The 576716-nt window shown below is 41.3% G+C and overlaps 3 protein-coding genes and 1 long non-coding RNA gene across 13 annotated transcripts; 2 read left to right on the top strand and 2 right to left on the bottom strand.

Annotated features, from left to right (window-relative positions):
* Nucleotides 1-69759: 69759 nt before the first annotated feature.
* OXGR1 (oxoglutarate receptor 1) lies at nucleotides 69760-71135 on the bottom strand. The gene has a single exon (XM_022576664.2). The coding sequence runs from the start codon at nucleotides 70946-70948 to the stop codon at nucleotides 69935-69937; it is 1014 nt and encodes a 337-aa protein (XP_022432372.1). The 5' UTR covers nucleotides 70949-71135; the 3' UTR covers nucleotides 69760-69934.
* Nucleotides 71136-261152: 190017 nt separating this feature from the next.
* On the top strand, nucleotides 261153-411335 carry MBNL2 (muscleblind like splicing regulator 2). Of its 8 annotated transcripts, XR_002645032.3 has the most exons (10): nucleotides 261153-261382; nucleotides 311464-312239; nucleotides 359206-359370; nucleotides 367535-367735; nucleotides 370859-371122; nucleotides 377913-377966; nucleotides 378598-378751; nucleotides 387236-387330; nucleotides 403584-403809; nucleotides 410580-410785. XR_002645032.3 is itself a non-coding variant. In XM_022576905.3 (9 exons), exons 2-9 carry the CDS (start codon nucleotides 312066-312068, stop codon nucleotides 410705-410707), a joined length of 1176 nt encoding a protein of 391 aa, XP_022432613.1. In that variant the 5' UTR covers nucleotides 261155-261382; nucleotides 311464-312065; the 3' UTR covers nucleotides 410708-411335. The 8 variants fall into 8 exon arrangements, 6 of the variants coding, with proteins under 6 accessions (XP_089755539.1, XP_022432613.1, XP_022432617.1 ...); XR_016388646.1 differs by lacking the exon at nucleotides 377913-377966 and having other exon boundaries at nucleotides 261155-261382; XM_022576905.3 differs by lacking the exons at nucleotides 387236-387330; nucleotides 403584-403809 and adding an exon at nucleotides 385906-385941 and having other exon boundaries at nucleotides 261155-261382; nucleotides 410580-411335.
* On the bottom strand, nucleotides 385107-460548 carry LOC111176444 (uncharacterized). The gene is made up of 4 exons (XR_004023939.2): nucleotides 459797-460548; nucleotides 458185-458247; nucleotides 389303-389399; nucleotides 385107-387739 (listed from the first exon to the last, which is right to left on the bottom strand). It is a non-coding gene; the product is annotated as an uncharacterized LOC111176444 (long non-coding RNA).
* Nucleotides 460025-499032, top strand: RAP2A (RAP2A, member of RAS oncogene family). Of its 3 annotated transcripts, XM_089899416.1 has the most exons (4): nucleotides 460025-460573; nucleotides 461238-461485; nucleotides 496188-496307; nucleotides 497852-499032. In XM_089899416.1, exons 2-4 carry the CDS (start codon nucleotides 461370-461372, stop codon nucleotides 498087-498089), a joined length of 474 nt encoding a protein of 157 aa, XP_089755542.1. In that variant the 5' UTR covers nucleotides 460025-460573; nucleotides 461238-461369; the 3' UTR covers nucleotides 498090-499032. The 3 variants fall into 3 exon arrangements, with proteins under 3 accessions (XP_089755542.1, XP_089755543.1, XP_022432621.1); XM_089899417.1 differs by lacking the exons at nucleotides 460025-460573; nucleotides 496188-496307; nucleotides 497852-499032 and adding an exon at nucleotides 477640-496181 and having other exon boundaries at nucleotides 460581-461485; XM_022576913.3 differs by lacking the exons at nucleotides 460025-460573; nucleotides 496188-496307 and having other exon boundaries at nucleotides 460587-461485.
* The last annotated feature ends 77684 nt before the right edge of the window (nucleotides 499033-576716 follow it).

Below are 576716 nucleotides of genomic sequence, written 5' to 3'. Positions count from 1 at the left end.
TTATAATGTCTAAATTTGGATATCCTATTTACACAGTGCAAAGTATATGACTTTAGAGAAATCAAATACTAAAGAGTAATGTGGAGTTATAAAATTCAAGCTGTGCTTTTCTTCCCACCACCCTCCCACTTTGCCCTGATTTTAGTGCCTCTTTCTTACATTTCAGGCAGACAGAACTACTCTGGGAGCAATTTTTAATTTCAAAGGATGCGTCACTGCCTTAGTCTTCAGGACACTGGCAAGCTAAAAATGAAGCATTTTTGTCCACGTTCTCATTACAGACTTCTCCTCAGCAGTGGCTGCGATTTGACCAAGAGCACAGTTTCCACCTCAACTCTGTTTCTGTGGCTGGAAGCCAGCTCTTTAAAATCAGTTTCACTTGCCCTTGACTCCCGCGGTTGAATTTCTATTTGATTTCTTTTTCCTATTCTTTCTTTCTTTCATTTAAATCCTGGCTTCCATCCAAAATGGGAGGAGGAATGGGCCTTAACCTTGAAGACTGTTAGCACCAGCAGGCTGTACAGTTATCAGAGCCCGGCGTGCTGACCGGGGACCTTCCCAAAGCCCATCTCGAGTCACTGATGGCTGCTGGCTGGCGTGTGGGAGCTGTCGTCACCTACCTGGATCACAACACACACTTTGACCATTAAGCGAAGAGAAATGGCCTCAGAGTGGTGTGTGGTTTGGGGCTTTTGGAGGAAATGCATCCCAAGATGGAATCAACAGACAAACCCGGAGAGGCAAGTGCAGCCGGCACTTCACAAGCAATGAATTAACCTGCCTCCTAGGAAAGCAATGCCAACATTTGGGGCCACCAAGCCATAATACACAGCTCTAATTAGGTTCCAAATCCAGTGGCCCATATGACTAACTGGTTTATAAATAGAACCTCGGTTGTAGAAAACAGAAGCGCAAAAAGCATAAGTCACCACTGACTGAGTTCGGTTTAATTAAAAGTCATTTGAGGAGGTGGTGTGATGGGACTTGCCTCAGCTCAGGCACCTGGGGAGACAACTGTTAGTACTAACGTTGAGGCAGAAACGTCAAAATGCAATTGTGCTGCTGGAGAAATCTCCCTATACCAAGTGTTCGGAGGAGCCGTTGCCAGGTTCCGGGAAATATCTGTGTACTAAGGGGAAAAGCAAAACCCAGAACACATTTTTCATTAAGAATATCAAGAGTTTTAAACTTTTTTTGTTGGGTCAAAGTTGGAAGGTGTTTCAAGGCCCTGCCATTTGTGTGGTTCTACTTTCTCTAAACCCCTCAAGGAAGGAAGGTCATTTGAAAATATCATGATCCTGCTTTGACTCAGCCTTTCAGCATTCAGGTGACCTTGAGAAAGTCATTAGCTGCTCTTTCTTTGATGTACAAGCTTCTCAAGGGCAGGGGCAGGTCTTAGTAAACATGATCTCTACCTGTGGACATAATAATGAAAGAAGGTAATGAAAGAAGAATGAAAGAATACCTAAGCTGCCTTTTGGTCTTAATACTCTATGTTTCTACATTCAAAAATATTTTACAGTGAGGAGTTCAGGAACACGCTAAACGTGGTCATACACCCAAGCCAATTGTTTGGTTTGCCCTGGCAGGAAGGAGTATTATAACACTGACATGGTTGAGAATTGCAGCCACATGGTGGTAATAAATTGACTTTGTGTTGATTTTACTATAGTTTTAAAATTGTGTAGCAACCATGTACCCACTTTCTGGCAGCTCCCACCACCCTGTGTGGCCCATGCCCCAGACGCCAACTTCTTCTCATCTTTTCTTATCAAAAATCACAAACTTGAGCCAAGTTTTTTCATCGCAGCTTTCCTCAGAAGAGTCACCTAGATGAGGTAAGAGGAAGCCACAGTGGGGTGGGATAGGGAGGGTGGGAGGGAGACTCAAGAGGGAGGAGATATGGGAACATATGTTTATGTATAGCTGATTCACTTTGTTATACAGCAGAAACTAACACACCATTGTAAAGCAATTATACTCCAATAAAGATGTTAGAAAAAAAAAAAAGAAATGATTTCCAGTGGTCTGAGCTGGCAAGACCCATCACAAGAATTGAGTGAAAACAATTGCAAACGTATTAGCAAAACACACACACAAGATAGATGACTCCTCCCCTGAGGGTTTAGTGGAAGAGATAAACTACAAGGTCCTTGGAAGCTGTTAGAAGCAAGGTGTGCTGTGGACAGTAGCAGCAGCAGTAGTGTTCGGTGAAATAGGAATGTATCACATCTGGAATTTTAGGTTAAATAAATTACCCCTTGCTCTGCCCTGTGGAGCATGGCATCTGGGTGCTGGGAACGCATGCTCTAATGGCCCAGCTCACTCCCCAGACTCTTCCAGTCCCATCACCACCAAGCTACCTTCCACACAAGGTTCTGAATTCACCTTCAGAACAGACATTTTTCAGAGAGAGCTGATACGATGAAAAAATTGAAGTAACTGGGTTGACTCTGGATCTGGACAGGAAAAGATATTTCTGCTTTAGTGATTGCATTTCCTCTCTTGCATTTCCCCACTCCCTCTCTCTGTTCCCCCTCTCAGAAGGATGCTGCCAGAGACTGATGGCTCCCAAGCCTCTCCGGTAGCGGTAGGTGGTTTTCTTTGCCTCCTGGTCACCACAGTCCCCCAGAAATAAGTGACTGGATATGCGCCAAGCACCTTTCTCCAGTCCCTCCCCATCTCCATCTCAGAGAGCCAGCCTCAGGTGAAGCAGCTCCCCATTTATTTCGAAGGCAGAATTAGGTTAAATTCATTGGTTTCTCAATGATACATTTACTCTTTGAAGGACAGAAATTCTATGGCAGCAAGACTGATATGCCCACAGGCATTGACAGGAGGTCCTCTGGTGAGATGACCCATGTTCATGAAGAGGCTTCCACAAGCAAATATTGGGGTGGCCAAAAAGTTTGTTCGGGTTTTCCCAGGGTTTTCCCACAGGATGCGACAGAGAACCCGAATGAACTTTTTGGCCAACCCAATATATTCTGCCCAACACACCACAAACACACATGCACACACACATATGCACACACTCACACTGATGCTTATATTACTACGGAACAAGTGCATTTGTACTGAGTTTGAGACATGTTATTATCCGACAGGGATAGTCCCATCTAAGTGATTGCATTGATATGACTTGTATATCAGGCACTCGGCTAGACACTGAGCTTTGACAGGTGGCCTAGAGCAGTGAGACTAATGGCATGAACAAGCTGAGCTAGTTCAGAGAAGGAGGAATTCTGCCCAAGGACACTGGACAGGCTTCCCAGGAGGGTAACAGAGCCTTGAAGAATGGGTCTGAATAAACTCCTTGAAGAAGCACATGGCTATAGTGGGAATGCATTTACTGGTGTACTTCATGAGCCCTTTACTATCCGCTGTCCCTCCGTGGAATCCCAAGTTAAAAGCACGGAAGATGCGTGAGATTTCCTGAGGGGACGAAGCTGAGGGGAAGACTGTCCTCGAAACCACCCATAGCCTCTGTGGGACGGAATGGAGAGGAAAAAGTCTCGAAAGCTACTTCACATATTTCCCTGGGCCAAGCTTTATGAGAACATGTTTCTTTACATTACAAGGCTTGAATGCTTCCTGAAAGAGAAAGTCCAAGTCGTTCTGTATAGAATTCATGACTTCAATTTTATGAACCATACCTCTCTATTAAAAAATTTTTTGCGAGGTGAACTTCACACAAAATAAAATGAACAATTTAAAGTGAACAACTCAGTGGCATTTAGACATTCACAATGTGGTGCAACCACGACCTCTATCTAATTCCAAAATATTGTCATCACTCAAAAGGAAACCTCGAAAAAAAAAAAAAAAAAAAAAGGAAACCTCGTACTCAGTACAGGTACTCTCCAGTCTCCCCTCCTCCAAGCCCCGGGCAACTACTGAGCTAGTTTCTGCATCTATGGATTCACCTATTCTGAATATTTTATATAATCGGAATCATACAATATGTAACTATTTGTGCCCGACTTCTTTCACTTAGCATAATGTTTTCAAGGTTCATCCATGTTGTAGCCTGTGTTCATACTTCATTCCTTTTTATGGCTGAATAATATTCCGTTATATGTATACACCACTCATCCGTTGATGGACATTTGGGTTGTTTCCCAAATTTTGGGCTACTTTTGGCTACTGTCAATAGTTCTGCTGTGAATGTGCATGTACGTGTATTTGTGAGTATCTGTTTTTAATTCTTTGGGGTATATATCAATACCTAGGAGTAAAATTGCTGGGCCATATGATAATTCTATGCTTAACTTTTTAAATTTAATTAATTAATTAATTAATTAATTTTTGGCTGCATTGGGTCTTCGTTGCTGCACACGGGCTTCTCATTGCTGTGGGTTCTCTTGTTGCGGAACATGGGCTCTAGGCACACGGGCTTCAGTAGTTGTGGCACGCAGGCTCAGTAGTTGTGGCTCGTGGGCTCTAGAGCGCATGCTCAGTAGTTGTGGCGCACGGGCTTAGTTGCTCCGCAGCATGTGGGATCTTCCCAGACCAGGGATCGAACCCGTGTCCCCTGCATTGGCAGGCAAATTCTTAACCACTGCGCCAGCAGGGAAGCCCCTATGCTTAATTTTTGGAGGAGGCACCAAATTGCTTTCCACAGCAGCTGTACCACTTTACATTTCCAGCAGCAAATGTACAAGGGTTTCTCTGTCTCCACATCTTCAACAACAGTCGTTATTTTCTTGTTTCTGATTATAGCCATCCTAGTGAATGAAAAGTGGTCTCTTGCTGTGGTTTTGACTTGAATTTACCTAATGACTAATGTTGTTGAGCAGTTTTTCACATGCTTACTGGCCGTTTGGATTGCTTCTTCTGAGAAATATCTATTCAGGTCCTTTGGCCGTTTACAAAATTGTGTTGTTTATCTTCTTACTCTTGAGCTGTAAAGTTTCTTTATATATTCTGCATAACTAGACCCTTATCAAATATATGATTTGCAAATATTTTCTCCCATGTGTAAGTTGTCTTTTCACTTTCTTGATAATGTCCTTTGTTGTGAACATTTTCAATTTTGGTGAAGTCCAATCTACCTATTTTTTCTTTTTTTTTTCTGTGCTTTTAGTATCATATCTAAGAATCCATTGCCAAGTCCAAGGTTATGAAGATTTACCCCTATGTTTTTTTTTTAAAGTGTTTTAGCTCTTCTATTTAGGTCATCGATCCATTTGAAGTTAACTTTTATATATGATGTGAGGTGAGTGTTCAACTTCATTTTTTTCCATGTGGGTGTTCAGCTGTCCCAGCACCATTTCTTGAAGAGACCGTTTTTTCTTTATTGAATGGTCTTGGCACCCTTGTTGAGATCAGTTGGCCATGGATGTATGGTAATATTTTTCACTCTCTATTCTCATACCCTTCTATATTTATAGAACTTTCACGATGGAGATTTCAGCTACAGTCGGTTCCAGTTTGTTTATTTCTCTTGGATACTAGAATTTTGAGGGCTTTTCAAGCCACATGGTTATGACTTTATTTTTCCTTTCTCATCCACTAAAGCATTTCTTGGCCTGCTTTCTACTGGTGCTACCGAACAATCCAATAAGACCGAAAAAAATATTTTGAGTAATTTTTAAATAATAAATTGGACCCTTGTGATGATGTAGCACTTACAGTGCAAAGTCCAGGATGAATGGAGGCCCTCACACATTCTTGCATTCATCCTCCTGAGTTCCCTTGAAAACAGTCATTTATTGGGTCTTAGATTATTCTACTTCAAAGCTCCTCTTCTGACAAAGTTGTATTTATTTATTTATTTATTTATTTATTTTTTGCAGTACGTGGGCCTCTCACTGTTGTGGCCTCTCCCGTTGCAGAGCACAGGCTCCGGACGCGCAGGCTCAGCGGCCATGGCTCACGGGCCCAGCCGCTCCGCGGCATGTGGGATCTTCCCGGACCGGGGCACGAACCCGTGTCCCCTGCATCGGCAGGCAGACTCGCAACCACTGCGCCACCAGGGAAGCCCCCAAAGTTGTATTCTTAAGAAATGTCATTTCTGTAACTTGCCTGTTAAATTTACTCTACCTGTGACATCCTGTGTCTTGCTCCTCATTTGTAGTTTTTTGGCCCAAGCTCTCTGACTGATGATTTAGCTATTGAAATATTTACCTTGACTGTTTGAGGCCAGAGTTGCTCCTGGCAGAATTACCTCTGAGTCCCAATCAGCCAGTCTCTGAACTTTTCCACTTGAAAAGGTCAGGCGGTTATGGGTACTGACAATTTGTTTTTTAACGTCTTTATTGGAGTATAATTGCTTTACATTGTTGTGTTAGTTTCTGCTGTATAACAAAGCGAATCAGCTATACGTATACATATATCCCCATATCCCCTCCCTCTTGTGTCTCCCTCCCACCCTCCCTATCCCACCCCTCTAGGTGGTCACAAAGCACCGAGCTGATCTCCCTGTGCTATGCGGCTGCTTCCCACTAGCTATCTATTTTACATTTGGTAGTGTGTTTATGTCCACGCCACTCTCTCACATCGTCCCAGCTTACCCTCCCCCCTCCCCGTGTCCTTAAGTCCATTCTCTACGTCTGCATCTTTATTCCTGTCCTGCCCCTAGGTTCTTCAGAACCATTTAATTTTGTAGCCTCTGTGGAAAACTGAAGGGGGCAGATTTGAACAAATAAATTAGTGTGAGCCGGCCACAAAACTCACTGAAAACTGCCATGGGAGGAAAGAAGAGGCAATTTGAAGCCAATAAACAAAAAGGGGTGCTGGGTGTTCCTATGACAGCATCAAGCTGTGTCATCCTGTGGATGGGAGGAAGGTTGAGTTATTGATCTCTTAAATCCGGTCCAAGTAAGAACCCTCAGCTGAGGTTCACTCAGTTTATTATGATCCAAAGAAGATTATTTACTGATTTCTGATGCCTCAGAAATACTGATGCTGAAATGTCCAAGGGCCCCTGTTTTCTGTAGGATGTTCAAGAGCTCTGCAGTCAAAAAGCCTCTAGACGTCTTGACCACAAAGGAGCCTTTATTGGAATGTTGTCTTTCATCTGAAGCCACATCCTTGTAGCGCTATGAAAGAGGAAACACATCCATGCCATGTCCTAAGATGCTGGGACCGCAGTTCTCAAATCCTTTCTACGGACAGTGGGGAAGGTATTCAGGCTCAGCTCAGTGAGGAGTGAGAGCAAGACGTCTCGTGAACATTCCCTGCTGGCCTTGGGAAGAGGTTCGATTCTTCTGCATCCCCTACATTTAGTCTCTTGGGGTTCATGGGGCAAATTATAGAAAAGGAACTTTGTCAAATAAGTGTCACAGAGTCAGTCACAGAACATCTAAAAACTACTCTTTCTAATACACCTAAACTCAAGTTAAGAAATACACAGCTCGTGAATGCCCTGTAGCACTTCTTCGCCTCCCATTTATTTTGCTCCTTTCATGCAATCAGGCATCCCCAATGCCCCTTTCTCCCCTAATGAAGCTGCGTGCTCAGGGCTTCTATCCTGGCTCGACCTTCTCTTGAGCCGCCTTGAGCTCCCTCCTATACTTACGTCTACTCATCCCTTCCTGAAACACTTGCCTCCTCTGAGTTCCAAAGCATCCATCTCTCCTGCTTCTCCTGTTACTTCTTTGATGACTCTTTCTCGGTCCTTCATTAATTTCTTGTTTTTTGATGCTAAAGGTATATTTCCTCCAAAGTTCTGAGCTTCATTTTCTCTTCTTCTCACCCTACATATTCTTTCTGGATGACTCTACTAATGGTTTTCATTATCACCTGTATTCTGATGTCTCTCAGCTCTGTAGTTCTCACCTGTCTCCCAAACTCCTGGCACATTTAGGCCACAACAGCCCCACAGTATTCTAACCCATAACCCTTCAACTCTGTGAGGGCAGGAATTTTTGTCCATTTTGTTCACCATCTATTTCAGCGCTTAGCACAGTACCTGGCAGACTGTAGGCAGTTTATAAATATTTGCTGAATTACTGAAAACGCTATTTTCCTAGATTCTCTCCCCTTTAATTCATTCTACAAAACCATCAGAATTAAGCAAAACAAAGACACAGTCATATCATCAGTTGTCCAGAAACTTTTCATGGTCACCTCCCATTTGCTACAGAGTGAAAGCCACCAGGTCGACTTGAAATACTCAGGATCTCTCACGGGGTGTCCCTACTGTATTTCTGAGAACTCATTTCCTACCACCATCTGCCAGGACCCCACTCACTGCAGAGACTAGACTATTTCCATACCTTTAATGTACTGTGTACATTCCCATCTCTTCGTCTTTGCCATGTCTATTCTCTCTGCCAAAAAACCTGTCTCTCCTTTGTATCTGAGCTGGGATGGTCTTTTTATCTGTGGTCCTTTGAGCTGTCAAGTTTGGAAAAAGGTCAAGAATTAATAACAGAGAAATAAAGGTAACATAACTTGGGGTGTAACTAAAGGTTAGGGAAAGACAAAAAGGGTGCCATTCAGAATCCCTTTCTTTAAAAATGACCCTTCTAACTTCGTGCGTTCTTAGGACCCAAAGTTCCCTCACAACTACCTCCACCAAACCAACAGCAGAAACGAAGGGCAAAGGGAAGAGAGTGACTCACAGCTCACTCTAAGCTTTCTGAGACCAAGGAGAAACAGTGAGGGAGGGCCAGCCCGAGAATGCTGGAGGTCAAGACTGCAAGGGATAAGGGGATTTAAAGGAAGAAGCGAGCAAGTTTTAGGGGCGGGGCCATGAAGGGGAAAGAGGGAGAGAGAAAGGGAGAGAGGGGAGGAGAGAGAGAGTCTGTTAGTTACTCCCCGGAGCCTGTAAGTGAGAGAAAGTCCGCATACTGGTCTGTCGGTGCAAGCAGCGGGGTAGTGGGGGCCAGGGAGGTTCTGGGTTAGGACACACACAGACCTGAGTGTGCATGAGGGTCTCCCTGCTAGCCTCCTACTTTTCTCATGCTCTGTACAGTGCCGTTCCTCTACTGAGAACTGAAAGCAAAGCACTTCACCTTTTCTGGAGTGTGTGTGTATGTGTGTGTGCACGCACACCAGTGTATGCCACCCTGGACTGTGCATAAGAATGGAGACTAGACCTTCCCCTCTCCCATCCCTTGTAAATCACCTACAGGCACTTGAGATCATTCAACGTAGACAATGAGAACTAAAGAGAGCAAAGCAGGGGTTCACCCAAACAGCTAACCAGAAAAACCGATTTCACTGACTGCTCCTGGGAACCCTCACCCCAAGCCCCAAAGACACAAAGGCTGGTGACTCAGTTACATGCCTATCAATTGCCTTCTCACACTTCATCAAGCATTGCCTCCCTGGACAGAATTGATGGTCTGTCCTCCGGCTCCCGGCAGCTTTCATGGGTGTTTCTGTTCTGCTCAACTAGATCCTGAGTTCGCTGGGAGCAGAGCTGTTGACGCTGCCTCTGCATCCTTCAGACCTTCACTCGGGTTCTCGAGCCTTGTGGCCACTCAATAAATATTATCGACTTGGCTTTTACGGATGCCGTCGCTGAGGCCCAAAGTGGCTAAATGGCTTTGCCTGCGCTCCCCGACTTGTCAGTGACTAAGCCAGGACAGGACAGCAGCTTTTTCTTTCAGAGGGAAAGCTCATTGTTTTCAGTCTAAAATTTTCAGTTATTTGCATATATTTGCTTAAAATAAAACTATAGAATGGACACAGAGCTTATTTTCTTCAACCATATTATACCCTAAACTAGTTTTCAAATGAGAGGCAGTATCATGCAGTGATTATTGGCACAAGCTTCTGAATCAGAGGGAACTGGATGCAAGTCCCTTCATCTCCTGAGCTCACTTTCCTAATCACTAAAAAAGGATACTGGTACCCACGGCCCAAGGATGCTGCAGGATTAAAGAAGACAGAGGGAGGTCGAACAGTTAGCTATTCCTCAAGTATATCATATGGGCCACAACTATATCAGCTACTCGTTGGCTCTATCTAGGTTTTTTTTTTTTAACAATATTAAAATTTATTCAAATTGAGAAATCACAACAAACTACAAAATATAAAAGCTAAAATTTACCTCAAACATCACAAAAACCAGGAAAAAAACAACACAATATTGGTATTAACTCTGTGACACAACTTCGTAACACCCTTTTCTACATATTTTGTCTACAGACTTAAAAAAAAATTTTGTATTGTCTTAAAATATACATAACACAAAATTTGCCATTTTAACCATTTTGAGTGTGCCATTTAGTGACATTAATTATATTCAAAATGTACAATCATCACCACTGTCTGTTTCTACAACTCGGCATGGACTACATATGCTCAGGGATATTTTGGATAGGAACAAATATCAAGGATATTTTGGCATGGACCACAGGTCTTATGGATGTTTTGGACAGGACTAAATGTCCCGCGAGGCTTGTCTTGCGGTACTCCCACGGCTGTTTTCCAAATCATCACCAGACTGAGACCTGAAAAGCCCTAGCTCATTTTGCTTTAAATTGCTCACTAGTGACCCTTGGATCTGTTTAATGTAAATTAGAGACTAGCATTTCTTCTTTTGCAAATTACCTGTCTGCATTCTTTGTCCAGCTTCTCTGAACTACTTGTGTTATATAGTTGATTCACAAGAGTTTATGTAAATAGTGTTTGTATTATATTGTGTTCCTTATCTCTGGCGTATCGGTGATAATTCTAATACTGGGAAAGGTGGCACTTGTTTGGGGCTTGTCTTCTGTGAGTGCTGAAGAGCATTGGATTTTGAGAATACTGCTGGGCATCTGCGAGAGTATAGCTGTAAACAGGGGAGGAGCTTCAGAGAATGCGTTTGCATTGGAACCACAGAACTCTGCAGGCTGGTTGCCATGTCTCTGCCCCCCCTCCCCCCCAAAGACTGACTATCTCCTCTCAGCAGGGAAGCCCAGAGAATTCCCTCTGCTCTGCATCTCAGCTCATTTCTCCATCTTACCTCTGCCTGTGTTTGACGCCCATTAACTACAGAACATAGGAGACTTATTGACTACAGAAGGCCCAGGGCCTCAGAGGTAGAGCTGGGATAATAAGGATTCGATATATTTGACCTTCAGGACAAAGCCTATAGGCAAATGCAGTGTTTTCTTAATATCTGTTTTTAATGCGAGTTACAGATCATTCCATTCTATGTAGTTTCCAAATCAGATCTTCTCTACCATAAACCTATCTGTGATTATCAAGTATTTAATAACACAACACCTTGTTCTGTGCTGTGTCCGATCTTGCTGAAAGCCAGTGCATTAACCTCCAGAGAACTATTGAAAATTGGTGGCCGGTGCTCTTGTTTGCACTTAAGGCACATGGACACATGTAAGGCTAATATTAGACTCATGTAACCATCATGTTTCAAAAATCCTACCTGTCTCCTTTTACTTCAGGGACACCTTACCCTTTCTCCTACGAGAGGACAGTAGTCATTTAGCCAATACTTGTAGAGTAAATGGCTGCAGAATATATATCTCATCTAAGAAGTGCTTGACACTTAATTTTTCATCAAATCCTCAGCTGGGCAAGTGTCTGCCCAGCCCCAAGCCCTTCTTTCTTGGATATAAAGTGTAGAACCTATACGTAAGAACCCCTAGAAACTTTAAAAATGTCAGTGTTTCCCGTTGGGCAATAATTAGTAACCTTCACAACTTGTGTGCATTTTCTTAGATGTACCAGAGGGAAGATGTTCACATATCTAGACAGGATAATCATCTATCTGATTTCTATGAACATGATTCACACTCGTCATGTTCCTCTTATGCCGTGGCTTCAAGTTCATGATCTTATGACTTCACATCCACATTGATGGGGGGAGGGCGCATTTCTTTAAAAATATTTTAAAATTATAGAGGTATGCAAAAGGTACACAACAAAATGCACAGCTTTTAAATGTAGTTTTTTCATCAAGCCCAAGCTTGTGTGCCTGATGCATGGTGAGGCCAAGCTGAAATGTCAGAGTTTACAGCAGAGAATGGTTTATTGCAAGGGCTAAGCAAGGAGAATGGGTGGCTCACGTTCAAAAGACTTGAACACTCCAATGGGTTTCAGGGAAGAAGTTTGTATAGGCAAAATTTGGGAGGAGGGCTTCAGGGTGTGTAATCCTCCTCTGATTGGTTGAGGAAGTCGCAGGGTGGTATTCCAGTTATCTCAATCATTAGCTTTCAGCCTGAAATAAGCTACTGCCAGAAGCAGAACTGGAGAATCCAAAAGGTAACAAAAGAGAATCTAAAGAATAGGTGTGGTTGGAGGTGGTGTGTGGGAAAGAAGAAAGTAAAGAAGAATCCAAGGCCTCTGGCTTAGGCACTGGGAAAAATTGCAGGACCATGGATTGAGATATTGGGCTTAGATAGAAAAATAGATCTGAATAATCAGTGATGAATTCAATTTGGAACAACCCGAGTTTGAGCTGGCTGCAGATATCCACCTGAAGATGACCATAGATATTAGATATGTAGGTCTGGAGCTCAGGAGAGCCATCCAAGCTTGAGCTATATTTGAGAGTCACAGCATACTCATGGTCATTGGAGTTTGGAGGAGTTTGAGTCTAGAGTATTGAGGATGGGACTCTGAGAAATGCTGACATTTTAAGGGATTGACAAAGAAAGATGAGGCAGCAAGCAAGACTGTGATGTAGCAGCCCATGAGGTAGGAAGAAAACCAAGACAACGTGGTGTCAGGAGAACGGGGAGCTGTGGAGGCTGAAATAGGTGACCACTTCCAGGGTCAGTGTAGGTCACTGATATTGTCATGATGAAGAGTCAGGTGAGATGAAGCCTGTTGAGGCCATTGTATGGAGCAAAAAGGAGGTCATTCACAGTTCTTAGCAAGAACAGTTTCAGTGAAGGGGTGAGAACGATGGCCAGGTTGGAGTGAGCTGAATAAATAGGAGCTAGCAATGGAGAGAGCTGAAGTAGGCTGCAGGGAAAAGAATGCAGGGTCAAAGCTGACATGGGTTGCAAGACCATGGGGAGCTTGTGTTGTTGCACTTGTTTCTTGAACTGGGAGAGCAGTGAACTTGTTTGTATGTTGATTGGGAAGAGCTGGTATAGACGGAGCAATTGTAGTTATTGGAAATAAAAATGATACCTCCTTGAGCCATGTTTCTATAAAGACAGGAATGGTTGGACGTCATAATAGCTGTGGAAGGAATAGCCACACAGAAGAGGAACAGAACTTCTGAAACGATGAGGCAGGGTACCTGTTATGAGTTAAATTGCATCTCCCTAAAATTCATATATTGAAGTCCTAACACCCCACCCCCCAGTACCTCGGAATGTGACATAATTGAGAAATAGGTCATTGCAGATGTAATCAGTTAAGATGAGGTCATACTGGAGTATGGTGGGCCCCAATCCAATATGTCTGGTGTCCTTATAAAAAAGGGGCATTTGGACACAGACATGCACGTACAAGGAGTACACCATGTGAATATGAAGGCAGAGATCAAGGCGATGCAGCAGAAGCCATCAAAGACTCCCAGCAATCCACCAGGAGTCAGGAGAGAAGCCTGGAGCAGGTCCCTCACTAGCAACTTCAGAAGGAAGCAAGCCTTGATCTTGGACTTCTGGCCTCCAGCACTGTGAGGCAATACGTTTCTGCCACTGAAGCCACTCAGTTTGTGGCACTCTGTTACAGCAGCCCTAGCTGGCTATAGGGTACCAGTGGCAGTAAATCTGAATGTGACAGGCAAGAAGTCAAGGGAGTTCTGACATGATGGTTGTTACCTTTTACTATGAACTTGGACCCAGTGTCATCTTTGGGGCATCTGTGGAGGAGGTGGCATGGGGTGCTTGGAGATAAGTAGAGAAACCTTGAAATAACCACTCTGAACAATGGAAGACAGCAGTCTAAAAAAACATAGAAGGCTGCTGGGCAGTACTGAGACCTCAGTTGAGTCTGGATCTCTGTATTTTACAAGTTTTAAAACGTAGTCCCTTCCAGTGGCATGCCAGCACCCAGTGCAATTATTTTGGGAATATATTTTCCACCAGGGAAGTCACAGCTAACTCTCTTTCTCTGCCCTACCTGCCTTTTCTTAGGCCCCTGTCCTTAGCAAAGGTACAAAGTAATAAAACTCTTTTATTCATAGGACAGGTCATTAATGTTGCTCATCGCTCTGTTTGTCCATGTGCTTCTCACAGCCTTCCGGCACCAAGGACTAATCCCCAGGGTTTAACTTGTAAAATCCATGACTAGAAAATGTTTTTGTCTTTCATCATCAACTTTCTCATAGATTTGGTGCCTCTGAGCTGTACTCTGGTGTTGAAATGTCTCCCCAAGGTATTTTTCTTCACTCTAAAGTTCAAGGATGTCTTAAGAGGCTTGTTTTCTCTTTCCATGAATATGAATCAGGCCTCAGCAGGATCTGTAACTCGCTAGTCCTGAGGAGGTGCAGTAACATGGTTGATACAGGAAAAGCTGACATTGAAAACTTTGTGAACGCATGGTTTTTTTATTCCCCACACGAAGTATCAATTTCTTTGGGTAAAATATGGCAACTCATGTGAATCACATGAAACTCACGTGAAATACAACAGAGAAAATGGGACTTTGATTTTTATGAAATTTGTATTATTCTCACTGCTAAGTAAGCCAGTTTTATTTTAGATCCCATCCTCTGAATAAGCAGCAAAGTTCAAAGCCTGCCAGAAAAAGGTGATGAATTTCTCAGAGATATTGAATTGCAGCTTCTGGACAATGCTCATTAGAGACATGGAGGAGAAGGTTGGAGCTGGGGACACCTCCAGGAGGAGAAAGAGCTGGAGTAATGGACAGAGCAGGACAAAAACAGCAGTGGGCTAACAGTTTGTGCTGGCCACAGAACGTCCCATCAGATGCCTGTGACAACATCCCCGTGGATATCACGCCCCCCATTGAAGAAGTCAACATCTCAGGTCCTGATAGTCTGGCCAAGCGCCAGTGGATCTTTAGGGAGGAAGCCATCCAATTAGATGGTACTTAATGATAGATTTGGAGTCTAACCCCAGGGAAAGCAGATCCAAGCCTGGGTCAGGATTTACATCCTACTGCCGTATGTAAAACGCCTTCTTGTAGGGGCAGAAGGTGAGCTGATATTCTGGATTCATTCTTTATCAGTGACCCTGTGTGCTTATACATACGGCTCAAACCCTCGCATCCCATCTTATTCGCACCACTTTCTCTAAACTCTAGTTTGATCGTAATAATGAAACCTCAAAGCACACATATCATAGAATCACAGAATAATAAAGCTACAGCATAATTTAGAGCTAATCTAGTCAACTTCCTCCTATCCCACTCTCTTCCTCCAAATATACCATCAGCAACCCTATCACCATCACTACTTTATAGGAAAGAAAATAAAAACTGAAGCCCAGGGTTTAAGTAACTTGATCACATGGTTTATTGCTGGAAAAACAAGTATCAAACCTGAATATTTTGCCTTTGTATTCACAGATCTTCCTTCTGCATCACTCAAAGGGGTCCAGAGCATAGAGATCAGATGGTCAGAAAGAAAGATCCACTGGAATAGACTCAGTAAACACTGATGTCATGAAAACAGCTCTGATCTGCATGCTAAGAGGGATGAAAGCAATGAGTCATCAAGGTCTCTTCTTATCTAATCAGTTCCCATTAACAAGTATTTAATAAGATGGATTTTATTTTATCTATATTTCATAATTTATTTCAAACCCTTTTCTACACTAAATTTTGTTTAATTCTTCCAACAAATCTGTAGGAGAGCAAGAAAAGTTTAGTAGTATTTGGTATCATTACCTGCACTTTAGAGATGAGGAAAGTGAAGATCAGAGAAAAGTGATAGGTCCAAGTTCACAAGGTTAATATTTATTAGAACTGAGATTGGATCCCAGCATTTTACTGACTTCTAGCCCAATATTTTCTCCCTATTCAGCAGACAATTATTAAACTCCCATTGTATATCAGGACTATACCAGAGCCTGGGGCATTTGAGATCTAACTAGAAGATGTCTGATTTCAAGGACATGGGAGCCTGGTAGGAAATTAAATAAATAAATAATTGAATTATGTTCAGTGAAAAGAAAATTATTCACTTGTGTAGACCAAAGAAGTTATTTAACTACTCTGAGCCTCTCTTTCCTCAGCTGCCATAGTAACGCCTGGGCAGGGTCCTGTGGAATATATGCAATGCTCTTTTTTTTTGCGGTACGCGGGCCTCTTCCTGTTGTGGCCTCTCGCGTCGGGGAGCACAGGCTCCGGACGCGCAGGCTCAGCGGCCATGGCTCACGGGGGCAGCCGCTCCGCGGCATGTGGGATCTTCCCGGACCGGGGCACGAACCCGTGTCCCCTGCATCGGCAGGCGGACTCTTAACCACTGCGCCACCAGGGAAGCCCTGCAATGCTCTTTTAACTTTCATTTATATACATACAATATTATAAAGGAGCTCAGAGAGCAGGAACAAGATGCTAACATTTGGGTGTGGGGAGTGAGCGTTCCGGCACAGTTGCTCTGACAAAACAGAAATTTGTTTCACTGAACTTAGGAGAATCAAGTTCCCACTGATTCACACAATGCCTTCTAAGGCCCTGTAATCTTTAGGGGTAGGGACGAAAGCCTGCAGGATGCCCCTCATAGTATACTAGATCTTGGAGAGATCTATTCTAAATTGAAATTGGTTCACATGCTGAATGAATAAGAATAAATTGCTTAATCTCTCTGATTCTGGGCCCCTGAGGGGTAGAAAAGCATAATTATCCCAATAAATAATATGGCATTATAAGTCAATAGTGGGATGGCATCTTCCTGGCAGCTAGACTGTAATCGCCTGAATTCAGACCATGAGTTTGCTGAGGTGCTTGTTACTGCAGGGTTACTATGGGCTTACTATATTCCTTTGGTCTTGAAAATGGCTGTCTCTGCAGCTGAGTCCGTTCGGTAAACAGCTGGGGTAATTGATAGCGTGAGTACCATTTCACTTCCTGCTGCTCTAAAAGAATTTGCTCTGAGGTGGAAGAAAATGACCGGTTCTGCCACAGTGAGTTCTAGCCAGTTTTCCTAGAGGAAAATTCTGCCGGCTGAGTGTCTGCAAATTGTCTTCTTTCCTGTAAGGCGAAGACCATAGGAGAGGCCTATTAATTCTCTCTCTTTCTCACGGCAGGGCTGGAGTTCCAAGTTCAGATCTCATTTGGCTGCGAAGACTTTTCCAGGGAGCCCCCAGTCTCCACTGGAAGGCCTTGGCAATGCCAGAAGGATCATTGGGTCATCCAGGAAGAAGAAAGATGAGCCTTTGCACTACTGACAGCCCCAGGCATGAGATTTCCAAATGTCAGAGCAAGGGGTTTCCTGGTTTTGTGGGGCTTAAAATGGGGGATGATGCTCTTGGAGAAAAAAAAATGGGACATGCAATTCTGTTGGATGGGAAGAATTATTTTTCCCCAAGTTAATTCATAAATTTAAAGCAATTTCAATAAAAATCTCAGAAGAACTTGTGGGACGAAATTATCCCACAAAGTATCCCCCAAAATGATAAAATAGTCAAATTTTACATCAAAATAATAAGAGGTGACTTGCAGAAAATACAAGACACTACCAAGTAGTGGTTATTAAACATTGTGTTTCTGGGACTAGAACAGACACACATATCATTGGAAACGAATGATCCAAATGAAAAGAAACCCAAATTCATATGGGAAATGCAGTGCAAAATAACATTATTTACATCAGAAATGGTTGTCAACAACTTACCCCTTCGCGGGTAAGGAGATTGGGAGAGACAGCAGCAGAACTGGTATAATTCATACCAATCGGTAACTAAATATCTCTTTAAAAGCACAGAATACCTGGAAGAGACTTTGGAATTTCCTTTTTTTTTCCCTTCTGTTTTTTTCTGTTTATTGGAGTGAAGGAGACATTTTTAAGAATGGTATTAAAGGCAAGTTATATAAATAGAAAGATTGTTTGGTCTAAAAAAGAAAAAGAAAAACCTGAATTTCAATTAAGAATAATTAAAAAGTACGTGTTAAACTGCAAAATATATTTCTAACATATATTATAAAGAAGTGATATCCCTAGGATAGAAAGTGTCCAACAAAACAATCAGGAACATAAATACTCCAATTTTTAGAATGGGCAAGCGACCTAAAGAAGTAGTTTAGCAAAAAAGATATAAAAGCACCAATATTCACATAAAAATGTGTGTTAACTTCATGGAATGGTACCAAGGAAACAATGACCATGTTTTTGCTTATCAAATTGGCAAGCTTAAAATATATCTTTAATAATCAACATGGAGGAAGCAGAAAAATGCATATCTGATAGAAACATAAATTGATACACATTTGTGGATGGCAAAATGGTGGAAATTTGGAAAACGTTCATGTCTTTTAACCCAGCAAGTTCTTTGCATGGCATTTATCCTGTGGAAATCATTATAGATGGTCACAAAGATTTATAGTAAGTATTTTAAACACAGTGTTCATAATTTAGAAACAATAAAAAGATCTAACAATATGAGACTTGTGGAATAATATAAAAATACAATGGAAAACTATGCAACTATTGAAAAACACAGTGTAGAAGTACATTTAATGATATGGAAAATACTCTTTAGTAAGTTACTTGGAAAAAAGTTTACACACCTACCTGATTACAATGATTTTCTCTTGGTGGTGAGATTATTGTGATTTTTTTCTCCCTATTTTATGCTTTCCTGCACTTTCTAAAATTTCAACAATGAACACTTAGTGAATTAAAAATTTAGAAACCATGATATCCTATTATATTTGCTTTCTGAAAACCTAATACAAAAAAATCCAAAGTGTTTTACAGCACAGACCTGAAGTAGCTACCTATTAGTTTCCGTACAGTAGTGGTGGTTATTTGTGCCTGCCTATAGCTATTCCCTATTCTCCCTGCAAAGAACTGCCTTGTGCCATACTGGTACTCAATCCCCAAGACTGTAAGGTACTTCAGGTGGCGATATTCTAACTGCAGCTGCTAGGGTGGCCCGATGCCTATGACCTAGGCCTGGACCATCACAGCATCCCTTCTCCTGGCCAAGTGGATGAGTCATGCGTAAGCAGGGGACACAAGCCAGTCCATCTTGTCCCATCAGGCTAATCTCAGAATCTTTGCCCAGGTGACCAGAAAGAAGGCGTTCTCTTTGTTTGTTCCATTGGACTTAGAGCTATGAAGTCTCTCTAGCAGCCACTGAAAGAAATCCTGCCAGAAATGAGGCCAACACAGGATACAGAGCAGAAGGTTGGAAAGAAACTCAGTCCTCATAACATCACTAAGTCCCTGGATCAATTCACACCTGAAACTAGATTGATTCCTCCCCCTAACCAAAAAAAAAGAATCGGTCAAGTGAGAAAAAACAGTGTTTTTAACCATCTTAGGCTGGTTTTGAGTCAGTTTCTATTGTTTGCAAATGAAAGAGGAGTCAATACAGAACTCAACTCACAGCTGATCACTCAGAAATGCACCAGGAAAACTCATAAGAATCAAATAAGGAGGTGTCCGAAGTGGGAACTTCTCACTCCTACCTTCCACCTCTTCTGAGCTAAAACATTCAACCAAGCTGAAGGGACTTCAGTAGGTTCCCCAGGCTGCACTGTGCCCACTTAACTAATTGTAATAATGCAACTAAAGGGCACTTCACACACAGTTACCAGAGACTCCAAAACCTCCCTACATCACTGCTTGAAAAGCACATAATTAATTCAGATAAACCCTCTAAGGAATAGGGCCAGTGGGCTTGCTTAAAATGGATAACTTGCAGTGTTCCTTGTTAATCATACATGCAGCCCAGACCAGGGCTTCCCAAACTTTAATGTGTCATTAATGAGACTGCCACCAGGGAAGCAGGACCACCATGAATAATATGGAGCAAGGGGTCTAGGCTAGGAATTGAACCTATTATAATCATGAGATGATCTGGGAAGTAAGTCCAATAAGTGGAATTGAAGAATCAAAGGAAAGTCACTAAGGAAACTTCCCGAAGCTTTGGTCTGTGTGGACAAGTCAGAGCTTTCAGGAATATCTCAGATGCCATCGGGAAGGAGAAGGGATGCTGGTGAATCTATGGGAGGCTGTTGCCTCCATGTCGGGATGTGGGCTTGGAGTTCCTTTGGCTAGCAGGGCTGACAGTCAGAAAGGAGGGCTGGGTGTGGAATGGGGGGGAGCGAGGAAAACCTGGACCCAGCGACATGCACTTGTGTGTCTCGCGGCGGCTACGAGGATTCTCAGAGAGCGAGGGAAACTGCTCCACTTCCATCTTGTCCAGTTCCTGCAAATTTCTCTCTGGCCGCTCTAACTGAGGGCCCTCCAGGAGCAATGTCTTTCGAGCTTATCCAAATTGACACTGTCGTAAAACCACCACTGATGTGCATACAACCCACCTGTGGATGCTGTTAAAATTAACATATACACACTACTATACAAAAAATAGATAATCAACAAGGACCAACTGTATAGCACAGGGAACTCTATTCAATACTCTGTAATAACCTCTATGGGAAAAGAATCTGAAAAAGAATAGATACATGTATATGTATATCTAAATCACTTTGCTGTACACCTGAAACTAACGCAACATTGTAAATCAACTATACTCCAATATAAAATTAAAAAAAATTTTAAATGTAGACTCTGATGCAGTAGCTCTGGGTGGGGCCTGAGATTCTGCATCTTGAATATACTTTGTGTGATGCCACGGCTGTGGGTCCACAGACTGCGCTTTGAGTAGCAGGCCTTGGTTCCTCTAATGAAAGTGGAAAAAAATGCACAGTAATGAGGGTTAGAATAAGGGAGACTGCTCTTGCCACGTTCATTTTTTTTTTATTTTTAAAGTAATAAATACTACGTTGGAAGTCCTCACGAGAAACTAGAAAACTGGCTCACTTATGATGAACAAAGGGTAATTTAAAATTTTTTTCTTAATCTTTTCTTAGTACTACATTAAAGGAGCCTATGGAGACCACTGGCCTCTACTTGAGATTGGATACTTGGGCTTATCTTTCATCTAAACGGCTCTTTACCACCTGGCATCACATCAATTCTCTGTAGGGGGCTGATCGCCATCTTTCCTCCTCTGCTCAAGACAAACAAAGCCAAACGTAGAAGCCTCCTGTTAGTGGACAAAGAGGTATTTTTTGTGCATTTCATCAACTTGCTTCTTTGTGAGACGCTGCACCACATTTTGATTTGTGGAGCCCATGACCAAGTGACAAATGAGGGCACAGAGATCGGATTATATAAGAGACGAGTTATGAGTGTAATAAGCATGTGTTAATAGCATTTACATATTTAATGATCATTTTATTCTATGGCGATTTTGCATGAAATATTCAGAAATTATGTTCTCTTTACTCATGTAAAAGCTTTTTGTCAAATGCATTATTATTATTCTGGGAAAAGAAACTATTATGCCATTATGTGACACGCGATGGCGTTTAAGCTCTCATTTCAATGTCAGTCACCTGGAAGTCCTCACCTCAGCCAGCCTTATGGGGGCACCTTTTACTGTAATAGTGAAATGAGGTGGCTGGAGCTCCACCCGCACAGGAGGAAGGAACTTCAATCCTGATCCCTCCATCTCCCACCTCCCATGGGCCAAGGGATTTCAAGGGCTTTTGTTTCTTCTCCTCTCTTTTTTGCTTCCTTGTTTTATTTCAGTTTCATTCTCAATTTCCCCTGTAGCTCCCGTTCTGTGACTATTCATTTCATTTCCCTTTCACCCCACTGTATTTCAACCCAAAATACAGAACACTAACCCTTCTGGTTTGCTGTGCTTTTCCTTCACAGCACCGTTTGTGAAAGCCACTTGCGGTTAGAGAGACTTTTGCTGACAAATTTGGTGGTGGGACGAGTGAGGGTGGGGCCGTAGGTGACAGCAAAGCCCCTGCAGCAGGTAACTGTGAATGGAGCATCGGACAGCCCGATTCTAGAGTGAGTTTCTGCCTGGTAGGTTTCTCTCGCCAAGCCCCACAGCCACTCACCCTGCTTCAACCTCCCCTATCACATCTCCTTTCATCTCCATTCTCCGGTGAGGGCATCTCATCCATCACAGCGACTTCTGAAACTTACAGCATCTCCCACTTCAGAAGGCAGAGCAAAGTGGGTCCCTCTGGTTTGCCCTGACTATCGAAGCCATGAACAGCTTGTCAAGGTATCTTGATACAAGAAAAAAAATTTCCTCATCCCACTAGGAAGGAAGTTTGCCACCAGACGATGTACCACCAATAGCTGTTTGGTTTTTTCTTTTTCTGCTACATACTTCTCTCAGCAAAATCTCTGCAGCCCCTGCAAGGGCATCTAATACTGCTCAAATTTTCATCCTGATGTGATATGTGGGAATGGAGGAAAGACAGGACCATATCATTTATTTGGGGAACTTGAATGATGCTTCACATTGATCCCCAAGAGAAAACGGTCTACACACATCAAGCAATGTCTATGCATCACCCATATTTTGTAGACCATGAGCAGTGCATTTAAGCGTAACAAGCGTAACATTTAAGGAAGTGAATTTCTCACGCTCCCCAAGCAAGATCTCCTCTATCGCAGCTCTTATTCTCTTTCTTTCTCAGGAGTCCTAGTTTCAGACTGAATGGGAGTTTCCAGCATGTTCTCTGGGAGGGAAGGCTGAGTGTTCAGCCCCCACTTGGAGGTGGGGCTCGGAGCCAAGAGCACACCTCACGCAGAGAGAGGCCAACTCCCTCTCTACAGGAAGCTCTCCTTGACTCCCCTTGAGAGCAGGACAGTTCTCTTGGTACTTTGGTGCTCTGCCAGGCCAGCATTCTTCATCAGAGCTCTGCATGCTCTCTCCACACCTGGAGCCCTAACCCACCAGCTCTGGAGCCACACTGAGTCCCCAGGCTTTGGGTAGCCCTGTCCTCATGCTCCCACATATTTTTCTACTGCATGCAGACTTGGGTTCCTAAGTAGGAGAGGAGGGAGGCCCCAGTGAGTTACAACTATCCTGTTCATTGGCCTCGTAGGTCTGGCAGAGACTGGACGGTGCCCTGACTGGAGGTCGAGATTGCCATAGCACCTCTTCCCTCCATGTCTGGAACACAACCTCCTGTCGCTGGATCTTACCCACCATGACTTCTACCTCCTATGGCTGCTTTGGACCTTTAGTGCTGACTCAGCTGTTTTGGATTTTTCCTGAAAGCAGCCAATACCGCCTCCCAAACGCCCTCCTCCTAGTTTAACTTCACTGGTAGGAATACTTCAGGAATTCCTGTAGATCTCTTGTGCCACCCTAGTTCATTTTATTCCAAAATGTTTCACATAAAATAGTTTCAGCAATCTTTAGTTCCACTTCTATATCTGACAGTCCTGTTGTATTTCCCTTTGCAATGATCTCTCTGATATGAATACACAACAGTGGATTTTTTCTCCTTACTTTCGGTCATATAGTCAAAGTTTGCACGCACACAACCTATTAATCAAAATTAATGCAAAAATGATGAACTTAATACTCAAGTTTTGATTTTATTTAAATTTTATTTTGTGATGTGAATAGAGCATCGGACAGCCCGATTCTAGAGTGATGTCTAGATCTAGTGATGTCTAGATCTAGGGGGATGTCATCTGTGGCCTGAGGTGTCTTGAAAAAGCTGCATATTTATTTCCCTTCTGCGAGATTCATTCTATGTGATACCAGAGCATCCATGAGATGAGGGGAAAAGGAACACAAAAGGTCAGCTTGTGGAACACAAGGAAGAATGACAAGACCTCTGGTGCCTACCAAGATTAGTTTTCTGTTTTGCTTCAATCCCATACCTCACTGCTGCTCTCAACCTTAAGGAACGGCCACTCCTGCGAAATATTCTGCATATCAAAGGCTCTAAGGAGCCCTATGGTGACAGTTTCGAGAGCAAATAGATTTAACATGCATTTGGTCAAAAACCTTTTTTATTTTGCTTTGTGTTGTTTTCATGGAATGCCTTAACATCCCGGACCTAACTAGTGTACCATGAAACACACCTAGGGAGCACTGTTAGAGGTCAGAGATTCTCAGTTGCTTCTCTATAGAGCAGCTGCTCCAGAATTAGACTACACGGTAAGCACACAGCACAAATAAAAGACAAAGAAAGGTCAACCAAACATTCAACAACAACTGCTGATAAATAGTTTTGTTTTGGCTTTTTTTTTTTCTCATCTTCGTCCATATTAATACATTTTAAAATTTGCAGTTATAATATAGCTTTATATTATAAAGCTATAATATAAATTATATTATAATATAATATTTATATATTATATTATAATATAATATAAATACAAATTATATTTATAAATATAAATTATAATATAAATTATAATATAATATAAATATATATTATTAATATAATATAAATATAATTCATACATCTGTACGGCTACAGATGTATTATAAATATGTAATATAATATAAATTATATTATATAAATTATAAATATATATTAAATTTATATTATAAATATATATATAAAGTATTATAAATATATAATATAATATAAATTATAATATTATATTATAATATTATAATATATTTATATATTATATATGATAATATATAATATATAAATTATAATATAATATATAATATTTTGTATTCTTGTTTTCTTACTAAAGTTTAACTGTAAATCCTTTTTCTTACTGTTACATGGGTTTAATAATTATTACTATCAATGATCCATCAGGGAAGTAGCACAGTTTCCATATCATTTCTCTTGTATGATACTAAGGTTGAGCTCAATGGTCCTGCAATTATAAATAATTTTCTATAAAGAACAGGTAACATTATATTTTCTTGCCTAGAATTATTTCCTTAAATTCCAGAAGTGGGATAACACAGTTATGGGATCTGGAGATTATTATCCTGATGGAAATATTTAATCTTGATGGAATTAATAAGTTTGTATCTCTGGGGTAAAGTTAAAGAACGGATGAGAAAGTGTTGTCAAGACACCTCCTACTCGATTTATCTGCTAAAATCAGATTTCCCAGTGGACAGAGTCATGATACATGAAGAGTCCTCCCACTCGGAGAGAATGAGGCCTTTCCAACACTTCTTCTTTTACCATTGCATCTAAGAGGACAGAAAAGTGCATATTTAAAACTCCATAAATCTCAACCAAACTGCCAATCTCTGTCCTTGATCTCTCCTGGTCTCCTGGACCCAAGGAACCCTTTGCTTTCGGCAGGGAGGCACTTACATGCTGCTACCCACTCCCCAACTCTGGAACTGGAGATAAATGCGAATTAGGAGTATATCTTTTAATATATCTTTTATATTAGGAAACAGCCTGTGCTAAAAAAAGCTTTAGCATTGTCTACTCTGTTACTATGGAATTTCAGATCTTAATACCCAAAAGGAAAACAAAAACCAGAAAAAACATTTTCCTTGTGAAAATTAATCTCAACAGCGTATAGGTACAGAGATATGGGTACAATTAGACTTTGACCTTGAGTTGCCAGAAAGTTTTTGATAGCAAGGATAATTCTAAATGGCCTTTCTGGTCCTCTGGAGTTGGTGAAAGTGAGGCAGCCTGGCTTATAGTTCTGGAACTGAGCAGAAGAATCATGGTGGTTTACTTTCCCACTCTGGAATGCTGATTTTCTACAGTCTGAATCTTGATTTTGAAGGTGTTACTATAAGGCTTTGCTCATTGATTTGGCTACAAGGATTGTGTACTCCTTCTATTTAAGGATTTAGTGACAACTCAGTTCTTTCCCGAAACTTCTGGTTGAATCAGAATCTTAGAGGTAAGATAAAAACCTTAAACATGGGCCGCTAGAGCCACAAGAATACCTCAACCCACGTGGCCACAGAGGGGGGACTGAAGAAGAAGAGTGTCATCTTTATTTCAACAGTTTTAAGACACTTTTGTGTCTTGTGGGTTTTGTCTGCTTGGTTAGTTTGTTTATCCTCCTGAAGACTCTTGATTGAAATGATGCTACTGAAAAGAAAAATGCAGAGACTAAGGTAGAAAAGTGAGGAGTAAGCTCTAAAATGAGGTATTTTGAGGAGAATAAAAACATAACTTAATAAAGGTTTTTGAAAACATACTCTTGACAAAAAGCCAAACAGAACAACAAAACAAAGTTGGAAAAAATGGAAGAAAAAAGCAATTAGATAATCAAGCTAGCACATAACCACAACCAACTAAAAATGCCTTTTAGAAAGGGAGGATAGAGAAAATGGAGAAGTTACCAATGAAATATGATAAATTTCCAAGCAATGAAGAAAATGAGTATCCAGCATAATTAAAACAAGAACATCAGTGTGTATCTTTGCCAAATTTCAAAACACCACAGTATAATTCAACACCCCGAAATGCTCCAGGGACAAAAAGCAAAGGCTGAGGAGTCAGAAGGGCTTTAGACTCTCAGCGCTACCATTACAAGCCAGCAGGTAGTGGCACATCCCCTTGAAATTTCTAACAGAAAACGATTTTCAATGCAGAGTTCTATACCCACTAGGTGATCGATAAAGAGTGAGTAGGGAACATAATAGAAAACGCAGACAGGCAGAGTTTCTCCTTTCCCTCCCATACTCCCTTTTTTGGAGAAATGCTGGAAGATGTTCTCAGCAAAGGTGATAGGCAACCGGCTGGATGATCAGTAAGAAAACAAGACAGCTGCTGCCCTCCCTGGACTGTAAGATTTTCCAGTGACTTGGGTTTCCAAGGCAGTGTCAGCCCATGCTCTCTGAGTGAGATTTGTGAATTGTGTTTGGAGTGTTGCACAAGCACTGGCAGGTCAAGAAAGACACCATGTCAGCTTCTGTTGGAGGTGCCCAGGTGAGATAGCAAGGCTTCCCCCTGAACTGCAGACAAGGGAAGAGGATCTCAACAAAAAATGGCTCTGCACGCATACTGGGTGAGGCCCAACCTGGGTGGGCCTTCCCTTTGAGTCAGCTCATAAAGTAAAGTGTAGAGAGTGCAGAAGCAGCAGCTTCTGGAAGGTTGGGGAAGACTTCCCTTCTGGACAGTGCTCTCTGCTCTAAAACCTAAGAACTCAAGGTCCAAGGTTCATCGGACCTGGACCCGTGAGAGGAGACGGGACCCCTAATCAATTACATGTGCCTTTGTTATCCCTCCTTTCCTGATTTTTCCTTCTCACTTAACGAACACCTGTGAATTTTGGATGTCCAAGCTTTGACTAATCACCACTCCTGCTCACACATGCCCTACACACCTCTCAGCACACACCCCCTCCCTCATTCCCATCACGAGTTCTGTACCATAGATCAAAATGACCTCTCACTTCTTTTCCTTCTCACCTCTCCTCCCCCTCAGGGAAAAGCAACCCACGTTCTTGTTCATGAACTATCAATCATCAGAAAGAAAGCAATTCAGTTAAATTCATTCCCACTAAGCTGCGAATATTTGAAATTTCCCACTCTCCTCCAATAATACCATATTGAAGAGGAGGATTGTTTGTCTCCATGCGGGTCCAGTTAGCTGAACTTCAAGCAGAAGGGTGAGTCTGCTTGGGTTAGGATCACCTTCCTGCTGACTTGCCAGAGAAGTAGGGAAGCCTGCTTGCTTCTGCCCTGTGGGGCTCCTGGAAATGAGAGTCATAGAACTTGAGAACCCTTGAAGTTTCGCTATTCATCTTCCTTATTTTGCGGCTGAGAATAATGAAGTCCGAGAGGAGAATCCCACCACAGGCTGAACCAAAGGAAAAATCTGTTTCTCTGACTCCTTCCAGCAGTCTTTTTGCTTTGAGGGCCATCTCCACTTCAAGGACTCAAAGCTCCTTCTTATTCTGTTTTGTAATCACTTGCCTGTTCCCCATATCCTTAGAGAAATTTCCCACAGATCCCTATATAGAAAGATATTTACATATTATGTAATTAGACTTCTAGAAAATGATTTCAAACTACATCTTGAATAGTTATAAAAAAAAAAAAGGTCATATACAACTCTTTGTGTTTTTGTTTGCTTGTTAGAGCATAGTGGCTACCAAAAATGACTCAGATAGATAAGGAAGTTACTCACCTCACTACCAGATTCTAAAGAAGCGTGTCATAAATGCTAATGCACATGCAAGACACCCATTAAATCAACATTAGCAAGGAGGCAACAATGATTTGCACAAGCCTTACTTTGCAGGAACGTTTCTCTTGAGCCAAACACAACAGCGTTGCAGAGATAGTATTCCGGGCTCTGTAGTCAGACATTCAGAAACCCTCCTAACTAATGGCTAGGCCAAGGGACATTTAGGGACCTCATGTGCTTTGCCTACACAAGCAGGCTACAGACGTTGCTAGGTTTTATACCGTGGCCTTGTGAGAGGTAGGTGGGGAGGGGGGATCTCTAAAATATTTCTAATATATCTTAGAAACTTCGATTTTACCAATGAGATGCCATTCCTAACAGTCCTCACACTAGCCAAGAAATCAATACTTTTCACCGATAAACACCCATCTCTGACATTCAGTATGCAAATGAACACAGGGTAGCTTGCTTGAGGTTTGGCTGTTAGAAATACATGTAGTAGCTGCTTCCAAAATGTGTCATTTTCCACATAAAGCCAGCTGACCGCCTGCAGACTGTGTACTCTATGGTAAAGCAATCACTTGTACCTGGAGTTAAAGCTATGGTTACTAGTTGACCGTGATCCATGGTTTCTTTTCCCAAGGTCAGAGCATGGGCTTCCCTTTAGAACATAGCCCTAGAGAAACCATCTCCAACCTCCTAGATATTCTACCCACTTGGGGATGTGCTCCTAGGAACTACCACAGGTTCTTCAGAGGTGGGATGTTAGAATTTCTGACTTTTTATCAAGCTGCTAATTAAGTTATTTTCATCATGTTCCATGTTGGTAGCTCTTTGCTCATAATATAGAATCATAAGCAGGCAATGGAGCCAAAGTAGAATGCAACGGCCACAGTGGAACATATGGTCTAAAAGGAATTTTCTATATTATTAGATCCAAGTGGATCCTAACTTACTATCACATGCAGAGTAAATTGTAGCTCAATACCCTTGGACTTCAACCAGCCATGCTGAAGCAAGTACTTCCACCACAGGCTAACTGATGTAGAATTACACAACCAAGAATGTATTCCTTCAACTTAAACTCTTGTTGAGACTTGAATGCAAATACCCACGAAGGGAAGCATTTGCAATTAGGGAAGAGAGCAATGGGGGAGATAGACTTTGTGGAGGATGGGGAGTTGGACAAAGGCCATTCTCTATGCCTCTCAAATCAAACTCTATTTGCCTATTTGCTCTACCTGCTTGTAGGATTTGCACTGATAAGGAAACAGAACCAAATCCTCTTACTCTGACACATCAAAATAACCTCGTGAGAAGGGATCAAAAAGAGTCCAGGTGGGTTTGTACTCCATAGGTATAATATTTGCCTTGTCTGATTTGTCATCATGTGCAAACAGTGGCTATTACTTTTATGGTCAGTGGAAGGGCAGAAGGCAAAGCTCTGGCAGAGAGTATAAATAACATATTCCTCAGTGACGGAAGAAGACATTAAAAGCTCATAAGCAAGGAGTCCCTGTATGTGGAGCCCATCCTTGTGATTTACAGCATTAGTGCTTGCTGTGCACAGCCCTTCCCTGTAATTGGAAGCTGGTCCTCCTTAAAACAGGAAAATCGTGGTAGTTTTGCAGGCTTTATTGGGATCTATTGTGTGTGAAAGTACACATTTGAGAGAAAGAGGCACGGGAAAATGGTACTTCCAGTACACTACGTCCAAGAGTGTGTTTATGTGCATTTGGCCCAAGACCTCTGCCTTAGAGGCAGCCCCTTGCAGGGCCCGGGGGACTGGAAGGACCAATTCAGACTCTGCTCCCTGCATGGTCCACAGCTACTACATAATAGACCGACCCCAGGAGCTCTAACTCGGTTTGTCTAACTGTTGCAGGAAGGCGGACCCCTTCCAGGGCCCAGGAGTGGGCTTTTGTCTAACACTCGGAAATGAACTGCCCGAGGAGACACACGTGCTGACAAAGCAAGAGACTTTATGGGGAAGGGGCACCTGGGAGCGGAGAGCAGCAGCGTGAGGGAACCCAGGAGAACTGCTCTGCCACGTGGCTCGCAGTCTCAGGTTTTATGGTCATGGGGTTAGTTTCCGGGTTGTCTCTGGCCAAACATTCTGACTCAGGGTCCTTCCTGGTGATGTGTGCATCGCTCAGCCGAGATGGATCCCAGCTAGAAGAATTCTGGGAGGTTGGTAGGACTTATGGACTGGTGTCTCCTTTCTCCTTTTGATCTTTCCTGAATTCTTCCCGGCTGGTCAGTGATAGCTCGTTAGTTCCGCATTCCTTACCAGGATCTCCTGTTACAAGATACCTTATGCAAACGGTTACTATCGGGTCTGGCCAGGGCACGTGGTTTCAGTCAGTGGTTCTCCAAACCTAACCACTAAGTTCAGGTGTGGGATGGGTCCCTCCTCGCCATCCTGCAGGGATCCAAGGAACTATGGATGAACACCAAGTATATATGAGAAATATTTTGGTTATCTGAATGACCAAATATATATATTTCTTATAAATTGCAATATTGCAATCTGTTTCTCCTGGCAAACTTGAGTGACTACCTCTTCTTTATCAGTTAAAACTTTAACCTCACTCCATTCTTTTGCTTCTAGATAAAAGTTATTAAGATTCCCAATCATTGAATTACCCCTGTTTTCTGACAGTGATTTACCCAGAGAGTAATCTTATTTCCTTGAATCTCCCCAAACCACTTCACAGAAGCCCAAATCCTGTAATGGAGTCTTCCTAACACTCTCTTACTGAGATAGCCCATGGTTCCCTATGGTGTGTAGTCCCCCTTGCTACTCCAAGCATCCATAAACAACTTAGAATGTAGATGCATTCCAGATGAAGAGCCTTGAATTAAGAGTTTCAACAGCCACTAAAACTAAACCTCAAGTCATTCTGAATTAAAAAAAAATACATATGTGTATCCATATGTGAGAACAAAACACCTAGTTCCCACTTCCTTTGAGGGTTGAGATGGCTCAGTGTTTAGCAATAGAATTACAGAGACTCCACTTGCCAGAAGGGATGGAAGAAGTGTTTCAGATTTATCTTTTGCCCTTAGGAATGTCACCACCACCACCCTCCAGCCATTTTGCTAAGAAAGGCAAACGAGTCCTAAGTGATTCATTGGAAAAACCAAAGGAAAGCGATTGTATTTGTTTTCCACCCTGGTATAGTGACTGATTTCCCTATGGATTTTTCAAGTATCTATATCTAGATTTATCATTTGTACCTAATATTTTTAAAAGCATTTGACCAAGTCATTTGCAGGTATAAACCCAAAATGCAGTGCAATGCAATAAGTATCATGAGAGCAGTGAACTCAGACAACTAAGGAGCACAAAGGGAGGGAATCTTTGTTCCCTCCCTTTGTTCCCTTTGTTGAGGTTAAGGAAGACTTCCCAGATAAGGTGATGCTTTTGCAGAGCTGAGTAGTTATTAGACAGCCATGTGACCTGCAAGGTATTCCCTGTAGAGGAAGCCACATTGGTAAAGGAAAAACGGTCAAGCTCCTTGGGAGAAATTTACATAGATCAATTTGACTCCCTTGAGAAAACTTCCCAAAGCCCTCAGGCTGAGTTGGTCTGTTCTCACTTTTAGGAAACACATGATATATTTACATACCAGTGTATTTCTATACAATGTACTGGGATTATTTTCCATGTATTTCTTTCTTGCAGTGGAGAGAATGTTCTGGAGCATTCCTGATAGCAGTACAGTATATGAGACCGAAAATAAGGCTTTACAGATAGAACTAGAACTGCCATTTATTCACCATGCACCTTAGGCAAGCATCCAGCAGGACAAAGCAGGTGCTCAGAAATATTTTTGAATGAACATATAAAGTCATTTCAGCCCTTTGAGCTTTAGTTTCCTCATGCATAAAATAAAGATAATACCTACATGGAAGCAGGGAGCTAAGGGGCTAGTGGAATAATCCAGAGAAGTAGTGATGGTGGATTGCATTCAGAGAAGCAGATTGATTCAGGACGTCTTCTGGAGGAAGAGTCCTCAGAACCTTCTAATGGATTGGATATGAGACATAAGGGAAAGAGAGAAAACAAAAAGGACTCCATCCCCTTTTTGACCTTCAGTTCCAAGTGTCACTTACTGATATGGGAAAGACTAGAAGGTATGTTGCAAGACTTTTCATCGTGACATTTAAACGGGATACAAGGAACTACCGAAGGAGAGTATAGTTTGGGAGGAGAAAGGGTTCCGTGACATATCCCTGGGAACATTCCAACATTTAGAGCCAAGCAGAAAAGCAAGAGTTAACAAGAGACTAGGAGTGATGGGCATGAGTGGTGGCCCCAGTGAAGTAGAGGCAAAATCAAGAGAAAGTGATATCACAGAAGCCAAGGAGAAAAAGTGTTTGAAGAAGGAAAGAACATCCATCTGCCCCAAATACTACCTAGAAATCAAGTGAGGCAACAAGAGAAAAGGAATGTGACAAAGTGAGGGTCGCTGGGAACTTTGATGAGCAGTGTTAGCTGAGTGTCAAGGTGCAGTGAAGATAGGAACTCAGGACAACTCTTCAAGGATGTTTGCTTGGGGAGGGTAAGAAAGAGTAAGGAATTGGTAGCTATAGGGAAATTGTCAAGAGAGGTCTTTGTGGTTCTGTTTTGTATCGTATTAAAGGCTGGAGCCACTTGTTTCACGTTGGTATGATCTGGTACAAAGCAGAAATTAATGATGCAGGAGAGAGAAGGGACCACAAAAAAAAAGAAAAACAACATTCCCAATCATTGAATTACCCCTGTTTTCTGATAGTGACTTACCCAGAGAGTAAGGTTCTTCTTGAGAAAGAAAAAGAGGATGGTTGATATGTGATTGATAGAAGCAGGGAGAGATTATTCATCCAGCTGAAGGGCAGGTAAAGAATTTAGGTTGATATCCTGTAGGTTGGTGAATTTAGTGGAGGAAAGGGGAAGGAGTTCCTATCTCGTTGTACCTAATTTCTCTTAGCGCTTTAGGGCAAGGTCATCTGTTGACAGTGAAGGGGACATAGAGGAAGCAAGGTGTTTGAGCAGAGAGGGCAATGTGTTGAAAAGTCACTTTAGGGAGTGGGAAAGGGAATGCTAAGGATCTATAATGAGATTAGCAAGCAGCATTGTATGCCCATTGGAAACGTATGCATTAAAGTGAGACAAACACATGAAACTGTGTGCTTTGCTAAGCCAATGTTTGGCTACTTAGCTGCAGGAAAGAAATAAGTGGATGTTTCGTTTCTCCAGGATTGTATTGACCAGGATGGTACAGAGGAGCAAGAGAATTAAGGTGTCTGTGCAAAAATCAGGCACACGAGGGGGAAGACGGCTAGGGCTGAAGAAATGTCTGTAAATGAATGAATGACTTAGGACAGAAAAAACTTCAAAAGTGGAAACATGCATCATTATTGGGTTACTTAATCAACTCTACATGTTTGCCTTTTCTACTGTGATTGCTATTGAGTTTACACCCTGTTGCCTGAAGCTTGGAGTTCTCAAGTGCCCCTTCTCTGCACATACTTGTGAAAGAAGCACACGTCATCTGGATGGGTTGAAGTAACCAAGGAGACGGGAATGATTCTTGCAAAAACCTTGAATGACATTTTCAGGGGTGCAATCTTAGCTTCTTCTTAAACGGCTTTATAAATTACAGGTTTGCAGGGTCAGGAAGTCCATCACGAAAAGGTCTCAGAGGCACAGTGTGAGAGTGGGGAACGAGCGACCTAAGAGGACAAAATGTAGAGAAGGGTCAGAGTGGACCACCTCCCCCACTTTGTTTCTTCTTTGCTGCCTTAACCGCCAAATGGAAGTTCATCTGCTGCTCTTCCCAAGTTTTCTGTCTCCTTTCCTTGGCCCCATGGCCCAGGCACAGTGGTTTTTTTTTTTTTTTTTTTTTTTGCGTTACGCGGGCCTCTCACTGTTGTGGCCTCTCCCGTTGCAGAGCACAGGCTCCGGACGCGCAGGCTCAGCGGCCGTGGCTCACGGGCCCAGCCGCTCCGCGGCATGTGGGATCTTCCCGGACAGGGGCACGAACCCGTGTCCCCTGCATCGGCAGGCGGACTCTCAACCACTGCGCCACCAGGGAAGCCCAGGCACAGTGGTTTAATGACAGCTCTCTTCTATCTTTTTTTTAAAGTTTTTTTTTTTTTTTTTTTTTTTTTGCATGTGGACCATTTTTAAAGTCTTTATTGAATTTGTTACAATATTGCTTCTGTTTTTTGTTTTTGGTTTTTTGGCCGTGAGGCGTGTGGGATCTTAGCTCCCTGACCAGGGATCGAACCCACACCCCCTGCATTGGAAGGTGAAGTCTTAACCACTGGACCACCAGGGAAGTCCCCAACAATTTCCCTTTTTGATAACACCTTCTTACGTGAAATGAGTGAGAGGCCAGATTCCTGTCAATTCTAAAAACCATCAGGAACTTTCATTACTCTCAACTACTAGTTTTGTTTTCCTTCCCCAACAGATGTTTGTTTGTTTGTTTTTTATTTTTGCCTTCATTAGAGGGGCCCCAAGGGCTCCTGAGATAGGGATACATTTTATTTTATTTTTTATAAACTTATTTATTTTTGGCTGCATCGGGTCTTCGTTGCGGTGTGCAGGCTTCTCATTGCTGTGGCTTCTCCTGTTGCAGAGCACGGGCTCTAGGCACGTGGGCTTCAGTAGCTGTGGCTCACGGGCTCAGTAGTTGTGGCTCACCAGCACTAGAGCGCAGGCTCAGTAGTTGTGGCGCACGGGTTTAGTTGCTCCGCTGCATGTGGGATCTTCCCTGACCAGGGCTCGAACCCGTGTCCCCTGCATTGGCAGGCGGATTCTTAACCACTGCGTCACCAGGGACGTCCCTGTTTGTTTGTTTGTAAATGCCCTTCTGCAGACAGGACCCTCGCAAATAAATAATAGCAAACACATAGGCATCGGTGTCTCTCTTTAGAAGTATCGTGAGTGAAAGGAGGGTGCCGGTTGCCTGGGGTCCCTTTTCTTTCCCCTTAGCCTGACTGCTAAACTGGCAAAAGCGCAGGTAACAGCTTCCTCTCAGAGCCTTCGAGCACAGTGACTGCGTGATGACAGCTGTGGTTGGAGGGCCTGAAGCTGCTGCACAAATACGTCTGCTGTTCCTGAGGAAATGGTATGTGAATTGCGTTTTTTGAGTCCAAGAAAGAGAAGACTAAAAGGTGCTTGAATTTTACAGTCTTCTAGCATCTGAAAGTGGTTTTTTTTTTTCCCTCCTAAGCAGAAGGATGGCTTTGAATGCCTACAACAAAACATGAAGTAGTAAACTTAGAGCAGGGAATCTTTCCTGTGGGCATGAGAAAGCGTCTCCTAACTAATTTTCCTTGTGGAAACACCCAGATGTGCTCCTGAACAGACCAGCCACGTCTCTGTCCCTGGGTCTATCGTATATAGGTGCTCAGTGAACCTCGCTCTTCACCGTTCTGTGTGCAGGGAGCACGGTCACGTCAGCACCTCAGCCTCAGCACCTCCTTCCCAGGGCACTTGATATGTGGGGCAGCATCAAGTCACAATGTGTTTGTCTGTTCCTCCAGGAATTCACACCCACCTCTGTCCACCCAGCACGACCTAGGTGTCCCCTCCAAGGAGAGGGAGAGGGAGAGGGCTGGGACCTATATGCATTAACTCCTGCCACATACAAGGCCCTACAGATGAGAAAACTGAGATTCAGAGCCAGGAAGTAATTTGCTCAAGGCCTCTAGCCAGCCTGACTCCAAACCCTCTGCAGCGCATTTCTGAAGCCTTTGAAACTCGCAGCCTATCCTTTTTCAGAGGCTCTTTCTGCCTGGCCTATTTGTTCCAGCTTGACGGCAGCTATAACCCTGCTGTTCTGTGAGGGGTGAATCCAAGCCCTTGTGTGGATACTATGCTTTCAGGTTGAGTGGTTTATTGCTCTGATAATAAGAGGTAGGCTATTATTCGGAAAATTCAAAGGCTTCTTTTCATTCTTGCATTAGATAAAGACACTGCATTATCATTTTTAGCGGAAGCCTCAGAGGGAATTCCAAGCTGAGATGAGCAGGCCCATCTTCCAAGTCCTTCCTTCGCTGTTGGCTGAGTTTGTGGAAGTCACCTGCAATTGTTGGCACTGGTTGGTTTTTAGGGGTTACAGGGTGATCAACTATCCCATTTTTTTTCCCCTTGGGACTCTCCCAGTTTTAACACTGAAAAGTCCTGCATTCCAGAAAAAAACGTCAGTCCTGAGCAAACCAAAAGGTAAGTAACCCTAGTTAAAACCTCAGCTGGAAGCAGTGATAGAAAGACAAAAAGGGCTGGTAACCAGGAACTCAAGCAGAGGTTTGTTAAAAATTGGTTTACTGTCCTTAGGCATTTGAAGCCACTTTTATATTTTTCCTGGTGACAGGATGGGATCTTTTGAAGGTCCAAGAAAACAACCTAGAAGTCCATTAAATGGGGGCTAGTTAAATAAAATTTGGAAACTCTATCTCTAGAATATAGGACAGACTTAAAAACTAAGATAACAGATGTATATATACGACTATGTTGAATAATTTCCAAGACTGGAGAAAAATAAGTATAAGTCATTTGCATATGTACCCTATTTGTGGGAGGGTACTGAATTAATTTTATGTCACTGTGTAACAATGTTATCACACACTTAGTGACTAGAACAATGCACATTTATCATCTCACAGTTTTGGGGGGTCAGGAATCAGGGCTTGGCTTTGCTAGGCTCTCTCTAAAGCTACAACCCAGGTGGCAGGCAGGACCGTGCTCTCATCTGAAGGTGTGACTGGAGAAGGATCTGCTTTCAAATTCACATGACTGTTGGCAGAATTCACGTCCTTGTGGTTGTAGGAGTGAGGGCTTTATTTCTCAATGACTATTGGGGGTTGGGGGCCACTCTCAGCTCCTAGAGGCTACCTGCAGTTTTTTTTGCCACATGGGGTTCCCTAGTATGACTGTTTGCTTCCTCAAAGCCAGCAAGAGAGCAAGAAAGTCAAGCAAGATGAGTGCTCCAATCTATATAACATAATCATGCAATCAGGTGGAGACTGACTTTTCATTACTGTCCACAGTTTAATTTTTTTTTTTTACCAAGTGCACAAATTACTTTTCATCTTGCTTTTCTTCCAGCATTTTAAAAATGATTCTATTGTCTTTTTTTATTGAAGTAAAGCTGACCTGCAACACCACTTTAGTTCCAGGTACACAGCAGTGATTCGATATTTCTAAACATTGCAAAATGATCACCATGCTGAGTCTAGTTACCGTCTGCCCATACAAAGTTATCACAATATTATTGACTATATTCTCTTGCACTAAGAATGCAAGTTGTTGTCCTTTTTCTGCTTAGGTTGCAAGTAGCTAATTCTCTTAAGCCAGAGAGAGCAAAGGTTGACGGGAGATGTGAGGTTTTGGATACAAACTGGGTCACTTTTAAGGTTTACCACCCGATGTCTTATGGTATCCCCAAGTTAGTGTCACTCTTCCTGCATTTAAAAATATAATAAAAGTGGGCTTCCCTGGTGGCGCAGTCATTGAGAGTCCGCCTGCCGATGCAGGGGACACGGGTTCATGCCCCGGTCCAGGAAGATCCCACATCCCGCGAAGGGGCTGGGCCCGTGAGCCATGGCCGCTGAGTCTGCACGTCCGGAGCCTGTGCTCCGCAGCAGGAGAGGCCACAGCAGTGAGAGGCCCGTGTACCAAAAAAAAAAAAAAAAATATATATATATATATATATATATAATAAAAGCAATCAATTAACCAAACTAAATGCATAGAATTAGAAACTCTGTATATGTTTCTCCATGGTAACTTTTATTTTATCTTGCAGAGCTTCACAATTTTATTTATTTTTGCTGTCATTTTTTAGGGGAAAAAAAGAGAAACAATGGTGTCATAAATTAGCAAAATTTGAGATTTTCCCAGTTAGCTAAAATTTGTATGCCTTTTTTGTTTGTTTGTTTTGCCTTTAAGAAAATGACAATCTTTGGAAGTTACTTAATGGAAGAAATGCCTTTTTGTGTTTGATATTTACTTCTGTAGCTGTCACTGTTTATATATTTTTTAAAAGACACATTTACTTATTTAAACTTTAAGTTCCTTTAAGGAATCAGTTTCTTTAGAATGTGTGTAAACGATTAGGAAATTTCTTTTATGTGTTGGATGTTCCTGCCAAATATTTTGTAGCGGCCCAAAGAGAGCTGTAGTTCCATTTATAATGGGAAAGGTGGTATCATGTTGGTGAGTGAGGCCTATTGCTTTAAGTAATAATGAGTTTTCTCTCGGGCCCATAGTGTAAAAGGGATTTTTAAGCATTGCAAAACAGAAACCACATAGAACTGTTATACTGCTTAAATCTGAGGTCTGACCCTGTATCCAGGGACTCACTGTATAGCTCTAAGAGTTTAGATATGGCTAAAACCTTCAAGGAAACTTGGTCACTAGGCCGGTCATTCTCATCCTCTAATACTGACCAATGATGGTTTTGTTTCGTTTGTTTCCATATTGGTTTATTTCTGGTATCATTGTGAATTCATGGATTTAAACATATTTACAGCGTGTTATGGACTGAATGTGTTTCCCCAACATTCATATGTTGAAATCCTACCCCCTAATGTGATAGTATTAAGAGGTGGAGCCTTTGGAGGGTAATTAGGACTAGATAAGGTCATGAGGGTAGAACCCTAATGAGTGGGATTTGTGCCCTTTTACGACTCACAAGAGAGCTTGCTTCCTCTCTCTGTCCTCCACCATGTTAAGACACAAGGAACAGTTAGCTGTCTGCAACCCTGAAGAGGCTCTCCAGACCTGCCCATGCTGGCCCCCAAATTTTGGATTTCCAGCCTCCAGAGCGGTGAGAAATTTCTGTTGTTTATAAGCTGCCCAGCCTATGGTATTTCTGTTACAGCAGCCGAGACGTACTAAGGTACTGTGTTTTAATCCTTTGTACTTAATTAATGGACAAATTTTCTCACCTTTGGCTGGTAGGAGCCAGTTCAGACAGGCTCTTTCAGTGTGAAAAAGATCCCCTGATCCCCTTCAGTATTTACAGACAACATTCTGGGTATAATTGTATCGGGGCAAATGGGCTGGGCATTGTTTCTAACATTTTCAGTGGACACAGTAGGAAATAATATATTTTCCTTAAATAAAATATAAATAAATAAATAAATACTATGTTCAGGACAAAAAAATACAGCATAATACAGCTATAGCTCAGATCTAAGCCTATAAAGTTTTCATTTAACCTCGTCAATTTTATATTTGTATATCCTTTCAACTCTGCTGAAAATCTCACATAATTACTTATTTGATATTGCTCACAAAACATACAGAAAAATCTCAGAATAATCATATTAACATTTCCTCTAACAAAACAATTGCTGAAAACAGTGTAAGAATTTTTTTTCCACAGTGCTTTTGCCTCTGCATCTATCCCACTAGGGCCAATCATTCTATTGTTTTTTAAAGTCACTTGGAATAACTCTTCTCGGTGTGGTTTTGTCACCAAATAGATACACAGTTAAGGTGGTCCATTTTATTTTACTTTCAATTCTAAGTGATTACCTTTTAATTTATTTAAATGTTGTTGAAGCACACTATTTACATGGCTCCAAAGTAAAAACTACAACATGAGGTATGTTCAAAGCAGTCTCACTTATATGCTCCCTCTCCTCTCGTTCCCCTTAAATCAGTCTGGCCCTTGTACTCAGAATGGTATCTTCAAAATACAAATCCCGTCACCCTGCCCCCCTCCCCGCCTGCTTGAGAACACTTGCTCACTGCTCCAGCCACTTCGCAAAGGTCAGCTGGCCTCTGCATGAGCGAGCCTTTGCCCACCTCTCCAGCCTCATGCTCCAACTAAAATGGAATTCATTCAGAGTCTTGAAAGTACCAACCTCAGTAGCACTTCTGGGCCTTTGCCAATCTCATTCCCTGTGTCTGAAACACTCCCCTTGCCCAGAGTCTGTGTGTGGGTCTGTCTAAATCCTACTCACCCTCTGGTATCAGCCTATTCGCCACCATCTCCAGGAATCCTCTACCCGAACCAGGGTCCTCTTGTGTGTGCCCATGGCACTCCATACACGTAACAACCAACACACTGGTATGTATGTAATTGCCTACTAATGTGTCTGCATTCTCAGCTGAAATGTAAGCTCTGTTAGGAGAGAGACTTTGTCTTTTTGGCTCACCATGTTACCCCCAGAGTCGAAAACCTTTCCAGACTCTAGCCCACATGGTTTCTTTGTGTGTATCCAGGTACTTTTGTGCAGTCTACACACTGCACGAACAGCAGCCCTGCCTGGCATAAAGTATTTGCTCATTAAACAGCTGTTGAATTAATATTAATTATCCCTGTTTTTGACATTTACTTACTGATAGTTTTACTGCTAATCCTCTTTTTCTCTTTACATTTTCTTTTCAGTGTTTTAGAGCATCCTTTAACGATTAAATTCCCTGAAGATGGTTACACTGCCATTTTCCAAACAACAAATTCAGGCTTGCTGTATAACTTCATTTGGGAAGGCACACGGCTTACTCCACCACACCAAGATGCCCCCAATCTATCAAAAGAGGACATGTGCTTTTTATTTGAAATATGACTCCTGTTCTCAGCTCTTTGAAGAAATAAGTGGGTAGTATAGGAGAGGACACAGCTGGAACCATTACTGTTTGTTGTACAGATAGCAGGCCTTGAACTTCATCTATTCTAAAGTGTGGGGAAATTTGGAAGCATAAAGTTTACAATCACAACTGTGCAGTTTGAGCTCCACTGTTCCTTTTATTAAAGCACGTCCTTATGTCTAATCTGCCTTGTGGAGCTCAGAACTGCCTGGGAGTTGGGAGAAGACCCTCTTCACGTATAGTGAAGCTTTAGAATAATTAAGGCAATAAGTCATTTAAGTACAAAGCCTCCTTTTTTCCCCACATTGTTGAAAGAATTGTCAAAATACCACTTTTTTTTTTTTTTTTTTGTAGTACGCGGGCCTCTCACTGTTGCGGCCTCTCCCGTTGCGGAGCACAGGCTCTGGACGTGCAGGCTCAGCGGCCATGGCTCACGGGCCCAGCCACTCCCCGGCATGTGGGATCTTCCTGGACCGGGGCACGAACCCGCATACCCTGCATCGGCAGGCGGACTTTCAACCACTGCACCACCAGGGAAGCCCTCAAATACCACTTTTATCATAATTAAGGCTCTTCAAAGCCCCAGGATAATCATTTTGAATGCGTCCTCCCATGTTCCATCACAGCATAGTCTTGCACGACAATGAAAGTCATGCCACATTGTACAGAAAGGACAGCTATTGTCTTCCCTGGGTAGGGCGCATTTTACGCCCTTTCTAGAAGATACTTCAAATCTGGAGATAGTGCACTGCTGAAGTATATTTTGGAACAGTGTTTAAAGAACAGGAAGAAAGAGTTTAACTGCCTTACAGGGAGAATCTGGACTGAAACCTATCTCCTCTTCAAGAATTCTTTCCGAAGCTCCTTGTATTGCTTCCTAAAATATTAATGTGAGCAAATATCTTGACTTATCATAAAGAAAGTCTGGCATGACATAGTCAAACAAATTCATTTCTAAAAGAAGATAAACTCCCAGTGGATACTGAGGTGGCCAGCTGCCATTCAACAGTTAGATCTGTTAACAGTAGTAAGTAAATATTAGTGAAAGCAGTTTTCTCATTGACTTCAAGAACGGGCAAATACATGATCATGGAAATAATTCTCTGAAGAATAGATTTAAAGATTTGTGTTGAGAAAGACTAAAAGTGACTCTTTCACATGGTACTGAAAGCAGGAGCAAAGCTTTGAGATTCCCCAGAAAATTCATTTTTCCTTTTCTGAACTTAGAAGATTTTATAAAAAAAAAAAAGAAACAATTTTTAACTGTATAATTGGTATACAATATTAACTGTATAATTGATATACAGTAAACTACATATTTAACATGTGCAACTTGATGAGTCTGGACATCTGTATATACCCATAAAACCATCACCACGGTCAAGGTAATAGATACAACCAACTCCTCCGAAGATTCCTCATGTACCTTTGGGATTTTTTTGGTAAGAACACTCACCATAAAATCTATCAACTTAACAAATTGTTACGTGTATTGTACCGTATTGTTGACTACGGGCACTGTGCTGTACGGCACATCTTTAGAACTATTCATCTTGCATAATTGAAACTTTATACCAACTGAACAACTACTCCCCATTTCCCTTTCTTCCTGGCCCCTGGTAACCGCCATTCTATTCTCTGCTTCTTTGAATTTGACTTACGTAGCTACTTTATAGAAGTGGAATCATACGGTATGTATCCTTTTGTGACTGCCTTATCTTATTCCAGGTTCACCCATGTTGTCACAACTGGCAGGGTTTCCTTATTTTTAAGGCTGAGAAATACTCCGTTGTGTGTATATATACCACATTTTTTGTACCCATTCATATGCTGGGAATGTTGGCTATTTCCATAACTTGGCTATTGTGAACAGTACTGCAATGACACAAGAATGCAGATATGGCTTAGAGATCCTGATTTCAATTCTTTTTGGTATATACCCCAAATGGGGATGCTGGATCGTATGGTAGTTCTATTTTTAACTCTTTGAAGATAAAGATGGCCCAGAGGAAGTGAAGCTGGCAAAAAAAAAAAAAAAAAAAACCTTCACGTTAAAGGAAAACCCAGTGATATTTCATGACACTGAAGGCACAGAGAACACAGTGTTGAAAGGTGATCCAATCTTAGAAAGGAGTATGACAATTCAACAAGGCATGGAAAAGATGTTTTCTCCATGCATGTTGTAACTTCTACAATGAGAAGAAAGTAAGCTCTGTTCAAGTTGCTCTTGATACGTTTTTACAAAAAAATGAAAAACTTTCATTGTCAATGTGTCTAGTGTTTTCATTTATAGTATACTAAATTCATACTATTTTACTATTCATATTTTCACTATTTCCCTTTATGTTTACAAGTGACATGGAGAGCTTTTAATGTTTCAACAAAAAGTATTAAAGATCAAGAAGCAATCATAATTTTCCCCATTGATTATTTCTTTTAACATCTTTATTGGAGTATAATTGCTTTACAATATTGTGTTAGTTTCTACTGTATAACAAAGTGAATCAGCTATATGTACACATATATCCCCATATCCCTTCCCTCCTGAGTCTCCCTCCCGCCTTCCCTATCCCACCCCTCTAGGTGGTCACAAAGCACCGAGCTGATTTCCCTGTGCTATGTGGCTGCTTCCCACTAGTTATCTACCTTACGTTTGGTAGTGTATATATGTCCATGCCGCTCTCTCACGTCTTCCCAGATTACCCTTCCCCCTCTCTCTGTCCTAAGTCCATTCTCTATGTCTGTGTCTTTATTCCTGTCCTGTCCCTAGGTTGTTCAAAACCATTTTGGTTTTTTTTTTTTTAGATTCAATATATATGTGTTAGCATACGGTATTTGTTTTTCTCTTTCTGGCTTACTTCACTCCGTATGACAGTCTCTAGGTCCATCCACCTCACTACAAATAATTCAATTTCATTTCCTTCTATGGCTGAGTAACATTCCATTGTATATATGTGCCACATCTTCTTTATCCATTCATCGGTCGATGGACACTTAGGTTGCTTCCATGTCCTGGCTATTGTAAATAGAGCTGCAATGAACACTGTGGTACATGAGTCTTTTTGAATTATGGTTTTCTCAGGGTATACGCCCAGGAGTGGGATTGCTGGGTCATATGGTAGTTCTATTTTTAGTTTTTTAAGGAACCTCCATACTCTTCTCCATAGTGGCTGTACCAATTTACATTCCCAGCAACAGTGCAAGAGGGTTCCCTTTTCTCCACACCCTCTCCAGCATTTATTGTTTGTAGATTTTTTGATGATGGCCATTCTGACCAGTGTTAGGTGATACCTCATGGCAGGTTTGATTTGCATTTCTCTAATGATTAGTGATGTTGAGCATTCTTTCATGCGTTTGTTGGCAATCTGTATATCTTCTTTGGAGAAATGTCTATATAGGTCTTCTGCCCATTTTTGGATTGGGTTGTTTGTTTTTTAGATATTGAGCTGCATGAACTGCTTGTATATTTTGGAGATTAATCCTTTGTCAGTTGCTTCATTTGCAAATATTTTCTCCCATTCTGAGGGTTGCCTTTTCTTCTTGTTTATGGTTTCCTTTGCTGTGCAAAAACTTTTAAGTTTCATTAGGTCCCATTTGTTTATTTTTGTTTTTATTTCCATTTCTCTAGGAGGTGGGTCAAAAAGGATCTTGCTGTGATTTATGTCATAGAGTGTTCTGCCTATGTTTTCTTCTAAGAGTTTAATAGTGGCTGGCCTTACATTTATGTCTTTAATCTATTTTGAGTTTATTTTTGTGTATGGTGGAAGGAAGTGTTCTAATTTCATTCTTTTACATGTAGCTGTCCAGTTTTCCCAGCACCGCTTATTGAAGAGGCTGTCTTTTCTCCATTGTATATTCTTGCCTCCTTTATCAAAGATGAGGTGACCATATGTGCGTGGGTTTATCTCTGGGCTTCCTATCCTGTTCCATTGATCTATATTTCTGTTTTTGTACCAATATCATAGTGTCTTGATTACTGTAGCTTTGTAGTATAGTCTGCAGTCAGGGAGCCTGATTCCTCCAGCTCCATTTTTCTTTCTCAAGATTGCATTGGCTATTTGGGGTCTTTTGTGTTTCCATACAAATTGTGCAATTTTTTGTTCTAGTTCTGTGAAAAATGCCATTGGTAGTTTGATAGGGATTGCATTGAATCTGTAGATTGCTTTGGGTAGTACAGTCATTTTCACAATGCTGATTCTTCCAATCCAAGAACATGGTATATCTCTCCATATGTTTGTATCATCTTTAATTTCTTTCATAAGTGTCATATAGTTTTCTGCCTAGAGGTCTTTTGTCTCCTTAGGTAGGTTTATTCCTAGGTATTCTATTCTTTTTGTTGCAATGGTAAATGGGAGTGTTTCCTTAATTTCTCTTTCAGATTTTTCATCATTCGTGTATAGGAATGCAAGAGATTTCTGTGCATTAATTTTGTGTCCTGCTACTTTATCAAATTCATTGATTAGCTCTAGTAGTTTTCTGGTAGCCTCTTTAGCTTTCTCTATGTATAGTATCATGTCATCTGCAAACAGTGACAGTTTTACTTCTTCTGTTCTGATTTGGATTTCTTTTATTTCTTTTTCTTCTCTGATTGCTGTGACTAAAACATCCAAACTCTGCTGAATAAGAGTGGTGAGAGTGGACAACCTTGTCTTGCTCCTGATCTTAGTGGAAATGGTTTCAGTTTTTCACCATTGAGAATGATGTTGGCTATGGGCTTGTCATATATGGCATTTATTATGCTGAGGTAAGTTCCCTCTATGCCTACTTTCTGGAGGGTTTTTATCATAAATGGGTGTTAAAATTTGTTGAAACATTTTTCTGCATCTATTGAGATGATCATATCATCTTGGATTTATCCCTTGATCATTATGTAGTATCCTTCTTTGTCTCTTGTAAGAGTATTTTAAAGTCTATTTTGTCTGATATGAGAACTGTTTCTTTTGATTTCCATTTGCATGGAATATCTTTTTCCATCCCCTCACTTGCAATCTGTATGTGTCCCTAGGTCTGAAGTGGGTCTCTTGTAGACAGCATATATATGGGCCTTGTTTTTGTGTCCATTCAGCCAGTCTATGTCTTTTGGTTGGAGCATGTAATGCATTTACATTTTAGGTAATTATAAATATGTATGTTCCTATTACCATTTTCTTAATTGTTTGGGGTTTGTTTTGTAGGTCTTTTCCTTCTCTTGTGTTTCCTGCCTAGAGAAGTTCCTAGCGTTTGTTGTAAAGCTGGTTTGGTGGTGCTGAATTCTCTTAGGTTTTGCTTGTCAGTAAAGGTTTTAATTTCTCTTTCGAATCTGAATGAGATCCTTGCTGGGTAGAGTAATCTTGATTGTAGGTTTTTCCCTTTCATCACTTTAAATATGTCCTGCCACTCTTCTGACTTGCAGAGTTTCGGCTTAAAGATCAGTTGTTAACCTTATGGGGATTCCCTTGTATGTTATTTGTTGCTTTTCCCTTGCTGCTTTTAATATTTTTTCTTTGTATTTAATTTTTGATAGTTTGATTAATATGTGTCTTAGCATGTTTCTCCTTGGATTTATTCTGTATGGGATTCTCTGTGCTTCCTGGACTTGGTTGACTATTTCCTTTCCCATATTAGGGAAGTTTTCCACTATAATCTCTTCAAATATTTCTCAGTCCCTTTCTTTTTTCTTCTTCATCTGGGACCCCTATAATTCGAATCTTGGTGCACTTCGTGTTGTCTCAGAGGTCTCTGAGCCTGTCTTCCAGTCTTCACATTCTTTTTTCTTTATTCTGCTCTGTGAAAGTTATTTCTACTATTTTATCTTCCAGGTCACTTATCCGTTCTTCTGCCTCAGTTATTCTGCTATTGATTCCTTCTAGAGAATTTTTACTTTCATTTATTGTGTTGTTCATCATTGTTTGTTTGCTCTTTAGTTCTTCTAGGTCCTTGTTAAACGTTTCTTTTATTTTCTCCATTCAATTTCCAAGATTTTGGATCATCTTTACTATCATTACTCTGAATTCTTTTTCAGGTAGATTGCCTATTTCCTCTTCATTTGTTTGGTCTGGTGGGTTTTTACCTTGCTCCTTCATCTGCTCCATATTTCTCTGTCTTCTCATTTCACTTAACTTACTGTGTTTGGGGTCTCTTTTTTGCAGGCTGCAGGTTTGTAGTTTCTGTTGTTTTTGGTGTCTGCCCCAGTGGGTAAAGTTGGTTCAGTGGATTGTGTAGGCTTCCTGGTGGAGGGGACTGGTGCCTGTGTTCTGGTGGATGAGGCTGGATCTTGTCTTTCTGGTGGTCAGCACCGCCTCCGGTGCTGTGTTTTGGTGTGTCTGTGAACTTATTACGATTTTAGGCAGCCTCTTTGCTAATGGGTGGGGTTGTGTTCTTGTCTTGCTAGTTGTTTGGCATGGGGTGTCCAGCACTGGATCTTGCTGGTCGTTAGTGGAGCTGGGTCTTAGTATTGAGACAGTGATCTCTGTGAGAGCTCTTGCCAATTGATATTACATGGGGCTGGGAGGTCTCTGGTGGTCCAATGTCCTGAACTCGGCTCTCCCATCTCAGAGGCTCAGGCCTGACACCTGGCCGGAGCACCAAGACCCTGCAGCCTCACGGCTTGCTAGGTCCTCTGGTCTGTATATTCTCCTTTTCTCCAAATCCTATCACCAGTTGGACCTCTGTAAAAAACGAGTACCGAAACTGAGCAGGACCCTGTGTGTCTCCTGGGAACGGGAGCCTTTCTCTTCACCTCACTGATTATTAAAATCACTTTTCATGGTTTCAGTTTGCATCTGCAAAATGAGGACTACCTGTGTTCATAGGAATTTCAAGTGTGAATGAATGAGTAGGAAGGGTGCTTCAACCACGAAACTGAAACTTAGATGATTCAAACTATTGGGCATCTTTTTTCAATGTATGTCAAAGAAAAGTCTTTCAGGCTCCAACTACCTTACGAGTCCCATGGGAAAACCTGACGGCATGAGAACAGGAAGGTGCGAGAAGAATGCTAGCTTTTGAGAACCAAAAAGCTGAACTAAATGTTGGCTCTTTAGCCTATTAATTCTACAGTCCTGAGCACTCATTCAATAGCTGGGGTTATTGAAACTGAATATGAAAAATACTGTGCAGAGTACCTGGCAGAGACTAGGGACCAAAAAAAGTGTTGCTATATTTTAACACAACCACATGAGAATCAAAACATAACTTGCAATAGTAAAAATCCAGTGGAGGTAGTAGAGCCCTTTCCCCACCCAATCAAGGGCAGGAAGCTACCACTTATTAGGGGCTTAGTAGATGTCAGGGTCTTTGACAGATTCACTCAATCAGTACAACAGCACAGCAAGGTATGGAGAAAACCCTTCCAAAGACAGCCTGCTGATTTCAGTGACTGTGGACCTTCTTGTGTAAGACATGGTCAACTCTGGGTGATGAAGTTTAGGCCAATAGTTAGGTTAATCTATGGGGCATCTTGGATTTTCTAATAAAAATTTCAGATATCCTAGAAAGAATTTTCAAACTCTAGGTTTTTTGTTTTGTTTTGTTTTGTTTGCATTTAATTATTTTCCTGATTCTGCATTCATAGAAAATGTACCTTAACATCTCTGTTTCTCATTTTGTTTGAGTACACTACAAAGAGAATCAAATTTTAATAACTACTATTATTGTGTGTTTACATGTAATGAGGCTATTTCCATGTTTGCACAGATGGCCTGGAATAACTAAACGTCATTACAACCCGTTCTCGTAAACATGGAGCATCTCTACTAGTTTCTTTGATCGCTATCAATACAATATTGTAATTTTGATATTTGTTTTTGTAATAAACTTTATGCTACACTGGAAATTTACTAGAATCTTTATGCATTCGTGTATTTTTCAGAGGGGCATGGGAAAAAGATTTTGTGGTGGAATGCTCCCTCCTAGAGGTTGAATAGATAGATTTGGGTAGATCATTAGTTAGCTGGGATCTAAAAGAGAGTTGAGTAGATGCAAAGTTGACCTTGGAAATAGTCTTGGTGCCTGTTTATCTCTTCAGCTTATCTACTATCACTCCTCCACACATTTTTACTCTGTCCTGAGTTTACAATCCATTTTCTTAATGTATCATGTTCTCACTTGTATCTGTACCTCAAAACAGTGTAATAGTCCAAGGAAAAGATGTGGAAGCCTGGACTATGGTGGTACAAGAGTGGATGGAGAGTAAGTATGTTTAAGAAAGGGGTTAAAGAACCAGAAGAACAGATCCTGGTACCCATCTAAATACTTTACAATGATATAAAAGACCCTGTGCTATCTGCTCCTACATCATTTTCTCGCACTGTCACAGGAAATGTGAAATCCAGGCACCCTCCATGCCCTACAGTTTCCCACTTGTTCTGTACGTATTCACCTCCAGATGGCTCTATTTGCCTGGTATGTTTTCCTCCCCAGTCTTGCCTCCTTCATTTTCCAGGGTAAATGTTGCCTTACCCAGCTTTCCATAGTAGAATTAAAAGGCCTGTTAAATATATTTCAGTTATGATATTACAGGGTAAAAAAAAATTATTATTGCTTTGCTGTTGCTACCAGAGTTTCTGTTTGGGAAAGAAGTGTTTTTATTTAGGAAAATGCACTGAAAAGCTGAAGCTAACAGAAAGTAAGGCCCCGGAGGGGACGGGTTAGCAAAAGCAACACAGAGACAGTGACCCTAAAAAGACATATAGAGCTGGGAGAAAGCAGAGCGGAGAGAGGTCAAAGGTGGGCTGAAGAGATAAAGGGAGTATGGTGGGAGGTGGAGACGGACATCGCCAGAATCGGCAGAGAGACTCTTATGAAAGAGGAATCTTAGGTTCAATTTAAATCCATCTACCATGTGGTCAGGAGACGTAATCCCACCATAGCGTTCTCCACTTCTCCCCAGTGAAAATCTCCTCCCTCTGGTGGTAGCATCATATGATTGGAACTTTTGGAGCGTGAAGGAGACAGGTCTGTGACCCGTATTTCAGTTGATGCCAAGACTGAGAGAAAGGGATGGAGATCAAAGAAGGCAGAAGAAAAAAGAATTCCAGAGAAACTGAGTTACCAGAATTGGCAAGGAAATTTAGAAAAAGAAATAGAAATACCGTCTTTCCCCCATTCCAGATCCTCGCCTCCCTTCCCCACTGTGAACCACATACCAGTAATTTCCCCACCTGTAAAATTAGGGGGATAAACTAGGTGGTCCCTCCGGGCCTCTCCAGCTTTAATATTCTATGAATCTAAGCTTTTCACCAAGCTTACGGAAATTAATAAAAGTTATGCCCTATTGTGGAAGGATATTGCGTGCTATGAATGAGCTTGATTAGGCTCTGGAGACGACACAAATAATGACAGTCGTTTAATGCCTAGGTGAGAAAAATAAAGCAAATTAAGAGACATATGCTCATGGCACCAAACAATGGCTTGTTCTGCTTCATCTGGCAGTTGTGTTGCATCTGTTCTAAAAATTATGATGTGTTTTGAAATTACTACTTGGGTGTATATACAATGTGTGCAGACATTTATGTAATTATGTGATTAAAAAAGTTTCCAGTGTCTGTGGACACAAACATGCCAATGTAAGCAAAAAATATCAACATCCCATTCTCTCTATATCTGGCAGTTTAAAGGTGGTCAACACGAGCTATCGAGTAGCAATCGACAATGAAGCCTCAGTCCAATCAATTGATTAAAATGCGATCATTTGGAAGGAAAATATTAAATTGTTTCTGTTTATCTGCTAGAGGCGATTATCTGATTGTGTTTAAGGAACTCCAGTCACGAAGAGTTATCTTTTTGAAGAATTGGAGTGGGTTGGTTGTTTCGAACCTATTTAAATGATGGTAGCTCTGCCTGTTTTGAAGTGGGGAGGCTGAGGCAAGGTGAGAGAAGGCATGGTTGTAACTTCTAAAATGAGCAAATATTGATGCCTTTAAGTCAATTTGCCATTAGTCATATATTAACTGGATGCACATAGAACCAGTGGAGTCCTGGACAGAGTTCCTTAGGAGCCATCATAGAATCTTTGGCACCATGTGTAGAAGTTAAGCCCACAGACACTGGGTTCAAGCCCGGACTCCAACATTTATTGGTTGTGTGACCTCAGTTGCTATCTGCACTTCAGTTTATTAATTTGAAAAATTATATATATATAATATAATATATATAGCTATATATTATAATATTATTATAACTATATATATATAATATATAACTCCTAACTCTTGGGTTTGTTGTGGGGATTACATGAATTAATACAGATGAAGTATGTAGATCCATGCCTAACATGTAGCAAGCACTACATAAATGTAAGCTATAATTTTTTTTAGAAGATTTTGTCATGAGGAGAAATTTAGAAAGCGTATTGATTAGGAAAGAGATAAGCAACTGCTCTTTGTTACACAATTAGAGACAATATGATGCAATGGTAGGATGGACACAAGGCACCTGGGTAAACAGAGAAGCTACTACATATTTCTTGCCTACTATATTCCAGACACCAGGCTAGGCACCTTACCTGTGGCAACTCATATAAGCCTTCTAACAATCGGAGAAATAGTTATTATCTGCAACTTACAGGTGAAGTGATGGGGGGCTCAGGGATGTTAAGTTACTTAGCGGAGAGCACAGAGCTCAGAAATGGGTGAGTCATGATGGGGCCACCCTGTGGTCTTTGCACTACAGCAGGGCACCTGCCTAAGAGCAGACATGAAGGCTGTGGCCACTAAGGCCAGCTGTTCAAAGCAGAGGCCTTTAAACCCTTTGGTCTCAGGACCATTTTATTTTACACTCATAAAAAAAGTACTGAGTACTTAAAGAGCTTTGGTTATGTAGATAATATCTATCAATATGTAGAAGATTAGAAATTAAAGCTGAAAAAAATTTTATTTATTAATTTAAAATGACAACAATAAACCCATCACATGTCGACACAGATAATGTATATTTCTGAAAAATAACTATGCTTACCAAAGCAGAAAATATTTGTGAGAAGAGTGGCATTGTTTTACAGTTTTTTTTCTGACCTCCTTTATGTCTAAAGTATTACCTGAAAGAAATGATTAAAAAATTTCAGGCTGTTGCTCAGATACACTTGGTAAGCAAATGGCCTGAATTCATGATTTGACTAAATATAAAACCTACATTTTAAACTATTTCACTCGTGGCAGGATGTACATAAATAGGCAAATTATGTCAATTCAAGCAGTGCCGCGTGAGTACTCCCTCAGTATTTTCCGGTTGAGGAGTTTCTTTAGGTTTGATCAAAGTCATAGAATTCTTCATTAAAATTAATTAAATTAATAAACACTATTAAATAAAAGTGCTAATAAAAATTCTTAATGGGAGGAAACTTACCTTTAGAGAAAGAGTCAACACTGCACGGTATCAGTCCTGTTACGGTTTCTGAACTTCCTGGTGAGAGCAAATTTTATACAATCCTATGTATGAGGAAAGGCCTAGAAAAGGAAGAGGAAAAAGGAGGAATGAGAGAAAGGAGGAGGTGAACTGTTAAGCTGGAGACACCGGTGGCTGAACTTGCCTTCTTCCTATCGCTCCAAACAACTCCACCCAGGTGACCAGGAACCTGAAAAATCATGGAAGATTACCTTTTCACATGAAGAACACTGTTGAGATTTGTTTCCTTGAAGTTAACTATTTGAAGTACTACAGTATATTTTAAGATATCCAATCTGGATGAAAAAGTGTACAGATAACAAGAGCTAACATGATTGTAGCACTCACTGTGATATGAGGCAATCTTCTTAACCAGGGACCCAAGTAGCTAGCATGGGACACCTGAATGACAAGGGTGTACGGACCACTTCATTTCTACATTTCATTCATACAATGATAAGTGCTAATGGGCAATAAAGTAATATAATTGTAGAATATAATAAAATAAAATAATGGGCGATAAAAATGCTAGCAAAGCATATTTATCCATTTATCCAGTTCGACCAGTGGTTAACATTTGTAGATTCTGAGATAAATTATTTGAGTTCCACTCCATTTCCACCATTTACTACTTCTATGACCTTGGATGAGTCTCCTAAATTCTCTGTGCTTCAATTCTATCTATAAAATGGGGACATTGATAATAATTACTAATTCACAGGGTTATTGTAAGGAATAAATGAGTTAATATATGTAAGGTGCTTACCATCAAGCATCGTAAAGAATTTGCTCTCACCATCACCATCGTCATAATCATTGCCATCATGGTTATCATATGGTTTAACGGTTTCTCTTAATTCTGATTTGAAATGTCTCCACCATAGCGCGTGCCAAGCCAAGTATACAGTAAATAAGTGCGAGGACTACCTCGCAAGGAGAGAACTTAATTCTCACAATTTCTGCTCACTTGGGATCCCTATGACACCTAAGGGAATTTGGATGAGATTCCACTGAATTCTTTGGTCTAGAAACTGTACCTGTTGCTAGAGATGAGCGTGTCACCCAAAAGCTCCCATTGGCCCTTCATCCACATCTCTTTTCACAAAGACAAAAGAGAACAGCAGTGTCCATGTTGAAACGTTATCAACATAAGCTCTATTACAGTGAGTTATCTCATTTGGTTCATTCTTCACTCTTCCTTTTCCTTCGAATCTGCTGCCACAAGCTCCATTTAACCAAATAACTCACAAGATAATTTTTTACTCTTTCTTGACAATTTCTCCCTTGACTTCTTCCTGCAGGTTTAAAACTAATGACGTTCTGTTGGAATAAACAAAATTTCCTTCCGCGTCTCCTTCCGGCCCACGTACTCTTCTCCATCCTTTCCCAGGCAGGTGTGGTCCCCGGGAAGGCTCACGTCTTCCTTGTGCATCAATGTTTATTAAGAGTTAGCTGGTAGTCCCCAGTGGTTTTGGTAATATGGAGATAATTGGTACTTCAACAGACACAGGAGGAATGTGTCTGGCAAAGGAAGTTGTAGTATGACCTAATAATTCGTTTTTATCGCAAAGCAGGACTCCAAAGCTGATATGCATTTCTTACATTCTGGAGAGAGACCCACAGACAAGACAAACATCACCAACAGCCACCACCACCTATGCATCACAACGCAAACCAGGGCCAAAAACCAACCAGTGGAAGGATTAGCCAGCCACATGATCATCACCTTATAGCCCAGTGAGCCCAGGGCACAGTCAAATTCCTAAAAGAGAGGATCATACTATTTCCCAAACAAAATCTCCACACACTAGACCCCATCTCTTCTGGAGCAGGACTCCTTTGGAATCTTTTCTAAGCAGAGTAAGTCAGGCAAGTGTTGGTTTTGTAAGCCAAAGATGCTGTAATCTTTAATAGCCACTACATTACTTTTTACAAAGGACCTTTCTGGATGAAATTCTTTTGAAAAAGACACTGATGTCTGTGGGTTAATCTAAATTGTAAGGTAGGTTACAAATTGCTTCACATCAGTGGGAAAATAGGTACATGTACTGATTTTGCTTATTTAATTCATATTCCAAAAGGAGAATCAGATTTTATAGGAAGAGATTGTATCTTTTAAAAAAATATTTATTTATTTATTTTTGGCTGCACTGGGTCTTCGTTACTGCACGCGGGCTTTCTCTAGTTGTGGCGAGCTGGGGCTACCCTTCCTTGCGGTGCACAGGCTTCTCACTGCGGTGGCTTCTCTTGTTGCGGAGCACAGGCTCTAGGCACGCCGGCTTCAGTAGTTGTGGCGCGTGGGCTCAGTAGTTGTGGCACGTGGGCTTAGTTGCTCCGCGGCGTGTGGGACCTTCCCGGACCAGGGCTCGAACCCGTGTCCCTTGCATTGGCAGGCGGCTTCTTAGCCACTGCGCAACCAGGGAAGTCCGGAAGAGATTGCTTTTTAAAAATGCATCCTCACTTTGCCTTTCCCAGCTGTACCTGGCTAAGAGAACATTTCAAGCGTTTCATGTTTTCAGGTACTGATTGTTTTCTCTGAGGCACTTTTATTTCTAATAAGGTTTTCTATGCCCTCTAGTGGTTAGTGTTTTGTTTCTGGCATTGGAAGCAAGGTCATGTGCAATTAGGTAGCAAAATTTCACCTGAGGGGGATCGCTGTGCACTCACTGTAGTGCTGGAAGTGGTTTCTGGGGATGTCTTCTCTGAAAGAGGGGGATTCTAGGACGACGTAACCTCCCATTCCACAAAGACAGTTTCAGACTTCGCTTTATTTTTCCAACCTCTTTTCCTGTGCTTCCCAACATGGAGCTGTTTGAAGTTCTGTCCCATTTACAGTATGCTTGATAGTTTATTATGAGAATTGGTTATTTCTTTTGAAAGTTAACAAAGAAGAGACTATTTCTGTCCTTAAATTCTAGATCCTAGAGAAGAAGCTTCAAAATTCACTCCTGGAGAAATGGGAAGAGTCGTGTCAGTTTTTAAAGCCACTGGGTAGAGCCGTATGGCATTTGCTGGGGCCCTTCTTCTTGTCCAGTGAACCCTGTAGGAATGAGGCTATTCTCATGGTTGGGCTTTCAGAAAGTCAAGGTGATTTGGAAAATATGTTCTGAGAGGTAACAGCTGCGGTTGTGTGGTTCAAGGAAGATTTATTTTTGGTACAGCTGCCAGGCCCTCATCATGCCTTCTGTAAATTTTGATCCCTAGTAATTATTAGAAATGACACCAACTCTTCTTAATTAACCCCTCTGACATAAACAGAAGGTATGCTTCCTCTGTGAGTTTCCTCCAGAGGATAGCATGTAGGGATGGAAAAGATTTCATTGCTCTACCTTCACACCCCTTTATCTACCAATCCTCAAAAGATTAAAATAATGAGGTGGATTTGTTCAGATTGGCATTTCACGTTAATCTAAGAAGTAATGCTATCCACTGCTTGTACAGTGATGAAACAGAAGACCATTTCTAAATATGTGGGCAGGAGGAAGAAGCAAGATAATATGTTACAGAATGTGTCCAATGCGATTAAGGTGGGACCACCAAGACCATCTTTTCCGTAATTCTTACAGTGTAATTTCAAAAGATCATTGTTTAAAACGTTTAACTGTGAAATAGATCTCTCTCTCTCTCTCTCTCTCTCTCTCTCTCTCTCACACACACACACACACACACAGAGTTTACTATTGAATAATGAAAAAGCAAACACCCTTGTACACACTACCTTTAAGATGTAATGCCAAACTGTTTTACAAATTAGTGTGTAAATGTCCTTTCCTAACAGTACTGTCAGAGAATTCACTTCACTACATCTCCTTACTGATACTTCTTATTATCCAACTTTTAAACTCTTACCCATCTGATAGAAGTAAGATGGCAACTCACTGCAGTTCAATTTTGCATTCCTCTGAGTTCTAGCGAGTTAAAGAGCTTTCCATATATCTGTTGGCCATTCATGCTATGTCTTCTGGAAATAGCTATCTATGCATTTTTACTTATTGTTTCTACTGAATTATCTTTTATTCACTTGTAAGAGTTTTTAATATATTTTGGATATGTAGGGTCAGCTGTTAATATAGCCAAAGTCTTTGGCAGACAGCCTTCAAAGACAGTTTGAGACTTGTCTTTTTGCTCTCTTTATGGTGTATTTTGATGAACAGAAGGTCTTAATTTTGTATGTAGTTGAATTTATCATTTTATTTATGGTTTGTATTTTTTGTGGCTTATTTAAAAATCCTGCTCTTCCTCAAATTTTAAAGATAGGCTCCTAAATCTGCTAAGGTGTTTCGGTATTGTCTTTCATATTTGTGGCAAAGAAAGTTAACTGCCGGCCAAGACGCCATGCCCCTGCCCCTCTCCAGAGGACAGAATTGTTGTTGGGAAACAGCTGCTCAGTCAGCAATTGGTTAATCCATTTCTGCATGTAGATGGAGCCATATGGGACTTCCCTGACAGTCCAGTGGTTAAGACTCCACGTTTCCACTGCAGAGGGCCTGGGTTCGATCCCTGGCTGGGGAACTAAGATCCCACGAGCTGAGCAGTATGGCCAAAGGAAAAAAAAAAAAAAGAACCAGTGATAGATGGATCCACATGACTAGTTCTTGCCAATGGATTGTGTGTAGAAGTGGTGTGGTACTTACATAAGAAGTGTGTGCCGGGCTTCCCTGGTGGCGCAGTGGTTGAGAGTCCGCCTGCCGATGCAGGGGACATGGGTTCGTGCCCCGGTCCGGGAAGATCCCACATGCCGCGGAGCGGCTGGGCCCGTGAGCCATGGCCGCTGAGCCTGTGCGTCCGGAGCCTGTGCTCCGCAACGGGAGAGGCCACAACTGTGAGAGGACCGCGTATCGGAAAAAAAAAAAAAAAAAAGTGTGTGCCTTCTCTCTTTCCTCATCCACAGAGATGCAAGGGCTCTGGATTTGGTGAAGCCACAGGTGGAAAGAACATAGATGTTTGAATCACTGCACACAGGTAAATAGCCTGCCAACCAGGAACCCCTATGTTGGACAGTCGCTTGAGCAAGAAAAGAATTCTATTGCGTGAGCCGCTACATTGAGGGGCCATTTTGTTTCATCGGCTACTATTACCCTAACTGATACGGAAATTAGTATCTTGAAGTGGGAAGCTGCCTTAACAAATTCGAAAATGTGCAGCATTGGCACTGTGGATGGGTGGCAGGCAGCAAGGAAGAATAAAGCAAGACATAAGTACAGAGCTTTTTTTTTATAGCAGCATAAAAATTTGCCTGCTGTAATTTTTAAAGCAGATTAAGTGCCTAGTGGATGTATAGCTCTGCAAGAACTATCTGGAAAGAGCTAGAAATGTTAGTGCATGTGTTGGTTTCTACTCACTGCTTATAGCAAGGTATAAAAAGGAAAAGATGAGTCCCAGCAAGAAGTGGTTGGCTTGGGAGCAGAGATGGAAAGGAATGGAAAGAGTCCAGAACTGTAGAGTTACAAGAATTGGCAAAACTGACTGTTTCTGCACTTTTAACCAGGATTTAAAAATTAGAATGAAAAGAACTTTGAGCAACAAAAGTCCACTAGGAATTCTCAGTTACATGAAGGGATTTGATCTCGTGCCAAAGAACTGATTAAGGTTACTTTTTTCCGACTCAAGGTTGGTTCTTTTATGAGATGGCCCCAAGGCACCTCCCACTGCAGTGAAAGACACAATCAAGGGAGGTGGGGAGCAGAAAGCAAACGTATGAATCAGAGTGAGAATTGTGTCTGGGAAAGCACTAACGTGGTTATCCACACATGGGATTTACTGGAAGCAAATAGATGTGAAGCCTGCTAAGCATCTGTGAGAACTGTCTTGCTAAATAAAATGCAGTCTGGCTTTAAAAAGCCTGTGACTATAAAATAGCCCTCATGTGTCCAAACTTGTCCCAGTGGGAAGCTGGTAGTGAAAATGGTGTGCCCTCAAAGAGGACATATTCCTCAGCCCATTTCAGGTGGAGACTTAGGGCAGTGGTTTCTCCCAAAGCGTGGTCCCCAAACAAGCAGGCTCACCATCACCCAGGAACTTGTTAGAAATACAAATTATCCGGAAATTCTAGGGATGGTGCCCACCAATCTGTGTTGTAACAAGCCCTCCAGGGCACTCTGATGCTTGCTAAACCCGGAAACCACTGCCTTAGAGGAGAATCAAATAGAATCTCCAGGACAGTGGGGAACAGTGGAAAGGAAGTTGCTTCTAAAGAGCAGAATTGAGTTTTCATCAAGAAATGTCCACCACAGTGAAGGCACAGGGCCTTTACAACGTATCCACAGCAGGATTTCAGAATTCTTATGACTATTGTCTCTGTCCTTTCCTTTTTCTGAAGGAGCTTTTATATTGAAGTTATCTTTCATTTGCTCTGTCTTTATGTGTTAAGGTTGAGACAGTTGCCAGATAACTAGCCTTTTAATTCCTAGATAGTCAGATAATGAGGATCTACAACCAGACCATTTGGAAAAGAGCTGTGATCAGTTACTGCCAACGGAATGTGAGAAAGGTGGTTAGAAAAGGAGAGTTAAGAAGAAGACCCCAAAGCCCTAGGCAGTGCAGAAGTAATGAGTTGAAAGGCATTTGGGTCCCTGAATCACTGTGTGGACATTAGCTGACCAGGAACACCTACAATGAATTTTTACATGAGTAATGAACTTCTATTGTATTGGGACAATTTCTATTGCTTTCATTGTTACAAGTACGTTTCATTTTTTAATTCCTTTGTAAGTTAGTAAGTTGTTTTATATTGTAGATGTGTCTCTTTAAAAGAGCAGAGAGGGACATCCCTGGCAGTCCAGTGGTTAAGACTCTGTGATTCCAATGCAGGGGGCATGGGTTTGATCCTTGGTCAGGGAACTAAGATCCCACATGCTGCACGGCATGGCCAAATAAATTAACTTATTAACTAAAATAAAATAAATAAATAAAAGAGAATAGATTATACTAAAGTGTGGTCTGAAAATCTACACATTAGATTGGAATATGTAGTTTTTTCACATTTATTGTGATTATTGACGTATTTGTTTTTCCATTGTATTTTATGGCCTTATTTGTCCCACTTTTCTGTTTCTTCTTCCTTCCTCTTTCTTGATTTCATTTGGATTAATTGATATCTATCTATCATCTTTTATAACTCCCAGGTGAACAGAATTGAATTAATCATATCCTTGGTTTAGAAGGATATGATTTAGATTGTCATCACTGTTCTATACAAAGCCTTCCTTTCTATAATCTATTGGTTTGCTTGTCAATTAATACAATAAACGTGTGACCTCATTACCCACCCGCTTTTGTTATTTTCCCCAGCCTCTTTTTCATCACCTTCTGAAAATCTGCTCAGATACATATTGGGCCTTCTCACCTTCTCCTCGAGGCCAAACTCTTTCAAATTTTTCATTTCCTTGCTGCTTTGGGTTGCATTCCAGATAGTCTTTTTCTTATTTCATGTCCAATTTATTAATTTTCTTTTTCTGTGTCAAGTCTCCTGTTTTACCTATCCATCAAAATTTTTATTTTTATTTATTTATTTTTTGCGTTACGTGGGCCTCTCACTGCTGTGGCCTCTCCCGTTGCAGAGCACAGGCTCCGGACGCGCAGGCTCAGCGGCCACGGCTCACGGGCCCAGCCGCTCTGTGGTATGTGGGATGATCTTCCCGGACTGGGGCTTGAACCCGCATCCCCTGCATCGGCAGGCGGACTCTCAACCACTGCGCCACCAGGGAAGCCCTAAAATTTTTATTTTAATTGATTATGTTTGTTAGTTCTAGAAGTCTGGGGGGTTTTTGCGTAATAATATTATAGTCTCACTTCCATCTCTCTTCTTCCCAAGACTCAACTTTTTACAGAAAATAAACATTCCATCTTGCAATTAATGTCTGATATTTCCCACATATGAAATCTTTGACAGTCTGCTTCTTCTGTCCTCTAATTCTGATGTATTTCGCCCATTGTGCCTTTTTGTTGACACTTCCTGTGATTTATTTTTACATGTGCTTCTCATTTTCCTCGGAAATTTTACCAATAGGAATTCTTGGAGACCTAGGTTAAAGTCGTGTTCCCTCAGAGGGTTGTTGCATATGCTTCTGCCAGTTGCCTGGTAGTCCTACCCATCTGGAAATTACTTTAAATTCAATTCTCCACTTGAACTTCAGTTTTAACATGCAGGTAACAGCAAATTAACATGAGCGCTTGATGCTGACGATGATTTCTCAGGGGCAAATTCATTTTCCTTCCATCCAGTGTCAAAGTAAGTGCAGACTACTTTACATGCTGTTCCTTTCTGCTTTGTAGTCTTATTTATTTATTGATTCATTTTATTATTATTTTTTTTGCGGTACGCGGGACTCTCACTGTTGCGGCCTCTCCCGTCGCGGAGCACAGGCTCCGAACGCGCATGCTCAGCGGCCATGGCCCACGGGCGCAGCCGCTCCGCGGCATGTGGGATCCCCCCCGACCGGGGCACGAACCCGCGTCCCCTGCATCGGCAGGCGGACTCTCAACCACTGCGCCACCAGGGAAGCCCTGTAGTCTTATTTAATATTCCCCCTAACACTGATGTGCAGAATTTTGTAAAGATCTCCTATTAGAACCCCTACCTTTTTGAGCTCCATACATTATGTCCCGTCTTTTATTCTTAGGATGAGCATGCATCATTCCATACACTTTTAAGAATGAAAGTGGGTTCAGTGAATGATTACACCCGAGCAGCAGAAGTTAACTAGTACTGTCCTGGGTAAATCAGGAGGTCTGATCACCCTACTCTTCCCGACACGGATTTCTTAGGCTCAAAAACTTAGCCTCAAAAACAGATACTATTTTGCAGATACTATTTGGAAAATTGCTGCTTTTGCTGCCTGCCAACTTCTAGTTTTCCATTTTTATATTTAATTTTTCTTTAGTTTCGTACCAGCTCAGTGAGCATTTTATAGGTGTTTATGAAAATATTTTATTTTCACCAGTTCCAATTGGAAGGTTGTACAGTAGATTTAATCTACTATGTTACCAGAAACAGAAGTCTTTTCCCTTTGCCTTCAAAGGCAACCCAAAGGCTCAATTTAAGCATGAATTTCCTATATCCAGAAATTGGTTGAGTAAGAATAGGGATTAAAAAGCAGGTATTTCGCATTCTAAAAGAGGCTTGTGCTTGCTGTTGTTCTATATTCATGCCTTCTAGCATATTGCTAAGAGCTGGAAACACGATGTGACCTTGCGCTGGAGGAGTTAATAATCTCACTGGGGAGAAAAAGAACACATGGACACGGAAGAGTGATAATCCAAGTCCTATAAGACAAAGTGCCCAAAGGGCTTCATGAATAAGAAAGAGAATTTGCAGGACTGATTATCTTAGAATGAGTGGTTAGAGAAAAATTCACAAAAGCTGAACTTCAGTAGTCCTTTCATGGATGGTTAGAAGAAATATTTTTTAATTGGAGTATAGTTGCTTTACGATGCTGTGTCAGTTCCTGCTATACGACGAAGCAAATCAACTATATGTATACAGATATCCCCTCCCTCCTGGACCTCCCTCCCACCCCCCCATCCCACCCATCTAGGTCATCACAGAGCACCGAGCTGAGCTCCCTGTGCTATACAGCACGGTCCCACTAGCTATCTGTTTTACACCTGGTAGTGTATATATGTCAAAGCTAATCTCCCAATTCATCCCATCCCACCTTCCCCTCCTGTGTCCACACGTCCATTTTCTGTGTCTGCATCTCTATTCCTTCCCTGCAGATTGGTTCATCTGTACCATTTTTCTAGATCCCACAAATATTTAATATACAATATTTGTTTTTCTCTTTCTGACTTACTTCACTCTGTATGACAGACTCTAGGTCCATCCACATCTCTACAAATGACCCAATTTCATTCCTTTTTATGGCCGAGTAATATTCTATTGTATATATATACCAATGTTCATTGCAACAGTATTTACAATAGCCAGGACATGGAAGCAACCTAAATGTCCATTGACAGATGAATAGATAAAGAAGATGTGGTATATATATATAGTGAATGGTTAAAATTTGAATAGAAGCTTTAAGATTGGCCTTGTTTTAATTCATTAATATGAATAATATTCAGATTTGCCCCAGAGTTTAGAGAAAAAACCAGCACTATTATTCGAACTGTTAGATGGGTTATGTGAATCAGAAATGTTTTGCAAAATGGAGGTAGCTTATTAGATACCAAGGGCATCATTTGTGGTGCATATGTAGATTTTTTCTTGGCTTTGTGATGTGAGATTAAGATATTTAAAATGTTGCCTTCCAGCCCCCCAAAAAAATGTTGCCTCCGATAATGGGATAACATTACGTATTTAATACCAAATACTGTGGTGTTGTTCATCTCCTAGGTGGATTTAAACAGACAAATGGGACATTTAACCATGTACAATTAGCACCCTAGGAAATTTCTGTGGATTCATCACTTAGAACACACTTTAGGGTTATTGGTGAGAGGGATTTAGATAATTATATATGTTCCTGAAATGCTCCCTTTGGGTTGAGCTCTTTAGCTATAACTAGAATAATGATAAACTATAATGGTGAAAAGAACTTGATAAACTTTTCATTGAGATTTGATTGCAGCGTGACATAAATACTCAACCTAAAAGGCACATATGAATAACACAGTTAGTTTGCAAGATTGTAGTATCTTTGAAAGCAGAATTGTTTATTACTAAGGTTTATACATCCAGGGCATAGCACAATACTTTGTACATAGTAGGGCTTTAGAAGATGCTGATGTTAGTTAACCTGAATAGAAATTTAAAATAATCCTAAACAAGTAGGCTGTGCATTCCTCTGTTCTTTAAATCCCTGCATTCAACGAGCAAAGATATAAACTGAATAGAGAATATTTTATGCATCTATATTTACTTTTCAAATGTTTGTGGAAGGTACTGTGATTAATCCAAAAAGCCTCATTTAGGTGTATTAATGTAGTGTTAGCAAGCATTTCCAAAAAGAAAAACAATATGATCAGGCTATGGGCACATTCCCAAATCATGGAGAACAAATTATATGCTATTATGTTATCATATAACATATACTCCTATACGTGTCATATAATACGCAATCATAGAGACAAAATAAGAATAAGGAAACAGAGCAACTCTAAGAAACTCAGTGGTTTAAGTGCACCTTGAAAAAATCCCACTTTCCTAAACTCAAATGCACACAAAATAATAAAAATCAGAGAATGCTTCACCTACACTGAAATCAGGAAACAACTCTGGTATCATACTACCAGCCTCTAAGACTTTCTTCTAGATATCCAACAGTTAGGATAAATTGAAAGAAGATGCCAGGAATACCCCCAACTCCCCGGTGCAAAGGTGCAAAGTACGTATCAAGTTGTAGGCAGTTAGTGGAGGGCATTTGGAATAACCTTGCTAATCTCCTTCAGCTTAGTATACAAGAGCTCTTTTTTGTTCTTTGAATGATCATTCGTTTAGAACCTCCTGGCTTGTTTCAAGGATGTTTCTGAGAGTATTAATTATAGGTTTTTTGACATTGTCCTCGTGTCAAGAATCTTTCTGGTTCAACCTCAAAAGCTTAGCATTCTCTTGGTGTGGAAAAGGCAGGAAGCGTTCCATGTGGGTCCTGCTCCCTCAGCTGCTGTAGACTATAGTAGGACATAAGGGAGAGGTTCTCTTGCTGTTGACAAAATACAACTGGGCAAAGTATATGCACTCAGCGTTTTCAGGCGTGGGACAACAGACAAAGCAAGACTGTGAGCCCCACAATCACCCCAGCGTGCCGTTTAGGCTTAATTTCCTGACTGTGGTGTAGAGATCTGGAGTCTAACCAGAGCACAGTGGTCCCACTGAGCCGAGGAGGCAGAGGGCACAGTCTGACATTGCCAGCGTGTCTAAAATGTTTGAAGCAGAGCACCAGTGATAGAGAGAGAAGGGGCAGAAATATATGGAGATTCCCTGTGACTCCTGGACCAAGGGCCATGCTTGCATGGAGAACCTTCTTGAGATTAACCACAAAGAGGCTGTTATGGCATCAGAGATACTGGTGGTCAACATTGGTGTTCATGCCCAACTAGAGAGGAAAAACCTCCTAACGCCCTGTGAACTCATTTTGCAGAGACAACAGAAAACTGTACCTTAGGAATAAAGACCACACCCTAGAGTAAGGTCTACTCTAGACATGCTTTGAAAAAAACTCTAAAACCAAGTCTGGACAAAACCATAGGAAAAACAGAATTTGGCGATTGGGTCCTGCTTCTTAAAAGGGTTTGGAAGGGCTTCCCTGGTGGTGCAATGGTTGAGAGTCCGCCTGCCGATGCAGGGGACGCAGGTTCGTGCCCCGGTCCGGGAAGACCCCACATGCAGCGGAGTGGCTGGGCCCGTGAGCCATGGCCGCTGGGTCTGTGCGTCCTGAGCCTGTGCTCCACAACGGGAGAGGCCACAACTGTGAGAGGCCCGCGTACCGCAAAAAAAAAAAAAAAAAAAAAAAAAGGGCTTGGAAAACATCTTGGGCTTTTCACAAATCTGTCCTTAAATTGTAAAAATAAGTCAACACAATTTCAAGGTGCTTAGCAAGTAATTGATGCGCCTGTTAGAGGAAAAGTCAACAGTCTTCAAAGGACAATAATAGAATATAGAGTCTCTACAATGATTTATTCACAATATCCAGTATTCAGTAAAAAATTGATAGACACAGAAAACAGAAAATTGTGTCCCACAGCCAAAGGAAGAAAAAGCAATTAGAAACTGACCTCTAGGTCACTTTATATTGTTATTATTGTTGTCTTAACTTGTTGTCCTTTAAGAAACCACTGTGAGAGGCTGCACGATAACCTTTCCAAAATGTCCTCATCTTAATCCCCAGAACCTGTAAACATGTTACATGCCATAGTAAAATGGACTTTGCAGACGTGATTCAATTACAAACTTTGAGATAAGGAGATTGTCCTGAATTACCTGCATAACTGCAAAAGTTACAATGAAAAAGAAGCCAAGAGAATCAGAGTCAGAGAGAGGAGATATTCAGGTAAAAGCACAGGTCAGAGAGATTTGAAGATGATGCGCTGTTGGCTTTGAAGAGGAAAGAGGGGCCATGAACCAAGGAATGTGGGCAGCTTATAGAAGACGGAAAACATAAGGAAATGGTTTCCCCTGTGGAGTTTCCAGAAGTAAGGCAGGACTGCCAGCTCCTAGACGTTAGCCCAGTGAAACTGGTTTCAGACTTCTGACCTCTGAAAGGGAGTAGGCTTGTGTGGCCTGAAGCCACTAAATTTGTGGTAAATATTACAGCATCCAGAGGAAAGTAACACAAGGCAGATGCTGGACTTAATAGACAAAGATGCTAAAGCAGCTATTAGATATGTTCAAAGAGTTAAAGGAAAAAATGATTTATTTAGTGAATAAAAGAGTAGCCAAACTTCAGACAGCAGTGGAGATAAATAGATATTTGACAATTGAAAAGTCAAACAACTGAAAGAAAAACCTCTAGGGAAGCCTCTTTGATTCTTTCACATGCAATTTCTGTCATTTAGTCAAAATTAATAGATATGCCAGGAGACAGGATCATGTGACCAATAAATACGAGGAAGATGGCAGTCAGTGGAAGCAGACCTGAAGGTTATCCAGATATGGAAAGATGAGGACTTTAAAATAACTATGATTATTCAGTTCTAGAAAATATTGGAATAGGTGGACAACATAGATTAAAAGACAAAGCAATTCACTGACATGGGAGAATTAATAAAGGGAACCTAATGTACATCCTATAAATGAAAAAAATGCAATATCTGACACTAGGAATTCAATGGATAGGCTTAGTAGCAAACTGCATACAGTACAAGGCAGGATCAATAGAAAATGTTCAGATAGAAGCACGGAAAAGAAAATAGAATTGAAAAAAAAAAAGATCAGTGCGTATTATGATTTAATTTCTTCCTGGGAACTCAGTAACACAAGGGGCTCTCACCCTTCAGGCATTTTTATGTTGTTATTCTTCTATCACTTGATATCACTTGGGCTCATCTAATATCTAATATCAGGTAGATTATATTGAGTGATGTTGCTGGGTAAAATTTAAGAATAAAATTAGAACAGGAAATGAAGTTTGACCCCAAATGTTACATGGACTTGTAGTTATTAATGTCTTGTTCTACTCCTTCTCAGAACCTCTGGGGGAAGACCAAAACGGCCTGCACTGGCCCAAGAGGACACACAAAGGCACTCAGGTGGTATGGAGGAGAAACCTGGCAGCAGCAAGAAACCTCCCCTGATAACCTCCTTCCCCAAGGGGGCAGCTCCAACCCTGTAGATCACAGGCATGGCTGTCAACCCCAAAGAGTTAAAGGACAAAACTTTGTCTCATATTAAAAGGAAATTCTGTCGAAATTTCTGTCAACACTTACACTCTCATGGGGGAAATAATGGAGAGGCAGCTTCCATATCTCTTTCTATCCCTTCCTTGTGTCTTCCCAAAGGTGGAGGAGTGGGAACTATGTTCAGAGTGGAAGGGGTGAAGGTAGTTGACGAGTCAAAGATCTTTACAGAAAAGCCATGACTAACAAAAGCAGAAGAACGTTAGAATTTTCAAAGTCACCATTGTGAAAAGCCTAGTGGGTCATGACAAAAATAAGCAACAACTGGAAAACTATGAAAGCAAAAAAGGCTGGAGAATCTGATGATAGATGGAGGAGGGAGGGAAGGAGGGAGGGAGGGAGGGAGGAGGGAGGGAGGGAGGAAGTAATCTGTATCTAATCTAACCTCTAGCTCTGCCTTCCAAGTTACAGCAAATACAAGGTGTGGAGGATCATGATAAACAACAAAATGGAATTCGAACAGCCACACGCACAATGTGGGAAATTGCACAGGACAAACAGCTTGATTTCCTCAGTAGATAAACAGTGATACATAAAGGGAGGGGTAGTTCTAATAGATTAAAAGAAATTTAACCGACATATCAACCAAATGTAATACATAGACCTTGTTTGGATCTTGATTTCAGGAAAAAAAAAGAAAAAGCAACTGTAAAAGGCACTTCTGAGGCAACCAGTGGAAAGAAAATATGGATTAGATATTAAATAATGTGAGGGAACCATGTTTTATTTTGTTTTGGTTACGTATGTTTTGAAAGAGATCAATGTTGAAGCATTTATTGGTGAAACTACTATGTTTCCTAGGATTTGCTTTTGAATATTCTACAAAAAACTGTGGGAAGGGATAGAGGAAACAAGAATGGTAAGATGTTGATTATAGATGAAATTAAGCCATGGGTATGTGAGGTCATTTGCTAATTTCTCTAATTTTGTGATTATTTGAAAACATCTATGATATAAAGTTAAAAACGAAGTGGGGGGATTACTGTCTCGCAAGTTCAGAGCAGGTGTGTCTGGGTTCCCCGCCTGCAGGTTCAGGGAACCTGACTTGCTTCTCGTTCCTAGGCTATGAGCAGAACAGGCAGCTCCCTCTCTGGCAGACTGTCAGAGCTCTGCTCTTTTGTTCTCGTACTTTCTCTGCCTACACCTGGGAGAACTGGGCAAAGGGCGTTCAGGTCCCACTCTATTCTCAGAAGTATCATCAATCTCTTTTTTGGCCTCAGTTCCAAACTGCATCCTCCAGCACAATTAGCCCAAAAGTCTTTACTTTGGAAAAGAAAACTGACCCTTGGAATCTAATTTAGCTTGGATCTTTGTTATTATATTCTATCAGCAGAACCCAGGAGGGCAGACAGTCATCTGCACCTGACCCATGAGTGCAGGGAAGCAGTCAGATAAGAGAATGACAGAACTGCTGAGTCAAGAGAGGGTATTCTGAGGATAAAGGAAAACGATGCATGTTCCCAAACTAAGGTCAACTATCCACGGTAATAGAAACGTTAAAAATTTGAGAAAGTGGGATTGAGTGCTGGAGCAAGTCCCTAAGAGAACAGAAAAAGGACCTAAAACACGGTGGGAAGAATCACAACTCCTGAAGTCCGCGCACCTAGAGCCCGCGCTCTGCAACAAGAGAAGCCACCACAGTGAGAAGCCCGCGCACCGCAACGAAGAGTAGCCCCCGCTCGCCGCAACTAGAGAAAGCCCGCGTGCAGCAACGAAGACCCAACGCAGCCATAAATAAATAAATATATATATATATATATATTCTTAAAAAAAAGAAAGAAAGAGATGATTTGTTGGTCTGTAAACTGGAGGGAAGAAGGAAAAGGATAAAAGAATCTATAGCGACAAGTTGAGACTGGGATGAAGGAGGTTGAGGCAGCTTTTCTCTGGTGGGTGAAATCTTTGGAATAAGAAAGAGAGAGAGGGAGAGAGAGAAAGGAAAGGGCTAGGATAAAAACAGTGGTATTACTATAAAGGCTATTCTGGTCACGCTTTGGTGATGACCCAGAAGCTGAGCTGCGCGCATCAGGGGTGTGGGTGTGGGGAGGAGAGCTACCCAGCTTCTCGGTTCCAAGTGGAATTTTGAACGCAGTTCCACACTGTGCACCTGCACAGAGGGGCAAGTTGGGCCCTCTAGTGAAAGAGCTCATTCCACATGCCATAAAAAAGCCCAGGATAGGACTCCACGCTTCTACTGTCCAGGGCCTGGGTTCAATCCCTGGTCAGGGAACTAAGATCCCACAGGCTTTGCATTGCGGCCAAAAAGAAGAAAGAAAAGAAAGCCCAGGAAAAGATGGCTCAGAAGGTAGTGGGTAGAGAGAATGCCATCATCTAGAGAAGTTCATGCACAGAGCCGCTGGCTTTCCTCTTTCTCCTCCACACGCCTGGGGTCTCCTGACTCCAAGCATCCTCACTTAGGTCTAAGTCAGATGTTAAGTCCTAGAAAAGCCTGAAAATCATGAATAGTTCCTATGGTACCCTTTTCTTTGTTTAAATCATCTCTTCCGGCCTTATTCCATAACTGATTCTTAAAATTATTTTTGTTCTGTAAACATGGAGAACATAAGCTTCCAGTAAGTATAATAGCAGTAAAGCTACATTTTCAGAGAAAACTATTACCAGCCTATTCAGTGATTTTAAATTAGTTTATTAATTGTATCAACATATTTACCAGGGTTTTGAATATCCACACTAGGCATTTTCTCAAATATTTACATTTAATGATAATTAAATACACACAGTTCAAAAATAGCTTTAGCTGTTATAATAGAGAACATATTTTCAAGAGAGGCACAAAAGAGAAGGTATCTAAAGAGAATTAGTGTTTCCTGGAATATTTTCCCACAGAAATCAAAGCAATGTTAGATTTTATTTAATACCCAATAAATACATGAAAAGTACTTCTGTTCCCCTAAAAGTGCTCCTTCCTTCCCCAGGACATGTTGATAATTACTAGTACAACTTGATCATTTTTATAAATTCAATAACAATTTTTACAATAATCTACAACAATAAAGACATAATTCCCCTATTTGGGAATTATGTATGGACATCGATTATGTCCATACATAATTATGTATGGACAGCTATTTGTATGGACATCTTTGAATTGTCTCAAGGGTATTGTAACTGGGTTGCTTTCATCTACACAACTGACTAAAGCCTAGTGAAAAACACAGTTTAATAACAAAGCAAAGTTTGAAAAAAAATTAAAGATATGAAATTTTTTTAAAAGCGAATATTGAAAAATATACAAATAATGCCTTGAGTAGTGTAGGGCCTCAATACAAATAGACCTGTGTATAAAGAAGCAAGAAACTGTGAATGAAAAGATTGGCTTTCTCTTGTTGTGGCATTAAATACTGAGAGATTTAGGGCAAGGAGGTGAACATCAATTTATATATATATATATATATATATATATATATATATACACTATATATAATTTTATAAATTTATATATATAAAGTTGGTGAGACTAGATTTCCTCCCACAGTTCCAATTCTGCATCTGAATTCTTTACTGATATGCATGTATCAGTATTGAGGATCTCAATAGACAGGTTGCAAAGAACTCACAGCAGCCCTGCCCTGGCTCCGGCACGTCATTACCTGAGTGCACAGTATGTCCTAAGAGTTCCACGGAGGGAGATAGTCTGGACTTCGTAGAAGTTATAGGTAAAATACCAGCATTTCTTTTTGGCTGAGCATGTGAAACGTTTCAAGGGTTGTTTGAGTGACTGACTTTCTTCCCTTGCTCTAGGTCCCCACCTGCTTTGCATCTCACCATCGAGCAGACGGCCTGCTGGAAGTTGTTGCTGACCACCACATACAGTAACAGGTTGCCAAAGGTGTTCAGGGCAGCCAGCGGTCTAGAAACGATGTACGCCTCGTGGATCTGATTCTCAATGGAGCAGCTGATGGAAAGCAGGCGAGATTCAATCCGAATGACCCTCAAGATATGGAAAGGCAAAAAGCATATATAAAACACGAGGAGGAGCAGAATGGTTAGTCTTCGAGCTTTCTGCTTAAGGCAGCTGTGCGTCTGAGGTCCTTGTGTTAGGGTGTAGATAATCATCGTATAGCAAAGTGTCACGATCACCAAGGGGAGGCAGAAGGTGGTCGCGGTCAAAATTAGATTGTACCATTTGATGGTCGTGAGGTCATCTGAACTGGTGAGGTCGAGGCAGGCGGATCTGTTGGTCCTGGTGGTTGATGTGATCAGAAAGGTTATGGGCATGACGGCCACCAGTGAAATGGTCCACACAACCCCACAGGCCACCACGGCCCATCGAGTTTTATGGATGGAAAAGCAGCTCATCGGGTGAATAATGACAAAGTAGCGGAAGATGCTGAAACAGGTGAGAAAGAGGATGCTGCTATACAGGTTAAAATGGAAGCCGAAGCGGATAAACTTGCACATGAAATCCCCAAAGATCCAGTTTTCTCCGCTGGCGTAGTAGTGAATCAGGAAGGGCAGGCTGGTGAGGTACAGCAGGTCCGTGCAGGCCAGGTTCAGCATGATGATCGTACTGCTTCTCCAGGGCCGCATCTTGAAGATGTACGTGGAAATTGCTACTGCGTTCCCGGGAAAGCCCACCAGGAAGATGATGCTATAAATAACTGGGAGGTAGTGCGTCTTGAGTGGGATCTTTTCATCAGTGCAGTTTCCAAGAGCAGCTGCATAATTGGGGAAATCAGAAGCATTTGCAAAATCATCTAGTGGCTCATTCATGGTTGTCTCCTTTCATTTTGCAAGAAAACAAGAGAGTGCAGTTTGGCGATACGAATCGAGAGAAAGTAACTCGCTGATAAAGGAAAATAGAAAACATTAATGGTAGGGTAATGAAAACAACGATCCACTTTTCAATGAAAATTGCCCTAATAGCCTAAATTTGCCACTCTTTCTCTTTAACCTCCAAAGAGACCCTGAGGAAGAAATTGAATTTCAAAGAAAATGACTGTAAGGCAAGTTACTGAAGACGTCTAACAATAATATAAAAGTTAAATACTATGAGAAGTAAAATGAAGGACTGGGGTGGAAAACCCCACGTTGTAGCTGTAGAAGACGACTTGGCCAGGTTGCTGTTGAGGTATGCCCTAGAGTGTCACCATTAGAGACTTAACCACAGCAAGATCCACCACTAATCACGTGTGAGGCACTTCACCAATGTGTTACCTCTAAACTTGACAAAACGCTGAGAACATTTCTTATTATCTCTATTTTACAGAAGAGACTAAAACCGCGACCTGTTCCTGGTAACACAACTAGTGGCACAGCTGGGATTTGAACCTCTGTTTGTCTGACTTAGAACCCATTCTCTTTCCAAACTGCCTCACTGTGCTGCCTCTCAATCTGGATGACCCTAAATAAGGGATGCAATGGGAAGTGCAAAGGCATGACGGGACTGAATACCAGACATTTCTAAAATGTAGATTTCGTGCATTCCAACATCATATGTCTGGTAGATTTCATTTTCAAATTTCAGCTCTTCCAACGCATTTTAACAGGCAACATAATTTGCTCATGTTGTGGGGGGGGGTGTTTGCAGGGGGAAGAGGAACAACAGCTTCATGCAGTGTTAAGAGCTAGGGTGCTATTGCCAGAGGCCCTGACCTTGACTCTGTTTAGCCAAAGAGTAGTTGTGTGTCCCTAAGCAAGTTGCTAACGCTCTCCAGGGCTGAGAGGAGTGGGATTTTAACCTTCCTTCTTCTTGCTTATCAGTGTTTTCTAAAATTTTGACTGTGAATTTCTGCATGAAGATCATTTAAAAGAAGAATTACTTACAATTAGGTTATTATTCGGATGTAAATGCTGTTGGTAAAATGCATCCACTTACATATTTATGAAGCACCCACTGTGTATTAGTTAGGCACTCTGCCAGGTCCTACAGATACCAAATGAATAACATGCACAGATGTACAAGCCACTATCTCAGTCTACTCGGGGAGATGGACAGAGAAATTATTTTAACAAAATACAACGCTATCTCATGGAACTGTCAATATATCCCCCCTAAAAAAGACACGAAAAACACTTGGAACACTACTGGGCACATAATAAGTGCTCAATAAATGTTAGGTATTAATCACTAAGTCCTTTGATAGATGAATAGTACAAGGCTACTGATATTACAAAGAAGGGAGGGAACAGCTACTTAGAGAATAGGAGAGGGCACTAAAGGAACATCATTTAAGAGGGAACATTTCATCTGAAACTAGCAAGAAGAGAGGAAAGGCCTTCCAGGCAAAGGGAATAGCATGTGCAAAGGCACTGAGGTGTGACAGAGTTCAAGAGGTTTCAAGAGAAATCTCAGAATGCATTTAAACATTTATTACTTTTATTCTGAATGAATTGGGGAAAGAATAGTTCAGGAATAGGAAGACTGCCAGGCACTGAGGTGTGACAGAGTCCGAGAGGGCAGCTGTCAGGGCCCACACGTGAGAGGCCACCGCTCCCTGGGACCATGTATTACCAATCAAAAGCGAATGTTTCTCTCCTGGTTCAGTTAATCTACTCTCACTGGTATTGCTATTTGTAGAACTACCACAGACACAGAACTAGGGGTGACAGGAGTTAGGCACTGCTGACCAGCAAGGGTGCTGTGGAGCCAGGAAACCACAGTGGATAGCTTTTCCCTTGACCAAAAGCCATAATGGGCTTATGCATGGAGAGAAGGCAGTCATTTAAACCCAAAAGAAAATGGTCAGGGTCAGGGAGTCACTGAAGTAGCACTTTCTGAAGTCTGTTCTTAGCAAGTCAAGATTCAAGACTGCTTATCTGTCAGCTCCTTGAAAGCAGAAGCAGGAAGTCACCTCGTACCCCAGGGGCCGACACACATATTTATTGTGTGGGCCTCCATAAATATTGTTGAATAAAAGAATCATGAGTAACACCAGCAAACTATATCTTGTGCCGCAAAGCTAGTAAAGCAGCAATGGTTATTCAAAAAAAAAAAGTTTGATTCTTTCATGGATTTTAAAATAACGTGCAAAATTAATTTCTGTCATTGCAAATAAACCCCTGCCATGTTATGGGGCCATTTTAAACCGTAATCATATCAGGAAAAGGCAGGCTGTAGGTAGAAACAACCACCTTATTGTTTTGAAAAACAACAGCGCAGCTTGGGATTTATTGAACAATGACTGACCACTTGTAAGGGAGCCGGGGTTGACCAAGAAGTGTCACCCCTCCCCCTAAACCTCACTGAAAGAATGGTTTGAGTTTACAAAATACGTGTGAAGTTAAGAACAGGAGACAAAAACTGGTCAGGGCTGTGAACGAAGTAGAACGAGGCAGTTTCTTTCCTCGACAGTTCCAGAGTCCTGTGCAGTTCACTGCTGCCACCAGAGCACCGGCTGACCACAAAGGCACCATTTCCATTCAGAGGACATTGTGGAATGATGTGCTGTATTCCCTACTGTGGATCTCAGTCATAGGGCGGTTACGGACCCCCGAGGACTACTGTATAAACTAGAAATAATGATCTATTAAGCTCCAACATAACCAGATGGATACATTTGAACTAAACTAGATGCCACACAAATAAAAGCAAGCACCAAAGATTTGGGAATTTTTTATGATGGGAAGAAAACCTCCATAATTTTAGCCTCTACTTTTTTCTCTGAAATTGGGAAGAGATTGGGAGTGTTTGAGGCTAGCTGCAGGATGTCAGTGTTTGGGGGATGCACAGCTCAGGACCGTCATCCTAAGGCCAGCCCGCATATGAACCTCACAGACTGGGATTGCAAGCTTCTGAGGATAAAGATGGCAGGACGCGGGACGTGGTATCTATTCAGGGTGCAGCAGATGCCACCTTGTGTCCATAGAGGATTCTTGCCCACTTGGTGGGAACAAGTCAGGTGGGATTAATGAAGCAATGTGATTTTTCTAGGGTATCTGATAATTTTGTAATAAACTCCTTATCCAACAGCCCCCAACTGCTCTTCAGCTCCCCCTGCCACACCCTGGGCTCTTCTGGTGCTGAAAACCCAAGGCTAAGTTAACACCCGTTCTCTCCTCCTTTTCCCAAATTTCCAGTGGACCAGGGAGGGATAAACTTGGAACACTGCTCCTCTCATCCTCCCTCAGAGGTCTTGGAAACCCCGCAGCTAGGGTTGCATGTGGTTACCAAGAAGAACCTTGGATAGACCTTTCATTCACAAAGATTCATCCTGGTTTCCTCATCTACCTATTTGTAAACTAATTTAATTTCGTACTTGTGGAAAGCGGACCAGTTCTCAGCCCAGACACACTTGGGAAGAGGGTGAGTGTTGTCCTCCCTGGACCCTGAAGGACCCCTCTCCCCAACTCTTCCCTCAGACCCAAATTTCAAATAAGAATCTGCAACTCAGGTACCCTGACGAGTCTTAGGACCTGCCACATTGATGGGGCCCAAAGGTCTGATTTTAGCTATTTGATCTTTGATATTCTCCAATCAAATAAAATCTATGGAAATGCACACACAGACACACAAAAGTTTTACATCCAATTTGGAGGTTTAGAGACAATCCTAAACTTGTTCGCTTAATCTATAGCAAAGAAACAAAACAAGATATAATAAAGGCATTTCGGGGGGAAATGTTTTTTGGTGTGCTTGCTGAGGGGTTTGTGGGGCAGCGTCTCTGGGCTTTGCTAACACCATGAAGCCCAGAAGCATACGGTGTGATCTAAGTACGCATCCGGAGGGAGGAATCAATCGATGTCAGAGATGAACTCTCTGCCCCCAAAGTCCCCACGCTTGGTCGTGAAAAAGGTAGGAGAAATCCATAGTCTGGAACTTCTCCAGGCCTCCCTGAGACAAATCTCTGGCCATTCCAGGCTTTTATTTTGCTCAGATGCGCCCCTGCCCCCTGCCAGAATGCGGGGTTGCTACTGCTGCCCCGAGATAAGAAGCTGGGGACGGGAGGCTCTGTTCCCGCTGGCTCAGGGCGTCCCGCAACCTGGATCCCCGCTCCCGGATCAGCGCAGGTCCCCCATACCCGGCTCCCTCCCGCCCGCGGGGCCCGCTCTCCCCAGATCGCGGCTCACCTGGCACCCCAGGCGCGGCCGCCGTGCGCCCCGAGTGGCCGTCGGAGCGCGGCTGCGCCCTGGCGGCCGGACAGTCAGGAGCAGAGGCCAGCGCGCCGCCCCTGCCCCTCCCACCGCTCGGAGCCCACGCAGCAGGTGCGCCCCGGTCCCGCCCAGCAGTCAGAGGACAGCATCCTCCCTCGCCCACTTTCATGGCCAACACAGGGATAGCAGCTTCCTCTCCCGGGGATCGCTGGACATCCTCCATGTCTGTTTTGCGCGAAACTGCCCAAAGGGAGTATTCCCTTTGGGCAGTATTCCCAGGAGCAAACACAGCCTGGCAGGAGGGCTCTCGCACCAGGGCAGTTGCGGTCCTGGGTCCTGTCGTCTGGGTCCAGAGCTATCACCTGCTCGTCCACAGTTCACGGCCTTTCATTTAGTATAGGGTGGAAGCAACTTAAATTCTGGCTCTCTAAATTGAAGACCTCCGCCAGAGGGTCTTTTCACTGTATGCAGTTACAGGCTTGCCCTCCACAGCTCAGCAAAGTGGTGTAAAAATAGTTTGTAACTGTGTGGGGAGAGCACCTGTTGGAATCTCCAGACCTAGGACGCAGCCCTGTTGCCATAACCTGAGAACAGCATTCTCCCTTCTCTGAAACTCAGCTACACCATCCAAGAGAACTGGGCTCTGAATCATTGGATCCTGGGGTCCCTGACAGCATCAGAGACAAATTTTCTGTATTGCCTGATGGGGACGCGTGGAGAAAGCCCCCTCTCCTCTCCACCGTGAATGGGCACTGAATGCCCCTTTTGCACTATCATGTTGATGGGCATTAAAGCAACCAGTCCATCCTCTGGGCGGGCCAGCCTGCAGGAGCAAAAATGTTAAACTAGGCATCCCAGAGCTCAAGTGAGAAGATCCTCCCTTGCTGATGGTTGGGACAGTACTATATTAGGTATTTTTATTAGTATGCTTATCATTATTTGAGTCCCAGACTCTCCCAGGACATATTTTGCATCAGAGAAAAATTATTCTCCAATTTTACTATCTTTAATCACTTCCTCAATTCCTCATTTGGAATTATTTGATCCTATTTATTTCCAATCCATCCACACATTCATTCAACAGACATTTGCTGCTCGATTATTCTGTATCAGGTACTGGGGAGCTAAAGAAGAATAAAACTTGATCTCTGCCTTCCAGGAGCTCGTATCCCTGAGAAAAATAAACAGTTAATTTAAAAAGTGATTAGGGTTTGACACTGGAAAATAAGGGTGCTATGAGGGAATATAAGTCAGTTGTGAGAGAGAGAGAGAGAGAGAGAGAGAGATCACAAGAAGCTTTCAGAGTAAAAGATGTTTGAGCATTTTCCCTTGGTGATGAAGATGTCCATATAAAAAGGAAATGGCTTAGAGGGATTTTTAAAAACAGGTATTGGGTCCTAGAATTTTAGATGTGGAAAGGACGTTTAAAAATATCCAGTCCTGGGAATGTAAAATGGTGCAGCTACTACGGAAAACAGTACGATTGCTCCTCAAAAAATTAAAAATAAAATTACCGTATGATCCAGCAATTCCACTCTGGGTATATTCCCCAATGAATCAAAGTCAAAGATTCAAAGAGATATTTGTACACTCATGTTCATAGCAGCATCATTCATAAGAGCCAAAATGGGGAAGCAACTCAAATGTCCACAGGTGGATGAATGGATAAATAAGATGTAGTATGTACATACAAGGGACCCTTATTCAGGCTTTAGAGAAGAAGGAGATTCTGACACATGCTACAACATGGATGAACCTTGAGGACATTACCTTCAGTAAAATAGGCCAGTCTTAAAAGGACAAATACTGTATGATTCTGTTTACATGGGGTGTTGAGAGTAGTCAAATTTATAGAGACAGAAAATAGACTGGTGTTTGCCAGAGGCTGGAAGTAGAAGGAACGGGAAGTGTTTGTTTAATGGGTACAGAGTTCAGTTTTGAAAGATGAAAACAGTTCTGTGTGAAACTCTCTGAAGATGGCATAGGTCTTCACGCCCAGAGGATGACAATAATGATGGGAGCACGACACATGAACGTACTTAATGCCACTCAACTGTACGTCGAAAAATGGTTAAGACGGTAACTTTTATGTCATGTGTATTTTACCACAATTTTTAAAATTCTGTTAAAAAACCCATAGTTACGGTCTCACTTTACAAAGGAGGTCACTGAGAATTAGAGACGTCCAGGTGACAAGCCTGAGCACACAGCCAGGGAGGCCTGTGTAAGACCAAGGCATCAGCCCTCTGTTCTTACTGCACCGTGCTGTTGGTGGCTGGACCACTTGATGGAAGCCATTGCTCTGTCAGAAAACAATGTGCTTTAACCCAACTCTCTAAAATGGCTCCATCAACAAGGTGATTATGAGCAATTGTCTTTTTTATCTTTTAATATTTATCTATAAATATTGTTTCTTATAACAACTTGAAGTCTTCACCAATAAAGTAGTCATTTCCAGGAAAATAGAAAATAAAATAGAATACTAACTGATAGATCTTAAACATCTCTGATTAAAGAGAATGATATAGTTTATACGTCTTTAAAACAACTTGCCTTAGAAAAATGGCATCACTAATTTAGACTATGTTTTAAACTTCAAATTTTGGATCTGGAAGTAGTCTTTTACCAACCCTAAGTCAAAGACTCATGTAAGGGTAGAATTCAACTTCCCTTTAAAATTGGTCTCTTGCCCAGATTCAGAAATGCTTTTCCTTCTTTAAAATGAGCACCCAATAGAACAGAATTCCAGCACTTAGATTCATAGCTATTTGAGCAGTACAGGTGCCACCCGCAGTGCGCTGCAATTGCTCCTCTGAAGCAGGGGACGGGGCTTAGCTCCACGATAATCTGGCTACTCAGAATTTCTCTAATTAGGAAGCACTAATTAGGAAGCACCTCCTGCTCCAAAAGCCCTGTGAGACTCTGCAGAGAAGGCAGATTCAAGTAGCATCCTCCAAAGGCAGGAGGAAGAAGAAGGAGAAACATATTACGACCATCCTCTTCTTCAGGGTTGAGTGAGAAAGGAAAAAGTCATTGGTGATAATGTGGGCCCTGCAATTTCTCTCTCCCCTGGTTATCATTCCCCATCATTCCCGACCATTTGTATTAACCATCTCTATTCTTTTATTCTGATGCTTTGATATGTGGGGCTTTGCCGATGGGGAGAGACTGCCTCTCCCAGAGTTAGCCAATTCCTAGAGTTAGTAAGCTCATCAGAGAGTGTACTTTCAAATGCAAGCCAACCAATCCAAGCCCATAGCCCAACCACCTTCTTTATTGGGCTGTCACACTCTGGCCTGCCATCCACCTGCCCTAATCATCTCAGGACCAGGTACCAGACAACTACGGTCAGCCCCTATTCCCCAGAGCCTGCTGAAATTATCCAAACTAGCCAGTCCTAACCCTGATTCCCTGCCTTGCCTGGTCCTTCCCACGGAAACCACAGTAAAGGTTCTTGCCATATTTCCCCATCTCCTTCTGCCTCCTGACCCACACTGGTGCTTCCCTGTGTGACCTCCTGAGGTGTGGTGTACCCCCTCCTCTTGGGATCTGCGAGTATAACAAACTACCTTTTCAATGGCAATCATCCCCTGGTATGTTGGTCTCACCACACCTGAATGATAATAAAATTTATATTTTGAAACACTGTTCATGGCCTCGTCAGGCTTTTTTGTGACTTTGGCCACAATATGATACGTCTTGGTAGGATAGCAGTACTCTCATGAGATGAATTGTCTTGATTTAAAAAAGAAAAAAGGTTAACGTTTTTTCTAATGCCTTTAAAATGGATTGTTCAGTGAAGATGCGTCGTTTAGATAAAACAAGGTTGTTTTTCTTGGGGGGGGGGTGCGCGGGCCTCTCACTGTTGTGGCCTCTCCTGTTGCGGAGCACAGGCTTCGGACGCGCAGGCTCAGCGGCCATGGCTCACGGGCCCAGCCACTCCGCAGCATGTGGGATCTTCCCGGACCGGAGCACGAATCCGCGTCCCCCGCATCGGCAGGCGGACTCCCAACCACTGCGCCACCAGGGAAGCCCTAAAGCAAGGTTTTGATCTATACTAGACAACAAATTCAACAAATTCAGCTATTGCAATGCCTTCCAGATTCCTACAATATTTCTTCAGTGCGGAGGAAGACTTTATGGTACAGCAGAGAGAGTCCCCGAAGTTTGAGACCTGAATTGTAGTGTTCGGAAAGCAACTCAATTAGGTGGGAGAGGAAATTCCCTTTCTAGTTCTCCATCTAGGAAAAGCAGACGTTGGGCAGGTCAGTTCCAGATTAAAGGGATCTCAGTTTTGAAAACTTAAGAGAAACTCCAAGCTTAGTTGCTTAGAAGAGTATGTATGATATTGCTGTGCTAATGCGAGTCCCCTGCTAAGCTTCTATGTGAACATCTTTTGATGATTTTTAAATGTTTTCACAATGATATGTTCTTTGAAAAGAGGCTCTTCCTGGGAATTTAGAGAACTATTAGGAAAGAGGTTGTCCAACCTTAGATCCAATCCCAGTATAATCTGGAAGATGGCATGGGTCTTCTAGGTGGGTAAAGAGCCAGGCGGTCAGAAGAGCTAGTGGATGGGCACAGCTAAGCATGGGGCTCCCAGTCTGCCCAGGAGGAGCTTTAATGTGAAGTATGGTAACCAATGGAAGCAGGGAGAAATGGAGATTGGAGACTAAGGAAAATGTCATATAGAAAAGCCAGGGAATGGAGAAAACCATCATCAAGAAAATGAGCGCTTTGCCTTTGCTGGTGCAGGGTCCTCTGCTTGGACCATCCTTCCCATCTCATCTTTCTGGCTTGAATCGTAACAAAATATACCACTAGTCTATGACTATCTTTGCCCAGAAATATATTTTCTTCTCTGAATACTTACTGTACTTATAGTATGTACCGTACAGTCTAGCATGTGTTCATCTGAAACTGTTTAATAGTATGATAAACTACAATGGTTTTAAAACTTGAGTCTTGTCTAATCAACAAAATTGTCTCTATCTCGAGAGAGGAGTTTATATTCTTCTCTTTGGATATTGCCACACCATCAATCTGTGTATAGTAGACTATTACAACTGCCTACTGTTGTTAGGCAATTATTACTATAACCATGAATCTGATTCCTCATTTGACCTTGATTAATACTAAAATAGGTCTTAGTTACTAGTCGAGACTAAGCTGTCTCCCACTGGCCTCTGTCCAGTCAGTTGAACATATGAAAAAGGACGTGGGGAAAGAGTGGCCAAGAATTTAACAGAATGAACACCAAGCTGAAAGACTGAATGGGGCAATTAGGAAATCACTGCTGGTCCAAGAACAGTCCAGTCACGTGGTAGGGGCTGAAGCTCACTTGCGCAGTGGGTAGAGCAGTAAAGCAGGAAGTTACAAGTGAATTAGGAGGGATGGGAAGAAAGAAACAAGGATGTAGCTTGAAGGCTGACATGTTTAAAGGAAAGATTTTATTTATTTTTAGGTTAGAGAAACCCTAAGCATTATTGTAGAGTGAGGGAAATAAAAAAGCCAATGGTGAAGAAAAGATTGAGGTGGTATAATTAATGGACAAGAACATGACACGATAATACTGGCTGGGAGGTATGACTCAGCAAATAATAAACATGTGTTTGAAGTCTGGGTCCTACCTTTATAAGCTGTATAATTTCTTTCTTTAAACCTCATTTTGTTCATTTGTCAAACTTGTTAACACACCATACAAAGTTGAAAATGATTAGATACATTTTGATTCTCAAAGTTGACTACACATTGTAAATACTTTAAAAAGTTTAAAAAATACTCATGCCAAACATGGCTGAATTTCAAAAGCATTACATTGAGAAAAAAAAATAAAAAAGCCAGAAACAATGAACGCATTTTGTATGATTCCGTCAAGATCAGGCAAAAATCATCATTATCATCATCTATGAGGATAAAAATTACAGTAGTAGTTGCTTCTGGAAGGAGAGGAGGGTTGACCCAAATGGGCAAGAGAAAACTTTCCAGGTTGATGTAAATGTCCTATATCTTGATTAGGATGTTGGTTACTGAGATGAATACATTTGTTAAAACTCACTGAACTGGATACTTAAAATCTGTGTAAAAATACTGTATGAATCTATACTTTGATTAAAAAATAATTAACCCCAAAGGAAGATTTGATTTAATTGGTATGGGAAGCGGATTGGAAATTGGGATTTTTATAAGCTGCCCTGGTGATTATAATATAAAGAAAAGTTTGAGAACCACCGGGCTAAATCATCTCCTGAGATTGAGATTGAGATTGTGAAGAAGCGACCTTGAGAAAAGTTTGAAATTAGAAAGTGGGTTGAATGTGTACAACCTTTGTTCTCAGGATATGCCCGTGGATTATCTGCATCAGAGACCCCTACGGTGCTTGAAAAAATGTTCATTCCTGGGGCCCACAACAGATGTACTGATACATACTTTGGGAGTAAGTTCCAGGGTTTTGCAAATTAACAAGTTTTCTCCAGGTGATTTTTATACTCTAAAGTTACAGCAATTCCTGAATAAAGGGACCAGCATTTCACTGGAGAGGAGGATTGTATGGAGAGCAATTCCTAGCAGGGGAGGGCAGCCTTAACTCGCAGCAGAGAAAGTATTTGGAAAACCAATCACATGACAATCTGGACTGCCAGGTATCCACATAAGGTTGAGGAGGTGATGTGCAGCTGTAACGCAAAAACAAAACAAGCCTGGAGAATCGAGAGAAAGAAAAGGAGTAGTAAAGTATGGATCTGTTCTGGAGTCTGAGGCTCAGCCCTTGGACCAATGTTCCTCTTGGGATGTACCTTTTGGACAGCAGCCAGAGCTTCTTAAAGTTGATTCCTCTGAAATGAACCAAAAATACATGTCAGGATTGACAATTTTCATGGGAAGTATTAGCAAAGTGTTAACATTTCAAGAAGGAATACAGCACACATTTGAGAAGGACTTTGGGTAGGATTTAGACCAAGGTAGATGTCAGAGGAGCTTCCTGGTGGTCTACTGGTAGGATTCGATGCTTTCACTGCCGTGGCCCGGGTTCAATCCCTAGTAGGGGAACTGAGATGATACAAGCCCTGCAGTGCGGCCAAATAAGAAGGTAGATGTTTTTAAGGAGGATTTTCAGGAAGAGAGGTCAGTCTGTATAAAAATACGGAGGCTGAGGATTGAAGGAAGTGTTCAGGTAATAACATGAGGTCCAGTTCTCCTGAAATATTAAATGAAAACTACATCTAGAAGAGTAGTGGCAGGGATGGGTAAGTCCTAAAAAGTAGAATGGGAGCACATTTTGGAGTGACTAAATTCCCTTTCTCCAGCCCTGGCTCTGAAGAAGCAAGCTGCCATGAATCATGAATCCTGCAGCCTCCAAGGAAACCATTTCTGCTAACAGCCCAGGGAGAATGGAAGTAGGTCCTTCCGTGCTGAGCCTCTGATAAGAACTCAGCCCTGGACAACAGCTTCATTGCAGCCTGGTGAGACCCTGAGCAGAGAACCAGCCAAGCTGTGCTTGGACTCCTAACCCTGGACTCACAGAAACTATAAGATAATAAACACGTGTTGTTCTAAACCACTAAGATGCGGTCATTTGTTATACAGCAACGGGTTAAGGATGTAGATTTCGGTAAGCTGTCTTTATCTAATTACACAGGCAGTGGGGAGCCATTAGAAGTGTCTGAGTTGGGAAGTGTAATAAATGCGCTCAGCACCTTATCATCTACTATTTTTTCTCTTGGGCAGGTGTTCAGTTCAAATCGTTGATCAGCAAGTTTCCACCAAGAAAAAAGGAAAATCCCAGGAAACTGTGTGAAAAAAAGAACCAACTTTGTGGTTTTTGTCCTTGTTTTTACTTTAAAGAGTTAGTCATTCATTTATATTTAAATTATATAATATAATTTATATTATTTATATATCAAGTTATACTTATTATATTTTATGTTTTTAGGTTTTCATCTTCTGCTATTTACTCTTGTGGTTAAGGTTTTATTACTTCATTTTTTTCTTTGGAACCTTTGAAATTATAAAAAGAATGTTGGACCAGAATCACATGGTTCCTTAAGCTATCTTCTTGTTTTATGAAAGACAAGTAGATTCAGGGGTCAATGCCAAGTCTCTTGCCAGCATAAGGGAAACTTTACCATACCAGCATGTCACACAAACATTATCTTTGTCTTTACCTCTTAAGACCACGAAGGAATGCACCCCTCCATCGCCATCATGCACACACACTGCCATTCACCATGTAAAAATACCGCCGTACCCTCTCCTTTGCTGAGGTCCCCATAATGCTACTTGTGGCTTTTGTGAGCCCCAATGACATGACTAAGGACAGAATGGTTAAGTCTGAAGCAGATAGGAGAAAATTGTTCCAGGATTGCCCTCGACTTCTGTACCTCACCTTGTTCTATTCACCATGTGAACAGAAGGTTAATCCCTCTTACACGCTGATGGAAGTTCAGGGATTCAAATTCTTTGGTGCTGAAGTAACGATTGTTCACATTTTTTGAAATTTGTTTCTCTACCCTGCTAAAGTCTTATGTCACTTTTCCCCTTCAGCAACCACATTGCACAATACTATCTTATTATATCTGTCATGCTTCTGCATTTGAATTAAAATGCCTCAAAAAAAACCATAACAGGCTCTGTAATTTCTTTATTATAGCATTTTCAATCTCTTCCTTTTGACCTTTTGGTATTGCTTTCACGATTAATTTTTTTCCAGGGCGCTGTTGACACAACAGTACCACTGTACTAACCTATTAACCTTTGAAAAATCAAAGTTGAAATCTGATTTGAGTAAGGGAACCAAAATATTTTTCAGCTAGCCTGGGCTTTATGAACAATAAGGCAGACAAGTTCATCTCCGTGATGGACAGGCGCTGTGTGTGGAGGAGTTGGTACGAAGAAAAGGAGATTGAAATGCAGTGCAATGCAACTAAGATGGAAAGTTAGCATCGTGTCTAATCTTAGAGTGGCTGGTCTTCGTGCTCACTTTCAGGGAGAAAATGAAAACATAAGTAATTTAATTATAGCAGCTGTGTCTTCCTTCTTCCATTTTTCATAGACAGTCTTCCAGAGTCTGCCCTTCCTGCTTTGTGCCTGATGTGTGATTGTTAGTTAAAATCGTTAAGCTGTTTATTGTTCCTCCCTTCCTAATTATACCAAACTGATATTTCATTCAATTGGAAAATTTTTAAACCTCGTTAATTGTAAATCCTGCTTTAATCCCAACTGTGAGTTTAACTGTACCCAGACTTTTGTGAAATTCTTACAATTGTCCATTGATAACTGAAGAGACAGTGTCAGCTCCATTTGGGTAACATACTTGGAGAAAAAGTGACTCACTCACCTCTACCCCATCTTCAAAGGTGGTTTATTCCTGACCTTTGCAAGCTTCCCTTAACCCTCCTCCCCATGTCAAAATATACTGATCGCTGGTTCTGTGGTTTTAGATGTCCTTTGAGCCCTTATATCTGAGCTTTCTGTTTTATTTTATTTTTAACCAGGGTCAAACAGGTTGCCCAAATCTCAGTGATATTCTTTGAAGAAATACATCCGCATTTGGTTATGTTATTATGCATTTATTTGAAAAAGAAATATTGCCACTTTGTTCCCTCATAACTGCTTTCCAACCTGATTACCTTTGGTCTCTGTGGTCATAGCACAGTGATGCCCAGGTAGGGGGAAAACAGGGGGTGTGAGGGGGTGTGAGAGGGATGTGAGTGCTGGTAGACTTTCCGCCTAAAGGCAACCTTGCAGACCAGTCATGATAAAGGAACAGCTCCAGGGATGCCTAGGCTTTATCACACATGTACCCAGCGATTGTAGTCACTTGCCCTTTAAAGGCTGAGCTCTTGAACAGTGTCCTTGCCTGATATTATTCCCTGGAGTGGACACTTAATGCAGCCTCTTTTTGTACCATGGACGATGCACTTATTAGCCCTTGAGCATGGCCAGCTCTATAATTTGCAGGGCCATTGCAAAAGGAAAATGTGGGCTCCATGCTTAAAAAACGGGAGAAAAGTGTCTTTAAAGGTTTTAAAATATAAATCTTTTTCCTTTCTTCCACAGTCTCTCTTGATGTCATGGTGTTTTTTTGTTGTTGTTGCTGTTTAATGTCATTCTAAGTAAAGAAAAAATTAACATGTTAAATTATTAGCATGAAATGTACCATTCGTCTTTATATGATGCAGTGTTAGTTTTAAATGCAAATATAAGAGCATTCAGCTTACATGAAGCACCCTCAAAATTACACAAGCCGGGCTTTCCTGGTGGCGCAGTGGTTGAGAGTCCGCCAGCCGATGCAGGGGACACGGGTTCGTGCCCCGGTCCGGGAAGATCCCACATGCCGCGGAGCGGCTGGGCCCGTGAGCCATGGCCACTGAGCCTGCGCATCCGGAGCCTGTGCTCCGCAACGGGAGAGACCACAACAGTGAGAGGCCCGCGTACCGCAAAAAAAAAACCAAAAAAAATTACACAAGCCATACTCCAAAGCTCATACCTACATGGATGTGTATTTTGGTTTTACCGTAACCGTGGAAGCATGACACAAAACCAACCCAGCTGTTTTACTTTATCCTTTTCCACACACACGTTCTATGTACTCTATCTGCTGAGTAAGGGAAGACTGAAAGGAATCATGGGCTGTCCTGCCTTTTCCTTTCTTCCTATGCCATCGTTTTCAGTATAATTCACTGGTTCACTCAGAGAAATAACACAAGTTAAAAAAATACCATGTTGTGTTTCCTTGCTCATTAGTGTTTATTAGAGCACCAGTGCCTTCTTTCTGGGTGCAAAGCAAGTTCTGGCTCAAACAGAAAGCATAGCCTCTAGGGGCTGTCAATGCCCCCTCTTACTTAGTCATAGACGTTAACACTGACCTTGCACTTGCTTTGAATCACTGAACTCCTATGCCCCATAGGTCCCCCAGTGTTCCTTGATTATCGAGCATCGTGAATGCTATTTCAAGGGCTGCAAGGAGTGACAATGGACGTGTGTCGCATCTAACTCCCCTGCTCAGACAAGTACTCCATTGTCCGTCGTATTTCACTCACGAAGCATGAATTCAAAGGTAACATTGTGGAGATTTTCAAGACAGGAAGAGCGAACATGAAGCCCAAAGAGGGAGTCTTTGGAGCATGGGCCCTGGGCTACCACACGAGTCATATGCCCATGAAGTCAGCCCTGCCGTTGAACTAGGAAATCACTAGTTTGACTGACACAGGCTCAACCTTGGAAAAGTTATTCGAAGTTTTCAGAAGTGTCAGTTGGGAAGAAACATTTCAGTTATTATTCCTCGTGTTTATAAACCGTGGGAGACTTCAAAATTTGGTTTCTTTGATTGAGCTAATCAGGATGAACTGTTCCCTGTTCTATGTCACAAAATAATTTCATAAACTGTGAATGCGCTGGATTAGCTCTAGCTTCTAGTAGAGTTTTCTGTCTGAGCGATTGCACGCACCTAAGCTTCTCAACTCACTGAGTCTCAGGCTACAGAACCTCCACCTCTGATTTATGCTGGGTCATTCTAGCTCAGAGCCTTGAGTGATGCTGTCTTTTGCACATGGCATTTGTACATATGTGATGTATCAGAGGTTTTCAGTGATGGCCTTCCATCCACAATGGGGATAATACACAGATAATAATGCTGTGAGAGGCAAAAGGGGAACTGTGGAGAAAGACCTTTACAAATTTGCCTAAAAGAAGCCATGCAACATTGAGTACACACACACACACACACATACACACACACACACACATACACACACACGAGGAGGGAGAGGAAGTAGTAACATGGTTTCCCACCTCAAGGACGAAGATGGCAATTGTCTGTTTGTAAGTGACATTTTTTAAGCTGACTCTGTGCACACTTCAGGCTTTTATCTTATTAAGTTACTGGAGATGAGGACTTTGCCAATAATCTGGACTCCTCAGACTTAATAGGAAAGTTGCCAACCACTCCTTATTTCTCTAACTTATTTCAGAGAGCGAACCTGCATATCAACAGAAATAACCTTGGGGCCAAATGCACCTGTTTCTCTAGCAAACAGCATTCCAGTCACATTTTTCTCTTTGTGTACTGTGGAGGGCTGAGGAAATGAACCCTCACCGACCTGCCGCTTTTCTAGCAGCAAGGAATGAGAGCGAGTCTGCTGCCCGCAGGGGCGCAGTATGCCGGTTCTTAAGTGCGATTAGTAAGGACCCTCCTCCTCTCCTTGTCCTTGGGCGCTGACCTCGGCACCACACGTGTGCCAGGGTAAACAAAGACCAGTTTGGCTGTGCCCCTGCTCTCGCCGTCCGTCTCTCTCTGCTGTCTCTCCTCCCTTCGGCTGGAGCAGGTGCCAGAGGCATCGTGCCTGAAGCTGAGTGAGTCCAGTGGGCACGGTTGAGTCTAGAACATAGTAGAAAGGCACTACACCCTCAGTGTCTCGCAAATCCTCTTTGTGGGACCTCCCCAGGAGCCCAACTTTCACTATGACCTGTGGCCCCATCCATCAACCAAACCAGGCCACAGGGAGCCTCCTAAAAACATCCCGGTGACACGGACAGGGCAGCCACTGAGTTTGAAATAACAACAACCGTAGTTCAGCATTTGACTATGGATATTTTAACTGGATGAGCTGAGACAAGTTACTTAATTCCGGAGGCTACTGTTTTCTCAATAATAAATTAGAGACGAAAATACCTCCTTGCCTACCTCATGGTTCGTGGGGAAACTGAACAAGTTTTAAAACTGCACATATAATAATATGCCCTAAAAGAAACTATTTAGGGCTATTGAAAAGTCAGGCATTACCAGCAAGTGCCTAATACCATGGCAGGCAATGTGGAATCACAGTATCTAAGACGTCACGCCTATCAGAAATAAGCTCACAGCCTAGTGGGGAGGAAAGACTCTGCACATGGTACAAATATGCTCTTTTAGTTCCCCACATTATACATTGCTAATGACAAACAACACTTCACGCTATAAAGTTGGTTCTGTTCATCTTCCCATTTTACATATGAGGTAATGAAATGCAGGGATCTTGAATAATTCTGTAGGTCATATAGCTGTAGGAAAATGGGGAAATGGCAGGTCCAAACTATGAAACCCATCTGGACAAAACTATAATTCAAAAACATACATGTACCCCTGGGTGCATAGCAGCACTATTCACAATAGCCAAGACATGGAAATAACCTAAATGTCCATTGACGGATGAATGGATAAAGAAGATGTGGTACATGTATACAATGGAATACTACTCATCCATAAAAAAGAATGAAATAATGTCACTTGCAGCAACATGGATGGGCCTAGAGATTATCATACTAGGTGAAGTAAGTCAGAAAGAGAAAGACAAATACCATATATCACTTATATGTGAAATATAAAAGATGACACAAATGAGCCTATCTATTTAGGTCTTCCACCCATTTTTTAATTGGATTGTTTGTTTTTTCGATATTGAGCTCCATGAGCTATTTGTATATTTTGGAGATTAATCCTTTGTTTGTTGTTTCATTTGCAAATATTTTCGCCCATTCTGAGGGTTGTCTTTTCATCCTCTTTATGGTTTCCTTTGCTGTGCAAAAGCTTTTAAGTTTCATTAGGTCCCATTTGTTTATTTTTGTTTTTATTTCCATTTCTCTAGGAGGCGGGTCATAAAGGATCTTGCTGTGGTTTATGTCATAGAGTGTTCTGCCTATGTTTTCCTCTAAGAGTTTTATAGTGTCTGCTCTTACATTCAGGTCTTTAACCCATTTGGAGTTTATTTTTGTGTATGGTGTTAGGGAGTGTTCTAATTTCATTCTTTTACATGTAGCTGTCCAGTTTTCCCAGCACCACTTATTGAAGAAGACATACAGACAGCCAAGAGGCACATGAAAAGATGTTCAACATCACTAATTATTAGAAAAATGCAAATCAAAACTACAGTGAGATATCACCTCACACGTCAGAATGGCCATCATCAAAAAAACTAGAAACAATAAATGCTGGAGAGGGTGTGGAGAAAAGGGAACCCTCCTGCACTGTTGGTGGGAATGTAAATTGATACAGCAACTATGGAGAACAGTATGGAGGTTCCTTAAAATCTATAAATAGAATTACCTTATGACCCAGCAATCCCACTACTGGGCATTTACCCTGAGAAAATCATAATTCAATAAGAGTCATGTACCACAATGTTCATTGCAGCTCTATTTACAATAGCCAGGACATGGAAGCACCCTAAGTGTCCATCAACAGATGAATGGATAAGGAAGCTGTGGCACATATATACAATGGAATATTACTCAGCCATAAAAAGAAGTGAAATTGAGTTATTTGTAGTGAGTGGATGGACCTAGAGTCTGTCATACAGAGTGAAGTAAGTCAGAAAGAGAAAAACAAATACCATATGCTAACACACATATATGGAATCTAAAAAAAAAAAAAAAAAAGGTACTGATGAACCTGGTGGCAGGGCAGGAATAAAGACATAGACATAGAGAATGGACTTGAGGATACGGCGGGGGCGGGGAAGCTGGGGTGAAGTGAGAGTAGCATCGACATATGTACACTACCAAATGTAAAATAGATAGCTAGTGGGAAGCAGCCGCATAGCACAGGGAGATCAGCTCGTGCTTTGTGAGCACCTAGAGGGGTGGGATAGGGAGGGTGGGAGGGAGACGCAAGAGGGAGGGGATATGGGGATATATGTATACATGTAGCTAATTCACTTTGTTGTACAACAGAAACTAACACAGTGTTGTGAAGCAATTATACACCAATAAAGATCTATTTAAAAATTGAACCTATCTATGAAACAGAAACAGACTCACAGACATAGAGAACAGACTTGTGGTTGCCAGAGGGCGGGGGGCATGGAGTGGGAGTTTGGAGTTAGTAGATGTGAACTATTACATATAGAAGGGATAAACAACAAGGTCCTACTGTAGAGCACAGGGAACTATATTCAACACCCTGTGATAAACCAGAATGGAAAAGAATATAAAAAAGAATGTATACATAGGTATAGCTGAATCACTTTGCTGTACAGTAGAAATTAACACAACATTGTCAATCAACTATACTTCAATAAAAAAATACAAAGAAACCCCAAAATATGAATCCCTTGAAGTCTAACTTCAGAGCCCAAACTTCACTTTGACGCCATGCCATCTCCTTTTATTGGTACCAAATATTTAGTACAGACAATAATTATGTAGAATTAGTTACGGAAGAGATCAATATAGTAATCCTTTCAAAGATCCTCTGTGAGTATCTCTCCCTCAGAGCCCTATTTTTAGCTCTATGAAAAGCCATAGTAATAGTCTAAATATAAAAACTAAGCCTTCTTAATGTGCTCCCACCTCTGAAGTTCTCAAAATCTGTCAGTCTATTTAAATTGTAGAGCTCCTTAGGAAAGTCTTTATGGAACACTCAGGACAGGAGACTTGGGTGCCTAGTGGAGAAGGTGTCTTTCAGGAAATCTCAAAGCATGTCCTACAGATGCCAATAGCTCTGCCCACACATGGGACTGATTCTGCCAAGGACACCATATTTGCTAGTACGGTTTATGTCTCTTTTTCCTCATGGCCCCTTGCTCTAAAGAACCGATCTTTGCATCATTCCTTTGAAACAATGCCGGTCCCATAAATGAAATAGAATCTAATAGCATTTCTGGCTCTTGCAGGGTCAAAAGTATATGTCAGATGATAAAGAGCAATTTAAACACACCAAGGGGCAGCACAATTGAAAAATAAAAGATGAGGTCTTAGTGAGAAGGCTGCTCTGGAGAAGAAAATGACAAACTTATTCCCTCTTCGAATCTGATAGAACTCACTGGTTTGTGAATCTTCGCTTATGTCTTTTGACACTTCTATCCAAAAATAATAGAATCTTAACGTGCCTGCCCCTAATTCTGCCTCTGCTAATGACTATCTTGTATTCATTTCAGCTGATCCCCCCCGCAACATGGCCACATGCAACAAAGAGGCCATATTCTAAGAGTTTGAGATAGTAAGGCTGAAACCCTACAGATCTCCTCCACTTGATATCAGAAAATGGGGTATTTTTCTCTGAGTGGCTTTTTTCATGGGTTTGCTCATGAGTTTTCATTTGATGTTAAAGTGTTGAAGAGTGAGTGGACAGTTCAACCAGGCTCCCAGCACTCCTCACTGGACACCAGTCCTGTGCAGCTGAACTTGGTGTGTTTGGGTGGCCACGTGTTGGTGGACATTCACCATTAGACTTCTAAGAGATCCCTAAGAGATTTTTGCCTTTGGCAGAGTTCTCCCTCAGAACCCCGGGCATCACAGCCGGATGACTCAGAATCAGACGTTTGCAGAACATTTTCTTGGGTAAATTTCTAATAGATTTGGAGCAACTCAACATGTGACATCCAGCCAGGGATTTGGTCACAGAGCCCCTAGAGGCCAGCAGAAGCCAGACACTCTGCAGCATATAGCCATGCTGTGCACGCCAAGTCTTGGATGTCTGTGCTCCACAAGAATAAGTTTGGAATAAGGAAAACCCTTAAAGGCTCTAACAAGTAACCAAAGGCCAGTCCCAGGATGACCTGAACACAAGTGCTTTCTGGAAGTCCTAAAGAATCATCACATGTCTTCCCCACTAGGCTATAAGTCTGTGTTAACCATTGTTTTCCCTATGCCTGGTACAGGGTCTGGTGCACAGCAGCCAATGAACAAGTCAGAGTTATTATTTTGGGGGCCGGGAGGTGGGGTCTTTAGGGATCAAGCTATGGGACCTGACCAAGTGAGGCATCATCAGGACCCAGCAATTGCCCTGTAATATACATAGTACATTAGTAGACCCCAAATTTTCATGCTGCCCCTCTCCTTGGAGTCAACCCTTGTGAATTCTGAACATGGACATGCTTAAGAAAAACACAGATGAATCTGTATTTCTGCAGCCTCTTGAAAGTTGTTCCCTTGAGCAAACTTGCTCCAGCTGTCTCCTAGAATAAGTCCAAATTTGTTTTCAACTTTTTATTTTTCGTTTTAAAACTTAGCTTGTTAACATAAATAGAAGAGAATGAAATGGATTCAGCAATGACCCTTAGCTTTGTAAGAAATGTGCTGTGTGACCAGGGAGCAATAAAAAATTCCAACCCAGACAAGTTAGAGGCAGCAGAAGGCACTTTCTCGAAGAACTAAAGCAGCCCCGTGTTTTTGGTATTGGCATTGTTGATGTTTGTTATATAACATTTTTTTTAAATTAATTTATTTTATTTTTGGTTGTGTTGGGTCTTCGTTGCTGCACACGGGCTTTCTCTAGTTGCGAGCAGGGGCTACTCTTCGTTGCGGTGCGCGAGCTTCTCATTGTGGTGGCTTCTCTTGTTGCAGAGCACGGGTTCTAGGCACGTGGGCTCAGTAGTTGTGGCACGCGGACTCAGTAGTTGTGGCTTGCGGGCTCCAGAGCGCAGGCTCAGTAGTTGTGGTGGCCGGGCTTTGTTGCTCCACGGCATGCGGGATCTTCCCGGGCCAGGGCTCGAACCCGTGTCCCCTGCATTGGCAGGCGGATTCTTAACCACTGCACCACCAGGGAAGTCCCAATCCTCTCTTTTTTTAATTGACTGCTCTGTTTTCCTCCTCAGTTTCAGGTTGTTAGTAGGGATGCTGAAAGGGTTAAGGATTTATGGTAATTTGGATATTTGGGAAGTTATTTGAAAGGTAGCATCTTTTGGTTGGATAGATTTTTAGGCGTTACAAATGTGTTCTCCGGCATCTCCAAATGCAAGGGTTTTAAATTGTCATGAGACTTGAAATCTTATCATGCTGTTATTTCCCCAAAAGAAGGGTGGGCATAACATAAATCTCCTCAGGAAATAAAGCACATTTTCCTTCCATTTCAACTCATGTTGAAAATGTTCAGTATATTAAGAAGTATCTTATTAAGTGCTTTCTTTTTGCAGCTACTAAACTAAGTCAGCTATATGCATTTATTTTCAGGACATCTTCATGAGGTCCCAGAGTAGTATTCTCCCTAGTTTATATGTGGGGAAACAGCATCACAGAAATTTTTCAACTTATCCAAGGTCTCAGAGGCTGTACCAGTTATTATTTTCGTGTTTCTTAGCTCACACTTTTTTTATCCTGCTTTGTGAGCTGAGGTCTCCACAAGCCTCATTTCTCCTTTGCCTTCCAACAGGTAGCCCTGGAGGGGAGCAGCAAGGCTGCAAGAGGCAGCAGGGACTTGTATTAGTTACGAAGGACTGTCTTAATCAAGTCCCACACACTGGGTAGCTTAACACAACAGAAAAGTAGTCCCTCGCATAGAAGTCTGAACTCAAGGTGTCGGCAGGGCCCACTCTCAATGAAGGGTCTAGAAGACAATCTGTCCCATGCCTTTCTCTTGGCTTCTCGTATTGCCGGCAGTCCTTGGCATGTCTTGGTTTGTACATGCGTCACCCAGTCTCTGCCTCCATCACTGCATGGCCATCTTCACATGGCATTCGCTTTGTGTGCGTCTGACTCTGTATCCCTTCTCCTCTCTAGGGACACCAGTCCTATTGGAATAAGGGGCCACCCTACGCCAGTAGGACCTCATCTAATCTCACACCTTAATGAATCTGCAGAAACCCTATTTCCAAATAAGATCACATTCACAGGAACAAGGGGTTATGACTTTAATACATCTTTTGGGGGGATACAGTTCTACCCGCAACAGGACTAGGTTTTTCCCGCTGCTTTTGTTTTCCTTGTAGGATTCACTTACGAGGCAAGTGGTGGTCCTAGCAGAGCCGCAGAGTTCACTGCAGTGGCCGTGGCTCTAAAGATTCCAAAGCACATAGTCTCCAGACCCTTTTCCTGTCTCTCAGGATCGGGCAGCACGTTCCTCTACCCACCATTCCTTCAGCCCTGCCGGGCCCTCCTCAATGCTTCCAAATCCCTTCCTTGGTCACTTTTCCTCAGCCCTCGTGCTCGTAACTGCCGTCTTCAGGTGCTCGCCCTGTTAAACCTTAAAGTTCTATTTTGTTTCTTCTTGTAATCATCTTGTACTTAGTCAACAATTCTTCCTATGAAATTCTCTCTGTTCAGATATTGGTTTCCTTACTGCACCTTGACATGGGTGATGGACGGGGAACTCACACTCAAGCCAGTGTCCTGTTGCATCTGAGTTACGTCTTAGGAGAAAGCACTGGCATCTTTCCCCAATCCTCAATTTTCTACTGTCATTGTGAAATGACATGGATGAAAGTCACCTATCCTAGTTAGTTTTGAAGCCAGTGAAAGGGCAAATCACTCTCAGAACCATCTTTAAAGTCTGCTCTGATCTCTAAATGTCCACGAGTCATGGACATTCACTACCGTCCTACTCCTACTTATTACCAGCAACCCACTGCATGGGAATCATTAGGGCTGTTTATAGGTACCCCGTTTTCATCTCCTTCCGGGCACATGATGACATTGCCTTTGCTTACCTCTTTTGAAGTTAGCTGTGGCCATGTCTTCCTTTGGCCAGCGAAATGTGAAGGGGAGTGGCCTGTGTCATTTCCAAGTTGAGCTTTAAGGGTCAATGCATGAGCACCATGTTCCTATCCCCCGCCCTGTCAGTCATGGAACCATATCTCAAAACAGAACTTCTACAAGCCCATGTCCCTGGGTGACCACAATGAACAAAGCACCCAGCCAAGCTGAGCTGCGCATGCAGCATGAGAGAGAAATAAACGTTTGTTGGACCATTCGTTCCTGCAGCATGCCAGAGCCTGTCCTGTTTAGTCCATACAGATTCCTGTGTCTAGGGGCAATCTCTTAAGCTCATACATTTTTGATAGTTTATTCATTTGTCTCCTGGGACTTTGTGTTTGCCTGGTATTCCTTCACCCCCACTGGTGTCTCCTTCGTTGCAGCTTTGCTGGATCCTTCTGCCATGCTCTTCTGGAAATGCTAAGGTGCATCAGGGCTGTATCTTCAGTCCTCTTTTCTCTTCTATTTATACTCTTGCCCTAGAAAATCTCATTCCATCCCATGGAATAAATTTATATCTGCCCAGAAATTGGCCCTAATTACCAAACACATATCACCAACTACCTTGTAATCATCTCCCTCTAGACGTCTCATGGACCACTTAAAATTTCAGATACCTAACAGAAAGTTTGATTCTGCTCCACACCCACAGAAAATCTTCTCCATCTCAAATAATCATACCAGCATTCATCCAATCGCTCAAACTTCGAACCTGGAAGTCATTTCTGATTCTGTTCTCTCTAGCAGGTCCCCACGCAATCCATCACTAGGTCCTACTGGCTCCGGTCCCAAAACTTTTACCAAATCTGACTGCTTATCACCGCTTCTGCCCCATCGTCAGAGTCACCAATCTGAGAACTAGTAAACTGCAACCTCTTAACTGATCTTTCTGCTTTCACTCTTAGGCTACTCGCATCCATTTTCCACACAGCAGCTATAGTATTCTTTTTAAAATATGAATTACATCCTATTTGCTCCTCTACTTTGGTAACCTCCAAAGGTTTCCTGCTACACTTAGAATACAACCAAACTCCTGTGAAAAGGTAAATTATAAACCCCATAGCTGTTCATTTAGAAAATGTAACTGAAGTTAGAAGCCACAGGCCTCCTTTCAGAGTTTCGTAAGAAATCTTACAAGAATGGGAGACTGTTGATTTGGGTGCCTGAGAAGACAAATTGTTCAACTCTCATTACTTGTTGTCAGGTAAGTAAGAGGAAAATGTAGGTAGTATATATACATACTAGTTACCTACAAACTCATGGGTGAATTTGCATTTGTCTTTTTACTGAGGAGGTCAAAGAACTTTCCTGTAATCTTGAAAGGATTCTTAAAAGTTCCGAGACTGTTGGCGTGTGTCCTTAAAAGATTAAAAATGTCTACTATAAGATGTCACACTTATAAGATTGTTTTGTTGTAAAAAAAAAAAAATGTTTGTTCACCTAAGGTTGTTAACTAGTTTTGTCATGGGCGATTGATTTTCACCTACAACCTTGGGATAATCATTTCACTCTGACCTCCCTCATCCATCTCCAATAAAACCAACTCATATAAAAGAACTATTGCAGATTCTTTTCAACCTAGGAAGAAATTTAAGAAGCATTTCTTCCTTGTAATAATTTGTAAGTAATAATAGATTGTTTTAAAATAAATGTTCATTAAAAAGCATTACTTACTCTCTCTTTCACAGTATTCCTTACCTTGGCTTCCAAGGCCCTATGTGACTGGAGCACCATCTACCTCTCTGTCCTTTTTTCCTGTTTCCTCACCCACTATCTCCAGGTACTTTGGCCTTGTTGTTTCTAGAACACTGCAAGCTCATTCCAATCTTAGGCCCATTAGGCTTGGTGTTTTATTGTCTTTTGTTTTGTTTTTTTTTTCTGGGATATTTTAGCATCTTTTAACAACTGGCTTAAATTTGTTAACTAATCACCACAAACTTATAAGCATCCCTCATAAATATTTGGCCTCTTCAGATTTATTGAATATGTTGATAATTTCGACCTTATTCTTTGGTTAATGTTTCCTAAACTTCTTTTTAAACTTTTTATTTTATATTGTAGTAGATTTACAATGTTGTGTTAGTTTCAGGTGTACAGCAAAGTGATTCAGTTACACAAATATACATGCATCCATGCTTTTTCAGATGCTTTTCCGGTATAGGTTATTACAGAATATTGAGTAGAGTTCCCTCTCTATATAGTAGGTCTTGTTCTGCCTGAAATGTTCCCTGATCTTCCCATGACTCAAGTACTACACATTCTTTTTTTTGGGGGGGGGGGAATCTTTTTTTTTTGAATTTTATTTTATTTATTTTTTTATACAGCAGGTTCTTATTAGTTATCCATTTTATACATATTAGTGTGTAATGTCAATCCCAATCTCCCAATTCATCTACATATTCTGTTTGGTCCAAGTGCCTCATCCAAGAAGTCTTCCCATATCACTCTACTAAACTTCCCCCCAAGCCCAATAAATCTCATCACCCTGCTTCTTTTCTACATTTTTTTTGTTATATGAAACTGTGTTATTTGTTACTTGTTTGTCTTCTTCCATTAGAATACAAATTCCATAAAGGCAAGGACCTTGTCTGTCTTGTTCATCAGTTTCTCCCCGGCACCTTGAACTCCATCTAGTCTATAGCTGGTCAAATGAAGGATTGAGGAATGAGTGAGCAAATGTTTATAACTTCAAAGGCATTTTAATGGCTAGTAAGAGCACAGTACTATCTTACATATCTAGATGAATTAGGGCCAAGGGCAGTTCTGCAAAAAGAAAATTGCTTGGTTCAGGCAATATTTTAGCACACGTCTTTTGTGGGCCACAGCTGTAAGTGGTTTAGATAATGTGTTTTATATCAAAGACCACTTGAAAATTGTCTGTATTGATCCACCTATGAATTAGCAAGAACTCAGCCCACAGTTCCAAGGTTTCACAAGTGTATTGTGAAAGTTAGGCTGAGCTGGTATAGTACATAAGTGCAGTTTTCTGAAATAATTAGGATTCCATAAAATCCTCCTGCTAAGAAACTTCTCAGCATGTCTGTCTGCAGATCAATAACTGTGCCTGAATAAAACCTGATAGATGCAGAAGGTTGTGGTCTCATCTAATCGGCTTTAGTTGGGTCAGCAGCTCAGTTCAGGGAGTGGCCAAGGACTCAGTGCTTCAAGTGGACCAGGATTGAGTAAAGGAGACATAAGCCCAGGCTGGTGGTAGGCACTCAGATATGGTACATCAGTCAGACATTAAGAGACCAGTTGTCAAGAAAATTGGGATAATCCTTCAATATAAGTTATAATTTATTTTGTTTGTTATGTCTATCTGAGATTCAAAGATGGCTGCACGGTGCAGTGAAAAGAACACCGTAGAAGACGGTGACTCTCTGCCTCTTCAAAGCTTGGTGGGATGTACCTGTACAAACTTTTTGGCCTGGAGCTTTTTTTAGTTACTACAGCATCAATATATAACATGGTTTTTAGTCCATTTGTATTTTCTATTTCTTCTTATGCCAATTAAAAAAAATCATTTTTGCTAGAAATTTATCTTTTTCATCTTGATTTTCAAGGTTATAGTGATTTCATCTCTCTTATAGATATGTATATATCTAGAAAGAGATTCTGTTATATTTTAGTTTATTTCACTCTTTGATTCTGCATTTTGTGTAGCTGTATCTTCTATCAACCTCCCATCTCTCTTCTGGCATCTTCAGGGCTGGGCTGAATGTGCAGGAGAACTTATAGCCTTAGTTGAGCATCTCATCCAGAGATATTTTTAGTTGCTTTCAAAACGTTTTATGAATTTTTCTGTTTTTACTAGCTATTGAATTTACCAAAAAAATCAAGAGAGACATTTTCTGATGGAGAAAGCAGTGACAGGTAGGCCTGTCACTGATGCAAGGTAGGCCCCATCTGCAAATCTCTCTTACATTTTTCTCATTTGAAAATGAGTTTAATTACAAACAGGCAACCAACTCACATATTTGGGTATTTTACCATGAAATTCCCTGCAAATTGGATCAAAACTGTTTCATATGTAAAACAAAAATCGGAAAAGCACTTAGTACTTCATTCCCCTGCTTTCATCCAAATATTGTAAAAATTGAATTAACCTCAGTTTATCAGTCAGATGTTCAAGTATGTCCTTGCAGTGCATTAAAATTTAAGGTTTTTTATAGGACAAGTTTTTTTTTTTTTTTTTTGATAGGCTGCCTCTTTTTGACCTGAAACAGATTTGAAGGCACTTTAGTACAAAGTTTCGTCAATGCTTGCTCTCTTATATTAGTTTGTCTTTCAAAGTAATTCTGAAACTGACCTGTATTACTCCATTAGACAACGTGTAGATGTGGAATTCTGCTAATTTTACTTGTGCATATTTTTGATAAAAACTTATACACTGGGCTTCCCTGGTGGCGCAGTGGTTGAGAGTCCGCCTGCCGATGCAGGGGACACGGGTTCGTGCCCTGGTCCGGGAGGATCCCACGTGCCGCGGAGCGGCTGGGCCCGTGAGCCATGGCCGCTGAGCCTGCGCGTCCAGAGCCTGCGCTCCGCAACGGGAGAGGCCACAACAGTGAGAGGCCCGCGTACCACAAAAAAAAACAAAACAAAAGAAAACCTTATACACTGATGTGTACAAAATTGATGACTAATAAGAACCTGCTGTATATAAAAAAAAAGTGATCAAATGTATTCTATTGGAAAGAAGCAAAAATAGACCATATTTACTGTCTAAATTATATAATAATTTAATGATTAAAAAAAAAAGAATACAAAAAAAATTTTCCCCAAATTGTTAATGTTGTTTTCCTGTGAGTCTGTGTCCCTCCAACATAGTTCTGGCCCTAGAAGATGTGCAAACCTCTATTTTATTTTTTTTTAATTTTTAAAATTAATTTTTGGCTGTGTTGGGTCTTCATTGCTGCATGCGGGCTTTCTCTAGTTGCAGCGAGCGGGGGCTACTCTTCATTGTGGTGCGCCGGCTTCTCATTGCTGTGGCTTCTCTTGTTGCAGAGTGCACTTCTCTTGTTCTCTCTAGGGCGCGTGGGCTTCAGTAGTTGTGGCGCATAGGATTAGTTGTTTTGCGGCATGTGGGATCTTCCAGGACCAGGGATCGAACCCGTGTCTCCTGTATTGGCAGGCAGATTCTTAACCACTGTGCCACCAGGGAAGCCCCAAACCTCTGTTTTAAAAGAGTAAAGAGGTATAGGCTGAATCTGTACTGACCACAGGGCAACTCTTTGTATTATGTTGTCATTGTTATTATTTTTATTTTTTGCCTCTTAATATAGGGAACAAAATATTCTTAGTCAAGAAACACTCTTGTAGTGGTTGTTAGTATTAGGTAAAGTTTCAATTAATGCTACTTAAATAATGCCATGTAATATGCTAGTCTTGGGGATCTGCTTATATTTATTTATTTATTTATTTTTCTGGAGAAGTAGACAATTGTAATTCAGGATCTGCAACCATGTGAGTCACATGTGAGTCCTCGTGCAGGATCTGCTTATATTTAATTTAGGACTTAATATCCATGAATACTTAAAACATAAAGCTATTTTTAAACTCTAAAATAAAACCATTCATTTGGAATTCTAAAAGAAAGAGAACTCTATCTTAATGCAAAGGTGACTTTCTATTTTTTCTCTTGATTTTTTTTTTCGGTATATTCAATGGCTAGTGAAAATAAAACAATTGGTAAAACTTTTAAAACAGCAAAAAATTTCTTGCTTTAAACTTGCAGGAAGCTTTGTAAATTTTAGGATTACCTGACGGATTCATTTTGCTTTCATATTGATTATGATGAAATATCTGACATGTCTGAAGTTCTTTGTTTTATTTCTTTCACTCCCGAGTCTTCTCCAGGTAATCATTCAGGATTAATATGAAGCATTTCATAACACTACTTAAATAGTACAGTAATCCTTAAAACTCAGAGTGTTTACTAAATTCCAGGGACCATATTTGCTCATATTGACACATACTAGCTCAAGACTACCTCTTATGCGATAGGTTTTATTACCTTTACTCCTATTTTATAGATAAGAAAAGTGAGCCACAGAGAAATTCAGTTACTTGCCCAAGGTTATGGCTGCTAGTGGCAGAGCTGCGATTCGAACCCACGCTCCATAGCTCTAAAGGTCCCATGTCGAATCATGATTCTATATCACCGTGGTTCAGTGTGATACAGGTTTGTTGTCCATTTGTTTATTTTGTGCCTTTGTAGAACTGGAGGTGGAAACTCTCCAGAGTACGAGAACAGCTGGCAAATTAATATTTCTCCATGTTAAAAAATCTTAGAAAGGAGAGGTCTTCTAGACCATTCCCTGACCTGCTCACCCATTTAGGTTAGAATCTCCTGAGGTTACTTAAATAGTAAATATTATATACTCAGCACTGAAAATACACAGATCACGGGACTTCCCTGGCGGTCTAGTGGTTAAGACTTCGCTTTCCAGTGCAGGGGGTGTGGGTTCGATCTCTGGTTGGGGAACTAAGATCCCACAGGCCTCACGGCCAGAAAACCAAAACATAAAACAGAAGCAATATTGTAACAAATTCAGTAAAGACTTTGAGAAGTTCCACATCAAAAACAAATCTTAAAAAAAAAAAGTATACAGAACAACACTTTAAAAATAAAATATTTCTGGCCAATCAGAGATTAGACCTGTTCGTATTTGTCAGTGTTGTCTTGACCAGAGTACAAAGTTTCATAAACGCTGAAAAAGGAAAAAAAAAAAAAAAATTAGATGTGGCTGAAAATGTTTCCCTTCACCAGCAGATGTCACTGTTGCCTCTTAGCACGGAACGTTTACCATCCACTGGCGATAAACTTGATGGAGAGGATGAGAGATATTTTTACTAAAATCTCTGTAAGTCTTTGGATACAAGCCAATATTGCTTTGGCATGAAGACAAAGAATTATACAAAAGATGGAGGGAGTGTGTTTCCACACTTTTACAGAGAGCCCAGTGGATTTCAGACAACCTGGTCCCCCTCTGCTACCTCAGGCAGCAGCACCTGGAGGGAGGCTGGGCATACGTGGAAGGAATTCCTGTGCAGTCAGCACAGAGCCATTCTCATTCCACGTGGCCAGTAGGACTCAAGCGAAGCACGAGTTCTAGGAAACAGAAAGCCAGAGTCACAGGGCGGTGGTAAACAGAACTTGCTGGTGAGCACATGCTAAGGCACTCTCTAGCAATGCCTAGAAATAATTGGGAGAGAATTTGAAGAGGCTGGAGGTACTGTACTGGCGGGGGGCGGTGTGTGTGTGTGTGTGTGTGTGTGCAAACCACTGGAAATGAGGCTCACAAGAGGCTCGCATAAAGACATTCTGAGCACCTCTGCTGGGTCTGGGGATGCAGAAGTAACCAAACACTGCTCTGCATCCTGCCTTCACCCTGAAGGTAGCAGGAAAGCACGAACAATCCTGGCAAACCAGAAAGTACGGCTGTGACTTTTGAACATTCCCCCGTGCCCAAAAAATATCCTACTACTCTGAAAAACTGCCACGATCACTGCTTTCAGTAACATTAGGATAAAATCATTAACCATTTGAATGATTCCATAATCAAGTAATATGATACCTTTTAAATTATAATCGTCTACAGCTGTATCAATTATTGGGGGTGCTAAAAATATCTGCTCCTCAAAAAGGTTTACTTTTATACAGGTGACCCTTGAACAAACTTGGGGGTTAGAGATACCGACCTCCCATGCAGTCCAAAATCCAGGTACTGCATTCTCTGTGTCAAAAATCCAAGGGCAGGAAGCTAAAACAGTTTGGATACAATCAGGACTCAAACGCTAGTTCTTTTGATTCCACATATTGCAATCTCTAATCAAACACAAACTTCCCCCTACACCTAGTTAATATAAAGATCATGAAATGAAAATACAGGTATCACATTTATTGAAAAGTACCCGTGTGTAAGTAGACCTGTGCAATTCAAACCCGTATTGTTCAAGGGTCACCTGTACTCTAGTAAATTCTCTTGCCTGTGGTAGTCGGGAAATATATTCTAGCTAAATTTTAAGATTTTGTTTTGGAGGTCGTTATGGAAAACTTTTCTACGATCAATCAGCACATTCTTCTAACTTGGTCCGATGATTTTGGAAGCTCATTGACAAAAAGGATATGACGTCAGCCTTTGCTTCTGGATGTGGGCTATGCTTTGGTCAGTCTGGTTGGTAATGAGAAGACAGCTAAAGGCTGACCCTCAGTGCTATGAGGGAAGCAAAAGGACCCCTTCAACTCAAGCTGAGATTCACAATTATATCTCCTAAGCAACACTAATTCCTAGGTCACAAATAGTTTGAAACGAGATGGTGATGCCTCCTTTGTGGAATGATTTTCTAGCAAAATTTTAAAATTCACTGTGACTGCCCTGCCTTGGTCTTTAGAATACAGTAATGCCCAGTTAAAATTGGATTTCAGATAACAAAGAAAACTTTTGAGTATAAGCATATATACTTCATAAGTATTCTTATTTTATACTGTTGGATTCAATTTGCTAACATTATGTTAAGGATTTTCACTTGTATGTTCTTGAGGGATTTTGCCCTGTAATTTCTTTTTCTTGCAAGCTCTTTTTTTTGTAAGGTTTTGATATCTAGGTGATGGTGGCCTCATAAAATGTGTTAGGAAGTATTCCTTCTACTTTCTAAAAGAGCGTGTAAGATTGGCACGATTTCATCTTTAAATGTTTAATAGAATTCACCAGCGAAATGATCTGGACCTGAGGTTTTCTTTGTGAGAAAGTTTTTGATAGCAAATCCAATATCCTTAATAAAATTTTCTATTTCTTTTGTACCAGGTTTGGGAGATTTTATTTTTCATCTGAGTTTTTAAAACTTATTGGCATAAAGTTATTCATATTGTTCCCTTTCTATCCTTTTTTTTTTTTTTTTGTGGTACGCAGGCCTCTCACTGCTGTGGCCTCTCCAGCCGCAGAGCACAGGCTTCGGACGCACAGGCCCAGCGGCCATGGCTCACGGGCCTAGCCGTTCTGAGGCATGTGGGATCTTCCCAGACCGGGACACGAACCCGTGTCCCCTGCATCGGCAGGCAGACTCTCAACCACTGCGCCACCAGGGAAGCCCCCTTTCTATCCTTTTAATTATTGTAGGATCTGTAGTAACATGTTTTCATTCTCGATGTTTACAATTTTTGTTTTCTCTTTTTTTTCCTGAGTATTACTATTTCACAACTTTGTTAATCTGTTCAGAGAACTATTTTCTGGCTTTAATTTTCTCTATTGTTGCCCTTTTCTTTTTTCTGTGATTTCTGCTCTTATCTTTACTATTTCATTTCTTATGATTTAGGTTTAAGATGCTATTCTGTTTCTAGTCTTGTAAGATGCATTTACATCACTGGTTTTAAATTTACCTCATTATCTAATATAACCATTTCCCACTTAACACTACTTCAGTTGCATCCCTCAATTTTTTATATACTGTACTTCTATCATTATTCAGTTTGAAATATTCTGATTTCCCTTGAGATTTCTTCTATGACCAATAGGGTCCAAATATTTGGGGCTTTTTAACATATATTATTGTCACTGATTTTTTTTTTTTTTTTAAAGATGTTGGGGGTAGGAGTTTATTAATTAATTTATTTATTTTGCTGTGTTGGGTCTTCGTTTGTGTGCAAGGGCTTTCTCTAGTTGTGGCAAGCGGGGGCCACTCTTCATCGCGGTGCACGGGCCTCTCACTATCGTGGCCTCTCTTGTTGCGGAGCACAGGCTCCAGACGCGCAGGCTCAGTAGTTGTGGCTCACAGGCCTAGTTGCTCCAGGGCATGTGGGATCTTCCCAGACCAGGGCTCGAACCTGTGTCCCCTGCATTAGCAGGCACACTCTCAACCACTGCGCCACCAGGGAAGCCCTGTCACTGATTTTTAATTTAGTTGTGTTGTGGTCAGAGAACATACTCTGCAATCTTTTGAAATGTATTAAAATGTATTTAATAACCAGCATGTGGTCTATTTTGGGGAATATTTTATGTTGTCTTGAAAAGATTGAATATTCTGCCATTGTGAGTATAAGGCAAGGTTAGTAATGTTGTTAAAATCTTCAACATCCTTACCAATTTTTTTTGTCTGGTTTCATCAACTTCTGAGAGAGTGTGTTAAGTCCCGAAATTTGATTGTATGGTCTCTATTCTCCTTTTAATTCTGTCACTTTTTGTTTCATGTACTTTGAAGCTCTGTTATTGAGGCATATACGCGTATGATTTTTATGTTCTGATGAAATGACTCTTTCATCTTCATGACATTTTCTTGCATACCTCTGACATTACTGCTTGTCTCCAAGTCTACTTTGTCTGGCATTAGCGTAGTCACAGCAGCGTTCCTATTCTTAGCATTTTTCTTTTTTTTTGGCCACACTGCACAGCATGCAAGATCTTAGTTCGCCGACCAGGGATCAAACCCATGTCCCTTGCAGTGGAAGCACAGAGTCTTAACCACTGGACTGCCAGGGAAGTCCCTTGGCATTTTCATGGTATAACTTTCCCCATATCTTTTCTTTCAACCTACCTGTGTTACACATTTGGGACTGAGGAAACTGTCGCTGTGTGGTCCATGCGCCCACTGAGAGCTGGCCCTGTACCAGGACTCCATTTAGGTCACCCTACGTGTTCTCACTCCAGCAGGGCCTGTGATGATGCTTCCTGTCAGTATCAATATCACCCTGTCCTTTCCCAAAGGAGCCTACTGCCATTTACAAAGGTAACGACACAGCGGGAAAGGGGAGTACCTGGGCATTGCAGGGGCTGTTAGTCACATCGTATTACAAGATCTTGCCAGGCAACTACCTCTCCAACCTCATGTGGCCGCTCACCCCAACACACTGTCTTCCAACAGTGTCCTCAGTGCCCTGCTGCCTGACTCTTTCACCTCACTCATCCTATACAGTTGGCCCTTTGCATCTGCAGGTTCCACATCCTTGGATTCAACCAACCATGGATCAAAAATGTTCAGAAAAAAAAACATCCAGAAAGTTCCAAAGAGCAAAACTGGAATTTGCTGCTGCATACTGGCAAGTATTTACATGATATTTACAATGATCTACATAGCGTTTACATTGTATTAGATAGTATAAGTAATCTAGAGATGATTAAAAGTATGCAGGAGGGTGTGCATAGGTTATATGCAAATACTACCACATTTTATAGAAGGGACTTGCACTTCCTTGAATTTTGGTATGCACAGGGGTCCTAGAAACAACACCCTGGGCTGTCCTGGGATCTCCACTATTAGACACTATTTCACTAGTGTGTTTTGCTCTTCTGCATACATGTAAAAATGCATAGCTGTCAGTGTTTTTAATGAATTGAGTGAAAATATACAGCACAGCTTTCCTTTGTTTATTTATTTTTTATTTTAATAAATTACCAGAGGACCTTCAAGATGGTGGAGGAGTAAGATGTACAGATCACCTTCCTCACCACAAATACATCAAAAATACATCTACAGGTGGAACAACTCTGACAGAATACCTACTGAATGCTGGCAGAAGACTTCAGACTTCCCAAAAGGCAAAAAAATCACCACATACCTGGCTGCGTGGCTGACAGGGTCTTGGTGCTCCAGCCGGGTGTCAGGCCTGAACCTCTGAGGTGAGAGAGCAGCGTTCAGGACATTGGACCACCAGAGACCTCCTAGCCCCATGTAATATCAATCAATGAGAGCTCTCCCAGAGATCTCCATCTCAACGCTAAGACCCAGCTCCGCTCAACGACCAGCAAGCTACAGTGCTGGATGCTCCATGCCAAATGACTAGCAAGACAGTAACACAAACACATGCATTAGCAGAGAGGCTGACTAAAATCATAATAAGTTCACAGACACCTCAAAACACACCACCGAACATGGTCCTGCCCAACAGAAAGACAAAATCCAGCCTCATCCACCAGAACACAGGCACCAGTCCCCTCCACCAAGAAGCCTACACAACCCACTGAACCAACTTTACCCACTGGGGGCGGACACCAAAAACAATGGAAACTATGAACCTGCAGCCTGCGAAAAAATGACCCCAAAGACAGTAAGTTAAGTGAAATGAGAAGACAGAGAAATACGCAGCAGAAGAAGGAGCAAGGTAAAAACCCACCACCTCATTTGTAAAAACAAATGAGGAGGAAACAGGCAGTCTACCTGAAAAAGAATTCAGAGTGATGATAGTAAAGACGATCCAAAATCTTGGAAATAGAATAGACAAAATGCAAGAAACGTTTAACAAGGACCTAGAAGAACTAAAGAGCAAACAAACAATGATGAACAACACAATAAATGAAAGTAAAAATTCTCTAGAAGGAATCAATGGCAGAATAACTGAGGATAAGTGACCTGGAAGATAAAATAGTAGAAATACCTACCACAAGCAGAATAAAGAAAACGAATGAAAAGAAATGAGGACAGGCTCAGAGACCTCTGGGACAACATTAAATGCACCAACATTCAAATTATAGGGGTCCCAGAGGAAGAAGAGAGAAAGAAAGGGACTGGGAAATATTTGAAGAGATTATAGTTGAAAAATTCCCTAATATGGGAAAGGAAATAGTCAGCCAAGTCCAGGAAGCGCAGAGAATCCCATACAGGATAAATCCAAGGAGAAACATGCTAAGACACATATTAATCAAACTATCAAAAATTAAATACAAGAAAAAATATTAAAAGCAGCAAGGGAAAAGCAACAAATAACATACAAGGGAATCCCCATAAGGTTAACAGCTGATCTTTCAGCAGAAACTCTGCAAGCCAGAAGGGACTGGCAGGACACATTTAAAGTGATGAAAGGGAAAAACCTACAACCAAGATTACTCTACCCAGCAAGGATCTCATTCAGATTTGACGGAGAAATTAAAACCTTTACAGACAAGCAAAAGCTAAGTGAATTCAGCACCACCAAACCAGCTCTAAAGTAAATGCTAAAGGAACTTCTCTAGGCAGGAAACACAAGAGAAGGAAAAGGCCTACAATAACAAACCCAAAACAATTAAAAAATGGTAATAGGAACATAAATATTGATAATTACCTAAAATGTAAATGGATTACGTGTTCCAACCAAAAGACATAGACTGGCTGAATGGATACAAAAACAAGGCCCATATATACTCTGTCTACAAGAGACTCACTTCAGACCTAGGGACACATACAGACTGAAAGTGAGGGGATGGAAAAAGATATTCCATGCAAATGGAAATCAAAAGAAAGCTGGAGTAGCAATTCTCATATCAGACAAAATAGACTTTAAAATAAAGACTATTACAAGAGACAAAGAAGGACATTACATAATGATCAAGGGATCAATCCAAGAAGAAGATATAACAATTGTAAATATTTATGCACCCAACATAGGAGCACCTCAATACATAAGGCAAATGCTAACAGCCATAAAAAGGGAAATCGACAGTAACACAATCATAGTCGGGGACTTTAACACCCCACTTTCACCAATGGACAGATCATCCACAATGAAAATAAATAAGGAAACACAAGCTTTAAAGGACACATTAAACCAGATGGACTTAGTTGATATTTATACGATGTTCCATCCAAAAACAACAGAATACACTTTCTTCTCAAGTGCTTATGGAACATTCTCCAGGATAGATCCTATCTTGGGTCACAAATCAAGCCTTGGTAAATTTAAGAAAATTGAAATCGTATCAAGTATCATTTCCAAACACAACGCTATGAGGCTAGATATCAATTACAGGAAAAAAAAGCTGTAAAAAATACAAACACATGGAGGCTAAACAATACATTACTAAATAACCAAGAGATCACTGAAGAAATCAACGAGGAAATCAAAAAATACCTAGAAACAAATGGCAATGAAAGCATGATGACCCAAAACCTATGGGATGCAGCAAAAGCAGTTCTAAGAGGGAAGTTTATTGCAATCAATCCTACCTCAAGAAACAAGAAAAATCTCAACTAAACAACCTAACCTTGCACCTAAAGCAATTAGAGAAATAAGAATTTTTAAAAACCCCAAAGTTAGCAGAAGGAAAGAAATCATAAAGATCAAAACAGAAATAAAGGATAAAGAAATGAAGGAAATGATAGCAAAGATCAATAAAACTAAAAGATGGTTCTTTGAGGAGATAAACAAAATTGATAAACCATTAGCCAGACTCATCAAGAAGAAAAGGGAATAGACTCAAATCAACAGAATTAGAAATGAAAAAGGAGAAGTAACAACTGACACTGCAGAAATACAAAGGATCATGAGAGATTACTACAAGCAACCATATGCCAATAAAATGGACAACCTGGAAGAAATGGACAAATTCTTAGAAAAACACAACCTTCCGAGACTGAACCAGGAAGAAATAGAAAATATCAACAGACCAATCACAAGCACTGAAATTGAAACTGTGATTAAAAATATTCCAACAAACAAAAGCCCAGGACCAGAAGATGGCTTCACAGGCAATTCTATCAAACATTTAGAGAAGAGCTAACGCCTATCCTTCTCAAACTCTTCCAAAATATAGCAGAGGGAGGAACACTCCCAAACTCATTAAATGAGGCCACCATCACCCTGATACCAAAAGCAGACAAAGATGTCACAGAAAAAGCAAACTACAGGCCAATATCACTGATATACATAGATGCAAAAATCCTCAACAAACTACTGGCAAACAGAATCCAACAGCACATTAAACGGATCATACACCATGATCAAGTGGGGTTTATCCCAGGGATGCAAGGATTCTTCAATATACGCAAATCAATCAATGTGATACACCATATTAACAAAGTGAAGGAGAAAAACCATATGGTCATCTCAATAGATGCAGAAAAATGTTTCAACAAATTTCAGCACCCATTTATGATAAAAACTCTCCTGAAAGTAGGCACAGGGAAGACTCAATCACAAAGGTAGTCTTCTCTGCCCCCTAGTGGCAGGCCTTGTGAATATTTGTACACTGGCTTTCTGTTGGAGTTGCCACAAAACCGTCCTGTCGGAGTGTGAAACTCCTGGGTGTTTTTTTGTTTGTTTTAACATCTTTATTGGAGTATAATTGCTTTACAATGGTGTGTTAGTTTCTGCTTTATAACAAAGTGAATCAGTTATACATATACATATGTTTCCATATCTCTTCCCTCTTGCGTCTCCCTCCCTCCCACCCTCCCTATCCCACCCCTCTAGGTGGTCACAAACCACCGAGCTGATCTCCCTGTGCTATGCGGCTGATTCCCACTAGCTATCTACCTTACGTTTGGTAGTGTATATATGTCCATGCCTCTCTCTCGCTTTGTCACAGCTTACCCTTTCCCCTCCCCATATCCTCAAGTCCATTCTCTAGTAGGTCTGTGTCTTTATTCCCGTCTTACCCCTAGGTTCTTCATGACCTTTTTTTTTTCTTAGATTCCATAGATATGTGTTAGCATACTGTATTTGTTTTTCTCTTTCTGACTTGCTTCACTCTGTATGACAGACTCTAGGTCCATCTGCCTCACTACAAATAATTCAATTTCGTTTCTTTTTATGTCTGAGTAATATTCCATTGTATATATGTGCCACATCTTCTTTATCCATTCATCTTAGGTTGCTTCCATGTCCTGGCTATTGTAAATAGAGCTGCAATGAACATATTGGTACATGACTCTTTTTGAATTATGGTTTGCTCAGGGTATATGCCCAGTAGTGGGATTGCTGGGTCGTATGGTAGTTCTATTCGTAGTTTTTTAAAGAACCTCCATACTGTTCTCCATAGTGGCTGTATCAGTTTACATTCCCACCAACAGTGCAAAAGGGTTCCCTTTTCTCCACACCCTCTCCAGCATTTATTGTTTGTAGATTTTTTGATGATGGCCATTCTGACTGGTGTGAGATGATATCTCACTGTAGTTTTGATTTGCATTTCTCTAATGATTAGTGATGTTGAGCATCCTTTCATGTGTTTGCTGGCAATCTGTATATCTTCTTTGGAGAAATGTCTATTTAGGTCTTCTGCTCTTTTTTGGATTGGGTTGTTTGTTTTTTTGTTATTGAGCTGCTTGTAAATTTTGGAGATTAATCCTTTGTCAGTTGCTTCATTTGCAAATATTTTCCCCCATTCTGAGGGTTGTCTTTTTGTCTTGTTCATAGTTTCCTTTGCTGTGCAGAAGCTTTTAAGTTTCATTAGGTCCCATTTGTTTATTTTTGTTTTTATTTCCATTTCTCTAGGAGGTGGGTCAGAAAGGATCTTGCTGTGATTTATGTCGTAGAGTGTCCTGCCTATGGTTTCCTCTAAGAGTTTGATAGTTTCTGGCCTTACATTTAGGTCTTTACTCCATTTTGAGTTTATTTTTGTGTATGGTGTTAGGGAGTGTTCTAACCTCCAGGCCCTGAGCCTGACTTCATGTCTCATCTTCACCCTACATAAAGAGGACATTCACTTTCCTCTTTATCAATGTTTGAATTTATTTGTTTATGCTAAGTACTTATTACCTTCATTGTGAAAAAGTGAAATGGAAAATATTTTTTTAAATAACTTTTTATAACAGCTTTGGTCTTAAGGAGGTCTGTCCCACAAAACCTTCGCCATAGAGGCGTTTTAAGACTTAAAATAAGACATGTCATAACACAGAGGAAGCCATATAAACATTAAATTATTTCTTGTGCAGTTTGGAAATATGAATAAGAGATCATGTTTATTGTCCAATAACTCTTTTTGAACCTGGCACCAACCCACTTTCTAATATCTATCCAATCTAATGAATGTTTTGAATAGGGAACCTAAAGTAAGGAGTGGGTTTCCCATGCTTAGACAAGTGTTTCATTATAGTTTTAATCCTTGGCTCAATTTGATAAACATGAACGTCTCAAAATCTATAGTCCTTCCTAGAGATTCACAGCCGCCATCCAGAAAGAGTTTCCTTTCAAGCTCTACTTTGACAAAACAATAATTTCCTTTCTCTTTTTTAAATACAAAACTGTACTGATTATTGTCTTACCTACCCCTGACCCTCCCCACTTCCACACAACCCAAAGCATATCACTCAGATTGATTTAAAATTATGGTTTCATTAGCTACAGATCTCTCTGCGCTTGCTGGTCTCAGGAGGTGCTATGAACAATTCTAAGCCAAATAATCTGCACATTCTTGGGTATCATGCACGATAGGCACCCCCAAATCTCCGACATCTCTCTCAAAGAAACACAGTCTAAGCTATGTTTATTTTTATTCAGTATATTGATCAATGGGCTTGGTAGGTACATGACTACAGCCTTTAAGATTTGTCTGCCAGATGGTGCCTGACCCTCTGTTTTTTCCATTCCCATCCTGGTGATGGTGGGAGGCTCAGGGATGACAAAGTGAGGGTTTCCCGATTTGCACAGTAGTTGATCAACGCTGAATAGAGGAGGATTGAAATTTACGTTATCCTGTGACAGCTACCTATTAAGTCGGAGATTCAACTTTTGAGAAGGTGAAAGTTTCAAACACTCCAAAACTCAACTGGTTAAGTCCTAAGCTTTCAAAAATAGGAGATTGGGGGTGGGGAGAGGGATGGAAAAAAGCTTGTGGAAAAGAGGAGTTTCTTAAGGTAACCTTTTGAATTTTATATTCCAAATTGCAATCTGCGTGAAGTATAAATATTAGCACACTGAAAATTGGAAGGTCATTTCCAATGCGTGAGGTCATTAACAAGAATTAAGGCTGTTTGTGTGTGTGTGTGTTTGTGTGTGTGTATGAGTGTGGTGTAGTGTATGCCAGATGAGGGGTCTGGTGAAGGGGGATGATTTGGGTGACACATTTTAGACTGAGTCAATGGAAAAAATATATATCTCCAGCATGGATTTTAGCTCTTTATGCCTCATGGTACATATTATAGCCACAAGGTGGGGATACAACATAATCTTCCTTTCTCATGCTGCTTACAAGTAGAAAACTTGAAAAAGAGCCGGTTTTAACGTGATGTGATTATTTCCAGGCTCGTAAGAGGTTTCCTCCCTGTTTTCCCTTAGAATTTAACGGTAACTTTGACTACATATCCAGTCAGAAAATATGTTTGTCAAAGAAAGCATATATTTTTGAAAATCACTATTTACAATAACCAAGACACAGAAACAACCTAAATGTCCATCAACAAATAAAAGAAGATATGATACACACACACACACACACACACACACACACACACACACACACACACACACAGGAATACTATGCAGCCATAAAAAAGAATGGAATAATGACGTTTGCAGCAACATGGATGGACCTAGACAATATCATACTAAGTGAACTGAGCCACACAGAAAAACACAGACATGATATTGCTTAGATGTAGAATCTTAAAAAGTGACACAAATGAACTTATATACAAAACAGAAATAGACCCACAGACGTAGAAAACAAACATGGTTACCAAAGGGGTAAGGAGGGGTGAATTAGGAGTTTAAGATGAACATACACACACTACAACATTTAAAATAGATAAACAACACAGACCTACTGTATAGCACAGGGAACTGTACAGAATATTTTGTAATAACCTATAAAGGAAAAGGATCTGAAAATGAATAGATACATATGTATGTATAACTGAATCACTTTGCTGTGCACCTGAAATGAACACAACATTGTAAATCAACAATACTTCAAAGAAAAAAAACAAACAACATGAGGTAAATCCCTGAAAACAATGCCTATACGATTTCTAAATGAAGGGGAAAAAATGGACAGAAGAGCTGTTTTCTCTCAATGGAAATTTTAACTTTTAAAAGCATGTGTGTGTCTTATTTTGGTAACAATGAAACTAAAATACATATTTATCCATAAAAAATTGAGGAAAGCATTAAGATAGACCCTCTCTAGCTGCAATAAAGGAATTCTAAAAGCAAAAATGACTATTTAGTGAATATTTTTTTCTATTTTCTATTTGCTTGTTTCCATGGTTTTTGAGAAAATATTTCTGTACAGTTTGAAATGAGCCTGTTAAAACCCACTACAAAAACTAGGTGTTTTAAAACATGAGAGAGGTTTCTGACAGGAGAATTTAAGCACCGTAAGAGAAGAATTTGCTGGAAAAACCTTTTAAAAATCTAGCAACCTGTACAGTAAGCTTTCAGTCATCTCATGTACCTTCCTATTTTGGAATACAAAATTATAACTTCTCAGTGAAAGAAAAACTTTCAACTAAGGGATGATCTCCACTCTTGTATAGCTCTTTAATGATTGGACAATAATAATTCTACAAATCTCATGAGCCCTCATAACGAAATAGCATTTTTCTGAGGGAAAGGCTCTTCATGGAAATTTACATATGGTATTGGAATATAACGATCATTTGTTACAATACTATAATATTGAAATTATGAGGTTATGATAGATCCTATGGTCATATTTTAAAATAAAATAATATTTTAAAAAGGGATTGAGTATGTATGTATGTATGAATGTGTGTGTATGTTGGGGTGGTGGTAGATAAGGATGAATATACATGTGAACAAGCAAAATAATTTCTAAAGCTGCTCTTTCAATTTTAGTGAAATGAAAGACCCCCTAGATAAAGATACCAGGGTAAGGCTCTGACATAATGAAAAGTCAGAACTTTTCTTGTAGAAAGTTTTTGTTTTGAATCAATTTATATATACTCCCTCCCTACCTCCCCCTGCTTCTTCTCTTTTTTCCTCCCTTTTATCCCCATGCAAAGTCAAATGTTAACTCTGCAGAGAGGGTATGTCTGATAATAGGATCATACAGATAGCAAATATATTAATTATCTCAGTTAATCACCTTAATAAAGAGTGTTTGATAATCCTGGTTGTATCTCTCTTGGAGAAGCAATTCCTGGTTCAAAAAAACTCTTATTAGGATATATCCCAATCAACCAGATTCCCCCTAAGCATAGTCCTATTTACGAACTTTGTATCTTTTCATGACTTGTCTCCTTGTCTGGGACAGTTTTCTTCCTAGTCTAGCAAATCTTAATCATCTTTTAAATTTGGCTGTGGCATCAACTCAACTGACATTAGATAGTCTCTCTAAACATTCTCCAATTCCTAGCTTTTCATATTAACTAGCATGTCCCTTGCTCTGTAAAATGCCCACAGCACACCCAAGGCAGCCTTCTTTCCAGATGCTCTTTGATGCTCCAGCTGGTTTCTCCCTTCATCTCAGCATGTGCTCACCAAGAGTCACTTCAACCAGTACCACTTGTACCAGTTGTGCACATTATTGTAATCATGTAATTTAATTAAAGCTTACACAAACCAAGAAAATGTGCATGGGGAAAGATATATCTCTCTGAAAAACAATTTGAATGCCCTGTTGAGAAGACTCGTTGAGGGTAAGTCTTCAAAAATACAAAAAGTATGCAAAAACTAATAGGCAAAAGAAGTGTGAAAAGGTGTATCTTTGGAAAACAATAACAAATCTAGAGGGATAGGGAACTTGGATGCTTCATATGAGTCATTTCAGGTTCACTGGTCTGTAAATACACTGAAACTTGGAATCATCGAAGATTCATTAGAAACATGGTTTGACACAAGAAGGAGGCCTCAGTTTTCCAAACTGTGGGCTTAGACACGCAAAAAGGCTTGACCCTTTCTCAGAGGACTGACAAAGAAAAAACCACAACAACCCCCAAAGTGATGTTTTGTTTCAAATAAAATGCTTAAGTTTCGTTAGGTGTTCTTTTCTTTAAGTACTCACTTTGTCCAAACTTTTTGATTAGCCAACTGTCTTTGATAACATCTGATTTAAAAAAGAGAGCTTTTATCATAATCACTTTCTCTTCTGCAGTACTTTTTCTCATTAATAAGACATTCATTCAGTATATTCAATGCTTTAGGTGTTAAGATAAGTTCGGAGAATATAGCTGTGAAAAAGGAAAAGGTGGTCCTTATGGGGCTTAAAGGCCTTCACAGTTATCTTTTAGCATCTCATTGAACTATAACTATATGTTTACATACCTGTTTTCCTTACTATTTGACAACCAGTATAAGGTAGGGAATGTAATTTTCATTTTTGTATTTTCAGTGCCTTACACAGTATCTGAGACTCAGTAAACACTACATAAAAGTTGGTTGAACTGAATTAGTAAATAAAGTCCAAAGCTTTACTTTATCTAAAAGTTCTAAGATCTATGAGCTCATAGAGAACAATATTGTACCTTATAATTGGTAGATGTGTCTGCCTTAAACCAATGGATGGAATTGGAACATAAGTACATCGGATATTTTTAATGGAAAAAGAAGACTTCACGATTGAACAAATACTTATTAATTGGGGCATTATTTACCAAAGGAAGTACTTAGCAAGCACCATGGTCAGTACTTAGCAGGTCTCCAGGTCAAAAGTTCAGCAAGGAAATAACCTCACAGTCACACAAGTGCCTTTTAACGCATTTGTCTGCACAAAGATGAGTCAGAGAAACAATTCATTTCTAGTGGAGGGGGGCTGATGGGCTTAAGCTGTGATTCTTCAAATGGTGCTGGGTTCCTCCCCACACTTAACACTTTAATCCTGTAATAACAGACTGAAATAGACATAAGGACTCCTTGGAACAGCTTGCACTTTTAACAAGTTTAATTCCACTAAAGAAAGCTCTTCAGTCCCACCCAGCCGGAAAATTAATGAAAAGTCATAAATGAAACCTTAATCAATATCATTGATAATTTCACCTTGAAGATCTAAATGCTCCTTTCCAGCTCTGATGGAATCTGAGTTTTGTTTCCAGGATTTGTTGCCCAAATGGTTACAGTTGTCCAAATGTCCTCAACTATATCTGCTCTGTTATCTGGCTTAAACGTCAGCCTTTGACGTTTCCATGCTTTTCGTGGATGTCAAGCTTTCTTTAACAGATGGTGGAGTTTCACACTTCCAGTTTCTCAATATAACTGGAGCAGATATCTGGGTAACATGCAGCCATAATTTACTAAAAGTATAGCCACCTTATTGTGTTGCTTTTCTTGAGAAATTTTAAAATACAGAAAGGTACAAATAACACATATCAAGTATCCATGAACCTACCACCCAATATTGAAAGTTGTTAACATTTTTGACACATTTGATTCAAATTTTTTTTAAAGTAAATATAATAAAGTATTATGGATAAAATTGAAGTCACTTTGCTCTCTATTCACAGCCTGAATTCTCTCCTTTCCTCTCCAAAGGTAGCTGTTGTCATGAATTTACTATATATCTTCTCATCCATCAAAAAAATGATTTTAAGCTTCCAGGAACATAAAAGAGCATTGATTTGTGTGGGATTTTTTTATTAATATAAATGACATTATATTCTTTATATATTCAAAATTCCACACTTTGAGACCTATTCATATATAAGTATGTATTAAATTCCTTCAGTAACTATATGGTATTTAATTGAATCAATAGTCCACAATTTATTTATTCATTCACTATTGATTATTAGATGGTTTCTAGTTTTTCACTACCATAACTGCTGTAATTGTTTGTAATATTTCTTTGTGCACATGAGCAAGTTTCTCCAGACTGGTACTGCTTAAAGTGTGTCCGCACCCTGGCCATTCACCCACAAATTATTATAGTCCTTGGCAAGATAGGGAGTCTGTGATAGAAAAGGTCATCTATGTCACAAAGCACACTTTTTAGTTCATTTGACATTTGACAACAAGACTTTTGAGAGAACGGAAGTGATGCATTGATTTATATTCTGGTGCAAAGCCCTTTATCTAAACACAGATTCAGTAGTGCTCCAGATGACACACATAAAAGTGGAATTTCTGGGTCATAGAGTATGTGATTTTTCATTTTACTATGTGCTATGAAACTGCTTTCCTAGTGACTGTCCCAATTTACACACAGAGCATCTGAAACTTCTCATTTTTTTTCACACTCTTACCCACTCTTCTTTTGATATTTGTTTATTACATCTTTACTGAGATGTAATTCACATACCACACAATTCACCCATTTAAACTGTACAAGTCAGTGGTTTTTACTATATTCATAGTTATGCAACTATCACCGCAATCCATTTTAGAATATTTTCGTCACCACCCCCCCCCCCAAAAACCCATACCTTTTAGCTATCACGCCTACCCCAACCATCTCATTCCCCCAATCCCTAATCAACCACTAATTTACTTTCTGTCTTTACAGATTTGCCTGTTCTGGACATTTCATATACATAGACTCATAGGGTATGTTGTCTTTCGTGACTGCTTTCTTTCACTTACTGTAACATCTACAAGAGTCATCCATGTTGTAGTATGTGTCATCACTTCACTCCTTTTACAGTCAAATAATATTCCACTGGGAGCCGAGCTTCCCCTGCTTGCCCAGCCCTGGGGCCGCCTTCCCGCTACACCTCCTGGTATGGGTTAACCAGCACTGTGGGCTGGAGGCAGTGCTGCACAGCTGCCTGCCAGTGTGACATTTAATTAGAGAGCCCTGGGGGCCTACCTTCCTGGGCTGGCCGTGTCCTGGGGAGCCTGGAGTCCCTGTGAGTCCTCCTTCCATTACAGAGCCGGGTTGCTCTGCTTGACCCACAGCAAGCCCAGCGCTGAGACTCCTGAGGTAGAGAAAACGTTTGTTCACGAGGCAGCCAAGCAAGGACACTGGATAGCGAAAGGGTATGAGTCTTTTGGGCAGGAGGGGTTGATGAAAATGGCCCCGTTTGCTGAGGGTGGAGTTTGGGGCCCTCTGATGTCAAAAGGTCACTGGACACTCACACGTGCCCAGTTGGAGGGTGGGTGGAACTAACCAGTCTTAAGGGGCTCCAGCTCGAACTGGACACAGAAAACTCCAAGTTCCTAGAAAACAACTCAGGCAAACATTGCCTAGGCTGCACGAGGCTTGGAGAACTTGCAAGTCTTTTGTAGCCACAATTAAAGCGAGCTTGATCACGGAAGGCAGGTTAAAGTCTAACAAGTGTACTTCTGCCGGTGTCGCTGGCGCCAAAAGAATGAGACCCAGTTCGGTTCAGAAGCAAAGGAAAGCTTTAGTCTGTGATCAAAGAATGGAGGTAGGAGCTCCCGCTCTAGAGCGCAGGCTCTCCGCCTCAGGCCAGCGCAGGGCTGCGTTATAGGGATCTCATCAGCAGGGGAGGGGGCGGAGATCTTGCGGGCTGGGCGGAGCTGTGCTGCTCAAGCTTCAGATCGCAGTGTCGTGCACAGCATCTCTGCACATGGTCTGCCGCTGCCACCATCTTGAATTGAGGTGCCATGCTCAGCGCTGTTGTACACGGCCCCCTGGGCTGAGGTGATGGGTGCAGCGGTTCTGTTTTGGGAACTCTAATTTGACATGTTAGGTGCAAGGACTCTGCACCCAGCCCCCTAGAAGCAAGTGAAACTAGGCTAAGCTCAAAAGAAGAGGTTAGACCTATCTTGTTTACCACCCTCCCTCCGCATCCTTAGTGGGCTTTGGCGGTGACATGATGGGTTTAACTGAGAATTACCCTCAGTTTCACTTGGACACGTGGCAATGTGTCCGGGCGTTCCTGCAGGAGGTGGTCAGCCCTGGGGACCCTGAGATGCTGCATCTGGTGCTCCAGTAATGGGACTTAGAGGACGGCGCAGAGGCCGGCTGGAATTCTAGAATTGCTCAACAGACTCCGCCAGACCCCAGATTGCTAGGAGGAGAAGAAATGCAGGTTCACCAGCTGGGTGCCCCTCCTGTCCAGGGTGTGCCCGGTGATGTGGACCATGTATGGATGTGACCACTGGGTCATATCCATCCCCCAGTCTCCTGGGCTCTGAGCACGAGACCTGGCAGCTCAGGCTGAGAAGCTTCTCCTTCAAGGGCCAGGAGGCAGGAGCCTGGGGGTTGGATATGACCCAGGAAGTGACCCACGGAGATGCTTGGGCTCCCCCCTCCCCCGCAGGTGCTACAAGCACTGCTCGCTGTCCTGAGGCCCAGAAAGGAGCACGCGGCCAGTAGCCTCACCGTCCATTGTCTCCGCCCAACTGGACACTCGCAGTGTGGCCTTCCAGAGGTCAGTTGTGGCCCGGCCACACCGTGGGAGGTGCCTTTGAGGCTCCTGGTTCCGGCTTCTGGGAGGTTGCCCAGTGAGGGAGGGGGGCACCGCAGGCCCAGAATCTCACCCAGGCCGCCTCCTGGGGCACCTCTGAGCCGCCAGTGCCCATCCATACAGGCAGCTGTCGTCCTGGGAAGGAGTCTAGGTCAGGGTGTCCCCAGCTTCTTGACTTCTGACCTCACATGATTTCTCATAAAAACAAGGATTTAGGCTGCAGTTCAGGGTACAATGTTGGCTTCTCAGGGGCGCAGCTGTTTCTTGGCCAGAGTCCTTTGCAGGTGACGTAGGAAGCTGACACTTGCAGGTAGAGTGTTATTTCTCTGACAACACATGCCCCGGTTCCAATAACAGACTTCAGAAAACAGACCTTTTAAAAAACAGCTTTACTGAGATATAATTTCATATACCATACAGTTCACCTCTTTAAAGTGTACAATTCAGTGGTTTTTACTATTTTCACAGATATGCAACCATCAGCACAGTCAGTTTTAGAACATTTTCATCACCTCAAAAAGAAACCCCATACCCTTTAGCTATCAGCCCACTAACCCATCATCCCCGCATTCCCTCCCCCAGCCCTAAGCAACGACTAATCCACCTTCTCTAAAGATTTCCCTGCTCTGGACTTTCATCTGAACAGAATCATACAATGTGTTGTCTTTTGTGACTGGCGTCATGTTTTCAGGGTTTATCCAGGTGGTGGCATATAACTACTTAGTCCCTTTTCTTGGCCAAATCCATTGTATGAAGATACTACATTTTGTTTATTCATTCATTCATTGATGGATGTTTGCATTGTTTCCACTTTTTGACTGTTATGAATAAATGCTGCTGTGAACATGAGTGTACCCTCCAAAATTCAACTGTATAAGTTTACCATATTTGGTTGATCTTATTCATTAGTTGATGGACATTTGGGTGTTTCTACCTTCTTGAATATTATGAATAATGCTCCTATAAACATTTGTATACAAGATTTTTTGTGAACATATGCATTCATTTCTCTTGGGCATATACCTAGAAATGGAACTACTGGGTCAAATGATAAGCTGTCTTTAACCTTTTGGGGACCTGCCAGACTGTTTTTCAAAGTGTCTGCAGCATTTTACATTCCCACAGCAGGGTATGAAGTATAAGTGTAATAGTTTTTTTTGTTTTTTTTTTTTCTTTTCAGTACGCGGGCCTCTCACTGCCGCGGCCTCTCCCATTGCCGAGCTTAGGCTCCGGACGCGCAGGCTCAGCGGCCATGGCTCACGGGCCCAGCTGCTCTGCGGCATGTGGGATCTTCCCGGACCGGGGCACGAACCCGCATCCCCTGCATCGGCCGGCGGATTCCCAACCGCTGTGCCACCAGGGAAGCCCACGTGTAATAGTTTTGTTCTGATTTCTCCACGTCCTCACCAACACTTGTTATTATTTAACTTTTTAATTATATCCATCCTAGAGGGTGTGAAGTGGTATCTCAATATGGTTTTGATTTTCTTTTTCCTAGTGACTAATAATGCTGAACATTTTTCATGTGCTTATTGGTTATTTGCATTTTTTTTCTTTGGAGAAATGACTATCCAGATCCTTTGCTCATCCTTTAGCAAAGGTTGAGTTGTCTTTTTATTATTGAGTCATTAGTTATTTATATAAACTAGATACAAATCCCTTAACAGATATAGAATTTGCAATTTTTTCCATACATTTAAAGCAGTCTTTCCTCTTGGTCCAGCTAAGTCCCACCACTAAGGCTTGACTCTCCTGGTGTCTTTATTGAATGCCTGGGTGTGCAGCTTTCCACCCTAGCTGGTTGACACCGGAAGTTCTCTCACTCTGTGAGCTCTGAGACTTCTTCAGATTAAAGCTCCCTGGTAGTTCTTTGGTCAATTCATAGCATTTTCGGTGCATCCAAAACTTCATATTCATCCTCAGACACTGGGAAAAACCTCCACATGGGCTTTTATTCTATGTAGCCCTTTCCTCTCCATACTTTCCCCACAAATTCCAGATGCTACTTCTTTCCCAAACTCCCATCTCTGTCCCCTCACCTCAGAGGGGACCCCTGTGCTCTCGTTTAGAACCAGCCTCCCAACCCTCGCTCTCTGCATTGTTATTCAGAAAGTCTTTCCGAGAGGAAAGCTGAGGCTCACGTCATTTGTTTCCCTAACTGCAGGAATCACAGTTCTGCACTGCCTGCTGTCCAGTCTCTGAACATAGTTGCCTTACTCATTTTGTCTGGTTTTCTACTTGGTTATAGTGGGAAAGAAAGTTCATTTCCAGTTACTGTATTATGGCTGAAGCAGAAAACTTCACAGAAAATCCAATTAACAAGAACACCAGCCTCTACCCAACTAATCAAGAGAAATTCATTCTTTTTTCCCTGGGATCCCCTTCATATAATAATCTGGGGCTCTTATTCAGTCCAGAGGGCTCAATACTGACTTCTGTCACCTGAGATATGAAGAACAGGAAATGTGCTCCATGCCTTGGAGACTTTTCTCCTCCCCTCTCTTCCCCTGCTGTTGCTGTAATTTCTCCGTCATGTCACCATTGTAACAGGGGTTTCAGTATCAGGCAAGTGTTTCACACTGAGAGAGATTCCTTTTTATCACCCCATCTCTGTACTAGAAAATTATCTTTAGTAATAATCACGAAGAAAAATGCGTTTATTTCAGATGTGAATTAAAATGTGCACTTACCCAAGATATTACACCTTTCAATGAGTTCTCTGTTTCACACAGTTTTAAAACCAAAAAAAAAATCCAAGAGAGCACATGATTGATAGAATTGAAATAGCATTTTGTTTCTTTGTCTTCATAATCATTGTGTATCATTATTTACTTATAATTTGCTGTTTAAACATAGGGATATATATCACTACCGGGGTTGTTAATACAGCTTGTTCCTGAAACAAGCTCGAAGTTTCCAGACCATTAGAAACTTACTCTGAAAAAGTCCTAGGTAGCTAATTCTGCATGTTTATGGCTGACTTGGAGATCTCTGACTTAAATTCCATGTAAAATGCCATGTTTATTAAATGAAGGATAATTAAAATGTACATATGTATAAAATTAGTTCCGAAAGGAGCTGATTTTTTCACAAACGAGCATTTGATCGCTGACATTGTGTAGAACTGGAAACACATGGTGATAATAAAAAGCAGACTAACCTGTAGCTGAAGCTGTTTTTCTTATAGTTTTTCAAACAGTCTGCAGAACGCACTCTCTTATTTGCCTGCACTCTGGGTGGATTGCTCCCCCCACCTCCTTGCTTCACCATCTTCAGGGACGCAGGACAGTATCCCCTCTCTGAAGAAGCACTGTGATAACTAAGACTCCACAGTTTGAACCCAATCTAGGCTCTGCCCATCTCTGAGACTTCTTTGTTGCTCATGGCTCTCCGTGTCCCTCAGTCCAGCAGAGGCCCTTCAGTGGGTCAGGTGGGTGCAGAACACCTCCATCACATCACTTCCAGGCCAAAGGAGGCTTCGGTCTCAACATCCAACTTAGTGGCATAGCTCTCAGTTACACACAACCACACATGCACACACAGGTCAGAAGGGGTCCAGCCTGCTGGAAGTATTTTATTTAGCATTATTATATTCATTTATATTCCAAGCAATTTATATTTATATTCAAAGTGATTGCTGTATCGTTTTTTGTAATAGATTGCCTTGTTTTGGTGTCAGTGATATATTGTAGAACGAGTCGGAAATTTTCTAGCTCTCTGTGCTTTGAAACAGCCTAAATATAGCAGCTCTGTTTCTTGAAGTTTTAGACCTTACCAATAAAATCCTCTGGCCTGGAGATTTTTGTTGGAAGAATATTTGACTAAATTTTTAATTTATTTAATTAATTAATTTATTTATTTTTTGTGGTACGCGGGCCTCTCAGTGTTGTGGCCTCTCCCGTTGCAGAGCCCAGGCTCCGGACGCGCAGGCTCAGCGGCCATGGCTCACGGGCCTAGCGGCTCCGTGGCATGTGGGATCTTCCCAGACCGGGGCACGAACTCGTGTCCCCTGCATCGGCAGGCAGACTCTCAACCACTGTGCCACCAGGGAAGCCCTGACTAAATCTTTTAAATAAAATCAAAATAAATTTAGCTTTTGTTTACACATGCCACTTACAAAGAATTCAATTATTGCAGAAAAGGCAAAGATGAAAGTTAAATACTCAGATCCCATCATCTATGAACAATCATTAACACTTGGACTTTCATAAAACAGTCATATATTTTTCAATAAACAATATTAAATGTAATTTATCTGAATTTAATAGAAGAAAAAGAAACTGAATAAAACAAGGGAGATCCCTTAAGCTTTACCTAAACGTTTCTTCATTCCATGAGATATTTCCCAACAAAAGATCCCTCTAAAATTAAGAAAAGGTACTAAATAAAATCTTGAGAGTGTGGAGTCGTTATGTCTCATTAAATACATAATACAATTTTAGGCAGTATCAGGTGATTACCTGCAGGGCTAGATAAGTGCATTAGCAATTTTCTCCTTCCTCTAACTGTCAAATATTTATATTCTGTAACCATAATTCCCAAAGTTGTTTAGTATTTGCTTTACATAGAGATAAATTCAGTGCTCACCACCAGTGCAGTCTCTTCGTTTCTAACTTCTTTGTTTTACTTCACTCTGGAATTTGCTGAAGAGGGTTTGCACTGTACTTTGTATGTAGGCCCGAGTGTTTCCTCTATACTGGAAAGCAGGGCCTGTGAGGGTCCTGCACTGAGACGGACCCCGTGCTTGGCTTAATGCTGTGCTGTCACAGTCTCGAAGTTCTTAATATTCATTTAAATAAGGGACCCCACATTTTCATTTTGCTTTGGGACCCCTCAAATTATGTAGCTCTTGGCTTGAAGGACAAGGTATTTGGTGATGCTAGTTCTTTTTTTTATTATTATTAATTTTTGACTGGAGTATAGTTGCTTTACAGTGTTGTGTTAGGTTCAGGTGTACAGCAAAGTGAATCGGTTATACATACACATGTATCCACTCTTTTTTAGATTCTATTCCCGTATAGGTCATTACAGAGTACTGAGCACAGCTCCGTGTGCTCTACACTAGGTTCTTATTAGTTATCTATTCTATGTATAGACAGTAGCGTGTATAGTATATGTCAATCCCAATCTCCCAATTTATTCCCCCCCCACTTTCCCTCTTGGTAACCATAAGTTTGTTTTCCACATCTGTGACTCTATCTCTGTTTTGTAAATAGGTTCATTTGTACCATTTTTAAAGATTCCACGTATAAGAGATATCATACGATATTTGTCTTTCTCTGTCCGACTTACTTCACTCAGTGTGACAATCTCTAGGTCCATCCATGTTGCCATGCTTGTTCTTAGTTACTCCTTCCTTGAGAACACAGCACCGACGTCTTCTGGCATTCAGCATCATCATGGAGAGCTGGAGGCCAGCCTGACGGCTTTCTCTATTTTGGTGGTATGATACTGTTGTCTGGATGCCTGAAGAAATCCTTCATCTTTGACGTTCAGCCACTTCACCAGGATGTGCCTCTGTGTTAAGCTTTCTGCATGACAGTGTTTTTGGAACACAGTACGTTGCTGCTTCAGTCTGCAGATTTGTTTTGGAGAATGATCCTTATATAATATATTTAGGCATTTTTGTTTTTTGAGAAAGTGAAGAAGCGGACTTGGACCACCACGTGCTCTTTATTAAGTTGCTCTCTCCTTGGACCTCAGCCTCCAGCAGCTGTGAAGAGGAGCCCTAAAACCTCTTCCTCCAGGGGCAAGGGAAGAGATCCCTTAAAAAAGCAAAAGCAAACCAAACCCTGACCCCAAATCCTTCTCCAAATAATTACGGTAAAGCTGCTTGACAAAGCTGTGTATTATTACTGATCCCGGCTTTGGCGTGGTGGTGGCTTCCTGCTGTTGCTCATCTCTTGGCTCAACTACACACATCTGTCACTGCAACTCTTCCATCACATATGTTACCCATTTCTTGCACTAAATCCCCTCACCCCTGTTTTAAAGACTTAATGTGGCTTCTCTTTTCTTGATTGGCTCCTGACTGACAGATATGTGGGTGAGTATTTTAGTAATATCAAAATATCCTCCATTAGATTGCATTTCTTAGTTGTGTTGTTTAAATCCTGTGTGTCTTTTCTGATTTTTTGTTTTGCTTCGTTTTTCGGTCTGCGGTCTATCCATTATTTGAGGTGAAAAGTTGTCCATTGTTTTGGCAGGTTCGTCAATCTCTCCTCATACTTCTGTCACTTTTATTAGTATTTATTTATTTATTTTATTATTTATTATTAGTTCTATAAATTTTATTAATGTATATTATTCAATGCATACAGGATTAAAATTGTTGCATTTTTCAGGTTGGAACTCAAAGTCAAATTTTGCTCTATGAATTGCATGAGCCCTTCCAAGTTTAAGTGGCCTGAGGGCTTCAAGGAGGGAAAGTATGGTTTTAGTCTATACATTTCTTTTCCGTGTGTGATATATTTCTTTCTCTGGTTTCCATGCCCTTCCGATCCAGTCTGCTTTTTCTTCCAAATGTTCAATGTTTCCAGCTCTCTAGTTTCACACTTCTTTCCCAGCAAGGTGATAGATGCATTCTTTTTTATAATGTGTGTGTGTGTTTGACACACACACACACATATGTATTTCTATTTCAATGGGATGAATAAAGTAGTTTTATAGATTTTTCCTTCCCTCTACTGTTTTTATGGTATTGAAATCATGTGTTTAAAAGCATTGGCTGCTAAAATCATCAGAGCCTAGTCCCTTTGGAGAAGTAATTCTTTGATCATTTTTTCATTTTTTAAGTTACTATTTTTCCAGGTTTTCTATTTTTTCTCAAGTCATTTTGATCATTTATATTTTCTATAAAACTGAACTTTTACCAAGATTTGCAAATCTGTTAGCATTATTTTAGTCTAATTCTAATTTGACCATTAAAACCCCTCGTTAGTAGTCACAGATATAATGCCTCCTCAGATTAATTTATGGTTTCTCCTGCCTAACTAAAGAGAGACAGCGGTTTATTAATTTTATTAACACTCTTATTCTTTACAAATCAATAAATTGGAATTAAATTTTATAAAACACATTTTAATTTATTTTAAACACATTAGTAAAACATGTTTATTTTATGTGTCATGTAAAAAATATAAGATGCATAAAGAAAAAGTTAATACTCTTCTCCCCATTTCCCCCTTTACTGCCCTAAGATAATGCTAACAGCCTGGTGCTATTATATTTCAACTCTGTTCTGCATGCTTGTGCAAACACAAACACACACATATATACACATATTTTTGTTTTTACAAGAAAAGGATGCACTAAACACATTATTCTTTAACTTCCAGTTTTCAGTATTTAGGTATATTGGACACCCCTTCAAGTTAGTAATCTTTGTTCAGGCATGCGTGATAGTGCTATTGGCTAAGTTCAATGTTAATGAATCAGTAATATATATTAAAATAAGATGTCTTGGGCTTCCCTGGTGGCGCAGTGGTTGAGAGTCCGCCTGCCAATGCAGGGGACACGGGTTCGTGCTCCGGTCCGGGAAGATCCCACGTGCCGCAGGGTGGCTGGGCCCATGAGCCATGGCCACTGAGCCTGCACATCTGGAGCCTGTGCTCCGCAATGGGAGAGGCCACAACAGTGAGAGGCCTGCGTACCGCAAAAAAAAAAAAAAAGATGTCTTTAAACAGAAACACACATAAAACACAGTTATATATTAATCAGTTGACAAAAATGTTACCAGAGGCTTAATATAGCTTTCTTTAATAAAATCTGGTCAGTCTTCAGCAATACTTATTAAGCTACCCTGTCTATATGACTTTGGGGTATCTGCTATAGACACAAAGGAGACGTACACCTTAGCCCATAAAGCTTAACTTATATATGAAGAGAAAAAATAAATTGAAAACTATTAAAAAAAAATGTTACCAAAGGCTGAAAGGAACATAACCCTGTATTTCTCCTAGGAACAATGATTCAGTATTCACTAATTCAGTATTCACAGGGACTTTGTAAATCGTAACTACCATAAAACAAGAACTGATTATGTTTCAGACAGGTGCAGATTTTGAGAACAAGTATAATACTTGATGGTCAACCATTTTTAGCTGTATTCATATAAAATAGATAAAATAAGGTCTGGGTAGTTACTTTCTTCAAAATCACACACACACACACACACACACACACACACACCCCTCTCCCCAACTGGTAACCAAATTAGTGCTTTAATATTAGCTAAGAACCCTCTTTGCCTCTTTTCTACTGGACCAGTTCTGGAAGGAGAGTACTGGGCTATTGGAAACGTATTTCCAATTGAAACTGAGGATGTTGTCTTAGAATTTGGATGATATTAAAGATACCTTTTTAAATTCCTTTGCTTTCTGCAAATAGCCAGCCAAAGTGGAATCTATTTCATGAATTATTCTTTCTATGATATTGATGTTGAATGTAAAGCACAAATACTCAAAAAGGATATGTTGAGATCTATTCTCTATTGAGCAGACAATATATTTTTAAAAAGGCAAATAATCCAGCACATTTTAACACAGAACAAAACCCTTACTTTTGGAGTAGAAAGGGGATTGTTATCTGTGGTATCATGAACGTTGCAGTAATAGTCATAATTAAGAACCCAAGCCCAGCTATCCAAAGTCCTGTGCTTTCTTTTGAAAGTATTATATATGCCTTCCGTTACCTTAGAAGGTATTCAGTGAAACATTGGGGGGAAAAATGAGAGGGTTTCATTATTTCTTCAGATTGTAAATACAGCAATCACTGTATATTAACTCTGAAGTGTCCCCAGATCAGTTCAAGATGTGGGTGCTCTCATCTAAATAATACTAATGATAACTTAAGAGATGCAATATATAACTTTTCAAACGATAAACACAAGTTAGGTTTTGGGTTTTGATTTTAATCCTCAACTTTTTGTCTCTACTGTTACAAAAATGAAATTCTCACTTTAGATATATCAGATGTAGAGTCTACATTTACTATGAGTTACAGAAGATGATAATTTAATGAAGACCGCATTGACGGTCCTCAGCAGCCTGGGCCCAGCCTTGACTCTCTTCACCACCCTTCTAATCGCTTGCAGTTCCTTCCACCTCTCACCCCCTTTCTCGCTCTGCCTGCCACCCCTACCCCTACCCATTACCCAAGCGCTCTCTGGGCTTCACCTTGTCATCACCTTACCTGGAATGCCTTCCTCCAATATTGCCCTTCTAACTCCCGTCTACTTCCAAAAGCCTTCCAACAGCCAGCTAAAAATGTTTTCTCCCTTTCTTGACTACCAGACTGTACCTGTAATAGAGCGTATACATTTTATTTTTAAAAATAATGTTTCACTTTACGTGCGTATGTTTAATATACCTATATTTATTTCACCTTTGTAAGTTCTGTCTGCCCAGTAAGATTTTTTGAGAACAGGCTTCTTGTCATATTGTTTTCTTCTGTTTCCCTAAGCATTAAAGCACATAAGTTTTCAACTATCTCCTATGAGTCAAATTGTCTTTCTTAACGGATGTAACTACAAATCAAGCATGGGAAAATTAAACTAAGGCTGCAGGGAGATTTTCCAGGAGGATTTTGAGAATGAGACAAGGAATTAAAGACAAAGAAGAATTTTACTTAAATTATTTTAAAAAAATAATACTCTGATTCCTTTTTATAATCATCTCTCCCAACTTTCCTAATTATCCCCTGCACTACAGCCAAAATGAACATTGCCCCAAACACTGTTTCCTCCCTCTGGGCCTTTTCATGATCTCGGGCTTTTACACAGTCAGACTGAGCTGGGTTCAGTTCCTATTGCACTACCAAAGAGCTGCATGATCTCCAACACGTTACTTAATCTCTCCAAATCCCAGTTTCCTCATTAGGGATGATAAGGGTACCCAGCATAGGATTTCTGAAAATATCAATTGATATTAATCATGCAAAGTATCCCCACCCCTTCTACCCATTAAGGCAGTGTTTATCAAATTGTTGACAACAGTTGGGTTGTGAAATAAACTTCATGGGTTCCAATCATGATTTTTGGCTAAACAAAAATAAGTGGAGAACAGTAGAATAGAGAACAGGACATAACAGAGTATACTGACCCACAATAAGAGAAAATATCTCTTTGTGAAATTTTAATTTCAGATAGATATATGACTATGTGTGCTACACTGTGATATGAAATGTATTTCTCATTGAAGTTTCAGGATAAAATAGTTTGAAAACAACTTTTAACATCAGTTTAAATTGCGTGTCATTTATGAAACTTTCCCAGCTTATGTCATCCAGAAATGAACCTCCCCCTTTGATCTTCTTGGATTCCTGTCTTGTAGCCACATTCTATGTAGTATCAGAGCTGCTTTTGAAAATATCTCATTTCTACAGCATTTTCAGATTCTCTTTGAGCATCTAGAATGTGCCGTGTTCATCTCTACACACCTGGCAGGACTCTTAGCGTATTTGTTTGAATATTATAAATGCTAAGTACATACTTTGTTAATAGATGTCTAAGTTTTACCCATATTTAATTATGAAAGTGACAAATTGATAAGGGAAGCCTGGAAGAGAAACTAAAAGCAAATATTCAGGAATTTAACTTCAGAGATTAAAAACTCATATTTACCTATTTGTTTTCATGAGGAATACTCACTCCATCCCCCCCTTAATTAAATATATTTAAACTTTCTGAAAAGGGGAATTTTGTTCTTAGAGCATTTCCCTCGTACTCTATATAAGGCAGAATTTCCTAAACTGGGCTTAATGGGTAAGTTTAGGAGCACAAAAATTCTCTGAAATTGTATGTCAAATCTGATATGTGTATATGTACACACGTGCGCATCCCTTGGAGTGTGAGAGAGTCCAAAACTTTATGTTTTGCAAGGAGGTGTTCCATGATTCAAGAAACCACAGATATAAATCAGTGATGCATCCGTATCGGTACAAATGAATTTCCCGACTCTCTGCAGTTCCCCCTAGCTTCCATCCTCTTTCCTCTTAAACGTCATCTAACTAGGGAAAAAAATGTCATCCAGCTAGGGTTAATGATCCAGATTCTCTCCCCGGTCCAAAGGGCATCCCTGCTATTATGTTAGGTACGGAGGAAGGCACTGTCTCAGGTCATTAGGAAATCATTTAGTCACCGATCTCCTGGGTCCTGCTCGCTTTAGTCATCTCTTCTTGGCTTTCTGCAGGAGTAAATCACCTGCTCACTCAGCATCTGGACAGTTCTCAGAACATGTGTTCATCATGCCCACTCGCCCTCCTCCAGCACTGTAGAAACCTGATGGGTGGTGCACAGCATCACTAATGTTCAGTTTGCTTTTGGCCTCTCACCTTGACAAGGGGTGAGCGCAAGGAAAGCCACTACACTCAATGGTTCTTTGGGACCTTCCACAAAATGAGCTCCCCAGACAAGGGAGCAGGGGTAGCCGTGCCCAGAACAATCTGGAGACGAATGCATCCAGTGTTTAAGTGGAATTTAATATCTGCGCTCCTGTGTGCAGTGGTGTCTTCCGATTACCCCCGCCGGGGGGACTATTTCCAGCCCACTCCCCAGAATAAACAGGAATGCCTGGGAAACCATCAGGGCAAGGTAAACATTGTAGATATTTAAACAGCTACTTCCTGTCACCTTGAAGCACATCCTCTCTCCCTCATTCTAATTTCCACCATTAAAACTGACCTTGCTTTCTAGAGATGAGATGCCAGGACCTGGGGAACCTGACCTATGGTTTAAAAACCAAGTAGACATTTCCAGCCAGCCAAGAAGTATTATAGACAAATTACCCTCTGATTTATCTGGGGCAAAGTGTGCCTTCCGTGTAAGGCAACACTGTGAATCCATTTCAGGCCTTCTCCAAAGCTGCCCTACCAGTAATTATCTTTAAGGAAAGTGGTCCAGGTTGAATGCTAATGCAGGAAGGCTGGACTCTCTCAGCAGCAATTACTTGGAGGAAAGGAAGCATCATTCTGGCAGGTAAAAGAAACAGTTGGTTCCTAATTTTTTTCTTTTCTGCATGGCATCTAAAAGCCTGAAACATTAATCTCTTCAAATGCAACTCCCTCTCTGCCTTAATTGACCACTTATCTTACGGGCAAACAATTTAGTGGTGAAATCAAATCACTTAAAAGGTGACTCTGTTTGTAGGAGAGCATCTTAGGACAGTAGTGGTCTCCATTATCCATTATCCACTTAAAGTGCAGCTTTCTGTTCTTGGCTGAGTTTCCATTCTTCACCACTTCCCATTACACTTCAAACTGCCTTACTTTCCATAACAGCAGCCATGGGCACACCTGAATTTGGCGTCCTTTCTTCTTCGCCATCCATAAGGACTCCCTTGCTTCTGGATAATCAGGATATTTATTCTCCACATGTCTTGTGATGTGTTGAAAACACAACAGGTGGGTCCATTTGCCAATGGACGTCCCTTGACCAATGGTCAGTGTCCAAAGTCCTATTCACCAGTGCCCTGATTTTTCATACAAACAGGAAAGGTTTAAAATTCCCATCCCTATTCTCAGCCCCCAGCAGAAAGGAGTCTTGTCTCTTTTATTGCCTCATGGCCATTCTAGTCACTGACGACCTGGGCTTACTGCGTTGCGAGCTGCTTAAGCTTCCACCTGATCTAGAAATGTTAGCGACAGTGGTAGAGTTTGGGGCAGATACCTGCTCTTCTTCTTTCTCAGCTCTTAATGCTTCTTTCGAAAACTTAGTAGGCCTATTTTTACTTCTCTGTAGAGGAAGGGATAATCAATAATCAATTCCTCTAACTCCACTGCTCCGTTAGCCTGCAGCCTTGCCCCGGGCAGAGTGAAGAGGGGCCCAGAGCCTTCTAACTCGATGCCCCTCTCAAGCCCTCAGCCTCACCAAAGAGGGGCAGAGCCCAGCACCAAGCCCACCAACCCCATCACAGACCCGTGCCCTCCACTATGCCCTCTGAACAGGCGACTCAGTAGCAAAAGCCACTGTGTTCTCAAGCTGTCATTCTAAGGAGATGCGACAGTCTCCCCTGAGGATGGTGCATTGCCCACAGCCCCTCTGGTGGTTTCCTCTTCCTCTGTCCTCTCAGCCCTGGGCCTGGCCTCTTAACTGTTGCTTTCAAACCGCCCCGCCCCCCTTCATCTCGAATGCCCATGTATCAGACCCCACCACCAAGTCCTCCACCTGGATGAAGTTTCCTTATACGTTGACCTGGGCCCTCCTCTCTGATAGGAAATTGTAGTTTGTGACCCACTACTGGTCCTGCAGTAGTTCCTGATAGGTCAACATAATGACCCTCCCAGCCCCCTGTGGTCGCAGCTCTTTGGTTTCCTCTTCTCCAGTGACTGGGTCCTCTGCCCTCTCCTTGCCCTCTACTCCCAGAGTGTACTCTAGCCCTTTGCTAAGTGCTGTGTCCCTTCCTGACCTCAATTTCACCACCCTACTTTGAGATCACCCCCTTATCCTGTTCCAGCTCACTCCCTCATACACCCCAATGCAAAAACTTAACCACCCCCTGGGATTTATAATCCATTGACCCTCTGACCTTTCCACCCCCCTCCATCCCTCATAGAGTCACTGTCCTTACCCAGCTTAGCTTCCATGGTCCATCATATACGCTTTGCACATACCCTCAGCTCCCTTCTCTCTCTCTCCCTTTGCTGTAGTCATTTGGGAAAGGCCGGTCCCTGGGTAAATCCAGCTCCCTGCCTTCTCCCCACCTTCACCGAAGCATCTGGCAGTGGCTGGAGAAAAACACAAAACCACGTGGTTATGTCCCTTTCTATTCAAGACCATAACCTTGGGGGTGCCTTTAGGACCACAGCCGTCCTTAGTTCGCTCTCCTGCTCTCATAGACTATTTTATACTTTTTCTCTCTCCAAATCCTATGTATCTTTGCCCCATCCTAACTCTTAGCAGATAACCCTTCTTCCTATTTTACTGAAAGTTAGAAGCAAGCAGGAGAGAACTTTGACCTGTCCTCAATCAACCTGCTTGCAGCTGTCTTAAAACTCTGCCTGTCCTGCTATTCCTATTCCAGGACCCGCTCTCTCTTGGTTCTCCTGCTACCTCTCTGGTCCCTTCTTTGTTTCCTTTGCTTCGTTCCTCATCATCATCCAGATGCCTAAACTTTGGACCCCCAAGGTTCACTCCAAAGTCCTTGTCTCTGCCCATATACACCTGCATGATGCTCTCATCCAGTCCTTTAAAACTACCTACGTCTGTATCTTCAGGCTGGACCTCTTCCTAAGTTTGAGGCTCCTATATGTACCTGCTTGATCAGTATCACCACAGTGGATGTCTAAGAAGCATTTTCAACCTAATGAGTTCAAATGGGAGCTTCAAATTTCTCAACCTATGTCTGATCTTCCCACATTTTTCTGCCATCTTGGTAAACTGCAACACCGTTCTTCTAACTTCTTAGGAAAAAAACCCCAGGATCACTTGATCCATGTCTCTCCTCCTATCCACCTGTTTTCAATCCGTTAGAAAATCATCCTCTACCATCAAAATATATCCAAACTGCATCCACTCACTTCTCACGCGTTGGTTCCTGCCACCCAGCATTTGAACGCTGCCTGCTGCGTTGAAAGAATCCTCTGTCGGTTGGGTACTGAATGACTTGAGACCACACAGAAGGGGTAACATAATTTTATAAATTAAAAACAATTTAAGCGACAGGACATCCTCAGACATTTCACTGAAGTTATTGTGGATTCAGAGAGGAGAGGGATCTGCATGGTTTTTACACTCATCGGCCACTTGTCTCCACAAAAATCGCATAGCCCACTTAGTTCATGTTTCTTTCTCAGCAAAGCAAGAAGTTCATATTTTTCCCTACCCCCTTATCAAGTACCATTTTCTACTGGTATATCACTCATTCAGATATGCAGGCAGATGGCCCAGGAGGAATTGTAGAAAAGTTGGAATGTGAATCCATGTTTACCAAATTTCAACTCTATTTTTGACTACCTATAATAGTTCCAAATATTTAAAATATTTATTTCTTCAGTCTTCACTTCCTTTCATACAGTCCTTCAACATGATCAATCAAAAGCTTAATAGCACCGATACCCACAAAGGATAGCTCAGGGTGCTTTCAGTGTCACACTGGAGCATATTTCAGTCTGATGGAGCCGATCATCATAAAGGTTAGTTTTATCACCCTGTTGGACATTGAATGATTTGTCTGCAACTCAGAAAGTTATTTCAGTATGTCTTTCCTGGTGGATTTTATAATCCTGTTCTTTTAATTCTTATTTGAGCCAGCTTTGCCTTTTACCTGGTTCCCTCATTAATGAGTTATAGATCTAAGTAATACGTTTGTTCTGTATTTATACGACCCATGCTTTTTAAGTGGTTTGTGTTGAGACCAAGCCTATAACATACCTGGGCATATTGCTTGTGTTAGTTTGTTTGTAAATATTGCTTATTGATGTAGAATGTAGAATTGAACTTTACATAAATGGAAACGTACTGTATTTTTGTGTGTGTTTGGTTTATTTTCTCAACATCTTTGTGAGATTTATCCAGACACTGTGTATAGCTGTCATTTATTCTCTCATTGCCTTGTAGTATTACATTATATGAATATGCCACAATTCATCTATCCATTTTACTAATCCTGGACATTTGTATTATTTCCAGTTGATGGCTATCATGAATATTGTTGCTCTGGTGATTTTTGTAAGTGTCGTTTTTTGGTATACGTGTCAGCATATACAGGAGTGGAATTGCTGGGTTATGGGGTGTACCGATATTCAGCTTTACTAGGTGCTGCTAAAAGGCACTGTATCAGTTTACCCCCCTCACCGTGCACAGTGTGCCTGAATTCCTGTTGTTCCACATGCTTACCAACACTTGGTAACGTCAGGCCATCCAATTATTGTAGCCGGTCTGCTACATGCGCGATGCTACCGTGTTTTAGTTTTTAACTTGCATTTTTCTGATGATTCATGATGCTGAATAACTTTCCATGTTTATTGGCCTTTTGGATATCCTTCTTTGTGAGGTATCTGTTCAAACCTTTTGTCCATATTTTGTTCAAGTCATCTATTCATTTCTTATTAATATGTAGAAGTGACAAATACTTTGGATGTGAGCTCTCTGTCGCTGAAAATAATTGTCTTATCCTTGTTGTGGCTTTGCCTTTTCACTCCAAATGATGTCTTTAGATGAGAAATTTTCAATTTATTCATCTTTACCTTCCGATCAGTGCTTTTTCGTGTACTGTTGAGAAATCTCTGCCTGTCTCAGGGTCATGAAAATATTCCCCCATAGTATCTTTTGGAAGCTTTACTATTTTATCCCTGACAGTTAAGTCAGTCTTCAATCTATCTGAAATTGACTAATTGATTTTTGAGTGGCGTATCTATATGAGTTAAAACTGACCTGGATAATACTTTGGAGCGTAGGCCATCTGAAGGAGAAAGTCCTAAATATTCATGTAGAAAGACTATGCCAGTAGATACCAAAACATGTTCAATTTAGGGCAAACAAATCTCTTAATGTGATGGTTTGCTATCACGTTGACCAACGAAATGAATGATATTTTGACATTTTGACTGAAATGGTTCAGTTGTCAGTTTGGCATCGCAAAAACATAGCGAGGGACTGAACGTGAAACTCTACTTAGAAGAAGAGAGTAATCTTGAAATGGGCTTCTGGCCCAGACATAATTATTCCCAAGATACACCTGTTAATGAAATTGGGCTTGATTTCCTTAGTCACCTCTTGTTAATGATTATAAATTCATCATTTTCCTGGCAGGGGCCTGAATTGAGGCTATTAAGTTTCCTCTGGCTCTGATATCCAATGACTCCCTGCTTCTCTGCAATTCCCAGCAAGCCAGCTGATTAATATAAAAATTAAAATATAAATAGGTTTAAAATGACCACAGGCCACAGCAGATAATTTTAGATTTTGTGAAGGAAGCAAGATTATTTTTTAAGGTCCTTCTAGCTCTAAGACTTGATATGTATATATGTATGCATATATAAGCACATATATATCGATGTATACACTTGCAGACATACACATACTCATATACATATAACACATTTTTGTGTGTATAAGCATATATAAAAATATAATCTTAAGAATTCATTTATTAACAATCATAAAACTTTCTGTGAAAGAACCAGGTTGCTTTCTTACTTATTCAAACTTACCATTACTAAAGTAATCTAACATTTAATAAGATCTGGAGTAACCATCTGTAATTTTATCACTCAGATATTACCAATGTTATCATATTAGGGGGTATTTCTTTTTACTCTTTTCAAAATGTTTAATGGAGAAACATGTTTAATGGGAAAATTCTCTATAAATACAATTTTCTACCTGATACTGAATTTTATAAAAGTTGGGAGATAGCAGTGGGCTGATTTAACTTCAAATATAGGTCTTGAATATACTCAAAATTCACATTATTAGAGTTTGGGGGTGGGGTGGAGCATATCAGAGAGACTTGCAATTGATGTGAGGCAAAAAGCAAGTGCAATTGTTGTTCCCCAGAGCAATTGATGTGAGGCAAAAAGCAAGTGCAATTGTTGTTCCCCAGAGCAATTGATGTGAGGCAAAAAGCAAGTGCAATTGTTGTTCCCCAGAGCAATTGATGTGAGGCAAAAAGCAAGTGCAATTGTTGTTCCCCAGAGCAATTGATGTGAGGCAAAAAGCAAGTGATGCGACTACAAACTGGCCAAGTCAGGCCAGGGTAATTAGAGAGGCCATGGATCAGGCAAACAACAGCGTCTTCAGACACAGGCCCCAAATCAAGGTCACTGGTGGAGGTGACAACACCTGGAACTGAGCAGCTTCTTGTTAGCAACTCATGTAACAGCTCAGAAGCAAAGGGGATTTATTTAGTCAATGGCTAGCAAGGAGAGTCTCTAGGTTACACAGGGGACTGCTTTGTGCAGAATCAGCAGGTTTATTAAAATATTACCAACAGTCCTTTTTTTAATATTTATTTATTTTTGGCTGCGTTGGGTCTTTGTTACTGCGCATGGGCTTTCTCTAGTTGCGGTGAGCGGGGGCCACTTTTCCTTGTGGTGCGCGGGCTTCTCTTGTTGCGGAGCACGGGCTCTAGGGGTTCAGGCTTCAGTAGTTGCAGCACGCGGGTTCAGTAGCTGCGGCACATGGGCCCTAGAGCACGCAGGCTTTGGTAGTTGCGGCATGTTGGTTCAGTAGTTGTGGCTCGCGGGCTCTAGAGCACAGGCTCAGTAGTTGTGGCACACGGGCTTAGTTGCTCTGCGGTATGTGGGATCTTCCCGGACCAGGGCACGAACCCGCGTCCCCTGCATCGGCAGGCGGACTCTCAACCACGGCGCCACCAGGGAAGCCCTAGGAGGATTTTTTGAGCTATTTATCTAATTTCTTGATTTACTATTCATTCTGTTCTTTAGGGCATCTGCTATATTTGTCACTTTTAGTATAACAATTTCCCTCCAAAAGTAATCTTCCCTGCTCTCAATTTTTTTTCATTTATATAATATCTTAGGGAATCATATTGAGAATATAAATTAGATTTTAAAAACAGTTTTCTCCTGGATTTTGCTTGGTGCATAATCTGTTTCATCATAGACTGTTTCCTCTGATAACTCAGATGCATGCCTTCTTTTGAACTACAGGATTTTTTTTTCTGTATAATATTTTCTTTGTTTTCCTATCCTTTCAGATGCTTATATACATCAAGTATGTGGAGCTTAAATAAGTTGTCTTGAAAATGAATATGTATTGAATATGTATTTATATATTCAAATCTTTTTATCCTTAAAGAAGGGGGAAAATCTGCCTATCTATCTATCTATCTATCATCTATCATCTATCTTTTTGCCTAGGTAGAGTTTCATCTGCCTGTGAAGAGAGCTGTTCAGAAGAGAATTCCACTGCTTGTTGAGGAATTTCTTGTCTGTGTTTGCCACTGCCCTGCTCTCATTAGGGACCCCTGCGACTTAGTGGAGTCCTTGCTCCAGCCTAATCATCTCTGGGGCTATGAAAACCAGTCTTCTCACAGGGAGATCAGCTCGGTGCTTTGTGACCACCTAGAGGGGTAGGATAGGGAGGGTGGGAGGGAGACGCAAGAGGGAGGATATATGGGGATATATGTATATGTGTAGCTGATTCACTTTGTTATAAAGCAGAAACTAACACACCATTGTAAAGCAATTATACTTCTATAAAGATGTTAAAAAAAAAAAAAGAAAGAAAACCAGTCTTCCCCAAACTGCCAACCCAGTTTTGCCCACACTAAACATTTCTGATAATGTCTCACAAAGCCCATTGCTAAAGAATATTTCCCCTGTTCAGCTCGCCCATGTTCTCTCTTAAGTACTGCATTTCCTCCAGTTCCCTCTGGGAAGCCCAGTATAACCTCTTCTGTGTGTTTAGGTTTTCACGCAGTGCAGGAAGAGCTGAGGGCAGGGCTTTGCTATGTGCTTGAAGTTGGAGAATTAAAATATACAGAGAGCAAAATACAACTCAGCTTAATAAAGATATTTTGCTTTAAGGTATGTGATTATCAAAATATAGCTAATAGAGGTCATGTTTAAGTACATATTGCTTGAAAGGAAAAAGGAAATAAGAAAAGAATCATAAAGAAAGTCACTTATGTCTTCCTTTCAGAAAGCTCTTAGAGCAGTATTGGGCCTGGTGACTGTTTTATTTAGCCTGTTAAAAGAAATCAAAAATGAGCACATAGTTATTTTTCAACTATGGGTGCTAAGTATGGTGAAGAAAATACTTTCACCAAATGTATCAAGTTTATCGCTATGATGACATAAGCCTGATGTCACCAGCCACTCTTAAATGGCCAAGAATATGAGTTTTGCTCACTGCAGGGTTGTCTAAATTGTGATAAAATAATAAGGTCAGATGATTGCATTGGAAGTCCGGGATCACCTCTATATTTTTGGACATTTCAGTGGGAACTTGGGAAGATTCGAAGTGCAATAGTGAATCAAAATTTTAATGTGGCTGTGTCATCACCATTAAGAGCTGTAGGAGCTAAAGAGATTATTGGGGAAAGACAGTACTGGGCAATACCAACAGATGCCTATCTGCTCCTTAAGTACTGGGTTAGAACCCTCAAGTGCATATGATGGCATCATGTTTTCCCCATATTGAAGTTAATAAGAGAAATCTTCCTAAAGAATTATGTGAACATTTGTGGAGATAGTTTAGGATGCTCCTATAGAAATGCAAAAGGCAACAGATGCTTCGATCTTAATATCTAGTGTGACCCATTCATGAGACAGAACGGGAAAGGTAAAGCTGATTCGAAGCTGAATGCCTCCACTCAGCTATGGCGAGCCACCTTAGAGAGCCTTACCAAGTAGGGACAAATCATTGCGAAGGTAAAGCCACTACGTTCTTTTCAATGGTAGCATACCACTTTTGGCTTCTTATATATAGCTGAAAAGCAGAAGCAGCTCAGTGTACCACATGGGTAATTGGTAACTGCCAATTCAACCTTGTAGATCTGAAAAATTGTGAACATTCAGCCCAACTGCTGGTACCCAATGCATGATGGATGCATATGTGTCTGAAATACAGGGCCCCCCATCCAAATTTGGACCGATTAAAAGTGTGACTAATCATTGGCATTTAAGTAGCTATTGTGATCATCAACTTCATGATTAGAAAACAGAATGGGGTGGGATGAACATTTCAGTGAATAACACTAATAGCTACCATTTACTGAGTGCTTTGTAAGACATGAACACTGGGGTACTTCACATCATTTTTTTCCTCATTTAAGCCGCATAACAATCTCATGATCAACTTTACAGAATAGGAGAATGAGACTTTAAAATGGTTAGAAATTTTACTTTAGATCACATTGTGAGCACATATCAAAGCAGGGATTTGAACCTGTGTTTTTCTGATTCTAATGGTAACCTTTTCAATTTAGCCATGTTGCCTCATGCATAGACCTTCAGTGTAAGGATCTCTTTTGCTGTAGTGAATTTACATTTGAGTTTTTGATTTCCTCACCTTGAGATGGATGTATAGAAAGGGTAAAAGGCTGTGCATAAGGATTTTTCATGCAATGTCATAATCTATCGTATCTACCCTTTTAAGTACAGATAGGTTAAAGTCACACTGTGTTTAAGGAAAACATTGAGCATGTTTTGGTTTAAAATGTGCAACGAATCTGTAATAACTTTGAAGATGTGAGTAAGAACTGATGGGTGCTTTGAGTTTTAAGTGTTGACAAGGTTATCTTTTGAGCAGGTTAACTGTTTCAATAATATTTACTTGCCAACAACTCTAACAGTGCCTCAGGAGAAAATAAATCAGTGGGAGATATGCCCCTACTCTGATCCAGCAGCCATGGAGAAGAGAAACTGTTCAGGATCAACTGCTGTGTTGGAAACATTTCATACTGTCTTGTGAGATCTGATTAATAAATATTCAGGAATTTTGTAAGCAAGTTGTTAAATGCAGCCATTATTAAAAATCAAATTATATAGTCTTACAGTTTAATTGCATTAAAAACAAAGGTGATAAATACCCAGTGTCACTTCCTAGTTATTTTATTACACTTTAGTATTATTGATGGTCTTGTTGTCTCTACTGTATCTGTTTGGTGGAAACATCCCACAGTGCTCTGCTACTGCGCCTCTCTTCACAGCTCTGCATTCAGTGACGTCATAGCAGTAGTCTGAAATTGACCATGGTGGGAGTACTTACTCCAAACAAACTGGCAAACGCTACATATCAAGCACTGATTTAGGGTTTGGCAAACTACAGCCAGTGGGGCAAATTCAGCCTACGGTCTGTTTTTATAAAGTTTTATTGGAAAACAGCCACGCCCAGGCGTTTACGTGTTGTCTACAACTGCTTTTGTACAGTGACAGAGTTGACTAGTGGCGAGAGTGACCATCTGGCCCACAAATCCTAACATTTTAACTATCTGGCCCTTTACAGAAAATTTTTGCCAACCCCCTAATCTAGACTTAAGAAACTAATGGAGGGCTTCCCCGGTGGCGCAGTGGTTGAGAATCTGCCTGCCAATGCAAGGCACACGGGTTCGAGCCCTGGTCTGGGAAGATCCCACATGCCGCAGAGCAACTGGGCCCGTGAGCCACAATTACTGAGCCTGTGCGTCTGGAGCCTGTGCTCCGCAACAAGAGAGGCCGCGATAGTGAGAGGCCCGCGCACCGCGATGAAGAGTGGCCCCCGCTTGCCACAACTAGAGAAAGCCCTTGCACAGAAACGAAGACCTGACACAGCCATAACTATATAAATAAATAAATAAAAAGAACCTAATGGAGACAATAATATAGGTCAAACATACAGCCATTACATTGTGACTAGCATAAAAACTTGTAAAAATATTCTTGGAGTCAAAAACTATTAACCAATTTAGCAAAAAGAGTTGCTCAGTAATTGACAAATGAGTGAAGTTCCCATATAGGCAGTGCTGAAGTTGAAAGAAGTTTCATTTTAGTGAATGTAATTTGTTTGAGTCTGAGAAATAGTAGACTATGTATCAGATTTAATAACAATAAATGTATCAGGAAAAGAATTAGCAGATTGGTACATAACTTTGTCAAATCATGATTGAATTGCAATAATAGGTTGCCATGGATGCAAGAGTTTGGCAAAAATCGATGAAAGCATTCCATGAGAATCAATTGGCTGTATAAAACGTACACTAAAAAGTATTATACATTTTATTTTTTGTAAATTGTGTGCTACAAATTATTATCGATAAAATTAATAATAGACGAGTATATATATATACACATATATATATATGGTGTGTGTATATATATATAGTTTGTATATATATATAGTGTGTGTGTGTATATATATATATATATATATGCCTGTGATTTTTTCCAGAGAACCAATTGTTAAACATTGACAGCTCACCACCAATCAGGCTCCAACAAGTGTGTAACTGCTGTTTACCCCGGTGATGTTAGGAGACCCAGCTTGTCACTAGTGATTTCCCCTGGAGACCGGACTAAGCAAATAAAAGTTGAACAGTAGACAGCAGTAGTAAATTAACTTTAGTAAAATTGGATGGGGCAGTAGACAAGCCCTAGTCCCCGAAGAGTCATAAACATCATATCCTTCATAGCTACATCCCAGCGAAGGAGCACCTGGCACGATGAACCTATCTTGAGACCAGAGGTGAGGACAGCTGGGAGTTAGGTGTTTGGTAACTGTAGGAAACAAAAAACACTGTTACAGACAACTCCAGAAGCTCAGTGACTCACAGAGTTTTATTTCTTGCCCATCTCACAGTCCAGTGTGGTTTGAGGACTAGAGGTAGAGGCTCTGCTCAAGCAGAAATCCAGGCTCCTTCCATTGAATGGCTCCACCATCTCCAGGGGCCTCTGAGACTTCATGGGATGTCTCGTGTCTGGCCGGCCCACAAGGAGAATGCATGGAGATTTTGGTAGGTGGTTTTCTGGGCTAGATCTGGATGGGGCATGTGTCACTTCCAGTCCACATGTCCTAGCCAGAATTCAGTTGTCAGGGCAGACTGGGAAAAGGTGGCCTTCCCACATGCTCAGGAGGAAAATGAAATGAGAATCTGTGAACATAGTCTTTCTTCCCTCTGCCACTACTTTCCTCTTTTTCTTCTTTGTCTACAAGTCCCAGTGACCACAGGACATTCCCCCTTTTTAAGTACATGCCAAAGAGGATGCTTGACTTTGCTGAACTGCATGGTAAACCTGAAATGACTTGGATAAACTAATGGATAGCCATCCACTGAACACAAGCAGGCTTTCAGACGGTCCCCAGGTTTTCCAGTATAAGCATGTTACTGGAAGATTGTGGAAGGGATGAGATATGAGGTTAAAAGGATTTTTTGGTTCTGATAGAAATGCTTTCCTGCTTAAATTTTACAAGATAATTACTCAAAGAACTTGGCCAATTAATGCATATATATTTAGGTCAGTGCCTTCCTTTATGTCATTGCAATCTCTTGATTTTTTTTCAAAACTTTATATTTATATGAGGAAGGGTGGGTGCAATCTCTTGATTTTTTTTTCAAAATTTTATGTGAGGGAGGGTGGGAGATAAAAAGAAGTAATAGGAGAAGTATATAAAACATGGATGATACTAAAGAGCAGTCCAAGAATAGGTACGCTAAGAACCATAATTACATTGTTACAATTGCAAAGATAAGTGTTCAACCACGTGAACTACGGCAATGTGCTTGCATGTGTGTATTGTGTGTCTGTGTGTGTTTGTGGGTGTGTGAGTGGCTTGCAGAACTCAATTTCTGTAGCATGATTCTAAGGACAGCACAGTAGGCATGTGCTCCTGGAATGACATCAAGCAAGCAGGCAACGTTCTCCTTCCCAACCTGGGTGCCAATGGCGACATACATGTGAGGGAGGTGCTTCCACATGCCTCTTCCCATCTGCTCCCTGGGCTTTGTGAACAGAATGGACTGCTGAGAGGCATGGCAAAGCCAGGGCCACTGCTGTCAGTTGGCCCAAGGTTACCCGCTCTCATGGTGTCTGGCACAACCCAGGTCATCTACGCTTTGATGAGAGCAGCAGCCCAGGCCTGTCCACTACAGGAGCTGCACCTGCACTAAAGAGCTATTTTTCATGAGTTTCTCTCCTTAGTAAAGCAAAGAGGCCATGGAAAGATGCAGATAGCTGAGAATCCATAAACTGGAGTGTCAGGAATATCTAGCTGGCAATGGGGGTCTCCCCCGACCTGTGGAGGGCTTGCCTGTGTTCCTCTTCTGGGTCTCTCCTGGAGTAATCTGTCATGTGTCATGCAGTATTCTGGGAGAGAACTTCCTATTCCAGTAACCTGCAGAGGAATGACAGATGAAGGTGGGGGAAGGGAGCACACATGGCCCCCAGTCTGAGTAGGCTCCTGTGACTACAAGTAAAGCAGGGCTTATTGCACTTTGAGCAATGAGCTTTGGAAACAGTATGTTCCCAATGCCCAGGGTAGTGGGTTCTATCTTCTCTACTGTGTTTCTGTTTCCCCTCTATTTTTTTCTTCCATATATACATACATATAGTTGTTGTTGGTAATAGGGGGAAATCGTACTCCTAAAAAAAAAACAAAAGAAAAGAAAAAATTGGAAGTAAAGGTGGGGGAGAAATTGACTACAAAAGAACAGCACAGGGGAATTATTGGGGTAAGAAAATTGTTCGGTATATGACTGTGGGGATGGTCACATGCTTCCATGTGTTTATCAAAATTCACAGAACTTTATGCCAAAAAAGTAACACCTGCTGTTTACAAAGTAGATTTATAAAAATTTTCAGATACATCACTAGCCCTTGTAGCTTCCTCTATGAAAAGGATAATAATGTAAATTAAAGGGACAAATAAACATTTATTTAAATTGACTGAATTGACTTGATCCATCCAATGTGGTAGCCCGTAGTCACATGTGGCCATAGAGCACTTGAATAGACAATCAAATTGTGTGCTGTAAGTGTAAAGTACACACCACATCTCAAAGACTTCATACAAAAAAAATGCAAAGTAGCTCATTAATAGTTTTTACATATTGATTACATGTTGACGTAGTAATATTCTGGACATACAAAAATAAATGAAATGACTAATTATTAAAATTAATTTCATCGGTTTATTTTTACTTTTTTAAATAGAACTACTACGAAATTTAAAATTACATTTGTGGCTCACATATTTCTATTGGACAGTGCTGGCTGACACTGAGTACAAGGTATAGGTAGATGTATCATGGAATTAACAATTTGTTTGGAAACCCCCTTACGAGCCCCCAAACCTAATTTCATACTCATTACAAAGCTTTGTTCTTAGCCACCAGCCATTTCTTCTCAATGTTCCATTTCTTATTGGAACCAAGACTCAAAGCATAATCTTTAATCAAATGACCCCTAAATTGATATATGTAATCCAGCATCTATCTCAACCAGGGGTTCTCCAACCAGGGCCAATGTCACCCCCCAGGGGACAACATTTATCAATGTCTGGATACATTTTTAATTGTCAGAACCTGGGGAGTGAGGATAGGATTGGCATCTAGTGGACAGGAGCTAGAGATTGTGCTAAACGACCTACAATACACAGGTCAGCACCACAACAAAGAACTAACCAGCCCAAAATGTTAGTACAGCTGAGGTCGAGAAACCCTGATAAACATTTGTCAATCTGCTCATTCATAGAACTAATGTTTATTGATAATCTATCATGTACAATTCACTATGCTAAGTATTTTGAGGAAGATAAAGTAGTACTTTATTTACAAAGGTAAACTAGATATGGATCCTGCATTCACCATATTTACAGAGATAAAACATTTGTTTGAAACAGAATAGGTAATCAATAATGTCATAATAGGATGCTGTCATAAGAAGAGACAGTGATAAGTAAAAGTATAGATGATTTCTCACTTATATTCTTTGTTTCCAAAAGCTGACGTGATATTTCTACATATCATATTTCTACACTTATCAACACAGCTAAAACACAACTCATCAACTTTCCCTACAACAAACCATTTTCTAAGTATATCATTGTTATTTTAATCTCCTAGGTTAGAAAATTGGGAGATAACCTTTGACCATCTCCCCTAACTTATTTCTCATTAAGATTGTTAAAAATTCTTCTGATTTAGTCAACATAAATGATTTTTGATTTTCTTCTTTACCAACTGTGGGTAAACCATTTTAGGGGAATGTCAGTGCATTAAAATGTATAAATAGGGCTTCCCTGGTGGCGCAGTGGTTGAGAGTCCGCCTGCCGATGCAGGGGACACGGGTTCGTGCCCCGGTCCGGGAAGATCCCACGTGCCGCGGAGCGGCTGGGCCCGTGAGCCATGGCTGCTGAGCCTGCGCGTCCGGAGCCTGTGCTCCGCAACGGGAGAGGCCACAGAAGTGAGATGCCCTCGTATCGAAAAAAAAAAAAAGTATAAATATATAATACGGTCCCCATATGTAATCTAGCAGAAGAGGCATGTGATCTCTTGAAATGTCAAAAGAGATGACTATCACACAGGTAGTACATAAGGGGCACATAAATAGTAGGGATAAATGTTATAGAAATTCTGAGGAAAATAGGATAAATATAAAAATATGGAACCTGTGAGCAATTTGCTTATTCTAGTCGAGACTTCTCATACCTGTATTACTCAGATAGATTCCTCCACTTCTTGCCCTAAACCTCTAGATGTCATTTTTAGTTTAATTTTCTGAAAACATTTCTTTTATCCTGATACTTCTCCTGCTCCAATGTCTATAATGACTTTTTCTTCCCTAACGTATTAAATACACAACTCCTCTTCCCACCTTTAAAGGCGTTTTACAATTCGACCCAATCCTACCTTCATTTCTCACTATCCCCCAGTGTGCAAAGGCCACACCAGCAGGTGGGCCTATTCATAAGCCCTCCCACCTCCACGATCTTGTGGGGCTGTCCTTCTCCATCCCCTTGCTGATATCAACTCAAGCCATCTTTCCAGGTCCATCTCAATCTCCTTGAAGCTTTCCTTACCCCTCTTTCCCTTCTTTGAATTCCTTTGCACTCAGACACCATCCAACACCAAACATTTTTATTCTCTGGAAAGAAAGAAGCCATGCTGAAGTGGCCTTTCAATACCTGAATTCACCTAAAACAGTCCCTAGAAGATACTCAACGGCTATGTGCTTCTCAAAGAAAGAATTGCTGATGTTGTGTTTTGGAGAGATAGAACTGATTCTTCTATTAAAAAACAAAAAAAAAGTTATGTAACTGATACCTTTAAGCAAGCAGATCAAATATCCCTTCCACTAAATGTTACATTTCAAGGCAATTAACTTGAAGATTACACACATATTCTAATTTTAAAACTTTTAAAATACTCCTTTTTGAGAATTTCTTTGAGAGCCTACGGCACATTCTTTTAATATATTCAAAGCTTACAGATCTTAATTCTGTGAAGGGGAACATGGCTTTTTCAACTGGCATTTGGAGCCATGTCAGAGGATTAAGATGGCTGAAGCTGGGTAGTCTCATAAATGGTTTTAAAAAGAGGTGCAGGGCTTCCCTGGTGGCGCAGTGGTTAAGAGTCCGCCTGGCGATGCAGGGGGTGCAGGTTCGTGCCGCGGAGCGGCTGGGCCCGTGAGCCATGGCCGCTGGGCCTGCGCGTCCGGAGCCTGTGCTCCGCAGCGGGAGAGGCCACGGCGGTGGGAGGTCCGTGTACCGCAAAAAAAAAAAAAAAAAAAAAAAAAAGAGGTGCAAGTAGAATCAGGAGACTCAATTTTCCTATTGATTTTAAGCTATTTCTGAAGGTAGTTTTAAATAAATGCTACAGTTCTGATTCCTGGTGGGAAGAGCCCCCTCCTACACAGGCAGAGCTCATGGACACATATTAATTGGCAAGGTTAATCGCAAGATTTCTATGGGAATCTTCATCCAGCTCGTGTGCTGCTTTGTGCCACTCTTCACTTTACTCCCACTGTCCTTTGCCAATAAAGCACACCCTCAGGCAAGAAAAATGTGCGATTTACAACACACATGAAGCCTTGCTAATTCCAGGGCAGCTATGATAATTGACTGAATGAGTGAAGTTGACCTCTGGTATAGCCCTGTTCAGGTTTTTATTGACAAGTTTTAGGATGCCGTGACCTCTCGGTGAAGCTAAAAGATGATAAAAGATGGTAATCAAGACTTCAGAGGTAGAATGAACACTACTGCAAAAGTGGAATGACTTTGCTGGGGAGAATGAGACCAAAGCCCTCTGCCTCTCTCTCCTTCCTCCCCCTGCGTGTTTGTGTGTGTGTGTGTGTGTGTGTGTGTGTTTGTGGGTGTTGAAGGGTAGAGCAGGAGACCTCACCGAGATGGACTAGGTAGATTGAATATGACTTCAAGCATAACACTTAGACCTTTAGCACTACATATATTCAGTACCCCTCTGTCAAGCTCCCATGATGTGCAATAATAAATTGGATTTGAGGTACTACATGGCTTCCCAGTCCTTTTTGAGCCTTGTTCGATTCTATGCTCTGGTACATAGTCTCAAGCAGAGGGAAACAGGTGCTATATTGTGTAGATGTTTCCTATCACACATTATTTCTTTTAATCCTCATAGCAACTGTCTCAGGTAAAAACAATCGTCCGCATTGCCACAAAAGGGGGAAGTAATATTAGAGGATTTAAGGATCTTGTCAAGGTCAGACATGTAGTAATTTTCTGAGTGGAACTGAAGAGAGTAAGTGGCCAGGCCAGGCCCCCAAGCCTTCTAGAAGATTCTAAATCCAAATGTGTGAGTCTTCCTGGAAAAATCTGCTGTTGTACTCTTAGCAAGGTTGCGTATTTCTGCTGAGTCTTCTGCAGGATGATGACCTTCCACTTTGACAGACTGCAAGGATTCAAAACTTCTTTCAACTGGGGGCTCCTTTCATGCTGTTGAATATCCACAGTCAGTCTCTTGTGACCACTCCTTGTTTCCGAAGGTTTAAATGAGAGAGAACAATGCAGAGTCACATCCCGATATCCTGTAGCTTGCTCTGCTTAGTCATGCCTCTAAACACCTTGTCTTGTGAGAGGCAACATATAAGCTATTTGCTGAGTACATGAAAATAGGCTTATTCTCCCCTTTACCATTTATAAAGCATTTTCACACGCAGCATCTAATTTTATTTTACCTTTTGGCCAAAAAGGTGGTGCTGAGGCCAAACATTTCCACAGCAGTGGTTAATCAAGGTTACTTCTTTTAAATCATTATTACTTATCTCTGCAGTAAAGGACAGACATGAAAGAGAAATGCCTTTAATAACTTACTGACAGGCAAGAAAGGAAGCCTAAGCGTGTTGTTCTAAACCATGGCTTCTCACCCTGCTTCGGAGCACCTTGGGGGGCTTGTTATGTATTCTGGGCTCCCATCCCAGACCTACTAATCTGAGGCTCTCAAGGTGAAGCCTGGAAATCTGCACTGTGTTAAAAAGCTGTCCCGTGAATCTTTCATATACTATTTTTATCAGGATTAACATGGAGGCTGTGGTACAAAACAATGTCTTAAAGCCTTTCTGGTGCTATTTTCCATGATCTGCATTATTCAACTCACTGAGACCCAGGTGAATATTCTACCAGACCCCCTAAAAGAGTTAATCAAAATAAAAGAATTGATATTAGGCTACATAGAGTATAACTGTCTTTCTGAAGTGGCTGTGGTCTCTGATTAGTTTACTTATAGCCTGAGTACTAACACTCACATGGATTTTGGGTTATTTTTAATTGGAATATTTTCCATGCATTATCCAAAATTAACACAACTAGATTGCTTTGGGAAATGGAAATCCTTAGATTTTGAAGGAAAAAGGAGAAATCCTTAATCACTGGGACATTGATACACACTAGGTCTTTGAATTAAATTTCATCAGTGATATAAAGTGAAACACATTTAGCTCTATGACTCCTAGAGAGTTAATGCAGCTAAATTTGGTTACCCAGCTAAGACAACAGGTGAAGTAGTGTAGGACAAAAGGAAAAATTCTCCAATAGGGTGTTCTACTAGGTAAAGAGAGATCTTGATTGTTCAGAAACATAGTCTTGAACCACTTGGCTAACCACAACAGCAACAAAAGGTCTGTTATGTAGAAGGGAACCTAAAAGCATAAAACAGACTCTAATATTCAAAACAAACCAAAAGGGACTCTGGAAGGGCTCACGCCAAGGAGTAATTCCCAGAAATTCTGCTGCCAGTGTCTTTGTCACCGTGGTGAGCCACACCCATCTCTGCCTCTACAGGAGACCCTCCAATACTAGCAGCCATGTGGCTGACAGGGTCTTGGTGCTCTGTCTGGGTGTCAGGCCTGAGCTTCTGAGGTGGGAGAGCTGAGTTCAGGACACTGGACCACCGGAGACCTCCCGGCCCCATGTAATATCAATAAGTGAGAGCTCTCCCAGAGATCTCAGTCTCAATGCTAAGACCCAGCTCCACTCAACAACCAGCAAGCTCCAGTGCTGGACACCCCATGACAAACAACTAGCAAGACAGGAGCACAACCCCACCTGTTAGCAGAGATGCTGCCTAAAATCATAATAAGTTCACAGACACCCAAAAACATACCACTGGACACAGTCCTGCCTACCAGAAAGACAAGATCCAGCCTCATCCACCAGAACACAAGCACCAGTCCCCTCCACCAGAAACCCTACACAGCCCACTGAACCAAGCTTAGCCACTGGGGGCGACACCAAAAACAACAGGAACTACGAACCTGCAGCCTGTGAAAAGGAGACCCCAAACACAGTAAGTTAAGCAAAATGAGAAGACACACAAATATGAAGCAGATGGAAGCAAGGTAAAAAACCCACCAGACCAAGATAATGAAGAGGAAACAGGCAGTCTACCTGAAAAAGAATTCAGAGTGATGACAGTAGAGATGATCCAAAATCTTGAAAATAGAATGGGGAAAATACAAGAAATGTTTAACAAGGACCTAGAAGAATAAAGAGCAAACAAACAATAATGAACAACATAATAAGTGAAATTAAAAATTCTCTAGAAGGAATCAATAGCAGAATAACTGAGGCAGAAGAATGGATAAGTGACCTGGAAGATAAAATAGTGGAAATAACTACTGCAGGGCAGAATAAAGAAAAAAGAATGAAAAGAATTGAGGACAGTCTCAGAGACCTCTGGGACAACATTAAATGCACCAACATTCGAATTATAGGGGTCACAGAAGAAGAACAGAAAAAGAAAGGGACTGAGAAATATTTGAAGAGATTATAGTTGAAAATTTCCCTAACATGGAAAAGGAAATAGTCAACCAAGTCCAGGAAGTGCAGAGAGTCCCATACAGGATAAATCCAAGTAGAAACATGCTAAGACACATATTAATCAAACTATCAAAAATTAAATACAAAGAAAAATAATTAAAAGCAGCAAGGGAAAAGCAACAAATAACATACAAGGGGATCCCTTTAAGGTTAACAGCTGATCTTTCAGCAGAAACTCTGCAAGCCAAAAGAGAGTGGCAGGACATATTTAAAGTGATAAAAGGGGAAAAACTACAACTAAGATTACTCTACCCAGCAGGATCTTATTCAGATTTGATGGAGAAATTAAAACCTTTACAGACAAGCAAAACCTGAGAGAATTCAGCACCACCAAACCAGCTTTACAACAAATGCTAAAGGAACTTCTCTAGGCAGGAAACACAAGAGAAGGAAAAGACCTATAATAACAAACCCAAAACAATTTAAAAAATGGTAATAGGAACATACATATTGATAGCTACCTTAAATGTAAATGGATCAAATGCTCCCACCAAAAGACACAGGCTGGCTGAATGGATACAAAAACAAGACCCATATGTATGCTGTCTCTAAGAAACCCACTTCAGACTTAGGGACACATACAGACTGAAAGTAAGGGAATGGAAAAAGATATTCTATGCAAATGGAAATCAAATGAAAGCTGGAGCAGCAATTCTCATATAAGGCAAAAGGCAAAATAGACTTTAAGATAAAGACTATTTCAAGACAAAGTAGGACACTACATAATGATCAAGGAATCAATCCAAGAAGAAGATATAATAATTGTAACTATTTATGCACCCAACATAGGAGCACCTCAATACATAAGGCAAATGCTAACAGCCATAAAAGGGGAAATCAACAGTAACAAAATAATAGTAGGGGACATTAACACCCCACTTTCACCAATGGACAGATCATCCACAATGAAAATAAATAAGGAAAAACAAGCTTTAAATGACACATTAAACAACGCGGACTTAGTTGATATTTATAGGACATTCCATCTAAAAACAACAGAATACACTTTCTTCTCAAGTGCTTATGGAACATTCTCCAGGATAGATCATATCTTGGATCACAAATCAAGCCTTGGTAAATTTAAGAAAATTGAAATCATATCAAGTATCATTTCCGAGCACAACGCTATGACACTAGGTATCAATTACAGGAAAAAAAAAACTGTAAAAAATACAAACACATAGAGGTTAAACAATACACTACTAAATAACCAAGAGATCACTGAAGAAATCAAGGAGGAAATCAAAAAATACCTAGAAACAAATGGCAATGAAAGCATGATGACCCAAAACCTATGGGATGCAGCAAAAGCAGTTCTAAGAGGGAAATTAGTAGCAATACAATCCTACCTCAAGAAACAAGAAAAATCTCAAATAAACCATCTAACCTTACACCTAAAGCAATTAGAGAAAGAAGAACAAAATAACCCAAAGTTAGTAGAAAGAAAGAAATCATAAAAATCAGATCAGAAATAAATGAAAAAGAAATGAAGGGCGCAATGGCAAAAATCAATAAAACTAGAAGCTGGTTCTTTGAGAAGATAAACAAAATTGATAAATCATTAACAAGACTCATCAAGAAAAAAAGGGAAAAGACTCAAAATGAAAAAGGAGAAGTAACAACTGACACTGCAGAAATACAAAGGATCATGAGAGATTACTACAAGCAGCTTTATGCCAATAAAATGGACAACCTGGAAGAAATGGACAAATTCTTAGAAAAGCACAACATTCTGAGACTGAACCAGGAAGAAATAGAAAATATAAACAGACCAATGACAAGCACTGAAATTGAAACTGTGATTAAAAATCTTCCAAGAAACAAAAGCCCAGGACCAGATGGCTTCACAGGCAAATTCTATCAAACATTTAGAGAAGAGCTAACATCTACCCTTTGCAAACTCTTCCAAAATATAGCAGAGGGAGGAACACTCCCAAACTCATTAAATGAGCCCACCATCACCCTGATACCAAAACCAGGCAAAGATATCACAAAAAAAGGAAATTACAGACCAATATCATGGCTCAACATAGATGCAAAATCCCTCAATAAAATACTAGCAAACAGAATCCAACAGCACATTAAATGGATCATACACCATGATCAAGTGGGGTTTATCCCAGGAATGCAAGGATTCCTCATTATATGCAAATCAATCAATGCAATAAACCATATTAACAAACTGAAGGATAAAAACCAGATGATCATCTCAATAGATGCAGGAAAAGCTTTTGACAAAATTCAACACCCACTTATGATAAAAACTCTCCAGAACATAGGCATAGAGGGAAATTACCTCAGTATAATAAAGGCCATATATGACAAACCCACAGCAAACATCATTCTCAGTGTTGAAAAGATGAAACCATTTCCACTAAGATCAGGAACAAGACAAGGTTGCCCACTCTCACCACTATTGTCAACATAGTTTTGGAAGTTTTAGCTACAGCCATCAGAGAAGAAAAAGAAATAAAAGGAATCCAAATGGAAAAAAAGAAGTGAAAGTGTCACTGTTAGCAGATGACATGATACTATACATAAAGAAACCTAAAGATGTTACCAGAAAACTACTAGAGCTAATCAATGAATTTGGTAAAGTAGCAGGGTACAAAATTAATGCACAGAAATCTCTTGCATTCCTATACATTAATGATGAAAAATCTGAAAGTGAAATTAAGAAAACACTCCCATTTACCATTGCAACAAAAAGAATAAAATATCTAAGAATAAACCTACCTAAGGAGACAAAAGACCTGTATGCAGAAAATTATAAGGCACTGATGAAAGAAATTAAAGATGATACAAACAGATGGAGAGATATACTATGTTCTTGGAATGGAAGAATCAACATTGTGAAAATGACTATACTACCCCAAGCAATCTACAGATTCAATGAAATCCCTATCAAACTACCAATGGCAATTTTCACAGAAGTAGAACAAAAAAATTCACAATTCGTATGGAACCACAAAACACCCTGAATAGCAAAAGCAATCTTGAGAAAGAAAAATGGAGCTGGAGGAATCAGGCTCCCTGTCTTAAGACTATACTACAAAGCTACATTAATCAAGACAGTATGGTACTGGCACAAAAACAGAAGTATAGATCAATGGAAGAGGATAGAAAGCCCAGAGATAAACCCACGCACATATGGACACCTTATCTTTGATAAAGGTGGCAGGAATGTACAGTGGAGAAAGGACAGCCTCTTCAATAAATGGTGCTGGGAAAACTGGACAGGTACATGTAAAAGTATGAGATTAGAACACTTCCTAACAACGTACACAAAAATAAACTCAAAATGGATTAAAGACCTAAATGTAAGGCCAGACACTATAAAACTCTTAGAGGAAAACATAGGCAGAACATTCTATGACATAAATCACAGCAAGATCCTTTTTGACCCACCTCCTAGAGAAGTTGAAATATAAACAAAAATAAACAAATGGGACCTAATGAAACTTAAAAGCTTTTGCACAGCAAAGGAAACCATAAACAAGATGAAAAGACAATCCTCAAAATGGGAGAAAATATTTGCAAATGAAGCAACTGACAAAGGATTAATCTCCAAAATTTACAAGCAGGTCATGCAGCTCAATATCAAAAAACAAAAACCCAATCCAAAAATGGGTAGAAGACCTAAATAGACATTTCTCCAAAGAAGATATATAGGCTGCCAACAAACACATGAAAGGATGCTCAACATCATTAATCATTAGAGAAATGTAAATCAAAACTACAGTGAGGTACCATCTCACACCAGTCAGACTGGCCATCATCAAAATATCTACAAACAATAAATGCTGGGGAAGGTGTGGAGAAAAGGGAACCCTCTTGCACTGCTGCTGGGAATGTAAATGGATACAGCCACTATGGAGAACAGTATGGAGGTTCCTTAAAAAACTACAAATAGAACTACCATAGGACCCAGCAATCCCACTATTGGGCATATACCCTGAGAAAACCATAATTCAAAAAGAGTCATGTACCACAATGTTCACTGCAGCTCTATTTACAGTAGCCAGGACATGGAAGCTACCTAAGTGTCCATCAACAGATGAATGGATAAAGAAGATGTGGCACATATATACAATGGAATATTACTCAACCATAAGAAGAAACAAAATTGAGTTATTTGTAGTGAGGTGGATGGACCTAGAGTCTGTCATACACAGTGAAGTAAGTCAGAAAGAGAAAAACAAATACCGTATGCTTACACATATATATGGAATGTAAAAAAAAAAAAAGAAAAAAAAAGGGTTATGCAGAACCTAGGGGCAGGACGGGAATAAAGACACAGACCCACTAGAGAATGGACTTGAGGACCCGGGCAGGGGAAGGGTAAGCTGGGACAAAGTGAGAGAGTGGCATGGACATATATATACCACCAAATGTAAAACAGATAGCTAGTGGGAAGCAGTCGCATAGCACAGGGAGATCATCTTGGTGCTTTGTGACCATCTAAAGGGGTGGGATAGGGAGGGTGGGAGGGAGACGCTAAAGGGAGGAGATATGGGGATATATGTATATGTATAGCTGATTCACTTTGTTATACAGCAGAAACTAACACACCATTGTAAAGCAATTATACTCCAATAAAGGTGTTAAAAAAAATGGGTCTCTTACAAACAATAAAAACCAGAAGAAGAAAAAAAAACCCCAAAAAACTTATGCACACCAATCAGCTCTATCAAGACCAGAGGTTCTCAGGGAATTCCTTGGTTGGCCAGTGGTTAGGGCTCCACACTTTCACTGTCGAGGGCTCAGGTGCAATCCCTGGTCAGGGAACTAAAGATCTTGCAAGGTGTGCGGTGCGGTCAAAGAACAAAATAGACCAGCGATTCTCAACATCTGTCCTACTGATATTTGCGGCTGGAATATTCTTTGTTGCAAGGACCCGTTATGTGCATTGTTGGATATTTAGCAGCATCTCTGGTTTTTACCCACTAGATGCCAGTAGCACTCCTTCCCTGGTGAGGACCACCAAAATTGTCTCCAGACATTACCAATGTTCCCTGGGGAGCATGTTCACTCCCAATTGCGAACCCCTAATCTACACACACACATTTCCTTAATACTTTAACTTCTGCAATAATAAAAAATGATTTTTTAAAAATTAAAGGCATTCCTTAAGATGTGCTTAAAATAACTAAAAATAAATGTATTTAAATATCTGAAAAACATTCCAAAACTATATCAAGATCAAAGATACGGAAGGGTGAAGGGTTCCCATTTCTTATATAATGAAACAACTTTCATTATGAGCTGATGTGGATTTATATCAGTGCTAAGTAAAGAATCAAACTGTTAGGTTTCAAGGCAAGATTAATTTAAGCTTCCTAGAGTTCCTTCCTCTGAAGCAACAGGACAAGCTTCTGATATGCAAAACAGACCCTAATAGAACCAGAAAAAATGGAAAGTGTAGTTGGAAGAACAAGCAGCGTCCCCAGTTTCAAAGCGTTCTCTGGTGTTTCAGATGCATGAGTTTCAGAAACCACTGGGGTCCTCTTGAACTTAACCGCTGAGTGTATCCATGTTTCTGTGCCAGGAAGAGATCTCCTTGCTCATTCCTACAACATTCCCCAAATCAGAGGAACGAGTGACTTCACATGTCTTTTCTCACTTCCTCTCAGTTAAGTCCTGTGTAAACTGAGATTTTCCCAAGATCCTAAAGCCTCGCGTAGAGGCCAAAAGAAAGAATCTTCACGGAGTGTAAGAGGTCTTAGTATGGCGTCCAGGGTCAGGGGCAGAAGAGGGGCCCTGAGAAGTGGAACAGCAGAAGGACCAAGTCCTCCTACTAGTGACACCTCTGGAGGAATATCCATCAAACACCTTTTTTCTTATTGTGTAGGTAATGAAGCCCATTTTAGGACCTCCAAGTGCGGAAAAGAATAAAAAGAGGATCCATTTATCCTGCCTTTCTGTATCACCATCTATGTTGCATAAATTCTTTAGGTTTGCCTATTTTTGACCTTTATATAAATTGAATCAACTGCATATATTTCTTTATTATTTGGTGTTGGAAATCAACATTAAGTTTTAAGATCCATTTATGTCAATGCGTGTAGCTATAATTTTTCACCGCTGTCTAATATTCTACTGTAAGAATACATCACACTTATTTACTCATTCCACCGTTGGTTTTGTGTTTCTAGTGTTACCTATTACAGAAAAGGCTTCTATGACTATTTTTATGTGTCCTTGATGCAAGTATTCAAGAATTTTTCTTACCTCTCACATATGAAGGTGAAAAGGCTGGATTTTAGGGGATATATGTCTCCAGATGCCTAGATAATGTCATATTGTTTCCCAGATTGTTTGTACCATGAACTCTTGCCAGCCCACCGTCCTCACCAACACTTGGCATTGATCAGGCATTTGAATATATACCAATCTGATAGCAGGAAAATGTAGTTCATTGTGGTTTTAATTTACATTTCCATTATTACTAAAAAGCTTGTCATTTTTTTCAGATTTTAATTGGATATTTATGTTTCCCCTTTGGTCAAAATCCTGTGTACATTTTGCTTCATTATTTGTCATTTTCGTATTGATTCATGTGTGTTTTTTGTATATTCTGGATACAAAGTCTTTCTCCAGTTATAGGTAGGTTTGTGTGTGAGTGTGTGTGTATGTGTGCCAGCTAGTGGTTTGTCTCGGTCTCTGTAGAGTTTTTTGGTGAATAATAGTTCTTCATTCTAATGTAGTCAAACTTACCGCCGGCGAGACCCTTTCCACAGCAGCGGCACCACTGTGAACATCCCCACCAGCAATGTATGAGGTGGTCTCCAGCTGCCCACGTAGTATCTGGTGCATAGGATGTTCTCAAAAAATATGTATGGAAGACCAGAAGAACAGGGAAACGGGCATTCATATATAAGTTCGTGTTGGCTGTGAAAGAGTCGAATTTAGAGAAGAGTGTGACTGTGGCTCCTCCAGCATTAGGCAGGGGCCAGGCTACGGCACCCAGAGTCTACCGATGTCTGGATGGCTTTGTGCACGCAGCCCCTCCAGTTCAATCTGGATTTTCTCTATTTAGCCTTCAGGTTTCTGTTTTGGTTTCATGGAGTCAAATCTGAATATACAGGAGCAGGGATGTTCAGACTTCTTGAGACTCTGGTCCCAATACTTCCCAACACTGGAAGGCCACGTCACATAAATGTACACACACACACGCACACATGCACGCACACACGCATGCATATATCCACTTTGTGATAAAGTTTTTGAGATCATGAACACCTAGAAATACGTTTCAGAAAGCAAAAAAGGGAGCGCCATAGCCCTATCCACGTGCATTGATTCTCTGGAAGCGTGTTTCTGCTTGGATAACACACCTTCCCCTCCCCTTGGTCTAGCCTGGGTGACAACCTGGAGGCCTGGGCTTCGCCTGGATGGCTGGCTTGGGGGGAAAGTGGCCAACATTCATCCAGCTACCAGTAGACATATTTATTCACCTGAAGTCTCCTAATCCCGACAACTGGGAGTGTATCTGTAGAACAGCCCCTCGTTAAATTAAGTGACAGCAGCGAGGTGGGCCCGACCTATCCAGCCGAGAGCAGTGAGGACGGACCCTGCTGCTCTGGGCTGGGATGACACTGGTGATGCAGATCCTGGTTCCCACCCTTGCCAGAACCGCAGTCTACCTCCTTCCGCTGTCTTCCTGACCTCCCACCCTTAGCATCCCCAGTGGTTCCCAACCCCTGCCATCTTTGCCTGCAACCTTCTCACCACCAAGCTCATCTAACTTGCCTAATTCTGCCAGCTCTTGGCTTGGGCACGGCACTTCCTTCCAGAAGTCTTTCCTGATTCCCAAAGTCAGGCCTCCACTCTGTTTTCACGTGCCACATATCCCTCTTTATTTCTTCTACTTCAAATCGCTTGTGTATCCGTGTCCTTCTCTAAGTGAAAAGCTCCACGGAGGGAGGAAACATGTCCTGGTTGTTCACTCACGTGGGGGGAATTCAATAAGTGTTTGCTGAATGAATGAACAAATGACGTTCTTTTCCAGTTAAGAGCAGACCCAGCCTGAGCCCTTTGGGAAACACCAGCAAGTGGCATCTCAGGACCCAGAAGAGAAAACAACGGACTTCTGTGTGATCGCTGTCACACGCAGACTTCTCCCAATGAAAACTCCTTCACATCTGTGATTAATCAATCCAAAGAGAAGTCTTCTGTTTTCTTAACTGAAAAACTGTTAAAATTGTTTGCTGTCATGAGGAGGGTAAATTAGATCATGCTCTGGTGTGCCACAGATGGGTTACAGGTGTGACGTCGGCCCCTTCAGTTCAGCGTGAGAAGGCCTGGGGCAGCTGGACCCCTGCCCAAGGCTGCCGGCCATGCACAGCCTCATCTACTTACCCCAGTGTGTCACGCAAACATTAGCATGGGACGTCTATGGTGGGTTTGAAAAAGCTTGCAAGCACTCATGGCCACTATGTTGGCAGACTGGCCTGTATTACTAATTGTTATTTTTAGCCATTATTAGTTCTTATGTAGACGTGTCTTTAGAAGGGAAATCTAAGGAAGCATCATATTTTCAGGCTCTACAGAGCTTAGCAGCAGTCCTATCCTCTTGGAGACCTGGGATTTCTCCAAATTTTAAAATAGAAGAAAATGGGCGTGCATGTTATTATGAGCAGTAGTAGTAGTTGTAGTACTAATAGTAAGGCTAGTAAGTAGTAGAAGTAGTCCTGGTAGCAGTAGTAATAAGCATATTTCCAAGGCAAAAATCGTAGATGGAACGAAATGTCTAATCTTATATTTTTCATACGTGGTCCCCCAAGAGCTCAGGGGGTCAAGAGCTAGAAGCCATCAGCTACAAACAAGGAATTTCCTTAAAATCTTGTGCTTTGTCTTAAAAATCCATGTAAAATGTACTCGCTACTCCATAATTCATCAGTGTCATTTCTTTCTCCTTCCCCCACAAAAAATAAAAGCTGTGAGTTATAAATATGTTCCTGGAACATAGGCCAAGTTCATCCTGGGGCTTCAAGAATGCCCCTGCCCCGCCCCCTCACTTCCAAGCACCCTGCAGGGGCTGTGCATTCCTGTTTAGTTTTATTTCTCCACCTGGTATGAAATAAAAGACAAGCCACAGAAATTCAGTGTTAATAGGGAAAATAGTGCATGGGACAAAAAAACACGCAATAAACAAACAGAAAACCAGAATGGAGTGGTTACTTATGTATTTATTTTTAAAGAAATAGGAGCGGGAGTTTTCTCTAAGCTGGGATGACAGCATTTGGGGCGTTGCAGCTGGACCTCCCCGCATCTCACCGTAACTCCAGAACGGCTGGGAACATTGTCCTGACAGCATAGCGGTCTGTCAGAGGCCCATCATTGTTTATCATACTCACTTTCAATTATGCTTGGCATGTGCTCTCAGTCTGGAAACTCTGCCAGATACCATCTCTGACTGCAACTTGGCCGCCTCTGACTAAGTGGGTTTGATTAGTGTTTGATTGGTATTTTAGCACCAGTTCAAGAGTGGATATCATTTGGGCCTTCTCAGATAATGTGAGGTACAGTGTCTTCATGAAACTAGTGTAGCCCTCCAGGTGCCACGTGCAGAGGGAGAGATCTGGGAAAGATGCTAATTTATTTTTGGCAGTAGATCTGACTTTCTTAGCTGGTGAATATAATAATCAGGCTGAATCCTAACTTTCTGATGGCTGCCCTGATTCTGTATTGACTCAGCTTTCCTGGTTTCTTCCTCCCACTATATGTAAGGTGCCATCCGAAATCCTGGAAAAGATGCTTGGTCCATCTCCTTTGATTGTTTCTAGAGAACTATCCTCATTTGGACAAATAGCTCAGACTGTCATCCATAAAATAAGAGAATGGGATCATATAATCTCTAAGGTGCCTTCCAGTTTGTTTGTTTTGGAAGTTTGAAATTTTCCATTAGATCGTCTGAGACGCAGAGATGCTTCACAGCCCCATGTCGATAAAGCAATCCTTGAAATATTTTATGAGCTGAAGATCACAGTGAAATAGAAGAATGTCATAAGTCAATATCCAAACTAGTCAGGACTGAAATGTCCACCCACTTCTTACCAGTAAAGAACCAAACTAAAACTCCTTGAGGACTGATTCAGACTGAAAGAAAGTTTGCTTGAAGAAAATGGCGAATGATAAAAAAAACAAAACAAAACAAAACAAAACACAAAAACAGAGGGCGAGGACATTTTTGGAGGTGATGGATACGTTTATGGCATTGATTATAATGATTCTTTCGCATATACTTACATCCAGACACATCAAGTTGTATACATTAAATACCTACAGCTTTTTGGGTGTCAATCTTACCTCAATAAAGCAGATAAAAAAAATTTTAAAGGTACCACCAGCTTATTAAGTGGGACCTCAGGAACTCAGACCAGAGAATATAAAAATGTTCACATCCCCTGGACCCTGCCAGGCATGGGATGAACCAGCTCAGTTTGTAGTGTTCCTTCCTCAGCAACATAAACCGTGCATCTTGGGAGGGCAAGGCTGACTCTTTGGTAAATTTCACCCATGGTCAGATTTTTAAAACTTGAAGGCCTGTTTTGAGAACACAGCTCTAAAGCCTTTGACATAATTTGGAGGAGGATAGAAGCCAGGTAGCTTCTGGAGAATAGGTCCGGGGACCTGGCATGCTGAGGGCTACAGGGTAGGAGTTGGGAGCTAGTCTCTAGTAGCTTTGCTTGAGGAGAAATGCATGGTGCCCTTGGGGGGGAGATGGTCCCATAGTCTACTCCTACTTAACAAGAGCAAATAGTAACAAAAGCTTGTACTCAGAATGTGAGAGCTGAGACGGAACTCAAAGTTCACCTCAGTCACCCCGCATTTGGAAAATGTAGAGCACCAAGGCCCAGCGCGACTGAGTATGTGGTCCAACCCCACAGCTAAGGAATGAAAGAGACAGGTGTATACTGAAGTCAGAAAGGCCCTCATTGCAAACCTGGCCGGGGCTCTCCCTAGTTATGCTCCCTTCAGTAATGTCCCCAGTCTCCCCTGAGCCTCAGGTTCCTCATCTACAAAACAGGAGTGGTCCCCCTGCTTCTAAGGGTTCCTGAACAGACTACATTCAAGTACATTGCTCGGTGGTGCTGGGAAGGCACTTGCTATTTTCTTGCCCTCTCCTTCTCTTATCATTTCGATTTAATCGAAGCGCCAGGAGGTCAGTGATTTCCTTTTGTCAACGTGCTCTGGTTGCAGTCTGGTGTTGCATAACCTGCTGGCTGAGGATACAGGTCCCCTGGGAGCCGTGGTGATGCGACCAGACACGCCGGCGCGGGCGGGCTTTCCGCCCAGCAGAGGGCAGCAGAGCACGGCCCGGGCTCCTCGCAGCCTTGTTTGCGCACTGCCAGCCGTGCTGTTTCCCTTCCGGAGAGGCCTAACGAGCTATCAATCCTTGCAGCGTGTTCTTTTCAGTGGAGCATTTTTCCTGTCTCATTTCAGTGAGGACACGATGTTTTGGCAATTTTTTTTTAAAGTTTCTGCTTCCGTTGGTTCGGTTCCTTTTGAGGGGTAATCACTGCATTTATTAGGCATCTTCCCTCCCCCGTGCACCAGGCACCGTGCAAGGCACCTGATAGCCATTATCACAGTTACTCCCGATTTAGAGACGATGGCTGTGTCATTCGGAGGAGTTGAGTAACGCATAAGAGGCAAAGGCTCTTTCTAAACCAAGGATGGGGCTGGGATGACGAAGGGGGGGAGGTATTTGATTTTACCATGTCTGCCTCCCTTCTGTCTAAACATATTGGACATTTATTAAGTGCTCGATGCAAGTTAGGAGCTTTTATAAATGCAGGGGAACAGGAAACAAGAATATGGAAAGCCTTCTTAATTTTTTTTTTTTTTTTTTTTTGCGGTGCGCGGGCCTCTCACGGCTCTGGCCTCCCCCGCTGCGGAGCACAGGCTCCGGACACGCAGGCTCAGCGGCCATGGCTCACGGGCCCAGCTGCTCCGCGGCATGTGGGATCTTCCCAGACCGGGGCACGAACCCGTATCGCCTGCATCGGCAGGTGGACTCTCAACCACTGCGCCACCAGGGAAGCCCCTTCTTCTTAATCTTGTAAGATTTTTTTCTGCTTTGAGCAACTGATTTGGGAGGCGATGCTGCCTGTTAGGAATGGGGGTCTCAGACCCCAACCTAGATCTGCTGTAACAGAACCTGATGCTTCACAAGCTCCCCAGGTGAATTCTGTGCGCTTTCAAATGTGAGAAGCAAGGCCCTGGAGGGCAGCCAGCAGCTGACTTCAAATATTTGGAGGGCCAGTATTTGAAAAAGAGAATGTATTTGTTTTGCTTTGCCCTAAAAGGCAGGTTTAGGTTTAATTAACATAAGCCACAAGAGAAGGAGTTTTCCAAATCCTTAAGGAGCAGAGGATTTGGAGTTGGACCTTATCCCAAACCTTACTAGCCTTCTACTAGTCACCCGGCTGAGTTGACACTGGAGGAGTCCAGCTAAACCCCTTCTCTCTGATTCTTATTATCTATAAAATGGGGATGTTGCTATCTAAACAACTAAAGCTGTTTTTCTATAAATGAGACAATGAATTTGAAAATACCATACAAATGTCAGTTGTAACTTGTGACCATTTGCAGTGTCCAAGATGGAACGTGTGTCGCCCTGTGTGGGAGGGCTTAGCATGGATTGATGGACAGTGTGAATGGATTCAGGGAAGTATGTTCGGGGCTGTTAAGAAACTTCAGTAGGGGGACGGGGATGATGAAAAGCTGGATGGGGAAGCCAATGGCAAAATTAGACTAGAACCCAGAAGTTGACTCATTCCATATTTATTGTGTCATGAGGAAGACCAGTCCCGCCCCTCTAATCCCACACCCTTCAAACACTTGGCCCTTTAGAACTGATCCTTGGTGACATATGGTTGGTTAGGAGCCTTACGAATCACCTAGACCCTTTGGGTTACCACGAGGACAGGAGTAAGTCCGTTTACTATTTCTTGCCTCTGCATCCATTCAATTAAGGGCAAGTGGAAACAATGCCTAGAAGAGCCAGCATGTAGCTTGGTTGTGACCGCTGGAACCCAAAACAGTACTTGTCTTGTCAGCACTGTGTTATAAAGCAGGAAGGAAACGGTGGCCACTTCTGGGGGGCCTGAGGCCCTCAGAGCTGTGGGTCCTCCCCTCCCAGGGCAGCTGAGGTCACGAGAGGGAGGAGAACAGGCGGGGGGCCGCGCTGGAGCCCAGCACACGGCAGGCCTCCAGAAATGCTCGTGGAGGAACAGTGACAAGCAGGAAACTCAGCCAACAGCTTGTTTCAGCCCCTCACGCCCCCATCTACACGGCCCACAGAGCGCCCCAAACGAGGGCAAACCTTCCGCCAGCGAGGTCCTGATTCAGCCCTTCAGCCTTGAGGGGCATCTCTAACCCCTGGGATGTCAAGGAAAGGGCGTAATATACAGAAACTCGTTCTGCCAAGTTCTGCCTCCGAGAACGCTCGTGAGCCCGACCGATTGTTTTCTCACTGCTGTCCTTGTCACTGGACACTGCGACCAGGCTGAACACCATAATCACTCCACGTTGGAGGTCTGTCTGGTTTTTAAACCATCTAGTATTTCGTTTCCCGGAGTGGAGGGCTGGCGTGGCAGAGGAGCTGTGATCTGTAGTGTTGGTCAGTGAGGACGGGTAGGTGCTTGAACCCTCTCTGGTTACATGGCCCTTGTCGAAACAACGTGATCATCTATTTTCAGGCCTGTTTTGCCACTTGGACAGTCTCTTCCTAAGTCAGAGCAAGTCTTGCCCCCCTCTCCTCCCTTTCACCTCCCTCCCTCTCCACCTTCTCTGCCTTGAATCCTTGCAAGGTCCAGGAATCCCTCCAGATGCTCTAGTTTCCAGAAGCAAGAAAACTCCAGTTCATTCAAGGGACGCCGCAATTCAACACTGTCTACTGGTCACCACTTTGTGCCCCAAATAAGCAAGTAAATAAATAAATGCCACCTCGTAGTTTGAACTGAATCCTCTGAATATATTTAAGTGTATTTTGTCCTTTTTGTTGAGCTTCTACCTGAAAAACAGTTGCCTGTCTCTTTTCACATTGTTGACAGTTTCATGGGGTTTTCTTTTTTTTCCTCTTCTCAGATCATCTGAATCTTTTTCTAAAAACATGGTGTGATAAAGAGTGTGCAATTTGGAGAATCAGGCTTGTCTGCACGTTAGTACCAGCCTTGCCCCTAACTAACTAGCTGACCCCTAAGATGCCGCTCACCCCTGTGAGCCTCAGTTTCCCTATCAGTGGACAGAGACCCTGCCAGGCTCCCAGGATTTCTGTGAGGATGCATGTGAAAGAGCTCTGAGAAGGTGTCGTGCAGAGGATGTCTCTCTCTCTCTCTCTCTCTCTCTTTTTTTTTTTTTTGTTTAACTCCTCTCCTGTTTCATTACCATTTGCTTTCTCTAATGTTCTTCTCCGTTCTCGCCTCAAAACTGGCATTTTAAAAACTGTTGCTGTTAAAATGAGTACTTGCCTTTTAAAAATCTTCAAGTTGCTAAGCAGCACCTACCCCCCCTCCCTTTCATGCAGCCTGGTTGCCATAGTATCCTCTGAGCATGGTAACAAGAAGTAAAGAGCAATCATTGTTCACTAAATAGGGTTGGGCAGACAGACAAACACGCTGCAATATTTTCTTACAACCCATCTCAAAGAAAGGGGGGATTTACTTCCTAGTACACAGCTCGGTTCCTATAACCGGCTCCTGCCTGGATTTCCCTATAGCTGTTCTGCACACCTGTAGCTCCCTGGATGTCCTACCACCCCTGGCATGACACTTCCTACAAAGGTTTTTGAAGGGCTGCTACTCCCTTATTGGTAGCTATTTAGGGCTAAATGCAGACTTAGCTCTTCTGAGATAGTTGCTAAATATAGAACGTTAAGCAAGGATCAGTATTGTGACTAAAGGTACCAGGGTCGCAGCAGGTTTAGAGAAAATAATAAATAAATGTCATCCAAGTGACATTCAAAGGGGGCTCTTAAAAAACAGAAAAGTTTAAGAGAGAGATGAGAATGAAGAACCTACTTGAAATTTAACACGTATGTGAGAAATATAAATCCTAGACTCCTGCTTTCCAACTCAAAGCTCACAAGGTCAGGCACTTGCTTACCAACGATATAAACTGAAACACAACTGGAACCGACTTGTCCCGTTTGACCCTGGATGGTCAGATTTTTCATAGCCAGATATACAGGAGCAGCTCGACAGGTTGTTAAGACATTGCAGTATTTCTCTAGTGCTTGGTGTTTCCCCTTTCTCCCAGGGTGTCCTCCTGCTGCCCAGTGACCTGTGCTCTAGCTCCAGGGCCCTCCAGACCTCCTCACAATCCAGCACCTAAGGGGTTAAGGCTGGCCCGCAGGTCTCCAGGAGCCCAGCACTGAGGTTAACATCTGTGCTGATTGGGCTGTGTCCATATCATACTTGTTAACTATTTTGAATATCGGCTCTTAAAGCTGTCCTCATGTACTCTGATCCTTTTTATAATTAAGTCAGTGTTTTCATTTTTATTTAATACATTTATTTATTTTTATTTTTAATTTATTTTTGGCTGCGTTGGGTCTTCGTTGCTGCACGCGGGCTTTCTCTAGTTGTGGCGAGCAGGGTCTACTCTTCGTTGCTGTGCGCTGGCTTCTCATCATGGTGGCTTCTCTTGTTGCAGAGCACAGGCTCTAGGCACACAGGCTTCAGTAGCTGTGGCACATGGGTTCAGTAGTTGTGGCTCATGGACCCTAGAGCTCAGGCTCAGTAGTTGTGGCCCACAGGCTTAGTTGTTCCGCGGGATGTGGGATCTTTCTGGACCAGGGCTCGAACCCGTGTCCCCTGCATTGGCAGGCGGATGCTTAACCACTGCGCCACCAGGGAAGCCCCAAGTCAGTGTTTTCTTGAGGAAGCAAAGTTTACTCTTCTAGATTAAGCCATCAGGGAAGTGTGGCACCCTCTAAGAAAAACGTGCCTGCTCTCAGCCTTCTTGGGGAGACATTGCCTTTGAACTTGGGTCACAGGGTTGAGATGAACAAGCGCTGTTGCTTGCACTCTCAGGCTGCCCAGTGACAATGACACACCACTGCCAGGCAGCCGGTTTGAAAAGGAAGCTTACTCCACGGCCCTACAGTGCTGCACGTGTTGATGGTCCGAGCTGATCCCTGTATCTTCAACGCATACGGCTCAAAAGGACTCAACAGAGGGCTGTCTTTTCAGGCAAAGGCCGGCTTGTCCCAGACTCGTTCAAACAAAATGACTTCTCCCTCCAAGTGGAAGGAAGCTTCCCTGCCCTGGTCTTCCAGGACCTTTCTTCTTCTGCCTTAGACAACTTCTACTCTTCCTCCAGCCTGTCAGAAGCCACTTCAGGCTAATAACACATCCTGCCAGATGAGTCTTAGGGCCCACGAAGAGAGCAGAAGAGATGTCCCTACCTTTGTTTCAGCCAGCGGGAACGGCAGACTCACAGGCAGGTGGGATCTACCCAGCACCTCTCAGAGAGAGCTTCTGCCACATCACTCAGGACTCAGCCAAGGGCCTGCTGACCCTTCTCTAGGAACATTCTCTGTGGTGTCTGAGCCTTGTGTTGTCGGAGCCCATTTTTCTTCCTTTTGGACTCCAGCGGAAGCAGACGTTAGCTGTCAGAATGCCATGTCCACCAGTTCTCCTGAGCCCCAGCTTCCTGGGCCTTCTCAACCGGTTTCTCTATCTGGAGTCCTTGGTCAAGTGAGAAAGGTTCCCCACTCCACTCCCGAGCAGTGCCTTCCACACGGCCTTTTCCACATCGACTGTCAGATCCCTGGTCTACGGCCATGTCTATGATTGCACGACAAAGGTGTATTTTCCCAGAAGAACTCCTTCCCCTCTTCCCAGATTCTACAAACTTCCACATATTCCCTAACTTGACCATACGCCGAAGGCCATTGGTCAGAGGCTCACAGGGCTGTGGCTGTTTTGCTCGCCAGATTACCTTTGGATTAAGTTCCCGTGCTATGCTGATAAGTATTTCATGGCTGGCTGTCTGGGGAGAAAAAGAAAAGAGAAAGAGAAAGAAAAGACTGATTTGTGTCATTTGCCAATTTCAATGGTGTAAATAATTCCCCCGTGGCCAATTTCAAGCTGCCAAGGTGAAGTCACTGAATGCAGAGTTGGGAAGACATATATGGGCATGATTGTTTCTTGTGAGCTGGTACACACTAGCTGGCCCAGCACATCCTTGACGTAAGCCCTCTTCAGGGGAATATGACCACTGATCTTTGCTCACGCGCCTTTCTGTATCTTGTTTCCATCTAACATCTAATTCTGTCAGACATACCAATCCTTTAAGCCAGTGGTTTCCAAACTGTCTTTTGGCCAAAGGTCTTCCTGTCAAAGCAATGCCAGCCTGATTGAGGCACTGCGGAAAGTTCTAGGCCCCCTACCATCCTATAGCTATGGAGATCACTAGGAATCACTACTTTCCATTTCTTCCCACCTTTTAATGATTTGAAACAATCAGAATCCTATAGAACATATGACATAGCTCTTGACATGTGATTGTTTTCTTGAACTCTTTGGAATAAATTAAAATGAACAACTTTGGGGTCTACCTGAAACCATTTGTAAAACCCGTGGCTTTGGGCTGGGAGGAGCTCTTGGGAGCTCTAACAATTAACATACGAATAATGACCTCATATGAGCTGCAGGACAGGCCTTTGCAGCAGGAGCCCTTGCTCTCCCAGGACACCTAATTCAAGTGTTTGTCTGCAGCTCCGAATGTCCTCTAGCTTCAGCTCTCTACCGAGAACTGGGAGCTATGAGTCACACCACTTAACAGGCTTGCGCGTTTTCAGTTCTGCTTTTCTCAGTCAATACCTTTCTCTGTCTCTTATTTTCTTTCTCTCTGGGTTTTCTCACGATATTATTTCATGCAGTTGCGATAGCCCTGAAAGATTCTTTTATATATTTTCCTTCCAACAGAGTGCTTTCATTTTTATTCATCTGTTTTACAATGTAAATCATGGTTTAATGGAGATGCACCATTCAAGCTTTATGGACTCATGATCCTATCTGATGAGTTCCTCTCGTTTTGATGGGAGAAATAGGCATGGAATTTCCTGAGATTTCAGCATTCAAGTTATTAATAAAGAAATAAAAATTCTAAAGCAGGAAAGGAACCTATGAAGACAGAAGAGAAAGTGCAGGGATGTTCTATCTACGAAAACTCCATGTCTCTCTGACTATCACTGCATTGTGTAGGATTGGAAAGTCTCCCTATTTCTAGTTCTTTCTGGCCACACCCTTAGACCTGAAAGCAGTAGTAACTGGGACATATAAATGCTCAGGACCACTTCAGGCTAAGTCGTGATGAAGGTGGCAATCCCAGTCTCCCATGCTGCAGGGGGCACACAAGCGCAGAAGTTTAAAGGGTTTTAACTTTAAGCTAATGGTGTGGAGTGCTAATAGTCAGATTTCAGACATCAAACTGGGTTAGGGAATAGGACAAGTGAATTTCCAAAATTACACATTTAGGTTATTGCTACTCGCATCTGCACGTAAGACCTATCTTGTTGGTCTACTAGGACCACATTCCCATCTTCAGTCAGTTACTGGACCTCTCCATTAACATTCTAACATGCTTCACACGAAGCAGACCCAAAACAAAACTACTCAAATCCAATTTTTAGTCTCTGCTCTGTACCTCCGTTAGTAGTGCCATTCACAAGGTTACCCAGACCACAAACCAGGGAGTCTTCTTTGGCCTCTTTCCTCTCCCTGCTCCCCACTGAGTTGTCAGATCCTATCAACTTCCTTTTCAAGGTCTCACATTGCTGCCTTTTACTTTCCAGTTGCAACACCATTGCCCTAATTTGGGCCATTGCAACTTTTGCTTCATTTTATTCATAAAACATTTTCAGTAACTATCACTTGCATGGCTGGGTTACTCTAGAATCTTCCTCCTAACCTGGCTGCTCTCAGTCAAGTGTGCTGTCTGTTTCCCATCTCTGCTCCATCCTTCAGTGAAAGTTCTCAAGCGGAATGTGGATGGTGCCACTCCTGGAGGTCCTGACATTGGACCTGCCATGTTCCCCTGACCTGCCGTGTTCCCCTTATGGTTCCACACCCTCTTCAGGCTATCCTTCCAAGCTCTTCCGCAGCACTCGGCTACCTCTACAGAATCTGCTGGACCTTGCTGCCCAGCATCAATTCCACCCAGACTCAGCCCTACCAAGTTCATTGGTCAGTCTGACCCCATTTCAGGGACTCCTTTCAGGGTCACACCCCCATTAGCAAGCGGGATGTTGTTAGTGTCCTCACTTAGGCCTTGTGCCAGATCATCTTTCCCCCTTCTCTGTTCTTGCAAATAGCGTGGGCCATAAAATCTGGAAACTATATTTCCCAGAAGCCTTTCCAGAGGCTTCCCACATAGATTGTTCCAAAAAGAAAATCTCAAGCAAGAGAATTTGACCTCAACAGTTCCTGGAGCAGCTACAGGCAGGTTTAGAGGCTTCCCCAGAAGACCTAGGTGAGGCTTCCAGGACTGCTTCTGCAGGTCACCTGTAGTGCTGAACACCTGAGTGCAGGCACCTGAGATCATTAATCAACGTTTCCTGAAATTCCTGTACTTCCTCATTCCCTAAATTCTAAAAGCAGTTTTCATTATCTTTTGTTCCATTAGCCTCCCAAAAGTTTTGCAAGCCTTTAACACCCTGCATTGAATCATTTCTTCTGGAAATATCTGGAGTAGGTTCTATTCTCCTGATGAAACCTTGACTAACACAAATCAGGTGGCCAATGATTTGGAAATGAGTTTAAGACAAGCCTCAGCTTCGAGCTCACTGAGATACAAGCTTCTGTCCCACCTGTGGTTGCATAAATCTACAGATTCCACTTCTGCTGCAGTTCCTGAGTTTTATTCTGAATCCTCTGCAAGAGTTAAGCCCACTTGGGCTTCCCTGGTGGTGCTGTGGTTAAGAATCCGCCTGCCAATGCAGGGGACACAGGTTCGAGCCCTGGTCCGGGAAGATCCCACATGCTGCGGAGCAACTAAACCCATGCACCACAACTTCTGAGCCTGAGTGCCACAACTACTGAAGCCTGCACTCCTAGAGCCCGTGCTCTGCAACAAGAGAAGCCACTGCAGTGAGAAGCCCGTGCACCGCAATGAAGAGTAGCCCCCGCTCGCCGCAACTAGAGAAAGCCCGCGTGCAGCAACGAAGACCCAACTCAGCCCCCCAAAAATTAATTAATTAATTAATAAAAGAATTAAGCCCACTTGGCTTGTATTTTCTAAATGCTGCTGGAAATAAATTAAGTTCGTATCAGGGAACTTAACTCTGGGCCCTTATCTACTCTACCTCTTGAACTTGTGCTCCAAATTAGACAACCCGTCTGGAACTAAAGGACTGACATCACCTGACTTTGATATTCATTACTGCCTGGAAACTTCTGCTCTCATTCTTTACTCACTTTTTGGCTCCAGTCAATGTTGGTGAACGGTTGAATGTTTGCCCCATCTCTCCAGGTGACAAATCATGCAGTCAAGTTTTCTTCCATTGCCTGGGTCCTACATTATCCCTGTTTTGTCCTAGTTTCTTTCTTTCTACTGCTAGTCTATTCTTGAAGTCCCAGCTTGTCCTTCAATCAAACCTGTCGTAGGTATAGTATTATAATAACGTATCAGTTGCTTAAAAGTATAGCATTTTTCTATCCCTTTAGTTGCACTTCAAGTCCTTGTTTTACCCAACTTCAAGTTAGTATATAACTCACAAATGCAAAGGAAGTCACTAAGGTCAAAATGAAAGGGCGTGATATTATTTAACGTAGAAACATAGACCAGTTAGCCTGGTCAGAACTACTCATGACAGATCTTCACTATACTGAGGTCACCTGCCCTTTTTTCCCTAAATATGACATTATGACAACTTGTATTACTTTTTCCTCACACATACAATTTGCTGTCCTGAATAATCTCTTATTCCATTTTCAGGTACGAAAACATACACACATACCCTGCTTTTGAATCAGCCTTCTGTAGCTGCTGTGTGTTGCTGAAAGAGTTCTTTCTTTTCTCTGGCACCCTCTCTGCTTTTCCTCTCTGGAAAATTTTTGTAACCACATGTGTGCATTTAGTACTACAGACTCTTCTTTAAGAGGTAATTTATGGAAAACCAATCCATGTGCATTACGAGTGCCAATGTTATAAGTCCATGTAATCATATAATTTCAGATTTTGTTTCAGCCAGAAAACAAAGAAATCAATCTTTGGTATGCCTGTACAGCCCTCATGTCCATATTCAAAAGAGAATACTTAGTCCAGGAAACCATAGCAGCGATTGTTTTACCTGCCTCTACTCGGTATCTGAGTGGAGAAATAGTTTTTGCTAAACATTAGATATGGACACACCACCTATTCTTCTTGGAAATCATGTAAAAGAGATTCCACCCACCTATCACATTGTCCTGCAGGATGAGTCATGAGCGCTGTAATGCCACAAACGGGAGATTCTAACACGTTTCCTCATAGACCTCCTGGCTGGACAGATTGGCCTCTCAGATCCGTCATGCTCCAGGGATGTGCGCTTTCACGGGCACACTGGCAGCATGAGGACCCCATTCCTCTTCAGTGTCTGACTTCATTCTGGGGCTTCAGACTTTCCCCCTCTCTCTTGCCATCAAGTCTTGCTTTATCCAGTTTCCAAAATCCAACTGCCTGCTTTCCAACGGGGTTTCCATGACAACCTCTGTTTGTGGTGGCGTTGACTCCAGCGCTTCGTTTCATCTCTCCTTTGTGGCACTGAGCTCTTCTTTCCTAAACATCCCTGGTCCCTCTCTGTTCTTACATTGTGCTTGACTTTGACCCTAGCCTCTCCGAGCTCACTTTACATATTGATGGGTTTGATTCGGTTTATCTAAGAACAAAACTCCCATCCCAGAGAACTGAGTGAGATCAAGAGTCTCCTGCCTTGTAGAAGGCCATTAATTTTCTGCCCTGGAAAACAAGGATTAGATAAGAAAGAATCCAGGGAACAACGCCCACAAAAGATATATACTTTCAAGGTTACATTTCAAAATAATTCCACACGTTGAACCAATTGAAAACTCATTTACGATCACGTGTCTTTATTTTATTTTCTTTTCAGATGCATTCCCCAGTACAGAATGTCTATCAGTCATCCACTCCATAGTATAAAGTGACTTTATCACTCAATGACAAATTGGCAGTCCTGGATAAAGGTGGGAGATTGAGGAGAAGCGGGGTCATTTTTAAATGTGGAATACCGAGAGGCGAGAAGGAAGATGATTCTGTAGGGAGATGGGTCCCAGGGCCTGAGCAAATAAGACGGCACTTTGTATGAGCTGGTGGCTCTGTTTATGAAGGGAGGTTAGGGGGGCAAAATCATCACGTATTTTGCAGATTTCCTCAGTGCATCGGTGGCAGCCCCTGCAACAGACCACTGTGAAGCCACTTGGCGTGTGGCTATGGGTTACTGATGCCTGTGTGTGTGTTATTTCACCAGGTGCAATTCAAATCCTCTTTCTGTAGTGTTCTTAGAGGAATAGCAGACACACAAATGCAGACCCATCACACTCTACCTAGAACATGGGCTCTGCTCCTGCCTCATCCTCCTTATTCCTCTCTACTTTAATCTCTGCTTTAATAAGGGCAGCTCATTAGGAATCACTTCTATGAAGTTATGTTGGTTGCCTTCCCATCCAAATGTATACAGTCAGTGATGGATATAAAAGGAGACATGGACACACAGTCTACATAGTCACAAGAGGATGAATAAGTCTTCGGGGATCTTTGAAATACCAAGCATCTTTATATACTGGAGAGAGTAAAAGTTCTGGACTTACAGAGTCTGAGTGTGGGTCCTTTCCTGTCTCTTCTCTAACCACATGCCCTTGAGGAAGTTATTTAACCTCTTGGAGACTGAGTTTACCCAGGGAAGGTCGAATAAGAATATCTCCCTCTTAGGACTATGAAGATTATGAGATAAAATTTGTAATGTGTCTAGCAGAAGGTTAAGCCAAATTAAATTTCAATAAAGGGTATCATATATGTATGTATATATACATGTTTTATATATATATATATATATATGTCTTCAAAATGAAAGCATTTTTACTTTTCTAGGGCTTTTTGCTAGAAAATTTTCTATCAATATTCATCCAAAAATTTATCCAACAAAATAATCTTTGAATGACTAATCCATGCCAGCCAGTGTAATATTCGACATAATTTCTTTTTACGGATTGTAGCTGAGGATGTGACTTAGACTTACTTTGAAACCACATCTCTGGAACAGTGTCACCTTTATTAGACTCATGATATCTGTGTTCTTGTTGCTCTTTCTGGTTTGGAATTCTATGCTTGTTTACTGTATTTGAAAACCCGTCATGATTCATCTTATGTCCAAATTCTCCTGAGAGCCCTCAACCCCATTCATTTCAATGCAGTCAGTATTTATGTGCTACTTTCTGTGTGCAGAGGGCAGTGCTAGAAGCTGGGAGTAGTTAAGGAAGAATAAACCACTGTTATGTTTCAAGGAACAGTAAATATGGCTGAGAGCCAAAGCACTGGGCAAATGACTAATAGAAAACAATGAAGTGAATGCAATGAGCCATGATATAAGAAATGTGGGGAGAGAGGTTCCTTCTGGCTGGGGAACCAATTCGTGGATGAGGCAGCATTTGTACATGGCCTTAAAGAGTAAGCAGCATCTGACCTGGGAAGATGGGAAGAAAGAGAGACTTATGTAGACAAAGAAGGTTGAGCATCTAGGGTGCCATATTCAGGGAGACAATGAACTTGGCTAAAGTTATAGCTTTGGAAGCAGAGAATCACGAAGTTTTATAGCTGGAAGGGACCCTAGAATCCAAAGCATTCATTTTAGCAGCAGGTGTTAAAGGGAATTATGGGAGAGACGTTTAGAAAGACATGTTGGATTAATTCATGGAGAATTTGGTGTATCATTTGAAAAGTCTGTACTCCCTACCACAGATAATGGCTATTTCTGGGGGGTTGTGAGTAGTAGAGTTGAATATATTTGCAGCTCTTATTCCCGTTTTGGATCCTTCTACGGCAGTGGTTCTGGATAAATATTTGGAGAGTTTGTTAAAACACTGATTGCTGGCTCCCACCCCCAAAGTTTCTGATTCAGTAGGTCTGGGTGGGGCCCAAGAATATGCATTTCTAACAGGTTCCCAGGTGATGCTGCTGTTGCTGGTCTGGAGACCTCACTTTGAGAACCTTTGTTCTACTGTGGAACTGTTGGTTCTCAACTCTGGATGCCCATTCAAATCATCTGAGGAGCTTTTAAAAACTGCCGAGGCCTGTGCCCTACCACAGGCGAGCTGACCCAGGATCTCGGGGATGCCGAATTGCTGTTGGAGATTTTTTAAAGCTCAAGTGATATCTCAGGTCAACACTTCTCACATTCTCTTGTCCTGGGAATCAGCAGGAATGTTCAGGTGCAGATTCCTTTTTACTAGATCAGGGTTGAAACTTGAGATCATGCGTTTCTAATAAGCTCCTGGCAGGTTCATGCCGCTGGCCAGTGGACCACACTTTGAAGAGTAAGCCTCTAGAAATATTCAATATTCATTCTTTCTTCCTTTCTCTTTCCTTTTCACCTCCATTCAGTGGTTGATTCACTATCTCTTTTCCTACCCTCAGTGCAACTTAATAACATACCATTCCCAAACCCCTATTTGAATCGTGCCTAAGAAAAAAAACCATAGCGGGCCAGGGTGAAGAACTTTGGGTTTGGGTTTGGAAAGCAGCTGAGTCGACCTGGAGATTGGAGTCCAGGCAAACTGCTGCTTGGCAGCGTGGAGGCTGATGCAGTGCAGGTAAGTGCGTGTCTACAGCCCGGACCTGGACGTGTCCATCTGAAGCCTTCTGTTCCCACCAGCTGCCAGGCTTGGCCGGACACCGGCCTGCCTGTGCCGTGCCACCTCCCAGTTCCTGCTTCCCTGCTCCTGAGCTTCCCTTGCTCAGCCTCCCTCAGCAACTTGCTTTTTTTGCACATTAGCCTTTGTTATAAGCATAATTCCCAAACAGAGAATCAGAAGCTTTCTGGCGTATCTATTAATCATGAAGGAGATTGAAAGCTGGGAATAAGGAGCGAGAGAAAGAAATGTATAAACTAAATGGAAAATGCCCATTTGAAATGAAGCTTCTCTGACAGGCCCCCAAGCAGCACTGCTCTTCTGTCCATTGCCTTGAATAGCTCCTCCCCTTTCTCTGTGTGTACAGAGGGTGGGAGGAGGCGTGGCGGGGAGCCCGAGGGGCAGGAGGACTTTTTCCCTTTTATTTTCTTCCGTAAATTCTGATGACAACTTGAAGTGCTCTTGGCTAGAAAACTAGACTTGGAGGAATAAAAATGAAAACATTCCAAGATTATAAGGCAAATCTCCTACCCTTACAACCTTGGGTAGATCAACGCTAGGACGTCCAAATTATTTCCGTTGAAGGAAGGTATCTGAGCACAAGCTGCACTGTGCCATGACTGAACAAAGAAAGAAAACAGTAATTGTTTTGCTATGCTGTGTTTATATTAACAAAAGCCTCTGGCCAAGTTGAGCCCTTGAAATTCTTCTTGGGACCTTGCGACATCACCACTTAGGAGCGGGAACTAACAACTTATTCACTGACAATTTATATGGGGGTGACGGATTGCTTGCAACAGTTCCAAGAGCGACTTGCAAGCGGACATGACTGTAGATCCGAGCAAAGGGTGCTGAATTCAGGCCAAGTGTGAGGTCTGTGTTGCTCACAAATTTGGGTCACTCTCTCAATTAGTTTCCTCATCTGTGTGAGCACAGAAACAAAAGCTACTTGGAGCCCTCGTGGATTGGCAGAGCATCTTAAAATACCCTCCTAAAGAGGCAGTGCTGTAAATTCAAAACAGACGTCCAAAATAAACTCAGCGGGGCAGCACTCCGGGACTCCCTGAGCCAGGCCCCGTTCCCAGTTCTAGATGTTTGAAACCTCAGTCCCGTTGGCGGTTACAGTCCTCCTCTATGAGCTGCTTCTCCTGGGAGGAATCAGTTATCCCTAAACACAGTCAAGATTTCTGCCATTCCAGATGCAAGCTTTCAGGAACCCTGCCTACGCCCCCTCTCCCTCCCTTAGTCATTATCGATCTTTTCCTGGCGGTGCAGGGATTAAGGTGCACTTGGCTTGCTCGCGAATCCCCTGCACGCGTGAGGGCCAGCATTTGACATAGGAAGCTGAATCAGGACTCGCATCTCAGGTGCTGCCCGGGAACATGGGGTGACGTACAGTAATAAGCACAATTCTCTTAGAGCTGAAACCAAATCCCATCCTGTTTGTCTCCACCGTTTCTGCCACCAGAGCCAATTTTTCTGTTTGGAGCATAAGTACAAATCATCTGTTGTGCTTTAAAGTGGGTGTTTTTTTTTTTCAAGGAGCTAATTTGGTTGTGCAATGCCATCAAGAGGAGCCACTTGTAAAGTATATTTAGGTGTGTGTATGTTCTTCCACTTGAGGCAGTGATGAATCATATCCATCTTCATTTTATTATGTAACTCGGCACTTCCAGAAGGGCTCCAAGACCCCGCCATCCATGCTCCAGCCAGCAAAAGGGTCTCTGCTCTTCCCTCCACCTGGCCTGGCCTTTCTGCTGAGAGTAGAGTACCCAACTCATCCAGGTTTGCCTGGGAGCTTCCTGGTTTTAACCCGAAGTCCTGTGTTCCAGGAACTCCCCAGCCCCCCTTAGTCCCAGGCAAACTGGGACAGACTGTCACCCCAACAGGCCTCGGGTGATGAGCTTGTGGACATTAGCACTGGGTCCCGATGGCTCTGGGTTCTACCCCGCCTTTCATGTTCTAACAGGAAAGCAAGAAAATTCCATGCCCTGCAATCAGGAGTCAGGAGACAGGTTTGGGGGCACAACCAAGTCTGCTCTGGTCATGGAGAGGAGGACAGCGGGCCCCCTCCCCGGGGAGCCATGGATAGGTGTTAAGGAGTCCCCTGTGCCCAGCCAGGGAGGTGATGGCCCCGCAGGTGAAAGACTTCTAAGTCTAGTACCTTGCCGCAAGACTGAAGCCAGGAACCACTGTGTGTAGAGGGAGGGGTGCGGGGCTTGGAGGGGGGCATATGGGAGGTGGCTCTGGAGCGCAACGGGGTTCAAATAGTAGTCACGCCACTTTTTCATCCTGTTTTGGGGCAAGTTATCAAGCCTCTCTCAGCCTCAGTCTCCTTGTCATTGAAAGAGAGATCCTGACTCTTACCCCTCAAACATCTGGTTGGTATCGTCCCTACGAAAAGGCCATCAAATTCCAAATAACTTCTCCTAGACTTCAGAATAAGGCAGTAACCTTGGCTTTTTAACCAGATCTGTGTTATCTCTAGAAGGATAGAGGGTACATTTAATGGGTATAAAAGGGACGCAGTGTAAGTAGGACGCGGAGCAACGTAAATTTATTTTTCTGTAACTGAATTAAATTCCCCCATGAGCCTTCATTTCCACTGCTGGAGGGGAAACGCTTGCCCCTTGAGGACAGTTCAGCTTAAGACTAGACGTTTCCAGATGAAACCCTTAGTTTAAATTCAGTCTGTTGAAGTCCTCTGTGTTTTCTTCTCCTCTAGGAGATCAGGGTGGATGTGCGCCACCAGCCTTGGGAAGGGAGGTCTGGTAGGAGTCCTCTGTTCTAGCTCCTCCTGGGGGTCCTGTACAGCCAGGGCTTTGTGTGAAGGCCACTGTACCTACTGGGGTGGCTGGTCCCTGGTGCCCTACACTTGTATCTGCCGCTGAGTCCATAGTTCTGCTACAACCCCAGTCACGGGGCCCACGTATCCCTTCTTAGCCTGGCCCCAGACCTCTGTGGACCACTGACCCTCTTGGCATCTTGGCTGCCTTTCTCTACACTTAATGGAGAAGAATCAATGAGAATATCCCAGGCCCTCTTTACCTAAGCGTGCAAGGACACCGTGTTTGCTCAGAGCATAATGCAAAGTGTTCCAAATCTTCCAGGGTTCCGATAGATGGTGGGCATAGGCCCTGAGGGTTATGGAGTCCCCCTTAACCTATTGGGTATTTCTAACCTCTCATCTGCCCCTTCCCCTGAACACGGTTTTGACAAATGGGGCTGGACCGAAGCTACTCAGGGACATTGATCCAATTCCAATGCTCTTCCATGCAACACTCCTCTTGGTTCAAACCCCAGCCCTTTCTATGTATGCAGAAGGAACTGCTTATATCGTGTTTATAGAACATCCTCGGTACTTCCCTGTTCTAGACTTATTGTAAAAATTCTATGGTCTGAGTCCTACAAGCCTGACCTTTCAACCTTCCAAACAAAACTCTCTTCAACACAAAACCAACTCTTCCTTTTTCCTTTCCCTCTCCTTCCCATCCCCCTTTCTCTTTCTCTTCCTCCATCCCTCAGCTTATCTCTTGCAAGTCTAATGTGCTTTGGCATTCAAGCAATTGTTACTCTCTGTGAACTCATTAAAGTAAAAACACCTGTCATAGCAAATCAACCCCTAAACTTCCATGGCTTAATGTCATAGAAGTGTGTTTCTTCCTTTCAGAACAGTTTGATGGAGTAGGGGGACGTTCGGGAACCCAGGAACTCTGTCATCTTCAGCACGGAAGAGAGTGGAAAAGGGGCAGCTACTTGTCTTGGGAGGGACACTTATCACCAGAGTTCATATTCAGTTGGGGAAAACCAGTCATATGACTCCATTAAATTCGAGAGAGGCTGGGAAATGTCATCCTGGCCTATGCAACCAATTCCCAGCCACAGTTCTAACTAGGAATCGTCCTTCCGCAAGCTGACTTTTTCAGACTTCTAGAATGTATGGGGCACTGTGCTGGGCATTCAGCAAAAAGATGATTAAGGCATGGTCTTTACCCTCAAGGTCTTACCTTATATATCAGTAACCTCTTATCCTTCCTATACTGCTTTTTGCTGGCCTGGAGCAGTAAGATTCAGCCTTTTGGCTTGTCTATATTGACATAAGGGATAATGAATACAGAATGCAGGGTAAAGAAAATCAGCTAATAATGAAATTGAAAGCTGAGAGGCATCTTGGAAGTCATTGTACAAGACTTCTGCTCCGGGTTGAGAAAACATGAGACCCAGAGAACTGAAATAACTCACCCCAAATTCTCCTAGGTAATTAACGCCAGAACCAAGTTAAAATCCTACTCTTTCTATCTTCCAGTCCTAAATACTTTCCAATATATCAGGATCTTTCTGATGACTATGCAACATACAATAGTTTGTGAGCTCAGCCCTTTTTTTTGTTTGTTTGTCTTTTGTTTTTTTGCGGTACGCGGGCCTGTCGCTGTTGTGGCCTCTCCCGTTGCGGAGCACAGGCTCCGGACGCGCAGGCTCAGCGGCCACGGCTCACGGGCCCAGCCGCTCCGCGGCATGTGGGATCTTCCCGGACCAGTGCACGAACCCGCGTCCCCTGCATCGGCAGGCGGACTCTCAACCACTTTGCCACCAGGGAAGCCCTCAGCCCTTTTTAAATATGTGTTTAGGCAACTGGGGCCAATGGTTAGTAGAATTTCCCAACGTGGTGCTGTCTGCAGATGACCCAGTCAGTGTTTGCCACTATGCCTGTAGAACATACAGGCATCCGTGCTTCATTGGGAAATTATGGTGTCTCTTTGGAGGATTATCTTTACATCCACCTTGGTTCTCCCTGCATTCAATAACACCACAGCTCTCAGGCTCCAAAACTGTCAACTTTATCTCAGGTAATAACATCAACCAGGTTTCGTTTGTCCAACCAGCCGTCTGATGCTTGACGCAGTCAGAAGTTCGAACAGTGTTTTATTTCAGCACAGTATTCTCTACCATGTACCCGAAGTCACTGACCACATCTGTCAATTACTTTAGCTTGTATTTAATAGCATAATTATTTTGACCTCTCCCCCAAAGACCCAGCTACTTTCGCTTAAATGGCCACGTCAGTACGATCTGTCAGCTGTGGTTGTATTGGCATTGTCAGCCTTTACACAGAGATATAAAGGGGCTTGGGGATTTCTGAGAGTTAATCCTGACCTGTGAATCCCTGGGCAAGGGGCATACCCAGTGTGTAATGTAATATTTTCCTTAAAAGAGATTTCCTTTCATGGAGATGCTCCTGACCTGAAAACCCTCAACTCCAGAAATTCTCAGCCTACTGTATGCTTCTCAGATACGCACTGACCCGTGAGGCTGGAACTCAGGCTATCCTTGAAGATTCCAAATCCCCATCCTGGAGATTTGTCAGAATATGTCAGAATAAAGTGGGAAAAACAGTTTGCCAATAGTTATGGTAAGCTCCTTGAGAATAAAGGCCATGTCTTAGTTGTCTTTTAATTCCTAATGATCCAGACTGGAGCTATACTGTGAATTCTGTTTCTTTTTTCTGAGTCTGACAACTGAGACATCGGAGAAGCTTTGTCTTGTGTTCTGAAATGAAGGAGAAGCTGCAGATCCTGTCCAGTTATGAAGTTCTACCCAGACAGTAGGTCTACTTTGAACCAGAGCACATGGTAGTAGAATTTCTAGACCAGAACAGCTCTGAGGCGTTGGAATGAACATACACACACACACACACACCCCAAAGTGGCCCATAAATAACCGGGAAAGGCTAAATACTATCATCAATTTCCCAATATGTTGCTGTCTGTGCTGCTGGTTTTGTGGCTGAGTTAAAATCCCTGGAGAGTCTCAGACTCCACTGCAGTCTAAAACCATGCGCCCGGCTGTTCAGCTAGAAGAAACAGAGTGGGATGGGAACCCTCATTTCTTAATGTGTAAATAAAATGAAGTTTTTCCTACAGTCCTAGATTTGGATATTTTAGCTACTACTAAATATTTACCTCCATTTCCCCGGAAAGCTACTAAGACACCAATTTACCTTCCACAGACACATTTTAAACTATGCCCAAATGGCCAATTTTCTCCTAAGTTGACAAAAAAAAAAAAAAAAAAAATCCGTTCCATGTGGCTGGAATCAGGCCCACTGAAACTTTTCATCAAGAGCAAAATTAGCTTGTGTGCATATCAAAAACAGTTGGAAAGAGCTGGCTATATTTTTCTGCACCAATATAGTCAGACTGATGGCATTCCAGTCAATTGGCTGGCATTGTTCTTTTGGGTGGGTAGAGCCAGAAGGGCTCAACTTAAGCTGGCCCAAGAAACCTGTTCTTTCTTTTGAATTCTGAATTTGAATGTCTAGTTTAAGTTCTTGTCCTTTTACATGGTGACATTGAAAGACTTTATCCAACTGTCCAGTCATCAAGCAAAGATGTATTGAAAGCTTGCAATGTGTGGGACATTGTATTGGGCATTAGGAGTTCAAAGATGAGTAAGACATGGCCCTTACATTTTAAGAGCTTACCTTAATGTCTGGAGGAGGAGACAAATAGGGTATCAGACCTATTCCTACTGGGAGGGTGATCGAGTCCCCTTAGGGCAGCATGTGGCTGCTCTACTGCACATTTCCAGGAGGATCACGTACAAGATTTTCCCTGTGAATGGCAGCCCTTGGGTGCCCTATAGGTAATACGCGGAGTTGTGCCACATGGCTGCTCTGGGAGCAGCCACAGAAAGGCTGCACAGAGGATGAGACACTTGAGTTGAGCCTTCAAATGTTGAGTAGGTAGACAAAACATAGAAGGACATTGCAGGGATTGACCCAGACAGGGGGTAAACTATAGATATGGTAAGACTAGGGTTCAGTGCACAGAGGAGGAATGGTAGGAGATGAGGTGGAAGACGGAGGCAGAAGCCAGAAATAAGTGTCTTGGGCGCCATAGCAAGGAGTCGAAATGCATCCACTTAGTGCTGGAGAGACTTTAAAAGACTTTAAATATGGCAGTGACTTGCATTTTTGAAAGTTCACCTTGAAAGTAACGTGGAAGGTGGACTTATGCAGGGGAAGGGTAGAGGGGTGCCCAGGAGAACAGGGAGCTAAGCTAGGAGGCTATTGAAATAGCCCAGCAGAGAAGTGATGGAAATTTGAGTTAGGGCGATGAGGGGAACAACGATTCAAGACCCTTAGGAGGTGAAATCCATAGGTCTAGGTGACCACCCAGAAGTAAGGAATAGACAAAAGGAGCTGCTGGGGAAGAAAGCCATATGGGTAAATTGTAAATCATTGAATCACAGTTGTGGACCCAGAATGAAGGTGACACTGGGCACAAGGATGACTGTGGTTTTGAGGCATGTTGAGTTGGAAATTGAGACAACCAGAAGGGTTGCAGAGATAAGTCTGGAGTCAAAGAGAGATGTCGGGGCCACAAAAAGCAATTTAGAGCCATCAGTGTTTAGTGTATGTTGGAAGATATCCCCCTAAATTCCTAATTTCTCCCTTCTCTCCACTCTAAAATGATCTCTGATGAACTTTCCTGATGATTTAACTTTTTCAAGGCCATCACTTGGAATCTATTCAGTCTTAGCTGTCAGACTGAATTACCACTTACACGGCCCCTTACTTGATTGTAATACAACTCCAAGTCCCTTCCTAAGGCTTCTCTGCTCTTCTCTTTCCCTGACTGCTTCCAGTTAAACAGTTGAGTAGACTTTCTCTTGGGCTCTGTTCCAGCATAATGCAGTGAAAAGATCATAAGTCTCGTTCCCTGCTCTACCACATTCAAGCCATGTGGTCTTGTGCAAATTATTAAACTTCTCTGAGCCTCAGTTTACTTACCTTTGCAAGCAATTGTAATAATAACCCGAGCGTGATTCTTTTGTGAAATTTAAATGAGATGACTCGTAACAATATTTAGCACACCACATCGACAGATGCTCAAAAAACATGAAACACGTTCATTCATCAATCCTGTAAATCAGAATCTATTAAAGTTGGGAGAAAACGTCTCTCTCAAGACTCTCTCAGCTGATCTTATCAAATGAAAGAGGAGAGAACTGGGCCCCAGAGAATGAAAATGACTTGACAAGATTACACAGCCTGTTAACGCCACCCTGCTGTTTAACTCTGTACCATGTTCCTTCCTTCCAGCTTGTTTTAGAAGAGTCTCTGGCTCCCCATGTATCACCATGGCTCTCTCAGGAGATAGGAAAACGAAGGCTGGATTAGCTATCCTTCACTGCATAACGAATTACCACAAACGTAATGGCCTAAAACAATGCATATCTATCAGCTCACAAATTCTGTAAGTCAGAGGCCCTGGCACAGCATGGCTGAGTTCTCTGCTCAGGGTCTCAGAAGGCTACAGTTAAGGTGACAGCCAGGCTGCGTTCTCATATGGAGGCTCTAAGAGGGCAGAATTTGCTTGCAGGCTCACGCAAGTTGCTGGCAGAATTTATCTCCTCACTGTTAGAGGACCGAAGCGTCCATTTTCTCACTGGCTGTCAGCTGGGGGCCATCAAGGTTGATACCATCTGGCCCCCTCACAGGTCCTTCACAGCACAGCATCTCAGTCTGCAAAGCCAGCCAGAGAGAGTCTCTGCTTGTCTGTGAGCAAGTCGTGTATATACAGTTATGGGACATAATTACAGGAGCGACGTCCCATTACTTTGCCGTATTCCATTGATTACAAGCACGACCAGGTCCCACTCACACCTGAGGGGAGTGGATTACATAGGGTGTGATACCGGGGCTCCGAGATCATGGGGCCATCTCGGAATTCTCTCTGCGGAAACCGTGGTGGGGTTCATGGTGAGAGCGTCATAGAGCACCGCCTGGTTGGCCATCAGCCTCCTCTAGTCACAGTTCAACACATGGCACTGACGGACCTGCAAGGGCTCTGGGGTGACTGCGGCAACCAGACCCCAGCTGTCCTCAAGACACTCTATCAGGCCCCTAGTGGCACCAAAGGACAGGGTGGTGCTGTTGGGAGGAGAAAATATGTGTGTGTGCGCAGGTAGGTATGTGTATCTCTGTGTGTATGTGTGTGAGACAGAGGGGGTCCTTCCTGAGAGCACATCCAGAGACACTGCCTGCCATTTGGCATTGTCTGAAGTGGCTTTTTCCTGAATTGTCGGTACACTCTGTGACATGAGTCATGCAGCCTCTTTATTAAAAACCCATCTTCTCCAGCTGAGACAAAGCAAATATTTACCCATCTCTAACTCTGGTCCCAGCCCTGGCAAATGCCTGGGCCTTCTCCATGGAGCTGTCCACAACCACTGGGAATGGCTAAAAGAAGGAAGACATTGTATTTTCCCTCAGTCCTTCTGGGGACTGAAACACTGGAAGGTGCTTTCTTCATCTCCAGACCCCCATCTGGAGTGAAGTCTGCCCAGCACCTCTGGACAAGCCTTCTTGAAACACTGGTCTCACCGTGCTGCTTGCTTGCTTTAGCTGCCTAAGAAATGCCTCATCTTACCCTTTAAGATCTACCAAGCTTTGCAGCCCCTCCACTCGCCACCTTTTCCCTTGCCTACTGTAATTTCCTACTGCTACTCCTCACGCAGGGCACATCACACCTGAGCGAGGCCAGCTGCCATCTATCTGCTAGCGTGGTTCTACTGTCTCTCTTTTTTTTTTTTCGGTACGCGGGCCTCTCACTGCTGTGGCCTCTCCCGTTGCGGAGCACAGGCTGCGGACGCGCAGGCTCAGCTGCCATGGCTCACGGGCCCAGCCGCTCCGCGGCATGTGGGATCTTCCCGGACCGGGGCACGAACCCTCGTCCCCTGCATCGGCAGGCGGACTCTCAACCACTACGCCACCAGGGAAGCCCTACTGCCTCTTTCTCATCCCACCAAAGTCCCCTCCTTATCCCACCAACTGCTGAGAGCCTGGCCGTCTTCCAAATCCCACCTCAAATCCCACTGCTGCAACAGCCATCCCACAAGCGTCAATCTGCACCAACTCTGACCCCTCCTGGCGTTTGCTAGCTGAACCTAAGGGCCTATTTTAGGCAATTTACTGTGTTCTGTGTTGCCTTGTTATTTAATTGTTCCATGGGAATGCACCTCATCCCTCTAGTAAGATTATAAATCTCTTGAAGGCAAGAGTGACATTTTCCTAATTTTTCTTTCTTTCTTTCTCCCTCCTCCTTTCCTTTTCTTTTCATCGTGTTTAAAATTTGAGCTTTGGGGCTAGATGGGCCTGTATTTAAATCTCAGCTCCACCACTCTACCTGTATGAAACCTCTGCGATACTCATTTCTTCTCATGGTTATTGAGAGAACTCAGTGACATAACGTGTGAAGAAATTAATGTACATATATGTGCTGGCACAAAATAAGTAGTCAATGAACAAAAGCTATTATAGAATCTTTAACTGCTTATTAATGACTATTTCTGTTCAATCCAGCAAGAAATATTTGAGCACCTTCCATGAGCCCAGTACTATGCTTAGGTGATGGAGAGATGACAGAAAGCCAAATGAGCATACTCATGCCCTGTAAGACCTCTTAAGGCTTCCAGGAGGCTCTGGAACATGACCCAAACCCTAAAAGAGACAAGAACAGATAGTAATTGTTTTTAAAACTTGACAAGCATTCCCTGACAATGATTTCAGTGGGAATAGCCTTTTCAGTGCACAGTGCACGCCCTCTTGCATTCACGAGGAGAGCAGCACAGGGCTCCCAGCTGTGGGATGCTGTCCATTGCTCCACGCGACCCCTGGTGGCACTGGTGTGATGAGTTGCTAGTGAGATGACAGGCGGGTCCTTCCTCTTCTGCTGTAGGTGCAGAGGGGAAGGCGGGGATGAGTTCCTCGCTTGTAGCATCCCCCTCTCTCTCCTCTGAGCTCGTCCTTCTCCCCACTTCTTGGGGAGCCTGGGGCAATATCTCACGACGCCACTGCCTTGCAGAGCTCCTGGGGTCCCTTGTGTAGGATGGGCACAAAGGTTGCGGTGGAGTCAGCGCCCAGTAAGTGTGGGCTGAGTGAGCAACTCCTTCCTCTGGGAGCTGACGCCTAAACCCTATAGCACCTGCCCCAACCGAAGGGGATCAGGGTCCTGACAAGATGTCTCTGCACTTAAAGTTAAAAATGGAACTTGGGGGAATTGATCTCCAAGCTGAGGTGTGTTTATCTGGGTTGTTTTGCTTGCACATGAGCTTTTAGAGGAATTCAGGCTTTCTCCGCTCCCTTTTTTGGGTGGCTCAATAAAATGGGAAACTTCCACATTAATTCCTGTCAGGGTAAATCTGCAAGTGGAAGAATTCATCGCTTTTCCCTTTTACGGAAGGCAGAGTGCCTTGATTATTGTAATGAAACCCCACATAATGAAAGTCCCAAAGGAGCACGAGATTTCTTCTCTGAGAGGCGCCCACTGAGCCAGTGGTTGCAGATGAGAAGACGCACGCTTCGGAGGGTGGGAAAGCCTTCTGCCTTGTACCTGATCCACTGAGCACCCCACGCTGGGTGTACTGATGCATCTCCCTGGCATTTGGTGATGTTCTGTTTTCCTGCCCCTATCTTGTCTGATTCCTAGGTCAGTTGATGTCAGTTTGCACCATAAACTACCCATTAAACCATATCACCCTTCCACCTGCTAATCAGATCATGTCCCCTAAGGAACTTGGAGGTGCAGAATGAGCTTCTGGTCCCTTAAATCTCTTCAACTCTGTGGGCAGGTGGTGGAGAAGAGTAGGAAGAACTTCTGCATCTGAGAAGACCCCAGCCCTGTGGCACTGAGGGGAAAGACAGTTTCCATTTTAGCTGCTCTCTAGCCCCATCCCTAACCCATCCTCGGGTCAGGTTGGGCTTGAGGAATTTTCAACAAATGTTCCTTACTCTCATACAACTACAGCTTCTGATGGCTTTCCCTCAGCCTTCTCCTGTGAGAGTTTAATGGAAAAATAAAGGACAAGCAAATGGTTCTTAAACTCATTACAGGATTTAGTAATAGTAGCTACCTCTACACATTGATCACCTCTTACTGTGTGCCGGTACTGTGTGCTTGGTACACATTGATTTGCCCAGAAACCCTACCAGGGAAGTGTCCTTATTACCGGTAGTTATTGATGAGGAAACAGGGCCCAGTGATGTTAAATTAGGTACCCAAGAGCACAGAGCTAGACAGTAGGAGAGCTGGAGTGTGAATCCCAGTCTCCTGATTTAGGTCTAAATGCTCAGGTACCAGGCTATATCACTCTATGAGTTTAAAGAAGAAGTCTCCCCCCCAATTCCTATTTTTATTTTGTCTCTTCATCTCTTCACTTCCCATAAAATCTCCACTACTTTGTGTTCTCTTTCCTGCCTTCCTGTCCTCCCTCCTCCCATCCAACCAAAGATTAGCTGATATTAGCTAGTTTATTCTTTTTTTTTTTTGCGGTACGCGGGCCTCTCACTGTTGTGGTCTCTCCCGTTGCGGAGCACAGACTCCGGACGCGCAGGCTCAGCGGCCATGGCTCACAGGCCCAGCCGCTCCGCGGCATGTGGGATCTTCCCGGACCTGGGCACGAACCCACGTCCCCTGCATCGGCAGGCGGACTCTCAACCACTGCGCCACCAGGGAAGCCCAGTTAGTTTATTCTTAAATATAACTGTCTTGGCAGATGAGGTGCTTTAAATCTATGAATGCTTACATCTATCACTTATTCTTGCCCATCACACGGCAAGCACGGGAAACAGAATAAGTCTCAGGGTCTAGCCCAATGGGTCAGGTCCAAGAAAGGGAAGGGCAGTGAGGCTTGGAAAGGACTTGCTGAGGGAGACTTCGGCCTAGGCTTAGGTGTGGTGCAAGCACAGAAAAGCCTGCTGGGGGCAATTCATCCAGCAGGTTTGGCTATTAAAGAGTGGGCTTTTGCCAGAGCTCAGATCACCATACCTTAACCTAGTGAGCCATCTTCACATCACAAAAAGTGGGACAACACGTGGATCCTGCTGCAATGCGCTCTGAGGCAGGCAGCATCAGCAATGAAGTCATTTTTGCCAAAACTGTTTGAACTGGGTTTTATCTAACTTCCAGCTTACAGAAGACAGAGGGGTTAGAAACCAGGGTAAATGACTCAAGGAGCGAGTAACGAGACATATCCAGAGGGCAGAGCATTCCGTGGGACCCCTGCCAGTTACCCCTGCTGGTCAATAACATGGAAATAAAAATGTACGGGCAGGAGGTGTGGTGGAGCTCTGCAAGATTCAGAGAGAATTAACAAATGGAACAACCAGGGCTTCCCTGGTGGCGCAGTGGTTGGGAGTCCGCCTGCCGATGCAGGGGACACGGGTTTGTGCCCCGGTCCGGGAAGATCCCACATTCCGCGGAGCGGCTGGGCCCGTGAGCCATGGCCACTGAGCCTGCGCGTCCGGAGTCTGTGCTCCGCAACGGGAGAAGCCACAACAGTGAGAGGTCCGTGTACCGCAAAAAAAAAAAAAAAAAAAAAAGAAATGGAACAACCAGACACAATTTGTGGACCTTGATTGGATGCGTCTTTGAATAAATGAGTCATAAAACACATTTGGGAGACAATGAGGGAAATTTGAATAAGGACCAAGGACTGCATAACACGCAGGTATTATTGTTAATTTTGGTAGGTGTAGCAAAGGGATGGTGATTATATAGGAAAACGTCTTTAGTTTTTAGAGATGCTGCGGACGTCTTCAGGAGTAACATGTTGTCACCATGTCTGAAATGTACTTTAAATAGGACATCAAAAAATAATAAAGTACATGTGGCAGAATGTTAATAATTGTTCAGTCTTGGTGGTGGGTGTATGGCTTCACTATACTATCGTGACTATGATAAATCTAACGAAATGGAAAATTACCACCTTGGTTTGGCAGTGTAAGAGCAACGTAGTGATTTACAAGACCTATTTATGGGATAATTGCCACGTGTCCAATGGCTATTAGGCAGGCATTTTGTGAATATGTCAGATTCATTTTGGTGAGTCTTTCTGAGTCCCAAACCACTGTGCTCAAGTGCCCTCAGGCGGCTACTGGAGTAGAGCGGAAAGAGCCTTCTTGTGTGGTGTGGTCCAGCTTACGAAGCACATACAGGGAACCTTGTCTGAGTCCCTGAGGACACCCACAGCCAGAGGGCTGCATGGCCCTCCACTGGGCAGACATGGGACAATGCCCATGGTCAGCCCCTTCAGAGCAAGGAGTAGCAGCCTCTACAGCTCGGAGGGAGGATACTGTTTCCTGTTCTGCCCTCTGGCATCTCGTCCTCTTCCCCTCTTACCTCTCCTGTCTTCACAAGAGGTGTTATATTCATCAATTTTCTTACATAGAGACTGGACCCATTCTCTTGCTCTTCTTATGGTAGAAGAGAAATCTGTTGTTTAGCACTTTTCCTGCTTAATTTTTCCAAGTTGGTGCCACTTCCTGATGCCTTCCGCAATTTTGCCTGTCCTTTCTGAAGCTTTTCTTGTTGCATTTTTACAACTCATCCTGTTTTTGCTCTGCTTAAGGATTTTATCATGATTTATACTGCGGGTCTCTGTTGGACAACTTTTTTTTTTTTTTTTTTACTGGTACCATCTGCCTCTTTGTAGAGAGTTGGTGATAAACCTACAGACTCACACACAAACGCGTACACGTACGCCTCTGGTGAATGTCAGATTTGAAACTGTTCATGTACTAAGTGACACTTAGGAAGAGGATTGCAAAAGGTGAATCGCTCGTCAAAGCCACACCATCTGCCTAGCATTTGGGTCAATGGGTGAGTTTCATTTCTGTTTGCTGTCACAGTATTTTCCTCCCAGTGGTAAGAGCAGCTCACCTTCCCCTGTGGCCGAATTCTTCATCCACTTCATTTATGTCCAGCCCTGGTTTGTTTGGGGTAATTTAGGTTTTGAGGATTCTTCTTTTGTTAGTCTATAATGCCTTTCCTCAATTGAAATTCTTCCTTCAGGGGGCCAAGAGCTCTGATGCTTCTAAATTTACATCTGGGTAACAGATTTGCTACAAAGTTGGAATACAGGGAAACAAATTCATTGTTTCAGAAATTTTATAATGAGTTACATTCCTCAAGGTCTCATCCAGTGAGTTCTGTCATCAAGGACAGATGGTCTACTTTAAGGATGATCAGGAAGTTTCAGAAACATGACATAATGTTTATCTCTCTTAAAATTTTTCTTTTGGGTTTGGCTTCTGAGAAATATTCCCTGTGTCCATCTCATTCTTTTTCTCTCTTTGGCGGATTCTTATAAAAATAATGTCTGGAAAGGCTTTTGCCTTGTCTCTGATAAAGAGAATATATTTACTTCTCATATACTGGCTACACGTTACCATCTTTAGATCATAAAAGCTCAGTTTTTTTCTCTTATGAAAAATAATATGCTTTATTTAGAGCAAACCGATAAACCATAATCTCTCTGAAAAAGGACTATTATAGGAAAAGAACCCAAAGGTAATCATTTTGACCCCAAGTGATGATCAAAATTGTCCTTTATACCTGTCCTACATCTGACATTTAGATTCAATTTCCAGCTGCAACTCTCATGAGCTTGTTCCTAAGATGACATTTAATAGAATGGGTCTGATGACATGATGTATGTTCAGTGATTTTAAAAAATCTGAAATGCAAAACCATCTTCATGTGAGTAGGAAAATGCCCTCAAACCCAACTGTGTCCGTTCCTTTGAGGAAATAGTGTTTATTTAGAGGCAATCATACATATTAGAATTCTTTCAATTACCTTCTATGCTGATATCCTTCACTTAAAAGTAACACATGTATTCCTGTCGTTTTTTCTCCTGTCTTAAAATGTAAATATATTATGCTTACAATTCGTTTGAAGCTTCTGTGCCCATGCAATTTACACACACAGTGTCACTCCTCCCTTACATTCTACAGATCATTTAATGTACTTCAAAGTCCTCAAAGCTTGGATGGGGGTGGGGATGGAGCACAGGGAAAGCGATGATTACGCTAAGTACAGAATGACTCAGGTTCCCCGTGACAGGAGGCACTCCGGTGCAAAACTGGAGTCCTTAGCTACTACATCACCTGGGGTTGTTTGTTTGTCCTGGAGGCAGATGGAAAGCAGCCTTGTGCAGAGGCTGAGGATCTGTGACTGAGGAACCAGGGGGCCTCCGCTCCAACAGAGGCAGCCAGCGCTTGGTCACCTTTTTGTGGGGCTTTTATATCTCAGAATATCCGGTTCCCTAAAATAAGGCGCTGCCAGTCAGTGTTTTTCATCTAAGGAACTGAGCCAGAGAAGTTAATTTACAAAACAAAGAAAAAATTAAGTAACAATTCTAGATGGAACATTGACAAAGGGGAAAAGAGGAAGCAGAACAAGAGACGTAAAAGCCCAAGGGATGTTATCTTTCTCATTTAATGAGAACTAATGCATATTATTACTTTACTATTTATTATTAATTGTAAACAAAACAGTAGAAAGTGGTTGATTTGATAGAAAAGTTTAGTAAAGGTAAGGTATTAATAATTGTGCATTTTTTAATTCATTAATTAGTAGTCCTTGATTTCCTACCAAGAATGGAACTTGGCTTGTCTTATTGAAATAATATATTCACGTCTGATTTTTAACTGTATATAGAATCATCAAATGCTGAATGCGAGGGCTTTGTCTCCAGCCCCTTAAAAACAATTCCCACCGCGGTTACGTCTTTGAAAGTGTTTGGAACTGCTATGAAAACCCAACTGTTCTCAGGTCTCAGTTCCTCAGGACCTAGAGGTGACCAAGCCAGACACACCTCCCTACACACCCCATGGGCTTGAAATAGTCAATGGCTGGCTCAGCGAGGGTCGTGCCCGCCTGTAGCTTCCCTCTGAGCTTCTCCTCCCAGCCTAACCCCACATCAGCTTCCCGTCCTCCATCTTAAAACCAACAACTTGAAGGCACACTCCCTGGAGAACTGACTTACCCTAAAGGGAAATCTGGGATATATCTAGTGGCCCAAGAAATAGGACTAACACACAGCTTTGGAAAACTTAGCTTTGTTTCTGTATCATAGAAAATTTTCTAGTTTGCCTTGAGAAAAATCAGAGCTGTTCCTCAGGAAAACTCAGAAGGTGGACCAATCTTGTCTTTGGTCCTTCTCCCAAGAAGCACCAACCACCTCCGCTCAGGACCAAGGACTCTTCATGTCCCAATTCCCAGGTAGCTACCTGGTCCAGATTCATGCTGCCAATTAGCTTTGCAATATAGTGTTAGTCAACAATGGCTTAAAAATTAGTGTTTTTCCTCCCAGGTATGTTGTTTTTTTATTGGTTCTTCTGAAAACTAAAAAAACAAAACAAAACAAAAACCCTTTGTTCTCAAAGGAATAATCCTCTAGTTGTAAAATTGTGTCAACATAGTAAACATTGAGGGAGACACTTGAGAAGCTTTCCTAATGTGTGTCCTTTATGACCTCAGAGAAGCATCCATTTACATGTAAACACTCCCAATGTTAGACCAATTTGTGTCTCATCATACCACACAGACTTCAGCTGATTTGAGTCACAGCCTGAAGGTAACACAATAGAATTTGTTGAAGGACCTTCCTTCCACCTCACAAATTCCTCAATGGCCCTATGCTACCCAGGAAGGAAGTCTAAGATGCAAAACTACACACGACTCTTCAGCAGGTTGGCGATAGTAGGCATATTGGCTTCTGGTTTTCTGGTCCCCAGAGCTATCTGACTAAGCAGTATAAATGCATAACATTTACACCCAAATAAAGCGCACTTGCCTTTCTTCAACTCCCAGGTAATGTTTTATGGATAGCTAAGATTTGGCTTTACCCTAGAGATTTCCTTGTAATTTTACAATGTAGCTGTTTCCTAGGATTCATGCTTACTACAATTGATACTAAGTAAACCCTCCCCCCTGTATTTTTGCTTTGATTCTTTACTATATATTTGTAAAGTATAGTGGTTTTACTCTGACTTATTTGGGGGGCTGCTAAATGATGGCTATGGAGGAAGAGAGTTTGTTTAAGTGATATTAATATGGAGTCATGCAGAATGGGGAAAGGGAGAGTGTGCTCCAAGTGAGCTCTAAGCAGCATGACTTTAGCACCAACTGCTGGGAAAGACCAGTGTCCCCTAGGACTGCATCTTTCAGTGAAGGAGGAACCTGAACTAGGGCCCCGCAGCTATAGGGTCCTGACACAGCCTTCTCTTCTGCCTACAGGACTATCATTGTGTTACACCAGAGATTATGCATTTAAAACCACGACACTCCTCTCTCTTTTATTTATTTTTTTTTGCGATACGCGGGCCTCTCACTGTTGTGGCCTCTCCCGTTGTGGAGCACAGGCTCCGGACGCGCAGGCTCAGCGGCCATGGCTCACGGGCCCAGCCGCTCCGAGGCACGTGGGATCTTCCCGGACCAGGGCACGAACCCTTGTCCCCTGCATCAGCAGGCGGACTCTCAACCACTGCGCCACCGGGGAAGCCCGCAGGTGCACTTTTATCTGATGTGTATAGCTGGCTTCTACCTAAGATTTTATTTGAAGAAGGTGTTCTCATTTCAAAAGAAGAAAAAGTTTTCTAACAACAGATCCAGTCTATCATGGACAAAATGTCACACGCTTCTCATATTCCACCCAATATCCTGTATAAAATTAACACTTCATTCAGAATGAAATGAGGTTTGAAGTTTAAAAATATGACTTCTTAATGGAAGAGTGCTGTTGGCTAGAGATCTCATTTAATCGGGGTGGGGGGGACTTAAGAATGGCCAGTGGGTAATGAAAGACCTAGAGGGAGGGTCCTGTAGAGGGAGTACCCTTTATGTTTAGGGAGCGACTGGAGCAGGAAATTGCCTGAAACTCTGACTTTACGGAAAGCCTTTTCCCTGTTCAGAATCCCAAGCCATATTCTAGCATTTTCATTAGCACGCATGGCTAATCTCCCATCCTACCCAGAGCCAGGAAGAGTTGCCAGGGATGCCTAGGATATATCTTGTTCCCAGGGCACTTTGGCCGGTCCCCCAACAATCAGAGGGGTTATTAACTTCTGGGGATGAAGTGCATGAGACCAAAATGAAGCCTTCGAGGCCACTTCTGGTTTGGATAGGAAAGACACACTGACCACCTCTCAGTGGAAAGGTCACTCTTGGGTCTGCAGCAGGACTGAGGGGGATTCCTGCTGCTCTGTGCACCACAGTAGACCCCTACTTGTTTTGGATAATTTGGTAAAAAGGAGGTAGAAAGCAGCAGCATCTGGAGGAGAGTGTTGGACACTAGATTCTATTGGAAACGGAACACAATGGCAGTTGTCCAAACAGCAGCAGAGACAAGAACAACATCTGGAAATTTGAAAAGTTACATGAACTACTATGGCTGGCTCTCCTGCTTCTTTGGTTGCTTGCAAAGTAGGCAAGTTGCTTGAAGCATGAGAAATGCCTCATGTACTCCTAGTACTCATGGCACTGTCCATTCACTTTTTATTATTCCAGACTTTGATCCTTGCAGAAATTTTCTCACCTGTGGATTGGTGAGATTTCTAAATTCAGACTGTATGAAAGTAATTTGAGCTGTGCTTATATAATACATGTTCATGTTGGCAGTTGTCCCCAGCTTTGTTTCCATAACCACGCCTCCCTGCCCAGTACTGTAACTTTGGCTGAGTACAAAGCAATAGCCCACCAGCAGCTAGGAATGGTCCCACATGGACAATCTAGAATGATTTTTTTCCCCCACTAACTAAATAAAGACAGGCTCATAGGTACCTGATGTTTTAGCTTGCAAATGAAATAGGCCATTTCTCACGTTGGTTATAGTTCAGGAGCTGCTTGGTTCTGTAAAAATATAACGGAGCCAATGAAAACTAGAGCTTTGTCTGCCCTCGAGATCTAGAGAGAAAAGAAGCAGCATTAAAATCAGCGTCCATTTGGGTACCCAAGGAAGGATGGCAGAAGTTGTTTCATCTGATGTCCAGGGCACGGTTTTGATGAGAAACAAGAAGAAATCGTAGTTTGAAGACATCTTTGTAGACTCACGAGAGTGAGTGAGGAAGGAGGTGACTGGGCAGACGGCAGAATTCAGAGGCAGTGACACAAAGCTGCACCGTGCGGGGAGCAGGGGGGAGGGGAAGGGAACACTGAAGACACCCTGGCTCTGGGCAGCTACAGGAGGGAACTAGAAAAGGGAGAGAAATGACTGCAGGTCAGGCGTGGGTCAAGGCTCCAGTCAGCCTAAACTGCCGCTGTGTGAGCTTGACCTTGGACAGAATAGGAGTCGGCATGGTTGAGAAGAAATGGTTGAGAAGCAGAGATGCTGAGCCATCTTAGTTACAGGGAAAAGAATAACCATGCAGGCTCTGTCCCTGAAAACATATTCATTTATTGACAATGTTCATTTGAGAATTCTGTGAAGAAAACAACAAATTTTTTAAGTTGGAGCCTTGCTCTATCATTAGAAAATGTTCTTAGCTGAGACAATTCTGTCTGTGGAACCTGGGAAGGAAAATCTCTGTATTCATGTCCTATTCTTTGAATCTGGTAAAGCCCAAAGGACTGTTAAAATAAACCCTGGACACAAGTCATTATACATCTGTCAAAACGTATAGACTGTACGACAAACAGCAAGAGTGAAGAGCCCTAAGATGAACTATGGACTTTGGGTGGTGATGTGTCAGGGTAGGTTCACCAGTTGTAACAAATGTCCACTCTGGTGGGGATGTTGATAATGGGGGAGGCTGTACATGTGTGGGGCAGGGGGTCTATGGAAAATCTCTGCATCTTTGGTTCAGTATTGCTGTGAACTGAAAATAGCTCTAAAATAAAGTCTGCTTTCAAAAGAAAAATCTATGATCCTACAAAGAGGCAGCATCATATAAGATATAGATCAATATTACTTTATTACCTACTGTCTTCCATGGAAAATTTCAAGATTTTTATGCTAATGTATATGCCTTATACCTGATATGTTCAGAGTTAGTGAGTGTCTTCCATAGGATGGGATGAAATCCAAAGTGATTTCCTGTAGTGATAATCACTATTATTAAAGGTAAAAGTGAACTAATTAGGTCCATTCTTAGTAGAAATATACATGCACTCGTGTGCACACACACACTTGTACACACACTTGTGCACACACAGAGGACGTTTCATGATTCAAAACAAATGAAAAATGCCTAGAGAGGAGCAAAGACTCAAACCCAGCTTGCGACTTGGGAACTTTCCACAAAATGTGTTTGCTGTGTGTAGGGAGTTGACGAAACCTGTCTGTGCTCAAGCCAAGACACACTGTGGCTGAGCTGCTTTATCCTGGAGATGCAGGGCGTGGCCTCTGAACTGTGTGGGTGTAAAACAGAGGGCAGGGAAAGTAATGGGGCAAGATGCAGCCCTGGCAGGCAGGAGAGAGTGTAATATTCTGCTTCCTATGGTACCTTCTCATTAGCGCTTAAATGAGGACATATTCAGGCTTCAGATGGATGTTTAATGCCTTGTCTTAAGTGAAACGTTCTTGGAGATAAATCTGTCTGCTTTGGGGTACGCTCTGGACGCTCAGTAAATATTTAATGTCAACTCTGTGTCTTCCTCAGTTTCAACTCAGTCATTCTCTGCTTTCTCTGGGAGCAGCCTGGCCCTTGACCAGAGCCTGCACCTTGATCCATACCTTCAAAAGCAGCCGCCTCGGGCTTCCCTGGTGGCGCAGTGGTTGAGGGTCCGCCTGCCGATGCGAGGGACGTGGGTTCGTGCCCCGGTCCGGGAAGATCCCACATGCCTCGGAGCGGCTGGGCCCGTGAGCCATGACGGCTGAGCCTGCGCGTCCGGAGCCTGTGCTCCGCAACGGGAGAGGCCACAACAGTGAGAGGCCCGCGTACCGCAAAAAAAAAAAAAAAGCAGCCGCCTCGAAGGAGTCTCAGCTGCTGGGGGCAAACATGCCACCCACAGCAGCAAACACTTAGGGAGCCACGGCTTTGCACCTACCCCTCCCAGTAACTTCCCCAGGTAGTTCTAATTATCACTTCAGTTTCCAGAAGATGAAGTTTAGAAAAGGACAGTTGCCCCAATACAAATGGCTAGAGACTGGTGGAGCAGAGGTTAGAATCCACATATTTCTAACTCCACATGCGTATGCAAATCATTTATCAACTCTGTTCCCACACTTGAAAGGTAAATCTTCTTTTAAGATATTTGTTTATTTATTTGGCTGTACCAGGTCTTAGTTGCGGCATGTGGGATCTTTTGTTGTGGCATTGCAGGATCTAGATCCCTTAGCAGGGGTTGAACCCAGGCCCCCTGCATTGGGAGTGTGAAGTCTTAACCACTGGACCACCAGGGAAGTCCCTGAAAGGTAAATCTTGAGGGGATGGATCCCTTTCCCTCTCGTCTCAGCGGGGAAGCTGTTCTCTCAGATGTGAAATCAGGAAGTGCATGGAAATAACTGGCCTGAAGTGCTCCCACCATACTGCACACCAGTCACCAGACACGAGGTCTCCCAGGAGTCTGGGCCAACACTGTGGAGCATGTTTCCCATTGTACTTTGGCGCTACATGGTTGCCTGCTGTCACAGCAGTGTTTGTCTCAGAAATTGTTGCCAATCTTGTAACCAAAAGTGGAAAAGTTTTTCAACCCACGATAATCAGCCATCCAACTCTCACCACTGCTAGGTCCACCAGGAACAGAATGAAAGGAATCAGCAAGGCTTTATCCTTGTCCAGGACACGTTTTTGTTAAGTAATCTGCCCAGAAATGCCACTTGTTCTCCGGAGTTATTCGTGTTGAGATGCCTCCTTACCTCTTGGAGCTGAAAAACTGAATTTAACAAGATGAATGGTGTGAACCTGCAGGCTGCACGAAACAGGAGCGAGATTAGTTATTTCTCAATTGCCAGATAAATCCTAACCAATTTGTAGGCCGACAGGTAATGGCTCAAATCCACAGGATCTCTTCAGGTTGCCCTGGTACTTGGAAACTTTTCCAAGAGAAAATATGTATGTGTTTTACAAAGACCAGTAAGAGGGAGTTTTCAGAAAGTCAGAGTTACCAAGTTTGTAACAGTTGGCAAAGCCCCGAATAGCATCAAGCAAGTACTTAACAAATACATGGTAACTCCATCCTCACTTAATGCAGTTCTGCTCTGCCCCAAACAATTCTGACCTGCGTATTATTCACTGGAGCCCAAGAAAGGCCACCTTGGCTGTGGGGCTGCCCATGGCCCTGAGAGGTACTTCTGGGTGGGCCCAGGGTAGGAGGAGTGTTTCAGGACCACTCTGACTCTTGGCCTGCCCCTAAAACACCATAAACTCTTCAGTTTGACTTTGAAATAAAAAAAGGCAGATTGAGTTTGCGTTTACTTTGCTCCTCCCTCAAACCACTTAATGGACTATAAAAGGTTAAAAAAGAAAAATAAAAAATGGTATAAACCCTAAACAAAGAGGAGAAAACAAGAACCTAATTTTGCATGCTGGAAAACAGATGGATGAATGGCCGCTGACTGGGCCGATCCCAGAAAGCCGAAACCTCAGCCAGCAGCACGTAAAGACGAGAAGTAACCTGATTGTGCTTCAGAAACTCAGGCCTGGGGGTGCCGGGTGCTTTTCAAAGAGCGGGTGAAGAGAGGGTGGAAAACGGGAGCGTGGTTTGAAAATCTGAGAGGCAGTTAGATGCTAGATTCCCGCTCTCTCTCCTACTCTGCACAACCTCATGAACATGTTTCCTTCCCCCAACCCTGGCAGGAGACTTAAAGTGTATTTTTAGAGGGGTAAACCGGAGGAGTCCTGGCATGGGGAAAGAGCAGACACAGCTGGGGGCAGGCCTAGTGTGCTGCATAGAGCACACTGGTTATGTTAACAATCCACTCAGGGTTCGGGGGCATAGAGCGGGAGACGACTCGTAGTCCTTGCCAACTTCGGAGGCAGAAATACTCGCCCCAAAGCTAATTTCAAGCTAACAACATAACGTCTCTGATTGTGGAATTGGGAAGAGATGCATATAATCAGCTTTTTGTGAATTGGGGCAAGCCGGCTACAGGACCACTAAGAATGCTCAAAATAGAGAAAATAAGTGGAATTTTACACACATAGTTATGAAATAACCTCTACCTCCATCCCCTTCACTATTTGATGCCTATATTCAGGCAGTCAGGATAATACATTATAGACAGTATATTGCAATTTTTTTCCCTTGGAGAATCTGACTAGTTGGTAAGAGATAAGAGGAACCTGGAAATTCTTAGGGTCATCAGTGCCCTCATAAAATGACCAACAAGATTGCTCTATAATGAGTTTCACCTGACAGCAAGCCCTCCCTGCAAAGAGCTATCATTGGCACTTTACCGACCCACTCATATGTGAGCAGAGAGTGAAAGATGAACAGTTGCAATAGGAAATATGCCAACTTGAAAGTCAGAAGTGGAAAAAAAAAAAGAGAGAGTAAAAAAGGAATTTGGAATAAAAAAAGCCAATGTAGAAAGAAGAACACTTCAAAAAAATTGAGGTGGATTATTACATTCATGAAACAAGAAAAGGAAGCCTTTATAAAGAAACATTCTGGAACATTTAAGAAAAGAATTAAAAAATTTTTTTCAAGTATGATAGGAAAATCTCAACAGAGGAGTTGAAAGATAAAGTTTTCTCCTCTAGAAAGGAGAAAACACAAATAAGTGAACAATGAGAGAAAAATATTTTAAAATAGATAATCAATCCAAGAGGCTCAGAACCAAATGACAAGAGTTTCATAAAGAAAGAAAGTGAAAACAGAGAGAAGATAATCTAAGAAGGGTTACAAATAAAATTTCCAGAATGTAAGTATGTGAGTTTCCACATTAAAGGGATTACCAAGTGTGAGCAAAATGAATAGAAAAGGCCCAAGTGCATGCACATCATCACCAAATTTCAGAACATTAGATGCAAAGAAACATTTTCATAAAGCTTTCAGAAAGTAAAAACAAATGATCAAGATTCAGAATAGCATTGAACTTCTCAATACCGTATGGGAAAGTAGAGATAAACGATCAACACAAGCCTTCAAAATTTTGAGGGGCATGATTTCCAATCTAGTATTCTATACCCAGCCCACCATCCACTGAGAGGATAAAATAAAGACACTGTCAGACATTCAAGGTCCAAAAAGTTTCCTCCCTTGTACCTTTTCTCAGGAAGCTACTGGAAGAGAAAATCTTCTAAAGCAAAGGAGAATGTCAATAAAAAGGCATTGGATCCAGGAAACAAATAATCAAACACAAAGAGTAGCCAAGGAAATAGCCAAGATGATGGTGAAGAGAGATCCCAGGAAGACATCTCAACAGTAAATAAAGAGAACATTAACTGTGAATTGGAGCAGGAAGTCAGAAGGCTTTGGAGGGATGTCTCAAAACAGAAGAACCAATGACTTACCAAATGCGTGTGGCTAAGAGGAGATTTACATTTATGGTAAGGAGTCTGGGGATTAATTAGTAATAGGTACCTAGAAAATTAAGCAATCCCCCCCAATCAATCAATCAATCAGAACAGATACTAACTCTGCAGACATAAAAATGAATAAAAGAAAGGAAATGTAATAGTTTATCAGGACTTAGATGTGAATAGCGTTCTCCAGCCTTACAGTAACATAAAAGACAATATACATATCCAAATCAACATTGCAATCTAATTGTATAAGAAGAATACTGGGAGGGGAGTGTGTGTGTGTGTGTGTGTGTGTGTGTGCACACACTGAGGATGGGGGGTTGAAAAACCTCAATTCTAGTCTTCCGCAGAGAACCAAAAAAAAGTAACAGAAAGAGTATGAGCATATTATTTAGATGAATATAAGTATAATCAAAAGAAATAATCAAGTAGAAGTAGTTAAAAGTTAAAGTAGTTGGGAGGCAGGTGAAAAGAGGCTGCTGGAACAAAAGGCAGGTGAAAAGAGCCTTGTAGAAAAAAATTTTATTTTAATCCCATGAGCACAGATAATTTTGATTAAACAGTAAATATAAAGCAAGAAAGAAAAGGATTATATTCAGAGAAAATAAAACCTTTAATAAAACTAGAACTATCTATGACTACCTGAATATTCTCTGAATGATCAGGACAAAGGATAGTGTATACTCCTGGCAGAAGCAAACCATGAAGTATGACACCCAACCCCGGAGGTCTGGTGTCCTTTCACAAAGGACTGACAACAAAGTGGCCAATGACTTGACCATGTCCACCTTACCATGAAGTTTCCTAATGCCTGGAAAACTTGCCAATATGCTAGATTTCAGGTAAATTGTACCTATAAATTTCTCCCGTACGCTATGGCTACCCCTTGACATACTTCTATGCAGAAGAGACTTAACCAAACTCTAATGATTAATTTCTAGGTCTGCTTCATTCGCTGGATGTTGACTCTGTGAATTCAGTTTCACATAGTGAATATTTCTGGAGGACAAATACTCTGTACCAGACTATACGGTGTGCTCAGGAATCAAAGGCATTCCTTCCTTCTCTCATTCATTCAATATTTGTGCCTAATATGTCTCGGAGCTGGAGAAACTTGATTAACGAAACAGGCAGAATTTCCTCCTCCTGGACCCCCAGCCATAAAAGAAAAAAAAAAAATAGACTGGAGGTGGACCGACCTTCTCATTCTCATAAGAAAATTAGATAAGTTTTCACAAGAGGATTTTAACCGTATTTTTCACCCAGTTGAGTTTTTAAGCATATGGATTAGCATCAGCAGCGCAAAAGAGGGAGTGATTAAATCTGTCTGGAAGTAACAGGGAAGGCAGAATAGAAGGGTGTCTTATTCTGCTTTTATCCCTAAGGCTTAGCACAGTACTTGCCACATGATTGGTACTGCATAACTGTTTCTTGAATGAATAAATGGTGGAAGGAAGGAAGGAAGGAAGGAAGGAAGGATAAGCTGATTCATCTGAAATTCACCTTGGCTTATTACAAAGGTGATTCTAAGAGTAGAGGGACCATACATTGCAGACTGTGTAAATAGGTTGCATTGATTCCAAAAAAGAAATCCTTTGGGTAGATCTGATTCTATGGCTTCTCTTACAGTCAGGACATGAATATTCCAGCCCTTTCAGCTTCCATAAGTACAAATTTGAGATAAGCCTAGACTCCCAGGGCCACACTTTTTAAAAGGGCTCATTTTTAGAGTTCCTTGTTTCCTTGGTTTAGATTTCAGGGAATCATGGGACTAATTACACCCATGGACTTCAGGATATGTTTCAGCTATTTTTATTTGACTTGGAAACACATTTTCCATGCTCTCATTCCAAGTTGTTCTCTTTAGCAATGGCTAATATACGTATTTTTAGATCCAGGTTTTAAATACCTTTTCTCTTTTTTTTTGAATTTTATTTAATTTATTTTTTTATACAGCAGGTTATTAGTTATCTGCTTTATACATATTAGTGTAATAGCTTTTCTGTCTAAAATCAAGTTCTGTTCCTCTCATTCTCACCCTTGTCTAAATCCAAAGACATTATATTTGCTGGAAAGGAAGTTATTTTCTTATGTTTAAAAGCCAGTATAGCTGTTTGGGAACAAATTTCTATAACATTAACTCTGGGGTGAAAGAGCCTTCTGGAATTAAACTTGTCTCTCAATCGGATTGTGTGATTTAAGCTGAGTTGTAAGGAAATTCCAAATTGCATTTAGCTCACCTTGCTGAGCTAGCTGCTTCTATGTTTGCTGCCGAAGGCAAAAAGAAACCCCCTAATAAATCTCAGATTGTTTTCATTGAAAGGAATCATTGCTTCAACGTAAGAATAAATGTAGGTCCACCACAACAGGATGACTTCCACTTACTAGAAGTAAAGGGCAGTCATATCTTTGTTTCTGTCTAACTGCATTTAGTTTGCACTTAATAGGTCTTTGAAAACCGTGTGGAAAATGAGGCAGCAGTAACTTCAGTTGCTTGATTGTCAGGTACCTAAAACACACAGAGAGACAGACAAAATTAGGCAGGTGAGCCTATAAATATGCTTAAAAGGTCTATGGCCAACTATAAAGGCACCTTTTGAAAATTAAAAATATTGGTTCCATCAATTCTCTTTTGGATCTCTGCACTAAGCTCTCTCGGCTTTGTAGGGGAGTAACTCAAGGCAGCGTGTGGACCATTTTATTTATGGAATGTAATTTCTGAGGTAATAATAAAGCGTTTAAGCCGGTTCTCAGCCCCCATTTATTCTCTGAGCATGGAAGTGCTTCCCCACTTGTTCTCAGGGCATGCATCAGATGGGTACTGGTAAGCTGTGCAGCCCTGGTTGGCCAACATCCACTGCCTGCAGGGTTCACCCTCCCTCTGCAGCCTGGGTGGCTGCCCCTCTGCTTCGTTAGAGCCAAGCTAACCATAGTTATCGGCACTGACTTTTCATTCTCAAGGATAAACACCGTGGAATGAGAATCAGGAATCTCAGGTCTCCAACCTTGCTCTTATTATCATGGATGTAGCCAGAGATCGGCTTTACGGCTTGCTGAAGAGGGACTTATTTCATTTCACTCAACAATTGTTTACTTCTTTAAAACCTATTTTTTTCTGACACCACTGTTTAGGCAAAAGTGAAAAGAAGCAATTCACACTTAATTTTTCAGTGGAGTTGGAGAATGCCATGCTAAGTTTTGTCTGAGATTGAAGGTGGGATTTTCTGTGGTTTGTGGGAAGATGCTGGTTAGTCCTTAATGATCAAATTGTGGTCTATAGACAACATCACCTGGAAGATTTTAGAAATAAGGAATCTCAAGCCCTCCATCTTCTTTTCAACACAATCCCCAGGTGAATCATATACACAGTAAAGTTTGAAAAGCACTGGTTAGGCTGTCTTTCACTGAAGTCAACGCAGATTAATTCCAGTGGCATTGGGCATCGAAAGGAAAATGAATCCAGTTGGACTTCATACTCTTTGGTTGTTAAGAACCCAGCATCTTCTCTTGCCCACCCCCCTCTAGAGACGTTTTCATATTTAGCTCTCATGGCTTGTTCGTTATACCCATCATCTTGACTCCTTTTACAGCTAAGCTGGACCTCATCACAGAGGGTGAAGGTAGTCTCTGGGTGGGTTCCATGCCAGTGTTGGACTTAAGGTCAGAAATTCCCAGAGGATGTTGGAACGTTCAGTTTCTCTAGTAACATCCTGCATTCTAAAAGTTTCAGGCAAAACTTGCATAAATAATTATGAGTTTTCATTATAATTAAGATTGTAGCCGTAACATTTTTATGAATGAACAAGTAAGCTTAAGAATCACCTTGGAAATATCTAAAATATGTATTTATAACAGAATAGCATATTTGAGATGACCGTGGATTCTATCATTACACTGACGGAATATTAACATGCCTGATAGAACTGGGAACTTAATAGCAGTTAACAAACAAGTGCTTGCCATGTCTTCAGTTGCCCCAAGCTGTGAAAATTATTTGGAACTGGTAGATATATTTACATTGTTTGGGATCCATTTTTTTAAAATATACTGAGCGATATTTTAAAAGATAGAAGCTCTGTATTTTAACACAGGGACACAGGGTCTGAGGAGCACATCCAGTTGAGATCTACATGAAGCCACCTCTAAGAATGAAAAGTATGGTGGAAGAACAAGAAACAATGCTTACTGGGCTCCAACCTTGGATAAGTGGAAATGTTCTGTACATAAGCAGTGGCTCATATATGTGAATTCTTGCATAGAGAATGCTCCTGTGTGGAGAAATGAGTGTATTTTCCACTTAACACCTGTTACTTTTGATACGTGTGCATTCGTATGCATAGGTTTCTTTGTCTTACAACCGAAGTTCCGGCTGCATGTGGCTTAGGGAAATTGTGAAACTGGGAAGGGCAGGTCCTAAAACCCTCCCATAGCTGGGTATCTAGTACTACTCACTGTTCTTTCACCATCCTCAGGAGGAAGACAGGACAGTCATTAAGGAAGGAAAAGGAAATTGTGCTGCAGCCCAGCCTCTCCCCACTGGCTCAGACTGGGTGGAGTGAATTTACTCATCTTTCCATATTGCTCACAAGAGTATAAACCTGTGCAAAGTTATATTTTTATTATTTTTAAGGTCTAATATAAAACAGGTTTATTCTCCATACCTAGCCAAGATGTGGGTGACCAGAGAAGACTTTAGTCTGGACAGGGAGATTGGAAAGTCAGGGCATTTGGGGAAAGATGGCAAAGACCGCAGGTCTTGAGAAGTTCGGGCTTCCTAGGTGGGAGATTTAGATGTTCAGGGGAAGAGGAAGTGACAACACAGAAGATCATTTCCTTTGCCAGCCTGAACGGTGGCACCGCCCGCTACAGAATAATTAGGTTTGTAGACCACCACCACGAACAACCACCCAATGACAACGAACCACAGCAAAGAACGAGCTCTGTCTTTACAGGGTTTTTTTTAAAATTTATTTTATTTGGGGCTGTGTTGGGTCTTCGTTGCTGCGCGCAGGCTTTCTCTAGTTGTGGTGAGCGGGGGCTACTCTTCGTTGCGGTGCACGGGCTTCTCATTGCAGTGGCTTCTCTTGTTGTGGAGCACAGGCTCTAGGCGCAGGGGCTTCAGTAGTTGTGGCTCGCGGGCTCAGTAGTCATGACTCGCGGGCTCTAGAGCTCAGGCTCAGTAGTTGCGGTGCACGGGCTTAGCTGCTCCGCGGCATGTGTGATCTTTCTGGACCAGGGCTCGAACCTGTGTCTCCTGCACTGGCAGGCGGATTCTTAACCACCGCGCCACCAGGGAAGCCCCTGTCCTTACACGTTTGAGGAAGAACAAGGCACCAAGCAGAAAGAGCACCATACAGGGCAAGTGCCAGCCTACAGCTTTCCTGAGCCGGCTCCACCCTCCCTTTTAGCCTCCAGGCTGTAACCTCTGTGGGCTGGGATGAGAGGACAAATGGAGGTCCTGTCCAGATACCAGATATTTACATTTGTAAATTATAAAGTTCGGTCCCTGGCTGAAGGGCAGGGACTTTGAAAGGATTGCATCAATTTTTATAGTCTTCTTCTTTTAGAGAGAGCCAAATTTAGACAAATTTTTACAATTAGAAACAGGTGATTAATTTTCTCTGTTTCTAAATAATGCCAAGGGGAAGAATGCGTCTTAGTTCCAGGCAACCCCAGTTCTGATTTTTCACCTGATGCGATACCACCAATGACTGTGTCTCCTGGGCCACAAACAAAGGTCTAGCGCAGGCCTCCAGGGGGAGAATCATTCTCATTATGTTACCAGATTTAGAAAAAGAAAATAAACTCTATTTCCAAAACAAACGCTAAGGGCCTATGCAAAAATATAGCCTGAGGGAAATGAGGAGAAATGAACGTTTTTTATAATAATCCCCTAAAAGGGGAAATGTTACTTTAATTTAATTGGGGCTTTGCTATTACATTTCTTCTCTATCTGTGACACAGTTAAACTCTATTATCTAAAGCACTGACCCAAGATGAGCTACTTTTTCTCAAAAAAAAAAAAATCTTCCTGACATCATTTTTCTAATGTCTTTTGTGAGTCCTTTGGTTCTGAATTAATTATTCAGAAGAAAGGAGAGTGAATCAGAACTTCAGTTGGAAGGTTTTGGGGCATGAGTAGTTTTGAAAAGCATATTCAACATTGTAATATAGATTTATTTCTAGAAAAATTTAAAAAATGTTTTGATGATACAAACCATAGGAAGTAAAGGGTGACAAATCCTCTCTAGTAGGGACACATAAAAGACAGTCATCTGAGTACCAGCAACTCACCAGCACCAAGACACTGCCCCAGGAGGGATGATCTTATCAGAATCTTGAACTTGAACACCTAGTAATACAATTATGCTTTTAAAAATATACCACCCCGTCTAATTTTGTATTTTCTCTTCATATAATTCACACTGTCCATGACATTTGGAGTCCACCTTTGGGTATCAAGAGCCTTGAAGTCTGTTCCCAAACCTGGGAGCTGTAACTTATTATTTGGGGTAGAATTCCTCCATCCTTAAAAACGTGCTTTGCCCCCTCTATGGCTACTGTTTATCAATGTTTTAAGACAAGTAAGTAGAAACCCTTTCTAATCTTAGTGGATAGTTGCCAGGTAAACACAAAGTAACGGTTTGTTAAAGATCTAAGGGGAGTGGAGAAGACACAGCGTTAAGACATGAATATCTTTAGAGTGTGAAAATGGTACTCCATGTTGGTTAAAGACAGGGGCAGGCATGATTTTTTTTTTTTTTTAACTTAGGAGATGTATTGTTTAGGATGTTTCCTCCCAAATTAAATAAGCTATCGGCAGCACGTGAATCACACGAATTCAGAAAAGCCTTTCAGAGGGTCTTTTAATGTGTTCGTATTCTTACAGTAGTGGATGCCTTTCCTCTCCATCTTAATTTCAGGTGTGAACGATGCAGGTAGATAAGGCTTAGGACATGCATGTGCCTCAATTCTTTCCTCTTCTGGGTAATTCTGACTCTGCAGCGGCAAGGGTGGGGGGACCTCAACAACCTAAGGGTCTTCCTCTACCCAGATCTCCCCATTGCACTCCGTTCGCATTACAAAGTTTAGATAAGAGAAATGCCTTGAATGCTACACAACACAAAGCAAATGCCCAATAACATTTGTTGCACCAATGAATAAATGAGTATTAAAATATTGGGGGGGCTACCTCCCTGTATGAAGAATAATAACTAAAGGAATAAAACAGCAAAGAATCATTCAATTTGAAATCCCAGGAATTGACAAAATAACAAAACAAATCAAACAGAACACGTGTAGGGGAGCACACATGGGCATAGGAGCGTGTTGAAAGAGATAAGCCAGTTGAATTGCTCTCAGATTTGCCTCTAAATTGTAGCATTCACCTACATGCTCCACATCATGGAAGCATGCTCCAAACATGGGAAGACCAGTTACTGAGTTGCTTTTTTTTAAAAGGTGGATCTTAGAAATGGGAACCAGAAAGTAGAAATTCTTATAGGAAAACCTACAAAGTAAAGGGAATAAAGCATTAAAACGAAAACAAACAAACACCAAAAAGAGGGAAAAAAAAAGAAAAAAAAACCCAAACCAAAACAAAAACCTCTAGAGAATGAACACTTTGTATTTATTTATGAGGCTGTACTTCACTGTTTTCAAATTAGACACCCTTATTATATTTTATATTTTTATAAATCAGCTTATTTAATATATTTAGACAAGTTATAGACAAATTTTATACTTAATCATAAAGCTGGGTATTCAACTAAAGGTCTTCATTCTACATGGATCATAAACATGACCTTGGGAGCAACATTTTTCCTATACTTCCAGAGTTCCTTGTGTTCCTACGTGTAGAGATCATTTTGAAAATAGAACATGAGGTCTGAGGAATGAATGCCTTCTATCATGTCCCCAAAAGTGTATGTTTTCTTCGTCCCTTAACCTATATATTTGTCAAATTTTAAATTGACTAATTTCTTGCCACATTAGCATACATTGTGGCAGGGGGGAAAAGACGGCCCAAATTTTTTGTTGGTGTATACTTTAAATAAATAAATAAATAAAACTGTGGTCCAGAAGTTTAAAAAGAGCAGCTTCAAAACTCATCAAACACAATCCCCCAATTAACTTTTTTTTTTTTTTTTTTTTTTTGCGGTAAGCGGGCCTCTCACTGTTGTGGCCTCTCCCATTGCGGAGCACAGGCTCCGGACGCGCAGGCTCAGCGGCCATGGCTCACGGGCCCAGCCGCTCCGCGGCATGTGGGATCCTCCCGGACCGGGGCGCGAACCCGTGACCCCTGCATCGGCAGGCGGACTCTCAACCACTGCGCCACCAGGGAAGCCCCCAATTAACTTTTATTTCCCCTGTGGCTTTCCAGAATTGTCAACAAATGAAGAACAAATGAAGAACAACAAAGAAAGAACAGATATGTAAACGAAAGAGACTAGAAGCGTTATATAAATATTGCATTCCCCATCCCTACCTCCCTTTCCTACTTTCTTTTGCCCCCATTGAACTTGCGATTTTCTAATAGTCTATATGATTTTTAACTTTTCTTGTTTTCCTCTGCCTCTGCAGAAAGTAAGCTCCATGAGGTCTGGAATTTTGTATGTTTTATTTTCTGATGCATCCCCTGTGCTTAAACAGTGACTGGCGCATAGTAGGCACATCATAAGTATTTTATGAGCTGAATAAACCTAGTGCAGGACTACAAATATCATGCCAACACATGCAGCTCAGAGCCCCAATTTTCTGTCAACATTTATTTAGAACAGTATGTGATACAGTGTTTTCTCAAGGACCACCAGGTCATACTTTACAGAAACAATAAACTAAATAACATTTCTATGGCACTTAAGTAATTTTCAAAGTTCTTTCTCTTGCACTGTCTCATTTGATTTCCCAGCAGTCTCTTGGGGAGCTTTTTCCATTCTTACAATGTCACAAAGGAGGTTTCTGAAGCTTGGACAGGTGAAAGGATTTGCCCTAAATCACCAAACACAGAAAGTGCTGGAGCTTAGATGTAAGCTGCATCCTGAGAAGGCAAAGTTTATCTGCGCTCCCTTCAGCCACATGACTTCTTCTTTCTGGATTCTTCTCAAGCTGCCCTCCATGCAGCATCCCTGTAAATGGCCATTTCAACAACCAATGACTTGTTGTAAATGTATCCAGGTCAGATTGCTGAATGCTCCATAATTTCAGATAACTCTTACTTGACAACCGTGTTCTTGTAGTTATTATGAGACACTATGTTGTCAAATGAAACAGAGAGGGTAATTATCTAAGGTGGTTTCATTTCCTTTCAATCCTATCCCCTAATTCATTATAAACAAAATACAGTTGACACTTGAATAACACAGATTTTGAACTCTGCGGGTCCACTTACACACAGAGTTTTTTTCAATAAATAGCACTACAGTACTACATCATCCACAGTTAGTTGAAGCAGTGGATATGGAACCAGGTGTACAGAGAGCCAATTGTAAAGTTATATGCAGATTTTCAACTATGCTGGGAGGGGGTCAGCACCCCAACCCCTGCACTGTTCAAGGGTCAACTATTGATATAATGCAGTAAGGTGTCACACACTCTGCTGGACACTAGAGATTCAGTAGTGAGCAAAAAGGGCTTCAGAAAATGATGGTTTCCATGACAAAAACTCTCAGTAAACTAAGAACAGAGGGGAACTTCCTCAACTTGATACAGAATATCTACAAAAATCCTACAGCTATTATCATACTTGATGGTGAAAGACTGGAAGATTTCCCACTTAGATAAGGTACAAGGCAAGGATGTCCCCTTTCACCACTCCTTTTCAACATCATACTAGAAGTTCTAGCTACTGCAACAAGAGAAGAAAAGGAAATAAAACATAAGCCAATTGGGAAGAAAAATATAAAACCGGCTCTGTTCATGGATGACGTGGTTGTCTATGTGGAATATCCAAAAGCATAAATAAAAAACTCCTGGAACTAATAAACAGTTATAGCAGGGTTGCAAGATACAAAGTTAAAGCTCATCACTTTCCTATAGAGCAGCAAAAATCAAGTGAAATTTGAAATTAAAAACACAATACTATTTACATTAGCATCCCCCCAAATGAAATACTTAGATGTAAACCTAGCAAAATATGTATAAAATCTATATGAGGAAAAGTATGAAACTCTGATGAGCAAAATCAAAGAACTGAATAAATTGAGAGATATTCCATGTTCGTGGATAGGAAGACTCAATATTGTCAATTTTTCTCAATTTTGTCTATAGATTCAATGCAATCCCAATCAAAATCCCAGCAAGTTATTTTGTGGGTATTGACAACTGATTCTAAAGTTTATATGGAAAGGCAAAAGACTCAGAGTAACCAAAACAATATTGAAGGAGAAGCACAAAGTCAGAAGACTGACGCTACCCAGCTTCAAGACTCACTGTAAATCTACAGTATCAGGACAGGGTGGTACTGCTGAAAGAACAGACAAATAGATTAAGGGAGCAGAATAGAGAGCTCAGAAATAGACCCTCATAACTTACCTACAAAACAGAAATAGAGTTACAGATGTAGAAAACAAACTTATAGTTACCAAGGGGGAATGAGGGGGATAAATTGGGAGATTGGGATTGACATATACACACTATTATATATAAAACAGATAACCAATAAGGACCTACTGGATAACACAGGGAATTCTACTCAATACTCTGTAATGGCGTATGTGGGAAAGGAATCTGAATAAGAGTGGATATATGTGTATGTATAACGGATTCGCTTTGCTGTACACTTGAAACTAACACAACATTGTAAATCAACTATACTCCAATAAAATTTTTTAAAAATAATATTTACCTAATAAAAAAAAATAAAGTGGCCTTGGGAATTTTGTGATCCAAAGGGGAAATTGAGTTGGTGATACATTTAGTTTGGGTTTAGTGAGAAAACTTTATACAATTCAAACTCAGTTGATGTAGGGCTATTATTGCTAGCTGTTCTAGTGTAAAAATGGCTTCTAGGTATGTTCTTACCACTCACTGTGATAGCCTATCATTATCATCATGAGGCCAGAGGTAATATTGTGATATCAGCATGTCCAACGGCATCCAGCACTTGAAATATGTGGATAATGGAAGAGAAACAAGGTTTGAGAAGAGCTGGAAGCTTGTTTGAGGACGATTCTACCAGTAATTACATATATACAATTTCTAGTAAAAGATTCTCATTAATACCTACTTTAAACAGAAATTCTGGGCTTCACTGGTGGCACAGTGGTTAAGAATCCACCTGTCAATGCAGGGGACATGGGTTCGAGCCCTGGTCCGGGAAGATCCCACATGCCGCAGAGCAACTAAGCCCATGCGCCACAACTAGTGAGCCTGCGCTCTAGAGCCCGGGAGCCACAACTGCTGAGCCCACGTGCCACAACTACTGAAGCCCACATGCATAGAGCCCGTGCTCCACAACAAGAGAAGCCACCACAATGAGAAGCCTGCTCACCGCAATGAAGAGTAGCTCCTGCTCGCCATAACTAGAGAAAGCCCACGCACAACACAAAGACCCAACACAGAAAAAAACCCAAAACCCAGAAATTCCCTCCCTCAGAAATATACTTGATAATGTATTTTTTTTGGCAATGAGAAATACACTATACCATCCTTTTCTTTTTGCCTGGGAATTGCACAAAACAGAAATTTATGAATTTTAAGGTGTATAGGATAAAACCTGTGCAATATTACAAATAGTAAGTATATATCTTTGTAAAGTCATATGCATTATATATCCCAACCAAAATAATGGGAAATAAATTCCAACCAACTATGTTAAAAAAGAGACTAGTTGTCTTTCTTTTCTCTGCAGAAAGTATGACAAAATCATTGTCATATGAAGACATGATCAAAAACTATGCTGCCAACAACATTGGAATCAAAAAGTATTATAAAGTAAACTCCAAATGGATTAAAGACCTAAATGTAAGGCCAGACACTATAAAACTCTTAGAGGAAAACATAGGCAGAACACTCTATGACATACAACACAGCAAGATCCTTTTTGACCCACCTCCTAGAGAAGTGGAAATAAAACCAAAACTAAACAAATGGGACCTAATGAAACTTCAAAGCTTTTGCACAGCAAAGGAAACCATAAACAAGATGAAAAGGCAACCCTCAGAATGGGAGAAAATATTTGCAAATGAAGCAACTGACAAAGGATTAATCTCCAAAATTTACAAGCAGCTCATGCAGCTCAATATCAAAAAAACAAACAATCCGATCCAAAAATGGGCAGAAGACCTAAAGAGACATTTCTCCAAGGAAGATATACAGAGATATGAGATATCATCAATGAGATACAATGAGATATCATCTCACACTGGTCAGAATGGCCATCATCAAAAATCTACAAACAATAAATGCTGGAGAGGGTGTGGAGAAAAGGGAACCGTATTGCACTGTTGGTGGGAATGTAAACTGATACAGCCACTATGGAGAACAGTATGGAGGTTCCTTAAAAAACTACAAATAGAACTACCATAGGACCCAGCAATCCCACTACTGGGCATACACCCTGAGAAAACCATAATTCAAAAAGAGTCATGTACCACAATGTTCATTGCAGCTCTATTTACAATAGCCAGGACATGGAAGTAACCTAAGTGTCCATCAACAGATGAATGGATAAAGAAGATGTGGCACATATATACAATGGAATATTACTCGGCCATAAAAAGAAACGAAATTGAGTTATTTGTAGTGAGGTGGATGGACCTAGAGTCTGTCATACAGAGTGAAGTAAGTCAGAAAGAGAAAAACAAATGCCGTATGCTAACACATATATATATATGGAATCTAAAAAACAAACCAAAAAAATGGTCATGAAGAACATAGGCACAAGATGGGAATAAAGACGCAGACCTACTAGAGAATGGACTTGAGGATATGAGGAGGGGGAAGGGTAAGCTGGGACAAAGTGAGAGAGTGGCATGGAATATATACACTACCAAACGTAAAATAGATAGCTAGTGGGAAGCAGCCACATAGCACAGGGAGATCAGCTCAGTGCTTTGTGACCACCTAGAGGGGTGGGATACGGAGGGTGGGAGGGAGGGAGATGCAAGAGGGAAGAGATATGGGGATATATGTATATGTATAGCTGATTCACTTTGTTATAAAGCAGAAACTAACACACGATTGTAAAGCAATTATACTCCAATAAAGATGTTTTAAAAAAAAGTATTATAGATGACTATCAAGCAGTAAATTAATAAAAATACATTGTTTTTCTGGAAAAAAAAAGAAATAGACCCTCATAAATACAGCCATCTGATATTTGACAAAGGACCAAAAGGCAATAAAATGGGGCAAAGATAGTCTTTTCAACAAATGATGCTGGAGCAACTAGACATGCACATGCAAAAATATGAATGTAGACACAGACTTTAAACCCCTTACAAAAATTAACAGAATGTATCACACACCTAAATGTAAAATGAAAACCTATAAAACTCCTAGAAGGTAGCATAGGAGAAAACCTTGATGACCTTGAGTATGGTGATGCCATACTCATACAATCCATGAAAGAAGTAATTCATAAGTTGGACTTCAATAAAATTAAAAATTACTGTTCTGCTTAAGACTCTGTCAAGAGGATGAGAAGACAAGCCACAGAATGGGAGAAAATATGTGCAAAAGCACATCTGATAAAGGTCTGTTATCCAAAACACACAAAGAACTCTTTTTTTTTCCTATTAGAACGACCAAAATCCAAAACACTGACGTGAGCAGATGCCGGCAATGGTGTGGAGCGACAGAAGCTTTCATACATGGCTGGTGGGGAGTACAAAATGCTGCAGACACTTTGGCAGACAATTTGGTGGTTTCTTAACAAAACTAAACATACTCTTACCATAAAATCCACAATTGTACTCCTCGATATTTACCAGAAGGAGTTGAACACTTACGTCCACACAAAAACCTGCACGTGAATGTGTATAGCAGCTTTATTCATAATTGCAAAAACTTGCAAGCAGCCAAGATATCCTTCAATAGGTGAGTAGATAAATAATCTGTGGTACATCCAGGCAATGGAATATTATCCAGTGCTAAAAAGAAATAAGCCATCAAGCCATTAAAAGACTTGAAAGTTAAGTGCATATTACTAAGTGAAAGTAGTCAATCTGAAAAGGCTATATACTGTATGATTCCAACAATATGACACTCTAGAAAAGGCAAAATTATGAAGACAGTAAAAAGTTCAGTAGTTGCCAAGGGTTGGTGACAGGGGAGGGATAAATAGGTGAGCACAGAGGATTTTTAGGGCAGTAAACTACGATGTATGATACTATAATGGTGGGTACAGTCATTATACATTTGTCAAAACCTGTCAAATACACAACACCAAGAGGGAACCCTAATGTAAACTATGTACTCTGGGGGATAATGATGTGTCAATGTTAAGTTCATCAGTTACAACAAATGCACTTGATAATGGGGGAGGCTATACATGTTTAGGGGTAGGGAGTATATGGGAAGTCTCTGTACTTTCCCTTTAATTTTACTGTGAACTTAAAACTGCTCTGAAAAAAAAAATAGTAAAGGCTTAATACACACACACACACACACACACACACAGAGTCTGATGGTTTCATGTCTGCCTATCAATGTTTGTATGCTTCCTCAAATGTCCTCAAGAAGAGATAAATTAGGTTGGAGATTTTGCAAAAACAAGATTTCTCTGCTGTCATAGTTTGCTGAGAAAACTCAACATGGCCAAAGTCAAACGTTTTATTGTATTTTGAAAGCTTGTGTCCCTAAATGAAATCATGAATGCAAAATGACCCTGCAATTGTCTTTTGCATTTGAAGTTCTCCATCTTTCCTGGCTTTTATAGTTGTGTATGTGAAAAGGTCAAGTGAGAACGTCTAATAACAGGACTAACGGTCTTCCTTTCACACTGCTCCTTCCGCCTGCCCTCCCTCCCAATTACAACTGGGACCACTCTTCCCAAACCTCGTCCAGAGCAGAGGCTTAAAAGATGCTCCCTAGTGTACTCGGCACTGACTTTGCGGTGTTCTGGAAGGTTGTTTCCTACACCCACACACAATTTGTATACTTAAAACCCTTTCTTCACCATATGAATCATTTACAGTTTGAAAATTTACCATGCCAAATAGATCCTGCCTACAGAGAATACATCTAGAATTGTCCCCTTTTCTCCCCACCAGACAAATCTACACAGATTTCTTGGACACCAAGCCAACCAGGACAGGAAAAAGAATCAACCTGCAGGCATTTCATTTTCGTTGGTCCGTTCCAGGATGAAGGAGGAGAGCTTATTTTGGTGGTATCCAGCATCACAGACAGAAACCCAAGGCGCAGGGCGCTCAGGGCACTGCCTGACACTTGGTCAGCTGTGAACTCTAAATCGTCCTGCTGTTGTTTCAGTGCCCTTCTGCCTAGCCCTGAACACAGTCCTATTCTCTGTTCTGTTCTCTACATAAAGTGTTAGCAATTTATTTAGGGCAGAGCTCTGATTTGGATGTCAAATAAAACTGATTGATTTTATGATTCTGTAAAGGTTACCTCAAAAGGTGAAATGATTTCTGCTGCAGAAGAACACCCATAAATCCCAGCTATTTGTGACAAGACCTGTCCCACTGTGGGAAGATGGATTCTTGCATCTGCATCTAATCTAGAAGAGATGGCAAATTTTCCACCAGACGTGGCTTAGGAGCTCATGCTCCTGAGGCATCAGGGAAGGTGACATACACGAAGACAGCATGGTTAAAGGAGAATTTTGTAGTCAGTTTTTCCTAGGGCTGCACCATGAGAATGAGAAATGAAATCGCCATGCTATTCCATCGGCAAAATAAAACAACGATTCTCACACCTGTTAGTTACCTCACTGCCATCAGTTAGGAGCCCTGGAAGATGTTGCCTCTAAGTGGTTGAGAAGGTCAGGGTGTGACTAAAAGCCTTCCAACTCTCTCACCTCTTCCAAAACTCCCGAGAGGCAAGGAGTGTTCTTGTTGGGTATCACAGACTAGGCGCTCAAATACATTTCATGAACTCTTTGATACATCTTGAATTTCCTCATATCCTCAAGAGTCTTTGGGATTCTTGGCCCAGAAAATGGAGGATGGGAGCCAGGGGAGATGGTGACTATGGTAGAAAAGTGAGGGAGGAGAGGGATATGGTGTGTGTGTGTGTGTGTGTGTGTGTGTGTGTGTGTGTGCACATGCATGCACCTGTCTATAAAAGCAATGTCACAATGGATGGATGGGCAGGGGTGCATACTAGTTTAAAGCAAGAGGGTCCACTGAGCATGTTTACTTATCACGACAATTGGCCTCAAATAGCTACCAAAAGCAAGACAGTAGGGAAAACTGGGGGCTGCTTAAAAACACAGAGTGAGGAAAGGGGATGAAACCACGTTCTGTGCGCCAAGCAGCACGTCAGGTACTTCACGGGATCGTCCTCTCTGGAGCTCAGGATTAACCATGGGGCAGAGTGTGGTTCTGCCCTGCAGGAATGAGGCTGAATGACATCATGTACAAATGACTGGCAGAGTAACAATTCCAGCCTGGTCTTTTGGCTGCGGTTACTGCCCTTACTTCTTCTCAATTCCTGCTCTCACCCACCTGGTTCAGGCCCTCACTGCCAATGGCTAGCCTGCCCTGCTCTCTCCTTAGTCCTTATGGCCTAATCAGATTGTGTCAATATCCAAGTCAGACCATGTTGCTCTTCTTTAATTCCTTGAAGCAGCACCAAAGGACCCCACGATCTGGCCCTTGCACTTCCTAGCGTCCTCTCAGGTCACCCTCAGCCTCTCACTTGCCCCCCTGCCTTATAGTTTCCCTACATGCAGCTGGATATTCCTCACCACCCTACACTAGCTATTCCATCACCTATTTCTGGAACGCCTGCCCCTCCCATCTGTGCCTGGCTGGTCTAACATCATCCGACACTTAGCGGAGACCTCAATTCCTCCAGAGATCTTGCCCGATTTCCAAGTTGATTTAGGGGTCCTCCTGTATGTTTCCAGAGCATCCTCTATATTCCTGTACCATAAAAATTTACCACATTATGTTAAACTTGCCTTTCTATATCATCTATCTCACTAGTTTAAAGTTCTTTAAAGGCAAGGGCCAAATGCTACATGTTTTTGTACACATGGGGCTTTAGATGCAGTGCCTTTAAGAAAGTAAGTTTAAAATAATTGCTTTTCTCTATTATGTATAAAACACATAGAAAAGGGAGATTTGTCTTAGATAGAGTGGAAATGTGATTAATCTAAATTGCTCCTGGAATGATACTGGTGGGTGGGCAGCGGGCATGAGAGAAGATAGGTTTATAACAGGAAACAAACAGGAGGGCATTCAGTGGGGAACAGCCTCATATCCCAACTCTATAGTCAAAGAGCTATCACAGTCTGTACCCAGTTCTTTCCGATTTTCTTCTGGTCACATGGAAGAGTTGGCCCTTCTCTGGACTAAAGTTTAGCACTTCATCTCTAGATCCCATTCTCTCCTTCCTCCTGAAGGCTCTCAGGTCATTGATTATCTCTTAACTCTTGAATTCTCGACTGATTGAGGCCTTCTATCAGAATTTACACATGCTCTGGTCTTAGCGCTTCTGGGTAAAGAAAGTAGGTTTCATATATTCTTTACCTCCACTCTCGTCCCTAAATCTATAAGAATAAAGGAACATAAATGGTATAGACCCAACAGGACAAAGAAAAGCAGGACAGAAATCTACAGTGGGTGAGAATTGTTAACCAAATTTTGAAGCTGGAAAGAGGATGTATAAATGGTCATTGACTTAGCAAAGGAAAAATAGCTGAAAACTGTGTGTCTACATAGAGAAATGCTAACAAGAAGCAGATTGATTTGTGCTGTAAACCCCAGCACATACTGAGGGATAGGAGGTATGAGGTATGGTACCTCAGAAGGCAGGTTTATAAAGTATGGTTGAAAACATGATTGGTTATAGAAGAAGCAAACTCCTAATCTCATCACCCACTTTGCAACCAATTAATCACCCTCCCCTAGCTCAGCATTAGAAGGTTTGTGTTTTGGAACAGAGAAGGTTTGTGTTTTGAAGCAGAGACTCTCCAGTCTCAGAAACACTGCAACCAGTGGAAAGAGGTAGTGAGTCATTCACCTCGAAAGCAAGAAAATTCAGTGAAAGTCTGTAAACTGATAATGATATTCTCAGTCCCTTCTCCCCTCAACTCACAGATTACTGGTAACCAGATGTGGGTCTTCAGGAAGTAGACTGTAGAATTCTTCTGTTGAGAAAACAACCCTCTGTAGCAGCCAAAGAAGTGCAGGTGAATAACTAGAGTTAAATCCCAACATAACTTTGCTGGGAATGTACTGTGTCTGATAAAGGAGGAAAGAGATTACTCACTAAGAAGCTGAAAGAATTAGCTAGTATGTACTAGGAGGAGCTAGCAGTGTACCCCTGGGATTCGATTTTAAGAGTAATTGATCAAGGGGGCCAGAATATAAAGGTGTATAAGCAAGAATACATTGATTTGAAGGCACTTCCTTAGAACATGGTATTAAATACTCTGGCTAGGATCCCAGGGGTTGGAGCAAACTCACTGTTAGGCAAGCCTGTACATGCTTGCCTCACACTGAGGAAAATTGAAATGCCTGGATTTCTCTGGCAGATGGCAGAGGAAGGTATAAAAGGTGGAGAAAGGTAGGCCTGCTGGAATAGACATACTACATGAGGCCCAAAGTCCCTATTGAGGATTCTCCTCAAGAGGGTTCAGAGGATACAACAGTCACCTAGGCCATCAGGAATGCACTGGCAAGAGAGAGTAAACAGCATTAGTAAGAAGTTCAGCTTGTGCTGCATAAGAATTTGCAAGTGTTTTGAAGGGAAAAGTCCCAAAGAATGTAAGACCCACCTCAAACTCTTCCTCTTCTCTCACAGATCTTGGTCCCTCAAGTCCTGGATGATTTGGTAGCCTTGTGATACCGGTCATCAGATGTTTTATGTATATTGTCATATGTTTTTAGTTATATTTTATAGATGATTATTCTGCAATGAACTACTTTGCCACTACAGAAGTAGACATCCCTCCAGCTTTTTTAGGTATTTAGGTTTTTATACCTAAATATGAATATAAGCCCATAAATAATGAGTATGAACCAGTAATCAATAAATGAAAATGTACCAAAAGTCAGATCTCCAGAGACAACTGAGAAAATTGACTAACTTGAGAGGCAGATACAAAAAAACAATAAAGAAAAAACATACTTTGAGAGATGCATGTGGAGCAGGGGGCAAAAAAAAAAAAATATGTAGTATACTTATCAGAGAAATAAGAGAAGCTACTGCAGCCATGAAAAAACAACAGGATATCATCAAAATGGAACATCTGAAGAATAAGTAGAAGCTTTTGAAACTTAGAAATCATTATTTCTAAAATACTATATTCTAAAATATAAGTCAATAACTCAGAGAAGGTTTGGAGGATAAAGTTCAAGATAAAGTAGAACAAAAAGGTGAAAAAGAAAAGGAAAATTGAAAAGAAAAAATAAGAAAATAGAGGATCAATTCATTAGGTCCAATGTTTCAGAAATAGGAGACAAAGAAAGAAGAGAAAAAAATTATCAAAGAAATAACAGAAATATTTTTCCAAAATTAAAAAAAGTGTTTGTAGAAAATTCCTGAAAGAACACAATGACTGAAAATATAAACAAGACACATTATCATTAAACTTCAGAATACTAAGGATAAAAAGATAATCTCAAAAACTTCCATAGGGGCTTCTCTGGTGACGCAGTGGTTAAGAATCCGCCTGCCAATGCAGGAGACACAGGTTCAAACCCTGGTCCGGGAAGATCCCACACGTTAAGGAGCAACTAAGCCCATGCACCACAACTACTGAGCCTGCACTCTAGAGCCCATGAGCCACAACTACTGAAGCCCACGCTCCTAGAGCCCGTGCTCCCAACAAGAGAAGCCACCACAATGAGAAGCCTGCACACCACAACGAAGAGAAGCCCCCGCTCGTTGCAACCAGAGAAAAGCCTGCATGCAGCAACGAAGACCCAATGCAGCCAAAAATAAAATAAATTAATTAAAAATAAAAACTTCCATAAAGATAAAATATGTCACATATAAAGGATCAAGAATTGGAATGGCATCAGAATTCCCATTTACAATAGTGAGAGCTAGAAAAAAATGGAACAAGGTCCAAATTCTGGTGGAAAATGATTTTCCACCTAGAATTCTCCAAGACAAACTATTAATTAAGTACGAGCACAGATTACTCCCACTTCCAGACATTTGAAATCTCAAAAATTTACCTCCTATGCATCTGTTCTTAGAAAGATACTGGAGCATTTGCACTACCAAAATGACAGAGTAAACCAAGAAAGCCAAAGACATAGAATCTAGGAAACAAGGGGCTCCGACAGAGGAAGAGTCTGTGGGAATTGATCCACAGGATTCTGGCAAAGAAAATGCCAGGATGACAGCCCTTTGGCATAAAGAGAGAGCAACTGGGGTGGATTGGAGCAGAAGAACAGAGGTTGACAGTAAGAGAGGCTTCAGTAACAATGACAGCTATGAAAATGGACCTGATTTATTTATGTGTTTGACTATACTAAGAGGAATATAGAATTCTCTTGGAGAGGCTGGGGAAGAATTAATGATCGGCACAAAGATTTTTAATGAAAAACAAACTGTACAAGAAAGAAAAAGCAGTAATAGTATACTTTGTGGCTCAACATGAATAATAATTATATAGTAAACACTGAATATTTATTTAAATAAAAAATTGTTATATAAACATTTTGGGAAAATAAGGGAAAAACATATGTGTGTGGGTACATAGGTTTTCTCTAAGAGTACTTCCACCTCATCTTTCATAGTAGGGAGTCAATAGAAATGTCCAAAACGAGCATTACTTAGAAATACAATGGCAAATATCAACATGAACAGCTAAAAGCATTGAGCATGTATAGGAAGTAAGTCTTGGAGATCGAGGTTGAGACAGGGGAATTATAGTCATTTTATTAGCCTTTGAGCCATTTGACTTTTTAAAATTTTGTACGTGTACTGCTCTGAATATATATATATATAATGTAAGACCTAGTCGCTTACACAATAAGGAAGAGCAATCAGTGATTCACAAACACTTAAGCATGTACCAGTCTCTCTCATCGTAAAACACAGAACACCATAAACCTCCCTTGACATTTTGGCTTCTTCCTTTCTGCTCCATTTCCTCTTCTTCACAGACGAGCTTCTTTAGCAGTGATTGTTCTCACTGTCTCCATTTCTCACTGGCCGCTTAATCATCCCCCCGCCTTCCTGATCTCTTGCTCAACCCCGTGACTTCATTTCCCTTGTCTGACCATGCTACCCGCTTCTCTTTTGGCTTACCTACCACAATTTCTCCTACTCTCTGTGCCCCTCTGGTCACTCCTTATCTCCTCATCCCTCCAAAGCTTCTGCTTTTTCTATTTGACATGCAAATGTGCTCAGAAAACCTCTCTCAGTCCCTGTAACTCAATTTCCGGGTTATTTCCTAGGTTCCTCTCTGGACTGACCCTTAAGCAGAATGTCTTCTCCCTGCTTCCAGATTTGCTTGCTTCTTCACCTGCTCTCATCAGATATGAGGTCACCAGGTTCCCTTGAAGCATGCCCTGAATCTCAGAGCCTTTTGCTCACTATTCTGCCCAGCCCCACCTTCTAAGACTGCTGCCTGGGCCAGAGAATCTGGTTCCTGCTTGTCCAGGCAAACAGTATGCATGACAGCCCTCAGGAAGGAAGGAACAAGGTGTGTCAGAGGGACAGAAAAAGAAGTCTATTACTCAGTTTTCCTTCTTTGCGATGCTGTGCATCTATTGAATGTTTTACCTGAGTTCCTTCTCTTTCCTCTCCCTGCTGCCACTAACTGATATAGTCTTACTAGTGACATACATGCCATTTAGCTCATAGGTGGAAGACTACTGATGAGAACGATGGAACACAATGGAACAAGAGGAGGAGAGGGCATCACTCAGATAATCTAGGCTTGGAGATGGATGGAGAAACTGGCAGAACTTTGGGCTATGTCCCTTTGAGAGAAGAGAATTGCTCACTTTTGATGTGTCAGGAGAGTTAACTTATGTTAGTTTGGGGTATTTTTTTTAAATTTATTTATTTTTATTTTTGGCTGTGTTGGGTCTTCATTTCTGTGCGAGGGCTTTCTCTAGTTGCGGCGGGCAGGGACCACTCTTCATCGCGGTGCGCGGGCCTCTCACTGTCGCGGCCTCTCTTGTTGCAGAGCACAGGCTCCAGATGCACAGGCTCAGTGGCTGTGGCGCACGGGCTTAGTTGCTCCGTGGCATGTGGGATCTTCCCAGACCAGGGCTCGAACCCGTGTCCCCTGCATTGGCAGGCAGATTCTCAACCACTGTGCCACCAGGGAAGCCCAGTTTGGGGTATTTTTTGAACTGTCAAGATGAGAATAAAGATGTGGTGGATTTTAGGCAACCGAGTGGACTGTATTAGGCATATATCAGCTCTTTTTTTAAAGTGCACATCGCCATCACCTTTCCAAGAATATGTTGAATTCATTCTGGGGAATTACTCCCCTCCATTGTGTATTTCATCTTGGCAAAGGAAACTGGTCGATCTTGGGAAGGGGAATGCATGCTGGCAGCCAAAAACTAAACAACAAAAAGGACAAGTGTCCATTGCAAGCTCCACCAAGTATAGTTATGTCTATTACCATATTTGGAGAATAATTAAACTCAAGATTTTTATAATGTCCATAAAAATGTCTGAATTCTCAGCACTGTACAATGGAAGTATATGCAGTTTACTATACAATTACTATACAGTGGAGTCAAGCATAAATGCAGATCTTTCAAAATCAACTGTTACAGAGTAGGGCCTCCTTATCAGCTCTAATCTCTTTTCAACAAAGAATTGAAGAAAGTTTAATCTAGATGTGGCTACAGGATGTGTCTCAAATTTGGTTTTCTCTTCCGCTTTGATTGTTCAGCACCAGCGATCTCTGTGTGTCTCTGTTTGTCCCAAGTATTCCTTCCATTATTATATTTAATAGAAATTGCAGGAAATCCTGTCTCTCAGATTAATTACTCAACATTCAGCAACTATGTCCTTGAGCTCTAGTTACCTCTATTCTTAGTTACACAGAACTTAAGAAGATTCCTTCTGTTTCCAGTGTACCTGTAAAATTCCTTCCCTTTATTTATTGCCTGAGACTAGCATTTTTCTATTTGGGAGATGCATTTTGGCAAATGCCTTCTCATCACCTCACTGATCTCTCCTTCTACCTTTTTCTGAGCCCTCCTCAATCTGCCATCATACCCTGCCAAATACCCAGTGGGATTTCCTCTCTGCCCAGATACCCATTTGTGTTTCTCCTAAATACATAGTGGCAAACACCTGGTGTTTGACAATTTCACACCCGCAGTTGGGTACCTCTCAGAAAGCACCTTGGCCTGATCTGACTGGAAGGTAACTGTGCATTCTCTAATGCACGCCTTCCTTTCCCCCTTTAGTTTTCCTCTTAATGGTATTTTTTTAAGGATGTGAAAGGAAAAATATTGAAGTTTTAACGGTAATTTCTGATCCTTGCCCAGGTCGATTGTGTTTACCTGCCTTCTGTTGTTGGTAAGAGGCAGAATTTATCGTCTTACCCTTTCTGCCATTACCATTTTTTTCAGTTGTTGAATTGCTTGCATAAAAGTGCTTCTAGGTGACTGAACTACTTGTTTGGACTGTATAGGAATCAGATAATTTGATATGAAATCAAACCCCCAGTCTCTTTTCTTCACTATTGTGCTTTGGTCTAATCATTCTCATAAGAGGGTGAAACTAAGGCTTTTCAAATGAGCTAGAGATTTCAGAGATGGATATAAAATATTACAGCTTAAATAATCATTAGAGACCATCTGATCCAAACCATGCACGTTAAAAATGAAGAAACCGAGGCTCATCAAATGGAAATATCTCTCCCATAGTTAGAGAGAGAAAAGACTATTCTCATATTCATAACACTACCAGGCACTGCTTCTCTTTCCTGCAAGATATAGAGAGTGTCATCTAGGAAAATTTAAAGTGTACATTCAATATAGCCTAGCTCTTGTTACACGACTCTGCCTGGTGCTTTGGTCAGAACCGAGAATCTCCTCTCTTCTCTTAAAAACGATGACAACAAAAACAACCAACACAAAAACAAAACAACTCGCTTTCCTGGTCCCTGGCTTCCAAGAAGTTTTGCTGTCGTCTTTCCCTCCCTAACCAGTGATCTCCAGCTGCTGTCCTGATGGTCTCCAGTATAATCCCTCACTGTCTTGTCTGCATTCCCACCTCACCTGGGAACTGCTCTCCCCCAGCCATCATCAGTGACCATCTGACTCCCCAATTCTGTAATTCCTCCGTTGCCCGCATTTCACCTCTTTTCTGTATTTGGCATTAATGACTTATTCCTTCATCTCTTCCCTGAGTCAGACTGTTAAGAATTCTTTGGTATGTCACTTTTTAAAAGCAGTTTTAAATTAATATTTTATTATAGAATGCTTGAGAATTAGAGTAAAGGACAAAAGTACGATCTGTATTCCCATGTTTCTAATGAAACAATTACCCATTTGATATATTTCCTTTTGGTCTATTTTCGCATTTCATATGTGTTATCTCAATTATTGTCTGTGTTCCTGCCTATCCTTCATGCTTTTAATCACGGAAGCAGAGATTGGGGTAATGTACTTTGAAGATGGAACGGGCCATGAACTAAGAATGTGAGCAGCTTTTAGAGGCTGGAAAAGGCAAGGAGAGAGACTTTTCCCCTGGAACCTCCAGAAGGAATGCAGATCTGCCAACACCTTGATGTTACTGTGCAAAACCCATTTTGGACTTCCAACCTCCAGAACTGTAAGATAATAAATTTATGTTGTTTTAAGCCACTAAGTGTGTGGTGGTTTGTTACAGCAGCCATAGGAGGCTAATTCAATCCCCTTCCATACTCAAGGCCAGAACTCCAGGAGCTCCGTACAAAACACCATGGCTTTGTTCTAGTGACTCAGGGTCTCCTTCTAAACTCCATCACCCACCTACAAGTTCACTGCTTCTCCTCACTTTGCTACTTTTGCCCAGGCCTTGAGTTTTTCCTCTCTACCCTGCCCCTTTGGATTTGGATTAGTGAACTGGGTTGACCTTCTACCTGGATGCTCTCTCTTGATAAGTCAGCTTTCATCTCTTCAGTGTCTGGCCTCAGTATCTAAAATCCTAGGCTGAGAATAGCACTCTGAGGTCAACACTTGCCTAAAAGGGGAGATTAGACAAGGGTTTTCAGGTCCATAAGACATGGACAATTTATCACTATCCCAGAACTTTCCTGAGCTCTGGACTCATATGTTCAATAACTTATTGGGCATGTCTACCAGGATGTACCCATAGATACTTAAATTCAATATGTCAAAAAGTGAACTCACAATTTCCCCCAGTCCTAACCCTTCTCTTGCATTTCTAGTCCTGGTTATATTGGCAACACCCAATCATCTCATCCTCAAACCTCAAAGTTATTGCAGATCCCTCCTTCTCCCTATGAAGTGTATGCCACCCTATGCTCCAATGTGGAGAGTTCGTCAGTTGTTTACTTTGGAATACTTATAGCTTACCATTCATCAAGGACCATAATGATAGTAGACTTTATTATTTTAGTATAATTTAGCTATCATTAGCCATTAATAAAAAATGCATATAATATTATATATAAACAAATATAGTATTAAAACTGGTTTGTCAATTAATGAAACAGGCCAGAGTGAATATCTCCCCATATGCAATGCATGTTCCCCTTACTAACTAGAAAACTGCACAGGGCCTTTACCAGTATAACAGCAGGCTCTTTCTTCTCCAACTATGGGTACTTCTAAATTCCTCTGGAGGTCACAGCAAATCAGGCTTGTATTATAGAAAGAGGTTATTCCTGTTTTCAGTTTACCCCGATAATAGCATTTAAAATGATCATTGTACATCATGATATAGGCATTGATATTTTGATCATATGCGGGAAGGGGTAGCATCACACACTTGTCATTGCCGGTGCTCAGAAAGTGCTTCTGGGTTAAGATCTAGATGTATTGAAATTGGATCCCAGGGGCTCCCCAAGTGATCTCTCAGCGACTTCATCTTGTAGGGACCCATTGACCTCCACTGCCTTATTCTCACGCTCAGTTGGAAGAGTAAGAAGTCCATCTCCAAAGGATTCCCTGTCCTGTGCATTTTGTCCTACTGGGGATGACAGTCTTAAAGATCCTATCCAATTTTTACTAACGGATGACTGCTTAGAAAGTGCAAGTGACATGGAGATGTACAAGCCATGTGCTTTTTGGAGTGTAGACTAGAGGGTTTGTAATTTTTATGTTTCCAAATGGGCTCCAGCCTTATTGTTTTTCTGTTTATAAAAATATACGTTCTCATTGCCAGAAAGTGAAGGTAAGTATAAACGAAGATATACAAAATAAGTGCCACCTTAAATCCACCACCGAGATTTAGTTACTGTTTACATTTGGTTCATATTCTTTCAGGATTTTGTCTAAGTAGCAAGTAACTCAAAGGCTTGTGTCTGTGCCAGAGGCGGAGAAATGAAACAGAGAAGCTAAAAGGTTCAAAAATAGGAGAAGCAATCTCCTATTAGTGCTGTGACAGCAAACACAAGGAATCAGAGCCCGGAGCCATGCATAAGACTCCCTAATGTAATTAGAAAGCCAAACCTATCTGTTTCCTTCTTGCTTTAGGCTTCACACCATGCAGCATGCAGCTTAAAAAAAAAAAAAAAAAAAAAAAAAGGAAACAGACACAATATCTTTCCTTAAATGAACACAGGACGAAGATATTTGTCCCTAGTCCGTGGAGAAATGATGTAGCCCTTGATTTACTAGATCTTCTGGGGAACAATTTTGTTTTTCTTCGCCACCTCTGACAGATTCATGCTTAGAGCAAGGCTGCTTTAGGTTGCAGAGGGAATATTTTCCCTAAATTCACCCACAGAGTAATTGTCCTCAAAATGAAACTACAAAAGGTGAGAGGATCCTTAGGAGGCACTTGGGCTGACAAATGGCTCCCCTGCAACCATCATCAAAGAGACAGAGTAATTCCATCACCTCGCCAGATCCTGGCTCTCTTCCCTGCCTGGTGGGGCTGGAAATCCATGGTCAAGACTCCTCCCAGGATGCTTCCCCAAATAACGTCCTGACAGTGGACATAAGGGCACTCTAAGATGACTAGAGTCATGCACAGATATCGGGAATTATCATCACTCCTGGGGCCATAATCATACCCATCAACTCCGAGTGGTGAAATTTACTGGGGGACACACACACTTTTCTCTCCTCCTGTATTTCTGTTTAGATCACAGAATTCACATCTGCTACACACACATTGAAATGTACAATGTTTTCTCCCTAACTGGATCCACTGTTTCTTATAGCTTTCTGAATCAATTGATCGAGGGAACCAAGCGTCTGTATGCAGCTGGTGCACATATAATTTCCCCAGAACACGAATACATGTGAAAACCAAGCCAAAAGAAAAAGAAAAGGGAGGCAAAAATAACACACATCTTTGACGCCTTATTTTTCACTAAACCCACCCTGATTTCCTTTGGGCCGTGGACCAGGGCTTCCTTGAGCACGCATTCTAACCTCCTCATTGTGAAACCCAATGCCCTCCATGGCTCGATTCCTGTCAGTCTCTCTGGCTGTCTCTCAGTGTCCCACCCCACCCCACTTCCCCCAACCCAGGCCTCACTGACTTCTTTACTCTCAGCCAACATTACCTGAAATTGCTGAAAGAGCCGTGCTGTCTCAGGCCTCCACACCATTGCCCACACAGGCTCATCTCTCCCTCTGGGACTCTCCTATCGCCACCTGCTAATAAATTTCGTCCTTTAAACAACTGCTTCACTCCTTGACCTAGGAAGCCATATCTTAACGCTCCAAAGTAGGCAATGTGCTCCACGCCCCTTGTACTCACCCCATCAAAACCCCATCCACTGAATTCCAGGGGTCAGTTTAGTTGCCTGGGTCCCTCACTGTTGCAGGAATGGATTGTGCTTTCTATCTTGTTTTACAGGTACTTGGTACATGACAGAACTCAGTAAATACCTATTGCAGAGGAAAAGGAAGGAAGGGAGGAAGGAAGGAGGGAGGGAGGGAGGAAGTTAGTTCAAGGTGGAATCAGAGCATTTTGGCTTTGTTAAGATGACACTGAGTATTTTGGTAGGAGAAGAAACAAAATAGTTCTTTGTTTCTGTGGGGAAGGATGCACGTCTATATATGGGTGTGTATACACACATACATATACGTATACATGTATCAGCAGAAATGTGTATACATATGCATGTACATATATTTATTTGTATATACGTGTGTGTGTATATGCATCTGTATGTCTGCAACTGTGTCTGTATGCATGCGTGCATATACACATGCATGGATGCATGCAAGCATACACACACACCTATTCTAGTCTTCCTGGATCAGCCAGCAGCATATCTACGCAACCCACGTATGCAAGATGAAATTAAGATGATCAGAACTTAAGGGGACAGATAAGGACTTTGAGCCAATTTTCAGCAAATGGTTATCGATGTTTACCTCTGAAACCACGTGCACAGCATGTGCAGCTGGAGATGCTGTGTGGGCCACCTGCTACCTCGTACTTCTTCAATCATGCTTGATTACAAAGATGACGGAGAAAATTACCAGATAGCCCAGGCTGCTCTGTATTTTATCATTTAGTCTGTGTTTGGGCAAAGGAGTTCAAACCACGCATGTCAGCAGTATATACGACGGCCTGGGGCTCTGGCCACCTGCCGCAGCAGATCCCTTGCTTGGTTTCCATGTGCTCTGTAGCATGACAGAAAGCAAATCCAACTGGCCGCAGTAGGCGACAGGAGCTGAAACTCAGTCCTTCCTGAAACCGACCTGTGGCCTCGCTGATGCTGACAATGTTCTGAATAAATTTTCCAGTTCCCTTGTCCTGTGTAAATAAATTTTAAAAAAAAAGAGACAATCACCAGCAGTGAAATAAAAGCATTTTACGAAGACCAGCATAGTCATCCTCCCTCTCCTTTGGATGGCACTTCACAGTTTGTTCATTGTTTCATATCTATCATTTTGTTTGTTCTCTAGAATAACAGAGGAAAGAAGACAGAATATGATTTTTTTTAATGAAGATAATGCAAATAGAGAAGTGAAGTTAATTTCCCATAACTCCTCATGATAAGCGTTGAAAAGTCATGTTTATTTTGTATCACATATTTATTTATCCTGAAACAAAAGTTCAAAATAGTAGCAGAACAATGGGCTTAGAGGTAGAAGAGCTTTGAGTTTGCCCACACACATCTACTGGATTTGGGTGAGTCATTTGCTTTCTCTGGGACTGATATTCTCATCACTAGAAAGGAGACAGCTGCCTTTTGCATGTCCAAGGAGATGGTGTGTGCGAAAGGACGTTATGAGTTATGAGGGACGGACTCCTATGGGGGGGTGGCCACCAGTGTGGTGGGTGCTTATCATATGTACTGATTGCTGGTCTTCAGAGGCCCATCTGACAGAGTCTGAAGGCTGAATCTGAATTTATGGTATCGCTAGAATACATCTGCTCCTAACATCCCTTTGCAAACAGATTACGCATTCATAAATCACAGACTGGTTTCATCTTTCATTGTAACTTATCATCTCTTGGTTAAAATATCTTCTGTTGCTTTGATTATGGATAGTAACACAAAGTTTCAATGAGAGATGTGTACTTTCATTAAAAATAAGTCAAATGAAATCGAAAATTTTTTTGTTTTCTTGGGAATCAAAATGCCTAAAATCAAGTCATGCTCCTGTATATAGAACAATGGAATGACTGGCTCTGATAAAAGAGCTGTCACCTGAACCCTCTGTAGGAGCATTTTTCAGTTTACATGAAGATTGTGTTCTAGAAGTTCACGTAAAAGTTTATACTCATTGAAATTTATAATTCAAGTCCCACAGAAAAACATGTTATCTGTGTCAGTCAGCCCACCAACGCCGATTGAATCAGAGTGTGGGCAAAATGTAAGAGGAATAATTCTGCTGTGTTTTGGATTAAAAGGAATCTCGTGGACTAGCACGGTTTTAATCTATTCACCGTTCTTGTGGGGAAATTTACTCATGAATGAGAACTCAGGATGCTATGAGTATACACTCTCATTTTCAGAACAGTTGCAAAAGACACGCCCCCTGCCAATGAGAAGAGTCCCCTGGGGAAGGGGACTCCCTCTGCAGCTGTGCCGGGCACCTGGTACAGGATGAGAAGGGACCTTCCTCGATGCATCTGCCATGGTGTCTCAAAGGAGAAGAAGAAAACGTTCTCCCCACGCTTTGGGACTCAGCACAGGATGTTCTTATACATAGAACATTCATAATTTAGGTGTTTATAGGTCAGGGAGTGACTATGATGCATTTCCTAAGTTTTATTCCCTGCTATAGACATGTAAGACAGGCAGTCCTTAACTATAAGATCTAAAAACCAGAAATCACCTGGCCCGTGGTTAACCTCGTTACTATGACAGCTTGGTTGGCCTTTTCAAGCTTAACATTCACATCCGCAAATGAAAGAAAACAATATGAGAAATTAACATCTTCAGTAACTGAGGCAGACCTGATATTAAAGGATATTTATTCAGGAAAAAAAAAATCTTCATTGTTCATGCTTTCACAATGTACCAACTGCTTAATTTAGCTTTGATCTGACCCCATCCGTATTTTTCCAGCATAATTTTTGCTACTGGTATGGATATGACCCTGGGCTGGACCTGAACTGTCACTAGAGAAAATAAGATCAGACCTGGCCCACATGGCAGATGTCAAGTGGAAACAATCGGAGGCAGAAGTGAGACTAAATAACTTGGAATTGAAGGCTTGGTTTATACTAGAGCTTAAGGAAATAATTAATACTCCCAAGGTTAGGCCAGTTGGAAAACAGATGGAATTGAGCCCGTCAGCATAGACAAGGGTGCCCAAGAATAGCTGAATCTGATCAGGCTCGTGGGTACCTGGGCAGATGAGCTGCCCTATTTACTGTCCATGGCTTGGCAAGCAGGAAACCCAGGATCCTGAGAAGGGGCCAGGAAGTCATTATACACCAGAGGTTGGAATTACTCAGAGGTTAGAATTACTCCACCTGCAGAGATTCTGATTCAGTTGATTTATGGCAGGCCCAGGAACCTGTGGGTCACACTTTGGAAAACACTGTACTAGGGAATACTATTCGATTTCACCCCAAAACAAGTAGGTCATCTGTGACACTGGTAAGTGAGTAAATTAAGATAAAGAGGAGGTGAAGTCAAAGTGTGTACGGATGCCCAGTATCAATCGGCAGGTTCACATGAAGCTTGACAGAAGCCATGCGTGAAGCCAGCAGATGAAGAATAAACACTTGGGCTTTGGTCCCAAGACAGCTTAATCGAGGGACGTGGTGGATATTTGGATGTGATAACTCTGCCGCCCGTTTCCCATCCAAGTCTGAAGAGCCCTGACAGGTTTTCAGGTGGATGGTTACATAGAGGACAGGACCTTCTTTGAGAGAAGGCTGCAGGGAGGCACCTGGTGTGGAGGGCTGGACAGAACACAGATGGTCAGGAAGAGGTAGCAAGGGAAGGGAAAGTCAGCGGGTTAAAAAGGAACAGCAGCACCATTGTCCAGGGGATGCACAAGTTCTCCTAAGTACTGTCTTCCTTAGACAAGCCAGCCCTGGAGAAAGATCTACCCAATCAGCTGGATTTGGTTCTACCAGGTTTGGTTCACACCCTGAGGGCCCCTGGGATGGTTGAGGGCAAGATGTGGAACAGTGGGAAGGCAGGACCCTGAAAGGTATGTTTGATGGACATTGAGCTGGTAGGAACACGTGGACTTGTTGGTTTCTGCTGGTATTAAAGCCGACAGAGTGGGAAGGAAACACAGTGCAGGGTTTTAAGAGGCATCTCCTGCAGCTGAACGGAGTTTACATCTTGGTGTTAGCGCTTTATGGCTTCAGAAACCGTGGGCAAAGTATTTGAATTTCAACTATTTTATCAGTAAAATGTAGATAATTACAGTTTCTACCTCTTGGGTTCTTGTGAGGATTAAATGTGATAACAAGGTAAAGTGACTAGAAATTACAGGGTAGATGCTACCCATGAGGGATGTTGCTATATTAAGAAGGTTTTTGTCTTCTTGGTCTTTTTCTGTCAATCAACCCTCCTTCTTTTCATGTGCTCCCTGACCACTGGCTCATTCCTCTTAGCATATACAAACGCGGCAATTTGCTCCACGTTTTAACACTCCAACTCAAGCTGGCTTTAAAATGAGGCTGCTTGAAGGATTCAACTATACTCTGTCATTTCCTCACCAACCGTTCACTTCTGCCTCCACCCATCCCCCTTCAGCTGCTCTTGCCAGCGTCCCTGATGAGATGATGGCCAAATCTGCAGGTGCCTCTCAGAAGGTTGTGTCTAGGGCTCCTGGCCACCCCTGGCGCTCACCCACTCCTTCCTTCTTGGGTCTCCCTCCCTCCTTGCTGGCCATTCTCCCAGGCTCAACCGTCTCTCCATTTCGTGAGCTATCGTCATACCTTCTCAATGTCCCGAAGCTCTCCCTCCACGGGACCACACTTCCATTGCTTGCCCTGGCTGTCCTCACTTCTCAGCAGCCTTTGTCCCTATTGCAGTCATTTCCCCAGTGTTTTATTGCAGCCTTCTTAACCTCAGAATGTAAAATCTTCCAGTGACTAGAAGTCTCCCTACCTTCCCCCAAGTCCCACACACCCCGCAAAGCTTAGTACATCCACCAGACCACAAGTAAGATTTTATTTCTACAGTGTAAGTGTCATGTTTCCTGTTCCACTCCACCCAGAGTCTCCAGAAATTAAAAGACCAGTAAGGCTGGAGCACTGCGAGAAAGGACAGTGATCTGAGATGATGTCGGAGGGGTTACCAGGCGTCAGACCACGGAAGGCCCGAAGCCATGTGCATTTCAGTAAGCGGCTTCATCACTGACATGGCTGTGCAGGCCATAAAGCTAGGAGACAAATGTGATGAAATGCTGGCCACCATGTTGCGCGGCAATGTTGTCAGAAGACAGAGCAGTGCTACCTCCAAAGTATACCCAGTTCTTGTCTCCCCTGCCACCATCCCAAGTCCCAGCCACCATGACTTCCTTCCTGAACAACTGCCGCATGCTTGGTTTTCTTGCTTCCCTTCTTGTCTGCCTGCAGCCCACTCTCTACCTAGTAGCCAGGGCTCTGTCACGTCACCTCACTGCTCACGGCCTTTAAGTGCCTTCCTAGGGCATCTTCCATGAACCTGCAGCCCTTTAGCCCTGGACTTCGGGCCTTCCGTGGTCTGACGCCTGGTAACCCCTCCCACATCATCCTGGACCACTGTCCTCTCTCGCTACGCTCCAGCCTTACTGGTCTGTTAACTTCTGGAGTAGTGCCGGTTCCTCGCCTACCTCAGGGCGTAACATTACCTGAATATCCTGGCATATCCTGCCTGGAACATTCACCCGGCTCTGTGTGCGACTGCCTCAGCTTTCAGGCCTTTCCTTCCATAACAACTCCTTGGAGTGGTCTTCTCTGAACGCCCCGCCCAAAGTCCATTCCCCTGGCCCACAATTCTCAACATGCACCTTATTCCCTCGGTAGCGTTAATAACAATTTGTACCTATTTTATCCATTAAAATAGTTTTCCTTTCAATGTCCTCCCTACCATACCGCCTTTAGAATCTAAGTTCCGTGAGGATTAGGGACCCTTTCCATTTGGCTCGTGCCTATATCCTCGATGCCTAACATCATACCCCGTATACAGGTAGTTTCCTTAAATACTTGTTAAATGACCAGACGAGTTAAACTGATTACAAACTTCAGTGAAATCCAGAGATTACACAGCACAGATCAAAGGCCTCCACACGTGAGGCCCCTGCCCACCCATCCACGCCCTTCTCCTGACGTCTCTCTCCATTACTGGCAGAACAGTGAGAGCAATCTCTAGGCAGCCTCTCTCAGGATGGTACTTCTACCTGGAAGACTTTGCCTTGTGCTTGTCCTGCTAGAGAACTCAGGCATTATCTCCTCTACCATTTCAGCTACCTCCCAGCCCACCCCAAAGATGTCAGCTCACACCTTCCACTATGCATGTCTCCCTGTTTGGAATTATTTGTCTCTTACCAACCCTGCTCTCCTTTGGACTGTGTGTGCCTCAGGGACATATTATTTGTCACTGTATTGCCAGAATCTAGCACCTTACATAGCACATAATTGGCGCTCAGAAAAAAACTGTCAAATAAATAAATGAATGAATAAATAAATATCCCTCTTGGAAGGTTCTTAGAACAACTGTATTAGACTACTCATTTATTAGTCTTACTGAAGTTGATCATTTTAGACTAGAAATTCAATATGGCATATAGGGTGAATTAGCATGATGTAGGTCGTGGTACTAAAATGATACGTTATAGCATAATTATACCTGGTGTCAGATAATTAGATGTGATAAGTGACTAAAAGGTTTTAGGTACATTTTCACTAATGGTTGATTCTTGGTAATCCTGGACATTTTTGATATTGCCAATTGACACGTAGCTTGGTGACAATCCATTTTAGTTGTGAGAGCCTCATATCTGCGGCACGTTGTTTTTCTCACTAATGGTAAAGCAAATGCTATTTTATAGATTCATTACACTGGGCAGCATCAGTCAAAGGTAAGTGGAGGATAATCTCCAAGGAATTCCACAGTCCCAGCAAGACAAACGTGTACAAGTGGCTTCATTTGTTTCAGCCTAGAGAACATTAGTTTTCAAATAATTTTGACCTTAATCTTTCCCTCGCTGTGTCCTGTATCGGTCCCGTAAAACAATAACAAATATAAACCACCTTTTTGTGCTTTGCAAGGTTGAAACTCTGTGCATCCTCTGTGGACATGGCGGGAAACCTCAAAGACTGAGAAATGACTGTCTTAAGGAGGAGGTGGATCCAATTGACATAGGATACGAACAGGCCTGCGTAGAGCCTATAATTCATCAACAACTTCTGAACAGAAATATTAAGATTGCATTGCATTTGAAGTGCCATAGAAGGTGTTTTGGGAATTATAAGACTATACAGTCCCTACCCTTCAATTTTTTGTTGCCACTTAGAAATTACCTAGCACTCTTGTGTTATTCAGGGGAGCAGGATCCAATCTAAATGATTCAGAAGACTTAATAAAGAAGGAACTGTCCACAAAGGTAAAGAAAGGCAGGGTAAAAGCAACCTATAAGAGATGTCGAGGCACCCAGGGATTATCAACAGTGGGAAGCCATTATCACCTTCAGGTCTGAAGGGGAGAAGCGAGGGACAGTGTTGCTGGGGCCACGGAGGAGGGGCCCACGACAGCAGCTGGTGCCATGGCGGGTCACAGTCACTTCCAGAAATGCAACTGAAAACGAGGCAGGAAGATACCTCCTCCTGGGTGTCCATAGAGGATTAATTCCAGGGCACAGAAAGGTGAGGATGGTGGGGAGAGAAAAGCAGAATAACTAGCTAAATTCTACAATTCTAATTACCATGATCCCTCCCCACATACTTTCTTCTGAACCTTACCCATTTCCAAGATATTCTTTGCCACCATATGGTCCTGAAGCTCCATCTTTGAAAACCAGAAGCCTAGAAGCTTGCTATTTAAATTGAATGTCTCTCTAATGTGCCTTTTGTGATCTTTTTTATTCAGGTTGTTTACACAGACCAAGGGTCACCAATTACTTTGCCCCTAGAGCTAGATTGTGGAATGCCAGGAAATTGCTTCTAGTGATACTGCAAATTAAAAAGCAGAGTCACAGAACCTCAAAAGGCACTGATTATCCAGCCTGCTACTTGACTGGGGAGGTCAGATACCTCCCGTATCAACTCTCCCATCTGTAAGCTTGGCGAGAGGTTTTTCTCTAGCTTGAGTAACAAATATACTTTATTTCTCATGTAGATAAATTGTCTTGATATCATGCTTCTACTTTTATTTAAAAAATGACTGTTCTTCGCATGCACAATCATTCTGCCTTGTACCCTACACTTTTACTAAATCAGAACAAACTGAAGAATGAATTCATAACCTCTGCAATAGATTCATGTTTTTATAAGTGAAATTATCCATTACCCATCCCTGGTTAAAACATGAATTCTGGTATTCCTAGCTCTTGAGTTTCTACGTTTATTCCATTAGTGTGTCAAGCTCAGCTTTATATTTATTCATTTTCCCAAAATTGTCTTGATAATCTCTTGAAAGTTTGCTGCTACGGTGGTTTCTTTTCCTTTGCCCTAGAGATAGTTTTTCATTTGTTCAGGCAATTTTTTTCGTTTTGTTTTGTTTAGCCATTTTTTTCTCCAGCCCGTTGTGCTCATTCCCTCTGCTTTCTCATACTCAACTCTCTTGATAAAAATCACATGAACGATATGTTTGCGTTCTTTGATCTACAAATGCACTACTACTTTATTTGAAGTATTTATAATTCCCCTAATTTTGATTTCAGTAATGTAATGTTTCTCTAGAGAATAATATTAATGGGTCTTTGGATTATATTGAGATCCAATTAAACTAGTTAAGTTTTTTTTTTAACTCCTTAAACATTTGCCTGATTTTTTATCCTTAATTCTTCTTTCTCTTTTTTTTCCACTGTGGTTATCTATTGAGCCTCTACTTCTATCCTGGATACAAATGATAAACAAACACAGATCCTGCTGTCAGGAAGACTTAGTGCAAACAGGGGTCCCAGGATTGGATCTCCCGCCCAGCCCTGTCCACGGAACTTCAGACTCTCGTTCATCTGCCTCCTCTCGAATGTCTAATGGGTATCTCACATTGAGCGTGTCTCTAACCAAACCCTTCACTTCCCTTGGCTCACCTACTTCTCCCACAGTCTTCCGTTCCTCAGTAAATGGCAGCTGCATCCTTCCAGGTGCTCGGGCCCAAATCCCTGGAGCCATCCCAGGCTTCTCTTTTTCTACCACATTCCACAACAATCCTTCAGAAAGACCCATTGGTTTTACCAAAGCATATGCAGACCCTCCACCCTGATCCAAGCCATCACTGTCTCTCGCCTACTGCAATCAGCAATAGCTTCCTAGTCAACCTCACTGCTCCTACCACTGCCCCCGTCATCTGCCCCCAATGCAGGACTCAGGTCACATCACTCCTCTGCTCAAAACCTTCCAGTGGCTTCCCTTTTGACTCAGAGTAAAAGCAAAAGACCTTACAAATTGCTTGCATAAGATCCAACATGATTTGCCCTTGCTACCTCTCGGGTTTGTCGACCTCCCCTTTCCCCTTTGCTCGTGCGTACTGGTCCTACTGGTCTCCCTGCTATTCCCGGAACAACATGCCAGGCCTCCTTCTGATTCAGGCCTTTGTACGCACTGGCCTCCCTTCCTAGAATACTTGTCCTCCAGAGCTCCGACAGCTGGCTTCCTTACCTCTTCCACGTCTCTACTCAAGTGGCACCTTGTCGGAAAACCCTTCCCTTCCCTTCCTATTGAAAAGAGCAACCCTCTCTGCTTGACAATTCTAATTGATCTTATTTTTCTCTGTAGCAACTACTGCCTCCTCACATATATTATACACACTCTTTAATCTGATGTCTCCCCACTAGAATATAAGCTCCACGGGGGCAAGGTGTTTGCATATTATGCCGCATCCTAGCATGAAGATCAGGGCCTGCCCCCATAGAGATACTTAAGAAGCAGGAGTTGGCTGAATAAATAAACATGGGCGTGATGACCACTGCTGAATGCAGAATGTGTAACTGCTATCCAAGACTCACGAGACGAGAGCTGTGCATGTGGAGATGAGAGATGACTTCTGATGGGAAAGACCAAAGAAGGCTCAGGCCTGAGGAACCTCTGATCCACATTCGGATAGGATGGAAGGCTGATGGCACCTCGGTTAACAGCTCAGGCTTCCTATCAGACACACCTGGATTCAAACTCCGACCTTGCCGCTTACAGCTCTGGTGACCTTTGGCAAACCTCTTCACCTTTCTCACCCTGCATTTTCTTAACTGGAAATGAGTAATAAGGCCTGTTTCCTAGAGTAAGGGGTGAATATAGGTCATGTTTCACAGGCTCGAAAAGCACATCTCCACACGTGGTCACTCTTAGAGAAGCAAAAACTGGAGAAAGCATTCTAGGTATAGAGACCTGGAAAGGAGCCATAAGAGGTGGGGAAGTACAGGATGTGGCTGGCGAAAAGCAGGATGGTCTGATCTTTCTGAACATGAGGGCCACGCACGGGGAACGTGAGATAAAGAGGAAGAGGAGATGGTTGTAGCAGACGGTTGAGGATCTTATATGGCAGCCATACCTGTGAACTTTATCTGAAGGCACCAAGGAATCGTCGAAGACATTGCATAGGGGCGCAGCTGGAATGAGATGATCCGAACAAACCCATTCTAATCAGTGTGAAGGAAGGATTGAGGTATCCGCGTGCAAGTTGCCTCCGCAGCACGGAATTTAGAACGAGATAAACCTGGCTCCCAGACCTCGCTCTGCAACATTCTAGCAAGTTAATCTGAGACCTCAGTCTCTTTGCCTCCTTCATGCAGGCAGTAAATGGTGCATATATCGCACGGCTGATACGAAGCTTCAGTGAGTTGATGCACATAAAAAGCTTAGACTCTTCTGATATATGGGAAACACCCGGCCAGCTATTTACGGAGCCTCACTGGGTGGTGACTTTGGGAGAGAAGGATGAGGACAGATTCTAAAGGTATTTTGCGGATCGATGCAAAAGGACTCAGATCTTGCAACTGCTTAGAAATGAAGAGGATTCTGATGTTTTGCTCTTATGCGTCTGCATCAGCCAGTTGTTCTTAACTGCAAGTAAGAGAATCTCCTCTAATTGGATTAAGTGTTTAATCCTGCCTACCTAGCTTGTAAAATCTTCAGAATATACAAAGAAACAGGCTTGCAGACTCTTTAACAGGAACAGTGCACAAAGCATACCACAAAGTCCCTACCGTTGCCATGGGGAGCAGACACCACAATTCCCACCTCAGAACTGGGCAACAGAAACCAGAACCTCTACCCTTGCTGTCCTGGAAAGCCAAAAGCATCCAACCGCCACTCTTGCCAGAAAGCGAGTTCCAAATGATACCTACTCTGTCCCATTAGTCTCCTTCAGGTGGAAGTCTTGCCTGGCTACAACTGATGGGTATAGATTATGTCAGACACCTTACTGGACCTGCAAGGAAGGTGGGGAAAGAGAGTTTTCTAGGATGAGACTAACCACGTGCGAAATTCCCCAGACATAGGAGATGTTTTTAAAAGATACCTGGAGGCCACAGATCATGACAAATGTCAATTTCTGCTGTGAACAGAAATTAGGAAGTCAGGAGAAAGAGTGTATTTGCTAGGGGAAAGGAGATGTTGAAAAATTGAGTTTGGGGTTGAGATTCCACTGGATTATTTGTCAGAATACATCTAGCAGACATTGGACGTGGATTTGGAATTCAGAATGGCATTATGGGGAATATAATCCCAAAGTGGAGATTGCTAAAGCAATGCAAGTTCATGAAATTGCTAAACTCTTAATGGGTGGTTTCTGGACGCTTCTCCATGATTTTGTTTCTTTAATTCTGAGAATTTATTTATAGTTGATAAAGTGAAAATATACAGTGAAGCTCAAAAATCTACATTGTTGGATTTCATTAACTGACAAATTTATCTTCCTGTAAGTTCTGTAATGGTCAAATAATTATTTAATTCAACAATTATTTAATGAATTGTTCAAGTTTTTATTAGGATTATTTATGTTTGAATATATAATTAAGTATATAATGTAATCTAGGATTATTATTTACAATTCATTTAGTTATTAAATTAACTATTTTGCTATTGTTTTATTAAATTAGCTAATTATTATTACATAATAATTATTAGAATTATTCATTATTTAAAATTATTTAGGTTTTGATCTTTTAGTCTTAATGAACAGAATATTGATTAATAAATATCTTGGTGAATGAAGAAATATGAGTTACACTTTTATATGCAATATTCATATGGTTTTTGCCAATTTGGGGGACTTTACATGAATTCTGGAGGATATTTTTTCTTTCAAGCACTGAATGAATTTTAGTTTCTGAATTGTTTTTCTACCTCAGATGGTTAGTGAATCAGTAGAGGTTTGATCAAGAAGCAGAATTGCTACGCATGGTAAGACATAAGGGATTTGTTATAGGGGTTAGACCTGTCTGCAAGTGTGGGAGCTGGTGGTGCAGTCCCTTACTGCTGTTGGCTCTGCACCCCATGTAAAGCCAAAAACATGGAGCCTTTGGATCAGCCAGATTGGCAAGTGGGGAAGAAAGCTGGATGTGGCTGAGAGCAGGGAGCTGACACTGATGAACTGGAGCCCTATGAAGTCAACCGTAACCTTTGAGACCAGTTGGGGCCTGCACCTGTGTCTCAACCCCTGCAACCCCGATGCCGTGGCGGGAGAAGCGGGTGTCTCAGCGCAGAGGTGCACGTGCACCTGCTGCATGCCTCGGAAAAGTAGAAGGAGCAGATCTCGCGGGAGCTGGAGGTGCGGTGAGTCTGGATGCTGTGCTACACCAGCCCCGCCTCCGGCTAGCGGGTCAGCAGTGATGTGCAAGGTCTACCGCGGGGCCTGGAGCCTGGCCCTGACCTTCAGAGGGTAGGGAATATGGCTGCAGCTGCACTTCCCCTTCTCACATCAAATGTCTCCGGTGACCAGCGCTAACCCAGAACCGTACAAGCAAAGGAATCTGGGAAAACACAGTTCCGGCTGAGCCAAGCTGACCCAACACAGTTGTAAGAATTTCTACTCAAAACATTTGCGTTTTGTATGTTACCTCTATGTATAGAATGTTAATAGGCATTGGACAACAACGGTAAAGCAAGGCTGGGGGTGGTCAGAGTCATCTGCCCATTAGAAGAAAAGTGAAACTTCAAAGACCATCTTATCTTTAGAAACACATAAGCCCTCCTGTCTGAGTCTCACCTGAGTTTGCAATTATTTCTTTTTTTCCCATATTACATAACAAAGCAATCGTACTTATAATGTTATAATTAACCTGCTTGCCTATGTTTTGGGTTCTGTGAAAAATAATAGTTTCATTTTACATATTATTAAAAGACTACTTTTAGACATATGTCTTGCTAGATATATAGGTAGGCACGTTGATTGACGGATGCATAAATGGATGGGTAGATAGATAAATATACTGAGTGTCAGAGAGGAAGAGGCTATTTGAAGGTATTTACCTATTATTCCTTTTTAACACCAATGACTCCACTTTTCAAGTTTAGAAAGACAGTCCACTAAGGAAATCATATTTATGAAATAAAATCCTTTTGGAATATATATATGTAAAATAACCTTCAGAAAGTTCTAGAATTTGAGAATTCCAAATTATAAGTCACTGATAGTTGAAATTCCTCATTTCATATATAAGAAACTGAGGCCCTAAGAGTATAAGTAGTAAACTTAAACATGGAGCCCAAACTTGAGAACTAGATTTTCTAAATCCTGTTGTTTTCTGCTATGCCACTTGGAGAAATATATGGCCTCAGCAACTTGCATGTAAAGTAGCCTCATTTGCTCAAACACATTTAAGTGTCAATGCTGGAATACAAATGATGCCATTAGGGGTTTGGTAGATTTATTCCTTCATCTGTACCAAATCTTGTCATACCTATAAGATTATGGCCTTGTAGTTAAACTACAGCTTGAGACTGGGTATTTGTTGTTTTTAATGGATTATTGTTAATACTTTTAGGTGTGATAATGGCATTGTGGTTATAGTTTTTAAAAGTCCTCTTTTAGAAATACATAATGAGATGTTTATTGATGAAATGATCTGGATGCTTCAAAGCAAAATAGTGTTGGGGGAAAAATAGATGAAACAAGACTAGCCTTATTTGGTAATTATCGAAACTGGGTGATGCATACCTAGGAGCTCATTATACTATCCCTTCTACTTCTGTTCATGTTTGAATGTTTTCACAACAAAAAGTTAACTTAGGAAAAAAAAGCACTGTCACTGGAACACTGAGGTGATGAGCATAGGCTCTGGAGGGGAGTCAAATGAGGGAGATTTCAATTCCAGATTTGCCACTTACTACCTCTCCATTTATAGAATGCATGTCAAGTAGCTTCCTCATAGGGTTATGAAAATTAAATGAGATAATACATATAAAACCCTTAAAACGACCCCAGCACATTTGTAATCCCTCAAATTTTACCTAGTATATTATTGCTGTGATTGTTGTTATTTGAAAAGCTGCCTTATCTCCATGGCTTTCTGTTCTTCCACACCTACTGCAATGGTTAAAAAAGAAATGTGACATGAGTAAAAGATGTGAATACTATTATCCTAGGTTCTGAGATAGAGAGAGTTACTCACTGGAGAGAAAGAGTTACTCACTGAAGTTTTTAGATGACGAGTGGCAGAGAAGTCGAAAGGTTCAATTACTGACTGCAGAAAGGAAAAGAAAAGAAATGTTCTTGATTATAAAGATGAACCTTTACCAAAGTCAGAGAAATCTTATATCTTACACTCAGCTGAGAAGTGGGCACCACAGGTGGCTTTGGCCTGGGGCTGGATGTGTGGTCTGTTGCGGCCGGCAGATTCCATTCATTGCCAAAGGAATTGCTGGGTGCAGACTCCCTTTGGCTTCTCTTCTCCTTCTGTGCTTGTCTTTCTTCCTCACTTCGTCCACCATTGATTTTCTTGTCTTTTTATGGAGAAGTGACATGCCTAGAGTGACGGGCAGACCAGAAGGATTTGTCTGCCAGGGCTCTTCTGGAGGTGGGAAAGCTCTAGGAAAGGATGCCTTTAACCTGAATCAAGGAAGCCGCACTTTTTTCATAATATAGACCACTTTCCATAAAAAGGTCAAGACCTACTGCTTTGCAGCCGACTTTGGCGGGGGATCGGGGTTGCAGGGTCGTCATCAGGACTTAGCCAGTGCCCATTTTAAACACTGCTAAGTGCAGGGATGTGGAAACGAAAACCTGGTATGTTTTCATTGTTAAGGGTAGAGGTCCTTGTTAATTCACATATACATTGTTAAATGCAAAACAGTTTAATAATTCTGTGATAGAAGCCAAAGTCTTTAGAATATCATAGGAGACTCTACACTGGAGCACCACTGGCCGTCACCCCCCAACCCCACATTGTAACTAGCCTAATCTCCTCTCGACAGCTTCCATTGCCAGCCCAATGTGCTCCAGGTAAGCACACCCCTACTTCAAGCTGCTGGTGCTTGTTTTTCCTCCACCTTGAAAACTGACCTCTTAGGGGTCACTATGGCTTGTTTCCTTAGTGTCTAATCAAATACAGCCTGCTTGGGGTGGCCTCCCCTGACAACCCATCAATACAGTAAACCACCGCCTGAATCCGCATTCATTACCCCTTTTCTGTGCTTTACTGTTCTACGTAGGATTTATCATCTTTTAACACATTATGTAATTTACTTACTTATTTAGAAAATGATGGCTCTCCCCCCACCCTACGAAGGCGTGTATATATTTGTGTCTGCTTTCTTCTTTTATGGATCGCCAGTGCCTAGAACATTGCCTGGCACATAGCCATTGTTTAATTGAATGAATAAATAAGGGAAAGAAATGCTGAAAAAAACTGTAAAACTTGTCATCACAAGGTGTTGCTCATTCATTTTTCACTGGCAAAGACCAGTTCCCTCTTCTGCCTACCTACGTCTGTCTTCTGAGTCTCAGCTACCTGCCTGAGGATCTCATTTACCCCAGACAGTCACAGTAGTGACGGATGTCCCCTTTCTAAGAGAACTGCCATGTCACCACCTCCTACAGCCCACAACATGAAATCATCTCACTTCAGTAAGCCCTACTTTTCCACATGTGGAATAGAGGCTGCAGTGAGTTACAGGGTCGCAGAGCTTAAGCAGAGAGAGTTTTAAGATCTATGCTTGGATTTAATGCCTTGACCAGTTATTAAATATCTTAGGAAAAGGCTTATCTGAAATAATAAAACATCCATTTAAAATATTTTTCAAAATACATTCAAAAAAAGACAATTTTGGTAATTCCCTCGTGGTCCAGTGGTTAGAACTCCTCGTTTTCACTGCCGAAGGCGTGGGTTCAATCCCTGGTCGGGGAACTAAGATCCCACAAGTCACGCAGCACAGCCAAAAAAAAAAAAAAAAAAAATCAAAAGAATACAAGTTTGTTATTCTAAGTACATAGAAGCAACTCAAACTCTTAACAAAGTATTACCAACATGAGGAGTTCCTAGCTTTGTTTCTTTGAACACATAAAGTACATTTATTATGGAAGCATTTATTTGCATAAACTGTTTAAATATACTGTTTAAGGAAGAAAAAAAGCCATACTTTCTTAAGAATGTTGAAAAAACTTTTAAAATTATGTAGCAGTTGAATGATGTATCGACTTATTTAGGAAATCTCTTCTTCTGAAGGAGGAGGACGGGGACTGCAGCTCCACCAACGTCAGCCTGCTCGCACATGTGCTACATGTTGACACCCCAAGTCCACGCAGTCGCCTGTACAGCAATTCAGTGGTTTCCGTAATGTTCTGCATATAAAGTAAATGACGGAAGCACAGCGTTCCCCTTGAACTCTCCCCTTTGTCAATGTTCTTCTGTAACAGTGAGTTGGGTTCTATGAGTCTTGCATCTGATAACAGAGTATCCTCTTAAAAGACTCTGCATCTGACATTTAGGTTGGATTACAACTTATATCAATTTCCCTCTTGTAAGAAGAAAACTCTCACTCAGAATAAGATCTGCCAGAAGGTGACAGCTGTTTTTTGTTGGATGTGAATTTAAGTAAACAGTTAAGACAGTGGAGCTTTTACTAAGATGATTTAATAAAGCTCATTAATGTGGCTGATTTACATAGCTGACCCGAATAGAATATGACATTCATCTCTCTGCTGCAGTAAAGTGTCATCAAGATATATTAATGTATTAAATGCACTGCCAATGTTAAATTTTAATTCTAAATGTAATCAACCTTTATGATGGAGGACAACACAAAGGGAGAAATATTGGAAATAGTTCACATGTATTTTCCTGTGTTTTTAACCCATATAAATTGCTCAGTCTACCTCGTCAGGAAAGTATTAATAGCATTTCCATTGGTATGGGGAAAAAAAACTGAGTTATTTTCGAGATTATAGATCAAATCTATTAGATCAATCAATATAAAAGCCAGTGAGTAGCTAGAGAAGAGCTTTAGCTCTCAGTAAGCAACCGCTTGTCTGGCTCAGCTGTGTATCCACAGTCATGAGTCAGCAAGAAAGCATTTGACCCAGCAAAACTCACCCCTGTGTCTGAATCGTGATCCATAACAATTCTGAGCCTCGGAGCACAAGCCACTTGGCTATTTTCTATTTTCTAGTTGAATGCTCAATGCTCTCACTCTTCACTGCACAGTGACTGAGGGTATCACAGAGTCCACCTGACAAGTATGCGATTTTTCACATAGAAAGATCTCTTAGTCCCCCTTCAGCTTCAGGGGAGAGGAAGGAGAGAGGGGCTCTATTTTACATTTGATCCCAGCAGTTCCTGACAGTTCCTGACATAGCCTTGGCTATGAAACTTGTAAAATTTGAGAATTAAGCTGTGAATAGTAATAATAAAAACAACTGGCAACATCTATTGTTTACTCAAATAGTGACGGGAAGTATTCAAAGTATTTTCTGAACACCAATTCCTTTAATCCTCTCAACAATCCCATGTGGATTACTATTCCCTATCGCAGAGATGAGGAATTGAATCGGAGGCACAGGGAACCCCAGGCAAAGTCACATGCCAATCAGTGGGAGGGACGGGACGTGGACTTGAGGACTGGTTGGAGCCTGCTCTCACCACTGCACCATGGTGCCTTTTCCACAGTAGCGATATTAGCAAGTGTAAGATGATACCAGAGGTAATGAAATGCAAGAGCAAGGGGTTTGGAGTCAGCCATGTGGGTTCAGGTGAAAGCTGTTCACCGAATAAATAGCGTGAGCTAAGGCAAGCTATATAACTTCTCTAAGCCTCAATTTCCCCATATGCAAAATGGGTTTAATAAAACAGGGCCAGGTAACAGGCTGACCTTCCCTGGATTCCCTTGGTCACCTGTCTGTGGCTCCTTTCCCTCTACTTTGCTGTCTCCCTAGGCCCCCAGCTCCCTCCTTCTCTTTCTTGTATGCAGGCTGTTGCGAAGCTCAACTCATTATACGGTGAAATCCTGTGAGGTGCTTGGGAGAACCTGTAAACGGTCAAGGTTGTGCTGTGCACGTTATTATGGAGGCTAAAACCTAGCTAGCCAACGAGGCTGAGATCAGGGAAGAGTCTTAAATCATGTTGAGAAGCAATGTTTGTAGAACTTGTTCTTCTGTAGACTAATATTTCCCAAAGTGCATTATTGTTATTAATAGGAGTTACCAAAAATAAATAAGTAAACTTGGGGATAAACAAAATTAAACAGATTTATTTCTTGCAGGACTTCTCAAAGCCTTTGATATGCTAACACACTATGTGAATCTCCAAGTGGACAATGTAGTGTGCAGTGTTTCCCAAACAAATCTAAAAAGGAATCCATTTTTATTTCCCCAGATCATCTTGCAAGACCAGTATTGAGCAGGAAAAAACTGGGGAAGGTTTTGGGCTTCGGTGGCACCAACGAATAGATGTAGAACTCAATGCTGAGGACGGTTTCTGTGACTTAGGGAGTGGAGCAATGAGACTAACCCTATACCGCTGATTCCTTTGTAGAGCTGGAACTCAAGCCTTTTGAGGAAGCTGCAGCCTGGCCCAGATTGTACAACAGAACTAGATTGTTCCTAGGACTGTAGAAGTAAAAGCTGATTCATGGATTTATTTTATCAATCTCCTGGGATTTAGAAACCCTAGTTATTAGTCCTTAGGCTATTAGGAGCAGTGTAGAGAAGTCTCAGTTGTAGATGTATATGGGTCAGGGGCTTAAGAAAGATTTGAAAAAATAATGACTAGAGGGCTTCCCTGGTGGCACAGTGGTTGAGAGTCCGCCTGCCAATGCAGGGGACACGGGTTCGTGCCCCGATCCGGGAGGATCCCACATGCCACGGAGCGGCTGGGCCCGTGAGCCATGGCCACTGAGCCTGCGCATCCGGAGCCTGTGCTCCACAACGGGAGAGGCCACGACTGTGAGAGGCCCCCATACCACAAAATAAAATAAAATAAAATAAAATGACAGGATTTACAGAAGACTAGAAAAGAGTCACGGGAGAAGCACAAAGATTATCTAAAAGTGGTAAATCTGTGACCAGCCCCTATTAGTGTCTACCACCCCAGTCTTAATCTGAAGATGTTAACTGGTACGGTTGAGCAGGTTGTGTACCACATAACTCCAGGGGAGCACTTATTTTATGAATGGTGACTGCAGAATGTTGACTACAACCTGAATAATGCCCTGGAGATCTGCCACGCATAACCTCCTTGGTCATACACAGTGGCCTTGGACATTAACCACAGGGACTAAGTAAACTAACTGAAAATGTGTTCTTACAAAATATTTAATTGGTTTGTCAAGCTGTAGCTGGTTTGTCCATTAAGCAGAGTTCTTAAAGTTGGGGGCAGTAAAATCAAACAGCTACCCAAGCAGCTAGAAACACACAAGAAATGAATTCAAAATACCATAAGGATATGATCTGAGTAATTTAATTATGAATTTAAAAATTAAACCTCGGTATTTCCTTTAGAACATTTCAGGAAGTGCTCTATATTTTCATGTTTTCAAGACAATCCCTTTCCTTATTATTTTCCTCTTCATGAGCAAGAGAACCCACCAAAATTTCACTTGCAAACTCCCTGCTAAAACACGGCAAGTGAGTATGAATCTTTGCTCAAGTTTCAGGATTAGACCGTGTCTGAGTGTTTGTGCCACTGAAGGGCCTAAATTTTACACAGAATCTGGGTTCACCACCCACCTCAGCCATTAGGTTCTTTAGAGACCCAGGATGAAGCCTTCAACCTTCGGCATCTCAGTTTCTCCACTTGTAAAATGAAGGTAAAGAAAGTGACCTCCCAGATTGAGTACAAGTATGAAGTGAAAAATGATTGTAAAGTGCTTTTCGAAAGAGAGTGTACAATGAGTGCTTGATAATAATCTTTCCGATACTGAAGACATAAAGATAAATTAGGCAGCCCTCTTTTCTCCTCTGAGAACGTATTTGGGTGTCAGAATAATTAGGGCAATAAGTACTTATTAGCTGATTCGGTATGAAAAATATGCTCTAATTGCCCATTTGGTGAAATTTCCATTTTTCTTGAAGTTTGGGAATCTTTTGTTTCTCTATTTTCAATGTTAAAAAGTCCTTTACAAGGAAAGTGTTGATTTCTAACCAAAAGGCAGTTTCCTCATTATATTTAGATGTGAAATCTCGAGAATAGAGAGTTTTTTAAAGTATGGTCCCAATTATTAGCTCAGCAATGTTATGTAACTCAAAGTATATATAAAGCAAAGTTATAAATGCTTAATTATGTTAAAAATGTTTATGCTTTAAGATTAAAATAGATTAAAAATATCATCTGTGCTTCTTAGTCAGGGATCCAGCAAACTGAGAACTTTTGAAATTATTTCTGGAACGTGACGGTTAATACGTGATGAGAACTCATGAAGGAAGTCTTTGTTTGTAGCAGAGCTTGTGGTTTTGAAAGCTGAGCACCTGCTTTTGCCAAGGTGTTGCATGTATGTGGATAGTTTGCTACTCATTGATAGCAAATTTTTCCTGTAGATATATACAAATATTTACTACTGTAAATAAACATAGCTTAAATGATCCTACACGACTGCGAATTTTTAAATGTTATTTATTTTGAGACCACAGTGAGTATTTAAACTCTTAAGTGGAGGAGTCTCAGACCAGTTTCTGGTACAGGAAGGATTTCTGGCTGCTGTAATTCAGCCAGTTGGGTGTATGGAATTTTTGTGTATGAAGGAGACCAGGGGGAGGCGCCTGGGGCAGAGATGCAGGGAATGGGGGCCAAGTATGCACCCAGTGCATAATATGACACCCTGTAATCAACCTCACTGAAATTTTGAGGAAGTACAAACTTCCAGAGGGTTAAAATCTCTTCTGCTTTCATAAAAGCCAAGCATTGTGTTTCCTCGCCTTCAAATAAGGGGCTAGAATCTAGATGAATAGTAAGATATCTTCCAACCCTAAGGATCCATGATTGTAATCTCACCATAATCGCCTCAGGACTGGGCTCCTTTGCAAAATAAAATAATTCCATTTGTAAGTGATCAGGTTTGTTGGGGAGAATGGCAATCCAACGGGCTGGGGGGCACAGAGAGGGAGCTTGTGGGCATCCGCATGACGCGGGAGATACAAGGGTATCTTAGGCAAAGCTGTAGCAATAATTGGAGTGAGTCGAAAAGGAGTGAGTCGAAAAGGATCAATTCTTATTTTGTTTGGCTGTAGACGAGAGACCTGCTAACAGAGTTCAGGATTATGACTCAGTGAATATTTAAATGTGGTTATTTCTTCCTTTCTCATTAAGCCTTTTAGGTGCAGAGATCTACAAAGCGTTGAGATTTAAAGGTCTGAGATTTTAGAGAAAGAACACAGTGACATGAGACCGGAATGATGTAAGGTGATGACATCAGCACCAGAATGCTGTTGCTAAGGTGAACCTATTTTTCTCTCTGATCCAGATGGAAGGCTAAATAATTGCCCATTTCTGGTAAAGAATCTATCCATGGCATTTTCCCTTTTCTGTAGCAGATGAAACAAAGCCAGATGCTTTCTCTTTGCACAAATTATTTCTTAAAGACAAAATTTTTATTACAAAACATACCACCTGTTCTTCAAAGAAAATTCGGAACACTTTATATAAGTTTGAAATTTTGATGATCAAGAATATACACTGAGATCTAAATGGATTATCTGAATGAGATGATGATTTGATGAATCACCCTAAATTTAGTGAAAAGAAATAGGGAAACATCTAGAAGGGAAAAGAAAGATCTGTCACCTTCAGATTGTTGACAGAGGGAAGGCAGCGAGGGGAGTCCTGGGTTGGAAGACAGAGAGACAGAAGACACCGTTTTAAGGCTGTGGACTGAGCAAAACTGAATAATGGATTATGCCATTAGTACGGAGAGAACAGGGCAGAGCCGAGAAAACCTATGAAGAAACAAGGGGTGGGATTCAGCGACAAGTTGGAGGCCAGAGCAGTTGAACACAGAAGTCCCTCCTAGATGAAGGTCTTCCAGAGTTCTCCCTGGAGTTTGCATCTTCCGCTGGAGCAGGTTTCTCCAGGGATCCATGACAGACTCCCCCAACCCTGCAAATCTTGGCTCAAGGGACACTTCCTCAAGGAGGCCTGTCCTGCCTACTTATTGTAAGATGGTCTGGTCCCCTGCACCGTGTCCTACTTTTCCTTTTCCTTTTTCTTTTCTTTTTTTAACAACACTTGACACCTTCTAATTTACTGTATAATTTTTCTTTCTGTTACTTTTAGAGCAGCATTCTGTAGTGGCAAAGAAAATGCACTCTGAAGCCAGCCTGCTTGGGACAAGTGGGCTCCACCGCTGACTCGCTGTGTGGCCCCGGAAAGGCTCCTTAACTGTGCAGGTGACTTTTCTCCTCTGTAAGGTAAGGCTGGGATAATAGTAGCATGTATTTCATAGTGTTGTGCTCAACATAGTAATTGCTATGTAAATATTTAACAATATTAATATTGTTAATTAACAATATAAATATTATATTAATATTTACTATGTAAATAAATTGTATCTACCCCCTCCAAACCCCCAAGACTATGGGAAATCCTGAGAAGCACTTGTCATGAGTGACATTTGATGGAGGAGAGAGATGAATAACACATTTTCCAGACACTGGTATTTTCGTTGAAGCATAGAATTTAGGTGGGGTTACGATTTGGAAGGGTAGTTCTGCCCGTAGGTCACTGGACAACCACCAGGGGCCCTCTGCTGGCCAGAAAAGCCTGGGCAAATTGTCTCCAAGGTTTGGCCAAGAAGGACGGTTGTGAAGGTCTGGTCCAGCCAAGACGTCCTGGAGCCACAGGGACTTCCAGGTAACTGTGGTTCCAAGAAATGAGTAGAAAGTAGCACTGGAGACGTGGTAGATGCCTCACAAGTTGTCGGCAAAGTTGAGGACCTCAACAGAGTAGGAAGATCTGGCATCAGATAAAAGACGTTGAGGTGAATGAGGTAAGCAGATATGGGCATGGCCCAAAGAACAGGACAAGAAAAATAAAAAAAGATTTATCTGGGCCAGTGTTCCCCAAAATGCATCACCCATATAGTTAGATGTTACACCATACTAGTTAGATGTTTTTTAATTAAAAGGGTCTGTGGTAAAATAAATTTTCAAACATGGCAAACTACATATCCTTCCTTGGAGATTCACAAAGCATATTCCTAGAATTAAACCTCTGAGAAGTCCTTTGATGAAAGCACATGCTTAACTGGTTATTCCAACATTTCCTGAACTTACTTGGCTGTGACCCTTTTCTTCAGGAACATTTTGAGATCTGTAGATCTTGCTTTGGGGAACCTCTGTGTAATTCTTCAAGCTTCTCGGGGTTAGGTCCTACTCATCTTTATATCTTCCATATCTCAGTTGGAACCAACGTATAGCAAGTATTTCATAAATCCTAATCAGATGAGTGAAAAAGCAAATCTGGGTAGAGTGGCTGTCCTGGGAGAAACTGGAAGAGATGGAGATGGGAATGAGAGCCTTGAAAAGCGTTCCATCAAAGAACGTCACATTGTGCTATATCAAAACTGGTTGTATTTATTTTTAAAATCAAGCTTGCAATCAAAGCTGCACTTACACACATGCCACCCTTCATTTCCCACAACTAGTTCATACTGGCGCTCCAGGACGACAGTTGTCTTCTCTAGTCAACAAGCTCACGTTCTCCTGCTGTCACAGAGGTTCACCCAAGAACTCACCAAGATCTTTTTCTCAAACTCACCACCCACTTCTCAGCCTTTTGGAAAGGAGGTTATTCCCATTCCATTCAAGACCCTTTCTAGTGATCTGGGCTGCTCATTGAACATAAGAAACATGACATCCCAATTCTGCCAGAGCTCATGCTGTCAGGTGGCACAAAGTTGCACCCTCAATAGCCAGTCTTGACTCATCCCTGGTTTGCACACATGTGGCTCTAACGACCCTTGGAAGTCCCTTAGGAAGTGCCACTCCAGCTTTGATGGTTTCCTGTGTCTCAAGCACAATTTCCTACTCACCCTGTGCCACATTTCAGTCCTCTCATATTTTATTCATTTACTTAATGAATATTTATCATCAGTCCCATATGTCAAGTATGTGGTAGGTGCTTGGACTATACCAATGAACAAAACAGGGAAAGCCCCCTGCCCATGGGTACCTACATCCTAGTGGAGGCAATGGACAGCAAAGAATAAATATCAAGTACATTATATATTATGATGAAAGGTGACAGGTGCTATGGAATCTCCTTCCATCCAGTTGCTATTAGACCCCAGTCCAGCTTGACCCTTCAGTCAGGAGATGGTCAGGAGGCAATGGATGGGAAAGTCTTTCAGGTAATCCAACAAGAGGAGCACACCAGCCCCCTCTAGCATTTCAGGTTTGGAGGATTCTCTGTCATACACACCACTTTACTATAAGGAGGTGGAGACAGGGTCTAAGAATAGTCACCCTTTCTTATAGGTGAAGGGTCAAGTTATGGTGGCCATAACAGGAAATATGAGGGAAGCATGGTGATCCACCAGCTAGCCTAGAAGAACAATGGAGATGAGCTGCAAAAGATGTGTGTGGTCTTAATGAAGAGGAATTATAGGAAAAAGACTCATTGTCTCTTCCTCTTTGCACTTATTTTCAGAATTCACCATTTTGAAAGGCAAATGGTCACTGGCAAGTTCTCCCCGTGAACAGCTGGCAGCATCAGCATCCTCTTTGTCCCATCACGTTCTTCTCTATTTGACCCACAAGCATTTGAAATTCTGAGGACCATAAGGTTCACCCACTACTCAGAAGCTTGTTTTCAAATGACCTCGGTTTCAGGGCTGGACATGTCCTGACCTTGTCTTTGCAACTCCAAATGCCCTTGGGCCTCAGGACAGGAAGCCTGATGCAGCCATCACACCAGAAAAAAACACTGGAACAGATGATGTTGGCCAACCTGTCGCGACCCTTGCCTTAGTGCCATGGTTCCCAAATTGAACCATGAGTCACCCTGGGAGACTGCGGTGAACACACAGGGGTTCCATGGAATATTTTATATTTCCAGGGGAAACACAGAAATATTTAGCATTTGTCAGAAACTGTGCAAACTACTAATTCAAAGTAATGCAATTCCAATATTAGAAACACACTACATTCCTTTCAATGGTATATATATCTTTGCAAAGTTGGACTTTCAGCAATTGCTAAGAAGAAAAGCAAGTGCAACACAAAAATCAATGTGGAGCAGGAAACGAGAGCAGTGCTTCACTCTTATTTCAAGCTTTGAGAATTGCAGGCAGTGCCCAATAGGCACTCACAATTCATTGATAACTAATTAAGGTTATTTAAGAATGAAATAAAAATACTGTTTTTTCTTTTAAACTTTTTGTATTAACTTTTCAATCATCTACAAACTTGTGAAAACATAAACTCTTACTGAGTTGTTAGGATCTAGTTAATAAATAGAACAATTAGGTGTTTCTTTTGGCCTAGGAGCATGGTGAAAAAAATACTGCTACAAACCAAGAAAGTCTGGAAATCTCTACTTTAGTCCATTACCACATAGACTCCTCAGTGAAATATCGCTAGAATTCCAGAAACTAAAAATGATGATGCCAATGATGATAACAGCAGCAGTAATAACAGTCGTAGCTAACATATATTGAGCATTTATTATGTGCCATGTCTATGCAAAGGATTTCTCAGACAGTATTTTATTTATATGATTTATGCAATTTATTTTTTTTTAACCCTGAAATGTTAGTCTTAATTTTTCCCCAAGTCTGCTGCCCCTGGACCTACAGAGAAAATTTAGGAACCAGTTGAACTTTTTGTAATAAATTTGATTGAAAACACTATAACTTTTTTTCTAATGATTATAAAACAAATTTTCTATTTCCTACTGCATTTTCGACAATCCATGTATTAAAAAAAAAAACTACCAGTCCCTTCTAAGTATGCAAATTTTCTTCAGATTCATAAATAAAAATCCACCAACCCAAATTAATTCAGCATTGCTCCATGCTAGGCAGTGTAGAGGATGCAAAAGGACTTAAATGCATGATCTGTGCCCTCAAAGGACTCCCAATAGGATTTATACATAAAATAACTAGAGGAAAATAAAAAATAGTATCTACTAAAGAACTAGGTGGGGAAGTGTAGGGTAGAGATATTCTATTGAGAGAGGAATGCACCCTGAGATTGAATTGTCACAAACCTGGCCCATCTGCACCTTGCCTTCCTGTCTCATTTCTCTTTTGCTGTAAACAAACTTCTCCTTTCTAGCCATCTCTTCTGGAAAGTCAACACTTCCATCTGTTCTAGGACACCTATCCATTTCCACTTGAAGGAAGGCTTTGTTTCTATGGAAATCACCTCCATTTTAAACATCATCAAAGATTAATTTTCCTCTTGCCTGTAAGCTTGCTAACTTTGGTATATCCAACAAAGGAGATGATCATAACTGCATGTGCTTTTTGGCTTTTGTAGTATTTCTCCTTTCCCTTCTCCAGAGAAACGTTTTTTAATATGTAGACCAAATCCATTGTCTCTTTGACTTCATTATCAGTTTTTTTTCTTGAACCCTGAATTTGTCTTTGCCACTTTATTACTAGTGCTATTTTCAAGTTATCCATTAACCATTCAACAACTGTTTAACAAATGTCTATTATATCACTGCATGTTCTAGGTACTGGAATAAACTGATGGGCATGAAAGACATGGTCACTTCTGTTATAGAGACTAGTGAGGTACATAAACAAGTAAGACATATTTAATTGCTAATTGATATGTGATAATTGCTATAAAGAGTAAAATGTCAAATTTCCAGGGAAGCTTTGGTGGTCAAGGAAGGCTTCCTGGGAGAGGTGATGTGTACATTAAATGTTGCTGGATGGAAATATGTTAGATGGATATAAAAGGAATAAAAGATGTTTCATGCAGAAGGAATCCAGGCTCTAAATTAGAAAGGGCATAATACATTCTAGGAAATAAAATTAAAATTAGTTTAGTAATATTAGATGTGAAGTAGGAGGGAAGTGAGTTCAAGAGGAGTAGTGAGAGAATATACTCAAGTCTTAGGCAAGAGATTTATTCTGAAGGTAATAGGGAGTCACTGAGTGACTTTGTGCAGGTAATGGCACCATAAGATTTGTGTTTTTAAAAGATGAGTTTGGCTGTGGTGTTGTGAATAGAGTGAGAAGTGAGGGGCAAGATTGGAGGCAGAGAGGTGAAGAATAGACAAAAGATGATGGATGTTTGAATTAGCGACAAAGCAAAAGGGGAAGAGGAGAAAAAGAAACAAGTCCAGCTTGGATCTGCAGTACATTGTATTGATCAATTCACTAATTCAACACACATTTATTATTGAGAATCTTTTTTTATGTGCCAGGCACATCCTAGATTAGATGCTGAAGAGGCAGTGGTGACTCTGACACTGACAAGCTGGTTGAGAAAGTAGATCTTAAGTAATTAACCAAAGAAACGTATCACTATATCCTGTTAAAAAGTGCTATAAAATGAGAAACATCTATAAAATCTTGCTACTCAAAGAATAGTCCATGGACCAGCAGCATCAGCATCACCTGGGAGCTTGTTAGTAAAGCTCAGTATCTACCTAAGAACTACTGAGATAGAATGTGCTTTTTTTTTTTTTTTTTTTTTTTTTTTTTGCGGTACACGGGCCACTCACTGTTGTGGCCTCTCCCGTTGAGGAGCACAGGCTCCAGATGCGCAGGCTCAGCGGCCATGGCTCATGGGCCCAGCCGCTCCGCGGCATGTGGGATCTTCCCAGACTGGGGCACAAACCCGTGTCCCCTGCATCGGCAGGCGGACTCCTAACCACTGCGCCACCAGGGAAGCCCTAGAATGTGCATGTTAACAAGATCCCTGGCGGGGGGATTTACATGCATATTAAATTTGAGAAGCAGTGCTCTAGAGAGTACGGGGCTGTGAGAGAAAACAACAGGTGGACCGGAACTCCTCTTGTGGGTTAGGGAAGGGTTCCCTGAAGAAATGGTCTCTGGTTGGCTAGAGAGGTAGGCAGGGGCTGGGTAGCACAAGACCTTGTAGGCTATTTTGAAAACTGTCATCTCTTCCTAATAGCAACTCAAAGATGTTTAAAGGTTAGGTTCATCAGCTCAAGCGGCCATAACAAAATACCGCATAGATTGGGTGGCCTAAACAACAGAAATTTATTTTCTCATGGTTCTAGAGGCTGGAAGTCTGAAATCACCATGCCAGCATGGTTGGGTTCTGGTGAGCGCCCTCTTCCTAGCTGCCTTCTTGCTGTGTCCTCACTTGGCTGAGAGGGAGCAAAAAGATCTCTCTCCCTGGTGTCTTTTCTTATAAGGACACTAATCCCATCATGTGGGCCCCAGCCTCATGACCTAATTACCTCCCAAAGGCCTCATCAGCAACTGCCGTCACATGGGGGCTTAGGGCTTCAACATAGGAATTTGGTGGGACACAACTCAGTCCATAGCAAAAGTATGTGGAGTATTCAAAATTCTGTTTTTGAATTATTATTCTGGCTGATGTGCAGAAAAGGGATTGGAAGGATCAAGAATATATGTAGGACACCAGCCAGGAGGCTATTTCAATAGTCATGGTGAATGACACTGAGAGCTTGGACAAAGTTGCGCTGATGGAGATGGAGCAGAGTGAAACATTTCAAAATATTTAGGTGCTAAACTTGACAGGCTTTGATGATAGATTTCATATGGTGGTTGGGGAGAGGAGGGTCAAGAATGACTGCCAGATTCTTGGCTGGTGCAATTGGATGGATATGATATCAATTCTTGAGATAGGAGTCATGAAATGAGCAAGTTTGTGCGTGGCATCTTGCTAAATGCAATGAACAATATAGAAATTAAGATAAGAATAGCCATCATTTAGTGAGCATTTATCACGTGCCAGCCACTGTGTAGACACTTTACATACATTACCTTCTTTAATATACTATGCAAGCCTAGCCTTCTGAGATGGGAAGATCAACTCATTGCTAAGGGTTTAATGGTCTGCTAAAATGAACAGTGCAGAATGCTTTAAAGGAGAAGATCAGAAAAGACAATGTGAACAGGGAAGCCATCGCAGAAGAAAGAGGATGCAAGCTGAGGTTTAAAGGTTGGATAAGACTTTATTCAGTGAAGCTCTTGGGAGTCAGGTCTGAAGATGGGCTGTAGGAGCCAGGTCCTGGAGACTCAGGCATGGCTCCTTCACAAAGTTCACTTAGAAAAACAGAGTAGAAAAAGTTGAGTGGAAAGGGAGGGCCCAGATTATGAAGGGCCTTGAAAGTTTGTAGTTTGGATTTTAAGAGAGAAGAATTGAATATGAAAGGAACATGACAGTACACGACTTAGGAAAACCTGTCTGGCAACAGGGGAGCTTGAACATGGGAGGCTTGAGTCCCAGAAGCCAGCTTATTAGCATTTGCATTAGCCAGCTAATAGGTCAGATTTGTGAACTAGCTAGAAGGAAAAAAATCAACCAGATTTACTTTCATTGAATGAAGATAGAAGAATGGGCTTCCCTGGTGACACAGTGGTTAAGAATCCGCCTGCCAACACAGGGGACACAGGTTCGAGCCCTGATCCGGGAAGATCCCACATGCCGCAGAGCAACTAAGCCCATGCACCACAACTACTGAGCCTGTGCGCCGCCACTACTGAAGCTTGTGCGCCTAGAGCCCGTGCTCCGCAACAAGAGAAGCCACCGCAATGAGAAGACCGTGCACCGCAACGAAGAGTAGCCCCCGCTCGCCACAACTAGAGAAAGCCCACACAGCAATAAAGACCCAATGCAGCCAAAAATAAATAAAATAAACAAATTTTTTTTTAAAAAATCCTTTAAAACAAAAGAAAACAGAAGAATGAGTCAAGGAAGACTAAAATTTCAGGATTGAAATTAAGGGAAAGGTAGTTTTAAAGTCATAATCAGAGGGGGATCAGGGAGAGGGTATTCACAAACCTGTGATATCCCATTTACATGCAGTATAATATTAAGAATATTTAAAAATAATTGTTTACCTGTTTGACCACAGAGATCATTTAAATTTCCAGAAAAATGATAGTAGATGAAAGACTCTAAGTTAGGTATATCTTGGATTTACACTGGGATGAAAAAAAATTGTAAGTATAAGATTCAAGGGGAATAAAGTATGGTATTCTATTAAAGAAAGAACCTACAAATCACATGAAACATTGTGATTTTTAAATGCAGTTGCCAAAGTCAAAAGAAACCATTACATTCCACCCCAGCTGTTACTTCATTACAGATGCATCAAGCCATCACTTATAAACAACAGTGCGTTGGGTTCAACCTTTCAGATGAATGGGCCTTCGTTCCCACCTTGGTCTAGCCATGTAATCATAACGCAGTTTTTTTAAAATTCAAAATATTGTGTTTAGTGGAAGGAAAATGTATGCTTTTTTGTGTTTTCTAAATGCCATTTATACTTTTTCAAAACGGAGTACCGTTGACTGGGAAAGAAGTAAATAACCCTTACTAAGCTTTCCATTCCTCTTCTGCTTTATCTCAGGGAACTTCAGCACCTCCAGACCATCCTTTGTGGAGTTGCACCTGATGGCGCCCCTTGGGTCACGTGCCACGTGTGTTCAGCAGTAAACATCCTCCTGTGCTGTTTGCTTCATTAACGACAATATGGACCAATGCACAGTATTTATCAAGTGGTAACCAAGGAAGCTAAGGTTAGGTTAAGGCACACCTAATCCTCTCAGGGGATCTTGCCAAGAGCACAAAGGGTAAAGTACAGATATCAATTTTATTGTTCAGAATTCTTTAATTGAAGTCCCGGGGAGTCTGAAAACTTAAGAGGAAAGATATATGGGCTGCAGTAACTAACCACTGCAGTAACAGATGTTATACAGGAAAACTGTGCGAGGGATATAAGCGTGTTTTGACTTTGACTATGCACTTGGGCTAACACATCCTTCCTCACTAATGGAAATCATATGCAAACGTTTTGTAAGGTATATTAATTTCCATGGCAGACATCGAATTGTTTTCCTTTTAAAAAAATATATGCTTTGTCCGATGGGGTAACGACTTCAGTTTCACGTACAACCTGGATTTTCCCTAAATGTGCAGAGTTTTCTGTTTTCCAAAGTATTGACAATGCAGCCACAAGCTTTGGGCTGGCTGTCTTAAAGGGTGTTTTCCGGAGCTACCCCTCTCTCTGCTCTGCCAATTATGTGCCACTTTGTCTTGGTGCTCTGATTGCTTTCTTCTGAGAGGGAAATTCCTCTTTCATCAGTATGGATGCACTGTTTTCACACACCGCAAGTGCTGTGTTGCTGTGTCAGTCATCCTATTAGGGCCAGTTTCAGACGAGTAGGGCTGACGAACTTGCTGGGGATTGGCTGCTCACAGCTGGGAGGGATTTGTCGGAAGGAAGGGCTGCAGCTTACAGCAACAGAGTTTAGACTGTCTTTGCTTCATCATCCGAAGGCAAAATTTTCCAGATACGGCAGACGGCTCTCAGAGTACAATAAACAGGGAATGAGAACTATTTACATGGAAATTTCTTCCTCATGATGCAGCGGAGAAGCCTCGGCCGCTTGATTCTGCCAGATGTTCCTGGGGTTACTGTAAAAGGAAAGGAGAGGCAGAGCTAAACAAGGTAGGGAAATCATCCCCCCCTTCTTCTTCTTTTTTTTTTTTTTTTTCCTGAATGTTTAAAGAGTTTGCTGCAGTATGCTGCGTTCCGTGTATGTTGCTTAGGGAAGCCAGGGAAACCGGATTCCACTAGTTCAAATGTAATACTTGCAGGGGGGACCCTGGAGTTTTACGTAACATTTTGATTCGAGAAAGAGAAATGGCAAAGCGTGGATCTATGCTGCCTGTTTGGGGTGAGGCATAAAACGAGTTTTTATTCGAAGAATAGATCCATTGATTACTCAACAAAAACCGTTTGAATTCTTGGGAGCATTGTTATTTTCTTGTTCTAGAAAATTTTCATACTGTCGTAGTTAGCTCCCGAATAAATAAAGTTTACGTTGATCCTATTATTTGAAAACAGACTCGTAATTAAGAAAAAGAAAAAAAAACTTCACGGTAAATAATTATCAATTGGACGTTTAGCCCAAAAACTACGTCTACTTATTGGAAATTAGGGACCTACCTAGCTCTACAATGCCACGGCTTTAACTGAGTTTCAAAAGCACATTTTTAACAAGCCAGCAAGAGGTAGCTTTCTGACAAGTTTTTGATACTGTAGTTCAATGTTTACATTTCTTTTTCTGGCATGTCTGAGCCTTTGTTTCCAGCTTAAAAGTGGAACCATTATATTCAAAAGTAAAGCTGGGTTAATAATGCTTACTGCAATTATCTGATCTTTATGCATTTTTAATGAGAACACACAGCCAGCAGAATAATTTAATGAGGGCAGGCTAGCTTTTAAAGCTGTGTTTTCACTGTGCCGAACCATATCAACTTTCTAGCCGAGAAGCAGCAGTGAGAAATGATGGAGAAGATTTATTTTTAACACACTTGGCCCAAGAGAAGGAAAGGATATATTTGTTAAAGAATTCTTTCTGCCCTTTTCCGTTTTAAATTTCTGCCAGGCATGAGGAAACTGTGCTTTTTTGTTAGGCCTCAGAAGCATATGTTTACAATAAATGTGTAACATTTTTAGAATAGTTAGCAAGCACTGAAGCAAAGAAAAAAAAAATCTGACTTGCGTAACCGTCACCACCGTGAATGTTGTTCAAGAAACATCACTGGCCTTTGAAAAGACAAAGGTTAAGTGGAAAGATATTTGTTAATTGAGTAATATGTGCATTTTGAGGATAATAAAGTAAAAAGATAAAGAGGTTCTTATAACCTGTACATAAGATGAAGTTTCTTCAGCTAGCTTGCCTGTTTCGGAAGAAGCCGTAGAAGTACTCATTTAAATAAGGGCAATGCCACGTAGATTCTTCCAGACCCACTGTTTTTACTTTCAAGGAGAAGTGCAGGACACTAGCCCAGAACTTCTGACGTCATCTCCCAACTATTTCTGCTGTGTGTTTTTTATTCAAGCTCGTGGAGAGGAATATTTTTTTATGTCCTGGCTAGGAACGTTCTAACTGTCACTTGGCAGGTCTTGAGTTAGGTCTTCATATTCCCGTCCTTTCTAAACCCTAAACCGACCTCCAGCAGAAATAGGGCACCTTCTCCTACCTGCTTCCTCATGTCGGGCAGGTCAGGGCGGTTTTTCTGCAGGACCCTGGCTGTGCTGACTGGAAGCGGCAGGGAGTGGAGCACAGCTCTGCTTCTGGTCCCACTTCCCCTCAGTGGAGCCCAGCACTGCCCCCTGGGCAGACAGTCCCCGTGGCCCCATTCCTAGCTCCCCCAGAGCCACTTTTTAGGGCCCAGGTTATGCCACCGAGTTCGCGGCTGGTCGTGATGGTGGGAACAGCCGCTCTGATAGAAAGAGCACCGTGTCCTCGTGCAGATGGACCCAAGGAAGGGCAGTCCAGTACTGCAGGCTGTTCATCCCGTGTCACAAGTGGCAACCTTGGTCGTCTCGATCAGGGGATGGTTAGTTTTTAATAAGGAGGCTTTTCAGAAAGAATTTCCGTTAGAACAGCTTGGAGTTCTCGGGAGTTCCCAGTCCTTGTCTGCATCCTCTTTAGGACTGCTTGTGTTGTGTAGCCTCGAGCAAGCACCCATCTCAATTTTTCTCTCTCTTAATAGAATTGAATAATACTTGCTACGCTTTCCTTCATACTTCTAGCATTTTGAGAGGTCTTGACCTTGCATCCAAAAAACACAAAAAAGTTGTTTGTCTGTTGGCACAGTGAGCTAGTTAAAGTACAAAGGGATAAAACCTCCCTATTAATGAAACTGGTAAATGCCTTAGGGTGTTAAGATATATAGTCATATATACAGAACGCTTCAATCTACTTCATGTTCATGTACGTTTTCTAGGGATATTTATCCTTAGACCAACGCATACAATTTCCAAGGAAATCAGAGCATTGCTGTGTGCATTTTCTCCGTTGATCTCGTGCAATATACTAGAAACTGTGCAAACCAGACCCTTCAGACACAGGCCTTGCAGTGCCCAAAGCATTTAGTGCTTTTTTCTTTGACTTTGGTATTACATGTGTGCAAGTGGAGTGAACGAGAGAGAGAATGAGAGGAAAGGAGACAAATACGCTTGTGAAATCTACTGGTTGTGCAGCGTTACTGGTTAGCAGCCTGCCTTCTCCCTGCTAGTTGTTTTAATTTGCTGTTGCTATGGTAAACACAAATCAATATCACATGGCTACCAGCCAGTCCCGCTCGGGGAGTGCCACAGAGATTCAAGATCAGGTACTCACGCTTCCGAGCAAGAATTGGGAGAAGCGGATTCAGATGTTGAGTTTGAGGGATTTCCTTATGGGAGACTGATAAGGTTCAGGCTTGCATGCGTTTTCTCTTCCTTTCTTCCTGCACTTTCCTACCGGTAACGAGAAAAGCTGGGTATTGTATGTCAACGAGACGTCAATAAGAAAAAAAAAAAAAAAATGGGAAGGCCTACTGATTTGTTTACATTTTCCAAGATGACAAAACATATTATCAACATAGAAGGAGGCTGGCCACGTGGCAAGTGGCAATGGATTCTGATTAACGAAGAGGTGGGACACCTGCAGGACCTGTTGGTTGTGAAAACATAGTTTGGGGTCTTGAGTAGCTCCAGGTACAGCTGCACAGGAGAGCTGGTAGGTCAGAAACAGTTGTGACTGCCGTGTCAGGCAGAGAAAGCTGGCATCTCTGGGGTGCAGGTGGGCAGGGAGGCGAGGGGCGTTATAGAAAGATAGGGAGGTGTGAGGCATCAGGGTCAGCCCGGAGCAAAGTCACAAGAAAGCTGTAGGTCCAAAGGCAGGCCAGGTGAGCCCGGAAGCCTGGGGGTAGAGCAGCACAGGGGCAGGACACTTAGCTCCTCTCATAAAACCTGCCTGAGGCCCAACCTGAAGGCCCAGCAAAGAAAGAGAGGAAGTGGCTGTGAAGAGAAGTAAAGATGTCATGTGCCCAGGCATACTTTCTGGAAGGAACCAGATGGGCACAGATGTCCCCTGCCGGGTGGAGCAAGGAACTTGGTACTTCATGCTTTGCTTTATTTCAGAAGAACGATGCAGGAAGACTTAGCTGGGCTTTGTAAATTAGTTGCAATACTGTTTTTTACCTCCAGATTTTTACTCAGCTCAGTTGTTTTTTGTTGTTTTGTTTTGTTTTGTTTAATGTGCACAAACTGTTAGTTGCAGCTGTGATAATATTCATAGTAAGGGGCTCAAGGTGGCGTCATGGCTGGTCTGCATCAGGCCATGCCTCCAGTTGCTCAGCCTCGTTGAGCTGAAGCTGGTCCCCGCTCCGTTGCTAAGAGTGAACATAGGTGTGAAAGGCGAGGCCATAGGGTTTCTTCTGTGATCCGGAGCCACAGTGCTGATGGATAAGTTTTCGGCTGGCCTGCTCCCCTCAATATGGCAGAAACGCTTGGTAATAAAAGTGGACCCACTGATTTACCTTAGTGCTCTGACAAAGACTGCATTGTCTCCGAGATCCTAGGTCGGTATATTCCATCAATCAGTCAACAAGTGTTTATTAAACACCTCTTGGCTCCCCTGGCTTTTGCCATTTGGTTAGAACAAGTCAATTACCTAATAGCTAACTTTGAGTATGTGTAAAATGTAGGACAGAAAGAAACAATGCAGAATTGTGAGTTTCAAAGACTTTAATAATAACTTTATTGGCTAACATTAATTTAACATTGTTAACCATCAAACATTAATTGTAGGTTTGAGACAGTTTTGGTGTTTGGGGGAGGTATAAGAGAAGGAATTCTGAGTTTTAACTCTGTAATTTCTTCACCTCTACTATATATCTCAGCATAATACTGTTTAAATAACATATAATGATGTACGATCAGCAACAGACGTATGAGAATGCTGCCTCCACAAATCCAGACTAGGAGGCTATGGAGAGCATCCCCCCGTCTCAGCAAGCTGAGAGACAGCCCCGAAATGACTGGGGAATATGGGTGCATCGTCCAAAAGGATCTTAGCCATCAATCAGCAAAAGGAAATCCTAGACCCTCTCCCACACTTCTGAGCCTCGGGAGAGAGCCCCGAAATGACTGGGGAATATGGGTGCATCATCCAAAAGGATCTTAGCCATCAATCAGCAAAAGGAAATCCTAGACCCTCTCCCACACTTCTGAGCCTCGGGGTGGCTGAGATCTCACCGTCCCCATCCCAGCAAGGAAACCTGATTCCTGACCCTGGAGGGTTAAGCTCCACCACCCCCACACACACAACTCTTTTTTAAAAGCACAGTTACTTTAAAAAAAATCTATTTCCCTTTTTAAACACAGAGTTTTTGTTTTGCTTTGTTTTTCACCCTGACATCAAAATTAATGTGTGTTCTCTGGGCACAGACAAGCCACAAGTTTGGGAAGAGCTGGGAGAGGAGACTGAGGGTGTAAGGGAGCCTCAAGAATTCTTTTCAGCGATGGGTCCTGGCAGGCAGATGGGCAGGTTCTAAGGTCTAGGAGCATCGAGGCGAGCTGGTTGCCAGAGAAGAGCTCTGGGGGAGTGAGCCATCTCAGAAGACAGCAGAAGGAGGCAGGAGGCATGGAAGACGCTGCAGGTCCCTGGGCCTGAGCAGTTTGCAATCCACACTAGCTGGGGCACAAGACACTTACAAACAAGATAAGAGCAGCTCAGCACACAAATGCCATCAGAAGGATAATTAGCATATGTATAGTTCTGTACCCTCTACAGAGGGCTTTCACAGACTTTATCTCAATTAACAGTTCAAACAGAGGGTTAAAAACTGGGAGCCTAAGATTAGAGCATGCCTGTGAGGATGTACTAGGTAAAGCTTCTGGCGGAGATGAGTTATAAACCGGATTTTAAAAACTTTTATTCATTGATTTTTTTCAGTGTTGGATTTGAGTTTAGAAAACCAGGAGACACAAGTGCTCCTGGTTACAAGTATGCGTGTCACCTTCTCCTGTCCCCAGATGCTTTCTTGGACAACTACGCTTCAAAACTAGTACAGTAGGCAGTCTGGATGTGGCAGCAGAGCAGGAGAGGTTGGTTGGCTTCGCTTTCCCAGCTCTGACTGCTCAGAAGTCATTAGGAGACAAAACCTACACTAGTTTCATGCCCCAACCCAGGCACACAGTGGCAACGTGAGTCTGGCTATGACTGGCAAGGAGGTGCTTCTAGAACATAACATTCGTAAATGGTTGTAAAAGGCTCACAGGTCAGGGAAAAACCATAGTCAACAATGAACCCAAAATTCAAAGTAGTCCATTTGCCCATTAGAGCACCTCACTGAGTTCTCTTAAGCCTGTTAAAGGGGTTGGGGCAGAAATTAATATTTTAGTGGCATGTGTTATAAACTAGGTGCTTAACACACATATCTTGTGTATTTCGAACCTTAAAAGAACTTCATGAAGTTAATGTTTTCCCCGCAAAGTTAACGCTGGCCAATAGAAGTTCTGAAAGTTTCTGGAACACACCCGTGATCCCACAGCTGGTATTTGGCAGAGCCAGGATTTAAACTCAGGCCCGATCATACCTCCAAATCCTATAGGGAGGCAGCACCGTGTTTTCAGCTGAGCAAATAAAATAGAGGAAATAAAAATAATTTATTTTCAGAAAGAAAGCTCAAGGTGAAGGTAGGAGGCCGATTATTTTAGAAATCTCAGATGTGCTTTATATAGTTTACATTATGATATATAAATACTGAATGTAATAACACTAGCATCTTACTTCATATATCATTTCTGTTTTTATGCTTATCGTCTCTTTTAATGGCCACAAAGCCCCCTATGCGTCCCCATCTGATAAATTAAATAAAAACCAAATTTGAGTGAGGTTAAGCAATGTGTTAAAAATCTCACTAGCCAAACAGCGGAAAAGCTGGTCCTCAAAACTGTGGGAATCTGTGCATATGATATTCAATGAGATCAAACAGTCTTTAAATGAAATGACACTGCAGCCTGACTTGGAGTTTTCTTGCAATGGATGTTGCATACTGGACTAGAGCTCAACCCAAGCAATTTGGGGAAGACAGTATGTTTTTGATTAAGATATTGAATTACTTTTTAAAAATCTATCTATTTCGGGCATCCTAGATACGAGCTTCACCTAATCAACTTAAAAGGTTTGGTGAAGTATATATTATGTCAGTGATTTACTGCTTGTAGTTTTCAATGCTCTGGGAGTTCAGGAAAGTGGAACTCCTTTTGGGTTGGAGTACTAGATAAGGCTCCGAAGAGGAAGAGATACTTCCTCTAGCTCTCTATGGATGTACTGTCTCTAGATCAGTGTTTCTACAATGGGATGTTTACACCCCAAGCCTAGGGCAAGGCCATCATCTCCGTGAGGAAAGGAAATAGTTGAAATTACATCTTATATGTTATTTAACCCGTCCTTTTAAAATGTCACGTTTCACATGTGTGATAATGTATGTAGCATATTAGTATTGTTAGGCAAGTATAACATTTATAAATAAGTAACTAACCTTATAATGGTTGTTCCTGCACGAAAGTATTTTTCTGATGGGGATATATGATCTAAAAAGTTTGGAGAGGACAATAGTCAAAAATAGAGGAAGGAAGATTATCTCTAGAAGGGAGGAACAGCATGATGTAATGTAGGGGCCAGTGTGGAACTTTGAAGAATAGGGATTAAATGCTGGAAAAGAAGCATTTTTTCAGTGTGGAAATAAGTTTAGACAGAGTGGGGGAGTGCGAATATGGGAGAACTAAAGAGCCACGTGGAAGAGTTTAATTTGTTACCTACAGCATCACGTCTAATGCTTTATAAGGATTGAATTGAACTTGTGAGATCAGGTTAGAGGTTAGAAAATTTGTAACAAGTGATGCCACTGGCCGGAAAGCTTTTGCAATATTTCAGGCATCGTGTGGGAAGGAGTTGGCTTAGAATGGCTGAGTGAGGGTGGAGGAGATAAGGGCAAATCTAAAAGATGTCTTGAAGGAAAAATAATAGAGGCTAGTGAGAGCTCAGAAGAGCCAAAGCGACACTGGAGTTTCTAGCAGGAGAAATATCTGTGGGACCCTAACAGAAAATAGGGGTAGATGGAAAAAGGGGCCCATCATGGGAATGGGGTCAGGGGAGGGAGGGAGGATGAGTTTTGAGTTTTGAGTCCTGGTAATGGTGTTTTAGCTAACGATGGGTCATCGAAGTGGGTCATCCGTAGACATCTGACAACATGAAATGGAGAACAGCTTAGGCACCAGGCTGCAAATGTAAACTGAGACACACCTGTGTTGAAGCCATTGTTGAGGCCAGGAGTGCTTACTGCCTCCAAGAAGAAGGGAACATAAATGGAGACGGGGAGATGACCAAGGATGAGCCTTGGGGAAGACTGGCCGGGCCCAGAGAGAATAAGAGCTAGCAAGGAATCAGGAAAACGAATACCCACAAAGGAGCAAAACTGTCAATCAAAAAATAAGTAACCAAGACTGTTGCGCACCATACCACGGCCTCCACGGCTCCTGCGCTGCATCGTTCTGCCGGGGCTTACCCTCTCTGACATGAGTGCTCAGCCCGTGGTCCTCGCGGAGGCCAATATCAACTCAGTGCCATGGTGAGAGCCACAGAGTATCGGCGGATAAGGAGAACTCCCTACCTGGGTCTTTCATGTAGATACAGACATAGATATTTGACTATTTAAAAAGTAACTCTTCACTAATAACCAAAAGAAAGCATTTAAAACCAACAATAATTGTTGATCAAGATGTATGCATCTGTACCTCAAAATATACATTTTGAGGGTCTAAGTGGTTAGGACAGTCATTCCAGAGTGATTGGAGATATTGCTGTTGTCGGAGACCTAGGAACAGGCCTTTGACCTGTTGTCAGAGACCTAGGGCCCATTCATTGCTGGCTCTAGCAGGCGTCAGCTGAACCCAGCTGTAAGGACTCTGAAGGGAATGAGAACGTGCCCTCATGCCTACAGTGAGCGAGCCAGAGCAGCACTCCTCGCACTTGCGTGTGCACAGCTGATCACTGGGGATCGAATTCAAACTGTAGGGTCTTGATTGGGTGGATCAGGAGCGGGGTCCGAGATTCTGCATTCCTCCCAGATGAAGATGATGCTTGCTGCTTGCCCTGGAGGCTTTGCTGGCGTTAACGTAGACGGCGGTGGGCCTCCGGGTCTGAGATGATTTTAAAGGAGGCTCTGTGGGGCTGAGGGCCAGGACCTGCTTCCTCCATCCGGGAGGCCTTTCCAGGCTTCCCGGGCCCAAGAGTGGAGCAGAGGTCGAGCCGACTTATCCTGCAAGCCTTGCACCGAAGCTGCTGTGGTGGAGGCCACAAAGGTGAGCCTTCCAGCAGTTTCCAGCAGCTCCGTGGCCACAGCAGCAGGTCTGTGGATGGCGCCCCGTGCCCGCGATGGCCGTTTTCTCTGTGGACACAGACTCTCACCAATTCCCAAAAAGATTTGCTCACTGCCTCCAGGGAAGGCTAGTGTGTCTGTTTCCACGTCTGCTCCAGAGATATCTTTTCCTACCAAATATATGTGTTCAAAATCAGCCATAGACTTTTCCCTCTAGGCAGTGGTCGGAGCTGGAGCCTGCGAGTCTGGCAGCCTCAGCGGGTTACTTCGGGGAACTCTGACAAACCCAGCATCTCCCTTAGGATGCTCTCATTCTCCCCTCATTCCCTCCAAAGAATAGGAAGAGTGTAGAGGAAGTGTTATGTGCAATTAAAATCACATTTGTTTAAACATGCTAGTTTTAAAGTCTCATGCTATGAGTGAAGACGTTAAGAGAAACGACAGCTGTCGCAAGTGGTGGCTTCAATGAAACTGTGGACAGTCTTAGATCTTGTTTCATGTCCGTCTGCCTTCCCTGCCCTCGAGAACTTCATTTTTCTGTATGTCCAGCATGTGGACCCCTCTCTCCTAGAACCAGGGGTCCCGCTAACTGGATTTAGAGAAAGTCTTCCCTGCCCAGATGCCCTTTTAGCCCACACACAAGACGACCGGTATTTTTATGCATTTTTAATTTACCAATAACCTTTTAGGACTGAAAGGAAACAAGTATTTATTGAGTGTCTACTATATGCCAAGCCCTCTGCTGAGAGCTTTATGTACATCAACTCAGTTAAACCTTTCTACAAAGAAAATAAAGTCCCAGGAGGCTGAGTTCCTTGCCAAGGTCATACATGAACAAGTGACACAGAGCAGGGGGTGAAACTCCAGTTGGCAGGTTTCCGAACACCCAGACCTTTTCCAACAGTGCTTACCTGGGGGTAGCAACAAAAGGGGTTTGCTTCGGGAAAACTTCTCTCTCATTTGCACGTACTGTTAGCAGAATTCACTAAACGGTTAAATAGAACACAAACAAGCAATTCCTGGCAGCCTGGGCAGGCATGAGTTCAGTTTTAGCCGTGAGTTCCTCCTCACAGAGGGACCTGGGAAATCTCCAGGGACAGCTAGAGCATCATCTTCATTATTTGTTGTGATTAGTGGGCCTTTTCCTTACTCCTGAATCTCCTCTGTGTCTGTGTGCGTGTGTCTGTGTGCGTGTGTCCAGGTGTGCAGGAAGATGCTTAAAGAAAGATCTCGTCCGAGGTGCCTTCTAGATACTTTCAATTGATAACACGCTCATTATCAGCTGTGAGGCCTGTGTGAAAGTGAGATGCTCTGTGTGGCTGTGGTTTGCTACCCTCTAGGAGGACTTAGAAATCCCCTTTCCTTGCCATCGACTTCCCTGTTCTCGTGCAGGGCTGTTTACACTCACACGTGTCTCCCGTTCTCTGGCGGGGGCGCGTGTTCCACCTCTCGGGCTGCATCTCCTGACCATCGTGGCACTGCAGGCTCTCCTTCTCCCTTACTCTGCTGGCTCCTGAGCTGACCCATGACCTCTCTCCCCGGGTTCTCTTCTCTCTGCCAAGGCTGTACCTGGCACCCCTCCTAAATGGCACACAGATGCCCCATGTCTCTGGGGTTCTAGTCACACCTGACTCTTAGCTGGTAGAAAGGACTCTTTATTTGCCCCTGAGGAAGCCCATCACTTGAACCCTGAAGTATCAGCTTCCTGGCATCCACCACAAAGACCGTCCCCTCAGGAAACAAAACAAACCCTATCTCCAGAGTTTCCCTGTTTCTTTTCTTCAAAGTTCCCTGTTGCAGCTAAGCTGCAATTAAGAGGCAGGCTCAAAGGGACTCGCTGCCTCTGGGGCTGCCGGGACCCACGCAGAGCTTTGGCCTTTTTAACTCTTTGCTTCCTGTGACCTGCTGCGCGTCTCTGCTCCTCTGGGTGCTCAGGTATCAGGAGGGTGAGCTGTGGGGAGACATCGGGGTCGGCAGAGGAGCTTTGCACACCCCACCAGATTCTGATCGCCCCTCCGAGAGCCACCCAACTGACGAAACCCACAACTGTGCGATGAAAAGCAGAAGGGAATCCCAAGATGGAAGGAATTGGCGGAACTATCTGGCACAATTCGCGTCTACCCTCTGCCACGGTCCTGCCAAGCAGACTCTAACTGCTGTTCATCCGTCTCTATGTGCCGGCCAGTCACGACCCCACGATGCAAACAAACCGTAGCGCTTTGTTATGAAATTCTTCCCTGTGCTGAAACGAGATGTGACTCCGCATGACCTTCAGTGCTCAGCCCTTGTTCAGGCCTTTGGATTGACCCTAAGCAAGTCAAATGCCCTTTCGGCAGATGGGCCCCTTCACATATTTAAAGATAGCAAACAAGCTTCCTCTGATAGGAGCAGCGGGCACTGCCTGTTGTTTTCAGGAAAGAATACTTTATTTATGCAACTGAAGATACCCAGTTTTTCTGGCAGCTTTGTCGCATTGTTGACCCATATTGGTGTTGTACTTGAACCTTGAACCAGCTGTGGTAGAGAAGGGGGTGGGGCTCTCCATTTTCCCTCAGCTCTGTTCAGGCCTGAGCACAGTGGGGAAAAGGTGATGGATGGAGGTGAAGCGGGGGAGGGACAGACAGCTTCCCCAACTGCACGGAAGGGTTGAAAATTGTCTTCCGTTCCAACAATAGGCTCTAGGCACCTCTGGAAATGCCTGGCAAGTTCCTGGGCATTGACTTGCAAAACCACCCATAGATAGATAGATAGATAGGTGGATAGATGGATAGATAGATGGGAGATAGATAAGAAATAGATAAATAGATAGATATAGATTAATATATATGTATCTATGTAATACACTCACATAGATAGAGATTAATAAAGATACACCTATAGATAGATATAGATTTAGATTACTGTATAAATAGATGGTTATAGATACAGATTAATATTTATATATACAGATAGAGATAGGTAGATAAAGATATAGATAAATGTATACACAACTAGATAGCTATATAGATTAGTATATATACACAGATGTAGACTGATTGATAGATAGATGATAGAAAGACAGATAAATGATAACGTTCACACAACTTGAATACCACCTTAAGGCAGTTTTCAGAGCTAAAGTACGTGTTTTGGGTTTCCTTTTGTTTTGTTGCGTTTGTTTTCTGGCACGACAAAAGGGCAATCGTTTTAGCAGTAGCTCTGAGTCTTCCAGAGTTTCTCTGCGGCTCTCAGCACAGTCCTCAGCGGCTTAGAGACACACTCCGCCATCAGTAGATGCCAAGGTCACCGAAGGAACTAATTAATCCCAGCTCCAGTCAACAGCAGGCTGCACTAACCTGCCCTCCTTCCTCTGAGTGGGAGAAAGAAACCAGGAAGGATTTTCTCCCTCAGTTCTGCCTGGGCCTACTCAGGGCCTCCCCGAACAAACAAAGGGAGGCAGGGAAGGCTGGTAAACCATTTCCCGACTAACTGGCCAGGTTTCATCTAGAGAAAGCCTGTTCTAAGGCTTTAAAACTTGAGTTGAGATAAGCCCTCCAGTTTTTCTTAGGAAAATTCCCAGGTTGATAATTAACCTGAAGTTCCCCAGGCCCCCCTACTCTATCACAACACTGCCTTTTTTTTTTTCTTTACTGCTAGTTTCACTAATGTCCTCTAAACCCAGCCAGCACTCTTCGCCTTGTTGAAAATTTGCCTTTTTAATTAAACCTACAAATTTTCCAGCTGACCACTAGGGAGCAAGAAACTTTTTCCCCCTCAGGGTAAAATTGCTGTCATATAACCCAGACCACACTAAATAATTGATCAGAAAAAATAATTGAGAGGAGTGATGATTTGGGGAAACAATGCCGGGCTGACAACCCAAGAGGTGAAGTTGGAGATGGTTGCGGTTCAAACATTGTGGATCCCCGAGTTAATAATCGTCCCCTTAGCCAGATACATGCTGCGTCCTGAGTTAATTGTTCTGCGGCTGTGGATTTTTTTTTTTTTTTTTTTGCGGTACGCGGGCCTCTCACTGCTGTGGCCTCTCCCGTTGCAGAGCACAGGCTCCGGACGCGCAGGCTCAGCGGCCATGGCTCACGGGCCCAGCCGCTCCGCGGCACGTGGGATCTTCCCAGACCGGGGCATGAATCCGCGTCCCCTGCATCGCAGGCGGACTCTCAACCACTGCGCCACCGGGGAAGCCCACGGCTGTGGATTTTTATTTGACGTTCTGATCCCTTCCTTCCAGCTTGAGAATGAGTGCGGAAAGTAACAGAGAAGCTCGGACAGGGCCTGCGTGTTTTGTCAGGTCAGCAGTCCGGGGTCAGTGCCGCCGCGTTTTAGCCCCTGGTCCTCAGTGGGTGACCCCCGGCCCCGACCCACCGCAGCTGCTACAGCAGGATGGGCATCGGTCTGGAGTTAGTTTCACCTTACAGTTTGGCAAGACCAGAAAAACCTGGAGTTAGGGTTGTGACACTCTCCATCTTGCTCTCTGGTTCAAAACCGAAAAAGAAAAAAAGAAATCAAAACCATATGTTCAGTACGGTATCAGGCTTCTAGTGAACACTGTGCTATGAAATAATAATCAGAGACCTAGCCCCGTATCCGGAGGCTTGGGAAAAAGGAGCCGGCCTGCTCCAGCCAAGCTGAGGCAGGTAGGGAAGGGCGATTCCGCTTGCTTCCTTTCTCAAAATGGCATGTCGCTGGAATGCTTCCAGCTTCTAATGGGGAAAGCAGAGCGAGGCTGCGTTTACTGACTTATTTCCCTCCTTCACATCTCCCTTCTTCCCCTCACATCTTCAGGATGGAAAATTAGAAACACTTTTCTCCTACACACAAAACTACTCCCTCACACACACTTTTTTTTTTTTTTTTTTTTCCGCTTTGAAATAGCAGTTGCTACCAGAAAAGTCTTCTCAAAACACACACGCTGTCCTGGCCAGAACAAGGGGTTAGCTTCACCTGGAGCCAGCTAGTTAGACGTAGTGCCTAGCTAAGGAGACGGCTCACCCTTTGCGGAAAGGGAGGTTATGACCCAGAGAGACGCCGGAGGGGCAGCCAGGGTCCTGCTAAGACGTGATCTCTCAGTCGGGGTGTGGGTTACCCACTGTGTTCACTTGGCGGAATCCAGAGAGCTGGACACTTAGGATAAGGGGCTAGGTCTTTTAGTCTTTCCCGCCTGTAAGAAAAAATGTTTAAATGTAGCTGGCCGCCGGGTACTGCCTGTTATCAGATAAACGAAGAACTAGTCAGAAGGTACCCCTGTTTCCGTCTTTTATTTCCACTCACGTCTCCCCACCTTATCTGTTTCTCTCCTAAACTTCCGGGCTTCCGAAGTGGGGCTCCATTCCCACTAATAACAGGAACCAGGAAGCCCTATAACGTCCTGCCCCCGGGCCAGTGGAAGTTAATGCTTCAAATGCAAACTTGAAAGGAAGTCATCGGTGTTAAATAATAATGATGACCATGATGATGGTAATCGCGATAGTAATAATAAGGCCACTTGGTCATGGTGCACAAATCATCTACTTTTCTCTCCCTGTTTTTATGTTTTACAAACACATGAAAGTTTTGCTTAAAAGGTTTTGGGGTTTTTTTTATCCTATTTGGCAGTCAAGACTAGTGGGAGGAAGGGACACCCTGGAGACCACAGATGACAGTGCCCTTTGCCCTTTCGGGGGACTGCAGGTCTCAAAAGATAAATAAGGGTGGCTGAGGATGGCCAGAAGCCACAGCTTGCGCATTGTTGACATGGATTTGAATCCTGGCCTCCCCCGCGTAGGATGAACAAAAGTTACCAAGACACTGGGAACTTTGATCTCCTGGTTGGCACAAATCAAGATCATCGTGACACGTCTCGGGATTTTTGTGATGATTTGGTGAAACAAGGTACCGGAAGTGCCCTGCACACTGTGAAAGCCCCAGTGTCCGTGGGAGAGACAGAATCATTGTTAATTTTATCTTCACCTGCTCGGCCAGAGCAAATGTGTTCTACTTAGTGAAGTTTTCTTGGCTACGGAAAAGTTTGCGGAGAAAAAGAATGCTGTGTGAAAGGTCACGGTCTTCAGTTTTCCTCATTTCCTTCTTTCTCATGGAATTTATGCTCTAGAATAACAGATAAAATGTACAAATAAATCGCCCTGGTGAAGGTAATCCGTGCCACAAGGGGGGTGTAAGGTGTCTTTGCAGAAGGTTAACTGCTGTCCAGGTGAGGCAAGGAGGGCTTCCTGGAAGATACAGCCTCTGACCCAGCGTGTGAAGGCAGGGCAGGACCACGGTGCATGCACTTGGGGGCACCCGTGCAGGTGTCCGCGGAGCAGGGGGCAGAGTCTAGGGAGTACTCTCAGGGGCAGAGCTGAAATGCTTGGAGGACCCTGAATGCCAAGCTATAGGTTTTGAACTTTATTCAGAGTGCAGCAGAGAGCCACCAAATGTTTGTGAGCAGATGAGTGATGGCGCCAGACACTACCTGAGGGAGCTAATTCTGTGAGCGCAGTTTAGAGCCGAGAACCACAGGCACCCAGGAGTCACGGAGGCGTGAGCTGGAATAGTGGCGATGCAACGTCGCGGGAGGCAACGCACCGGTACAAGGGCAGCGTCCTAAGATCGTGGGCAGGACTTGTGGAAGCCGAGGGAAAAGGGGGGTGAAGTGAGTTTGCAGGAACATTCATGATGCCAATGACAGAAGCTCCCCAGAAGGCATGGGGGAGGGAATCAGATTGGTTCCGGTCATCAGAAGCTTGAAGTGAAGTTGGAATGTCCTCATGGAAGTGTGGGTCATGGCTTCCGTGGAGTGCAGAGCTAAATGTACATTTGGGATACATCCACAGAGGTGTCTGCACTCATAAAAGGCGTTGAGATCCCTAAGGAAGCAAGTGTGATCTAGAAAATGGTCGATGGCACAGGCTTGGGGAAGGTTTACATTTAACGGGATTTCCTAGGCACACTCCCGCTGGCAAAGAAATCCAACGTCAACAGCATTTCAGAGTGCAGGTGCTCCTTGGAACAGGTGTGTGGGCCTCAGGGTGTCTCCCTTTGCCTTTGGGTCTGTGAGAAGAGATCAGTCTGTTCACTCCAGTAAGTCCCCTACATATGAACGAGCTCCGTTCTGAGAGCACATTCGTCAAGTCCAACAAAGTTAGCCTGGGTACCCAACTAACACGATTGGCTATATTGTACTGTACTGTAACAGGTTTATAATACTTTTCACACAAATAATACATAAAAAACAAACAAACACAAAAAAATAAAACATTTAAAATCTTACAGTACAGTACCTTGAAAAGTGCAGTAGTACGGTACAACAATTGGGGTACAAGGACTGGCATCGAGTGAACAGGCAAGAAGAGTTACTGACTGGAGGAGGGAGAGGAGGGGGGAGACGGTAGAGCTGAAGGATCCTCAGCAACAGGAGACGGAGGGCAAGCTGCAATGTCGCTCACGCCTGACGCTGATGGCACACACGTTTGCGTCTTTGAAAGTTCGCAACTTGAAGGTTCGTGTGTAGGGGACTTACTATGTCCTAGAAATAACACCGATCGATGGTACAGTATGAATGTGTTTTGAATTACGGTTTCCTAAAACCAGGTGATAATGGAAAATAATGCCAGAGAGTGGTGACTGGGCAGCTGAACAGCCAGGTACCGGGAGAGTGGAAAGCCAAAATCTTCAGGGAGGGGGTGTGGAATATTTAGAGCAATCAAAGGAGAGGAAGTAAGTGGAGGAGAAGCAGGGTTAACATAAGACTGTGTAGGTTTGTCAGAAGGTGGGCTGGGCTGGCTGTTGGCACCTGGTGCTGCTTGAAGCCTGAGGAGGCTGCGAGAGATAGATGGGCTGAGACCGCCAGGGAGAAATCATTTGTGAAAATCTGTAGGGAACAGGTCTGATTCTGCTGTAAAAGGAAGGGGGGGAAACGTCAGACATATTTGAAGGAAGGTGTAAGTTGAGGTCTAAATGCTTCTCCAGGGAGACTCCGAGAGGCCTTTGCCGTGAAATGAATCCTGCTCTATTCAAAATAACCATCGTGGGGTGAGGCCAATATACTGCATTGATCCGCAATTATTAATTAAAGATGAGCTTTGCGTCACTGCAGGCTTAACTAAAATGCAGTGACTGCCACTTCTTTCTAAAGTGCTGTACCAATGTTACTTGGTTGTTGCTTTGTTATTTACTCATTCTCCTTAGCTTTTTCCTTCATCTCACTGAGTTCAGCAAAAAGACAATCCGTGGGCCTAGCACTCCTTTCTGAAGTAACAATCCGTCAATAGAGATATCACATGTGGAATATCTTTAAAGCTCCTTATTTTAGTAATCCTTGTGCAATTTAAACTTGAACCAATGTCCGGTAAGAAGTAGGTGTTCGATAAATGTTTATGGGACACGATTGAATGCTTAAACTATTTTATAATTGAGGCAGGCCTTTCTAGAGATGATTATTAGCCACGAGTCATAGTTACAGAAATACATAGTCCATCATCCACCCAAATACACCCAGAAGTTTCTATCACAGACGCAGAGAGAATGCACTTCCCCCCCGAGATTGTGCACGTTTGTATGAAGTTGTCGTTTAGTACTGGAGAGGGGCCAGCTAAACCTTGACCCCTTCAGCTAGGGCTCTTTTTTCACTGAAACGTCACAGAAGAAGTTTTGCTGACGAAGACAACGGGCAGAGAGAGACGAAGGGTGAACTGTATCAGCTGGGGAGTTATCCGGAGTGCCCTGACTTTGCAAATAGGTTTTAGTTGCTTAGCTGCTGTAGGACAGATACCCCTGATTACGCTTAGCTGCACAAAATGTACAGCACGTCTCACAAAATGGATTGGCCTATTTATTCGCGCTTGGGGGCCACTTGAAAACTAAGTAAAAAAGAAACATGCCCACAGTCCAGGCCACAATGAGCTCTTGTAGCCACTGGGACAAGGTCGTATGTCTGCACTACATTCGCTGCCCCACCCAACTCTAACCTCAGGAGAAGAAAGAAGTTGTGTTTTCTTTCTGAACCCATTTCAAAAGCCCTTACCAGTTACTCCAAACCCTGGTTTCATTGGCTGCACAAACTCTTGGGAAGCTTGTTAAAAAAATAAAACAGATGACAGATTCCTAGGCCTCAGCCTCTGAGATTCTGACTTGGGACGTCTGGGGTAGGGCCCGGGAATCTGCATTTATTGTAAAACCACAGAGTGATTTGAACAAAAATGACTGACAGACCTCCTGGCACAGAGGTTAAGAGACAATTCAAACCCTGCATTCAGATTACGGCTGGGCCACAGGCTAGATGCGCAACTTCAAGCAAATTACAAAAGGTATTTGAATCTCAGCTTTCTCGTCTTTAAAATGAGGGTAGTAATACTCACTTCTTGGGGTGGTGGTTAGGATTGCATGAGATTACCCATATAAAGAACTTTCCCTACGGCACAGAATAAACACTCAATACAGAATATTTGGGTATCTTTCTCTGGGTGAACGTGAAGCTACTGAGGACTAATCTCCAATTAATGCTACATAACCTCTAAACAATTCCAGAAAGGGTAGGGGCTTCGCCATGACTATTTCTGCAATTTCTTAAAGTCTTGTTATCACTCACAGACTGCACTGTTTTCTCAGCAAAATTCAAGAAGGCTTTATAGTTTACAAAATAATGCTATACCGGACTTTGGGGAAGGCTTATATTTGGTAAGGATGGTAAGACACTGGAGCATGTTACCCTGGAATAAAGGAATGCTGTTGCTTTTGAAAACAGGAGGACTGAGCCACTTTCAAGAAGTTTCATACAGCGTGTGTGTGAAAGTGGAGCCCTTAGCCCAGCTCTGTGATTGCCCGTGCCTTGAGCTGTTTTGGCAAAGATAAAGTTGATTCTGTCCCCACTCAGGCTGCTTTTAGGTCGTTGAAGCAGATGGTAACTGGCTCACGTGGAAACTAAATTCCTGAACTTAAACTTTTGGAAATGAATGAATGAATGAATTTCCTCTGAGGCCCGGTTACACTCCTGACATCTGCCAGTCCATTCTGGCCCTTTGGTCCCTGAGGAAAGGTTGACTCTTTGTTGCTTAGAGAATAAATAAGCAAGGACTGCTCCAAGGTGTTTCCTGCAACCATGTGCTCCTTCCTTCCTGGATGTAGTAACCCAGTTGCCTGTGTTGCAAGGCTCAATGTCACATGTCCTTTTTTTTTTCCCACTGAGAAGCCATCAACAGCAGAAGTATTTTCACAAGTTAGATGCTTGCTGGTGCTCTAGGTCATGAGATCTCGGTCACACACTAACAGGAGGAAAGAAGTGTGGTACAGAGTCCATTTGATCAACACACAGGGAGAAATAACAGAAAAGTGAAAAAGAAATTCAAAAACAGGGATTGGAGTGCAAAGAGAAATTTATGATACTCTGGGATATAAAAGGCTTAGCTTCAGCTCGGTATATCTGCAAATCTTCAAATTCATTGTGAATCATTTTCAAAAGACTCATTCCCTCCATTCAGAATGTACTGATTAAAACCCAACTGTGTGCCTGTCCGCAGATGCTATAGAAAGCAAGCAAAACGAGGAGGATTGGTAGCTAGCAATTGCACTGAGGTGTTAAGACATACACGCGCATGCCTATCTTGAAAATACACACACGCGCGCGCGCGCGCACACACACACACACACACACACACACACACGCATGCGCGCGCACAATGGAGAACCCTAACTGTAACTCTGTTTGGATTAAGGGCCCCAGGCACTTAACTGCTTAATCTAAGGCAGGAGGGAGGGAAAGGCCATTAGCGTTAAACCAGTTAGGCCTGACTCCAACTGGAGTGGCTCCTGAGTCGAGAAGGATGCCTGGATTTAGATAATTTCGAAGGAGAGCGGAACACATCCCATATCAAAGGCAACCATTTAAACAAAAGCCAATAGGAGGAAATGAGCTCTTCTTGTGCACACACACGGGGCTCCACAGAAAGGAAACTGCCTGATTCAGGACACTTCCGATGCCTGCTGGAGCTACCAGGAAAGGCCTGCGTTCCCACAACCTGGAGAAGGTGTCTTTCTCTACCCAGGGTTGGCTGCAGTGAAATGGGCAGGACTTTAGCAAAACCACCCACTTTCCTGGACCTCCAGAGACTTCGATTACGAAAAGTATCCTTGGAAACTTATAAAAGGCATTTTCTTATGGTCCTCCTTGTGCTTTGGGGTGTTTGGAGATAGGAAAGAGCGGGGAGCAGGCACGTAGGTAAAGTTCCTTCATTCTTCAGGGTCCATCAGCCATCTGAGACATAGCCTGTGCCCTGCGGGGCCACCTCTCTACAGGGCCCTTGTTGGCTCCCTGGGGTGGGTCGGGCCAACCAGGATGAGGCCCCTTGATCAGCGTAGGGGGATTTTACATCCACGCCCCTCAGTTAGACAACAGTAACATCAACAGGCTTGCTTCCTGCCGTCTTCTACCCAAAAACACAATCCTGACCGTGAGCTTTTGATTTTGCAGGATACAGCCTGGTGCCTGCCTGGTGCTTGTGCTGGACCCCGCGGGGAACATAGAAACGTATGTGACATTCCCAGTTCCCAAGGACTTTAAGGTCTAGAAGAGGATCATTCATTCCAGTAAACATAATAAGAAATAGGAATTTCCCTGGTCGCTGGAGCCCCTGGGGTGGGGCACCTAAGTGTTGTTAAAAAAGCACGGAATAGCAGAGCTTGTTTTTTGTTTTCACCTTTGTGTTATTTGATTGACAGCTCGAGTACAGTTAGGCTTGGGTCTGTGGGGATGCTACTATAAGTGGCACGTATTATGGAGTCATTTTCCACTGACGTCATCTTCTGAAAGGGTGCTGCTGGAAGGAGAAATGAGAGAAATCTGAGTCTCCTTAGTCTGACACTAAGGGCTCCACACCCAACACACGGCCTGGCCCCCTCCCCCTGCCTGAGTGGATGCGCTCCTGTGGCGGAGTCTCCATCCGTTTCCGCCTCGATCCCCAGAGCTTAGGCGCAAGCTCAGAGTGTCACCACCCCAATCCTCCTGTCCTCCATCCTCCCCCACGTGACTGTCTGCAGCAGTGGCCAGTAGCAGGCGTGGACAGTGGATGGAGGAGAGAAAGTTGATCACAAGACAGTGCTCCTTGAACACATCAAGTTTCACTGCAGCTTAGGTAAATTGATTTTCAGTTCACTCTGGAGGATGGAAAATTAAGACCCTTAAATTTTCTTAGGAACTGCTCTTGGATCATTTATTTATTTGGTCAATCTGTCAACAGACCCTAGGCGAGTACCCAGAAGCCGTTCTGGGTGCTGAGCTAGAAAGATGGGTTAGCCTGGCACCTGGGCTCAGCTGGCTCACGTTCAAGCCAGACTCAACAACAACAAGGTCAACTTCAAGGACATGAGAGGGGGTCACAGTGGTCAGGGAGAGTGAGAGTGGCTCTGGGGCAGTGGGGATGGGGGACAGGGCAGGGAATGACTTTCCAAGAAGGGACATTTGATCGGGGACCTTGTAGGATGCACCAAATGACAGCCAGCAAAGAAAGGGGAGAAGGCTGTCACAATCTCCTAATTAGCATGCACCTTCTAATTAGTGGCTTCTGAGGCTTATCAAGTCTCATCTATAAACTAAAACTACTAGGCAATTAGATTTTTTTTTTTGCCTCTTTCCTCCTACCCTTCAAGGGAAAAACACATGAATTAAGAGCTAATATGGCAGCAGATAGCATGATGTAGATGCACAGAAACAAGACTATTTTATTCAGCATGGATAGGGCTAGATATTTAAGGAGACTTTTGTCCTCCAGCCTAGATCTTGTTTTGTTATCATTCATCAGAAACAGCAGGGGAAAAGGGTCGAAGTAAAACTTCTCCGCAGATTCCTGCTTGTTCTCCCTACACCATCGTCTCCCACACCATCAAAAAGGCAAGAAAAGGAACCGCACCCTTCTTTTTGGCCACAGCGTGGACCGTCTCCTGCCCTCCCCGCTGGCTAAAAATGACGAAATAAAAAAAAAAAACAACAATTCGTCTCACATGACATTGGATAACGGTGGTTTCAAAATTCCTCATAGTTTAAAGGCATTAGCATTACAGGGTTAGGTCATGGAAATGCTTGCAAAATTCCAATGTGATTCTTTAGTTGTGTTTAATTTATTTCAAATATTACCACATGCCCAAAGAAAAACCCGCACTCGTGAAAATATTTGCAGTGAATTTGTTCGCTTGCGTTTCAAACATGTTGACTTTTTTTTAGCTGTCCTGAATAAACACAGGCTATAATTTTAAGAGCAACAAATTGAGAGATACAGAGAGAAAAAGAGGCCAGTACCCAATAATACTGCTGAGTAGATCATGATCAGAAAGGGAAACGTGTCCTCTGGTAAGGAAAATATGGAAACTAAATAGAGACAAGTCAACTTAAATTCAGGATGATCCCACCAACCATTGAAGTTCACTGAGAACCGTGAAACTTTGGCTTTTTCATGTGTTAACAGCGCTTTTGTGCCTTTGGTTTTACAATGTAGACCAGCTGACAATGCGCCTTGTTCCTCATTGACTTTGCAATCTCATTCTTTGCCACAGATAGAATGGCCTGTTTGTTTTGCCACTAATGCACACTGGCCAAAGAATCAGACATTTGTTTCACAGCGCTTGTTTTGAAGAAATCAGCTCTCGGTACATCTTTACACTGCTCATAAAAACAGAGGCTTATCTGGGTGAAAGACACCCCAGGTCTGCGCTGGGGTAGGCTTACATTTATCCACTATTATAGCAAATGAAATTGAAATATAATAAAACTTCATTTCAGTCTAATTATGGAAGAGCCTGAATTATAGACTATTCATAAAGATGTACCCTTTTATTAATTACAGCGACATACAGCGATGTGAGCTGGCCAAGACTATTTTATCTCATAATGGCTCTTAAGAAGCTCTTATTAATGAAGAGATAAGAATGATTTATAAGTAGTATTACAGGTATTTATATCTAAATGAATGGTAATGAAATGCCTGAGAAGTTTGGTCTCCTAAGTAGGGTAAATATTCCCATTAGAATGACGTTAAGACAGTTAATTTATTCAGCAAGCACGCACCCTCTGCCCCCATTTTTCCTAAGTAGTTCAAAGGTAACCTTTAGCCTAGTCTCGGGGTGGTTCCAACTCACAAGGGAACTCTAATCAGTTGGTGGTGGCTGCCCGCCTAGAAACTTGTTTTGAGAAATTTTTGAGTGCCAAGTGTAGATCCCCAGGGGAAGAGCACTGAGATCAATTGGTCATGCCTGCTGTGGATGGGAAAGGTGGCCAGAAGGAACCTGAGTGACGTCCATTTGTTAGCCTGGCGTAGGTCTTTCTGAAGTGTTAGAAAGTTGGAATTCTCAGAACAGTCAACTCCGGAATAGACTGCAAAACGGTAGTAACTTCCATGCTGCAGGTGACACAGTTTCTGTGTGTCTCCAAAATCCAGCCATCAAAGGCTCTTTCTGCAAGGGTGGCAGCCATTGAACTATCCCAACTCACTGAAACTCTAAGAAAATTAAGTCGCATTTACTAAATGTAGCTCTGTAAAATGCATTTTTATTTTTACCAAGTTTGAGGAAACAGAATTATCCTGCAACTCTTCTTTCACTCCTCTCTCCTGAATGTGATATTAGGGGTAGGGTGGGGAGCAGTTAACACAGGAATGAGCCCTTTGAAATGATATTCTGATATTTTGTTATAGTTTAATCTGTAGTCGTTACTCTTGCAGTTTTTGAAAGAAAGTGAACAAGTGCTTATTTCCCTCCACTAAAACAAATCGGAAACTCAGGGCCAGGTCCACAGCGCAGCACAATCTTCTTTCATTTCTAGGTTAAGTAACATAATGAACAGAACAGAGGCAAGGAACTAACTCTTTTAAAGCTCCTGCTATGTTCTAGGCACTTTGACAATTACTTTCAAAATGTTAAATTTTTTTCCTAATTTAATGTTCCTCACTGCTCTGAGAGCTTCATAATACTGCCTCATTTTATAGATAAGAAAAGTGAGGTTTAGAGCATTTAGACTGTTAGTTCAATGTGCAGCTTAAATTAGAGCCAGCCTCTAAAGCTGGTCGAAATTTCTGTTTGGAGTTCAGAATCTAAACATAACCACTCATCCTAACTTTTAAACAGGACTTTAGCAGTGATGTTTTAATGTATTGACTAATAAGAGTTTTATAACTTTAGCATTTTGAGAGCCCTCAGTAACTGTTGGTTACTATTATTTCTCTCTCCATATACATACACATATTCATATATATACATCTATATTTGTGGACTAATGCCCTACTGAACTTCAAATGTTTATTGCAAACCACTTTGCCTTTTTATTTCAAAAAGAAAATGTGAATGCCTACTCTTTGTGTTAGAAAATTATCTAAACCTAGAAAGGGGAAATTTTTATAGGAGGATAGAGACCGTAAAGAATACAATAAAATCAGCAGCGGGTGTAAGGAACTAGAATATCATCCTGACATTTTATACAGTATGTAAATTGCAGTTCTAATCCAGAAGAAGTCTGCTGTTAGTTAAGCACTGTGAATAAACTCCTGTTTCTAAAATTCACTGTCTCTGTCTTTTGGTGGGAGGGGGCAGCGGCTTTGGTGGTTGGGAGAGAGGCTTTTTTTTTTTCTTCTTCTGAGAAGGCTTTTTATTAATTTCTTTTGCTGAATTTTTGACCCTGTAAAGAAAAAGAGAGCTATTGTACCGAACCACACCACAGGACAGGCTCCCCCAGATGGGATTTTTCCTTCCTGCTGAAGGACATAGATATCAACTTTATGAGCTGGTTACCGTCAGCTTTATCGCAAAGCCAGTAGATTTTCTTAATATACTTATTGCTGTTCTGTAAATAGCACAGGAGCAATCATGAATCTGAATCACTTATGGGGTCACAATGAGATTGCTACCGGTAATCTGGGGAAGAAAGTGTTGAGTAGCCTAAATAATGAAACTAGTAATTGGAAATCTTCCTTATTGTGCAGGCTGACAATCTCCAGACCAACCCTTTGAGTACGTATTGTCCACGTCTGAAATTTAATGAGATAGTGCATGCTGGAGGCACTTCACTCACCGTATAAAATTCTGTGTAAATGACAGCTGATGGTACTAATGACAATAATTATATTGAAGCTTTTAACTAAGACACGAAGAGAGCTCTAAGATTGCCCACCATGTTTCTTCAAAAAGAGGATTCATTAAAGACTGCGGTCTGCTTTACTCGTTTCTTTATGTTCGACAGTATTAGGAGGGACAGGCACCTGAATCCTGGCTAGATGTTAATAATACAAAAGCCCTCAGAAGACAGGCGGAGATTTTTTTTTCTTTAAAATGGTATGCTGCCTTGATTTTTAAAATTCGAAATTGTTGGGCTTCCCTGGTGGCGCAGTGGTTGAGAGTCCGCCTGCTGATGCAGGGGACACGGGTTCGTGCCCCGGTCCGGGAAGATCCCACATGCCTCAGAGCGGCTGGGCCCCGTGAGCCATGGCCGCTGAGCCTGCGCGTCCGGAGCCTGTGCTCCGCAACGGAAGAGGCCGCAACAGTGAGAGGCCAGCGTACAGAAAAAAAAAAAAAAAAAAATTCGAGATTGTCTTTTGATTGAATTGTCTTTTGAAAGAGGGACTAGAAAAGAGATACGTTCTAAGGTCTAGGACAGAAAACCACTAGCTTTTCATTCTAGGAAAACGTGACTATGGTTCTTCTCAGAGCTCTCGGGGAAGGCGTCATCTCTCTCATATCTGTTCCTCTTGTTGATCGGTTGAAGTTAATCAATCTGGGATACTCATCTGTGGATTCAGATGTAAAATGTCGTGGTTTTTGAGGCAGTGGTGTTGCTTATATGAAAACTGTTTAGAACTCTAGATGATTTCTTTAGTTCATTCATTAGTCAGAAAGCTTTAAAAAAGCCAATGTCACTCACCCTATATTTTAATCACATTTTGATTCAGTTGCATTATTTTTATTTTACGTAGTTTTATAAGCAATTAATATTTGGATCTGCTGACCAATTGCTCTACTTGTAACTTTTACCCTAAACTCTAGGTGTACCCATATCTAGGACACATTTAGTTTGAATCAAAGCATATATGGCAAATCGTGCATCACACTTTCTCAACTTAAAATATTTTATCTTCAGGCAGTCACATTCTAGTTTAATGTTTTTATGTGGAACTAGAAACGATGTTTCTCGGCAAATATTCCTTCCTATATTTATTACTGCTGGATTTAACGTGTAATTATTTATTCTTTACAGAACAGTTTGCTCTTCATAATATTTCATAGTCATGTTTGAGGTTCTTGTACGTGGTTGAATAGCTTAGTTGATTAAAGCATGAACAGTGATTATGGGTCCCCCGTACCACAGACTCATACTTCATTCCAAACCTTAGCCAACCCTTCTAAAAATATGTGCTATGAGTTCCCAAGGAGACCAAACCATAGCCTAATATCTTTAACCATTTAAAACACAAAAGGAAACCCTGTGTTCATTATTGCCGTTAAGAATAATAAAATTCAGATACATTTCTTTTTTTCTTAGAATCCCCTCTCTGTTTTTCTAAAATCTTATAAAATCAAAGGAGGTAATGAGAAGGTGGAGCCATAGCCTAAATGTAATGTTAAAATTGTCTTGGGCTTCCCTGGTGGCGCAGTGGTTGAGAATCTGCCTGCTAATGCAGGGGACATGGGTTCGAGCCCTGGTCTGGGAGGATCCCACATGCCGCGGAACAACTAGGCCCGTGAGCCACAACTACTGAGCTTGCGCATCTGGGGCTTGTGCTCCGCAACAAGAGAGGCCACGATAGTGAGAGGCCCGCGCACCACGATGAAGAGTGGACCCCGCTTGCCACAACTAGAGAAAGCCCTCGCACAGAAACGACCCAACACAGCAAAAATAAATTAATTAATAAAAAACTCCTACCCCCAACATCTTCTAAAAAAAAAAACAAAACTCTCATTTGGTGACTTAGTGGTTAATTTTGCATTAGTTATGTCTTATTATTAGAAGTAATAACAAGCAGTTATAATTTAACATTTTTATTCCAAGTTCTGTGAAAAGTGTTATGCAAATTTTACTATTATTAGAAAGCTACAATTTGCAAGCCACTGTCACTCTGTTCATTCTTTCATCTAATCTCTTTTCTTAAAAGTTGGCCAGCCTCCTCCACCACGACCCACTCACTGTGAGTTTGAATTATTCAAATTAACCTCAAGTTGTTTAAATATTAAACCGTATTTTACTTTGTGACTTAGTTTTCAGTAACACTTATTGTAATTTCTGCTGAGCAACTTGGACGACCGACTATGACATATGATATGCTTATTATCTCATCTAACTGGGCAAAGTTCACAATCATGAAAATATGTCTAGACTTAGCAAAATAATGTGATTTCCCTATCTTGCTACTATCTTGCATTTGAGGCTATTCAGGCTGGAAAGTGTATCCACACTTTCTAAATGATTGTCCCTAGATCTTCGTAACATTTGACCTATTGTTCAGTTTTAAATGAGGAAGTGACACGTTTGCAAGCATAAAAGCCCAGGGGGCATTTTTAGAATTTTTGTCTCAGAATGTTTTTTGTTTTGTTTTCTGATAATAAAATATTTGCTTCCTAAGGAAGAAAATATAAAATATTTATATCACACGATTAAGTGTTTGGACCTGACATTCTACATTGTTAGAAAACATGTTTTTTTAAGAGCTGCCTAATGTCCAATAATATGAAGGTACTATAATTTATTTAGCATTTCCCATCACTTAACACTTACATTGGTTCTAATTGTTTGTTTTCATAAATCATGCTGTGATTAACATACTGATACATAAATATTTAATCCCAGCGCCTGATTTTGTTCCTTTAGGATATATCCCAGTATTCCTGGGAACTGCTGTAGTTTTTGATCCCTTGCATATTTGAGAATATTTTTCACTTTCATGCAAGAAATATAATATGATTGAGTATATTATTTGGAATAATAAATTTTCCCCTCAAAATTCAACAGAGATGTTTCTACTGACTTTTAGTGTTTTGTACTGCAAAGGAGAAGTCAGAAGCCAATCAGTTCATTTGTAGGTAACTCTTTTCTGAGCAGAAAGGGTAATAATTTTAGAAATCTTCCTTTATCTTTACAATTGCCAGGATGTTCACAGACTTTTCATTGCTTTGCCTACGACACTGAATTCTCTTTGGATCTTCTTTCTCAGCTCCTTTTTGAACCTCCCAAGACTTTCTTACCTGTATCTTTTTTTTTTTTTTTTTTTTTTTTTTTTGCGGTACGCAGGCCTCTCACTGCTGTGGCCTCTCCCGTTGCGGAGCACAGGCTCCGGACGCGCAGGCTCAGCGGCCATGGCTCACGGGCCCAGCCGCTCCGCGGCATGTGGGATCCTCCCGGACCGGGGCACGAACCCGCGTCCCCTGCATCAGCAGGCGGACTCTCAACCACTGCGCCACTAGGGAAGCCCCTCTATCTTTTAATTATTGCTTCTATTTTGTTTCCCTCCCTCCCTCTCTCTCTCCCACCCCCCACCCCCAACCAGGGGCATTAATAATTCTTAAGCTGCATCTTTGTTTTCTGACCTCCATATCCGTCACTAGCTCTCTGATCATTTTAATCTTTTTCCTTTTTCTCTACGTTGTGTAAATGTGTCTCGTGTATTCTCCACCTCATTGATTACATTTTGTACACTGACAGTGCTCTTTACTGCATAAAATTAAGATTTGTAATCTGCTATTGAAATGTTGGTTTACTCAGATTCCTTTCTTATGTCAATCAACTACCATTTTTATTTCTGGATATCTCTCAGTCCCTTTCCAATTCAGTCTGTAGTCTTTGCTTCTCATCTTTCCTTTCCTATGTCATAAGTCCATGAAGAGAGGATGAGCTTTACTGAACTTTACTGAAAACACAAAGCAAGATGCTGTTTTAATATTTCCCACTTTTTTATGATAAATCTTGAGTGCTCAACCTTGATCCTCTTTTGAGTTTGCAGAATCTTTCCTTTGGTCTCATATTGGATCTATGTTGCATATCTAGATTTTTGCTTTTTTTTTTTTTAATTCATTTATTCATCTTGAATGAAAAGAAGTCTGTGCAGGCTTGGTTCTTTTTATTCAAACAGGGCAGAGGAGTCTGTATAGTTCCTTGCTTGCCACCTGACTGTAGATAGACTCTCTCGTCAAATATTAAGTAGAAAATGCCTTGACGTCAGTTTGGTAGAGTTCAGTGGTGGCACAGCTTCAGTATAGGTTAGAGAGAGTTGTGGCCAGGGGGTGCCCACCAGGGATATGCCACCTCTGCTCAGTTTCTTGTCATAGGGGTTACTCTCTCTACCCAACTTTTCCGTTGCTCAGCCTGTATGCCAAGTATCCAACTCAGCCAAGCCCCATTGCTGTTGCTATTTCTACTACACAAAGGAGACAAATCAGTGAACTCTTGTTTTTTGGTTTAATATAGCTCCTGGGCATAATTTGGGGTTTTTCAGTATAACTAGTAGTAGCACAGGCTTCAAAACATGTGGCTGACACACTTTCCTTATTTCTAACTCTGCTTAAAGTTTTTTTTTTTTTCTCCATATTTTTTAAACCAACCTTTAGTCATTTCACTGGGGATTTTGCGGGGGAAGTTAGATACAAGCTGACACTGAACTAAGAATTCAGAAGCTTCGAGTGACGGCCTATTAAAGCCGTAAAAGATCGACCGTTTTGTTGTTCTTCTTTGTTTTCTTTGTATACATTGTTGGTTTTTTTTTTTTAATTCTTAGAAATACATGCATGCCTGTTCTTGAAAGATTCAGCTATATTTTCTTTTGCCTTTTTGTAGATTATCTTTTTTAATCAAATCAACATGGAATTTATTTTGATGGACAGTACAAGTTGAGTTTACAAATTAATTTTTTTCTTGTTTTTTCCATTTTTCTAAACGAGTCTTATTCAATATGAATAAGGCATCTTTTCCCATCTGTATACTTATTATCTTGGATCCTAAGTTCTTAGGTATACTGGGATCTTTTTCAAGATACTTTTAGTCAATTTCATTGATTTATCTATCTATTTTTTCATCAGTAACAAACTCTTTTGATTGTTTTAGATTAATAGTGTATGTATCCATCTACTAAGGCCAATTCTATATATTATGATTCTTATTCAAAAATTTCTGTTCTGCCCTCATCTATTTCTTCGTCAAATTTCAAAATCATTTTTAAGTTCTTTCTCATACTCATAACGACCTCTTCCGGCAACAAAAAATCCTTTTAATATTTTATTAAAATTGTGTTGAATCTATAATTTTGTAAGAACTAATATTTTTAAATGATAAGAATACTAATCTAGAAATATCTCTGAATTTTATTCAAATATTACTTTACATCTCCAGGTAAAGTTTGTTAATTTTCATGTCTGTCTAAAACATTTTCAGTTAGCATTAGTTCCAGGTGTTTTATGTTTTATGTAGCTATTATAAATGATATATTTTTCTATTATATATTCTACCTGATTATCGCTATGGTAGAGAACAAGAAAACTATTGGTTCCATTTAACTCTATTTCGTTGTCTCATTTCTGGCAGTTTAACAGAACTCACTTTTTCCTTGTGAGAAGTAAATTTAACTCTCTTGAATTTTCTGGGTATATAGTCATATCATCTGAAGATGATAACATTTTCTCCTCTTTTCCAATAGTTATGCCATATATTCCTGTTACATATTAATGTATCGGCTGCACCATTTCTTGACTTTCTGAAAATTATGAACAGCTCATCTTTTGAAAATTCTCAGAAACAGTTAGTGACAGAGGTTTCTCTTTATTTTATATCCTGCTATGAATGCAAGCTTCCCCAGAGAAATTTCAACTAATAATACAACCAGCAGTAGATATGTCATCTTGCTAACTGAAATCTAAGACCCTTACACATCTCATAAATATTAGTTTTATGATATTAAAAACAAAATTCAGGCTAGTACATTTAGACTGATTGCACAAAGTTTCCTGCTTTATAGAAAATATAACTGATATATACATTTAAAATAAGGAGAACCAAAAATTTTTGTTTTGTTTTGTCCCATTCATTCATCCATCCACCCATCCATCCGTTTATCTACTCAACAACTGTTCATTGAACCCTGTGCTTAAAGGAAATAAATGAAAATCTCATCCCAACCCTAGAGAGTCTCAGCCTAGAATTATTAGGAATGTATAGTTCTGTTCACATAAGTGTACCCCCAAAAGTACATGACTTGATTAAATGATGTCAAGTGGAAATGTATATAGTTATTAAGTTCTTATTACATTCTAATGATATGCTTATGAGTTAAAACTTCATCCTTTGAGATAGAAACACCTGTGACACGTGAGTAAAAGCAAACATCACTTGTGGATCTTGTTCATTCGTTACCAGAGGCCTCTTTCTCCCTCTCCATTTTCTTATATCCTCATCAAGGTCTGTCAGTCGGGAAAAGACTGGCGCTATATGAGTAAATGCAAGAAAATTAAATGTGCTCCAAGTCTACCAATTTTCACACTCATTTAAAAAAAATATCCTTTAGCTAATCCTCCCTTTAAGAAATAATGATACACAAAAATTTTCTTTTTATACTAACATCGTACTTATTACAGACATTATCATATAGTGTTCTTTGGAAGTTTACATTCTAGAAAATGTGCTACACATTTTCTTAGGAGTTTTCCAATACAATGTTTTCAAGCATATAGAATTTTGGCTGATAAATGTTGCTGAGTAAGAAGCATTTAGATATTCAGATTAAAATATTACCACACGGAATCATTTCCAAATTTGTTAATATTTATGATTTCCCTTTGAAAAATAAACCACAATTCACACTTAGAAATCTTAAAAAAATTAATTCCAATTTGTGAAGCACGATGGAGGAGTTTGTTACATTATGATTGAAAAGGAAGACGCTTAACAATTACCAAGGAGTAAGCAGCTCGTGAAAATTTTGGTTGTAAAAGTTTAAATTAAAAAAACACTGTGAGCTTCCCTGGTGGCGCAGTGGTTGAGAGTCCGCCTGCCGATGCAGGGGACGCGGGTTCGTGCCCCGGTCTGGGAAGATCCCACATGCCGCGGAGCGGCTGGGCCCGTGAGCCATGGCCGCTGAGCCTGCGCGTACGGGGCCTGTGCTCCGCAACGGGAGAGACCACAGCAGTGAGAGGCACGCGTACCGCAAAAAAAAAAAAAAAAAAAACCGGAAAAGAAAAACTAATATTATTAACTAACTAACACTCTAACTTATTTCCACAATACCCTCTGAAAAACACTGGCCTCTATTTTTTTTTTTTTTTTTTTGCATCGGCAGGCGGACTCTCAACCACTGCACCACCAGGGAAGCCCCTGGCCTCTATTTTGAAAATATTTTTTTCAGTCTAAACATTTGATTTGAACTTGCATTTTGACTTCTTTTGACTTTAAACCTAGCCCTCCGTCGTCTAATATTTGATTCTTATACATGTAGGCATATAAAATGATCTGCAATTCCAGATCTGCTTTTTAATTACCGAATTATCCTTGGTCATAGTGCAAATCATTAAGAAAATAATTAATTAGACGGATTTCTTAAAACAAGACTGACTCTTGTCCAATGTGAGCAAATACAACTGAAATGCAATGGACACCACTTTTCAGCGACATGAACAGCCCAGGTGCTTCTGGCTGACCCTGATGCTGTAGTAAATTAATTGGTATATTAGATTTCCCAGCCCCAAAGGTAACACTAAGTCCAGAGTATACCCCCATGCTCATTTTAGGCAAGCAAATGGCCGGAAGAAGCATTATTTTCTTTGAGGAGGGTTAGTGATTCAGATGAAATCTTTAGCTATAATGAACTTTGTGTTTCTGCTGCAGGTAACAAACTAAACCCCACTAGATGACAGGTATCTCCCTAAAGATCCCTCTCACTACTAGGCGAGAAACACAATCGCTAGATGTAAAAGGTAGAAGCGGCCCTGGAGACCCTGTTGTTCAGAATTTCTCAAGTTTTTCCACTGAGGCATCCTGATAGCAAAGGAGAGAGGAGTTGGTCTCCTGAAGCTTAGAAGGACTGATGGACCAGGTCCCCTTACTTATCTAAAGTCTTCTAAATCTTGCCTTCTATCTGCTATATATGTCTGCTCTAGTATAAAAAATTTTTAATTACATACCCCTTTTACCCTAAAACTTTTTAAGTAAAACTGATGCTTCCATAAACTATGCTATATGTTTACCTTTGGCCCTGTAGCTGCTCACACGCGAGTTGGAAAACCACTGCTTGGTCCTTTTTTTTAATAACTGAATAAACTGAGGCCTGCAGAGGGATTGTGACTCACCCCAAATCTCCTGGCAAGCATGTCACTGTGCAAAAACTAACATCTCTTCTGACTCCCAGCCCTATGCATTTTCTGACAATTAGGCAATTAGGCTACCCCCCCCCCAAGGGCAGTCAAGTACATTTCAGAGGGTCTTTACCTTTTATACTTTTCCACTTTGGAAAAAGAAATACTGGTTGCCCTTTCCTTCTGGAAACTGCCTGGAACCTGAGGAGCTAACTGTGTTTTTGGTGGGGACTGAGGAGAGCTGAGCCAGTTATCCACAACTTGTCCGGAATCTACCCATGGCCTTGTGCATTCAAACACTCCATCTTCTTTCTGCTCTTGTGAGCAGAGTGGTGCTTTTCCTGAAGGCCACCTTTGAGTAGCCTAAAGCATCACCTTAAGACAAATATGAGTGAACCCTTAAAACTGCTGGCTTGGGGACAGGGATCTTTATTATCAGTTTTCTTTGAACATATCAGAACTAGCATTTGCGAAGCTGGATGAGACCTGGGAACACCTGTTAGCAGAGGTGATGGGGCGTTGGTTATAGTGTCGGGCCCAGTGAAGAGCACGGAGCCCGGCCTAATAAATGTTTGCTGCTGAGTCATTCTTCCTGGGAAAAGCGAGGCAAACAAGATCATCTCTGCCAAGCGCTGCAGGGTTATCACTGGCCTTCACCAAGGTTTCCACCGTCAGTTGCCATCTTCCTGCCATGGCTCCGGAAGGACCCCAGGGATGAAATCTTCACACTAGTGTTCTGTGTTAAGTCTTCCAATGTTTTCACAGTTGATCAGTAGAGTCTTAGAAACAACCTACTATTGATGGGGCAAAGGAACTCTCAAGTTTAAAGGCTGGCTCAAGGGCACGTGGTTTTGTAAGCTGCATCTCTTGACTCTCAGAAGCCTGGATTTGCAAAATCATAAAAAAAAAAAAATAGAAGCCTGGATTTAAGTCAACCATCCATGTCTCATTTAGATGCACACTTCTGTTAAATTCTAAGAAAGTCATTCTGATTGCTGCCAAGAAGGCCCATTCCAATAAGCAAAACATCATTTACATCTACACAATAAAGTTTTATTGGCATCATAAAAATTATTTCCAAGTTCATCCCTGTTACAAAGAGACTGCATTAGGAAAATCATACTTTAAATGTAAGAGCATTACTTCATGGACAAGTTGCTTTTTCATACATAGTGTTAATGACCAAAAAAAAAAAAAAAGATTTCAGGTACTGGAATAGGCAAAGAGCATAAGTGGGTAACCATGGGATGATCTGCATACCAGAGAAGGTGTTTTTCAGACTCTTTTTTCCTCTCTCTCATTTTATCTTGTCAGATTTGGTTTGATTCAAAGCTATTGGTTCTCTTAGAGAAGGAGGACAGACCAGTTTCAGGAATAAGCAGCATTAGAAGAGCAGCTGAAGTATGCACATGGGAACACAGGTGATAAAATCATTTTGAAAAATAATGAACAGGTAACTTGAGAGCTTGTCCTGAGGGTGGTATGACAGGTTATACCAGGTTATTCGTTTTCTGACTCAGCAGTACGTCTCTTAAAAATCTCTTAAAGGAAAATGGATGTTTTTGAAAGAAACGCAGTTGGCAGAGGACTGAGGAGCTGAGTGAGTCCACAGGTCGGTAGACCCGGGAAAGCAATACTACAGACATTGAAATAAGAATTGTGTGTTTGAAAAAAATGTGCAAAAGATGTAGTTAAGAGAGCAGTGTTTTGTACGTTAAAATAGATGTCTATGGATCTTTTGGCTCACCTACAAAATGCCAAAGCACCCACCCTCTCTGTTGTTTTCTGTTTGTTTGTTGAAATGGCTGAGTGACCTCCATGGGTGTGGTCATCAGGTTTTACATTTTGCTCCTCCGTTCACAGGAATGCGGGAGAGCCTGAGCCCTTCCTCAGTCTCCCCTTCCATAAAATGGGAAGAAACACGTTTGCCACCTCAGAAGTTGCTCGTGACCAGGAGCGGTTCAGCCCGTGACTATTTTTCCTTTTCTCATTTCCCTGTTGCACGCCTCAAAGTGGTGGCCCGCTGTTGCCATGGTGACACAGCACAGGGTGACGTCGCTTAGAAATAATGACAACTGGCGACAGCGGGGAAGCAGAGCCAGAGTGGTGATTAGCCTCGGAGGAGCGCCCTGTCTGGGCGGAGAGGCAACAAAAGAAGGAAGGAACGGGAGGGCGAGCTTGATTTAACAAATCGTGAGCGGATGCTACCTGCCTCCAGCAATTAGGAATCACGGGACCTGATAACGCCCCGTATCAGAGTGCCATACATTTTTACAGAATATCCCTTTGGTTGCCAGGTTTGTTCTTCTTTATTACTCAGAGCTCCCGGTTTAAGTGCAGTAAATATTTGTTGTTGATCTCGATTCTAGCTCCATCTCCTGAAAGATAAGAGGAACTGTTGACACACCATCTTTGTAGCCTGCTTTGTACTTGCGACTTGAGTCTTGCCTTGTCAATGGCGATTTTTAAAAGTGTGGCAGGAAGTTGATTTTTTTTTTTTAACTTCTAGGGTCAGTGAAATGACAACAAAACTAAAATCCTATTTTAATAGATTGACCTCTCCCTGATCCTGAATTCCTGGGCTCTGTTTTTCTGCTGAAGTCAAATGGTGCTCTGTAGGGAAATTTTTATTTGGTTAAATATTAATGAAATACCATCACCTGCATGCCTGACCCTGCTGGTATCTTTCCCACAGTGTTCAAACAAACAAGTAGCACTCTGCATCCTTCTGGGATCTTCTGAACCCTGGGAGCATCCAATCCACATACCCCATATCTGGTTCTGGAACAGAATGATTGTGTTCCCCGTAGTTAGTGGGGTGGGGTTGGATGTGAAAAGAAAATGGAAAGCTGGAAGGTTCTTCCCAGCAGAACCTCTCTGTGATGTATTCAACATCAGCTTACAAATCTCGAGAAGAATGGGACCTAGAAATGGCCGTTGGCTCAGGGGACCAGGACGGAGGAAAGCCCGCTCTCTCTGGTTTGCCTTCAGAGATACGTTAACCCCCCAGGGTACCCTGTGTTGAGGGTCCGTGTGGCTCACAAATTGTGCCTTAACTTGCTGGAGAATACCGCGGCTGGGGCAGGGCCTCTTGGAGCCCAGTCTTATCAAGAAACATATTCACGTCCACTTTTAGCAACCTTTTTCGGCTGACAGCCTTCAGAAGCCAGTATTGCTTCCATTCAGAAAATTCGAGAGCCTCCTGGAGGTCTGAGAGCAGAGTAGCTCCCACCACCACACAGTGAAGACAGGGCTGGGGTGTGGCTGAGTTCTGGGGCCACAGTAGCATTCTGTGTGCTGTTCTTTTCTCAGAAGAGAAAATGTAAAGAAGAACAATTAAATCTCTGGGGTCCCAAGACCTAGATCTGTGTCCTTTTTGCAGCCTGGGGCTGAAGTATTCAACAGCTGCTCCTTGCCGGGTGTTGAGTACAGAGCCGCCACCTCTCCACCCCGCCTGGACGCCCCCTTGGATCTGAACTCTGGAGCAGGAACACAACGAGCTCCCCAGAGGCTCCCCCCAAACCCCCGCACTGATGTTCCTGTTAGATCCCCCGGCTCGAACAGCCAGCTAACAAATCTAGGCCAAACCCAGCCGAGCTGATAAGATTTCCAGAAGAGTTCCTAAAAATACATTTCTCCTTAAACCAGCCTTGCCAATCACTGCACAATCACAGAACTTGAAGGACAGACGTGGCCTTCGAAATTGTTGCACCCTCTCCATTTTTAAACCTAAGAAATCAGAGTCCCAGAGGGCTAACCACAAGAACAATGGTTGAGGAATATTACAAATCACATCATGAAGATGGAACAAAGCAAACCATAAAGGCAGTACAAACCGTGAGCTGTGTAGTACATTCTTTCACTTACTTGCGCATCCAGCCACTCACTCATTCAGCAGGTATTTATTGCGTGCTTACCACGTCCTAAAGTCCTGGTGTTGCACTAGATCCAGACAGACCCTGCCCTCACGGACATCACACTGTGGTTGGGGGAGAACATGAACAGATAAGCAGGTAAATATGTGAGTGTAAAATAATGATCAGGACTCTGGAGGGAAATAAAGCAGGGTGAGCTGGAGCGAGGAGGTAGGACTGAAACAATATCACATCAGGAATGGCCTACCCCAGGCTAATATCTGAACATCTGGGAGAGGCACATTCTCAGCAGGGGAAGAGCAGGTCAAAGCCCCAGGCAGGCCCGTGTTTGGCCACTCAAAGCCCAGCCAGAGGCAAGGGTGGCTGAGGGGGAGTGGACAAGAGGAGAGGAGGTCAGCGAAGGCGTGGGCAGATCCGGGAGGTCAGTACGGGCTATCACAAGGCTCTTGGCTTTCTCACGCGGGAGGTGGGGAGCCACTGGAGGCGTCTGGCAGAGAAGTGATGTGATCTGATTATGTTTGCAAGGGATTTGTCAGAATAATATGAGATGGGCCTGCAGGAGGCAAGCGTTAGGAGGTTACTGCATTAACTTACAGGAGAGGTAATGGTGTTGTTGAAGGTGCCCGCAGGGGAGGTGGAGAGAAGGGCCTAGGTTCTGGATCTATTAGAAAGGTAGGGCCAGTGGAACTTCCTAATGGATGGGAGGTGGGCTAGCAGAGAGAGGGAGGGAGGGAGGGAGGGAAGGAGGAGGGGAGAGAGAGAGAAGGGATACACATTTGGGAGTCATCACCATCCAGTGGGCTTAAAGCTCTAAACTGGAGAAGAGAATGGTGAAGCAGAGGCCTGGTGGATTTTGCAGCCAAACTGCCTGTGTTCTAGCCCTTTCCTCAGCACCACCATTCACCATCCACAGATATGCCAGCCTCCTCCAAGTAACACTGGCCACGAGGCATAAACTCTTTGAATGCTCTCATCGTTATTACCTTTCACCTGAAAACCATTATCTCAAATGCTTCTCCATAAATATTTGTTTTAAGTTAGTCCCTGGGTCTTATCTCGCTGTTCACCCCCAGGCTAGTGCTGTCAACCAGGGAAGCTATCAGCGGCCTCTGCCCACCGGCCTCTTCCAACACCTGCCTCTTCCTTCTTGACATGTGCGCACCTCCTATGGCACCTTCCGCAGCTATTCACTCGCACCCAAGGGAAGCCACTGGCCCTTCACTCACTCGCAGATCACATGTGATTATTATGTGCTGAGCCCACGACTGATCTAGAACCTCCTGGTTGGGGAGTCCAGCCGTGTGCACTTCTGACATCACTCACGCCCGCATGCGCGCACACACACACACACACACACACACACACACACAGATACTTCATGATGCACTCAGACCCAGTCACAGGATAACAGATACAATTTCCGCAAGGAGAGAAGTATGGCCCTTTCACCCACCTCCTCGGCTTCAGCCACCTCTGCACATCCTCTTGTTAGAATTCCACCCTTTGTGTTGCTTTAAATTGTCCCACCTCCGAGGCCTGGACCTTTGAATTCGGTAGCATCCTTTCTCTGCCCCTGCTCTGAGGTTGCCAAGGATAGATGGAGAAATCATTCATTTCAGAACAGGTTCACGCTGTCCCACTCAGGTGGTGCCTCCTGGGCAGCTTGACACTCCTCGGCTTTCTCTCTCTTTCTGTGGGCAACATCCCAGGTCCCACCTCAGCCTGTCTCAGCAGGTGGAACACCTCCTCCCCGGCTGAGATGTAGGGGCCACAAGAGCTGCCCCATTCTTCCTGCCTGCCCTCCAACGGGAAAGCAGGTGGTCGCCGTCGCTCCCCTCCTTCTGTCGGCCCAGGTCTCAGAGCCTCCCCTGGAGCTAATGCCCTCGTCCCTCCCCTACCTTTGGTGCCTCCTCTGGCCCACACCCCCATCCTGGCATTTTCCCACACTCCTGTTGTGCTTCTCTCCTTCCACTCAGAAGAGAAAGGAAAGGACAGAGAGTGATGGAGAAGCGGGTTCTCGCCACTCTCCTGGGTCTCTTACAATTCTGTGCACAAACCTCGGGTTCACAGAGGTCACTTCCCCAGGAGCGCACAGATGATCAGGGGCCATCTGCCTGCAGAGCACAGGGGGTTCAAAACTCTCCTGGCGGGCTTCCCCGGTGGCGCAGTGGTTGAGAATCTGCCTGCTAATGCAGGACACGGGTTCGAGCCCTGGTCTGGGAGGATCCCACATGCCACGGAGCGACTAGGCCCGTGAGCCACAACTACTGAGCCTGCGCGTCTGGAGCCTGTGCTTCGCAACAAGAGAGGCCGCGATAGTGAGAGGCCCGCGCACCGCAATGAAGAGTGGCCCCCGCTTGCCACAGCTAGAGAAAGCCCTTGCACAGAAACGAAAACCCAACACAGCAAAAATAAATAATAAGAAAAAAAAAAAAAAACTCTCCTGGCTGCTCCACGGTGTTCTTGCGACCTCAGATACTCGAGGGAGCTCCAGGCGCTGGGCACCCTCCTCCCCCTGTGCAAGTGCCACAGAAACTGGCACCTGGAAAGTCAGCAGTGACCTCCTTGTTATGGCATCTAGCCACCACCAGTTGTCCACATGCCCTTGATCTTGTGGCACTGAACATTTTCGGCTGCTTGGCTCTTGAAACTCTGAATCTCTCTCCCAGCACCCTGGATGCAGCGCTATTCAGAGGCTCTTTTGTCTCTCATTATTCTTTTCCTGTGGCATCACCTGCTCCTCTTTCTGTCACCTCTAAATAACTGAACAAAGTGTCCACGACCCTGTCCAACTCTTTCTTTTTTTCTCTCCTAGATATACACACAGATGTAGATATTGATATGTGTATCTCTCTCTCTCTTTTTTCTCTCTCTCCCATTTTAGCCAGTCTGTGGTTTTAGCTATCATTTCTATGAACATTAATTCCAACTATGTATCCATGACCACGACCCCTATGTCCCGTTTACAACTTGCCTCCACTCCCCAACATCCTTCCTCCTGGGCAAAGCATCAGTGTTCTTCTGCCCACACAGGACCCACATTTTGAGGTCCTCTTTGACAAATCTCTTTCCTGCACTCCTCACTCCAAGTCCCCCCAGTCTACCTTTTTCTGATGATTTTACCCCAGCCATGATATGGAATCACCCTCGTCCTTTTCCTTCCCACCCCTGCAGTATAACTTTGGGCCTGGATTACTCCTTTGCTCCTGGACCATTGCTGGAATCGCCAACCAATGTCACCACCTGCGAGCTCTTCTAATTCTAGTGCATCCTAAGTGATCCCCCAGTTGGGGTCTTGTCTAGAGCTCAAGTGCTCCCCAATATCTACCAGAGTAAAGATCCTGATAGTTTATAACTGAGCCTACTTCCTCAGACTAACTCAGCCTAAGACCCTACAGCACTATTCTCAATGGGGACGACACCACTCCTCATAGAGAACTTTGGAAATTTAAAGGAGCATTTTTCCCCCATTGTCCTAATGACCAGGCAACCTCTCTGGAATGTAATGGGCTGAAGTAAAGGATTTTGACATCTTGCAATGAATACGACTCCCTGGGAGTAAAGAACTAGTCTGTATCTCATGAGTTCTGAGTGTCCTCCTGGACATTCATGTGGATAAAAATCCTGTTCTGGGGGATCTGGGTCAAGATCTTAACTGTTTCATGTATTTGCATGGAGTGTTTTTTTCTGATTTCTTTTTTATTTTTATTTTTTGGACAGTCAGTATAACTGAATTTTTCAAGCATACAACAACAACTGCGTAAATTGAGTCAAGACTGTTCTTTAACTTGTTAGGAACTTTAACAGGACCTGACTGGCATCTTTAAAAGCCACGTCACCTGTCTCACCCATGTCAGTCTGCATTGTGCCCGTCACACAAAATAAGGTGTGAACATCCGACCACTTCATTCTGTCTTCTAACATATTTGTGCCTAAGCGTGGACATTTTAAAACACACATTATTTATCTTATAAATAACGACTTCCTTTGATATCTTAGTTATATTTCAGTTATGACAATATATTGAGTCTTCTTCAATGTGTACATGTTGGCTAGATTATTTACGATTTTCATCTGGTGGTGATAAAAGTTATGTTTTCATCTGGTGGTAATAAAAGTTATGTTACAAAAATTTTGTCAAAGGAGGGGGCACTGGTCTTTGTACGTGTACAGGCAGATGAACTAGGCATTTGTCTGGTGATAATAGAGAGAGAGAGAAAAGGGAAAAGGTCAGCTGAAAAGCAGTCCTGGCCACCAGCAGCTGTGGCTGGGAAGGAAATGGAAGTTCTGGGAAGAATTCTCTGGCATTCAGGCCTAGGTTGCAGGCTGCAGCTCGATAATTGTTCTCACTGCAGCCACTGGGTCCTGGACATCCAGGAAACCGGTAAGTGCTGTCAGTCTTAAATGGTATCTAATACAATTGCTTTTATTCTAATAAGAGCAGCTCCTAACTGAATGATAAATGTTTAGATAGAAAACACAGGCGCAGTGAAAAAACATAATTTGAATACAAATATGTGTTGAATATATTATATCTGGCTGTCGTTTCAGGAGTATGTTTAGAAATCTCTCCTCTTCTAATTGAAGAAGGGATTTCTTTTTCTGCCTGTTCCTGGAAACTACAATGAAAATGGGCTGGAAATTTTCATGCATTAAAATGATTTCTGGATTTTGTGAATTTTTCACTTGTACTTTAAGAGACAAGGTCCAAGAGGAAAATTTTTAGTGGGGGAATTTCTCCTTTTATTTCTGTTATTATGAAACATTGGCTTATCTGACTTACTGTGTGGCTTGGGTGCCCCGGTGTTTAATTTCCTCTATAGAAATGTATTTGAAAGTATATTCAAAAGAACAAGTACCATGTGAAATGAAGACATGCTTGGTAGCCGTGGTTCTTTCCCTGCTTAGAATGAATGAGTGTTTGGAATTAGTTTTTGAAGAGCATCTATCAAAGTTTTGTCTAACATTCTCTGAAGGACTTCATACTTTGTACCACCATCAAAGAAAGAGACTTTCTACTTGCTTTAAGTTACACTTCATTTGCTTTACAGAAATGTCTAACTCTTAGTGAATAGGAGTCCTTTCGACCTGTGCGTGTATATGTGTATGTGTGTGTGTGTACATGAACACAAATTTAAGGAAAGTTGATGCCTTATCTAATGCTGATAAGGGTTAGACACCAAATAGAGAGTCCTTATAATATACTACTAATTATATTTTGGTTGCAATACATCCATTTATGGTTTAGGTATTTCCAGTCTCCACGATCCCAAACAAGGAAACTGAGACTCAGAGAGCTTAGGTGACATTTCACAGCTATTCGGGACAGAGGAATGACTGACTGGAATCCAGGGTAGAAAACTTTGTTCTTACCCCTAACCCATGCCAAAGTTTCAAAGCACTATTTCATTTATATTTCCAATAAATTTTAAAAAAATCTTAAGGTGTCTAGAAAGAAAAATCTTTTTAAGGACAATCACTTTTGCTGCTCCCTTCACTTTTTTGCTTGGAAAAGTCAATGAGGTTCTGTATTGCCTTTGGCAGTTGGGACTGCTTTCATTTCTGTATTTTTATTGGTCCTCCGGGGTTCCCATGGGAAGGTCCCAGTCGGGGACCTCTTCTCAGTGGCTGTGATTACGGAGCAGGGTTACACCCACTCCCGGGGGTCAAGTGGCTTTTAGCCCAGTTCTCCAGCCTGCGCTGCTCTGGGTTCCTCTCCAGTCCTGGCGTTTGCATCTGACACGCAGGATACAGGGAGTCAAGGACTGAAGGAGAGAGCATGTGGAGAGATATTTTAAATTAAGCTCCAGAAATAGAGCTGGAGACGTCAAGCCACTCACAGGAAGGAAGAATCATTTTTCAACAATGTGTTTTAAGAATTGAAAGATTAAAAATACAGTACTTGTTTTTCCCTTTCTGACTTACTTCACTCTGTATGACAGACTCTAGGTCCATCCACCTCACTACAAATAACTCAATTTCGCTTCTTTCTATGGCTAATATTCCATTGTATATGTGTGCCACGGCTTCTTTATCCATTCATCTGTCGATGGACACTTAGGGTGCTTCCATGTCCTGGCTATTGTAAATAGAGCTGCAATGAACATTTTGGTACATGACTCTTCTTGAATTATGGTTTTCTCAGGGCATATGCCCAGTAGTGGGATTGCTGGGTCATATGGTAGTTCTATTTTGAGTTTTTTAAGGAACCTCCATACTGTTCTCCATAGTGGCTGCACCAATTCACATGGGTAAGCTGGGACGAAGTGAGAGAGTGGCATGGACATATATACACGACCAAATGTAAAACAGATAGCTAGTGGGAAGCAGCCGCATAGCACAGGGAGATCAGCTCGGTGCTTCGTGACCACCTAGAGGGGTGGGATAGGGAGGGTGGGAGGGAGACACAAGAGGGAAGAGATATGGGGATAAATGTATATGTATAGCTGATTCACTCTGTTATAAAGCAGAAACTAACCTATCATTGTAAAGCAATTATACTCCAATAAAGATGTTAAATATATATATATACATAAAAAGGGGAAAATTCATGAAAATGAATTACCAAAATTAAATAAATAAATAAAGGATTAAAAATAGGAAATCCAAGATTCTCCAAATTAGAAGTTAGGAAACTCAAGGAGAAATAGTTTCTTTATGTAATTAGATTTATGCAAAATAAAATTAAAGGCATCCCATAAATTACTTAATGGATAATAAGTCCTTGACTGTCTGACTCAGAAATCGGTTTGTTTTGCAAGGATCCTTTAATCAGCTCTCTAGGAGGCCGCTGTCTGGCAGACAGCTAAAATACCTTAGATGACCAAGAGTTGGCTGGAGGAGCTGTGTGCTGCGCAACTATTTTCCTTAAGGCGGTCTTAACGTTTTAATCAGTCTCCGTCTCAAGATTGGACATGATTGACGTGTTTCCCTTCAGAAATGTACAAACTGGCTACAAAGCGTTGGCAAGGTGAGGACACCTGGGGTGCACAGCCCGGGCTTGTCTGAGGGGCGTGGCCTGGGGCAGGTCGCCAGGGTGGTAGAGTGGAGGACCGTGCTTTCCAAACTCACCCTGTGACATCACAGAGTTACTGTAAGGAAGGAACGTGCACAGCGAATTCTTTCCTGCAGTCAAAAGTCACAGCTTTCTGAAAATCTAACACCTAGAAGAGTTTTCAATATGTTTTGAAAGATGAAGCGTCACGTAAGTGAAGACCCTAAAAAAAGCGCGGGATTACTTTGTCCTGTTGAACAGCAAGTCCTTTGGCATTTCAGGAAATACTACAGAAGCTCCTTCTTTATCCTTGAACTTCAATCTTGCCTTTCCTTTGAAGATAAGTCCAGCAGTGAACCTCCATATTGGTCATATCTGGTGTCGGGGCTTTACACAGCAGCCCCTCTGTGGAGAGTTCTGGTGTCACGCGGCTGAGGACCAAGCTGCTGGCCACCAAGGACCGCCAGCCCCCTAAGACGGTCCTCCCTCAGACAAGGGCCCTAGAAACAAAGCCCTATTTACCCCCACCAAAGGCCTGCTTCATCCTGAACAAAATCTGCAAGCTATGAGACAATCTATTTTTCAAATTCTCAGAATCAAGTCTTAGCGGGGACAAATCTCTCAGGTGTTTCCTGTGTCATCTAGTTTTATTTTGTTTTGACTGATCGGAAACACAGCCACTGGGAGAAACCCTCAGCCAGCCCTCCCGCAACTGTTTGTGTGGGAATCGGTGACCCCAAGACCCTGTGATCGACTCAGGGTAGATCTTGGTTCCCTCAGCAACCCAAAGGATGCCTGGCACACAGGAGGGTAGCAAGAAATGCTTACCGCAGTGCTTGTCAAACTTGAGAGTGCTTCAGAGTCAGCCCTGGAGGGCTTGTCAAAACACAGATTGCTGGGCCCTACCCCCAAGACTTCGGACCCAGGACCTCTGGGCTGGGGCCTGAGAACCTGCATTTTTAATGAGCTCCCAGGGGCTGCTGGGCCTGCTGGCCCACGTATACTACACTTTGAAAACCTCTGGCCTAAAGATTCAGGGTTTTGAAGCTCAAATAATTTATCTGTGGGGCAGCTCCTCACCCACACCCCCAGCTTCCTTGGCAACAACAGGGTAAGCTGCTGGCACTCGCTGGAATTTTCCTACAGGATAATACTGAAACTCTATTCAGAGCCTTATTCCCTTAGGTTAGGCTTTGGTCCATGTTAAAATGCAAATGCTCTTTGGAGGAGGGTCAGGAGTTTATTGGACAAATATTCGTTGAGCATATTCTAGATACCAAGCACTGAACTGAACCCTGAGGATTTGAAAATAATAACAGTCTATTAGATACACAGGAGCTTATACTGATAAATCAGTATTCACAGTTCTCATGAATTAAGGAATAATGATGTCTACTCAAAAATAATTACCAGGCAGTGTTAAAAGACGGACTACAGAGAGGCCATCAAAAGGGGAATGAAGGGGACTTCCCTGGCGGCCCAGTGGTTAAGACTCTGCGCTTCCGATGCAGGGGGCACGGGTTCCATCCTTGGTCGGGGGAAGTAGGATCCCACATGCCGTGTGGTGTGGCCAAAAAATTTAAAAAATAAATAAATAAAATTAATTTTAAAAAGGGGAATGAAGGAGGTCAGGCTGGAGCCCCGCTTCAGGGGGCAGGGCCGGTGAGGGCTACCAGCCTGGTGACTCAGCAGAGCCTCAAGGGCAAGATCATACCCTCCTCTGTGAGGGGCTTAGAAAGGCAGGAGGGGGAGAGAACGTGGGGTGCCTGAATGCCTGGAGAGGACAGGGGAAGGGAATACCTACAACGGCCAGAGAAATAACTGGGAACAAGTGCTTCAGAGATCGGCCCAGGTTCTGCCTGGGAAGGAGCTAATGGGATAGGATTGATTGTGAAGCTGGAAATAAAGCTGAAGCACAACTGAAAAGCAGCGAAGCAAACAGAAGCAAAAGCAAAGCACTGGGAGAAACTTAAACAGAAAACACTGGAAAATAATGGGAGCAAGAGACCTTGCTTCCCAGAGCAGCGCAGAAACTTCCAGGAAAGGCAAATGGCGCCCGGCATCGAATGGGTCCAAAGCTGACACCCGTGGCAGCTTTTTGAGAATAGAAAGACGTGCCCTCTCCACACAGACACATTTTAACAGGGAGCCCTCTGGGCAGGTGAACTAGAAGGTGCCACCCCCTGCTCCCCCCTCGCCCAGGACGCTGGGAGCTTACTCAGCAGCTGTGCTCCCACCAAGGCCTCGAGCCAGATGGACTCCCCACCACTGCGACCAGCATACTGGGACTCGGCATCACACCCAGGGTGACCGCCGGGCCCTAAAAGTGTTTCATCTACTTCTGGGTTGGTAGCAGCTGGAGGAAGACAGCAGGCTCAGGCCTTTGTAGTGACACTGTGGGATGTGTACTTGGGGCAACTCCTCTGTGGGTTCCCTTCGGCTGCAGAATACAATGGTCTGAGAAATGAGGGGCGCTCTGGATAAGAGGCCCCGAGCAAGCGCCCCGTGCAGTCAGCTCTTTGATCTGCAAGGTACCGTCCTGCTCTCAGAATCTGTGGCTGGAGCAGATCCACCCCAGGCATGACCCCAGTCATTGATAGGGAACGACTGCAGAGAGGAAGCCTGGAAGTGGATTTATTCAATAAATATTTATAGAGCGGCTCATCCTTTCATCACCTTGCTTTGGGACAGCTCTTGACTGTTCACAGAGTGTTTTTACGTTTCTTCTGTAGTCAGTCCTTCGTGGCAGTAACCATGTAAAGTAGGTAGGAACTATCATTAACATCTTACAGATGAAGAAACTGGGTCTCAGAGAAATTGACTTATTAAGGTCATATGAAGGAAGCTTGGCAAAACAAGGGCTGGAACCTGGCCCTTAGGACAGGGTACTTTCCACCATTCCAGAAAGTGCTGTGGCTAATAGAAGAAATGCAAAAGCCCCTACAACAGCGCCATCAGCAGAAATATAATGTAAGCTACGTATATAATTCTGAATTTTTTGGAGGGGAGCTAAAAAGAAGCAAGTGAGTTTAATTGAAATAATAATATTTAATCCAGTTTGTTAAAAATATTATCAATTCACCATGTAGTAAATATGAAGCAATATCAATGAGGTGTTTTCATGGTTTTTTTTTTTTCATACTAAGTCTTTGAAATCAGTGTGTATTTTATACTTAGAACACATCTCAATTAGGATGCTGGATTTTTATTAGAAATACTTGATCTGTATTTAGATTTCATAAAATTTACAACTGAAAAGTAGATTCATATATTCAAGTTGGCCCAAGCATACTTAAAAGTTTTCCGATAAGTAAACTGAGGATCCGTTTTTAAGTTAAATTTACGTTAATTAAGAGTAAATAAAAGATTTAAATTTAGTCCCTCAGTGACGCTAGCCATATTTCAAGTGCTCAATAGACACGGGTGGCTAGTGGGCCTCCCAGGAGCCTCCAGTCTGGTAGACCCGATATGTAATTTGCTCTATGTGTTGGTTAATTTAGTCTTGTCCCTTGATAACCATGTTAAAGGTTGGTCTTCTCCATCCTTGCCCATCCTTGCCCATCTCCTTCGGTGGCCTCCCGTGACCTCAATTAAATCTATTCTCACTTCCTCATTCCCACAGCTGCTTGCTGTGCCCACTCCGGAAGATGGAGGTTGTCATGGCCCAAGAGAGGTGATATCTTTGTAACAGTAGCTCGGTAAGGTTTAGGATAGAAACAGAGAAGAAGCTGGGAGAAAGAGTGGATTCATGAACGGTTAGGACAGCGATATATTTAGGTGCAACCTGACGAGCCTTGTGGAACATTTTTGACTTACACAGGACTCTGGCCATCAGAAACTTGGTTCCTCTGTTTCCAAAAGCAAGTCCATCTTGATAGAGTCTGACCACCTAAATTCTGGTTGGATTTTCATAGTAGGAGAAATGGCACTCCGTTTCTCCCAGAGGGAAAAAAATGTCTTCTTATCTAAAAGTATAAGCAAAAGTGTACCCCATTCACTGGATTGAGTTAAGAGCATTGTTCCTGTGTGGTTTTTAGGAAGGCTTGAGTAATGATTCATTTGCCATCTGTGCATGAATCTGTGTTTGCCTCTTTGTTTTCCTACACGTGACGCATCGGCCAAGACTGTGCTGCTTTGACGAAGAGCATCTCCTGCATCTTTGCTGTTCTGTGACCCCATTGGACCCAGGTCCTTGGGACTCGGGGACGCTGCAAAATATTTGGCAAATATGAACTACGTGTGTCCAGCCCCTCATTTTGTCTCCACATTATTGGCGCCTCAGCTCCACTGAACACACAAGCAGAAATGTTTCCTTGTCCCTTGCTTCCCTTGCTTTGTTCTCACAGGGTTTAGAGGTAAGGGTTGAGGTAATGAGGGTGCAGGTCCAGGCTGGTCGGTGAAACCCGACCCAGAGGCAATTTGGTTATTAAAGTCGTCTTCTTAAACTCTTGAAGTTAAGATAGTTGATGTTAGCTGCTGGGAATGCAATCCTGCCAAAAAGACAAGCAGGAGCCTGTCTGGCCCCTCAAATATTTCACAATGGGAAGCTAGGAACGTGTCATAGCTTTCCAGGTTGCCAATTTCCTTAAGTGCACATACAATTATAACTCATTCAAACACTTCTACTAACAAGTCAGAGAAGTATTGGGATGAAGGAGCACCTCCCACTAGTCCTGGGAGATGTCCCGCTAAATAAATGATCCACAATCAGATAAGCTTGAGAGACGCCACTGCTTCTCTTCCCCTATCAGAGACTCATCCAAGGCCGAAAAAAGCCCTCTTGCAAGGAAGCCTGTTCAGCTCGGTTTGCCTGGAGTTAACTAAACTTAATTGATTATGAGACTGACTTTTTCAGGGAACACTTGTGAATCGCTCAAGAATTATTGCTCTCTGAACTTCTATGGTACATGACGATTTTAAATAACCTACTTCCAGCCTCCATTAAGTTTTTAGTTATAAATATTTTAGAAGGCCGTCAAGGCTAAGCAAGTATCTAAGGTAGCCCGTGGCGTGTCCAATATATAAAAATGACCAACTTCTGATATATAGTCCTCCATTCATGCTTGACTCAGTAATGCTAAATTTTTAACGTTTTAATAATTTCATAACCCTTGGAGATATTAAAAGAAACTAATCGTGCTGATCTTAGAAATCTGAATTGACTTGTTATATTTTTATTGTGTTAGATATGTGATTCAGCTCCAGCATTCCACAGAACAGAACATTCTCAGATTGTGACTCCGTTAAAATCTAAACTGGACTCAGCTAAAATGAACTTGCATTCATTCACTTAGTCAGTGAGTCAGTCATCAGTTAAATCAGTCGAGAAATAGTTTTTGAGGACCAAATAGCCATGAACTAAGGCCCTAGGGAAACAGAAATGGAATATGCAAACTGCCCTTACCCTCTGAGTGCTTACAGCCTAGAAAGGAACACTAACATCACGCAAGTATTAAAGGCAGAGAGGGGCTTCCCTGGTGGCGCAGTGGTTGGGAGTCCGCCTGCCGATGCAGGGGACACGGGTTCGTGCTCCGCTCCGGGAAGATCCCACGTGCCGCGGAGCGGCTGGGCCCGTGAGCCATGGCCGCTGAGCCTGCGCGTCCGGAGCCTGTGCTCCACAACGGGAGAGGCCACAACAGTGAGAGGCCCGCGTACCACAAAAAAAAAAAAAAAAAAAAAAAAAAAAAGTAGAGAGAAAGTATAAGAGATCTGAGAATAAACATCAGATCTACCTTTCCCTCTCTAAGTTCAAATCTCTGTAAACTAGAAAAGGATGGAAAGGGTAAGGAGCCCACACTTCATCCAGAATGACAATATCCTTATTATTTAGGAGAGTCACATCCCAAATGATTGGTTACAGCATTTCCAACAATAAAATCAATGGCCTAAACGTGAAATTAATTGGAAGTCACAGTTCTAATACACTGTTTTGGCGATTAGGCACATTAGATTGAATTGTTTCAGAATGCCTAATTATTGTGTCTGCCACACTCGTCTGTTTGAGTCATTCCTAACTTTTGGACTGCTGCCTAGATCAGTTCTGCAGTACAGTTGCAGTTTCGCATTCTTTTCTCTCTTTTTTAATGCGTAACTTTCCTCACTATATTCAAAGCTCAAAGCTCTAAACCGCACTTTCGCAAATTCTAGATAAGAGCCAAATAGTTTGTTAAAGTGTTGATTCCATTGAGTTTGGGCGTAAGTTGATATTTTATTTGTGTTTTGCAGGTTCAAGATTTAAAAGTGCCTGTGTGAAGTCACTTTTGCTGGAAACCACAGCCCAGGAGCTTTTGTGTTATCGTGTTTTGCTATCAAATACACATTACCCTGACCTTACGAGTGGATGAAGATACCTCAATTGTCTGGCTTTGCCAATTGCTTGATTTCGGAATTTTAACAGGTGAAAGGAAAGAGCAATCCTGCTAAGATCTGAACATCTAAGTGGCTTATTTTCCAGCATCGTCAATAGCTGCGAGCATCAGAACTAAATATTCTCCCAAGGAGTGCCATGATATTGAAGTCACTTTATTAAAAACAATTGTGTCTGCAAAACGATCAGGCGACTCGGACGTTTGCAGCCAGAGATGACACTGAGCATGCTTTCATTGCGGCCCGCAGTCTTCGAGTGGGGCATATTGATTGATGAGTGACCGCCTGCCGATAAATTCTCTCCTTACTCTGTTTCCCGGATTGGGCTTCTTTAAGCAATTTGTCACTTACCTTCAGACTTACATGTGGGATTTTTCACAGCAATAGTTTTGGAATCATTGGAACTTGATTTGATTTCATCATTTAACAGAAACGAACAGGATCCAAATTATTTTCTCATCATGGCTTTGAATGTTGCCCCGGTCAGAGATACAAAATGGCTGACCTTGGAAGTCTGCAGACAGTTCCAGAGAGGAACGTGCTCCCGTTCTGATGAGGAATGCAAATTTGCTCACCCCCCCAAAAGTTGCCAGGTCGAAAATGGAAGAGTAATCGCCTGCTTTGATTCCCTAAAGGTAAGAGAATGTATTTTACGTGTCACATCAATGCCACACTGGACTTTCAAATGGAATATTTGTCGTTGTACTTTTACAGACGTTTAACAATCGATTTTACATCCTGTTTTCTTACTTGTGGTGACTGTTGGGAGATTTGCACTCAAATTTTTTCATATCAGGTATATATAAAGTTTTTACGGATCCATGCTTAAATTAAAAATACACGGTGCTGTATTTTTGGTCTGGCGTGACATTCATGTACCCAAGAGTTTTAAATCAAAGTCTGGCTTGTGACAACTGAGGATAAATATTTTATTAACGTTTGATCTTCTGGAGGTTATACAAAGGTGAAGAAATTGAATGTGTCACTTTTATGTGCCAGTTATTCTGATTCACCTCTTGAAGAATTTTCTACTCTTGTGGCTTTCTTTCTTGACCAAGGGTTTCCTAAAATACTTTACTTAATAGGTTTTTCACTCTCTTTGACAATTTGTCACGGCTAACAGAAATTATTAAGTACACACGCAGTACTTCTTGAGAACCTACTTTGTGTAAGTTAACACATAGCACATCAGAGAAGAAATGAATGTGATTCAAGATGGTATCCTTGGTGATCTCACTGTCTGGTAGGGAAAACACAGCAAATGGCTACAATGCAAGACAGAAAGGGACACGGGCCCTAAGAGAAGGATAGAGGGCAGACTTCTATGGGGGTCCATAAATGGGAGAGCTGGCTTCCAGCTGATTGTTTCAAGAAATGTTTTTGGAGGCTGTGGCACCTGAGTTGTATGCCGAGTTTGGTGGAGCCTGGGCTTGAAGAAATGGGAGAATTATAATGAAAGATCTAATTGAAGGAAATGGGGATGCCTTAGCCCATAATGCTTTGGGGTTGATTTTGCCCTAAGATTATGGATTCTATCAATCCCTGACTGTCTAGGACAGTTCTAACATCAATGGATATAGGTAAGATATATAGCTTAAAAAAAAAAAAAAGATTTGGGAAATCATAGTGCTGTGAGTTTACAAAATAGTGACCTTAGTCTTTTCTTGAGTATGAAGGGACTGGGTATGTTTTTTGGAAAAAATTCATCTTAAAGTAAAAAGACTTTTAAGTGAAAATTGAAATACAAGACTTCAAATCATATATTAAAGGGAAAATGTGTCTATATACTAAAAGCAGAAGAATGCATTTATAGCTCAATAGAATTATTTTAAGGATTAAAATTTGAAAAATTATAGATATGTGATTTACCTCAATAGCTACTCCATTTTCTTTCTTTTTTATCTTTTTTGTCTAAGTTTATTAGATTAGACTTTAAAATTATAAATCATTTTGTCTACACAGAAATGAATAGATGGATAAATCACAATTCATATAAACTATAACAGCATAAGCACATTTTTATATTAGTATTTATTTTGCTTGTAGTCAAAAAAGTAAACAAAGTATTTGCTTCTATGATTATCACCAATGGAAGCATTCACTATAAAAAGCAGTGTAGATTGAAAACTAGAACATAAGAACTTTAAGATATGGAATCAGGTCAGAGATGAGAAATTCATTTTCCAGGTCATCCCCAATCTCTTCATTTTATTAATCCAACCCTTCTCTGGTTAGATATTTACTATTAAACTGAGATTTTAGCAAGTTTCTTAAAACTTTTAATTCTTGGACTTCCCTGGTGGTGCAGTGGTTAAGAATCCGCCTGCCAATGCAGGGGACATGGATTTGAGCCCTGAGGGTCCAGGAAGATCCCACATGCCTCAGAGCAACTAAGCCTGTGCGCCACAACTACTGAGCCTTCGCTCTAGAGCCCACGAACCGCAGCTACTGAGCCCGTGTGCCACAATTACTGAAGCCTCGTGCCACAACTACTGAAGCCTACATGCCTAGAGCCCGAGCTCAGCAACAAGAGAAGCCACCGCAGTGAGAAGCGCACGCACCGCAACGAAGAGTAGCCCCCGCTCACCACAACTAGAGAAAGCCCGCGCGCAGCAACAAAGACCAACACAGCCAAAAATAAATAATAATTTTTTTTAAAAAAGTGGTTTTGGTTCAAGGTGTTGGAGTGTGTGTGTGCCCACGTGATTCTGAAACGCACGATTTCAGATATTATGATGTGATAATGTACAGGACAGCTTCACACTTTAAGAATTCTTGGACCCACCAATTATACTTCCTGCATAAGAGATCCATTTCCCTGTCATGACTTCTACTCTCCCTTGTAAATCAACCGCTTCCCCTTTGTGGCCTCCCTTGACACTATTCAGACCTCCATATGCAGTTGATTCCTCTAAGTATGTGTCCTTGCACAAGCAAGTAAGTTTCCCAAAGGCAGGATTGTGTCTTATTCATCTTTGTGCCCCAGCACCTAACGTGGTTGGTACCTGGCACATAGCAGAAGTGCAATCATAACCATTCAAAGTATGCATAAATTAAGAAAGACTCCCCACAATTTTTCAAAAGGGATTATTGATGATCATTGGTGAACTTCAGACACAGAACGTCTCTGCATGAGTGTTCACCATTTTCTTTAAACATTTCATTTTACAAGCCTGGCCAGCCTCGCCTTTGAGGTCTCTCCTGCTCTTTTCCCCCAGGGCATGCTCCTCATTCTTTTACCACTCTAAACTGCCTGCCTATTTTACCTCTAACGCCACCTCTTCCTCCCCTTGCTCCCTAACGTAGATGCTCTCCGAGACTCAGCGTTGGTCCTTCCTAGGCCACGTTCAGTGATCAGCTCTGAAAGCGGACCTGCACTCAAATATTCAGTCCCCCCCTCTGTGATGCTCAATCCCAACGCTGCGTGTGTGCCCTTTCCTTGCCAACTTTGTGGCTCCCAATGCCTACTGAACGCCCCATGTGAATGGTCCATTGTCCCCTGCAGTTCAACATATCTAAATCCACATTCTTCATCCTGTCTCCACCCTGAGCCATCATCCCACTCCATCCCTATGCCTTGTTCCCCAGGCACAAAATCTTAGGTGCATCCTGACCATCATGCCAAGCACCCTTAGTTGTTTTTTTTGTTTTTTTTTTTCTTGATGTTCTGGTTGTAGGGAAGTATACATCTTTAAGAATTAATCAAAACTATGGAATCTTTACCCAGAAAAGTGGTCATACCCTCAGACTACTGCAAACAATCTCAAGATCTCCAAGGTTTCATGTTGGCTTCTAAGAGCTGTCTCTGGACTGTGAGTTACGGAACTCTCATTCAAGGAGAAGTCTGACACATTAAGGTGGGCACAAGAAGACCAGAGGGTCATTAAAGATACTTTTTGATTATTTTCCAAGTTTTCCTAGAGCCAAGATTAGAGCCAAATTCTTCCTAATGCTCAAGATATTCTCTGCTAAGGAATGATATACCTTTAGCTTCCAGGACAAAAGGAGGGCCATTACTCCCTGTCTAAGAACAGGTGGAATCAGCTTCAGTGCCTTCAGTAAGCAAAGGAATGAGGCTTCTCAAGCAGTGCAGCGTCTGCCTAAATGTCTTCCTTAGGGATAGCACATCTGTGGCATTTATGGCTGATGCCACTTTCCTAGGGACACAGCTTCCACCAGTGAGATGCCTACGTTCTAACACAGTTTAAAATGAAGAGTCAGGGACCTCCCTGGTGGCACAGTGGTTAAGAATCTGCCTGCCAATGCAGGGGACACGGGTTCAAGTCCTGGGCCAGGAAGATCCCACATGCTGCGGGAAGACTAAGCCAGTGCACCACAACTACTGAGCCTTCGCTCTAGAGCCCACGAGCCACAACTACTGAGCCCACGTGCCACAACTACTGAAGCCTGCATGGCTAGAGCCCATGCTCCGCAACAAGAGAAGCCACTGCAACGAGAAGCCTGCGCACTGCAGTGAAGAGTAGCCCCCGCTCGCCACAACTAGAGAAAGGCTGCGTGCAGCAACGAAGCCCCAATGCAGCCAAACAAAAATAGATTAAATAAATAAATTTTTAAAAAATATTTTAAAACATTAAAAAATAAATAAAATGAAGAGTCAGACAAGGTAATCTCTATGTTAGTTTCCTAGGGCCGTAGTAACAAATCACCACAGACTGGGTGGCTTAAAACAACAGGAATTTATTATCTCCCAGTTATGGGGCTGGAAGTTTGATCAAAGTGTCCTCAGGATCACGCTCCCTCTGCAGCTCCTACAGGAGGATCCTTCCTTGCCTCTTCTGGTTTCTTGTCGTGCATGCGTTCCTTGACTTATGGTAGCATTACTCTGATCTCTGCCTCCAGCTGCAGGTGTCTGCCTTTCTGTGTGTCTCTTTTTGCCTCATCTTCCCTCTGAGTCTGTGTCCAAATTTCCCCTTCTTACAAGGACAACGGTTATATTAGGTTAGGGCCCCCCGCTTCTCCAATATGACCTCATCTTAGCTAATGACATCCACAATGACCCTATTTTCAAATCAGGTCACATTCTGAGGGACAGGAGGATAATTCTATTTAAGATTTCAATATATCTTTTGGCGGGGGTGGAGGCGTGGAGGGGGACAACGCAATTCAATGCATAACAATAATGTCCGGACATCAGAAATGAAGCACTGTGGTCTCATTCAATGGTCCCAAATTGCGTTTCGGAGTCCACCTCCACACACTGCCCTGAATAGCCACTAGCCGTCACCGGAGCTGGCAAAAGAGAGGAGGCTTAAAAACTCCAGTTTTTGATAGTGAGTAAAAGAAGGGATGATGATAAACTGTCATTCTATGATTATAGTAGTCCGTGTTTAAAACATGTAAGAATAGATAAAAATAATTCACAGAGAAAAATGGCATAACTTACTCCTCCAAAAAAATACTGATGGAGTAAAATACTAATTTTAACCTTAATTATATTGTTTAATAATTACATTTGTTTGTTATTCACTTTGCCTTGGGCAGGGATGTTAACTTCTGCTAGTCTGTGTAGCAGTTCTTAGGAAACCACTTCTTTACTTTTATCATAATAAACGATTTGTTTAATATTCTATTTTTTTCCAAACATGGAAATAGCATTTTGTCAGTACACTTCTTTCATTCAAACTCTTGTTTTTATTTTAGGATGTTTTTAATACAATGACATTGGAAGCAAAGATTTTAGGTAAAAGCCCTGGCCTGAGAATCTATAGCTGAGCCCTGGCATTTCTGCATGTAAGCTTACATCATTTCACCTCTCCCAGCTCCAGGTTACTCGTCAGTAAACATTCATTCATTCGTTTGTTTATTCATTCATTCCCTCTTTAACTAAACAAGAGGTACAAACTCAAAATCTGCAGGAACCAGCAAGTAATATGAATGAGTGACTCAGCACTCATGGCTGGGGAGACCCAGGGCTCGCTGGAGATGGCAGGAATTTAGCTGAAGAGCACATAACCCCTCTAAAGACGGCAGCTGCCACCCAGCCACAAACAGCTGTGGCCTGCCTTGTGAGAATCCTGGAGATTTTTTTAAAAAGAACCAGAGACACAAGTTTTGATGTGAAGTTTCCCAATTTCTAAATCTTGGCAACCAATTAAAATATCTTTAAACCCCAAAGTTCAAATAAAACACACCTACAGGATGCATTCAGCCTGAAGACTGCCACATTTATCGTCTGAAATAAACAAACAAATACTGATCCTGTGACAGGTGCCGCTAAACACTGGGAATAGAACAGCATATACAGCTTCTTCCATCAATAGAGCTAATTGAGGGCAGAGTAAATTTACAAACTGCTCTTAATCGTTCTTGAAAGACTTGATTCACACTGCTTTGGTGATTCACTCTCTGGCTTTCCCCTTACCTCATTGGCCACTCCGTCTCTGTCTCCCTTCCTGAATCTTCTGCCTCCTCCCGACCTCTAAATGCTGGCGTTTCTCCAGGCTTGATCCTTGAGCATCTTCTCTGCATTTGCTCACATCCACAGTGGACAGTTACCTGACTCTTCTGGTAACTCACCAAGCATGTTCTTGCCTCAGGAGCTTTGTACTTTCTGCCCAGAAAACTGGACTTCCCTAGATGACCTTATCCAACCCAAAGGCTGTTTATTTTCTATATACTGAAGTTTTTAAAAATTTCTAGCTCTAGGCTTGATTTCTCCCCTGAACTCTAGACTCATGTATCCAATTGCCAACCTGACATCTCTACCTGGATATTCAAGTGACATCTCAAATTTAATATATCCACTAATAAGTTCTTGATTCCCCCTTCAACCTGCTGTTCCCATGGTACCTATTCTCAATAGATGGTACCATTTATTCAGTTGATCAAATAAAACATCTTGAAACCCAGCCTGAATCTTCTCTTACCATTACCACCATATCCAGTCTCTCAGTCTATTCTATCAGTAAGTCCTATTCTCTCTGCCTTCAAAAGATATCCTAAATCTGAGCATTTTTCAGCACTTCTATGATGACTGCCTTGGCCCAAACTACCATCGTGTCTCAAATGGATTGTTATAATAGTCTACTGTAGCTTTCACTTTTGCCACTTCCTACTCTAGTGACCCGTAAGTCATGTCACTCTCTTGCTCAAAACCTTCCAATAGCTGCCCATTTCATTTATGAAACCTGAAGTCCCTAAGGCCCCATGTGGTCTGCACCCCACTGCATTCCTGGTCCCACTGTGCTCCTGTCAAATTGGCCTCTTTGCTCCTCAGGCCTTTGCACTGGATGTTCCCTCTACCTGGAATGCTCTTTCCGCAGGTTACCATAAGCCTCAGTTCTTCACTTTAGTCTGGACTTCGCTTAAATATCACACATCCATCCACAAAAGCAACCTCAGAACTTGTCCTTAAGGGATGTTATCCGCCTACGTATCTCCTGCTTGCCCATGTCCACTGCTAGGAGTTAAGGCTGTAAGGCAGGGGTCTCATTGCTCTTTCCTTGTACCTGGCAGCTGCTGGGTGTGCAATCATATTTACCAGTGAATAAGTATATCCTTAAATCCTACACTTTAAACTGTTCCAAGAAAATTCAGATCACTTTTTTGGCTACCTATTATTCATTTTCTCTGTTAATCTACAGACAGAAAACCCCTCAAAGTTAAAGGCTTTGTACAAACAAGTTCTTTGATTTACAACCCAGAAGGTGTTTCTGGATCACGTTCATGGTTTTGGCTGCACTGATAGGCAGGTCATATGGAGACTTGCCCACAGGTGACAGCTATTAAAATTCCTGGACTGGCTTGTTGGGCCACTGTGGGCACCCGCCTCAGCCCTCCCCAAAGCCTGGCCATAGACTGATACTGGCATTGGACAACATTCTCACTAGTCTTCTGCAAGGCTGGGACACTGAAGTACATTTGTGTATCTTTTCGGTTCGGTTCGGTCTTTACTGTGGTGAGAACACAACGGGAGATCCACCCTCTCGACACATTTTTAAGTGCACGACACAGTATTGCTGTCTACAGGCGTGACGTTGCACAGCATCTGGCGTAACGGAAACTGTATGAAGTACATTTTTTCATAGAGGTAAATTCTTAAAAGGTTGCTTTTTTATTGAGATTGTTTGCTTCTTGTTTTTTTCTGATTATCATAATATTCCTTTCTTTTCTAAAATGATTCTCAATGGATGTGTTTTGTTGTCCTTTTTTCCTTAATGTCCTTACTCAGCAAAAAAGAAGCGGGCAACTCTATGTCCGTTCCCCTCTCTTCTTATGAAATATTACTGCTCCATAAAATTCATAAAAATCTATATCATCTGGTCTGACATTCCCACCATCAGACTCACTTCTCTGAGTCACACAGGAAAGTCTTAGTCATTAGACAGTCACTGTTGAGTCCGCATTACCTGAGAGGCCTCTCGAACTTTTTTCTGTTAGCAAATGAGGACAGCTTGATCTATCAAATAAGCTAATTTTCATTTTTGGTGGGGAAAAGAGCCTGACCGGAGACTATGAGACCTAGAACATACTTGTTTCATTGCACAAGAGCAAGTCTCTAGGAAGCCAAAGACAGCTGGCATTCAGTGTCAAGGTCTAAACCATGGCAGGGGCTCACCCCTGGGGCTGGAGACCAGGGTTGTTCTAGGGGAGCTTCACCAATAATGAACTTCACCTGTTTTACAATTTCCCCATGAACTGACCTGCTAATGGTAAATAGAACATTCTTTCCACTTGGTTTGGTTCAATTTCCTCTGGCTCAAAGACTATAGTCTAGTATGTATTACTCTTTCTCAGCTCTGTTTTGACCAAGAAGGATAAAACTGATAGAGGACAAATACTCCCCTGAGCACCCACCCTTGGATTCAGGGTGTAAGTGGATGCTGACATGTTTATTTGTGATCAACCTTACCTAGCCATCCTGCCTGACCAACCAGCATTTTGGGGCTGTGACTGATAAGACCGTTTTCTTATGACTGAAGTCATGTACCCATAATGAACATTAAGCCCTGTGGAAGACGAGATACTGCCAGGAGAAAGAGGAAAAGAAAGTGACTCAGAGGCTTTAACCTGGTTAAAGCAAAACAAAATGACTAGAGTCAACTTCAGGCATGTTTATATGTTTCATTTAGATTACTATCAGCTTACTCGAGTATTTCACATTCTTCTAAAAATCATTGCTTATAATTTTTGATTGAATATGATATGGGCACTAAGGTACATTTGTAATCAATCTTAATATGAAGACTTATTTGCTGAAAAGTAGAATACAGTTAATATAGCCTTCTTAAAAATGCCCATCTGGTCCACTTCACAAATCTCATTCGGAAGAATATTTCAAGTGCTCCCAGCCCTTAGTAAAATCATTAATAACGACACTGAAGATATCATTTCCACACCTGCTATGAAACTAAGCGCTGACCCAGATGCTCAGGATCTAAAATTAACCGGCAGCAGCCTCATTTGAGTGATTTAATTCACATTGCTTCTCTTCCATTCCCGTTGGGTGCCTGAGTTGTTAACAGAAACAGTGATACTGGAAAATATTGGGATAGCAGAATTCTTAATGAAGGATTCTAGTAGATCCAGACGTTCTGAGTGTTGTATAAAGCTGAGGCGAAAGAAATTTCATATCCTAGAGAACTTCGATATCTTTATTCATTTACTTATTCTACAAATAGCCACTGAGCTACCCCTAAGTGCCAAGCACGACATTTGGTGCCTAAAAAAGACGCAGGAAACTTGTTCCCGTGGAACTCACAGTCAAGTGCAGGAAACAACAACAAGAGAAAAGTAAACAAACTAATCAAATCATCACAATTTATCCAGACTGTTATTCCTTCACGAAATGCTGAGCGCCCACAGAGTGCAGGCATTCGGCCGGGCACTTGCGATACAGCACCATGTAAAAGCCCACAGCGTTCCCGACCCAGTGGGGTTTTCAGTCTAATGGGAGTGACAGAAAACAAATGGGTAGAAACACTGCCCCTGCAAAAAGTAATTATTTTTAAGTTGTGAGAAGTGCTAAAAAGGAAATACAAGGTATGTGGATAGAAAACAATGCGATTGAGGAAGAATTTAAACAGAAAGGATGGCCTGGGATGCTTTCCCCAAGGAGGTGCTTTCTGAGCAGAGACCTGAAGGGTGAGAAGGAAGCAGCCATGTGAGGAGAGAAGAGCTTCCCCTGGCACAGGGAAAAGAGAGCCCTAAAGCCTGGAGAGAAAAGCACTTAGCCAACTTCTGGAAACAAGAGGTGAGGGTGACTAGAGCACGACCCATCATCGGTCAGGGGGAGACGCACCTGAGACAAGGAATAAGAGACAGACTGTGTAGGAGTTTGGATTTTATGCTCCGTACTAAGATTTGAGCGAGAGGATGCTTTGCCTTGTGAGAAGGTCCTCTGCCTGGACAAGGAATTGCAGGAGGAGGCTGGGCCGGGAGCTCAGTGCGCGAAGCTTTGCATTGTCCCGGTCACTGCCAATGCCACCGGGGGTGGGGGTGGTGGTGGCGGCAGTGATAGAGAAGAGCGAACTTAAAATAAAATTTGGAGGTAGGTATTATTAGGAAAGATGCATCCTGGTGGCGTATTAAAAGGGCCAATGAATATGCATTGTAGCCTCGTTTGTTCCTTTATGGCACGTGGAACCGATGGTTTGGAGAGGGAAGTTACCGTCCCCTCTGGAGAGTTCATTTCTCCTGGTCCTGTTTGCCCTGCTGGCTATTTTATTCTTAATGTTCTCTAAGGATATTCTCTATGTGGTCACTCAGGAGCTGGGTGGGAACCAGAGCTCCCGGGGGAAGCTAGTTTATTATCTGAGTAGTGGTACTGCTATGCAAAATCAGGCTGCTTATCCAGAAAACCCTTCGAAATGTGCCTTGTATGACAGAAGTTCCTATTACTTCTGGTTTTCTTTTGGTCAAGTCTTGAGACTGGCTTGAATCGCATGAACTTTTTCTTAGACGTTTTACACAGAAAGTTCTATTGGATCATTTGTTTTTCAGAATTATTTTTTATTACCAATTTCGATCCTAAATTTAAAAACTTAGGTTATTTTTACATGGCGTTTAAACCCAGTTCTTTAACTACACTGCAGAAAGTGTTCCTTTCTCAGAGAGCCCTATGTCCCCCAAATTTCTAAAATCTCTAATTGAAGTAAAAGTAACTTTTTGATAAGTGGTTCAATTTCTTCTTTCTTTATAGATTTTCTTCTCATTAAGTTCATCTTAATTTACATTTTTCTCAATTATTTATTTTACTCAAGTTTTCAATTTAATCACTAATTTATTTTACTCTGTTATAAGCCTTAATCTTCTCTCTATTATTAAATAGTTTAAATAAATTTATTTATAAATGTTATTATATTTTTTCTTTCTAGTTTTTTCTTTGATTAAATTTGCCCGATTTGCCATAGATTTGTCTGCTTTATTTGAAGAACATGTTCTTGGTTTTAGCTATCAATCCTGCAAAAGATAGGCTTATTTTTTTCTCATTATTATGTTTCATTTATTTTTTTATTTCTACTTTATTATTTTCTTTCTCACTAGCTTTCCTTAATTTCTTTTATCTTTTTTTTTTTTCCTCTAAATTCCCATGTAGACTGTTTAGGTGTCTTCTCATAATTCTTTTCTTCAAAAAGCATTTAGAGCTGTGAATCACTACATAAAATAGCTTTGCCTCCATCTCATAGGTTTTTGTTCAACAACGTTCTCACATTTGTTATTTTCTAGTTTGCTTATTAACTCATTTATTATTTATGTGACTATTTCTAAAATGTCCAATTAATTTGAGTTTTTTTTCCTTTAAAGTTCTGATATTAATTTCTAGTAATATCTTATTATTAAGATAATGGAGTTGTGCAATTTTTACTTTAAAAATGCACTGAAATCTCTTATGGTCCACATCATGATCAGTGTTTGTAAGATTCATTTTCTGTTCTTAGGTGCAAAGTTATGTCAGTGTATCGATATTTATACAAACATTAAATAATTCATGTGTTTTATGTCCTTAATTGCTTATTTTTGTCTCCTTGACCTACCAGAGAGTTATGTAATTTTGAAATTTTAATACAACTCATGTGTTTCCTTATATTTCTAGCAAGTTTTGCTTTTCATGGCCTGACACTATGCTACTCTGTGCCTAGTGTTTCATGACTCGTGGCTTTTTTATGGTTTTACTTGTATCAATATGTAGTTGACCTTCTGTCAAATTTATTCTTTAATACAAATGGACCATCCCTGCTTTTTTTCTTCATGCTTTCCAAATATAGCTTGTCATTCTTTTATTTTTAATGGTATTATGTATTTATCTCATGTAAGCATCATTGCTTCGAATTTGATTTTTAATTTGAATGAATTTTGAAGTCTTACATGTCTCTGACATTTAAAAAAGAAAAAAAAATCCTATGTAACTATCTAAGGAACGCCTTCATCTTTATTTTATCAGGACCTACAGTACCCTCACTATTGACTTTGTCAGAAGATAGAATTGCACCAAAAGAGATAGAACTCATTTATGTCTGGTGTTCCAGATGGACTAGAAACACCGGAAATAATAGGCCTTCTGGCCATATTTATATAATGTAGTCTGTGGGTTACTGTCTGACATCTCCAAGGATCAGGTTTGATGGAGGTGGAGACATCAAGCAACGTCTGTGTACTCTATCACTTACAACTGGGAGCAGGCCACAGCACAGAGCAGAAGATACTTCTTTCAACAGAGAAAGACTTTAATCTCCCTAATCTTAAACTTTTCCAGCTAGACTCCTGCAGTATCTGTCTCCCTTTTGTCTCTAACTTCTTCTGCTACCTCCAAAAATCCTCACCAATCAATCAATGACTCTGTTCAATATTGTGCCATATTCCTTGGGAGTTCTTGCCCTGAGGGATTTTATAAAATAACGGAGACAAAAAGCCATGTAAAATTAACGATTAAATACCAAACTATTTGGTACCAATTATTAGAAGAAGAGGCTTTTTTAGAAAAGAGAGAGAGTAATTGGCTGTAATAGGCAGTGAAAACGTGTCACAGAAGACAGCTTTATAGGGTAGGTAGCATTAGCTCAAAGGAAGGACCGATCTTCATGTTGCGTACCCTACATCCATGGCTCCCAAATGCTTTTCCCTTGGGAACTTTTAGAGGCACCTCTTTGGTAGGTCTGGGTACAGATCCCAAGAATCCGTATTTTTAGAAGCTCTCCAATGATTCATATGCACGGCCAAATTTAGAAAATATTACTTTAAATGATTGCATCCCACACTCTGAAACTGTTCTTATGCTGCATAAATCTATTAGGCATCCCTGAAGGTCTTACTCAAAGTTTCCATTTGTCTTCCAAGGTTCCAATAAGGCACAAATGCTGTGATTTCTCACTGGTAGCATTTTCCAAGTCAGGATTTAAAAAAAAATAAAAACAGGCACCTGTTCTATACCCTTGACGTCTTATTCCTGTGCCAATTTTAACTGCAATGTTCAACCACTCAACAGCCTATAAATCAGTAGTCATAACTGTAAACTATAAAACAGCAACCAATCTTAGTTAGTCCCAGTTTAAAATATCATGGTGCCATTGAGAGGGGAGAACAGCCAGCATGTGAGATAATGGGGAATTCTGAATAAGGGAGTGAATCGGATATATTTACTCTGCAGAAAGAAAGATTCAGAGAAGACACGATAGCCTTCTCCAAATATTAGAGCTGGCGTGTTGAAGAGGAAGTAAACTTGCTCTAGGTAAAGAGTGGAGCCAATGTATAAGGTCTGTAGAGAGACAGGTATTTGTTTAGTATGAGGAAAAAATTAATAAACGTGCCTGGTAGGATAAAAGTTCCCATCTCAGAAACTGCTCAAATAATGCAAGCCTGGGATTTGTATTAAATGTCCTTTATAAAGTTCTTTTATATGCCAGAGATACTATGAGACAGTCCCATGCTGAACTAATTACTAAAATGGCCAAGCCCAGCAAGAGGAATTTTCCCCGGTGTCAGTGTTGGAACATTTGGTTGCCTAACAACCAGTAAATATCTATGATGCAATGGAATATCAATAGTTTGTGTCTGAGTTGATTGTATAGTTCCTAACACCACACTTGGTTCATTTCATTGATGATAAATATTCCCACTACAATCTGTTATGTACCAAAATGGTGTAGAGCTGCAACCTGCCCAGTTCTAATGCTTATCAAGCGCTAGCCAGCCACAATGCACACAATGGGAATAGATGTTGCATTCGGACAGGAGGTGACGCGATAAGATGGTGAGAACAGAAGAGTCTGGGGATCTGTAAGCTGTTAAAGTTAAATCTAGCAGCGTCCTTAGAGTGATGGTACAAGTTTCGTCATGAGCTCTTCAACTTTGGAATTCCGTGGATTTTTCATAAGTGACTGATACCATCATTTAAGGTACAGAACAAATTTTAAATATATAACATGCTTTAATCAGTTAATCATAACTTTCCGTTCACAGTCTCCTAGGAACTCGACAAAATATATCTGGATAGTTTAAAAGTTTGATCTCATTTATAAAGGGTTGCTTTACGTTATAAGAACCCAAGAACTGTTATTTGTCAAACTTCCACGTTGAACATCTGCCGAGATATCTTATTAGGTTTTCTGAGCAATAATGACTCAGTACAAAATAAACAAGGAACCCTGTCAGATTCTATCCACACTAAACAACTAAGACACTCCTTTGTTTGATCTCTCAAGCCCAAAACATAACTTTAAAAAGTGATTGATATGGATTAATTTCTCTTTCTCCCTGAAAGGTTCAGAATCGCCTTAGGTAACTTTTTATTAGCCAGTCCAGGACATTTGTACAAAAATATAATTAATAGCATTTTTAATGAAAATTATGGCATATTAATTGGTAATTTTTGGATGACTGTGCTCCCTAATTACTTATTAACCTTTAAATCAGATATACACAAGGAAGCGGAGCAAGATTCATGTCTTTGAGCATCTGAAAGCTTTTTTCAAGGTGCTGTTTATGAAAAGAATCCAAAAGAACTGTTTTTCCCTCCAGAGGAAACTCAAAATTATATCAGCAGCTACGTGTGGTATGATGCTTAACGCATTAATATGCTCGAGAAGTTTTCAGTGTATCTATTCTTGACACTTCAGTGAATCATCATTAATAGAAGCCTGGTTTAATAAGATAGTAGAGATGATGCCATCAGTTTTTCTCTATCATTTAAATTTGGAGGTAGTTGCAAAAGGTGCTGAAAAGAGGAAAAAAGACTATTATTAGTTGAGATGGCCTATTTGAGCATTTCAATATATATACTAGAAAACGAGGAAGGCTAGACCTACAGAAGGTTTCCAGGTCTTTTGCCTCAAACATCAAGTCTGACTGCACGGAGCCGAAACAGACTTTTGGATAAGGCGTGGTGTGAACCTGACTCATTGCCATTTAAACAGTAGGTCCATTGAAACAGTTAAACATAAACTAGATGAAGAGACGAATAACTGGATCTCAGAGGCCAAGAGTCCAATTTCATTTTCTCTGGTAGGAAAGGGCATCTCACTCTGGGGATCTTCTCTGTAGACCTGCTTTCTTTGAGCTTCTGTTTGGCCTTTCTATCTAGCACTGTTGAATGAGTGTTACTATTTGAAGGTCAAAGTTGCTTTTCACGCCTTCGAGAGATTCATTTTGTACCTGTGCCTTACCTCTAGACCTTTGCCCTGTTAACTTTTCTACCTTCTCTTCCTCTCTCTGCCTTCATTCATTTATCAAATGTATTTATTAAAGCCTGATGTGTCCCAGGCTCTGTCTTTGGCATAGAGGATCCAGCAGTGAAGATGCTACCCTGCCTTCAAGTTGCTGAGAGTTTAGTGGGTGTGGGGAGGAGTCAGAGATGAGTATCAGGCAACTTCCATACAGGATGCTAAGTACCAGGAAGGGTGTCTGTGTGCTCTAGAGCATGGTAAGCTCTAGGGCATGCGCTCTGGAAGCGCACTGTAGGGTAGCCAACTCAGACTGGGGACTGGGGAAGATCAGGGAAACTTCTCATCAGACACGGGATCAAACCTGTGTCCCCTGCATTGGTAGGCGATTTCTTAACCACTGCGCCACCAGGGAAGTCCCTGGAAGGCAGATTCTTAAAGCAAGTCCTGGAACAGTCTTTTGCCAAAGTATGGGCTTAGTAACTATTTCTTAAATAAATGAATAGATCAATACTTCTCTTTGCTTGGCGTCTGTCTCTCTCCCCTCCCCCATCCCCAGAATGTAAATTCTTTGAGGGCAGCAACCTCATTTTGCCTTCTTCTTTATCCCAAGCACCTAGAATGGAGGCTGGCACATGGTAGGCACTCAATAAATGTGCCTCTTCTAAAACACGAGGATGGACTTCCCTGGTGGCACAGTGGTTAAGGATCTGCCTGCCAATGCAGGGGACATGGGTTCGAAACCCGGTCTGGGAAGATCCCACATGCCGCGGAGCAACTAAGCCCGTGCACCACAACTACTGAGCCTGTGCTCTAGAACCCGCGAGCCACAACTACTGAGTCCATGTGCCACAACTACTGAAGCCCGTGCGCCTAGAGCCCGTGCTCCGCAAAAGAGAAGCCACCGCAATGAGCAGCCCGCTCACCACAACGAAGAGCAGCCCCCGCTCGCCACAACTAAAGAAAACCCGTGAGCAGCAATGAAGACCCAACACAGCCAAAAATAAATAAATTGATTTAAAAAAACAGAAAATAAAACACGAGGAAACTGAGATTTAGCACGATTCAGTATCTTACGCAAAATCACATAAGACAAAATCATCACATAAACTGGGACGACTTGGGACTTGCTCTCAGGTCAACCCATGCTTTTCTTCCCTCCACGTCACACCAATCTGGCTTTTCCTTCTGCACAATTATTCTCTAATTATCTCAGGCCTGCTTATATTCCAGAGATAGTTTTCTGTCTATAATTCACCAATAAGGTCTTGTTTAAAGGACTTAGCACAATAGCATATATTGGTAAATATTTAGCAAATACCTATTATAGTGGCAATAATCAACTTTTCTAAAAAATAGTTGGGGATTGGGGAAGAGAAATGGGAAAGTTTTATTCCTCCTGCTTGGGCTGGAAAAGCATTAGAGGAATACACAGACAGAATGGCTTGCGTGTTCCTGACAGCTGCAGTGGGGCTTCAGCTATCGCGATGACGCAGTTTAGTGTCCCCCTCGGCATTTATTTATATTGTTAGAATGTTAGGACAAACACACTGATGCATTGCCGCTCAGCCTCATAATTGCCTACGGTCATGATAACCTAGAGTGTAGTGTAAGAGCTGAGTGAAGTGTATAACTTGTCGTGAACCTGGCTGGTTTGGGAGAAAGGCAGCAGGAAAGCAGTGGGACGTTAGGAGTTACAGGATTAGGACTGACAATTGCTGTGATCGTTGGAACAGTACAAGTGGCTCAGAATTTCACAAAGTGTGATCATTGATGGGGTTTTTTGGTAGCTTATCGTACTAGATTCCAGCTACTTTCATCTTTCTTGTTCTAGATATCTTTTTATTCTTTCTGTAATAATCTTTTCTCCCTATTTTCCCCCATTAGCTGAGCAAAATTAAAGATTGCTAACATTGACAGTGTTATAGAGAGTTACACACTCTCATATGCTATGGAAGTATAAATTAGCTTAGACTTTTAAGAGGACAATAATAAATTATATTCTTAAATGTTCATAGTATTCAACTCAATAATCCCATTTCTAGATATTTACACTAGAGAAATATTTATGTATGTGAACAGAGAAGCATATTCAAGGGTGTCCATGTCAGTAGTAATAATAGTGAAAAGTAAAAGCGATCACAAAACTAGTCCATAGGGTAATCCAGGAAAGACACTGGTTAAATAAACTACGGATCACTGATACTAAGAAATACATCTGACACTTCAGAAGTGTGTCTGTCTATCATCTATATCGAACACACACACATCTGAATTGGAAAAATCTCCAAAACAGATTATTTAGTAGGAAAAAAGGCTAGTTGCAATATTTTATACACTATTATCTATTTGTATTTAAAATACATTCCAAGAGGTATATTTCTATAAGTACATATATAATGTACCTATTATATATAATATTATATAGTACATCACACATATTAATATATCATGTTATATAGTATCTACAGATTATATTTATATACAATATATATTATAATGTATAATATATATATATGCTGCAATTGGGTTGCTGCAGCTAAGCTGTAATAAGAGACCCCGCAATAATATAGCTTTTAAACACATGGCATAGATCAGTGAACGAGAAACATTTCTCTCTCATAAAGGAGGTGATGGGTGTTCCACGGTCATTCAGGGCTGTGGTTCCTTCCACATCATGGCTCTGCAGTTTTTAGGCCTTAGAGTCTTGGCATCTGCATGAGCAAGGCTGGATCACTGCTACATCCAAGTTCCGACCAGCCTTAAGGGAAAGGAGAAAATACGGAAGAAGCCCACTTACTATCTCAAGGGTCCCAACTTGGAGACAGCACGCGTCGCTTCTACTCACGATCTATTGGTGAAAACTCGGCCAGACATCCACCCCTTAGAGCAAAGGAGGCTGGATGTGCAGCCCCGGCTGGATGACCAAACACGCAGCCACAGGTTGTTACGGTGGAAGAAGAAGGGAGTAGATCTGGCGGACAGATAGCTGTCTCCTCCGTCATATAGAGAACATGAACACAAATAGAAAACAAAGGGGAATGCGAAGTTTTGCTCTAAGGTGAGGACGGGGCAGCATCTCAAAGGAAATCTTTGCGTCAGCGTTTCTTTGAATCGTTTAATGTGAGTAGGAGAGATTATGACTGCCTGGGAGCCAGTAACGAGGTCAGTTGGCTAATCTGTTGTCTAATCCTGAGTGGAGGAGGGCTCCATGCAGCTCACCTGACCTCCCAACTGACCTCTTATAACTCTGGCAAAATTGCCTTTCTCTCCATCTTATTCTTCACCTCCGATATCCTTACCCCACTATCCCTCCATACTAACCACCACTGAAATGCTTCCAAAATGTGGATGCTCAGCACCTACTGGATTGTAATTTATTGAAAAGACAGTTCGCCACTGGCCTTTATCCTTCCCCTGAGATTTTCTCCTTCACTCTGTAACTCACACAAATATACTGAGCATTTATAACAATGCTAGACAAAGTAGAAAGTTGGAGTGATGAGACAGAATTTTCATTGACACTAGCCTTCCCCTTCAGGAGAGTCTGTCTAACTGGCCAAACAAGACGCCAGTGTCTGAGCAGATGAAACAGCGGCAGCTGACATGGCCAAGTGAGTGGTGAAGCCATTAAAGTAAGAAGGACTTCAGAATGATGACTGGGAAAGGAAGTTTAAGTGACAATTCCTCAATGAGATGAGACTGGAATCGGGCCCACGGGCACATGTGATACTTGTCTAGACATAAAAACATTCACATGTATATTGGGTGGAGAGAGTGAAACTTTCTTGACACCTGCAACATGCTGTGTGCGGTGCAGGCATTGTGCATTCATTATTGCACATATCCTCATAACGTATCGTTAAGGTAGACACCCTAATTTTACAGGTAAGGTAAGTGAGGCAAAGAGAGCGTCTATAAACGATTCAGGATCCCGGAGCTAGTAAGTGGAAGAGGTGGGATTTGGGTCTAGATTCCTCTATTTTCTGGATAGATTTAGGTCTCTCTGGCTTGCAATTACCTCACTGTGTGAGCACTTCAGGCATTTCAGGAGGAAAAGCAGAAGTGATGGAATGGAATGGGGCTGAGTGTGGTCTCTTGAGGTATGAGAGGGGTGCTGCCTGAGTGGCAGGATGTCAGTTCAGATGCCTTGGGGTTGAGGTCACCCTGGTGTCTGAGCGCTGTGTCCGGTGCGAGAGGATTGAGTTACTTATAGGAAGCGCTGTATCATGCTTCACTTGGCACTGAGTTCTCCCCCAGGCCTGGGGGAAGGAAGCTCTACGAGTCAGCCCAGCTCCACTGGCCAATTTAACAACGTAACCGGTTTAGGAAAGGGGCTTAGTTCGCAGAAAACACCCCCGGCCTGTGCTAGTTCATCAACAGCAAATGGTGATGAGCCCTGCGCTGCTCCAGGTTACTTGTGGTCCCCTAGAGACGAGGGCAGGCAGGGTCTTCCTATCTCTTCAGAGGCTGGAGAACACTAAGCTGTACCTGCTCCCCTCAGATTTCTTCTGTTGGACCTTTTCCAGCTCTTCCTGAGGTGACTGTAACGCAGTGTATTCTCCGAGGCGGTGCCTTAGAGACACCACCAGATTCCTGCAGCAGTTCCCCAGCCCATCCTCAGCTTGTCTCTCCCTGGCACCGCAGCCATCTCCACTGGCTTCTTCCTCACGAAGCCCCTCTCAACTGGAAAGCCTAAGCAAAAGTCCTCCTTTTAGGCCATTCCCCCTTCTTCCATTCTCTGACCCAAGCCATAGACAATTCCCGAATGCTGTACGAAGAGCTTTCCTCCAGAAGTACCTCATTATTCTGATCAGGCAAATGAGAGGAAAAGAATCTCAAATCACTTGGATATGGCGGGGTGTCCTGTACTACGGAGGGTCTGAATGTCAAACGGAGTGGTTCATACTTTTTCCTAAAGATATTTTGGTTGTGGGCTGGGATCAGGTGAGGAAGGACTTGGAGTTCCTTGAGCAGGAGACAGTTGGATAGGATAAAGTTGAAGTTTACGACATATGACCTGGTAATAGCGCATAAGACTAATTTCAAGTGAAAAAGAGACTGTGGCTCACTATGAGGACAGAGAATTGCTATATGCCCGGCACCATGCTGAGCTCTTTAAAAGCATTATTTCACTTAATCCTCACAACCAACCCTGTGAGCTTGTGCCCATTTTGTGGATGTGGCAACTGAAGCTTCGAGAGCTTCGTTTGTCCCACGGCTGGTCCGTGGCAGAGCCGAGTCTGATGCTGAGAACTTCAGTCCAAATACAACAGGTGCAAAAATGTCACCAGAGTGAAGACAGGGGCATTCCCAGGAAGCTGGCGTGAGTCCTGGATTTCTCAGGGTCAGGACTCTGTCGGCTGCAGGAACAGACTGGAAAGGAAAGGAGCGGGCATCCGCAGGAAAGACCGTCAGGCTGAGAGTAAAACGGGGAACAAAGGCCAGAGGGAGAGGACGCTGAGTGAACACCCTGCGTGCCCCGCAAATGCGCGTGGTTATTTCAGCCAGCTCCACAATCACTTTATGAAGGAGATCTTATTTCGTCCATTTTGTGGTTGAAGAGATGGGTTCCGGGATTTGAAAGGACGGCCCCTGAGTGGCAGAACAGGGATTCAAACTGGACCCTGCGGGATCCCAGTCCGGCAGCTCTCTGCTCTGCTGTGAGAAGAGGGGCGTCCCCACAAACAGGGGCCAGGAGAGGCCCTAGGTGCCACCAAAAGAGGTGGAAAAGGGACAGTTGGCACCAGAGGATGCCATGATCAGAGACTCGGCGTGGAGGACGTGCAGAGAAAGTTCCAGCCCAAGCGCACCGCAGCCTGCCTGCCGTTGGTCCACTCTAACCTGCCCAGGCTGCTGCTGTGATATTTTCAATCATGTCAAATTTGTTAAGAATATATTAAATTCCATTAAATGCTGGAACCACAAAGGATGACGCGGTGTCTACTGTCTCAGCGCCACTGCTTTGGGTGGCAAAGCGCCCTGTTTGCACAGTAGCTCCCTCTAACCGGTTCTTGTTTTCTGGTAAAGTATTTGCTGAGCATTTGCCTTACATAAACAGAGAGAAAAATAATAATAGTGTATACTGCCTCAGAACATCATAGGAACATGTAGGTTCCCACTTAATGGGGTTTGGAAACGACATAGCAATTTTGATGTCCTGTCAAGCTTGTTAAATTGCGATTCTGCCAGGATTTTACATTGAGCCAGAGCCAGCACGTCCCAGGGTATAAATTAGACATAATTGGATATGCACTGATTCTTTCAGGTCACTGGAATAGAATTTAATGCTATAATTGAATAAATGATACTGTTGTGACCTGAAAAGCCCTCTCCCAAAACTTCTAGCCCGCTCTCTGGAAGTAACTGGGGAAGCTGAATCCACTGTATGATTTTATCTGTGTTTTACAAACCGAACCCCACATCTGAAGAATGGCTCTAATCCGGACCTACTGACTTATATTTTCAATCAAGGGGGCAGGAATTTGCATTTTAAAAAAGTTCTCTGGGACTTCCCTGGCAGTCCAGTGGTTGAGACTCCGCGCTTCCACCGCAGGGGGCACAGGCTCGAGCCCTGGTCGGGGAACTAAGATCCCACATGCCATGCTGCACGGCCAAAAAAAATTTTTAAATAAATAAATAAATAAAAATCCAAAAGTTCTCTGATTAGTTCTGTTGGAAAGTCATATTTAGGAAATGCTGTTCTGTTATCCAGGGAGGAAAGCTTTGTCACATATTTTATTCGCCTAACCTCTGTAGGGATTGACCTAGTGGGGCTAAGTAGGGAGGAGTTTATTTGCTCATTGCCTATACCAACTACGATTTTAAAATTTATATTAAAAAATGTATGTACCGTTTTACATAGGTCCAACGTATGAAAACAGGTGTACTTACTTATTAATTTTTCATTTAATAATATTTGCTATTGTCCTTTAGCATGTTATCCAAATTCTTAAATATACCCTGACCTGGAACAGGAGTGTCATGAGCTGACAAGTGAAGGATTTCACAGTGTACCAAAGTAGAAGAGCTCTGAAGACCTGGTTTTGGATTGAAGATCTACCATTGAGAAGCTAGATGACCTTAAGCAACTTATTTGCAAAATGGCAATAATAATGCCAGTGTCTAGTCTGCCTAGCTCATGGACTTTTCATAAAAATGAAGTGATGTGATGAAAATGGCAGTGCTTTGCAAACTATTAAATGCTTACAAATGCGATGCATTACCATATAGAATTAAAATGAAGAGCCCTATGTAGTCACCTCCAGGACAGTCCCCAAGAAGAGGAAAAGTGGGAGAGATTCCAGCTCTGCCAATTTAGAGAAACTCTATTTGATTTTTCTGCCTCATGTCTGATTTATATATTAGTTTTCTACATAAGGCTTCACTGGAAATCTGCTGCTTAAAAAAGGGGGGCTGAAAATCACTGTTCTGTGGTCTATTGGGCTTTCTGCCCATATTCTGGCCTCTTAAATTGCAAGCCCACACTTAAGCAAGTAACTGATCATTATCACCTTCACAGACATTTTTAAAAGGTAAAATTCCTGTTACTTTCCTTCCTTTACTTCTTATCAGGAGTTTTGGTTAAATTCTTCAGTTGAGTTTAAAGCTAATGGTTAAAATAGGTTTTTAGATGAACTACTATTATTCCCAACTTTTCTTTCTACTGTCCCTATGCATAATTAGGAAATTACTATAATAGGAAAACTCCTTCTTAGCTAATTGCAATCTACTACTTGGAAATAAAAGTGAACTCTGAGACTTACCCATGTACCAGGCAAAGTGAGCAAATCAGAAAACTGATCAGTCTCCAGTGCTCAGGTAATATTAAGTGGATATAATTTTAGGTTAACCGCTTAAAAGCCTAAATCATTACCTCAAAAATCCCAAATCATGTATTTGCAGGTTTTCTATATACTTTTGTCAGATTCTTATGGTGGATTTCTCATGAAAAGTTCAAGACATTTGACAGAAAGTTACCCAAAAGTAATTAACATTTCTAAGAGGAACCGAGCAAGGGTGGGGGGAGAAGAAGGGACAGAAAAGGAATAGAACAAATGCATTCACATACACACACACACACACACACACACACACAGATTAAGGGAAAACAACACAAACCAAAACCAAAACAGGATTCCAGTGGGGCTTTCTCTGCCCCAAGCATGGAGGGCATTGTTAGTGCCCTGGCTGGGCACCTTCCACTGCTAGTCTGCACGCAGTCCCTTCTGTCTACTCACACAGAGGAGGGTGGAAAAATAGAGACATTTTCCATAACATTAAACATCATTTTGTCTCCTCTTGCTCCGACATCTCTGACCAGAAGGACCTAATCTACTAGGATATTTCAGTGAAAGAACTGTCCAACCTTACTCCTCACCATTCTCCAGGCCTTGTTCACTGCACTGCAATCTGACTTTTTTCTCAAAGCCCCACCAAAACTGCCCTTGATGAGACCACCAATAACTATGTAATTGCGCTATTCGAAGATCGCTTTTGCAACTCTGGATTTTACCTGACCTGTCCGCAGCACCTGACACTGCCGGGCACTCTCACTCTCTCCCCCAACGCCACTCCTTTCTTTCCTTTCCCCAAGACCCATACTTATGGAGCCTTTAATTACCATCTGAGACCAGACGGATGATGGCCTCTTGCCACCACTGTAACTTACATGACACATATTACATTACATTGCCATGATTTGTTGATACTATTGAGAGGCTGGCCCTGGGCCACCAGTGTGAATGCCTGGGACATAAATGCGAAGCTCAGCCTTTGGTGATCCTCATTTAACTTGCTCCCTCTGAGCAAGGAACAAAGCAGCAAATGCTTCTAGAAAAACCTGAAGGAATTCCCGGCACCAGAAAGGAAAGGAGAAAAATAGGTGTCCTACTTATTAGCTCACCTTCCATGTGAAAAAAAAAAAAAAAACATGCATGGGAAGTAGAGAGTCTTGGACATTGGTGTCCTGGGGCTCAGTAGAGCCTGATGTCAGTTGTCAAGCAGCAAGAACAAGGCTCAAGGACTATGAGTTCTTGTCTAGGCGGGGAGCAGATTTGGACGGGTTCTCGACAGGATGTCTGGACTTCGTAGGGAGACTCAACCTTGGTTAGATCCTCAGTGTTCATGAGTTCCTCCAGCATGCCTCGATGTTTGATTCTTGTTATCAACATAACATCTTATTTATTTATTGTTCTGTGCATGCTCTTGTTTATCTCCCTAGTTAAATTGAAAACTCTTTGGAGAGATAGAAAGGAAGCCTAAATTTTATGGGTCCCACCTCCCACCATCCAGTGTATAATTATCTTCTATAAAACTATATTGGTTGATTACTTGACCTACCATCCTAGTTGGTTGTCAAAGATCCTTTTTTTTGATTTTTCTGAGTGGGCACAAGTTTATTGACACTTGCAGAGGCAAACTTTGCCTGTCAACTTTTAACTTCCATTGATTTTTCCATGGCGTGTGCCAAAACCTTAAATTGATTCCAGTTGCTCAAAAGAGATGCATATTTTTCTTCTACACATTTTAAGGGAAAAAAAAAACCTTGAATGTATTTTCCCTAGACTAAACCAAGATCAGATAGTTTTTCCAGGAACGTATGAATGAACAACAAAGTGGTTACTTTGGAAGCAGACATGCCATTATATCTGATTTCAGAGAAGTCAAGTAATCCCATATTTCACATGACTCCAGGTAAAAGAAAAAAATACTTAGTTGGCAATAGGAAAGGGGAAAATAAATCCAAAAGCTCTCTTGTGCAGATCTGTGGTACAAAAACTGAGCAATTTGATGTAGAAGCGACACAGCAAGTTATATTAGGGAATATGAATTGCCTTTTAGACAAAAGAATATTCATGACATTTTTGCTTTTTAAAGATAAAATAGTTCTCTTTCTTGATCATAGACTCACAAAATCTTGGATCTGTAAAAGACTTTGGAGAATTAAATTATTTTCCACACAATGCCAAGACAGTGACTCCTCTAGGGCAAGGATCATATTTTCTGCTTCCTCTTCAACATGTCCACAGTGCTGAGTCAAGCGCTGTGCACTCAGTTCCCTTAAGTAACAGTCGATGATGTGGGTGCTGCTGATTCACAGCTGTAGGGGGTAAAAAGAAAATCTCCTCTTCACTTTCTGGATTTGTCTTTCTCTTTGATAACAGCCCATTCTGAGCCATAGAGCTATTATAATAATAGGGATTACATCTTTGGGAGTTTGCCTGTGCCACTCATTCAGATGTCATTTGAAGAGCTACACTGGTGCTTTTGTTTCCTGACAAGCACTGGCCAGCTGCCCTAATGCCTGCAGGCTCCACTTCATAGAGAACCTGCACATTGACCTGCCCATTCAGAAACTGTTGTTAGGACCTTACCTTTATATCACCACAGCACAGTCACTGACAATGACTCCAGATCAATACTCCTCTCAGAGTTGTCTAGGAAGTCCCACCAGCTGTCACGTAAGGGTTAATTAACACATCTCTCGCAATTATGCGTGCCGGTGGAAGAATCTCAAACATTTGGCCGGATAACAAATCCATCCCCTCCGTTAGAGAAAGGTCATTGCTCTGGCCATCTGGATATTTACTTTTCTTCAGAAATAAACTTCATGGAATTTTCTATTGGGAGGGGAAAATGATGAGGACAAAGGGAATTTCCTAGTAAAAATAATCTCCCATTCAACACCAGCCATGCCCACATACCAACAATCTTAGATTTTACATGCAACCCTTATTTTATTTACTCCGCTGTCTATTATATGCATCACGCTGAGTCTGCACACTGTTGCAGAGGAGCTGTCTTAGATGACCTGACATGTTACTATTGCTCTCTGCAGGAGAGTACATATATCTTTTGCCAGCTATGTGTTCATCAGAGGTACCAGCAACCACTCTGGGGGAAGTTGGAAAAGAAAAGACACTGGGAAGATGCAAGGATGGATAAGTTCCTACGCTTAAGAGGGATACAGGTTAGCAGGAGGGAACACACAAGTGACTGTAATACAATAGTCGTAATCCTTAACTGCCAACAAGATACATGAAGCAAAGCCCTGAAGGAGGAAGAGACATGTCTGTGCGGGACAAGGAAGGCTCAGCGGACAGGAGGGCGCCTGAGACGGGCCTGGGAGGTGGGGGAAGAGGGCATTTGAGGTAGAAAGAGCTGCGTGAGAGTGAGCTTGGGGGCAGGAGAGTGTGGGGTGTTTGCAATCTCAGAGTAATGCAGTTGGACTGCAGTGCAGAGGAATATGGGGCGTGTGGGGAGATGAAATAACAATGATATGTCAAAACTGGGTCAAGGGACAACTGGAACGCCAAAGTGAGGAATTTAGAATTAATTTGGCAAGTCAGGACCATGAAGGATTTTGAGCAGGGAGACGAAAACTTGGGGAAAAAAGACCTTTGCGACTGTTCCAGGTTGGATTGCATCCCGCCTCCACCCGTTCACTCCACCCCACCTCTACCCCTGCCCAAGTCCTATGTTGAAGTCCAAGCCCTCCGTGTCTCAGAATGTGGCCTTGTTTGGAGAGAAGGTCCTCACGGTGGTGATCAAGAGAAAGCAAGGTCATTAGGGTGGGCCCTAATTCAATGTGACTAGTGTTCTTATTAAAAGGGGAAACTTGGACACAGAGATATGCATACAGGGAAGACAATGCACAGAGACACAGGGAGAAGACAGGCATCTACGAACCAAGGAGAGAGGCCTGGAACAGATCCTCCCCTGGAGCCCTCAGAGGGAGCGTGGCCCTGCCAACACCTTGGCTTCGGACTTCTAGCCTCCGGAACTGGAGACAATGAATCTCTGTGGTGTGAGCCTCCCCATCTGCACTTTGTTAAGGCAGCCCTAGCAAACTAATACGGTGACAGTGTGTGAGATGGGCCAGAGTGGGCAGAATCGGGGCTCTAGGAATGAAATAACACGTGCCTCACAGAGGATGGTGGCAATGAGAAATGGTGGCAAAGGGAAGAGAGAGAGATGGAGAGAGGCGCTTACGACTGAGCCCCTGGCAAAAGTGTCAAGGTGTAAGGTACAGCCAATCAATAGGCAGTTCCTCGGGCTTTGCTCAGGGCTCAGATCGGGCATGAAAAGGCCTGGGTTCTCATTAACCCTGGCTCTAGCTGCAGGGAGTTCTGGGACCCCAGACCGGTCATGTTCTCTCTCTAGCCCAGTGTCTCTACTGTAAAGGGAGGGGATTGCACGAGATCATCTCACAGATTCCAGTTCCAAGAGTTTGGATTTTATGATGCTGATTACGTAAAGAAGTTGTGTGTTAAGGTTCAATAAAGGCACGTGTGTGTGTGTGTGTTTGCGTGCGCACGTGAGCGAGCTTTATAACCACCCTGTTTCTAAAAGGAACCTGAGGGAACTTTAAGAATTCAGCATCACTGTTTTTCAAAGGGACAACAAAGTAGAATATCAATCCAAAAGAAACTATTACAGGTCACCTGAGATGAACTCATTATTGGATTTGAACTTTAGCTCTGAGTTTCCTGCCAGTTGAGGCAAAAAGAAAAACATCTGCTCATTGTCTGATAAAAATCAGTGTAATACGATTAGTTCTTGAGAAAAACATCTAGATACGCTGAGTGCTCAGATAAGATTTCACTAAAAATACGCTGATTCAAGATATATTAAGCCATGCAAAAATCCATCCTCTTTAACCCAATAATTCCACTTAATCTGAAGAAAGAAAAACAGGGCAGGGAGGATGACTATGCATGTGAAAATGCTTGTCACAAAATTATTTATGAAAGTGCAAAACTGTAATCAAAAGGAGAGAAATAAAAAATAAATTAAAAAAATTTTTTTTAAAAAAGGAGAGAAATAGTTAATTGTGCTACCTACTTTCAGGGTAGTATAAAGCAGGCATCATAAATGAAACTCCCCATCAGCAGAGAGGAACAAACACGCTAATGATAGGCTCAGTGAGCACAATCGGGATATGAAATGATTTGGTCAGCAAGATTATAACTATATAAAAATAGGGAAAACATCAAAAGGGAGCCCTCAGACAGTAATAATTATGAGAGCATGGTGCTCTTAAGAGTGATTCCCATCCCCCATGCTTCCCAAATTTTTCTTTTTTTTTTTTGCGGTACGCCGGCCTCTCACTGTTGTGGCCTCTCCCGCTGTGGAGCACAGGCTCCGACGCGCAGGCTCAGCGGCCATGGCTCATGGGCCCAGCCGCTCCGTGGCATGTGGGATCCTCCTGGACTGGGGCACGAACCCGCGTCCCCTGCATCGGCAGGCGGACTCTTAACCACTGCGCCACCAGGGAAGCCCCATACTTCCCAAATTTTTAATAACGTTTTACAATTAAATTTAAGAGAACAAGCCAGCTCACATACTGAAGCTTTGCTTTCTAGCTATTCTTTATGGGATTTTATTTTTTAGTTCAAAGGAAAGGAAAAGTTTTCAGAAATGCAAAAATAGCAAACTGTGATTGCACTACTTGGAAAAAGCTGTTGATCAATTTCTTGAAATGGCTTTTGTGTCTTAGAAATGACTCTTTTTTAACCGTGTGCATGTTGGTGGTCACTCAGAAGCTCTCCTTGTTTGCTTCTGAGGTTCCTGAAAAGCTGGCGGAATTAAGCCAGTGCTGAGATGCTATTAGGCGGGTAGTGACAGGTTGGGGTCCGTCCGTCCTCCGCCCATAGTGCCTTCCTAGGCCCGCACATCTTGGTGAAGCCCCTTCCCGTGAGCTCCCAGGCACCAACAGTCCTTCTGCATAACCTGCCCCATCGGTCATTACAGATCATTCTTCTCTGTGCCGATCTTGATCTTGTTAGTTCTCTGAAGAGAGGATAAGAGCTGCTACCCAGTACTAATTCGAATGGAACCAACTAATTATGACCAAGAACTAGCTCTTAGTGTTGAGTTGAAACATTGAAAAGTTTTTAATTTTCAAATCCCTATGGCACGTGAGGACAATCTAGAAATGAGCCATCCTAGGCAATAACTTGAAAAATTGATTCATAGAAGAGAAGCATAGGTGCACGTGTCACTGCTGTTCTTCTTAGAGGTGCATCTGCGGGCTGTTGATGGATGGCTTTATCCCGCAGCTCAGCTCCAAGAGCCGGGAGTGAAGACGGCCTGATCTGTTCCCAGCAGTTTAGCTGTTAAGACTGAGACGGAGGCTGTGGGGATCGCCACCCATTTCCTTTCAAGGAAGAGAGTGGGAAAGGTCTGGGGGCTGGAGATAGGTCCCCCCTCTCCACCCGCCCCATATCTGGGCTTCTCGCATTTAAGCCTTCTGTGCTCTCCCTGCTTTGCTCCCGGTCACAAGGGCAGTGCTATATGGAGCTCTGCATGAGATCAGCAGTATTTAGTGATTGGAAGGCTGACATAATGCACTTCCTCATAATTTATTAAAGTTGCTAATACATTCTAAAAATATGTGAAGACCGTGGAAACCTCTGGTAGTATCGCCCCGTGCATTAACCCGCCATTGATTTTGCACCTCAATCAGAGTAAAAGCCAAAGTCCTGATGAGCCTGGTCACCATGCTCTGGTCACTTCACCCTCCTCACGTCTCCCATCTTAGTTACTGCTATTGCAAACTCTGCTCCAGCCACATTGCCCTGGTTGCTATTCTAGAATACTCTAGGCACACTCCTGCCTCCTGACCATTGAACTTCCTGCCTCCTCTTACCAGAATCTACCAGCCTTGTTCCCCTGCCTCTGTCAGGTCTCAACTGGCAGCTTCTCACTGAGACCTCCTGCAGTCATGCTAACAAAAACCGCCAAGTCCCCCAGCCACACACTTCCTATCTCACTTAGGTTTCTTTTTCTGCATAGCCCTTATCCCCATCACACTCACTATAGATTTTACTTATTGATCTTGTTTAGTGTCTGTCTTCCCTCATTAAATGTAAGCTCCATTGAGGGTAGGAACTTTTGCCTGTTTTTCTCATTATTCTCTCTCCCTTGCTGAGACAGTGGCTGACACAGAGGAGGGAGGTGCTCATGAAATATGCATTGAGTGAATGAATGTCTGGAAATGGTAGTGAACTCTGTCTAAGAATGCGATTATTGGAAGCATCATGCCATGATATTTTTCCTCTACTAAGACAATCAGCAGCTTGGACACTGAGGTCAGAAACTGTAGGTCTGAGGGCTTCTAGGTGGAAGGGAGGAGGTCAGATGACAGGACGCAAGGAATTTTGCCCTTGGTTTTCAAGAAAGTTAAGTTAGAATCCTGACTCTACCACCTGCTAGCTCTGTGACCACCGACAAGCTATGTAACGTAGGCGAGTTACTTCTCTCAATTCACTCAATATGTAACAGGAAGATAAGGATACAAAATTCCAGGGTTGTGGTGAGAATCAGGGTCGAGGTATGTAAAATGTCTGACATATAGCAAACCTTTGTGAAATTTTTATATATGTAAATCATTTCTATTAATATGTAGTTGTTTGTGTTATTGGTAAAAGTAAGAATTCACATACTTGTTGGTATTTTCATTTTAGGGAACACATTCAGTCATTTTAAAACTAACTTGCAATAGTATTTTTGTCCTTGTGGAAAAAAAAGAAGCCTACTCTATACGCTTTTATTAGATTCCATTATGTATTTGTACTATTTAAGAATCCTTAAGTGGGACAAAGTGGCCTCTAAATCAGTGAAAATCGTCTTCAAGTTATACTTGTTTGTCCCCTAGATCTCATCCCCACAAGGTATACAGGGTCTTGTCTTGCAAAAATCCATGTCTCCCCAAGGTTCATTTGTTAAGCAAATGTTGATGGTGTACAAGCTCTGCCTCTGCCTGGCACTGGGCTCTACATTTTGGCTATTCTGAGGCAAATGAGAGCGCTTCTGCTCAGGAGAAACTTACAATAAGACCTGAGATTGGTCCCGAGAATCCAGGCATAAGGTGTGATGTACCGCCGAGCGGTGCAGGCTGCTAAAACAGCCCAGGGCAGGCAAAAACACAAAAGTAAAGAGGCTGGAGAATGATTCACATGGAGGAAGGTCAGTTAAACTGGGCCTTGGAGGGGAAGTGGAATTTGAACAATTTGAAAAAGGAAAGAAAAGAAAGGAGTGGACACAGCTTCAGCAAAGTCACAGAGGAACAAGGGAGGCAATGGGGACTCAGGTGTCCCAGCTCCCGCTGCATGTGGCTCTAGGCTGCAAGAAAGGAGAGCAGCAGGGGTGAGACTGGAAAGGAAGCTCGCTCTCTGGCAACATGGGAGGCCTTGCTCACAGATAAAGACATCTGGATGTGATTCAGGAAGGAATGGTGTTCCACGAGGTTCTCAGAGGGTGAATGGTGCAGCCGGGGCCATAACTGAGGAGGTGTATTCATGGCTGTCAATACCTTTCAGACGCCCAGCCCTTCCAAATGTACATCTCTACCCCACACCTCTCTCTTGAACTTGAGATTCCTATATCCAGTTGCCTCCTTGACATGCCTACTTCGATATGCTATAAACATCTCAAACTCAGTATGTCCAAAAACAGCTCCTGAGATTTCCCCAATACTGGCTTGATCCATGCCTTTCTGCATCTCAGACGACATCAATTCCACCTTTCCGGTAGGTCATCCCAAAACCCTACCCTGATCTCTTTCATACTCTATATCCAGCATGTCAGGAAATCCTGTTGGATCTACTTTCAAAATATCACCAGAAGCCACCACTTCTCACCACCTCCTTTGCCACCAGCCTGGCCTAAACCATCACAGTCCCTCCCCCGGACGACTGTGCAGCATAACTGGTCTCACTGTGCCTCTGGCCCCCACTGTCTCTCCTCAACACAGCAGCCAGGGCAACCCTTCTAAAATAGCCATCAGATCATGTCACTCCTCCGCTCAAAACCCCCATCTCCTTCAAAGTAAACAAAGGCCTTAAAGTGGCCTACAGGGCCCAGCATGACCCTGTGGCATCTCTGACCTCCTTTACAACTCTGCCCTGCCTCTGGGTGCCCAGGGCCTCTGGCCTCCTGGCACCCTCCGGGTGCATTAGCTTCAGACACTCCAGGCACACTTCCTTCTTGGGGCGTTTGCACTGGTTGTTCTCTGCGCCGGAAATGAGCTTCTTCAGTCAGGCCAGGCCCAACTGTCTACCTCCTTCAAGTCTTTGCTCCAAAATTACCTTCTCAGGAAGGCTGACCCTGCCTACTGAATTTAACAGGACAATGCACCCCACTTCAGTCCCCCTCATCCAACTTATCTCACCCTTTCTTCCCCCATAGAACTTGACACATTCAACCCTGCGACTTCCTCATTTTTATGCTACGTACGGCTCATTGCCTGTCTGCCCTAAGTAGAAACTGAGCTCCATGAGGACAGGGTATCTGTGAGTTGTGTTACTGATACAGCCTCTGTTCCTAGAGCGCTTCCTGGCGCTCTAGTAGACAAGCGTTTGGCAAGTGAGCGAAGGGCAGGGCGCTGCAGGAAGGGAAGTCGGTGAGTGGTCTCGCGTCAGCATCGGGCCACATCCGATGCTTCACTGGCCTGACGGAGGCAGTGGGATGGAAAGGGAGGGACAATGCAGGAGATGGAGTGGATGTGTATCCAGGGCCAGATGGCTCCACATGGGAGACGTGGGGCTTTGTGAAGAGATGAGGCACCAGACACAGGTTCAATCCCGGGTGGTCCTGTGAGAGTCCCTGGGCTGAGTGCCTTGCCCTGCTCCCCTGTCCTTAGGATCACAGAAGTGACCAGGTGAAATTGAGTAGATAAAAATGAACAAAATACCAGTCCGATAAAAACAGCTCACAACTGCACGCGCTCCCAGTGGATCCCACAATGTGTCAACTCTGCCCTGCTCAACTCTGCCATGCCAGGCCAGGCAGACGTTCCACGCTGGGGTCATCCAGGGAGGTGCAGAGCGCCCCAACCTCCACCGACTATTCCTGGGGAACTGCCCTCATCCGGGGCTTTAGGCCTGTTCAATAAGCAAAGCACAGACGCGTGCCTAAAACGTACACGCATTAGTCTTGAACTATGGTTTGATATATGCATAATCCATTTATCTCCCTGATATCCAGGTGCGTCACTTGCAGATTCTGAAACCTTGTGCTCTCCCCAAACAGGGTAGTCTCTAGGGCTGTTAGTGGTGCCTCCTTCTGCCCTAAGACCTGCAGATGTGCTGGCAGGGGTCTACTTTGGTTGTTCCCCTCAGTTATTAGTTCGATGTGTTAAAATTCAACCATATTTATTAAATGTACTCAATCACTTTAATTGGATTTGTAAGAATGCCTGATTTATGAAACACTACATGGATCCTTTCAGCTAATATTAAACTCAGATATTACTCGTTACTATGGTTTCTTCCCTTTCTTCCATTCATGTGTATATGCATTGTAGATCTGTGTATCTAGAGTGTCTTAAAGTTAGGAACAATTTATTTTTCATCTTCGTATCCACTTGGGCCTAGCACAGTACCAGGCATATCGTTGGAATTAATAATTTATATTCTCGGAGCATGGCAGTTTTGGCTGAGCCAGGTTGGATCGGTTCAAATCTTGGATCTTCCTCTTATTTGCTGTGTGGCCTTGGGAAGGTTACTTAACCTCTCTGAGCCTTGGTTTCCACTTTTGCAAAATGGGGATTAAAATAAGAGTTACCCTAGAGGCTTATAATGAACACTAACAAGGTCATTCTTGTAAAGCTCTTAGCACCCTACCTGGCACATCGTAAGCATTCAGTAAATGTCACTGAAGTATATGAACATGTGAAAGAAGCACAGGGACCAAGAGCAGTGGCTCAGGAGTAACCTTGTGGAAACCCTGGTTCTGTCTTTTGCTCCTTGTATGACCTGGGACAAGGTGGTTAATCTAGCCAGGTCTCGGTTCTCTCATGTATCAAATGGAGATATTAATAGCACCTCCCCTTCTGATAGGTTTGCCTGAGACAATGCAGGTGAAACACTTAGCACAGTGCCTAGTATGTATTTAATAATAAGTAGTCAGGGCTTCCCTGGTGGCGCAGTGGTTGAGAGTCTGCCTGCCGATACAGGGGACACGGGTTCGTGCCCCGGTACGGGAAGATCCCACAGGCCGCGGAGCGGCTGGGCCCGTGAGCCATGGCCGCTGAGCCTGCGCATCCGGAGCCTGTGCTCCGCAACGGGAGAGGCCACAACAGTGAGAGCCCCGTGTACCGCAAAATAATAATAATAAGTAGTAGTAGTAGTAGTCAGTAATAATAATAATATCAGTATTTATTTGTACTCAACTAATGTTACCAAGTATTATTACCATATATGTAATTCTCTTAAAAAACAACAGCAACACAAAACACTGGACCCTCTAATAATGGATTGATTCAGTTTATAAATAAATTTGACCCGCAGTTGCTGGGCTATGAGGAGCTTAAGTATCCAACCTGTAGCCACTAATGGGGAACACTGGGATTTGCTGAGGGACAACACTTCCTCCACAAACAGTCCTAAGAGGGAAAGGGAATAATGTCATATCTCAGTGTTTGGCTGAATCTGACCAGAGGGGCTCCAGAGTCTGGAGCTAGTTCTGCCCCCTGGACCAAAGAGGTGCTGACTGAGCCACTGACTGTGTGTCCACCCTTCTAGGTGCATCCCAGAGAAATATTCAGCAGCAGGAAGTCTGAGAAAAATAAGCAGGGTGTCAGCTGAGGGTGGGCGACAGAGAGGACAAATCCAGGTAGATGATCCTTGGTGGGTTTGCAGGTGGGTAGCAGCTGTCCCCCAGTGGGTCACAGACCCAGCCTGAGGAGGGAGCCTGGAGTGAGGCAGTTTCTCAGCTCTTGAACTTGGAAGTGAAGAGAGAAACCCTGTGGTACCCACTGGGACACCCACTAGGCAGACAAGGTGGAGAGGAAAGCAGAAAGTTGGGACGTAGCACAGAGCAGTCGTCTAGCCATCAAAACGGGGGGCCTGACTTGGTATCCGCCAGGGGCTAACAGCCAGCCTCAGTTTAGGATTTGTCCTGGGAGCCTGGGAGAGAATGAATAGGTGAGGCGGTCAGCAGGGAGGGAGTAGGGCAGACCTGGGCTGGAGTCGGCAGGCTTCGTCCTTGCACCCCGTCCTCTAACATCGTTGCTTGGTGCATCCAAGTACCTGTGAAGGTGGCCTCACTTCCCAGAAACGCATATCAACCTTTTTAAAAGCAACTTCAAAATGCTGGCCAAACTTACACACTTTCTTTGACTTCCCTCCTGCTTGACTGAGTGATTCCTCTCCCTTCCCCCATCTGCCTCCTCCATACAAACTTAATATCGAGGACGATCTTCATCGAGCCTTTCTCTGTAATCAGGACATAAAAATTATCCCAACGTTTCTCTTTGAAAATGGGATCTTCAGAGACTCAGTAGGCCTTTATGCATTACTAATAAGTTCTTTAGTGAAACATTTTGTCTTTTACTAAAATAAATCTCTCCTATTAAATCTGCCATGTGAAAAATCTAATAGTGTTTAAGCTGACAAAATTTCATTTGCAGAAAATCATTGTACTTGTTAAGGATTTGGGAGTTGCTGTAGTTTGTTTTTGATAAGACAAGGGGATCTTGTTACTTGAGTTCGCGAAAAGAATTAGAATACCCATTCGCAGAACCAAATCTTTGTGTCAGAAGATAGCATAGTGTTTTGCTGGTTGTAGCCTCCAATCTCATGAAAAAAAACCCATCATCTAGCATTTCTTATAAGTGATTGTACTTGTTTCCAAGGCTGCTGTAACAAGTACCACAAATCAGGTGGCTTAGAACAACAGAAGTTTATTCCCTCACAGTTTTGGAAGCTCAGAGTCTGAAACCAAGGTGTCAGCAGGGCCATGCTTCCTCTAAAGGTCTAGGGAAGGAACTGTGCCAGGCCCCTCTCCCAGCTTCTGGCAGCCGCAGACGTTCCGTGGGTTAGAGATAGCCATCTTTTTCCTGTGTCTCTTCACATTGTCTGTCCCTGTGTCTAAATTTTCCCTTTTTATAAGGACACCAGTCATGTTGGATTAAAGCCCACCTAGATGACCTTATCTTAACCTAATTACCTCTATAAAAGACCCTATCTCCAAATAAGGTCACATTCCAAGGAAGTGGGGCTTAAGACATCAACCCGTCTCTCCAGGAAGACACAATTCAACCCACGACACACTCGTCCCGTGTCACCTCCCTAATTTAGTTCATTATTATGCAAGGGGTCCACTCTGCTCTGAACAAATCTTTTGTATGTTACCCTGCAGCTTCCCCCCACTGACAGCAAGGGGCAGGGGAGGGCACACTTTTTAGTAATGGGGCCCAGAATTCAGCCTGGTAGACTTTGGCAACTTGGCCTTGGAAAGTATCTTCAGATCTCTCGGAGCTTCATTTTCCTTCCCTTTAAATTGGAGTAATATATTACAAGAATGTTGTGAAGCTGTAATAAGATATTATGTGTGAAGAATGCTTTCTAAGGTGTAATAGGAACGTTGCATGGGATTTTCAGTTTCTTAAAAATGGCTCTTCAGAGGGTCAACAGCACAGGCTGCCACCCAGCCTGGGTCAGATGCCCAGCTCTGCCACTGACTACTTGTGTGACTCTGGGAAGTCACTTCCCCTCTCTGTGCCTCCCTTTTATCCCATAAAATGAGAATATTAACGGTTCCTCTGTTAAGCACTTGTATTGAAGATTAGAGTGTGCTGTACCAAAAGCACTTAGAAACTCCTGGTACATGATATGTGCACTATTATGTAAGTCTTTGCTATTTTTATTGAGGGTAAGATCACATCTCAGTACCCTGTGCGCAATTCCACCCCAGTTTCTGGCCTCGAGCAGATGTTCCACAATGTTTGCTGAATGAATAAAGGAATGGAGGTCCACAGCTCCTGCCCTCAGGAGACAGACGCTAAAGCCCTCACCTCTGCTCTGATCCTCCCCTAAGCGGTGCAGAACTGGCCCTGCAGTGACGCAGGGGCCACGCCCGCCCGTACCTCCCCAGGCTGTGTTTCTTGAATCAAGTGCAGCTTCCTTCTGCAGCTGCTCAGTTTGCAGGCAGGTCAGTCTCAAGGCAGTGAGTAATACACACCAGCCCAAGAGGAATGTGCTTTTCTTTGTTACTAAAACTGAATGCACCCTGAAAAGGACACTCTACCCTTCCATCTCCTTCCAGCGCTTCTTCACCTGATTGGCCCTGTTTTCCTGGTCTTTTTCCCCATCTTCCTCCCCTTCCTGCCCACCCCCCCTTCCCAATGCCCCAGCCATACCTCACCCACCCCTTCTCCCACCTCCTCCTGGAAGCCTTACCCAGCTTGACACCAACAACCAGGGCACTCTGGCCTTGTCACAAGTATATTTATAATGAGGTGCGATATGCAAAATCTTTTAATATAAATACCTCCCAGGGCAGTGACCTGTGTCAGGGAGGCCCCCCCTTGCTGTGCCAGATTTAACTCTTTGATCCCTGGGATCCAGGAGGGAGAGGTGGTAGGATCTGGGGGAAGGGGCTAGAGTGACCAGAGAAGTGGGGAGAACACCTGACAGTCCACAGGCTTGGGACTGTGGCTATTTTCTAAGCGGAACCGAGGTATTTATACCCAGTAAATGTCAGCCTTTAAAGCTGATTGTCTGCCAGTGTCCGAATTCCAGGAAGTTCCCTATGGTGGGGGGTGGGGGGGGGTAGGTGATTGACCACGTGGTTTTCAAATCAGACTGAAAGAGACTGTACAATAACAGAGAGTGTAAAATAAAGTTTGTGTCTTTGGCTAGATTTCACTTATTTGGAAAATGACCAGCTTCTGGACATACTGATCATCTGATAAGAAAAACAGCAGCCAATATTTCCTAAGCATTTGCTTTGTTTCAGGTGCCGTGTGAAGGCCTTTATAAGGCTTCGGGAACTTGACCGCCCCCCCCAGAGTGGTCATGAAGTAGTCTGGCTCGTTTTAATTGTCCGAATCGCCAACCCTTACTCCCTACCTACCCCCCTCCCTCCGCACATACGCAACTAGATAATCCAATAAAGATGTTAGTCTGAACGTGCCATGTGCCTTCCACTAGAGTCATCCCTGGCCCCTGAGCTAGGCAGAGTTCCCTACAGTGTGCTCACAAAGCGCCTTGAATTCCCCCCTACTGTGGCATTGCTCACTCTGTGTTTTGACTGCCCATTTAATATCACAGGGCTCGGCACGTGATTTGCTGGAGGAGAGAGAGGAGGACAGTCATTTGATAGCGCGCACCGAGTGCCCACCGTGTGAGGGTCTCCGTACTGAGAAGTATAAGACGTAGACCAGAAAGGCCTGCCCTCCCCACACAGGAAACATCCTAATGCTGTGAGATTAATATTGCATAGAGCCTCTGTTTCACCCACGGCCATAGCCACGCGTACACGGATGAACGTGATGTCAGGAAACTGGACACTCTGATGTCAGACAGCAGCTAGACGGGTTTTGCGTTATGTCGGTACATTATCGCGATCCACACTACTCAGCGGGGCTCCGAAGACGCTAATCCTTTAGCTGTGATAAAATAACCTTGAAATGAAGCACCTGATGCTTGGAAATCAGTTTCCTTAAATCTCCGGAAAACGGAGGGACTACTTTTGGTCTCACTGATTTCTCTTAACTGGCACATTTTCAGTTAACATATAAAGTTAACAAGATGGATAATCCTTACCAGTAAAGACAGGGCTTGGTGCCTCAATCAAACTGACAAACAGCTCTTTCCAATCATAAGACACAGTAGTCTGAGACACTTAAACTGCCCAGGCTCAAGGACAGAGAAAAGAAGTCGAAGAGAAAAACAGTGAAAAAGAATTCTTCACATAATTGGAGAAGCAAGGCAAGGAGACACGCTCAGTACATTTTGAAACATATATAAAAAAATAAACTTGAGGGCTTCCCTGGTGGCGCAGTGGTTGAGAGTCCGCCTGCCGATGCAGGGGACGCGGGTTCGTGCCCCGGTCTGGAAGATCCCACATGCCGCGGAGTGGCTGGGCCCGTGAGCCATGGCCGCTGAGCCTGCGCGTCCGGAGCCTGTGCTCCACAATGGGAGAGGCCACAACAGTGAGAGGCCCGCGTACCGCAAAAACTAACTAAATAAATAAACTTGAGTCTTAATGTTAACAAATTAATTGATTGATTAATTAAGCTTCTCAGGCAGCCAAATCCTTTAAAAAATAAAATTGACACGTGCTTTGAAATGGCAAACTGCAAACAATTCACCCTCTTTGCCTCTCCTCCCCATTTATTAATTTTTATGTTTCATCTGTTTAAACGGTCACAAATTAGGTCTTAAGAGCACAATAGTGCTTGAAGGAATAGGGCAGTTACATTGGCATGACTATAATGAGTCACAGATCTGCTCCTAGAGCACTGGTGACGGCCCCAAGGTCTTCCAGCCTCTCCGGGGATTACAGGCTGCCCTAAATGCAAACCTAGAGACGGCAGACTCAGAAGCATTCGCAGCTCCCTGTAAGGAAGGGAAAGCGCCAGCCTTGGGGAAGAGGGCTGGACCTCGCCTGCTCAAACCAAGGCCTCTGGGTTTTTTCTCCCACTTTGAAAAACCTTGAGACATTTTGAAACTAGGGAAACTGAGGCTGTGAGCATCTGATTCCCCCCCAGCCAGTTTAGTCACTTAGAAAACATCTGCTAAACACTTTACATGTCACGGGGACCAAAGCAGTGGTCTATTTGACTGAATTTTCCACTGTAGGTACTTAATAGATCCTCCCAGACTTAATCGATTTTGACTTAATTTGCCACGTCTGCTGATGCACTTCATGCCCCGCCTGTCACACAGACCGCTCACAATTCTCACAACATATTGGGACTGTTGCCAACATACCTCCCAGGTGTCACCCTTCACTGTAACTGTTGGTTTATGTGGCTTTCTCCTTTTACTAGATTAGGAACATTCAAGGGGGAAATAGATGTAGAATTGACAATGTATAGCAAATTATGACTTTTTTCAGAGCAACTGTGGCCGTCTCTTGAGCTCTCACAGACATCAGAAAGAGTTGAGATATGGGAACATCATCACCCCCATTTGACAGATAAGAAAATTGAGGCACAGAATATTATACATTATCTGCAAAAGTTAATCTAACCGTTTAGGGATGAAGCCACAACCAGAATTCCAGGATTTCCCCACTATAATGCATAGCTGCTTTAAACTCTGCATTAGTCATGCCATGTTAATCAGGCCTGGCAAGTTTCAGCAGGACAGATATCAAAGAAAAACAGATCTGAGGTTCTTCCAAAGAGAGAAATGGCCAAGGCTGGTGCTGACTGTGAGAACAAGAATAGTGTTAAAGAGCTTGGTAGACAGGCCAGAGAGAAGCACCGTGATACAGAAACTGAGCTAGTTATCAGCAAGGTTGTTTTTATTTTTATTTTATTTATTTATTTATTTGCTTGGTTTTTGGCTGCATTGGGTCTTCGTTGCTGCGCGTGGGCTTTCGCTAGCTGTGGTGAGCGGGGTCTACTCTTTGTTGCAGTGTGTGGGCTTCTCGTTGCGGTGGCTTCTCTTGTTGCGGAGCGTGGACTCTAGGCGCGCGGGCTTCAGTAGTTGCGGCACGCGGGCTTCAGTAGTTGCGGCACGCGGGCTTCAGTAGTTGCAGCACACAGGCTCTAGAGCGCAGGCTCAGTAGTTGTGGCGCACGGGCTTAGCTGCTCCACGGCATGTGGGATCTTCCCAGAACAGGGATCAAACCCGTGTCCCCTGTGTTGCCAGGTGGATTCTTAACCACTGTGCCACCAGGGAAGGAGGATAATAAAAACTTACAGAGGGCTTACTATGTGCCAGGAACTGCTCAAACACTGTATATGCATTAAATCTTAATCCTTATGAAAGTCTATGAAGGGGGAACTATTGTTATCCCCATTTTACAGATGTGGCAACTGGAGGCCACAAGGTCCCATGGCAAGAACAGCAGAGCTGAGTTTTGAGCCCAAGTAGTCCAGTTCCAGAGACTGTTCCCTTTACCACTGGTTTCAACTGCTTCTCCAGGAAAGGTTCCAAGATAGAACAGGCTTCAGGAATGTGACTCCAGGACATCAGGATTTCGCTAAGTTGGTTTCACGCGTGCAGAACGCGAGGGAATCTGAGAGGTTCTTCAGTGGCTTCCATGGACCTCCCAAGCAGGCTCCTGGACTCAGAGCATCCCAGCAGGCCACTTTGGGAACGCATACCATTTGCCCCCAGTCTTAGAGTCAGATTCTCCATTCCACAGCCAGGCCTGCTCCCTTGAAAATACCAACACGCGCTGAAAGCAGTGAGCAGCCAGGACCCAACGGGAAGAGGAGGAATTCAGTGGATCAGGCTGTGACCCTGGGCCTCAACTGGAATTATTTCCCAAAAGGGCCTTTGTAGAGCCTGCTGATCAATGGCGTGGCCCACACTAAGAAACAATTTAAATTATCCCCGAGTCGTACAGCAGGGGCCTATTGTCAGTTTGAATTGCAGATCATATAAAATCCATTGCTTTTCCCATGGAAAACTAATGGGATATAGTTGTCTGTTAGCTATTCCTATGGGCCAAACTCCTATTGTTAATCCCTTTAATAATCTCCTAATTAATCTGTTTTTTTTTTGCTTCCATATTTTAATTGACTTTTTCAATTAGGAGCATACTAGGAAGACTCTAAATATTCCTGATTTTAAAATAAGCAATTGGAAAACCTCATTTTCCAATTACACTTTTCCTTTCTCACACCAACCTGATTCTGAAATTTTTTCTTAGCCAAAGCTGCATTTATTTTCTCCCACGTCGTGCAATGTAATGACCATGTAATTCCGATAGCTACGATCTGTTGTTCTGACAAGTACATATTAGTTATTCAGCATCTTTCCTCATCTTGTTAAGAATCAACATGGGTATTCTGCATTAGAATCTTTCATGGTCGCTTATTTTAATAAACTTAATTCAGCTTGAAATTCTCACTTGCTTCTAACCATCCTCCCTAAACTAAATTTTCCTGGAGTAGAGATTATTTTGGGAAGCAGAATGAAGTGCACAAATCCTATGTAAACTACGTCAGAATTCTGTTATTGTTTTTAAATAAGCGGATTCCAAACAATGCAAACCATAACAACATTAGAGATACAAAATCTAATAATCAGGGTAAGATTTTATACGTAGCGTAAAACATAAATCTGATCTTGCGCTTCTCCTGCTTCAAAACTTTCAGTGGCAATGAAGTTCATAGCCCTTAACTTGACTCCCAAAGTTCTTTGTTATCTGGCTGTAGTCTACTTCTTCCCGTTTTATCTCTTATCATCCCCCCACTGCAACCCACACCCCCTTCTGTATTCCAGCCTTGAGAAACTTCAAGAAGGCCCCCAGATGGTACATTCTCCTAGCACATCCTCTTCCTTTTGTCCTCATTTTGTATTCTCCCCCTCAACACACAAATACACACACACACACACACACACTTTAGCCCTCACTCACTCCCTTGCCAAGTTCCTTCTCATCCTTCAGGTCTCAGTTTAAATATGTCACTTCTTCAGAGCCCTCCTTTGCCACCAGTCTCAATTCTGACCCTCTCCCACCATTGTCTCTCAGCCTTCTCCTCCAGAACAGGGACCACAGTTTGTAATTATACATTTATCTGTGTCACTGTTTGGCTAATATCCGTCTTCACCACCTGATTGCAGGCTTCAGGCAGGGAGGCAGCAGATCTTGTGTTTACTCACCTTTAGTTAACTAGCGCTTAGCACAAGACCTGGTACACAGCAAGGTCTCAATCAATATTTGTTGAATGAAGGAAGGAATGAGACCCTAGCCCGGAAATAGACCAAGAACAATGGTGAGTGTGATCCAGACCACCTGTCATTTCTAAACCTGCTGCATCCCACCCGGGGTGGGCGGAGCCCCTGAGGGCTGCAATCTCCACATTAGACCCTGGTGTGGGACCATCTGCCTAGACTCCTCCAGGGCTCCCATTTTCCAGTTCTAGAAGATTCTTCACAAAGACTCTGGAATGGTGCCCTCCCACTCCATCCCACAGAAGCTGTGCCAGCCCCCTTCTCCAGGGGCTGGACCCTCACCTCTCTTATCTCTCGGAAACAGTGTTTAACCAAGGGAGGAAGAGTTAAAATAAAACAAAAAAAAAAACAATCCTAGCAGCCACAGGAAGACTTTCCCAAGACATTTTCGTCTTCATTTCTTGGACTAAAATTGGGAGACGCTATTTTTGACACTTCTGTTTTGTTTCACAATGATATACAAAGATGCTTTACATTTCTGCTCACTGCCCTCTCCCGTAGGGTTATGACAACTTGCTTTGATAATCAACAGTTTTTGTGCGATGATGTGTATCCTGACAGATCTTACGCCTTAACAAAAACTTCCTTACCAATTGTTTACTGTGTCAAATAGTTATATTTTGACAGTAAGTTTTCCTTTAGGATTTTAGACTCCTATAGTATCCCTTACTAAAATTCTGCTGCCTGCAGTTTCCCAGGCTTTGAATTGTATGCCTCATACATCTGTGCTGCAACACCCTTCAAAATATTGACGCTAGACTGAACTATGTTCCAGGGCTCTCTCCTCAAATATGGATACTTGCAGAAATATCCTGTAGACTTGAAAATAATTTTAAATATAAGATATTTGAATAAGTATAATTAAGTACTGATTGCTTTTATCATGTTTTGAAATGAAAAGCTACTCTAGAGAAGAAACAAAAAGCCAATCAAAACATAACTAAATCTGTAATCCTGCATTTACTGTAAAGAAAATGACATACAAATATCTTTTCTTTCTTTGGTAATGCTGACAACGCTTCCCCAGTGCTTACTACGTGCCAGGCATTCTCTACGCCTTGTGCCTGTATTAGCTCATCTAATCCTACAACAGCCTTTAGAGGAAAACACAATAATTATTTTCATTGTATAGATGAAAACACCAATATACAAGAAATTCAAGTAATCTGCTCGAAGTTACAAAGGTAGGAAAAAGCAGAGCCAACTTATGTGCCCAGGCATCTGCCTCCAGAGCCTGTAAGCCTAACCACTCCTCTGACCCCCTTCCGACAGACAGACCCAGGCAAATGATCTTTCTCCACTCCCAAATCCTCATATATATTCTATTTTATATATATATATATATATATATTTTTTTTTTTTTTTTTTTTTTTTTTTTGCTTTACGCGGGCCTCTCACCGCTGTGGCCTCTCCCGTTCCAGAGCACAGGCTCCAGACGCACAGGCTCAGCGGCCATGGCTCACGGGCCCAGCCGCTCCACGGCATGTGGGATCCTCCCGGACCTGGGCACGAACCCGTGTCCCCTGTATCAGCAGGCGGACTCTCAACCACTGCGCCACCAGGGAAGCCCTCTATTATATTTTAAATTGTGTTAAGTAGCCTATTATTCTATGAAGGAGAATGCTAGATTTTTATCCTCCCTGGATTTTTAACTGTTGCTAATAAATAGGTTAGTACAGTGAGGTAATTGAGTCAGATAAACCTAGATTTAAAATCCAGCCCTACCACTTACCAATTATATAACCTTTGGAAAGTTTCTTGATCTTTCTGAGTACATTTGCTGTTTTGTAAAATAGGGATCATTATAGCTGTTATAAGGAGAAAATGAGATAACCATGTATAAATTGTCTGGTACATGGGTAATCAATAATATACCTCACTCCAAGTGTGTAAGTAAGAACAGTAGGAAATTGTATTAATTCTCATGGAAAAGAAGGTTCCATCAGTAAATTACTAATTCGATGTTGTAAATCATGTTCCATTGGCTGAAAATAGTTTATGTAGTTCCTTAAGAGTCCCAGTTGTATCAAGAGATGACAGCATTAACAAAAAAAACATATTTTTCTAGCCTCATCGAAATTTTTACCTGAAGCATTACATTAGAAGACTAATGATCAAATTGACAATTATATGAACGAGCAAAATAGAATAGCCAGACTGGTAGAAGTGCGGATGTTTCACAAATTCCAACTCCATCCTATGGAACTTTGTTTTCCCAAATCCCCACATGAGGCCCTTTGTACATTTGTACACATAGGCCCATACGTGTACCCTGTATACATGAGCCTCTCTGGGTGTCATCTTCCAAGTGAACTGACTGTGTTTGAAGAGAGTTTGAATTGAGCTTGTCAGAGAGAAGCCTGGGAAGACTTATCCTCTATACAAGAAATGTCACTCTGTTCAATTCTCCTCCACCCCTGATGATGGGCAGTAGCCACGTCCCGCGACCACCTCCCACAATAGATGATAAGAATGTATTTGGACACCTGACATAAGGCAGCCAGTCCAGAGACTGGTCATACTCATGTGCTCTAGGAGCTGGCCCAATCTGAATGCTTTCTTGGAGATTTTATTTTAGAAAATCCAGAGACTTGGGCAATTGTCAAGGGAGGACAGAAAGAGAAGTAAAATAAGACATGCCTGAAGCAGGTTGGTAGGGCTGGAGGGACCCTAGGACATCACAAAACAATGAGCAAAGTAAAGTTAGGATTAAAACTTTACCTTAAAAATCTGCAGACAGAAGTAGATGGAGAGACAAAGAGATTTCTAGACTGCTTTGACTTCGATTTTTTTTTTTTAACTTTTTATTTCGTATTGGAGTACAGTTGATTAACAATGTTGTGTTAGTTTCAGGTGTACAACTAAGTGGATTATTTTAAATTGTGGGTCCAGTTTGCCAGTATTTTAACAGTGGACCTTCCAGTACTTGACCCAAGATGTCTGTTTTCTCCCTTAGGATGCTGAACGAAACATCGACAATATGAACTTGAGCCTAAGGAGACATGCTGCCCTTGCCCATTGTTACAGAATAACTTTAGCGGAAACGTGACCAATTCCTTCTGGGGTCCCTGGTGCCCGCCTCTGTGTCCTCCCTACAGAGGGCGGCACAGCCTCTCATGCTGCTAACACGGGTTGATGAGTGCAGAGCACCAGGCTGAGCCCAGGACTCCTGTCTGCCCTTCTCCGCGGCAGTGTAGGAGGCTGACATTTGGGAGGGAGCCTGCGCCACCACAAGTACAGCTGAAATGAGCAGGGGGCAGCGTGCAAACTCCAGATGTTTAGAATTAGGATGACTATAAACAAATTTGTTTGCCCAGATCCACCCAGCTTGCTTTTTAAAATTACTTTTATATTTGGTAAACAAACCCATATTCTGTTTTCTTGGTTGCAAATAAGACTAATTCTTTAGAGACTGACAATCCCCATACTGGTTAACACAGTTCGTTATTCTTTCTCCAGAAATTGCATACTTCACATATCAACATGATTCTCTCAATTGGTAGTTTTGAAAATTTGGGAATTCAGTATAAACACTACCATTTGTGATTACTCTTCAGACTGGTTTTAGGCACACCTGTCACCTAATTAACTTTTTTTTTCACTTTGCCAACTTTAACATCCCGATGTTACTTTAGCTGTAAACACTCTTCACTACCTCATATTGTGACATTTAATTTTATACAGCTGTCACGGGACTGGGGCAGGGACATGGGCTGCAGCTTTCGTGTATTAGAGCAAACTGCTCTGTTGCAGGTGATTATCTGAGTTCAGGCCTGGAAATTTCACGTGTGCATCAGTTACTAAGAAATGTCCGCTCCTATTCTACCACCGCCTCTTCTTCAATCATTTGATTTAGGGGTGTCTTCAGCCACCCTGGAGCACACATTTCAAGACCTTCTGATTACTTTCCCCGCTGCACAAATGTGGCGCATAATTATTCACATTTTGTCATCACTCCAGCACAAACCAACGTTTAGCAAGTTCAAAGCTTCCTTTTGATAAGTCACAATAAATATGCTCCTCTGATGGCCTTCCACACTGCCTAGAAGGGTCCGACTTTACTCTCAGCAGTCACGTTTCCTTGGGGTCTTTTGTCAGAGTTAGAATCCACTGAAAACAACAACATTTCAGGACGCTTCTCTGTTCAACAGGTCTGAGCAAGGCTGATAATCATCGAATGCCTGATTCACCCCTTGTACGTTCCAACATATGTGTGCACGCATGTGCACACACACAGATACACACCTTCGTATATAAGGAATGATTGTGAAATGGTTGACAACAGAGTTGAAAGCTACTTACGACAGTCCTAAGACCAAAACTCTTTCTTCCAGGGCCGTTGTTCAAGAGAGAACTGCAAGTATCTTCACCCTCCAACACATTTAAAAACTCAACTCGAAATTAACGGGAGGAACAATTTGATCCAGCAAAAAACTGCAGCAGCAATGCTTGCCCAGCAGATGCAATTTATGTTTCCAGGAACCCCACTCCATCCAGTGGTGAGTACATTGCATCTCACGATGGGCTTGATGATTAAAGTGTTGGTACAGGCAAGGCCACGTTGACCTAAAATGGTGTCCCCCTACTTTGTCTCTTTGGCTACCATTAAAGCAAATAGCTTTGAAGCTAACTAGATGCTGAAAATAGGGTTTTTTAGATTATTTAAATGGAAAAACGCATGTAGAAGCTGTAGGCAAAGACAATTTCTAATCAATATCTGGGAAATCTGTGTCACTCCAACTAGTGACAGTAACCTCCATATTTCTCACCAGTAACCTCCATATTTGAACCATCTTAGAAGGGCAATAGTTCTATGTTCTCATTTAGAGTATGAATTGATGATCTATGCAAAGAAGAGATTCTGATGCCTAAAACATTATTAGCAATGCAACAGATAGATTTTTTAGTTCAATGGTATCATTTTAAGGAAGGGGAAAATGAAACCACAGAAGTTAGTGGATTTACCCGATGTCCTGCAGCTAATCAGTTGTGGAGCTGAGCCTGGACCTCAGACATCTTGACCAGGGCGCTTTCTGCAGTCTGCTCCCCCTGGAGCCTGGCAGAGGCATGAAGGAAGGCTGCCTGAGCCACCCACGCCTCCGGTCTCAGAGGCCTGCAAAGGGTGCAGGAGCTGAGACAAGGCCCACAGGATTAAACGCCCAGGGAGTTCAGTACTGTGTCATATTTTCTCCCTGATTTCACAGTGTTTGAAAGTACTTCCTTAAAGGTCTGGAAATTGCTCTAGGAATGAGGCCCTGAGAAAAAGGAGTGCATTTTTGGGCTTTAGTGAATTTCGCTTACACTTGTAAATTTTTTGTCAAAAAAAAGCTAATTTTTTAAAAAACAAAGCCAGCGAAGTGAGTGAAATTTGCTCTTTTTAAAAGAAAAGGTACATAAACATGTATGAACTTGAGCCTAAGGAGACATGCTGCCCTTGCCCATGCTAAATGATGGGCTAAATGAAAGGTGCTAAATGAAAAGGGATAGCTACCAGGGAGTTACATTTTCTTGTTGTGCGTCCATGAGGTGAGATGGGGAAGGTGGGGCTTGGTCCAGGAAGAGGGGAGAGAATCTGGGCAGATTGTTGGCAATTCTGCTTGTCTCCGGGTTTCTGCCCAAGAATAGTGGCACAAAGTAGCCAGGAACCAGCTCTGCCCAGAGTAAAAAAAAAAAAAAGTGCAGGTGCAGGGGACTCCAAGATAAATCAGCTACAGTCTTGTGGGTGTAGACAGACACAAGGAAAAGACAACATAAGATTCAGGCCCAGGGCATTATGATTTTGGATGAGGCAGGAAAGGCTGCCTGGAGGAAGTCCCAAATAAGTACATCCTAAAGGATGAGTAGGAGTTATCCTAGATGTAAGGACAACACAGGTAGAGTTCTGAACACATTTAACACCAAATACAGGCGTTTAAGTGGATCTACTTAAAACCATTCACATGTATAATTTATGGTTCTCTTTATTGATACACACGTATAAATTATTTTATTAAATTACCTAAATGCTAAAATAATTTAATTATACATATTAAATGACATCTATGGGAATAAACTTAGAACCACCTAGGTCAACGTAGCAACAGTGCATTATATCGTTTTAATCATTCACTACTTATTTACTTAGAATTTGTAAGGATTGACCCTGGTACCCAATAATGGCAGTGTTAATAAGAAAATTCCATTCCTGTTATAAACTATTAGTTGAATTTCCTTTGAAAGTTATGTTTATGTATTGTCTCATATATTAATTAGAAGACAATAATCACAATTACTCTATGAAGAAGGAATATTACACTTAAGTATTTTAATAGAGGTTCTTAAATCGCAAGAAAAATTAGAACGAAAAATGTAATAAACTTAAAAATCATTAACTCTACAAACAAATAACTTCAGAGTCTCAGGAATGAATTAGTGACCTAATACAAGGTAGTAGGCCAAATAATGGCCCTCAAAGGTACCTGGAAATGTAAATGTCACCTTACAAGGAAATAGGGTCTTTGCAGATGTGATTAAGCTAGGCATCTTGAGATGGGGAAATTCTCCTGGATTAAATGCAATCACAAGCATCCTTATAAGAGAGGCAGAGGGAGAGTTGACACACATACGGAAGAGGAGAAAGGCAATGTGCCCATACAGGCAGAGACTGGAGTGATGTGGCCACTAACCAAGGGATGCCAGCAGCCACCAGAAAATGGAAGAGACAAAGAATGGATTCATCCCTAGAGCTTCCAGAGGGAATATGATCTTGCCAAAGCCTTGACTTTGGCCCAGTGAAACTGATTTCAGACTTACGGCCTCCAGAACTATGAAAGAATAAATGCATGTTGTTTAAGCCACCAGGTTTGTGGGAATTTGTTAGACCAGACACGGGAAATTAATACATGCAGAAATTGCTTAAGACAAAGAAATTGATAAACATAAAGTAGCCAGTATCCCTCCATTTTTAGGTTTCCTTCTTAGGTAAACTTCTCTAAAGAGCTATGCATATTTTTTCCACTCCCTTTATCTCCCATCTCCCTGAACCCATCCGCTGAAATCTCTCACCAGTGACCTCCATGTTGCTAAACCAATGGGCACTTCTGCTTTTACTGTACTCTTTCCACCTCTTAGTAACATGCAATCAATCTCTCCTTCGAGGAGCACCCCTCGCTCTCTGATCGTTCCTTCCTCTTCTGACTCCATTGCCCATTCTTTTCCTCTGTTATATGTTAAGGCTGCTATACACTGATGTTCCCAGTGCTGGGCCGCTCTCTCATTTACCCTCTCCTTCATGGTCTCATCCATTTCTGCGGCTCTGAATCATCTACAGGCTGAGAACTCCCAAATGCACGTTCCCAGTCCAAACCTCTCCTCTGAGTCCCAGGTTCAGGTATCCAGCTTCCTACTGGACTCACCTTCAAATTTCTCACAGGAACTTGACATGTTCAAGACCCATTTTTTTATTCTACTACACTTCCATCTCAGTATGTGCAACCAGCAGTTTCAAACCAAAACCAAGCAGATTCTCTCACATCCAGTTCATCAGCAAATCCTGTCATATGTGCCTTCAAGTCCATCTACTTCTTCTCCCAGCACCCTCATCTGAGCCGCCAAGTATTTCAAAATACTTTATAAGCTGTTCCCTCCTAATCTCAAGTTCCACTCTTGCTTTATTCCAATGTATCCTGCACACAGCAACCGGCATAAAGTTGCCTTTAAACACATAAACGCATCATATCACTCCCTTTCTTACAACCCTTCGCCTTCCCATTTCACTGGAGACAAAGCCTAAACATGTAACCTTGACTTTATCTATAGTGTCATCTGTGATCATGTCCCTTCCCAGCTCACCAACTCATTCTGGGCCATTCTTCCTTTGTCCACTGAGACCAAACCAAACTTTCCATTCTGTGAACACACAGAGCTCTTGTTTGCCTCAAGGCCTTTGCTTTTGCTGAAGTTTCCTACTACTCTTCACATTTTAACTTCATCTTATTCATAAGGACTCCAACTCTATCCCCTGCGACCCACCACCAATCTCTGTCATTACCAGTGAGGCCTCCTCATTTCTGCTTATCCATAAAAATGAATTGTCATTTTATTTCTTTGTCCTTCCCCAGTAGGGTTTAAGTTCAATAAATGTAGACACAGTGTTCTGGCACCATGTCTGTACCACCAATGAATATTTACTGAATGAATGAAAATGCAAACTGTTCTTTCCTCTTTTGTCTCAAATTCATTACATTTCAAAAGTCTCATTCACCTTATTCCTCCTAGCAGTTTTTCTCTCTCCAATTCCTAACAGAGTGTAACAGCAATTCTTCCTTCCCTTCCCTTCCCTTCCCTTCCCAGCACACTGCCCCCAACCCCTCACCTCCCACACAACCTTCCCACGTACACTCAAGATAAAGCAGCAGGTGGGTAGCCTTTAGTAGGACAGGGATTCAAGAGCCTATGCAATCTGGTCCTTGGGGGCAAGGTCTAGTGTTGAGTATTCTGTGCTCCAGAGATGCTTCCGGGAGTAAACGGAGAAGGCTTAAGAGATGCCATGTTTTAGGCCTTTCAGTTTGAGTGCCAAATACCTACCCTTTGAAGTCAGAGCTTTCTAAGTGTATGAGCTGTCACGCTCTTGTTTTAAAAAGTCAATTGACTACATTTTAGAGCCATAAAATACCTCAGGCCACTTAGTCATTCCTCCCCAGCCCTGATCCTTCCTCGCCACTACAAAATATCAAAGAGCATGTGTGCACATGTGAGTGTGTGATCTCTGAATCCAGACCTACTGCTGTAAGGTGCTGAGAAGGAAGGGTGGAGAGCGAGAAACACAGGCAGGTGGGGTGAAGTCCAGAGCGAAGACGCCAAGACCAGCATTTCGGACATGATTTTCTTCCAGAAGACTCTCTGCAGCTCTTGTCCTCTGGCCTCTCTCAGTGCAGTTAGTGCTGAGAGACGAGGAGGACCAAATGGATCTCGTCTCAGACCACCTGGCAACAGCCCTCCTGCGGGAACCGCAGGGCCGCTTCTCCCAAGCCCTAGCTCGTGGCCTTCCAGGAGCAGAGTCACCTGCCCTTCTCTTAGCTACCAACTCAGACTCAAGTTCAGACATCAGCCTCAACTCCACCTGGAGACTTTAATTTGAATCCAGGATCTGAGACCCACTTTTCCAGGCAGCTGTTCAGAGCAGCCCTAACCTCCTGCCTGAGGGAGGCCCTGGCTGACGGTGGGACACGGCTCCCCGCCGATGCTCACTCTGTACGCTTATGTCTGTAAGGGCAGCTCGTGTTTTTGTTCCCTCTTCTGTTTTAAGAAATTACCAACGAAATCTAATAAGTGCGGAGGAGTAAAAACAGCCCCAGACTGGGAGCCAGGGGTCCTGGGTAGTTTGCCTTGACTCTGCCTCGGCAGCGCTGACCTTGGGGAATCCACGTGGTCTCTACTCTAAATTGCTTTCACCTGAAGACTGTGCAGTTCTCGCTGCCACGCTTGCTTCTCGCGGGTATTGAGGAGATTAAAGAAGACACAGTGTGTGAGAATGCTTTGAAAACAGCCAAACCTTTCACAGATGTAAGGTATTACTGTCAATGATAATAATAATAATAATAATATAGTGCCCATCTCTGAAAATTACCATAACTGTATTTTTTTTACTATTCAACTTCAACAGAAAACACTCTAGACAAAAAAAGAGAAAATATCTAATTGAATCTATCTTCATAAAGCCTATGAACTTTTAACTTTCACATGAAAGAAAATACATACTTTCCCAATCTATATTTCAAAATAAAGAAGATATTTGCTATCATTTAGTAAGATTTTATACCTCTATTATTATATTGCTATCCTGACTACATTCCTGTTATAGAATCAATGGACAATTTGGGGGAAAAAACCTTTATTAATACTGATTTTTACACTACTAATGATAGCTGCTATTTCTTGCGTTCCAACCATGCGAAGTATTATAAGACAGAACTAACACCTTGCTCAGCCCAAGTCTTGAAGCTAAGTAGTTTTACTTCCCTTCTGCAGGTGAGAAAACTAAAGTTCAGGGTTGATCTCCTGCCCAGGGTAAAGATTAATAACTGGCCGAGCTCAGGATTTTGAATTCCTGTCTCCCTTTGTCTAATATTTGTGTTTTTACTTTTAAATAATACTCTCTGTGACCTATATTACAGCTAACATCAATAAAACGAACTGCAACATTCCTTTTCGACCATTAAATTAGATGAACAAGGAACAAAATTTGGCTAATGGCGAGAGATTTGTTGATATCCAAAAAGGTTTTGGGAAATGGGTTTTGAGGTTCTGACAGCCCACTGACAGTCAAGGTACAACCTGAATGTGTGTCCCTACACTGACCCGGGCTTCAAATTATCTAAAAGTGAGGGAGGTTGGGAATTTGCTCCAACAGAAAGTCAAAAATGGAGATGTGGGGAGGGCTCTAATTTCTAAATGTTTACTTCAATCATTAGCCTCTAGATTAAATTACACTACTAGTACTGGTTTTTCCTAATATTTATTTTCACTCCTCATCTATGACAGTTGTCCCCAAACTGGGGTGCACATCAGATCATGTAGTTTTTTTTTAATGCAAATCTCAAGGACCCTGCCCAGACATACTGAGTCAGAATTTGTGATATCTCTATTTATGAAATTCCCCTCAGGCATTTCTGATATAGCTGGTTCTTTGAATCACTGATCTGTTGTGATTTATGACCTTTCAGAATTGATTTTCTTAAATCCTAACATTATAGAGCCCTTATACCATTTAAATCACTTGGCTTCTTTTCAACAGTACTAAATTATAAAAGCTACAGTTACTGAAAACCACAACGTTCTATAATTATGACTCAAATGGGTTGAAAATGGAAAACATTCATGTATAAAACTCTGTAGAAAGTCAAGGAAGAAAAAAAGTCCTAACTGCCGTCAATTTCCCATGTTAAGACCTCATGAAGCAACTTTCCCCCAAAGTGAATTTTATGTCAGAGCCATAAAGATCTAAAAGCCCCTCGTGAAAGTGCAGCAGCAGTCCTCTAAGACTATTAGAATCACCTCTTCCATCCCTCCCCCGACCAGCCACCTCAGTGAAGCCTTTCAGCCTCTCCAAGAACTCCCCGCACAAACTATCAATAATTCACTGCTTTCTAACATCATCGTTTGTAAAAGATATTTTTCCATTATTGCTGTCAACAAAAAACATAATACACACAGATTATTATTTTTCCCATATGTTCAACAACTCAGAGCTATAAATAGACAAGAATGTTACCCACAATATACAAATAGAGAAGTAGCATGACATGGCCAACCACATAGTTCAATATGAGAAAATTGCATTAACATGTGATTGCAAATACCTAAAATATCCTAAAAATAAATAGGGTAAAAGTCATCCAATAACTAAAAACAAACAAAACAAACAAAAACTATTCAGATCCAATTCAGTGCAAAGTTTATTCTAAGAAAAATCTTTAGCATCTTAAATTTTTAACATCAGCTCTTTGAAAGTGAAGCAAAAGTTTGTTGTTCTCTTAAATGTACATTTTTAACATTGGCTCTTTAAAAGTGAAGCCAATTCCCTGGTGGCGCAGTGGTTGAGAGTCCGCCTGCCGATGCGGGGGACGCGGGTTCGTGCCCCGGTCCGGGAGGATCCCGCGTGCCTCGGAGCGGCTGGGCCCGTGAGCCATGGCCGCTGAGCCTGCGTGTCCGGAGCCTGTGCTCCGCAACGGGAGAGGCCACAACAGTGAGAGGCCCGCGCACCGCAAAAAAAAAAAAAAAAAGTGAAGCCAAGTTTCTTGTTCTCTTAAATGTGCATTATTTCCTTTCTGAAAGGCATATTTTCAGGTGAAGCTTTTGAAAACAATCATCCCGTCAACCCTCTAATATACTTCTTCTGGACACAGAGTATAGTGATAGAGAAGTTTAGTGAGGAACTCTATACCTTCATCACTGCTGCATTGATTTTGTGACCTAGGAAACCAAAGCAACTTTTAATGGCCAATGGAAAAGTTCACGCCCTTCTGTCCAACCTTTCAGGAAAGGAAGATTGGATCTAGACATAGTTGAGCTAGAGCAAGAAATAGCAGGTCTAGATGTAAGCTGTCTATGAATTTTGGGGTTATATATGCTAGTGATAGAATACAGAAACATACTGGTAAATCCAAGCAAAATAAAATACCAAATAATCCCCACTTTTTGAGAGTGTATAACCTTGGTCAGTCTGAAAATCAGTCTATAGTCAAGGGTTTTTCTTTCTTCCTCTCCCTTTGAGAGACACGTAGGAGAAATCAAAGATTATGAGTCAGCATTCCCTAAGTTTTACTGCCTTCTTGTTGTAACATTCAATAGTTTGGAATGATGAGCAATTAGAGTGAACTTATTCTTTTCTTGAGAACACTTTCATGGGAACAAAAGTTTCACCTGGTCCCTGTAGTTAGGTTTCTATGATGTTCTCCCATGTGTCTGTATGGTTTGGGGAAGACAGGATCTGTATGGACTTCATTTTTATTAAGCAAAAAACAGAGAAGCTTAATGAATTTTCACAGTTCAGCATTGATCTATGCAATTAACACAAAGAGTCTTGTATGCAATGAATGAATTTTGCTCAAATGACACTTGCTGGTGATTTTTAAAAGTTTTATTCTAAAGGAATCTTTGTCTTGTGTTATCTTCCTTTAACAGCCCACTTTTCCTGTAGGTCCCGCAATAGGGACAAATACGGCGATTAGCTTTGCTCCTTACTTAGCACCAGTAACCCCTGGAGTTGGGTTAGTCCCAACGGAAATTCTACCCACCACACCTGTTATTGTTCCCGGAAGTCCACCTGTCACTGTTCCGGGCTCAACTGCAACTCAGAAACTTCTCAGGACTGACAAACTGGAGGTACTCAATTATATTTGTGGTTTGAGATGCATTTGTGGTAGAACTATACCTCTGTGTAAGTGAATGCTTGTAAGATATTAATTCAGTCTTGCAAAACCGCCATGCACACACATTCACCTAAAAGGCATGCATTCATAATTCTATTGTTTGAATTTAAGGTCAAGTATAAAGGAAATTAGTCTGTGGGAAAAGAATAAGTTTAATACAAACAAAAATCTGTTGTGTGGAATGTGTGTTCAGGGGCAAAATATGTAACGACCAGTGGAACATTGAATCAATCACTATGCAGGCCACGAAGATGGCTCCCAAGGGCTCCAGCTGTTCCAGGCATGAACCTTTGCTGGATCCTGGAAAGGTCTGGTAACGGGCAGGTTAGGAGGCCAGCAGCCAGGACAAGGGGGACACTCAGGGACAGGGGTGGGAGGACGTAGGACTGTGACTACTGACCAAGTGGTATGATCATATTTCAGTATTTGAAGAGCTAGTATGGCTGCTCTAGCATGTTCCAGGATATCAGCCCCAGTTATGTATAGGTAAACGGGGAACTGGAGCCTGGGAAAATCTAATTACTGATTTGGGATATTTTCTTTAACTTAAATTCAAGTGATCTACAAAAGTCAAGAAAACATAGACTTAGAGAACAAACTTATAGTTACCAGGGGGGGAAGGGTGGGGGGAAGGAATAGTTAGGGAGTTTGGGGTTGACATGTACGCACTGCTATATTTAAAATGGATAACCAACAAGGACCTACTGTATAGCACAGGGAACTCTGCTCAATATTATATAACAACCTAAATGGGGAAAGAATTTGAAAAACAATAGATACATGTGTATGTATAACTGAATCACTTTGCTGTACACCTGAAACTATCACAACATTGTCAATCAACTATACTCCAATATAAAATAAAAAGTTTAAAAATTCATATATTTATAAAACATAATTCTTAAGTCATGAGTCAAACCAACTCACCTGCACTTTACTAGGTAAAATTTCTCTTTAATCAGTTAGGGCATTCATCCATTTATCTTAACTACTGTATCCTATGACATTTAATAGAGCATTTTATATGGGTGTGTAAAGAGTCTGATAGATTTTTCAAAGAGTTCCTTTAATCCAACCATCAGTTAGTTGTTAGGTGATATATATGTATGGTTAGGATGTACACTGTGCTTTATCTTGGATCATTTGAGAATGTTCTTTCAATATGCATTTGTTTAAATATTTACCCAATAAATATTGAAAATGATAAAATGTTGCCTAATATCAGCTTCCATCTGGAGTATATAGATCCCCAAATGAAAAGACAATAAACTCCCATCGCTACTGTTTTGATCAAGACTAACCCTGTGAATATTGAACAGACCTTTCATGGGACTGGAAAAGTGTTTGGGGCTCCACCTGGTGGACCCATGAAGGTTTCGTGTTCAGTACGTGACCGTGTGGTTTAGAAAACAAATTAAATCAGCTGAGTTGGGAACAAGTTGTCCTTCCCAACAGGACTGGTAGACAAAGACATATGTAAAACTGATTCACGAGGACTTTAGCAAAGCAGCTTGCAATTCATTTCAAACCAGGAATGAAGTCAGCTGCACACAGAGCCCCTTGGTAAATGCCTGATGGCTACTCTACACCCCAGTGCAGTCTTAGCCTGGAGTCATTCCACTTACAGAGGGAGGCATACTCAGAATCTGTGGGAACAGTTTAGTAATTTTTATTTTGTACATTTTATGAGCTAAAGATGGAATGTTGGATAATATCCAAAGTAGAATGAAACAATTAAAAATTTTGTGATTTATCTGTTTACCCTTTAAACTCGCTTGGTCACTGGTCAGTGAAACTGTATTTCCCAAGTACTTTTGACTCTCACAAGGCTCGAATGTCATGTCAGTGACCCTTCCTGTAATGTCACTAATGATAAAGATGTGAACCACCACTTGAGCACATCAACTTTGGATGTGGAGCCTGAGAAGAAAATAACTTACAATTTTACTAGTAATTCTTCCCTGATAATGATATTTATAAATATAAGTATTATGTATATATGTTATTTGTGTTACTTGACGTTATCGGTATTTAGGGCAAGGTTAAGAATACTCTTTAAATTCCAAAGAAAATTTTCTTTAAACAGTAAACTCCTGATCCACGAGAATTCTCAGAGGATGGAGCATTGCAGTTACTTGAGATTTCAGGATGATTAAGGATTAAGGAATAAAAAAAAGAAACAATACATCAACACTTCAAACTCTATTCTACTTCCCTCCCTTTACTTCTTTCCCTTTATCTCTTCCCATATTTCTCTCCGTTTTATTTTGTATTTTTACCTTCTTTCTGTGCTGTCAGAAATAATAATATTGTGACTTAAGTGAAAGTTTTGGTGTCTTAGATATCGTAGTTCTTCTAATTTATGAGTATAAGCATACATTAGCTTTGTGGAGCAGGACAGACCTATGGGAAAACGGGAGTATTCACGTTCACTCCAGCCCCACTCCCCATCCTCAGAGAGGAGAAACAAGTTCGTCACGTCGCCTTGTTCTTTTAGCAGTTGTGCAGCAATGACCTTGTGGCTTGATCTTTGGTGAAATAATCCCTCCATGTAAAAACCCTGTAAAATCCCAGAGTTGTCATAGTAGAAGATGTGGCTATATATAGACGTCCAAATTTTATATACGTGTGTGTGTATATATATATACACACACACACGTATATAAAATCTCCAAATTACTATATATATATATAAAATATTCTTTCTTTCCTTCCTTCCTTCCCTCCCTCCCTCCTTTCCTTCTCTAAATAAATAAATAAATCCCAAGAACAATGGGGGCCTTGTTGATTTAACTGCAGATTTTGACTTTCTTAATATAGATTCTCACCCCAGAAAAGAGGGGGAAGTAAAACTCAAATTATTTTGCCCGGGATTCCAGTTACTTGAGTCCTGGATAATCGAATGTTTATGTTGTAAACGGCACAAAAGCCACCATTAAAAGAAAGGAAGGGCATTTATTCCTTTTCTTTCTTTCTTTCTTTTTTTTTTTTTACATCGTGCCTGCGCTCGCAGAGGTAGTTCCCGGCGGCCCTGGGGCCTCCTTCTGCATCGTGTGCTCTTCTCCCCATGTCCTAGGTCTGCAGGGAGTTCCAGCGAGGAAACTGTGCCCGGGGAGAGACTGACTGCCGCTTTGCACACCCCGCTGACAGCACCATGATCGACACAAACGACAACACCGTAACCGTTTGTATGGATTACATAAAGGGGCGTTGCATGAGGGAGAAATGCAAATATTTTCACCCTCCTGCACACTTGCAGGCCAAAATCAAAGCTGCGCAGCACCAAGCCAACCAGGCCGCGGTGGCCGCCCAGGCAGCCGCGGCCGCGGCCACAGTCATGGTAAGTGGGGCGCGCGCGCCGCGCACCTTCCCCGGCCCGCGAGCCCGGAGCCGCGCCTTCCGCGCGGGGACGCGCACGCTCCCCAGACCGCTGGGAGCGGGGGACGGCTGCTGTTCCCGCTGCTCCGCTGCCTACGTCCTGTCTCGGTTGCCCCCGTTTTGTTTTGTTTTGTTCTGTTCTGTCCCTCCCTCCTTCCCTTCTGGAGCACAATAAGTAAATCCCTCAGGCGGGCGCAGGGAACGCGGGGCGGGTGCGAGCGCCCTTCCCCACGCCCAGCTCTGCTCGGAGACCTGACACGGGCGGGACCGGCCCGGGCTCCTCGCAGAGCGGGAAGGACCAGGGAGGCGGCCCAGAAACAGAGACAGACAGACAGACAGAGACAGAGAGAGAGGGAAACAGGGCGGGAGGCCTGCGGCGGCTGCTGCGCATCACCCGCAGCGCTCCCGAGACGTCAGTCCGGAGCCAGAAGCCCTCGGCCGGCGGCCCCCGCTGCCCGGCTTTTCCCTACCCGCATCTTTTGTTCCTCTTCTGTCACTTATCACAAAGGCCACGCTGCGAACTCTCTCTCCCTAAATGAAATTTTATGCAGAACATCAAGTCATGAAACAGCTGAAGATGGAGCTGTAGGGCTGGTGCTTGGGAAAAAAAAGAAGTCCTGGAACCCAGCCTCAGGTCCCTGAGTCACTGTCCTGTCTCAGGCCCCACCCCAGACCTTTGGGCTCTGAATTCAAATTTTAAAATATCCCCAGGTGTTTTGTATACACAGTAACATTTGAGAAGCCCCTACCTAGAACACTTAAATTTAGCTGTATTCTGGGATTACCTGAGGGATCTTGAAAGGTTCTAACATCAGTCCCTTCCCCCAAGTTTCTTATTTAATTAGTTTGGATGTGGCCTGGGCAGGGGCTTGCTTTCTTTATTCTTTCTTTATTTAGAAGCTCCCAGTTGATCCCAGCGTGCAGCAAAGTTTGAGAACCACCGCACTGGCCTGTAGAATTAATTTGTTTTCATGTGAGATTTCTGGCTTGACAGAAGTCTGTTTTAATATATGATAGGCACTGGGCATCCATTCATTCAAAACATATTATATAATGAGACCTGCCGTGCATCAGGCACTTGCCGGCTGGAAAAAATAAATTAGGCAGCTTTCCTTGCCCTCGGGGAGCTTGGAGTTTAGTGACAGTGATAATGCTCCTCCATGACACAATGGAAATGCATAATGGGGTCCGGGGTGGAGGGGGGCAGGAAAGATTCAGTGGCCAGTCATCCCTCGAGAACGACAGATATGCCTTCAGATATGAAAGGTATAGTTTAAAACACATTGTTCTAACTAGCGACCACCACTTCATACACTAATGCCTGATCAGAATGCAAGGGTAGCTGTTATACACCAAGTTCATATTACTCAACATTCTTTCCACAAATTTTTTTGTTTAGAGAATGATTCATTTTATTTTATTTTATATTTTTAGAGAATGATTCGTTTTATTTTCTATTATTTTATTTTTGGCCACACCACGCAGCTTTCAGGACCTTAGTTCCCTGACCAGGGATGGAACCTGGGCCCTCGGCATGAAAGCACAGAGTCCCAAACACCAGACCACCAGGGAATTCCCTCCACAAACGTTTATAAGGCCTGGCCCAGTGACAAGCAACAGGGATGCAGAGAGGAGGGCACAGAGCCTGCCCTTAACGTCATCACCGCTTAGTGTGGCCTGTGTGCTTATTCACACCTTTCCAATCTCAGCTTATTCCCAAGTATCGTGAGCACTGAGTCCTTCATCTCTCTCACTGTTTCTTCTCAGAGTCCTTGTCCCTTTAGTGTTTTTTCATCACTGGACATAACCGTGATTTTTCTGTGAGTTTCTATATATGTGGGAATGTATGCATCCACATAAGAGAGTCAGGACAATATAGATAAATTCTCCCCTTTTTGTTCTCATAAAAGAGTGGTTTTCAAAACTGATTATAATTAGGTGCAGGGGGTGAGGGACCTGTAGGGGAGATGAGAATTAATTGGTCCCTTAATGCTGATGAAAAAGGAATTCTTTTAGAGAGCAAATGAGGTCTTCTATACACTTCTGCAGTGTGGAATCCATCTTCATCCACTTAGTGAAGATCTCATCCTACCGAGAAGTAAAATGTTTTTCATTGTAATCATTCTTTCAGGCCAGCCCAAATTTATTCTAACTGGTGTGTTGATCGTTGGGCACAAAGAACACGTTTTTACCTTAAGCGAATGTTATAAATCATAACTAGGTATCAAGGATACCCCCAAGGCTAATTAGAACTCTGGTTGCAAGAGACAAAAACTTTACTAGATCATTTAGTGCCCTCCAAGGGAGGAGAGGTAAAATAGGGCTCAGGGGTAGATGGATCCAGAAACTTGAAAACCAGTAGGTCTCTCTCTTTTCTTTTTTTCTGCTTCTCTTGGTATAACAGCTCCATTCTCTAAGATCAGCTTCTCCAGACAACACTGGCCATGGCTTTGGACACCTGTAGGGACACATTCTTACATTTCCTGACAAGAGACAAAAATAGTATCTATACCATCTCTAATTAGGAACAAAACAATGAGCCACCAGGGTCATTTTGGTGGTTGTCCTGTGGTGAGAGTAATAGCATGGTGGTGAGAGTAATAGCATGCCGTGATTGGCTCAGCCTGGATCGCGATGGCCATCTCTGGCCATCTCTGGCCATCTCTGAGATGAGGTTCTGGGACTATGAAAAACGTAGTCCCTATACCTCAAATACCTGTTAAATACAAGAAAACACTGGTACTAATAGTGACCTTTACGGCTGAGCCCTGAATTTATCTGAGCCTTGATTTATCCGGCTGTTACCTAGAAGTACCAGTTCTAACATCTGCAGTCAGTATGTTCTTCAATCACTGAAGGAACAGTGCACCTAGAATATGTCAATGGTAGATGACCTGGGTTGATGGAGATAAGAGAAGAAATGGCCATTTACACAAACAGCCCGGTATCTTTAAATCAAGATTCGACTCCTCTATGTGCCCTTCTGTGCATTTTCACATCATTTTCATCAAGATGCACAGATGTTGTTGCAGTGGATGTCAGTATATTTAGTTACCATAGTTTCCTAGATTGTTACCCTGTGCCCAGATTTGGAGTTCCGATACTTCAGGTGATCTTGCAACACCATCAAAGACAACCCGAAGGAATGTAGTTTCAGAACAAAAGCGTCAGCTTCTTTCTGACAATGACATGAAAATTACGGAATCTGTCATGTCTTTTTAGTTGAAGTGAGAGGCTCATTTGAAACCAGTCTAGTTGCAGTTGGAGGAAGTCAAAGTATTCTTATTCTCATAGCAAGATTACTCAGTACACTGAAGAAAAACTATTATTTCCTTATTTAAAAGAACAAATGGGAGTGATTATTGCAGTCAGAAGATATTAGTATTCCATTCACCTGGGTTCCATATCTGAACACCAAGAATTTCTGTAGTGCAATTTTTATTATTGTCCGGGATTTCCCCTTCTCTGGATTAATTGGACCCTGAAAAGGAATCTAAAGCTTTGATTCCAGAAAAAGAGACATCTCTTTCCTTTAGAGCCTTATTCTTTTGCACTGCCTCTTAAAACATGAGCATCGTCCTCATCAGAATATTTCAAATGTAAAAATAAGCCAGACGGAGCTTCTCTTTGGTAATTTTAACACAAAGGGTATCCGGTCTGCAAGTCAGCAGTCCTTCTTCACACACACACCAAAATGGGGCTACACCAGGAGATACTTATTTTGTAAAAGGAAACAGGACCAGCTGCCATCAGCTAGATAAGTTTCAGTTGTTCAAGAAAACATGTACAGGAACTTTGAATCCCATCCTACTTGTCCACATCCTTTTCTTCCACATTCGAGTGGCAGCTCTGATTACTGTCGTCAGCAGTTCCTGACTCCTCAGGTTTGGTCTTTGCCTCTAATGCCGGGCCCTTGGTTGGCTTGCCTTGGCTTGAAGTTGGCTTGCTCCTTGATCCAGAAAATGAAAAGCCTGGCTGTATGTATATAAGGCTGGAGAAAGCCCAGAGGGGGCAAAGGATCAGAAATGTTGGTGAAGCCAGCAAGAATGGGTGCCCAGTGCCTGGCACACAGTAGGGGCTCAATTAAAGAGAACCTCGTCCTCTGCATAGGTGCCTAAGGAAGCTCCCAAGATGCACCAGGCTTGGGGATCTCTCAGGTCTATTTTAAGCCTGAAGATCTTTCAATATAGGTAAACATATGCCTGCAGCCACATAATACCCTCTAAAACGGAACATCTGTGTACTACAAAGCCACATTAGAACATGATTATTCATCCATACAGTTTTTTAAAAACATTCTACCCATGTGCCTCAAAGTGTGAGGTGTGCAAGATATTAATATGTACACTCGACCCTCCAAGACCTTAGTGTTTCCTTGAAAAGACAAGATATTTGCATTTAGTAAAGAAAACCCCAAATAAGGAGTGGTAGAAAGGGAAATGCAGTCACTGTCCAGCTCAGTTTAGGGATCTCAGCTTCTTTAAATTCCTAGTTTATTATAATTTCTGTCGAAATTGCATTTCATCAAACTAAGATTGGAAAAAAAGAGAACATTAACCTTTCAGGTGTCGATCCTAAGGAGAACTATTTAATATTTCTTTTTTCTACTTGGAGACTTCATTAAATGATGCTCTGTTAAATCAAAATTTTGCTCATAAATACCAGCCTGTGGAGACATAATCACTGTTCTAGCTAGCATATCAGAAAAGATCAACCCAGTAGCGGATTTGTTCTATAACTCTCAAAGACTGGAAAAGTGAAGGAAAGAATTGAAACCAGAGAGTTGAGGCCACAATGATTTTGAGTTTAGCCATCCGGTTAATGTTGTTAGTGTCCTCTATGAGAACAGGCCGTGCAGCTTTATGTAGTTAGTACAGACTAATACAAGCAAAAAATTTTTTTAACTTTTAAAAATTGCATTATCTAGCAGTGTAAAACTATACAGGAATGAAAGATTTTAAACAAAAATGGTGCCATGAAAGTTACATCATGGCAAACTGACATTTGAGGAAAGAATATTCAAAGAAGCTTTCTCATTGTGAAGCTTGCTGGGTTTTGAAAATGTTCACAATTCTGCCTGAAGAACAATGATTTCATATTATGTGATGGCCTCTATCCAGACTGCCTTCCAAAGCAGCTTCTCCACTGGCCATTCTAAGCCTCTCCTCTACCTATAGTCCTTTCCGCTTTACTGCTAGTCTCCACCCCGCTCCACCCTTAGCTCTTTCCTTTACCTCCTATCACCTCCATACTTTTAATCCTGAGTCTTCAAATGATGAACCGCTCTTTATTGGCCAAGGAAGATATCATTCATTGTTTCCCATTTTGAGGGTTAAATACTATTCCATTTTCTTTCAAATGCCATAGCTGTAACCCAGAACTTTAGAATAAAACATTTTGTATTTATTGTGCAAACCTTAGGGATTTACCTATTGTGCTAAACATAGAAAATGGGTATTTCATTTCTTTTGTTTGCATTGGAGCTATTCCTTTGAATTTCTTTATTTTCATAGAATTCCATCATAAAATTTTTAGATTTTTTTTTACAACAGTTATCAAGGAACAGGAAAATTTTTTCATCATGGTCTAAATCAGTCACTATTTATTATTATTTCAGCTGTTTAAATGAAACTATCCACCCACAAGTATGGTCATAAGTTAAAGATATTATTTGGCTTCTAATAGTCCAAGCAGTTCTTTGCTATCTTTTAGCTGTTTGCTATTTTTAGCTATTGTACTTGTTCTAGCCAAGAGTTTCCCACATCTCATTAACTGGGTTGGTCACTGATTATACTTAAAAGTACAACTAGAATTATTACGTATAAATTATTTTGATACCTGAGGACACTAAATACCCGTTAAAGGGTATTTTCTTAGTGTAATCTGGTAAGTTGTTTGCGATAAATTGAATTAAAATTTCAAATGTGGTGGAAAACAGAATGGATGATAAGTTAGTCATTAGAAACCATATGATGGAATAAAAGCAGGAAATTTGAGAAACCTACTATGCAAATTCAAAACTTGTTAAGCTTGGAACCTTATTCCACGTTACCAGATCCACACTAGCAAAGTGAAGAGAAAAATTGAGACAATTATCCACATAATTCAGACAAAAAAATTAAGATCCAAACCCAAACAGTTTTGCCTAAATAATCTTGTGTTTGAATATTTTTTTGCCTGAATTGTTTGTCTCAGTTTGCCGCTTCATTTTGTTAGGCTAGATCTTCATTAAAAATTATTTTTATAAAAGTTAAAGATATTATCTTTTTTTTCAACTTGGATCTTATAACTTGGATGTTATACGTAGTGCATTCATTGTTTTATATTTGAAAACTAACTTATCAGAAATTCTTCAATCCTGTGGCCCTTAAAAGTTTTGCATTTTTTTCTGAAGCAATGTAAAAAATGCTTATGGTGTGTATGCAAGCTGCTGTTTTAATTAACTTTCCTGAATTTCAAACATCTATATTTTACTCTCTTATATGCTTTTAACTAAGGTATAGTAGATGCATTTTTGCTTCAATACTAATTTAAGGTGTAATATTCATTTCTTTAGAGAACATTTTTGTTGTTGTGCATGCCTAGTGTTTTGTACGTTGTATATTGCATTCAGAATATTTTTTTCCTTCTCACCTATCCACAATGCAATGCCGTTCCCATGATGCACCTCTGCTTGCTGTTTACCTGTATGTTAATTCGCTTGAATCCCATTGGCCCACTGCCATCATGTGCTCGCTGCCTGTTATTAAAAGACTCAGTCGACTGCCAAAGCAATGAAGCGACCTCTCGAAGCATCTGTAGACCTGGTACTTTGACCTTTCACCTTTCGCTTTGCATGTAGCTTTTCAGAGAACCATCTGAGATTTGTATTACTTGTAAAATATTGGTTGCAAACAATCATTATTATTAATTAATCAAAAAAATTCAATAAGGTGTTTAGCCATCTCATTTTCATATGTAATATGTGGAATAAATTAATCCTAACAAATTTTAATACCTTTTCCAAAAGAGTGAAGCAAATTTAAATTACTTGGCTTGGAAAAATGCTCATTATAATTCTAATTAACCTTTAAATTCAAGAAATTGCCACTTTGTTAAGGAAAAGAATAGGTATTAATAATAAAACAAATGCTTCCTTCCCCCCTTAGACTAGTTTAACTCATTTTAAAAGCTGAAGTCATTTTTCGTTGTTGTTGCTTGATAGCTTTTCTTTTCCTTAGTTAAGATGCTACCGTTTTGGATTACAGAAATCATGCTTTGCTCTCGGTAACAAACTCTCACTCATTCGACTTTGCCGCTGTTTAAATTAAGGTGCATGGCAGACGCATCTCCTTAGCTGTCATTTTTTAAAAGTATGCTGCAGTTGATGATCTCTGTGGACACTGAAGGTGTGCTCACTTTGAGTTACACGTATCTTATCCACTTCTTCCCTTACAGGCCTTTCCTCCTGGTGCTCTTCATCCTTTACCAAAGAGACAAGCACTTGAAAAAAGCAACGGTGCCAGCACCGTCTTTAATCCCAGCGTCTTGCACTACCAGCAGGCTCTCACCAGTGCACAGCTGCAGCAACACACGGCATTCATTCCGACAGGTACGTGCCCTGACAGTTCCAAGTCCTGTGTCCGTGTGCCCTCCGGTCATGTGCTTTCTTCTCATTCCTTTAAGCTGTTTGGTGGCATCTAGTTTGCTTTTAAAGGTACGATAAATACAGCCTGAAACTCATCATTGTCCTAGCTATCTAGATAATTTACCTTGCTTGGGACAATAGCTAAAGACTGTTAGGATTCTAAAGCCAAATATTTTATAGAGTTAAGTGACAGTTTGAACCCGTGAGAAGCAAACAGCAGTTAGGGCTTTTGGTTTTTCTTGTGTTTACACAAGCTGCGTAAAAATTGTTTATGTAAGTAAGACCTCTTATGTGTGACAACTGAAATTTGTCATTAACCCTGAATGACCTAAAAATAGCAATTCCAGTAAATACTAACCTTTTTTTTTTCCTATTCCTATTCAGAGCACTAAACAAAACAAAACAAAACAAACAAAAAAAGAGGCTATTCAAATTAAAGCAAACATCTACTCATATTTTTACATCCATTCTATCTCTTTTGCCATCCTTCTCAACTTCCACCAAGTTCACAAATATAGAGAACTCTTATCCTCAGTTTCTAAGCCAATGCCTGATAATATTAGGTGCTAAGGTGCTTTAACTCTGTCATCCTACTAAGAAATGAATTCTGTTAATCACAGAACCTTGAAGTTTAAAGGATTCTTAGTGATCTCCTCATCCAATTGATTGTTTTACAGATGAGAAAGCTGAGGCCCCCTAAATGTGCAGTGACTTCCCAAGGTGGCACTACTAAAGAGAAAAAGACCTAGAACCCAGTTTCCCTGTGACCAGCTCGATGTACATGACATGACACCAGCCAGCCTCCATAGGCAGAGGCCAGAGTTCTCCTTTAGAGCCTGGCATAAAACATCAGATAAAAGTGAAGAAACAAGAGTACAATGCACGCCAACCCTCCTCTGTTTTTTTACCCACAATGCACACCAACCCTCCTCTGTTTTTTTACCCACCTTCCTGACCACAGACCTACATACACCATACACAAACACAAAGAGTCACCATAAATGACTGGGGTTTTGACCTTTTAGTCTGAGCTAAAAGAAGGGATAACATTTGCAAAATAAAATTTGCTGGAGTGTCAAAAAGAAAAATAAAAAAAGAACCAGGGAGTGGCTTAGGCTTTAGTGAGAAGGCTGTCCATTGAGTTCTTAGTTTGAAGTCAAAATTTTCAGCCCATGACAGTGACTTGAAGGTCAATATAGGTGAATAACAATTTTATCAAAAAAAAAAAGCCTATTGATCCCAATCCACATGGGTGGACTTTTCACGTTTGTTATCTATTTTCTTAAATCCTGTAGCATATCAGGAATTAACATAGGAGGGAGCTGAATAAACATTTCTATCCTATTCTTTATATAAAATCTACACTTTGAAATGAATTATTAACCTAACAATATTTATATTGTAGTTAAAAAATATAAATTACATTAGTAAAGTGGTTCTTAGTATATAGTTTTCTTATTTTAGTTCTGCTCTTCTCTTAAAATAGACTCATAGACCTGTAGAATGTGTCTCCAAATCAGTAATTATTGGGGCTTCAACCCTGTCCTATTACAACCTTAATTAGTGACATTTCAGTACAGTTATAGCACAGCAGTGATTGTACTTGTAATCCACTTGATATAGCATGTTTATAAAATAATTACTAGAAGGTAAACTTATCTGAAGGTCCTGTGTGATTTCTACAAGTGTCTTATTTGATAGACCTTGTCACTAGATATTTTAAGAGAAAAAAATTGTGGAAGAATATACTGAGTGGAAAAACAGAAAAGGACAAGTCTGTTTCTGAAGACTGGGTAGTAATGCCACTACCATTTCCTGGGAATGCCTCTGAAACCCTGGAGCTAAGCCATGCAAAAGGCTGAAGGCCTCTAACTCATAGTTAACACTTCAATTCAATAATGACTGACTTGTTAAATCACTGGAAGAATTCTCATTTAAAAATATTTCACCTGGAAACCATTTAAAGACTTCCAAAGTAAGAACGAATAACGTCCCGTTTGCAATGGCCTGATTATAGTTGATGAAATGCTTGTATTGAGGACCCACAGGCTGTTCTGGGTGCTGTGGTTGTGCACTTCCGCCCCCTGCTGGACTCTTTAAGAACTGTTCAAGTGTGTCCAGCAACTCTCCATAGAGTGGGCTTTGGGAGCAGAAAAGTGGGTCCTAGCCCGCTTAATTCTGTGGATTAGAAGTATTTCCATCTGTAACATGACACAAACATGAACAAACATGTGGATCTCATGCTCTGAAATGGTATTTCAACTTCTATGAAGTTTTCACGTTTCTCTTAAATGATGAAAGGATAATTTTATTAAAAGGAAATTAGCATAGTCCTTCCCACAGTTAAATCCATAACAGAAAATTCAGTGTTTATTTTGGCTCTAGTTTTTATTTCAGGCACTCTTTCTCATAAGCCACATTTTCAACCTAATTTAAAATGATAATGATAATAATCATTCTTTGTTAATCACTGTTGTTTTAAACTGTGAAAATTAAGTGATCATGTTCAAAAATAATTTTCTTAACTTAGTAAATGAGGAGCTCATTACTTTTAAACTGACACATTTTGATTTTTCTCTAAATACTTTACATTAACAATTATCATAAATGTGAAACAAAAAAACATTTTATGTTCTCCTGGAAGTTACCCTTTACTGAAGGGTCATTCACAGTGAAGTTTTTGATATGCTGCTAAAATTCTCCCATTGATACAATGTGACTTTGAATTTCAGGAATTCTGCCTCCAGGCTGTGGAGATATTAATTTAAAATATTACGCAAAATATGGGATTCTTCTCCAAACCCATGCTAATATAATTATCACCCTGGTTGATGCCCTAGCACATTTGCAGTGGGTGGGATTTTTCCTTTTTTGATAGGCATTATTTTAACCTAGTGGTTATACTTTTTCTTTGCTATGTTAGGAAAGTGACAAAAACCACACACACAGAAATAGCAGCATAATAATTCTTGGCATTTCTCTGACAGGTTTATTCTGAGTTCCTCTAAGTGTTCTTATCTCATTATCCTTCAAGATAGTTCCGCCAAGTGGCAGGCGTAATTATTTGCATTTTGCAGATGGGAAAACTGAGGCTGTGCCTTTGCCGTAAAGTGGAATATATGATTCATGGAATTGTCCAGATAATCCTACTCGCAGATTCTAGAGCTGAAATGTTTGTGCAACTGAAGCAGAAAACATTTGAGAAGTCTTTGTTAATAGAATTAGTGCCTTAGTGAAATGCTTCTGCTGGTCAGAGCAAAGACGACCTACTGACTCTCTCCTTGATTTATTTCATTATATTGGAAATACAGAGTAAGTAGAACAGGGAAGTGCTAGCACAAATACTGACTAATGATCAGAAACCATACTATTACATAAGTGTATCACACACCTTGGTGAAAGATTTGTCAGTGTTTAGTGGAAACCCTATCTGTATAACCATAGCAAAATGTGTTTATCCTGCTGAATTCAGCAAGCCACTGTTGAACACGTAGTCTGTTCTGGGTTCCAAAGCCAGTAGGGGCATACAACGGAGTTCAGAACACGGCAAAAAACAAATATAATGCAAAGCGTGAAGGGCTACCTTAGGGAGTGGGCAAAGCGATTTGAGAATGAGGAAGCAAGAGACAATGTATTCGCCATCGGACGTGCAGTAGGTGGTAGTGACGAAGGAGATGGAGAAAGAAGGACTTTCCAAAGGAGGAGAAATTTGCTTAGGACTTTGAAAGGAAAATTTTACCAGTGCAGGAAGAGCATCCCAGGCAGGGGGAAGAGCATGGATTGGGAACAGTGTACTTGAGGAATAACAAGTTGCCCGTTGTAGCTCAGTGTAAAGTACTGAAGGGGCTGTGTTTGCAGGGGTGGGGAGTGGGAGAGAGTGGGGTGAAAAGGCAGAGATGGAGCTTAGAAAGAAGATCAGGACCAGAATCTGCCATTGAGTAAGACAGCCACACATTGCAAAACTTCTGTGTTTCCGATATGCATATCACTTTTAGGCCACATAGAGAGAGATGCTCATCACATTGCTTTGGTTGAGCATTTCAGGCACATCCTGAACTGAAGCCAAAGGACGGTTCCAGTCCTAGCCCAGTGTCGCTGTAGGAGCTGCTGTTGATGATCTGCAACCCAGTGACATTCAGGTGTGTCCAAGAAAGGAAAGTGCTCCAAGAAAGCCCATCCACATTGGAATGCGAGAGAATAACAAGGAATTTTTATAGGGATAATTTTGAATCCAGCCATGGTTGACTTTGAAATCATTCACAAACTGGGTACTTTAGTAAATTTTAGGAACAAGTTGCTCCCAACACACTCTCATTGGTGGCTGAGAACATTCACTCAGTTGACTGTTTACCATGCGCCCCACAGACGTAGACAGACATGAACCCTGCCCTCCAGAGTTTACAGTGGAAGAGGAGAGGTGGATTTCAATAAATAGCCATAGAAGTATATAATTAAAAGTTTTTATGAGTATAATGAATGAAAAAGTAGAGAGTTCAGTAAGGTTTAAAATAGGAAACTGATTTAAGCGGCATGTGAATGTAGGTAAAAGAACAATTGAACAGTTTTTTAAAGAAGCAACATATACCTCGAGACCTGGAAAATGAAGAATGGGGTAATGATGATTTTAGGCAGGGGGGGAGAGCTGTGAGAAGCCCAGAAGTAGGACAAAAGTGTGATGAGTTCATTTCAAAGAAATGAAAGGCTAATCTGTCTGGAGCTTGGTGCATGGGGGCCAGGGGAGGAGTATAGTGTGAGCTGGGGAGATAGTCAGAGACTAGACCATGGGAACCTTTATCCTAAAAGCAATGAGAAGGCAATGAATCATTTCCAGCAGAGAAGTGAACAGACCTGTATTGGGGAAGGTTTACTCTGCCAGCAGAATGGAGAATGGACTAAAGGGGGGGACGAGAATGGAGGCAGAAAGACCACTTAGGATGTTACTGCATAGCCGATCCCAGATCATAAAATGGTGATCAGGCCATGAGAAGTGGCAGTGAAGATGGACCAATAGACAAACACAAGATGCACTTTAGAAGCAGAACTGCTTTGTCTTATTGGTGAGTTGGACCAGGGAACTTCACGAGGGAAAGTGGTGTCAGGGAGAACTTTCAGTTTGGGCTAGAGCTACGACATCGATGGTGATGTCCATCTAGCATTTCCTGAGGTGGAGAAACAGATGCTGTGGAAAAGGTCAACACTTGGACATGTTCCATTTGAGATGCTTGTGAGAAATCCAAGTAGGAAGGCCAGATAAACAGTTAGATGGAAAAACCTGGAGCTCAGAGGAGCTATCTGGGCGGGATACGTAAATTTGGAAGCCTTGAGCTTGTAGATAGTATTTAAATCCTAAATTGAATTAATAACATGGAGTGAATGACATACCAGAAGAAAAGTATAGAGTAGATGAAAAGGAACCAGACTGAGCCCTGAAAAACTCTAGTATATAGAGATAGAGTATGTGTGTGTGTGTGTGTGTCTGTGTTTGCATATGTGTCTGTGTCTGTGTTATCAGAAAATCCAAGGGAAAAGAGTAGTTTATTACGGAGAGAGTAGACAAGTGCTAAATGTTACCATGACTCAGGATGGAAGGGTTCTTACTGATTGCAGAAATACGGAGTTCTTTGATGACATGCAGTTTGAGTGGAGAGGTGAAAATGAAAGCCAAATTGGAGAGGATTGAAGAATAAACGGGGTCAAGGAAGTACAAATTTATGTGTAGGTAACTTTCCAGAAGTTTGATTGTGAAGAAGTTTAGAAACATAGGACTGGAGAAAGATAGGGTGTCATGAGGTGTTTGTGTGTGTGTTTTCAGTTGGATATATTAGCACATGTTTGCTGAAGAATCCAGGAGTGGCCCAGTTAAATAGCCTCTTTTCCTGACTACTTAATGTTGGCCTGATCAAAATGCAGATCAGGCAAAAAGTCTCCCTCAGGTGTGAACAGTTCAGCAGAGAGAATAAAGACGTACACATCTCAGATTCTTCACCCAGTATCTCAGAAGGCAGTTCTAAAACCCTAAGTGGGTACACCTACCTTCATTAAAGACTACTTCTCTGGTACCCATATGACACCCAATCTTCAGTTATCTAAATCCTTACATTACCTTGATTTTCACTCTAAGGAGCTGAACCAGAAGTAGATAATTCCTTTCAATACAATTCTTTTTTCAGTATTCCACAACATATGTTATATTCATGGTCCGTTTTCTGATTCAAGTACATTAATATGACCACCCACAGGTAAGGCAGCTATTCCCAAGGAAGGGCTATAAACCCCCCTCCCTCCCTCTCTCCTTCCCACCCTCCCACTTACCCACCTAGACACCAAAAACCCCTAGCCCTGGTCCTATCCCAGCCTTAGTTCAGTGCTGTTTTGCCTCTGCAGTGTTTAGATTTTATTGCTAGCCACCGCTCCTTTGTCATAATGAATCTCATAACAGAAAATAGGTCACACACACATCCGGTCATCCCGTCACGGAAACCTCAGTCTTCCTACATTGAGGGCTTCCAAGCAGTAATCTAAAATTCACCTGACCTGCAACCCTTTGATTTAGAGGATACGGAATCTTAATTACTGTTTTTATTTTCATATTGTTATTGACACAAAACATTTTACAATCAAACAAGCAAACTTTTAATTCAATAAGGTCAGTGTGATATAGTGAATACAAAACCTGACCTGGATTTAGGAACAGAATTCTATTTCTAGCCTTAGCCTTGACTCCCACGATGCATGACCTTGGAGTAGTTACTATGCCTCAGATTTTTCATCTGTAAAATACCCACTTCCTACCTTGGAGGATGAACTTGAGAATGTCTGTAAGATACTGTGAGGTCTTAGAGGAAGGTGACTGCTGCATTATCACATGTCATTCTTACTAGAATCATGTCAATGGAGATGAATCAAAAGTGTGAAAAGTAATGAATACTATTGGCTTAAAATAAGTCAGATATATTTGTGTCCACACTGAACATGTGAATGACTCTAAAAGACTGTGTTAACTAACCCTACTTATTTCTGGTTGTGCTTCAATCTCACTTTGAATGTTAACTCTAAACCGCTAACCTGTTTCTTTCCCTTTATTCACTTTTTTCCACCTACCATTGCATGACATGCAGGGTCAGTTTTGTGCATGACACCCGCTACCAGTATTGGTAGGTTCCAACCTTTTTTTATTTGTCTTTTATATTATGTACAATACCTTCACTTGATTGAGATTTATCTCAAAGATCGTAGAAATGCTGTAGGAACTGGTAGATCTGAAGGTTTATTTGGCTTTAGAGTTAATGTATAGGTTTCAAAATGTACTAGTATACTGAAGACAATGACCATCTTAATGTGACTAGAACAACCACTGCAAGACATAAAACCACAAGTACGAGTCTGCTTTTTAATGATCTGTATTTTGTTTCTCTTTATAGTTTATATGGTTTAGCATAAGAAAAAAGAAAAAGCTTACTTTATCAGAGAGGCAGGCTAATTTCATCAATGTTTTAAAGTTTCATGTGGTGTGCCTTTATCTCCTCTTTGCTGTGTGTTAGAGTTATCAGAGTTTCCCAGAAGTATTTATTTAAAAAAAATTATAAATGGATGTATTTTGAAAACAAACGTCTCAACTGCCTTGCTTTATTATCCTTTTTAATTTTGTGTTGATTTATTTGTGATGAGTATTTGTACCTTACCATTCCCTTAGATGTTAACTTTTAATAGTACATACATAAGCTATCCCCACACATTCCAATGCCTTGGTACAAAAGTCTGTCTTAAGGACATATGGATTAGTTCCACTTAGAGTAAAGAAAAATAAACATTGGCAAAATTTGTCTGGCTGTTTCACAGTGACTGTGTTACAATTTACATCAAGGCCATGATTTCTGCTCTACTGCTTATTGACCCAAATAAACCACAATCCCCAGTAATTCCAGTTCAAGCAGGCAGGCCCAAATCGACCCAAAACATTCAATTTAACTGCAATTAATTCCAAGAAAATTCTAACCCAAATTAGGCCTACATTATCGAGGCTTTGATGTTTTAGAATGATGATTAAAAGTGAATATTGCATAGTCTTCCTTCATTTGGACATTACAATTTCACGTTTTTGGGAGCACCGTTTATTACAGGCACTGTAGTCTCTGACTTGGGAACGATCTAGTGCTGGAGGTAAAAGGGTTTATAAATACATCAACCAAAGTAATCTGCTTTGGCCTTTCTGGGAATCACTGATGATATTTTAAAACTTCCTTTAATTGTACTTGTAATAAGCTATTTTCCCTTTTTTTTATTTCTCTCCCATATGCTTCCTTGCTTTGCATTGTGATTGCATGCCATCTGCTGGTTTAACCCATGATGGCTTGCTGCTCTGATATTCACCATATGCCAAAATGCCACTTCTGTTACCGTAACGCTACACCCTCCTGTTCATTGCTCCCATGGTCCCCCTCCTGAAAGTACCCATGATGCACAGCGCTACGTCAGCCACTGTCTCTGCGGCAACAGCTCCTGCAACAAGTGCCCCCTTCGCAGCAGCAGCCACAGCCAATCAGGTTTGCTCCTTTTAAAGCTTTTCTTTCACAAATCCCAAACTCTAAATGAGTGCTGATAGTTAAAAAAAAAAAAAAAAAATTCTCAGGGAGAATTTTTTTTTTTCATGTTTATCCATCAGATTTTATTTTATTTTATTTTTTTGATTAGTTTATGGCCAGCATTTGTGGACAGGTTGCACTTATTTAGAGTTAACATTTACTGCAAATAATGATGTAGCTGTGTTTCGTGTTGCGCTGTTCGTTTCCGTACCTAATATTGTGTGATTAACCTGACAGGCTTACATTCCTTTCAGGGCAGCATTACGCATCCAGGGCTTTGTGAATTGTCACAGAAAAATCAGAAAAGCTCACCTGGGAGTGCTTCAGAGCTGGCTGTATTTGGATTCAGTTCATTCAGAGACCCTATTATCTGTTGTGGAGGAAAAGAAAATTCTCCTCTTAGAAAAGTCTCCCCTTTTCCCTTAGTGTCAAATTTGAGGTCTGAATGATTCTTGTTAACATTTCACCTGGGTCCTATGTGCTCCCAAACTCGCTTGGTTCCCAGGTGAGAGACAAACGGTCCTGGAAGAAGAGTACGGGGCCACCGAGTTCAAAAAGGCTGGATATAACTGATTAGGGGCGTGTAATTCTTTTGGTTTAACGCATGTGCCAGTGAGACCTCGGATGGACTCTTTCTCAGGGAGGGCCAGCTGGCTGTTTCCTGTCGTCACAGGCTGACTGTAACCCTAACCCCAGCCAACCAACTTGCAAACATGTGCTTCTGGTCCCAGGAGAGGCGTAAAAGCATAAACTCTCACATGCTCGGAAAAACACTTGATTGTGCATGCTCTCCCTTCACAGAAGAGCCATTCTGGTTTTGCTGTGAGTGTAGTGGGTTTTTTCTCGTTTTGTTTTGTTTTGATTTTTGTTTTAATAAAATCAACTGTACTGATAAAAGATGACGAGACATATAGGAGGAGGTGGAGGGAAGGTCCCAGCTAACGGGATAAACTGGAAAAAATCATGTCTGGGCATAAATAGCAGATTCCAAACTCCATTCTGCAGGCGGGAAGGGCGGAGTCACGCTTCTTTCCCAGTTCTAGTGAATAAGTGATTCCAGAGCCATAGGTTTCATTGCTGAAAAGATAGGCGTGAGTGCACTTATATGAAGGAATAAAAGTAAAATCCTGGGAGCTCCTCCTGTGCCCTCTGAGTTTTGATAAAGCAGAAAAGATCGAGGAGGGAGGGAGGAGAGGCCAAGCAGGCCCTCAGAGGCAATACCAACTGCGGACAACGCTTTAGCTCTTCACTCGCCACCTCAACATGCCAGCTTCCCTCTAAGGAAAGCCAGCTCAGCTTCCAAACAGATAGAACAAAGAACAGCAAATCACTTTCTTAGCTGCGAAGATTTTTTTAAATGATGGGATGGCAGAAGGGAGAGACAGTGTGCGTCCTTCCATCATTAGGTTCAAAGCACCTCTTTTCACATGGTCATTCTTAGTAGGGAAACTGGAAAGGTTTCTTTTATGTCTAAGTCCTGTCTTCCTGAACCATGTTTTTGCGATTTGGGGCAGAAGTTTTATATAAAGTCCTTTCATCAGAAAGCAAGTTTCAAGCATAATAGAGTGTTCGTTACAATGGAATGTAACGTTATACTTTACGGCAAGTTAAGGACTTCTAATACAGAGAGCTCTTTCCTGGGAGTGGAAAGGAAGTCAAGATAAAGAACTATTTTGGAGTTTTAGGATAAGTCCCTTTATTATGATAAATTCTTGATCATGTATCATAAATCTTTTTCCAGCCTAATGATTATTTGGCTCAATTTGGTAGAAAAAACTGAGATTGCATACGTATGCGTAGGTTTATGTATGTGTGTAGGGGAAGCATAACTATTCAGAAGCTAAAATATATCACTTTTCAGCAGAGTGTGACTGGTAAAGGAACTAACAAGTTAACGTCAATTAAATCCAAAGAAGTATAATTACAGGAGTACCTGACAGTAGCTTCAAGAATCCTAGATTCTCCATTTTGCAGTTTATCAGATGTAATCATTGCTGGACTGCACTTCAGTGATGACTCTTAACGAAGGTCTGCTTGCACATGAAGACAACAGAAAAAGAAATAGTAGTAAACATAAATTTTCAGATATGATATTCTTAATGTATTTTCAACAAGTTTCAAAGAGCAAAGCAGTTACAAAAGAATTTGGAAATTCTTTTAGTGCCCAAGAGTTCAGAATTCAGAGAGATTTCTGATGGCTGTGAAATGACAAGTTTTCATCTTATTAAGATTTCGCCCTTTAAACTCACACTGAATCATGTCCATGTGAATTACATGTCATTTAAACAAAATGAATCTGTTTCCTCACTTGTAAAAGGAAGATTAGAACTAGATGGCCTCCGAGGTCCCTTTCAGCTCTAAGATTCAACAAACCTATGGTTCCTTACCTGCTGTGCTAAGCCCAACGCATGAGATTATAAAGGTAAACACAGAGTAGAAAGTGGTGCTAATGATTTCAGAGTTCAGTGCATGATACGCATCCTCCCTTCTTTCCCTTCATTGAGCCATCTGTCTTTAACACAAAATGTGGTAGGGTTTTGACAGTTTTTTAGTTCATTTGATCAATTTAGACTGTCAGTTCAAATAGTTCAAATCTCATAAGTATTTGTAATAAGATACAAGTCATTCAGAGAAGAAAGAACATAGACCAAAACATCCCATGACAGCTCCTCCGGCCCAGGTTTCCTTCACATGTTACCCCATGGTGAGTCAAGTTGAACTGGCAATAAATCTATAAATTCTACCCTCAGGGCTTAATCAAGGTGACAGCAATGAAAGTTTTAACTGAACTTAGACTTGCAGTTTGAAATTAAATGACGACAAGATCCAAATACTTCTGGGAAATAGAAAATTATTTTTTGGTTATTTAGCTCTGGGAGTAGATATATAAACAAAAATACAATAAACAAATTTACCAACAGCTATCTCCTGTTTCAATTAAGGTCTTTGGGCCTTAATATACAAGTTACACCTAATAATAATAATATTATTATTAACAAATTACTTATAGATACAAGATACTATTCTAAATGGTTTCTCTCTTATATAATACATTACATATTTTTATATATCATATTATATATATCATATGAGAAAGAATACATATGTATAGGATACACTCAATCCTTACTACAGTGTTATAAATATTACTGTCATCCCCATTTTACAGACAGTAAAACTGAAACCAAGGTTAACCAACTTAGCCAAAGTTAAACATCTAATAAATGGTCTTGCTGGAATTTAAACCCAGGCAGTTTGATCCCAGAGGCCTTGCTCTTAACCACCATGCTACACTGCCTCTCTCTATAATTATAAATGAACGGAAGTCACTTCTTCCACAGGTAAAACTGTCTTTAAAGTGAAACTCAATAGCAGCAAGCTCTGTTGCTTTAGGGAAAAATGAAGGAGTTCTGCTAATGCAGCTCAGACTGAGGTGAATTCTAAGCTGGGGAGATGAACTGAATCTGAGCAGAGCTTCAGGCTAGTTATGTAATAGCCAGGTCACATTTAGAAACCATATACATAGTTGATATATATTAATTATGATATAGAACTATTTATTAATAGTCTATGTTATATTATACCCAGTGAGTAGACTGAAAAGTATGAATAATTTCTGTACAAGTAAGATGAGAACTAAGACGAGAAGTGAAAAGGAATTAGTCATTAGTCCTGGTGAAGCAGATTCATGGGCTTCTTTTGTGTGAATCATGGCCCTGGACTTTACTCCCAGCCTCTGCCACTCATCTCACAAGTAGCATCGTGACAAGGGAAATCAGAAATGAAAACCCAGGTACTATATAAGTCAGTCAATTTCAGTTCGCTAATAGAAGGTCAGGATGTATATATACATCTATAGATGCCTATATTGAAGCCAATTTAATCTTAGAGTATACAGTGAAAAAGGAGAGGTCAGCAGCTTAGTATATGGATTATCTAGTTTTTTTCACATTATAAGAAATTTTATTTAATAAAATGAGAGTGCAGATTGAAATCCCTCTAACTTAAATTATTATGGTACTCTATCCTGTCATTGCTTTATTATTTTTTTACTTCAAAAATACATTCTATTTCAAAAGGGGAGAAAATAATTTCCTAGTAAATATATTTTAAATCTTAGTTTCTTCATTTATATACAGAGATTATTCACCTTACCTGATAACATCCTTGAAGGCCCAATTGAAATACAATTTGTATTCTGAGTCTTTCCCTGAACCCCTGCAGCTAGAATTTCTTTTTTCTATCCTCTGAATTCCAGAAGGATTCTATCTGTGTGTTCCTTAAAGCATCATCATTAGATAGATGGAATGACAGTGCTGATATACAACAAAGGTGGGGAAGTGTAAAGCTTAGCAGAGAAAAACTAACAATCCCGTTGGCCAGAGCACCAGTTTTCGTGAGCGGCTACAACATAGGTTTGATTCCGAGTGTGTAGGACTTTAAATGACAGGGTAAAGGGTTCGCTGGCCTTTATTTGGCCACTGAAGGTTTTCAAGCAGGAAAGTGACGGAACACAACTCTGAGAAGAGCAGGCAGATGGAGACAAGGCAGGAGAGTCTGCGGAGACCATGGAGAGGCTTTCACAAGAGCCTGAAGTGGGACAGTGGCAGCCGGCGAGTGGCCGACTTTGCCTTGCCTTTGCCTGTTACATAGGGAGAGGCACGTTTAGCCAAAGAGAAACATAAAAATGGTTTCATACTATGGCAAAACCTGTCCAAATAAATGTCATGTAGCAGAAGAAGAGATTTGGGCTGACATGAAAGGTTAACCACAGGAAGTTGCCTCTGTAGGACCTGAATTTAAGGATAGCCTTTGGGTGGACTCCCTGGGCAAATGACTCCAGGGTACTTGCGCCTAATATGCAGCTCCCCACTCTCTACCCGAGTGAGACATCAGAGCCACAAAAGCTCAGACACCTCCCAGGCCTTTGCCTGGAAGAAAGGGTCCCTTCAGATTTGGAGTGAATACGTGTTGTCCACGTGTCCACAGTTAGAGCTATGTGGACGCGGAGGGCAGTTATTCATCTAATTCATTCTGGGTCATGAGTCCATGCTAGGAAGGCAAATTCTTACATACTGGATATTAGGAATATTTTAATGGAGCATCCCACGCAGTGCCTTTAAAGATGGTGAAATCAATTATATTTCTGGCAATATGTTAACAACACTAATTACATCTCCAAAAAGTGCTGATTGGTGTTTAATTATGACCTCAAGGTTTTATCACATCTTCCGAATCCTCTTCCAAAGACTAAATCCATTCAACAGAAAGCTGGCCTTAGGAAGAGTTTATTGAAAATTAGTTAATAACATATTATACATTCCTAGCCCTCCATTTATTGGGATATTTGGTAAGTCAGAAAATCCCCATTTTCCAGACATGCCTGATTAGTATATATATAATAACAATTTCAACGGTATCTTACCAGACAAAAGAATTACATGCAACCAGATACCTATATTATGCTTTATCAGGCCTGCTACAAATTACTAAAGGGAGATGAGAAAAGTTTAAGAGCATCAGATTTTACTCATTTCTCACATATAAACATGAACACAACTTCAAAGCTATTTGTATATAGATTCTTGGATTTCTATATACAAAGTTACAGTAAGTCACCCCATCCTAACCAAGAAGTCTAGAAAGGTAAGGTCATGTTTTACTTAATCTCTCATCCCAAAGAGTTTTCTAAAACATCTATTATTCAAAGCCATCTGTTAGGACTATATTCAGACAAATGTAGGAGGCATTAAACATTCCCCACTATTCACCACTTGACCCATTTGGAGCCTGTGTTTTTTCACAAGAAAAATCTGGGTTCTGCAAGGCCCCAGCGTGGGAGGAGTAGACCCCTGTTAGTTCCCTCCCCTGAAATATACAGTAGAGCGACTGGCCTCCCTGCATGGATGATCAAACTGTGAACCACTCCTTTCTTGCAGTTTGCTGGGTCCTGAGAACAGTCAACAGAAAGCAGCTGGGCCCCAAGTATGTTGTGCTCTGAAAGGGCCTGGACAGCAACTGTCCAAATCCAGGGCCTGTTAATAGTGCTCAGGCTGAGACACCATCTCAGCATCATAATATGCTAACGTTGTTCAGCCTTCTCTAACTTTGTGCTGATATTCTAACTATAGAGGAAGGTTCCGTTTCAGTAATGGATCTGGTTGCCTCAAATGAGGCAGAATCGCCATATCAAATATTTTGTGGAGAGAGGGACTGTGTGTGTGTGTGTGTGTGTGTGTGTGTGTAGAGAAAGAGGGGTGGAGGGACAGAGGAGGAGAGAGAGGGAGATTAACTGGAACCTGCTGTATATCTCTTCAAATAAAAAAATCAAAACAATAAAAATGGCGGCGTTTACGTTCAGTTAACACCATTGGTTAAAGCTGCTTGGCAATTTGAGTCTAAATTCCATGGTGCAACGTGGCTGGGGCACTGGAATCCAGTCTTGCTAGTCTGGTGAAAAAAAAAAAAGATGTTTAAGGTGGAGAGGAGAGGTGGGAGGGCCGCTCCGTATGTCTTAGGTGGAGCTGGATCTGTGAGAACCATATAGAGGCAGATTATTTTTTCTCTTCAAGAAAGCAGAAAATAAGAAGAAAAAAAGGCCTCTTATTTTCCTGCCTCAGGAGCAGCTGCTTTGCAGAGCTACCATGAGGTTTAATTAATATATGTATTTGCAGATTCTCCAAGGAAAGGCTAAGTTATGTTAAGTGTTGTAATCTAGTACATTTTCATCTTTCATGAATAATTTACACCTCATGGTGAGAAACTTGAGTAGAATTCTTTTGTATACAGCTCCTAAAGACATAATATCAGTTCCAATTTTGTGCAGTTGAAGAGAAAATGTCAAGGGTCCTTATGTGGAACTTGACTGCCTGGTGGATCGTCCTACTGATTTTACTTCAAATTCCATCCTCTTTTGCATTTTGATGGAATTTGGGGGAATCTTTTTAGATTGAAAAGTTATATTCCCAGCAGTACTTTGGCTTTTGTTGACCATAATAAAATCATGCTCATTTTTCTAATCATAGGTTTCCTCTTTGAGAGGAATAAATATACAGCTCATCCTATATGTGTGTTTATTTCCAGCTCTAGATTTGTAAGGAAAGAGAGACTAGGCACAGTGCAGGAATTTGGATCCATTGCCAAGGGTTGAAAGATGAATGGGGTCTCGTTTTTAATAAAAGTTGCTATGAACAGAGAAAATTTTTGACTTATAGGCATCTATCTCCCCAAGTTTTGCCACTGCTGCCTGCCTTCCCACACTTCTACCTGCATGTTTGGGGAAGTTGACAGCCTTGCTGTGTGGGTGGATGGAGAGGAGAGATCCTTGCCGTCTCCTGACACAAAGCTGGCCTGACTGTCACTTCACTTACTGGATATGACGCCATGATGAGTCAAAGACAAACTGGCATGAGGTCCAGCCTCTCAGCCTCTTCCAGCATTCTCTCTGGGCCACATCAGGAGTCAATGGCTTCCAAGGTCAGACCTGGCTGAGTCTGCTGAACATTCTAGAGGCCACCAGTGTGGGGAGGTGCTAAGGGTACCCAGGAGTTTACTGCCTAGTCAAAGAGATGTGAAGCAATCAGACAAGGTCACAAAGTGAAATAGTCAAGGATTCAAACATTATTGCATGGGAAGTAAGCTCCACGGCAGAGCCTTGGCCCTAAGTGGGACGGGGGAGTAAATTAGGAGTTTGGGACTAACATATACACACTACTGTGTATAAAAGTGCAGAGGCAGGTCTTGAAGGATGTGTAGGAATTAGATAAGGAACTGGTGAGGTTGTTCCTGACCTGAGTGAAATGTAAGGGGTAGAGCTGGGGGTGGGGTAAGGGGCAAGGAGACTGGCATTATAAATGTACCAGCATCATGCTTTACATGTGTTCTCACATTTAACCCTATCAGATGGGCCCTATTCTCGCTCTTTAACATGTGAAGACATCAAGGCTCAGATGTGGCCGTGGCTCTAATCAGTAGAAGGGCCTGCATTTGACCTCAAAACTCTGACCCTGAGGTCAATGCTTCCCCCTTATCCCACCTTCTTCCCCAGTAGCCTTCGCGGCTCAGATAGGAGTTTCAGAATCAGTTTCGGACTTTATCCCACAAAAGATGCAGACAGAGCAGCTATTACTACATCAGATCTAAAGTGGGGGACAGTGTAGCTCACACGCACTAAAGGCCACACCGCGGTGAGTGAGGGAGTGAAGGGAAGACACACGTGGGCAGGACTAGAAAATCTCCTTGAGCAGGTGAGGAGAGGTTAGGTTACTGAGGAGGTCAAAAGGCAGGCTGAGGGCAGGGCAGCAAAATGCGAAACGAGAGACTTGCAAACACTCATCTACAGGAAGTGAGTGGGTAGGTGTGAGCTGGGATGGGCTGAGCGCAGGTTAACTGGTAAGGAAGCTACTTTGTTGATGAAGTGATAAAATTGGGATAGAGAGAAAAGGGAAAATGTGGGGAGGGGAGGATGAATACATTCGTCCCTCAGTATCTGTGGGGCATTGGTTCCAGGACCCCAAGTAATACCAAAATCCATGGATGCCCAAGTCCCTTATATAAAATGGCACATTTGCATATAACCTACGCACATCCTCTCTTCTACTTTAAATCATCTCTACGTTACCTAAGACAATGTAAATGCTATGTGAATAGTTGCCAGCGCATGACAGATTCAAGTGGTTTTTTTTTGGAACTTTCTGGAATTTTATTTTTTCAAATATTTTCTATCCATGGTTGGTTGAATCCATGAATTCAGAACCTGAAGCTATGAAGGAGGACAGACAGTAACTAAGAAAAATCAAGAAAATTCAGGGAGGCATTTTGATCCTTTACTCTCCCAGCAGCTCTTGCCAGTTTCTATAGTATCTGTGGATTCACCAGCTTTCAGCTCCCCGCCACATCAGCCTTCTACAAGACATTTCTCCCGATGACTTACATAAATAGAATGGCTCCTGTTGACACTTCTTCACTTTTATTTGTACTATAAAGGAGAAATTTGTTGCCTGGTATTTTCTGACACTGGTTTATGAAAAACTACAGCTAGTCTAGCACTTAGGCTCCATCACGCCTCGGCGCCACATAGAATATGCTGAAACTTTTGGTCTGTCTGTTTTAACTGTCAGTGATCAAATTATAGTATTATCGTCACTCTCCTTGCTCTGGAGTTTCCAAAGATCTCAGAGTTTATGTCGATGAGCTTCCTCTAATCGAATACAGACACTTTTCGGTATTTACCACAATGCATTTCTGGAAGCAGCATCATTAAGCTGAATGCTGTAAAACGTCACCCATCTTCCCATAGTCACTGTTGCCTCAGGCACTGCAGGTCTGACCCAAGACCTGCATTAACTACATCAAAGTTATGAAAGGCGATAAGTCAAAAGAGCAAACTGACTACAACCATGCCATACTTCTACAATAACAGAAAAGGGAAATGATGATGCAAGTTACATTATAAATTGGAACAAGACCCCAGATCAGTAAGGTGGCTTACCCAAGTCACATAAATAATAAGAGAGCCAGGACTAGAACCCAATTGTCTGTGTCCTGCCTAGGGTAGTGTTTTTTCCCTTTCACCACACTGCCTTCCTGAGAAAGTGCTTTAAATGATCATTAAAGGGACCCCAAAGTACTACAGAGCATACAGACAGCACAAAGATAACACAAGTGTCTCTCCATGAGTAAGCTCTTACCAAGTGCCAGACATCATGCTAAGCTTTTATACGAACTATCTCATTAAAACCCAAAATGGCCCTGTAAAGAAACATTCTTCTCCCTAATATACAGATACGGAGACTGCAGCTTTGAGAAGCTGAAAAACTTGTGCAAGGTCATCTATTAAGTGGCAAAACCAGATATACAACCTCCCCCAAGCTCCTAACCTTCCATTTTATAATGAGGAAAAGGACCTACAATGGTTAAGTGACTCATTCAAGGTTACATAAGGGATTAGAAACTGATCTCCTAACACCATGCTTAGTCCTCTCTCCCTCCCTCAAACCACAATCCAGCATGAATATGCTAGCTATACATTTTTTTGAACAGTCAATGGATTTTCTTCCTCCTTAAAATTTAGAAAGGTTTTGGAGGAATCAAAAAGATACCCAGGGATGTTAAACTCAATTCCTTCTTTTTCTCAAAATATTGCTCATAACTCTTCCATTAGTCATTCTTTCAATTCTTGTCATTGTTATCCCGAGATATTTGAAAGGGCCAGAGAACCACTTTAGTTATGAAGATCCAGGAGAAAAGGAATTGCTTAAATCAATTCCTATTGTTCATCTTCTTTTCTTTGGTCTTCTCTGACCCCTGTAACATTAAGGATGGCCTTGAACAAGGAAAGAAGTTAAAATAGGGAGATCTAAGGTGTGTGCGAAGAATGAGAAGAAAACCCTACCATATTCCTTTGCCTTGGAAAACTGTGTTTAAGGATTGCTTTCTTTTTTTTTTTTTTTTTTAACATAAACTCATAACCTAAGTCCCCTCATTTTTCCTGCTGGTTATGTGAACCTATCTGAGAAGAGGTGAAGGTTTGAAAATTGAAGTATGGGTGTTTATTAGACAAGACTGGGTGTGCAGAAGCGTCCATAAATAGTGGTTTGCTCTAAGCCCAGTGATCTAAGAATTATTAGTAAATGCTATACCTTGTCAAAATATTCATATTCATGTTTTGTGGCATAGCCTAGGAAATTAAAATAGGCGAACTATTACCACAGGATAACAGTAGCATCTGCTTACTACCACCAAGCACTTGTTAATTACATTATCTAAGGCTCACAACTACTTATGTATTAGGGACAACGTTTGAGTCCCATTACAGAGAAGAGAAATACTAAGAATAAAAGATGTTGAATCACTTACCCATGGTAACACAGTTATTAGGTCTAGAAGCTGGGTTTGAACTGGATCTAAATTTAAAGAGTAGGAGATGCTGCCTCCCATGGGATGTAACTTTTTTTTAACTTGATTTTTTATTTATTATTTAATTTAATTAATTTATCTATTTGGCCACACCCCGTGGCATGCGGAACTTCCCGGACCAGGGATTGAACTCGTGCCCCCTGCAGTGGAAGCGTGGAGTCTTAACCACTGGACCACCAGGGATGTAACTTTCTATTGCAGTAGACTTTGATCACTGTATGGTACTGGATGTTGATGCTTTTATAATAAAAGATTTTAGTTTGGAAAATGATTAATATGAATGACAGTCAAGACTTTCACGAACAATAAAGAAGTTCAGCCTATATTTATTTAGTTGTCAGTGACAGGCCAAGATATACATACACAGAAAGGGAAGTGCATTTGACATCTTAGAAAATCCTAATCTCATCAAAATCAAATTTATTATCAACACATATGGAGTGTCATACAGATCATATAATATTTAAATGCACAAAATTATTAGTTGAATGCCTATTTAAGTAGAAGCTGAAACCAAATTTTATTTAGGATTATGAATTTTCAAATAAATAGACCAAGGGAAGGGAAGCAACATTTATCAAAAAACACTACTACATATCAGACACTTTATATACATTATTTAATTTAATATTCAGTAGAACTCTGTGAAGTGTCTCATCCATTTTCCAGAGGAGAGCAAATTTTAAAGAATAATGTGCTTAAGATTCAAGCAGGTTGGAAGTGGCTGGACAGTTTTAGAACTCAGGTTCACTGATCTCCAAATCCTGTTCTCTTGTGTCTCCACCATATTTGAATTAGATTGGAGCTTATGGTCAATGTAGGACTGGGGTGAAGTTCTTTATATGGTTCCCTTAAAAACTGCTAACTACTGAATTTACCTATTGGTTTACAAAGTTTTAACCATTTAAGAAGAAAGTTCCAGTAGAAGCAAACCTTTTTAAAATCCAAGTTCGATATCAGAAATGTCTGAAAATATGGCTAGTTGATGAGACCAACAAGGAAATTCAAATTTCAGTCCAGTAAACAAGAGCTAGAAAGTAGATGAATGAGGGCACCATTTCACCCTTCCAAGGGTGGTAAACTGGCAAGAAACTTCTGTAAAAAAAGAGTCTACCAGGAGGAGTCCTTTCATCCAGGACTCTTTTTTTTTTTTTCTAAACAATAATTTTAAAAGAGAGATACTGTTTATCTCCACTGTTTTCACAGAACCTTACCTTCATATAAATCTCAGGTTAAACGAACATCACTACTTGATTCGTTCTACTTGAGAAGGAATGTTTTGGGCAGCCTGGAGGAGGCAACTGTGAAAGGAGCGACTAGAGGTTAATTCAGTTGTAGGTAAAACCATAGAGCTCAATTCCATAGTATCCCAAGGAATCGATGACGATTCAGGTACGCAAACAGAAAAATTCCATTTTGAAGCCCAAAATGGGGAGGATAAAAGGAAGGACGGGAGGGAAAGAAGGAAGGAGGCGTTAAGTATTGGCAAGAAAGGAGAAAAGGGGTTATTGTTTAATGGGCACAGTTTCAGTTTGGAATGACGAAAAGTTCTGGAGACGGAGGGCGGTGACAGCTGCACAACAGTGTCAGTGCACTCAATGCCACTGAGCCGTACACTTAAAAATGGTTAAAATGGTCAGTTTTATGCTCTGCTTACTTTACCACAATATTTTAATTGGGTGAAGGATCTGAATAGACATTTCTCCAAAGAAAAAAGAATTAGGATTGGAAAGAAAGATGCCTAATTATACGTAGGCTTTTGTTTTTTTTAATCCATAGTATAAAATTATTCTTTTCACATTAAAAATTATTTATTGTTGCTGTGTTTTCCTTTAAGAGTTCTCTTTTCATGAAACAGGTAACTGAGTGCAAATGCAAATTCTTCCTCAGTGAACCATGCAGGCTAGAAGCTGAGTCTATTCTGAGGCCATAACAAAAGCCCACTGTTAACCCAGTGCAATGCATCTTCATACTTTTTCTCAACAAATGTTTATAAAGAGCCCACTATGTGTCATGTGAAATTCAAAATTCTGGGAATACAGCAATGAACAAAGCAGTCCCTGTTCTTGTGGCTCTTACACTGTCAAGGGGACAGGCAATAAACCAACATGTAAGTAATTACAGTCAAAGTAATTATTATATAATAAGGATCACCTCCAAAAGTAGAGAAGCTGAAAGAATGGGCCTAAGCACTGAGCTTTGAGGGAGGACAGGTAGTAACAGAGAAATAAGAGAGAATGTAGGAGCTTGCTTTCTTCCTTTGGTTTCTATTTTGCCATCTATTATACCAGGATATTTAGGGCACTTTCTGAGGAGTTATTAGGGAGGACAGATGGCAACCTGGTTAACTACCCACCACACTGCAGAGATGCCAATGTGGTACAAGCAGAGTGAGACACTAAGGCCCAGAAGGGTCACAAAGCTGGTTGGTGGCACAAACAAGCCTCCCGAAATTCCACTCCAGGACTCTCTTTGATTTTTCCTTTGCACCATTATTTTACACACATGGAGCGGTTTTGTTCATCTTTCTCTCGCTCTCTGACACACATACACAAACACCCAGGCAAAGAACTAAAAAGGAAGAAAACAAAACAAAACTACTTTTGCTGGAAATTTTTAAATGGCAGTGTCATCCTATCAATTTGAGAAATGTGGAAGATGACTACAATACACAAAGGCACACTTCACGTCCTGTGCATGACATTAACTTACCCTTCTTTTCACTGAATCCCAGCATTTGGTTACTTTTCTGCCTTTGGTGTCTTAAAAGCCAGTTCTTAGCAGACTGAATTATACATTCTGCTCCACTGTTTTACTACGGCCAAGATGTGCCCAGGATCCTAAGTCTAACATAATGGTAGTAGATACAAAAGCAGGGCGCTGAGCAGGATTGGGGACTTAATGTTGAATCCAGCAGGATCTTGCTTCTGTGATTTTTCTTGGCCTGATTCTTCAATTTATTACTGGGAGCAAAACCCCATATTGAAAAAAACAGGTTTAAAGGAATGCTTTTGGAATTTCTTTTCAGTCGCTGCATAAACTGGTTTTTAAAGGTAGAAAAAATGTTTTCTTAGATTCTCCCTTCATGTCCAGAGGTCACCTTCCCTGAAGTAGCCTCAGATGTGGGCAGCCTGTCTAATCCCAGACAGCCTTGTTTGCTCCGTATCTCACTGCACATATTCTAAACTTAATATTTTTAGAAAAATATCTTATTACCTTTTCTATAATATTTTACAATATTTTTAAATAGTGTGGCCCAATTATTATATATTATTTCTTGATGTAGTAGAGGAATTTAGCCTTCCTTAATATACATACAGTCCCTAATTTTAAAAATGTTTGTTCAAAATTCCCTTTGCCACTTGGCTTGGAACTCAAGTAATTTTCCTATGGAGACAGTGGTGGATTTGATGGTTAGGTCTCCAGGCTGGCCTATAATAGTTTACTTAACTGGTGACATTGCTCAAGGATAATGTTGTGCTCACAGCATGAAAGAGGCTAAATACCATGTGCATGGATGTTTCTACATCTTTAGGATTCAAGAAAGATGCCAAAAGCATATGCTTAACCCAAAGCCCCAGACAGCGTGTGATAGGAAAGTCCTTCACCTTCTCCACCAGCTGAGCGTAGAGGAATCACAGTCTATGGTTCATTGCGTGATTGGAATGTTTGTTGGGGAAGGTGTGCGGAGTAGGAATGGGATGTACGGCGTGGAACCAAGAATGACAGAGGATGAAAAGGAAGGTAAAAGCTGGAACCTGGTCCTGGGTGGCCACCAGATGCATTCACACCACCCTCTTTCGCATTTGCCTTGGATGCTATAATTGATTTGCCAATTTCTTTTTTCCTGGCTGTCGTGTGGCCCTTCCAATCTAGCATTTTGTTCTACTTCGACCTGCTCTGGCACCTGCAGAGCAAACATGGTCTCATAGCCCCTCTCTTCCTGAATGAGCACACAACACTCCCGAATGCGATTCTCTTTTCAACACTGCTATAGCAACAGGGGGAAGCATGAGGAATACAAAATCTCCTCTCAAATGCCTTTCCTTTCTTCCTCATAAATATCATTTTGGAGAAAAAGTCACCCATGAATGGTGTATGGATTTTTAGATGATCTGAGGTGTAGATTCCCGTCTCACCATGAAAGCAACAGAAGTAAGCCTCAGCGTTCCCTCAGGGGTGGGGTTGGGAATCATGATCAAAGCATCGCTGCAATACTCACAAGAGGCTGGATTTTTCCAGGTGACTTGGACTCATGCAAGGAGTGGGATCTTACTCAAATCAAGCAGTTCCATATATGTATTTTATCCAGATGATATCAATCGCCAGTGTGGACCCTCGTCAGTAATTTTCAGTGAGGCCAGTGTTATTGCCTTTTATACAAAAACTCAGTTAGTAGTATTTTAAATGATAATTCTTAGAAAGTATATCTGAAAAGTCTTTTTGTTCAAATATCGTAGAGTGGAAAACATTAGACAGTCGTGAGTCATCAGCAAAGTGATATGTCATTGAAAACAGAAGAATTAGAGTTTTAAGTGTAAACTTTATATTAATGACAGAAGGCAAAACAATAATCTGCACTGAAGTGCTCTTTAAGTTCTGCTAAATATTGTGGGCCTTCCCACCAACCTCAGGTTGCTCTTCCCAAGAGTGAAACTGGTTGTCACACTTGAGAATTTTCTCCCACAACCCAGTATATGCCTTTTCTGTATAAATAAAACTGCACTTGGAAAACAAGTCAAATACGGCAGAAGACCCTGCCCTGCCCTGGAAAAACGCACCGCTCAAATAATGAATGTGACTGGTTTTCAAAGTGTCTTTTCATGCACCTCTAATTATCTTTGAACTTTTTATACAATTAAAATTTACAAATACTGGGACTTCCTTGGTGGTCCCCCGGCTAAGACTTCGCCTTGCAATGCAGGGGGTGCGGGTTCAATCCCTGGTCGGGGAGCTAAGATCCCACAGGCCTCGCGGCCAAAAAACCAAAAACAGAAAACAGAAGCAATACTGTAACAAATTCAATAAAGACTTTAAAAAAGGTCCACATCAAAACAAATCTTCAAAAACAAAATTTACAAATAGTCATGAAATAAGTCAAAGTTCTTGAAAGTGTTCATTGATCAACACATATCACGAGAATTACTCTGATAACATATGTCCACCAAGAAGCCAAAGGCATTTGCTTTCGATGTTAATAATTCATAGTATGCTAATCTATAGTAATCTACCCTAGAATTAAGTACAGAATTCTCTGGCAGCCAAAGATGTACAAATGTCTTTCTGCTTTTGTATAGTTTGCTTCAACCAAAATACAAGTTTCACCTCTCAGACAAAACCAGGGAATTTCAGACAGTAGAGGCTTCCATGGAGAAGACGTGTGGAGTGCTAGGGAGAAGATGCAGAGAATATTAAATAACGCAGGGCCTGGAGGACGGAGGAACACCAGTGGAAAGTAGCGAAGAGCGACATGAGTGAGAGAACAAGAAGAATACCGTGAATAAAGACAAAGATACTGGGATGGTGAGCAACAGGCTGGCCTCCTTAGCTTGGCCATATTTTTAGGAAATTCCATCCAGTTGTCTATTTTTAGATTAATGATAAGTTTTGTTTAAGGAGACAGTGAAACATCCCTTTCTTTAATTATCTTCTGAGGAAACAGGGCCCTGTAACCATGAGAAGAGATTTCTAAGAAATATTCTAAGTCTAGAAGTTTTCTTCAGGTGCCATTTTTGTTTATCTGCCATGTTTCCATCCTCTGAGTGATTCTGCCCCCAGCCTGGAATATTTTTCCTTTTATCTATATAGAACATGGGGTGGGGGGATGGGGATGAATGTTTCTTTTTCTTGGATATTCCTGAAGCCTTAGCTGCTCTGAAAGGGTAAGAGATGTAAACTCTCCAAGGGTTTCTTTTCCTGCCTCCACTGCAACCTCTCGCTTGTGAGAGGCCTGTTGGTCTTCTGTAGATGCCAACATTGTGGCATTATGCCTCGGTAAGTTCTTACTTATTCAGCCATCCATGCAACCAGTAATTAAGAAGTGCCTCCTATATAGCTAGTCCCATCCTTTTTACTAGGGATCTAAAGAAGAATGAGACAGTGCCCCTGTCCTTACGAAATTCGGTTGTGCTGTGGACCCAGTTAATGCAACAGCCCTGCTTGGAAATGTCTGCTTGAGCTCTTATGCTAGTGGTATGCAGATCCACTGAGATTCCTTCAGATTTCAGCAAGGCCACACAGATATTTGATAAGGTATATTATATCTACCTCTCCAAACTCAACGTTACAAAGACAGTTAGTATTGAATGTTTAACTAAAACATTCATTAGCCCTCTTTTCTAACTGTTTCTCGTGGTTTGGATCCCTAGAAACAGTTGGTCTTTTCACTGAAATGTTTTTTTCTATCATTTAAGCCAAGGAGTAAGAGTTCTTACTGAATTTACTACTGAACTAACATTTTAAAGGATAACTCATCTGACATCTCTGAATGTGTGCAATGAACACATTTACATAAGAAGTGCGAACATGTCTAGAAGTCATCTAGAAGCTCACAATTTCCAAAATTATTTATATGTACATTTCCTGGAGATCAGCCACAAGGTAGAAAACTCAGAAAGTATTAATACTTGATACCTGTGAAGCACTGAGGAAATTATATGTTGATTTGTCTTCTTTGAACCCTCTTGCATGAGTGCTAGTTAGTTCCGCTGTTGAGTTCGTGGTATTCATGCTTTCAAGTTCAGTGTTTCAGCTTCTGCACAGACTATTTTGCTTTCAACCGAGTGCATTTCTCACTCTGGTCAGCTCTTTTTCAAGTGCACACCAAAGGTAAGGGCACATGATGGCTCATTCTGAATCCATCATCATCTTGGAAAAGACAAGGCAATATGTATATTTCATATCTGGTGAATCAGTCAAGGTAGGTCAGTAATTTCTTCTTAGGTAGAAGGTACTGGTGGTTCAAGTACCCTGTTCCTTTGGGTGAAAGCCAAATGTCTGAAAGTTGCAGGATGAACTCCCCATTAGACGTGCTCTCTTGATCCCGCCCACCATCACCAGCGCTGCCTCCCTGGATGATGCCTTCAGCCTTGGCTACTGCCCGGCTCAGGAAGCTAGCAATCCAGGCTTAGTAGATATCTCCTTCAAGAAAGTAAGGCTCAAGGAGAACACAAACTAGCAGCTCAGAGCTGAATTCAGCCCAAAGATATATCTGACCCATACAGAGTTGTTTTCCATAATGTGAATCAGCAGCTGAATTTCCAGCTTCTTTTGGAAGATGGAAAGATCAGGCACTATAGAGCCCAGGCTTCTGCAGGTGACAGGTGGCTGGAGGTGAGTACCTGCTGCTCCATTCCTTCTAGGCACGGGCCCTTCCATCTGCCACACTTCCAGGCTGATCCACCCACTTATGCACATTTCCTGCCTAGCCCCAGTAGGCTTAGTATTCAGGCAGTGCCTAACCCGGTCCTCTTTGCAATGAGCTTGACTGCCATTGCACTGTGAGTCAACGGTAGGCATTTCACTGGGGATGCAGGGGTTATTAAATGGCTGCTCATAACACATTTGGTGGGGAAACAACCCATTTAATGTTCTTTGAGGCCATTCGTATTTTGTCTTCAGTATATACAAATGAGACTCATTGTGTCCTGGGCTCATATGGGAATAATTTACAGATGTGGATTAAGCAGAATCTTTACATTCTTAAATGCAACCACCTGAAGGAGATGTTCATTGCTTGGCAGACTCTGTTGCAGCCAACTGATACTTTTGCCTGCAGACACTCTTGTTAAAACTAGAGGGTTCGGGCTTCCCTGGTGGCGCAGTGGTTGAGAGTCCGCCTGCCGCTGCAGGGGACGCGGGTTCGTGCTCCGGTCCGGGAAGATCCCACATGCCGCGGAGCGGCTGGGCCCGTGAGCCATGGCCGCTGAGCCTGCGCGTCCGGAGCCTGTGCTCCGCAGCGGGAGAGGCCACAACAGTGAGAGGCCCGCGTACCGCAAAAAAACTAGAGGGTCCACTGAAGATTTATGGACGCAATCATTTTTTGAGATCAAGTGTGTCTTTGTCTTAAAAACAGAATCACCGATTTGGTGGGCATCAGCTATTCTCATTTTTGTGTGTTCTCCTTTTAGTGGAAAAAGAAATTGAAAATAATGCTTTCAGTTCAAGATTTTGATTTACCATAAAAGGTTAGCTAGAATCTTATTTTAATAATTTAATCCCCATCTTCATCATGATTCTGTTATAGAAAATAATACTTATTTGAGTCTAGCAGAGAGATAAACAGAAATACAACTTGTTCAATATATTCGATTTCTTTCCTATGATACAGCTTGCCAGGGCTCCTTAGAAGCTGAAGCGGTGGAACTCTGATTGGGTAGGGGCTTCTGCTGTCATAAGCAGACATGTTTGCAGCATCCGTCTGGAGGAGGCCTAGGGTAGGATGTGGTTGACCACCCAGGCAGGGATGACCTAACAGGGAGCCTAGCAGCCCACAGGTCCATCAGCAGTTGCTATGCACCTGGTTCTTGCACACAGTCATTGCTGCCTCTCATCCAGTGCTCCAGGCTCTGTTTGCTTTAGGCCCTACCCCATGGCCTCGCCTTTCCCTGATTCCCAAGCTCCCAGAGGGGTTCTGAGCACTGACCTCCACTGGCACCCTGAGAGGCGCAGACCTGCTCTTTGGAATCACTGTCTCCTGGTCCCATCGCAGACTGTCACTACACCCTGGAGGGGATTCCCATGCCAGGGAGCAGAGTGAGCTAACATCTCTAAGCTCATGCTGGTTTGCACAAGTACTTGGTATATTGTGCAAGCCAGCTGACACTGTTCATGCTGCCTTCTCCATGTCTGTGAAATATGACCGGCAATACTGACATAGCTCTTAAGGCTTTGATAAAAATTTCTTAGTACCTCCTGGAAAATCAGGGGAGTATCTATTAAAATTAAAACAGAGACAATAACGATGCTTCAGGGAGGGGACTTTTAGGGGACCTAGTGTAGTAGCTATTTCTCTGACCTCTACATATGCTGGCAGCCCCCAGGGGAGTTTTCTACTGACCTTTCCAAAAAAGCATGGGCTGCAGTGCCTGGAGGTTGAGGAAGGAATTTTGGATATCAGCCTCAGTTTTGATGAGTTCAGGGCAGGAAGGATGCCACTGACAGCCAGTCTATAGAGGTCACTTTGGTGAACTGTGGTTTAATTAACCATTGTTTTAAAACAGACCAGCTCAGGATTAGGACTTGTCAATATCAGACTTGGAGCCCATGTTCTGGGACCACATATAAGCCTGTTCTTTTAGGAATTTTGTATCTATATTGAAATATTCAGGTACCTCCTGAAGCTTTTTTTTTTTTTTTTTTTTTTTGCGGTACGCGGGCCTCTCACTGTTGTGGCCTCTCCCGTTGCAGAGCACAGGCTCTGGACATGCAGGCTCAGTGGCCATGGCTCACGGGCCCAGCCACTCCGCGGCATGTGGGATCCTCCCGGACCGGGGCTCAAACCCGCGTCCCCTGCATCGGCAGGTGGACTCTCAACCACTGCACCACCAGGGAAGCCCCCTCTTGAAGCTTTTGATCCTCCTGGCCATTGAAATTACAATGGAGGCTGAAGAAGTTTTCATATATAGAACCTATTTTATATGTTCATATTGAATCGGTGTGGAAGAGAATCTCCAAAGAGAGGCAACAGGGAAACAGAAGATTACCTATTCATCTTATTTTAAATTATGGTTTTTTGATGTGAATTAAAAATATAATCTGACTAAAGAAAAGCCATAGCAAAAACTAGACAGAAGAGCCCTCTTTCCCTCAAAACAGCTTCTCCACACCCTTCCCGCTTGACACACGCCCACTTGGCCCTCCTCTTCCCTCCAGAGGTTCCATCCTGCTGGAAACTGTCCTCCCCTCCCTGTGGGCCCTACGACCTGTAATGTCATGTGCCTTCTAACATCAGAAGCAGCGATCAAAGGGGCAGGAGTGCAACAAGAGGCTCTCAGTGGGGAACCGGTCCTCATCTGCATTCCTGACCTGCCTATATTTCCAAAATGTATTTCACCCCAGAGTACACTTAATTCAGACTGTACCAACAAGCTATATTTCTCAGGAAAAAATTTAATAATCAAACGGTATTCTTGAGAAAAATGCTACCACCAAAAAACACCCATAGCTTTCCTACCATCTAAGATCAAATCTCTTAAACCTCTTGAAGCTCACAGCTGGCGGGGGTGTAATTCATTTTTTAACATCACACATACAGTCCTCAAGACAGCCCAACACATAGACCAGGGTATGGCCAGAATTTTCTGGCCTAGATGCCAGGAAGCAGTGCGGCTGAGAGTTCAGTAGTACCAGAGGTCATTTTTATCTACGTCTTTATCCATACAACGGATGGTGTGTAGGCTGAGGCAGAGGGGCAAAGCAGTCTGGGTGAGCCCAGTTAATGCTTTTAGTTAACTTCAGGGCTGATTTACAGTTCAATTACATCTGGGTGGTCGGACACGTCTGTTTGTCAAATTCAAGTCCAAAGCATTGTTAACTAATTTCTATAATACAGATTTGCCCATTGCTGGGCTCTCTGTAGGATACTTTTTCTTTCCAGGTGGTTGGGAATTTTCATCCTATATGGCATTTTCATTTCAGTTAATAAGCAAGAATGTGAATATGTTCTAAAGCATATATTATTATATATATCAATTTAAGAAATTGCAAGTTTGTTTTCCAAAAATATTTTAGAGAGGCTTCTGCTAAAGTGAAAAGAAAGACAAAAGAAAAACATGATCTGATGTCCTAGGGCACATTCTTATTTGGAAAACTTACAGACAAGATTGAAGCTAAGGGATGAAATAGAATAATTCCTATTTAATAATCAAATATCTAAATCTAAGAATGAAGCTATAATATAGCCATCTGAAGAATTTGAATGTTAGCTATTTCCAATGACTGTTCAAAGACAGTATGATGATAATATTTACATATAAACCATTATATCTCATTATTTTTAGTTGTATATCAGTACATGAGATATTTTTTCCCAATTAATTTTAAATTCCTAGAACTTTTTGAAAAACAAAAAAATGATCTGCTCTTATCCAAAGTTTTGAGTTTCCATTTAGTATAAATATTTAACATACATGAATTCTTCCTCTATTTTTATCAATTCCATACATATCTGTATATTCCAATAAAATAAAGGATACTCATATTTATTTCAGAGGAGAAATTAAGTGTATGTACTAAAACTGTTTTATATTAACTGCAGAAATACCCACTTAACGTAAAAAATATCCACATGTATAAATTCTGACATAATGGGATAAGAAATCATACTTGTAGAAATGAGGCTTTTATTGGGAACTGGATCCCAGTGTGTAGGAATATTGGCTGACCTTGACCATAAAGAATATTTACCAGTTATTTGGAAAACAAAGACTCTTGGCTATTTAATAAATAAACATTTTGTTTATTAATTGCACAAAGTTTGGTCAAAGCATTGCACAAAGAATAAATATTTTTGTTAGAATGTGTCAAAAGCTTGGCTTTTAAGCTTGACATTTAGTTGACTGGGTCACACAGGGCAAACTCCCTGTCCTTTGCAAAGTAATGGAGTTGAAAATGAACTTATATCAAACTTGCATTTGATAGTTTAGTTTTATCTGAGCTTTTGGAATTATCAAGACTGTTTTTAACAGCTTTATTAGAATGTTATTTCTTGTTTCTTTAATATGGGACATTTAAACGGTTCCTGAATTTGAAACTAATTGTTATTGTATCTTGGGAACAAAATTACTTTTGATGGGAACATATCTTTGAATTATAAATGCAAGTTAATAGATAAGTATTACTTAATTTGTTACACATTTTAAAATATTTATATTTAATCTTTACAAAGAACCTTTCACGTACAAACTAATTCTTTGATTAGACTTCCTGATCACATTAGCAAATATTAATTGAATGAGAATTGAACGTATAATAAAGAGATATGAAGCCAAAACTAAGAAAAGAGATTAAGGTCTAAACACACCGCATGCCCATATATATGCAGTCACAGTTTTACAGAAAATAGTGTGCATTTGAATCATCATTCTTTACAGTGGCCACATAGCAGAAGTGCTTAAGTGTAAACATTTTCAGCATGAAGGGTGGGGATTGTGCAAAATTAAAATTGCATCAAAACTATGAGAAATTGCAGAAAATTCCTATTTTTAAATGTCTATCTCCAAAGAGTAAAACTTAAACTAGCTATCTTCCCTCAAGAAGGATGTCTAAATCACACTTGTCTTTTTCTTTAACAGATAATTCTGAAATAATCAGCAGAAACGGAATGGAATGCCAAGAATCTGCATTGAGAATAACTAAACATTGTTACTGTACATACTATCCTGTTTCCTCCTCAATAGAATTGCCACAAACTGCATGCTAAATAAAGATTTAGTTCTTCTGGACAGACCACAACTCTAAGAAGCTAGTGCTGCTATATCATATATGAGTATTAAATATGGTATGCTTAGTATATTCCAACCTAAGATAGTTAACTACCTGAGACCAGCTGTGACGTTTAAAGACATAAAGGATAAAGTTTACTTTTAAAGGGTTTCTAAACATAGTTTCTGTCCTAGGAATATTGTCTTATCTCCATAACTATAGCTGATGCAGAAAGTCCAACCAATTTACTCATTTTGACTCAGAATATTTCAAAGTTAGCAATAAACAATTAGCATTAGTTTAAAAAAAACCTATTCCAAGGGCAGGTTCGATTCTAACTTCAATTACTGTCATTTCATTTACCTACTGGATCAAAGCTGTTTCACTTCTTGACAACACGAATGCTGCAGCAAAGATGAGAAGTGAAGTAAAACCGTTACCTGTCCTGCAGGTCTAAAATTTGAACGGAAATTCAAGCACAAGTACTGGGGACACATCAAAGTGTGGTATTTGGTTTGCCTGGAGATGCCGCATTGAATCATGTGATTCTAGAATAACATTAACTAGATTGAAAAAGAAACTTTGCACGGTATGATCTTCATACCCCACCAAACAAAGTCTTGAAGGTATTATTTTACAAGTATATTTTTAAAATTGTTTTATAAGAGAGACTTTGTAGAAGTGCCTAGATTTTGCCAGACTTCATCCAGCTTGACAAGAATGAGAGGCCCATGCCAACAGTCTAATCAAAAGGATTAGTCTTTCAAACTCACCATCCGGTTGCCTGTTACAGAATAACTCTTCTGAACTAAAAACCTAGACAAACAAGGAAGCTGTAGGTGAGGAGATCTGTATAATATTCTAATTTAAGTAAGTTTGAGTTTAGTCACTGAAAATTTGACTGTGACTTTAATCTAAATTACTATGTAAACAAAAAGTAGATAGTTTCACTTTTTAAAAAATCCATTACTGTTTTGCATTTCAAAAGTTGGATTAAAAGGTTGTAACTGACTACAGCATGGAAAAAAATAGTTCTTTTAATTCTTTCACCTTAAAGCATATTTTATGTCTCAAAAGTATAAAAAACTTTAATACAAGTACATACATATATATACACATACATATATATATACTATATATGGATGAAACATATTTTAATGTTGTTTACTTTTTTAAATACTTGGTTGATCTTCAAGGTAATAGCGATACAATTAAATTTTGTTCAGAAAGTTTGTTTTAAAGTTTATTTTAAGCACTATCGTACCAAATATTTCATATTTCACATTTTATATGTTGCACATAGCCTATACAGTACCTACATAGTTTTTAAATTATTGTTTAAAAAACGAAACAGCTGTTATGAATTACTATTATGTGTAATTGTTTAAAACATCCATTTTCTTTGTGAACGTATTAGTGATTGAAGTATTTTGACTTTTGAGATTGAATGTAAAATATTTTAAATTTTGGCACCACCGCCTGTTCTGAAAACTAGATGCACCAACCATATCATTTTTGTTTGAGGAAAAAGAAATCTGCCATTTTAATTAATGTTGGTCAAAGTCTAATGACTATTTATCTTATATCGTAGATTTGATAACCCTATCAAAAAAAATCACATTCTAAGTGTAATCTTACATAGTGCTTGTATTGTTGCATTTGTTTTAATTTGTGGGAAAGTATTGTATCTAACTTGTATTTCTTTGGTAGTTTCATCTTTATGTATTATTGATATTTGTAATTTTCTCAGCTATAACAATGTAGTTATGCTACAACTTGCCTAAAACATTCAAACTTATTTTCTTTTTTCTTTGTTAATTCACTTAAACTCATTGAAAACATAGTATACATTACTAAAAGGTAAATTATGGGAATCACTGAAATATTTTTGTAGACTAATTATTGTAACATTGTCTTTTTTTTCTTTTGTTTCATGATTTTGATTTTTAAAGTTTTTAGCACACAACTATTTTCAGCCCTTTAATAATGGAGCATCAGAAACATCACCTATACCCCCAAGCGAATATAGGAGACTGTATTTTTACTATGATATCCATTTTCCAGAATTGTGATTGTAATATGCAAAGAGTCATAAATATGCCATTTACAGTAAGGAGGAGGCAAGGCAAATGCATAGATGTACAAATATATGTACAACAGATTTTGCTTTTTATTTATTTATAATGTAATTTTATAGAATAATTCTGGGATTTGAGAGGATCTAAAACTATTTTTCTGTATAAATATTATTTGCCAAAAGTTTGTTTATATTCAGAAGTCTGACTATGATGAATAAATCTTAAATGCTTTGTTTAATTACAGAACAAAATCACCAATATCCAAGACATGATGATAGCAATTCAACAAATACTGTAGTTAAAAGATGAACTCGCCACTTGTATGGGAACTACATTTCACTCTTGGTTTTCAGGATATAACAGCACTTCACCTAAATATTCTTTGAGCCATATCACTGGTAACATTTCTACTAAATCTTTCTGTAACACTTAAAGAATTCCCTCATTCATTACCTTACAGTGTAAACAGGAGTCTAATTTGTATCAATTCTATGTTTTGGTTGTAATATTCAGTTCACTCACCCAATGTACAACCAATGAAATAAAAGAAGCATTTAAAAGGATTTCTAGTCATCCTCCTTTTTTTGTTGTTGAGACAGATTGATAATTAGCCAAAACAAATGGTTTTTACATTCATACAGATAACATTTCGTAGCTTCAAAGAAGAGCAGGCTTTGGATTTTTGGGCTTTTTAACAGTAAGAAAAACAATTTACAAGGATCATTTTGGAACTACTTCTATTATCCTTTGAAATTAGAAATAAAAATAAATCCCACCACTCAGCCCTCATCTTCAGAATTCTGCCTGAATATGAAGAGATGTGAAGAGATCAGTAACCAAATGGGGAACAAAACGTCAGTTAATTAACAGACAAGAAAATGCCCATTAATCCATAAGACAGGCTTTCAGGTAAGAGCCTGATTGAGCAACGTGTCTTAGACCTTAGGCTGCAGATAGAGGCAGAATGATGAAACCTGTTCTACGTGGACATCCTGGCTGGGTGGACTGAGCAGAGCACAAGGGCTGAGCGTCACACCTGAGGGCAGGTGCTCAACAAAGTGAGGCCTCCTGAGAGGTGTGGGGCACCTTCTCAGTCTTCTCCTTTCTCTGTCCTTTGGGGCCCATGATATTTCTCAGGGAAGGTGGGAACAGTCCTTGTCATGCAGAGGTTGGCGGAAGTCACCTCCTCTATGGGCCAAGGCAGGCACAGGGAGAGAAGAAGATTTTCTCCATGGCAGGTTTAAAGCTTCAGGCCTTCTGAGTGATTATGAGACCCCTTATAAGGGTAGACAACACAAACATTCAACAGATCAGTCATATACAAATAAAGGCACTTGTATTTTTAAACAGTGCCATCAGGAATTCCAAGGGTAAAAATACTTTCACACCTTTGTGGATGTTTGAAAAATTGGCTATATGTTTGGGTGAGCAATTTCTTTTACTGTAAAAGCAGAAGAAAAGTTGCTATTCCATCAGTCACTCCTGACAAGAAAACATTCTCTGTTAAGTTAGTTCAAGGTGTCAAGTTTCGAGAACAAGTTGTTATTTTAAGTGAAAAATCTAAGACAAACTGTACTCAAAAATTTTCACACCTGGTTTATGAAGTGTAATTTTCATCAGCAGACTGACTTTTTATGGTACTTACTACATCAAAATCAAAAGAGAAATTTAAACCTTAGAGGATAAAACTCATTTATTTCTTCAGCACAGAAAATATTTAAATATCAATTATTCTATAATTATCTGCCAATAGGAAGGTGTTATTTTAATTTGGGGCAGCCCAAACTAAAAATAATGTTTCAGACTCAGAAACATACTCTCTTTATTATTAACCACAGTTCTTCTGCAATACTTTAAAGCTTTTAGGGGCAGCCAGGCAAACCAAAATCTAGTTCAACATTCTGACGTCCGTGACAAGGAAATACTGGCTCGCTGAAGAATGAGTTCTTCTTCCTCGCCAAATATCCTAGGGTCTCCGAAATATTAGGCTACCATTGCTGTTGGACTGGGCTATGTCCATAGAAATGACTGAGTCACTATGAATCAGAACGAATCATACAAAATGAACACAGTAGTGACTTCCCTCCATGCTTTTGGTGGGAGGGGGGGTGGCAGGGATGGGGAAGGACTGGGATTGAGAATACTCCCCAGGGACTAGCTTATGTGTCAAGCACTATGTGAAACAGTCCATATAGGTTTCTATATAGAAACTCACCCCGGTGGTTGAGGAGAATCACTAATAACTAATAAGTAAGTTCTAACGGCTGCAGAGATTCTTAATCAAGATACACAGAGGCTCTGCTGTGACAAGCAGCTTGATTCTAGATCAACACTACCTTCCCGAGTCTGCCCTCAGGGTGACTAGATCCACAGCTGTCCAGGGGATTTCCAATGCATGACCAACAGTCATGTGACTTTCTCCCTCTGCTTCAGTGACTCTGAAGAACGACGGCCCACCCATTTGAGGTGTCCTTTTAGGTCCCCCATGTAAATGTCATATGTGCTATGTGGCCTATATTTTAATAAAACCATTTCAGACATCCCCTCCAAAGTTGGTGAAAACATATAGCTATTTTCATGAAATAGGGTATAATTAGAAAGTAACTTTGTTTTGTTCATATATACTTGACATAATCCTTAGCATTATGAAGGAGTTATTATACCTGGAATGTACATGAGATATCAAGACACATAAAAATTAAGTAACTCGTTTAAGATCACATAGAGCAGCAGAACTCTCAAGCCCTGGCTTGTCCTAACTCTACGGTCATGTTGACGTGAGCTTTATTTGTGGCAAACTTTCAGGCCCAAATTTCAGAAAAGACTTCAGAGTAGACCATTCATCCAAGTTTAAGATGAAGCCATGATAAGAATCCTTTCATAGGATATATAAACAGGTTTTCTTCCCTATCGCAAGAATACAATTTATGAAATATTTTGTAGCTCTGGGCTGCAAAGTACTATTCTAGGTTTAGGACAGAGCCTAATTCTTTATTAGGACCAGAGGCAGCATCTCTCCAGTGTCATCCAGTTTTTTAAATCAAACTTCAATATGATTCTCTTGAAATAAAAAATATTGAAAGTCACTTAATTTTTCCCAATAAGCGTATGTCATTAAGTCATGATGAAGCAGCCCCTAAAAAGATGAACATGTCACATAAGCCAGAGAGAATGATTTCCTAGATAAAGGTCACACATGGATCACACACACCTAAAATCCAACTGTGTCCAGACAGTCATTCCTTTCTCTGATAACTTTGCTCTTGGGTCTTTTCAGGACTTGGGCTTATATAAACAAAGGGAGAAGTTTATTTATCAATCCTCCTGTGTAAACTAAAATGATCTAAATTAGGGGGATCTAACTTTTCTTTCATTAGAGGAACTTTCTTTCAAACGAAGGGGTCACCCCACAACAGTACAAAAGCAAAACAACAGGAAAGTGCTTTCCTTGCTGAGGCTCTCTGTTCCTCTACTAAGTGCTGCAATGCACACAAAGGTGGAAACCCGCTCACTTAAATATAAAACCTGTGGCTTTACAGAGGGAGAAGAGTATACTCAAAGTAGCATGGCAGGGACTTCCCTGGCGCTCCAGTGGTTAAGACTTTGACTTCCAATGCAGGGGGTGTGGGTTTGATCCCTGGTTGGGGAGCTAAGATCCCACAGGCCTCAAGGCCAAAAAACCAAAACACAAGCAACATTGTAACAAATTCAATAAAGACTTTAAAAATGGTCCACATCAAAAAAATCTTAAAAAAAAAAAAGGTAGCGTGGCAGCTAAGGAAACCTGGCTCATAAGTTCTAAATATGTCTGACGGCCTGTATATATGGAGGTAACAAACATACCACAGAATAAATATATATGCAACACTCTCACACACACGTTTATATGGAGAGCAATCTAAACACATTATCGTCCATAAACACAAAGCTGAGGATCTCTCAGTTCTGCAGAAAGGAATGATCAGCGTCTGCATTTCCCAATAGTCTAGTGGTTAAGAGCAAATGTTACAGTCTTATGGCCCAAGTTTGACTCTCAACTCTGCTTTTTACAGCTTCTGAGCTTCAGTGTTTTTCATCGGTAATTTGGGTCTAACAGGATCTCTCTCACCTAGACATTATGATGATTCAATGAAAGAATGTGCACTGACCACAGAGAACAGAGTCTGACACATAGCAAACTCTCAGTGAATATTAGTAGCTCTTCTTAAAATAATATTAAAGTACGCTCCTGGGTTTCCCTATCAGTATTTATTCCCTCATTCTATCCAAACATCTCTTGGCAACTAAGAGGCACCTCTTCTATGTCCTCGATGACAATGTCAAAAGCTGACAAGCAAATTATAGGGGGTTTATAATAACAAATAATGAGCTGCATTATTTCTGGGGAAGCCTACAATTACTTCAATTCAACAAATGCTCACTGAGCCCCGACTAAGCACTGCTAAGCTGTTCAAGGAACACGAACATGGGCAAAGTCCAGTTCCTACCCTCAAGAAGCTTTCTGTGGGGCAGAAGAGGAAAACTAAACCTGTGGAAAAATGGAGAAATGATAAAGAGTACTATAGTTTCCCAAGGCTGCTGCAACCAAGCCCCGCACCGAGGGTAGCTTACAGCAACAGAAATGAATTCTCTCCAGTTCTGTAGACTAACGTCTGAAATCATGGAGTTGGCAGGGCCAAGATCCCTTTGCGGCTATGGAGAGAATCCTTCCCTGCCTCTTCCTAGCTTCCGGTGCAGGCCGTCAATCCTTGGTGTTCCTTAGCTCACAGCTGCGTCCCTCCAGTCTCTGTCTCCATCATCACAGGGCCTCGCCCAGTGTGTCTGTCTTCACATTATCTTCTTATAAGGCCACCAGTCATCTTGGATTAGGACCCACCCTAATGACCTCATCTTAACTTGATGACATCTGCAAAGACCCTATTTCCAAATAAGGTCACGTTCACAGGGACCAGGGGTTGGGATGTCAACATGTCCTTTTGAGGGACACAGTTCAACCTGTCACAACAATGACAACCTAAATAAAGATAGGTTTCTATAGATATCAAAATATCAATGAAAGGGTTTCTGTTGTCTTTTCAATAAGAAGATCCCACCTACATGATATATGATGACCAGAGTCATGACCCCTTAGGCCTCTTCCATTTGCTTTGTTTTGGTTTTGTCTGTAGAATGAACCAGTTGGACTATAAGATCTCTAACTTCTATTCTAGATGCAACATTCCGTGACTTAATCAGCAGCTTAGCCCGCTCTTCACTGGTCTCAATATTTATTTTACTTGGTAATTTTTTTTTTTTTGGCTGCGTTGGGTCTTCGTTGCTGTGTGCGGGCTTTCTCTAGTTGCGGCGAGCGGGGGCTACTCTTTGCTGCGGTGTGTGGGCTTCTCATTGCAGTGGCTTCTCTTGTTGTGGAGCACGGGCTCTAGGCACACAGGCTTCAGTAGTTGTGGCATGTGGGCTCAGTAGTTGTGGCTCACGGGCTCTAGAGCGCAGGCTCAGTAGTTGTGGCGCTCGGGCTTAGTTGCTCCGCGGCATGTGGGAACTTCCCGGACCAGGGCTTGAACCCATGTTCCCTGTGCTGGCCGGTGGATTCTTAACCACTGCGCCACCAGGGAAGTCTGTTACTTGGTAATTTTGATTTGCAAATATATTCCATTGTTTATAAGTTTTTATTGATTGGATTAATTTTACTTAATCCATACTGCAGAGAAAGCCTTTTCCTTTCTTTCTATACGCATGAGAAATTTCGGTAATCATTCATAGGAAGTCTTAGCCAAGCTTGGCTAAGAAGACCAAGTGTTATAACTACATCAAGAATAATCATATCAAATATTTTTGTGCCCTTATACTGTGATAGCCTCTTAGTCTGGATCATCTCATTTAATCTTTACAATAACCCTCTCTGGTTGATTCTATTATTAGCACACCCATTAATAGATAAGAACACTGAGGACTGGAAAGATTAGCTAACTTAACCAAAGTCACAAAGTTTGTAGAAAAATGGGCGTTGAAACCCAGGCTGCCTGAGTCTGGATCCACAGTGGTTTACTACCTCACTACGCCAGATGTGGTCCTTGAACTTCCACAGGAGCACCTGGGGATTTGTTGGAAATGAAGAATCCCAGGCCCCACCCCAGACCAACTGAAGGAGACCCTGCATTCTAACCAGACGCTCAGGTGATTCATACACACATCAGAGTGTGAGAAGTGACACGGTGCTATCCAGCGCCACCCCCTTAAAGGCTCTGTTGACTCTAGAAAACAATGAAGGAAAACCACTGCCAACACTTGACCATTTTGATGGCCGTCTTCAATACCCAAACTCCAAAGAATTGTGATTGTTTGGATACAAATTGGAGTCTCTCTGATTTTATTCCTGTCCTTTCTTGATCCATTCTCCGTACGGCAGCCAGCACATTCATAAAATAAAAATCAGATCACATCATCGTCCCAATCAAAGGTGGATCCACTCCAGGTTTTGTGGGGTCTGAAGGTTATAAAACTTGGGGAAGAGGGGTCTTAAAGAAAAAGAATCCAAAAAATGAATATAGAATTAAATATGAGAATAAATACACAGAAAAAGAATATGAAAAACATGCCATTTTATGAATTAACCATTTGACATGCCTTATGTTTTGTTTACATTTTTGAATGTATCCCCATCATCTTATGATAACACTTTTGTGATGTCATTTCCTATATAGAGAACAGAAAGGTAATTCAATCTCACCTCTAGCATGGTTGGCAAAATTTTTTTTAGCATCTGTTTTTGTGTTGATAATTTACATGCAATTCACACACACACACATATATACATACACATACTGCTTATTATACTCTTACAGATGTGTGCCCTACAAACACCTCTACCTCCTAGTTAAACACACACACACAAAACAAGACAAACACCAGTATTCACTAGTTTTCCGCTGCTCTTATGATAAAATCTGAAACCTTTTACCCTAGCCAACATCTCCAACCTCACCCAGTGTATTCTGCTGTGCCAACTACCGTCCAATCCCTCAGACCTCTTTTTTGTTTCTTAAATACATGGAGTCCTTTCTGCCTCCTAAATTCCTACTCCTTATGCCGTAGGTGCTTGTCTTCTCTCTCTGGCCATGGCAGAATCATTTCCTTCTGAAGACAATATCACCTCAGCCCTGATCTAAAGTGGCTGATTCCATCTCACCACTATGTTTACTGCCATCATAACAGCCATCACACTGTGTAATTATTTTGCTCATCTGTTTCAGTTGTATTATCGGTCATCTCATTGGAATTTAAGCTCTGTGATGTCTGGCCCTTGTCTTATTCACCACCATATCCCCTCTGCTTAGAACAGTGTCTAAGAACATAACTGAATATGTATTTGTTTGAATGAATGACTAGTAAAACCATGGTGTCAGAAGAGACAGACATAAGTGAAAGTATAAAATTATGAAATTCAAATAGTTTCTCATAAACTTTGCCTATACCCGATCCACATTCTTGGCTAAGGAACTAAACAAACTGCAGATCCACTCATTTAACAAATATTTTTATATTACAAAATGCTAGAAAACATTAAAAAAAAAAGAGCATATATTCTTATTAGATTATAAATAATCTGAAATCATCATAATCTAGTTACCATCTAGCTAGAGATACATATGGCTGAAAACAAAATACATGTACTGAGGTATTTCATGATAAATTCCAAATTATTAAATACCAGTGACTGTCATGAGAGATTACTGAGAGCTGGAGATGTCGCAGAAGGCTCCCTGAAGGAGGAGTTTCTTGAGATGGAAGCTGAGGAGTTGTAAATATAGTATTTGGCAAAGCAAGAAGCATGAGAAGCAACAGGAATGGAAACACAGTGGCCTGTGATTAGAATGAATGCAGATTCTACACTTAAAGGGATTCTACACTTGAGGAATGAGAGGCACACAAAACGGAAGAGGGCACTGGCTTCTACGAGACAGCCACAACTCAAAGAACGGTAAGCGGCTGCTGCGGCCTGCAGTCAGCTCCCGTTCAGGCTGAGGCACTCACTCCCCATGTCCGGCAGTGACAGCAGTCAGGTGCAGCTGCCGGCCTCCTTCTGGAATTGCACTGACTAAAGAGAACTGCCTTGTCCAAAGTCTCGCTCCCTCCCCCAGCACAGCCCTTGTCCAGTTGATTGACACAGGAGTATAAAGGCCCCCAGCTTGGCCCAACTCAGGGCAAATACTGCACGGGCTCCCCAGCTCCCCAGAGCGTGGGCTGAGGCTTTTGCTGAGACTGCATCACGGCCCAACCTCTCCCTTGGCCCAATTGTGCTTCCTTCCCTTCTCCATGGATTGGATTCTCCACCTCAGAGTCTGCCTCCCAGAAAATCCAAATTGAGACAGAAAGGCAACTCTACCATTTATTAATTCCACTGCCCAAGCTTTGAGTTCCTTTCAAACTGATGCAAGAAATATATTCAATGTCGCAATTTGATTCCTTTTGATAAAGAAAATTAATTGCCTGTAAAAGTGTCTCACCTGAGAGAGTACTCAGTTAATCATAGAAGAAAAAAAAGAGGAAGAAAGAAATCAAAACTGAAGTATTTTTTTATTGTGGATTCCAAAAATGGCAAATTTTCACATACTTTCAGAGGAAACATAGCTTTTATTTTTTATTTTAAAGCATGCCTTTAAAAGGCATGAAAAGTCATGTTTCACTTGGTCCAAAGTTTCACTCTTAGTCTTTTATATTACTGAGCTCTTTGTCAGCATTTCTTTGAAAAGAAACCAGAAAAATGATCAAATTGGTTCTTACGGAAGCCAAGTATCTTCATACAAGGTTAAAACAAAGAGTATTCAGTGTGCATTTGGTAAATACGATCCTGGAGCCAGTTTTGGCTCTAAATAAAGCACAGGAGTATAAAACTCCGCTCCACCCATCAGAGCCATTTCAAAATAATTGAAGTGATTCCTCCCTATCAGTCGCGGCGTTTACAAGTTGAAGTGGGTCGCACTTGGAAACTAGTGCAGTTCACATGCACTATTGACCAAAGCACCCATTAAGACAGCAAGGAGTAATTAAGAAACACATACACATAATACTGAGATTATCTCAACTCCTCCAAGAGTCATCAATATGTTCTGAGTAAAAGCCACATGTTTGGTGACTGCTCTGGTAAAAATCTTTACAGAAATCAATTAGCATATTTAGTGCATGAGTTGATGACTACCTGAGGACACAGGGACTACCACTTTCATATATTCTACCCACATGAGCCACTGTAGGAGACAGGAAATTGGGGCAGTCAGGGAGCCCTTTGCTGATCCTTGGTCTGGGCTAACCGCACCACGTCCTGTGACAAGTGAAGGCCCTACAGCACAGAGGTTAAGAGCGTGGCACTGGTAGCCAAGCTGGCTGTGTTCAAATCCTGACTTTCCACTTTCTGTGTGATCACAGGCAAGTCAGTGAACCTCTAGTCCTGTTTTCCTTCTCTGTAAAAAGGAGCTGATCAGTAATAGTATCTACCACATAAGGTAGTTGTGAGAATAAAGTGAGTTAACATACACCGAACTCTTAGAACTGTGCCTGGAACATAAAAGCATTAACCACCTTTGAAAAAAAAAAATCAGACTTTGAAAAGTTGGCCATTTAAAAGGAATTCCTCTATATGTATCATTTTTCTAGGAGGACAGCCTGTCAGCCATGCTCCTGGCAAGGTTAACTGGGATAGTCTGGTTGCCTCACAGTGGAATTAGGTAAACCAGCGGCTAGTCAGCAGACACTGGTTGAACTCAGCAGACAGCTCATCTTTTTATATCTTTTCATAATGAACCTTCTAGACTGGGGGGGAGGGGTACAATAGAATAAATACAATGAATGAGCCTCTGGAGGAAAATAACAAGACAACTGGATAAAATATTAAAGAAAATTCTTTTAAATGCACTGCGGAGCTATCAAGAAAGTAAGAAATGCTCAGAGATTTTTTTTTTAATGGGTATATTTTAACGTGAGCTAGCACCAAATCTACCCTTTGCCTGGTGGCATGTGCCAACTACAGAAAACTGGAGTCTCCACATGGCACAGGAGACCAAACACTAGATTGGACCTTTCCCAGGCAGAGTGGGCAAGCAGCTGGAGCCCCAGCGCCTACACCGTCAGCACGGCTGGATTCGTGTTTACTCGCCCACCTCAGGTGGCCAGTAAAAGACCCAGTAATCCAGATAAAGAATATTGTTAGTGTGACATTTTAAAAATCAGAACTAACGGGGAAAAGTTCATAATGAACAAAATATCAAAATTTTGAACAAGACTGTCTGTCGCTGTTTGTTTGACATGTTGCCCCACGTCACTCTGCAGCGGGAACTGGTCTTTCCAATCGGCCCACACGTCCTTGCCGGGTGGGTTTAGAAGGGAGATAGTGGCCTGACATCAGATTGGGCCACGTGGGGCTTTCTATAGAGTCTGTTTTTAAACTGTTGACCTTTCATTAGCTTTTGTCACTTGGTCCACAATAGCAGAGGATATTTTGAAAAGTATATATATTTTGTATATGAGAACAAATCCTGAAAAGTGCACACATTTTTTCTTTTGCTTCAGACTCTAATATGGTTCTACAGGGCCCTGCTGTCCGGCCATGTGAGAATGATTAAAAATAAAACCAGTGGACCAGTGTGGCTAACAGAGGCAGTAATAATAAGCCCTGTTCTAAGGGCAATATACATATATATGCAATATACATATATATGAAATATACATATATATGAAACAACATTGTCATGAAAACAACATTTTCCCTAATTAGACATTTACTATTCCATTTACCATTCTCTTCTATGTGCTTTTTTAAAGTCCTGGTCAATAGCCACAGAATTATTTTCACAACTCACAGTTTCAAAGACACTGTTTTAGGTTAACTACTAAAGGTAACCATGGCGAGTACAACTACCAAATGGAAAAAAAAAATTAACAAGCAAACAGAAAAACTCAACCCATCCAGAAGAAGGTGGAAAAAGGGAAATACAAAGAAAGAAATGGAAAAAAACCCAAAATATTGAATACATAAAAATCACAAAATGGGAGAGTAGAAATAAATGCAAATATCATTAATGACAATAAATATAAATAGACTGAACTCTCTGTTATATTATTGCCAGCCTGGATTTTTTTTAAAAGCCTAGGTATGTGATGTTTACTATAAGCATTTCTAAAACATAAATACACAGAAAGTTGGAAAGTCAGAGCATGAAAGAGGAGAAACTAGGAAAAACTAACCAAAAGAAAGCTGGTATAACCACATTAATACCAGACAAAATAAATTTTAAAGCCAAGAGCAATACTAGATATTTTAAAAGGCCTTGTCAAATGATCAGTTCATCAGAAAATCAATTCTGTACTGGTATGCACATAACATAAATGCAAAACACATGAGCAAAAATTGAATATAAGCAAAATTGATAGAACTATGAGAAATCCTCATCAAAGAAAATTTATACATCTGCTTAGTAATTGACTGACATAAGGAAATACTTGAAATACTTAAAGATCATATCAACATGCTTGACCTAATAAAAAGAGAACTCAAAAAATTAAGTAATATTCATTATTTTCTTGCACATAAGAAACATTTTTAAAAATTCACTCTGTGCCAGGCCATTAATGCAAGCCTCAATAATAAATTGCAAATAATGCATATCCAATCACACTTTCCTGATAAAAAATGCAATTGTTAGAAATTAATGATAAAATAACTAGAAACTTGTTTAGTAATTTTAAAACAGTCCTCTGAATGACAGAATAATGGAAATTAGAAAATATTGAACTGAACAATAATGAAATATATATAAACTTTAAAGATGTAAATAATATGATAAAGGAAAATGTATAGCCTTAAATGATTATATTAGTAAAGAAAGCCTCAAAATAAGTCAACATCCACATTAAGTAGTAAAAAAAAAAAAAAAAAAAAAGCTTTTGACAAAATTCAACACCCATTTATAATAAAAACTCTCCAGAAAGTGGGCATAGAGGGAACCTACCTCAAGATAATAAAAGCCATATATGACAAACCCACAGCAAACATCATTCTCAATGGTGAAAAACTGAAACCATTTCCTCTAAGATCAGGAACAAGACAAGGATGTCCACTCTCACCACTATTATTCAACATAGTTTTGGAAGTCCTAGCCACAGCAATCAGAGAAGAAAAAGAAAGAAAAGGAATACAAATTGGAAAAGAAGAAGTAAAACTGTCACTGTTTGCAGATGACATGATATTATATATAGAGAATCCTAAAGATGCCACCAGAAAACTACTAGAGCTAATCAATGAATTTGGTAAAGTAGCAGGATACAAAATTAATGCACAGAGATCTCTTGCATTCCTATACACTAATGATGAAAAATATGAAAGAAAAATTAAGGAAACACTCCCATTTACCATTGCAACAAAAGAATAAAATACCTAGGAATAAACCTACCTAGGGAGACCAAAGACCTGTATGCAGAAAACTATAAGACACTGATGAAAGAAATTAAAGATGATACCAACAGATGGAGAGATATACCATGTCCTTGGAGTGGAAGAATCAATATTGTGAAAATGACTATACTACCCAAAGCAATCTACAGATTCAATGCAATCCCTATCAAATTACCAATGGCATGTTTTACAGAACTAGAACAAAAAAATCTTAAAATTTGTATGGAGACACAAAAGACCCCAAATAGCCAAAGCAGTCTTGAGGGAAAACAACAGAGCTGGAGGAATCAGACTCCCTGACTTCAGACTATACTACAAAGCTACAGTAATCAAGACAATATGGTACTGGCACAAAAACAGAAATATAGATCAATGGAACAGGATAGAAAGCCCAGAGATAAACCCACACACCTATGGTCAACTAATCTATGACAAATAAGGCAAGGATATACAATGGAGAAAAGACAGTCTCTTCAATAAGTGGTGCTGGGAAAACTGGACAGCTACATGGAAAAGAATGAAACTAGAACACTCCCTAACACCACACACAAAAATAAACTCAAAATGGATTAGACACCGAAATGTAAGACCAGGCACTATAAAACTCTTAAAGGAAAACATAGGAAGAACACTCTTTGACATAAATCACAGCAAGATATTTTTTGATCCATCTCCTAGTGTAATGGAAATAAAAACAAATGGTACCTAATGAAACTTAAAAGCTTTTGCACAGCAAAGGAAACCATAAGCAAGACGAAAAGACAACCCTCAGTATGGGAGAAAATATTTGCAAACAAATCAATAGACAAAGGATTAATCTCCAAAATATATAAACAGCTCATGCATCTCAATATTAAAAAAACAAACAACCCAATCCAAAAATGGGCAAAGACCTAAATAGACATTTCTCCAAAGAAGACATACAGATGGCCAAGAAGCACATGAAAAGCTGCTCAACATCACTAATTATTAGAGAAATGCAAGTCAAAACTACAATGAGGTATCACCTCACACCAGTTAGAATGGGTATCATCAGAAAATCTACAAACAACAAATGCTGGAGAGGGTGTGGAGAAAAGGGAACCCTCTTGCACTGTTGGTGGGAATGTCAATTGATACAGCCACTATGGAGAAGAGTATGGAGGTTCCTTAAAAAACTAAAAATAGAATTACCATATGACCCAGCAATCCCACCACTGGGCATATACCCAGAGAAAACCATAATTCAAAAGAGTAATGTAACACAATGTTCATTGCAGCACTATTTACAATAGCAAAGTCATGGAAGCAACCTAAATGTCCATCGACAGACAAATGGATAAAGAAGATGTGGTACATATATACAATGGAATATTACTCAGCCATAAAAAGGCACGAAATTGAGTTATTTGTAGAGACGTGGATGGATCTAGAGACTGTCATACAGAGTGAAGTAAGTCAGAAAGAGAAAAACAAATAGCGTATATTAATGCATATATGTGGAACCTAGAAAATGGTACAGATGAACCAGTTTTCAGAGCAGAAATTGAGACACAGAAGTAGAGAAAAAATGTATGGACACCAAGCGGGAAAGCAGCGGGGTGGTGGGGGTGGGTGGGATGAACTGGGCGATTGGGATTGACATGTATACACTGATCTGTATAAAACTGATGACTAATAAGAACCTGCTGTATAAAAAAATAAATTAAAATTTTAAAAAAGCAGCATAAGTCCCAAAAAAGTATGAAGAAGAGAATAATAAACGTAACAGAAATTTTCCCAAAAATAGAAACCAATAGATAATGTAGAGAATCTTCTTCTTAAAATGGATGTTGATTTATTAATTTTGAGTCTTAGCTAAAATTATGGTGAATGTCACTCATGAAAAGAGATATAACAGCACATTATCAGTTTAATAAAGAAAAACATATGATATTCCCAAAGATGCAAATATATCATTAAATGAAGTAACATCCATTTATGACAAAAAAAAATCCATTGATATGTTAGTAATAAGAAGGAATTTCCATATCCTGATAAAGGATGTATACAAAATTTTACCAGGCATACAATTAATGGCAAAATGTTAAAAGAACTCCCTTGAATATAAGGAGCAAGGCAACTTGCAAACCATTGTTGCTTTGATTCATCATTGTACAGGAGGTCTTAGCTAGTACTGTAATACAAGAAAGAGAATAAAATCTGTAAAAAATAGGAAAGAAAACAAGCAAAGTTCGTTATTTACAAATGATGTAATATTTATGTGGAAAATACTAAGGAATCAACAGGTAAATATTTAGATTAATAAATGTGCTTATTGACTTGCTGGCATTAGAATTAATATGCATTAATTAAGATAATCGTATTTGATGTAATGGATACATCTCTGTGGCTTAACAAAATAAAAATTGTTTCTCATCATGTAAAGCTAATTTAATTGGAGCAGATGAGAGATGAGCCTCCATGCTACGCAGTCACTTGGGGACCCAACGGATAGAGATGCCACCCTCTTCAGTATGTGGCTTCCAAAGTCTTTCTGGCACCAACATCCAGCAGCTTAGAGGGAAGGGATGGGGGGCCAGAGAGGAAGTTTCTATGGGCCAGACCTCAATGTGGGGTATATCATAGCTGCCCCCTGTTCCATTTGTCAGAAGTCAGTCACATGGCTGCACCTAATTGGAAGGAAGGCCAAGAAGAAAGATGTGTGTCCAGAAAGAAAGGGAAACACCTTTAATAATAAGCAAAGTTGTCTCTGCCACACAATAAACAAAAATTGTATAAATGTACCCAACAGCAGTTTGAAAATAAGTTTTTAAGCAAGATACCAGCGTCAATAGCAACAAAAGCATAAAGTACCTAGGAATTAATCTAACAAAAGATGTACAAAGACTTTTTGAGAAAATTTTTCAACTTTTTTGAAAGACTTTAATAAAACAGGGATATCCCATGTACACAAATGGGAAACAATATCATTAAGATGTCACTTCTCTCCATATTAATCTATAGCTTTAATGCAATCCAATCAAAATACTAACATCGTTTACGGTAACTGACAAACTGATTCTAAAATGTATATGGAAAAGCAAAGGACTAAAAATACCAAAACACTCCCAAAGGAGAATAAGGTAAAGGACTTTCCCAATCCACATCAGAACTAGTTATAAAACTGTATCAACTAAGACAAGGTGGAACTGATAAAGTATCATACAAGGTAGACCCATGGAACAAAATAGAAAGGTCAGAAACAGTCCACACTTACAAGAAAGCTTGACTCAAGACAGAGAGACAGAGGGACTTGGAAAATCAATGTGAGTAGGGAAACTGTCCAATAAATGGTGCTTGGAGATTTGGTTATCAATAAATGGTACTTGGAGATTTGGTTATCCAATGGATAAAAAAAATTTTTTTAATTGGATCCCTACCTCCCACCATCATGAAAGTTACCAATTCCAATTAAAGACTTAAATGTAAAGGGCAAATCTATAAGTTTTTAAGAAGAAAATGCATAAGAATACTTTACCATCTTGGGGGTAGGGCAAGATACATTAAATGTTTTTTAAAAGCTCAAAAATGATAAAGGAAAAAGACTGATCAATTTAACTCCTTTAAAATTAAGAATTTCTATTTATCAAGGGGATCAGTAAGAAGACACAAACTAAGACATGGATACACTTATGAGATAAAAGATTAGTATCTGGAATAGGTGAAGGACTCCTATAAATCAATATGAGAAAAAAAAGACAATATGAAAATGAGCAAAAGACATGAACAGACATTTCATAGAAGAGGAAATACAAATGGCCCAAAGATGTGAAAAATTCTCCACTGTATCAATAATTTGGGGAAATGCAATTTAAAAACACAAGATACCATTTCACACCTAGCAGGTCAGCAAAAACTTTAAATGTAGAACAAGACGTACTCTCATGCAGTGTTGAGAACTTAAATTGGTATCATCATTTTAGAAAACTATTTGGTATTACCTAGCAGAATACGTGCATCAGCACAGCGCTTGAGGGTAAAGATCTAAGCCCCAACTTACCAGTGATAACAGCTACCAGGGGCGATAACAGAAACTATGATAGAATCTTCCTAGTGTGAGATAGTAACTCACATTAATGGCCAAGTTTAATGTCTTCAAATACGGTAAGACATGTAGCATGGCAGTTAAGTGAGTAGCTTTGAAATCAGATTGCCTCAGTTTAAAGCTTGACTCTGGCCACTCAATCATTGTAGCCTTTGTTAAGACCCTTAACCTCTCTGTGCCTCAGTTTTACCATCTCTAAATGGGGACAGCAAGATTGAACAGTTAGTGAATGCTATTATGATTACTAATTCTTTTACATTTTCCACTGGAGACAAGAATGAATGTGTAAGGGGGTGGGGCTGGGGGCCCAGACTGGGACAGCACCTGCTGAGAACAGCGGTTGCTCATCTTCCAGGTTTACTGCCTCCTCAAGACCATGCTGCAGGGGCTGTCTCAGGTGAAGACCAAGTTTGGTATGTTTCTTAGCTGCAATATGGCATGTTTCTAACAATTTCACACAAGCCACAAAAACACCCCACAAATTCCATGTCTAGCTTCCAAGCATAAATGAAGAAAATGAAGTTCCTGCTATTTTAAAAGCTAATTACTAGTAATATTCACATTTCATATTCACATTTCCTGTGAAATAAAATTCTGCCTTTGAAATAAAGGTCTCTGGCAGAGCTATTCAGTAACACCTTTGTTCCAAGCAGGGGTTTTCCTTTAGTACTGAACATGCTGTACCCTACTCAGAAAATGTCTGATTTAGTTCTAAAGAGGAGACAACTAAAGCACATAATTTTTAACACACATTTAAAAATACCTATCCCATCTCATTAAAGAGATATGGATGTTGTTGGTGAGTTCTTTCATTTTTTAAAGTTTTACGATGAATAAATGAAACAAAATATGTAAAGATACCTAGTTTAGTGTCTGGAATTGAAATCATAAACAAAGAAATTTGACCACAAACCATCTACACTTAGAGCACAGGTTTTAAGAGAACTTCATATCAAATTTCAGCTTCTTTGAAAGAATGATCTTTATACATATTTTTAATGATTTAGTATTTTCAATTTTGATCATTTTTCTATATGTATACTATTGGTTCTTCTCAAAAAGTTATATTAATTAGAGAATAAGAAATAATACAAAGAAAAAATCATTTTGAGCTTTTTGCTTTCTAATGATTTAATTCAACATAATTCCAAGTTGTGCATGATTAGACCATGGTGTGGTCCAAATAATAAAAATTACCTCACAAATTTGAATATATTGAATTTGAGCTCAGAATTCTGCAGTTTCACATGTCAGTCTATCTACAAAATAGCATAAACTTTTGAATTCTTCCAAATCACTTGGTGTCAAGAAATAGAATACAATCTCTTTTCTTCTTTCCTTCCCAGTAAAAAAAAAAAAAGTAGAAAGAATGGTCTTCACTTGCCATCTCCAATTCCTCACCTCTGATTTACTCATTTTAGAAAAGCATTATGCAAAATTTAAGGCATAAAAAGCCAAACAGAACAAAACAACAAATGACCAGGTACCTACCTCACAACCTGATAAATAAGGTATTTACAACACAGGTGAAACCCCTGTGAACCCTTCTAGATCACATAACTCTCCCTCCTGAATTTGAACTATACCATTCCCATGCATCTCCATAATTTTATCATGTATGTATCCTTAACCACATGCAATATTGTTTTGAGTTTTTTAACTTTGTGTAAACGGTGCCATAGAGTATGTATTCTTCTGCAACTTGCTTTATTCATTCAGCATTATGTGTGAGAATTATCTGTGCACATACACAGTTTATGTTCACTCATTTTCACTCCTATATGATGTTCCACTGTATAAATACACCACAATTTTTGTCCTGATTTAGTGAATACTGTCAATATTCATTTATTACTGCAAATGGACATTAGTTGTCTACATTTCTATATGCCAAATCTACAACTTTTAATATTGTCAATTTACATTTTTTTGACAGTCTGCTAATCCCTCTGGGATTTAATCTGCATTTCTCCAATTACTAGTACAGTTAAGCCTCTTTCTTATAAGTTTCTAGCCACTTGAATTTTCTGAAAATTGTTCTACATACCAATCTTACTGGGGTGGGGGCAGATTTGTTTTTAATTTTTAACGTAGTCAAATTTATTAACGCCTTTTCTCTGTGGTTTAATAATTTTTCCTTACCCTGAGGCCATAAAGATATTTTCCTATATTTTTTCTATAATAATTTTGCCTTTCAAATTACTCCACTGAGAATTGATTTTTGTATACAGAGTGAAGCAGGGACCCAATTTTATTTTGTTTTTCCCTTGAGGAGAATGGAATGCCTCAGCCCCGTTTATTGAGTCAAGTATCTTTTACCCATTGGTCTGCAATGCCAACTCAGACATAGGTCAATTTTCTGCATGTGAGTTTCCTACTCCTTCCTTCTGGGTTCAGCTCTTTTCAGTTAAAATGTATCATCCCTTAGAAGTTCCTGCTAGAAGAGTTGGTAGGTGGTAATGTTCCTTAGAAATGAATAAAAATATGTGCCTTTTCTTGAATGACATTTAAGTGGTTATACAATGTAATTGCCCCAAGCATTTTGAAAATATCTCATTGTTTTCTGTTATCTATGATCACAGTGATCCTACAACTGTCGATTTGATTTGTTCCTTTACACATAATATGTCTTGCCTCTTGTAGCTTTATATTTTTTCCTCTTTACCTTTGATGTCCTGTAATTTTAATATAATGTTTCTAGATGCAGATTTGTTGCATTGATCTTAACTGAGCTTGTGTGCCTTTTCAAACTCAGGCTTCTTTTTTGTTTAACTTTAAAACACCTTTAATAATTCTTCTTAATATTGCTTCTCCATAATGCTCTTAAACTCCTCCTTCCAGAACTTCTATTAGATCTTAATTGAAGCTTCTCATTTCATTTTCTTGAAGCTTCTCATTTCATTTTCTATGTCTCTTCATTTCTTTTTCTGTATTTCCCATCTCTTTATTTCTCAGTTCTGCATTCTGTGTGGTTTCATCAGGCATATTTGACAATTCACTAATTTCCTCTTCATCTGCATCTAGTCTATTCTTTAATCTATCTGTTGATTTTTATTTTAATGACAATTATCTTTCATTGCTTAAAATGTCTGCATGTTTCTTTTTTCAAATCTGGATGCTCTTTCTCCCCAGAAATGTCCAGTTCTTGAGGTAGGAACCCTGTTCCTTCTTTTAGTCTTTTGAACATTTAAAATTTTCCTAAACGGGAGCTGTCCTGGTCTTTCCTTCTATGGTCTTAAAGCTTCTGCCCTTGGCTTTCTTATTTTCATAACCCTTGGGAAATTCATTCAGTTCCTTGGTATAAACTGTAATAGACTACTGACCATCAAATCTAGGCCAGATATATCTTCTAAGCTCTAATCCCATGTGTTTTCCTCCCACTGCTTGTATACGCACTGAAAAACTTCACAGGCATGTCAACCTCAGCATATCCACAATGAGCTCATGACTGGTCTCATAAAAGTCTTTATTTTCTCTCACATTCCCCATTCTTTTGAGTGGCACTTTCACCTATCTGCTCAGTCACTGAAGCCAGAAACCTGGGTAATATTGCAAATTTGCCCTTTTTCTCAGCTCTTACATCCAATCAACAATAACCTCTACATATTCTACCCCTTTGACAAATCTCATGTCCATCCTCTCTTCTCCATTTCTACTACAATGACCTGAGTTCGCTCCCTGATCCCTCCCCCCTGGATACTACAATAGTGGCCCACATGATCTTCCAGCTCCACTTTGGTCTTGTCAGATTTTTGAAAATAATCACAGACAAGAAATATATCAAGATTTTCTTATTATTTCTCTTATTGTTGAACCATGAAATCACCAAAAGGAACTTCAAAATATCATGTGCTCATTTCCAGTCTGACATGACTTCTGGATAGCAGCCTAAGACTTTAGCCTTTCTCAACTTTAATATATATAGGACACTGGGGGAAAAAAAATGAAATGAAAACAAAAACTGTCACACATCCTATTGTCAGACTATGGGAGGAAATGCCAATAACAAAATCTACAAAGCTGAAATGAACTTCAAAATCAATGGGCGACGCTGAGTCATGCTTTGAGTCTTGAAAAAGAAGCCATGCAGGCCAGCAAGACAGTGGAAAGAGGCATTGTTCCTCCTCCATCGCCCTCCTTGAGGCTGGAGGATCCAGAGTCATTACCAACCAGGATACAGGGCAGCCAGCCTCTTTTGCAGATAATACATTTGGATGCAACCTGAGTATCATTTACCCATGCCCCCTTCCCACCAACAAAGCCCATGTACCCATCTCAGATAAATTAGAGCCAAAATCCCCTAGAGACTAACACAAGACAAAAGAAATTGGGCTGACCTGCCTCCTTATTTCTCACTACCTCATCAGAACAGAATTCCAGCTATCTTAAACCATCCTAAACTAAAACTTACTAAAACTCTGATAAAGGTAACCTTTCCAGAACAGACACTATAAAGTTGCAACTGTTTTGCATAACATTCAAAGCCTACTCTATAGATTCACTCTGCATTTACAATCTTACTACTCATTATATCACCAAACATTGGGAACTCTAGCCCCACAGTATTATCATATATTTCTAAAGCATTCCCTGTGCTCTCCTACCTTCTTGTCTAGGTTCCCCTTGTGTCCTTCTGCCTAAAAGACCCTCTTTTTTCTCTTTAAGATCAATGAAATCTTCCCCATCATTAAAGATCCATCTTCAAGGTCCAAATTCAAAGTCTTCCAAAAATCCCTAAATTGAAATTAATCTGTCCTCCCTTATATTCCCATAGAACTTTCTTTGTACTCTTCTTCTAATACTTATCACTGTCTGTCTTATATTGCTAGCTACAACTCTGCTTCTCCCATTGGACTGTGAATCTTTTTTTTTAGTCAGCTAACACAAATCATAGTGCATTCTGTATCACAGCTTTGCAACAAACATGTATTAAATTAACTGAAGATGAGATGAAAAGGAAACACAAAGAGCTTCTCACTCAGATCTCAATTTTTACTCTCAACTTTATATTGATCTTTAAAACAATAGCTGAAAAAAATAATAAAAAAATAAATAAAACAATAGCTGAGTTTTGTCACTAAGCCAAGCAGCAAGCTGAAAACGAACTAAATCTTGAATTTCCTTCGCAGTTTTGAAGAGGAAACCCAAAGGTAATACCTTCCCTGACAAAGGAAAGAGGAACTAAAGGCCACAAGGGGGGGTTGGGGTCATGGAACAAAAGGAAGTCCTATTTTCTAATCTCCCTAAGATGGCAGACTTGCTGATTTCTCTTGTTGTACTAGAGCAATACAATATGTCACGGAAGGTCAGCAGACGTTACAGTGGTGGAAAAAAGCAGGAATGATGTGACTATAATTAGCCAAGATGCCCAGTAGGTCCATCTCAATTTTCTCTTCTTTACTTCTTCCAACCAAATGATAAAAAAAATCATTGTTAATTTTAAAGCCAGTTATTTATTTGTCACATGATAATGAATCAACCATCCAAACATCTTTCATAGTTATTTCCAAATTAGCCAGACACTTTTATTGTGAAGTTCACAGTCATCCCTGAGCCAGCGTTCTATGGAGAACTTGTCCCTTCATACTGGTCACAAGAACTTCAAAACCCATAGTGGTTTTGAAAGGCACAGAAGTTGTGTTTTGAGTTCCTTTTCTTACTTAATCCAAGAGCAAAATTGCTCTTGCTTTTTGGTCATTTATTTAAAACATTAATCAAGTTCTTGCTATGCTCTAAGCACTGTGCTAAAACCTAGGGGCAAAATGATGAGAAATAGCAAGCATGGCCCCTGACCTCATAGAGCTTACTTTCCCTTAGAGGAGACAGATATCAATAAAATAATTTCATGATAAATATAAATTTTACTGCTGTGAAAGTAGGTCTTGTGAAAAGTGTATGAGACAAAGGAATCTGAGATAGTCTGGAGAATTACAGAGTTTCCCTAGAAAAGGATTGTACACTGAAATTTGAAGGTTGAGTATGAGTTAAATAGGAAGAGCGCAGGGAGGACGAGGAAAGAGAATGTTCTAGGCAGAGTGAAGCAGTGCACACAAAGGCCTTGTTGCCTGACAAAGGATATTTATGAACACTGAGATAAAAACAGCCTTAAGGGCTTCCCTGGTGGCACAGTGGTTGAGAGTCCGCCTGCCGATGCAGGGGACACGGGTTCGTGCCCCGGTCCGGGAGGATCCCACATGGCCCGGAGTGGCTGGGCCCAAAAAAAAAAAAAAACAGACTTAAAGCTAACGTGGTCCTCCATCCTCTCTCTGTCTGCAATACTACCTAGTGGTCAAGTTCATGGGATTCTACATAATGTTCTGTTTAATAAAAGTTAATTATTTAGCAGTTTGGAAAGCTTAAAATTGCAGACTGTTTTCAAAAGTTGAGTAAAAAGCATGTCCTCATATGAGGCAGTAGCAGGGGTGAGGGGCTGCGGGGAGATGTGAATACCTGAGTGTGTCCTGAAGTTTTTTAATTGTTTTTTTGTGTGTGTGACCCATTCTCCTTCCTCTTCCTCCCTGAGCTCGGATGCATAGTCACGGGGTCTAAACCTTCCCATCCTTTATTCTGCATTTTTCCCTTCAAATGAAAGGCAGTCATACAAAAACCAACTCAGAAAGGATTTCACTATCTGTGTTTCATGGCAGTCTGTCACTGGATGTAGTAACTAAGCTAGTATAACATTCCAATACACTTTGTTCAAGGATCCTGGGATAGAAACCAACATTTTTTTTTTTTTTAATTATCAGATAAAAGGAAGCGGATCGGTTTTGTACCTCTGAGAGTTCGTTTCTTAAAATTGCCAAAGTTTGTTTCACTGATTCAGAATGACGAATGAAGTCGTATTTTAATTCAGTGCTTTACCTACTAGCCAGTGTGTTCTGGTCTCTGCCTTAGCAGAGACAGTAGATTAATCTCCTCCCACGGTCCTGCCATGCAGAATCAGCACAGCATTTATCAACTCACCTTTCACTTCAACTGCTTTTCTTTTTACCTTCACCACATCTAACATCTTGGACTAACCATATCTATGTTTTCAGCACAGTGTAAAATGGGGTCAAATTTCTACTTCCTGAACCGGGTTGAATAAATAAAACTAATAGCTCAGATTGATTACCCATTTAGACAGCAAACTACAAAACCTGAGATGAATTGTGTAATTTGCAGCACTATGACATGTGTTAAATTTCCAGACATAAGATAAATAATTCATGTAAATAACCAAGAGAAGATACCCAAGAATGAAGTTGTATGGTTCTCCTTTTATAGCAGGCAAAATAAATGACAAATTTCATTAACTCTTGACTTAGGTTGTCCTATAAATGCATTTTAACTAACCACTGCCTAATTGAAACTGGTGTATAGATTAAGGAAATTCTGTTATCTGTCCTTTTCTAGAGACTTCCTTAATTAAATATCTAGACCCCCCTCAAAAAGTGATCTCTTAGCTTACAGGTTTCTTACACTACTCTAAATTCTACCTACCACCTTGTGATTTAGGGAATTAAAGTCCCTCAGATAACTACGGGAAGAAAAAAACAAGCATAAAGGATGTGAGCGCTAGATTCTTCTTCAGCGCCAGGAGAGTAGAACCCAGTGGATAAAATGTGGAGTAAGTGTTGAATTCTGTTTATACTTCCCCATGCTTAAATTAGTAAGCTTAACATAATCACTTAACCCCTAAGGTTTCATAATTTGCAAGATAAGGATAAACAGTCCATTCTATAAGGTGGTTTCATGGTTTAATTAGATTTGAGGAAGCCAAGATAATCCTCATATCCTCCCAGGGAGATATAAAAATAAGGAATGATGTAATTGCTTTTCAGAGCCTTTAATGAAGAACTGTGCCCACTGGCCCTGCCACTGGGATATTCCAGCCTGGGATGAGAGAGTGGCTAGACTGCTGTCAAAAATAGGATCTGTGACTAGGCAGTGTGGATCTCCAGCTCCCAGGGATGAGAAGATGAGTAGCTCCAGGTACTCAATAGCTCAGAGAATACTTAGTGCTGGTGCTTAAGTGTTCATACAGAACACTGCTTTGGTCAGTGAAGTCTTCCTTGAGTGTCTACAAGGCAGCAGAGCAGGTTTTTCTGGAATATTCTAAAGATGAAGACAGTTCCTGCTTTCTAAGAGTTTACAAGGTTTTTTTTTATAATGGGAGCTATAAGCAACTAACTTGACTTTTACTCTTTAAAAGAATCTTTATTATTATTAACATTCCCATTTTACAGATGAGAAAATGAAAGCACAGAGTTCAGTGATCTGTCCAGTGCAACAAAGCCAATGAGACAAATGAGGTTCAACTTGAAGCTCACTCTGCACCCTACTGTTCACAGAGATGCAGAGGTGGGATCTGGAGTCCCCTTTTGTGTTGAACTTTGTTCTCACAGGATCCAAAGTTGGCAAAACTTCATCAAGGATGATAGTTTGAATTTTAGAAATTCCTGAGGCTTTGTTTAAAAGTACTGGCCTACTGATAGTTCTGGGTATAAATTCTCCCCAGTAACCATTTTTACTTTGGATATAATTACATGGGTTGCTAGGTCTCTACAGGCATTGGATTGAGCTGCAATAATCAAGGAGTCCCTCACTGCATATGGTAACAAACCAGTCTTTGAAAATTTTCTGGGAAAATTAGAAGTGAGTGAGGAGGTAACATTTTGAATACATTCAGATTAAAGCAGAGGCTTTGTACCATCTCAGTGAGGGAGTTTAGGGGAGTTGATCTTGTCTTTGACAAACTTCCAGCAGGTTTTGTAGCCATAACAATCCCAGGCGCTATTCTTTTATTATTATTATTTTAACATCTTTATTGGAGTATAATTGCTTTACAATGGTGTGTTAGTTTCTGCTTTGTAGCAAAGTGAATCAGCTATACCTATACATACATCCCCATATCCCCTCCCTCTTGCGTCTCCCTCCCACCCTCCCTATGCCACCCCTCTAGGTGGTCACAAAGCACAGAGCTGATCTCCCTGTGCTGTGCAGCTGCTTCCCACTAGCTATCTATTTTGCATTTGGTAGTGTATATACGTCCATGCCACTCTCTCACTTCGTCCCAGCTTACCCTTCCCCCTCCCCGTGTCCCCAAGTCCATTCTCTAGTACGTCTGCGTCTTTATTCCCATCCTGCCCCTAGGTTCTTCATGACCTTTGTTTTAGATTCCATCTATATGTGTAAGTGTACGGTATCTTTAGGTGCAGGCACAGAGTCACCCCTTTGTCAGCTCCAACCCCACCCTACCCCCACGTTAAATTTGGCACTAGCATCTTCAATGACAAGTTGGCTTTTCTTTGGGATTTTTTTTTTTTTTTTTTTTTTTTTGGCAGCAACTGTTGGTGTTCCCAAGCTGCTGAGTTCTCCCGCACCCAGTCTGGGATACATGAGGCAAAAAGAAAACCCACAGAACTCACAACAGTGTCATTCCTTGGATCTCAAGACCCCTAGGAGGTTGCCTTTTTCTCTCTACCATTCAGAGGCTTATGGTTTATATATCTTGTCCTTATAGCTTATATAACTACATACAGCTGTACTTAGAGAAATAGAGAAAAATATGCCTTCTACATCTTTCCCGAAGTGATGGTCCCCTTAACTTACCTCTGTCTGTATATGTGTTAAAATGTATATAACATCTGCTGTGTTAACCTTTTTTTTTTTTTTTTTTTTGCGGTATGTGGGCCTCTCACCGTTGTGCCTCTCCCGTTGCGGAGCACAGGCTCCAGACGCGCAGGCTCAGCGGCCATGGCTCACGGGCCCAGCTGCTCCGCGGCATGTGGGATCTTCCCGGACCGGGGCACGAACCCGTGTCCCCTGCATCAGCAGGCGGACTCTCAACCACTGTGCCACCAGGGAAGCCCCTGTGTTAACCATTTTTATGTGTACAGATCAGGGACACTAATTACTTGCATGATATTGTGCAATTATCACCACCAGCCATCTCCAAAAGTTTTTCATACTCCAAACAGAACCTCTGTACTCGCTGAACAACAACTCCTTATTCTCTTCTTCCCCTAAACCCTGGTAACCTCTAGTCTACTTTCCATGTCTATGTATTTGCCTACTCTAGGTATTTCATGTTAGTGAAACTGTACAATATTTGTCCTTTTGTGTCTGGCTTATTTCACGTAATATAATGTTTTAAGGTTCATCCATTTTTTAGCATGTGTCACAATTTATTCTTTTTCGTGGCTGAGTTATATTCCGTTGCATGGATTTACCGTATTCTGTTTAACCATTCATCTGTCAATGAATACTTGGGTTGTCTCCTAACTTGCCTTTTTGATAAGGTAGTGCTGAGAACTAGTGAGTAGGGGACAGTGAAAGTGTATGAAAATCTCACCTTGGTCTACCCTAGTCCCTTCTCTCAGTGCTGTTAGAGGCAGCAGGACAGAGAAAGGCCTGACTATGAAGCCGGAAGTCTCAGCATCCGGAAACAATCTTCAGCCAGCTTTCCTCTAGGGAGCCTGTGAACTTACATGGTTGGGGCAAAGCGGTGCTCACCTCCTTTAATAACCTTCCAATATGTGTTTATTCACAATGCAATCTGACGCTTTTTGAACACCAAAAAGAAAAGAATATTGCTACTCTGTGTGCATCTTGCTGCTCCAGGACCCCATCAGTCCCTGCCAGAGCACAGCCCTACTCAGACTGCCCAGCACTGTCACCAAGCCTCAGAGAACCAGCCAACCGGAACCTGCAGGAAAACGGGAATGGGAAAACCCTGTACGAATGTGAGTGTTTGTGTTTAAGGACACAAAATGCTTTTACACCAATTTATGTTTTGTTGGAAGACACAATTAAGGTACCAAGCACTATAATTAAGGTAATCAAATAAAAAGCTTGCTTAAAGTCTGTAGAACCTAAGAAGTTAAGAACAGTGTGACTTACTGATAGGAAATCTGACATGGCAAGGGGGAACATACATCTCCACCTTGACTGCGCTCCAGGGTCCAGGAAGGTTGCGCTGATGTCGGTATGACTTCTTGGGGTGACCACAGTCCTACTCAGAAGTCAACACTCTACAAGTTTCACCTTGAACTTTCCTCAAATACTACCTGACCTATTGTGCTTATTCCTGGTAAAACAAATAATCCCAGTTACTCCTCAAAGTTTAAAATTTACAGTCTCACTGCCATCAGAGTTTAAGGTTTGTGCCTTTTATTCCAGATATTAGATATTTTTGGATAGGAGACTGTTTTGTTTTCTTTTGTTTTCTCAAATAACCTGCCATACTGTGATGGACTCTTGAGATTTTAGATCCTGGCTCTAGTTTCCTCACGCCAATCCTGTTCATGACAAACATTAGACATGGCATTCTGGGAGATCTGAAAATCAGGAGAAGTCAAATCCTCTTTATACCAAAATCTGGAAACTAAGCAGATGGGTCCTTGGTCTTATTCCAAACACTTATAAATGTTGGATAAAATGTATCAAATATAATTACACCAAAGCTAAAATTGGAAGATGGAATTGGAAATCACTGGATACAGGAACAGAGAAGAAATTGAATCCCAGAGTGGAGAGTAGGAATTGAGGTTTGGGCTGTCCACGGGGCAATCAGATCCTGACAGAGCTCCAGGTCCTGGGGAATGAAGGCAGGTTGGGGTTTTCACATCCACGTGGTTCCCATAGTTTCCACCTCAGGCAGGAGGAGAGCTGGGATAGACCCAAGGACCTTAAGAAACTGCCAAATCCATAAATCGAGAACCAGAAGTTGGCCAAAAATCTACTAAATCTAGATCCTTCTCCTCAAAAATAATTGTACAGCAAGCTTTAGACTCAGCTGAAAATAACCCGAGGCAAATGTTTCTTGGCACCAGAAAATTCAGAATCTTTACTAAGCAATGATAACTTTTGACCCTTGTCTAAGTCATGCATTTATTTAATTAGAATTAATTGAGACAATGAGGGTAAAATCAAGTTGTCAAGTGTGTTTCTGATGCATGTTAGGTAAATCATCATCACCCATGTTGCCTGTCCTCATTAATATCACAGATATAATTCTCTAAATGCGATCATCTACACTCCATACTTCATTTCTTATCAACAAATTATAGGAGTGGGTTCCTCCAAATAGTGTTTACAAGAGGAGCAGGTAGGGCTCAGGCAAAATTGGTTTATTACTCATCAGACTGTTCTGCCTCATCAATAAAATGACTAAGAGCAACTTAACACTGTTTGCAGAGTTCATCAATCCAAGCCTTTGATTTCACTGGCAGAAGCCCTGTATAGGAAAACATATCTGCAACCCTACTGTAAATCTGAATTCTTAGGAGTCATAGCGTTGTGGCCAGTCCATGATAGATGGCTCAACGATGACCATGAATGAGATCTGCCTAGTGGGAACAACAGTGCTGACGAAGTGTCTGTGGGTTTGTTGTCTCAACTGCCATTCTTCACTTTTAAACACTTCCGTAGTCTACACGCACTATATAAAGTTCCTCTTATGGAAACATCTCTGTTCCCCACCTTAAATGGAGACCTTGACTTCTATTCTCCAATGCTATCTTAACTATAATAATAGTAATGATAGTTCACATAAACTAGGCCTTGTGCCCTGTGATTTATATACATTACTCGTTCATCATTTGCAGATAGAATATAGAGACTCTGTGAGCCTAAGTAACCTTTCCAAGGTCATATTCAGAAGGTGAGAGAAGGTATTTTGGCCCAGGAATGTTTGACTCTAATAAAGTATATAATTATGGATGTACTTTTACCTAATGTAAATATGCCTCTAACAGTAAAAGCCAATATTGAGAATAGAAAGGTCCATTAGCAGTCCACATTAATGATACAGATATTCAATAATAACACTAACATTCTAATAGGAACAAGGACTGTCTTTACGGATTGTATACATCTATTTATCTGGTATATAGAGGATACTTTAACGTACGACACATCATTTGATCCTCATAGTATCACTAAAAAGTAGCTATTCTTCTTCCCATTTTATAGTTGAAGGTATTCAGGATCCAGATGGCTAAGTACCTTTCACAGAGGAAATAAGTGGTTAGATTCTAGTCCAGGGGCTTGATGCTACACCATGCTGTCAGTGCAACTTCATAAATGCATCATTAAGATTACTTTCAGGGACTTCCCTGGTGCTCCAGTGGTAAAGAATCCACCTTCCAATGCAGGGGCCGCGGGGTTGATTCCTGGTCGGGGAACTAAGATCCCACATGCCTCAGGGCAACTAAGCCCGGGGGCCCCAACTACAGAGCCCACGCACCCTGGAGCTGGCACGCTGCAACGAAGAGCCCACACGCTGCAACGGAAGATCCCACATGCCTCAACAGAGATCCCACAACTAGGACCCGATGCAGCCAAAAAAAAAAAAAAATTACTTTCATATTAACTATATGTGTATAAAACATATTTATAATATTATCCATGGACATACGTAGTTTCTATTTTGTATTAAGGAGTGACCTGAATCAAAATAATCAAAATGTCTCCAAAAAAAGTAGAATTCTTAGATGTATATATCACTGATTATAGACTGTTAAGTGTGAATTCCCTGGCAGTCCAGTGGTTAGGGCTCCGCGATTTCACTGCCGAGGGCCCAGGTTCGATCCCTGGTCGGGGAACTAAGATTCCACATGTTGCGTGGTGCGGCCAAAAATTTAAAAAAAAAAAAAAGTGTATTATAGACTGTTAAGAGCTGAAAGGAACTTTAGTTTTACGGAATATAATCCACTTAATCTTAAAGGTGAAGCGACTGATGCCCCAGAGATGCCTCCATTTATACAGATAGTGACCAGTGGTGGGAGTACGGGCAAGTCTCCAAAATGGCAGATAAAATTTGATGTGTTCAAAACCCATGCCAAAAAACAAAACAAAACAAAAACAAACATACCACTGTGAAAATAAAAATAAATAAAACAAACAGCACTATGTCTAATGTAATAATGTTAGCTAGATGATTTTTATCATTGCTACCAACATGACTATGTTAAAATTAAGTCACTCAGAAACTTGAATACAAAGGCCAAGTGTAGGGTGACTATATCATACAGTTTGCCTGTGGCAGCCCCAATTTATGCTTGGTGTCCTAGCTTTATTATTAACAGCATCCCATTTTACTCTCAAGAGTATTCAAATTTAGATGATGAATGGTATAGTCTGAGAGTTTCACCTCCAAATTGATTTAAAAGTTAAATATGAAGCTATTTTAGAGATGATGGTAAGTTTACAAATATGACTTAGGCTATAACCCTACATGCCCTTCACCTCAGGTTGGACAATGAGGAATTCCCTGTATTCACAAGAGAAACTACAACTGTTTTCTGGGTAAGCCAGATGCTGTCTTACAGCGGAACTAGATAATTTCATATTATTTTATAGTTTCTCCGGAAGACAAGTACATGAACAAATGGTAAGTTGAAGCAAAACACCTCCTCTATATGAATAACTGCAGGAAATACTCAAATGTGCCTCGCCTATCCATGTTTGGAGAGCTGGCACCCCGCCTCTAGGCCTGGGTCTGTGAGATAAGCTGCATCCCAGGCGTCAAGTTGCGTGACCTGGCTATTGCCTGGAACTTTTGTGTTGCATTTTGTTATTAATGCAAAAAATGACATGCATGAGAGACAATATTTCCATTACAGAAAGGACACGCTATATTCTCCAGGGAATATAGCTGGAACTTCTAACTAACCAACATGCAGCAGCTCCAAGAGTCGCTGTCACAAGCTATATGCAATTAGGCTCTGAACAGTGCTTGGGCCATAACGTATAATTAATGCTGACAAATTGACAGCAGAATGCTGTTCATTTCCAATGTAAACCTAATTGAGGCTTAAGGGAACACATCCTAATGGAATAATCTTGTCTTTGTCAGGAGTCTTCGGGTTATAAGCAATAGAAACCCACTGATATTAACTTAAGGAAAAGGAAAATTTAGTATAACATTGGAGTGGGAGAGGCATCTCACATGGCAATGGCAGGAAATGCGACTGGATTTCCTCATGAGCAGGACACCTCTCAGAAACTGAGTGAGCTGTCACCTCTGGAACTAAGCAGGTCATCACTGCTTTTTCTCTACCTCTTTTTATGAATCTGCTTCATTCTTTGGCTTTTCTCTGTAGACTGGCATTCTCTGCTGATTTATTTGTATATAGAGCCCCAAAAAAAGGCCTCCTCAGTGTAGCTTTCCATCACTTCTTAGTTCACGTGCCCAGCTGCAGATTCCACTTCTAAAGTCCCAGGAGGAAACAAATCTGCCTGCCTCTGAGCTAGACATGGTGTGCCAACGAGCTACGAGCAGAGGACTCATATGCTGTAAACATGGGTCCTCAGGAGCCTGACTTGAGTGAATATTCCCAAAGAAATATATAAATGGATACAAAATGGTCATTTGCGTTTTTACTATATCTCTCTAGTACCGAGGAAGCCTGTTTTTGATTTTTCCCAAATACATCTGGAAATAAGCTGGGCTTGTGGGTGCACAGAAACATCCTGGGATGCCATTTTAGCACACTCAACTGTGCCTCTGAAAACTTCTGTGCAGAAGATCAGATTGTGTAATTCATGAGAGTTATGGGGCCAAGGGCCCCAACCAAGGCACCCACTGTGCACTCACAATGAGGAAGCTGGCATTCATTTTTCTCTACCCTGTCTGCTGTCATCTGGCTATTCTATTTTGGGGGGATCTTACTTCCCCGACCAGGGACTGAACCCTCACCCTCGGCAGTGAAAGCGTGGAGTCCCAACCACGGACTGCCAGGGAACTCTCCACCTGGCTATTCTAGTCTGAGTCCCTGTGGAGTTTCTGTGCCCACCACCACCGCTAAGCTTTCGTATCCTGTCTACACCAGACCTCAGGCTGGAAGGAAAGAGGGGGTCTTTAATAAAGGAATTAAAATCATAATAAATATTTCCTTAGGCAGCTTGTCCAAGTCCTACTATTCAGACATCCTTGATCTCTAAACAACAATAAAAGATCCTGAAATTTTAAGGGACACAGACAAAACTATATCAAAGGCTGTTCAAGTTTTTATAAATTGTCCTAATATTATTTTAACCTTGATGACTCACATCTTTAAAACTCATTTGCCTTGCTGATTTGTTTTATAATTGCTTGTTTATTTTTTTACCTAATTAGAATTTTCTTATTGGCTATTTTTAATTAAGACAGAATTTGATGTGATTCCTTTTAAGAATGACTTTACATGCAATGAGATAAAAAATGGGAGCTTTTCTGTATTTTCCACTATTCTGTCAGATCCAGAGTTTGTTTGTGTTTCAGTACTAGGATTTGGTTAGAAAATTAGCAAATGATTACCTAAAGGATGTGACTCAGTTATGATGAGTCTTGTGAATTAAGCCTATTTTACTGCTTTTTGAAGAATTATATTGTTTAAAAATCCCTCCTGTTATGATTTTAGCTGGTTCAGAGTTTAAGTTCAAAATTTTAAAACACCATTGATCTTAAGTGCTATGACACCTTTTAATAGAGAGGATAATATAACAATTCAATAATTTTGAACTTGATCATAATTTTAATACCACTTAATATTTCATATTTAATCCAATCCAATCACATTTATTGAATATATACTATTGACCAGCCAAAGCAATATAAAGATTAGAAAGATAAGGAAAAAAATTATAGCTTCTCCACCTTTATCTCCCCTGCTGCAAACATGCATGAGTCCACATACTAGCTGAGAGGGCAGATGGAGATAAAATAAATATAATACAAGAAAAATTACAGTACGTATCAAAAGAAAAGTATGGAGTGTTTGGGGAATACAGAAAGAGAGATTAATTCTAGTTTGAGGGACATATGGGAACGTGGAATTTAAACTAGGCTCTGGATTTAGGGTAGGTAATCTTCTTATTCGATATCCTCAGTAGCAATTTGCAGGATCACCTCTTAAAAGTGTGATTTTTCCTTTCAAAAATGCAGAACTAATATTGTTACATTGATTTTCACCATAAGGGCATGACAGAATCATCTAGAGGATTTTGTTCAACATATATAGTATTCCCAGTAAGCACATGCCTGCCCCTCTGTCCCCCAGATTCTTAGTTGGGGAAACCTGGGTGGGACCTGGGCACACCTCACCCACAGACACTCACACGGGAAGCAAGACAAAGTATGACTGCCATGATGAAAGTTATTACATAGACGTATTCCAATGTGAAATACAGTTTCTATAAATACTTTTTTGGACAAATAAGGTTAAACTTTCTCGGAAAGATCTCATTGACTCTTGGAATTAGAAGATGTATCACTATAGTTAATTTTTGTTTAAGGTTATCTTATATGAATTTATGAAATGTACTTCAGTGCTTTCCGAAACCAAGTGAAGTGGAAAAACGAAAGAGGTAGATGACGTGAATGACTTAGTGTTCTCTATTTCTACTTTTGGAGAGCCAGGGTTTGAGGAGTATTACTATATAAAGACCAGCTCCCATACACACATGACTCACCAAGCCACGGTTAAATGTCTTACTGAGCTTCAGCCCCACCCCTAGCCCATAAGTCACAGATCCAGATAGAAAATCCCCAGGTTTCCTGATATCCAGACAGCATTGAGCCCTTTGAAACTTTGCGCCTTTAGCATAAAAATCTTAGTAACACATGCTATTGCTAGGTCTCCTTTCGCAATTATTTTACGTGGATTTCTTTCTTTGGAGTACCGTAATCATAACCTGACAACACCATAAATTGCCCACTGTAGCTCCTTTCAGTTTGTCAGTATGTAGTGCAGAACCGACTTAATTTCATTCCTGGAGCTAATTGTTGTTCATATAATCTAAGTATGTCAACAGATTAATATTTCTTAGATAATTTACATATATAAATATTTTCACTGGAAACAACATTAGTTTGTATGAGAAATAGTCAAAATTTTTATTTAAAAAAAAAAACAAACCCTATAAATGCCAGAGACCGGTCCCCAACAGAATAGAATCAAAGCAACCTGCATTATAGGATGGCTTAACTTTGTTCAACTACCCAGTATGCCAAGGAAAATGCAAAGGTTTAATACCCCTGAAATGTCTTCCTGAGATTCTCTCACTCAAATGCAGACTGGAATCAATTTTGCCAGCAGTGCCATTGCAGAGGCAGCAATATTTCTTCTTCAACTAGTGCAGCCAGTTGATGTGGTTAATTTTCACTGAGTGCTAATATTTTGTGAAGCTGTGTGAGAAGCATTAATTAGGGTAATAATAAAAAGAGGATATATTGTTCTGCAAAAGCAGGAAGCTGAGTTTTGAGGCGATAACCCTGGAAAGCAGGATGAATAACTCTCCTTGACAAGATAACGGGCTGGCTGCTGAGAGGAACAATTGGATGGACCTTCCACTGTGGCTCTGATCTGTCTTCCCCAAGGTGCCCCAAACCATTGTTTAACACAATAGAGTGAGAAGCAGAAGAGAAATTGATGGAATCAGATGAAAGATACAGCTCCAAAGTCTGGAAAATTCTCACATCCGCTTGAAAAAAAGAGAGCATTTGAATCAAATTTAAGAATCTAGTAATTGTTAAGGCTGGCACTGTTCATGTCATACCATGTGAAGAGATTAATCTTCTCATTAAAAAAAAATAGCATATGATGCAAAATATCAATACAGTGGATTCCCATGGCCTCCTCATGCTCACTCTGGGCACACATTCATGCCATGACTTATGCACTGACTTAACTTATTTTCTTCTACTTTATTTTCCCTGTTTTCTCTTCCTGCCAGATAAGCATAGCTGAATGTTTATAGGATAATGGTGCAATTTAACTGCGTATCTGCCACTTACATTATAATTGGGAAAAAAAAAAAAGCTTTTACATCAAAAGACCAAAACCCTAAGCGCAGAATTTCAGGCAGCAGTCAGCTGATACAAGACGTGATTTTTCAAATTCTTCCTGGCACTTCTACATTCAAACCCACAGATCGATGCCTACCTCGCCTGTTGTGGACTTTCTCTTTTTGAGCTGGGAGTTTCTTTGGGGGATAAGGTGAGCTTTAGAAAAATATTTATATCTCCCTCTCCTTGATATTGAGAAAATCTCCATTTTTTCCCCCTGTTTTCATCTTCTCTGTATGTTAAATACAGGATTTTCAGAAGCAAAGTTAGAGTTCAATTGTGCAGTTACAGGTATTTGCAAATGTTGTATGAGTTCCCGAGATGTCTTATGCAATGTGCTGAACGCTACTAACATTCAAATGAACAAAACACTGTCCCTGTCTCAGTCAGCAGAGGAGACACTGCAATAATGTACTATTGATGTTAAGACAGAAGTCTGCTCAGGGTTACACTCGGGGTCACAAGCGATGAGTGGGAAATTCTATCTCCAGTATCCATGTCTATATGAACTGACTAATCTCCGACAAAAGAATATTTCACCTACTGTGTAAAAAGATAGAATATTGTAACCCCCAGCAAGAAACTAGCAGTTGCCCTTACTTCAAATGGAAAAAGTTATTTTGGAAAATTATGTCCTAACTCAAAGCCATCAGGTTAACCACACATCTGTCACAAGTGTGACGAGAACTGTGAAACTCACAAACTAAACATAAATCAGAAAAAAAAAAAAAAAAGATGTCAGAGAATAGACCATACATGGAAATGTATCCTCAATAATTCTGTACCTACATTTTTATAAGTCCCTTTTCAAAGCAAAGCCTAATCTTTAACATAATGGCTAGCTTATATATACATATGACAAGGAAGAAGTCACCTTTAATTCCCAGCACAGCACCTTGCACACAGTAGGTGGTCTTGAATGCTAATCTTAGAAACCAAACAGCATAATGCAAGTCAAGTCGTAAGAATTTGCTTTTTCTATAACACAGGTATCTTCTTAACTCTCTTCTGACTTTTGGAATTTTTTAAATTCTATTTTGATCTTTATAAGTTTGTGGTAAAAAAGTAAAATTTGTTTATCTAAATTCCTTTCAGTTATTCAAGAGACATGTATTAAGCTTTGTACTAGGCACTGATCTAGGTACTGAGGATTACAACGAACAAGAGAGAAGAGCTTAGAGTCTGGTGGGGTAAACTGACAATAAACAAATAATCAAAATGGCAGTTTCAGGTAGTAATGATGAGCGTACAAAAATGAAAACAGTAGGGCTTCCGTAGTGGCGCAGTGGCTGAGAGTCCGCCTGCCGATGCAGGGGGACATGGGTTCCTGCCCCGGTCCGGGAGGATCCCGCATGCCGCGGAGCAGCTGGGCCCATGAGCCATGGCCGCTGAGCCTGCGCATCCGGAGCCTGTGCTCCGCAACGGGAGAGGCCACAACAGTGAGAGGCCCGCGTACCGCAAAAAAAAAGAAATCAGTAATCTAAAAGCATGTTCTAGGGTTGGAGATAACTCTAGGTTGTGTGGTTAAGAAAGATCTTTCTAAAGAAGTGACATATGAGAAGAAACCTGGGAAATGAGAAGGAACCAGCCAAGTAAAAATCTGAAGGATCCAAAGCAAAGTCATTCTGAAAATCTGACCCAACCACACAGACCAGTATGTTCAGGCCAAGAATCTGAAAGTTCTCCTTGATTTCTTCTCTCTTTCATGCCATCATCCAAACCATCATCTAGGCTTGTCAGCATCACCCACAAAACAATGTCTCAAATCTCTCCATTGCTCCCCTGAACCATCGTCTATCACCTGGAACTGTTCTGTCCAATATGGTAGCCGCTAGCCACATATGGCTATTGATCATTTGAAATGTGTCTAGTCTGAATGCTGTAAGTATAAAATACACACTGGCTTTCAAAGGCTTTGTATGAAAAAAAAAGTAAAACACCTTATTAATAATTTTTATCTTAATTATATATTTAAATTATAATATTTTAAATAGATTGGGTTAAGTAAAATACATTGTAAACATTAATTTTACCTCGTTATTTTGACTCTTCTACTTCTTCATTGTCTTCCCCCATTGGACTGTTGCACTCCATGGGAGAAAGACATTGAATCAACTTTATTCACTGCTGTATCTCCAGCCTTTAGAACAGTGCCTATTTTATAGTTTGCACTTGATAGAGATCTGTTGAATGAATACTGCCTTATGGAACTTCTTCACCCTGGCACTTGAGTGTGGTGCTGAAGATGTCAGTTCTAAAGCTCATTTTTAGGGCCCTGTTTAATGTTCCTCTTTACATGTGATATTATGGAAAGTCTCCTGACACTATTGCCTAGAAATCACTAATTATGACACTTTGGAATGGAAATCATATGGCTCCTCATTTAGGCATGTATAGATTTGACAAAAACTTCACTTTTTTCATGCCTAGGGATTACTACATCACATGCCACACAAACTAATAAACACAATTCTTATAGTTTACAGATAAGCTGAGTCTCGCAGAGGTTGAGTAACCCACCCTGTAAAGTGGAGGAGCTCAGCATGTGAAACCAGGTCTGTATGAAGTCAAAGGCCAGGGTTTTTTTTGCATTCCTCTAAGTTGCATTCCAAAGTATAAGAGTATGAAATGAAATGAATGTGTATGTGCTAGAAGGTAAGATGGCATGAGATAGGTCAAGAGTCAGAGTCAGAAGCTCCGAGAAGATAAGAAAGGAATTCACTGGAGAGAGCGGGACATATAATACTTTGTTTTTAGAAAAGTTACTAGAGATATTTGGATAAATTATATATCATCTCCTCCTCCCAGCCCCTCTTCCTTTGCCCACTCCCTCCACTTTCATTCACATTGGAACAGACGCTTTGAGAATGCCAAGTTTGGGGAGTGGCAGGTTTAATAATCACAGTGAGAGAGAGAAAAGTGTACCTCACCTCTTTAAAGGCAAGGATATTGTTCTACGTCTTTTATTGTTCTGCTCCCAACACTCCAACCTTAAAGTATTAGAACCTCTAGAATTTGAGTCATTATATACAGTTTGTTTTTAACTCTGGCATATAATATGGATTCATAATCTTTGATCCATGACACATTCTTATTATTGACTCATGCATGATCTACTTTTATTATTTCTTTAGTCATTTTAAATAATGAATTAAGTACCTGTGAACTTACCCCCCAAAATAAAAGCCCTAAATGTTGGAAAAACTACCAGATTTTCCCCATTATCTCAACCCCTTGCCTCCCTCTACTCAATACATTCATCATTTTGCATGTGTTCATCATTTCCCTTTTTCCTTTTTTTACATAGTCTAACTGCATTTCTAAAAAGTATATTTTTAAAAATTTTAGTCGTTTAACATTGTTAAAAGGGCATCATGCTATGGGCAACCTTTGGGGCTTACTTTATTTTTAGTAAATAGTACAATGTCGGGCTTCCCTGGTGGCGCAGTGGTTGGGAGTCCGCCTGCCGATGCGGGTTCGTGCCCCAGTCTGGGAAGATCCCACATGCCGCGGAGCGGCTGGGCCCGTGAGCCATGGCCGCTGAGCCTGCGCGTCCGGAGCCTGTGGTCCGCAACGGGAGAGGCCACAGCAGTGAGAGGCCCGCGTACAGCAAAAAAAAAGAACAATGTCATCTATATTGTTGCATATTACTACCATTCATGTTTTGACCATCATATAAAATTCTCTACTGTGAACATACCATGATACATCAATTTACTCTCCAATTGATTGGCATCTAAGTTGTTTCCAAGATTTTATTTTGTTTTTTGTTTTTGTTATTATGAACAAAGCTGCTAAAAATTCTTGTACATGGCTATGGTTAAACACACGCAAGAGTTAATTTGGATATAACTCGAGTTAGAATTGCTAGGTTATAGGGAATATGACAGTGGAGTTTTCCATTTTTCCCTATGGTTATATTAGTTTTTGCTTTATATAATCTGACGCTATTTTATTAGTAAAATAATGGTAAAAATTCTTGGTGTATTGAATCTATTATCATCATATAGTAATTCTTCCCATGCCTAAGAATACTTTTGACTTAAAATGAGTTTAAATCTGATACTAATATCACTATACTGGCTTTCCTTTGCCTGTTTTAATAATTTGCCTGATAGGACTTCTAGCATACTTTTCCTTAAATTTTTGTATGTCCTTATCCTTTAGGTGTACCTTTTGTAAACCGCATGTAAATGGACCTTTTTTTCCCTTTTAACTGGTGAGTTTGGCTTTTTAATAATTATTGACATCTCAGGATCTATTTTGAATATCTTATTTTTTCAATATTTAAAAATTCTATTATTTTTAATACTTTTTAATATTATTCTTCCTTTTTTCTTCTTGTGAATACATACACATATACATATTACACATTATATATGTATAATTACATTTATATATATATGTATATATAAAACATCCCCCTTAATAAGACAAGAACACCTTTGTCATGTTCTCAAACTTCTTGATGTACCCCCATCAGGCTGATATTATCTAGACTTTTAATTCTGAAAATTTATGGATGTATTTTCTCTTAGACATTTCTTTCATCTTAGATATTTTTAAAGACAACGGATTTTACTAAAATATTTGATCATCTTTTCTCGTGCAATATCATCTAGATTTTTACCACCTTTTCCTCAAGAACTCATGCACTGTTTTCAGTGTGGATCTCTGTGCTGCAACATTTCTGAGGTTTTCTACACCTGAGATTATCTGTCTCCTATTCTCATACCTGAATGGCACTTTGGCTGAATATAAAACTTCAGTTTCTAAGTCCTTTCCCTTCAATAGTTTGAAAATCTTATGTTATTGTTCTTCTTGCTTCTTATGCTATTATTGAAACGTTCAATGTTAATTTGATATTAATTTTTCATACTGTAAACTTTTAGAATTTTCTGTCTTGGATCTCCCAAATTTCCCTATAACCTGTTAGTGTGGGTTTTCCATATCATTCTCCTTTGATACTGCATGGGCCCTTCCATCTGAAGTCTTTTATTTGTTCATTCATCCATCCATTCATTTATTGGAAATTTAACACTTTCATTTCTCTAAAAAGTCATCCATTTATTTTTCCTTCTCTTTCTTTTTGGGATTATCTGTATACTGCCACTTCTACGTCTGCTCTCCATTATCCCTTTTCTACTTCTCTGCACTTCCCTTCTTCCTTTTGGGAGATGAACTCTAGTCTTCCAATGTTCTCACGTGCTCCTTACTGTATCTCTTCTGCTATCTTACCCTATCTCTCTTGTTCTTTATTTCAGCTACGATATATTTCATTTGTAATATGGCCATTTGGTTCCTTTTTGTTTGTTTGTTTTCATACAGCTAACATTATCCCTTATCTTTTTTTAGTATGTTTATCAGGCTAATTTACAAATTGTGGTCCATTCTAATGTTTATGCTTCTGATGGAAACCATAATCTAATATTTTTGTGTGTGTGTGTCTTTTAAAATAACTGTACTTCTCAAAATAATCTAATTTGCTCATGCATTCATTTTCCTCTGGAAATGTGTTGAGGATAGGTCGAGGATGACCCACTGGCACTTAGGGGTTTTCTGGGATGCTAGACTAAACCCAGGGCAGTCCTAGGTAAACAAGGATGGTTCATCATTTTACTAGACCCCAGTCTGAGACACGCCAAGTTGCTCAGGGGTGAGAGTAAATGAGCTCTGCAGTGAAGAACCCTAAACCCAAGAAAATCACAGCCAATCACTTCTTAGATCAAGAATTCACCTTCTGTTTCCCCAGAGAGAAGCAACCTCAGGAGGAGCAGTCCTTAGGTTGTGATTCGTCAGCTGCCAGGGAAGTTAGAGAAGGAGGTGTTGGTGGGCAACTGCCCTAAGTTGGTTGGCAGCCAAGGAGTTTCATGGCTCCTCACAAGCACAGCGCTTCTGTGCGGCCCTGATTTCCTTATGGAGTCTACATGGCCCAGAGCTCAGAGTCACAATGCATGCAGGGGCAGGCACTGATTTTCCCAAGGCAGCGGAAAGGAGAAGTACTAGCAGATTTTCAACAGTTCTTTCCCTGCTTTATTCTCCCACAGCGTGGCTGGCTGCTTATTGCCCCAGGCCCACATCCCCACTACCCTCTTCTAGTCCCAGACAATTTCAAAACGACAAAAAACCCTCATTCCTGGGTTTTCCCATAGTCTTCTTCATTGCAGGGTGTTTCACCCTCCATATTACTCCAGCCATCTAGGAGGAAGGAGCAGTAAGGCTAGTTCAGCATCTTCACATCACATATTAGTAGAGTTGCTCCTAATTATTTTTAAATTTTTTTATTAAAAACAAAAAGCTTCTTGGATATGTGGGAAAATGATTTGGAAATGGCAAAACATTTTTATTATTCATAATAATGTAACTAATGTAAAAAATTAGTTACATTATTATGAATATCAAGATATTCATATGACTACTGTAGCTTAATTTTAAAGTGTTCTTATATTTATACAGAAAATAGCATTAGAAAAATCACTACAATTATATTTGACCAAAAACCACGTAATGTCTGACAAACTTCTGATTTTTATTACAGGTTATTTATTGCTGCTATACTACTACATTTGGTACATCTATGTGTTTCTTTACTTCCAAAATGCATCACTAAGCTATAATTTATTATTCCTTGCAGATACTTTATTGAAAAGATTTTTCTATGGCAAGGTACAAAAAGGCACTCTACAAAAAACATTTTAAGTTACATTATTTACCAAAAGACTATCTTTATATATTACTGGTCTGTTGAAATTTTTCTTTTCAATCAAATCCCATTCATTTTTACATAATGCATGTCAATAGCAGCTACCATGAAAAAAATAACTATAAGCAAAAATTGTTTTCCTGTTTATTTTCATTTTTTGCTACTCTTCATTTTTCTTCCTGCTTCTATTTGTGAAAATGTGAACCCCTCTTTCATGATGTCCTCAAGTCCATAATTACCCCTTATGACAATTTTTTCATGACACCCACATTATATTCATTATTTTGAATAACGCCTTAAGTTCAAATGTACCTTTGTACTCTTCTACTTCTTCTTCTGTATTGTTTTTTCCTATATTATTTTCATACTTTTTATAATCTTGCTTTGAGACTTCTGGCTTCTGATTTTTTCCCTGATAGTTGTCCCTAGAATGGCGTTGCTAGAGGGAATTAAGGAATCAAGTGATTCTGTATTCCCCTTATTTCACTCTACCTCATTCCTGCTTTCTTCTTTTGCTCTCTCATCTTCTGCCCCACCTAGTCTATTCTTTGGCCACTTCCTTCAAAACATGGCTCCATATTAATTTTCTCAGACAGCCTTCCCTGACCAAACCCACTCCAGGTTATTATGTTTCTCTTGACCTCTAGGAATTCATGTATAAATGATACATACTATTACCGTGTACTTGGAAAAGTGTTGTTCAGTTATTTAGTTATTCTGTTATTTAGTTATTTTGTAATATTCTCTTATCTATATTTTATTTTATTACACACCCTTGTAATCCCTGATTTTTTCCTCCTTATTAGCATTAGTTGTAGCTGTTACTACATAATGTAAATGTGTCATCAGTTGCTTAATGCCTGCCTCTTCTGTTTATAACATCTGTGCCTCCTCCTAGAATTCAAGCTCTTTTGGCTATCTGTCTATTGTTGTATCCTCGGGGCCTAGAATAATAAACATAGTAAGTGCTCAATAAATACTATAATGTCTTGGAAATACCATGCAGTTCATTAGTAGAATGAAAGTGCTCATAAATGCTTGCTGATCTTTTTAAACACCATTTTGTCTCAAATCCCTAACACTCTGTGTAACAGTTGAGATGTATTTGCCTGCAAGATGCAGAAAACCTAGCAGACTTAAACTAACAAACATAAAACAAAGGACACTAGCTGTTTACTTAACCGTGGTCCAAAGGTGGGCATTTCCAACATAGGTTTGACATTCAATGTTGTCATCCAGGACTAGGTTCTTCCCTTCCTTCTTAACCATCCAAAGCTTGTTGGTTTTCAAACTCACCCATAAGGCATCACAGCCCAAAGGTGGTGGCCACATACTCATATTTCAATGAGCAAAGCAAGAAGCAAATGATGTCAAAAGTGGGGATATTAACTCATTCTTGTCAGAATCCCAGAAATCCCCCAGCCTAGCAGCCTTCTTCCCAGACCAATGGCAAGAACTGAGTCATGCGCCTACTTCTGAACTATGTACAGAACGGAAAGCGCTACCATCAATGATCAATCCTGATTCATCCCTTTTTTTTTTTATTTCCCAAAAGTAAAGGGAAACTGCAGGGTACGCAAGGAACATTGTGACTGGTCTTCTATATTCAAAAAATTACACTAGAGCTATTTTCCTCAGGACCTTCAAGCTCTTAAGATTCTTCAGGGTTTTTCTTTTTTTTTTTTTCCTCCCCTATATTTTAATCATTAAGCCTTTCCTTCATGGATTTCTTTTTTTCTGCTGAAAATTGCCTATTGAAAAATTTCTGTTCTTGGGAGTCCCCTAGTGGCACAGTGGTTAAGAATCCACCTGCCAATGCAGGGGACACGGGTTCAAGCCCTGGTCCGGGAAGATCCCACATGCCACAGAGCAATTAAGCCCGTGCGCCACAACTACTGAGCCTGCACTCTAGAGCCCATGAGCCACAACTATTGAGCCCATGTGCTACAACTACTGAAGCCCATGCTCCTAGAGCCCATGCTCAGCAACAAGAGAAGCCACCACCACGAGAAGCCCACGCACCAGAATGAAGTGTAGCCCCCACTTGCCACAACTAGAGAAAGCCCATACACAGCAACAAAGACCCAATGCAGACAAAAATAAATTAATTTCTTAAAAAAAGAAAAATTTCTTTTCTCTATCAAAAGGTTTTTTTCATTGATTTGTTTACATACTCAATTTCTGCATTCTAATTCTTTTTCTTTCCTAAAGTACTGAGACATATCACATTTTCAAAAGAGACACACATTTATTTTGCCCCTTCCTTTCCACTCTTCATATATACTTCTGTTTCTCAACTGTATTAGGAGCCTGAGAGGCCAAGAAAATGTTTTCTGCTCTCTTTATAATTACCAGTAGCATTTCATAGGTGCTAAATGTATTTCACTCGTCCTTCCCCTTTATGGTTAATCAGAGACATGTAGGCTTTTATAGGAAGCAAAAGGAATCAGGGTCTTATAGCCAAGAAAAGCACTGGTCAGATTACGAATGCCCTCTACTAACTTGTTTACATTAAATTCCTTGCATACTTGCTTCTTGCTATTGTCAGAAAGTCCCAGAATTCAGTGTATTTCCCACTTCATCCCACCTTTTCCAACATCTTTCACTGAAGCAAAGAAAGGAGCTGGGTTTCCATGGTAACACAAGTGTGACAGTTGAGGATATATGGGCATAGGTGAGATAATTCTCAGATTCAGAGGGGAGAGGAGAAATGAAGTTTTTCTCTTCTTTTTTTTTTTTTCTCCCAGCAATGTACTTCTGAAGCTAAAGAGACCCTTAAGTGTCAGTGTACACTGTTAAGCTTTCACTATCATACAGATTTACAGCTCTTGGGGAAAATTCAATTTTATTTTATCTCATTTTTATTTTGTCTTTCCCACAAACAAATGAATGGAGACATTTTATTTCTAAACTCACTCTCAGAATAGATAGTTCATGCTAGCATAGCAATGAACACAATTAAGAGATCAGGAGATACACACCCAATTCCCACCCAAATCTTCAAAATTCTCTGCACATCCCAACATCCTTTCTTTTAGCAGCTAATTCTTCTCTTTCACATAGAGCCTCAAATCAGGTCACTACCAAGACAGAATAGGTAGGAAAATACACTCCTACTTAACATGTTTTTTTTGAGTCTTATTGATTAAAAATCTACCTTTATGGTAGCACTGAGAATGAAAATTGAGGCCTGTCATTAGGAGAAACATAAATGAGCTACACTACTCCAAGAGCTGCAGTCTCTACACTTCTCCTTATCAAGAAAGGTGGCACTGATGAAAGGTCAGGGAAAATAAACTGAGAAATATCTTAAAAAACCTGTCCTCTCTCTACTATGCTAAGTGGAGTAACTGGGCACCGACTCACTATTTTTTTGTGACAACTTCTATCAGATGCACTCCAGTCCAGAGCTTCTCAACTTTTGGGGACCTAAGAAATGAAAGCAGTTGTTTAAAGATACATTCTGGACCCACAATCCCAATGCAAATTTCTTAAAAAAAAAAAAAAAAGTCACTGGGCCTTTACTTCTTGCAAAGTGAATGGTTTTTCAGTTCCACTGTAATACAAGGTACTACACAGGTTGTAATGATCCATACAAAGAGAGGAAGTTTGATGCTTCTTGGCTCTATTCAACCCCTGACAAACCTAGGGATTTCTTATGACTACAATACAAAAGCTGGATCTTAAAAGAGACAGTATGTCTTTTCCGTGAAAGAAGTGTAGCTGTTACTAAAGAAACCACAAAAAGCACGTAAGTTTTACACAGTATATGAGGCTTCTAAAATGCTAGTTCAACACTGTATTCACCAACAAAATCCTCTTGAAACATGCCTGCCAAAAAAGCTCAGATATGAAGCTTCACTTCAAATCCATGTAAGCTCTTAATTTTAATTCACTTATTCACATTACTAGTTTAAAATGAGGTATCAGATGCTCTTTGGTTTCAATTCTCCTAAAAATTTCCTCTTGATTCTTAGTTCTTTTGCCATCTGCCTTCACTGTTGATTCTGGTGGCTCAAATATAACACTCATATTTTGATAAGGAATCAAGAAATAATGATTGACATATTTTACCACATATTTTGACAGGACACTTGCCCGCAATTATTTTAAGCAAAAACTTGGTGTGTTACACTATAGCAAGATAATGCAAGGGTAAGTTATTCATTTTAAGATAATGGAGCGATAGGGCTGTAGGACACTGCTAAAGCTGAGTACATCTTTGTAGTAGTTTGATAATTGACCAGAAAAACGATGATAAAAGAACATCTGTTTTATTGATGAACTCAGACCAAAATTCTCTCTACATGATGACCTTGTGCGGAAGAGGAAGGCTGAAGAGGTATGCCATGATGAAACCTTAGTTAGAACTATAGAAACTTATTATTCCCAAGAAATGTGAGATGGTAATGGATGGGTGTAGACTAGTTCGAGAAGGACATAGCTTATGGAAGGTAAATCCAATTACCAGTTATTGCAAAATATAATCCAGGAATATTTAGGGACATAACTTCTCCTAAATTTGACGTTATGGGTGGGAGAGAGTGTGTAATTAAGATCTAATGCCACAGAGAGAACAGTAAGTTTCAAAACTGAGTTGTTAAAAACGTTTTAGGAGGCACGCATGGAGGACCCATGCAACTGCTGCTGTATGTCTAAGGACCCGACATTTTCTCACCCTAAAGTCCCTGTTTTGTCAGTTCACCCCACTTTTCAGCCCACATCCCTCAGCACTATTTCCGTGTCTATCATTTAGGCAGAATGCCACGGAGACGACGTTAAAAGGGAAATCCATCACTCTCGCCCGCAACACATCCTGTTTCTTTGCCCGAATAGGGTGCCGCGACCCACCTCTCAATCACTGACCCCTCCCAGACCCCACCAGCTCTTCCCCTTCTCCCTACTACCGGCCCTTGGTGGCAAGAAAACCGCGAATTCTGGTTGGCTCAGCGCAAGTCTCCGTCTTTCTTCAGCTCACCTATGATTGGTTGGCAGAGTGTGCGCAGGGGCAAACGCCCAGCCTGGCCAACAGTGGCAGATGGGATAGCTGAGCCTGCGACTAGAGTTTTCCTCCATTGGCTGATGGGTCAGTGTCACGTGGCATGAAGCGGCTCTCTATTGGTCGAGAATGATACCACGGGGTCCAAAAGCGCGGGCTGGTTGGCTGAAATGAATCCCAGCTTCCTACTAGATGCCCCGGCTGGCTGTTGCTATGAGGTGTTCCCGGGCCTTCTGGCTGCTGCGGGGGAATCCGCTCTCCCGGTTTTCCAGGCGCCCGTAGCTGACAGGGCGTGGGAAGAGCTCGACTTTTATCAGGCACTGAAGAAGGGCGGGGCTGGGGAAGGTGGGAGGGACCCCCGGCGACGTCACAGAGCGAGGGCCCGGCTTCCGCGGTTTCTGGCCTTCGCCGCCTCGGGCAGTGGGCTGGATGGGGGTCTGTCACTTCCCCCTCAGTGTCCTGACGCTTAAAACAAAGCTGCATTTCGTTGTATTTATGCTCCTCCCTTAAAGCTTCTTATGTTTATACAAGATAAAACCAAAGCTCTCAGGAATGCTGACAGACTGGGTGGTGCCCAGCAAGGCCCTCATGCGAAGGCCTCCTTCTGGACCTTGCCAGTATCTTCTTCTCCCCGCCTCATGTTAAAGCCCGGAGATTGCTCTGGCCCCTCCAACATCTTGTCTCCGCCAAATTCTGACCGTGGCGTTCTCAAGTAGAAGCGGCTCCCGTCGCAGGAGGAAGAACTGCGCATGCTCAGTACGCAGGCCCCGGGGTTCAACGGGGCAGACGGGGTGGGGTGTTGTTGGGTAACCCAGGTGGCTGTTTATCTAAACGCGGGCGGAGGCTTCCGCGACGCGCCGAGCTTCCTGGGAGCGCGCGCGCGGCCGGTCGCCTAGGCGACGGGGGGAGCAGGGGCGGGGCCGCGCCGCCGGGCTCCGCCCCGGGCCGCCGGGCCCCGCCCCCAGCAGCGCTGCGGCTCGGGCTCGGGCGCGCGCTTCGGCGCCGGGAAGAGCGGCGGCGGCGGCGGGCGGGGAGCTGGGCGTGGAGGCGCGAGGGGCGGGGCCGCCGGCACTGCGGGCCCGCGGTTCGGGCGGCTCCGTCGGCTCCTTGACTCACACTCCCTGCTCGCCCTTAGTGCCTGCCGGCGCCCGCGGTGCCGCATTGCCGCCCGGCTCGGCCCATGCCCAGGGCTGCTGCTCCCTCCGCCGGCGCCCGGGGGGCCGCGGCGGCCGTGAGGTGGGGGCGGCCGCGGGAGGCGGCGGGGCCGGCCGCCGGCGCAGGGTCCGGGCGCGTAGCGCGGCGGGCGTAGGTCTATGTCGCGGGCAGCGGCGGCGGCGGCGGCCGCGGAGGGACGATGCGCGAGTACAAAGTGGTGGTGCTGGGCTCGGGCGGGGTCGGCAAATCCGCCCTGACTGTGCAGTTCGTGACCGGCACCTTCATCGAGAAATACGACCCCACCATCGAGGACTTCTACCGCAAGGAGATCGAGGTGGACTCGTCGCCGTCGGTGCTGGAGATCCTGGACACGGCGGGCACCGAGCAGTTCGCGTCCATGCGGGACCTGTACATCAAGAACGGCCAGGGCTTCATCCTCGTCTACAGCCTCGTCAACCAGCAGAGCTTCCAGGACATCAAGCCCATGCGGGACCAGATCATCCGAGTGAAGCGGTGAGAGGGCCGGGGGCGCGGGCACGGGGCTTTGCGGTGCGGCCGGCAGCCCCTGTCCCGGGGCCAGAACTCCCTCCCGCGCGCTCTGGGGTGGCCGTGGGCAGGAGGAGATGTCTAGGGAGATGGCTCTGCGATCTTACGCTTTATGATAATTTTTTTTTTTTTTTTACCAGCATCTTCCTCCTCATCTTGATTCTCAAATTTGAGTGCTTTGTTTCACAACTCAAATTTGGCATCCCGTGAACCCACAGCACAGCTCTTTGTCTCTTGGATATTACTAGTAGCGCTTGTGCAGAACCCCAAAGGAAACAAAGTTTAAAACTTGCAGGGGGGGGGAGAGGGGCGGGTAGGTTTCTGCTGGGAAGAGGGCAGCTGTGCAAGTATAGTGGAGACATTTTCAGATTGAACAACAAACAGAAAACCTACCTTTGCAGTATTTGACAGCAAAAATTGCTCACACGTACGTGGTTAAAAATGTCAAGTCCAAAGGAAAGAGACCTTTCTCGTTTCATAAAAGATTGAATGGTGCCAAGGCGTTTTACAAAAATGAACTCTCCAATTAAGATGAAACTTTAAAGACAGATTATCAAATTATTTGAAGACATGGCTCAGTTGGATTGAGATAGTATATAGAAGCACAAGTATACCATTCACATTAAAGAATGCGACTTAACTTTTTTTTTCTTTTTAGTCTAGCTGCCTTATTCCCCTCAAAAACAAAGAAAGAAAGAAAAGGGAGGGAAAAAGGCATTCCTGGAAATAATGCAAGTTTCTTCAAAGGTGTGACTCAGATATTAGCTAATTTAAAGTTAATGCAAATAAGCTCTTTCCTGATATGAACTCTTTTTTCTAAAGTGTGCATTTTGGAAATATGGCTGGTAGCATCAATGGCTTATGATATTTGTTTTCTCTTAAGTTGACTGAGTATATTTTTTCCTATAATTTCAAGCATCAAAAGTGTAACATCTCAGTTCAAAGTTTTAGCAAATTTTTCTAATTACTGTTTACGTGTTACTGCTTTGTCTAATTCTTATTATTAGTTAATAATTGCTAATAATTTTGATTTAGTGTAATTTTGTTTTTCTTACCCAATTCTACCTATAACCCTAAATTTGTAGACATTTGCTGAAAACTAGTTGTAAGTGTACTGTAGACGTAGTCTCATTTTTAGTCAGTTTGAGTCTACTCACTTTGAAAGAGCAAATACCAAGTCACATATATTCAGGGGTTGCTCAAAAATTCACTAGAAGAAGCAGATTTTTAATGCCACGTATGAGATCAAAGGGGAGGCCCTCTCCTGAAGCTCTCCCCACTTAATTCACTGAATATGCACTTTAATAGCTAACCTAAAATTTGGTATGTTACTTCTTCCATTAAATTTCAAACTAGAATAAAGTGGATATTTTTATAGCCTCTCATGGTGTTCTGAGATCTGTGAATCTGATAGCTTCTTCTTCAGTCTCATTTTCTTGAAAGTTAATTGTTATAGTTAACATAGGAACACTTTTGGTGTTAAATTTACTAAGTATCTGATATTTAAGAGGCTACATTCAAGTGGCTCAAATCTTTAATTCCCCTTTCATACTACTTAAAAAAAAAACATACAAAACAGGGCAATCTAACACATCGTCACATGTCAATCTTAGGCCATATACATACATCAAATAATAAAGTAAATGCCCCAACTCCTCCACCCTTTATATTTAAACATATACAGATAATACGTGCATTGATAAAAGTCACATGCCCAGGGCGAACTTCTTGACACAAGCCTAGCGGACAGAATATGGTAAAATGTCATTGGATAGTGTAGTCCATATGATTTTGTAGTTTCTTATGATTTAGTAGAGATTACTAATAATGAGTTAGTGTAAATGTAGTGTATTGGAACAATTTATTTGTTTGCACTGTGACCCAGGAAGAAAAAAAATGAGTAAAATTCTATTTGCCCAGATGTCATTTACTCACTTGTCTCAGTTCCTCATGTAAAAGTTGAAAAGACCAGCTGAGGTGTATGTAGCTCATAAACTCTTTCACTGGAATTCATCCATTGTGTCCTTAAGAACTGCTTGGGCGCTTCTGTGTCCTGGTATTTTTTACTTCACCCTAATCTCATCATCTGGCCTCCCGGCCTATAGCATATTATAAACAACGTTGAAAGAAAGAAGGAATCCGTGTATACTATGTATTTTACGATACAGTATATATCATGCACATATTATGGTAAAGCAGGCATTCAATGTGTTGGTTCTTTAACTTTTCCCACTTAAAGAGAATAAAGTGGGATTTTCAAATAAATGAATTTTCTCTCTTTTTGGGAATCAGTTTTTAAATTAATCAGTTGCTCTGGGAGGTATTCGTAGTTGTTCCCTCCCCTCTGCCAGTTACTGCTTTACATATTCTATACAACAGTTGTTTGGGGATATTTAATATCACCATAATGCAGATGACATAAGTGAAGTGCAGAGAGGGTTGATATTTCGCCCCAAACTAGTCATTGGTGGAGAGGAGATTTAAACCAAGATCTGCATGAATCCACGTATTCTTCTTTTCTTCTATACCATGCTGCCTTTGACCTTGATGTTTATTGGCAAAGTCAGCAATCCAGCCTTTGGTCTAGGGTCACACTCTTCAATTCAAATATAGTTGTGGGCCATGTGTGTAATTTTGAAATGTCTACTAGCTGATTTTTTGTAAAAAGTGTGAAGCAGGTAAAATTAATTTTAATAATGTATTTTATTTAACCTACTCTATCTAAAATATTGTCATTTCAACGTGTAATCAGTATTCATAAATTGAGATACTTTAATAGTTTTCATACTAAATTTTCAAAATCTGGTGTTCAGTTTACACTTAGTGCACATCTCAGTTCAGACTAGCTGTATTTCAGTTGCTCAACAGCCACATGTGGCTCCAGGCTACCATATTGGACAGTGTAGGTCTAAGGTGTATATATTTTGGGGAAATGCTTGCTTCTCTGAGCTCCATCTTCCTTGTCTGTGAATTAGAATATAGCATGCACCTCTCAAGAGTCTTCGTTAGGATAAAATGAGATAATATATTTTAAGGTGTCCAACACAATACCTTGAACACAAAACTTGCTTCAAAATTCCAGCTGTTCTTTAACTTTGTCACCCTGTCTGCTTAAAATTTTATCCTTGATATAAATGTAATTTGAGAGGAAATAAATTTGATTGCATTTTGAAAGTCATTACCTAGTATAGACAAGATGATACTAAAAAAGCAGTGGTGACTAAAACAATCCTTGGAAAAATTTTGTTGGTATTCTCTTAAAATATTTTCTCTTATTAAAGATCTTATGGGAAAGGGCAAGAGAATGAACATTTAACTTTAACTGTAGCACCAATGCACAGCTGAGAGTGAAATGGAGCTTTTCCCTGGATTGTTCTTGTATGGAATGTTTTGCTTATAAAAAGTATAAAACAGGTCCCTACTCCCTTAAGTGTCTGTAGGTTCACGGACATCCATATACAGGTTCCCCCCTGCTATCTGAAAGTAGAGAGTTCCTATGAAACCTTTCCTAAGCCAAAATGGCATAAAGTGAAGAAGCAATTGCCTTAGGACACATCTTGCTTACAGATGCGCAAAAAAAAAAAAAATCTAGGTAAAGCGCTTACAGACACAGTTCAAAGCCATGGCAGATTGATGCTGAGGTGCTGAGTGTGGTTCCTGGGGAAGGAACTTGGAGGTGCCTCTCTCCCTGATGGGGTACGTGCTACCTCTCAACTGCTCACAGCAAACCAAGTGCTGGACGCGATTTTCACTTTTTGCCTTTTTTCATAAAAGCAAAAATCATCTTATTTCTTTTGGTTATCAAAAACAGGTACTAACGTAGGTCTTTCCTAAAATTGAAGTGTCACGAAGCAACTTTTGAAAAGCACAGAATAGCTGTACATACACAGGCTCCTGTCCAAGCCAAGCAGGCTAGCTAAAATGGTGGTTTTTATAAATTCACATGCTTTCTTTTTTTAAATTGACTTTGGATGAGATCGGACACATAGGGAAGAGTGACAAGGATACAGAAAATGTTTCAATTGAGATAAAACTCAAGTTCTTTCTAATTTCATAGTTGCTTCTCCCATTCCTCCCAGGGTAAGCCGTGGTCCTGACCTTGGAACATGCAACCCAGTGCCTATTCTTAGGATAAAGCCCAGAAATCTTCAACATGACCTTCCCAGGCCCAGCAATGCTCTTATCCCTCCCTGCCTTTCCACCTTCACCTCTGGCAACCTTCCTCGCCCCTTGGATTCCAGCACCCCGACCTTCTTTTAGTTCCACGAAAGTGCCTGTCTCTGGGCTTTCCTTCTACATGCAGAAATCACCCACCTTTTGCAGAGTTAATTCCTACTTTTTGGCCCCTGCTTAGAAGATTTCCTCCTCAGGGAAGCCTTCCTCATCTTCCCAAACTGACTTTATTCCATCCTGTCTTCCCACAGTGTATTAACCTCGTGCCTCACCCCTTCCCTCAACCACTCATGTTTCAGACATCGGTGGCACCCTGTGTTTCCCCTCCTCTGGTAGTGCTCATCAGAGTTTAATTTAAGTACAGTCCGTCTTTCTTATTAAACTGTAATCCCACGTGGCTAGAATGGCTCCTGGCACATAGGAACCAATCAAGAAAAATGTGTTGAAAAAAATTAGTGTTCAAAGAGAAAATTATTTTAGTGGCCTCAGTTTCCCCAAGCATTTGAATTTTATAGATGGAGGAGGTGACTCTCTAAAGCCCATTTTGCAGCTGGAGTAGACGATCTCCCTTCCACTCTAACATTCTGTGAGAGTACTTCTATCTACTAGGGGTGACCAGGGAAGAGGTAAAATTTAATAACAGACTTTAAGAATCAGAAGCATGGTGTCTTCCAGATGGAGGACATGGCATGGGAAATGCATAGGGTAGGTTCATTGGCTGTTAAATAGACCAGGTTGGCCAAACCAGGAATTTATATAGAAGTGTGAGAAGAGGTAAAATACATAAAGCTAAATTACGGAAGGTTAAAGACTTTGGACTTGCTCTTGCAGTCAAGGACCATGATCAGAATTGTTACAAAAATAGAAATATGGTGGTGATATGATAGATGGCTTCTTAGTGGTAATAGACCAGAGTCAGAAGAAAGAGTTGTATTGTCATAATCTCATTTCTACATGAAGTATAAAGATTCTGAATTAGCATGGAAAGAATGGATGCAAATAATGTTGTAAAGAATGAATCAATCAAACTTAGTGGAAGAAGGAGAGGAAAAGGTCAAAAGTAACCTTGACATTTTGAACATGAGCGAATAGAATTAGAGAGGAATAGCTTGGGGAGATTATTTTGGCTTTGGAGATGGTAATCATCCAGATAGATGCACCTAATAAGCAATTAGAATACTGGACTAAAGCCTGAAAGTTCAGTTTATGTATGAGTGTAAAGACTCGAAATCATCTATATAATTCACATTTGGAGAGTAGATGAACCCTGCTGGGTAGTGTATAGAGAGGTAGAAGTGAATGGCCAGGAATAGAAATTAGAAATGAATATGGCCAAGGATAGAACTTGACATTTGTAAGGTACCTAGAGGAGACTTTATACATTGCATTAGGCTAGAAGGCATGGTGCATTTTATTTTTTTTTGATTTTTTTATTTTTTCATTATTTCAAAGCCACCTTTTATTATTAATCACAGAGCAATAAAAGGCAAACAAGCAACAACAGCAGAAAAAACTATTTACAAAACTACTTCTAAAATACTCTTAAACACTTTTGACTTACTAATTATCTATGAAGAAGTTCTACATCAGATAAAGCATTGAAAACTTTAGTACCTTAATCATTTAAAAGCACCTTCATTATCCAGGCTTTAGGAGCCAGTGTCCTTTAATGGACAACAGACTCTTGAATAGTCCTTTATTGGACGTTTTAAGAGTTATACAACAATAAATATTTTGGCTTCACAGAATCTGCGCCATATCTACCTCATTAGCCTACCTTTGGGTCCTTTCTGATCAGGCATTTCTTTTCCCTCAACGTACAGAAATACTGCACTAGATGGCCTTTTCATTTCGGGATAGCCATTTCATTACTTATTTTTATGTGGCATGGTGCATTTTAAGACTGAGGAGAAAAATGGGGAAAGTGTGGTTATTTGTACTACCCAAAGCGAATAAGTTACTTTTTTTTTTTACTATTATTATTTCATATTTCTGTATCATTTAAGTGATCACTTTTAAGAGACCCAGCTGATCGTTTGCACATTTTCTCCTCACAGTAAGTTGCCCTAAAAGCCCAATCTAAGGTAGAGGTAGATTGCCAGTTGCTAACACATAGATAATGACCCCCAACAGATTGGCACTGTGGAGCTGAAACCAGGAAATACATCCAATGATGTTTGTCCCAATAAGTGATTTCTGGAGTCTGCCACCAATTCCTTCTTCCCCAAACACCTCCTTCCCCAGTTTGATACCTCCAGAGACCATAATTGTAATTGAAAGCTCCTCCAAGGTACAGAGCCTAATAGCTGTGAGTCACTTTTTATAGCCCAGAGTTTTTTCCTGAAAAGGAAACTTGGTTTTGCTGCATTGTAAAATTAGAATATTACAGTAGAGTCATTTCCTTTTTACCATCCCAGGATTAGAATTTTTTAAGTTCACTTTGTAGTTGGAGTAGATGATCTCCCACCAGCCCTACATTCTGAGAATACTTCTATCTCATTGGCACAATAAGGGAAAAAGTATTTTAGTATGAACCTTAAGGAATCAGCAGCCTGTGACCTGCAAATCTTATCTGTTTAGGGGTTTGTGATAATTGTATCAATAAAATCTCTAATCAGAGGAATCATTACAATGTTGTTTTTTTTTAAAAAAGGTGGAGGGGCAGAAAGGATTTAAATAGCCAGCCAACAATTCCACTGCACACAGACAAAAGATATCAGCTATCCCTGAATATTGATAAATCCTCTGACAAATGGAACAGATGGATGATTTGAAAGGTGATTTGACTCGCCACTGAATGAGAAGTATTCAGGCCCCAGGCAGGTGGATGACATTGACTTTCTAACTCTCCTTTAGGAAAAAGTCAGATAATTAACAGATAAACACTAAGATAATTAACAGATAAACACTAAAATATCTCTGGATGACACAACCAACAGGAAGAGCCAACAAAGTTGGAATCTTTTTATTTGTTAAAATTTTCCAGTAACAGTACACTTGAGTGATTTAATTCTGTATGGTATCTTTTCAGAAATTATATATGGCACATTAAAATGCATAGATTATATATTTACACATTTCTAAGCAGTGATCTTTACATAAAACTATGTACACCATACACAATCTGTGATTTTAGACATCTGCATTTCAGTAAAGTATATAAGTAAAATATAAGTATATTGATAAAGTTTAAGTTTATCAAAATATATTAAAAGAGCATATTTCTAGCTGCTAGGATTTTGACATGGTATATACCAAATACTGTTTATGTACTTCTAAAAGACTGGAACCTCTTTGGAAATGTCGGACCTAATATTTCAACTATTCACCTTTTATTCTTGTAGGAAAATTCTACTAAAAAACACATCACATTAGCCTGATTTTTAATAAATTTCAGTTTAAATTAAAGGTCACTGCTATGAAATAAGATTTTTTTTCCAGCATGTGAGTCAGAATAAGGTTATTGGGTATCCGAATCAAATGTCAGCAGCATATTATATCGAAGGCATGGTTTGGGAAATCCAATAATAAAGCAGCATTGGAATTCTTTGGAGTTTGATGCATTTTATTACTTAATGTTGGAAATGTACTTATCACACATTGCTAAAAGCTCTAACTGAATAAGCTATTTAAATAAGCTATTTAAAATAGATTACAGCATGTGAATAAAGTATACTTGTAAATTATACATTCTTTTAAATCAAACTCCTGAAATATATTCACTGGTGGAATTGGAGAGATTGTTGGTTTTCTTCTGTTTTGAAAACAAACCAAATTGATATTTTATGGAGAAATGTGATTAATTAATTATTTTGCGGGTTTTTAAAGTTCATTTTTATTGAGATATAATTGACATATAACATTGTAATAGTTTTATGGTTTTTTCACTCAGTAAAATTACACATTGTAAAACCTTTACCTAAAACATTTAGGAGTTATTTCCCATAAAACATAATGATTTGATATATGCATATATTGCAAAATGGTCACCACAGTAAGTTTAGTTAACGTCTGTCACCACACACAGTTACAGTTGTGTGTGTGTGTGCTGTCAGCGTTTATGATTTACTCCCTTGGCAGGTTTCAGGCATCCAATACTGTATTACCTGTAGGCGCTGTGCTGTACACAGCCCCAGGACTTACTTATCATTTATCTTATAACTGGCACTTTGTACCTTTTTACTGCCTTCACCCATTTCACCCCCGACCCCATCTGTTCTCTGTATCTGTGAGTTCAGTTTTGTGGTTTGTTTGTTTTAAGATTCTGTATATAAGTGAAATTATACAGTATTTGTCTTTTTTCTGTCAGACTTATTTCACTTAGCATAATGCCCTTAAGGTCCATCCAAATTGTCTCAAATGACAGAATTTCTTTTTTTTTTAATGGTTTAATAATATTTTGATCTATATCTATCTATCTATCTATCTATATATATATATAACATTTTCTTTATCAGTTCATCTATCAGCGGACATTTAGGTTGTTTCCATGTCCTGACTATTGCAAATAATGCCGCAGTGAACTTGAGGGTGCAGATATCTCTTCGAGATAGTCATTTTGTTTTCTTTGGGTAAATACAGAAGTGACATTGCTAGATGTTCTATTTTTAATATTTTGAGGAACCTCCATACTGTTTCCCATGGTGGCTGCACCGATTTACATCCCTAACCACTGTGCACAGGGATTTTCTTTTCTCCACATTCTCACCAACCCTTGTTTATTTTTTGTCTTTTTGGTGATAGTCATTCTAACAGGTGATATCTCATTGTGATTTTGATGTGCATTTCCCTGATTATCAGTGTTGAGCACCTTTTCATGTACTTTTTGGCCACCTGTATGTCTCCTTTGGGAAAATGTTCAGATTCTCTGCCCATTTTTTAATTGGATTTTTTTTTCTATTGAGTTGTATGAGTCCTTTTTATATTTCAGGTATTAATCCCTTATAAGATATATGACTTGCAAATATTTTCTTCCATTCTGTAGATTGCCTTTTCATTTGGTTGATGGTTTCCTTTGTTGTACAGGAGCTTTTTAGTTTGATGTAGTCCCATTTGTTTTTATTTGCTTTTGTTGCCTTTGCTCTTTGTGTCAAATCCAAAAAATTATTACCGAGACCAGTGTCAAGGAGCTTACTCCCTATGTTTTCTTCTAGGAGTTTTATGGTTTCAGGTCTTACGTTCAAAGCTTTAGATCCATTCTGAGTTGATTTTTCTGTGTGGTATAAGGTAATATTCCAGTTCCATTCTTCTACATATGGCTATTCAGTTTTCCCAGCACCAGTTACTGAAGAAACTATCCTTTCCCCATTGCATATGCTTGGCTCCTTTGTTGTAAATTAGTTGACCATATATGTATGGACTTATTTCTGGGTTCTCTAGTCTGTTCCATTGATCTATGTGTCTGTTTTTATGTTAATACCATACTGGTTTGATTGGTATAGATTTGTAATATAGTTTGAAATCAGGAAGTGTGATGCCTCCAGCTTGGTTCTTCTTTCTTAAGATCCCTTTGGCTATTAGGTCTTTTGTGATTCCATACAATATTAGGATTGTTTGTTACATTTATGTGAAAAATGCCATTGGAATTTTGATGGGGATTGCATTGAATCTGTAGATTGCTATGGGTAGTATGGACATTTTAACAATATTCTTCTAGCCCATGAGTACGGAAGAGCCTTAGATTAATTTGTGTCTTCTTCAGTTTCTTTCATCAATGTCTTATCTTTTTTTTTTTTTTTTTTTGGTACGCGGGTCTCTCACTGTTGTGGCCTCTCCTGTTGCAGAGCACAGGCTCCAGACGCGCAGGCTCAGTGGCCATGGTTCACGGGCCTAGCCACTCCGTGGCATGTGGGATCTTCCCAGACCGGGGCACGAACCCCTGTCCCCTGCATCGGCAGGCGGACTCTCAACCACTGTGCCACCAGGGAAGCCCTGTCTTATCATTTTTTAAAATTGTTATTATCTGTCAAAAAACAAAATATTAAAAACAATAACTCTACTACTTTGTATTCACTTAGCAGTGGCTTTTACATTTTCTTAATCTGGCTCTCAGGAATACATTTTGCAGTGTAAATACAGGCATAAATACGTATAACTGAAACCAAAATTTCGTGAAACAACAGTTACACTTGGTATGTTGCTGGTATTATATTTTCTGTTTTATTCTACTCTGTTTTATTTCATTGTTTTTAAGTGTTCCTCTTGATCCACTAAATTGATCTCATCACACACAATCTGAAAACTGCTATCCTGGAACATTTTACTCTAAGAAAAATAAATGGACCTATCTCTTTCATAGTTTGAAACAATTTTTATCTTCTCTTCCTGCTTTTCCATTTTCCAACAATGCTATGTAAATGCTCAGAAAGTGAAATGAATTTCCCAACATGAGTTAGTAAAATGTTACCTCTGTCACAGAGAAAGATAACATTTAGTCAAGGAACAAAGAGATACATAAAGTGTATCTTTTGAGGAAGCATTTATTACTGTTTGTTGGGCATATTACAAATATGAGGACATATTTCTCTTGTAATTTTGTTTGTTCTGGTAAGGCAGGATAGCTCCTGCCTTGTGAAATTTAGAACAGAGAAATGGATGTTGCAGTAGGATCCCAACCAGAATGTGTTCATTACTACAGCAGGTTGCTGTGGGGACTTGGGAGACTGATCTTTATGAGAGGTTTGCTGCATCTGTCTAGGATGATGTTGATTCAGCTCTGCCTTTAAGACAGTAAAAATAGATGAAGACGACCATAATTACAGCTATCTTAAAATTACTTAGTAAAATTACCCCAGAGAAACATTATAAACCTTTACTTAAAACATTTAGGAGTGTTGTGTTTCATGCTTTTCTAGGAGCAGCCCTTAAAAACTAGTAATTCGAATGTGGAAGTCCTACACCATATTGATAATTCAGTACATCTTAATGTTTTCATCTTACCAGATGTCTTTACATCTTTCTGCAAATGAAATCTTAGAGGGTTTTTCTCTGGTTTTGGATGGAAAATTTTGTTTTGTTCTTAATTCTAAGTACATGCATCCTGAGGTTTACAATGAACATAACAAATACTGTATATATTATAATTGCTCTCAGTCAGTATTTAATTTTATTGGGCATACTGATCTTATCTATGAAGACCATTAATTGTGAATCTGGTTAAAGCTGAGCTTCAGTACTTACTAGTCATATAATTTAGGAGCAAGTTAGCATTCTTTGCATCTCACCTTCCTCATCTGGAATATGGGTATAATATAATAACTAATGAGGTAATGAATGTAAAGTTTCTTAACATAGTAACTCTAAAATATCAACAATAAAGTTTCACCAAAAATCACAGAAATAGAAATGAGACCCAAGCATTTTCTGACTTTATAAATCAGTATACTGCCACATGATTTCTTAGGAATTAGACTCGCTTGCCTTCCCATATCTAGAAAAATTGTATATTAGCTAATCTAGTATTGCATTTCCATTTTTACATTGCTTTCTTGCCCGTGTCTGAAGTGCTCATACAGTGTGTGTATTACAGAACTTACAGCACAGACCCTGAGCACTTTGTGTCTTGAGGCTCTCTTGCCTATAAATGGTGACAATATGATTTTGTGACTCACAAAGAATTGTGATTTTTTTTTTAGTACATGTATTTAAAATATAAAAAATATAGAAAGTGATCAGGCATATAATAAGTATTTGTTAAGTAACACTTTTCTTTTTTAAAAAGTTTATAATAATAGACCTTTTATGAATACCAAAACTATACATGGGGTGAAGAAAATTTTAATAGTGTTTATGGCTAATTACATATATATGTGTATATATGTATATGGGGGGGCAATGGAGGGAAATGTGTTGACAGAGCTTTTAATAAATTGATTCTAGAAGTTTTGTCTTTGTATAAAAGTCATCACTGTCAACATCAAATACTATGGTTTAAACCACTTTATTTGCATAACACTGCCCTGAGCATTATGCAGAATAAGTACAAGATACTATCTTTGTCCATCTGGCATGCCAAAATGTACTACAAATGAATATATATTTGACAGTGTTGAGTTTATTATATATGGAGAGAGAGACAGAATACATTTTTTGAAACAGTTTGATTTCTAAGTTTTAAAGTATTATTCCACCAAAAACATTGCTTTTGCTAGGCCACTTTTTTTAAGGAATTTTTTTTTTTTGGCACAACTTTTTTTTTCTCTTCCTATTTTATTCAGATATAATTCACATACAGCACTACATAAGTTTAAGGTATACAGCATAATGATTTGACTTACATACATCATGAAATGATGACCACAGGAAGTTTAGTGACCATCCATCATCTCATACAGATAGAACATTAAAGAATAGGAAAAATAATTTTTTTCCTTGCAATAGGACTCTTAGGATTTACTCTCTTAACTTTCATGTATAATATACAGCAGTGTTCATTGTATTTATCATGTACTTACAACTGGAAGTTTGTACATTTTGACTACCTTCATCCAATTCCTCCCCCAACCCCCAGACACCCCTGCCTTTGGTAGCCACAAATCGTTCTGTTTTGCTATGAGTTACTTTGTTTTTGAAGCATAATTGGGCTACGACACTATGTGAGTTCCTGGTGCACAACGTAGTGATTCGGTATTTCTGTATTAGGTTGGCCAAAGAGTGCCTTCAGTTTTTAAGTAAAAATAAAAGACACATTTTTCATTTTCACCAAGAACTTTATTGAACAACGTATTCACCCTTTTGTGCCACTACCTTCTGCCATTTCTCAGGCAACTCCATAATTCCATCTTCCCAAAACTTTTTATCTTTTCGAGCAAAGAACTGTTCCAGGTGCCTTTTACAGTCTTCCAGGGAATTGAAATTTTTTCCATTAAGAGAATTTTGTAAAGACCGAAATAAATGGAAATCTGAAGGTGCAATGTCTGGTGAGTACGGTGGATGAATCAGAACTTCCCAGCCAAGCTGTAACAGTTTTTGCCCGGTCATCAAAGAAACATGCGGTTTTGTGTTATCCTGACGGAAGATTATGTGTTTTCTGTTGACTAATTCTGGACGCTTTTCATCGAGTGCTGCTTTCAGTTGGTCTAATTGGGAGCAGTACTTGTTGGAGTTAGTCATTTGGTTTTCCAGAAGGAGCTCATGATAGAGCCCTCCCTTCCAATCCCACCATATACACAGCATCACCTTCTTTGGATGAAGACTGGCCTTTGGTGTGGTTGGTGGTGGTGCACGTCACTTGCCCCACGATCTCTTCCTTTCCACATTACAGTATCCATTTTTCATCGCCCATCACAATTTGTTTTAAAAACAACGTTTTCATTACATTTAAGTAGAGAATCGCATGTGAAAATATGGTCAAGAAGGTTTTTGTCACTTAACTTTTGTGGAACCCAAACATCAAAGCGATGAACATAACCAAGCCGGTGCAAATGATTTTCAACGCTTGATTTGGATATTTTGAGTATGTCAGCTATCTCCTGCTGACATACTCAAAATATCCTGATTGTTCTCAATTAATGTCTCAATTTGATCACTATCAACTTCAACTGGTCTACCCAATCGTGGAGCATCGTCCATCGAGAAATCTCCAGCACGAAACTTCGCAAACCACTTTTGACACGTTTGATCAGTCACAGCACCTTCTCCATACACTGCAGAAATCTGTTTTTGCATTTCGGTTGCATTTTTACCTTTCTTAAAATAATAAAGCATAATATGCCGAAAATGTTGCTTTTCTTCCTCCATCTTCAACGTTGAAATGGCTACACAAACATTCACCAATTTTGATGTCTTTTTTAAAATGCACGCTGATACGATAGCTGTCACATACAGTCTAACAAAGTTGTTTCGGATGAAGTTAAAGACAACTAAGTGCTACTGGACCCACCTTATGGAAAAATCTGAACGAAACTTTTGGCCAACCCAATACGTTACAGAATGATCACCATGATAAGTCTAGTTACCATCTGTCATCATACAAAGATATTGCATTATTATTGCCTATATTCCCCTGTACAAATGTATACTGTACATTTCATACCTCTGAATCATTTATTTTGTAACGTCCAGTACTTCCAGTTTGTACTTCTTAATCCCCCTCACCTGTTTCTCTCACCTTTTCTAAAGGTTTTTTGATGCATTCTAACTCATTATAGAAGGTCAAAATTTGTCTGTAAGACTAATGCCAGCAATCATATATTTATTTGCTTTGTTATATTTAGTATATTTTGATCCTCCCTGGAAATGAAATCTTACTTTGTATTTGGTTGTTGAATGGTTTGAGCAGAATTGTTATCTTAGAAAGCATTAAAAAAATAAACTGATTTATGGATAATTGAGAGAAAACAGCATAGATTAGCGAGTACCCAGGGAAGATAGCTGGGAGATTATCTAAAGATAAAAGTTCGTTATCAGGGATAGTTTAATATAGATTAAGAAACAAAGAATAAGCTTTATCTTAATATCAATTTTTTTTGTCTTTGCATTTAGTGAAGCTGAAATATCCAAATATGGTACATATAAAACTATACTATCCAGGACTTCCCTGGTGGCGCAGTGGTTAAGAATCTGCCTGCCAATGCAGGGGACACGGGTTCGACCCAATGCAGCCAAAAATGAATTAATTAAAAAAAAAACAAAAACTATGCCATCCAAAATATAATCCTCCACCCACCCACCCAGATGACCCACATACACTTGGACTGTTTTCTGCTTCGTGAACCAACACTCCAAACAAACTTTGTCCGTCAGTCATAGTCACGTTGGCATAGTGAGGAGCTGGGTGCTCGTTGTAAGACAAGTGCGTACATATATGAACACTAACTAGACAGTTAAGACAATTTTTAAGTTTATTTTAGAAGAGCTGGAGATGAGAACATAACTTTTCAATGATTAATCAGTTTACACACAATACTGATGGCATGAAACTTTTCTCAGTGGTCTTGCATTAAAGAGCTTAATGTTTGCATAAACTCTACTTGTTCTTGCTCTCAAATGGCCATCAACCAGTGTCGGCATACTGCCCCCTTCAGGGAGGAAGGATATAAACAGAGTGTTGGGTGGTTGGAGGCCTCCCAGAGGTACAGCCATTTGAAAAGGCCACTCTTTTTTTTTTTTTTTTTTTTGCAGTACGCGGGCTTCTCACTGTTGTGGCCTCTCCCGTTGTGGAGCACAGGCTCCGGACGCGCAGGCTCAGCGGCCATGGCTCACGGGCCCAGCCGCTCCGCGCCATGCGGGATCTTCCCGGACCGAGGCGCGAACCCGTGTTCCCTGCATTGGCAGGCGGACTCTCAACCACTGCGCCACCAGGGAAGCCCTGAAAAGGCCACTCTTGATGACATTGTTCATTCCTCAGGCTACCCTGAGTACATCATCTGGTTTTACGGAAAGAAATACTTGGACACTTATGGAGGAAGGGACTATTAGGGGGAAGAAGATGTGTTGTGTCGCTCTCATCCGCACATCCTGTTAAAATCATAAGTACTGAAGCTTTTCTAGATCGTACTGACTAGCTTCTAACAATCCCATAAATATTTCCTTTGAATAAGTACCACTGCTTTGATCTGTTCCCTCTTCTCCAAAGGTGGCCGGCCGTATGTCTCTTTACCTGGGACAGTTCAGGTTTACACCTGTTGCCTTGGTACATTTATTTACAGTGCCCCTTTCCATCTCAAAAGTGTCTCTTGGCAAAAATTATATGGTCCCTCTAGGCACTTACCTTAAGTTCCCTGTTTTTAGAATTATGTCAATTTCAATCCCATTTTTACTTGTATTTTTGTGATATCCAGTCTGTATAAACAGTCTCTTCCTTTGACTTGGCCAACATCCTTCTGTATTACATTTCTGGATTGGGGGCAGCAGATCCTCATGAACTGGAAATTTTATTCAGTTTAAAAGATGACATCTTTTGGACTTCCCTGGTGGCACATTGGTTAAGAATCTGCCTGCCATTGCAGGGGACATGGGTTCGAGCCCTGGTCCAGGAAGATCCCACATGCCTCAAAGCAACTCAGCGTTTGCGCCACAGCTACTGAAGCCCGCGTGCCTAGAGCCCGTGCTCCGCAACAAGAGAAGCCACCACAATGAGAAGCCCACGCACTGCAACTAGAGAAAGCCTGCGCACCGCAAGGAAGACCCGACGCAGCCAAAAATTAATTAATTAATTTTTTTTAAAAAGGTGACATCTTTTTTACTAAACATGCTAGACTAAAGATGGCTGTGGATTGTTTGACATGACTCCCAGAGAGAGGTGGGATCTGTTTCCCCTTCCCTTGAATCTGGGCCGACCTGTAACTACTTTCACCAAGAAAGTATGGTGGAAGTGATGCTAAGCAAGTTTGGGGCCTAGTCTCTAAGAGGACAAAGCACCTTCCACCGTGGTCTTTTGGAGCCCTAAGCTGCCATGTGAGAAGTCCAGCTACCCTCCTGGAGAACACATGAAAAGGCCCTGAGACTGTGTGGAGAGAGAGACGGAGGTACCCTTCTAGCTGTGGCCACCAGCGGGCCAGGCCGGAGGTGAAGCCAGCTTTGAGACTCCTCCCAGGCCAGCCCTAGCTGAACACCACTGAGTGAGCCCAGCCAGTGCCACGTGGAGCAGAAGAATCGGCCACCTGAGCTCTGCCCAAGTTCCTGACTCACACCACCACGAAACAATAAAATGGTTATGTTAAGCCATTAGTTTGGGGCTAGTTTTTTAAGCAGTAATAGTTATCTGGAGCAATAAAACATTTTTAGGTGAACATGCTGATATTTTAGAAATTATTTTGATAAGAGTACTATTGATCCTTCGGATTTCTCTGTTAAGATCTTTAAAGAATGTGTAATGAGGATGAGTGACAAGTGAGTGAAAGGATGTATTTTAGCTCTTAAAAGGTGGCAGATTGACGCAGGCATCTACCAACTGACTTCACACTGTATCTGTCCCGTGTCATTTTACCGTTCACACCCACATGTGATTAACTGCACTTTGAAGATCATATCTAATTTTATTAGAATATAACATATTAAAGTTTAGTTTCAGCAGAAAAATCTGCGTATGTGTATACACTTCGGAACTGCTTGTAACAGTAGTCTGTACTGCCCATCCCCATTCACTCTACCCACAGTGTATATCCTTTCTAAAAGTAGTTGACATATACCATCTAATTTATGTTAACAAAGAAAGCTTCTTCCATGTAAGTATTTGGTGGTAGTCCGCTTCAGTTTTGATATCCAGCTCCTGGCACAAAGAAAGCATCCAGTAAATGTTGAGTTAGGAATAAAGGTCCCTTCGGTTCATTACCTTATGGATTTTGACCATTTTCTTTCCGAATATCTGGAGAACCCTTATATTGCAAATCAATTTAAGCATTTCGGCATCTAATGGAAAGCATGATAAAGGATAAAAAATAAAGCATTCTAGATGGTGTACATCCAAAATGCTTTTTTAGCCTGGTGACCATGGATATGTTTGCATTGTTTCTGTGACATTTTCACTGTGGGCTACATACAAAAACTGTCATATTTGAAGATAATCACTTCATTGACTCATTCTATTTTGTACGGCTATAAGCGTCAAGAATTGATTCCAGCACCGGAGATACAGCTACATAAAAAAGCATTCATGGGGCTTCCCTGGTGACGCAGTGGTTGAGAGTCCGCCTGCCGATGCAGGGGACACGGGTTCGTGCTCCGGTCCGAGAAGATCCCACGTGCCGCGGAGCGGCTGGGCCCGTGAGCCATGGCCGCTGAGCCTGCGCGTCCGGAGCCTGTGCTCTGCAACAGGAGAGGCCACAGCAGTGAGAGGCCCGCGTACTGCAAGAAAAAAAAAAAAAACATTCATGGCCCTTTGCCTTCCTGAGGTCCCAGATCTAACTTTAAAGGTGACACAGCTGTTTTAAAGCAGAAGCAAGACTTTATCTCAGAACACCTAATTCTCTTCAGTTTTGTTTGGTTTCCATTTTCTTTTTTATTATCCCACATTGTTTTATAGGACGTCAGAGCCATGGTTCATATCTAGTAACTTGACTTAGCAGTGCTTGGAGCAAGAAGACGAACAGAGTAAGGAAAGATACTTCTGTTCAGAGAAGATGGTAAATGGTCAGCTTCTGATATCAGAGGCAATAGTATCTATCCTGTTTTTCTTACATTGTTCCCATAAGAACTAATGGTCTTTAGAGTAGAAAGTTAGGTTTGGCCGTCCTGCCAGGGAATGGAAGCTGGAGATAGGAAATAAGATAACTATGTAACAGTTTTTGTTACCATGTAACAATAGTATTTTACAGTATCCATAATAATTCAATGGATAATTCATGTACACTGCTTAGGGCAGTGTCTGGCACCTCCTAAGCCCTCTACAGATGCTATTATTAGTAAAGTCATCACCGTCATCTTCCATAACATAATACCTAAGGATCAGTAATGTTTGTTTCACAGATAAGGAACATGAGGCTCAGAGAGGTCACATGACATATCTGAGGGAGCACAGCCAGACTTTCTAGGTCCACTAAATCGACATCCAGTTCTCTCCCCTTTGCGGTGCAGTCCATCATGATTTTAGCCAGTGACCACATGGTGGTTGACCTTGACTGTTAACGTAGAGATAGCCTTTATCAAGTGCTTGTAGAGCCATCACATATTTTTCTTAGGTCGTGGTTTGGGGGGATGGGGAGAGAACCGTGTGCAGGGCTTTAAAATAACCACTGTGGAAGTGGCATATAGGATAGAATAGAGGGGTGAGAAATTGGAGGTGGGACCAGTTAGGAGACTATTGCACAGCTCAGGTATGACTTGTTTTGGAAATGAAAGGGGTTTTGTAGCGGGAATGAAAATGAAGGGACAGATTTTCTCACATCCAATAATTCTCACCCTGCCTGTCCCCTGTAATCACTACTGTTCCAGACCTATTGTTACAGTCTCTCATCCCAAACCTGATTACTTTAGAGACTAGTGAAGACTTGCTTACCACCCTTTCTCCCTCACTCTCACAGTGACTTCTTATAACTGTTTCTAACTTCTTTTAATTCGCTGTTGACTTGAATCCTGTCAAAATATCGGTAGCTCGTCATTCTCCATTGGCTGCTGTTGGGCACCATAATCTCTGCCAATAATGGTAGTTTCCAGCTCCTTTCTTCGTTGTGCATTTGTTTTGTTTTGCCTTTGCCATCTGTCACCTGTTACTTCTCCCGCTTCAAATGAAAAAAAAACTTTTTAATAGACATCCCCAGTCAAACTTATGCCAGTTGGACCAACCAGTTACAACCTGTCATGCATAATTGATATGCTTGTCCCCTGAGCTGCTTATTGCTGGAGAGAAGGAGAGCTAATTCTGCTGGTCTGATAACCTGCATTTTCTAGAGATTCAGCGTGTTTTTAGTTTTGTTTGGTGCTGTTTGTATTTAGTGATTTGGAAATAAATATTTTAAGATCTTACTACAACAGTAGGAAAATACCCCAGGAAAAATACTCTTCTGGTCATAATTTAAAAGTTTCTAAAAAGTCTTAGCTCTTTCTAGCTTTGATGCATCTTTAAATCTTTTTCAGTCAGCGGTAACTTTTAAGAAGTACTTGTAACTGAACTTTAACTGTGTATCAGATATATATGAATTTTCATTCATCAGCATTTTTGCCAAGAATTTGAAATGAGGGGATGCTGAGAAGGTATATCCTATAATTTGATATAAATTTAGATAACAGTTCAAATAACTTGCATTTTCCTGAGCAATTGACTCAGTTTAGTCTTTTCAAGTACAATAGTTGGACCTATTTTTTAATGCAGAGGTTTTTAGATTTCGACTCTCACTGAAGATAAAAAGCATGTTTTATGTCTGAAGACCTTTGTTCCTTAGATGGATGACAGCTGTGTGTTTTTCAAATAGGTGTCCAAACTTGAATTTTCCCTGCTATTTAAATTATGTAAGAAGATGCATACTTTGTTGACAGATTATTTGATGACTGAATATACATTAAAATGCAGATTGAAATTTAACTACATGTTAAAATATCAAATGTGGACCAACAACTGCTTTCCTCTGCCTTATTTTGGTTATCTTGGATATTGTGCTTCTTTTTAAAAAAAAAAAAGGGAATCAACTGGTTTATTCAGATATTTTTGCAATTAGTTTCTAAATAACAAGGTTTAAGGCTTCCAGTTGCAAACATTTCCTCACCTATGACACATTACTGGGGCAGATTATCTTCATTTCTAATAAATAAAAAGCCAGATTGAATGTGGTCATGATTATATTTTCTGTTTCTAACATGGATATTTGAAGTTCTCTGCCATACTGTGGCATCTTGATATGCCTGAAAAGAATTGTGGTCAGATGGATGCAATTTATAGATCTGATGGTGAAGAAAATGTTCAGAGTTATTATCGTTTTTATTTCCAAAAACATATACTTTAGTATAGTACTCCTTATGCTTTCAGTCTTTAGCCAGTCTTGAATATAAAATAAACAGCATAGGACGTGGACAGAAATTTAAAATGGATTAGCAGTATTCAGCTGAATAATATACTAACTGATCGACTTTATCATGCACTTTGTGTGACTTGCACCCCATAACCAACATGCATGCTCACTCCATTTGTCTTGAAGTTTATTTTACCATTCCTATTGCAATGAGGAAATCATTTAGATAATTATCTCATTTATTGATTTTTTTCTGTTTCAATTTATTTATTTATTTATTTATTTATTTATTTATTTATTTATTTATTTATTTTATGTAGTGAAGTACACAAATTAAGATTAGACAGCTAGATGCATACTCCAGGTAGCCAAGTCCTGGATGAAGATGTGGGACAAACATTTCAAGCAACACAGCAGGTTCCCTCATGTTTCATCCCTGTCACTTCCATGCTCAAAGACCAGCACAGATCAGTTTTGTCTGTTATTAAGCTTCTGGCCTTTATCATTCAACATCCTCTTTGTCAGATTCATCCATGTTGCTTGTAGCAGTAGCTGATTCTTCACTGAGGTACAGTAGTCCCCTTGTATGTAGTCCTCTTGTACGATTTCATTATTTATTCTGTTGATAAGTATTTGGGTAGTTTCTAGATCACGGCTATCATTATTAACACTACTATGAACATTCTAGTACATATCTTCTGGTGCATATATGTACACTGTCCCTTGGTGTATACCTCGGAGTAGAATTATTGGGTCATAAATGCATAGGCTCAGCATTAGTAAATACAGTTGACCCTTGAACAACATGGATTTGAACTGTGCAGGTTCACTTATATGCAGATATTTTTCAAAAGTAAATACTGCAGTGCTACACAGTCCATGGTTTGTTGAAGCCCTAGTTAGTTGTGGAGGAACCGTGGATACGGAGGGCCAACTATAAGCTATAAGCAGATTAACCCCCAAGTTGTTAAAGGGTCAACTGTACTGCCAAATGATTTTCCAAAGTAGTTGTACCGATTTGCTCTTCCCCCAATAAGAGTTTCAGTTGTTCCACATCCTGGTCAACATTTGATATAGTCAGTCTTTTAAAATTTTAGCTTAGCTGATAAGATTTTAGTGGTACCTCATTTTGATTTTAGTTTTTATTTCCCTGGTGTATAATGATGAATACCTTTTTGTATGCTTAATGACTATTTGCATATCTTTTAAAAAATACCTGCTCAAGTGTTTTGTCCACCTAAAAATTGTATTGTCTTCTTACATTTTGTAGAAATTCTTTATACATTTTGGATAGAAGTCCTTTGTCAGATATATGTATTGCAGATACCTTTTCCCAATCTTGCCTTACCTTTTGACTTGCTTAATAGTTTCTTTTAATGAGCATAAATTCTTAATTTTAATCAAGTCTACTTTATTAATCTTTTTTGGTTCTTTTCTGTGTCCTAATTAATATATCTTGTCCACTCTAAGGTTATGAAGATTCATCCTCCATATTTCTTTCTAGAAGGTATATTGACTTTCATTCTATGATTCATCTGTAATTTGTGTTAGTGGTATAAGATGGGGGGGGTTCAAGGTTTCTTTGGGTTTTGGTTTTTGGTTTTTGGTTTTTACCACATGCCTGTCCAGTTGACCTAGTGCTATTTATTTAAAAGACCGTTTCCCCAATGAATTGTAGATGCACCTTTGTCATAAATCAGGCAAATCTGTATGTGTAGGTCTGTTTCTAGACCCTCTATTCTGTTCCATTTTTCTATTTCTTCTTATGTGTAAACCACACCATCTTAATTATTATAGCTTTATAAGTCTTGATATCTGGTATCTAATACTCAAGCTTTGTTTTAATTCTTCAGATTTGCTTTGGCTATTCTAGTTATTTTGCTTTTCCATAGAATTCTTTGCATTTCCAAAAATCATCTGTCAGTTACCCCATACGCACAAAATTATCAAAAATCTGCTGTCATTTTGATTGGAATTACGTGGAATCCATAAATCAATTTGTGGAGAACTGACGTGTTAATGTTGGGTTTTCCAATCAGTGAATAGTACATTCCTCCATTTATTTAGGTCTTCTTTAATTTCTCTAAGCACTGTTTTGTAATTTTCATTGTAAAAGCCTTTTAAATCTTTGATTAAATTTATTTCTGGTATTTGATAATTTTTCAACAAAAAGCTGGAGCAGTTAGGCATGTATAACCTAAACCTCACATCTTAACACAAACTAACTTAAAATTGATCTGACTTAAACGTAAAATGCAAAACTATAAAACTTTTAGAGAAAATCTTCATGATCTAGGGCTAGACAGAGTTCTTCACTTGACATTAAAACCATATTGCATAGGATAATAATTGATAAATTGATATTTAAATGATCTATTTCATATGAGATGAGTTGTGATAGTTTGTACTTTTCAAGGAATTGGCTGAGTCACCTTCAATTGCCTTTGGACAAATTGGGTACCATTCACCTTTTCCCTAGTTGAGGCCAGAGCAATGACTGCTTTTACCAGTTCGCCCTCCTCTTCGCTTTTGCCTCACCCCGTGAAACAGAATTTTCCAGACAATTTTTTTAATGGTCTGAGGAGAGCATAATGCTGAAAAGGCCATATGGAGAAGTATAACTTTTTCTTTCTTAGGAGGGCCTAAGAAGAGGGGACAGTGTTGGAGTTTTTATTTATTTATACTGTCCCTCCAATCAAAAAAGTATTTGAAGCTTCTTGTTGATCGATGTAATATTTTTCTAAGATTTTTAAAGACTTAAAAAGTAATAATTTGGAAAGAGCTAAAAATACATCTATAGTGTTGGGTAATTATCATTCACAAACTTTTAGAAATAATCAGAATATCCAAGTGTATGGTAGAAGCAGAAGGCAGAAACATTACTCTTTGTCTATTGGTAGGAATTTGAGAGTATGTAGAAAGACCTTCAACAAGGTGAAATTTGAGTGCCAAATGATTTTTATCTTACATAGTAAAAGAAAAGTTCGTATCTAGAAACAGCATACATCTTTAACAAGACTCCCAGGTAATCAGTAAAGGATAGGTAGAAAGCCAGGAATAATATTAAGGTAAACATGAAGTAAGTAGGGTATTTAGAAAATTAAACGTATATAGGAAAAGGAAGTAGCCACTTCTACAGGAAAATCATCATCGAATTTTAAGCTAAGAGGGGATTGTTTTTAATGTTTATTAAGAACTCCATGGTATACTAAAAGTTTCTTTGTAAGAAGTAGTGATTTGATAACCAAGACAATTTTAAACATGATCACAGTACAAGTGTATTAGAAACAGGGTAATAGGAGGTATATGGTAGTTCCCCTTGGGGTCTTAGGTTCTTAGTCATGAGATAAAACTATACTTGTAGGGCTTCCCTGGTGGCGCAGTGGTTGAGAGTCCGCCTGCCGAGGCAGGGGACACGGGTTCGTGCCTCGGTCCAGGAAGATCCCACGTGCCGCGGAGCAGCTGGGCCTGTGAGCCATGACCGCTGAGCCTGCGCGTCCGGAGCCTGTGCTCCGCAACGGGAGAGGCCACAACAGTGAGAGGCCCACGTACCGAAGAAGAAAAAAAAAATTATACTTGTAAAAGCAATAGTTTACCTATGAATCTTACTGATTTCTCTTTTTTGTCAGACCACACTACCTGCTGTCTTCTTCAACCAGTCCATTATCATGTCTTTGTTGGTGCTGCCTCCGAAATATATTTTAAGTTTTATTTCTTAATACTGTCATTGCCATCATCCCAAGTCATCATTGACTTTTGCCTGGAACAGTACAGTCATCTCCTGTCTTCCTGCTACTATTGTGCCCCTAAAGAACATTTTCTGTACCTTAACCACACTGATCTCTTAACACATAGAACCACCTAATTTTTTTTGTTAAAAGACCTTCAGTGACTTTCTCCTATTCTTACAATAGTGGCCATAGGTCCTTCTTCAGTCATCCCTCATGCTTTTCTTCCCCCTTGCTCTTTACCCTGTAATCGTTCCAATCTCCTTTTTGTTCCCTGAATAAGCCTAGCACTCTTCTACAACCTATCCTTTATATTTTCTTCTGGCTAAAATGTTTGATTCCTGGTTTACTCCCATGGCTGACTCAACTCTCTGTCTTCAAGTTTCTGCTTAGAATTCATCTCCCAGAGATGCCTTCTTTGATCACCTCATGTAATATTGGCCTGCCCAAGTTACTGTACATTAATCAATATTGTTTTTCTTTGAAACAGCTGTCACAGTCTTTAGTTACATTGGTTGTTTGTTTATAGTGTTACCTTCAACTTGAGTGTAAACTCCAAGGATTTTATTTGTCTTATATCTCCAGTCCTTCACACAATGCCTAGTAGATACTCAAGAAATAAATTAATGAAAACCTGTGAACCCCAAATTCTTAATGATATAAAATGTAAATAAGAGTTCAGCCAAATGAGCTATTTATAAAAGGAAGATTTTAAAAAGAGATGAAATTTGACCTCAATTTCGAATGGTAGTTAGAATTTTGATTGGCAGGGACTTCTGTCGTTAGAGGACCATCATGAACAAGGAAACAGAACTTAGAACAGAAGATTCTCTTTGGAAAGTTGTAGGAGATAAAGTTGAATTAGATATGAAGGGCTAGAGTTTGGAAACCTGAAGAAGCTAAACAGAGGGGTTTAGGTATAATATGATCAGTAGTGGAGAGCTGCTGTCACCCCCCGAGAAGAGCAGCATGAATGACATCATATAAGTAAATGTTTTCAAGGAATTGATGCATTTCATCTAAGTTTTTATTTCAGGAGCATATTCTCTTTCATGTCTGTAGGGTGTGTAGTTAAGTTTCCTCTTTCTGGTATTGTTAATTTGTGTCATCTTTTTTTCTTGATCAATCTGGCTAAAAGTTTATCAGTTTTATTGGTCTTTTCAGAGAACCAGATTTTTAATTTTGTTGATTTTCTATATTGTTTTTCTGTTTTCAATTTCTTTTATTTTTGTTCTTTATTATTTCATCCTTCTGCTTAATTTGGATTTATTTTGTGCTTTTTCTCATTTCTTAAGGTAGTAGCACAGATCATTGATTTAAGACCTTTCTTCTTTTCAAATATAAACATTTAATGCTATAATTTCTCTCTGTGCAGTGCTTTAACTACATCCCACAGATTTTGATATGTTCTATTTTCATTTTCATTCAAATAAGTGTTTTCTTATTTTATAATGATGTCTTCTTTGACCCATGGATTATTTTGAAGTATATGGTTCAGTTTCTAAATATCTGGAGATTTTTCTTGATATCTTTTTATTACTGATTTCTAGTTTAATTCCACTATGGTCCGAGAATATATTTTGTATCATTTCAGCTCTTTTACATTTGTTACAGTTTTTATAGCCAAAAATATGGTGTGTCTTAGTGAATATTGCAGGGGCACTTGACAAGAATTATGTATTCTGCTTTTATGGTGTAGAGTGTTCTATAAATATTAATTAGATAAAGTTGGTTGATATCCTTCTGCATTGCTACACAGTTCTCACAGTTGCGATCATCTTCCTAGCATAGTGGGCAGAGAAAAAATAAGGAAAAAAACTAAAGATTTCTCTCATTCTCTTTGGACCTTAAGGAGCCCTTTTTTCAGTTCCTCTAACCAGAAATTTCTAATGAAGTCTTAGCTGTTGGCATTGCCCACTACCCCAGCTCTGCTAGGGGCCCACTGTAGGTGAGTTGTGAAAGGAAAAACAAGAAAAAAGGGAGGTTTTGGCTTCCCTGGTGGCTCAGTGGTTAAGAATCCGCCTGCCAATGCAGGGGACACGGGTTTGAGCCCTGGTCCAGGAAGATCCCACATGCCGCAGAGCAACTAAGCCTGAGCACCACTACTGAGCCTGCGCTCTAGAGCCCGCAAGCCACAACTACTGAGCCTGTGAGCCACAACTACTGAGCCCACGTGCCACAACGACTGAAGCACACACACCTAGAGCCCATGCTCCGCAACAAAGAGAAGCCACCGCAATGAGAAGCATGCACACTGCAATGAAGAGTAGCCCCCACTCGCCGCAGCTAGAGAAAGCCCGCATGCAACAATGAAGACCCAACGCAACCAAAAATAAAATAAATATATATATTTTTTAAAAACCCTTAAAAAATGAAAAGAAAAGGAAAAAGGGAGGTTTCCCCACCCACACACATACTCCAGCTCACAGAGATCCCTTTACCCTGATCTTCTGGGTAGAAAGACAGAATTTCTCCCAGAGTTCTGGCTGTGTGCATACCACTGAGTGCCCACCCTCAGCTCAAGGCCACAAGAGAAAAGAGGAAAAACTAGGAAATTCAACCTCCGTATGGGTCTTCTCTCTAAGAATTGGCTCTCCTCCCCAATCTGCCTGCTTTTCTTTACTTTTCAGAGTTGTTTGGTAGTTGCTGTTTGTATTTTGTCCTGAGTTTTTACCTGTGATTAGTGGGATATAAAGACTTTAGTAGACTTAAGCCAACTTGGCTACCCTAGTCCTCAAGTAGCTCTTTTTAAAAGACTTTATTTCTTGGACTTTCCTGGTAATGCAGTGGTTAAGAATCCGCCTGCCAATGCAGGCGACACGGGTTCGATCGCTGCTCCGGAAGATCCCACATGCCGTGGAGCAACTAAGCCCGTGCGCCGCAACTACTGAGCCTACGCTCTAGAGCCCGCGTGCCGCAACTACTGAGCCCGCATGCTGCAACTACTGAAGCCCGCAAGCCTAGAGCCCACGCTCCACAACTAGAGAAGCCACCGCAATAAGAAGCCCACGCACCGCAACCAGAGAAAAGCCCACACGCCACAACGAAGACCCAACGCAGCCAAAAAAATAAATAAAAATAAAAATAAAATAACAGAATAAAAAAATAAAAGACTTTCTTCAGAGTAGTTTAAGGTTCACAGCAAAATCGAGGTGATGCGGAGATTTCCTGTATAGCCCCTGAGCCTACCCGTGCATAGCCTTTCCCATAAGCAATATCCCCCACCAGACTGGTACATTGGTTAAACTGATGAACCTACATTGACACATCATAATCACCCAAAGTCAGCAGTTTACCTTCGTACACTCTTGGTGGTGTACGTTGTGGATTTGGGCAAATGTTTAATAGCATGTATTCATCGTGGTGGTATCATAAAGAATATTTTCACTGCCCTGAAGATCCTCTGTGCTCCACCTCTTCACCCCTTCCTCCCCACCCCCACCAACTCCTGGCAACCACTGATCTTTTAACTGTCTCCATAGTTTTGCCTTTTCCAAAATGTCATATAATTCAAACCGTACAGTATGTAGCCATTTCAGACTGGTTTCCTTTACTTAATGCGCCTTTAAGTTTCCTACCTGTCTTTTCATGGCTTGACAGGTCATTTCTTGTTAACGCTGAATGATATTTCATTGTCTGGATGTACCACAGTTTATCCATTCACCTACTGAAGGATATCTTGGTTGCTTCCAAGTTTTGGCAATTATGAATAAAGCTGCTATGTACATATGCAGGTTTTATATATTCATAATTATTCACTTTTGGGGGTAAATACCAAGGATTGCTGGATTGTATGATAAGAGTATGTGTAGTTTTCTACGAAACCACTGAACTGTCCTCCAAGTGGCTGTACCATTTTGCATTCCCACCAGGAATGAATGAGAGTTCCTGTTGCTCCTATCTATCATTTGGTGTTGTCAGCGTTCTAGATTTTGTCCATTCTAGTAGGTGTATAGTGGTATCTCTGTTTTAATTTGAATTTCTCTGACAACATATGATGTGCAGCATCTTTTCACATGCTTATTTGCCATCTGTATATCTTCTTCATTGAGAAGTCTATTAAGGTCTTTCGGCCTTTTTTTTTTTTTTTTTTGCAGTACGCAGGCCTCTCACTGTTGTGGCCTCTCCCGTTGCGGAGCACAGGCTCCAGACGCGCAGGCTCAGCGGCCATGGCTCACGGGCCCAGCCGCTCCTCGGCATGTGGGATCTTCCCGGACCAGGGCACGAACTCACGTCCCCTGCATCGGCAGGCGGACTCTCAACCACTGCGCCACCAGGGAAGCCCTCGCTCAATTTTTTATTTGGGTTGTTTGTTTCTTGTTGAGTTTTAAGACTTCTTTGTATATTTTGGATAACAATCCTTTATCAGATGTCTTTTGCAAATATTTTCTCCCTCAAATGGTTTTTTAATACAACATTCAAAATGCCTGAGTTGAGGGGCTTCCCTGGTGGCGCAATGGTTGAGAGTCTGCCTGCCGATGCAGGGGACACGGGTTCATGCCCCGGTCAGGGAAGATCCCACATGCCACGGAGCGGCTGGGCCCGTGAGCCATGACTGCTGAGCCTGCGCGTCCGGAGCCTGTGCTCCGCAACGGGAGAGGCCACAACAGTGAGAGGCCCGCGTACCGCCAAAAAAAAAAAAAAAAAAAAAGCCTGAGTTGCATTGTCATGATCAGTTTGGTCCCTCACCATCAACCTGTTCTTCTGATACAGTGTCAGCTCTTAATTTCTATTAAAACAGATTATTTTTATCTACATCGGTTTGGAGTATCCGTGATAGCTTTGAGTATCTTTTTAGTATTATGCTCCTAACTTAATTTTTACATTACATTTACAGATTTCTCTCTGTTCTTCAGTATGCAGTCTGAAACCAAGAGAAAGTTGCCGCATAGAATTGTGGTTTCCTTTCATTACTCGAGCTAAATTACCAGAAGTGCTCTTTTAAGATGAAATATTTAGTCACCTCAAAACAAATCAGTTTAGAGGAAGACGGAAGCCTTATTTAGCTTATGTTTTCCATCCTTACGAGAAGTATTGATGTTTTATGCTGGCAGGCTGTGGTAGGAGCCTTCAACTCCTAGCCAAAAACCGTTCTCTTTCTCCAGAACTGCCATAATACTTTATTGAAAGATTAAAAATATCAATCCCAAGGGTGGGGAAACAGGCACTCTTAAGCACTGTTGGTTGTAGTATAAATTTCTGGATGTCAGTTGAGATTGCATGTATGTGTGCATGGCAATCTGGTTATCTAATCTAGAAATGTGATTTTTCTGGTTTAAATGGTATGCCATACACATACACACACACACACACACACACACACACACACACACACACACACACACACACACTATGCATACCTTTGAGAAAGAAGTTATACCTCTAGGTGTAGTTCATCAGATTGCTGTTTGTTAGTGAAAAAAATGAGTAGGGGGGAACTCTCCATGCACAAATGGAGAAGGAGTCATTAAATTACGGTATGTTTATCGTAGAGACTCTATAAAATGGAATACTGTTTAGCCATTAATATGATGTATATCACTTATTGATATACAAAGTCCATGATAAGTGAAAATCGAAGCTGATATAATCTTTCATAAAAATTTACATTTATATAGATATGTATAGGAAAATAGTGAAACGATATACATGAAAATAGTTATAGCAATTATTCTCATAGAGGTGAGATTAAGAATGTTTTTCAGTTTCCTCTTTACCTATTTAAATATTGCCATGGGTTTTTTAAAATCATTATGTGTTACTTATTTGACCAGGGAGATGGAGAAGAAACGCTATTTTCATTTTGGAGAAAAGATTTCTATGTTCTCAAGCGTAAAAGGAGGGACAAGGTGTTACAGATCACAGCTCATTAGATAGGGGTAAACTTTTTAGCACTGACTTTTTAACACTAACATTTAACAGAACTGACAGGAAGGACAAAATGGGTTGGCTGAGATATGATTTCCACATCACTAAAGATGCTGAAATATAACCATTTGGTAAGGTTGTCATGGAAATGATTAAAGCATCAGGTGTTCTGACATTTTGCCTTGAGACCCTCTTGGTAGGTGAGATTTTTAACAACGGGTGGAAGGTTGAACAAGGGGACCTTGTAAGTAAAAATCTTTCCGATTCTCATTTCTGAATTTAAAGAGAATTATATTTCAACCTGCTCTTGAAAAAGTGACTGAGAAGACAGCAGCCTGGTAAAATTCATGTGAAGCATAGCCTTCTTTTAATATGCTACAATGCAACACCCTCAAAAGGAAGTTAAAGGAACTGAGTATAGTGCTATCTGTCTACAACTTACCACTGGTGAATAAATGCAGGGAAGAAGGAATTGATCCTGGACTTGCCACAGTACAAAACCATGAACTATACACATACAGTATTGTTTGGGGTCACAACGTAGTAGATCAGGTCAGTGATTCCTAAGCCCTGCTGAACCTCACAATTAGTGTTCAGAACTTATAGATGTAGATAGGTTTTTTTTTTTTTTTTTTTTTTTGCGTACACGGGCCTCTCACTGTTGTGGCCTCTCCCGTTGCGGAGCACAGGCTCCGGACACACAGGCTCAGGGGCCCAGCTGCTCCGTGGCATGTGGGATCTTCCCAGACCGGGGCACGAACCCATGTCCCCTGCATCGGCAGGCGGACTCTCAACCACTGCGCCACCAGGGAAGCCCTAGATAGGTACTTTTTAATAGGGTCTTGAGTCCTGATCCCACAAATTCAGATTCAGTAGCTCTGGAGTCGGGCCTGGGAATCAGTATTTTTAGTTCTCAAGCTATTTTGGTGATCAGCCGAGTTTGACACAACCAGAATAAAATATACGTACACATATACCCATATCAAGATAGTTACATAAAGACTGTTGACAAACATCAAATGCTTTGAACTATTCATATTTACAAAGCTGCCTTCACTGAGAAGCCATCAACATTCTACAGCTAAGTGATACTCACACCAGTATTTCTGATGTTTCATTCAATGCATTAAGCAGAGCTGCTCAAAAGAACTAATTTTATTTATTAATATATTAATAATTATTAATAATGTATAATATAGTATTATATATATTAATATATCATGCTCATGATACAGTAAACAACACGAACATTCATGTTAATAAAACAAGAGTTCTCAGAATATCAACAAAAATCAAAGTGAGACGCAGAAGCCACTGCATGATCCCACTCTCAAAGGAAGCATCAAGGAAGTTATGCTGAGGTTGATGAGAAACCAGCTGACGTTTAAGATGTGGACAGCGTGCTACTCTGCTCTTACTAACGTTAACAATAATACATAAATTAAGTATTTTTGGAATTTTGCATCTTCACCTTTGTTCCCAAGTGATGTGTTTAGAAAAGAGAAAAAATGAAGACAACTCACGAAACTATTATAAATATAGAGCATGAAATGAAAGCACTGCCGTCACCTGCCAACCAAGTACCTAGTCTTCCTAGATAATCTAGTTGGCCCTGTCATAGGCGTCACGTTTGTCTTCTGAGGCCACTTTTGCCACCCAGGTTGTAAAGTTCTGTTTAGCCTGAAGTGAACAGGTTTTCTGTGCTGCAGGGTTTCTGGCTGCAGGAGGGGCAGGAGGCTATACAGATGGGCCCCCAGCCATCACACACACTCCCACCAGCCTTCACACTGCCTGGCCTGAGTCCTACCTGGCATGCTCTTCCCCAGATACCTGCTTGGCAAACTCCCTTACACCTTTGCTCACCTGCCACCATCCCAACAAGGCCTACTCTGCTCATCTGGTTTAAAGTAGCACCTGTGCTCCCAGCCCCATCCCTGTTCTGCAGGTTTTTTCCATTGCACCTAACACCATTTAGTAAGCCAATAATTTACGTATTTACTTGGATGTATTATCGATGACCGTCTCCTCTGCTAGACTCTAGGGCAGAGCTCTTTGTTTTATTCACTGATGTATCATAAGTGCCTAGAATAGTATCTAGCACATAGTAGGCCCTTAAATAAACGTGTTAAATGGATGAATAAATATACAACACATTGACCGTTTATCACTAGTTACTTACGCAGCGGCAGGCAGTTTTCCGTAGAGCCTTCAGTGCTCGCACAGCTAAAAGCATCCCACGTTTCTGTGTTTGAACAGTGGTGTCAGTGCGATGGAGCTGCCGGGGCCCCGAGTGCATCTCCACCTTCCTGGGAGGCGGAATGCACTGAGCACCCGCTCCACTCGCCAAGTTGGAAAGCGCTTCTGCCTGGGGACTTCGCCCCATTGAGTCTGACGCGGTTACCCCTGCATGTTGGGCTTACTCCTGAGGCGTCCATCTGCATCTCTTGTGAAGCTCAGCCCGTTGGGTGCTGTTCTTAGAGCAGTGCTGGGCTCTCAGCAGTCACTCAGTAAGTGATACGTGTTGTCTTGGGAGTGACCTGCTGTTTCTGTGCTGACTTTCAACTTCAGGGCTTAAGAACCCCTTAGAAATTAGCTAGTCCAGCTCATTTTATAGTCCAAGAAACCACGGAACGTAGAGATTAAGTTAATTTTCTAAATTCACAGCACTGGCGAGAGGCAGTTCTGGAACTGGAGTCCTGGTCTGGGCGTTTTCGGTTTGTTTGCTTCTTAATATACGGTATAGCCACAGTGCAGAGCAGAGCCAGTTTCCTCACAGCCTCACTTTACTCTGTCAAGCTCATCCTTTGCTGCTGTCCCATTTCTTTCTCACTCATCTTCCTGAAGGAGGATCCAGGTTTCTCCAGATCTTTCCTCCACACAGAGGACCAATTCTGTCATCCCAAGCCAGCGCCTTTTCCGATCCCCTTCCCCACAGGTACCCACATTAGGAGAAGGCTCTTCCGCTTTTCCTGTTCCCTGTGGTTACGATGCTCAGCCTGGGCGGGGTAGAGTAGAAGAGGCTGTTGTCAGGGCGCTGCTTTATCCCTGTGACTCCAGGCCTGCCTCTGGCCCTCGTCCTCACCGCCCAGGTTGGCGCGCCCTCCCTCGCACTCCTCACCCCCGCCCACCAGTTCCCCCTCCTTCTTCACACTTCCTGAGGCCGTGGTCTCATATCAGCGGGCAGGAGGGGAAAGAACGCCACCCTTCGTTTATCCGGCACTTGGTTTTTCCTAGGTTCTCTCACGTGACCGTTACAGCAACCTTGTGTGTTAAGTGGGAACAGATGTTCTTACTCCTGCTTTACTGACGAGGAAATGAAATACGGGCGAGTAGAGTGACTGATTTGCCCAGCCTTGCAGCCTCTCAGTGGCCCGACTGGAAGCTGAGCCTCCAGATCCTGTCTCACATATTTATGTTAACCGAAAGAGCCACGAAATTGATCACCGTCGGGTGTTCTGAAATGTACATAATACCGTTTTTTCTTAAACATCTTATTCAGTCTTTTAAAGCCTTCTGAGAATATTAATCTGGATTTCTCTAGCATCTTTAGCATCTTGGTTTTAGGAAAGACCACTGAACTCAGTGTGTGATATAATGGACAAGGTCTCTGATACGACTAAGTGGACATTTCGGTTTAACAATCATTAAATACTGTTGCAAGTGGACCTATGTTTGCAGTGTTCTAGTTATTACCCTTTTGAGAATCTGTTAGATTTATTCAGATTCTATCATACGATGGTTAATGATTTGGTTTTTCTACACATTTTGAAAATCCACATATTTGTAGTTTTTAATTAAAAGTAAGAAATATTTCTTTATGTATAAAGCATATTATACTGTATATTTAAACTAAAAAGTATTCCTTAAAACAGTTATCACTTGATTAATAATAGAAAGGGATGCTTATCACTTTCCCTTTTGTTAAGTATTGTAAACAGAGATTGAAATTAATTTTAACTTAAATTTAATCGATAAATTTTACTTAATTTTATTAACGTTTATGTAACTTCACTTCTAGACAAAGTGTTTTAAACACACAGTGATGTATAGCCTCTTATAAGAAAAACAAAATGCAGTTATACCTTTGCAAGTAAAACAGATTAGGAGCTGACCTTGTCCTGACAGGACTGGCCGTGTCAGCTCCTTGCCAAGCTTCTCTGTACAGCAGGCCAAGAGGGCTTGTATGCAAAGCACTGATTTATAGTGTTTGTAATGCAGCTTCATTCTCACTGCCGTTGTCCTCCCAGAGGCCAAGGAGTACACATAATTGTTTGTATGTGAGGGTACTAGAAGATGTGAAAAACTCCTGTGTCATATGTTCAGAGCTCTCAGTATGATCTGAGATCAGAAAGCCTAGGCATCGCTGAAATACAGTAAATGCGTGGAAAGTCCTTTGATAAAAACTGGAATTGTCCAGATCCATTTCTAGCAAAATGATAATATCCAAATCTTAGATTTACCTTTGATATTGTTATCCCCACTGTCCCCACTCATTTTTAAGTTGCTTGTGTATTTCAGATTTCTAAGGGGCACACTGCCTGGAGTGTGCCCTGTTGTTGAGACCATTCTCAGTTTGATCTTGTGCCAAAGAAAAAAAGAGAGACTCTGTTGGGAATATAGTTTGCTTTATAAATTAGGGTGAGTAGAGATGAACCATCTTGCCAGGATGATGAAGTTGTGGAAGTACTGTCACTAACATTAGCTGCCAGCCTGTTACTCAGTTTCCTGAATGATAAAAACGCTCTACAAATCCTGCCTTAGTAAATCCTGACTGTGTAGCTTTCTCTTCTAACGGATTAGCTGTATCCAGTCACATTTGTTATCACTTGTGTGCAGGTTTGCAGTTTGCTTCCTTTATAAATTAGAGATGCATTCTGCTTAGGAGTAAGTACAGACACAGGTATTGATTTATCCTAAAATCACAAAAAGCCTTTAAAATGATATATAAAGTACAAATGTATTAGCAACATTGCTTAGAACAAACATAAACACAAATAGTAAATAAATATACACAGTAGCACCCTGTATTTTTACACCATGAGTAATCATTGTAGAGAGAATCATCTTTAGTACCAAAATGATTTAGGACCTCTTTGTTCTTTTCATATTATCTGTTGTCTATTAGATTAGTTTTTTCCAAACATCGTTACTTATAGACACCTTACCTGAGTCCATCTGACTCCTATAACAAAAATACAATAGACTGCCTGACTTAAACAACAGAAATTTATTCCTCCCAGTTCTAGAGGCTGGGGAGTCCAAGGTCAAGGCTCTGGAAGATTCAGTGTCGGGTGTGGGCCCACTTCCCTAGTTCATACACTGTCATCTTTTCACTATGTCTTTACTTGGCTGTAGGGGCAAAGGAGCTCTCTGGGCTCTTTTTTATAAGGGCACAAATTCCATTCATGATCTAATCACTTCCCAAAGGCCCAACCTAAATACCGTCACCATCACTTTGGGGATTAGGTTTCAACATATGAATTTTGGTTGGACACACATTTAGTCTGTAGCACACTGATTCTAGTTAGGAAGGAAAAGAAGTGGTAACATCAAATAAAGCTAATGATCGGAATGTTTAAGTCCTTGTCAGGCTGAAAAGAACCGTGATTGTCTTTCAACAGGCTAATCTATAACAGTTTGTGTAAAGGGATAGAGTATAGTTGTGTTTGGTGGGTTTCATCCTAATGAGTTCTACTAGCTTTTTTCTTATTTAGGAACTATTAGAACATGATCAGTTTTGTATACTTCTAGAACATAGTAAAATGCTGAAATTATATAAAATTATAAATTATTCGTTTAGTCACAAGAGCTAGTACCTCATCACCTGAATTTTTGTAAGCATCTCTTATAATGAAAAAAGTGTAAATTAATCCACAAAAAGGGATTTATTCTGAGATTCTGAGAATAATTTTCCAAGTATATCTGGAAAGGTAAATTGATTTTAAAAGATGTATAATTGATTAATTTAAAACATCATTTTGAAAAACCCATTTATGACCTACTATGAGAGCTGCTTCTAAATGCCTTCTGGCAATGTCAAACCAACTGGAGCAAATAATTTTTCATGTAACTAAAAAGTATATTTGTAGTAGAATATAGAGAATAAAGAGAAAATACACTTTACCTGTTTAACTTTGTGCTAACTTCTCCAACATCTGTGTGTTTTGTTTATTCTCTCGTAGGTATGAGAAAGTGCCAGTCATCTTGGTCGGAAACAAAGTAGATCTGGAAAGTGAGAGAGAAGTGTCCTCCAATGAAGGCAGAGCCCTTGCAGAAGAGTGGGGCTGCCCCTTCATGGAGACGTCTGCCAAGAGTAAAACAATGGTGGACGAACTCTTTGCAGAAATTGTGAGGCAAATGAACTATGCCGCGCAGCCCGACAAGGATGACCCGTGCTGTTCTGCATGTAACATCCAGTAGCATTCACACGTGGCTGTCCTGGTCAAGAGCTGCCCTGAATCGTAGGCGATACCAACCTCGTCTGCTCAGCAGTGGAGCTTGCAGGATGTGTGGTGTGAATCTCCAGTGAAATAGCCGTCCTTGTTCAGAGTGGAGCAGTGATGGTCAGTTGATGTCTCTGAGTAACATATGGGTTCAGTAACTCCAGTCTTCGCCGTGGTCCTCAGTCTTCTCTAGGCACCTGCAGCTTCAGGCATAGCCAAGTCGATCTACAGAGTGTTCTCCTTTGAAAGCTATCATTGCATTGTCGCTGAGTTGACAGAAGCAACCATGGTATATGTTAAAAATAATCATGGGCAAGAAACCAGAAGAATTCCTGTGACCACTTACAATTAAAATATTTTGTCTTCTGTTAAAAAAAAAATTAAGGAGAAATATTTTCCTACAAGAGTACTGAATTTCAGGAACTGAGATAGTGCTTCTAACCAATGTATCACGTCAAGTAAGATAACAACAGCTGACCTGCCAACAGCATTACAGGGAGAGATTCTTTGCTCAGCTGACATATTTGTTTTTCAAAATCGATGCTTAATTGTAGATGTTATCCTAATTTGTGACACGGAACTAACTCACACATCAGTCCTTGATAGAGCAAAAGTCACAACAGGTTGTGTAAAAATACAGCCTAGTGTTAGAATGTGCCATCACCTGCTTTGCCCAGAAAGTGGAGACTCTTACAAGGGTTTGAGCCGAATTAAAACCCCAAACCCACCCTCTGTTAACTAAGCAGGGATGGTCTTTATTACTTTACTGAACAAGAAGGAAGCAACTGTGACGGAAAGAGATTGTGTAGCCTTACTAACGAGAAGTGTTCTAGTAGATTAACTAGTACCATCATGTAAGGAAAACGAAGCCATGTTGCATCCACATGTTCCCGTTTGCAGAAACCTCACAAGACAGTACAGATATCTTGCATTTTTACGTTCGTTAAAGCAGCAAATTCCTTCTTGCCTTTAAGGGCTATGGTTGTGGTGTGATTCTTGGCTAACCTGCTTTCGAAATCAAGTTTTCTATAGCAGAGCTTTATCGCAGGCATTTAAAAAATTGAATAACCATGAGAAATAATTTGGGCTTAAAAGTAGAACATAAATTATAGAGTGGAAGTTAAGAGACAAAAAAAAAAAAAAACCCTTTAATTTTCCTGGAGAATTATATAAAGATTTTCTTATAACAATTTTGCCCTGATTACTGAAGTGGCAAATAAAGCTAGAGTGAATATTTTGTTTTGAAAAGGTGCTCAAGTTCTGACATTTTTGGTTTTCATAGCCGTAAAGTATTTATCATTTGCATGACTAAAGGCACACGAAAAACCTATTCATACGTTTTACAATCAAGCGCAGAAGGGTTTTCAACTAACTTCAGAGTTACAAATGCTGAAGAGAGTATCTTGAGCTGATCCTCTGGAGATAAATTTGGCCTTCAGAACTGCAGTATCACTGAGCCTGTGATCGACATACCGCCCCACATGTTGTTGGTTTCACGCTCTTGTGCAAGTAAGCTCGGGTCTTATGTGTGTAACTGAGCGAAGAGTGTATGTTTGCGTGTGCACGTATGTTCATTGTTCCTACGAATTTGGCACAAGTCAGAGATAATTGCCTATAATGAGAATCTGTACTGCAGGATATAGTGTATCAAAACCATTTTTTTCTTTCAAATTATTTGTTTTTATACATTATTGAAATCATTGGTAGCCCCCCAAGTGTTTAGTAACCTGACATTAAGGTTAGAGGAGAGAAAAAAGGTGGATAGTCCTTTTTGTAGATGAGAAAACAGAGATCTGTGGGTAAAACCAGGCCGTGGTTGTCAGAAGTCTTTGAATTGTGAATATTTGCATTCTTCAGTATAGTTTTTTTTTATGATCCCCAATTATGAAGCACCTTGTTTATAGGACAGAAAGTTCTGACCAGTTTTATTGAAATAAATTTCATCACGTAAAAGGTGATTTGACTCGATCACGTGGAGAAATCAAAGATTCAAGAAGTATGATTTTATCAACTGAATTAGAAATATTTGTTAGTGCACTGTTTGAGTTTTGAATCCTGTAACTTCTAAGAATGATTCTGTTTTTTAGAATTCCATATTTGGTAGCAATTTATGGCAACAGATTACATATTAAAAACATCTATAAAGATTCTACAGTTTTACATTGTGGATTGCTATGCAGACAAGAAAAGTTAAATGATATGAAAGGTATGGCAAGATACAAGGTGGAAAAGGTTATCTAAAAATTTGGGTTTTAGTTAGACGTGTTTGTCAGACAATAAGGTGGTTTTTTACTGTAAAGATGTTAATAACTGATTTGGCTGCCTGATCAGTGTTTCCACGCAGCCCTGAATATTTAGTGACAAAGCATCAAAGATACGCAGAAATGTGGAAACGTTTGTGTGCTCTTACTGTTGGTATTTCATCTGGTATGGATATAACTCAGCTTGAATGAATGTGTTTGTTGAGATGTTAATACAAAGCTTAAGAACAGGAAGATGAAATTTGTTGGCACATGAAATAATAGTGGCTAAAAGTTGGTGACCTTGGGTCACTATTTATTTTATGCCCTGATCAGACTAGCAACTAGATAAGTGAAAGTTTTTCTAACATGCCTTAAAAATGTTATGGTTTGATCCAAAGACCCACTTTTTCTTTAGCTACTATGATAAGTTTTTCTTTTTTTTTCTGTTTCATCTCGTTTTACTTTTATACAAAGGCAGCATTTTTTAAGTTTTTTTCGTTCTATATCGCAACTTTTTTTTTTTTTGGTTCTTTTAAGCTGTGATAGTGATGGTAACTGATGCCTTTCATTTTGTTCAACTTATACAAAACAAGCCAGCATCTGATCAAAAGTATTACATAAAATCTCCCTTAAACTATTGAAAGGTGCTTTGATGATTTTCTCCTTTGGTTTGTAGAATTAGGACTGAAATTTTGACTCTGATCGCTACAGTTGCCATCACTTTTCTGTGGTAAAACTACTGATATTTGCTCTTCTGTATAAAGAAATGTTGCCTAAGGGTGTCTGCTGTTTGTTTTCAGAAGTTGCCCACTGGGGGTATTGTCTATATGTATGAATATGAAAGTGCTTATTTTGCTTGTTGCCATTGGTTTTTTGTTTGTTTTGTAGTTTTTTGTTCTTCTCAGTAGTCTTGTGTTAGCACTTGGGTAAGCTTTAATTGTCTCCTTAGCCAATCAAATGTTAAAGACTATGGGGGTCTTTTTTTTTTTTTTTTTTTTTTTTTTAACGTGTCACATTGTGCATCTCTTAAATCTTGATCAGGGTTTCAAGAATGACTGCAGTGGGTTTTGGAAACAGACTTATCCTTATTGATTTGGGATTTCCCAGAGATAAATATAGTTCACAGTTAATTGTTGAGCTCTAATACAACTGACCATTTAAAATTGAACAACAGTTTATTGTTTTGTAACAATGTCAGTTGTTAAACCTTGACATTTCAATTAAAACATGAATTGTAGTTATAACTCAATGCAAATTCAACAGTTGTATTTGGAGTTAAATTATTTTAACAAATAAATTTATTTAATGAAATTTCCTCTGGGTTTGGGTCTCTTTTGGTTCTAGTTGTTTTGTACCTGTTCACGAGTGAAACGTATTTAATGTATTTTTTCAAAAAAAACCTAAAAATTGCCATAGAGTGAATTTAATACTCTTCTTACAGAAATAGTCAAGCTGAATTAAATTGAATTAAATTCATCATGTAAAAAGGGAGGTTAGTAGATCATTTTCACACCATTTAAAAATTAAAATAACATGAGAAAGATTTTTAAATCAGTAATTTCAAATATAAAGTTATCTTCATAAATGGTACTTTATATTTTTGATGATAGCTGGCTAATTTGAAATCTCAATGCTCTTGTTCACAGAGTTGTTCTAGATAATTAACATTAATTAGCTGTTGCTTTGTAGCCCTGCTAGTATCACTAAAATGTATCCGTGTCCTTCTAGTCATGGCTTGGGGCTTTTTGTTTAGGTCTTGTGGATTTTAAGGTACCAGAAGCTGGAGGTTGCTGTTTAGTGGGGCTGTAGGGCCTGCTTGTTCTATATACAGCGCTTTTAATGTTGACAGATGCTGTTAATTATATACAGCCTTCAGCTGCTCTGATAAGGAGCCCATTCATCCCCTAAGCCAATTTAAACTGTGCCTTTTGGTCATGTTGCCTTCAAACTCTGTTGAAATTTCCTGGCAACATTCCACCAGTTTAGAAGCCTCATTGTTTTGGAATATAAGAATAATTTGAATGAATATAAGAGAGGCACTGTAGACAGAATCTCAAATATTTAAAGGAAAACATGCCTATATTTTAGTAAAATAAATATCTACTGGTTGGCTTCATAATCTCATTTGAAGCATTTGTAAAGTATTTAAGCCTATCAAATTCTAATTTCAGTTGGGAGAATTTCTTTGCGGCTGGAAAATAGTATTTTGAAATTCTCACAAGTTGTACCATTTATTGATTGTTAGCGGTTCATGAATAAAAATATAAATAGCTGAAGGAATAAACTGCCACCAGTTGGGACCCCATCTGACCTCTGGGACCCTTGAAGCAGAGAAAATTGTCACAAACTCCCTAAAAAAGCTGCTAACCTCTTATTTGTTTTTTAATTCAAAATATCTATGTTTCCATGTAACTAGGAATGAAACATAGTGGCACTTCATTTGTTAAACAGATAATTTAAACTGGTTTTACATTTTTCCATATTAACTTTTTTCCCCTGCTTTTTGTTTTTGTTTTTCCCTTTGAAGTATTAGGCTTTAAAAGATCTGCTGCTCTTCCAGGTAAGGTGGTTTGTTAATTTCCTTCAATATTTTCTTAAAACAGTAGTCTTCATATTACCTTCTAAAGATTCTTCCAAGATTAATGGAGAAAAAGGTAGAAGACTGTCTGCTGGAAAGATTAAATATGAAGACCTATTTATATACACAAGTTAGGAAAAAAGAAACTGAAGGAATGATACTTGGTTGGATTTATGGGAATTTTTATAAGACTCTCCCATTTCAAAAGCTTAAAAATATGAAAGATTTCATTTTATCATATGATTACAATTTTACATTGACAGTATTTGGGGTATGCTTTACACTTTTACCTTGAAAAAGATCAAATATTAGTGAAAAGCACAAAATATAAAGGGAAAAGCCACCCAATTCCCAAATTCCGTAAACAACCATGTTAACATTTGATGTAAACCATTCTAGACATATTTCTCTGCATATACAGATACACATACACGGGTAGTGAGAAAGATGAATAATTCTATGTTGCTTATAAGAAAACTGGCTCTAAGGACTAAAAATGAATCACCCATGGTCACTCAACTACTAAAAGTGGCAGAGTTGAGATGCAGACTCTTCTAACTTTAAATCACCTTTTCCCCACTGTTATGTCTTTTTATATATGGTATCCACTCGTTCCAGGCTCATTCACCTGTTACTCCTTGAGGATTACTCACATCTGGCATGGTGCAGCCATACAGATGGGCACATACACATAATCCCTGATAAAAAAGACAATTTAATTGTCTTGCTTCCTTCAAGCTGCTATGACAAAATACCATCGACTGGGTGGCTTATACAACAAACAACTATTTCTCACACTTCTGGAGACCTCAGAGTCCAAGACCAAGGCTCTGGCAGATTTGGTGTCTGGAGCAGGCCCTCTTTCGGGTTGCAGATGGCTGACTTCTCCCTGTGTACTCATGTGGCAGAAGGGAGAAGGCAGCCCTCTGAGGTCTCGTTCATGAGGGCACTAACCCTGTTCATGAGCAGTCCACCCTCATGACCTAATCACCTCCTAAAGGCCTCCCCACCTAATACCATCACGCTGAGGATTAGGTTTCAACATAATGAACTTTGAGGGGACATGAACATTCAGCGTCTAGCAATAGTCCTCTCCTTGCCTTTCCATTTACCTCAAGGCAGATAAGAATTAGCCTACTGGCAAGAATTAAGTAATCTGTACCTTTCCTACTCTTACATGCCCATGCTCAGTAAGCCAAGAGGAGTCAAAGTCCTGGGCACACAGCCCACAGAGACCGCAGCTGGCGCCGTTCTTTGTTTCTAAAGCCAGTGCAACAGACCTTAGCTGTTTCATCCTGGGAATTTGAGGAGTCTCTGTGGTGGGTGGGGATGGATGGCAGTACAGCAGGGCTCTGGGACTCTGCTATTAGAGCAAGTGTCTACTTCCCAAGGAAGCGTTCAGGCTAACTACAGAGTCTGCAAGAGCCATGCCCCTGGAGAGTGGGAAGTGGGGGCACTGAGCTAATTTAGGGCCATCGCAAAACTAAGGGGGGCAGAGGGATGTATAGATCAGACACTACACAGAAGAGTCAATGCTAGGTCTATGGCTACAGTTAAATATTAGAAATTTTTAGGTTTTAGTGACATTTATGATTAAAAACGTCAGGATTAGAAAGTTATTTTCTAAGATGCTTCAACAAAATGAGTGATTCACATATACTTAGAGCGATTGAAAGAAATCATTGTTTAGTGGGAAACTACTAACACCAAGAAATGCTGTACTATTAGTGAAAAGGCAATAGCATTTCTGTGAAGATAGTCACAAAATCTGCGTTAGGAAATAAAAAAGTGTGAAAACAACCAGAGGCTTCATTTATTTAGTCCTTCGTCACGTCTGTGTGGTGAGAAAGTGAGAAAGTCATAGCCTAGACTCTGAGTCCAGGTTCCAGGGGGAGATCTGCCAACGAGATGTTATGGCACGATGGGCATCACTTATTTCTTTGGGTACTTTTTACCCAAGAGTTCTGAGGCAGTCTTATGCCATGAGATATTTGGAGGAAATGATTCTAGAATCAAGTAAGTTTGGAAAACTCTGCATAATAGATCTCACTTCTTGGAAAAGGCTCAGAAAAATTCTGCTGGTGTTTCTAAATCGAACCTGACTGCAGGATACTTTCTTCATATAATATCTGGAGCAAAATTTGGAAAATACTGTTAGATATTTGCCTTACAAGCCCTGCTGTGGGGACTCCGTCCAGGTGAGGGGCCTGGATCAGTTGTGAAGCTGGCAAGTCTAGTCTTGAGAGAGAGAAGAGGCACTGTGGTCTCTGTGTATTTTGCTTAGACCCATAGTTAACCTTGGCTCTCAAAGCTTACCTTTTTGAGAGAGCTAAGAAGAAGGCAGAAAGATAAAACCAAAGAAAAAAGTCTAAACTAGTGACAGTTTTCTCCTTAAAGCCTCTGCTGGCCAGTGTATATGTCTATTCCTAGGCTGACTCACAGCAGCCTGGACCCTGCTCCCCGCATCACAGTACCCACCCCATTGTATTGTGATGCACAGTCTCCTTGACTTGGGTCCATATCAGAAAATGATGAGTTGGGGTACCATTAAGAAAGCATTGGCCCAAACATCCAGGAATCCCTGAATCCATCATCCCTGTGGAAGGTATAAGCTCATGTGTACCCACCCTCACACAGTCTCTCTCTCTCTCACACACACACACACACACATACACACACACACCCTAAAATACCAGAGTGAGAGAATGGCAATTACTTGTTGGAGCTTTCATTTTAAAGCTGCAGTGCAACACACTAGTGTACTGACTGGACCCCCCCAGACTCAGGTTGCCAGAGGAGCCTAGAATGAGAAGCAATCCAAAGACCTCTGTCTACTTCTGTCTTGGAGCCTGAATCCAGATCCTGAATCTTGCCTCTGCAATGCAAAGGAAGGCCAGAGCACCTCAGCTGGTGTGAAGAACCAAAAGAGAAGAGGCAAGTTCTCCTCAGTCCTGATAGCAGAATGGGAGAAGGCTCACAGGCAGAGGACCCTCCTGCGGGAGCTGCCTCCAGTCTCATCTCATTTCACAAGGGAGAAGAAAGAAGGGCAGGGAGACCCTGGCTTTTCTCCTGCAGGGGGCCATCTGGGAAGCCAGCTATTGTGGCCAAAGTGAGCTTAATCCGCCCATCCTCCAGCAGCTGGCCTCGTCCTGGGAGAGGAATGGAGATGGAAGTGAGGACAAATACAGGTGGGAGGACAGCCTTTCCTCCACCAGAGTCTACAGGACCTTTATTTCTTTTTTTTTTTTTTAATTAATTAATTTATTTGGTGGCACTGGGTCTTAGTTGCGGCAGGTGGGCTTCTTAGTTGCGGCTCACGTGCCCCTTTGTTGTGGCTCGCTGGCTCCTTAGCTGTGGCACATGTGCTCCTTAGTTGCAGCCAGCATTCTCCTTTGTTGCAGCTTGCTGCCTCCTTAGTTGCGGTTTGTGTGCTCCTTAGTTGCAGCCAGCGGGCTCCCTAGTTGCGGCTCATGGGCTCCTTAGTTGCGGCACACGAACTCTTAGTTGCGTCATGCATGTGGGATCTTCCTGGACCAGGGCTCGAACCTGTGTCCCCTGCATTGGCAGACGGACTGTTAACCACTGCACCACCAGGGAAGTCCTTTAAGTTACCTATTTAACTTCTCTTGGTCAAGGCTAATGAAGACATATTCATGAAATTAATTTAAAATAGCAAATATCTGATTACTTTTTTCTTCTTTGTAAAATTCGTTCAATAACAAAGCAGTTTAAATGCCCAGTGATGGTTGATTTATTCTCAATTACTGGATTTACCTGGCTGCAGGTTAACTGGTTTGGTTTGCAGACTATCCTAACAGCCCATGAAAAGAGATTATTTTCCTCCCTAGAGAGATTTTCTCCCAGAGAGCCTTGGTGATTGAGAGACAGCTGATAAGATCTGGTGGTAGATATCTCAGTGGGAGGAGCTGTCTTGATTAAATCAGGAGCATGAAACCTGGAGCATTCCTCTCCTCCCCCATCAGATCACCAAGCCCTAAAGCTTGCTTCTTTCTGCTGCAGAAGAGTCAATGCACTAATCAGGACGACCTTATTACTAAACCCACTGCAGCCAACCTTCCCTAGAAAGTGACAATATCACAGGTGACTGTAACACCTTAACCAGATTTAGTCTACAAACCAGTCAATCTACATTGGATTAATAAGGAATTTATTACAGTTTGAGGTTGCTTTTTTTTTTTTAACTGACCTATAACACACATATAGTAAAATGCCCAAAACTAAGTGTTTTATACCTCAGGGAACTTTTACATATGTAGCCACCAACCACATCAAGATATAGACCTTTTCTGTCGCTCCAGAGGGCTGCTTCATACTCCTTCTCAATACCCACACCCCACAAGTAACCCCACAAGGAACCACCGTTCTCACATCGGTCACCATGGGTTAGTTTCGTCAGTTCCTGAGCTTCATATAAATTAAATCATACAGTATGCACTCTTTTGTGTCTCAACATTATGTCTGTGAGATTCAGCCATGCTGTTACGTATAACAGTAGCTTGTTCTTTCTTATCACTATACAGCATTCCTGTGTATGAACATACTTCAATTATTTATACAATCTACAGTTGATGGACATTTGCATGGCTCCCACTTCGAATCTATTATGAAAAAAAGCTGCCATGGATATTCCCGTCGATGGCTTTCTGTGGTGGACAGACACAAGGCTCATTTCTCCCAGGTAAATATCTAGAAGTAGTATTGCGAGGTCACAGTAGACAGTTTTCTCAAGTGGTTGTACCAGTTCACACCAGGACAAGCAAGTTGCACAGGTCACAGAGTGGGCTACTTGGTCAGCAGACTCTGCAACAGAGCTTAGTGTGCCGGATGTTTATTACAGGGTGCCCTTGGGATCAACTCCTGTGGAAGGGAGCGGTAGGAAGTAAGACTGGACAAAGGGAGAGTGAAATCGAGCTGCAGTGCAGGGCCAGTAACAACCTGGGCTCGGGGGTGTTAGAAATGGCCCCTCAGAATTATCCCGAGTTAGGCAAGTGGGCTAGCCCTTTGTGCCCTCCATCAGTCACGGTGACTTTGGATGAGAGGCAGCTGAGGCAATCGCAGAAGGATTGGAGATGGAGGCTGTCAGCACTCTTAAGCATCCGGGGCAGGAATCATCTCATTGAAAGGAGATCCAGGCAGCGCCTCACAGTGTCTACCTACTCCACACACCCACGTGCGTACCTAGTGCTGTCAGTGTTTTTCATTTTAGTCATTCTGGTGGGTGTGTACTGGTATGCCATTGTGGATTTCACTTTGCATTTCTCTAAGGTCAATAACATTCATATGCTTATTGGCCATTGGTTATCCTCTTCTGTGATGTACCTGTTCATGTCTTTTGCCCATTGTTTAAATGGGTTGTTTGTCTTTCTCTTGTATAAAAATATTAGTGCTTTATATTTTCTGGATGTATATTTGTAAATATACTATCCCAGTACAAAGTTGGCCTTTTCACACTCTTTGGAGTCTTTCGATAAACAGAAGGCTTTAATTTTAATGAAGTCAATGTACCAATCTTCTCTTTTATGATTAATTTTTTTTGTATTCTTTTAAAGGAATCTTTCCTTACTTCAGGGTTGTTCTTGACCACCAGGCCCTCAATGGTATGCTGCTTTGACCTTAACATAGAATCGTTACTTTAAGCATACAGGAATTATTGAGCCAAGCGAAATACAGCTACTGTTATTAGTTAGTCTTTGTTTCACATTATTACTGAAACATTTAATTGACAAGTGAGGCTCTTGGCCAGTGTTTCCCTAAATGTATGTCACCAAGCACTATGTCTGTGTTGAAAAAATAAAAACGGATTCCGTGATCAAATAAGTTTGAGAAACTCCTGGTTAAACAAAGTTAAGGAGGTTCTTTACTGCAGAGCTCCTGTGGTTTTCAATATTCTAATATCCATTAGATAACTTCAAGAGAGATGGCGGATACTTTCTATCCCCAAATTATTTGACCATAGAATGCTTTATCCCCAGAGCATTTCACAGGACTGGTGTTCCATAGGTGACTGGTTTAGTAAATATCTCTCAGGACAAAAGGTCCAACAAAAAAGAAGTCAAAAAAATCTGAATCCAGGAGTCCATAGTGATATTTTTAAAAATACCTCTAAAAATCATGGGGGAAGGGACTAGGCATTTTTAATAGAAGGATACTAGTTAATGAATGTAGAAAGACATAGAATCAGGAAATCATCATTTTGCAATCCCCCGTGTAAAAGTAGATTCAGGCAAAGATCATCAATAAATGCTAAGACCATTGGGTAAAAAGGTTATGGGGAAATGAAACATTCTCATGGTCTCAATACAGCATTCCTCAAATTACTTCTTCTTTTTTTTTTTTTTTTGCAGTACGCGGTTCCCTCACTGCCGCGGCCTCTCCCGCCGCAGAGCACAGACTCCGGACGCGCAGGCTCAGCGGCCACGGCTCACGGGCCCAGCCCCTCTGCGGCATGTGGGATCTTCCCGGACCGGGGCGCGAACCCGCGTCCCCTGCACTGGCAGGCGGACCCCCAACCACTGCGCCACCAGGGAAGCCCCCACAAATTACTTCTTAATTGCTAAGTGACAGCTGTAGCTTTTCAGTGGAAAGATCTGGCTGACACCAACTGAACCAGGTGATCAAACTTAGTAGCACCCACAATGAGACTCAAGTCCATAATGGGTCTCTGCTGTGACACATGAGAAGCACCCCATGTGCTTCACCTATGCGGTATCCTTGCCAAAAACATCTCCCCTGCCTCTAATCATGGGAAAGAAATCAGACAAATCCACATCACAGGCATTCCACAAAAATAACTTTGGATGCTGCAAAAAGGTTTGTCTCAAAAGGCAGAAATGGGGAGAGGGGGGTTTTCTAGACTTAAGGAAACGAAAGAGACATTTTTAAGAGTGGAAACATTTTTTCCACTCTTTGCACGTGGGAAAGCCTCCTCGTCTTTCCCATGTGCAATGTGGTTCCACAGACAAAATTGTATCGCATATGGAACGCCTCCAAAGAAGGAAAACGGGGTCCCACCCCTAAGGGAGTCCATCAAAATCGATGTTTGGGGCTCTGTAGAAAAAGCTAGTCGTTCCCCTGACCTGGAAATTCAGGAACCTCCTTCCACTGGGGACTGTACTCCACTCCTTTCCTGCTGAGAATCAGTGAATTAGCTAAGGCTTTTCCATTAACATAAGTGATACTCTTAATACTTGCTGCCCAAAGAGCTGGACTTCTGGGGGGTTTTTTTGGGTTTTTTTCCCCACTTTTATGGCTGAACAATACAAACTAAAGAAAACCCAGGGTACTGTTGCCCTGTGGCCAAACGAGAGCATGTAAGTAATTTTGGAGTTTACCTGTGAAACCTGAGTGGAGGATTTAGGATAGACGTCAGTTGTCCCCTTTACACCAGCTCAGAGCTTCATCACAGGCTTCCTTCCTTCCTTCATTCTTCCCTTTGGCCTCATTTGTCACCATACCTTCCAGGCCCTGTGTGGCTGGATTTTCTCCACATCCTAAGCACAGTCGCTATTTAAAGCATTCACATTATTTCCTTTTGAGAATGATTTTGGTCTGGTGGTGGCTCTTCTTGTTTTTTCTAGCAATAAATTATCTCACTTCAGCAATTTCCGGTGTTTTCATTCCCCAATCAGGGAGCTGTGCTTTGTAACTAAAACAAAACAAAGATACAAGAAACTCTTCTCATTCACTCATACCTCTAGTATTCATTGTATAATTTTTTTTTAATTACAAACTTTTTTTCCCCCTCAATCGTACATAACAAAACTGATTTCTCAGCATTTACTTGAAAGCAGGACAATAGTGATTGTGACCTCTAGGACCTTCCAAAGCCACCTATGGCCATGGCTTGGGGCCAGGTGAGAAGGACAGGAAAGAAGCCCCAGGGCCAGGGGCAGGATTGGCTGGGATACTGGTACCAGCTGGGGAACAAGGACAGATGCTTCTTGGGACTCAAGGGAGAGTCTTTTCAAGGGTAAGTCCTGGCGGGAGTCCGAGATGGAGAAATATGATAGTAAGAAGTGGAAAACCCTAAAATAATGGCTGGGCCTCTCATTCTTCCTTGAAGGAATTCCAAAGAGGAGCAAAGGAACACATCTTTTCTTTTTGTTTTATTCTATCTGTGGAGTTCCTTCAGGATGACTGCGTCCTCTTTTTTTCTTCCTACAAAGCTTTGTCAGCCTCAGTCCTGAACAAATATCGTCTGACATATTAGCACATCAGTAGCTTAGAAAAATATAATTAAAGGTAAAATGTACTAGAACTGAATGATACAGATACCCTAGTCATTCACTTTTAATTACATTTGGATGGATTTTTTGTTGCCATGGAAACTCTCTATGCTTAGGAAATTTGAGAGGCAGGGATCTCCTCCAAATTTCACAGTTCTGTATCTTAAAGAAACTTCTCATTCTATTTATGAGTTTAGAAGATATTCTGCAACTTTCCATTAGGATAAAAGGCAAACTTATCTGTTGTCAGTTGCTCAGAGCAGTTAACATAAAAGGCATTGTTTGCTTTTCATTGTTACAAATTTCATTGCTGCAAAAATTGCTATAAATTCTATATGGAACTATTTTCTTTATTGTCTGTAGGTTGGTTGATTCATTAAACTTGTATGTCCAAAATGGCAGCCACTAGCCACATTCACATGTAGCTATTTAAATTTGTTAGATACAATTAAATATTCAGTAAAATGGAAATATAATTCTTCAGTGGTATTGCTAGTATTTCAAGTCCCAGTAGCCACATTTTAAGTGCTCATAGCCTTAGGTAGTTAGTGGCTATGTATTAGCATAGATATAGACCATTTCAATCATCACAGAAATTTCTATTCAACAGCACTACATTAGAATAAAAACTGCTTGCATCAGATCTATTCCATTTTCTTTGCTCAGAAACAACAAGAGACTTAAAACATATGCAAAGCTAGTTTATGGGTGTGCAAACTGTGTCGTCATAAACGGCCTTGCACTTAAGGAGGACCCCATGCATGGCTTAATGCTCTATTCTCACAACCTTGAAATTAATAATTTTAATAACTTTGACTGAGGGACTTCACATTTAGGCACTGGACTCCTCTCAAATTACATAGCCAGTCCTGCACATAAGAGATGGCGCTTGGATGTTGAGTTCTTGGTTTCCCTTCCCTTGTAACAGGTTTTTTTCAACCTCCTCTCCTATAATCTTTAGAGACTGAGGAAAAACATGTGGCACATGCGATAAAATTTAGGTGCCTGGAATCCTTTAGGCCATCTCATCAGAGACCCTCATCAGGGATTCAGTTTAAATAATGTCTGTTCCCAGGAATTCCAGAAGCCTACAGTTGTGTCCTGGCACCTTCACTATTAAGGGAAAATTGAGTTCTCTTTTGAATAGGTGTTTTCTAACAAGGATTCTGAGTTGCCCACAGTGGAATTCCTTTCCATTCAACAGCCTTGCCAGGGCTCATGTTTAAGCTTTAGCCTGATTGGTTTTATTCACCATTCTTTCATTCCTTTATTTTCACTGTCATTCATTCAGCAAACACGAAGCATCTATTATATACAGGACACCGTTACAGCTCTGAATAAAAAAATTATATGGCACAAACCTACTGTTACCATCTGGTAAATTACGTGCTGCAATTAACCCAACACTAACGACAGATTCAGGAGGACAGTAAAATCAAAAGCAGCCGGAGTATCATCAAGGGTTTATCAGCTACTGTCCATGTTTCCATGGTCACATTACAACAAGAACAATAAAAAGAGAGTAATGTAGCAACAATTCTGACTGATTCGTGTATTGTGTTATAAAGGGGAAAGTTTTCTTCCAAACCAAATTTTGGTTAATTTTTTTTTTTTAAATAGGTACAGTGTACCTGCCAAAAAAAGAAAAAAATAGCACAGATAAAAGCAGTGTTAGTAATAACAATACAGTAAATACTAAAGTCATTTTCACTTACTTTGGGAATTCATTGCATGAGGTGCTTTTCTGAAAATTTTGATTGCTTATTATGTTTGAATTAAGCTAACATTCACATTGATGCTGCATTCCGTGAGCTTACGTGATTCAAGTGTGTACCAAATGGCAGAGAGAAGGCAGTTATGTGATTAAACCGGCCAACAAAAATTTGCAAAGCCAGAAACACTCATACTGAGAATTGAACTGTCATTAAAAGTATTTTTCTCTCCTTTCTATACCTTGGAAAATCGTACCACAAAATTGACTAGGAAATAAGGGAAAACAGAATACAAAGTAGAAAAATTAGGAAAAAAAAGGGGGGAGGTGAAGTTATTATTCACAGTGTACGCCAGATGGTCCTGTACTTCTGAAAGCTGAGTTCTTCCTACCTGATTCTGAGTTCAGGATATAAGAACAGCCAGAACCAAGTGCTTTTGGTCCTCAGCAGAAATCACTGGGTTCTAGGGCACTGAAGTGGAATGGATGGTAGACTTTCATCTCAAGGGATTTTTCCTTATTGACTCTAAGTTTGACTTTCTCTAGTCCTAGTCTGGAAAACTATACATTCTAGTGGGAGGTGAAAAGAACATGTGTAATGGAAAATAATGGCGTGTGGGATAAATCTTATTAGGAAAAGCTGATTATAATCTTACCTCAGAAGACTGAGATGCTTAAGGAAATGAATCGAATTTTAAAGTTAATTAGGGGGGCTTCCCTAGTGGCACAGTTGTTAAGAATCCACCTGCCAATACAGGGGACGTGGATTCGAGCCCTGGTGGTCCGGGAAGATTCCACATGCTGCAGAACAACTAAGCCCATGTGCCACAACTACTGAGCCTGCACTCCAGAGCCCACAAGCCACAACTACTGAGCCTGTGTACCACAACTACTGAAGCCCACGTGCCTAGAGCCCGTGCTCTGCAACAAGAGAAGCCACCACAATGAGAAGCCTGCGCACCACAACGAAGAGTAGCCCCCGCTCGCTGCAATTAGAGAAAGCCCACGCTTAGCAATGAAGACCCAATGCAGCCAAAAATATAAATAAATTTATTTTAAAAAATAAGTTAATTAGGCATTAATATATTGCATCATTTGTTGAAAATCCTCCTAAAAAGTATGTGTTTAATTTCAGAGTTAAAGTAGCAGCAAGTTTTGGAGTCCATGTACCTGTTTCCAAGTCCCCATTAAATAGCCCATGAAAATACTGAAAACTAAAAATTGACAAAATGCCAAAGTCAAGGTAGGATTTCTACTAACTGCATTATTCCTATATTTTACTACAGTTTAAAACATACACACACACCCTCACACACACATCTACATTAACTTAAAGGCAAAATACTAGAAATAATTTCAGTATTGTAAAGGACAAAAGTGATGTTCCTTATAATTACCATGTCATCAATATTTAGCACTGTTCTAGAAGTTTTGCCTAATTCATTGAAACAAGGAAAATATAGAGATAAGAAATAGAAATTAAGAAATTAAGAGAAGAAAATATTGCAGATACACAATTGTTTACTTGGAAAACCTTAGAAAATCAAATAGAAAACTATTATAACTAAAAAGGAACACAAATAAATATACACAAATCAATGCTAACTACACTCAATTAAAATATAGCAAAGAAAAGCTCCTGTTCATTTTGGAAAAAAAAAAGCAAACAAGCAAATAAAAACACCTTAACAAGAGAGGTGAATAAGCTACATTGGAGGGAACCACAAAATTAAATAAGACACCTAAGGACATGATGCTGCTGGTAGATCCAGTATTCTTAAGATGCTATTTTTCTTGACTTTACTGTATACCCTTAATGCAACATCAGTCAAACTGCCAATTATGAGGGAACTGATAAAATGATTGTATATAGTTCATCTGAAAAATAAATGGAAAGGAAGAGATCAGAACATTTTAACAATGTAGAGAGATGTTGGTGGGGTGGATCTTGGGTGCCTGATCTTAAAGTGTGTGATGAAAAATAAATAAAGAAAATTTTATATACACTTCAGAGTCAGACCTGACTGAAGCTGTACCAAATACTTCTAGCTGGGTTATCTTAGGCAACGGGATAAACTTTCCTTTTCTTTTCTTTTCTTTTCCTCCTGGCTGCCCACTTGGCATGTGGGATCTTAGTTCCCCAACCAGGGATCGAACCCACGCCCCCTGCAGTGGAAGCACAGAGTCTTAACCCCTAGACCGCCAGGGAAGTCCCAAGGGGCTAAACTTTTCTAAGACAATTTCTTCATCTAGAAAATCATTATATTTATATATATAATGTATTTATGTATAAATATATAGGCATTATATATTACATTATATAGTCTATATTTATATATAATTTATATTTAATATAAATATATATTATTATATGAAGTATGATTAGAATTAAGAGATAATTTTATCTCTTAGCACAATACCTGCTACATTTTTACTGTTATTATATAGACAACAGAACCTTTAGGGAAATGTGTTCCGTGAATCAAAAGAGGGTCATTTTTCAAACCTGATAAAGCAAATAATTAGAATGAAGCCATATTATGAATCTTTACGGGCTACAGTAATACCCACTGCTGGTACTGGTGTGATAAGGTGGATCCTGGAGTGAAAAATGGTGTGAAGTTACTGTAGAGTAATCTAACAATACTTCTCAAGAGCTTCAAACATGTTTCTACCCTTTGACCCAATAATTGTATTTCTAGGAATCTAACACAAATATATTAATTACCTCATCATAAATAACAATTCAAATATTCAACAGAGAAACTATAAAATAATATAGGATATACTCATATGAGAATATTTTAGGTTATGTATATTTATGCAAGTAAAGATTACAAATGACATGGTAAAATGCTCACAGCAGAATAAAGAATGCATATGTTGAATTTCTTTATGTTTTTCTGTGTTTTCTAAATATTCTACAATAAGCACTTAGAAATACGTGTCACTTTTAAACAATTTTTATTTTATATTGGAGTATAGGTGATTAACAATGTTGTGTTAGTTTCAGGTGTACATCAAAGTGATTCAGTTACACATACACATGTATCTATTCATTTTCAAGTCCTTTTCCCATTTAGGTTATTACAGAACAGCCGCGTTCAATATACAGTAGGTCCTTGTTATCTATTTTAACTATAGCAGTGTGTATATGTCAATCCCCAAAAAAGCATATCTAAGAGAACAGTTAAGCTGCTGTAAATCAAGAAATTAAAGTATAAGATTTAAACTTTCTTTAAATGGAATAAAATGTGTAAGTCTACTTCCCTGTGTTAGTATTGTTTAATTAGCAATTAATATTTTGGTATTGATTTATTTAAAAGCCTTGGAGTTATCTCTGAAAACATTAATCATTCTATAATATTTATAATATTAAAGAGTAGAATATTAGGCCTCATATGTTTTTTTGTTTTGTTTTGTTTTGTTAATATACTTTTTTTATTTTGGCTGCGTCGGGTCTTAGCTGCAGCACGTGGGATCTTCGCTGCGGCACGTGAGATGTTTTTTTTTTTAGTTGCAGCATGCACACTTCTTAGTTGCGGCATGCAGACCCTTAGTTGCAGCATGCATGCAGGATCTAGTTCCCCAACCAGGGATCGAACCCATGTCCCCTGCATTGGGAGCATGGAGTCTTACCCACTGGACCACCAGGGAAGTCCCTAGACACCTCATATGTTTTAGGAGAAGTACAGAATACTCCCTGGGATTGTATATATATATATATATATATATATATATATATGCTTATATTTTAATTGCTATTAATAGTTACCCTTCTTGTAATTTTTCTCTTTCTCTTAAAAAAGAAATTCAATTTAAAAAATGAGGATCACAGGTATTTGGATTCTTGTTAATGGAGATTCTCTATATAATGAAAATTACAGAGTACCTATATTCTGTATTACTAAGGAAATGAACATGGCCCTTGGGACATGGCAAATCTTGGTAAAAATTCTAATTTTCTCACTTGCTATCTGTAGGTCTTGACTTTGTCCAAATTATTTCACCTCTACCAACTTCAGTAATCGAAACTAAACAACGGGGACAATATTAAGAGTTGTTTTGAGATAATTCCTGAAACACCTGTGGCTAGGATTAAAAATCCAGGCTCTGCCCCAGAGAACTAAAGTTAGGGGACAAAATTTTAAATAAAAAATAGAAAACAACGTGCAATTTTAAGATGTGTTGTATTTAGAAGATAAGAGCATACTCTTATAGCAGCACAGAAAAAACTAAGTTTAGGACAGAGTTAGCAGAAACAAATGGCTAAAATTGGAATAACAGACCAGAGGGTGTGTTTGAAGCTAGATTCGCTAGTTTGGTTTCTTGGGGGGACAGCCCCACCCTACCTTGCTCCTCCCCTTTTCTCCTTTATATCAAGGACAGTTAGAAATTGTTTTTTGTGGTTTTTTGAATTTTATTTTATTTATTTTTTTATACAGCAGGTTCTTATTAGTTATCCATTTTATACATATTAGTGTATACATGTCAATCCCAATCTCCCAATTCATCACACCACCACCACCCTCCCCCCACCACTTTCCCCCCTTGGTGTCCATATGTTTGTTCTCTAAGAAACTGAATTTTCTGGTAATTTGAATATTCTGATTCACTGATATTACAATAAGTACAAAAGACAGCTTACACATTCCCTAATAACTACAACATTTTAATAAAATATACTTCATCTGAAACTGCTCTGAACATAATCATAAACTGGGAATCATAGATGTATCTGAATCTCTGTAGATTCAAACCTTAGCTCAAGATCTTACAGTGCCTCAGGTTGTCCATTTAAACATCATTTATACATACAGTAAATAAAAGCCTGATTATTTTCACTTTATGGCTTTCTGTCTACTTTTTACGCACTTTTTGAATAGGAGTTTGTGACAACAAGTGTTATAATTATAGCTATGGAAAAAGATAAATTACAGTACATTGGGAGTCTCTTGTATTGGACCAGGAGCAAATTGGGGCAGATTTTCTGTGGATATACATAGGGGACTTAGATATTAATAATGGCTACGTTTAGAGAGTTGTCTTGGAAAGTGAATAAAAATTAAATACTGTGGCATTTCTATTTTGGTTATTAGTATTGTAAATGTACACATTGACCTTTTGAAAGTCAGAAATTACCAGGGCCTAGACAAATAAATGGAACATAGCAGAACATATTTTAAATCCAACCCCATTGTCTTTAAAGTATTTGAAAAAAATAAAAAGCAGCTAGAGAGAGAGCTCAAGAGGAAAAAATAGAAAATAATTCATATAAATAAAATATTCAAAAGTCTATAAAGAAATTAATTTTAAGCAGGAGATTCAATATGAAAAGCACATTTGGGGGTTTCCCTGGTGGCACAATAGTTAAGAACCCACCTGCTAACACAGGGAACACAGGTTCAAGCCCTGGTCCGGGAAGATCCCACATGCTGTGGAGCAACTAAGCCCATGCGCCACAACTACTGAGGCTGTGCTCTAGAGCCCGCGAGCCACAACTACTGAGCCCGCGTGCTACAACCACTGAAGCCCACGTGCCTAGAGCCTGTGCTCTGAAACAAAAGAAGTCACTGCAATGAGAAGCCTGCACACCGCAAGGAAGAATAGCGTCCACTTGCTGCAACTAGAGAAAGCCTGTGTGCAACAACGAAGACCCAACACAGCCAAAAATAACTAAATAAATTTTAATTTTTAGAAAATTAAAATTTTCTTTTAATTAAAATTTAAAAATTAAAAAAAAAAAAAAGCACATTTCTGTTTGGCACTCATCTTTCTGACTTTTTTGACCCTGGACAGAGCAACAATGTTGATAGAAGAGAAGCTAAAACATTGACTGCTGGCATGTGGATGTATGTTTTTGTCCAAGGTTGTGTGAGTTAATCATATTGGGAGAAGAAAAAAGATAGCATTTGGTTCTGTCAGAAAGAGCTGTAGAGTTTGCAAAATAGTGGGCCTGGACAATGAAAACATTGGCTCAGTGGTAGAAGGTGGAGACCATAAAACCAAAAAATCCAAGTGTCGAACGAGATTTGAGAGACCTTGTTTATTAGAGTGAAACTGAGCAGGACTCTGCGGGGCTTTCCCAATGACAGATGCCTTGATGTCCCCCACTTATTGTTGATTGGGAAAAGAGGCTATGGAAATAAACTGTAGCCACCTAGGTCTTCCCTGAGTTCCAAAGAGCAAGTTTAATCAGAGAAGTGAGAAAATGTAGAAAAAAAGGAAAGCAGTCAAGCAAGACAAAATAATAATATTTTAGCTATAAAACAAGGTCAAGGACTTTTAGTTCCTCCTCAAGGGCTACAGATAATATCCTGAGCCATATCCTTGCATTATTTTGCAGATACTAAAGCCCACACCAGGTGGAAGAAGTTAACTGCATGCAGACCACTGGCATGTAGACCCCAGACAGGTTGGACCCAGAAGGTGTATGATTGAGATTCCCAACACATCACCCTGTTACCTCACCATCAGCCAATCAAAGAATTGCACACAAGCTGATCAGGTACCCTGCAACCCACACCCCTAATCTTGCCCTTAAAACCCCTTCCCTGAAAGCCATCATGTCTTTTGAGCATGAAGCTGCCCATTCTCCTTGCTTGGCACCATGCAATAAATTCTACACTTTCCTTCACCACAACTGGATGTCAATAGATTGGCTTTGCTGAGCATCAGGTAAGCAGATCCAAGTTCAATTCAGTAAAAGAGGTAGTTGCTAATTAATCAAGCCACCGTTGTGCCCTGCCCTAGCTGAATGATTTCTCAGAAGCCGTTTCCAACCTCTCTTAGAATTCAGCTCCAAACATTAAAAGAATAACTGCCAGCCTAATTTTTGCAACATGCTGGACAAGTATCTCAAGAATTATCTGCTAAAAATAAATCAATCTGAATTCACTTTACTTTTAAACAGAAATGGTATATATCACTTTAAAGAGTGGAAGAATGTATCAGAAAATGAAACATTTTAGAAAAACCCATCACCCAGTTGCCCTCTTGCTGATGACAGAGCATTCTCACATTTTTAAGGCATTGTTAAACCTTGGTAAATTCTACTTTTCTTTATCCTTAAGCATTATACTTAGTATCATACTTAGTTACCTTAAGACTTGAAGGTAACCTAGAGATCAGCTCCTCCAAACCCTCAGTTTTATCCATGAGGATACTGAAGCCAGAAGTTTACAACTGCCTAAGACCCACAGATGTTTCACAGAGCCAAAAATCGTACAGCAAACATCTTCCTTTTCTTGTACTATTTCAAATAATAGTGGAAGCATTCTCTTAGTAACCTTAACTCTTTTACTTATCGCCAAATTATATCACCCCCATCCGTCCATCCATCCATTCATCCATCCACCTATTTATCCATCAAATGTTTATTTGGCATTGGCTATGTAAAGATACTAAGTTAGGCCCTTTGGATATAAAGATTAAGTAGACTACAGTCTCTGCTCTCCAGACCTTGGACAAGAGGGAAAAGAGTAGTCCCAGAGTTCCAGTAAGCCAAGCATGACCCACTATCAGTCCCTTTGGTAGAAGCAGGAAATTTCACTTTTACTAGAAAACAAGGGTGGAAGCAAAATGGATCAAGGTTAGTTAGATTACAAGTGTTGACTTCAACTTTCTACAAGTTGTTCCCAAAGTAAGCAAGTGAGAAATGTTGTCATGCAATTTTAACTGTATTTTCTGCATGTCTTACGACTTGATTTATAAACAAATTATTTTTGCTGACATCCTTTCACTTTCTTAGAGGTATTCTTATTTCTTATATGTACCTACCTATATGGCCTTCAACAGTCTACCCCTTCATCCTGGGGCTCCCAATTCTCAACTTAAAGTTGAAAAAGAAGCATAAACACTTGAGAATTTTCTTACTTGTTTTAGACACTATTCCAACATGATTAGTGTTAACTTGTGTGTCTAATTTATGATATGCTTCACAAGGATACTCTCTATCGCAACGGTAAGCTTTTTAAAGATTAAAACATCTTTAGTTCTCATTACAAAAACAGTACAGGTTCATTGTAGAAAAAGCAGTCAGAAGCCCTTTTCTCCTGATTTCAAGCACTGTATATTGAAACTCCATTTGTGCTGCCAGAAGACTCTTCCGGAACAGAGGTGCTAAGGACGTGACTTTTTTTTTGAATTTTATTTATTTTTTTATACAGCAGGTTCTTATTAGTTATCTATTTTATACATATTAGTGTATACATGTCAATCCCAGTCTCCCAATTCATCCCACCACCACCACCCCACCACCCCACCATTTTCCCCCCCTGGTGTAAGGACATGTGATTTTCTATTTACTCTCATGTCAAGGGAATCTACAGAAAGACCTTAAAGGTCTTGATGGAAAAAGCCTGAGTAACTCACAGCTTGACTGTAGCTCGCTGCCTTGCGCTCAGGGAGCTGAGAGAAGGCCAAGCTTACAGCTGAATTTCTCAAGTGGCTTGATTTTAAATTAAATGTAGTTGTGAGGACATCCGACTCCCAGCCTGAGCTATAGATTTCTGTAGCACTTTTATGAAGGTGGGGACTGGGTTTTTCTTGTTCAGAGCTGCAGTCTCTCATAGCTGGCGCGATGCGAGACACACAGTGAAGATGGGCACATTCTACTCCCGCTGACTGAGAGTTGAATTAAACTAGGATATTATGGCCCAATACAAAAATCTCTGCAAAGCACAGCAGGTCATTGTGCCTTACAATGGGTCCTTTTATTATTTTTTTAAAAGGTGCCTCTGGAGTGAGGGGTCTTCCAAGCGTAACCAAGCAGATTCCAACACAAAAGATAGCAAGGAGAATGTCTCCTTCAATAGCCGTAATAGCTAATGCCTATCATACTTTACTATGTTCCAGGCACTGTTCTAAACAGTTTACAAATATTAGCCAATGGGATTCTCACAGCAGCTCCTATGTTAGAGATGAGGAAACAGAGACCCACAATGCTTAAGCCATGTTACTTACAGTCACATCACTGGTATGTTCTGAAGGTCACATCGTACAGAGCTAAGTCTAGAGTCTATCCTTAATCACCTTAATCATCACACAGACTACCTCTTTAAAGGGTACTTGGTGCTAAGTTCTTCCCAGTAAACTGAACTCTGCAAGTTGTTTTCAGAAACTGTTCTAGGATCTACCTTCACTGACTGGGGTCTACAAAGCTGCTTGAGAACGGTTTGGCTCTAAGATTCAGGGTCATTGAGTTGCTGAGGCTCATAAACTCGGCCTCATGAGTAGAAACTCCTGGGGCTGTTTGATACATGGTCACGTTCACAGCCCTGTAGACTGGCTAACCATGAGTCAACCCTACAGATATCCATGACATCTCGGTTGAGGCTTGTGCTTGACTTCTCTTGCTGGAAAAAACAGCATTCAAGAGGACCCAGTGTTCGGATGATTTAATAATTAGGGATATGTCGACTGAAAGAAAAATATACAACCTAAAATTTAAGAATTATGTTTTTGGTTTCTTTTTGGCCATGGCTTGCAGAATCTTAGTTCCTCAACCAGGGACTGAACCCAGGCCCCAGCAGTGAAAGCATAGCGTCCTAACCACTGGATCACCACAGCATTCCTGAGAATTATGGTTTATTGGGTTGGCCAAAAAGTTCATTTGGGTTTTTCCATAAGTTGTTATGGAAGAACCCGAACGAAATTTTTGGCCAGCCCAATATTGGGCAGACTTTCTGAGGACTCCAAGCCCAGGACACAGCCTCTCAGACAGCTCTGAGGGACTTATCCGAAGAGGTAAGGGAGGAACCAGGATATATAGGAGTTTTGAAACAAAGACCAGGTAGTTGGAGCATCAAAAGATTACTGTTAATTAAAGAAAACCAGACATCTAAAGTGCGTGAATTTAGCGCTTATCTATGTATGGGAGATGCATGAGTCTGGGCTCATTGAAATCATTCCTTTGATATGCACCTTCGCTATCTAGGGTCAGTACCCTGTCCTTCCCCATCCTGAGTTCCCTCAGGCTCACCCTCAGGGGCAGCATAGTGGCTGATGGCTTGATGGCCACAGCATCCTTTGTTTGCTGATATGGCAAGCAACATTTTTTATCCACAGATGCTTATTGGAGGGAGGTTTTCTAAGAAGCTTCTAGAAGTCCCTCCACAGCCTTTCTGCTCCCTGCCAGAGGGTACAGTAATGGTGCAGCCAAGAGCCCAAATCTGTTGCATCAGTCAGGGTCCCCACAGGAACAGATGGCACCATCAAATTAGGATAATCCAGGAAGGGCTTATTTGTAAAGTGACTGTGGTACAAAGGTGAAGGTGGGACGTGGGGAAGCACAGGGATACAGGGATAGTGCAGGAACCTGATAGAGCAGCAACAGTGGAGCTGGGCCCTGCCCTAGACCCAGGGAACAAGGAGAGGGAGTGGCTACAGCATCTAGGAGGCTCTAAGCGGTTGTTTGCTTTGAGAGGAACACAGGCCTTCAATTAAGGGATGCGGCCAGCCTGAGGTGAGCTTACAGGAAGAGAATCAGGGGAGTAGATACTCCATCTTCACTCTCTTCCCTCCTTCAGATCTCTCGCCAGGAATCCTCCTTGGCTGGACCCAAAAGGAAGCAAGGGGGATGGAGAGTCCTTTGATAAAAGTCCATACAAGGCAGCCTTCTAGGGCAGAGAACAGGGAATGGAGAAGAGGGAGGGTGGATCTGGAGAGGGAAACAGCAAACATCTGATACGGGGCTCAACTAGATGCTTAATAGACTGAAGCTGAGGCAGAGCCCACCCCAGTGATAGAAGGTGAGGAAGAGACCCAGCACAGGAGATAGGCATGGCAGAACAACGGCCATGACAAAATGGCCTTGTTCTCTCTCTGCCATAATAACAAGCTGAGAGTCATAAAATAGTCGTGGCATCTCGGCCTGTGGCTAGGGGTCAGAGGGTCGTTTTGGTCTCGTCCCTGTTTATTACTCTAAATGATATGTAGGAAACATCTGGAAACAGAACAAAGTCATCTCCATTGGGACCCAGGGATAACCAGACAGATTTGACAGTTATCATCACAGAGGCAAAGCTGTGGTATAACCTGTATCCTTTATCCTGACAGAAGTGCTCGCTGAAAAGGTGTAGATGAACAGCAAGTACAAACTCATATTTTCTTTTCTTTTTAAAAATGTTTCGGTAGCTTTTATTAGACTAAACTTTCCACAGACGACAATTATAAACTCTGAAAACTAAAAGAAAATTTTTAATTTAATTTTTTCCAGCTTTGTTGAGATATAATTGACATATAACATTGTGTAAGTTTAAGATATACAACGTGTTGATTCGATACATTTATATATTGCAAAATGATTACCACTTTAGCATTAGCTAACACCTTCATCACATCACATACCTGCCATTTCTTTTCTATGGTGAGGACATTTAAAATCTACTCTCTCAGCAACTTTCAAGTATATACTACGGTATTATTAACTAGAATCACCATGCTGTACATTAGATCCCCAGAACTTACTCATCTTAAAACTGAAAGTCTGTACTCTTTGACCACCCCGTATTTTTATAAATCTCTGTATACAAACTCTATGGAAATTTGAGACCAAGACCATAGTTTTATTCGAATCACATCTCTAGAATCTGACTATAATGCAACAAAGCAATGAGAGCAGGATCCAGCAAACAATACCCTAAGGGCCACATCCAGCTTGTGTCTGTTTTTATAAATAAAGTTTTATTGGGACACTGCCATGGTCATTCATTAACGCATTGTCAGTTTCTGTGCTCAACAGCAGAGCTGAGTGGTTGTGACAGAGACCGTATGGTCCACAAATCTTAAAATATTGATTTACTATTTGGCACTTGACAATAACATTTGCGAGCCCTGAGTTAGAGTCAGTTTTAAGAGTAGAGTGTGATGTATGGTAACATCACCAGCGGGTTTGAGGTGACTGCCCGTTAATATTTACCACTGGACTCAAACTGGGAAAAGGCAGCGAATACATCTGTTTTTCATATCCAGTTCTTAGCTGCATCCTGTTCATAGCACAGGACTTCGGACAGAATGGGGTCCAACAAATGTGTGCAGAGTATATACGCATTTAGGGAGGAAGTTAGACCCAACACCATCATTCTCCAAAGAAACTTCCCCTTAAAGAGACAGGGAACATTCACTTACTGTGGAATTTTATAGTATTTGTCCATAACTGGCTTTGTTTGCGATTTTTTTCTTTATCTGTCTCCCTTGCTTCATTTGAAAAGTCTGATTTGAACTGTGTGAGGAAGAGGAGGAAAGGGGCACTTGGCAATTGTGTACAGAGTGAATTCATTTCTCATCCAGTCTCATTCTCCAGTCATGTTTCCTGTATATGAAGAAGACTGACCCCAGAGCTGACCAAAAGTCTCTCAACGGTTGTAACCTTCAGGCTGGACTGTGCCCCTGAGCTATTTGCTGGGTCTTTCTCGGACCTTGCTGTAAAAAGGGTGAGACCTCACTGCAAGTCAATTGATCTAGCTTCCAAGTGTGTGGGCTGGGAAAGAAGGTCAGAAGCTTCATTTCAGAGGAAACACTCTCTTCTAAGGCATTCATTCATTCATTCTTTCATGTGTGTGTGTAAGAGAGAAGGAGAGAGGCAAAAATGTTTGTTTACAACAATAAAACAAACAGTATGTCAAACGGTGATAAGTTCTATGGAGAAGAATGAAACAAGGAAAGGTGATAGAGACTGCTAGGCTGCGGATGGGGAAACGTCAAGTAGACTATCTTTTGATGTGTTTGAAATATCTATTGATAATCTGAAATTCGATATACCCTTTGACTCATGTGGTGGGTAAATTCCTTTCTTAACATTCAACGTTATAAGAAGCATGATCATTGCACTAGGAAAAGTAGTTGGCTATCTGATCCCCACTTCAGGGAGGAAAGGGGAAAAAGTCATTTATTGAAGACTCAGCTTTGCTAGGGTTTGAAATTGTTAGCGCTGTTACAGGGGCAATTTATCCAGACCATGAACTTCTTTATGTGCACCTTTGATATAACACACTGGGCCAAGTGAAAGTAATACCTTGGTTCACCCAGAAAATCAGGAAACAGAACACAGAAGTTGACTGATGTTGGCTATTTGGAGATAGACCAGCCACAATGACGTAGACATTTTCTTATCAGGTCCAGAAACCCATGTGAGCCAGGAAACTATCCTTTCACCCTCCCTCCACTCTATTAGGCTTCTTCCAGTTCCAGACAGAAGGACCCAGTGCTTCAGAAGTTCCGATCAGAATGCTCAGATGACCACAATGAAAATACTCATGTGTGCTTGCCAAGGCCCACCCAGCAGTGCTAAGTTCTGCGAGGAAGCAGGACCCGGGGACAGGCTGTGAGTTTGATGCAGACTCTGAAGACACTGAAAATCATGAGGAATGATCTCCTTGAAAACGTACTGGATTTTGCCAATTAGATTGGATTGTTCACAAAACCATTTTGAGAAGCATTGTGCAGAGGCAGGGACACACCATAAACATCTAACCACCAGCTGGCCGGCCCTGGGCTATGAGCGCAGCTGTCGGTGTCAGCTGAAACAAAACCCAAACTTCCATCTCTCAGAGGGTGGGAAGATGCTCTGACCTACTCTCCCATCCAAAAACCCCAGGTGATGTGCTGAATGGGGGTGGAAGTGGGATTGGAGAAGGGCTGCAGAAACCTCCATGGTGTTCCTGGGGGCACTTTTCAGCAGGATGGAGGAGAACTGGTTCTTACAGTCTATAGGGTGCTGGTTGAAGGTTTGGTTCCTACGTCCCTTCCCTGCAGCTGCATGGGCCTCTTGTCCACCTCCTCTGTCAGCCTTGGAGCCGACATGTCTCCACAGTGTGAGGGCAGGAGCATGGGTTTCCCAGGCCTGGGACGCAGTCCAGAAGTTAACACCAGTAAGGTCAGGATTTCCTGCAGCCTCTGCAATCAAGTTTCCTCAGGTCAGCTGGTCGCACAGAGCAGCCTCCGGAGCCCTCCAAGTAACATCATGGGCCCTGCTGTTCTCCTACAAGTTGCTGCCCTTTCCCACACTCCAGGCAGGAAAAAATCTTTTTATCCCTAGCTTCGTGCCAGCCCTCATTTCTGCTCATCTTGACTCCAAATTTGAATACCAGTTACCTAAAACAGTTCTCAAGATTTTTAAAGATGTAGATCAAGAAAGTCACCCCTTCAGTCCACCCACTGAACAGTTGGGATGTGACCTGGTGCCTGTGTTGACCGTTCGGGCTACATTTGCCCTGCTTGGGAGCAGTAATAACTGCAGTCCTCTTCTTGAACTTGTGCCAAGACATACTGTATTTAAGAAGAGTGGAAATTCCCCATGGCATTTGCTTTCTGATGTTTTAAATATTTGCTTATTTTTCCCACAGGAAACTTTATACTTAGTGTACATTCCTAAATCGATTGTTTTTTATTTTTTTTCCTCCCTGCGTTTCCCTCTTTAGCAAATCGTTGGGCAGCTCATCATGGACGTTTCTGCCAATGTGACACCTCACAGCAGCACGAGACATTTTCCTTTGTGCCGTGTGCTTTGATCCATGGCAGCCGGTTTTCTTATTCGCTCGGTAAATCTCAGCCGTTGCCTTGTTGAGGACTGCTCTTCACGTGCAAGAAGCATCTCCGAAAGCCGATCAGACCCCATTATGTTTTCATTTCTCCTAGGCTCAGACTCATGGTTTGCTCCTGAAAACAGCTCCAAGGGCTCCCTGCGGGGCTGGCCATGGGACGCAAGCCCCATCAAACTCTCTAAGTCAGTAACAGTTTGCTTCCTGGTTATATATAAAGCACCCCGGCAAAAGGAAATAGAGATTCGATAAAGATAAACTAGAAGTGGCTGGTCACAGAGAAAAATTTCCAGTTAGAACACTCTGGGGGATGGACCATTTTACAGGATTTATTCTTTATTTTGAGGGGAGGAAAAGCCCAGTCAAAAAATATAATCAACTCGGGACTTCCCTGGTGGTCCAGTGGTTAAGATTCCACATACCCAATGCGGGAGGCACGGGTTCAATTCCTGACTGGGGAACTAAGATCCCAATATACATATAATCAACTAATTTATATCTGGCCTGTCAGCCATCAGAATATGCCAGGGAAACATATGCTGAAATTCTTGGCTTCACAATGTCGTTAGGGGCAGCCCTGTGAGGCAGAAAATGGTGCAAAATGTCTGCAGGACAGATAACCAGTACAGAGGGCGGTATCAGGGAAGCCCTTTGTTTGGGGGAGCCTAAGCCTGGGGGGGTGGGGAGGGAGGTGGAGAGACATCCTCCGATCTTGGAGACTCTGTCAACAGACTTGGCTGCATATCCGGGAGCTTTTGCTGGACCAGGTGGAGATGTTGTGGTCAGCATCTCTTTCCTTCCCAGGCTTGTCTGTTTCTTTGTAAGATCAGAGTGGGACTCCAGGTTAGAAGGTGGGAGATTTCAGTGCTTCGGAAGCACTTTTCATGGCCAGATCTGAACTGAGACTCAACTGAATTCTGTGAGTACCTTTGGAGAATCTGCTCTACATAAGCCACCGCGCTAACCACGGCTGTGTCACTACTATGCAGCTCGGAAGACCCTGACAACCTAGTCTCTAAGAACAGCCACCCCAGGCTTGTGCTGTCCAAAGCCTCAACAGCCACCCGTGGTGCACGCTGGACGCTGCAGTTGTGTCGGAGCCTCGGGAGGATTCTCCCCGCCTTCAGAGAGCTTGTAGCCTGGGGGATGAAAAGATTGCTACAGAAGCAGCTGTGGAAAAGCAAGCTCAGTGGAAAAATGGGAGTAACCAAAAATGAATTCAGAGCGAACTCAAGATATAAGACGCGGGCAAAGGAGGAGGGACAGAGGGGAGAAGAGGAGGCTGGATTATCTTGTGGAAGCCTCCCATGCCTCATCTTAAATTGCTAGGTCATCAAGGATTGTGCTTTAGGAGATAACACTGAGAAAAACTGGCCAGGAGACTGGAAGCCAAGTAGAAACACACTTCATACTGTCAAGGTAAAAGATAAGGGGGCCTGAACTTGTACGATAACAGTCAAAAGGAGAAAAGGCACTGAATTGGGAGATGTTTTGAGGCTCATAAAAATTCATTTTGACTCACCGTGAAGTTAAAAGTGAGAAAATTAGTAAGAAACAAAATACTGATGAACCCCAACTTTACTAACAAGAAACAACATAGTTCAAGATTTATATTGAAACTGCCTTTTGTGTAGGTAACAAAATGGTCAACAATCAGTAATTTCATGAAATTCAAATTTACTTTATAATAGGTCCCCCTAAATATCCCACTGTAGGAAAAGTATAACCCCAAACAAAATAACATTAAAAGGAATAAAAATTAACTGTGAATACAAGAGAGCACGAAGTCATTTATTTAGCAGTGGGACAGGTGAGGGCAGGTTTTAAAGAGAAGACCCAGTTCTTAAGGAGATTGCCTGGTAGAGAATTTCCCCATGGCTTTCAGCCTAGGGCAAAATTCCAGATAAAAGTGGTTTAGGTCAGTGAAAGCCCAATACTTGTTTTGGAATTAAAGAAGGGTATTGTAACTAACTTCAGTGTACAATCTCCGATACAGCTCCCTTTGGGGCTTTTCTTAACATGAGATTTGTTCCAGAGTTACTGGCAAAGATGAAAAATACCTGCAATGAAACCTTCTCTGAGTCCATTTTCTGCCTGTGCTCCCTTCACCGTAATACGTCCTGAAGACAGAGTTTAGGAACAAACAGAAAACTTAACACTGCTACGCCAAACGTTAAGCAAACCTTCCATTACATGAGGATGTCATTAGGTCACCTAGTAAATGTTACTGCCTACCCAAGAGTGAGCCCTGTGAATCCCAGTTAGAACGCTGCAGGTTGTAGAACCTCCATAATTTTCACCTCTAAATTCTGAGCCACATCAATGTGCTTCCAAGCCTTTGTTCCCACTGATTCCTTTTCCTCCCCAATTCTTTGCTATTTAAGGAATGCTAACTCATCCTTCAAGCCTTGACCCCCCCCCAGCCTCATCCCCTCCCTAGGACCTTGAAACATTCAGTTCATGCTTTTATTTCCATTGTATTCAGTTTGCTTGTCTCCCAATCTTAGTTTGGTTTTCACTCCTAGATTCAATCAAGAAATGTAAGCCCAAAATGACATGCTTTTTGTATTGACCAGCAAAACAAAGGAAAATAAATTTCAAGACTGATAGTATGCTGCATTTGTGTCAATGAGATAAAGCAAAAGAAAAAAAAGCCATTGTGAAAGCGTTTGCAAATAATTTTACTTGTATATAAAATATACATCAGTTATGTATAAAAGAAATATGTTTATAGAGGCATAGAAATATTTGAAAGGATACCCATCAGTTTCCACTAGGAAATGAAATTGAGGATGATGGAAAGATTAGAGACTTTCACAATATTATTTGATCAATGCTTCACTCCTTGATTTTATTTTAAAAAGAATCCTCTTATTAAAAAACAAAGAGACATAGTTCTCCCACACTGGATCTCAGAAAACTGTGGTTCATTCAAGACCAGCACCAAGGGGCTTCCCTGGTGGCCCAGTGGTTAAGAATCCGCCTACCAATGCAAGGGACACAGGTTCGAGCCCTGGTCTGGGAAGATCCCACGTGCCACGGAACAGCTAAGCCCGTGCACCACAACTACCGAACCTGTGCTCTAGAGCTCGTGTGCCACAACTACTGAAGCCCACGTGCCTAGAGCCCATGCTCCGCAACAAGAGAAGCCACCGCAATGAGAAGACTGCTCGTCGCAACCAGAGAAAGCCGGTGCACAGCAACAAAGGCCCAACGCAGCCAAAAAAAAAGTGCTAAAAAAAAAAAAAAAAAGACCAGCACCAAAGGGGGTATGTCCCGGGAGCCCACAACACCCAGTCCCCAGATGGAGACGTCTTCAAGCATGTTCCTTAGTGCTTCCAGTAGAAAGTGTTTGTCGTACTACACGGTGAGCTCTCCAGGGCCAAACACAGACAAGTTAACTAGCTCAGGAGGCTACAGTCCACAGCCTCAGGTAGCCATAATTTGGAATAAGTGAGGCAGATTTTAAGTCTTGTAGTAACAGAAAGGGATTGCTCCCCAAGAAAACCATAGGACTGGCAAAGATTTTAAATGCAGTATTGGACATCATTGTACTAAGAATTAAGAGGCCATTTCCCAGAATACGATGTTTCTCACATAAAGCCTTCGATCTGAGCTTACTGCCATCTCCTTGCCTCTCTTGCTTCTTCCAACACCTCCTTTTCCATTTTCTAACTACCAGTCTTCAGCCATCAAATTCTTATTCCATTATTACATTACATTTCCTATCCCTTCAAAGTAAAGTTTTAGATGTACCTTTAAATACCCCAAAGTGTCAACAATTGTATTAAGGAGACCCTGCTTAACAGAAACCTTGTACCTAGGGTCTCCTTCTGTAGCAACCAACAAGTTATCAGATGAATCAGCGTCTAATTCTTCAGCAGGGCCCCTGACCAGACCCATCAGAGCCCATTCAAAGTTGGGAGAGGTATGAAGTGAAGGGAAGGTCGGTCCTTCTAAAACAACAGAACAACGAACATTAATCAGACTCTTTCTATGGACCAGGCGCTGGACGAAGACATCTTCCCTGTAATATCTTGCTTATCTTCACAACAGCTCTATGAAGTTATGATAGAAAAAGATTGTCCTGAACTTGGTCTGCCTGACGTAATGTATAGCCTCGTTCTGGAAAGAAATTAGGATTTTACTCATCAAATGTTTAAGCCGTTTTCTGATGAGCTTTAATGAGATTATGACTTACTCAGGGGAATCATCACCCACACCACAGATGACTACTCAGTCAAGAGTCTAGTGACTGTTCTTAATGACTTATGTTTCTTTTAGTAATCAGGCTGACAAGGATACTCTATTTATTGTCTTTTTCTGGAGAATGTCTTTACCAAAAGTGAATCCTCTTTGGCCTATAAGAGGATTTTTTTTCCTCCTTATTCAAGATTTTCATACAATTTTGACCCATAACCAAATTGCCTGCATTTTTTAACTAAGTAAATACTATTTCCCCATTTAACACCTAGTAAGAGGTCATAGAGCCAGAGCACGAAGGTGATCAGTCTGAAACACAGGCTTTTTACTCCTCACCAAGCAAGTTGGCTTCTCACCTCCTGCTCTCGTACCACACAGTTTGTGACTGTCAATCCCACTTGTCCACGGAAGCCCTGCTCTCAAAGTCTCATCAGTCGGGGTGTCAAGCATGCCCTCCAAAAATCCAAACTCTAATTTTTCAAATTTGATGCTGGTGGTAACATTTCCAGAAGCTGGAAGAGGCAAGGAAAGATCTGCCCCCGGTGACTTCAGAGGAAGCCCTACCAACACCTTGATTTTGGACTTCTGTCCCACAGAACTGTCGGAGAATAAGTTTCTATTGTTGGAAGCCACCTAGTTTGTGGTGATTTGTTGTGGCAGCCCTAGGAAATTAATACAGTTCCCATACTTAAGTTTTAAATTCCACCACGATCTATTAGATGAAAAGTGCAAATCATACAGAATACAAGCTGCCAAACGTACGGAATGGGCCCTTCAGCCAGCACCTTCCAGAAAGCTCCTTATAAGAAAGGCTTAGAACTGTGACTATTGAATTGATCCTCTGCTCTTCCAACACTGATGTGATTTGTAACCACCAGGGGTCTGACTTGTAAATGGAAGCTCTTCTCTAGACCTTCTGCATCATAATCTCTCTTCCTGCTTTTTTACAATGAAATAGAGTGTGTAGGGTAATGTCTGTGTTGCCCCCTTTAAGGGGTTTCCATGAAGCTGTCTTGGACAAAGACTGAAATAGGACGGTACGTTATGCCTTGGATCTGAGAAGAAAATATCCAGCGGGTACACAGGAAAGGTTTACTCCTTTTTGGCACTGAAACTTTGCCTTCTGTAGTGAGAGGGAGAACTGGGGTGGAATATAGAACTGGGCCTTGCAGTAGAAATTTCTGCATTGATAATGTGCGCCATCCAGTATGGGAGCCATGAGCCTACTGTAGTTATGGGGCACTTGAGATGTGGCTAGTGTGACCCATGAAATGAACTTCAAATTTAATTAATTAGACAGCATAGACCTAGAGTCTGAACAATGTGGTAAGGAGAGACAGGAAGGGGAGAAAACCAAATAGAGGACTCACCATGAAACAAAACAAAAAATCTATTTAAATCAAACCAAGTAAAAATTAATAGAGAACAACAGTTCAGGTAGACTAAATAATGAAATTAACAGATAGTTCTCTCCCTACACTTTCTATGGTCACATTTACCCAATATAAAGCAACAGGCCAACTGAGCTCCACAAATAACAATTTTTTAAAGACTGTCTAAAATCATTAATCAAATTAGCCAAAATAGTTATCTTGTAAACACAATGGCCACAGTCTTACTGAATTAAAAAAGAAACTTAAGATAGAAATATTTTTCTTATATGCAAAATAGTAAACAATTTAATGAGGAGAGGGTATAAGATAAAAATTCAGTAGGAGAAAGAAGTTAAAAGCTCCAGGGATGCCCAAAAGGGTCGTTAGCTTTCTAATAGCAACAGGAAAAAAAGGTCAAGAAAGAATAAAGTAGAGGAAAGAAGAAGGGAGAGGTTGGAAAGGAGAGAAGGAGGAAAGAAGCAAAACATACAAACCTTAATCCATAAATTCAAATCTGTTGGCACTTGGCAGAAGCATTTGTGAGGTCCCTAAAAGTTGAAACATTGTTGTTACTTTTGAAAAGAAAATCCCAAGATAGATGGCATGAGGAAATGTCACATATGGGGACAGATGAACAAAAAGGTGCCAGTTCCTACAGACCAGGTAGAACCCGGAAATCACTACAGCCTGACACACTCTATAACTGGATTTAAGATCCAGCTGAGAAACCCACAACAGCATCCAGGGAATTTCTAATGTCTCCTGAGCTCACCATCAAAACCAGGAGTTCCGCTTCTTACAATAATTTGGACAAAAAAACACGTTGAGTCCAGGCAAATCTGTTCGATCAACATTGCTAAAAACAATACTGTGACATCCACTTGTTGGAGGAAGTTTGTCTATTACTTGTTTCTAAAGCAGAGAGTAAGTGGGATCAGTGTGATCTCTCCGTTGTGGGGATGGTGAAAAATCCCTCATATCTTGGAAAATGAAAATCAAAAGATTGATGTAATCTTATTACAGATTTAGTCCTTCTTATGGACTGAGTAATTATTTAAGACTCTGTCAAATTTCACTGCATTTTTTAAAAGCTTGGAATCCATGACATGGGCGATCAACTAATCAAGGCTGCACACTTGGCAGGTTTTATTTTCAGAGCTCTGCTAATTCAGAAAATTTATCCTGTGTCACTAAGTGTCTGGAGTTGGGAGTGGTGTGGATACTTATTAAATGATTGCGGAATAAAATAATAAACCCCACTTGTTCAGAGACAGGTCTTGCAGGTATTAGAAACACATGTCAATCAGAAAGCATAACCTATTGACAGATTCATCAGTAATCTCCCCAGAACCTTCCTCTGGTGCTGCTGGCTTCCCTAGCAATGGCTGTTATTGTGAAGAGGGGGCTTCGCTCTGCCTTAGCCCCATCCATTGGCCATTCTGGTGGGTTTCTGAAATTTCCCACAGCAGCAGCTATCATGTCCCCTTTATTGTATTATCTTCTTATTGGTCTTGTGGATTTGAAGAAACAATGATGGATTAGACATCCAGTTTGACTAGTTTCCATTTAAAACAACTAAATACAGTGGATAAAATGAAAATAAAGAAACAAATAAAAATTAACTACATTGGGCTTCCCTGGTGGCGCAGTGGTTGAGAATCTGCCTGCCAATGCAGGGGACACGGGTTCGAGCCCTGGTCTGGGAAGATCCCACAGGCCGCGGAGCAACTGGGCCCGTGAGCCATGGCCGCTGAGCCTGCGCGTCTGGAGCCTGCGCGTCTGGAGCCTGTGCTCCGCAACAAGAGAGGCCGCAATAGTGAGAGACCCGCGCACCGCGATGAAGAGTGGCCCCCGCTTGCCACAACTAGAGAAAGCCCTCGCACGGAAACGAAGACCCAACAAAGCCATAAATAAATAAATAAAGCAAACTGTCAACAAGTAAAAATAAATAAACACACACAAAAAAAATTAACTACATTCACAAGCTGGCAAAATATAAAGAATTCTGATTAAAAACTAAGTAAAGACAGGCAGCCAAGAACAAAAGCAGAGACAGTTTTTACATTGAGCATATTTGCCATGAACTTGAGCCTTGGTGTTCAAGGTCTTGCAGGGTTTGGAAAAGAGGCGGCAAGGACCGGGACCCACCCAAGCGTGACTTAATGGAAAACCCCTCCATAAACCCTGGACATCAAAGGCTATCCTCTAAAGGCATACTCTAGAAGTAAGCTTACTCTCTGCCCCTCTCCCCAGGGGCAGTAAGGACAAATACTGGCTGGAGCCTTGTCACTGAGCAGAAGGGGAAAGTCTCCCTAAAATTAGCGGCCACGTGCCAGTCTTCACACGGTTTCCAATCCCAATTCATACAACCTATGTTGCCAAAAACCACCGTCAAAAATGTAGTTTAAAGTGATCCCATAATGTAGTTGTACCAGTTGCCTGGCAGAACCAAATATAGTTCTTTTCTCGAAGAACTACCTACATCCCAGAGACAGAAGGTAAAATTTGGCCAAGAAAAGAATACTGAATTAGAAAATAGAGCTGAATAAATTACACAGAATGAAGCATAGAGAGATAAGGAGATGGGAAATAGGAAAGAGCTTTTAAGAATCATGGATGGTAGGATGAAAAAAATTAACACAGGTCCAATGTGAGTACCAGAAGGAAAAAGAATCAGAAACAATATTTGACAAGAGAAGAGTTGAGAAGTTTTGAGAACATCCACCTAGAGATTCAAAAAGATCAACATAAAGCAGGATAAATATAAAGAAATCCATTCCTAGCCACAGCAACATGAAAACTGAACAACAATGAGAAGATGCTAAAAACTTCCTTAGAGAGAAGACTTAGCCTTCCAAGGAGTGAGGCTTCATTTGACAGCTCACTTCTCAACAGCAACAATGGAAACCTGGAGACAACAGGTAACGTACTGAGAGAAAATAAAGGCCAAATTCGAACAGCACGCCTCAGCAACAGCAGCTCTCGAGAGTGAGGGCAAAATCTGAGAGTTTGCCACATTTAGATATCCAGTAAGGGAAATTCTAGGGGATATTTTTTGGGCAGAACAAAATGATCCCAGATGGAAAGTCTGAGGTATAAGGATTAAAGAACAAAGGACATGGCAAACATGGGTAAACCAGAGCTAATACTGACTGAGTAAAACATAATTAAAGTATCTTGTGAAGTTAGAAAAACACGGTAGAACTAAAATACAGGGCAATGACACATAAGTTGGAAGTAAATAATAGTCTAAATTTCTTCTTTTTGGGGAGAAGTATAAAAATACTGATTTACTTTAGACTACAGTGTATGTAACTTCTAAAATAGAAGAGGAAAAAGACAGAATGAGAAAAAAAAATCAGTCTAAAAGAAGGTGAGAAAAGGAAGTAATGAAACAGAATAGAGACAAGCACACACGCACGCGCGCGCACACACACACACACACACACACACACACACAAAACAAACTGGCAAAAATAAGCCTAATTTATAAACCCAGTAGTTATAACAAATGTAAATGGAACTAATTATTGAGTTACGAAGCAACAGATGATCAAGTTGGGTTTACAAAATGAAATTGTATGCTTTTTACAGAGGTACACTGAAATACTTAAATGATTCAGATTGAATACAAACAGATGGAAAAAGATACATCAGATAAACATTAACTGAAAGAAAGCTAGTGTAGTTATATTAATATCAGCCAAACTAGACCCGATTTAGGCAATGATTAGCATGTTGACAATGTGTGCTTCCTTTTTCTTACAGTGAAAGATCAGTAGAAAGCTTCACATCCTCAACATGTTGTACTAAATATTTTTTTCTTCACTCTTTGACAACTCCAGGCAGCATTTCTTCTTCAGAAAATGTTAACATCTCTCACTCAGAAATTGCCTTAAATTTTTGTTTTGGGGACTTCCCTGGTGGCGCAGTGGATAAGACTCCGTGCTCCTGATGCAGGGGGCCTGGGTTCAATCCCTGGTGAGGGAACTAGATCCCACATGCATGCTGCAACTACATGCCACAACTAAGGAGCCCAGAAGATGCAACTGAGGAGCCCAGCTGCCGCAGTTAAGACGTGGTGCAACTAAATAAATAAATAAATAAAAAATTTTTAAATAAACAAATTTTTGTTTTTTTCTCTTTTAAAATTTTTAACATTTACACCAGACAAAAGTCTTCTATGCTGAAAACAAGTCCTCCTGCCCTCCTCCTTACACCTCTGTCATCACTTGGTCTTGTGGTATCTCAGTATCATCTCTTTATTTTATTTCCATGCATGATTTATTTTATAAATCCATGCCTTTTTTAGTTTCTACAACTTTCATTTAGGTTCCATGGGTTTCTCCCTAAATCAAATCCCCACTGTTTAGATGCACGGAGTTCACCTGTGGTCCAGCATTCCTCATTAGGGTGCCATGCATTGTCAGGTGAAATCAATTAACTTTTGAGTCACTCCAAATAGTTTCATGGTATTTTAAGTAACAACCCTGGCTTCAGTTAAGGCTTTAATTTTTTTAGTACACACCATTCACCTGAAATCCTGGTTACCTGCAGCTAGCTGAGCTTCACCTTGCATTTCACATTAAGTCCATCTCATTTTTTCTGTTGCAGCTTGGACTAACCTATTTGAGCTTCTTACTCCATTTGGTTTACTCTGATTCCTCAGAAGTCAAGCATATTCAATTGTTTGATGAGATAACATGTTCCTCTATCTCATTTTTATACCCTATATGTCTTACAGTTGATGATCCCATTCTAAGCTGTTCCCAACAGTATATTATGCACATGGCTGGCTGCCCTATTTCTTCTGTCATTATTCCCATCCAAGCTTATTAAGTACTCAGTGACTATAACAGCATGGTGTTTATGAATCAGAGAATCTTGGTTTTCAGTCACCATCCGTTGCCTGGCTCTGAGTCAAGGGTCAGGAAATAATGAGATCAACCATGCAAACAACTGAACCTATGAGAGAGCCCATCTCTTTCTCCTGGTGTCCCTAAACTCTGCAGAAAGAGCATGAGTTTTCTCATCAAAGGCTTTGGATCAATGTTTGCATTCTGTTATAGACCAGCTAAATGAGCTAGGGAAAATCATTTAACTTCTCTGAGCCTCAATTTTTCTCTTTTATAATATGGAGATTGTTGTTACCATATCAACTGTTGTACAGATTAAATGTGACAGTGCATGGAAAGCTTTTTGCAAACTGTAATCTGATTAATTAAATGCAATCTGATTACTTAAGTAATCCCAATTCTCCTTAAAACTGAAAATATCGCCAAATGAAGACCCATCATTTAGGGCTTCGAGGGGGCCGATCCTGACTCCGAATTTGATGATTAGTGATTCGATTTGGACCCTGGCAGCCTCCTGGTTTCTGGATCCAGTAGGAGAACCGGGGCAAACTATTTACACTTCTGTCTTTTGTTTGTACTACTATTCAACCTTCTGTCTAGTTCTTTGAGATATTTTAGTAGAAGCTTTTACATTTAAAATTATATATGTATTTTTTATTCATAAATCAAATAAGGTGCACTGTAAGAAATGCCCTGGAAATAAGGGCATTTTAAGTTGCTTTTTCCTATTGATTTTGTGCAAATCATTTAACCCCTATGGACGCCAGTATTTATTGTTCTCATCTCGAGTTTCCACACTCTCTTAGGAGGATATTATGTTCAACCTTTTATCTTAAATTACTTTTTTATTGGAGTATGGTTGCTTTACAATGTTGTGTTAGCACTTAGGAGGATATTATGAAGGTTATGTTAAGCCCAACATATAGTGGGCATTTACCTCTTATTCCCATCATTTTACATCAGGGATTTTCCTAGTTATCTCAGGCCACCATAAAAAATACCATCGACTGGATAGCATAAACAACGGAAATTTATTTTCTCACAGTTTTGGAGGCTTGGGAGTCTGAGATCAAGGTGCCAATTGATTCAGTTCCTGGTGAGAGCTCTCTCCTTGGGTTGCAGGTGCCTGACTTCTCGCTATGTCTTCACATGGCCTTTCGTTAGTTCATGTGCTCTTCTAAGGCTACTAATTCCATCATGAGGGACCACCTTCATGACCTACCCTTACCCTAATTGCCTCCCAAAGGTCCATCTCCATACACCATCACATTGGGGGGTAGGGCTTCAACATATGAATTTGGGAGGGGGATACATTCAGTCCCTAATGGATACAACTACTTTTGTTACTGTCACATTTATCATGTAATGTATATATGTTCTCTCTTTGTCTGTGATTATTGGACTGAGATCAACCTAGTTATGGTGAAAACCCTGCCCCTTCTACTGAGAGAATCCATTTTCAGTATAAGGGTAGGTCTGGGGAGTTTTGGTAACACATACACTAAGCAGAATGTAATTTCAATAATTGACACTTAGAAATATGAGTGGATCGTGATGACCAATCAATTGAATCTAGGACCCTTTCAGGTGAGTTCTGTGCCTCTGGAGTCTTTAAAAGACTTGGTCGGGACTTCCCTGGTGGTGCAGTGGTTAAGAATACGCCTGCCAATGCAGGGGACAAGGGTTTCAGCCCTGGTCCGGGAAGCTCCCACATGCTGCGGGGCAACTAAGCCCGTGCGCCCCAACTACTGAGCCTGCACTCTAGAGCCCACGAGCCACAACTACTGAGCCCACGTGCCACAACTACTGAAGCCCGCGTGCCTAGAGCCCATGCTCTGCAACAAGAGAAGCTGTCACAATGAGAAGCCCACGGACTGCAACGAAGAGTAGCCCCCTCTACAAGGAAGAGTAGCCCCCGCTCGCCACAACTAGAGAAAGCCCATGAGTAGCAACGAAGACCCAATGCAGCCAAAAAAAAAAGACTTGGTCAATTAGCTTTCTATGCCTCTAGCCTAAGGCCTATTCAGATAAGTGGATCTTTGCACATTTGCTTAGTTCAGATGTTCTAAAATGCCTGGAAATATTTGAGGAGAAGTCAGGCAGATCCACCAAAAAGTATATAAATATCAGCTCCTAGAGGGGCAGCCCACTGCATCTCTGATTGCTTGTCATGGCAGACACCTGAAACAGAATAAATACAAGCATCCAGCAGGATCAGAACCCCCATCAGGCCAAATCAAGGGGAATAAAAATAAAACAAGAAACTGAAGCCAGGGTTCCATAAAGTCATGCTCTCAAATTGATCACAGAGAGTAGGAAGGATCCTTGTTCTCTCACAAGATCACAAGAGCAACTCCAATGATCTCCAGGTATGACATAAAATATTTTCTAAAAAGGCATAAATGGCCTTATTAACTTCTGCTTTTTTGGCTGGAATGTTTCTTTTTTTTTCTTTTAACTTTTTGGTTCAATGTTTCTAGCCCCCTAATATTTATATACTCTGCAATATTTCCTCAGTATTTCAATCCATAAGTATCTCGAGGCACTTGGAAAGATCACAACCAAGCAATGGGCCAAGATTGATGTGTTTCCATAACAGTATTGGGCTGGAGTTCTCAGTGGGAGAGTTGATCCAAAACAAATGAGGAGGCATTGTGAGAAGCAGAACCTTTTCTCGCGTTTTTGAGAATTTTTGTTGTGAGCTCGTCTGTGGCAAGACCCTATGTGTGCAAATTTCATGAGGCCTTAATTAATGGCTCATTTTTCTAGAGAGAACTTGCATCTACTTTTACCATGTGCTTGATAACGCTCTTCCCAGTTTGACCAATTTAAAGTTTGGTCATGAATGTACAAGTAATTAATATTGTTATGTGTTTATGAGTAATTTCTAATAAATTGCTTTATAATCAAAGAATATGGCCAATAAAAATCTTTTGGAATTTCTTAAGGTTTTCTTTGTAGTCAAGTAAATGATTTATTTCCACAACTGTCTGGTGGATATAGTGAAGAGTAGGGCAAAGAATTATCTACAGACCTATTTTTAGATCAGGTTTGTTGATGGCATTATTTGAGACATCTATACCCTTACTTACTGTTCACCTAATTTTTGAAAAAGTATACTACAGTCTCTGCTGATTTTGGATTTTATAATGTCACTTTGCAATTCTAGTTCTTGTTTTACCTTATATGTTTTACTGCTATGCCATTTAGAGACATAAAAATTTATTAATATTATCTCTTCCTTGTGGGTTACACCTTTTATTACTCTCCCATATCATGCCTCAGATTTTTATTTATCCGGTATTATATTAATATAGCTGCCTTTTCTTTACTTTTCTTTTGTTTTCTATTTTGCTAAAATATCTTTGTCCCATTATTTTCCACCTTTCTTTATTATCTTACTTTAGTTGAATTTATTTTAAACAGCCTACAGGTAGAATTTATAAGTATTCTGAAGTTGCTTGTTTTTTACTAAAATAAAGTACTCCTTCACTTTCATTGTGATATTTATTTTGTTTTATTTTTACCTTTTACCTTCTGTTTATAATCAATTTTTGTTGTTGCTTCCTCTCGATACTTTTTTTAATTTGCTGCATTGAAAAAATTTTTATTTCCACCTTAACCCTGAAAATTAATTAGGAGGTTTTTCTCTGTGCCTGTCAGCTACTAGTTCGCTCCCTAATTTTTAAAGTCACGAAGTCATAGATATGTAGTAATAAATTTAAATTAAGAAATATTAGAGGCTTCCGGGAAAATGGCGGAAGAGTAAGACGTGGAGATCACCTTCCTCCCCACAGATACACCAGAAATACATCTACACGTGGAACAACTCGTACAGAACACCTACTGAACGCTGGCGGAAGACCTCAGACCTCCCAAAAGGCAAGAAACCCCCCACGTACCTGGGTAGGGAAAAAGAAAAAAGAATAAACAGAGACAAAAGGATAGGGACGGGACCTGCACCAGTGGGAGGGAGCCGTGAATGAGGAAACGTTTCCACACACTAGGAAGCCCCTTTGCGGGCGGAGACTGCGGGTGGCGGAGGGGGGAAGCTTCGGAGCCGCGGAGGACAGCACAGCAACAGGGGTGCGGATGGCAAAGCGGAGAGATTTCCGCACAGAGGATCGGTGCCGACCAGCACTCACCAGCCCGAGAGGCTTGTCTGCTCACCCGCCGGGGCGGGCGGGGCTGGGAGCTGAGGCTCGGGCTTCGGTTGGAGAGCAGGGAGAGGACTGGGGTTGGCGGCGTGAACACAGCCTGCAGGGGTTAGTGCGCCACGGCTAGCCGGGAGGGAGTCCAGGGCAAAGTCTGGACCTGCCAAAGAGACAAGAGACTTTTTCTTGCCTCTTTGTTTCCTGGTGCGCGAGGAGAGGGGATTAAGAGCACCGCTTAAAGGAGCTCCAGAGACGGGTGCGGGCCATGGCTAAGAGCACGGACCCCAGAGACGGGCATGAGATGCTAAGGCTGCTGCTGCCGCCATCAAGAAGCCTGTGTGCGAGCACAGGTCACTATCCACACCCCCGCTTCCGGGGAGCCTGTGTAGCCCGCCACTGCCAGGGTCCCGGGATCCAGGGACAACTTCCCCGAGAGAATGCACGGCGCGCCTCAGGCTGCTGCAGCGTCACGCCGCCGCAACATCACGCCGGCCTCTGCCGCCTCAGGCCTGCCCCGCACTCCGTGCCCCTCCCTTCCCCCCCCACCCTGCCCGGCCTGAGTGAGCCAGAGCCCCCGGCTCAGCGGCTCCTTTAACCCTGTCCTGTCTGAGCCAAGAACAGACGCCCTCCGGCGACCTACACGCAGAGGCGGGGCCAAATCCAAAGCTGAGCCCCTGGGAGCTGTGCGAACAAAGAGGAGAAAGGGAAATCTCTCCCAGCAGCCTCAGGAGCAGCGGATTAAAGCTCCACAGTCAACTTGATGAACCCTGCATCTGTGGAATACATGAATAGACAACCAATCATCCCAAATTGAGGAGGTGGACTTTGAGAGCAAGATTTATGATTTTTTCCCCTTTTCCTCTTTTTGTGAGTGTGTATATGTATGCTTCTGTGTAAGATTTTGTCTGTATGGCTTTGCTTCCAGCATTTGTCCTAGGGTTCTATCCGCCTGGTTTTTTTGGTTTTTTTAATTTTTTTTCTATTTTTTTTCACTTAATAATTATTTTTTATTTTAGTAACTTTATTATATTTTATCTTACTTTATTTTATTTTACTTTATCTCCTTTCTTTTTTTCCTTCCTTCCCACCTTCCTTCCTTCCTGCCTCCCTCCCTTCTTTCTTCTTTTCTTTCTTTCTTTCTCTCTTTCTACTTCTACTAATTCTTTCTTTCTACTTTTTCTCCCTTTTATTCTGAGCCATGTGGATGAAAGGCTCTTGGTGCAGCAGCCAGGAGTCACTGCTGTGCCTCTGACGAGGGAGAGCCAGTTCAGGACACTGGTCCACAAGAGACCTCCCAGCTCCACATAATATCAAATGGCGAAAATCTCCCAGAGATCTCTATCTCAACACCAGCACCCAGCTTCACTCAACGACCAGCAAGCTACAGTGCTGGACATCCTATGCCAAACAACTAGCAAGACAGGAACACAACCCCACCCATTAGCAGAGAGGCTGCCTAAAATCATAACAAGTCCACAGACACCCCAAAACAACACCACCAGACGTGGACCTGCCCACCAGAGAGACAAGATCCAGCCTCATCCACCAGAACACAGGCACTAGTCCCCTCCACCAGGAAGCCTACACAACCCACTGAACCAACCTTAGCTACTGGGGACAGACACCAAAAACAACGGGAACTACGAACCTGCAGCCTGCAAAAAGGAGACCCCAAACACAGTAAGATAAGCAAAATGAGAAGACAGAAAAACACACAGCAGATGAAGGAGCAAGATAAAAACCCACCAGACCTAACAAATGAAGAGGAAATAGGCAGTCTACCTGGAAAAGAATTCAGAATAATGATAGTAAAGATGATCCAAAATCTTGGAAATAGAATAGAGAAAATGCAAGAAACATTTAATAAGGACCTAGAAGAACTAAAGATGAAACAAACAACGATGAACAACACAATAAATGAAATTAAAAATACTCTAGATGGGATCAATAGCAGAATAACTGAGGCAGAAGAACGGATAAGTGACCTGGAAGATAAAATAGTGGAAATAACTACTGCAGAGCAGAATAAAGAAAAAGGAATGAAAAGAACTGAGGACAGTCTCAGAGACCTCTGGGACAACATCAAACGCACCAACATTCGAATTATAGGGGTTCCAGAAGAAGAAGAGAAAAAGAAAGGGACTGAGAAAATATTTGAAGAGATTATAGTTGAAAACTTCCCCAATATGGGAAAGGAAATAGTTAATCAAGTCCAAGATGCACAGAGAGTCCATTACAGGATAAATCCAAGGAGAAGTACACCAAGACACATATTAATCAAACTGTCAAAAATTAAATACAAAGAAAACATATTAAAAGCAGCAAGGGAAAAACAACAAATAACACACAAGGGAATCCCCATAAGGTTAACAGCTGATCTTTCAGCAGAAACTCTGCAAGCCAGAAGGGACTGGCAGGACATATTTAAAGTGATGAAGGAGAAAAACCTGCAACCAAGATTACTCTAACCAGCAAGGATCTCATTCAGATTTGATGGAGAAATTAAAACCTTTACAGACAAGCAAAAGCTGAGAGAGTTCAGCACCACCAAACCAGCTCTACAACAACTGCTAAAGGAACTTCTCTAGGCAAGAAACACAAGAGAAGGAAAAGACCTACAATAACGAGCCCAAAACAATTAAGAACATGGTAATAGGAACATACATATCGATAATTACCTTAAATGTAAATGGACTAAATGCTCCCACCAAAAGGCACAGATTGGCTGAATGGATACAGAAACAAGACCCATATATTTGCTGTCTACAAGAGACCCACTTCAGACCTAGAGAAACATACAGACTGAAAGTGAGGGGATGGAAAAAGATATTTCATGCAAATGGAAACCAAAAGAAAGCTGGAGTAGCAATTCTCATATCAGACAATATTAGAAGAGACAAAGAAGGACACTACATAATGATCAAGGGATTGATCCAGGAAGAAGATATGACAATTGTAAATATTTATGCACCCAACACAGGAGCACCTCAATACATAAGGCAAATACTAACAGCCATAAAAGGGGAAATCAACAGTAACACATTCATAGTAGGGGACTTTAACACCCCACTTTCACCAATGGACAGATCATCCAAAATGAAAATAAATAAGGAGACACAAGCTTTAAATGATACATTAAACAAGATGGATTTAATTGATATTTATAGGACATTCCAACTAAAAACAACAGAATACACATTTTTCTCAAGTGCTCATGGAATATTCTCCAGGATAGATCATATCTTGGGTCACAAATCAAGCCTTGGTAAATTTAAGAAAATTGAAATTGTATCAAGTATGTTTTCTGACCACAACGCTATGAGACTAGATATCAATTACAGGAAAAGATCTGTAAAAAATACAAACACATGGAGGCTAAACAATACACTACTTAATAATGAAGTGATCACTGAAGAAATCAAAGAGGAAATCAAAAAATACCTAGAAACAAATGACAATGGAGACACGACGACCCAAAATCTATGGGATGCAGCAAAAGCAGTTCTAAGAGGGAAGTTTATAGCAATACAATCCTACCTCAAGAAACAGGAAACATCTCGAATAAACAACCTAACCTTGCACCTAAAGCAATTAGAGAAAGAAGAACAAAAAAACCCCAAAGTTAGCAGAAGGAAAGAAATCATAAAAATCAGATCAGAAATAAATGAGAAAGAAATGAAGGAAACAATAGCAAAGATCAATAAAATTAAAAGCTGGTTCTTTGAGAAGATAAACAAAATTGATAAACCATTAGCCAGACTCATCAAGAAAAAAAGGGAGAAGAGTCAAATCAATAGAATTAGAAATGAAAAAGGAGAAGTAACAACTGACGCTGCAGAAATACAAAAGATCATGAGAGATTACTACAAGCAACTCTATGCCAATAAAATAGACAACCTGGAAGAAATGGACAAATTCTTAAAAATGCACAACCTGCCAAGACTGAATCAGGAAGAAATAGAAAATATGAACAGACCAATCACAAGCACTGAAATTGAAACTGTGATTAAAAATCTTCCAACAAACAGAAGCCCAGGACCAGATGGCTTCACAGGCGAATTCTATCAAACATTTAGAGAGGAGTTAACACCTATCCTTCTCAAACTCTTCCAAAATATAGCAGAGGGAGGAACACTCCCAAACTCATTCTATGAGCCCACCATCACCCTGATACCAAAACCAGACAAGGATGTCACAAAGAAAGAAAACTACAGGCCAATATCACTGATGAACATAGATGCAAAAATCCTCAACAAAATACTAGCAAACAGAATCCAACAGCACATTAAACGGATCATACACCATGATCAAGTGGGGTTTATTCCAGGAATGCAAGGATTCTTCAATATACGCAAATCAATCAATGTGATACACCATATTAACAAATTGAAGGAGAAAAACCATATGATCATCTCAATAGATGCAGAGACAGCTTTCAACAAAATTCAACACCCATTTATGATAAAAACCCTGCAGAAAGTAGGCATAGAGGGAACTTTCCTCAACATAATAAAGGCCATATTTGACAAACCCACAGCCAACATTGTCCTCAATGGTGAAAAACTGAAAGCATTTCCACTAAGATCAGAAACAAGACAAGGTTGCCCACTCTAACCACTCTTATTCAACATAGTTTTGGAAGTTTTAGCCACAGCAATCAGAGAAGAAAAGGAAATAAAAGGTATCCAAATCAGAAAAGAAGAAGTAAAGCTGTCACTGTTTGCAGATGACATGATACTATACATAGAGAATCCTAAAGATGCTACCAGAAAACTACTAGAGCTAATCAATGAATTTGGTAAAGTAGCAGGACACAAAATTAATGCACAGAAATCTCTGGCATTCCTATACACTAATGATGAAAAATCTGAAAGTGAAATCAAGAAAACACTCCCATTTACCATTGCAACAAAAAGAGTAAAATATCTAGGAATAAACCTACCTAAGGAGACAAAAGATCTGTATGCAGAAAATTAGAAGACACTGATGAAAGAAATTAAAGATGATACAAATAGATGGAGAGATATACCATGTTCTTGGATTGGAAGAATCAACATTGTGAAAATGACTCTACTACCCAAAGCAATCTACAGATTCAATGCAATCCCTATCAAACTACCAATGGCATTTTTCAAGAACTAGAACAAAAACTTTCAGAATTTGTATGGAAACACAAAAGACCCTGAATAGCCAAAACAATCTTGAGAACGAAAAACAGAGCTGGAGGAATTAGGCTCCCTGACTTCAGACTATACTACAAAGCTACAGTAATCAAGACAGTATGGTAATGGTACAAAAACAAAAAGATAGATCAATGGAACAGGATAGAAAGCCGAAAGATAAACCCACGCACATATGGTCACCTTATCTTTGATAAAGGAGGCAGGAATGTACAGTGGAGAAAGGACAGCCTCTTCAATAAGTGGTGCTGGGAAAACTGGACAGGTACATATAAAAGTATGAGATTAGATCACTCCCTAACACCATACACAAAAATAAGCTCAAAATGGATTAAAGAGCTAAATTTAAGGCCAGAAACTATCAAACTCTTAGAGGAAAACATAGGTAGAACACTCTATGACATAAATCACAGCAAGATCCTTTTTGACCCACCTCCTAGAGAAATGGAAATAAAAACAAAAATAAATGGGACCTAATGAAACCTCAAAGCTTTTACACAGCAAAGGAAACCATAAACAAGACCAAAAGACAACCCTCAGAATGGGAGAAAATATTTGCAAATGAAGCAACTGACAAAGGATTAATCTCCAAAATTTATAAGCAGCTCATGCAGCTCAATAACAAAAAACAAACAACCCAATCCAAAAATGGGCAGAAGACCTAAAGAGACATTTCTCCAAAGAAGATATACAGACTGCCAACAAACACATGAAAGAATGCTCAACATCATTAATCATTAGAGAAATGCAAATCAAAACTACAATGAGATATCATCTCACACCAGTCAGAATGGCCATCATCAAAAAATCTAGAAACAATAAATGCTGGAGAGGGTGTGGAGAAAAGGCAACCCTCTTGCACTGCTGGTGGGAATGTAAATTGATACAGCCACTATGGAGAACAGTATGGGGGTTCCTTAAAAAACTACACATAGACCTACCATATGACCCAGCAATCCCACTACTGGGCATATACCCTGAGCAAACCATAATTCAAAAAGAGTCATGTACCAAAATGTTCATTGCAGCTCTATTTACAATAGCCCGGAGACAGAAACAACCTAAGTGTCCATCATCGGATGAATGGATAAGGAAGATGTGGCACATATATACAATGGAATATTACTCAGCCATAAAAAGAAACGAAATTGAGCTATTTGTAATGAGGTGGATAGACCTAGAGTCTGTCATACAGAGTGGAGTAAGTCAGAAAGAGAAAGACAAATACCGTATGCTAACACATATATATGGAATTTAAGAAAAGAAAATGTCATGAAGAACCTAGGGGTAAGACAGGAATAAAGACACAGACCTACTAGAGAATGGACTTGAGGATATGGGGAGGGGGAAGGGTAAGCTGTGACAAAGCAAGAGAGAGGCATGGACATATATACACTACCAAACGTAAGGTAGATAGCTATTGGGAAGCAGCTGCATAGCACAGGGAGATCAGCCCCGTGCTTTGTGACCACCTAGAGAGGTGGGATAGGGAGGGTGGGAGGGAGGGAGATGCAAGAGGGAAGAGATATGCGGACATATGTATATGTATAACTGATTCACTTTGTTATAAAGCAGAAACTGACACATCATTGTAAAGCAATTATACTCCAATAAAGATGTAAAAAAAAAATGTAAGAAATATTAAATGCTCCCCATATCAAGATTTTTATTAATCTCCTCTCTATACCACCAGTCCCAACCAAGAGTTTCCCATTGCCCTCATGCCAACTGTTGAGACTCATTTAAAATTGAAATCTTAACCTAAGTATCACTCAGTAAACATTAGTGCTTTTTGCCTGGGGAGACAGCTATTATTTCATACAGATACATGCAGTGTGTCTCTTCTGTTTAGGGAATTATTATTTAACTCATATTACAGTTCACAGCCTTTGTCATCATCTTTTAGACTCAATTATACATTTTACAAGTACATTGCTCACTGCTGATTCTTATACTCTTCGTCTTCTCCTATCCTGAGATCTAGGTTATCATTAAATTTCATTCAGTTAGAATAATTCCTCTAGTAATATAGAAAGTATATATTCAAAAAGAGTGGGTCTTAGCCTGTTTAATAAAGGCTGTCTTTTGCCCTCACATTTAGATGACATTGACTCAATTTCTGTCAAGATTTGTAAATGATCATTACTGTTTTCTACCTTCCAGTGTTGCAAATAAGAAGTCTGATGCTAGTCTAATTCTCCTATTCCTCTAACAGCCATTTCTTTGCATTGGAAAGTTTACTAAACTTTCTTTTTCTTTTTTTTGACTTCAGAAGATTCATTTGGATGAATCTGATTTCTCTGTCATTGTCAGAAATAATTCCTGGTGTTGAATCTTTTCAATCTGAAAAAGCAAATTTTGTTCAAACAAGGAGGTCATATCTATTGTTCTTTGATCTGTATGTATCTCCTATATAGTCTTCTTTTCTTTCTTTGTAATTCCTATTACCAGTGCTTTCCATGTCTCTTGTCTTTTCGTCTATGGTATCCATTTCTTTGAATTTTTGCTCTGTACTGTGTACTATTTTCTCCACTTGATCTTTCAGATAAACAATTTGATTTTCATCAGGAACTGCTCTCTCTCTCTTTTTTTTTTTTTTTTTTTTTTGCGGTACGCGGGCCCCTCACTGCCGCAGCCCCTCCCGCCGCGGGGCATAGGCCCCGGACGCGCAGGCCCAGCGGCCACGGCTCACGGGCCCAGCTGCTCCGCGGCAGGCGGGATCCTTCCGGACCGGGACCCGAACCCGCGCCCCCCGCATCAGCAGGCGGACCCCCAACCACTGCGCCACCAGGGAAGCCCTAGGATTATCTTATTTTATGAGTCATTTGGGGCAGTAGGTACTGTGTCTGATTATAAACTATTAAATATCAAGATCCATAAGTTTCCTACCTTAACCATGGGTTAATAATCCACACTTGCATTTTACACTTCAACATTACATACTGCTAGTTACATACTTCAAACCTTTGCACAAGCTTGTTTTTCCCATTCCTCCACTTGATGACCTAGAAAATAACTATTGAGAAAACCTAGCTTATTATGTCTCCTCCCTGGCCCTCTGTGACAGGTAAACATTCCTACTTTGGGGTTATTTCCATGCCCATTTTATTAATGCATTCTATTTTTATTGGTTTAAAAGTCTGTCTCAGTAGACTGAGCTTTCTGAGGGTAAGGGTTGTATTCTTGTATTCTTAGTACAGTCTTGACACTAAAAAAATATTTATTGAATTAGACAGATTTTATTTCAAAATAATTGGCCTGGTGCAGACGAACTGTGTTCAGATAGTTTCTGTATTAGCCTTTCTCTTTCTAACCTTGTGACCACTGACATAGTTCAGGGCCTGCTAATCCTTCCCAAGGAGAATACTCACCTTCACTGTCTGCGTTTTCTACTTTCTGGTCATTATTTCTGCTTAAATAACCTCTTTTACTCACACCCCGCTCCCTCCTCCCCACCCCAAGTCTCCATCTTCCTGAAGATGGTGAGGCTGGAATCCACAAAGAAGCCAATGGGAGACTTGGTCTGCGTCCCCCATCACACGACAGAAAGGCCTGTGAGGCCTGGCTGGGACCAGGGCACCCAAGACAAATGGTCAGCTGTTGGATCAGCTGAATGGTTAAGCACAAGAGACTTCCTAATTGAAGGAGAGCCAAGTCAGTAGTCACAAACTTGGGGCACCCACATCAATATTATACCTTTTGTTTCTCAACATTCTAACATGATTGCAAGTGAGCAGGGCTATTGTGACTCATAACAAATGACTCAAAAAGAGATATTGGCTTTTTATAATTGGCTCAAGACACACTGTCATTCTTTTGACAGTGAAATTAACCGAAAGAAGTCTTTTACTTTATCTATACATTACATCATAACCTTTAACATTCATTATTAACAATCAGTGTTACATGTTTAGGTAGCAGAGAAGAAAATGAACAAAGATGGAAATTTTTTAAATCCCCAGGCCCTGCATTTGGGCCTCTAAAACTGTCTTTCTGGTAGATTGCATTATCTGTGCAGGGCCTTCTAAATTTTCTTTCTTTTATTTGCTTTTTAAGGCCTGCAAGCTTCCAGCTCCTCAGGACCTCTACACGGAGGCAAGATTCTTAGTGAAGGTAAACGGTAAACTCAGACAGCTATTGCAATGCTTCCAGTGTAGTGATGTTGTTAGATGGGTATTCATGCTATAACAAAGGTTTGAAATACAATTTGTAAAATAGTCATAGAAATGGGGATTTTAATTGTGCAATAAGTTTGGAAATCAACCTGACAATGCATGTCAAGGTCTTTAAAATTATCATAACTTTTGCCTGAATAACTCTACTTTTAGAACTCAAATCCATGTAAATAATCTGAAACAATAGAAACAAGCTTCAGTCACAAAGATCTCCATCACAGCCTTCTTTACAATAGTAAACATCAATAAAACCCCGAATGTCTAAAAATAGGAGACTCCCTAAGTAAATTATAGGGGAAAATAGCCATGTAAATAATGTAATATTATGGCACCATCACCAATTATGTTTCAGATCAGTCCAATTCAACAAACATTTATTTATTTGAATTTTATTTAATTAATTTATTTATTATACAGCAGGTTCTTATTAGTTATCCATTTCATACATATTAGTGTATACATGTCGATCCCAATCTCCCAATTCATCCCACCACCCACCCCACTTTCCCCCCTTGGTGTCCATACGTTTCAACAAACATGTATGGACTGCTTCAAATTTCTAGCACCATTCTAGCAGCTCACGGTCTAATGGACAGACAGATATAAAAAAGTATTTGAAATAGACTGTGGTTAAGTGCCACAAAAGCATGGAGAAGCCTCAGCTACCTCAGGAGGGGAGAATGGGGGTTGCAGAGGCAAGAAGAAAAACCAGGGATGCCCTAATTTTTGGTTATTTCATGTGATTTGGTAAATAGTTTATTATGGGGAAGTTTGATGTGCATAGAAGAGGCTTCTAATCAACCCCTAGAAGAATGATTAAGATGAAACGTAAGAGATGAGTAGGAGTTAGCAACAGAATGGGGGCAGGTGAGGGAGAAAATTGTTCTAGGTAGTGGGACTGGCTTGTGCAAAGGTCCAGAGGTGAGAGGGGCAATGAGGTGTCTGGGGTACCATAATAAGTCAGAATGCCCGGAGCATGGAGTGTCAGTGTCCCGAGCCTGAAGAAGAGGGTCCATAGGACCTGAAGGTTCTTGAAAAGCATATAGAGCCTGGATTCTGTTTTGAGGGTGACAAGATAGCACTGTGTTTGTGAGCAGATTTAAAGCAAAAGATGATGTATGTGGGTTTAGCTATGTTGAGTAGAGCTCACTGAGAAGTCAGAGGCAGAGGACTGGAGGGTCAGAAGAGAGAGCTGGATGAGACACAAGGATTTGGGTGTTACAAGCATTCAGATGATAACTGAGGCTCAGGGGATGGATGAGACTGGGGAGGTGTGGGTCAGGGATTGGGGGTGTAAAGGGCTTAGGAGAGGGACAGGCAGAGGGATGGGAGTCCTCAAAGGATACTGAGATGGGGTGGCCAGAGCAATAGGAGACAAACAAGAAGAATATAGTGTCACAAGACACAAGGAAAAAGTACGTTTCAAAAAGTGGGTGAACGGGCTTCCCTGGTGGCGCAATGGTTGAGAGTCCGCCTGCCGATGCAGGGGATACGGGTTCGTGCCCTGGTCTGGGAGGATCCCACATGCCACGGAGCGGCTGGGCCCATGAGCCATGGCCGCTGAGCCTGCGTGTCCGGAGCCTGTGTTCCACAACGGGAGAGGCCACAGCAGTGAGAGGCCTGCGTACTGCAAAAAAACCAACCAAAGAAACAAACAAAAAAAAGTGGGTGAACCCATCAAAAGCTGCCAAGAATCAAGTAAGATGAGAACCTACTGTATAGCACAGAGAACTATACTCAATGATCTGTGGTGACCTAAATGGGAAGGAAATCTAAAAACAAGTGGATAGGGACTGCCCCGGTGGCACAGTGGTTAAGGCTCCGTGCTCCTAATGCAGGGGGCCCGGGTTCGATCCCTGGTCAGGAACTAGATCCCACACACATGCCACAACTAAGAGTTCGCATGCCGCAACTAAGGAGCCCACATGCTGCAACTAAGGAGCGAGCCGCAACTGAGGAGCCCACCTGCTGCAACTAAGACCCTGCGCAACCAAATATAAATAAATAAATAATAAAGTTAAATTAAAAAGAGTGGATATATATATATATATATATATATACACATAACTGATTTACTTTGCTGTACAGCAAAACTAACACAACATTGTAAAGAAATTATACTCCAATAAAAAATAAATCAATAAAATAAAATACTAAAATACCAGACTCAAAAAAAAAAAACCTTGAAATGTTCGAAGGAAATTAGCAGCAAGAGCATCAGTGAGCCAAGCAAGAGCGATTTTAGTGCAGTGTTGGAAACAGAAGCCACATAGCAGAGCATTGTGGCATGTGTGGGTAGCACAGAAGTGGAGGCGAGAAGAGAAGCAACCCTTTCAAGGAGTTTGTCTGGAAGAAGGGTGAGAGCTCAGGCAGCAACTGCAAGCTCTCAGTGGGGTGATTTTATTTTTCTTACTATAAGATGGAAGATGCTAGCATTCAATGATTGGATGCTGATGGGACTGACCTATTAAGGAGACTGGAGAGTTAAGGATAAAGATGAGAGAAGGCATAATCCATATAACAAGATTCTTTGAGATGAGGTGGGTAAGAATGGGCTACGGAAACTTAGCCTGGATAAAGGACACCTTTTTATGGGATATTTATTCCAAGAAGGAAGGGATGCAGAGGATGTAGGATAGTTGCTAGGTTTGGGGGTAAGAAGTGTGTCGATGGATTCTATTCTCAATAAAGGGGTGGAGGGTGAGGCACCTGTAAAGAATGAGAAAGAGGAGGTGAGGAAGGAGGCTTGAGGAAAGAGGAGATAGTGGTAGCTTTTTTGGAAATTGGGAGGATTGATTAGGGATAGAGGAGAAGGCAGGGTAACCCAGACGATGACACGTAAATGTGCTATTCCTCTCCAGCAGAGTAAACAGACATCTTTCTTATTTTTTATCTCCAGAGACTCAGATTGAAGCACATTCAACCAACTTCATTCAAATTCCCCAAATGCAACCTTTGTAGGACTCACCATAGGAAGATCCAAGTTAACCAGGAAACTATGCTTTGTTTTCCTGGATGTTTGGAGAAGTGTGGTAAAAGCTCTGGTGGGAGAAGAAGGAGATGGCAGAAAAGAAACAAAGTCCAATCAAAATATACTATTATAGAGGCTTCCCTGGTGGCGCAGTGGTTGGGAGTGCGCCTGCCGATGTGGGGGCGCGGGTTCGTGCCCCAGTCTGGGAGGATCCCACATACCGCGGAGCGGCTGGGCCCGTGAGCCGTGGCTGCTGAGCCTGCACGTCCGGAGCCTGTGCTCCAGAACAGGAGAGGCCACGGCAGCGAGAGGCCCACGTACCGCAAAAAAAATATATATATATATACTATTATACATCACAATCTGTTGATAAACCTTAAATATTGTACAGTGCTTTTTCAGTTAAAGAGTCATTTTCAAATATATTCATTTACCTCTTCTAATAATTTGCTCAAAGTCATAGAGCAAGTGGAATCATGTTAAGACCAGCCCCAGGCTTTCTGAACTCGGAGCTCTTCCTTTTTCAGTACACTGTTAACCTAAAACAGTAAAACCATCACTTATTTTTCCAGCTAAACAGGTTTATGTGGGAGCAGCAAAGAACTGCAATTCAGGACATGCAACTATGGTGAACCACATGCAAAGCCAGTAAAGCAAAGGAGAGTAAACTCTTTTATAGAGGAGAATGGGGGAGTTGAAAGGGGCTGTTATAAACAAAAAGTCTATTGGAGGAAACTGGGAGTTTGAAGAGTAGTGGCCTTTCATTGGCTGAGTTGTGACAGTCTCTCAATGGCTGATCTGTTACCAGGCAAGGAGAAAATCTTTCTCCTGCTGGTGATAGTAAAGTAGTGTCACTTCTTGCTAGAGGTGCAAGGTACATCTCTTCCTTTTGGGAGCTGTGTTGGCATCATGTGATAAGTGTATGAGAGCTCTCCCTTCTGGTCTTCTGACTCCATTTTAGTGACGTTTTCCTGTATTAATTTTCTCAATAACAGGAGCCTTTCTGACCCCACCAGACTGGTGCTAAGGTAGCATATATAAGAAGGATTTTCAGCCTCTGACCCAGGAATTATTCTAGTGAGGGTGCAGGATCTTTTTTCATAAGTGCCCTCAGACCCATTCTAAATAAACACACACACACACACACACACACACATACATTGTTACATTCAACAACAATAACAACAACTAAAGGGAAATGCTCTTGCAGACTCAGTTGGCTGCTTGACTCAATGTCAAGAAGAGAAATGAAATTGTTCCCTGCCTTCTCTGGAGTAAGAGATTTCTTGACCTAGAGAGTAAAGGTAACAGGAAACCCACATGTTACAAAGAGCATAAGCCCGAATAAACAAGTCCTTTCCAGTTAGTTATCAACAGCTATGAGTGACTTATCTTCTATCCATTTTCTCTCTCCTCTCCTCTCACATGTCCTTGGGCAATCTGGTGATAAACAATATATAATAATATGGGAATAGTGCACTTGAGGAGGAAAGTAGTAGAATTCCTTAATCCTTTCTGTATTCAGGAATCTTCTCTCTCCCAGTTTTTCTCTATATCTATTAGAAATACTACAAGATGGCCAGCCGCCCTTACAAGTGAGTGACAGCTTTAATCATCACCCTCTTTTTTGAATTGTGTCACAAGATACTGCTTTCTGTCAAGTTGTTGGCATTTCTTGTACTAACATGTGGAAACTGGCGCTTCCAAACCAAGATGAGGTCATCCGTTGGTTGTTGTGTCTTCCGTAGCTGTTATCATCATTGAGGTCTTTCCCACGATTACTACCAAAACACAGAGACTATGGTGAAGCAAAATCTCTATCTTGTATGACGAAAAATTAAATGTTAGCTATATCTGAACTTCCAAGCATTTGGTATTTGGTTCCTGGCAACTACATGGAAGAGATTCAGATATAAATACTTTGTTCCCATTAAAAAATGAACAAACCAACTCTGAAGGGGATTTATTCCCCCAGAGTCAGACAGACATAGAGTCAAACTCTAGTTCTGTAACTCACTGGGTTGTATGAACTTGGTTAAGTGACTTAACCTTTTTGAGCTTGAGTGTTCTATGGTAAATGGGGAAAATATCTCCTTCACAGAGATTAGGGAGAATTAAAAGAAAGATTGCAAGTGAAGCAGGTAGTAAACATTCAGATATTAGTCTTCAGCTGGTCCTTTTCTCTCAACACTCTCCCACTTCCTAGAATCATAGCTAACAAAATATTACTTAAAAAATTAAAATATTCGGTGAGAAAAATAACTTTGCAGGTGCCAGTCTTATTTTTATTTTGCTCTGCTAAGATATGACAGGACCGGACAATCTTTCGCCAAAGCCTAATTAGCGTTTTTCCATGACTGTATTTGTGTTTGTTTTTGCTTCTTTTGTTCAAGTTAGGTCTTTAGGCGACTAAAATGAAATGCTCGCCAAAGAGTCATCCTTTGTAGCAGTGATGACACAAATTACATTGTTCTCCAGGGTTTAAAACACCCAGGCATTAAATTTAACTATATGAGCTTGGCAAATCTTTTCAAAAACAAAGCAGCTGTTTCCCTTTTGTTCATTTTTTTTTTTAAGCCTTGCTCACCAGCTTAAAGATGTACACACCCTTATTGCAAACCCAGGGAAATACTACAAAGTAGGCAAATGCATTTACAGGTGTGAAGGTGCACAGTGATGAAAAGAGAATGAGGGAATGAGATGCTGAATTTTATTTTCAAGCACTACAATATTCTCGATTTGTTAAGCAATATAACACGTATTGTTTATGTGGTGTGTCAGCCACTAGTCCAAGTCTTCATGAATAATAACTTGTCTTTGTGAATAACAGTACCTCATAAGATAGGGAAACTCCACTGGTCACTAATTCAAAGGATGACACACAGCTCAGATTGTGAGCAATATAGTTACAGCAGGGGGAGGCATGGCAGAGAGACTGCAGCCACAACCCCACTTTGTGCCACCCACAGTGATCATCTTCTCAGGTCTCTGTGCTGAGTCCTTCCTGCCCGTGACACTCAGCTCCCAAATACGTTCAATGTCTACATGAGTGTGAGATTATGTCACTACTGCCACTGGCCAATACAGGGCCTTTGAGTGAATTAGAGAGGGCAAATGGTGCATGAGGGTGTCTGGGTGTGGTCTGTGGGCAAAGGGCATGCTCACTCTGGGTCATGAATAACTTCAGAGTTCACCTGCTATGTCCTGGCATCACTCGTTCCTCAAAATGCAATGGTTCAGTCCAACAAAACGTTGTCTGAGCATCCACTGAGGACCAGAAACTGTGCTAGGTACAGGAGAGATGAAGAGAACTCCCAACCCGCTTCAGTCAACGTCAACAGTGTCAACATAGCGTAATACATCAATGATAGAGTTAAGCCTGATACACTGAAGAGCAGAGAGGAGAGCCACCCATCTCAGTAGGGGGTTTCTTTAAAAAGCTGCCTGATAAGGATATACAATGGAGAAAAGACAGGCTCTTCAATAAGTGGTGCTGGGAAAACTGGACAGCTCCATATAAAAGAATGAAATTAAAACACTCCCTAACACCATGCACAAAAATAAACTCAAAATGAATTAAAGACCTAAAAGTAAGACCAGATACCACAAAACTCCTAGAGGAAAATATAGGCAGAACACACTTTAACATAAATCGTAGCAATATTTTGGAGTGATCCATATTCTAAAGGAAAGGAAATAAAAGCAAAAATAAACAAATAGGACCTAATTAATCTTTAAAGCTTTTGCACAGCAAAGGAAACCATTGATAAAGTGAGAAGCCAACCTACTGAATGGGAGAAAATATTTGCAAACGATGCAACCGACAAGGGGCTAATTTCCAACATATATAAACAGCTCATACAACTCAATATCAAAAACAAACAAACAAACAACCTGATTTAAAAATGGGCAGAAGAACTGAATAGACATTTTTCCAGAGAGGAAATGTAGATGGCCAACAGGCACATGAAAAGATGCTCAACATTGCTAATCATCAGGGAAATGTAAATCAAAACCACAATGAGGTATCACCTCACACCTGTCAGAACGGCCATCATCAAAAAGAACACAAATAGGGCTTCCCTCGTGGCGCAGTGGTTGAGAGTCTGCCTGCCGATGCAGGGGACACGGGTTCGTGCCCCGGTCCGGGAGGATCCCACATGCCGCGGAGCGGCTGGGCCCGTGAGCCATGGCCTCTGGGCCTGCACGTCCGGAGCCTGTGCTCCGCAACGGGAGAGGCTACAACAGTGAGAGGCCCGCGTACTGCAAAAAAAAAAAAAAAAAAGAACACAAATAGCGAATGCTGGAGAGGGTGTGGAGAAACGGGAACCCTAGTGCACTGTTGGTGGGAATGTAAGTTGGTGCCGCCACTGTGGAAAATAGTATGGAGGTTTCTCAAAAAACTGAGCATAGAACTCAGCTTAAAAAACTGAGCAATTCCACCCTTGGGTATATATCTGAAAGAAACAGAAGCATTATTTATAATTGCCAAGATAAAGAAGCAACCTAAGTGTCCATCAACCATCAACAGATAAACGGATAAAGAAGATGCAGTACACACACACACACACACACACACACACAATGGACTACTACTCTGCCCTAAAAAATAATGAAATGTTTCCATTTGCAGCAACACGAATGGACTTGGCAGCATTATTAAGTGAAGTCAGACAGAGAAAGACAAATACTATATGATATCACTTATATGTAGAATCTTAAAAATACAACAAACTAGCAGATATAACAAAAAGACGCAGACTCACAGATATAGAAAATAAACAAGTGGTTACCAGTGGGGAAGAAGAGGCACTATAGGGGTGGGGGAGTAGGAGACACAAACTATTCGGTATAAAATAAGCTGCAAGAATATATTGTATAACACAGGGAATGTAGCCAATATTTTATGATAGCTATAAATGGAGCATAACCTTTAAAAATTGTGACCACAATACCGTGCACCTGTAATTTATATCATATTGTACTATACTTCGATTCAATAATTTATTAAAAAATAAATAAAACCACACACACAAAAACTCTGCCTAAGCACAGTGCTTGGCATATAGTAGGTACTCAATAAATATATATAGGATGAATGGATGGACAGATGCGTGCATGCAGGTCTTAAAGAAAGAGTACAGGCAATAACAAGACAAAAACAGAGAAAATAGAGCCCAGGCAAAGAGAAGAGCATGAGAGAAGCCCGGAGACAGGAAACAGCTTGGTGTGTCTGGAGAATTTCAGTTCAAATCCCAAGAAGGGGAGTGGCAGGGGATAAACTAAAAGAGTGGGCACAAGACTATTTCATAATAAGAAGTGGGAACATGAGCCAGTAGGTCAGGGCTTCTCAGACTTTACTTTGCATACAAATTACTTTGACATCCGATTCTGATTCAGGAGGAGTCAGCGGAAGCCTGAGACCCTCTGGTTCTAAAAAGCTCCCAGGTGAGGCTGCTGCTGGAGGCAGCACCCAGGGAGGTGATGGAAAGCACTGTTGAATTTGAAGGAGAGTGACTTGTGATTGACCCCCTGGCAGGTATTCAGTAGAAGTTAAATGAATAAGAATGTTAAAGTACAGGAACAATAATTAGTTAAAGTTTACTTCATTTCACAGAGAGAATGGAACGAGCATTTATTGAGCAGCTTTTATATACTGGCACCTGGTAAACATTATCTCCTCTAACAATAAAAAAAAAAGCCCTACCTCCCACTGCACCACTATTAACTACATAACTTACATAATCAAACAACCGTTTCAGGTGAATTTTAAACAGAAATAATTGTATGTAAACAAACTCACACCAGAAATGTTTAGCATTGTGTAAACTGTGAATGCTAAGTATTTTAATGACATAAATAGCATTTTTCTTTTGAGTCATGAGTCCAGCCACTACTCACATCTTTGATGCTTAAGTTGGAACGCTTGGGGACTTCTCTGGTGGCACAGTGGCTGAGAATCCACCTGCCAATGCAGGGGACATGGGTTTGAGCCCTGGTCCAGGAAGATCCCACATGCCGTGGGGCAACTAAGCCCGTGTGCCACAACTACTGAGCCTGTGCTCTACAGCCCGCGAGCCACAACTACTGAGCCCACATGCCACAACTACTGAAGGCCATGAGCCTAGAGCCCGTGCTCAGCAACAAGAGAAGCCACCGCAATGAGAAGCCCGCGCACCGCAACGAAGAGCAGCCCCCGCTTGCCGCAACTAGAGAAAAGCCTGTGCGCAGCAACGAAGACTCAACGCAGCCAATAAATGAATAAATAAATAAATTTATTTTTTTAAAAAAAGTTTGAACGCTTGGTCACCACCCCACAGCTACCAATTCCTGAAATAGGCCCAGATCTCTAATTTTAAATTCAAAATACACTTCGCTCTTGATCTAGCCTTGGGTGTTTCGGTCAGTGACACAACATAAAGCCAGCTTATTTGGAACTCTTATTTTCAGAGACGGAGAGAAAACTCGAGCAAGAGGAGAAAACTCTTCCTGGGCCAGCAGTGGCCGCGGAACCAGACGGTTCTTTTCTGTTTTCTTTCCCCTCAGCCAGGCTGACTTATCAATTCCTCTGAACTTGTTGACATTGGGAAAGAGGCCTGTGGGGGTGGAGCAAAGGAAATAAAAACTGAGGGAAAAGCAGAAAGGCATGAAAGTTCAGACAGTGCTGCTGACTCACTTCCAGTGAAACCCTACTTTTCCCTGAAAGAGTTCAGAAGGTTTTATAAACATAGGGCTGCGGACCTTCTGGGCTGTGGATGTCATCCTTCTGCTATTATGCTCCACAGAATAAGGGGAATCCAGAAGAGGGGAAGAGAAGATGCTTGAGGATGAGACTGACAGGGGTGCAAATCTCAGCCTTGTTCACCTAGACATGTGCCTTGACATGTAACTAAGCATAATTGACCTCTTTCCTCACCTTTAAAATTAGGAGAATATTATAGTAGACACTTTGGATCTTTGCCTGAGCAGTTTCTCTTCCTTGCTTCTTTTGTTAACAGCCTCCCTCATGTCCCTTTGTAAAGTAAAGCCAACCCCATTGCGTGTCCATCAAAGTACCCTAAGGGAAAACAGACTCAAGCCTGGACCATTGGACACTCCACCGCCACCATTATTTGTAGGACTTGAACCAGGGTCTAGAAGCAAGCAGAGTCTCCCTGGACAAATGATTCATTAGTTTCTGCTCCTGAATCCCCCAGATTGCCTTGGATCACGTTCTTCCTGAAGCCTGTGTGTTTAGCTGTTCCTGTGGTTCCTTGAGCCTGACAAATTCCTTTTTGATTAAATTAGCCAGTGTTGGTTTCTGTTGCTTGCCACAAGGAACTCTAAATGATGCACACACTCACCTCTTAGGGTGGCTATGGGTATTAGCAGTAATACCTGCACTTCTAGGTTTAAAGGCTCAATATCTGATCAAAGAATTAACATTAGGGAATAACTTAAGGTTATAGCACAGGCAATCAATCCTAGGAAAATTCACAAAGCTGTGCCCCTGGGTGTTGCAACAGGAGTGCCCCTTTGGCAGTGTTTCTATGGTTTTATTAACTGAGAGGCACAGAAAATTTCCCAGATCAAAAGCATCTTCCCTGGGCTTCCCTGGTGGCGCAGTGGTTAAGAATCCACCTGCCAATGCAGGGGGCACAGGTTCGAGCCCTGGTCAGGGAAGATCCCACATGCCGCAGAGCAACTAAGCCCGTGCACCACAACTACTGAGGCTGCGTTCTAGAGCCCGTGAGCCACAACTACTGAGCCCACATACCACAACTACTGAAGCCCACGTGCCTGGAGCCTGTGCCCTGCAACAAGAGAAGACACCACAATGAGAAGTCCGCACACCACAATGAAGAGTACCCCCCGCTTGCCACAACTAGAGAAAGCCCGCAAGCAGCAAAGAAGACCCAATGCAGCCAAAAATAAATAAATAAATAAATATTTTTTTTAAAAAAAGAGAAGCATCTTCCCCTACCTGCCTACCATCTCTCCTGAAGTTCCCACCATTCATACCATGTCTCAAGTTTTCTCATAAAGAAACATCTACTTAATACGCTTAAACATGGTGCCTCCTTGAACTAGTTAAAGGTATATTATCCATATGTACGTAATAAGTATATTATCGGCATATACGTAATAAGTGCTCATGCGTCCTTTCCTCTAAATGCAGGGTACAAATGTTTGACCAGTCTGGAGAGAAACTTCAACTCCCTGTGCCAACTGTGTCATTTGTGATCAAGGTTTGTAATCATAAACATTTACTTTGTTAAGAAATTCTATGGTTTTTAAAAATAGAGACTTTATTTCTTAGAGCAATTTTAGGTTCACAGCAACACTAAGTGGAAAGTGCAGAAGGTTTGTGTGTGTTTTTAAATATTTTATTATAACTTCAATTTTTCCTTTATGATAAACATGATTATGCAGCCCTATACAATGTGTAATTCAATATATCCCATTGAACACAGGAGGAACTACCAGGATACTTGCTTTATAAAATGTGGTGATTCTCTCAACATTTAGAAACCTGTAACCCACCCCTGCAAAGCCCTTTATGTTCCCTCTGAGTGAAGCTGGGAGCCTTACACCTCCTTACGCCTTGCTCCAAACACTGCCTATTTATTATTTATTGGTTAGATTTCAGAGGCACGCTTCCTCCGGAGAGCTCAAGGCCATGCGCAAAGGACTTTCATCTTCTTAGTTATAAACATTCTCCTAACCTTATAACAGCCCAAACAGCAGAGTGTCAAGGGCAGCAGGAAAGCAAGAGAGAGAGTGAAAAGCACATTCGAGGATCGTCTCAATGTTCCGTCTGGAAGTTACTTAGCAAAACGCCAGTGGCCTTCAATTTAAGGAGGAGGCCTTTCGGTTTTCCTTCTGTGAGAAAATAAAAGGGATTGTATCCCAAAATCAGAAAAAAAAAAAAGGAACAGAAAATAAAACTGAATTTTTAGTCTCCTGCTCTAAATTATAGGTTAGTTGGGGACAAGTACTTAATAAATACGGTGCTTGCATGGCAAAAGCAACAAGTCATATCTCTGATATTTACTGAATGTTTATCATGTGCCAGGCTTACCAGCCCTTTACATTGCCCTCTACAATGAGGTAAATCCTATTATTATTCCCATTTTACAGCTGAGGAAACTAAGGCTCAGAAACTTGTGGAAATTCATCTGGTAAATGGTGGAGCTACTACTCGAACTTCAGGGTCTGCACCCTTTATCATTAGGATACACTGCCTCCCTTATGTATATTCATTTAAGCTGAATAATTAAGTAATTAAGCTGTCGATGTCCAAGACAAGAGCAAGGCAATAGGAGAAAATGTTGTGACCATTTGCCAAAGCTTCTTCTCTTCAAATAAATAACATCAGAAGAAAAATTTCAGAAATACACTAGTGGAAGATGTCTAGAGCACTATTTACCTATTTTCCAATATAGGTAAAATGGTGTTATATAGGGGAAAAGTAGACTCCATTATTTTAATAGTTTGAATGCTGCATTAAACAAATTTAGTCAGGTTTATATACATCAGAACTTTTCAGAGCCTTTAAAATATTAACGTAGAGCTGCATTTCACTTATATGAAGCTTTTATCTTTTACAAGTATGTACCTAATGTTTGAATAATTAAAAAGTTGAAAATATTTTTTTTTAAAAAAAAGAGAGATACAGTAGTAAAACTTGTAGAACAAGACCTGAATTGAACACCAAAGCCCTCATCACTCCCTGTGGAGCCAGCCTCTACCATAGCCCTCGTGACCCCACCTGCTGGTGTCACAGCTCATGTAACACCCTCCCCTCGAGGGTGGGCTGGACCTAATGACTCACTTCTAGCGGATAGAATCAGCGAGAGCGATGGGGTAACACTTCCCAGAAGGTTACGAAAGATGGTGGCATCCAACCGGGGCATCCACTTTCACACTTGCCCACTCTGAGGAAGGCCATGTTGTGAGCTGCCCTATAGTGAGAACTACAAGGCAAAGAATTGGTGTCCCCAGTCACCAGCCAGAGAGAGCCTTCCACCTGCCAAAAGCCACGTGAGTGAGCCCACCCTTTCCTGTACCTCCCCTTCCACTTTCCGCTCAAAAGTGGCCTGAGAACTTCCCGTTTCTGCCAATGAGTCTGCCGAAAGGAGAGTTTATGAAGGTAGGCTCGTATCAATTGATCCCCCAAAAAGGAGTGTCTGCATCCTCTCCCAGTGCACACCACTGTCAAAAAGCAAAGCAAATCAGGATCAATTTTATTATCTTGTCTTCAGTTTTAAAGACAACAACAGAAAAACAACAAAAACTTCAACATGCATTATATCATCTAAGTCTGCCAACCCTTTCCCCGACAGATACTAGTATTCTCGTTTTACAGTTGCCAAGCCTGAGTCTCAGGGAGGTTGAGGCACTCGATAAATATGTCAATGACTTTCCCAGAAAACACAAGGGAAAGAACTGAAATGAAAAGCCAGGTCGTCTGATTCCAAATCCCATGCTCTTTAGCGTGTGTTTGGAGTTCACACGTTTTCATCTGGGATTCCAACTCGCCTCTCCAAAACCATCTAAGGCGTCTGGGCCGAGTCAGGTGACAGCTACCATTTACGTGGCGAGTACCACTTGCTGAGTGAAGCAATAAGGTGCTGTGTTGGCCTCGTAACAGGTCAGCTTGGCAGGGCTGGGCTCCGTTTCCTTGAAATCCCTTTCCTGTATGTTTCTGGTTTGGGAGGCCTGCGTGAGACATTCACGTGGGAGTCTGGGAGCAGAAGGGAAGCAGCAGCCATTCTTGAGCTCACACACATTGGGGGTGATCTGCTGGCGCACCCATTGCTCTGGGCAGCAGCTGGGCCAGCAGGTCCTCTACCTGTGACGAAGTTCTTAAAGGCTCAATGGCTGCACGTGTCTGTGTCAGATATAATGGAGATTAGAAAGCCAAGAGACAGGATGGGTTCTCTATCTAAATGGGATTTAAACAGAAAGAGAGAGCAGGTCTGAAAGTCGTCAGGTTGAAAGAGTTTTGATCTAGGTCTGCCTGTAGAGGAAGCTTCAGTCGAAAGATAGAGGCTCTGACCTGGCGCAGAGACTCTGGACCTCTGCTACCTTACTTCCTAAGCCCAGGCACCATCCCTCCTACGAGCAGCCATGACAAAGGGATGCAAGAGGACAGAGAGAGGGTCCTGGATCAGCTTTGTTCCTGGCTTTGCTTCTAGGCTATTCCTTCCACTTTGTGTTGGCTCCATGAGGATGTAGGGGAATGTGAGGAAACCCCATGTACACTTGTTAGAGACTTGATCAACCCCTCAGAGACGGGGCCCTCATGACACCCGCTATGGCCCGCCCAGTGCTCAGCTCTGTCGTGACCCGAAGATTTATAAGATCCCTTGGGAATATATTTATTCTTTTCTTCATTTTCAAGAAATATTTTTGCTACATGTAAAGTTTGGGGTTGATGGGTTTTCTCTCAGCATTTTAAAAGCATTACTTTGTTGTCTTCCGGCTTCCACAGCTTCTGATCAGAAATTGACCCTTAATTGATTTGTTTTTCTTCTTCATGTAATGTTTAATTTTTCTTTTAACACTTTCAAGATTTACTCTTCATCTTTGATTTTTAACGGTTGACTACGATATGCCTACTTATGACATTTTTTATGTGCATTTTGCTTGGTGGTCATTGTGTATCTTGAAGTAGTAAATTTAAGTCTTGAATCAAAAAAATAAAAGAAAAAAGACCCCTTGGGGTCCCTGCCCCTGGAGTGTTTCCAGCTGGCAGAAATACGTGCCTCTTTAGAATAAGGGAGCAATGAAGTGCTAAACCAGTGGGGTAACTAGACGGGTGCTTTGGGAAGAGACAGATCAGAGTGGGTCCTTGTGAACTGCTAAAGCAATAGCCAAAAAAATAGAAGATGCAAATGAGAGTCAGAAATCTAACATCAGCTCTGCTGCAAGTTCTCATATACCTGGGAGTAAACGGCTTCATTTCAGCACCAACTCTGGTGGCAACCACCAGGCTTCAAAATCTGGCTCTGCTATTTATGACTGACGTGACAGCAGGCGTTAAACTACTTAACCTCGTTATGTTTCTTTCTTTCTTCTGTGCAAAATGGGCGTTATAGCAGCATCTACCCCTAAGATGGTGAGGATTAAAAGAGTTAATACGAGGAAAATACCTTAGAACACTGACTGGCACTAAGTGCATACAAATGTATTATTTTATTATTTCTTAAATTATTATTATCTTTATTATTATGGCTCCCCCTAGTTCCCTATCTCTAAATGGGGACAGAGATTTATTAACTTGCTTTGAATGAGCCAAGATCTGACTCTCATCTTCCCTTAAATAACCTACGATTTGCCATATCATACAAATGTTTTGTTAGTGCTGTGGGGTTTGGGTTTCAATTAAAAACTCTGTCCCCAAGGACACAAATCCTCTTCTAATAACACTGAAGATTAAAGAGAGTTTGAAGCTAAAATACAGTTGGTTTGTATAACTGAAAACAGCCTGAGAAGGTATGGATGCATTTTTTTCAAAATCTAAGTGCATTGTCATTGAAAGGTTATTTTTTGTTTGGAAAAGAATAAAAAATCATTGTCATACCATAGCAACCAGACTGGTAAGTGATACAGAACAGGCTGAACTGATAAAAATATCTGTGAAAATGTCCAGATTGATGAAATAGTCTAAAAATAAGTTTAACAAAATAGTGAACAAAATGAAATGGGCCTAATTTTTCCATATATGCCATTTCATGTTTTATTTTTTTGAAAGTTAAAATATTCACTTTGGAAATGATTATAACAACTGCCATCTGGTAAAAAAGAAAGTGAAAAGCCCTAAATTTTAAACAATAGAAAGACATATTTCTGGAACTAAGGAGTAAAACTTCAACATTCTAAGGGAAAACAAATACATATGTAGCCCAAAGTTTAGAGTTTATACTTCTCCACGATAAGTCTTCAAAGTAATATCTTTTTTTTTTTTAAAGAGTAACCACGTCATTTTTAAAAATAAATTTATTTATTTTATTTATTTATTTTTGGCTGTGTTGGGTCTTTTTTGCTGTGCGCGGGCTTTCTCTAGTTGCGACGAGCGGGGGCTACTCTTCGTTGTGGTGCGCGGGCTTCTCATTGCAGTGGCCTCTTGTTGCAGAGCGTGAGCTCTAGGCGTGCAGGCTTCAGTAGCTGTGGCACGCAGGCTCAGTAGTTGTGGCTCACAGGCTTAGTTGCTCTGCGGCATGTGGGATCTTCCCGGACCAGGGATCGAACCTATGTCCCCTGCACTGGCAGGCGGATTCTTAACCACTGCACCACCAGGGAAACCCAAAGTAATATCTTTTAAAATAGCCATATGCTTTATGGTAAAACCTGCATATTTTCTCCCACTATTATTTATTTCTCTTTTCAGGATTTCAAAGCAGATGAGCACTGTTGCTTTAAGAGAAAACAAGTTTCAGTTACAAATTCTAACATTAGATGAGTGAAACCCTATCCAAGTCTAACAAGGAAATTAAGGGTTCTAAAACAGCAGTGTTTTAAGAGAGGAACTGCCAGGGTCTGTTAGGATAGACTTAGAAGGGAATGTGCTTCTGGTCTGCAGTTGATCAAGGGCTCTTTGTCTTTCCAGAGTAGACCAACAACACTGAGAAATGGGCTATAAAGCTGAGCTACTCCAAAAGATATTTGGGTATTTTTATAGTTTTCTATGAACAGGAAGGGAAAAGCAGTGAGCTGCTTTCTATGGGGCCTCATGTTCTGTCACTGCAAGGCCATGCTGGGTAACACCTTATGAGTCATATTTTCATTCATTCAACTTACTCAACAAATACGAATTGAACTGGACAGATGGGGCATGTACCAAGCACTGTGCTGGGTCCTGGAGACCTAAGGATGAATAATACATAGCTCTTGTCCATAAGGACTTGGAGCTTGGGGGGAAAAGAATTTGGACATGTCAGCAAATATGTTTTTCTAAGAGATTTAGGATATAATTACATAAGATAATCTTAGGGGTCCAAAAGAGAGAATGGTGATTCTCCCTGGAAGAGTCAAGGAAGGTTTAGTAAAGGGGTGATAATTTTGCTGAGACTTAAAGAGATTTAAATGGGTGAGGTGTGAGAGATCAGTAGGGCTTTGTTATATGTGGTCTAGGGTGGAAGGATCATTCCAGACCCAAGGGATACTATTAGGAAGGTCATAGGGGGAATTCCCTGGCGGTCCAGTGGTTAGGATTCAGTGCTCTCACTGCTGGGACCCTGCGTTCAATCCCTGGTTGGGGAACTAAGATCCCATAAGCTGTGGGGCGCAGCCAAAAAAAAAAAGGAAGGTCATGGAAGCATGAAATAATTATGGCTGAAGTGGATACAATGGTGGGTTTTGAGGAATTGAGAGATAGGGACCACGTTGTAGAGGTAAGCAAGAACCACACTGTGTAGGGATTTGGGTGACGTGAAGAAGGGTGGACCTTATTCCTAATTCAAGGGGGTTAAGCCAAGGAATGACGTGTTCACACTTGTCCCGATATATGTGGAGATTGAACCCAAGTGGGAAGCGAATAGTGAAAGCTTTAAGGAGGTTACAACAGTAATTCAGTTGGTAGGTGAAGAGGGCGTAAAAGAAGGCACTAGAAATAGAGATATTGGGGGTGGGGAGGGAGGGACGTTGGAATTGGTAGGATTTAAAGGCCACACGTTTACTGTGATGGGAACATTTACTAGGAGGGGAGTGGGTTTGGACACATTGAACTATCCAGACTATAGGACCCTTGACGACAACGCTACGTCTTCTGTGCCATTTGATACTCATCACGCAAGACAATGACTGGAATAGGGTGGTTTTCAATAAATATTTAATGAATGGGTGATGGATGAACAAATGAATGAAACCATGCCTGTGGGACATCTAGTAAACCCCTGGCCATTCAGATGAGACACACAAATTTGGGAAAATGAGCGAGCAGGTGATAAACAGGCCAAGAATAAAACTCCAGGAAAATACAAGAATATAAGTTTGAGCAAAGAAAAAAGAGACAGGAGAAGAGTCTGAAAATTAACAGGTTGAAGAATGAGAAAATAGTCTGTATCTTCTCCTCCTTCTGTAAACACAGTAAGTCCCCTACATATGAACGAGTTCCATTCCTAGAACATGTTCGTAAGTCAGTTTGTTCGTTAAGTCCAACAAAGTTAGCCTAGGTACCCAACTAACACGATCGGCTATATAGTACTGTACTGTAACAGGTTTGTAATACCTAAGTACATAAAAAACAAAAAATAAAGAAAACATTTAAAATCTTACAGTACAGCACTTTGAAAAGTACAGTAGTACGGTACAACAGCTGGCATACAGGGGCTGGCATCGAGGGAACAGGCAAGAAGAGTTACTGACGGGAGGAGGGAGAGGAGGGGGGAGACGGTAGAGCTCAAGGATCGCCAGCAACAGGAGACGGAGGGCAAGCTGCAATGTCGCTCACGCCTGACGCTGATGGCACAGGTGCTGGTTCCTTGCTGGATTCAGTTCTATCTACCCTCTTGAAAAAACGATCCAGTGATGTCTGGGTAGCAGCTCTTTTTTTCTCATCATAGATGACACAGTAGCACTGGATTGCATTCTGAATGGCTGCTGCAACGTTTGTGTAGCATTCTACGTTCCGGTCCTGTGCGTCAAAAACTAACAGTGCCTCCTCAGATAGAACTAACTTATGTGATCAGACATGCGAACGCACGTTTGCATCTTTGAAAGTTCTCCGCTTGAAGGTTCGTATGTAGGGGACTTACTGTATATATTGTGCATATAAATTTGGTTGATAGCTATCTTCTGCTTTCACCTGTCTTGGAAGACGTGTCTAGTGTCAAAGCATGGGCTTTGGGGTCCTGAAGAACTAGGTTCAAATCTTATTATTGCCCCTTTCTAGTTGAGACTTTGGAAAGTTTTTAATCGCTGAATATCAATTGCCTCCTCAGTAAGATACGGGTAATAATACTGCCTACCATTTAGAGCTCTTTGGAAGAGTAAAGCTAATACCATATGTTAAGTATATAACACATAGTAAGTGTTCAATAAACATTTGAAACTGCACCCTTTCAAAATACAACGTATAAATATTGCCTCGGAGATCCCGGATTTAACAGTCATGCTCTCAACTTGGTTTTTTTTAAAACCAAGTTTTATTGGAGTATAGTTGATTTATTGATACAATGTTGTGTTAGTTTCAGGTGTACAGCAAAGTGAATCAGTTATACATATATCCACTCTTTTTGAGATTCTTTTCCCATATGGGCCATTATAGAGTATTGAGTAGCGCTCCCTGTGCTATAGCTTTCCACTTTGTAAACGCCTCAGAGCGCCCCAAGCTTGCTGTGGTAGTCTGTCTTTTGGCCAAGACGTCTCAGAGCGCCCCAAGCTTGCTGTGGTAGAGTCTGTCTTTCGGCCAAGACGCCAATCTGTATGCAGATATTAGGAAATGGATGTGTCGGAGCCAATCACCCAGCCTTTAAATGTTAAAAAATTCTTTGTGTTTTCTACTCCTCTGGACATCTTTGTAAACTCTTGTTAAACACTGTAATAGCATTTTTAAAAATAGAGCACCTGAATATGTTTTGGGCTGTATAAAGAGCCTACTGTGTATAAAATAAGAAATAATTTTATGGCTAGAACCACTAAGCTAAGGAGCACACTGCAAAATAGACACAGGTGATGTGCACTAAAATCATTAGAAGGGGCTTCCCTGGTGGCGCAGTGGTTGAGAGTCCGCCTGCCGATGCAGGGGACGCGGGTTCGTGCCCCGGTCCGGGAAGATCCCACATGCGGTGGAGCGGCTGGGCCCGTGAGCCATGGTCGCTGAGCCTGCGCGTCCGGAGCCTGTGCCCCGCGATGGGAGAGGCCACAGCAGTGAGAGGCCCGCGTACCGGAAAAAAAAAAAAAAAAAAAAGAATCATTAGAAGGAAAGCCAAGTCTATACCTGTTTAGATTTATTGCTATTGTCTAAGAATTTAGGGGTGATTATAGTAACTTGAGTCCCACTTCATGTGCAGATTCAATTCTTGCTGAAGCACGGCTCTTTTAGTAGTTCATTCATCAGATCTTAGTTCGAGTGATGAAATCTCTCAGTCTTTGCTTGTCTCAGAGTCTTTAGTTTGCCCTCCGGTTTGAATGACAGATTAACTGGACACTGAGTTCCCATTTGATATTCGCTTTCTGTCAATGCTGTGAAGATGTTACTCCATTGTCGCTGTCACTGTCACTGATTGCCAGTCTAATTGTTGTTCTTTTGTAAGCTCCTTTTTTCTCAGGTGTCTTTTAAGGTTCTCTTTGATTTTCTGAAACTTCCCTGTGACGTGTCTAGGTGTTTATTATTTCTTTATTGCCATTTAACTTGCGCAGAACCTGGATTCTTAGAGTGATGGGTTGTGTTCTCTGAAAATAGATGATGTGATGGAGTATGGGAAAACACCATGGTTATTAGGGTGCCAACACCTGACCTCTAGTTTTGCAGGTACCATCATCCTCATTGCCATTATCAAACCGAGTTCTATTATAGCCTCTCCCTCTGTCAGCCCTGGTCCGCAGAGAGCCACCATGGAACGGTCGGTGATGCTCATATACTCCTCCCTTTAGTTCATCCTGTGTAAATGGTGTGTCATCCAGATCTTGCTGTAGAACATAACCATCTGGCCAGCCATCTAGCCATGCACGGAACACCTATGACTGGTTGCCCACTGCCTTGAGCCTTTTAATCCTTTCTGCCTTGGTCATTCTGATTTGGCAACATCTGCCTTGGCAACTCTGGCATTTCAGCTTCACTCAGCATGAGCCATAACTTTTTCCTTGCTTCTAGGAGCCATCCTACAAGCAATTTTGAGCCACTTCTTGGGGTATTTGCCAGGGTTAAACGTATCTATTCTTAATCTCAGGACAGCACTCCCAATAAACTCACCTGTCCACTTTTGTGTTTTGACCCTCTTCATCCAGTGCTCTCGGAATTCAGTCCCACAGGTACACTCTGGCCTCTGCCGGTCTATGCCGAGTAGGTACGATTCCTTTACTCCCTCGTCAGACACAGCACATCACCAGCTGGGTTATACTGGTCCTTTGTGCTAATTATTGGTCTATGTCCAGGAGGACGTATGGAGGGGAGTCCTGGGAAAAGAGGGGGGACATGTCGCCCTGGGACAGAGTCCTCAGTGCTAGTACCACGGCACTGGGCTGGGGGATGGGAAGAGTGGGGATGTTCACTCTTATGGGAAGACTGGCAACATCTGTAGGCTCAGGAGGTGGGAGATGTCTTAAGAAGTCAAAATCTTCAAGGACATCCACCTAGATGTCCCCTTGCTGTGTATCCAGGTCTCAGGTTTTCTCAACATAGCATAACAGACATGCCCTGTTTGGACATTGAAGTTCAGCTGTCATATTCTTAAGGTCTGGGCTTGGTCCTCCTTTTTCTCTACCTTCCTGCTAGAGGGGATGAGAGCTCCTTTGTACACAACCAAGTGAGACCCCCAGCTTCCTCACACAGTTTTCAGGTGTCTCTATCTCATCCTTAGGTGCTTTTCATATTTCTGTAAAGCATCAGTGTTACTTAGCAAAAGATGCCAAGTCCAAATAGTTACCAATTTGTCCAGAACCTTAAATGCCTGAGACATCCAACCCACTGGGCATTCCTTTTCATTGATAAACCCTCTCACTTTACCACCAGTAAGAGATTTAACAATATGCCATCTTGTGCCAGGGCTACAGAAAACAAAGACAGTAGAGCAAGCTCCAAACCTTGTTATGGTACATCTGAGACACTCAGCTGACATCTCACTAGTGAGCATTGACTACTGATATGTGGGCTTTTCCAAGAAGCTAGAACTGGAATGATTTCTTTACCCTTAAATTTATTTATGTTGAACAGAAAGCTTTTGGCTTCCTGGAGAACTCTTGTATAAAGAGTTCAAGACAGTTTTACAATGGTTTATACACACTGTAACCTCTGCTGACAATAATCCCATGTACCTTCAAAATGAGGAAATTGGTGTTGGCGTGTTGTATCATTATGTGGGCTGTGCACTGTAAATTGCTAAGTAAGCACTTATTAAGACACTTAGGAAAACAAACCAAAAAAAAAAATCCTTTTAAATGGGCAACATATGTAAGTCTTTTTGAGACAGGCTGGGACCTGGGACCCTTTGCTGCAGTGCTGCAGTGCTTGCACCTGGACACACCTCTCCATGAGCTACAAAATACAAAGAAACTATATGGGACTAAAAGTAACTGCATGCATGCACAGCTGGAGCAGATTATAGACAAAAAGATACAAAAAGACCAGAAAAACCCAACTACCACTTCTGAACAGCCAGGAGCAAAAACCGGGTGTCAGAAACAAAAGCAGGGTACTGCGCATGCCGCCTGCACTCAACACCACCAGAAGGGTGGGCAGACCAGCTAAGTCAGCCCTCCGACCCAACCCCTGGACACACCCCTACTCTCACCTTCCGGGAGCCAGCAAGCAAGGGAATCTGTTACTTCTTCTCATCCCCTCTGCTGCAGCAGGTGCCTCAATAAAGACTTGCCTGAATTTCTTGTCTGGCCTCTAGTCAATTTCTATTGATTGGGGAAGGCTGAAGATCCTGGTCGGTATCATTTTGAACTTAAACAGCTTTAAAAAAAATATAAGTCCTAAATCATAATATATTGGACAAGAGAGGGATTATTTAAATTGAATTGTCTATCTATGAGATGAAATTATACTCCTCTCCATAAGCCTTCTTAACAATGGTCTGGGCAATTCCATTTGCTGCTATAACAAACAGTACTGCACCGATCTATGCAGGTAGAGATTAGCTGCATGGTGGTTTCAAGGACTTGAAACAGTTCTGTAGCCGATCGCAGCTAGCAGAGTAACCAGAACTGTCTCCAAGGGGAGATTTCTAGTAGGGTATTTTCAATTACCTACTGTCTGTTCAACCTTTGCCAGGAATTGGAACAGACAGAGAGTTTAAGGAGAATAACTAGTGATATCATAGACTGGTAAATGATCAATAGCGGGGCAATCACTGCACTAGATGAACCATGGTGCTTTCTGAGACTGGTATTTTCACTCCCGGAAAAAAAAAAAAAATCTAATGATAATTCTCCAGCATTCAACACAACACTCTGGGGCTTCTAAGAATGTCCACATTCTTTCACAGAGAGGATAGAGTCTAACAGTTTTATAATTGTGTATTAGCAAATGTTGACAACACTGGAAATCAACAGCCTGATTGCTCCACTGCTGTTGACTGGTGTTCACATAAATAGCCCTTGTACTTGATTAATTCTCTGATTTGTCTGTAAAGCATATCTGTCCTCCTTCCTATAGTCCTAGTGTCAAAACAACGGCCTGGGTGTGTCGTATCAACGTGAGGAATGTACTATAATGACACTGTTTGGTTTTCTTGGTTTCCTTACGTAAGGGAATATTAATTATAATTATGAACTTTCAACACAGAAGATTCTACGTTGCCTACCTAGTAAATGTAGCACAACATCAATTCACTGTTAGTTTGAGAAAGGAAGTATTACAGTATCATCACATATAACCTCCAATTCCTTCTAGGAAGGATACCAGATCAGAGAAAAATTTCTCAGCAACTAAAATGTCATTGAGGTATAAATTATCACATTATACGTAAATTAAAATCTGCTCACACATTTTGACATAGTTTTCAAGATTACTCTTTGAATGTTTCCTTTTTTCTTTTTTTTTAGTGTTTCTTAATGTTTGCAGGCATACATCATTTTATTGTGCTTTTCTTTACTGTGCTTTGCAGACGTTGTTTCGTTTGCTTTTTTTTTTTACAAATTGAAGGTTTGTGGCAAACCTGCCTCAAGTAAATCTATCAGTGCCATTTTCCAACACATTTGCTCACTTCACGTCTCTGTGTCACATTTTATTCTCACAATATTTCGAACTTTTTCATTACTATTTGTGCTATGGTGATCTGTGATCAAGGATCTTTGATGTTACTATTGTGAAAAGATTACAACTCGCTGAAGGCTCAAATGATGGGTAGCATTTTTCAGCAATAAAAAATAATAAAGTAATATTTTTATTTATATATACCTTGATAATAATATTAAGGTGTGTGGATTGTTTTCTTAGACATGCTGCTACTGCACATTAAATAGACTACAGCATTGTGTAAACATAACTTTTACATGCACTAGGAAACCAGAAAACCTGTGACTCTTTTTACTGCGATATTGACTTAATTGCAGTGGTCTGGAACCAAACCTGCAATATCTCCAAGGTCCGTCTGTATACATTGTAACAGGATAAGGATAAGGATAAAAAATTATTTTTTCTAATTTTTTGTCACTAATGATATTTATTTTCCTTTTTATAAGCCATTCCATGCCAGTACCACAAGCCCTAGGTAATTTTATACCCAAACTTTCTAAAGTTGTCTCCATAATTTAAGGTCAGACTTTGAGCAACTAAGTGAGGATGGAGTGAAAAGGAAAGAGAAAAGAGACACGAAAAAAGGAGATAATGGGAGAAAGAAAGGAAAGCCATGAGAGAACGCTTGTGGGGGTCATGGGTAATGTGGGTGGAGAAAGAAGAATGATGTGAAAACAGCAGAAAGGAAGGGAGAAGGAACCATGTGCAAGAAGCGTTGGGAAAATGAAACTGCTCATTCTGGGCCTGAGTTAAAAGCTTTACGGCTTCTATCCCTGTCCTGTGAGATGTTCATTTGTTAACCAGCTGTTTACATTCCTCATCCTTCAGGAATCTCTAAGGATGTGATAGTCATTATGGCCCCAGGAGAGAAATGAGTCTCTAGGCTTCAAACAGAACGCCGTCCCGCAGAAGGGTAGCTTGAGAAAAGTTTGTCTAGACCAACCCATTTACCTTACAGACGAGTGTGAGAGGGACCAGGGAGATACATCAGCACCAGTTCTAATCCGCCTGCCAATGCAGGGGACACGGGTTCGAGCCCTGGTCCAGGAAGATTCCACAAGCCATGGAGCAACTAAGCCCATGCACCACAACTACTGAGCCTGCATGCTGCAACTACTGAAGCCCACACGCCTAGAGCCCGTGCTCCCCAACAAGAGAAACCACCGCAATAAGAAGCCCACGCACCACAACACAGAGTAGCCCCCACTCGCCGCAACTAGAGAAAGCCCGCACACAGCAACAAAGACCCAACGCAGCCAATAAATAAATTAATTAATTAATTAAAAAAATTTAAAAGACCCCAGTCGTTGGATTTAGGACCCACCCTATTCCAGTATAACCTCATCATGACTTGATTACTTCTGTAAAGACCCCATTTCCAAATAAGGTCACATTCGTAGATACTGGGGGTTAGGACTTGAATATATCTTTTAGGAGGACACAACTCAATCTACTACTATGCATAAAATAAAAAGTGGGGCTTCCCT

Source organism: Delphinapterus leucas, chromosome 18 (genome assembly GCF_059928025.1).
Source record: "Delphinapterus leucas isolate spDelLeu-1000000601 "Yukka" chromosome 18, BTC_Dleu_Yukka2, whole genome shotgun sequence".
Taxonomy (NCBI): Eukaryota; Metazoa; Chordata; class Mammalia; order Artiodactyla; family Monodontidae; genus Delphinapterus; species Delphinapterus leucas.
This window is presented reverse-complemented; position numbering and strand designations above follow the sequence as displayed.

Bases quoted from the DNA above. Each gene is read 5' to 3' on its own strand.
- OXGR1 (XM_022576664.2), bottom strand. From the start codon at position 70,948: ATGAATGAGCCACTAGATGATTTTGCAAATGCTTCTGATTTCCCCAAT.
- MBNL2 (XM_089899413.1), top strand. From the start codon at position 312,066: ATGGCTTTGAATGTTGCCCCGGTCAGAGATACAAAATGGCTGACCTTG. The intron at 377,967-378,597 runs GTACTTTGACCT...CTTCCCTTACAG, and splicing joins TCGAAGCATCTGTAGACCTG to GCCTTTCCTCCTGGTGCTCT. The intron at 378,752-385,905 runs GTACGTGCCCTG...CATGACATGCAG, and splicing joins CACGGCATTCATTCCGACAG to GGTCAGTTTTGTGCATGACA.
- RAP2A (XM_022576913.3), top strand. From the start codon at position 461,172: ATGCGCGAGTACAAAGTGGTGGTGCTGGGCTCGGGCGGGGTCGGCAAA. The intron at 461,486-497,851 runs GTGAGAGGGCCG...ATTCTCTCGTAG, and splicing joins CAGATCATCCGAGTGAAGCG to GTATGAGAAAGTGCCAGTCA.